This window comes from Lynx rufus, unplaced genomic scaffold (assembly GCF_022079265.1).
Source record: "Lynx rufus isolate CCGP_SWC_20201006 ecotype Redwood Valley unplaced genomic scaffold, mLynRuf1.p SCAF_20, whole genome shotgun sequence".
NCBI lineage: Eukaryota > Metazoa > Chordata > Mammalia > Carnivora > Felidae > Lynx > Lynx rufus.
Window position 1 is genome coordinate 25,438,217 of NW_025814835.1, and position 523,135 is coordinate 25,961,351.

Below are 523,135 nucleotides of genomic sequence, written 5' to 3' on the forward strand. Positions count from 1 at the left end.
ATCCATCATCTGGCAATGGAAGTGGACTCCAGGAGAGGGACCTAGGACTGAGGTCTCTGGAATTGAGGTCAAGAAACCAAGAGTGCTTAGAGCATTGTCCAGACTTCTTTCACTTAGAGTTCAAATTTGCCTGGAGTGACAGTGCTTTGAAATAGAAGACCCAGTCAGAGGAAGACAGATATCATATATTTTCATTCATAGGTGGAACTTGAGAAACGTAACAGAAGACCATGGGGGAATGAAAGGGGGAAAAATAGTTACAGACAGAGAGGGAGATCATAAGAGACTCTTAAATACAGAGAACAATCTGAGGGTTGATGGGCTGCTGGGGGAGAGGGGAAAATGGGTGATGGGCATTGAGGAGGACACTCGCTGGGATGACTACTGGTTATTGTATGTAAGCGATGAACCACGGGAATCCACCCCCAAAACCAAGAGCACTCTGTACACACTTTTGTTAGCCAATTTGACAATAAATTATATTAAAAAGAAAAACAAAACAAAAAAAGAAATAGAAGACCCAAAGTGCTAACACCACCAATGGCCGAGAGGGAATAACCAGATAGATGACTTGGGTGAGGAAGAAAGGGAAGATAGTGCCCAAGGGTTTTTCTGCACCGGAAGATCTAGAAGTGGCACTCTTCAGTAGAACTGATTGGGTGGTATTCCCCTCCAGAGAATTCTCTGATTACCATAATTACGTCCCATCCTTTACATCTTAATTGTCCATTTACCTACCACTTTTAGGGGTACGTGATCACAAAACCAAATCTAACAAATGTTGATGAATAAATGTCTCATCTATAACTAATAATATGTGATCCTGTGCTAGAATTACAGACCTGTTCTTGATTGATATTTAAAATCCATAACTTTATTTCTGGATATCAAAAAAGGAGAATTTTGAGACACTCCCTAAGAAGGCAATTCGTTTCCAGATCTTCTCAAATATATCCCACATTCCCTTTCTCTTAGCGCTCCGCCTATCTTCAAATCACGTTCTTCAGGCTGGAGATCTCGCGAGAGGTCGAGTGCGCATGAATTCTCCCAGGAGCCACCGCTCTTCCTCTTCCCGTAAGCGGCCTGAGGTGAGTGACTGTTTGCTATCTCTCTCCAAGAGCTGAATCCTCCAGTTATCGCCGCCATCCGGGCTTCGGGGGCGCTGATGGCTATGCCCGCGGGAGGAAGCCTCCTGCGGCTACTGATTCTTCGCTGAAGGCGATGTCCCTCTGTGCAGGGGGACGTGTCGGAGCAGAAGGCCGCGATGGGCGGGAATGGGGGTGGAACGGGTACCGGCGGCCTGTCGTCAGTGCCGTTTCCGACTCCCGAGGGCCAGTGTGTTGCGGTGAGTGCTGGCCGCGACGCGGCGCGTGTGTGGCTGCAACGAGAAAGTTTGGGGGAATAAAAGTGAAGTTGGGTTGAGGTGTCACTTACCCATTTGGACGAGTGTTTCAAGTTCGATGGCGCTTAACCTAATAGCCCAAAAGCACCTGGGAAGATGGCATCACCTTCTGTGGGGAGGGAGCGTGCAGAGGGTTGTAGACGAGCATTCTGCGGTGCCATTGCGTGGAGTCCTTACGCTCCTGAGGGATCCCGAGTGGGGTTGAGACAGGCCACGTTCTCCTTCAGAGGGGAAAGGGCTCATGAGGTCCGAGTCCCTAGTAGATGCAGCGGGGAAGAAAGCTCTGGAGAAAAGGATGGCTGCGATGATGGCATTTCTTAGGACACCTTTGGATTAACCGTGAAAACAACTACTTTCTGAGCGGCTGTCGGTAGCATTTAATATGTATTTAAACTGCATCGGTGACTGTAAATGTGTGTTGAACAGAATTTCCTCCTGATCCCTTCCAGGTGATCTCTGAAAATGGTTCGCTATTCACTTGACCCGGAAAACCCGACAAAATGTAAGTGAACCGGAAGGGATCTAAATTCCTTATCTTGGGGTAAGAGGAATCATAAGATAACCCAAAATTAACCAAAACTTTTATTTTTCAGCATGCAAATCAAGAGGTTCAAATCTTCGTGTTCACTTTAAGGTGTGTGAATCCTCATATATGTTCTGAAAGGGTTGTGCCACATTGTTCCAGTGTTTTGTTTCGTTTTGTTTTGACCATTCTAAAAAGGTGGCTGCAGTGATGCGTTTCTTAGGACACCTTTGGATTTACCATGAAAACGAATCAGTTCTGAGCAGTCACCTTTGAGACATCGAGTCTGTAACGATCAGTCATATAATGAGCACTTTGATTTGTGGAATTGCGTGAGATTACCAGAGAACTACTGGAGAACTTGGTGTAGAGATCAAGATAACAAGACCCTTAACATGGTTACAAGATGATGGAGTTAAAGCATTATAGTTAGGGGGCGCCTGGGTGGCTCAGTCAGTGAACATCCGACTTTGGGTCACGTCATGATCTCTCAGTTCCCAGGTTCAAGCCTCAGGTCGGGCTCCGTCCTGACCGTTCAGAGCCTGGAGGCTGCTTCAGATTCTGTGTCTTCCCTCTCTCTCTGCCCCTCCCATCTCATGTTCTTTTCTCTCAAAAATAAACATTTGAAATTTTTAAAAAGTAAAACCTATTACACTTAATAGAGGTTTGGGGTTTGTTTTTCCCTGACTTCCAAGTCTCCCTGGCTTTTAATCACAGACGGTTTTTTTTTCTAATACTCCCTCCCCTTTAAAGAACGGGAAATCTTTTGTTGATGTATGTTGACATTTTAAAAAACAATTTCGTGTTTACTTCAAAAATTGTTACTCTTTCACATCGTTAAGTCACAGTTTATACTGTTTATACTTAGAACACACGGGAAACTGCCCAGGCCATCAAGGGTATGCATATCCGAAAAGCCACCAAGTATCTGAAAGATGTCACTTTGCAGAAGCAATGTGTGCCATTCCGACGCTACAATGGTGGAGTTGGTAGGTGTGCCCAGGTGAGAGCTCACAGTGGCTGAAATGACTTTGTAATGGAGAGGGGTCGAGTGGGGTTAGGATCTGCCTGGAATCAGGTTCTTTCTGGTTGCTGGGATGACCATCTTAGGACACCTTTGGATTAACCATGAAAAAAAAACTGTTCTGAGCAACCTTGGTGTTGGATTAAAAATCATATTGGTTGTAACACTGATTAAAATGAGGGGAAATGACTAACGTGTTCCTTGGATTCCTTTCAGGCCAAACAGTGGGGCTGGACACAGGGTCGGTGGCCCAAAAAGAGTGCCGAATTTTTACTGCACATGCTTAAAAATGCAGAGAGTAATGCTGAACTTAAGGTACCTAAACCATTGACTTTTATTTATTTATTTAGAGAGCTAGAGAGTGCACATGCGGGGGAGGGGCAGAGAGGGGGACAGGATCTGAAGTGGGCTCTGCTGACAGCAGAGAGCCCGGTGTGGGGTGAACTCCCAACAAACTGCGAGATTGTGACCTGATCCAAAGTTGGACACTCAACTGAGCCACCCAGGCACCCCAACATCTTTATTTATATGCATATAACTTGGATTGTTCTTCAATTATTGTTGCTATTGTCCAGATTTTTTCTTTGACTGTCTTGTTTTCTCAGTAACTGAAATTTCCCATTCGTTTTTTTAAATCTCTACCTCCCAATTTCCAGAAGACCAAAATTTTGTGTGTGAAGATCTTCAGAAGCATGATCCACTCCCCTTCATGACTTTTAGGGAGGCCCCTTACAAGCTGCATATAGCGCTGAGTTTTTTGTGTTTTTTTTTTAATGTTTATTTATTTGGACACAGAGACAGAGCCTGAGAGGGGGAGGGTCAGAGAGAGAGAGGGAAACACAGAATCTGAAACCGGCTCCAGGCTCTGCACTGTCAGCGCAGAGCCCGACGCAGGGCTCAAACTCATGGACCATGAGATCATGACCTGAGCCGAAGTCAGACGCTTAACCGACTGAGCCACCCAGGCGCACCCTGCACTGAGTTTTAATAGTTATTTAGATTTAAGGAAGGACCCTTAGAATAAAGGTGAAAGCAAAAAAATGTTTGACAGGCTATTTGAAGTCTTAAGGTTTGCCTTGCAAAGATGGGGACTTGATTTTCCAGTGATAAGGTTTGTGGTGTTGAGATAAAGATGTCAATTTGATTTTGTTCGTCTCTTCCCAGGGTTTAGATGTAGATTCTCTGGTCATTGAGCACATCCAGGTGAACAAAGCCCCCAAAATGCGGCGTAGAACTTACAGGGCTCATGGTCGGATTAACCCATACATGAGCTCTCCCTGCCACATTGAGATGATCCTTACTGAAAAAGAGCAGATTGTTCCTAAACCAGAAGAGGAGGTTGCACAGAAGAAAAAGGTAAATTACTCACTGTTACTTAGTCGTTGATCGGTTTTGTGTATGATACTGCCTTTTTGTATATACATATATCAGCACTGTATAATTATCTGCTGATGACCCCACCTGAATTTTTATAGCAACTTAAAATGCAGCATGTGCAAAAAAAGGGCCCTTCCGTCCTCCCCAAACTAATAAGCTTGTTTGCAGTAAATGATCCCATTCAGTTCTTTAAGCCAGGAACCTGGGAGTGATTGTAGATTCCCCCCCGCCCTTCAGCCTAACTAACTTCTGTTGGTTTAATTTCTTAAATACTGTCTTCCGTTCTTGTTGCCACTTAATCACATGGTCTCCCTGTCTCCAGTCTTCAGCACAAACTCCCCTGCTTACTTTTTCTCCTGTCACTCCCCCCGTGCCATTTCTCTATGCCAGAGGAATTCCCTTTACCTCTTCCTTTTAAGATGTAGTACAAACTTCTCCAGGAAACTTGTTACAGCCTTTTTTTTTTCTTTCCCCAGATATCCCAGAAGAAACTGAAGAAACAAAAACTTATGGCCCGGGAGTAAATTCTGCATGAAATACATGCAAATAAAAGTAAAAACAGAATGCTGGTTGTCTTTATTATTAAACGTATTACAAGTATCCTCACAAAATGGATCAAATGGGTTTTCTTCTGATTAGAATTAGAAACCGATTATTCTGTTAGCCCTGTGCCACTAATTTTGATTTGGAAACAGGCTGTTTTGAATTACTTGGTGCTACCTTGCATAAAACGGAATCTGAGTATGGGGCTATTTCTGAATTTTTTTCCAACCACTTTTATTGAGACTTAACACCTACTCACCCAAACACAATTCAGTTGATGGCTTTTATTATATTGTTACACATCTGTCACTGGGCAAATCTTTGTGGGCATTTTCATTATCCCAAGAGGAACCTTACCTAACCCAATCCAGCCTTGAGCAACTACTAACATGGATGTATAGATTTTCCTCCTTTGGACATTTCATGCGAATGAGTTGACAGTATGTGGTCTTTTGTCACTGGCTTTAATTTTGCATAGTATTTTGTGATAAAGCAAGTCTATTTTTTGACAAATAGGTATGCATCGTATAAACTAATAACGTTTGGACCCCTTTTTTAAGCTATTGTGGGTAGTGCAGCTGAAACTACAAGCTTGTGTGGGCGTGTCCTCGTTTCTCTTGGGTCTGTACCAAGAGTGGATTTCCTGGATTTCGCCTGTAGTGCTGTTTACAGTCCTAACTGCAATCTGTGAGGGTCCAGTAAGCACTTAAAGCAACTTCGTGTTAATTCCCTGCCTGAATCTCCGACCCTTTTAACTAGCACAGTGAAGTTTAGTCACAACAGCGTTCGGTAACAGCCTGGTCCTTACACGCAAGTGGAGTGACCTTCTCTATGGCGGTGAACCATCGGCACCCGCCGTGTCCGGATCAACGTTTTGGATTTTGTTCGAGCGTCCGGGACAGCTGACCCCCCGCCTCCCTTGAGCGCAGGGTTTGCGCTTAAGGTGCCGGCGCCGGAAGTCAGGGCGCGCGTCCGCCTGGGCGTCACCGCTACGTCCTGCGCGTCCTCAGCCAGACGCAGGCGCGCCTTTATCGGCCCCTTTTGCGGTGCCCATTGGCTCGGCGGCAGCACGTCCCTCCCTCCGGAAGTGCGGACATTTCCACTTGGACCTGGTGGACGCGGGTGAGCGGTGCCGGGTGGGCCGGGGTTTTAGGCTGCGGGTTCGGAGCGGGGGTGCGCGCGGGGGGTCCCTGGTGCCGTCTGGCCGCTTCGCAGGCTCCAGCCCGGGTGGTGCTGAGCGAGCCCCACCCGCCTGCAGTTGGCCTGCGCCGGGCACCCCGCGGCCCGCCTGCGCTCTCTCGGGATACCCCGCTTCGCCCTCCAGACGCACGCCCCTGCCTCCTGCCCTCCCCTCGCCGTTACCTCCTCCGTCCGCGGCCGCCCGCCTCCCGGCCCGCCTCTCCCTTTCCATATGTCCGTTTATCCTCTTCCTTGGCCTGCCCTGTCGGCTTCACTTCGCTCTCTTGTCTTCACCACCGTTCGCTCGTATCCTGTCCTGTCCTTTGTCGTTGTCTTTGAATCAGCCCGTCCCGTAGAACGATGTGCCAAACTGGGTTACCTGAAGGGAGGTGGCGTTCCGACACGGTACCTGCCAGGTTTCTAACAGAGCTTCAGCCTTTTCCTCTGTAGTCCGTTGTCTTGGACTAAGCCGAATGAAAGCGAATTCCTCTCCTCCGACAGTTTAAATGCGTTTTGTCCGCTTTGCTGTAATATCCGAGAACTGGCTTCATGAAAGTAGAATGATGATCATCTTATCAGTTTGTCATAGCCAATTTCTAGACCTTCCTAAGCCACAGTTTCCACATGTATGAAGTTCCTCAGAGTGTCATAAAGATTGAGAGATAAAATACAGTAGTTTCATTATGAAGAGAACTAAACAGTTTTATAAAAGCCATGTTTGTGACATAAGCGATTGGTAGTACTTGCTCTTGAGAGTTTCTTTAAGACAATAATTAGGAGTAGGTAAAGATGAATCTGTGATGGGCTGCCGGTCATTAACTGAACATAGTCCTAGGAGCACTGTCAGTTGTTTCAAAGGGTTTAAGTTGGTCTTGAAGGCTTGGTAGGAGGAGAATAACTTGATCATTGCATTTTTGTTGGGGAAAAAGCAAGAGTATTGAGGTAGGAAACCAGAATTGGGAATTCTGATCTTAACCAACTCTAGTTACTATTTGCCTTTGCGTGAACTTTGGACGGGTTGCAGCTTTTGGATCTGGGTTTGTTGTTGGGGGGGGGGGGAGGTTCCGGGTTTTTTTTGTGTGGTAACAACGCTTAGAAGGCACTTAACCCATTCACACACTCTTCTGGCCTTTGTATTCGTTATTACCATATCTAATCCGTCTGCATCCCGTGAGAGAGGCTATTGTCCTAATTTTCCACTGGAAGGAATCAAGATCAGACTCCTTGGATAATTTGCCCAAGGACACCAATTCGAAAGTGGTGAGAACAGTCTCATTCTGGCAGCTGCCAACCAGTCTGCTTTGCTTAGTAGGCTGTGGTGTAAGAGTGCAAGACCTAAAAACCACATCCCTTCAGACCAAATTCAGAAGGTCTATGGCCAAAAATAATGATTGCTTGGTAAATGCTGAAAAAGGCTCAGTGCTCGGTTTGGGTTTTTTCATCAGAAAATATGTTCTTTAAAACTTCGGAACAAAATAGTTTGGTAAATTCTTATAATGTTACTTTAATTTTTTTTTTTTAAATTTTTTTTTTCAACGTTTATTTATTTTTGGGACAGAGAGAGACAGAGCATGAACGGGCGAGGGGCAGAGAGAGAGGGAGACACAGAATCGGAAACAGGCTCCAGGCTCTGAGCCATCAGCCCAGAGCCCGACGCGGGGCTCGAACTCACAGACCGCGAGATCGTGACCTGGCTGAAGTCGGACGCATAACCGACTGCGCCACCCAGGCGCCCTAATGTTACTTTAATTTGACCAGAGGACTGTCTCAAAGAATGTAGCTATGAATCCTTTATAAAATAGCTGATCGTTCCTTGATGTACATTTATGTTAACTTGTTTATAGCTCTTGTAATTCATTTCAAAGCCACATTCAGATTGGGTTGTCTATACCGCTGCTTACTTGTATTGTGAATAATTTTAAATCACCTTAGTGTAGTCATTGTGCCGATTCATTTGCCAGCAAGTACTACCTGATTTGCAATATTTTGAAGTAAGTTTTTTGGGGGGTTTATTTTGAGAGAGCGAGAGAGTGAGCAGGGGTAGGGGAGTGGCAGAGAGGGAGAGAGAGAGAATCCCAAGCAGGCTCCGAGCTGTTAGTGCAGAGCCTGCAAACCCTGAAATCATGACCTGAGCCAAAATCAGGGGACATTTAACCAACTGAGCCACCCAGGTGCCTCCAAAATAGGAAATTTTAGCGTTCTGAACTATTAGTTTTCTGCACTGTTCTGAAGCTTGTTAGTGTTTCATGCCTACGTTAAGGGATTAAAAATTCTTGTAAATTTAAAGTCTTTGGTTCAGTAGTATATTATGGAAGTAGTGTTGTTCGTTTTGAGAAATTTCAAGATTTCTAATTAAGGAAATTCGAGGTATTAATTTTTTTTTGAAATGGACAATTTACTTATAACGATAATAATACCGCATAATTTTTTTTTTTCTCAGCATACTTTAATTGCTATTAAAAAGAAAAAGGCAGGGGAGCCTAGGTGACTCAGTCAGTTAAGTGTCTGACTTCAGCTCAGGTCGTGATCTCACAGTTCATGAGTTCAAGCCCCGTGTCGGGCTCTGCGCTGACAGCTCAGAGCCTGGAGCCTGCTTCAGATTCTGTGTCTGCGTCTCTCTCTGCCCCTTCCCCGCTCACGTGCACTCGCGCTCTCTCCCTTTTTCAAAAATAAATAAACATTAAAAAAAAAAGAGAGAGAGAGCAAATCTATCAATGGAGAGTTGTTGCCTGGGAAAGTCCAGCTGATTTGCAGCCCAGAGGTCTTCCGAAGTGAGTCCTTAGCGAATTCCATGTTAGAAGATTTGCCCTTAGCCTTGGAGTTTTCGCTGGTCAATATTGTCAGTTTCTGAAGATGATTAGGCCCTGGGAGTTAATTCCCACCAAACTGGAATAGAAGTCATAATTAATGTTCATGTCTTTGAGCCTACTTTTCTTTGTATGGAAATGGCAAGGGTACTCCATCTCGCTGGATTTTTTGAGGATTACATAGTTAATAAATGCAAAGGGCCTAACTGCCTGGTACCCAGCAACTAACTGGTGTCTTTCCTTTATCACATTTATGGTTGGGAAAAAGTGACTGAAGAGGTCTGGAGACGGGAGCCTCACTATTATTTTTATTATGTCTACACCTGTTACTCCTTTACAGAAAGTAGCATTTTATTGAATAGACTTGTGCTTTTCGCTAATTAATGATTTAAGTTTTTCCTTTAATGTAGAACTGGTCCTGTCCAGTATCTTAATCTAGGTAAGTTCCTTGCGTCATTCATGTCTGTTAACCGAACTTGTGTTTTCACGTGTGCCAGCACTTCGGGACCCCAGCCTGGGAGGATGGTGTGTATCCCTTGCATCGTCATTCCAGTTCTGCTCTGGATCTACAAGAAGTTCCTGGAGCCGTACATATACCCTCTGCTCTCCCCCTTTGTTAGTCGCATGTGGCCTAGTAAAGCCCTCCGAGAATCCCACGACAAAAACAAAGGCCAAGTAGACTGCAAGGTAGGAACACGAAAATACCTTGAATAAGGGCGGGTGAGGGGGTTGGTACAGTCAAGGTAAAATACGTGGCTTTGAAAAGGCAAGCTCTTGGAACCAGAAGCTTCCTTAATGTGCCTTTTTTTTTTTTTTAAATGTTTGTTTATTTTTGAGAGAGAGACAGACAGAGCATGAGTAGGGGAGGGGCAAAGAAGGAGACCCAGAATCTGAAGCAGGCTCCAGACTCTGTCAGCACAGAGCCCAATGCGGGGTTCAAACCCATGGACCACTAGATCATGACCTGAGGCAGTTGGCTGCTTAACCGACTGAGCCACCCAGGCGCCCCTTCCTTAATGTGTCTTAATTTCTTTGTTTAAAATAAGGGGTTTGGGGTGGTTTTTAAGTAATTAACATTTGGTTTGAACTAAGGTTTTAAACTGGACTTCTGGTCAGTGCATTTATGTCTTGATTTTAAGCCATGATAGTAACCAATATTTCTTAGCTGGTAAGAATAATAGTAAATAGCTAATGGATGAGAAGAGATGATATTAAAATATGCCAGTTTCATTGATAACTTGGGTAAGAGATTTAGTTGGAAGGATCATAGAAATTAAAGCAAAAAAAAAAAAAAAAAAACCACACACACAAAAAGGGGCACCTGGGTGGCTCAGTTGAGCATCTGACTTTGGCTCAAGTCGTGACCTCACAGTTCGTGAGTTCAAGCCCCGCGTCAGGGTCTGCGCTGACAGCTTGAAGCCTGCTTTGGATTCTCTGTCTCCCTCTCTCTCTCTGCCGCCCTTCCCCAAATAAACTAAAAAAGAAAAAAAAATTATTTTTTAAAATGAATATTTGGACAACTCTGTTTTTAGCCTTGGCGCTTGTTAAGCTCAACTTCAACTGTGTTCTGCACTAATTTAGCTACCCTGCCCATTTCTGGAACCAGGGTTTTTTCATTCTGAAGTTTGTTTTTAAAGAGAAGATCTCTTAAAATGAGTGTCTTTTTGTTGTACTAATATCTATCATGGTTTTTTATTTTAGGGTGCAGACATGAATGGATTACCAACAAAAGGACCAATGGAAATCTCTGATAAAAAGAAAGACTAAAGTGCTTGTCCCAAAGGATCGCATTGTTTAAAAATGGACCTGATAATATGAAGCACCTTGCTTGTAATTGTCTCTGACCTTTTTCTCTGAGACCGGGATTCCGGATAGATAGCTTAGCTGCTTACCTGATACTGATCAGGAAATATGTGATATTTGTATTTAAGATGTGTTTAGTGAGTTATATTTAATGATCTCATTCCTGAGTTTCTTTTTCATTAAAGTAGCTTTAATTTCTCTTATTACAGTTACGAAGAAATAAAAGGGTTGTGCCTGTAGACACTGCTACTAAATCAGTACTCATAAATCCTTGGGCCTCTAGCTTTTGTTCAGGCTCTTTGAATTTGAACAGAGCACGATGTTACTGTGAAACAGTGCAGTGAGACTGTGCAGTGAAAGGGAAGAGTGTTTGGAGGGATGATGAGGACTTGAAACTTAAAGATATAATTACTGTCTAATACAACAGAGAAGCTTACTCAGGAGGGTAGCAGTTACTGCTTATGGCTCTGAGAAAATAGAAAAGACAGGGAAATTGGGGAGACGCCTTTGAGAAATGGAATACCTTTTACAGAAATGTCTAATATACACTAATTCTAATCCTTGTTGCATTCCTTCTATTGTTACAAAGTATATTAAATATTCTGTTTAGCGTGTGGTGTCTTTTTTTTCTTTTAACGTTTAAATATTTAGTGGGTTGGCCGGTTAGCTCAGCTGGTTAGAGCATGGTACTGGTAAAGTTTAAATATTTAAAAGGGCCATTTTGTACCCCATCAAAAAGCAGAATTACAGTGCGATGGCATCTGTATAGTTGTGAAACAACAATCTTTTTTTTTTTTTTTTTTTTTTTTAAGAGTAGATTGTAGGGGCGCCTGGGCGGCGCAGTCGGTTGGGTGTCTGACTTCAGCCAGGTCACGATCTCGCGGTCCGTGAGTTCGAGCCCCGCGTCAGGCTCTGGGCTGATGGCTTAGAGCCTGGAGCCTGTTTCCGATTCTGTGTCTCCCTCTCTCTCTGCCCCTCCCCCGTTCATGCTCTGTCTCTCTCTGTCCCAAAAATAAATTAAAAAAAAAAAGTTAAAAAAAAGTAGATTGTATCCATTACCGTTGCATAATAAGACACTCCAAAATTGAGTGGTTTTTAACGGGGGACTGGGCAGAGTCCTTTGCTGGTCTGGGTCCCCACATCGTCTTTCTTCCTTGGGCTTCTTCACATTAGTGTCAGGATGTATAAATAGTCAAAGATGATGACCATATCTTTGTATTGGATGTGTGCATTCCCTATGAGTTTAGAAGGAGAAGTTAGGGACTCCTGCCCTCGAAGTCCTCGGTCCTCACTGAGGCTCTGTTAAGCTGTGTGTCGAGTCAGGTCATTGATCCCCCCTGGACTTCATCTGATGCAAGGCAGTAGCTTTACAGTTTTTCTCTTCCACCCCACCTGAAGGATAAGAGAGATCCCCTTTAGCGACTGTGTTCAGCTGATTAGGTTTTTTGCACAGGACCCCCGAATGAGGTTTTTTTTTTAAGGTATAAAAACTATTATAAAAATAGATGTAGCGGGGCGCCTGGGTGGCGCAGTCGGTTAAGCGTCCGACTTCAGCCAGGTCACGATCTTGCGGTCTGTGAGTTCGAGCCCCGCGTCGGGCTCTGGGCTGATGGCTCAGAGCCTGGAGCCTGTTTCCAATTCTGTGTCTCCCTCTCTCTCTGCCCCTCGCCCGTTCATGCTCTGTCTCTCTCTGTCCCAAAAATAAATAAACATTGAAAAAAAAAATTTAAAAAAAAAAAAAATAGATGTAGCGATGCTTGGCTGGCTCAGTCAGTGGAGTGTGCATCTCTTGATCTTGGGGTTGTGGGTTCAAGTCCCTGCGTTAGGTGTGGAGATTACTTAAAATATTAAAAAAAAAACCAAAAAAACAGCAAGTGTTTGTAGTAGGAGAGTTCAAGAGCAAGTTAAATGAGAAGTTAATGTTCTTTCTCTGCCTTTATTCCAGCTCCACAGACGTAACCACTGTAGTTTTTTGTGTAGCTTTCTAGCAACTTCCTTGATTTTTTTGTTTTGTTTAAACTTTTTTAATGTTTATTTTAGAGAAAGAGGGAGAGACAGCGTGAGACACAAAATCTGAAGCAGGCTCCAGGCTCTGAGCTGTCAGTATAGAGCCTGAATGGGGCTCAAACTCACAAACCGTGAGATCGTGACCTGAGCCGAACTCAGATGCGTAACCGACTGAGCCTCCCAGGCACCCCTTGTTTTCTTTAATGTTTTATTTTACTTTTGAGAGACAGAGTGCTCACGTGAGCAGGGGAGGGGCAGAGAGAGAGAGACAGAGGATCCCAAGCAGGCAGAGAGCCCGATGCGGGGCTCAAACTCCAGAACCACGAGATGAAGACCTGAGCCAAAGTCGGACCCTCAACTGACGGAGCAACCCAGGCACCCCCTTAATTTGTTTTTATTAAATATATCACTTTTTAAAAATCATAATATTGCAAGGCATATAATGTCCCTACTCCCTTCGTCCCCAAAGGCATTACTCATTTAGGTATTGTTGGTCTTCTGTTTATCGCCATGTTAATAAATAATAACATACTTGCTGCTGTCTTTGGAGCTATTAACTCTTACTTTCTGCCATGGTTGAGCTCAAGCTATCTTACACTGCAAGTCCCACTGCTTCTCCCGCACATTCTCCTAATTTGTTTTCTGAATTTGGATTGTCACTAGTATTTATAGCATCCTGAGTGTGCCAGATGTCTTCCATTTGCCCCTCCAAATCTGCTGCCTTTGCCCTACTCTGCTGCCCAAGAAACGGTATGAACTACATCAACAGACTTCTGGCCTCTAAGATTCTGCTGGGTTTAGCCAGTGGAGATCTATTGCACGGGGAAGGGGAAGGAAGGAAGGAAGGAGGGCGGTCCGGGTATTTATTCCCTTGGCTGCCTCCCTTGAGGGCTCTTTAGGTCATCTGTCCCTCAACCAAAAGTCCCTGTGCCTCAAATTGGCCAACTGCACGTTTTCAGTTTCCATTAACTTCTCCCTCACCTTGTCCTTTGGGGCTGATAGGGGTGATAGCATCTCTTAACTGCGGGCTGTGGGTCACTGCATTATCTCGAGTGCCTTCTGCTTTCTGGGACACTAACAAGGAGCACGCAAGAACCACCATTGGGTAGCGTGTGCTGCAGTCATCCCCCCCCCCCCCCCCCGCCTTCAGTGTTTGACTCACATCATCACAAGGGCAAGTACGGGACAGTAAGATACTTTGAGGAGCGCCTGGGTGGCTCAGTTGGTTAAGCGTCCGACTCTCAGTTTCAGCTCAGGTCATGATCTCATGGTTGGTGAGCTCAAGCCCCGTGTCAGGCTCTGTGCTGACAGCTCGGAACCTGGAGCCTGCTTTGGATTCTGTGTCTCCCTCTCTCTGCCCCACCCCAGCTCACGCTCTGACTCTCTCTCTCTCTCTGGCAAAAATAAATATTAAAAGTTTTTTTTTTTTTAATAAGATATTTTGAGAAATCACATTCACGACTTGTCACAGTATAATTGTTCTGTTTCATTATTAATCTCTTACTGTGTCTAATTTATAAATTAAACTTTGTCATAGATATGTATGTGTAGGAAAAAATAGTATATGTGGGGTTCGGTGCTATCCACTGTTTCAGGCATCCACTGTGGGGCTCGGGGCGTATCACCCACAGATGAGAAGGAACTATGGTAGCATGATGTGTTTCCTTTCACAACAAGCATGGCTTTCCTAGAGTTGTAAATTACCTTTTTTCTCCCTATGCACTTCCTTTCCTGACTAGTTGTTGCCGAGGCCTGGTTCCCAGGGGCAGTTCTTGGGACTTCCTACCGCTCCTGGATCCCACACCCCACATCTTCCTCTCTCTCGGTTTTCTCTCTCATTTTTTCTGTAGCACACCATTTTTCTAATTCAATCCTCTCAGAGGTTGAGTATGGATACTTTTGTAAAGTTCTCCCCAGTCATCCCAGTTCATGTAAACTCACGTTCCCAAGAATTGCTGGTCTTCCGAGGCCCTTGCCCCTCTAACAGTGTCACACTCCAGCACTGATTCCCAGTCGTGTGTCTTACATACTAGTAAAATGTTCTTAAAAAGGTTGAGGGGACTGGGGCGCCTGGGTGGCTCAGTTAAGCGTCCAACTTCGGCTCAGGTCATGATCTCGCGGTTTGTGAGTTCGAGCCCTGCATCGGGCTCTGTGTTGACAGCTCAGAGCCTGGAGCCTGTTTCGGATTCTGTGTCTCCCTCTCTCTCTCTGCCCCTCCCCCGTCCATGCTGTGTCTCTCTCTCTCTGTCTCAAAAATAAATAAATGCTAAAAAAAAAAAAAAAGCTTGAGGGGACTGATACACAGTTGGCATTTTTATTTGGCCAACCAAGAATATTTTAAAAAGCTATAATGTTTTATCACCATTATTTCCGAAAAGACATTTTGACACTAAAAGGATGAAGAAGAACAGGAGAATAAAGGAAAACAATAGCCCGTCAGTTTGAATACGTTTATGAAAAATGTTTTTATGGAAACTTCACACTAATTTTGTCCACATTTTCTTCTTTTTATAGTTGGTTGGTGAAAACTTATCACCTACCTTAGACAGGATTTGGTAACCATTGTTCTATACCACACCAGTGTTCTCTTGTCCCCAAATATCAGTCCTGTCTATCACGTTTCAAGATTGCCTTTCTAGTAAAAGCTAGAAAGCCCTGAAAAGGTGCTTTAAACGACCTTATCAAACAATTAAGCCACCACTCCATTCCGACACAGTGGAGGGTTTGGAGATTTTGGTCCCAGCTCTCCTGTGCTCTTTCCTCTGGATATCCTGATCTCCATTCTCCATACAATGGCAGGACAGCACAGACTGGGGCCTAAATCCTTTAGGCTCATAGCTTCTGGGAGATTCACTTTGCCTAGTGAGACCAGCAGTCTCATTATTGTATATCTTTCTACAAAACATGATCTAGTGTGTGTTAAAACAACACTTACCTAGTTTGGTTCATTTGTGCCAATAAACTCTAACCGTGTCCTCTGAAATTGGTTACATTTCTTCAAACCTTCTTTGGATTAGTTGGTTGTACCCAGTGTTCTGGATTGAATTATGGCACGCAGCCTCCCACGCAATTTTTATGTTGAAGCCCTAACCCCCAGAACCACAAACTGTGACCCTATTTGCAAATAGGGTCATTGCAGATGGGATTAGTTCAAATGAAGTCGTCAGGGTGGATGCTAATCCAGTATGACTGGTATTCTTATAAAAAGGAAATTTGGACACACGCACACACACCCGTGCAGAGAGAACACAACGAGAAGAGGAAGGCAGAGATCGGGTGACCCTCCTACAAGCCTCGGAACTCCAAAGGTTGCCAGGAAACCACCGGATGCTAGCTGGAAGGCCTGGAACACAATCTCCCTCACGGCCTCTGAAAGAGCCAGCTCGGCCGACATCTTGATTTTGGACTTGGCGCCTCAAGAACTTCAAGACAATAAATTCCCTATTGTTTAAATCACCTGATTTGTGGTACGTTGTCACAGCAGCCCTGAATAACACGCCCGGGCATTGTAGTCCACCTTAGTTGGAAAGACAAAATAACCCTGAAGGAATCAGCGTGGACCTTCACGAGTACCGGTGGTGTCGGTAAAGGGAGCCCTTGAGACGGCCTTGAGACTTCCCGTGAGCAGGTGTGAGCTCTACAGCCAGACCGCCTGGGTTCGAATCACCACTGGCCAGTTTTGTGGTGTGAGGAAGTCTGGGTACCTATTCTGGAAGGTCATAAAGCCCATTGAGTTAATGCACCTGAAACTTTAGAACAGTGCCTGGCATGGGTAGCTGCTTTCCAGACTAATTCATTGAGTAATATTAATTTGTGACTCCTCCTGACTTGTCCCCAGCAGGAAGGAGACTGTGATGACGGCATAGTGCCCCCCCCCCCCCGGGTTTCTCCAGCAGCAGAGCGGTGGTCGCCTCCTCTCAGGAGGAAAGCTGGCAGGAACTGTGGTGGTCTGGCTGGCCCAAGCCTTTCTCCCAAGGCTTAGCCTCAGAGCTCAGGGTTAGTAAGGAGAGATGAACAGGAACCCTGTAGGCACGGCACGGATGTGTAGCTGAGCTACCGGTGGGGGTGGAGGGAATGGAGGGCTAATTGCGTAGCCTCTCGCTTGGCCAAGCAACTCCCTGGAACTGCGTAGTCACTGCCTTTTGGGCATTCAACACTCTCCGTGGCAGGTGTCTGGCTGACTGCTAACAGCTGGCATCATTGCGAAAATGGTCCGTCCCATCATCAGCTTACCGGCTGTGTGTCCTTGTCCGAATCCTCATGCGTCCGGGGCACTCAGTCCCTCATCTCTCAAATGAAGGGACTTGACTGATTGCCAATGTTCCTTCCCAGTTGTCCTTTTGACTACCTGTTTACCCAAGACCCAGCTCGAACACAGGTAGAGGGATTGGCATCTCATTTTTCTTCCAAGCGGACCATTTCGCTATCAGTAAGCCAACGTCCACTTAACAAACGATTGTGAAGTCCGAGTCATTTGTTTCCGAGTCATCAGTTTCTACACTAACCCTTTCTCATAGGGTTGTTGGGGGAGTTAAATAAAATAACAGTGCACAGCTCATGGCAAAGAGCCCGTGATGTGAATTGTTAATTATGAGTCCTGGTATTCTTGTCAGAAAGTTCTTTGGTGGAGCTAAAATCTGCATCCTATAACTTCAGACCTTTGGTCCGTTTGGCACTCTGGGACAACATAAAACAAGTCTGGTCGTGCCTCCTGAGAGCAGTTATAACAACGAGTCTTAGTCTCGCTGTTCATACTCAGTTCCGCCAGGCATGCTACATCTGACATGATTTCCAGACCTCTCACCATCCTGATTGCCCTGTCCAGACGATCCAGTTCTGGTTAATCTATACTTCTCTTCCGAGGGGTACCTGGGGACTGGCAACGACAACATGTGAGTTGAGTACCATTTGGATTACGCAGGTGAAATCACATTTATTAAAAAAGGCATGCTACCTGCATTACTTAATTCTTATCGCAACGATGAGATGTGAGGGGAGTATTCCTGTCTCCTTTTTACAGAGAAGAAAACGAGGCTCCAAGGAGTCAAGTAGCTGTGATGCACTGTGTGTGTTCTCCTAAACGTCCTATCTTTAAACTAACCCTACCTGGGGTGACAGTAGGAGGCGGGGCCTTTGCAGGTAGTTAGATTTCAATAAGGTCATGAGGGTGGAGCCTCCATGATGGCTAAGTGTTTTCATTAGAAGAAACTGGAGCCCTAGCAACATCTGGGTGGCTTAGTTGTTTAAGTGTCAGACTTCGGCTCAGGTCATGATCTCAGGGTCTTTGAGTCTGAGCCCAGTGTCGGGCCCTGTGCTGACAGCTCAGAGCCTGGAGCCTGCTTCAGATTCTGTATCTCCTTCTCTCTCTGTCCCTTCCCCGCTGTCTCTTTCTTTCAAAAACGAATAAAAAGAAAGAAAGAAAGAAAGAAAGAAAGAAAGAAAGAAAGAAAGAAGAAAGAAAGAAAAAAGAAAGAAAGAAAGAAAGAAAGAAAGAAAGAAGAAAGAAAGAAACTGGCACTCTTTCTCCACCATATGAGGATATGATGAGAAGATGCTGTTTGCAAACCAGGACGAAGGCTGTCACCAGACGCTGGTTCTGATCTTGGACTTCCCACCTTCAGAACTGTGAGAAGTAATTGTCTATTGTTTAAGTCCCCCAGTCTACAGTATTTTGCTTATTTATTTCGAGAGAGAGAGAGAGACAGAGCACAGAGCAGGGGAGAGACAGAGAGAGAGAGAGGTAGAGAGAGAGAGGGAGAGAGAGAGAGAATCCCAAGCTGGCTTTGTGGGTGGTCATCATGGACCCTGATTTAGGGCCTGAAACCATGAACCGTGAGCTCAGGAACTGAGGCGAAATCAAGAGTAGGACACTCGGGGCATCTGGGTGGCTTAGTAGGTTAAGTGGCCGATTTTTGGCTCAGGTCATGATCTCGCGGTCCGTGAGTTCGAGCCCTGGGTCAGGCTCTGTGCTAACAGCTCAGAGCCTGGAGCTTGTTTCAGATTCTGTGTCTCCCTCTCTCTGACCCTTCCGCATTCATGCTCTGTCTCTCTCTGTCTCATAAATAAATAAAACGTTAAAAAAAATTAAAAACAAAAAGAGTAGGACACTCAACCAACTGAACAACCCAGGTGCCCGCTGCCTTCTTTTAAAGACTTTATTTTTAAGTAAGCTCTACACCCACCATGGGGCTCGAACTCACAACCCCGAGATCAAGAGTTGCATGCTCTATGGACTGAGCCACCCAGGCACCCCTACAGTTACCTTCTAAGTAGCATGAATATTTGTACAGTCTCAGACTGAAAATGTGTCCGGAAAACAAGCAGCCATTGGGAAAGTTTTCTTTCTTAAACTTTATATTTTGGAATGTATTCATTTTCCGTTGTTGCTATAATAAGTCACCACAAATTTAGTGGCTTCGGACAACACAGAATTATTATCTTCTAGTTCTGCAGGTCAGAAGTCTGACACAATTCTCACTAAGCTAAAGTCAAGGTATGGGCAAGCCTGTGTTCCCTTCTGGAGGCTCTAGGGGAGAATGTGCTTCCTCATCTTCTCCAGCTTCTAGGGGCCACTGGGCACATCCCAGTCTCTTGCCATCTTCCAAGTCAGCAGTGACCGACCGTCGCATTGCTTCACTTGCCCTTCTTGCAGAGCCATATTTAGGACTCTCTTTTGGCTTCCTCTCACTTTTCATTTTCGTGATTACGTTAGATCCCCCCTGATAATCCCGGATAATCTCCCTGCTTGAAGGTCATCTGATTGGCAACCTAATACTATCTGCAACTCTCTGCCTTGTAACCTAACATATTCATAAGTTTGGCGGATTTGGATGTGGATATCTTCAGTGGGATCATTATTCTGCCTACCACATGGAATCATTTTAAATGTTTATTTATTGTGTGTGTGTGAGAGAGAGAGAGAGAGAGAGAGAGCGAGAGTGAGAGCATTCGAATGGGGAAGGAGCAGAGAGAGAGGGAAAGAGAGCATACTAAGCAGGCTCTGCACTGTCAGCTCCGAGCCTGACGTAGGGCTCAATATCACGAACCATGAGATCATGACCTGAGCCAAAATAAACAGTTGGATGCCTAATTGACTGAGCCACCCAGCGCCTCTGCAATAATTTCAGATTTACAAAAGAATTGCAAGGTACAGAGAGTTCCTGTATATCCTTCTCCCGGTTTCCTTTAATGTTAATGTCTTACATAACCATAACACATTTGTCAAAACTAGGAAATTAACATTGGTACAGTACCATTAACTCAACTCCAGGCTTCATTCTGATTTCATAAGTTTTCCCACTATTGCCTTTTTTGGTTCTAGGATCTGACACAGACACTCACTTGCATTTAGTAGCAGGGTTTTCATGACTTTCTGGTAGTGTTTCTGCACCAACTAGGTACTGATGTAATCAGGTCAAAGTTATCATGACAGTGGTTCCGGCACTATGGGGAGTTGATGACCAAGGATAATACTTAGCACATTACGTACACAATAAATATTTAGTGAAGGATTGCTACTCCAGCTCATGCTTCATATATTGGGAAAACCATTCCTAATCTAATACGCTGATTTATGATGTTTGCCCAGCAGTGTTATGACATTTACCTAGGAACAGTGGTAAGACCCTTTTTATTTCAAGCCCTCCAAGAACTATAAAAAAAGGAGAATGTTAAATTTAACAATAGGATTGTCTCCAAGTAGAATGAATTGTTTCTTGGTCTATAGCGCTAATTCTGGAGAGAGACTCACATTTGTTGCTTGGTCATTTGGGGGCAGGTGGAGGGTATAATTTTTGGTACAGGCAAAAATATAAAGTACTTTGAGTTTGGTTTTGGTGCCTCTCTTTCGCTATAATTTTAAAATAAAAATTATAAAATTATACATGTAATCATATTCATCGCAGAAAAAATAGAAAACAGGGAACAACTGAATTTAATCACACACCATCTCATACTCCAAAGTTAATAATATTCTTTTAGCCTTTTCCCCTCCTGGGGATGTGTGTGTGTGCATCTATCTATCTATATACATAATTCATTTATAAAAATTGGACAAGATTACATATACTATTTCCACTGGATAGATCATGAGCATGTATTCTAGCATTCTTTACAACGGCTGCATAGCAGTGCCCATCTCTTTTTAGCTAGGCTCCAAGGTACCTTGTGTTTTTAGTATGTTTTTCTGTAATAGTCCTGACAGCTCAGGGAGTTTATTGGTAATAGATGCTAGAAAAGTGTATCTAAAATTTGTATAGTACTTCTCGGGGTACATCTGAGACACTGACTGTAAAAGGGCAATTAATGGTATTTGTCTCACCTTTATTTGTTGAAAGCAGTAACAGTGCACAGCACATAGAAACCAACCCGGAATGGGAGTTGCTAATTATTGTTATTGATTTGCCAATAGTCCTGTATGGGAAGAATCATCATCATCTTGTACGTGTTTAAGAGGAAACTAACGGGAAAAGTTCAAGGACGGACGTTGATCTGGTAACTTCAGCTCATTTGACTTCAAATTCTAAATTTTGGCTGTATAGATACTCTTTCCCATGGGACGTGTGCTTTCTATAAACGGTGCAGGTAACAGATCTGCTACCTGCCTCCATCAAAAGTTATTTTCCAAAAGTCAGCTCTCGACACAAGGATTTGAAAAGAATAAAGATGGAGATTAAAAAAAACAACAACACCAAAAGATTAATCATTTTCCTATTTCCCAATTCTTCAGAGCCCTACAAGGAATTGCTTGACTGTGAGTTGGCTATCCAGTTGGGGTAAAGAGGGGCCTTAACAAAGTTAAGCCACCAGAACACGTGGAGCGGGGTAAGCGGTCCAACAGTCTGTAAGTGGGCCTGGCCGCTTCTCGAATTTGCCACGTGGCTTTGCGGTTGCCCTGGACGCGCGCTAGGTGGGTGGAGAAACGTCTAACGTCTGAAGGACTACATTTCCCAGAAGCCTGCGCGGCCGCGCGCCACGTGACCGTCGGCCGGGGCGCGCCCGGCCGTTCGGTCCCCAGCCGCGTTCTCGGCCGCTTCCCTCTTCTCTCCCCGCCTCCCGGCCTGCGCACGGACGCGGCCGGGGCGGGAGCCGAGCCGGAGTCGAGCCGGAGCCCGAGCCGCAGAGACGTGGAAACATGGAGGCCTGAGCCGGCGTGCGCCACTCCGGCTGCGGCGGCGACAGCGGCTTCTTCCGATCCCTCTCTGCCACCCTCTCGCGTGTCGCTGGAGCTGGAAGCGGATCTGCCCGCCAGCTGAGACAGGTGGGCTCTGGCGCCGCCCCCAGCGGAGCGGCCCTGAAAATCCGGCGGGGCCCCCGGCCCCTTGTCGGAGCGGGTTTGAGGACACCCGCCAGTCGGTGGGGCTTCTCCGCCCGGGCGGGGTAGAGGGTCCTTTCCTGCCAGTGGGGGACTGGGCCACCCTGGAGGGGCTGTGCCTTGGCCCCAAGAGCTGCCCACATCTTCCCTTCTCCCCGCCCCCTTCCAGGGAACAGTGGCACTCAGAGGGTGAGGGAGTGTGTTAGTCAAGAGAGTGAGAGGGACGTCTGTCCGAGTCGCGGTAAGAGTTGGAGGGATACCGAAGAGCAGGTAGATGCTCCGGGAGATGGGGCGATGTTGGTCTGACAAATGCGCGTATGATGGGCAGGGTGAGCAATAGTGGTTTTTTTTTTTTTTTTTTTTTGACATATACATTGTTATTGAGATGTAATTCACCTACCATAAAATTCACCCTTTAAAAGTACAATTAAAGTTTAACTCCGTGGTTTTTAGCATATTCACTGGATTTGTGCAACTCTCTAATTCCAGAACATTTTTGTTACCCAGAAGAGAAACTCCTACCCATTAACGGTCTGTATTTCCCCCTTTCCCACCCCCTGGCAGCTAGCAGTTGTGTGTCAGCTGAACAGTGAAAGGGTGGGAAGTTAGCCCAGGTGTTTGTGAGTTAGTGGCAGTAGCGGGGTGATAAAGCTGATCGCATGAAAGTACTGAGCTGGGGTAGAGGAGTGATGGGGTGACTGTAATAGGGCCGGCAAAGGGGTACACAGAATGGACAGAATGGGGGGGGTAGATGAAGCGGGACCCTGAAAGGGAAGAGCGGAGGTTGGTGGGAGAGGCGTGTAGGGAGGAGCTGCTCAAAGATGTGGAAACATGGAGGGTGGAGGCCGGGGAGAGGAGTGTAATCTTACAGAGGAACCCAGGCTTCGGTCTGATGGGTTGAGAGCTCAAGAGAGAAACTGGAGGTGGAAGGGAGGAGATTTATAGGAATAGGTGAGTGGTTGCTGCTGAACATGAAATTTATGATTTTTGGAAAGATTATTCTGCTTTATAACTTACATCTTGGGTATAATTCTCTTGGCAACTGAGACTAGCCAAATAGAAAAACTCCCATTCTGCAGATGAAGAACTAGTCTCTCAGAGCTTAAGTGATTTTCTGAAACTCTTAAGGTTTTAAATAAGGTAAAATGACTTGGAGATTAAAGAATAATTGAACTATAAATTGCAGATGGTTCGAGTGGCAGAGAATTGAGGGGGGCGATGTCACAGGAAGGAGATTCTGTTAAATGTATTAAGTCTTATTTTGATAGAGGCCAAGGACTTTGTTTTTGTAACTTTTAAATACAAATACAGAAGAGTTCAGACATTGAAATAATTTAATATGCCCTCATGTACCCATTACCCAGCTTCAACAGTTAGTAACTCAGGCTAATTTAGTTTCATCTGTGTCCTTTATCCATTCCCATCCCCACTCTGAACTATTTTATTTAATTTTATTTAATTTTAATTTTATTTTAGTGTTTATTTATATTTGAGGGCGGGGGAGGGGCAGAGAGAGAGGGAGACAGAATCCGAGGTGGGCTCTGTGTTGGCAGTGCAAAGCCCAACGTGGGGCTTGAACCCACGAACCGTGAGATCATGACCTGAGCCGAAGTCTGTCGCTCAGTTGACTGAATCACCCAGGCTTCCTATTTTAATTTTAATTTCATTTAATTTAATTTAATTTAATTTAATTTAATTTAATTTAATTTAATTTAATTTAATTTAATTTAATTTAGTTTTTAAGAGAGAGACAAAGAAGTAAAAAGACACCAGCGGGCAGAGAGGCAGAGAGAGAAGGAAAGAGAGAATCTTAACCAGACTCCTTGCCCAGTGTGGAGCCTGACAGTGGGGCTCAGTCTTACAACCTCGTGATCGTGATCTAAGCTGAAATCAGGAGTCCGATGGTTAACCAACTGAGCCACCCAAGCGCCCCTAAACTATTTTATTTTATTTTATTATTTTTTTTAATTTTAGCAAGAAAGAGAGTGAGTTGGGGAGAGGGACAGTGGGAGAGGGAGAGAGAATCCCAAGCAGGCTTCATACACAGCACGGAGCCAGACTTGGGGGCTCAATGCCAGTATTCTGGGTCATGACCCAGGGTGAAATCCAGAGTGGGTCACTCAACTGACTGAGCCGCACAGGTGCCTGGCCCCCTGTTTTAAAGCAGATCATAGGCATACCATTTCATTTGTAAATATGTGAGTGTATATCTGTGGAAGGTTGAGGTACTCTTTTTTAATATACCCACATACAAGTATCACATCCAAAAAAATCAATGGTAAGCTCTTAATATCAATATTTAGAAGGACTTATTTTTTAAAATGTGGTATCCATTTGATACAAAGAAGTTACACATTCCAACCGCTTCGATGTTTGACTCTCTAAAAAAATATGGTATAATTGTTTCCTGATTTTTTTCCAGTTCTTCCTGGCATCCTGTTCCTTTTTCTTGGTTAATATGGTTCATCTTGTGTAAAAAGTTTGAAGAATTGTCACTTTGGCATTTTAATCGATGGAGTTTTGTAAGAGCGGGAGAAAGATAGAAGTGAAATGTAACACATGCACAGATTTTTAAAAAGTGAAATGTATATTCACAAATAACTTATGTCTGTTCTAAGTATGGGGCAATTTGATTATGCTTTTCTAGATAATTTCACATATTGTGAGAAGTTGTTTACTGTGTGTGTATTAGTTTTCTATGCCTACTGTAACAAAGTACCACAAATTTAGTGTCCTAAAAACAACACAAATTATTTTTAAAGTTCTGTATTTTAGGGGCACCCGGGTGGCTCAGTCAGTGATGTGTCCAACTTTGGCTTGGGTCTTGCGGTTCGTGGGTTCGGGCCCTGTGTTGGGCTCTCTGCTGTTATCATGGACCCAGCCTCGGATCCTCTGTCCCCCCACCCCCACTTTTTCTTCTCCCCTGTGTGTGCTCTCTCTCTCTCTCTCTCTCTCTCTCAAAAATAAACATTTAAACAAATTTTTAAAGGTCTCTATTTTAGAAGTCCAAAATGGGTCTCACTGGGCTAAAAAAATTAGTGTGTCAACAAGTCTCTATTCTCTTCTGGAGTTTTCTAGAGGTTTCCTTACCTCTTTTAGCTTCTAGAGGCCACCCCCTGTTCCTTGGCTTGTGGCCCTCTTATTCCGTCTTCAAAGTGAGTAGTATTGTATCTCTCCAGTGACAGTTGGGAAAGGTTAAGGACCCATGTGACTAGATCAGGCTTATCTAGATAATTCAAGAGGATCTCCCCTATCTCAAGGTCCTTGACTTAATTATAGCTGCAAAGTCCCCTTTGCCAGGTAAGATAGCAATCACTGGTTCCATAGATTAGGACATGGACATCTTTGGGGGCTGTTATTCTTTCTGCCATGGTGTGTTTGGGGACATTTTGCTGAGACTTTGGAAAATAGGTGAGGTGACTTCTTTTGCTACTACAAATTCAATGTAAGTGTCATCTTTCACTGTGTAGGCAATGGGAATGGTTAGTGGTAGAGAGGACCACTCCATCTTCCTTTTTAGTGACCATGACAAACATACGGGAAGTACCTGTGCACTTGCAGTGTGGGCTTTGGTAAAATGAGACCCTTAAAAGTGATTAAGTGTATGGGAATGTAAGCTGGTACAGCCACTCTGGAAAACAGTATGGAGGTGCCTCAAAAAACTAAAAATAGAACTACCCTACGACCCAGCAATTGCACTACTAGGCATTTATCCACGGGATACAGGTGTGCTGTTTCGAAGGGACTCATGCACTATTGACATATTTTATATGTTTATAGCAGCACTATCGACAATAGCCAAAGTATGGAAAGAGCCCACATGTCCATTGATGGATGAATGGATAAAGATGTGGTATATATATACAATGGAGTATTACTCGGCCATCAAAAAGAATGAAATCTTGCCATTTGCAACTGGAGGGTATTATGCTAAGTGAAATTAGTCAGAGAAAGACAAAAATCATGACTTCACTCATATGAGGACTTTAAGAGACAAAACAGATGAACATAAGGGAAGGGAAACAAAAATAATGTAAAAACCGGGAGGGGGACAAAACAGAAGAGTTTCATAAATATGGAGAACAAACTGAGGGTTACTGGAGGGGTTGTGGGCGGGGGGATGGGCTAAATGGGTAAGGGGCACTAAGGAATCTACCCCTGAAATCATTGTTTCACCATATGCTAACTAATTTGGATGTAAAAAAAAAAAAAAAAAAAAAAAAAATGACTAAGCGTAAAAGCGATGTAACAACCTGTGAAGTTTTTTTGTATTTCGTTTCAGTCTCTTTATATTCATGTTTCTAAAGTTTTGTGTACTTGTAATCAGAGTGTGTGTAACACCCAGCAGCTGCTTGAAGTCACAGGGCAGGCTGGGGCAGTGAGGGAGAAGGCTCTCCGACTCAGTGGGTGATCAAGGCACCCCCAGTTCGACGGGAAGCTCTCAAAGTGCGAAGACATTCAGGAAGAGTGAACTCCTGACAGCCCTGGGCTCGAGGCCCCTTCCCGACTTGTCCTTCTGTGACCTGGTTGGTTGAAAAGGGCTTTGAGCCCTTCCCAGGACCAGGAGAAGAGTGAATGTTGGAGGTAGAGAGGGCTTCGGGAAGGCCTCTAGTTTGGTGTCCTGCTTCCGTCCTCAGCTCCCGAGGTCGGGACCGTGTCGGGGCATGAAGGTGCTGGTTCTGGTGGTGGTGCGTTTCCAGTTACTACGTCTCAGGAAGAGCCTGTTCAGTATCTGCTCCTGCTCTTTACCTCGTTTCCCCTTGGGAGCTCCTTAGTGGCGCTTCATGCCCTGAACTTCTGCTTAAAACCTGCGTGTAAACAGCGTGTAAGTTATCTGCCTGATACTTCTTTGTGGTTCAAATAATCTAAACTAGCAGCGTTGAGAACAACTTTATAAATAGGTCTCACTTACTAAAATGTTCTGTTTCTTTTCATTCCTTTCGGGAAGTTTGGTTGGTACTTTCTGATCTCTAATATTTTTTAAGATGTCTTTTTTTTTTTTATTTTGAGAGAGAGGGAGAATCTTAAGCAGGCTCTGCGCTGTGAGTGCAGAGCCCAGTGCTGGCCTCGATTCCATGAACCGTGAGATCATGGCCTGAGCTGGAATTGAGAGTCGGCCGCTCCACCGACTGAACCAACCAGGCCCTCCGATTTCTTCTGTGAGTTTGATCCCATTCGTTACATATGCGGACACCAGGCTGGGGTTACGGGGTGGGAGTGGGGCTGGGTGTGTGGACAAAATGGGTAAAGGTGGTCAAAAGGTACAGACTTCTAGTTATAAGTCATGGGGGTGTGATGTGCAGCATGGCGACTACAGTTAATAAGGCTCTATTGTATATTTGAAAGTTGCTAACAGTAGATCTTTTAAGTTCTCATCACAAGAAAAAAATTGTAACAATGTACGGTGATGGATGTCAACTAGATTTACTGTGGTGATATTTTTGCAATATATACACGCATAGAATACTCTGTGGTACACCTGAAACTGACATAATGCTTCATGTCAATTATATCTCAATGTAAAAACAATGCAGGCACTAAAAGTAGCTGTTAACTCTCCAATAACACTGGAAGAATTAAACAATACATATTCTGTATGTGATGTGATTGATAATTTCTTTTTTAGATGGAGTCAGTCACCAAATCATAACAGTCCCTTCAGAATATCTCTTGCAACCCTTCCCTTTAGAATACTTTTAAAAAAAATGTGGGGTTTTTTTTTTTTTTAACATTTATTCAGTTTTGAGAGACAGACAGAGACAAAGCGTGAGTGGGAGGGGCAGAGAGAGAGGGAGACACAGAATCCGAAGCAGCGCCAGGCTCAGAGGTGTCAGCACAGAGCCTGACACAGGGCTCAAACTCATGAACCGCGAGATCATGACCTGAGCCGAAGTTGGACGCTTAACCGACTGAGCCACCCAGGCGCCCCTTGAATGCTTTTGAAGCCTCCTGCATCAGTTAAGATTCGGTTTGGCTGTGCGGAGCAGACTTGATTGATTGAATAATAGCTTAAACATCTTGTTTGTTTCCCGTGTAAAAGTCCAGAGGTAGACAGCTCAGGGCTGGCATGGCGACTCCACTGTCATTAGTTACCCAGTTTCTTACTCTGTCATCCCTGGGGTGTGGCTTGCTTTCTGGGTCCCGATGGTGGTGCATGGCATGCAGTTAGATAAATGGTCTGGCACCCACAAAGAGTTCTGGACTGGACGTAGGTATTTTGAAATCATCAGTGTATGGGGAAGAGTTCACTGATCTCTTAGAAGACCCAGGGATGTGTGCTATCTTCTGGTTCCAGTGGACAAAGTAGAAACCTGTTAGTAAGTCGTCCAGTTGTAAAGCATCAGGCATCAGCCTGCTCTCTGGCCCTTTTTTGCTTCCACTCTGATTCCCTCCCGGCTCCAGCCCTGCTCCAGCCGTGTTGAACTTCTCTCAGTTCCTGGAATGGGCCCTTGCCTGTGTTTGTCTTCACTCTAAGCCTTCACGTGTGTGTTCCCTTTGCTTTGACAACTTTCTGAACCCTACACCCAGCTAGTCCAGTCCTTCTTATCCTTCAGGCCCTAGCTTTGATGGTATGACCTTTGGGAAGCTTTCACTGAGTCTTGAATAGTTGCCATATTATAATTTCCTGTTGATTTACCTATATCTCTTACTCGACTGTAAGTCAGTTCCATTCTTCACAATTTCAGTCTTGGTGCTTAGCATTGTGCTGGTCACTAGTGGGCACTTGGGAAATATCGGCAGACCCCCTGTGTTTGCCTAAGCGTAATGTGATGGTGCTTGGGTACTGCTAGTTTGTGTTTTCACCCTGGCACTCTTCTTTGGTACTTGCACATTGAGTGGTTTATATGAATCAGTGATTGTGATGGTGAGTAGTAAAGCACGTTCTCTCTAATTTTATTTATTTATTTTTAAAGTTTATTTATTTGGGGAGTGAGGGGCAGAGAGAGAGAATCCCAACAGGCTTTGCGCTGTCAACGCAGACCCAGAAGCAGGGCTTGAACTCACCAACCGTGAGATCACGACTTGAGCCGAAGTCAAGAGTGGGATTAACCAACTGAGCCACCCTGGTGCCCCTTCTCTACTTTATTTAAAAGTTAATTTTTCTTTTATAAAAAAAAATTTTTTTTGTTAACGTTTTATTTATTTTTGAGACAGAGAGAGACAGAGCATGAACGGGGGAGGGGCAGAGAGAGAGGGAGACACAGAATCGGAAGCAGGCTCCAGGCTCTGAGCCATCAGCCCAGAGCCCGACTCGGGGCTCAAACTCACGGACCACGAGATCGTGACCTGAGCTGAAGTCGGACACTTAACTGACTGAGTCACCCAGGCGCCCCTAAAAGTTAATTTTTCTATTTAAAGTAGTGCTTTTATTTTAGAAAAGATAAGAATAATGGTAGAAGAAGGTACATTATACAAAATGGGCAGTGCCTTGCCTTCTCTATCCTTTGGAGTCGGGTTCCCAGAGACAGCTACTTGAACTGTATTTATGACTAATATAGCTAAATGGCCATTTTTTGGTTTATCAACTGTGGGTGCTACCCATTGACTCCTTGTTATGGTACACGAGGTGCTCTTCCTCCTCCTCCCCTGTCTTCCAGCCCTTCCATAGGTAAGAATTCTTGGCTCATTGAGCGTTCAGCGTTTACATTGCTAAGAGATATTGCTCGCTGCTGAGCTGAGTAATTTACCTGGTTTCCCTGCTCCCCACCCCCATTTGCTGCTTTTTTCACGGACGTATTACTAATTTTTACCAAATACTTTGAAAGGCCTGTGGGGATTGGGGCCCGGGAAACTGACGCAAGATGTTACTCTGGCGACCGCTGTTGCTATGAGCACTGAATCGTTTTGGTCCCTGTCCCAGAGGCTTCATGGCTTTGTTAGTGTTCGGGTAAGATAAAATCTCAGATACTTCACACCCAGCCCAGCAGTGTCTACACTTAACACCCCTCTGTTTTGTTCCTGCTTTCTTCTTGGCGCTCCTGTTACTTCTGTCTTCGTGGTGCCTTCTAAGTTTCCATTTCCTGTTTGCCATCTGTCTTCCTGTCCTTTATTATGGGAGTTTCCTTGACCTTATCTTCTCTTTAGTGAATTAAAAAAACTTTTTTTGGGGGTTTATTCATTTATTTTATTATTATTCATTCTTAACGTTTATTTATTTTTGAGACAGAGAGAGACAGAGCATGAACAGGGGAGGGTCAGAGAGAGAGGGAGACACAGAATCTGAAGCAGGTTCCAGGCTCTGAGCTGTCAGCACAAAGCCCGACACGGGGCTCGAACTCACGGACCATGAGATCATGACCTGAGCCGAAGTCGGACGCTTAACCGACTGAGCCACCCGGGCGCCCCTATTCATTTATTTTTGAGAGGGAGAGGGAAGCAGAGAGAGAGGGAGAGAGTATCCCGAGCGAGCTCCACGATGTCAGTGCAGAACCCAGGGCGGGGCTTAATCTCACTAACCGAACTGTGAGGTCATGACCTGAGCTGAAATCAAGAGTTGGACGGTTAACCCACTGAGGCACCCAGGCGCCCCTCTCTAGTGAATTTTTTAATCAGTTTTTAATTTCAGGCATCTTTTCTTGTTCTTTGATTGTTTCCTTTTTTTTTAATGACATCTTGTTCTTGGGTCATGGAAACTGTGTGGTATAGTGGTTAAGAGCATGGTTTCTGCACCTAGCCTGCCTTGGTCTGAAACCCCGGTTCATCATTTTCTAACTCTATAGTCTTGGGGAAGTCACTTAATCTTTTTTCACCTTTGTTCCTTCTTCTAGGCCAAAAGTTGCCAGACATTTGTGTAAAGGGCCAGATTGTAAATAATTTAGGCATTGTGGGCCAAGAAGCAAAATGAAGGATATTATTATACAGGTACTTTTTTTTTTAATGTTTATTTTTGAGAGAGAGAGGGAGAGAGAGAGAGAGAGAGAGAGGGAGACAGAGGATCCGAAGAGGGCTCTGTGCTGAGAGTGGAGAGCCCAGTGTGGGGCTCGAACTCCACAACCATGAGATCATGACCTGAGCCGAAGTTGGACGTTTAACTGACTGGGCCACTCAGGTGCCCCTGTTATACGGGCACTTATGTGATGAGAGAGGAGAAATTTCCATAAGTTTTTTACTGAGGAAATTGAAAATACAATACTAATAATGGCTGAGAATAGGTTTTTTGTAACAAAGGTTTTCTTTTTTTTTTTAAAGTTTTTTTTTTTTTTAATTTATTTTTGAGACAGGGAGAGACAGAGGATGAACGGGGAGAGTCAGAGAGAGAGAGGGAGACACAGAATCTGAAACAGGCTTCAGGCTCTGAGCCATCAGCACAGAGCCCGACACAGGGCTCGAACTCATGTAATAAAGGTTTTCTAACAAGAAGAATGAAATCTCTTTTTGGAGGAGAGGGGATAACATTTTACCTAATAGGGAATACTGAATGTAAACCTCAGTTGTCAGAATTGATTACAGATGTTCATATGTACTGTTTAAAAATTTTTTTAAAAAATATTTATTTTTGAGAGAGAGAGAGAGAGAGAGACAGAGCACAAGCTGGGCAGGTGCAGCGATAGAGAGGGAGACACAGAATCTGAAGCAGATTCCAGGCTCTGAGCTGTCAGCACAGAGCCCCGACGCAGGGCTCAAACTCACGAACTGCGAGATCATGATCTGAGCCGAAGTTGGACGCTTAACCAACTGAGCCACCCAAGAGCCCCTTAAATTTTTTTTTTAATGTTTATTTTTGAGAGCGCGAGTGAGCACTCATGCACAAGTTGGGGAGGGGCAGAGAGGAGGGGAGACACAGAATCCGAAGCAGGTTCCAGGCTCTGAGCCGTCAGCACAGAGCCTGACACGGGGCTTGAACTCACCAACTGCGAGATCATGACCTGAGCCTAAGTCGGATGCTCAACTGACTGAGCCACCCAGGTGTCCCTAACGTGAGTGTTTTTTTTTTTAATGTTTATTTATTTTTGGGAGAGAAAGAGACACAGAGTGTAAGTGGGAGAGAGGCAGAGAGAGAGGGAGACACGGGATCCAAAGCAGGCTCCAGGCTCTGCGCTGTCAGCACAGAGCCTGATCCGGGGCTCGAACCCACAAACTGTGAGATCATGACCTGAGCTGAAGTCAAACACTTAACAGAGTGAGCCACCCAGGTGCCCCCCTAACATGGGTTTTTAATGAGATTTTTTGTATTTCATCTTTGAAAGTATTTCGTGTAAAGTTTATTTACTTTGAGAGAGAGAGAGAGAGAGCGAGTGGGGGTAGGGGCAGAGAGAGAGGGAGAGAATCCCAGGCAGGCTCTGAGCCTGTCAGCGTAGAGCCCTGAAGCGGGGCTCAGTCTCACGAACCGAACCATGAGATCATGACCTGAGGTGAAATCAAGAGTTGGACGCTTAACCGACTGAGCCACCCAGGTGCCCCTGAAAGTATCTTCTTCCATGGTGCCTCCAAATACAGATATCAACCCATGAACGTATGATTTTAGTGGAGCGTATTTATTGCTTGGAAGGCATCTATTGAATTCTGCTAGATTGTTTTCTTGATACTTACCTTTTAGCAAATCATCGCATTGCCCACTAATCACTTACAATGGAAGGTTAGGTAGAAGCTTCTTGTTGCATAGTTAAATGGTTTTCGAAATGTGGAAAGTACTTTTTTTTCTTTTTTCTTTTTTTTTTAAGATTTTATTTTTAAGCAGTCTCTACACCCAACATGGGGCTTGAACTCACAACCCCAAGATCAAGGGTTGCATGCTCCACTGAGCGAGCCACCCAGGTGTCCCCGGAAAGTACTTTTATACTTGTATTGAGGTCTGAAAAATGCTGGAACTGTAGTTTTATTTTGGAAAGTATATCTGCTGCATATTTGTTTGGGATTGGAGATCCCATCTCATTTTAATTTTTTTACAGCCTAGAAAGTGTGTAATGCAGCTTGACATGACTTAAGATTCAGTGTCAGTTGTCCTTGAAATGACTACCTCAGTATAGGTTTTGCATGGAAGTGCTAGTGGCCTCCTAGTTTTAGATTGAATTCATTGAGAAATATTGGCAAATCAGCAAAAATGAATTTTCAAAGCCATTCAGTGTTCAGTAACAGTGGCTCAGGGGGATGGTTCTTCAGAAGAATTTCATTCTCAGTTCTGAGCTCGAGAAATTTCCATAAAAACATACCCCTGCTAAGTCATGGTACTGTGTGGTAGGACACATCAGGATATTCAGCTTCTGTTTCAGACAGAATTTTTATGGAACCGATGGTGGTTAAGTTCATGAAGGTAATGAAGTTAACGGTCGTAACTGGTTTAATAACACATGTTAGATTCAAATATTTTATGCAGTGCTCCTGCTCATTGATCATACAATGACTAATGAGTAGGTTGTTGCAATGAGTAGATTGTTGCTATTATTTTTTTTTTAAGTTGTTTTGAGAGAGCAAGAGTGTATGAGTGTGCGAGCAGTGGGGCAGAGAAGAGGGAGGGAGAGGATCCCAAGTAGGCTGCGTGCTGCCAGCGCAGAGCCCAATGCGGGTCTCAGACTCGCAAACCATGAGATCATGACCTGAGCCAAAACCAAGAGTCAGATCCTTAACCAACTGAGCCACCCAGGTGCCCCATTGTGTGTGTGTGTGTGTGTGTGTGTGTGTGTGTGTGCGTGTGTGTGTGTGTGTGTGCGTGTGTGTGTGTGTGTGTTTAAATACTGAATAGGTTATAAACACCTTGCATTTTTACAAGGTTTGTAAATTTGTCCATCTAAGCCTTTTCTGATGGTGTATTTTTACCACCATCAGTTATTATGCATGTTAGCAGATCCCACTTCAGGTTGTACCAAATTAGTATTTTCCTCCACTTTTTTGGAAAATAATCATAGGTGTAGTTGTTCCATTCAGACTGTTCTCTGAACAGGTATTTTCAATGGAGGGTCTGAAAGATGTTTATTTTTCCTGGACACATTTCTTTAGCTGCTGCACTCACACACGATTTAGTTCATCTCATGATTGGTCAGTGACTTTTCTTGTTTGGTTAATACATGAACCATCCAGAGACTTTGGTTGCAGCCCTCGTTTTCATTCTTTATTGTTGGGAAAGCACCCTGCTGTGATGAAATGCCATGTTTTGTATTTTTATTTGTTTTTTTAAGTTTATTTTGAGAGAGGAGAGTGTGCACAGGGTCACATGCGTGCGCAAGTGGGGGCGGGGCAGAAAGAGAGGGAGAGAGAAAATCCCAGGCAGGCTCTGCACTGTGAGCACAGAGCCGGACGTGGGGCTCATCTCATGAACCATGAGAATGACCCCGGGCTGAAATCAAGAGTTGGACGCTTAACCAGCTGAGCCATCCGGGCACCCCTGAAATGTTGTGTTTTAAATTTGCTGACTCTCCTGATCGTCGCTTTCGTGAACCGGGAGCGCTCTGTGGTAGGGCTTGTGAGGCTGTGCGTAGCTGGTAATGTCTTCCTATGTGGCGTTCCAGTGCAAGCGTGATGCTGTTACCCAACAGACGTGATGGTTCCCCATCTCATCAGGCTTAAAAAAACGATCTCTGCTCTGCTATAAAAGCATGACGTCAAAGTCTGCTTTCTTCTTTTCTTGTTTTGACATGATGTATATCCAGTGGTAGTGAGTGTCACAGTATGCAGGGTACTTGCAGCGCTGACTTCTAACTGTGTTATTGAGATTTGTAGTGTGGGCAGCAGCGGTATAAGGGGATGAAGGCGTCACATGCGGTCTGGGTAGTAACTATGCAGTTCTGCTGTTGTCACAAAAACAGCTACAGGCAACATGTGAACAAGTGAGTGTTGCAGTGTTCCACTAGAACTCTCATAACGTCCACATGTCACAACATATTCTTTTGTTTTTTTTTTTTTCATTCGTTTAAAAATGTAAAAATCATTCTTCAGGCAGCAGGCTGGACCTGGCTCCTTGGGTCGTAATTTGCTAACCCATGATCTATGTGACGAGAACGTAGAAATACCACCTTAGTCTGTGGTGAGGAACAGGTGAGTTAATATGTAGAAAGCACTTTGAATAGTGCCTGGGGGACGGGGGGAAACACCTGGGTGGCTCGGTTGGGTAAGCCTCATACTCTTGATTTCAGCTCAGGGCATATTCTCATGGTTCGTGAGTTCGAGCCCCTCGTTGGGCTCTGTGCTGACGGCACGGAGTCTGCTTGGGGTTCTGTCTCTCCCTCTCTCTCTGCTCCTCCTCTGTTCGCTCATTCACTCTCTCAAAATAAGCTTAAAAAAACTGAATAGTGCCTGGGGATATAGCAGGTGCTAAGTAAATATTTGTGTTCATTATTGTTACTGTTTACTCTCTCTGAGGCTATTTTAGTTTTTAATTTTTTCTTAGAATCATCTGTGTTCCAATTCCTTTCTTTGGTTGATTTTCGTTTCTTTATTTTGTGTCGGAGGCATTCCTCACGAGTCTAATCATTTTACACTGGGGCTTCCTCAGCTCTGTTGGTTCAGTTAGTACCCCTCTGTCACCTTTCCATCTTCCACACCTCTTCTGATCTTTGTGAGCTTAATCTTTTTATTCTCGTTACTCTCATTTCACAGGAGTGGAATACCCCACTGTACTTAATATAGCACTTGGAACATAGTGACCTTTTGGAGAATGTTCCATTACTTGGTGGACCAAAGGCATCTGTGTGTTTAACATGTCCTTTGGCCAGTGACTGTTGTCCACTATTTCTCTCGTCTCCTGTTTCAACCGTGAGGTTTTGTCTTAAAGTCTTGAGTACAGGGGCGCCTGGGTAGCTTAGTTTGTTAAGCGTCCGACTCTTGATTTCTGCCTAGATCATGGGGTGTGAGATCAAGCCGTGAGTTGGGCTCCATGCTGAGCTAGCACAGAGCCTGCTTAAGATTCTCTCTCTTCCTCTCCTCCTCTTCCCTGCTCCCTCTCTCTCAAAAAAAAAAACAAAACAAAACATGTTTCTCTTAAAAAGTCTCATACAAATGAGGGGGCATGTGTTATTTTTTTTTCCTTTCTCAGGAAGCAGGTGATTCTGGAATATAGCTTATGATTAATGGATTTTCAGCTTAAGTTGGGATAAAGTACACTGTGGTGTCATTTACATATTTTGAGGGTGTTAGGACAGAATTTGGTTATGGATTTTTCAGATCCACTAACGTTTACTTTCCATTTAAGGCACATGAAATCAGGAGACCGCGAGTCAGTACGCATAAAAGAGGAGACATAATTTTACGTATATATCAAATATTTCATGAATTAAAAACAGAATATTGAGCATATCGTTTCTTGTTCAAAGTATCATTTTTGCCCATGGTGGTAAAATTGACTCGGGGAAATAACTGGCCCGAGAAGTTAAATAGCAGTATGAGAGTCAGACAGCAAAACCAGATATTACCGGAAGGATAGTTAAATTCCAAACGATAGTGAAGATAGTGTGTTTTAGGATTACAGAGGAAAGGGAGGGCTCATTCTGTGGTTAGGGTCAAAGGGGCTGGGGATCAGGGGTGGTGGTCGAAGGCAGGCGTGAATGGCATGAACAGAGGTGTAGATGGGCATGCTAGCTATTGACAAGAACACTTGCCTCTACTTTGGTTTGTTTGGTTTTTTTTTTAAGTTTATTTCCCTATTTTGAGAGAGAGAGTGTGTATGCTTACACATGCCGGCATGAGCAGAGGGAGGCGCAGAGAGAAGGGAGAGAGAGAATCCCAAGCAGGTTTTGTACTGTCGGTGCGGAGCCTGACTCAGGGCTCGAACTCACAAACCAACCATGAGATCGTGACCTGAGCTGAAACCAAAAACTAGAAACTTACCGACTGAGCCATCCAGGCACCCTGCTCCACACCCCACACCCCCCTGCCCCCCGCCCCACCTTTTTTTTTTTTTTTTTAAGTTAGGAGAGCGCATGAGTGGGGAGAGGGGCAGAGGGGGAGAGAGAATCCCAAGCAGGCTCCATGCTTAGCTCTGAACCCAATGTGGGGCTTGATCCCACAACCCTGGGATCATGACCTGGGCCAAAATCAAGAGTCAGATGCTCAACCAACTGAGCCACCCAGGCTCATGAAATCATAAAATTTTACAAAGCAGCTCCTGCTGCCCCCCTATGCTAGGTCAGCTTCTGTAATCCCACATGATCAAGTGTAACAGTATCCAAATTTCTTTGCTTCCCGCCTCTTCGCCTGGATTCACCCTGCACAGGCTACCACCGTATTAATCCTCAACAGGTCATTCAAGCCAGGACTGCGATTAAAACCAAAGGTTCTAGTATGAGACAGACCCTTACTAAGTCTGTGCTGAGCGAGGGTGAATCTCCATCTTACACCACCGCATAATGGGAAAAACAGTACTTCCAACTCATAAAGTTTTCTGAGGACAAAGCAGGATGAAGCAGCATGCAAAGCACTCAGGAAGGGACCTGGGGGAGCGTGCCTAGCCAAAAAAAAAAAGGTGAGATGTAATAGATCTTTAATGTGAGTGAAATTACCACTCCCGTCACTTCACGCACCAGCCCAATAACATTCAGTGATTCTTCATTACCTGAAACACAGAGTACGGTACTGGCATTCCAGACCCTCCACAGTCGGAAAGCTTGCGTTCCAACTTTATTTCCAAGTACCCTCCAAACCAGTGATTCCCAGACTTATTTAAGTACATCAAACACCCGAGGAGCATGTGATTAAAATGCAAATGCCTGCCCCTCCCCCCCCCAGGTTCACAATGTCGGAGGAGGGCCCAGGCATCTGCATTTTCAAAAAAGCGTTCATACTAATTTGGATATAAGTAGTCTGTAACCTCAGCCTATAGATAAGTGTCATAACAAAGTACAGGCGGGGCGCCTGGGTGGCTCAGTCGGTTGTGCATCCAACTGTTGATTTCGGCTCAGGTCATGATCCCAGGGTTGTGGGATCGAGCCCTGTGTCGGGCTCCATGCTAAGTGTGAAGCTTACCTGAAAAAAGATGATGTTGGGGCGCCTGGGTGGCTCAGTCGGTTGGTTGAGGGTTCGACTTCAGCTCAGGTCGCGATCCCACTGTTGGGGAATTCGAGCCCCACATTGGGCTCGGGCTCGTTGCTGTCCGCGCAGAGCCTGCTTGGGATCTTCTGTCTCCCTCCCTCTGCCCTTTCCCTGCTTGGACTCTCTTGCAAAAATGAAATGAAATGAAATGAAATGAAATGAAATGAAATGAAATGAAATGAAAAGAAAAGATGATACGTAGAATTGTGGATGCCGCAGGAGTTTTTTTAATTTTTATTTTTATTGAAGTATAGTTGGCATACAATCCATGAGTTTCAGGTGTGAAACTCATGAAATCGTTTTCACAGAGAGTATACGCCCTTAAAATTTTGATAGATACTGCCAGATATCTACACACTAAAAGGGTGCCTGTTTCCTATTGCCTTGTGCTGCTATCAAGGTTTGTTTTTTTTTTTAACCTTTACTAATACGATGGGTCGAAATAATACCATGTTGTTATAATTAGCATATTTTATTACTAATTTATACTGAAGATGTTTTTATATATTTATTGTTTGTGGGGCCTTGGCTGTTTCAACAGGTTGTTTTTTGGTGTTGGGGTTTATTATTTTTTTTGAGAAATTTCTCTTCAGCAGTGTGCTGCAGGTTGACTGGAAATGGGGACGAAAGCTAAAGCCTGATTCATGCCTCTCAGAAGTAATCGACCTCAGGAGACAGGTCATAGATACAACAGAAAGTTTCAAGGTAGTTTTTACATAGTGGGAACTTTATGGGGGTAGTGGGAAGTTGAGAGGGGAAACTGATCTGGGGAGGGAGGATGGCATCCGTTTTTATGTGTGAAGCTCAAGTTCTTGACTACACGGCATTAACGACGGGCCCTTTAAAAGGTTTATTACTGAAAGCATTAGTGATAGCACACTTTATTTATTTTTTACATTTATTTATTTATTTATTTATTTATTAAAAAAATTTTTTTTTAATGTTTGTTTATTTATTTATTTATTTATTTTTAATGTTTATTTATTTTGGGGACAGAGAGAGACAGAGCATGAACGGGGGAGGGGCAGAGAGAGAGGGAGACACAGAATCGGAAACAGGCTCCAGGCTCCGAGCCATCAGCCCAGAGCCTGACGCGGGGCTCGAACTCACGGACCGCGAGATCGTGACCTGAGCTGAAGTCGGACACTTAACCGACTGAGCCACCCAGGCGCCCCTTAATGTTTATTTTTGAGACAGAGAGAGACAGAGTGTGAACGGGGGAGGGTCAGAGAGAGGGAGTCACAGAATCTGAAACAGGCTCCAGGCTCTGAGCTGTCAGCACAGAGCCTGACACGGGGCTCGAACTCACGGACCGCGAGATCATGACCTGAGCCGAAGTCGGCCGCTTAACCGACTGAGCCACCCAGGCACCCCAACATTTATTTATTTTTGAGAGACAGAGTGACACAGAGCACAAGCGGGGGAGGGGCAGAGAGAGAGGGAGACACAGAATCCGAAGCAGGCTCCAGGCTCTGAGCTGTCAGCACAGAGCCCGACGCGGGGCTCAAACTCCCTAACCACGAGATCAGGACCTGGGCCGAAGTCGGACACTTAACCACCCAGGTGCCCCAGCACACATTTCATTTCTAGTCTAGACTTAGGTAAGGAGCATGGTTATCCACAAAATTACTGATTATATATACAGTTACATATTCTTGAATTAAAAACAACTGTAAGTATTTTAGGGATACAGACAGAACTGGCACTCGGGTCAGAGGTTGGGAGTAGAAGCCACGAGTGAAACCAGGAGATAGGCTCCGTTCCTGACAGATTGAGAGAAGGCAGGGCGGAAAGCCCAGGAAGCCTGGTGCCCAGCCAGAGGGAAAAGCAACAGGGCCCTTAGGAGCTGAGGTGATTGGATAGTGGGTTTTTCAAGTTCCGTTTTATTCTGGGTTTCACTGATAAGGGTCTCACTGATAAAGTTCCAAATAAATTGTGTTCAGTTCAGGTGGTGTGTGTGTATGTGTTTGTGTTTGGAATTCTTGGCATGAATCGTTGCAGAGGAGAGACCATTGGGCCTCAGTTTTCTACTTTGCTTTCTGTGAGGGTTGGGAGCAGGTGGAACTTTCTGGCAAGAATCTCCAGTGGCTAGTTGTCTTGCTTGGCTGCCCTTGTCCCTCCTGGGCCTTCCAGCTGCCTGAGGCCTGGCCTTGGGCACCGCCTTCACTGTTCTCGGCAGATAGTACTTACTGTTGCTCCCTGGGGGAGTGAGGGCAAAGGTGACAGGCTGGGTGTCCGAGTCATCCCGGTCAGTTGTCCCCGGGCTCCGGCATTTTTCTGGCCTTCTGCTTCCGGACTGGAGTTGCTGTTTATACTCTTGCTGCCCTTGATCAGAGGCTCTTCTGCCTGCCTTGGGATGCCGCTTCCCTTCTCAGTCCATCTCCGGCTGTTTTCCAGTTTCCGGGGATGCCTCACAACTTCTGGTCTCCTGTGACATTCTGAGTATGGCCGTGGCATTACTGACAATTAAGCTTTTTTTTTTTTTTTTTTTTTTTTTTTTGAATATTCTGTTCAGTCTCTCCCGAGAAGCTTATAGGCTTGATTCATATTGTTGTTTTAGAAGGGTTTCATAGTGGTCCTGGATTGAACTGACTTTAATACATTGTGGCCTATCCTCGCAGCTTTGAAAATAAAATTTATTTGCTATAAATCAATAAAAAAATAGGCAAAGGAGAAGAACAGGCGATGGCCTCTTTCACAGCAAAAGAAATGCAAACTAAAATCATACTGAAAAACTTTTCTGTCTCAGCAGTTGGCAGGGATCAGAAAGTTTGATGAGACGGTGGTGGCCGTGCTGTGGAGAACAGGTGCAGAGGTGAGCGGGGTGCAGGCTGGCAGCCTCTGAAGAGGGCAGCTAAGCGGTACACGGGAGGAAAAGAAGTCCCCCCTCCACCCATCTGAGTTCATAGACCCTTGTCACGGAAGACAGGTTAGCAGGAGAAAGCAAGTAGAAGTTTATTAACGTGTGTACCTCATGTATACGTGGGAGATACCGAGGGAAAAATGAGCAATCCTCTGAGGTGGTGTAGATTTCAGACTCAAATACCATCTCAGGGGGGACAGGGGAGGGGAGGTGTGGGTCTCTTAGGGGCTCGTAAATGGTTTCTAGGAAAGAGGAATGAGCCCTTAGAAGAACAGACGAGAGGTGCGTTAGTTTGGGACAGTGTGTCTGGTGTGGTGTCCACTTCTGGTCTTCCCTGTGATGAGTTACCCGGTTGGCGAAACTCTCAGGGGAGGGATTTATAATAATGAAGTTCTTTTGGAAGAACGGTCTTGAGGCAGATAGACAGCTTCGTCCCGCATTTGTTAGTTTTCACATGCCTGTGGCTCAAAATCATCAAAATGCCAAAGTGGCATTTTTAAATATTTCATTGAGACATATTCAGGAGTCTCAGGCATGATTAATTATTAGAGTATTATAATTCTGTTATTAGAATTGGAAAGCTTTGATAAAAAAGAAGTAGGTAGTTGAGGATGAAATCTGCTGTGTATTCCTCAGAATTATACAGTTAATAGGAACTCCCTGATGGACCCAAATGCATGACTTCTTTTGCTTTTATTGAAAAAGTTTGGTTTTGAGTAAGACTTGAAATAATTTATCTGGGGAAAGTAGTCTGTGTAATAAAAGAATGTTCCAAGCCACCAAGAAAAATAATTGTGAGCTCTTAATATCTCATCATGTGATGTTATAGGTGATGAAGTAATGTAATATGGAAAAATAAACCTAGTGGTTGTGATAGAAAGTACCTGTAAGACTTGCTGGCACCTTTCTTGGGCACATGGATTAGACTTTGAAAGGGTTTGGTTTTTTTGTCTTTTTTTTTTTACCCAATTAAAAAAAAAACAAACCCTTTATTTTGTAATGATTATAGACTCATAAGTTGCGAAAATAATGTGGAGAAATCCCAAGTACCTTTCCCTCAGCTTTCCTCAGTGTTAATATAAGGATTGTACATTATCCATTCCAGGAAGTTCATATTGACCCAAAATAATAGACGGTGGACCGCACTTGGGTTCTTCAGGCTTTACGTTCTTTTTCCCTTGTGTGTGTGTAGCTCTGTGAAGTTTTATCACATGCGTAGGTTCGTGCAGCCATCGCCACCACCACCGCAGTCAAGATACAGAATTTTTCCATTCCCACAAATGAACTTCCTCAGGCTGCCCTTTTATGGTCACCTTCTGCCCCCTCCACGCCCTGGCAGGCCACTGATCTGTGCTTCCCCACTAGTTTTGTCATCTTGAGTGTTACATAAATAGAGTCACGGTGCATAACCTTTTTGTTTGCCAAAACTCTTTTTCAGTAACAAATTACAAGCATACAGAAAAGTAGAGAGAACAGTACAACACAATATTAACGCCTGTTCCTTCCGTCCGGATTTAATAATCGTTAATAGCTTGCCATGTTTGCTTTGTCTGTATTTTGTTCTGAAACCGTTTGAAAGTTAAGTTGCAGATAAGATTACTCTTTACCACTAAATGTTCAAGCACACATCTCCTAAGAATTAGGTCATTTTTCTACTTACACTATCATTATCTCACTTATGTCCATATGATATCTTCTACTCAGTCCATATCCAGTTGGGTCTCAAGATTGTCTTTTATAATGGTTTTTTCTCTTTACAAATCTGGGTTTGTTGAAGATTCATGTATACATTTGGTTGTTACAATATCCCTTCAGTCTCCTCCAGTTGAGAGAAGCCCCCAACCCCATGCACAGGGTGGTGGTTCTTTACAACGAATGTCGTGCATCCTGCGTTTGTCAGAATATTGCCGCATGTGGTCATCTCAGTCGTTTCTTTATTCTCAAGCTTCCTGGTTTTGAGCGCTCAAAAGCGCTTCTTTTAGATTAGTTAGGATGTTTTAAGGCCCAGAATGTGGTCTGTTTTGGTGACTATTCAGTGTGAACTGGAGGGCAATGTGTATTCCGCTGTTGTTGGATGAAGTAGGCCGTAGATGTCAGATCCGGTTGATTGATGGTGGTGTATAGATCGGTCAGGTCCTTACTGATTTTATTCCCCGCTGGGTCTGAGCATTTCCGAGAGAGGTGTGCTCAGGTCTTCGTTCATAATCGTGGTTTACCTCTCCTTGCAGTTCTGGTAGTTTTTGCCTCCTGTATTCTGACGCTGTTGTGCTAGGCGGTCCACATTAAGATTAGGTCTTCTTGGACAGTTGACTCCTTTATCATTATGTAATGCTCTCTTGTTTTTTTTTTTTTTAATCTGTGATAAGTTTCCTTGCTCTGAAGTCGACTGTGTCTAAGATTAATACATCTTCTCCTGCTTTCTTTTGATTAGTGTTAAGTGATACATCTCTCTCCATCTCTTTACTTTTAATCTGTATGTGTCTCGTATATTTAAAGTGGGTTTCTTGGGGTGCCTGGTGGCTCAGCACAGAGCCTGCTTTGGGTCCTCTGTCCCCCCTTCTCTCTGCCCCTCCCCCGTTCATGTGCGTGCACACCTTTTCTCCCCCCTAAAACAACAACAACAACAACAACAACAACAACAACAAAATATTAAACAAAATATAAAGTGTTTCTTGTAGACACATTTGGTTGGGTCTTATTTTTTGATCCACTTTGACAATCTCTTTTAATTGGCAGATTTAGGCCATTGATGTTCAGGGTGATTATTGATAAAGTTGGATTAATGTCTACCAGTGTTTGTTCCTCTTTTCTATTCACTGCCCTTATTTTTGTTCCTTTTTTTGTCTTCTCTTTCTCTGCCTTTTGTGGTGCTGATGGAGTACTTACGTGAATCCCTTCTCTCTCCTTTCTTAGCATGTCCATTGCGCTTTTTAAAACTTTTGTTTAGTGGTTGCCCTTGTGTTTGCAATACACACAGCTAACCCGAGTGCACTTTCAGACCACACCCTACCATTTCACAGGTAGCGCAAGTACCTTGCGATAACAAAGTACCTCATCCTCATTCCTCTCTTCTGTTCCTTTTATCATCCCCATTGTTCACTCACTTTTATATAAACTAGAATCACTAAACACAGTGTGGCTCTTCTTAGTTTGAGTCTGTAACTTTTGGGGATGGGCTTTGCTCCCTTATCACAATGCCCTGGAGACCTGTGCAAGTTATTGGATATATCAAAGGGTTCCTTCTTTTTATTCCATTATATGGAGGGACCTCAGTTCGCTTATTCATTCACGTGTTGAAAGAACATTTGGGTAGTTTTTTTGTGTGAACCTAAGTTTTCATTTCTCTGGGATCATACGTAGTCCAGGAATGCAACTGCCGGGTCAAATGGTATGTCTGTGTTTAACTTGATAAGAAACCGCGTAACCGTTTGCCAGAGTTGCTGTTCCACGTTACGTTCCGACCGGCACTGTATGAGAGTGCCACTTTCTCTACATCCTTGGCAGCTTTGGTACTCTCAGTGTTTGTTTGTTTGTTTGTTTTTTATCTTAGCGATTCCAGTAGATGTGTACTAGCAGTATATCATTGTGCTCTTAATTTGTAGTTCCTTAATGGCTAATAATGATGGAATGTCTTTTCATGTGTTTGTCATTTGCCTATCTTCTTTGGTGATGTGTTAAAATCTTCTGCATATTTTCTAATTGGACTGTTTTCTCATTGTTGAGTTCAGAGAGTTCCTTCTGTGTTCTGGGTACAAGTCCTTTCTTGGCTCTGTGACTTACAAATATTTTCTCTAAGTCTGTGGCTTTTTTTTTTTTTTTTTCATTCTCTTTGCAGAGTCTTGCACTGACCAAAAGTTTTTAATTTTTGTGAAACTTAATTTGTCACCTTTGTTTTTTTATGGGCTGTGCTTTTGTGTTATGTCTAATAAGCCCCTCCTAACCCCAGGTCACAAAGATTTTCTCCCTTGTTCTCTCCTAAAAAGGGTTTTATAGACTGTTGTTTTATGTTTAGGTCTGTGATTTATTTTGAGTTATTTATTTATTTATTTATTTATTTATTTATTTAAATGAGCTCTGTGTCCAGTGTGGGGCTTGAACTCATGACGCTGAGATCAAGAGTCGCAGGCTCTACTGACTGAGCCAGCCAGGTGCCCCTATTTTGAGTTAACTTTTAAGATGCAAGGGTTTTTTGTTAGTGGCCTCTGGATTCCAGCACCATTTGTTCAAAGAATGGTCTTTGCTCTATTGAATTGCTTTTGCATTGTTGACAAAAATCAACTGGTTGTATTCTAGTGAGTCCCTTTCTGGATTTTCTGTTTTGTTTCATTGATCTATGTGTTTATCCCTACTGTGGGTTTGAATTCAGTTCCTCTTTTCTGACCAAGCTGTGACTACGGCTTGTCAGTAAACACATAAGGGTGGAAATCTGAAATTTAGATTTTGGGAGATAACTTTAATAATATAATGACATTAAACTATATCAGACAAATAGATTTCTTAAAGTTTGCTAATTGTTTGCCTCCGTAAAGAATAATTTACAGTTTTGGTCACTACGAATTTCGTTATGATGGTAACTTTGTGTTTCCCATATGTGTTAAAAATTTAACTATGAGTAGGTGAAGGAGCTTAAACATATTTAATTTTTAAAATCAAAGTAATACGTAGACATAGTTAAAAAAAACTCAGATAATCTGATGGACACAAAACAAAAGGACTGCATGACCACCCTCTCCACTCCAGAGAGGGCTGCACTCCAGTCTCTTAGCTGTTGTTTCTGGTTATTTATTTCCTGATTTATAGCTAATATACTTTCACTGTTATTTGCCGATTTAGTAATTAGGTATTTTCTGCTGACTTCCTGCCTATTATGGAAGATGAGAATTTCACGCTCTTAAACCACCACTACTGATTCTTTTTTAAGCCTCTTCCCAATATAGTTCCCTCGCAATTTTTGGTTAAACGTCTACTTTTTCTATTGAGATGATTATATAAATATCGATAACTGTAGAATTGAGTCATGTACTATGATTACATGACCCTTAAACAATTTTTGTTTTTTCCAAAGTGCATAATTAAAAAATCATTTGTTTTCTGTGTAGCTGTCCTTCGTTCCTACCAGATTCTCCTACAGTATTGGTAACGCGCCACAGAATAAGGTCAGACATGTCAGGTGACCTGTCGCTCTCTGGCTTGCTTCCCCTCGGAGGTCATGGGGCCGTCTCGACTCGTGTCCCAGCCTGCTGCACGTGTCTTCTCCTGGGCGTCTCTTACTCCTGTCTTGTGTTGCAGCCTTTGTTTCTTGAATTCCTTGTCTTCATTTTTCTTGGTTTATTCACTCACCTTGAAAGGGTACATCTTCCAGTACCTTCCAGAAGATGGGGCCATGGGAGGCTTTTTTGAGTTGAGGCAAGTCTAAAAATGCCTTTATTCTACCTTTATACTTAACTGGTAGCTTGGCTAGCCAAAGAATTGTAGTTAAAATTGTTATTATTATTTTCTTAAATGTTTTTATTTATTTTTGAGAGCGTGAGCAAGGGAGGGGCAGAGAGAGAGGACAGAGGATCTGAAGCCAGCTCTGTGCTGACTACGGCAAGCTTCATGTGGGGCTTGAACTCACAAATAGTGAGATCGTGACCTGAGCCAGGTCGGATGCTCAACCAACTGATCCACCCAGGCACCCCTAAAATTATTTTTTATTAATATTTTAGAGACATTGCTTCCCTATCATTTACCTTCTAGTATTGCTGCTGAGTGATTGAGAAACCATTCTTTTAAAACAACTCTCACTCTATATTTATGGCAGGAACAGAGGGTAATAGGCCAGACCCCTGTACATACTGTCCATTTTCAGCAAGTCTAAATATTTGGCACATGTGCTTCATCCCCTTTCTATAATTTTATTTTTTATTTTTTTTTAACTTTTATTTGTTTTTGAGAGACAGAACGTGAGCGGGGGAGGGGCAGAGAGAGAGAGAGAGAGAGAGAGAGAGAGAGAGAATCTGAAGCAGGGTCCAGGCTCTGAGCTGTCAGCACGGAGCCTGATGCGGGGCTCGAACCCACGAACCGTGAGATCATGACCTGAGCCAAAGTCGGACGCTTAACTGACTGAGCCAACTAGGCGCCCCCATCCCTTTCCCTCTGTTCCTTTCCCCTTTTCTGTTTGAGAAAGTGTTTATTGATACCACTAAAGCTCCTCTGTTCCTCTCCTCATAACATTCTGTAAAAGCATTCTTCTGAATTTGCTGTGTATTTTTCCCATGTATATTTTAATAGTTTGTAGTAGGTATGAACATATCCATGATATTGTTCGCATGTTTTAAAATCATATAAATGAGATCACACCACGTCTGTTATTCTGTAGCATTTTCTTTAGTGTGTATTTTGTCCGTGTTGGTAATTGTAGCTCTAGTTAATTCATTTTCATTAGTGTAATGTACCCCATTGTAAGATTATATTAAAACATTTCATTTTAAATGACTTAAAATGTGTAAAATAGCTTTGGAATTGGGTGTGACAAGTAAGGCATTTATATATTTCAGAATATTTTTATAGCATTTTCTAATTGGGCTTACTAATTCCTCATTTAAGATATTAAACCACAGTGCTGGCTTGGGCAGCACACATACTAAAATTGGAACGATACGGAGAAGATTAGTGTGGCCCCTGTGCAAGGGTGACATGTAGATTCGTGAAGCTTCCAGATTTTTTAAAAATAAAAATAAAAAATTAAACCACAATCTAGACATACGATTAGCTGGCTTGATATGGAGGCTTAGTTGGAGCCAGCTGGTTTTGGGGTCCCTGTCCCCTGGGTAGGGAAGAAGAAAATGCTAGGTGGTGTTGAATTCAGGGCCAGGTGACAGGAAGCCAGATTAGTATTTCTCCCTCCTGTTCAGAAGACCGGCTGTCCGTGCGCACTGGGGGAGCCTCATCCGTTTAGGTAATTTAGCTTAGTCCAGTCGCAAAGTTCCAAAGAGAATGTGGAAGGCATGCTTCCAAATTCTGATGTTGGCTTCAGTGTCTCTGTGGAGTAAGGAGGGACAGACGTAAGAAAGTAAGTCGCTACCAGTGGAGGTTCTCATCCAACCGGAGTTTTCCCTTTGGACATGGTTTCCTTTCATTGCGATGGTAATTTTAGCATAGTGTAATTATTATTCATCTTACCACCATTTTATATTGTCAGTGAGAGGCTTTCCTGAACAAAGTGAGGTAGAGCATGATCTAGAACTATGTCAAGTGTGGTTTGATGAAGACAGCAGTTCATGCTTTATCTAAACCTTCTGCCTTCACCGTGGTCTCCCTGGGCTGCCTGGGGCACAGCTGGGCCCTACAGCACCACCCTCACTTGTCCACACCTGGCTGGAGGGGCCGGGGCTTTGGGAAGAGAAGAGCCCTTTCCTGCAGAAGTCCCCTCCCTGGTCCCATCTGCACCCACCCTGTCTGCACATCCCCATGGGGCCTGGGGTGGCCTCGGCAACAGCTGGGCCCTGAGGCCATTACCAGCTTCCGGCCTTTCCCAGAACAAGGGGGCTGGACCCTAGTGTGGTTGGTGGACACTTGCCCTGGGGGAGCCCCTTTGACGGGCGCATGAGGAATGAGGGGCTGCCGTGGGGCCGTGAGGCTGGCCTGCTGCTCACGGATGCGCTGAGGGGCGTTTTCACCCCTGTGCTGTGAATGTCCCGAGGAACTGCCGTAAGGCCCACGTTGGGGTCAGTTTGTTCCCCCTCAGTACACACTGGAACTGCTTGTCCCTCAGGGGTCCCCACGCCCCTGGCCAGTGCCTGGCCGCCTCCTGGTGCTCAGACGTCCCTGGCCGTCAGTGTCACCTGATGCTGGACTCGCCTCTGTGCCTTGCTGTGTCCCAGGCCTGCCGCGGTGCTGTGTGGGGCTCAGTGTGCCCTGATGACCCTAAGGACCACCAGAAGAAGCCAGAATAAATGGTTTGCACTGTCAAAAGAACAAAAAGAAAAACAAACAAAAAAACCTCAAGCACAACAGATGTTGCAGATGCTGATCATTTATTCGCCTAAGCTTTCCTTCAGCATACTGCTCAGGGCACACCTGTTACATGCTAGTCTAGACACTGGGGAGAGGAAGGTGAATCAGTTCTTATTTTCAGAGAAACCAAGTGCCTCATGGTATAGGGGAAGAAGCCTGCCAGCTAATGCTGATATGCATGACAGCACAACGAGAGGGACACTAAGTGTCAGCTTTGGAACGGGGAGCCTGTTCTCTTTCAGCACATAACTCAGTTCAGGTTCCTTCTCCCCTGAGTGTAGGTAGCTGATGGCCGTCCCTTTGGCTACTTGCCCCCCTTCTGAGCACGTTCAAGATATGCACTCTCTATCTCTTTATCACCATCATTTGTTGTAAAAGGCCTTCATTTTCAGGGGCGTCTGGGTGACTCAGTCACTTAAACGTCCGACTTCAGTTGGGGTCATGATTTCATGGCTCGTGGGTTCGAGCCCTGTGTCGGGCTCTGTGCTGACAGCTCAGAACCTGGAGCCTGCTTCGGATTCTGTGTCTCCCTCTCTCTCTGTGCCTCCCTTGTGCTCTCTCTCTCTCTCTTCCTCTCAAATATAAATGAACGTTAAAAAATAAAAGTAGCTTCATTTTCAGACAATTGGTAAGAAGTTATCATTGTTAGGGATTTGCTTTGAGACGTTTCCTAGGCAAAGCTATGCTCATTTGAAGATCTAAAGCATGGAGTTGGACTTTTGTGTGTGTGTTAGCTAAGACAGATTTTAATTTTAGCCCCTTTCTCTCCTTTGTGACTTTGTATCTGGTGTCTAATATATTTAAAAATAAAGAGAAGTGTGATTCCCTTAAGTAATTTTCCGGGTTGGGTTTTTTGTTTTTTTTTTTTTTTCATTTAGGTCAAGGATGGGAAAAGTATGATTAATGTTGAGCAAGTTTGAAATTTCTTTTCATTCTTTGTAGATTGTTTTGCGGAAATGAAGGCTTAAGGACAAGTTATCTACCAGATTGGAAGATGGGATCGAACAGCAGCAGAATCGGTGATCTTCCTAAAAATGAGTACTTAAAAAAGTTATCGGGCACGGAATCCGTCTCTGAGAATGACCCGTTCTGGAATCAGCTCCTCTCGTTTTCTTTCCCTGCACCAACCAGCAGGTAAGAGGTTACTCGGAGATTGAAAATTCATGTAAACTTGTGTGGTATGCCGATTCAAAAAAGAAAGTTTTTAACGTTCTGTCTGTTCATCCTCTGTCATACGTGTACCCGTAGAAAATCCAAAAGGTATGGAAAGTTGGAAGTAAGTTTTTCTCTTTCCTTTCTTCCACCCAGCCACCTCCCTTCCCTGGAGGTGATTCCTCATAGCAGTTTCTTTTGAATCTTCTAGAATAATACAAGGTTATTTAAGCATATATATCTCATGTAGTTTTACAACATTGTTTAAACACAAGTGCCAGCATCCTGTACATGTCTTGCTTTTTCTTTTTTTGCTCCTATCCCTTGCTTTTTTTTTCCCTACAGTTAAGTAAAATGTATTTTGTAAACGTGTGCTTATATGCAACTGTCTTACTCATTCAAATGGCTACAGAAAATAAACTTGAAAAAAACAATGAAAAAAATGAAAAAAACCCCAACAACCCTCTCTCTGCCCCTCCCCTGCTCACTCTCTTGTGTGTGTCTCTCTCTCTTTCTCTCTCAAAAATAAATAAACATTAAAAGAATTTTTTTTTTTAAATAAAGTGGTTTGAGGGGGGCGCCTGGGTGGCTCAGTTGGTTAAGCATCGACTTCAGCTCAGGTCATGATCTCATGGTTTGTGGGTTCGAGCCCCTCGTTGTGCTCTGTGCTGACAGCTCAGAGCCTGGAGCCGGCTTCAGATTCTGTGCGTCCCTTTCTCTCTGTCCCTCCCCCGCTTGTGCGTGAGCACGCACTCTATATCCCTCTCCCTCAAAAATAAACATTAAAAAAAAATTAAAAAGAAAGAAAGAAATGTAACTACCAGAAGCAACGAATGCAACTTATTTAGTTCCTAATTCTAACAGACATTATAAAGCCAACTGTAGAAATGTCAATATGGACTCGGTAGGAGGATTTATTGTTAATTTTGTTGGGTCTGATAATGGTATTACGGTTATAGAAGAAAATGTCCTTATTTTACTTTAAAATACTTTGAAAAAAGTAGGTGAAGCAAATACGGAAACAGTCAGAGTGGTATTAATTATGAATGGATAAGCCAAATATGGTACATTCATGCAACGGACTATCACTGAGAAAGAAAAAGGAATGAGGTATTGATATATGCTGTGACATAACATTCACAGATCCCAGGGACTAGAACATCTTTAGGGGGCTGCTATTCTGCCTGTCACACTAAACCTGTGTAGGTATTGACTATGTGGGTATTCAGTATTCTAGTCACTCTACGTTATTATATGCCTATCAGTTTTTATAATAAAGTTAAAAAGGAGATCTTGGTTTTCATCTGTCAAATTGGCACAGGTCAAAGAGTCTCAAATTGCATTAAATTGACAAAAGGGTGGGGAAACAGACCTTCTTGCCCTGCTTGTAGGAGTATAAATTGACACAAGTTCCATGGAACAGTTTGGCAAGATCTGTCAAAATTATAAACACGAACACTCTGACCCAGCAATACTACTTTGCAGAATTTATACTAGAGATGTATTTGTACACAGGGGAAATGATGTATGCAGCATTATTTGTTATGACAGAAGTCTAAAAACAACATCCACAAATAGAAAACTGATTAAATATTTTCTGTAGTTACCCTGTAGCCATTAAAATTAAAAAAAAGAATTTTGTTTATTTTTGAGAGAGAGAAAAAAACTTTTTTTTAAGTTTATTTCTTTTAAGAGACAGAGACAGCTTGAGTGGGGGAGGGGCAGGGAGAGGGGGAGGCAGAGAATCCCAAGCAGGCTCTGTGCTTGAACTCACAAAAACTGCGAGATCATGACCTGAGCCAAAATCAGTCAGATGCTCAACCCATTGAGCCACTCCAGCACCCCAGTTACATTTCTTAAATGCCTTTATTTATTTATTTTTAGAGAGAAGGGGAGAGAGAGCATGAGCGGGGCAAGGGTGGAGAGAGAGAGAATCCCAAGCAGGCTCTGCACTGACAGCTGGATCTCACGAACTGTGAGATCATGACCCGAGCGAAACCAAGAGTCAGATGCTTAACCTACTGACCCACCCAGATGCCCTTTAAATGTCTTTATAATAGACATATTCACTCTCCAGCCCCTGCCACATTTTTTTTCCCCTGTGCTATTAAATTTTTCAACACACTGGGTGTGTTTTTCTGTAGAATGTTCCACCTTCTGGATTTACCTGATTGCTTCTCATATCTTGTAACTCTGTGTGTGTGTGTGTGTGTGTGTGTGTGTGTGTGTGTTTTGTAAACTGGAAGTCAGATTTAAAGGCTTGATGCAACTTAAACAGTTTTGGTAAGGGTACTGTGTAAGTGATTCCATATACTTGATATTGTGCTACATCAGGATACAGAGACTGTGGTTTTGTATCAGTTATCGTGCTAAGATTGATTTGAGGTTTGAGTGTGTTTTAGCCTCCATTGATGACTTTGGTCTGAATCACCTGTTTCATAAGAAATTACAAAGTGGTGATATTTTTAATTTGATCCTTTCTTTTGTATTTATTAACTGGAATTTTTCTGTAAAGAAGAACTCTCCTTCATCTTTTAAGTTATATGCAGTTTTTACTCTATGATTAAGGGTGAACACTTAATTCCTTTCCTTCACCAGTTTTCAGTATGAAAATAGGATAACGGTGACAAATAAGTATTTCCCCTCTCCCTCAACCCCAGGCTTGGGAGGCCTGTCTCTCTGCCTTTGGATGGTGAATTAAAAAGAAAAAAATCTACGGATGTATGTTGTGGTCCTTATGGTTTTAATTTGCCTTTTTTTTTTTTTTAAGGTTGTTTATTTATTTTGCGAGAGAGTGTGGGCACTGGTGGGAGAGGGGCAGAGAGAGAGAGGGAGAGCAAGAATCCCAACCAGTCTCCCCTCTGTCAGCAGAGCCTGACGCTTGGTTTGATCTCACAAACCATGAGATCATGACCTGAGCCGACGTCAAGGGTCGCTTAACCGACTGAGCCTCCCAGGCACCCCCAATCTGCCTTTCTTTAATGATAAAGGGTATGTGTATTTTTATGTGTTTAAAGAGTAAGGATTATTGCTATTTCCTTTTTGTGAACTATTTATATATTTTGGCAATAATGTTCAATTTCTAGTTTCTGGATACGGTTGGATTGGGCCTTGGAAGTTTCACTTAGTTTACGGTTTCATGTGATAGCATGGATTAGTTGCATGTTATAGGAAGTGGGTACTTATTACTGCTTCTGAGATCCTTAGAAAGTTAAAGAAGCTGTGGCTTGGTGGGAGACGTCAAACTGAAGACAATTATAGCATCAGCAGAGTACGAAACCGTTTTCCTTCACAATCAACAAAACTAACAGGCAACCGACAGAATGGGAGAAGATATTTGCAAATGACCTATCGGGTCAAGGGTTAGTATCCAAAATCGATACAGAAATTACCAAGCTCAACACCCAAAAACCAAATAATGTAGCGAAGAGATTGGCAGAAGACACGAATAGACACCTTTCCAAAGACGACATCCGGATGGCTAACAGACACATGTAAAGATGCTCAACATCACTCATCATCAGGGAAATAAATACAGATCAAAACCACAATGGAATACCACCTCACACCTGTCAGGATGGCTAAAATTAATGACTCAGGAGACAACAGATGTTGGCGAGGATGAGGAGAAAGAGGAACCCTTTTGCACTGCTGGTGGGATGCAAACTAGTACAGCCACTCCGGAGAACAGTATGGTGGTTCCTCAAAAAATTGAAAATAAAACTCCCCTCCGACCCAGCAGTGGCACTACTAGTTATTTATCCGAAGAACACAGGAGTGCTGATTTGAAGGGGCACATGCACTCCAGTATTTATAACAGCACTATTGACAATAGTCGAAGTATGGAAAGAGCCCAAATGTCCATCAACTGGTGGGTGGATAAAGAAGATGTGGTATATCTATACAATGGAACACTCCTTGGTAGTCCAAAAGAATGAAATCTTGCCATTTACAACAACGTGGATGGAACTAGAGTGTATTATGTGAGCGAAATAAGTCAGTCAGAGGAGGGCAGATATCCTGTGATTTCACTCGTATGTGGAATTTGAAAAACACAACAGATGACATAGCGGAAGGGAAAGAAAAATAAGGTAAAAACAGAGAGGGAGGCAAACCATAAGAGACTCGTAACTACAGAGAACAAACTGGGGGTTGGTGGGGGTGGGTGGGTGGGAGGATGGGTTAAAGGGGTGATGGGCATTAAGGCGGGCACTTGTTGGGATGAGCACTGGGTGTCCTTTTTTTTTTTTTTTTTTTTAAATTTTAACGTTTATTTATTTTTGAGACAGAGACAGAGCATGAACGGGGGAGGGTCAGAGAGAGGGAGACACAGAATCTGAAACACGCTCCAGGCTCTGAGCTGTCAGCACAGAGCCCGACGCGGGGCTCGAACTCACAGACCGCGAGATCATGACCTGAGCTGAAGTCGGCCGCCCAACCGACTGAGCCACCCAGGCGCCCCTGGGTGTCCTTTGTAAGAGTTGAATCACTGGGTTCTACTCCTGAAGCCAAGACTACACTGTATGTTATCTAACTTGAATTAAAAAAAAAAAGAAAATGAATGTTTCCTTACTCCGTGAGGAGTTTCTCACTGAGTGCCACTGCTTGTGTTGAAATAAGACTTAGAGGAAAAAGGGCATAGAGAGACTTCGTCATTTGCTGTCACACACGTTTTCTTTTCACTTGTGTAAGCTACGGTACAGCGCAGTTTTTAGTGTCTTCTGAAAGGCATTGAAAAAGACTTAATTAAATGGAGAGAGATACCATGTTTAGAGATGAAGAAGACTACTGTAAAAATGTCAGTTCTTCCCAAATGGACCTACAGAGAAGGTGATTCCAGTTAAAAATCACAACAGCTTTTTATGGGGGCTGGGGGGATAAGGTGGAGAGATTTTGATGAGCGGATTCTAAAACTTAAACGGCAAAGAGCAAATGCTAATAATCGAAGAAGAAGAAGGGTGCGTATGCGGACATGTGTTTGATTTATGCAGAACTGGCACCTCGGAGCACTGGGGGAAGGATGAACTTCTTAAGGAATAGTGATGGGAAGAATTCGTTAGTTCTTTTTGTCTATTTCGTACCCTCTAAAGTTTGCCATATTTTTGCTGGTGCTTCGTGGTTTGAATTACTGTGCCTTCATAGTTAGTTTTGTTAATTACTGCTCTTTCTCAAAGATCCTTTGCTCTCCTCACGTATTTATTCTCTTTGATGTCATTCCGTTTTCTTAATTCACCCTAGTTTATATGAAAAAGCATATCGGAATCTTAGAAAGTGTGAAAAGTTGTAGAGTGAATAAGCGGCATCGTGCAGGTGTGTGTGTGGGATGGTCCTGGAGGCTTCGTTGGTGGCATTGTACCTCTGCCCCTTTGTGCTGGTATTGTACCTGCCCCTCGGTGCTGGTGTTTGATGTGTGACCTGTAGAGCATTGACATTGAGCAGGCCCTGAGCTAGCAGGTGCCGCCTCATTGGCAGAGTCAGAGATGGGATTACCTAGTGTATGAATTATTCAGCACTACGATGAATCTCTGCAGAGAAGACTCTGAATTTAGATGGTTTTTAGATTGCTCACTCCTGGAATTTCTTGGATCCATATGTGCGGTTTTCAAGTGCAGCCCGTTTTTTGCAGCCAAAAATTGATGTCTGCCTTTTTTTTAAGACACTGTAAGGCCTTTAGGACTAATCTAATTCTTGCTTACTATAAATTATTTTTGGCACTAGAGTAATCAGATTTTGTTCGAGTTTCCAGGCATGGTTGCAAAATCCTATTAAGATTCTTCAATAGTTTTTAACTTTTCACTGTGTTAAAATTACTTGTGAAGCAAAAGTCTGAAATAAAATCAAGATTAATTTAAGAGTAGAGTTTAAATAATATGCTGTTTATTTTTTCTTAATAAAATATTTAAAATTGCTTGCATGGCCGATTTTATATATTTCTAAATACTAAATAATAGCAGCAAAAACAAGAAACAAAACCGTGCTTATTTTTTGGTTTGTGGGCATCCGAGTATCCCCCCGTCAGGGTATGGTATATGGGAACACATTTGTAATTAGTATGTGTCGTCCTTGTGACTGGACCAGATGACCTTTCATTATTTATAAGCTATTATTAATTTTGTAAATGTTTATTTTTTAGTTTTTTGAGAGAGAGAGAGGCAGAGCATGAGCGGGGGAGGGGTAGAGGGGGAGACACAGAATCCGAAGCAGGCTCCAGGCTCCGAGCTGTCAGCACAGAGCCCGACGCGGGGCTCGAACCCACCGACCGCGAGATCATGACCTGAGCTGAAGTCTGAGCTTGACCAACTGAGCCACCCAGGCGCTCCTGTAAGCTAAATTTATCCATTTACATCTCAGGATATAATGAGGAACTAGATAACGTCTCTTGCCCTGGAAGAGCTTATAATCTGTCTGTAAACCAACACATGAGTGCAGTGGAGCATGAACACAGCAGCAGCGTCTCAGGGTCTGAGGTAGAGCGGGACAGGGTGAGTCACAGATTTCCTGGGAAGAAGTGGCACTTATGTTTTGAAAGGGAATTCATTCTCATGGTTCAAATCCCAGAAGGTACCAAAGGCTATGTCATGGAAGTCTCCTTCCCACCCCTGTGGCCCTCAGCCAGTAGCCCTTTCTGGAGGCAACTGAAGAAGGAGAGATGCTTAAGTGGCCTCCTGAGCCCTAGGGAATAGGAGGGGCTGGCCCCAGTAGGGGAGCGGCAGAGGGGAGGCCCAGTGTGTGGAACTGGAGGTGAGGGGCGGGGGCTTGGCAGATTTGAGGGGTCTTGTAAAAAAGAAAGCAGTTTCGATTTTGTCCTAATGTGATTGCAAGATTTTTTATCATAAAGGCCGGGATCAGACTTTCATTTTATTAGATACTCTGACTGCATCACCTTGTGACTGTCACTGTGTCCTTCAGCAGAAATTACGGTTGACCCTTGAACAGCACAGATTTGAACTCTGCGGGTCCACGTGTATGTGGATTTTTTTCTAATAAATGTAGCCCTGTACTGAAAATCTGTTTTCTCTTTCTTACGATTTTCTTTAATGGCATAGTCTTTTCTCTAGCTGACTTTCTATAGGATATAATACATATAGCATACAAATACGTGTGAATAGACTGTGTGTTATTGGTAAGGCTTCTGGTCAATAGTAGGCCCTTAGGGGTTAAGTTTGGGTCAGAAGTTATATGTGGTGGTTCCCATGCCAGGGGCACCTGGGTGGTTCAGTTGGTTAAGCGTCCAACTCTTGATTTCAGCTCAGGTCGTGATCTCATGGTTGTGAAATTGAACCCCGTGTCTGGCTCTGTACCAGTGTGGAGCCTGCTCGGATTTCTCTCTCTCTCTCTCTCTCTCTCTGCCTGTCCCTCCCTCTCTTTCTCAAAATAAATAAGTTTTGGAAAAAAAAGTTATATGTGGATTTTTCACGGTGCAGGGGTCGGTGCTCCTAACCCCCCTGCGTTGTTCAGGGTCCACTGTATTACTTCTTCAGTGTCTTTGTTTTGTTTTGTTTTTTAAATAATTCGGTTACAGGATCAGTTATGTATGTTTCAGGTAGGTGCAATGTTAGAAGGTATATGGATGGTGTGTAGGATAGTCAGGATTACAGGACTCTGGAAAGTGTTTTGGAGGGGTTGGAATGTGCCACCCGGGCACCCCTGTAGCTGGAACTTTAAAAATTATCATTTATTTTTGTCTGAAAAGATAATATGTTCTTGAGGTCCCAAATTCAAAAGACACAAAAGGTTGCAAAGCAGGAAGTCTCCCTTCCTCCATCCTGTCGTGTGTCCAGTTCCCTTCCCCAGAGGCAGCCGATGTTGCCAAGTGTTCTTAGATGTGCTTTCAGAGGACGTCTCATGCTGTCTTAGTCCGTTTAGGCCCCTGTAACAGAACCCCGCCCCCCTCCCCGACTGGGGAGCTCATGAACAAGCGGAGTTTACTGTTCAGGGTTCTAGCGGCCGGGAGTCTGCGGCTGTGACATCAGCATGACTGGGTGAGGGCCCTCTTCCTGGTGCGTAGTCAGGACCTTCTCTGGCCCTCACGTGGTAGAAGGGGTGAGCAGGCTCTGTGGGGGCCTTTCTAATAATGGGAACTGATCCCATGCCTGAAGGTCTCACCCCTTCCCCAAAGGCCCAGCTGCCAATCCCATCACCTTTTGGGGTTAGGATTTCAACATATGCATCATGGGAGGGGGATCCAAACGTTCAGACTGTAGCACATGCATTTATAAACGCATGCACATATATCCCCCTTGTTTTAGACAGTAACGTATGTTACATGCTCTTCTGTACCTTGGGGTTTTGGATTGTATTTTGGAGAGCCTTCTCTATATTAGCTTCCTCATTCTTTTTGATGCGGGCATAGCATATGCCCTGAATATACCAAAATTAATATAGCCAAATACATTAACCGTTTGGATTGCTTCCAATGTTTTGTTATTACATTGCAAGCGAGTGCCACAATGAATAGCCATGTACGTATGGATGAAAGCGGTTCTTGTGCTGTGAGTAAAGCATGACTGAAGGACTTCCATTAATTCTTCTAGTTTGTGTTGGCAGGGCATGAGACACAAGTGTGATAGGTGGGGACCAGATTTTACGGATCACTAAAAACGCTTCCCAACATGATTCATGGTGTTGCAGGGTAGAGTCATAAGCCTTCCCGGGTCTAGTGGCCTGGAGAAGGGTGCTTATTTTGGGCCACACCTGTTGAAAAGCTGAGGATGAGCATTGTAGGTTCTTGTTGAGTGGGTTTGGCTAAAGTATTGTTTTAGGGAGATCACTTGTTGGGGAGGGTGAATGGTAGATTGGAAGGAGCAGGAAAGAAGAGAAAGTAGGGCAGGAAACCCACATGCCAGGCGCTGCCGTAACGGATCCACCGCGTGATGAAGGTCTGAGTGTCTGTGCCGACGTAGGAAATGGAAAGTACCGCATCCTCCTGGAACTGGCATAGCCAGCTAACAGAACAGTGCATAGAAGGATGTATTTTAGGGGCGCCTGGGTGGCTCAGCCTGTTAAGCGTCTGACTTCAGCTCAGGTCATGATCTCACGGTTTGTGAGTTCGAGCCCCACATCGGGCTTTGTGTGGACACCTCAGAGCCTGGAGCCTGCTTCAGATTCTTTGTCTACTCCTCTATATCCTTCCCCACTCCTGCTGTCTGTCTGTCTGTCTCTCTCTCAAAAGTAAATAAACATTAAGAAAAACATTTTTTTAAAATAAAAAGAATGATATATTTTAAAAGTTCTTTTGTTTTAAATTGATACTTGATTCGAACATAAATACTTAATGAGCTTACAGTTCTAGATTTGAGAGCAATGCTCAGCCATATAGTGACAGCTTGTGCACTTATTTTCTAATTTTAATTTTTATTGAATTACGGTTGACATGCAGGGTTCTATTAGTTTTAGGTGGACAACCTAGTGATTCAACAATTCTTCTTCTGCATTGTGCAGCGCTCCCCACAATGTGTAGTTGCCATACAACGTCATTACAGCATTATTGATTGTGTTCTCTGTTGTACTTTTCATCCCATGACTTATTTTATGACTAGAAGTTTAAACCTCTCAATCCCCTCCACTTATTTCCTCCATTCCTCCACCTCCCTCTCCTAGCAACCACCAGGTTTCTTCCTTTCCTTTCCTTTCCTTTCCTTTCCTTTCCTTTCCTTTCCTTCCTTCCCTCCTTCCTTCCTTCCCCCTCCTCCCCTCCCCTTCCTTTCAAATGTTTATTTTTGAGAGAGAGAGTGCAGGCAAGCACTATCAGGGGAGGGGAAGAGAGAGAGATGGAGACAGAGAGTTCCAAGCAGGCTCCTTGCTGTTAGTGCAGAGCCCCTCTTGGGGCTTGAACTCATGAACCGTGATATTATGACCTGAGCTGAAATCAAGACTCGGGTGGATGCTTAACTGACTGAATCACCCAGGTACCCCTGTTCTCTGTGTTTATGATTCTGTTTCTGTTTTTGGTTTGTTTGTTTGGTTGTTATTTATTTATTTATCTATCTATCTATTTATTTTAAGAGTCCACATGCTTTTGTATACTTATTAAGAATGAGAATCATTTTACTGAAAAGGTGCACTGACTTTTTGAGTGACCTGTAAGGAATGGAGGCAGTGAAGCATGATAGGGGGAGCATAGATTTTGGAGCCAGACCAACTTTGTCTGGTTCCACTGTCTCAGCTCCACTGCTGACTAGTTTTGTGAATTTAGGCAAGCTGCTTAATCTCACTGGGACTTTTGAAGCTTCTGTAAAATGGAAACGGTAACACCTGCCCTCTAGATTTTTTGGTGTGTGTGTATGGGGGGGGTATAAAACACCATAAAGCATGTAAAAGTGTTTGACTTTCTGCTTCTTTTAAGGATTAAATATCAATCAGTTTAAAAAAGAGGAAAGGCTCTGTCTTGGGACAGTCTAAAATATTTGAGGGCTGAAAAAAAAAGCAACAGGAATTACCAATTTCTCCGATAACTGCTATTTCCTAAAGTTTGAGAATACTCTGACTCTTTTGAATTAATTGTTCAGTTGTTTCAGAAAATTAGATCAGCCACGTAGTATAGTAATACTTGTCTTTGTGCTTGCATAATGTCCTTTTATAAAGATCACCTTTAGAAACCTTTACTGCATTGTGAAAATTGTATTATGTTTTCCAACCACTAGATGGCGCTCAAACAAGGCAAGAAGGCGGCTTTTGGCACACACAGTTAACTTAAGCTCATTTTTACTTTATTTTATTCTATTTTATTTTATTTTATTTTATTATTTTATTTTATTATTTTATTTTATTTTATTTTATTTTATTTTATTTTATTTTATTTTATTTTATTTTATTTTATTTTATTTTATTTTATTTTATTTTATTTTATTTTATTTTATTTTTAATATATGAGATTTATTGTCAAATTGGTTTCCATACAATACCCAGTACTCATCCCAAAAGATGCCCTCTTCAATACCCATCACCCACCCTCCCCTCCCTCCCACCCCCGGTCAACCTTCAGTTTGTTCTCAGTTTTTAAGAGTCTCTTATGCTTTGGCTCTCTCCCACTCTAACCTCTTTTTTTTTTTTTTCCCTTCCCCTCCCCCATGGTCTTCTGTTAAGTTTCTCAGGATCCACATAAGAGTGAAACCATATGGTATCTGTCTTTCTCTGTATGGCTTATTTCACTTGGCATCACACTCTCCAGTTCCATCCACGTTGCTACAAAGGGCCATATTTCATTCTTTCTCATTGCCACGTAGTACTCCATTGTGTATATAAACCACAATTTCTTTATCCATTCATCAGTTGATGGACATTTAGGCTCTTTCCATAATTTGGCTATTGTTGAGAGTGCTGCTATAAACATTGGGGTACAAGTGCCCCTCTGCATCAGTACTCCTGTATCCCTTGGGTAAATTCCTAGCAGTGCTATTTCTGGGTCATAGGGTAGGTCTATTTTTAATTTTTTCAGGAATCTCCACACTGTTTTCCAGAGTGGCTGCACCAGTTTGCATTCCCACCAACAGTGCAAGAGGGTTCCTGTTTCTCCACATCCTCTCCAGCATCTATAGTCTCCTGATTTGTTCATTTTGGCCACTCTGACTGGCGTGAGGTGATATCTGAGTGTGGTTTTGAGTTGTATTTCCCTGATGAGGAGTGACGTTGAGCATCTTTTCATGTGCCTGTTGGCCATCCGGATGTCTTCTTTAGAGAAGTGTCTATTCATGTTTTCTGCCCATTTCTTCAATGCATTATTTGTTTTTTGGGTGTGGAGTTTGGTGAGCTCTTTATAGATTTTGGATACTAGCCCTTTGTCCGATATGTCATTTGCAAATATCTTTTCCCATTCTGTTGGTTGCCTTTTAGTTTTGTTGGTTGTTTCCTTTGCTGTGCAGAAGCGCTTTATCTTGATGAGGTCCCAATAGTTCATTTTTGCTTTTAATTCCCTTGCCTTTGGGGATGTGTCAAGTATAAGCTCATTTTTTTGGATACCAGATAATGCATATTTACTTTTGGTACCTTTGTATACAGCGAAGCACAAAGAAGGGAAAAAAAGTAAAAATAATAGCAATCAAAAGTAACTATCATTAACATTTTGGTGTATATGCCATCAATTCTCTTGTTTAAAAATGTGTCATATTCTACATGTTCTTTCTTTAACTTACATTTTTTAAATGTTTACTTATATATTTTGGAGAGTGAGAGAGAGAGAGGGAGCGGGGGAGGGACACAGAGAGAGGGAGAGAGAGGATCCCAAGCAGGCTCTGTGCTGTCAGCACAGAACCCCACATGGGGCGCGATCTCACAACCGTGAGATCATAACCTGAGCCAAAATCAGAGAGTCAGAAACTTAATTGGCTGAGCCACCCAAGCGCCCCAACTTACATTTTCCTCACGTCAGTGTTTTCCTACAGCATAGCTTATAAATGGATGTATGGTATTCTGTCTTATGGATGTCAGTATGTCAGTAATTTAACTAACACTGAACATTTTGGTTGTCTTTTTTTAAATTTTTTAATTTTTTAACGTTTATGTATTTTTGAGAGAGACAGAGAGAGAGAGAGAGCATGAGCAGGGGAGGGGCAGAGAGAGAGGAAGACAGAATCCAAAGCAGGCTTCAAGCTCGGAGCTGTCAGCACAGAGCCCGACGTGGGGCTCGAACTCACCAACCCCGAGATCATGACCTGAGGCGAAGTCTGACGCTTAACCGACTGAGCCACCCAGGCGCCCCTGGTTGTCTGGTTTTTGTCATTATATGTAAAACTATGATGAACTTCTTGTAGTCAAGTCTTTTTACATATCTGTAATTACATAAGTGGAGTGAGCTCTTAGTTGATTTGCTGGTAAAGTTGTCTTTTTTTTTTTTTTTTTAATCACACAAATCTTTCATTGTAGAGAAGTTAGAAAATATGAAAACAAGAGGGAAAATAGTCACGTATTTTCTTCACATAAAGAAGCCACTGTTGATATTTGGTATATATTCTTCCATACTTTTTATAATGCACATGCCTGTAGATAGACATGTGTATTTATATCTGTCTTTTTTTCTCCTACAAATATGGGATTATACTGTATTACTGTTATGCGACCAAAAAAATGTATTCTTTTTTTTTTTAAGGTTATTTATTGGGGCGCCTGGGTGGCGCAGTCGGTTGAGCGTCCGACTTCAGCCAGGTCACGATCTCGCGGTCCGTGAGTTCGAGCCCCGCGTCGGGCTCTGGGCTGATGGCTCAGAGCTTGGAGCCTGTTTCCGATTCTGTGTCTCCCTCTCTCTCTGCCCCTCCCCCGTTCATGCTCTGTCTCTCTCTGTCCCAAAAATAAATAAATGTTGAAAAAAAAATTTTTTTAAGGTTATTTATTTACTTAAAGAGAGTGAGCGAGTTGGGGAGGGGCAGAGAGAGAGAGGGAGAGAAAGAATTCCACACAGGCTCCATGTTATCAGTGCAGAGCCTGACCTGGGGCTCGATCTTAGGAATTGTGAGTCCATGGCCTGAGGTGAAACCAAGCGTTGGACACTTAACTGACCAAGCCACCCAGGTGCCCCTGTATTTTTTTTTTTTTTTATTTTATTTTTAAGTAATCTCTACACCCAGTGTGGGGCTTGAACTCCCAACCCTGAGATCAAGAGTCGCATGCTACACTGACTGAGCCAGCCAGATGCCCCAAATTAATATATTCTATATGACATATTTCCTTTTCAGTAATTGTGAATTTTTAAAGTTTATTTATCAAAAAAATAGTTACTGAGTGCCCCGTCTTCATGAAACACTGTTTTAAAGGCTGGAAGTCTTTCTGTGAACATGAGGAATGAAGTCCCTGCCCTCTTATAGTTTGTATTTTAATGGACGAGATGGGCAATACATAAAGAAATAAATACATAAAATCATTTCTGAAAATGCCAAGTGCAGTGAAGAAAAATAAAGCAGAGCAAAGTCGCGGAGAGTGACGGAATGGGAGCAAATACAAGCAAGAGATTTCTTTAGATAGAGGGTCTCTGGGGAAGCAGCATTTAAGTAGAGACAGTAGCGAAACCAGGGACTGAGCCATGCAAATGAAAGAATATTCCAGGTAGAGGGAACGGCAGGTACCAGCCTGCACCTGCCGCAGGAGGAAGTCCTACATGGCAGTGGAATGGCAGGAGGCAGAACAGTTAGCAGGGAAGCATGGGACTTTGGCCACGTTCGAGACTTTTTATGTTGCATGGTATTCCAGAGACGAGCACGTTTTACTGCTGGCATTTGAGAGGGGAGTCTGGTCTGTTAGACTTACTAACTCTTTTATACTACGGAAAGATTTTACTCACACAGTCTGATTTCTTATGGTAAAATTTACATAACGTGAAATTTACTATTGCAGTTGTTTCTGAGTGTGTGATTCAGTCAAGTACATTCCCCGTGTTGTACAGTCACCACCAGCGTATGTTTCCAGAACTCTTTCATCATCTCAGGCGGAAACTGGGTACCAATTAAATCCTAACCCCCCATTGCCCCTTTCCCAGCCCCTGGTAACTTCTGTTGTACTTTCTGTCTCTGTGAATTTGCCTCTTTGAGGTACTTCTTATAAGTGGAACCGTATAACATTTGTCATTTCATGTCTGGCTTCTTTCACTTTCATCCACGTGGCACGTGTCAGAATTTCCTTTTTAGCTTGAATAATGTCCATTTTATGTACATACCATATCGTATTTTCTTAATTAATTAACTTTTTTATTTTAGAGAGAACACAAGCAGGGGAGGGGGCAGAGAGAGAGAGGTAGAGAATCCCAAGCCCACGCTCAGTGCAGAGCCCGATGTGGGGCCTGATCCCACAACCCTGAGATGGTGACCTGAGCCGAAACCAACAGTCAGATGCTCGCCTGACTGAGCCACCCAGGTACCCCCATCACATCATGTTCATTTGAACTTCAGTTTGTTGTACTTACATATTCTTTTTAAAAAGGTCTCCATTTTGGGGGCACCTGGATGGCTGAGTTGGTTGAGTGTCTGACTTCGGCTCAGATCATGATCTCACAGTTTGTGGGTTCAAGCCCCACGTCGGGCCCTGCACTGACAGTGTGGAGCCTGCTTTGGACTCTCTGTCTCCTTCTCTCTCTGCCCCTTACCCGCTCACGCGTGCATGCTCTCACTCTCTCTCAAAAAAAAAAAAAAATTAAAAAACATAAAAATAAATGGTTTCCATTTCTGTTCAGCATTGTTAGGTTCCAGTCACCACTGTGATTGTTTTTTTGTTTTTTGTTTTTCCAGGGATCCCTCTTACATTATAAGAAACTACGTACGTTCAGCCAAGAGACTCGGCTAACGTACACGTCATCATTCATTTAGCAGTGGTTTATTGCACACGTACTGCGTGGCCAGGTGCTGGGCTTGTTGCCTTAGGTGCCTGTCCATGTGTAGATCACTTGTCAGGTCTGTGAGGTTGGGTCTGCACGTGAGACACTGAGACCTCGGGGGTTGTCCAGGCTCACCTGGCTCGAGGCTGACGGGAACCAGGTTTACACCCAGTTTCTGTAGCTCCAGAGCTGGATTCTGTGGGCCCTCATGGTACACAGTCTCCCATTTGGAAGCAGAATCGCAGACGAGTTCACATAATGGTGAAAGAGCTACAACATCAAATTGCATGACGATCTTGGAGCACAGAATCGCCAGATCATCTGTTCACATTTTGGAGCACTTTCAAAGCACAGTAGGTCACAATAACAGGTACTTTATGTCTGAGGGCCGTTATATACAACGTAATTGTGAGGATTACGTTGTTTACAGCATGGGTAGGCTGTCCCCCATTTAGCCTGGCCTTGAGTGGAGTGTGACTTCCTCCTGTTTGCAGTGAGCTGCCTGAATGATCCTTCCTCGGAGTTTCTTGATGTTCCCTCAGCTGAGAAACAGGAAGGGAGTCTTTTATTGAATTAGGTCACATGGTTTTAACTGACAGAAACAATTCAGTGATTGCAACATTTTTTTTTTTTCTTTGAATTTTTGATGCCTGTGTCCGCTGCTGTGCCTTTATTCCCTTTGGCATGCTTGCTGTTCAGTTTCATTAGCTGTTTCAAGTTGAAGCCGTCTGCTCTGCTGTTGGTGTACTCGAATGGTGACTAGGGTCACATACTCGGTGTTTCGCGAAGGGAATAAATAACTTGAGACTTCTTTTGGCACCTTATTTTCTCCCGTCGAGGGGCCGAAAGAAGGTCAGTTTTCACATCTTGAGTCAAAACCTTTATTTCCCGTTCTTTCATTTATCCCCTTCTATGCAAGATCACTGTAGAAGATGCGTGAGTTTGCCCGGGGTTGATGATTTCTCCCTCAGACTAAAAGTGGAAATGGGGGCAGTAGAACCAGCCTTGTTTAAAACATGAAAATGAGGGGCAAGTGCATTTTACTGCGAGGACTCCCTTCCTTCCTTTCCCCGCTGTGTTGGGTAGCATCTGGATTTTCAAGTCATTTTTTCTGTCACTTTCTTGAGAAAATAAAGACAGTATTATCTTGCATGGTGGCTGCTGAAACTGTGACATTTTAATAGTTATGCTTCCTTTCGCTGTGGCCGTTGAATGGCAACATATAGGATTCTCTGTGAATCCCATGAATCTAAACACCTTTTAGGTCCTGCTTGGCGCATTCAAAATTGCTATCATAAATTTATATGCAGTTTTTAGCCTTTGGCTTTTTCCTATGAATAGGCCCTTTTGAAACATTCCCTTTCCCATAGTTGAACCAGTGAATGGGCTGATTCTAGTTAGTTTTGTGAATGATTTCTGCAATTTTCTCTTTGCTAAGGGAAAGAAAAGTCTTTAGGAATGCTTCCATACTTTGCTGAATGGTTACTTGTTTATTTACTCAGGTTGTGTTTTAAACTGGCAAAACATTACATATTTGTCAGAGTGTGTGTGCTGTGGGCTGAAAGAGATAGTATCAATATAATGTCAATTTTGAAATCATTTTATGGCAAAATCCTCAGTGAAAGGGACATAAGCATTTTCAGTTTCTTTTTTGAACCTCATGATTATAGTTTGATCAGAAATCTATGTATAATTTACCCCAACAGCTTTCTGTCCATCAGCTTTTCATTAAATATGATTTGAACTATGAATCTGTCATCTGTCATTATTGAGATTCATATATGAGATGGGTGTGCTTAAAAGTGAAATAAAACCAGTCTAAATTGCTGAAAGCTGTGAATTAGGGAATATATAATTTAAAAATTTAGCTTCCTGACCAAAGTATAGTTTATGATTTCTAACAGTTACAAAAAAGTCCCATCTGACATCCTTCCACTTTCCTTATTAGACTTAAAACTTTCTGTTTCCTTTAGTTTCTTACCATTCATATAAGCTTTACACGATTTTAATCATAACATACAATTTTTGTGCTGGATAATACGTGTGTGGCACAAGTTGTTTTAGGTATGTATAGAAATTCCAAGTAGTTAGTGGGAGTGTTTTAGATTGATGTCCTGTGGGTTTACTGTAATAAATAAGCTAAATACTATTCATATTGTAAGAATATTAGATATAAGATGTGTTTATTCCTACATTGTGATCTTGGGCAAGCTACTTGGCTTCTCTGTTTCTGTTGCCTATAAAATGAGAATACTCCTGTTTTGTCAGGCAGCTTCTTGGGGTTTTGGAAAGCAATCAAGTGAAATGACCATGGTGAGACAACTTTGAATAGTTTCTAGGTCTATACACATTGCAAATTCTAATCAGCAAATTTATTTGCATATCAACAATTAATATGCTAAAGACCTTAAACATGCTTCTTTTGTAGAAGTTTTTTTTTTAAAATATTACTTTCCCTTTTTTTTTTTTTTTTAGTTTATTTATTTATTTTGAGAGACAAAGAGGGTACAAGCAGGGGAGGGGCAGAAAGGGGGAGGGAGGGAGGGAGGGAGGGAGGGAGAGAGAATCCCAAGCAGGCTCCACACTGTTAGCACAGAGCCCAGTGTGGGGCTCAAACCCAGGAACCGTGAGATCATGACCTGAGCCGAAATCAAGAGTTGGACGCTTAACTGACTGAGCCACCCAGGCACCCCTCTTTTGTAGACATTAAACAACGCTTGTCCTAAAACTTCTCCCTCGTTGAAGTGTTTTGTTTAAAAAACAACATGAAAGTCAGTTTAACCTCCATTTTAGCCAAACAGCCAAAATTCTAAATTAGTGGAGTTCAAATTAATGAAGTCACGTTTTTAGTTAAAAAAATATTTTTCTCTGTAGTGTAAAAACTTAAAAAAAACCCCAAAAACCCTTGCTTTTATGTGGGAACCCACATACTTCTGTATTTGAGAGTATGGTAAGACTGTGTTTAGGTTGCAGTGTTGTTTTACAACCAACTGGTAATCTCTTTTCTAAGATCGTGTTTATTCAACCTTTTTTTTCTTGCTTTAATCCCCGAGGGATGGCCTGGCAGCATCCATTGGTACCTCTTAGGTTACTCAAAATCCAGAGTGTGGCCGGATGAAGGATGACACAGATGGGTTGGTAGAAAAGAGAAGGAAGAGTCGGGGGCATTGTTGCGGGGGGGGGGGGCGGGGAGCCACATTGGATCGTAGAAACCACTTGAGGGCCACAGACAGGTCCTTCCGGTGGGTGTTCTTGGCCCCATGACACAGGTCACAGGTCAGCTCAGTCATCAGCCTAAATGCGCTGCCCCTGGGAGCTGCAGTGGTGAGTGTTTTGCTTGGCAGCCGTAGCCTGGCTGACCTCGTACACCAGCTGACTAAAATATGGTGGTAAATAACTCTTCCATATTTTCATGTGTGACAATTAACAGGAAGAGGTATTTGGTTTATTAGATGACCCTTTTTATATATTTATTTTGGTTGCAGAACCTTGAATTCTTGAACTACAGGCCTCATTTGAAATTGGCTTTTTTTTTCCCCTGCCAACCAATGTTCTTTCTTGTTTATTGGTCAGTTGTGGAAACCGCTCTCCGTCTCGCAGTGGCACTGTGTTGGTGAATGCAGGGACGTGTGCCCTCACACCGAGCTCTGGCCCTTTTGTTCTTTCATTTACCAGCTAATGTCGGGATCTCGGTGAGGTGGTTGTGGAGAGCAGATACCTAACCATCAGGGACAAGGTTGTTTCCCGTCTCTCCTGTCACCTCGTGAATTGCAGCTGAAGATATTTGGAGATATTTTCTGTATAAGTGGCTGATATGGTTGATTATTTTTATAATGAAAAAAATAGCCACAGTTTTTTTTGTTGTTGTTGTTTAATGTTTATTTATTTTTGAGAGAGAGGGACAGAGTGAGAGCAGGGGAGGGGCAGAGAGAGAGGGAAACACAGAACCCGAAGCGGGCTCCAGCCTCCGAGCTGTCGGCACAGAGCCCGTCGCGGGGCTCGAACTCACAAACCGCGAGATTGTGACCTGAGCTGAAGTCAGATGCTCAACCGACTGAGCCACCCAGGTGCCCCCAAAATATCCACAGTTTTTTACTTAATATTTGCTGATATTTTTCTTTTTCTATCACAACTGAACATTTCTTCTCCTTCCTGTTCTCCTTCTCCTTCTCCTCCTTCTTTTTTAAAAGATTTTTATTTTTAAGCAATCTCTACACCCAGTGTGGGGCTTGAACTTAAACCTCGAGGTCAAGAGTTGCGTGCTCTACTAACTGAGCCAGCCAGCCAGACGCCCCACATCTGAACATTTCCGTATCCCTTTCACTGTACCATTTGGAAGTTACAGCCAGAGTTTTTGTCAGAGGATTGTAACTTCAGAGTTTAAATCCAAAGAAGTCGTAAACTCTCTATATAGCAGTTCTTGATGTACCCCCATGTTATTTAATACAAAAATTGACTTCCTGGTATGATGAAAGAACTTAGGTGGTGTTGAATAGAATTTGCTTTGAATTTACTGTGGCATGATAATAATTTACCAGACATCACATCCTTAATGAATTCCTCCCAGTAGACCATTTTAGAGGGGAAAAAATTCAATGTGATAAAGGCTCTTAGCTTGCTTTTGGTCAACATATGCTTATCTGAGTATTAGGATCACTGGATTTGGTGTTAAAAGATCTGGGCTAGTAATTTTGCAAATTTAGGAATATGTGTGAGTTTATAAGCCACAGTTATGCGTTTCTGGTGGGTGGTAATTGGTGAAATCTTTCTACAGTGTAATATGCAATATTCATCGGAACAGAAGGGTTCATTGGCCTACCAACTGCACTTCTGGAGTTTATGTTAAGGAGATAATTGGACATGTTCAGAAGAATGTGTAGAAAGATACATGTATAAAGACAGTCATAGCAATGTTTATGAAAGAAAATTGCTAACAATCTAAATGTTCATGAGTAAGGAAATTAGATAAAAAAAAATAAAAATAATGCATCCGCACACTGTAACATTGCAGTCCTTAAAAATGATCATATGTTTATAGAAAGGGGAAGAGATTCACAGCATATTAAGTGGTTAAAGCCAGTTATATAAAAAAGCTCGTATATAGTGTAATCTATTCAAGCAAAGTTGTGTATAAGTGTGTATTTTAAAAATGTGTATATTTGTATAATTCTTGTATAGGTTTGTGTAGCTTTATGTTTATGATCCAGTTTTTAAAATTTGTTATTTTAAAATAATTACAGATGCATAGGAGGTTGCTAAAAATGTTCAGGGAGGTCTCTTGCATTCTTCACTCACCTCCCCCAGCGGTAACAATTCACATAACTACGGTTCAGTGCCAAAGCCAGGAAACTGACACTGGTACAATCCACAAAGGTGCTCGGGATTTCAGCAATTCTATATATGCACTCACTTGTGTGTGTATCTATAGCTCTATACAGTTTTTATCACATGTGTAGACTCGTACTACCACTGCCACAGTCAAGATGCTCACCTCTTTCATCCCAACAGGGCTCCCTGTGCTTTGCCTTTATAGCCACACTCATCACCCTGCCCCCTCATCGCTAACTCCTGGTAGCCACTGATCAGTTTTCAATCTCTGTTATTTTGTTATTTCAAGAAAGTTATGTAAATGGCATAATACAATATTAAACATTTTGAGATTGACTCTTTTCACTCAGGATAGTCTTGAGACCCATTCAAGTTAGTCTGTATATCCGTAGTTCATTTTTATTGCTTTTTATTGCTGAGTAGTAGCCTATGTTGTGTATGTACCATAGTTTGTTTAAACAATGACCCATTGGAGGACATTTGGATTGTTTCCAGTTTTTTGCAAGTTGAGGTTTCTTTTTTAAAAAAATGTATTATCATTATTTTAAATTTATTTTTTTAATGTTTTTATTTATTTTTGAGAGAAAGATAGTGCACATGGGGGAGGGGCAGAGAGAGACAGAGGATCCGAAGCGGGATCTGTGCTGACAGCAGTGAGCCCCATGTGGGGCTTGAACCCATGAACTGCGAGATCATGACCTGAGGCAAAGTCAGACGCTTAACTGACTGAGCCACTCAGGCGCCTCAGAATTTATTTTTCATTGAAGTACAGTTGATGTCATATTGTTGGTTTTAGGTATACAGCATAGTGAGGTGATAAACAAAATACTCACCATGGTAAGTGCAGTTACCGGGTGCATAATTGGTTTTGTACAAAACTGCCAAACTGCTTTCTCATGGCTACATTATTTTACATATGATCTTTGTTTCTCTTCATCTTTGCCGGCCTTTGGTGTTGTCACTTGTTTTTTTTTTTTAAGCAGCACTGATAGGTGTGCATGTCTTTAGCATGGTTCAGTTTTGCAATAAAAAAAATAAAAACCATTCTCTTAAAAAAAGAAAAATTGGGGCGCCTGGGTGGCTCAGTCGGGTAAGCATCTGACTTCGGCTCAGGTCATGATCTCGCGGTCTGTGACTTCAAGTTGGGTGTCGGGCTCTGTGCTGACAGCTCAGAGCCCAGACCCTGCTTTAGGTTCTGTGTCTCCCTCTCTCTCTGCCCCTCCCCTGTTTGTGCTCTCTCTCTCTCCCTCCCTCTCCCTCCCTCACCCTCCCTCTCTCTCTCTCTCTCTCTCCCCCTGTCTCAAAAATAAATAAATGTTAAGAAAAAAAGAAAAACTACCTAGGTAAGCCTGTTCTGCCACTTATTAGAAGTTGCTTAATATTGATTGAGAAGTTTCCTAGGTGAATAAGGACTGTTGATTTCCTTGGCACTCCACTGGGGTTGTTCTTCTATGGTAGAACACTAGTGTAAATAAAATCAAAGCCAATCACCTACCCTTGTTTGACACAACAAGTATAAAACTACTTCAGAAATTGCTGAATTTTGTTTTATACTTCCCTTTTGTGCCATGGCGGGGAAGACTGGCAAATTACTTGTAAGGCGTGGTAAGGAATAATATATGCAAATTTGATATTTTAATACACATGGTTTTGTTGTCATGGTGGGTTAGGAGACTTCCGTTGAGCTCTGTGCTGAGCACTTTCCATACCTTGCCGTTTATTCCTTACAACTATCCTGCGAGATGGTGGTATCTTTCTCTCCGTTCTACAGACGAGGAAACCGAGACTCTCTCAGAGTAACTTGGATATTGCTTATATATACCAAGTGACTTTGGTATAAGCTTATACCAATAGGAAACAAGGAAGCTGGCACTTAAATACGTGGCTTCAAAATATGTACTCTTCCCATTATGCATGTACATTGCTTTCATTAACAGGCCACATGATTGGAAATTCGAGTGCCGGTGTGTGTGAGTTTGGTAATTGATGGGAACACTTAAGTTGAGAGGTGGTATACCTGATGCAAAAGTATTGAAAATGACCGGCCTGTGAATCTAGTGGCGACAGAGGCCTTCTGTGTTCTTCCTGTTGGTGTTCCTTCCCAGCGCTCCAATTTGGTATATCGTTTTAGTGGAATTAAACTAAAATTTTTAAGCGTTATGCACTTGACTGTGTTCTCCTTTAGTCACAGTTAAGTTAGTGATTTATCTATGTTTGCTGGCCCAACACTTGGTCTCATTGGCTAATTGCAGTGTTGTTCTGAGTGCACGATTAGGCTTCTCACACGTCACCAGAGGCATTAGGGTTATTCTTTTTTTTTTTTTTTTGTCTAAAAATCTCAAGATGGTTGTAGTCATTTTACTGTTGTACACTTGGCTACCTTGGCTCTGCTCTAAGAGTTCGCTGTGTTTTTGATTCTGTGCTCAGTAGCTTCCCATTGAATGCAGGATGAAATCCAAACTCCCTAACACGACATGGAGGTTCTTCACTCTTCTTCTCTGCCGTGCCACTCTTCGGTGCTGCCTACGCTTCGTAGCTATTTCACTTGGTTTTGCTGTATGTTAGTACATTCCGCAGAGGCGGCATAGAGCGTGTGGACGATCTGAGACGTAACTTGGCAGTCATTGAGCTGTGTTACCGGTACTCACTGGGGAATTTTGTCTCAGAAGCTCTCCCACAAGCGTGTGGAGAGTGTGAGGTTGAAGTCGGTAAGGGTTCTCCTTAGGGAGATTCTCTTCATGAGAATCGAAGGAAGGAAGAAAGGGAGCAGAAATGGCAGTTGTAATGTTTAAGAACTTGCCTGTGGTTGTGAAAATTTTAGTAACTGCTTCATTGCTGAATTATCTTCAGGGAAGTCCAGTGAAGGTTCTTAAAACTGGGAAAATCCCTGGAGCAGTTACACATTTTCTTGTGATGCGTGAGTGTAATTCTTGGGACTGTCTCTCCACGGCCATAGGCCTCATTGTTTAGCGTGTCACCAGCAACCTGGAGACTCCCGTGACTCCCATGTGTTGCTGCTGGAGTAGTGGCCCAGCCCCAGGCATGAGGAGTGTGATACCTTATCACATAGAAGGATGGCCGCAGACAGAGCCGCACCTGATCGTCGGATCAGTATGGTTGTTTGTCTAGAGTTTACTTCATTTAGCGAAAGTTTGATGACTAGTTTTAAGTATTTCTCCTTAATCTCCCATCATTGACATTTAAAATATCGACCTGGGGGTTGTGGAGTTTAAGATACTCTGTGTGGTACTAATGTATTGAACCTGTACTGGTGTAGATATTTGCTGCCCTCTCGCCCCCTTTTTGCATGCTCCCAGTGCCCCAAATTTGCCTTCAGAAATGACATTCGGTTTCTAATTGTAATTGTTTTGGAAACATTGGCATGTTTTGCAGCACCATTTTACTTTTATTTACTGCAAATGATGATTTGTCAGTTGCCTGGTGCCAGAACATCTGAGTTCATCTGTTTAACTAAAACAGCCCCGTGCATCGATGCCTATAACGCACAGCAACAGTTACCAGCCACCCCAGTCGCTTACCACCTCATTTTGGCTCTGAATCAAGCAAGTGAGAAAGAAGATCATTCCTAAAATGTTCCAAGAAGTTTAGAAAATGGGGAGGGTGGAGGGATGAGAGGAAGGGGGATTCTAGTAGAACAGTCGGCGTGTTGCTTTTGGCAGGGGTGTGCCTGGCTGGTTTTCTTTGCGGAAGAAAGTAACGCTTCAGGGTGCGGAGACCACAGCGTGTGCACTACGACAGCAGAGCTCTGTGGATCTTTGATTTACTAGGTCATTACTCAAGTGTTCCGGCCGAACCATGGCACCAGGCGCGGCGGGTGAATGAGACACGTTCCCTCTTCTCTTGTTGCTCATACTCCTGGCGCTGGAGACGCTTCTGACCCGAGGTGGCGATTGTTGAGGTGGTGGCAGTGAAACGGGACTGTTCCAGGTCGTTCCGTGTGTGGGGGGACCCAGGCCTGATGGGCCTGATCACAGGATGGCAGGTGCTGGCTGGCTTAACCACCAGAGGGGGCTTTCCAAGAGACGTGGGGGTGGGATAATTCCCAGCTTTTCTTATCTCTTCATCCAAGAAATCAGACTGCTTCGAAAGGATACCTTTTTCCACACCTGGAATTAAATAAGTATTTAAAAATAGTTTAATAAAATTTAAACTTCGGGGCAGGCCTTGCCTTGAGGGCTGGAGAGTGTGAAGTGTTTCTTGAGGAACAGGGGAAGTAATGAACTTTGTCCTCTGATGAAGTATCTGACGATGGCATTCATTCACTCAGTACATTTTTATTATGTGCCTGCTTTGTACCAGGCTGGGAACGCCGTGATGAGCAAGGAGTCCACAAACCTGGAGTGGAGCGGGGCACAGACAAAGAAATGGGCAATGTTGCTACCGAGTACTCACTTTTATAAGTGGGTGCTTTGGGGGCTGAAACCGGGCTTCTCACCTGGTGTTAGACGATCAAAGATTTCCCGGAGGAAGCGATGTCCAAACCAGCCTCGCTAACAGATGTTGAATTGATCCTTTTTTCAGGCTAATATTGTATTAAAAATAAGATCAGAACCCTGTTTTGGGAACATCCAATACCCTTCTGTTGAGAACAGGTTAAAGAACTGAACTCTATGCTCCAGCCATCTAGTATCTACTTTTCTAGTCTTGTAGTTTGCCATTCTCCAGTGTAGATGAACCTCTGCTTTCCAGAACGTGCCAGGCTCTCTGTGATGATTTGCATGCGCTGTCAGTCGTGTCTGGAAAGCCCTCTCCTGATGTCTGCCAGACTGAGTTCTCTTGCAGTTACTTCCTCCAGGATGCCTTCCTTGACCGCTCCTAGGGTAGGTTGGGTGCACCTCTTAGGACCTTACATACAGGGCTGGGCTTGATCTTGGTGTTTCCCCCCCAACCCCCCCCCCCCCCACCCCACCAAATAGTCTAGCTGCTTCTTTATTCCTCAGTGTAACCTGGGGGCTGAGACAGCATCTTTCACGGAACCCAGCATGTCCTGAGCGCCTAGGCAGTGTTTGCTGAATGAACAAGCTTAGAAGGTCTTGAAGGCTGTAGCCACATGTATATAATTGAAGTTCTTGGTTCCATCCAGTTTTAAGAGAGTGTTATTGACTGAGGAAAGTCGAAACACCACCGAAACAGATTTTATGCGTGTGGTCTAGTTATTAACCTCATAAAGCTATTTACAGTCTTTTGCATTTATACCTCTTTACTTTTTTTTTTTTTTGCCTGAGTAACCAATAAACTGAGTAATTCATAGTTTCTGCTTCTTGCCAACAAGTGTATATTATTAAATCTGACCACAGTGATTTATTAATAAGAACTCTTTTGGTTATTAACAAGAATCAATTTGATTTGACATATGGCAGAAAGAGGGGCGTATGTGATGAACAGACAGGGATGTCTCTTTGAATCCAAGATCAAGAACACAGACAGGCTTTGGGAAGAGCTGGCCCCAGGAATTGGAAGGCCAGCAGGAATCCTTTAATTGCTCTGTTCATCTCTGCTTCTTTCCTCAAATCTCTTTTATTCATTTTCTCTATTTTCTTACTAACTTGCTTTCTCTGCTTCTCAGTGGATAGAGGATGGTTTCCCATAACTCTCAGCTTTGCAGCCATATTCTGGTTGCATGGAAAACCTTTCTTTCCGTTCCAGTTCCAGATTCCCCAGACATTCCAAATGTCTGTCTCTGATTGAGTCAGCAGTGGCCAGGGAGTGGGGTCTTGCTGAACAAGCCTGTCTGGCTCTCCTCACCCCTGGGGAGTAGGGGGGAAGATGGAAGAAAGGGATGGGGACATCAGGTTGACAGACACTGTGAGGTGGGCAGATCCTAAAACTATTTTTGTAAATAAAAATACAGTGATAAAGCCCAGAGACCCACAAATGCTTTATTATAGCATTATTTCTAGGTTATTTTGGCTAAAAAAAATTTCAATGAGAAACTTAGAGATTTAACTTTGACAAGATATTTATCTTTTTGAATGTGAGTATAATTTGAGATTCTTTAAAAAAATAATTTTTTTAATGTTTATTTATTTTTCAGAGAAAGAGAGCATGAGTGGAGGTTGGGAGGTCGTGAGTGAAGGCGGCGGCGGGGGGGGGGGGGGTGGCGCAGAGAGAGAGGGAGGCACAGAATCCGAAGCAGGCTCCAGGCTCCGAGCTGTCAGCACAGAGCCTAACATGGGGCTCAAACCCATGAGCCGTGAGATCATGACCTGAGCCAAAGTCAGATGCCCAACCGACTGAGCCACCCAGGCGCCCCTATAACTTGAGAATCTGAAGGTAATGGCCTGTTCGCTGAAGTAGCAAGTGGGTTCCAGCTTTGTGCATGTGTATAATACTTATAATTCTTAGACGTGACACTGCCTTCCGTTGTCAGGAGACAGGTTCTGGAGCAGCTGTCCTGCAAATACAAGGTGAGACACAGGTCATTTAAAGTTTTCCAACAGCCACATTAGAGAAGTGAAGCAGGCGAAATCAGTCTTAATAATACATTTCGTATGTATCTATGTGTACATAAAAAGAGGGTTTATAGCTTCTGCTTATCAGAAGAGGTTGTCATGGGGCGCCTGGGTGGCTCAGCCGGTTAAACGACCGACTCTGGATTTCGGCTCAGGATCTCAGGGTCCCTGAGATTGAGCCCTGTGTCGGGCTCTCTGCTGACAGTGTGGAGCCTGCTTGGGATTCTTTCTCTCCCTCTCTCTCTCCGCCCCTTCCCCACTCACTCCCTCTCATGCTCTCGAAATAAATATTTAAAAAAAAAAAGAAGAGGTTGTCATGGGATTTAAATGTACTAATAAATTTTAAAGTGCTTTGAAAAATATAAAGCATTATTTTAATTAACCAGGGGAGGGAGGAACCCACTACATTTTGGAATCAAAAATAGCGATCATTTATTAGGTTTTACTCTGTGCCAGATACTGTTCCAAGCACTTTATAACATATTATGTAATTTAATGATAACGCTGTCTTTTGGAGCAGGTACAATTATTTATCATCTCTGTTTTATATAGAAGGAAACTAAGACATAAAGGGTTAAGAAATTAGTCCAAAGTCACGTAGCTGGTAAGTAGTTGAGCTGGAATTGGAATGCACTTTTTTTTTTTTTAATTGTGGCAAAACACAACATAACATTGATCACCTTAACCATTTTAAAGTGTGTGCTTCTATGACATTAAATACACTCGCATTGTTGTTTGACCCACCATCCGTCTCCAGAACTTTTCATCTTCCCAGACTGAAACCCGACTCATTAAACACTAACTCCCCATTCCCCCCGCCTTCAACGCCACTAACTGCCGTTCTTTCTGTCTCTACGAATCTGACTACTCCAGGGGCCTTCTATAAGTGGAATCATACAGTATTTCTTTTTTTGTGGCTGGTTTGTGTCACTCAGCATAATGTCTTCAAGGTTCATCTGTGTTGTAGCACGTGTTAGAATTTCTTTCCTTTTTAAGGCTGAATGATGTTACACTGTATGAATGTACCACATTTTGTACCGTGATTCACCCATTGATGGACATTTTGATTGTTTCTACTTTTGGCTGTTATGAGTGATGGTGAATGTGATGTACAGATATCAGGTTGAGTCCCTGCTTTCAGTCCTTTTTGGGTATTTGTATACCCAGAAATGGAATTGCTGGATCACACAGTAATTTTATATTTAACATTTTGCTGAATTGCCATACTCTGTTTCAAAGCACCAGCACCATTTTACATAATGCACGAAGGTCCCCATTTCTCTATATCTCCTCCAACACTTACCTTCTCTCTCTCTCTTTTTTTTTTTTAAATAGCCATTTTATTCTAAATTTTTTTTTTCAACGTTTTTTATTTATTTTTGGGACAGAGAGAGACAGAGCATGAACGGGGGAGGGGCCGAGAGAGAGAGAGACACAGAATCAGAAACAGGCTCCAGGCTCTGAGCCATCAGCCCAGAGCCTGACGCGGGGCTCGAACCCACGGACCGCGAGATCGTGACCTGGCTGAAGTCGGACGCTTAACCGACTGCGCCACCCAGGCGCCCCTAAATAGCCATTTTAACAGGGTGAAAGTATCTCATTGTGGTTTTGATTTGCATTTCCCTGATGAATCGTGTTGTTGCACATCTTTTTATATACCTATTGCCTTTTGTATGTCTTCTTTGGAGAAATGTCTCTTTAAAGTTTTGCCCATTTTTAAATTGAGTTGTTTGGTTTTTTGTTGAGTCAGAGATTTTTGTTTTTGTTTTCGTATATTCTGGATATCACTCTCTTATCAGATAGATGATTTGCAAACATTTTCTCCCATTCTGCTGTGTTGGCTTTTCACCCTGAGATAGTATCCTTTGATACGCAAAAGCTTTTCATTTTGATAAAGTCAAACTTACATATTTTTTTCTTTTAATGTCTGTGTTTTTGGCATCATATCCAAGAAATCATTGCCTAATCCAGTGTCATAAAACTTTCCCCTGTGTTTTTTTCCGAGTTTTATGTCTGTTTCTGTCTGTGCCTCCTGTCTCCGTGTCACTCATATCTATCTCTGTGTGTGTCTGTTTTTCTTTGTTTATAAATTATTGAAGCTTATGTATGTGTTCTCGTGCTTTTCTTGCCTTGTTTCTTCCTTTATTTGTTGTTGATCTATTTAAAGGTATTGCAGGTATCATGAGACTTCATGTTTCTCCTAAAAATAATGGCATTTTTTTCAAATAACTCTAACCCCATGATTGGTACTCTGAGTACATTTTCTAATTATGTCGAAAACAGAAGCTTAACTTCATTTTGTCTTTTTATTGTTTTTTTTAATGTTTTTATTTATTTTGAGAGACCAAGTGCAAGCAGGGGAGGGGCAGAGAGAGAGGGAGACACAGAATCTGAAGCAGGCTCCAGGCTCTGAGCTGTCAGCACAGAGCCCGACTTGGGGCTTGAACCCACAAAATGAGATCATGACCTGAGCTGGAGTCAGATATTTAACCAACTGAGCCACCCAATAAAATTTGTGATTTTATTGTTTATCATGGTACATCCTATTTTCCTTCTAAATTGTTTTTCTCCTCTTTATTTTATTTATTCCTTTAACTGGTCAGTGTGTACCTATTTAGCATTGTAGTTATTAATTACCTTTTCTTCTCTCCCTCCAGCACCGAGCTGAAGCTCTTGGAGGAAGCAACTGTTTCAGTCTGCAGGTCTTTAGGTAAGGGGCAAAATGAGTGAGTGAGTGAGTGAGTGAGTGAGTGAGTGAGTGTGTGTATGGGTGGCATTTATTTAAAAATTTCTGTTACAAGTTTTGGTAGTGTAAGGGGCAAAATGAGTGAGTGAGTGAGTGTGTGTGTGTGTGTGTGTGTGTGTGTATGGGTGGCATTTATTTAAAAATTTCTGTTACAAGTTTTGGTAGTGTAATATGAATTAAATTAATGAAGTGATATATTCTGGATGATTATATTTAGTAATATTTACTCCTGTTCATGGTGCTCATTGGGGTCGCTAGAAGGTACCATCTGGTCAAGAGCGGTAAGACACATGCTTGCTCACTTGCAGTGGTGGTAATAGACTCTCCTAAACCACAGACTGTTTTAGCTTGTTTTGTTTGGTGTTTAATTGAGGAATAGTTGGACAGTGTTACATTAGCTTCAGGTGTATAACATAGTGATTTGATCTTGATTTGACATTTGTATATGTTACAAAATGCTCATCGTAATAAGTCTAGTTACCATCTGTCATCATACACAGTTATAATAGTATTACTGACTGTATTTCTTATGCTGGACTTGATCATCTCTGCGACTTACTTCTTTTATAATTGGAAGTTTGTACCTCTTAATCCCCTTTACCTGTTTCACACATTCCACCCCCCGCCCCACCTGTCAGCTACCACTTTGTTCTCTATATTTATGAGTCTGTTTTGTTTGTTTTTTCTTTCTTTTTTTTTTTTTTTTTTGATTCCACATATAAGTGAAATAACACAGTATTGGTGTTTCTCAGACTTTTCACTTAGCACAGTACCCTCTGGGTCTATCCATGTTGCCACCAATGGCAAGACTTCATTCTTACTTATGGTGGAGTAATATTCCCTTGTATGTATATATCACCTCTACTTTATCCATTCATCTATCGACGGACACCTGGGTTGTTTCCATGCCTTCACTATTGTAGATGATGCTGCCGTGAACCTGGGGCCACGTAGGTCTTTTGAAGTTAGTGTTTTCATTTTCTTCAGATAAAGGCTAGAAAGAGTTGCATCATAGGGTAGTTCTATTTTTCATCTGTTGAGGAACCTCCATACTGTTTTCCACAGTGCCTGCCCCAGTTTGCATTCCCACCAACAGTGCAAGAGGGTTCCCGTTTCTCCCCATCTTCACCCACGCTTGTTATTTCTTGTCTTTTTGATTTTAGTCACTCTGAAAGCTGTGAGGTGATACCTAAGTGCCGTTTGGATTTGCATTTCCCTGATGATGAGTGATACTGAGCATCCTTTCATGTGTCTGTTGGCCATCTGTATGTCTTCTTTGGGAAAATGTCTGTTCAAGTCCTCAGCCTATTTTTATTTATTTATTTTTTTAATGTTTGTTTATTTTTGAGAGGGAGAGAGACAGTGTGAGCAGGGGAGGGGCAGAGAGAGGGGGAGACACAGAATCTGAAGCAGGCTCCAGGCTCCAAGCTGTCAGCCCAGAGCCCGATGTGGGCCTCGAACTCATGGATCGTGAGGTCATGGCCCGAGCCGAAGTCAAACACTTAAGCGACTGAGCCACTCAGGTGCCCCCCTCGGCCTATTTTTTAATCAGATGTGGGATTTTTTTGGTGTTGAGTTGTATGAATTCTTTACATATTTTGAATATGAACTTTTTTTAAAAAAAGATTTTATTTTCAAGTAATCTCTACACCCAACATGGGGCTCGAACTTACAACCTTGAGGTCAAGAGTCACGTGGTACACCAGCTGAGCCAGCCAGACACCCCTTGAATATTAACTTCTTATTGAATATGTCATTTGCAGATCTCTTCTGCCATTCATTAGGTTGCCTTCTCATTTTGTTCATGGTTTCCTTTGCTGTGCAGCTTTTTAGTTTGATGTAGTCCCACTTGTTTATTTTTGCTTTTGTTGCCCTTGCCTGAGGAGACAGATCCAAAAAATATTGCTAAGACTGAATTCCAAATTTACTGCCTATGTATTTTTTAAGAGTTTTATGGTTTCAGGTCTTACATGTAGGTCTTTAATCCATTTCAAATTTATTTTTGTATATGGTTTAAGAAAGTGGTTACTGGAGAGGAAGTCTGAAGATCGTAATTTTTTTTTTTTTTTGCTTCTTTGTTTATTACACTTTTTTCATTAACCATTATGATTAAGTGTTTCTCATTATACTTTTTTCTTTTTGATTTTGCCTGAAATTTGATGAGGTTTTTTTTATTGGCTTATTAAAGTCTTTTCAGTTCCAAAGTTTTCTTTAGTTATGGTTTTGATTTTCCTTGTGTTTGGGTTTCTTCTCCCCCAACTTAGGATCACCTGTTGACAGTCAGCTTGGACTGTTTTTGCTTTCTGTATCTTTCTTTTTCCTTTTTTTAAATGTAATTTTATCCTAATTAATATAATTTCTTTAAAAAAATTTTCTTTTAGTGTTTATTTATTTTTGAGAGAGAGAGAGACAGAGCATGAATGGGGGGAGGGTCAGAGAGAGAGGGACACACAGAATCTGAAACAGGCTCCAGGCTCTGAGCTGTCAGCACAGAGCCTGACACAGGGCTCGAACCCACAGACCGTGAGATCATGACCTGAGCTGAAGTCGGACACTTAACCGACTGAGCCACCCAGGCGCCCCTATAATTTCTTTTTTAAATAAAATTTCTTTTTCAAATTAATTTATTTTTCAGAGAGAGAGGGGGCACAAGCGAGTGAGGGGCAGAGAGAGAGGGTGAGAGAGAATCCTACACATGCTCTGCACTGTCAGTGTGGAGCTTGAAGTGGGGCTCGAGCTCAACCAATGTGGGGCTCAAACTCAAAAACTGTGAGATCATGACCTGACTTGAAGTCAGAAGTTTAACTGACTGAGCCACCCAGGTGTCCCTGTATCTTCTTTTTCTTCATCATCTTTCTTTTCTTGAGTTTCCTCCTTTATGTCTTTGATTACAGTTTTGTAAAGATTCTAGTGCATCTTTTATTTCATTTTTAGTTTGTTTTTAATCATTCTTTGTTTTTTTCTGGATGTCAGACTACTCTCTTTTCATTATACTCATTTTTCCCAGGGGCTTTCTGGGTTTTTTTTTTCTTCTTTCTTTCTTTCTTTTTAATTTTTTTATAAAATTTTTTAACATTTATTTATTTTTGAGAGACAGAGAGGGAGGGAGACACAGAATCTGAAGCAGGCTTCCGTCTCTGAACTGTCAGCACAGAGCCTAACATGGGGCTCGAACCCACGCACCGCGAGATCATGACCTGAACTGAAGTCAGATGCCTAACCAACTGAGCCACCCAGGGGCCCCTCTTTCTTTCTTTCTTTCTTTCTTTCTTTCTTTCTTTCTTTCTTTCTTTCTTTCTTTCTTTCTTTCTTTCTTTCTCTCTTTCTCTCTTCCTTCCTTCCTTCCTTCCTTCCTTCCTTCCTTCCTTCCTTCCTTTCTTTCATAGACGTTTGAGGGGCACCTGGGTGGCTCAGTTGGTTAAGTGTCTGACTTTTGATTTCAGCTCAGGTCATGATCTCAGGGTCGTGAGATTGAGTCCCATGTTGGACTCTGTGCTGAGTGTGGAGCCTGCTTGGGATTCTTTCTGCCCTTCCCTCCCTCTCCCTGCCCCTACCATTCCCCTGCCCACTCTGTCTCTCTCTCAAAATAAATAAACATAAAAAAAAAATAGTCGATTTTCTCTTCTTCCACTGATGATGCTTGTTACTCAAATTTGTTTGATAGTTTATTTATTTATTGTTTTAAGGTTTATTTGTTTTTATTTTTTTTAATTTTTTTTTCAACGTTTTTTTATTTATTTTTGGGACAGAGAGAGACAGAGCATGAACAGGGGAGGGGCAGAGAGAGAGGGAGACACAGAATCGGAAACAGGCTCCAGGCTCTGAGCCATCAGCCCAGAGCCCGATGCGGGGCTCGAACTCACGGACCGCGAGATCGTGACCCGGCTGAAGTCGGACGCTTTAACCGACTGCGCCACCCAGGCGCCCCGGTTTATTTGTTTTTAAGAGAGACTGAGCACAAGTGGGGGAGGAGCAGAGAGAGAGAGGGAGACACAGAATCCGAAGCAGGCTCCAGGCTCTGAGCTTCAGCACAGAGCCTGAAGTGGGACTCGAACTCGTGAACCATGAGATGATGACCTGAGCCTAATTCGGACACTCAGCCGACTGAGTCACCCAGGCGCCCCCTTGTTTGATAGTTTTGATTCAGTTCTTCCTCTGAAGGTTTACCATAGCCTGTTCCTTACTCTGTTGTTACTGTTTTGTTTTTCCTTATTCATGAAACTAGCAAATATTTATTGCGCACCTACTATATTATAGGCTCTATTCTGTATACTGTGCTATATATTGCATAATATATTCCATATTCTGGCGCAAAAGACTGACCTAGATTCCTGACCTCATGGCTCTGTCTCATTAGGGGAATCAGACCAGAAATAAACAGACCTACTTTCATATGCTGTGTCTCTTCAGAAAACTAAAGCAGGGTAGACGCACGGAGAGTACCCATGTAGGTATGTTGTTTGCTGTCAGAGAGGGTGTAAATACACCTTGTTATTAACCTTGTTCCTTGTGTGGATCCTGTAGGTGCTTGTTGAATCTGCTATTATTTAAGCTTGAAGGCAGGCTGCTGCTGTTTTCTAACCTAATTTTAGAACCCAGGAAGGTTTTATTTTGTGTAGGTTTTGCTTGGTTTAAATGGGACCTTCTCTTACCCTTACTCCTTGGCTTTGGAGAGAATTATAAAATTCCCTGAAGGAACATCTGGGTCAACATTTTTTGTACATGTACCCTCTAGTGCATGTTGCTCTGTGTCTGGCGTGTTTATTTCTCCCTAGTTGTTTTCAGCGGGGTGGGGGGGGGTAGCCTCAGAGTTGGTGTAGGAAGTAGGAGGGAAGTGTAGGAAATGGGATGAGTAACGTAAGTTTTCTTGTTGGAGTAGACAGAGAGGGGGAGATTTTGTCCTTAAAGTTACTTTCAAGTGGTTAGCCTTGCTAACCGTCCATTGATTACCAAGTAAATACTCATCGGTTCTATAAACTCTGTAGTTCAAGTGTTCTCTGTTTTGGTGGGGAGAAGGACTGTCTGCCTGGAATTAGCATTTGTGTGAACTTGTGTCTTGTTGTATATTTTCAACGGTGTTTGATATTTAGGTTTCACGCTTCTAGAAATGCGGGCCAAATAATGTAATAAGCTCCCATAAGTTCCTCTTCTGACTCCACTCATTTTCAGCTAATGGGCAGGCTTCATCTGTATCTCTCAACCATTCATGGAAGTATGAAACATGTACAGAAAAGCCGACAAACAGAGAGCACGTCCTCGCATATTAGACACCGACCTCAGGCATGTCATTTCATCCATAAATATTTTGGAATAGATCCCCTAAGAGGAGTTTTTTGTTTTGTTTTGTTTTTTTAAGGAAAACAATACCACTATCTTACTAGAAAGCAATTAAAAACATTTTTTTTAATGTTTATTTATTTTTGAGAGAGAGGGAGAGACAGAGTGTGAGCAGTGGAGGGGCAGAGAGAGAGGGAGACGCAGAATTCGAAACAGGCTCCACGTTCTGAGCTGTCAGCACAGAGCCCGATGCGGGGCTCAGACTCACAAACTGTGAAATCATGACCTGAGCTGAAGTCAGATGTTCAGCTGAATGAGCCACCCAGGGACCCCTAGAAAATCATTTTTAACATTATAGAATAACCACTGAGTGTTGTGTTCAAATTTCTGATTGTCTTAGTTTATGTGACTCAGGAACCAAAATAAAGCCTATATGTTGTTATTGGCTGATACGTTTTTATGATTCTTTTCATAGCTAGGTTCCTTCTGCTATTGTCTCTCTTTTTTTTTTCCCCTATTTATTTATGTATGTATGTATGTATGTATGTATGTATGTATGTATTGAAGAAAGTGGGCAGTAGAGTTTCCCACAATATAAATTTTGTTGAGTGCATCCCCATGGATTGCTAACCTGTCTCTGTCCTAGCTTCTGTATATTTATTGGATTGGGGACTTGGGTATTTTAGTGAAATATTGCGAAAGGTTGTTTCAGGGTCTGGAAGCAAGTCCAACTTTCTTACCCCAGATGGAAATTTTCTTTATAATACCTTTACCTGAATGTTATTCAGACTTTGCTTGAACTCCTGTAGAGATAGGGAAGTCTCTTCTTTACACAAAAGCTATGAACGGATTGCTACAAGTTCAAACTCTAGAGTGAAATGAGCTAGTTTTTAATTTAAGTGCCATTGTTATTTAATTTTACAGTTGAGGAAACTGAGGCATGGGGTGGGGGGCTGAAAGTAAGTTGCCAGGTGTCACAGCTAGTCAGTGGTGCAGCTGGGATTTGAACCTAGGCAGACTCTGTGGTCTAATTCTGTTATGCTTTTCTGCCTTCCTGTCAGTTATTCCCTGTTCCTGCTCTAGCTTATTCAGCTTCAACATCATATTTGATTTTTACCAATTAACTTTGATTCCATTAAATTCCATCCAGGTGTTTTGGAATATTGAGTCTACCATTGGGTATTGTTGTTGAAACAGCAGGGAGTGTACTTTGTTTTATTAGTCTATTTCCCTGTCTGCATCTTGTCTAAGAGTAGTGTGAAAACTGAAATGTTTCAGAATGTCAGCTGCATTAAGACTGTGCGTCCTGAGTATCTCCTTAGTACCTGAAAGAGTACTGGGTCCATACGTAGAATTAGCTCAATAAATACATGCTGAATGAATGAATGAAAAGAAAAGGTATCCACAGTAGTAGTAGCTGGTTGCTGTTCCCAACAACACAGTGTTGTTTTTTGTTGTTGTTGTTCGTTTTTAAATAGCTAACCGTTTATAAATTCAAACAATTACTTATGAAGTCATTCAGTAATAAAGGACCTGTTGAATGAACACAAGATTGTGAAGCTGGGGTTCTGAATAATGCTTGTAGTCATATCCTCTTTGTTTCGGTATTTTTTTTAATTTTAAATTTATTTTTAACGTTTATTCATTTTTGAGAGAGTGCGAGCAGGGGAGGGGCACAGAGACAGGGAGACACGGAATCCGAAGCAGGGTCTGGGCTCTGAGCTGTCAGCACAGAGCCCAACGCGGAGCTTGAACCCCACGAACCGTGAGATCCTGACCTGAGCCGAAGTCAGACACTTAACCAACTGAACAACCCAGGTGCCCCTGTTTCGGTATTTTGTTTCGGTTTACAGTAGCTAGGTAACAATAATTCACACAGAGATGCACTTGCAAACATTAACTTTTTGTGGGTTTTTTTTTTGTTTGTTTTTACACAGTGTATCCTGAAATCTCAGGATATTCTTTCATTAAGCCCCAAAGCTTGAAAGAGAAGCAGGAAATTTTTTATTTCAAAGTGTAACTGACAAGATTTAACATCTAATCACATATCTATTCTTGATTATAACAGCCGGACAAAACCCGCCCTGACTTACTGCACGTGTCGCACCTTGCTGCCCACAGTGGGGTTCTCCGTTCAGCGGCAAGGAGCACCACCTGGGAGGCAGTGTTGTAGACTCTCAGGTCACCCTCGACACCTGCAAGATCAGAATTGGAACTTTAAGAGTGCCTTGTGATTTAAAGGCACGTTAAGCCTTGAGAAGCGCTGTTAACTTCAGCAGGTGCAGGGGGGTGGCCCTGGGGTTCTGTGTGTCCGGCAGGCTCCCACATAACGCTGTTGCCACCAGTCCCTGAACCACGCTTGGAGTAGCAAGGTGCCGCAACGCTTTATCGCAGAGAGAAAGTTACACTGTAACTTGCATTGACTCAAGCTGTGACAAGAACAGCTCCCCAGCAGGTTGACCTGAATTAACTTGACAGTTATTGAGCACCGAGCAGGTATGCTGTAATGGTGTACTTATTCCCACGTGTGATTTTTTTTATGCATGTATGTGCATACCTGGATTTTTAACAGTTCTGGAGAACTTCGTTCTTTCAAATCTTTGACACATTTTCAACAAGTTCAAATGTATGCATAGAGATGGCAGCAAAAGATAAGTGTCAGGTCTGAATTTTTCTGGGGCGTCTGTGTGGCTCAGTTAAGCACTGACTTCGGCTCAGGTCCTGATCTCGTGGTTAGTGAGTTTGAACCCCGCATCAGGCTCTGTGCTGACAGCTCAGAGCCTGGAGCCTGCTTCGGATTCTGTGTCTCCCTCTCTCTGTGCCCCTCCCCTGCTCGTGCTCTGTCTCTGTCTCTCTCTCTAAAAATAAAATAAACATTAAAAAAATAAAATAAACATAAAAAAATTAAAAAATTTTTAATGAATTTTTCAGGCAGCAGAGGCCAGTGTGTTTGAGCGTTTGCATTTCTGTTTTTCAAAATAGTTAAAAATACATTTCGAAAGAGAAACAAATATTCAGAACTCTGGAATCTCTCAGTTTGAAAACCGTTCGTAAAGCATAAAGACTGGACTTTTGTCACTAACATTGTTGGCTTTGGGCCCAACACTTAACCTTTCTGGGTCTCTTTTTCTTCATCAATAAAATTAAAGTTTTTGGCTAAATGGTTTCTTCCTTCTGATGAGTTGTTTTTTTTTTTTTAAGTTTGTATTTAAATTCATACAGTGTATTTAAATAACGTACAGTGTAGTATTAGTTTCAGGCGTACAATACAGTGATTCAGCATGTCTGTATCACAAGTGCCCTCCCTAATCCCCATCACTTATTTCCCCCCTCCCACCGCCAGTAACCATCAGTTTGTTCTCTGTAGTTAAGAGCCGGTTTCTTGGTTTGCCTCTCTCTCTCTTTTCCCCGCCTTTGCTCATTTGTTTCTTAAATTCCACATAGGATGTGTGAAATCGGATGGTAATTGTCTTTCTCTGACTTACTTCACTTAGCATAGTACTCTTTAGCTCTGATGGGTTCTTAACTTCTGTGCTTCTGTGATGTATTAAGGTTGTCCAGAGACCCAGTGAAACTAATGGTGTGAATTCCCATTCAAGTCCAAAGGCCTGAAAACCATAAGAGCCAGTGTTGTAAGTCCCTGTCCAAGGGCAGAAGGCTAACGTTTTAGTTCAACAGTCAGCCAGAGGAGGATTCAGTCTTCCTCCGACCTCGGTCCCGTTCACGCCCTTAATGTGTCGGATGATGTGCGCCCACTTTGGAGAGGCCCGTCTGTTTTACTCAGCTGAAAATGAAAATGCAGAAACATCCTCACAGATACACCCAGAAATAAGTTTAACCGGATATCTGGGCATCCTGTGGCTCAGTTAAGTTGACTCGTAAAATTAATCATCACGTGTGTCTTACTGGGCAGCCTGATACAGCTTTATATCTTCATTAAGTCTGATTCCTTGATTAGAGGGGTTGGTGTAGCACAGCATTTTAGAGCCAGGGATTGTAACCAGCAGACAAGGATGGGTCCTTGAGCGGTAACAACAGAGACGTGAGGATCTGTGAAATGGAGGTGATATTGGTGCTTATCCCATAGTTGGTTTTGAGGATTTGGTGAGGTGATATGTGTAGAGCACTTACTGTATATTGGTCAGTGTGTGTTACCTGTTGCTTGATGAGAAAACAGGTTGGAGAAGAAAAGTAATTTGTCTGAGGTTTAATATTCTGTTAATTATAGCCTTGGATCTAGAAACCAGATCTTCTGATTCTCATTACTGTATCCGCTCAATTCTTTGGGCTATACTTGCTGAAATGCCCCCCTTTGAACTTAAACAACTTCTTGAGCAAATTCTTTAAAATTGTATTTGATCAAAATAGCTCCCCCCGGCCATAGTGCTTTATGTGTCTGTTTTTCGTTAGAATGATTTATGATGATCCAAACAGAGTTTTTGCCTGTACAGTTGATTGTATTCTTTGTATTCTGTATACTGGGAATCATTTTTTGAGTTTTTTTTAACATTTGCTTTTCTAAAGAGAAATAGTGTGTGTGTGTGTGTGTGTGTGTAAATTGAGTATGTATCAACTATTCTCTCTTTACAGTTTTGAATTCTGATATGAATTGGCTACTTTGTCCTATTGTTTCCATCATTTTCAGTTTCCAAATCATTTTTAATTTTCTAAAATGTTTTTTTATCTGTGTTTGAGACAGAGAGAGCACGCAAGCACGTGGGGGAGAAGGGGGAGGGACAGAGGATCCAAAGCAGGCTCTGTGCCGACAGCAGCGAGCCCAATGCAGGGCTCGAACTCACGGACCGAGAATTCATGACCTGAGCCCAAGTCAGACGCTTAACTGACTGAGCCACCCAGACGCCCCTTGCAAATCACCTTTTGTTCAAAATTAAGACCAGCAATTTCTCTCATCGTTTATTTTCCTAATTAGATGTGAAGTTGGTCATAAGGTTTGTCTGTGAGCAACTTCAGCTTGACAGCTTGGTTTTATAAGTGTTTTAATATGTTCACTTTGATTTCAGTTTTTAATTTTAACTTTTTAAAACCTTATCTTCTCTTGCAGTTGTAAACAATCCTCGAACAGGAAACCTTGGTGCGCTAATTAAGGTCTTCCTTTCTAGAACCAAAGAACTAAAACTTTCGGCAGAATGTCAGAAGTAAGCTGGCTGATTAAATCATGTTCTCTTTATATTTAGCAATATGAGTATTTTTCATTTTTTGGTGGAAATGGATTATGGTCTTTTTGAAAGCTATAAAGGAATTCTCATTATTAAAAAGTAAAAGAGAGGTTATAATTTACTGTCCAAGTCATTGTGGTGAGGTTATGAATTCTGGAATCTGTTTGATTTCAGCATTTCAGACAATCTTCAGAAATATATTCCTTAAGAAGGTTAATAGCAATGTAATTATTATTAAAAAAGATAGTTTCCCCGCCCCCATTATTATTGCTGTTCATACCTAGTTTAAATTATGACTAAGTTTGAGTATTTCATTCCACATCTGTTTCCTTTCTTCCTTTCCTAGTAGATGAAAGAAAGTTCTGATTAGATATTATAATTTTATTTTTATTTGAATTCCAGTATAGCTAATGTAGATATTAAAATTTTATATTTGATGCCTTGGAAGGTTAATCTTTGATGCCCTCAAGCATTTTTTAAAACCAGTTTTGCTTCCAAACAAATTATATTGAATCTAATTTAAATTTTTCTTGTTGAGTTCCTGCTTACTAATACAAATAGTGACTATTGTCCTGGGCTGCTGGCAGTGCCCCATTTAAAATTTTGGTCATGTGTTTGCATATAATCTCTTTATGTTACTATATTTAAAAAAAATCTTTTTTTCGCTTTTCTTTGCCCTGCCCACGTGTGGGACAAGTACGAAGTTAAGAACAAAGAGCGGCCATACCTAACGAAAATATTTTTGTTAGGTTGACTCACTAAGTAAAATGTACAGCATGAAACATGAAGTGGATTGGCATAGAGTAATATATCACTAGCCATGAAAAGATGGGGACGCTGTGTTTATATTACAAACGGAATGGGCAAAACGACCGAGAAATCATGAACTGCATGGTGCCCGTGCTCCTGATGAGGTGCTGATTCCCGTGTGGTTTGGTCTTTCCTTTCTAGCCACATCTTCATTTGGCAGACACACAACGCTTTGTTTATTATTTGCTGTCTGCTGAAAGTGTTCATCTGTGAGATGTCAGAGGAGGAATTGCAACTTCATTTCACGTACGAAGAAAAATCTCCTGGCACTTACAGTAAGTATGGCCTTTGAAGATGTTCCAGGGAGAGCACGTGTAACACGGAAGGATGAAACCTGAGGAATCAAAGCATAGTGTTGAAAATTCTCTCTGTCTTCCCTTTTCATTTTTAAACGACCTGGCACGCTGTCACTCCCTTTTCTCCTATATTTAAATGAGCCAGAGCTCTCAACGTTCTTTTTTTTTTTTCCTTTTTCTTTTGAAATAAGGAAGCCGGTAGCAGCAAAGCTTTTACTTACTTTGACTCTGACGCATATGGAAAATAAAATTAAAAACCACAAATACACCTTTCAGAAAACAGGGTTGTCAACTTAAGTATCATTACTAGGGGAATACATTATTAAAGGAGACAACCAATCAGAAGTACGGATTTTAGACATATTGAAGGTTACTTTCATAGGACGCAGCAGTCTCTGGCTCTTTGGGTCTACTTGATCAGAAATAACATTTAAGGGCAGTTTTACGATGCCGAAATGTGTGGTCTTTTTCTGAAGACACAGCAAAATGTTGCCGTTTTCTCTTGATATTGCTGGGTTTTTTGTGTTACTTTTTTTTTTTTGGGGGGGGCAGTAGTTAGGAGGGCCTGTAGTTTTCAAGATGGTGTTTTATGTCTTAGCATGAAAACTTACAGCCTGGAAAGTAGAAGGGCGGAAAGGGATTGTTATGTGAAATACAGGGAGTATAGGATTTTGTATCTACCCTTCCCGCTGACTTCTCTCTGAGGTTTGCAAAGGCAGTGTTGCTCCTGGTTCTGGGTTCATTTTTCTTTCTTTAAGAGAGAGAGAGAGGTGCAAGTGAGTGAGGGGCAGAGAGAGAGAAGTGGGGCTCACCCAAAGTGGGGCTTATGTTTACCTGAAGCGCGGCTCGAGCTCACCAGATATGGGACTCGAACTCATGAACTGTGAGCTCATGACCTGAGCCAAAGTCAGATGCTTATCCTGGACTCATTTTTCAAAATATGTCTCTAGGGGTGCCTGGGTGGCTTATTTGGTTAAGCGTCCAACTCTTGATTTCAGCTCAGGTCATGAGCTCACGGGTTTGTGCATTTGAGCCCTGCATGCAGCTCTGCGCTGACAGCCCGGAGGGAGCTGGCTTGGGATTCTCTCTCCCTCTCTCTCTCTGGACTGCCTCTCTCCCCCACCCCTCTGTGTGTGTGTGTGTGTGTGTGCGCGTGTGTGCGTGTGTGTGTGTGTGCGCGTGTGTGTGTGCGCGTGTGTGCGTGTGTGTGTGTGCGTGTGTGTGTGCGTGTGTGCGCGCTCTCTCTCTCAAAATAATTAAACAAACTTAAAAAACCATGTCTCTGTTCTCATTAGACTTATTGTCTACCTAGGGTTTTTTTTTTTTTTTAATGTTTATTTATTTATTTATTTTGAGAGAGACAGCACAAGTTGGGGAGGGGCAGAAATGGAGAGAGAGAATCCCAGGCGGGCTCTCTGCTGAGAGCGTGGGGCTCGAACTCATCAACTAGGAGATCATGACCTGAGTTGAAATCAGGAGTCAGACACTCAACTGACTGAACCACCCAGGCGCCCCCTACCTAGAGTTTTATATGTTGATTATGAGTTTTAAGAGAGAAATATGTTCAGTTTACTACTGTAATAATCTGTATTTGTTAAACATACATGGATGTTTAAACAGAGCTTTTAATCAGAATTCTGTCTGGCGTGTGTTAATTTTGTTAATGCTAGGCTTCGTTTTTGTGGTACCGAAAGTGCCAAAGCAGCCCTAGTCGGGGAGGTGCAAACCTTTCCACCAAAGGGGTAGCAGCAGGAATGGAGTGCATGTTTGCTTCATGGGGCCTGAGAGCTAAGCCAGCCAAGAACCTACAAACCCAACACTTTGTTTTGCTTTATGTCAAAACAATTATGCATATATTGTACTTTATTTACTTAAAAAATTAAAAAAAAATTTAATGTTTTATTTATTTTTGAGAGAGAGAGAGAGAGAGAGAGAGAGAGCGAGAGAGAGAGATAGAGTGCAAGCAGGGAAAGGGCAGAGAGAGAGGGAGACCCAGAATCCGAAGCAGGCTCCAGACTCTGAGCTGTCATTACAGAGCCCGATGCGGGGCTCAAACTCATGAACCACAAGATCGTAACCTGAGCCGAAGTCAGACACTTAACCAACTGAGCCACTCAGGCACCCCTTGACATTTCTACTTGTCAGTGGTCTAAGTCGTTTTTACATTTTCTATCAATGTCTTTTTACAGTTTATAAAAGTAATAAAATTAAATGATTGCATACATACTGTTAAATGGTAAAAAAAAAAAAAAGACTTCATTATGCAGTACCTAAAAACATCCATTTATCAGCTTGTATGTGCATATCCGCATTAGGTATGCGGAAGGCTGCAGGTGTAGATAGTATGCAGTTTGGTTGTTTGAAGGTTGAATTGACGGAAGTACAGGACCATCTACAAACAATTGAGCGCAGTCAGCTGTGGGATTTTAGGATGGTCGGGTTACCACACCCTACAGGATTTTTCTTCCAATTCCTTGTCAAACTGCTGCGGCGAGATGGATGTTGCTGGCATGTTCAGGGAAGCGTTCTTTCTGAGGCTAATGTGACTGTCAGTAAGCTCCCAGTTTGTAACAGAAATTTGTGAGGATGTCCTCGGTGAACATGTCCCCACGGGCTGTGGATGATGTGGTAATAGATTGTTTGCTGCGGAGAATTTGTATCCTCTTGTACCCATAACTCTTGGTGCTCTTCCCTGCCTTTGAGAATAGTCAGAGGGGACAAAGCTAGCCCTAGGGGAAACCAGGAAGCGCGACAAAACGGTTTCTGTTTCCGCTTTGCCTTCTGTGTGAGTTCTGTTCCTCCTAGTGTCCTGTGGTTCTCGGTATCATCTTCCATTACCTCCGATACTTAATTTACATTTTGCATCTCCTAAATCCGATATTTGAGGTCCTGAGGGGTTTGCATGTATAATTTGTTTTTGCAAACACTTTGTTTCCTTATGTATTTGAGGATGTTGGTTGTGAGCTTTTGCTGGTTGGATCTTAATCTGAGGCCCCAAATCAGGGAGGGATTTGCATTTGCTGCTGGAGGGATCTAGGGCTGCATCACCCGAGGCCATTAAGCCTCCTCCAGAGGTTCTGGGCCTAATGTGACATCTCAGGTTCAGCTTCCCAGTGGCAACCTGGTGTCGCGGCCTTGTACCATCGTTCATCATAAGGGTCACCTACCCTTAGAGTTTGTTTACTGCCCAGTGTTTTACTCTGGATTCAAGCCAGTTTGTTCGCCTGTGGTTGTGCTTTTTGGTTATGGTGCAAGGGTCCTTAGAGAGTTCCTTTACTTTCTGGAAGCCCATCAATGCACTAAAAAGAGTTATTTTAGCCAAGAACTACTTGTTTTGTATAGGAGGCCTCTTTGGAGTAACTACTCCACTAATATTGCCCCCAGTGGAAGGCAATTATAGTTTATTTACAAACATTTTTACATTTTTTTTTAAATGGGGGACGAACTGGGGTGCCTGGGTGGCTCAGTCAGTTAAATGTCCGACTTTGGCTCAAGTCATGATCTCACAGTCCATGAGTTCGAGTCCCGCGTCAGACTCTGCACTGACAGCTCAGAGCCTGGAGCCTGTTTCGAATTCTATGTCTTCCTCTCTCTCTGCCCCTCTCCCACTCATGCTCTGTCTCTTTCTCTCTCTCTGTCTCTCTCTCAAAAATAAACAAACATTAAAAAAATAAAAAAAAAATAAATGAGGGAAGAAGCTTTGAAGATTGAGAGACTGAAGAGAGAAGAAAAAAAAAAGAGGGGGAACGAGCTGAAACGAAAGCCCAGGGAAGTGGGGGACGCTAGGATCGAGAGCACAGAGCGGGGTGCTTTGAAGGAGCATACCATGTGTGCCTGTGAGCAGGTGGTGGTGTGGGTGGGCGTTGAGGGGATGAAGGACATGGGTCATGTGCCAAGAGCTGGGGACAGCAAAATGTGGAGCGTGGTGGTCAGTTATGGCTGTGCAGAGAGTAGGTAGAAAAGACACTGGAGCTTGTCGGGTCCATGCAAAGGTTCACTTAACCACGTTTCCTTGGCATAAACTAGTTCAATATAAATTTATTCTAAAAAATCATACTGCCCTCAAGCATAGTGGATTGAAACTACATGTTTATCTTTGCGTTCTTCTGAAGCCCCAATAAAACATCAGTAAAAGCACTGTTAGAAAGTCATGATTTTCTTATTAAAGAGGAGGCAGGGGGAACACAGTGTTAACGTTTCGCAAGTTGGAAAGTGGAGTAATGGTGAACTCAACTGATCGGTGAAAGCCGAAGAAGGCTACATGCCTTCAGGGTTGGAGAACTCCAGGAAACAGCCAGTTCTTGCCATAGAACCCTGGAAAGGCTGAGGAGTTGGAACTGTCTCCGAAGGCAGACACCCAGGAGGAGTGATGGAAAGAAACAGTGGGTCGCCCAGCTCCTCTCCCCAGCTCTGCGCAGTCAGGAGACCACCCAAGACCACCCCCCTCCTTTGGGCCACCTGGGGAGCTCAGTCGGTTAAGTGTCCAACTCTTAGTTCAGGTCTTGATCTCAGGGTCATAATAAGTTCAAGCCTCGCATTGGCCTCTGTGCTGGGCAGGAAGCCTATTTAAAAAGAAAAAAAAAAAAACCACTAGAATCTCTTCTCCAAGAGGCTGAACCAAGATACGGGGGCTCCCTGGCCCAGTGGAGGGGTGGTCTACCGAGAACAGGGCTAAGAGCAAACGCTACAAATGGAGAAGTGAGGCATCTTGACTTGGCTTCCAGGAATGTGGGCACTGGGGTTGTACCCATTATCTCGAAGGTTGATGCATACTCTTCTGGAGAAAATGAACCCAAAACAGGGAAAAGACGTGGAGATGCTGTTGTTTGGGTGTCCCTCAATGGAACAGCTCTGGAAGCTCCCCCTGGAGGCAGGCTGTGCCTGTGCACGCAGAAGTTCCATTAACATTGGCTTCCTTCTGGCAAGCAAATGGGGAACCAAGGGTCCTGAGCAGTTGAAAAAAACTTCCAACTTGTGAGAGACCAAAGCAAGGAAAAGACGATCAAGGATAGAATATTGGTGGAAATTAAAAAAATAATCCATAATCATACCTCTCTAACGTAACTACTCTCCTTTTCATTCTCCTCTGGCTGAAAACCTTTTTGAGACTCTTTGGAAGTACCTTCAGAATCCATGATGAATTCATTTAACTAAATGCAGTAAAGGTAAATCTCCCTCCTTTGAAACTAGTTTTGAATTTTTTCAGATGGCTGAGGTGCTTTGGCTCCCATGGCAGCAGGATTTCACTGTTCTCTTCTCTTTGCTTGAGCTACCCTCTAGGGCCTGGAGCAGGCTGTAGCTCAAGAGGTAAACCTGAAATTGTGTAGTGGGTAGGGGAGTTGTTTCTGTCTGGTTTATTTTTGTCTTAGTATAAAACTTAACAGTTTAATTTCATTAATTGAGTAATGTAAAAAGCAAGTAAAACAGTTGCTGGAAAAAGAACTCAAGAAAGCATGGATTTATTATTTTGAAATATTTAGCATATAAGATTTGTAATCTGTCTTTGCAGAAAAATAAAAGTGCTTCTAGGACCTCCTGAATTGTTCTTGGCCTTACATTAGGCAATACTGTTTTGTGATATTTCTTTTTTCTCTCTTTCTTTTCTGTTATCAGTGGAATAGAATCATTAAACTTTACTAATAGGTTGCTTTCTGATTTCAAACTATATCACAAAGCTGTAGTGATCGAAACAGTGTGGTATTGGCATTAAAGCAGATACAGATCAATGGAACAGAATAGAGAGCCCCAAAATAAATCCACGCATATGTGGTCACTTAATTCGTGACAAAGGTGCCAGAAATATACAATAGAGAAAGGACAGTCTCTTCAGTAAATAGTGATGGGAAAGTTGGACAGACACGTGCAAAAGAATGAAACTGGCAATCCCTATAAAAACACCACCAGCATTCTTCACAGAGCTAGAACAAACAATCCTAAAATTTGTATGGAGCCAGAAAAGAAGAGCCAAAGTAATCTTGAAAAAGAAAACTGATGCTGGAGGCATCACAATCCCGGACTTCAAGCTGTATGACAAAGCTGTAATCATCAAGACAGTATGGAAATGGCACAAAAGCAGACACTCAGATCAATGGGACAGAATAGAGAACCCAGAAATGGACCCACAAACATATGGCCAACTAATACTTGACGAAGCAAGACAGAGTATCCAGTGGAATAAATAAAGACAGTCTCTTCAGCAAGTGGTGCTGGGAAAACTGGACAATGACATGCAGAAAAATGAACCTGGACCACTTTCTTACACCTTACACAAAAACAAACTCAAAATGGATGAAAGACCTAAGACAGGAAGCCATCAAAATCCTCGAGGAGAATGCAGGCAGAAACCTCTTTGACCTCAGCTGCAACAACTTCTTATTCAACACGTCTCTGGAAGAAAGGGAAACAAAAGCAAAAATGAATTATTGGGACCTCATCAAAATGAAAAGCTTCTGCATGCAAAGGAAATAATCAGCAAAACTAAGAGGCAGCCAAAGGAATGGGAGAAGATATTTGCAAACGACACATCAGATAAAGGGTTAGCATCCAAAATCTATAAAGAACTTATCAAACTCAACACCCAAAAAACAAATAATCCGGTGAAGAAATGGGCAAAAGACATGAATAGACACTTCTCCAAAGAAAACATCCAGATGGCCAAACAACACATGAAAAAATGCTCCACATCACTCATCATCCGGGTAATACAAATTAAAACCACCATGAGATACCTCATGAGATAGTACCACCAAATTAAAACCACCATGAGATACCTCACACCTGCCAGAATGGCTAACATGAACAACTCAGGCAACGACAGATGTTGGCCAGGATGCGGAAAAGGGGGATCTCTTTTGCACTGCTGGTGGGGATGCAAACTGGTGCAGCTACTCTGGAAAACAGTCTGGAGGTTCCTCAAAAAATTAAAAATAGAACTACCCTACGACCCAGCAGTTGCACTACTAGGTGTTTATCCAAGGGATACAGATGTGCTGTTTTGAAGGGGCACATGCACCCCAATGTTTATAGCAGCACTATTGACAATAGCCAAAGTATGGAAAGAGCCCGTATGTCCATCGATGGATGAATGGATAAAGATGTGGTATGTATGTACACACACACACACACACACACACACACACACACACACACAATGGAATATTACTCGGCCATCAAAAAGAATGAAATCTTGCCATTTGCAACTATGTGGATGGAACTAGAGGGTATTAGGCTACGTGAAATTAGAGAAAGACAAATATCATATGACTTCACTCATATGAAGACTTTAGGATACAAAACAGATGAACATAAGGCAAGGGAAGCAAAAATAATATAAAAACAGGGAGGGGGACAAAACATAAGAGATTCTTAAATATAGAGAACAAACAAGAGGTTTGCTGGAGGGGTTGTAGGAGGGGGGATAGGCTAAAGGTAAGGGTCATTAATCTATTCCTGAAAAAAATATTGTTTCACTCTATGCTAATTAACTTTGATGTAAACTTAAAAAAAAAAATAAATAAATAGAATGAAACTGAACCCCTATCTCATACTAAACACAAAAATTAATTCAAAGTGGATTAAAGGCTTGAATGTAGGACCTGAAACCATAGAACTCCTAGAAGAAAATATAGGTGGTAAGCCCCTTGATATAGGTCTTAGAGATGACTTTTTTGAATCTGACCCCAAAAGTGAAAATAAACAGGTGGGACCACATCAAACTAACCAGTTTCTACCCAGCAAAGGAAACCATCAAGAAAATGAAAAAGCAACTTACTGAATGGGAGAAGTTACTTGCAAGTCATACATCTGATAAGGGACTAATATCCAAAATATAAAAGGACTCAGCGCCTGGCTGGCTCAGTTGGTGGAACATAGACTCTTGATCTCAGGGTCATGAGTTCAAGCCCAAGTTGGGCATAAAGCTTACTTAACAACAACAAAAAAGCCTAAGGATTCAACAGTTTTTGACCTCTTTTCAGGTTATTGCAGTGCACGGCACCACAGGCTGCAAAGCCTCCCGTAACACCCTGTACAAGGCGGTGCGGGAAGTCCTGCTCGGGAACCAGCGTGGGTCCTGGAAGTTTTGGGAGATGGTCGAGCTGCATATCACCTTGAATATCTGTGGCTCTCAGAAGGACAAATGCTTCTTGGGCACCATTGGGCTTAAGTCCACTCCCTGCCTGAAGTTCTCTGTATGTGTTTTGGGGGACCAGCAACGCTTGATGAGGCCAAGGCTGTGGATATTCCCCACATGGACATTGATGTGCTGAAGAACTCAACAAGAATAAAAAACTAGGCAAGAAGCTGGCCAAGAAGTATGATGCCTTTTTGGCTTCATAATCTTTGATCGAGCAGATCCTGTGAATCCTGGGCCCAGGACTTAATAAGGCTGGCAAGTTCCCTTCTTGTTGACCCACAGTGAGAACATGGTGGCCAGAATGGATGAAGTGAAGTCCACGATCAAATTCAAGATGAAGAAGGTGCTGTGTCTGGCATGAACGTTATAGATGATAAGCTTGCATACAACAGCTGTCAGTTTCCTGGTGTCATTGCTCAAGAACAATTGGCAGAAATTCTGGGCTTTCTACTTCAGGAGTGCCATGGGGCCCCAACATCTGTACTAAGGCACAGCTTAATCAACCATAGTACTATTATAAATATATAATATATATATACACGTATATGTACATATATACACACTATATATAATATATATATACACATATGTATTATGTATTCTATAGTACAACTCCATAGGGAAAAATAATCATTACAAATGGGCAGACGATCTGAATAGACATTTTACCGAAGAAGACAGATGGCAAAGAGGTACATGAAAAGATGCTCAACATCACTAATTATCTGGGAGATGCAAATCAAAACCTCGGTGAGATACCACCTCACACCTGTTGGAATGCCTCTGGTCAAAAAAGGCTAGAAATAGCAGTGTTGGCAAGAATGTGGAGAAAAGGTGAGCCCTTGTGTACTGTTGGTGGGAATGCAGCACACTGTTGGTGTAACCACTATGGAAAACAGTATGGAGATTACTCAAAAAAATTAAAAACAGAACTACCGTATGACCCAGCAGTTCCATTTCTGGGTATTTGAAAAAAAGGAAAACACTAATTAAAAAAAATGTATGTACCTGCATGTTCATTTCAGCATTATTTGCATTACCCAAGATATGGAAATAACCTATGTGTCCATTGATGGATGAGTGGACAAAGATGATGTAGTATATATACACAATGGGATTTTATTCAGCTATAAAAAACGAAATCCTGTCATTTACCGACAATGTGGATGAGCCTTGAGGGCATTAGGCTATGTGAAATAAGTCAGAGGCAAATACCATATGATCTCTCTTATATGTGGAAGCTAAAAAATATTATACATATATCAGGCTCATAGATGGAAAGAACAGATTGGGGGATCGGGGGTGGTAGAAGTAGGTACATTTATTTATTTTTTTAGTATAAATTGCGAAAAAATAACAAAAGTAGAATTTAAGAGGATAGAACTTTCAATTGGCCTAGAATCTAAGTACGTATTATGCAGTACAATACCTTGTCGCATATATATTCTATTTAGTTAGTGGTTACTCACTAAAATCTGGTTCTAAACTTTTTACAATGTACCACGAAACTGTTTTCTACTCTTTTCTGTTATCAACAGTGTTTATACTATACTCAACTGAGAAATAAAAAAGGCGTATTTTTATTAAACCTGGAAGACTATATTATCCTTGAGTATAATTAGAAACATTTCCATTTGATTGTAGTAATAGCAGGCAGCCGGAATGATTGCAGATTTTATTGGAATGTGTGGGGCACAGGCTTACAAATAGTGTAATACATTAAAATGTAGATCAGTTTTCATTTTAGAAAAGAGTGAGTCCATCTGCTTTCCCTTAAGTTATGATTATTTTATAGAAGCATGTTCGATTTTGCTCATTAGAAGTTTCAATATGATTTTTAATATTTTAGAATAATTCCAGGAGCCCCTGGGTGGCTCAGTCGGTTGGGTGTCCGACTTCAGCCCGGGTAATGATCTCGTGGTCAGTGAGTTCGAGCCCCACGTCAGGCTCTGTGCTGACAGCTCGGAGCCTGGAGCCGGCTTCGGATTCTGTGTCTCCGCCTCTCTCTGCCCCTCCCCCACTTGTGCTCTGTCTCTCTCTATCAAAAATAAATAAAAAATTTAAAAAAAAATTTAGAGGGGTGCCTGGGTGGCTCGGTCGGTTAAGCGTCCGACTTCGGCTCAGGTCATGATCTCACGGTCCATGAGTTCGAGCCCCGCGTCGGGCTCTGTGCTGACAGCTCAGAGCCTGGAGCCTGTTTCAGATTCTGTGTCTCCCTCTCTCTCTGCCCCTCCCCTGTTCATGCTCTGTCTCTCTCTGTCTCAAAAATAAATAAACGTTAAAAAAAAATTAAAAAATTTAGAATAATTCCAATATTAGTTTCACAAATAAAACTGCCAATTACAGACTTTACCATGGTTTTCTGAATATAAGTTTATAGTAAATACAATCCAGCTTATGTGTCCTCCACCTTAAGGAAGTCAGTTTTGCTCTAAGCTTTTGAGGCACTTTGGGAACCTGTTTGTGGCATATGGCTCTGTTAGTTCTTGATTATATTTTTAATACTTGTGTTTGGCACGGTGTGGCTTTAAGCAGCATTTAGAAACTGGCAGCTTTCTACATGCAAAAGGAAACAGCAGTGAGCTCTCTGTGTTTTAATATTTCCATGCTACCTGATTTAAATGACCCATAGGTTTTTCTCTGGCTCCTGCTTTGTTTTCCTTTAGTGATGTTTCTTTCCCTCTTCCTCGAGTGAGTGCTTTTTTCATGATTTTCTCCCTCTCCCTTTCCCCTCCTACTTTGGTGGAAGGTATTTGATTTTAACAGTATCTTGCTCTCCTCTGGTTCCCTCCCTAAGGAGCGTGTGGTGTTTTAGCACGTACTGCATGGGGACTGAACAGCTCAGTTTCAAGTGGAGATGCCTGGAGTTGGAAGGGACCGTGGCTGTCATCTGGTCTTTGCTCCTTCCCCTGGCGTCACTCATAGCGACCAGAGAAGCAGGGTTAGGGCTTCAAAACGGGGAACCCCTGGTATAGAAGTAGGATTTCAGTGGCCTTGTTCTGCATAATACTCACAATAACAGTTTCTATTTATTCATTGTTTGAGGTTATTTCTAACTCAGGTAGTTTTCTCTTTTTAATTTTAATTTTTAACTTTATTTAAACCCAAGTTAGTAACATGTAGTATAATAATGGTTTCAGGAGTAGAATTTAGTGATTCATCACTTACATACAACACCTAGTGCTCAGCCCAGCTAGTGCCTTCTTTAATGCCCATCACCCATTTAGCCCACCGCCCTACCCAACACCCCACCAGCAACCTTCAGTTTGTTCTCTGTATTTAAGAGGCTCTTATGGTTTGCCTCCCTCTCTGTTTTTGTCTGATTTTTCCTTCCCTTCCCCTATGTTCATCTGTGTTGTTTCTTGGAATCATATATTTGTTTTTCCCTGACTGACTAATTTCCCTTAGCATAATACCCTCTAGTTCCATCCATGTTGTTGCAAATGACAAGATTTCATTCTTTTTGATTGCTGAGTAATATTCCATTGTATGTAGGTATATACACATCATGTTTTCTTTACCCATTTGTCAGTGGACATTTGGGCTCTTTCCACAATTTGACTATTGGTGACAGTGCTGCTATAAACATTGGGGTGCACGTGCCCCCTTCAAATCAGCATTTTTGTATCCTTTGGATAAATACCTAGTAGTGCAATTGCTGTGTCTAATATTTTTAATTTTTTTGAGGAACCTCCATACTGTTTTCCAGAGTGGTTGCACCAGTTGGCATTCCCTATTTTTTCTTTCTTTCTTCTTTTTTTTTTTTTTTTTTTTAGAGAGAGTGAGCACAAGCAGGGGAGAGGAGCAGAGAGAGAGAGAATCTTATGCACACTCCACAGTGTGGAGCCTGTCGCGGGGCCCAATCCCACGACTCTGGGATCATGAGTCGGTCACTCAACCAGCTGAGCCACCCAGGTGCCCTTCTGATTGGGATATTTAAATCAAAGACTTCCAGTATGCGTTCATGAATGTGTAACATATCACCTTCATGTGTACCTAACACAGGGTATTTCATATCTCTCCCCTCATTCATTTACCAGGGGTTTGTATTTAGGGTCTTCAGTGAATCATGGGTTGTTGGACCAGGTTTTTTCCAACTTTGTGTAGAAACAGGTCTTTCAAAATCATTCATAATGTTTTTGTTTTGTTTTTTTGTTTTTGTTTTTGTTTTTGTTTTCTTTCTATGAGTCCGTCTGGATTTGGGTTCAAATCTAGTCTCTACCACTTACTCTAAGTAAACTGACCTCTCTGACCCTTGGTTTCTTTGTCTGTAATACAATGGTGATGATCATATCTACTTCTGAAGAGTTATTATCAGGCGGGGGGGTGCCTGACTGGCTCAGTTGGTGGGCTGTACAACTCTTGACCTCAGGGTTGTGAGTTCAAGCCCCATGTTGGGTGTAGAGATTACATAAAAATAAGATCTTAAAAAACAGAAAAAGCTATTGTCAGGATTAATGTGGAATAAGGAATGAAATGCTTGGCACAGTGCCTCTCAAAGGGTAGAGTACTCAGTAAATAGTAGCTATGAATGTTACCCCAGAGAAGCTAACATTGAAAATATGAGCCTATTTGACTGAAGCTGTAAGAGGCAATTTAAAACTCTTTCAGAGGGGCGCCTGGGTGGCGCAGTCGGTTAAGCGTCCGACTTCAGCTCAGGTCACAATCTCGCGGTCCGTGAGTTCGAGCCCCGCGTCGGGCTCTGGGCTGATAGCTCAGAGCCTGGAGCCTGTTTCCGATTCTGTGTCTCCCTCTCTCTCTGCCCCTTCCCCGTTCATGCTCTGTCTCTCTCTGTCTCAGAAATAAATAAACGTTAAAAAAAAAAAATTTAAAAAAATAAATAAGTAAATAAAAAAAACTCTTTAAGAGAGAAAAAGTCTGGGTATAAAACTTCACAATATAGTAAACACACTGAATCTCTTCAAAGTCCTTCGCTCATAGAACTTCAATTTACTTTGCCACTGACTTGAAGATTTCAAGGACTTTCTAGATTCTCTTTCCTGTGAGAAACGCATGAGTGTTACTATAATTTTTGGCAGGTGAGTTTATATCTACTTGTTTTTATTGGCACTAAGGAAGATATTTGGCCTCAAATGAAAGCTGAGTGATAGAAACACTGCTTGGACATCAGATCTGGTAAGCAGTCGGATCTTGTCCATCTTCATTTGATACACAATTATCTGCTTCTAGATTAGTCCCAGACATAAGAATATGGTATTCTGTAGGGATATTTTGTTTTAGGAAGTGGAAGTTGTCTGAGATTTCAACTGGAAATTGCTTATTCTTGTCTTCTGTTAGAGTTTTGGCCTTGAAATGGTACATTTCACTTGCATGAAATGTATTTATTGTCATTTTCATTGGTAGGTTGATGACAAAGCTGTGAATAGACTCCTTAATTGACCTACGCTGTAATCTTGGCCGAAGTCAGGATTTGGATGGCACGTGACATAGAATACAAAGTCCTCCTCAGGGTGTTAAGAGTTGAGAATGAGATGTGTTTATACCCCTGAAAGGAAAAAATCCAACCATGTGTGGGTCCTCAGCATTTGTTCCCTCACACTCTGTAATTAACAGACTGCTGACTACTTGGCTGAGCAGGGGACACCGTTCGAGTGGCCTGCTGATTTGGTCTGAAATGTTCTTCAGGGAATCAGTGATTGATTTTAAATGTCCTTACTTGGGTCTGTGTCACTCCGTTCTGTAGGATGAGCCAGCAAATGACATTTCAGCAAGCTTGAATTGGGTATAGATTGTATGCCAGCAAATCAACTTGGAGTAGGTTATTGGCTCACTTGGGTTATGTTGGATGGCTTTTGCAATGAGAAGGATTTTAGTTATGTGTACTTTTTGTGGTGCAGCCTCAGAGACCAGTGTTACATATCTCCAAATTTTACTTTCTTCACTAGTTGAGCTAAGCCTGGCACTGCTCGAATACATTTAAGGTAGTTATTGAACTTGATTCTTGCTGTGTGTTCTTTTTAGCACTGATCGTTGTGGTCAGTGTGATTTAGTATTTTCTTCAAGTTCTGCATTTACCTCTCAGAGGGTTACTGTTCCAGTTGTGTTTGTAGCAAGGCAGGAAGGAATTTCTTCATAATTTCTGAGTACCAGGTCATATGGTGGTCTAGAAAAAAGAATTGCTAAACTTTGAAGCTCCAAGTGCGCTGATGCCTCAGAAATCACCACTAGATTTCTCCTAGACGCCTGGGTTAATTTAGTTCAGCAGACATGTCTTTAGTGTACATGGTGTGTGTGTGAAGCTCTTTGTCAGTCCTCATCCTCGAGAAGTACAGAGTCCAGGAGGAGCCTTCCCACATAGAGACAGGAATCAGGGCATAATGTAACCAACACATGCAGTGAAAGACCCATGCATGAGGCAAGATGCTTTGTAGATGATTATTTTTACTCAGAGTGAGGCAGGAGAGTTGGGTTTTATGGAGGAGAGGAAGGCCGTGGAGGATCCAGATGGATAAAAATTGGCCCTTAAAAAAGTCAGGTTTTTATCGTCGGAGGGCAGGCTCGGCAGAGGGAATGTTGTTGAGGAGGCATGAAATGGCGTGTGGCAGGTAGCCGATTTGGTCTGAATATAAGTTGTGTTGTTGTCGGAGTATAAATTGTGAATAATGGGGAGGGGTCATGGTAGAAAGGGGTACAGGGCCTGTGTCTTGAAGCGTCTGGCATGCGGTACTTTTGCACGTGGAGTTTTTTCTCATGCCTCGTGTTCAGCTTAAAATAGTTGAAAGGAAGTAAGCCAGGAGAGGGAAAGGAAGGAGTTGGGTTAGCTCTGTCTGGCAGCAGGCTGGAGTCTGGGTTGGAGAGGAGGAAAATGGAAGGTGGGAATTGAAAGAAGATCAGGAGTGAGTTTGAGTTTAGTGAGCTGGTTTAACTGAGCTGAGGTGATGAAGTAACAGAAGCCTGACGAGGAGTGCAGAAAAGAGGAACCGTCAGAGAGGTAGGCTGTGCCTGCCTAGAGTGGACCTAGAGATTGGTTAAGAAAGCTACGGGAGCATAGTCTGGGTTTGGCCCTGCCTTCTTGATGCAGTCACCAGAAGAAAGTAGAAAGAATAGGTGGATTGGGAAAGATGGGGTCAGGTTTGAACACACGGAGTTGGGGTACTACTGAAGCATCTAGGTGGAGATGGCCAGTAGGCCATTGGATATAGAGATAAACAGTTCAGTGGCGAGGCCAAGAGGAGAAGTGCAGGTGTAGGAATCACCCATGTGTAAGTGATGGTTGATGAAGGAGGACATAGGGAGCAGGAAGAGAAGAAGCCAGTAACACCGCAGTAGTCGACAGAAATGCTAAGGAAGTGGATCCTGAGAACGAATAGAAAAAGAAGTAGATTGGAAATCAGGTGTCGTAGGACCTGAGGGGAGAAAGAATTCTGTGAAGGAGTAGGTGTCGGTAGCATCCACAGCCAGATGTCACGTGAGCTGCTGATTTGATTGACTTTGGAAATGAGATGGTCCCTTAGAGCAGTTTGGGACAGAGGAGCATTTCTTCTGGGTGCTTCTTTTGCATCCTACCATTGCCACTTCCTCTGTGACTCAGGAAAGCCATTTTACCTCTGGCTCTTTACTTGTAAAGGGGTGGTTGGCCTCTTGGTGGGTTTCGGTCTGTGATCTGTGGAGCCCCACGGGTTCAGAAAGGTGCTCTGGGGCCCATCAAGGAGAGCCAGCGTTTGGTCACGTGTTTACTGGGGGGAAGAAGTATAGGTATTCTACTCATGATGCAAACAAAGTAGCTAGAGCAGCTTGATTTTTTGGTCTATTTTATATATTTCACTTTAGTGTAAGATTTTATATGAAACAACGTGGTGTAAAATAAGAGATTTGAAAACTGCCGCCCTACAGAACCATAAGAGACTTTGATGTGTTAAAAGTTACATACTTAATAGCTAACGTTCAAAATTCCTATACTAGATGAAGATCGTAGTGTGTGCTAACTTGCTCATGGTTCGGATTTTATTAGAGGTCAACATACAGCATCTGACTTTATGTAATCATAACTGTTGTTATTCTTATTAGAAATGAAGACTGAACTAAAAGCTCAATTCTGTTTTACGCTTTGTTAAAAAACCATTTATGTGTCTTACCAGGTTCTGACTCTGAAGATCTTTTGGAAGAATTGCTCTGTTGTTTGATGCAGTTAATCACTGATATTCCACTCTTGTAAGTTCTGGCTCAGCCGGGATTTGTTTTATCTTCTTTTGTATATTGAAGATGGTAATTGATCACGTCAAAGAGTTTGTGGGTCCTGGTGTGGGTTTTGGTTTTGTTTTTGTTTGAGAGAGCACGCCTGTGCACACTAGCGAGTGGGACAGGGATGCATAAGAAGAGGGAGAGAGAATCTTAAGCAGGCTTCACGCCCAGTGAGGAGCCCGAATCAGGGCTCGATCTCACAACTATGAGATCTTATCTGAGCCAAGTCAAAAGTTGGTCACTTAACTGACCGAGCCACCCAGGTGCCCCTCTGGTGTAGTATTGTTATGTATGCGTTTTATGTATGTCTCTGTGTACATCCATGGAGTTCATCTGTATCTTTTGCCTAATATTTATACTCTCACTATGCATTATCAAAATAAGAATTTTATGTTCAGGGGAAAATAAACTGATCTTTAGGAATATTGAGCAAATGGTAGGCACAGAATTAATCTCCGTAGCGATATCTTACAGAGCTCTGTAAGTAGGATGTAAGAGAGACTCTAATCTGTATGTGGTAGAGGCAGCTAGTTAGCCACCAAGCATCCTCCCCTTCTTCCTTACTTCCTGACCTCTTCTGGAGAGGTTGGATTTCCATTTCTAGCCTTTTTTGAAGATAGGTGTGATCCCTGAGATGTAAGGGGACATCTTCCAATAAAACTTCTGGGTAGGGGCACCTGGATGGCTCAGTCGGTTGAGCGTCCAACTTTGGCTCAGGTCAGGATCTCACGGTACGTGGGTTCGAGCCCCGCGTCGGGCTCTGTGCTGACAGCTCAGAGCCTGGAGCCTGCCTCCGATTCTGTGTCTCCCTCTCTCTCTCTACCTGTCCCCCGCTCACGTGCTGTCTCACTCTCAAAAATGAATAAATGTTAAAAAAAATTTTTTTTAAAAAACCCAAAGAACTTCTGGGTAAAGGTTTTTAAAGGGCACCTGCCTCAGCTAGGAGATGTATCTTTTTCTTGACAGCTCTTTTTTCCTGCTATCTGGAATGTGGGACCAGGTAATTTGAATTGTGTGGCCATCTTTGCATGAGTCAGGAGACCCACAGAAAATTCTGCTTTGACATCATTGAGCTGCTGAACCAAAGTCATCAACTACCAGTGCCCCCTTGCCACTTTCACCCCCTTCTCATGAGAAAAATACTTGTTTATTGTAACTGGATTTCTGTCACTACAGCCGAATGCAATTCTTGCATGCTATAAAATGTTACTTTTAAAGCAGTTACTCTCAACTTTTGTTTAAAAAAAATTGTCTCTCTAAAGCCTTTTTAGACATTTTTTAAATTGCTTCTCCCCACAAATGAAATTTGAATACCCCAGATAGACTGAATATATCTTTATGTACTGTGGCCCTTTGGAGGGCCACAAACCATTATAATATCTATGAAGTTTTTTCACCCCTGAAGAATCAGTTTTCACTCTCTTGCGGGTAATATCACCCCATTGAGAATGCAGTCTTTTTCATTAATTGTTTTTTTTTTTGAGACAGAGAGGGAGGGAGAGAGACAGAGAGAGAATCCCAAGCAGGCTCCACACTGTCAGCACGGAGCCTGATGCGGGGCTCGAACTTGCAGACCGCGAGATCATGACCTGAGCTGAAATCCAAAGCTCAATATGAGCTACCCAGGTGCCCCAAGAATGCATATTTTAAAAGAATTATTATTTTAAAAAAATTTATTTTTATTTTTATTTTTTATTTTTTAATTTTTTTAAGTATGCTTCATGCCCAGCATGGAACCCAGTGTGGGGCTTGAACTCACCACCCTGAGATCAAGACCTGAACTGAAATCAAGAACCAGACACTTAACCACCCAGGTGCCCCTAAAGATTTTAAAGTAATCTCTATACCCAACATGGAGCTCAGACTTAACAACTCTGAGATCAAGAGTTGCATGCTCTACTAAACAAGCCAGCCAGGCGCACTTAAAGGATTTATTTATTTATTTACTTAGAGAGAGAGAGAGAGAGAGCCCGCTCAAATAGGGGAGGGGCAGAGGGAGAGACAGGGAAAATCTTAAGCAGGCTCTATGCCCAGTGCAGAGCCCTATACAGGGCTCAGTCTCACAACCGTGAGATCATGACCTGAGCCCAAATCGAGTCAGACACTTAACCAACTGAGCCACCCAGGTGCGCGCCAGGAATTATTTTTTAAATAAAGACAAAGATTTTGAGATTGATGAGGACAGAATCTCAGTTAACGTGGTGATATCACTGGACCTGTGTGCTGCTTGCCTGTGGCCCAAACAGGAAGGACCAGGTGTTTGTGAGAAAACGGGCTCCCGGCCTCTGTTGTGCACAGGTCCAGCATCCAGAATTGTAATCTGGGTTTAGAAACGACAACTACCAAACCCTGTCGGGACTTGGTCTGATGATGTGCAGCTTGGAAGGTGGGGCTGAGGCAACTGAGGAATCACCGGGTGGGGAAGGGTACAGGGGACAAGGTCCTGTGGAAGTGAACTCTGTGAGCGACACAGTTCCTTGCACTTCTGATGGCCCTTCTTGCCCTTTTTCTAACAGATGGCCAGTATTGTTTGGGGCGGGGGGAGCGGGGCAGGCCTTCAGCTTGTCCGTTACCATTCTCTCCCTCCCTGGGATGCGGAGACGGTGCTTGGGTTGTCTTGAAACCATTATGGTGAGTGTCACCTGCGAAGAATAGTGTCCCAGGAGCCTGGGATATGAATGTTACTATGGAACTATTACACCAGCCCTAGGTGGCTTATCTTAGGATTTCTTCTTAAGTGACAAAAATAAACACTTATTTTGGTTAAGCCACCGTGGTCAGGTTTCTGTTACATATGGTCAAATGTGGGAAGGGGAACACCTATATCATCTACTATCTACTTGTCATAGTACGTGCGATATTTCGGGTGTTCTTGACTTAATTTTTTTAATGTTTTTTTAAAATGTATTTTGAGAGAGGGAGAGAGAGAGAGAGAGAGAGCAAGCGAGCATGAGCAGGGGAGGGGCAGAGAGAGAGGGAGAGAGAGAATCTTAAGCAGGCTTCTCACTGTCAGCACAGAGCCCTATGCGGTGCTCGATCTCATGAACTATCAGATCATGACGTGGGCCGAAACCAAGAGTCGGACGCTTAACCGACTGAGCTGCCCAGGTGCCCCTTGACTTAATTTTTAAAAGTTTCATCTCTATTATGCATATGTCATTATCGAATATCAGCAATTTAAGAAATATCCTCAGTGAGTACATTCTTTTTTTTTTTCTCCTTTGTTAATAAAATGTCTTGGTGAAGTTAGGGTGGATGGAAATATAAATAAATCTCTTTAGCTGGCAAATAAGCCTTGAATGCAATGAATAGACCAGCCACTTAAACACCCTTGAGGAGCAAGCAGACAGTGTTGCAATATATCAAACATTTCGGTGTTTTAATGTGTTTATACTTTTTTAAATGAACTGAAAATGCACAGACAACCAGATGTCTTATGTTATGTACACTCAGCTTTAACCAGCTGCTGAAACAATTTCTGATGATTTAATGTTCTTGGAACTCCATTCTACAGGAAGGTTTGTCTTAGTAACGGTTTCCATGTGAAACCAAACTACTATTTTAAATGGTTCAACTACTATAACCGTAGTGCAGTGTGGTGGATCCACTTCTGACTTAAGGGGGAATATTAACTTGAAAAGTGGGGATGCTCTCACACCTGACCATCCCCGGCCTCAATGTAACTTGTCATGTTTAACACGCCAGTGTGGTGCCAGCAGGTGAGAGCAGGAGAAGGCAGTGTTTTGTTTGTTGGTTGGTTTGTTGAGAGAGAGAGAGAGAGAGAGAGAGAGAGAGAGGGTGTAAGCGATGGGCAGAGAGAGAGAGAGAGAGAGAGGGAGGGGGAGAGAATCCCACAAGGGGCAGAGAGAGAGAGAGAGACCGCGAGAGAAAGAGCGAGAGAGAGAAGTGGGCTCACCCAGCTCACGTTTTACCTGAAGCAGGGCTCAAGTTCACCCAAAGCAGGGCTCGAGCTCACTCGATGTGGGACTCGAATTCAGGAACTGTGAGATCAAGACCTGAGCTGTGGGATTCTTAACCGACGGAGCCACCCAGGTGCCCCATGAGGAATGCAGTGTGTTAGCAACCACCGAGGGCAACTTACAACTGGGACTCTGTGTCTCCCTTTCTCTCTGCTCCTCCCCTGCTCATGCTCTGTCTCGCTCTCCTTCAAAAGAAATAATCAGAAAAAATTTAAAAAAAAATAACTGGTTATTTATTATTAAGAGATCAGCATCAACTGTAGTGGTTTAGATAAACTCCCAGAGTTTGTGGGAATTCACTTGTAATAAAGATTGACTTGTAAGGAGTTAGTGGAAACTGCTTCTCTGATAGTTGGATATTTTGGTAAAATAATAATTCTATGAGATGCTAATCTTCAAAGCCTGATTAAAATAGCACATCTTCCAGGAATCCGTTCTTTACTCCATACCTCTCAGCATTTATATATTTCAAATAAAGACTAAGTCGTTCACAGGGTCATGACTTGGCATTTTTCAGTGTATGTTGGGTAGATCCCACTAGAATTCAGTAAAAGCCTGTGCTTTGCTCTGCCTTCTCTGTGATCTCAAGGAAGTGACTGGGAAGAAATAACTTAAGTAAGATGAAGGTATTTTCCTCAAGACATGAATAGAGGGTGTAATACAAGAAATGGTTTGGCATGACAGAGTTGAACGTGTAACACTTAGAATTTGTGAATCGGTCCTCGCGATGTTTCTGTTGGGGGTTGAATGAGACCCGGGTGACGCAGCCCAGTGGTTGAGCTTTGGTAGGGCCCCAGCAGCAGAGCAGTAACGTAACATCTGACACAGGATGGGCCCAATACTTAGGTTTGCTCGTGAGGCTATCTTATTATGAAATAGAAGTTATTTTGAGAACTTGAAGTGGGTTTCTTCTTTTTAAGGTTGATTTATTTATTTTGAGAGAGTGCGCGTGCAGGGGAGAGACAGAGAGAGAGAGGGAGAGAGAGAATCCCAAGAATCTGGCAACGCAGAGCTGGACGCGGGGCTCCTCGTGCGATCCTGCCCTGAAATCAGGAGTCCGATTCTTAGCTGACATAGCCACCCAGGCACCCCTTGAATTGGATTTCTTAACTTGTCTGTCTTTTTGTCTGTCTTTGGTGTTGTTTTTGTGAAAGCCATCCCTCTTAGCTGTATATGATGATGCTCTTGTCAACCATGGGTCCTACCCTTCTCTACGGCTACCACTCCATACAGGTCCCTGTGAGGTTGGCTCCAAGTGGGCCATCCCACCGGCCCCAGGTCGGTGTACAGCCTCTTCTTCTGAGATCCATTTCTGTGTTCTCTTTATCAACCTGTGAACTCATTGAGGACTAGGGCTGTTTAATTCTCAGCCTGGCCCCGATTTGCAGATTTTCCAGTTATGATTTAATCTAAGAACATTCTTCTTTTAGATGAGATACCCCGAATCGATTGCCTTTTTCTGGGTGTCTCTACTCGTGCAGTGTGACTTTGCCTACCGCTCGAGTACGGGGGGTGCTGACGCTCTCCGCTGACCTCATCCGTGTCACTCATTCAGTTTCAGCCACACAGGTGTCCTTGCTAATTTAGGACGTGCCAGCCCACTCCCTGTCTCCAGGGCCTTTGCCCTCTTTTCTTCTTCTGCCTTGAACATCCCCCCTCAGGTACCCGCGTGGCTCGTGTCCTCACCATCATGCTTCCTTCTGCTCCGAGGAGGCCTGCTTCTTAGAAGCAGCTGCTCTGACCACCCTGAAATAGGACCCCTCTCATTCTCTGTTCTGTCGTCATGCTTTGTTTTTTGTCTCTACTCAACACTTACCACTACTTTCCATATTAGCTATTACTCTTCTTGCTTGTTTCCCTCAAATAAGATTAGGAGGAACGCTCCGTGAAAACCAGGACTGTGCCTGTGCCTGCGTTTGCTTTGCTCATTGCTGTTACCCGTAGTGTTCAGGCCAGCCGGCACATGGTAGGCTCTCAGCAAATATTTGTCAAATGGCTGAGATAGTAGGGGCACAACCTGTCCAGTGTGCTGAAAGCATTTTGTTTGTCCTCATCTAGTCTGTATGCAGACAGTATTGTGCTAAGGCACATTCCATGGCAAATGCAGTGGCTCAAAGCCCTTTGCAGATGGTACGTTGTATTATAGAAACTAGGTGTCCTATAGACGTTAGTAGTAGAAGGGGGCTATAGAAACAGAAACACGGAGAAATAACGTCTGACAGTATTTAAGGAAATGGTAGATTAGTTATAAATGCTGAGTGGTCTGAGACCATTGAGTTTAGGGACAGTCAACTTTATATCTCAGTAGTCCTCAGATTATCCCTTTACAGTATAATAATCTCTCTTTCATTAAGTTCATTCTCAAAAACATGTATTGGGAATATGCCGTGTGTCTATACTTTACTAGGCCCTGGACAAAGAAAGGTGTGGTTTCTGAAGAGCTTGGAGATGGATAAGTATGTAGAAAGAGAGCCCAGGAGGAGGAGCAGTGCTGAGTGCTATAGTCATTGGGGCTGTCGTGATTAGCAGTGGCTCGGCCATCGAAGAGCCAGAGAGGAGTCGGCCCAGGGCCTCTTGAGTGTAAATAATGAATTTGAGGAATCATAAGTGCATTAGTTTTTTGTTTTGTTTTGTTTTGTTTTGTTTTTAAAAAGAGCAAGAGAGCTCAAGTGGGGGAGGGGGCAGAGAGAGAGAGAGACTGACTGACTCCCAAGGGGGCTCCATGCTCAGTGTGGAGCCCAACATGGGGCTCAATCCCACGACCCTGGGGTCATGACCTGAGCTGAGATCAAGAGTTGGACATCCAACCTACTGAGCCACCCAGGCGTCCTCATAAGTCCACTAGCTTGATTAGAGCAGAGGGTTTGTGGGAGATTAGGGATGGACTGTGTTGTTTGATGGGGCAAAGACTTGAATTTTAGAAAGACTGACAATTTGACTATGTTTAGAGTTCTCTGTTTATTAAGATGTAAAAGAAGGTACTTTTAGAGCTGTTTTTCTAATATCCATTCTGGAAGTGTCTGGGAAGGGATGAAACTGAATAAGAATCTTATTTGTTAAATCACTTTATCCATAGGGTTTCCGAAATGTAATAAAATGATATGAAATGCATATTTATTTGACCCATAAACTAATGATATTGGCTTAGATGTTATACTGTGGAAAATTGGAAAATTCAAAAACTTTGGTGCTACCATTGAGAAGGTTTGAGAGTGTGAAAAACCATGAACAGTTACTTTATGAAGTCTACAGTTGATGGGGACAGTGAGGGAACTAGAGCACCCATTGCTGGCAGTGAAGGGCTAGACTGTCAACAAAAGGCCTTTCTGTAGAAGCCCCGCATGTTAACACCTAAACCCTTCTCCAGATCCAGCCTCAGCAGAGCAGGTAGCTGAAAGAGCAAGTCCGCGTTTAAGTTGTAGGTGCTGTAGGGAAATGCCTAGTATGGCTTTCTGATTGAATTAGGGATTTTTTGTCATTACGTGCTCCGAATTAAAGGTGATAGCATTTTCATATGCCAAGACAGTATTATATATTAAGTTCACAACAGCTTTTTAGTTTGAAAATTGATTTCTGGTGTGGTGAGGAGGGGGGAATCTCAGTTAAGTTCTTAAAAAATATCCAAACCTTGACCATGTTTACTGAAGTCTGGTGTGGCGAGGAGGGGGGTTCTCAGCTAAATTTTTAAAAAATATGTAGAGGTCTACCATGTTGATGGAAGTCTGACTAAAACACCTCCAGTACCACAAATCATGTTGATTTTATAAGTTATGTGCTCAGATTGCTCATAATTGCACAACTGATTGTTAAGAAGTATAGGACATACTGTGTGGTAAGGAAAAGACATTACTAATTCTGAATCCAGAAGATCGGGCTTGAATCCCAACTCTTCTGCTAACAGGCGATGTCCTCCACGTCTCAGTTTTCTCACTTTAAAGTTAGGGGTAATAGATCAGACCAGAAATTGATACTTGGAAAAGACATTTGAAGACATCTAGTTCAGCTGTTCAGCATTTTAGATAAGGAAATTGAAGTGCATGAGTTTGGCGATCAACTCCTGTGGCTGTTGGAGGAACAGCCAGGCCGTACATCATGTCCTTAGATGCAGTGGAGTGGCCAGCGGCTGAGGGGGAGCCCCTGAACCCGGGATGAGGTCTGCCTGGTGTTCTCACTGCCTACTGTGTTGCCAGAGCAGTGCACTCGAAGATGCTTTTGTACATTTTAAAATGCTTTAGGATTATAAAAGTGTATTGTCTTATGCATCCTGAGTACTCAAGAAAAGCACTGAATACATTTGCTCTCTGAGTTAATTTTCCTAATTTAGACTTCTCAGTGAAAAGGAGCAGCACTGGGTCACCAACAAGTATAGTGGGCAGAGGGCACATGATGTCTGAGATTGCAGAGAACAAGGCTGAATCATGTGGGAACTGAAGGGAGTTTCTGCCGTGTTTGGCTGCCCGGGAGGACTGGTGCCAACCTGGCCTTTGGTGGGAAAGATTAGCAGCAGCAGAAGTGGGGTCCTGAATCCTGGCTATCATTTTGCCTGTTTGCATATTTTCCTTGCAGGTTATGAGCCAGATAATCGTTGGATTTTTAGAACGAGAATTCAGCTTTTCTTTCGCCTAGCCCTTTCATCTTCTATATGATGTCTCTGGAGTAGAAGGGATATGCATTTCCTAAGGTCAGTTTGCAGGATTCTTAGGTGGCCCTGAAAACACTGACTCTCTGCCTTCAAAGAATTTTTACTGTCATAAAACCAAGACTGGCACGGAATACCTTTGTTAATTTCTCTTGCTGTTATTAGTACATGGATAGCAAAGTATGAATGAGGAAGTTCGATAGTAATAATTGCAAAGTTTAATTCTTCAAGCAAAGAATTGATTTTTTTTTCTTTTTAGTTTTGTGTCACTTACATAAGTTAATTCTTGACAGAGTAATTTCTTTTCCAGATTACATTACACATGTATATTATACACATGTATAATCCAGATTACATTACACATGGATATTTAATACTAGCCATTGATACTGATGCAATTATTTTATTTATTCTATTTTTTAATTTATTTATTTTGAGAGAGAGTGAGGGTGTGCATGCATGCAGGGGCAGAGAGAAAGGGAGAGAAAGAGGAATCCCAAGCAGGCTCCACACTGGCAGCACAGAGCCCAACACGGGGTTTGAACACACGAATGAGAGAGAGGTCATGACCTAAACTGAAATCGAGAGTCAGACACTTAACCAACTGAACCACGCAGGCGCCCCTGATGGAATTATTGTAATGGTAATCCATGTGTGCTCATGGCTTTGGAAAAAAACAGATAGCACAGAGGGCTTATGATGAGAACAAATGCTGTTTGTCCTATCCCTTTGATTTCTTTCCTCCCCAGAGACAGTCATTTTTGATGTTTAACTGTTTGGGTGGTTTATAGAAATCTTTACCGTTATTATACCTTTATGTATATATATTTCTAAATAATGCTATTTCTTTTTCTTTGAATTAGTAGGCTTTAGTTTTCTGAGCAGTTTTTGGTTCACAGCAAAATTGAGCAGAAAATACAGGGAATTCCCATCTAATCCTTGTCCCCGCACTTGTGTAGCACTCCTACGCCCCTACAACATCCCACCCGGGAGCAGGACGTTTGCTGCAGTCGAGGAACCTACATTGACACATCATTATCACCCAAAGTCACGGTTTATATTAGGGTTCACTCTTCATGCATCATACGTAGAATGGTTTTTAACAAATGGGAAATGACCTGGGATCCACCATTAATGGTATTATAAGAGTAGACTCACTACCCTGAAAGTCCTCTGTGCTCTGCCTGTTCATCCCGTAGCCACCACTGATCCTTCTGCTGTCTCCTTCGTTGTGCCTTTTCTAGAATGTCATACAGTTGGAACTGTACAGTACGTAGCCTTTTCCAGTTAGCTTTGTTAGCAGTATTCATCTCCGGTTCTTCCATGTTCATGGCTTTATAGCTCATTCGTTTTTAGCACCAAATAATATTCCATTGTTGTGATATACTACATGTACATAAATTAACTTCATGCATGTGTACAGATATAGCCATCATATAAGTTTTAGAATTGGTATTAAGTGTGTACCTTTTAAAATTTGATAAGAATATAAATTTGGTTAAAAAACCCAAACTGTCCCTTAAAGAGATGATATCAATTTTTTTTTTGAAATTTATTTATTTATTTTGAGAGAGAGAGAGGGAGAGCATGGGGGAGGGGCAGAGAGAGACAGGAGAGCGAGAATCCCAAGCAGGCTCCATGCTGTCAGCACAGAGCCTGGTGTGGGGCTTGAACCCATCAACTGCAAGAAAATGACCTGAACTGAAGTTGGACGCTCAACTGAGCCACCCAGGCACCCTAGATTATACCAATTATAGTCTCACCAAAATCGTTTACCAGAGCCTTGCCAATATTGCATAAACTTTTTTGTAAGTTAAAAATGGAAATCCTAGTGTGATTCTTACATGTATTTTCTCATTACGAGTAAGATGGTTTAGCAATCATTTTCAATTCCTGAGAACTCTTTTTCCTCTGTTTCTTGTTTTATGAATGCAACTTTTTAAGTTGGCATAATTGGAGTCTGGACATCCATATAACCATTTCAAGAAGTTATGTGGCTATATTTTATTGATGCGTTTGATGCATTGTTATATGTAGAGCACTGGCTCTTTAAGAAACCATGAAAAGGGGCGCCTGGGTGGCGCAGTCGGTTAAGCGTCCGACTTCAGCCAGGTCATGATCTCACGGTCCGTGAGTTCAAGCCCCGCGTCAGGCTCTGGGCTGATGGCTCAGAGCCTGGAGCCTGTTTCCGATTCTGTGTCTCCCTCTCTCTCTGCCCCTCCCCCGTTCATGCTCTGTCTCTCTCTGTCCCAAAAATAAATAAACGTTGAAAAAAAAAAAATTTAAATAAAAAAAAAAAAAAAAGAAACCATGAAAAGACAGATATTTGAGTTTATTTGATCTGCCCCCTTGATTTTTACATAAGATGAAGTCGACAGGTGAGGTGGCTTATGAAGGTAATGAGTGACAGTTCTGAGACTAGAATCCAGATTTTTTTGACTCCTAGTCTCCAGGCACTTTCTGTTCCACTATTAAGATTTGTATAAACAAAAGGTATTACCATGTCTTTGATTTTGTTCACTTTTAAAACCAGCCCCACCACTACTGACAGCGTCTGTGATACACTGCACTCCTTCTTAGTCTTTCCTCGTATTTTACTTTCACAGTATCCTTGGTGGTGTGACAGTGATAATTCTAAATTTTGGTCTCAATCCTTTGAATTTGTCAGTTGTTTTTGTTAAACATATGTTCCATTTACAGTACTGTCCGTTTTCTTATCCAATAGTAAGTAAAAAAGGAGGATGTTTTTCTCCTCCGTATTCATTGACTTTGTCCTTAGCCAACACTAACACCCATTTCATGAAGGCTTTTGTCTTTATCCAAGTGTTCCACTCTGCCCTAGCAGAGCAGTGCAAGGTCAAGGCGCCTGTCCTTTCTTTCTTCACATGAAATTAATAACTTGCTCCAACAGTAGTTTGTTTTAGGACGTTTCCAGCCCAGATGGTGGAAAGTTCTTGGGATAATATGGCAGCCAGAGCAACACTTTGGCTTTTTGAAGTTGACTTTGTTTTGGCGATTGTGTGATGCAGATCTTCTGAAGATCATACAAGGACATTAAAACAAGAAAGATCTGTTAGCTTAAAACATTTTTCATCTTTGAAAAACCACCACACTCAGCATGGTACCATTTTGGTTTCTTTTAAGTACTATTGGCCTGTCTGGCTCTTTTCCCTGATTATTTGGCACTTAGGATAGGCCAATTAATAGATTTAAAATTTTGTTGTCACAGAAATCTAACATTGCCCTGAATTCCTTTTTTTTGAGCATTATAGAAAGTTACAGCAAGAAATGACAGTAGAGATCATTTTGCCCAAAGTACTTATTTGAAAATAGGAAAGCTGAGGGGTGCTTGGGTGGCTCGGTTGGTTAAGTGTCCGACTTCAGCTCACGTCATGATCTTGCATTTTGTGAGTTCAAGCCCCGCGTCAGGCTCTGTGCTGACAGCTTGCTCAGAGTCTGGAGGCTGCTCCGGATTCTGTGTCCCTTTCTCTCTGCCCCTCCCCTGCTCACACTCTTGTCTCTGCTTCTCTCAAAAATAAATGAACATTAAAAACAAATTTAAAAATAGGAAAGCTGAGACCCAGAGGAATTATTTGTTAAAATTAACAGAATGAGGGTTTTGTTTTTTTTTTATGAAATTTATTGTCAAATTGGTTTCCATACAACACCTGGTGCTAACAGAATGAGTTTACTAGAGAGCTTAGGGGCAGACCCTAAGTCTCCTAATTTTGGATCACTGACTTCTACATCATAGCACAATGTGATTTAAGTTTTTGTTTGCTCTTATTTCAATATGTCAGCAGATGTGAATCAATGAAAGTTTAATTTTAACATTTATGACAGTCCTCTGTTTTTAGTTCTTGATTAATTTAATCTTAGAGCATATTTTTAAAATATCCAAATACATAAGTGAACAGTCTACTGCCTCTTCTGGTTCCGCATCCCTCCCGCTGTTCTGTTTGCTTCCATAAGTAACCACTGTTCTTAGTCTCTTCTGTATCCTTCCCGAAGATGTTCATGCGATGCATATGCAGTTATGAGCACAGATTCTTATATCTCCCTGCAGTCACACAAAAGATGGGAAATTATACATACTCTTTTGAACTTTCTTCTTTTTCCAGTCAGCACCTTATCCAGGCAGCTTTTGTACACAAGCATTTAAAGAGCTTTCTCATTATTGTTATGAGGATATTCAGATACCCCCAGATTTACCCCTCGAAAGTGTATTATTAGGTGGTCGTTAGTGAATTCACACAAGTTGTGAAACTGTCATTACCATCTAATTATAGGACTCCTATTGCCCCTTTGTGATATGAATTTAAAGTATTTTTTTTCCTAAATTTGCCTTTCTTTTTTTTAAAGATTTGAATCTTTTAAGTAATCTCTACACCTGTGTGGGGCTCGAACTCACAGCCTTGAGGTCAAGAGTTGCAAGCTCTACCAACCAAACCAGCCAGGCGCCCCTCTAGATTTGCCTTTTGACTTGACTTATTTGCTTATAGCACGCTTTTGTTTTGACGTGGTAAATTTTCAAAAACGACTTTTAAGAGTCTTAATTCATCCATCGTTTATAGCTTCTGGGCCTTCGGATGTATAAACTGGCTCATTGTTAACATTTTTGACCCTTTCTCTTTCTACTTGCCTTCTTGCACATTTCATTGTAGCCCCACTGGCTTCTTTGGCGTTCCTTAAATATGCGAGGCATGTTCCTATCTCTGGGCCTTTGCATGCGCTTATCCCTCTCCCTGGCAGACTCTTCCTGTGCCTCCTTGCTTTTTTCAAGTCTTTGCTCAAAAGTCAGCTTCGTGTTGAGTCTTCTTACTTAAAATTGTAACACATCTGTGATAGATTGTCAGTGGTTCCTCAAATTCATTCTTCTCTTTATTAGCATTTGGCCGGGCAGTGGTTGTCCAGGCAGAGATGACGTTTCTCAGGCTCGCCTGCCAGCTAGCTATGGGTGTACTGGAGGAATTGATATATACAGCTCTTACGTTATTTAAAAAGAAATGACTCTCCTTGGAGTGCACTTTTCTCCCTTCTCTCTGGTGGGAAATGGTAACCAGAACAAACTTGGAAGCACATGCAAAGGGTGACAGAGCTTCCTTCCCGGCAGAGCCTTTGAGTGATCTTACTAAGTAGATCCTGCTTGATCTGACTGCTAAGTGGCAGAGAAATGAGCTTTGATCTGGTTTGAAACCTCATTTTGGACTTCTATAGTAGCAGCTTAGCCTCACTATTCCTAACCACCCTAACCAGGTACTCCTTATCCAACCTTCATGCGTTATTTTCTTCATGGCACTTACAACCTTTTCATTTACTGCACAGCATTTTTGTCTGTCCCTCTAAAATAGAAGCACCAAAAGGCCTTCTTTAAAGCATGTTTTAAGAGAATCTTCCGTCTTGGCCCCTAGGATTTTCTTTTCTTTTTTTTTTTTTTAAAGATTTAATCTTCTGATCTATTTGGGATTTCTTTTTAGTATGTAGGGTCTGAGGTGTAGATTCAGGTGTTTTTTTTCCTTCTGAAAGCAGACTGTGCAGTTGTCTGGACAGTACGTGTACCACTGTGTGTTTGGTATTGTACTGATGAAGTCCCATTCTTAACTTGTATAACAGTGATTTACAGATAAGAAGTGGCTACTCAGCTCTTCAGTAGATGCCTCACAAGAGAGATCATTGTGGTCTCCATCATGATCAAATCTGAGTGACTACAGTGTATTTGAACTGTTTTTTAGTCTATGCAAACAAAGAGACGCTAGATGCCCTTCTTTTCAGGCATTAGTTCCTTTTGGTTCTCTAAATCTTACATTTTTATTCATAGTAAATGGTGTATTGACATATGGGAAGTCTTGGTTTTGGCTCATAGTTATAGGCTATTTTGGAAATCAGAATAGCAAATACTGTATGTGCTAGCTTTATCTTGAGTAAAAAGTTTTTACTGAAATGTGTATTTGCTTTGGATAAGTCACTAAAAACTAGGTGTCTGTGTTAGAATGCTGTTTGTTTCTTATGAAGGAACAAAATTTCTACGTACAAAGTCTTTCAAATATGCTTTCAACAACAACAACAAAAAAAATATGCTTTCAATGAGACGGAATCTGTGACTCTGTGCCCTCAGCCAGTATTTAAAAGTGTAACTTACATCTTTGATTGGCAAGTGTGATGGTTAATTTTGTGTGACAGCCTAACTGAGCTGAGGGGTGCCTAGAGGTCAGACATGGTTTCATTATTTCTGGGTGTATCCGTGAGTGTGTTTCCAGAAGTAGTTAGCATTAGAATCAGTAGACTTAGTGAAGAAGATCATACTCACCCATGCTGGTGTCATCCAGTCCTTTGAGGGATGGATAAAGCACAAAGGTGGAGGAAAGAGATAAATTTACTCTCTTCCTTTAGCCGAGACGTCCATCTTCTCATGTCCTTAGACATTGGTCCTCCTGATTCTTGGGCCTTCTGACTTAGCCTGGGGTTTTTCTGGTTCTCAGGCCTTTGGGTTTGGACTGGAACTGTACCAGGCTTTTCCTGGGCGTCCACCTTGCAGATGGCAAGTAATGGACCCCTCAACTTCCATAATTGTGTGAGTCAATCCTTCATAGTAGATCTCTTTTTGTCTATATCTATTCCTATACTATTGATTCTCTTTCTCTGCAGAGCCCTAAGTAATACAAGTGTGGCTGACTCATTGCTGTGATCTGAATGCTTGTGTCCTTCCAAAATTCTTATGTTGAAACCTAACCTACAAGGTGATGGTATTTGGGGGGGATGATTAGGTCATGCGGACAGAGCCCTCATGAATGGGATTGGTGCCCATGTAAAAGATACCTAAGAAAGCTTCCTTGTCCCCCTTCCACTGTGTGATGACACAGCAAAATGATGTTCACTGTCAGGGGCACCTGGGTGGCTCAGTCAGTTGAGCATCCGACTCTTGATCTCAACTCGGGTCTTGATCTCAGGGTCATGAGTTCAAGCCCCATATTGGGCTCCACGCTGGGCGTGGAACTTACTTAAAAAACAAGAATAAAAAAAATTCAAAAAAAAAAAAAAAGCTCACTGTTTGTGAACCCAGAAAACCAGCTCTTATCAGACACTGAATTTGCAGGTGCCTTGATTTGGGCCTTTGGAACTGTGAGAAATAAATTTCTGTGCTTTGTGAACCATTCAGTCTGTTAGTTTGTCAATTGCAATCTACAAGCACTAAGGCACTCTCCTGCTAAATTGTTTTTCCCTAGTTACAAAGCTTTGTTACTTTGATTGCTCACAGTGAAGTAAGAGGGGTATCATTAAGAAGACCTATGGTTAAAATGAGGTTAGACATTATCCTCAGACCATCATCACTATGATTTTGTTTCTCAAGGAAATTTCCCAGTAGGCACAGCCATTTGGGAGCAAACATTTCTTATATTCATTTTCTTCATGCTCTTCCTATTTAAAAAGTTTAAATTAAAAATAATAAAAATAGTCACCTGTAGTCTCATCTCTCAAGATTGCTTTTTTTATTTTTTTGCCTGTTAGCACCTGCATGTATATTCATTCATATAATACATAATGTTCTACCATCTTTGCTCAATATTATGTCGCGAGGCAAGTATTTCAGTAAAGTACGTCCCAGAAACAGATGAGTAATGTGTTTTGTAAGGCTAGCATAACCCTGATACTAAAACCTAACGAACATTACATAAAAAGAAAGTTACAGACTAGTATGTCTTATCAATGTAGGAGAAACATTTTTTTTTTATTAAAATTTTTTTTTCAACGTTTATTTATTTTTGGGACAGAGAGACACAGAGCATGAACGGGGGAGGGGCAGAGAGAGAGGGAGACACAGAATCGGAAACAGGCTCCAGGCTCCGAGCCATCAGCCCAGAGCCTGACGCGGGGCTCGAACTCACGGACCGCAAGATCGTGACCTGGCTGAAGTCGGACGTTTAACCGACTGCGCCACCCAGGCGCCCCAGAAACATTTTTTAAAAAAAATTAGTAAATTGCACCCAGTAATATATGATAAAGGGCATAGCATCATAAACAAGTGGGGCTTATCGGACGAATGTGATATTGTTAAGACTTGAAAATCCATCAACATAATATGCCATATTGGCAGAATAAATTAGAAAAGCCATATGAGTGTCTCAGTAAGTGTGGAAAAAGCATTTGACTAAATTGAACATCCATTCATGAAAAAAAAAAACTTAGAAAACTAGGAATAGAAGGGAACGTTTTCAGTACACGTAAATATGTGTAAAGTGATTGTCCATTTGCAGTGTTCTTGATTTAGGTTGATACACCATGAGTTCTAAATCTATAAGCCTGTCTTCTTTGATTAGTCTTAGCCTTTTTTGCCCACGTTAAGCATACCGTCTGTCACTGAGTGCTATTAGTTTTATTTTGTTCCATATCATTCAAGTCTGGTTGCTCTTTTCCATTCCTGTTGTCAGTGTTTTCATCGCGGTCCTCATAATGTTCTAGCTAGATAATTTATTGCATGTTTTTTGTTTCCTGGGTTGGTCAAAGTATTTCTCCGTGTCAATATGTCTCCCAACCTCTGATGGCCCCCTTTGTCCCACTGTCCCTGATTTTGGACACATGAGGCATAGGGTTGAATAGACCACATTCTTCAGTTGAAGGCTAACTGTCATCCCTGCTTCATGTGAGGTCCATCTCTCCCTCCATTTGATATTCATCTGTTCATTTATTCCCATTTATCCCCATTCTGTGCTGCTCTTCTTTCCCGTAAACAGCCATTTTAAATGTGTTTAATGCATTATTTTTATATGTATATGCTCAACTAAATGTTACATGTACATGTATTTTTAATGTACATAAATAGAATTGTTACAGAACTCATTCTGTTTACTTATTCCTCTCAGAACTGTTCTTAAACGTTACCCGTGACACTAAATGAACATCTAGTCTGCTGCTGTTAAAACTTTCATTGTGTGTATCCACCACATTTTACTTACCCAGTTCCTCAGTGATGGACACCAGGGCTTTCTCCAACTTTGCAACACCACAAGTAATGAATTGTTTCATAGTTTGTTAGGATCAGGAGTGCAGGTACAGCTGGTGTGGTGCCTCTTGACTCAGATACCTCTTGAGGTTGTAGTTGAGCTTATTGGTGGGGCTGTGGTCTCGTCAGAAGCCTCAGCTAGGGAGGGAGAGACCTGCTTTCTTGATTTCTCATTTGCTGTTGGCAGGATTCTGTTCCTCTAGGGAAATTGGACTGAGGGCCTCAGATCTTCACTGGCTGTTGACTGGAGGCCTCCCTTAGTTCTTTGCCAGGTAGACGTCTGCATTTGTCAGCTCACAACAGGGTGGTTAGCTTCTCCCACAGAAAGGGAAAAAAAAAGAGCAAGAGAGGGTACCCAGCGCAAGCTATAGTTGCTTTGTGAGATAATCGCCCCTTGAAAGTGGTTAAAAGTGAGTTATTAGATTCAGCCTATACTCAAGGGGAGGCAGTACATAAGAGCATATGAGTAGCAGGAAGCAGGGATTATTGGGGGTTGTCTTAGAGTTTGCCTAGCACAGTCCTCAGCCAGTTGCTGTGAATTTTTCTTTGGCATATATACATATTTGGGTCATGGGTTGCTCTCTAAAGATGACTTCTCTGGTTAATATTTTTATCAGCAGTACATGAGGGTTTATATATCATCATATGTCTGCCGGTACTTTGCTTTCTACAGCATAAAGGGATATCACACTGTCTTAAACTGTTAATATATTTTGTTCTTATTTCCTAGTGGAGTTCTCACCTTTTTCTTGGCCATTTGCAGGAGTTGCTGGCAATATTCTAGATATTAGTTTCTTGTTGTTCTTCTCTGTATCATCTGCCTGTTACCTTTGTCCAAGGTTTCATTTGTTGAGCAGTAATCCTGAATTTTGATGTGATTAAATGTATTTTTTGGCTTTGTGGTTTGTGCTCTTAGGCTTTTATTTAAGAAGTCCTTTTTTTGTCCTTCTGTTAGAAACTTAGCGTACATTTTCTTGTGTTAACTTTAGCTTTACCATTCACCTCCAGGTCTTTAATCTGTCTGTAGTAGGTCTTTGATGGGGATCCATCATTGTTTTCTTTGTGAAATGAGCCAGTCTTCTGTACAATCTCTTCTGTCCTCATTGATTTGTGGATCCATCTTTACTGTATATTGTTTATGTCTACACCGCAGGTGTGAGCCATACATTTGGTTTGTAGGTGGATTTCTTTCGTTTGTCTGTTTCTTCGTGTGTGCAAACACCATGCTGTTTTTATTGTTACAGCTGCATAGCATGGCTTGATACCTGGTAGTGAAAGGCCCTCTCATCACTCTTCATTTTCAAGGTTGACTTGGCCATGTTTACTCTTCCACAAAAAGTTTATTTCATTTATTTTATTTTTTATATATAATTTATTGTCAAATTGGTTTCCATACAACACCCAGTGCTCATCCCAACAAGTGCCCTCCTCAATGCCCATCACCCATTTTCCCCTTTCCCCTGCCCCCCCCCCATCAACCCTCAGTTTGTTCTCAGTATTTAAGAGTCTCTTATGGTTTGCCTCCTTCCCTCTCTGTAACTCCCCCCCCCCCCCGCTTCTCCTCCCCCCTGGTCTTCTGTTAAGTTTCTCAGGATCCACATACGAGTGAAAACATATGGTATCTGTCTTTCTCTGCCTGACTTATTTCACTTAGCATAACACTCTCCAGTTCCATCCACATTGCTACAAAAGGCCATATTTCATTCTTTCTTATTGCCAAGTAGTATTCCATTGTATATATAAACCACAATTCCTTTATCCATTCGTCAGTTGATGGACATTTAGGCTCTTTCCATAATGTGGCTATTGTTGAAAGTGCTGCCATAAACATTGGGGTACAAGTGCCCCTATGCATCAGCGCTCCTGTATCCCTTGGGTAAATTCCTAGGAGTGCTATTGCTGGGTCACAGCATAGATCTATTTTTAATTTTTTGAGGAACCTCCACACTTTTTCAGAGTGGCTGCACCAGTTTGCATTCCCACCAACAGTGCAAGAGGGTTCCCGTTTCTCCACATCCTCTCCAGCATCTATAGTCTCCTGATTTGTTCATTTTAGCCACTCTGACCTGCGTAAGGTGATATCTCAGTGTGGTTTTGATTTGCATTCCCTGATGAGGAATGACGTTGAGCATCTTTTCATGTGCCTGTTGGCCATCTGGGTGTCTTCTTTAGGAAAGTGTCTATTCATGTCTTTGGCCCATTTCTTCACTGGATTATTTGTTTTTCGGGTGTAGAGTTTGGTGAGTTCTTTATAGATTTTGGATACTAGCTCTTTGTCTGATATGGCATTTGCAAATATCTTTTCCCATTCCATTGGTTGCCTTTTAGTTTTGTTGATTGATTACTTTGCAGTTCAGAAGGTTTTTATCTTGATGAGGTCCCAATAGTTCATTTTTGATTTTAATTCCTTTGCCTTTGGAGATGTGTCAAGTAAGAAATTGCTGTGGCTGAGGTCAGAGAGGTTTTTTCCTGCTTTCTCCTGTAGGGTTTCCTGTCTCACATTCAGGTCCTTCACCCATTTTGAGTTTATTTTTGTGAATGGTGTAAGAAAGTGGTCTAGTTTCATTCTTCTCCATGTTGCTGTCCAGTTCTCCCAGCACCATTTTTTAAAGAGATTGTCTTTTTTCCATTGGATATTCTTTCCTGTTTTGTCAAAGATTAGTTGGCCATACATTTGTGGGTCCAATTCTGGAGTCTCCATTCTATTCCATTGGTCTGTGTGTCTGTTTTTGTGCCAATACCATGCTGTCTTGATGATTACAGCTTTGTAGTAGAGGCTAACGTCTGGGATTGTGATGCCTCCAGCTTTGGTTTTCTTCTTCAATATTACTTTGGCTATTTGGGGTCTTTTGTGGTTCCATACAAATTTTAGAATTGTTTGTTCTAGCTTCAAGAAGAATGCTAGTGCAATTTTGATTGGGATTGCATTGAATGTGTAGATTGCTTTGGGTAGTATTGACATTTTAACAATATTTATTCTTCCAATCCATGAGCATGGAATGTTTTTCCATTTCTTTGTATCTTCTTCAATTTCCTTCATAAGCTTCCTATAGTTTTCAGCATACAGATCTTTTACATCTTTGGTTAGGTTTATTCCTAGGTATTTTATGATTCTTGGTGCAATTGTGAATGGGATCAGTTTCTTTATTTGTCTTTCTGTTGCTTCATTCTTAGTGTATAAGAATGCAACTGATTTCTGTACGTTAATTTTGTATCCTGCGACTTTGCTGAATTCACGTATCAGTTCTGGCCGACTTTTGGTGGAGTCTGTTGGGTTTTCCATGTAGAGTATCATGTCATCTACAGAAAGTGAAAGCTTGACTTCATCTTTGCCAATTTCGATGCCTTTGATTTCCTTTTGTTGTCTGATTGCTGATGCTAGAGCTTCCAACAGTATGTTAAACAACAGCAGTGAGAGTGGACATCCCTGTCATGTTCCTGATCTCAGGGGGAAAGCTCTGTTTTTCCCCATTGAGGATGATATTAGCTGTGGGCTTTTCATAAATGGCTTTTATGATGTTTAAGTATGTTCCTTCTATCCCGACTCTCTCTCGAGGGTCTTTATTAAGAAAGGATGCTGTATTTTGTCAAATGCTTTTACTGCATCGACTGACAGGATCATATGGTTCTTGTCTTTTCTTTTATTAATGTGATGTATCACATTGATTGATTTGCAAATATTGAACCAGCCCTGTAGCCCAGGAATGAATCCCACTTGATCATGGTGAATAATTCTTTTTATATGCTGTTGAATTCGATTTGCTGGTATCTTGTTGAGAATTTCTGCGTCCATATTCATCAGCGATATTGGCCTGTAGTTCTCTTTTTTTGCTGGGTCTCTGTCTGGTTTGGGAATCAAAGTAATGCTGGCTTCATAGAATGAGTCTGGAAGTTTTTCCTTCCCTTTCTATTTTTTGGAACAGCTTGAGAAGGATAGGTATTATCTCTGCTTTAAATGTCTGGTAGAATTCCCCAGGGAAGCCATCTGGTCCTGGATTCTTATTTTTGGGGAGATTTTTGATAACTGATTCAATTTCTTCGCTGGTTATGGGTCTGTTCAAGTTTTCTGTTCTTTCCCGTTTGAGTTTTGGAAGTATGTGGGTGTTCAGGAATTTGTCCATTTCTTCCATGTTGTCCAGTTTGTTGGCATATAATTTTTCATAGTATTCCCTGATAATTGCTTGTATTTCTGAGGGATGGGTTGTAATAATTCCATTTTCATTTGTGATGTTATCTGTTTGGGTCCTCTCCCTTTTCTTTTTGAGAAGCCTTGCTGGAGGTTTATCAATTTTGTTTATTTTTTCAAAAAACCAACTCTTGGTTTCATTGATCTGCTCTACTGTTTTTTTTAGATTCTATGTTGTTTATTTCTGTTCTGATCTGTATTATTTCTCTTCTTCTGCTGGGTTTGGGGTGTCTTTGCTGTTCTGTTTCTATTTTCTTTAGGTGTGCTGTTAGATTTTGTATTTGGGATGTTTCTTCTTTCTTGAGATAGGCCTGGATTGCAATGTATTTTCCTCTCAGGACTGCCCTCGCTGTATATCATAGCGTTTGGACTGTTGTATTTTCATTTTCATTTGTTTCCATATATTTTTTAATTTCTTCTCTAATTGCCTGGTTGACCCATTCATTCTTTAGTAGGCTGTTCTTTAACCTCCATGCTTTTGGAGGTTTTCTGGACTTTTTTTCCTGTGGTTGATTTCATGTTTCATAGCATTGTGATCTGAAAGTGTGCATAGTATGATCTCAATTCTTTTATACTTATTAAGGGCTGTTTTGTGACCCAGTATATGGTCTATTTTGGAGAATGTTCCATGTGCACTTGAGAAGAAAGAGTATTCTGTTGCTTTGGGATGCAGAATTCTAAATATATCTTTCAAGTCCATCTAGTCCAATGTATCATTCAGGGCCCTTGTTTCTTTATTGATTCTCTGTCTAGATGATCTATCCATTGCTATAAGAGGAGTATTAAAGTCTGCTGCAATTACCACATTCTTATCAATAAGTTTGCTTATGTTTGTGATTAATTGTTTTATATATGTGGGGGCTTCCGAATTTGGTGCATAGACATTTATAATTGTTAGCTCTTCCTGATGGATAGACCCTGTAATTATTATATAATGCCCTTATTCATCTCTTGTTACAGCCTTTAATTTAAAGTCTAGTTTGTCTGATATAAGTATGGCTACTCCAGCTTTCTTTTGGCTTCCAGTAGCATGATAGATAGTTCTCCATCCCCTCACTTTCAAGCTGAAGGTGTCCTCAGGTCTAAAATGAGTCTCTTGTAGACAGCAAATAGATGGGTCTTGTTTTTTTTATCCATTCTGATACCCTGCGTCTTTTGGTTGGAGCATTTAGTCCATTTACATTCAGTGTTATTATTGAAAGATACGGGTTTAGAGTCATTGTGATGTCTGTAGGTTTCATGCTTATAGTGATGTCTCTGGTACTTTGTGGTCCTTGCAACATTTCACTCACAGAATCCCCCTTAGGATCTCTTGTAGGGCTGTTTAGTGGTGATGAATTCCTTCCATTTTGTTTGTTTGGGAAGACCTTTATGTCCCCTTCTATTCTGAATGACAGACTTGCTGCATACAGGATTCTCGGCTGCATATTTTCTCTGTTCATCACATTGAAGCTTTCCTGCCATTCCTTTCTGGCCTGCCAAGTTTCAGTAGATAGGTCTGCTACTACCCTTATGTATCTATCTTTGTATGTTAAGTCCTGTTTATCCCTAGCTGCTTTCAGAATTCTCTCTTTATCCTTGTATTTTGCCAGTTTCATTATGATATGTCATGCAGAAGATCAATTCAAGTTATGTCTGAAGGGAGTTCTCTGTGCTTCTTTGGATTTCAATGTCAGGCTTGTCTTTCATTCAGTTGAAGGAATAAGAACAAATAGGATTGCATTTTACGTGGTTAATATTTACGACAGTTAAATGTCAGGAAAGAGAATTTTTCTATAGTACTTTAAAAGTAAGATTTCTGATTAGAACTGAGATTTATCCATTATGTAATAATGTAAATTGCATGGACCTCTTGTGTTGTTTTGTATACTTTGCTTTTAAAAGAGATTTCTGTCAGTAATAACCCCTTAAAATATCTGGTAGAATTTAAGCGTGCCCAATTCTAGAATCAGGTCATATTTAATTTGTTTAATGAGCCTCACTTAAGTAGATGTTAAATGGGTTTTGTTTTTGTTTTGTGTTTGTTTTTGTTTTTGTTTTTGTTTTTGTTTTTTTTTTTTGGATTTCCATGCATATTTTAGTTCTGTCAGAACATTTTGATATTCTTTCGGAGCTGTTACTCTTTTTGTTGTGTTGTTGAGATCTCCACTTTCCTGATCTGTTCCTGTTCCCCGTGATCATCATGTTTAAACTTTTGCAGTAACTGAAGATTACTTAATGCGTTTATTCTTTTTTGTGCTTCCTCCTCAGCCAAAACCTTGTTTCCTTTTTCTTTGACCTAAGACTTATTTCTAAAGAGAGTTAATGATCTTGGGAGGACAGGAGTAGTCCTTCATAATAGAAGTATGCTTAATAAAACAGGAATAATTTGTTCACTGTCCATATTTTGCTGAACATACAGAGGTGGCCTTATGGAAGCAGACACTAGAGATGGGGGCTGTAAGGTATACATTGTTCTGATTGTTAAGTGATTATCAACACGAAAAGACATTGTTTTCTTCCCTGCACTGTGACTTACTCTTAAATTTGACAATCTGAATATTGGGTTTCTGCATTATAACCAAACAGGGATGAACCTAAGGTTTCAGGGTTTATCTTCAAAGCAGAACATTGCTGCTAACTGTTTCCATTCTACAGTAATAGACTTGTCATTCAGCAGGAGATTGGAACTGGAAAATAGGAAAGTAATGGGATGCCTGACCCGAGTACAAAAGCTAGTGGTTGGGAAAAGCTTTCCTATTTTTGCCTGACTTAATTTTTAGGTAAAACACATTAGTGTTTCTTTGTAACCTAGAAATGTATTGAATATTTAGATTGAGTTTTTAAATGTATAGTTTATGTAGAAAAGAGCAGTCCTAATCTTCCAAACTGATCATTATTCTGTTTGCTTCCTGTTTCTGCAGAGATATTACATATGAAATCTCAGTAGAAGCTGTATCGACAATGGTGGTTTTCCTTTCTTGCCAACTCTTCCACAAGGAGGTTTTGCGACAGAGCATCAGTCACAAGTATTTGATGCGAGGTCGATGGTATGTTTCTATTTTACATTTTTCTACCTTCTTTTTTTTTTTTTTTTTTTTTATTGTACAAATCTCTGTCTCGGGTCTTGTCCTCTAACCTTAACGTTGTCCCAGATGTCATTCTGTCCACACTCCAAACCCCACGCATAAGTAACCCACTTCTGCTTTCCTGTTTAAACTGCCCGTCCTCCCCGCCCCTTTCGTCCCCCAGCTTCTTACCTTCTCAAGTGGTTTCTTTGTAGAAGTGAAACGTTGAAGTCCTCCTCCTTCTTCCTTCTGCATCATTCTCCATGTGTAAGCACCCATCAGTCATGTCTGTCTGCCGAAGTTGTTTTCAGTCTCCCCCTCTCACTAGTCCCGTTGAAACGACCATCATCTCTGCCCTGTCACCCTGTGTCTGGACTACTTTGGCAGCCTCTTAGCTGACGGTTCCTACTTTCACGTGGTCACAGACACTTACTGTGTGGCAACCATGTGCCAGACATGTGTTAGGATGGGGGGCTCTGCTCTTGAGCAGAAACTTACAGTTTCCTAATGGGGGGCTGGGAGTAGATACAAAATACACACACACACGCACACACACACACACACACACACACACACACACCTTCTATTGACACAGTCTTCACAGAACTTGAGATTGTAAAACAGATACAAACCAAGTAGCTTTGATGGAAGTTCTCAGAGAGTGGGAGCTCTGTCTTTCTCATCTCGTCCTTGCTGCCTTGGTTGTCTGTGTGTCACCTCGCTCCTTGAGTATCCTGTGGCACAGCCATAGAATCCCTTAGGGCTCTTTGGAACCTATTTGAAAACCGCTGATGATAGAGAAGGAGCCTGGGCTTTGGCTCAGGATTCTATTACAGAGTTTTCTCTAGATGGCAGGAATTGATTTATCACCTTAATTTGTGGACACATATCCCTTTTCACCTGCGTTCTCTCCCTTCTCCTCTCATTCCATTACTTTAAAGCAAAGAGTGTTAACATCTAAACCACTTGTATGCATATGTGTCTTGTGTGTGCATGCATAAATTGAATGATTTCATACTTAAAATGTGTAGTCTTTTGTATTAATGCTTTCTTAATTCTTGTGTTTCCCTACTGATTCTATGGTACTATCTCCCTTCAAGCACCAGGTACCGTATAATACCCTGAATTAATAGTATCTCACCTGTTATATGGGATTACCAGTAAGGTAACTGAAGCTCAAGAATTGAAGTGATTTGACCAACAACTGTGGCATAGAAACAGGAAAACCAGAATTGAGCCTCAAGTCTGATCTCAAAGCCCACGATCTTCACCATTATGTGACAGTGCTAGGTTCCTTCGAAGTGTTAATCCCTTTAATGTTAATAGATTCTGTAGATTCTGTTTATTGTTACACAAAGTCAGGTGACTTCCACGGGTTTGATTTTCTTCTTTTTTTTCTTTTTGTGTAGTCTTCCATACACCAGCAAACTTGTGAAAACCCTATTGTATAACTTTATCAGACAAGAGAAGCCGCCCCCTCCAGGAGCACACGTTCTCCCACAGCAATCCGATGGGGGCGGACTGCTGTATGGACTGGCATCCGGAGTAGCAAGTAAGTCTGATCAGGTTTTGTCAGTTCTCCGGCGTAGATAGAGTTTGTCTAATTGGCATAAGAAACTGCGTTTGCTTGGCTGCCACTACTGATGGTTACGTCGGCCCCGTGCAGCTGGCTGAATGCGAAATACCGGAAGTAACTGAACATATTTTGTCCATTTAGTGCAGCGATTAATGCGGTGAAATATATGCAAATAACGAATAGATTGTGTACCTGTAAAACACCACTTTCCAAGAATAATGTTTATAAATACGCATATTGCGTGCGTTTTAGCTGCACAGTATTATACAGTTAAGGTCTTGGAAACCTTTTACTGCTGTGCTGTATGAGGAGATACTGCTGTTTTAGAGGCTTTATTGGTCAGGATCTTACGTGACTAATTAGGTGTAGTTTTCTTGTTAGACTCTGTGTTTTATTCATTCAGTGACAAATGAGCACATTTTGAAGAATTTTGTATTGAATTCTGGAGTGGCACAAACACGGGTTTTATCAGACTGGAAGCAGATTTCATTAACTGAGACAGTGAAGCCTCATTTCCGGTTCACGGTGTCGGGCGTGAAGACCCTGGGAGTGGCAGCAGGAGCTCCGGTCCTTTCTCTAGTTAGCGTGGCGGGCCCGTGTCGTGTGAAGTCACGGAACCCGACCTTCTGCTTTATTCTGAAGGAGAATCAGAAACCAGGCTGGCAGTGCGGCAGCTGTAGGGTCTGCAGGCGCCTCTTACTAAAGCAGCCTCGTAGGCCGTCCTTGCGTAGTGCAGGGCTCGGCTGTTTGAAGGAACTCTACGTCGAGCCCAGTCCCACAGCCAAATCCTGGCTGCAGCGTGCCCTCCACACCTCAAGGGATAGCAGTTTGATGTGGAAGTGTAGTCCCGCTTGGTAATGTACTAGGTAATGAGTCTTGGGAAGGTCTTTGGGTTGAAAGACCTCTGTTGGGCACCTGACTGGCTCAGTCAGTTGAGCATCCGACTTCAGCTCAGGTCATGATCTCGCAGTTCACAAGTTCGAGCCCTGGAGCCTGCTTCCAATTCTGTGTCTCCTTCTCTCTCCGCCCCTCCCCTGCTCATACTCTGTCTCTCTCTCTCTCAAAAATAAATAAAACATTAAAAACATTTTTTTTTTTACAGACCTCTATTGACTTTTGGAATTGATCTCTGGGCCAGGCTTTCCAGATTTGCCTTCCTTTGATTTCTTTTAACACTGTGGGTTGAATTACGTTTGTGCTCCCTCCCAGCTCTGTCCTCCGTGCTGAGCAGGCTCCCTAGCATGCCAGACCCGCCGAAGTTCGTTCTCTGTTTTGCTCCTACCCGCTGCCCTCGTTTCTGATGGGGAGGCATTCATGGCTTCCGAACGCAGCATAGCACTGGCTTCTTGTGTTTTCTTTTTTCGATCATTAAACTGGTATGAGGTTATAAAAGCTGAATAGCTGAATATTTTCCATTACTTCAGTATGGTTGGGGATTTGGGGTGGGGGGGGGAGAGATAGTATAAGTTCATTAACTGCTTTCTTCGAAACAATGACAATTCTTTGCACTTTTCTGTTTTTTTTTGTTTGTTTTTTAAGGGCAAACATAGATTTGTGTGCAGTGTTTAGTTTTTCTTGGAGTTATGTGTCGTCAGAAGAATGTCTAGTATGGGAATGTGGTGTCATCAGTACCAGGTGCCAAAAACCTTTTAAACTTTAGAGCTGTTTCTACCTAGTTAGCAGTGTATCAGAAGGAAGTCCCTTAATTTCCCTAGCTTCCGGTTTTTTTGTCTGTTGAAGGAGAAGGTCGGAATAGATGATCTCTGAGGTTATTTCCATATAACTTGCAATGGTTCTATGGCCTTTCTTCTCACCACTAAAAAATTTAACATTCAGAGTCAGGGGGAGAGGTAGCAGTGAAAAAAATTTAATATTCAGTTAAGGGCATTAAAATGGACTTAAGATTTTTAGTGTGCTATAGTCACAAGACATTTTACGTACCTTCTTACGTCTTCATGAGATTAGTCATATAAAGGTATAAATCATGATGGAGTGATTATTCATTATTTCACAGCAGGTGACTCAAAGGATTACAAAAAAACAGCAAAAGGATGTTCTCTTCCTAAAAAGTACAGCTATTTATTGTGGGCAAAAAGGATAAGAAAGGAAAAATAGTCACGTAATTTTGAATTAAGCCACATTCTGTGAAAGTCAGTCAGGTTTACAAGAACATTTGACTTCAGTTGTATGACCACTTTTGAAGATCTTTCGGTTGGTAGTTAAGGAATTTCTTACTTTTTTTTTTTTTTTAAGTTTATTTATTTATTTTGAGAGAGGGACCCAGAGAGAGAAAGTAGGGGAGGGGTCGAGAGAGAGGGGGAGAGAGAGAATGCTAAGCAGGCTCTGCACCAGCAGTGCAGAGCCCGATGCAGGGTCCGAACTCCCAAAGTGTGAGATAATGATCATGATCTGAGCTGAAGGTGGGGTGTTTAACTGACTGAGCCACCCAGGTGCCCTGGGAATCTTCTTACTTTAGCATCAGCTTAAGAAAAATATGACTTGGAAGCTCCTCCCTGAAAAAAAAAATACTCCAAAGCCAAATATAAACTCTTTTGGGTGACATTTATCTTCACTGGGATTGAGTTTTTCCTGATTATAAAAAGCCATTTCCTGTCACAGCAGTGTACGTACGGTAGGTTTGACTTGATTAATTTCCTTTGAAACCGAGCGCCTTATTTTGGAAAACTTTATAGCTTTGGATAGTGAAGTTTTGTTGGCACTAGCAGGGAAGAAGAGCTTGCTCGTGCTAGGTGAGCGGTGAACCACACATCTGGACCCTCACAGGAGTTAGGCAAGGCCTTCTCCGGTTTATCCTCACTTTTTCAGATTTATTTTTAGTTATTCTACTGCTGTATTTGTTTCTCAGACTCTAGCCATAACTCTATTACTCTTTACATGCCTTACACTTTCTCCCTTTCATGTCCTTTCTTGGATTATCTCTTCCACCTACGATCCTGTTTCCTCCTCTCTGACTTTTTTCTGCCTGTCCATCCATTAAGCGCTGTCTCAGGTACCACTTCCTCCACGAAGATTTCCTGTTCTCTCCTAGCCAGGGGTGATCTTTTCCTGTGGCGTACTTAGCACTCTGCTTTGTGTTACGATTACTGTGTATAGACATCACCTCCACACCTGGGCTCTACACGCAATACAATGAGAACTAACATGTATATAACACTTGAGAGGTCATAGAACAACTTCTTTTGTATTTCACTTTATTCTTGTAGCAACCTTGTCAAACACATGATTTCACCTTTTTAATGTGATTGATGAAGAGATGTTCCTGGTTATCATCTAAGACCACATAGGAGGTGATGTTGGTTTGCACTTGAGCTCAGTTTCTTTGACTCCTGACCTTTGCTTTCTGGTCCTTTCTGATCACCACTTGAGTCCTGAGTACGTCAGCTGGTGCTTGACTTATGCGAGCATGTTCACTGCAGTCTCCAGCAGAGTGCCTTACGTTTGTGGATTGTCAATAGATTCTTGTTTGTAATTAAAGACTAACAGCTAATACCTTGTCTACATTCCAGATAGATGTGGATTCAGTTTATAATAACACGTCTATCGTTTATTGAATGCCTTCTGTTTTGCAGTCACTTTATTATTATCTTTTTCTTCTCCAATTTTTATTTAAATTCTAGTTACTTAACATATACTGCAATATTGGCTTCAGGAGTAGAATTCAGTGATTCATCACTTACATACAACACCCAGTGCTCATCACAACAAATGCCCTCCTAAGTACCCATCACTCATCTAGCCCATCCCCCACCCACCTCCCACCATCAATCCTCAGTTTGTTCTCTATCTTTAAGACTCTCTAATGGTTTGTTTCCCTCTCTTTTATCTTTTTATCCCCCATCCCATATGTTCATCTGTTTTGTTTCTTAAATAAGACATATGAGTGCAATCATATGGTATTTGTCCTTCTCTGATTGACTTATTTCACTCAGCATAATACACTCTAGCTCTGTCCACGTCATTGCATGTGGCAAGCTTTCATTCTTTTTGAAGGTTGAATAATATTCCTGTGTGTGTGTGTGTGTGTGTGTGTGTGTGTGTGTGTGTGTGTGTGTATCCATTCATTTCCAGTCACTTTAGTAGCTAACTTACATACAGTTACAGTAGCTGACTCACCTCCTCTTTATTTTGTAACATTTTATTGTGGAAAATTTCAAAGATGGATAAAAGTAGGGAGATTGGTAGAATGAATCCCCACCTATCCATAACCCATCTTCAAGAATTATCAGTATTTTGCTATTTTTTCCTCATCTGCTTCTTGTTCTTTTTAAAAAGCTTTATTTGGAAATAAGTTCATACATGTATAAAAGTTCAAAAACTAAAGGTATTATAAAAAATGATATAGTATACAGATTGATTTATTATTAACATTTTATCCTATTAGTTTTGTATCTCTATTCTCTCCCTCTTCCTCTCCCATTCTACACACACACACACACACACACACACACACACAGTGTTTTTTTTTTTTTTTTTTTAACCATTTGAGGGTAAGTTACATGCATTGTGACCCTTTATCTCTAAATATTTGAATGTGTATTTCCTGAAAGGGGATATCTCTTACACAACCTCAGTACACTTACCAACTTCAGTAAATTCAGTATTCAGCCACCCTTAAAAACAAATGTTTATTTCTTTGTCAGTAAAACTTAAGAAATGGAGATTTCCTCTGTATTCTGAAATCTACTTTATTAATACAGTATCATTTGGGTTGCACCTAAATTGGATTTTTACAGTTAGGTGTTCTTGTCACCATGCTGCTAACAACTTCTCTATCTCAGACTAACTGCTCCATGATGCAGCCCCCACACCTTTCTCCTTTCTGTTTATTATTGGTCCTGTAGTATGCAGTGAGTGTTTGGATGATGTTTGAATAGAAGATAATAAATAACTGGAGGAATTATTATTATCTTTTAATGACCACTAGTAAGTTTTTTCCATAGTTAATGAGAGCAGTGAAAATTGCTTGTATGGATTTTGTTCTTTTTTAAAAAAGTTGTTTTCACACGTGTCAAGTGTGGTTTCTGTCTTTCCCTGGAAGTGGTTAGGATCAGTCGTACATTAATAAAATACTTTACCTGGCAACAACTGTGATACATGCCAACAAGCCTCTTCATAATTTTGCAGTACAAGAAATCATGGTTTCCTTCCTCTTTATAGCTTTTTAGCTTAGATGTTTCTCTAAAATGCGGACAAAATGGAAGAAGAACCAATTGATACATCACTTTACCGTTTCCAAAAGAATGCTAGAATTTTAATTAACGTATCCTTTAATGAATCGTAAAATTCCAAGATTAGGAGAAGCGAGGCTAAAGGTCAGCAGGTGACTTCTCAACATTAGCAGTCCATCTGGCATAATTAAAAAAAGTGCATGCACATGCGCTTACACCCTTTAATTTCTAAGTCATTACACATGTGCTTGGGCCCTGTCATAGACATTTTCAAGAAGCATTCTAATATAGCTGGTCCATTTCAGCACCACTCACTTGGTCTGGGTCCCTTTCCCGTGCTTGGATCTATTTTGCTGTGGGCCCGTCATTACACAGTTGAGCTGGTACTATTACCTACTGAGGAATATATTGTTGTCAGGCAGCTCTGATGGTTTTAACTGACCTTCTGCTCTTGTGTTATCTTGGTTTCTCTTCTTGTTGTTCTCTTCATTGTTTTCTGTTGCTGATGAGGTTCATTGTATCAGTTTATCCTGAAATGTGACCATTCGTACAGTACTCCAGCACGAAATAGATTGGAGTCTAAACTCCCTGATTCTGGACATTGCATTTTTTTTTTATTAATCTAGACTAAATGCTCATTAACTCTTTTAGCAGGTACTATTCAGTTACTAATGAGTTTTTGTTAGTTTGATCATCTCAGTCTTTTCTGTAGCTGCAACTTTATGTCCTGTCTTTCCCCTCCAGGTTTTATACATGCAATGTTCAGTGTGTCTCAAATATAGTTTTCTTAGGTATGGTATGATCCACAATTTTAACTAACGGTAATATTTGTGCTTATTTTCAGCCCTAGATTATCCTTAAACAGATATTTTGGGGCTTCCTCCTTTATTCATGGTTCTGTCCATGGCACCATATTGAAAGCAGATTTACTCATTCTATGACGTTTCTTTATTTTTGAGAGGCAGAGAGAGACAGAGCACGAGTGGGGAGGGGCAGAGAGAGAGGGAGACCCAGAATCCGAAGCAGGTTCTGGGCTCTGAGCAGTCAGCACAGCCCAGCACAATGCAGGGCTCGAACTCGTTTACTACAAGATCATGACCTGAGCCTAAGTGGGAAGCTTAACCTACTGAGCCACCCAGGCGCCCCCAGATTTACTCATTCTAATTCCTTTGTGGAAAGCAGGGTGTTTCTGTAGGTGGCACATGTTAAATAACAAAGAAAATTAATGTATTGAGGGCTCTTGTGACTTTCTACATAGACTCAATTTCATTTCCTGGAATCCCAGCGAGGATTAGCTGGGGCGGAGGTGGGGGACAAGAGCCTGGTTTTCCCAGACAGCAGACCTCAGAGTTGATGAGGATTCCCACAGTTTCTCCTGAGTTTTAGGACTTACCCACAAGGCTCTTCATGAAGCTAGAGCTCGTAGTCCCTTAGTGGCAAGAGGTGCTGGCCAGGCCTCTTGTGAGTTCACACCAGCGCCTTCCCCTCGCCTCATAGCTCCACTCTAGATTATACCACAGGGAGCTCTCAGCTGACTTTTCTCTCATTCCCGGAAGTCCTTGTGGATAAGGGTAGATTGCCAGAGCTTGATATTGAGAATCAGATGATTTGGAATGGAGTCCCAGGTCAGCGTGATCTTAGACAAGTTCTTTACCTCTTTGAATCTCATTATCCTACCACATAAGCCTGATAAACAAACAAGACTTTTTGTACCAGGTTATTGTGAAGAATAAATGAGGTATTGTATGTAAAATAACTTCTGAAACTATACAACATCTCTCCTCATCGAATAACTTTTTTTTAACCTGCATTGAAGCTCCTCTGCTTTTTGTTGAAGTCAAAATAATTTAAAAGAAGATACATTTAATTAGATGATGTGAGTGATCAGAAAATCTCTGATAAACTTATGGGAGTTTAAAATTTCAGAGAATATTTTGTCTTTTTGGTCTGTTCGTCAGACTTCAAAATTTATGTAAAAAATGTTTTGAAACACCAGCCGTGTTTTTGCTCTTTCTCCAACTGGCTTTCCATTTTATGTGGTGCAAAATTTGGCCAATGACAGGCAGAAAGGAAAATCTGATTGTTAAATAGATATTGCCCACAAGAGATTTCTCCTTGCTTCCTAAATGAACTTGCCTTGACAACAATTGCTATGGTACCGCTTCTTATTCACTAATTTATCTGAAAAAAATACAGTCTCTTTTCGATAGTTTGTGAAACTAGCCAAAGACTTTAGTACAAAAAGACTTGATGCTGACTAACCCGTATTATAATAAATACTTAAGATGTTCAACTCATCAAAGGTATCAGTAGTATTGGTAGCCTTAGTTACAGTTAGTAAGGCAGTTGATACTTAGTTCTTACTTTACGCTGTAAGCATATCACCCTCCCCTGTTAAAGATGTTCTGCAAAGCCAGTGACGGAAGACACTTAACCTCTCTGATTGTGATGCGACGGAGCAGGGTATATGGTGATGACACATAGCTCACACAGCTATAATAAAATACCGTAGCCTGGATGGTTGAACAACAAACACTTGCTTCTTTCAGTACCAGAGGCTGGGAGGTCTAAGATCCAGGTGCTAGCAGATTTAATTCTTGGTGAGGGCCCTCTCCCTGGCCGTCTCCCTGGCGAGCTCTATTTTCACACGGTGGAGAGAGAAAGCTCTGGTGTGTCTTCCTCTTCTTGTAAGGGCGTTAATCCCGATGTAGGGTTTCCACCTTCGTGACCTCCTCTACACCTGATCACCCCCAAAGGCCTCCCCTTTTGTTACCATCGCATTGGGGGTTAGGGCTTCAATATATGAATTTGGGTGGGGGGACGCATTCAGTCCATAATAGGTATTAAGTGTTGAGATTCTGTTTGGGAGGCCGCTGGCCTCTTGTTTGTTGACAGCTAAGGCATCTCTAAGTGCCGGTCATTCTTTGTTTTAAACCACAGCCCTGCTTGTGGTGGGGCCAGAGCAGGCCAGTCGCAGCCTCTCCCGACCTCACAAATGTGTGTTTTGTTTTTTTAAAAAGGACATTCCAGAAGGTGTAAGGAGTCCCTCCAGAAATAATTCTGTGATTGAAACAGATTGTTTTCTGATTTTGGAGGCCACCATTTACATTGTCCTTCGGAGGGATTGGCTCTAGATTTTGATAATCGGAATTGTGTAAGGGATGCAAGTGTGAGATTGGCTGTTGGTGTCAGGCAGACCTGGAACTCAATGCCAGTCCTGCTGTCTGCCGACTAGGTGTTCGCTGTTAACCTCTCAGTAGTGACTCAGATCAGTCAGGGTAAAATGAGGATAGTACCTCCCTTTGTAGGACTGCCGAAGTGATCAAATGAGCAAAAGCGTAGGAAAGAGCCAGGCACCTAGCAGGTACACAAAAGTGGTCACTATTAGTAATGGATATTACATAGTAATATTTAAAAGATAACTTTTGTTTGAAAATTTTTTTTGAAAAAGGCCAGTGACCAAATAGTGATTTACAAGTTTACTCAGATTTCTAATGTAACTAAATTATGAAAATATCTGCCCTTTGGTATACACGTTAAAAAAAATTTTGTTTAATGTTAATTTATTTTTGAGAGAGAAAGAGATAGAGTGGGAGCAGGGGAAGGACAGAGAGAAAGGGAGACGCAGAAAGTGAAGCAGGCTCCAGGCTCTGAGCTGTCAGCACAGAGCCCGATGCGGGGCTCGAACTCCCGAACCATGAGCTCATGACTTGAGCCGAAGTCAGCTGCTTAACCAATTGAGCCACCCAGGTGCCCCCAGTTTACACATTTATAATAGAGATTTCAGATAGTCACTGGAAGAATTACTAATTACGCTGAATATTTAATATCGGGAGAAAGAAAAACATAACAGTTATTTAGTTTTCTTTTGGTTCTATCCTTAACTTCTTTGACCTTGTCTTCTCTTATATTTTCAAGCTTTTTACTTGCCTCTGATGCCTAAAAAAAGAGTTGAAGCAAGGAAGGGCTGACCTTGAACTTTCTTGTGTTTTCTCTTTATAAGACAAAGCTGTAATGTGATTATAACCGAGTATTTAATGTTTTGAAGAGCCAACCCTAATTAAATGTGTTCTCCCACACTGCACTTTCCGTCAAAGTACTGAGGTTTTACACAATAACTTCTGATATATGGCTTTTCCATTTGAATGAGCCATCAAAAATGTTTTTTTTTCCTTTGCTTGCGGTGATGGGTGTCCCAGCCAAATTGCAAGGCCAAAGTTGTGATTGTTTGTTTAGGCGGATGCTGTCGTAGAGAAATTAATAAAGTAGAATTTGAAGATTAAAACTCCTATCTCTCCCGGTTACTTTTATTGAGAAAGTTATTGAATCTGTTACGACAGGTATGCTATGCAGTGGTTGTAATTTATTTTATATGATGGTTATTTTTCTCTTCAGTTTTGGCTTTTTCTGGGCTGACTCATTGCGAGAAAGAAAAACTACCGTAAGAGAAAAAGTATGTGGCCCTCAGAAACAGGCATAGTTGTGAAAACATTTCTAATGAAAGCGCTTTGAACTTTCAAGAAAAGGAAGTGCTTTGTAAATAAACAATAATTACATTCTCAGTTCATTTTTACTTGGAATGATTTGGTAGATTTTATATACCAGGTGAAAGAATGGCTTTTTTTTTCCACCCTCCTTTATTTTCAGGACTGAAACTAATTTTGTGGCTTATAAAGTAGAGTTAATTTCATTTTGCTGGTTCCTTGTGGTGGCTCCTTGCAGGGATACATGGAGTAGATAGGTCAGTATCCGCAATCCAAATGCCTGTGTGCAGTTGTAGGGTGGTAACAGGAGCGATTTCACTTTTAATTGCTCTCTGCAAAAAAGTATTTCCGGTTTTAGACTTTCTAAAAGGTGTTTCCTAAATGATATTCGTTGGAAGTAGTATGGTGTCAAACTACAGTTTTGGCTTCTCTCGTATTATCCTTGTAATTTGCTGACCACCGTGACTGAAATGGCCGTGAAAGTCAGTGTGCCAGCCCTCTGTGCTCGTTTCCTTCTTAATAGTTGTGAAGGGAAGATCGGGGCCTCTTTTCTGTCACAGAGAGTTGGGAAGCAAATTCATTCGTATTCACCAGGAAGGTTATAGAATAAAGCAGTCAGTTTCTTTTCTTTTCTTTTTTTTTTTTTCCACTGTTCGAAGCTTATTTGATATTTTAGTTGCTTGGTGTGACACTTAAGATAGTTGGTTGCATCGTTTGTAGGTAGATCTTTCTTTTTACATCATATGGCAACGTTCACTATGTTCTGACTTAACACAGTACACAAAATAAGATCCTTTAGAGCAGTTACGCACAATACATGCAATGCTGAATTTAAACATTGGATCCCAGGATGTGATTGGCTGGAGAAAACAAAAGTTGCACGAGGCATGTTGGGTGAAGGATCCAGAAGTAAGTCATACAACACACAGTAAATACACATCTGGTTTGAATAGCGAACTGCAGCATATTCATTATGGGCGGTGGTGTCTCTGAGGCAGTGGAACTGTTTCACGTTAACTGACTTGGGAAGACGCAAGATGGGTACCATCCAGCATCAGGATGTAGCCGCAAGGCTTTGTGAACCATTCCTATTTGTAACTTAGGAAACTGACGTTTTCCCTAGGCCATTTTTAACGTTATTACTTGAATAACAGAACACGATATACACAACCTCCAACTAAAAATCCCGTTGTAGTCTAGACGGTGATGTGGTACAACATTAGAAGACTCTAAAACTGCAGCTCTTTTTGGGTCCCCCAGAGTGTATCTGCACTCTTCTTCAAACGGGCCACTTCCTCAGGAGTCAGGGTCACCTTCACAGCGTCTGAGATTCCATTCTGTCCCAAGATGCAAGGAACACTAAGGAAGACATCATCTTTTATTCCATAGAGACCCTTAATCATGGTGGAAATCGGATGCACCCGCCTAAGATTCTTCATTATACTTTCTGCCAAATCTGCCCCAGACAGTCCAGTGGCCCAGGAAGTGTAGCCTTTCAGTTTGATCACCTCATAGGCACTGTCAGCCACCTGTTTGTGAACCTCTTTCCACTGTTCCTTATCTGCATCAGTGCCTGAGTCAGGGTGCAGATTCTTCAGGGAGACACCAGCAACATTTACTCCACTCCATACAGGCACACTGGAGTCTCCATGCTCTCCAAGGACCCACCCATGGCAGCTTACCGGGTGAACTCCCAGCCTTTCCCCCATTAGGTAACGGGACCGGTGAATCCAGATTGCAACCACTTCCAATAACACGGTTTTTGGGAAAGCCGCTTATCTTCCAAGCCGCATAGGTCAAGACATCCACTGGATTGGAAACAACAAGCAACTTGCAGTTTGGGCTGTATTTTACAATATTAGGAATGATGAACTTAAAGCTGGTCACATTGCGCTGGACCGAATTAAGACGGCTCTCTCCCTCCTGCTGACGTGCCCCAGCTGTGATAATAACCAGCTTGGAGTTTGCAGTCACATTATAGTCTTTGCCAGAGAGTTTTTGGTGTTCTGAGGAATAGGCTGCCGTGCTAGAGATCCATCATCTCTCCCTTCAGTTTGTCTTCCATGACGTCAACAAGAGCAAGTTCACCTGCCAAGTCCTTCATTAAGATACTGACGGCACAAGCCATGCCAACAGCACCAACCCCAACGACTGTAATTTTATTCCGGGGGGTATGGTCTTCCTTAAGAAGATTCTGAATCAGTTGATCCTTGAGAGTTGCCATATCTAATTATCTCTATAACCTTAGACTTAGAAGCAGAAGGAATCAGGAGTGCACCTCGGGCAGGCGGGCGTCGGCAGCATGTGGTGTTGGGTCCGGACTTGGTGGCAGCTGCTCCCGTACCAAAGCAGTCAGTTTCAAATGAGATCCTAGGAGTAAGTTTCCAAGGCTTGCTAGAAGTGATTTGATCTGCTTCTAAGACTTCTGTGACAGAATTTATAGTACTGTGAAATTTTAAAATATTAAAGAGCTAAAAAAAATAAGAATATTAAAGCTAGGGAATTTCCATTTTTTGGGAAGGCAAATCTTATTTGAAATATGAAGCAATTAAAATGGATTTGCTTTAAAACTGTTAAATTCTATCACAGTCAAGTGAGTGTAACTTTTATGAAGCAGCTGTTTTAACTTATGTTGATTTCAACATGGCTATTGGAGTAAATTCAAAGGCGACTTGCTGACAGAATTTGTGAATGGTAGTAAAAACGTTCTTAAAGGATAGTTGGTATAGTTTGGGACCACCTTTTACATGAGTAAATAATATTCCAAAATTTAGTGTTTTGAGTTATTCAAGACTCCCATTTAAAATGTATCTGGAGCTTTGCTTTGAAATACATTAACAAAATAAGCTACACTGATGGGTGAAGGTAGGGATGCATAGATGGGTAGGGATGTTATCACAAATGTAGCAAAATGTTCATGTACATGGAGGTGGTGGGTATATGGGTATTCACTATATAATTCTTTCAATTTTCCTGTATGTTTGACAGATTTCATAATAAAATGTTGGGGGATGCCTGGGTGGCTCAGTCGGTTAAGCGTCCAAGTTTGGCTCAGGTCATGATCTCACAGTTTGTGAGTTCGAGCCCCGTGTCGGGGGCTCTGTGCTGACAGCTCGGAGCCTGGATCCTGCTTCAGCTTCTGTGTCTCCCTCTCTCTCTCTCTGCCCCTCCCTCACTCACACTCTGTCTCTCTCTCAAAAATAAACAAACATTAAAAAAAATTTTTTTTAAATGTTGTAAAAAGAACAGAATCACTGTGAGGATGAGTTAGTGTTGTAAATTTCAGCTTGTGCATTAACAAGCTGTATCTTTGCTCCTGAGCCTTTTAGAATTGTTAGGTAAGATTCTGAAGAATGTGGAAGTAGACCAGACCTGGGTTTAAACCCTTTACCGTAAGTAATCTAATTATCTCTATAACTGTGAAAGTTTTGTATCTCTCTAAGCCTTTCCCTGTCTATAAAAATGGAACGATGATTCCTTGTGGAATTATGGTAAGTATCTTTCATTTTTCTGCTTTTGTGAGCCAGACCCTGGTCCTCAAAGGCTTATTGAATCCAGTTGGATGAATAGTGGAGAGAGAAGGGGAGGTATAATTCATTGGTGCTTGGGAGTCTCCAGATTCACTTCCACAAGGCCATAGAGGTCCCATACTTGACAGAGGCCAGGCGAAAGAAAGGGAGGGAGAGAAGCAACTAGAAATCTTCCCCAGCGGGATGGTGAGTTGGAAGCTTTTGGCATCAGATCTGAGCTAGAAACTGGGCCCTGCCTTCTGCTAGTTGTGTCACTTTGATTAAGTTACTTAAACTTCATCGAACCCTAATTCCCTCAGTTTAAAAATAGAAGCTAGAATATCATTTACCCCGTGGGCTTCTGTTACATTTAAATAACATATATATGACAAGTAGTGAGTAAGTGTTTAGAACATGATAAGTGCTAAAAGCAAATGCCATTTACCCTTTATCGTCCTCATCTTTCCCCCCTCCCATCTGTGTCACTTTCTCCACTTTTCCAAACACCGTTCATTTTTGTCTTTCGTGTTTCGTGTTCCCTCAGCCTTTCTGCTGACAAAATTAAGGCTATTGCCTCCCCTTTTCTAGATGATTGAAAAGGATGATAAGCAGATCCAGCAGCAACCTCCTTAGCATCCCTGGCCATAACTTTGTCAAATTGGAAGCCTGGTAGCTATCAGTACTGTTTTCCAGGCCATTTGGTGCAAAAGCAAGCCAAGTTGAGATCATTTTGCAATTAAAAATTTCATAAGCTGCTGAGTCACATATTTTCATAGTCTGACATATTATGCTTCCAGTGGCTCCTGATGCTATGGATTGAGGGTAAGGGTTGGAACATTTTAAATTCGTCTTTTTAAAACTCTTCCTAATAATATTTCTGTGCCTTGGTAATATTAGTCAATTCTTACCCCCCGGCTTGTTTATCTTAGAAAGTATAGAGAGACTGACAGATACCAACTTTAAGAGAGGAGGTCTTTCCAATAGTAGTTATTCTAAAGTATAAAGCTTTCCAGGAATATTTCTAAAAGTAAAAACAATTCTGCCCATTTACATATTTATACCGCTTAAGAGATGGTGCTGTTTGGGTAAATAACAGTTTGTGGGTCCATCTATTGTTTATGTTTTGAGATCCGTTTGATTTTGAGATGGCCCCAGTTTGCTCCACTACCCTTGGAGCCTTCCTACCCGAGCAGGAAGCCTGTGGAACCATGGTTGCATCTGCTAGAGAGCCGACCGGAAGCAGAAAGAAAAATGCCTTCTCTATTCTTGTCCACTTCCAGTCTCATTGTCTGCTCTAATCTGAAGCCAGCAGGCAAAGGAGTTTGGAAAATAAGAGTTTGCGGGTTTTGGCCCCCTACACTACTGATCATAGGTGAGAGCAGGGTGGAAATGAGAGCAACAGACATTAAATGGTACTAGTGTGATCCTTATTTTACAGACGTTATGTAATTTTCATTAAGTCACACAGCTGGTAGGTGGGAAGACTGGACTTTAAGATTACGTGTAGCTTCAAAACCAGTGATGTTTTCCTGATACCATCTATTGTTGTCCATACTCTGTGCTGTATGTGTGTAATATATATATTCCTGTGTGTGTTTATAAAAATGTTTAAAACATTACAGCACAAAGAGCGTTAGAAGTAACGAATATTTAAACAGATAAGCTATAATTCTACCACGGTGTGACAAATCAGCTGTTGCCATTTTTTCTCATTCTTTTTCAGTTCTTATCCTTGTGTATGTATATATTTGCATATAGCAAATTAAATGTTAAAGCAGGAGAGATTTGGGGCGCCTGGGTGGCGCAGTCGGTTAAGCGTCCGACTTCAGCCAGGTCACGATCTCGCGGTCCGTGAGTTCGAGCCCCGCGTCAGGCTCTGGGCTGATGGCTCAGAGCCTGGAGCCTGTTTCCGATTCTGTGTCTCCCTCTCTCTCTGCCCCTCCCCCGTTCATGCTCTGTCTCTCTCTGTCCCAAAAAATAAATAAAAAACGTTGAAAAAAAAAATTAAAAAAAAAAAAAAGCAGGAGAGATTTAAGATGTGCCAATTAATACCAGGTTTTATTTTGTCGTTAGGGTACATTATGAAAATAAAATAGCATTACTATATACTTGCAAAGTTTGATTTCCAGTGAAGAAAGGTGTGGCTTAAATCCAAGCTGTTACTTTCGTTAATTTCATAGCTGACTTGGTCAAATCAGGAAGCAGGCAAATTCTTGCTGTGTAGTAGCTGAAGTTATTAACCCCTTTCTTTTGTGGTATGATTAATAGCACGTGCTTTGAGGTTTCCTGTTGCTTATATTAACAACAACAACAAAAAGGGTGTCTTGGTTAAGTGTACCAGTGTTCCTGCCAGTTCTCAAGTTGTCCATAAAGCTCACTGGTTATCTGGACACACTTGTTTCCCCTGAGCTGAGTTACAGAAAGGGCTCAGAAAGGCAGGGTATGTTCAGCACACTAGCTGTTCCATCATCTCAGATGGAAGGGGCATGTTTAGGGGGCATTGCAAAGGATTTATTTGAATATGGTATGACACTGACTGCTAGTTTGTCTCTTACCCCGTATCAGCGGACTACACGGATGCCGAGAATAGATCACATTTCTCAGAACCTTTTGCAACCATATATAGTCTGCATTCTGGCCAAGGGAATGTAAGCAGAAGTGATATGGGCAAACTTGCAGGTAGAGTTCTTTTTTTTTTTAAAGTTTATTTATTTATTTTGAGAGAGAGAGAGAGGCAGAGAGGAGAGAGAGAGAATCCCCAGCAGGCTCGGTACCATCAGCATGGAGCCTGATGTGGGGCTCGAACTCACGAACCGTGAGCCTGTGAGCCCAGGTCAAGGGTGGGACACTTAAGCGACCGAGCTACCCAGGCGCCCCAACAGGTAGAGTTCTTAAAGGGAATGCGTGTACTTACCTCTGTCCTGCTGACTTGAATGAATATGTGATGGCTGGGGCTGGTGTAGCCATATCGGACCATGCGTGACACTTAGGAATGCAGACTATACATAGTAGAGCCACAAGAGAACATCACAGAGCAAAATGCAACTACTTTGGGACTTTTATTGAAGCCATTATTACACGGGTCTGTTACTTGTAATTTACCCGATCCTGACTTACCCCTGGGTGGTGATATATAGTGGATCCAGTCAAGGCAGTAGTATAATAAATTAGGCTTCTAGGATGGGTGGTTTGTAGGGTTTCTCATCAGAACTTCACAGTGACCAGAAAACCGTGGGATGAGGCAGAGCCCTGTATCTCTCCCTCTCTGCCTACCACTTTTTGTCCTCAGTCTCCCAGAATTTTTGCTATATTCTACACAAACTGCAGCGTGTAAGTGCAGAACAAAAGAAAGAACAAAAACAGTTACAGAAAGAATCTTTTGCTGTTGTTAAGCAGATCTTGAATTCTGCCAATCATAGTAATTCACGCGTTGATGAGATAGCAACCAGAGCTATTAATAGTGCTTTTTTTAGCCTAGTTACAATAGCTGAGGCAAGTGAGTACATAACCTTAAGGATGGAGGAGTTTGTCAGAAGCCGCTTGGCCCACGCCCAGGTTTTATATTTTATCTTCTCAATTAATGCACGTTTAAGTACTCCTTCCGTGAGCATATCCGTGCTTGTTTCATTTCTGTTAAGATGGAATTATTTGCCAGTTCATGGACTTAATTAACTTCCTTGGAATCTTTTGTGTAAAATTAATAGTTCAGGAAAAAGTAGCATGTCTGTTTTCTGACCTTATTTGTTGACCTTTCTGATGTGCTTATTCCTAGCACATCATGGACCATCTCTAGGAGTTCATGCATCCCAGCTGGAGAAGTAGCATATGTGTGATTTGAGCCTCATGGGATCTCTTAGCACACTGGCCGTTTCTCTCTCTCCTCTTTTAGTGATATGATACATTGCAAAAAGCCTGAAACCTGGATTTAACCTTGTTAGTTATCTGACCTAGGGGTGGTTATGGAGATCCTTAAACCTCTCCTTTCTGGTAGCTTGTGTGATCGGCAATTTTATTGTGTTGCGTTATGTCTCTGCGGTTCTCTTCGGAAATTCCTGTCACTCATATATTGGACCTTCTTGTTCTGTTCTTCCAATCTCTCTTTCTCTGAGAATTCTACTTCTTTGCATTCGGCTAATTTCCGATTTATGTTTTAGTTCACTAATATTCCTGCTGTACTTAATCTTCTGTGAGATTCTTTCACGGAAGTTTTCTAATGTGTGAGTTATAACATAGGTACAATAAAGTACCTAGCTGGGTGAGGAGGGAAGCAAGGGCATGGGGGTGGTGACGGACGTTGAAAAAGTGATGGAGACCCGATCAGGTCCAAAACGGTTTGAGTCTGGTATTCCATGGAGGAGGTGACCTGGAAAGCTGGGAGATAGTAACCAGAGCGTGGAATGCAGGAATTCAGAACTGTAGTGGTGGTGCAGTTAGAACATGTAGGCGGGGTGCGGCCATGGGAGTGGCTCACTGAGGTAGGATAGGGGAAGTGAATCAGCAGATCAGGGCCTCTGAGGCTTACTGTTGGGTGGCTTGACTGAGAGTAGGTTGAAATTTTTAAAATGAGGACTGGAGTAGTGTTGAGAGAGAGACGGGGTCAGTGCTCACATTACTGGAAGATGAGGAGAAGTGACAATGTTGTCTGTAGACGACTATAGCAAGAAGGACTGATGGGATGTCTGAAGGTCGCGGGAATGTGTGGAGAGAGGTAGTTGGGAAGCGGTAATGAGTCTGTGGTACATGGGCTGTGGAGAGAGAAAAAGTGAGTCATCGCTTGAAACGTCTTCTGAGAAAGAACTGTCCTCAGGGGACACCCAGGTTTCTGTGATATCTGAGGCATTCAGAGAGATTGAACTTGAAAGCGTTAGAGGGTTCCCCCCCCCCCCCCCCACCAAAAGACCTGGGTTCCAGAGGGCTAGTAGAAGGATCCGGATGGCGAGAGCTATTTAAGTGACGTGTCGAATCATATGGCGAGGAGCCCAGGTGTGATAGAGCTTCATACCTTTTTGCTGCTCTGGGTAAACAGGGACGCAGGGCATAATGCAGTTCGTCCTGACGAGCTTTTAGGGGAAGGTGGGTGATCAGTTCCAGTTGTGGCTTTTGACGGTTTGTCCTGGTGAGGCTTTGGCCTCACGGCCCCGGAAGGAGGTGTCTTATCTGAGGGACTCAGAGCTCCGTGAGCCTCCGTTGCGTCCCGCTGGGTGGCTGTGGCCCGGCGCGGGGAAGCGTGCCTTGGTGGCAGGGTGGTCTTCCCAGTTGTGCGTCACTGTGTTCTGGAGGGTTAACCAGAGAGCCCACAACCGTCTTAATTGGTCATTTGGAAGCCAATGTAACAAATTTATAACTCAGAAAGGTTAAAGTGCATCATTTAAGACCATGACCAATTCAAAACAAAACGGAGAGCGCAGGAATGCCAAACGCCTGTCGTGCGTGCCTGGGTGCACATCGCTTGTCCGGGCATAAGGAGCTTGGTAGCACAAACAGGCATTGCATAGCAGCTACTGGAAAGAAGACTTAGGATTTCCTGTAAGCTCTGGTGATCCTTTTTTCTAGTTACTGAAAGCCAAGTATGGGATCCCATAACTGATTTAGTACATTCGTAATGGGTCAGTATTAACCGTAGGTACACCTGGAAATGAATATGGGATAATTGTCATTCTTTTGTGTGAACATCAGAAAAGACTTGAATTCTTGGCCTGCCTGGGGCCCTTCAGAATCGGGCAGTGGGTCGAGCATTCCTGGAGAAGCGCTGTCCTGAGGCCCCCGCCCTCCTAGCCAGTCCTCTCTTTCCAGCCTTATCTCACTCCTCATTGCCGACTGAAGCACTAGGAACACAGAAGGGCCGTGCTTGACCAGCTTTGTGTGATAGCGTTCCGTGCACTGAAGATGCCTTCCTGCTCTCCACCTGCATGCAGATCTGTCACTCACCTGCACGCCCCAGGTCACAGGAAGCAGCTTTGGGAGGCTCTCCTGGGAACGCGCTGGCAGAGTGAGCGCTTTCTTCCCACGCGACTGTGTAACACTCTCACTACACGGTGTTAGAATGACATTCCTGCCCGTCCCCTCTCTCCGGGTTGCGGGCACCCTGAATGTAGTGCCATCAATTTATTCATTGAAGGAGCTGGGCACACTTGCTAGAGAGAGAATTTGGAAAGGGGCGCCTGGGTGGCTCGGTCAGTTGAGCGTCCGACTTCGACTCAGGTCATGATCTCGCTGTTCTCGAGTTCGAGCCCCGCATCAGGCTCTGGGCTGACAGCTCGGAGCCTGGAGCCTGCTTCGGATTCTGTGTCTCCCTCTCTCTCTGCCCCTCCCCTGCTTGTGCTCTCTCCCTCTCTCTCTTTCTCTCAAAAATAAACGTTAAAAAAAAAAAAGGATAATTTGGTAAATGTTTATTCACCATAAGAAAGGGGCAAAAATGCCTAGGAGAGATGACGGTTCCTTAGGGGGAAATCAAGAAAATACACATGCATTACCAAGATGAACAGAAGCAGAAGGTTGAAGAACAAAAAAAAAACCCAATCCATGCAAAAACAAAAAATGAAAATATATAGGGTTCTCTGGATGAGGTTGAAAAGTGAGAGAGAAGTCGGGCGAGATAATTGGGGTACAGACTCATTTGTGAAGCACAGAATGCTGTTCCTGGTAGCAAATCAATCAAATTTAGGGCCTGTTATATCCCAGGTACGGGAGACATGATCTATGTTAGGATTTCAATTTGTAATTCACGGCTAATACCAGGGGCCGCCTTTATTGTTTGGGAGCCAGAGACGCAGTGAGGGCAGTGGGTGAGAGTATTTGCTTTAGACTGAGAGCAACTTGGGTGCTAAGGAACTGAGGCTCTCTGAGTTTAATCTGCCTGTAAAATTGGGTGAATGATAATAATGCTTGGTTTGGTTTTAATGTGGTAATTAGTAGAGATCGTCATTAAATGGCAAAAACTGCTTTTTTCTTCCTCTTTAGATTCCTTGTCTTCTGTTATCCCCCGCCTTCAACACTTTCTGGAGTATGGTAGTCTTCAAACATTATTGATCATCCACCCCATTGATACAGCCTTTTATAGCAGCCCCCTAATTTAAGTGAATTGATTCATGAATTATATAGTGCATTGTTAAACTAATGTGTCATGTACATTATAAGACATCTATAAATCGACATCTTCCAAAGAATACAATTAAAAATTTTTTAACATATTTAAAATTGTGTTTATTAATAAGAAGAAAATCTTTTTGATAATACAGAAATTATTATTAATAATCATCCTGATGAGTGTTTCAGTGTCTTGCTAATCACGATGGTTTCACAGTGTCATTATATAATATCTCAAGGAACCGTAGATATTTATAGCCATTTCACTTTTTAATTTGTTTTTTTTAACATTTATTCATTTTTGAAAGTCAGAGAGAGACAGAGCGCAAATGGGGGAGGGGCAGAGAGAGAGGGAGACACAGAATCTGAAGCAGGCTCCAGGCTCCAAGCTGTCAGCACAGAGCCCGACATGGGGCTCAAACCCACAACTGCAAGATCATGACCTGAGCCGAAGTTGAATGCTTAACCGACTGAGCCACCGAGATGCCCCTTGCTGAGCATTTACATCTTGGGAACCTATTGGATTCGTTAATTAAATGAATTTAATATTCCAAATATTTATGGATGGATGTCCTCATTTTAAAGATTCTAGTTTCCTAGTGCCTTCCAAGTTCCCATCCTATTCTTTGATGGTAGATGTCTTTAAGGCGTTTAAAAATTCGTTTTATTTTTAAAATTTTTTAAATGTTTTTTTATGAAAAAGAGGGAGAGAGAGAGAGTGTGAGCGGGAGATGGGCAGAGAGAGGGGGAGACACAGCATGTGAAGCAGGCTCCAGGCTCTGAGCTGTCAGCACAGAGCCTGATGCAGGGCTCAAACTCCTGAACCGTGAGATCATGACCTGAGCCGAAGTCAGGCATTTAACCAACTGAGCCACCCAGGCGCCCCTAAAAATTCATTTTAAAATTGAAATGATCAGAGTTTTGAGAAGAAACTCCTTCCGTCTTTCCATCAATGTCATTTTCAACCAGGGAGTAGTAACAGATTCTCAGTTTATAATTCCCAGAAAAGTAACACTTGGAGACCTACATGGAAAAAATGGTGGCTACCGAAGGTAGGAATAAATCTATATTGTTTATTACCTCTGCACCTATTTGATTTATATTTACTCCTCCACAAGTGGAAGTTGAATGCTAATGTGGGTAATCAGTCTAAGATTTTACTGGGTAGAAACTTATTGGTAGGTTCCAAACGGATTCTCTTTGGTTACTGATACTGTTTATTTCCTGTGTTTTTTGAGGATTAATCCTACAGTTAATCTAGGTAGTTTCTGACAAAATCTCATGCATAATTCAGACTTTAATCTTGATTTTTATTTGGAGAAGGTAAAGAATTTCATATGAATATTTTTACATAAAAAGTAAATTTGAGGCGCTTGGGTGGCTCAGTCAGTTAAGTGTCTGACTCTTGATTTCGGCTCAGGTCATGATCTCGTGGCTGATGGGATCGAGCCCTGCATTGCGCTGACAGCACAGAGCCTGCTTGGGATATTCTCTCTCTCTCTCTCTCTCTCTCTCTCTCTCTCTCTCTCTCTCTTCTTTTTGTGATGGTCAAAGTATTCCTTCTGGGATACAGGATGGGGTAGTAATATCATGTTGTTTTGTCTTAGGAAAACTGAATTTGACTCAAAATTGTTTTAGGAACTAGCAGTCACCAGATATTCTAAGAGGGCTTTAAATGTAAACACATGTAAAAAAAGCGAAACTATTAGTGACCCCCCCCATCACCCAGTATTATAGTATGACTGGATGTAGTTCAAGATTGTGTACGTTGCTCTTTTATGTTCATTTTAAAATGAAAAAAATAATTGCTAGGGATCATGTTTTCTTAACATAAATTTCGTTAGAGATAAAGAGACACTTGACGACTATGCCCTTTAATAAAGATAGAACATCTTTATGTTCTATGTATGATTTTTTCCTCATTAATCCAATATTTTAATATATTTCTTTTAAGAAATATTGTTCTAAGGATACCCCATGAACTTGTTGCGGATTTTAGGATTTCTTTCACTACATGCTCAGTTTAGAAATCAAAGCATTCTAATGAGGAAAACAAATCACTTTTAGTTCCAGTAAACAAAGACAACCGCTTTGAGCACTGTGGGATATACTTAACCATCATCATCTTACAAAAAAGGATGCATACTTTGTTTTATTTATTTTTTTTTTGTAGTAGTTAACATTTTTATTCTTAGTGGTAACATACAGAAAAATACACAGATGAAGCGTAGTTCAATTCATTATGATAGAGTGAATGGACATGTATGTACCTGCTGGTCAGTCAGATCAAGTAATTCTAGCACCCCAAGACTCCTCTCACATACTCACCTGACCTCTCTCCCCTCCCAACTGCAAAGGAAACCACTATCCCAACATCTAGTGCTGTAGTTTCGTCTGGCTTTGAAATTTATATAAATGGGATCATATGCTATGTATTCTTTTGTGTCTTCCTTCTTTTGCTTATTTGTAAAATTGATCTGTGGTTTTGCATGACGCATAGTTTGTTCATTTTTATTATGTAGTATTCCATTTTAAGACTATCTCACATTTACCCATTCTACTGTAATATGTATTTGATATTTCCAACTTTTGGCTATTAAGACAATGCTGTGTACATTCGTGTAGCTGTCTGTGCACACATGTAAACATTTTGTTGGTCCACTAGTAAAATAATTAGTGGAATCGCTGGGTTCTAGTTGTGCCTCATTCACTTATATTGGTTACAAGTAAACTGTTTTCCAAATTTTTTGCCCCAGTTTACACTCTCACTAGAGTAAATGAGAGTTCTACTTGCTCCACATCCGTGCCAACATGTTTTTGGAGAGGGTAAGGTGGAGTCAAGTTTATTGAGATATAATTTATATACAGTAAAAGTTGCTTTTGCTGTGTCTAGTTTCATTTTAGCAATTATGTGCAGTTATGCAAAAACCACCGTCATTAAGATATTGAGCATTTCCATCAAGGTCGAGACTTTGTAGTTGGACCCCCAACAACTGGCCCTCCACTATAGTTCTGTGAGGCAGACCTCCACCACTTTACATCCATAATCCGTTCATGAAAATCAGACATTCTGCCGAAAGTGCTAATCTGGAGCCTATTTACCATTATTTTAAATTAAAAAAATTATAATGTGATAATGACCCAACATATTCAGCCAGTTAAAAAAAATTTTTTTTTCATGTTTGTTTATTTTTGAGAGAGAGACAGAGCACGAGCAGGGGAGGAACAGAGGGAGAAGGAGAGGGAATTCCAAGCAGGCTCCACTGTGCCAGCATGGAGCGCAGAGGGGCTCAATCCCACGAACTGTGAGATCATGACCTGAACCAAAATCGAGAGCTGGATGCTCAACCGACTGAGCCACCCAGGCACCCCTACTCAGCCATTTTTTTAAGGCACACCGAATGCCTGTGTTTAAGAAAGAAACTAGTGGGTTTTTTTTTTTTTAATATAAAATGCTTAAAACATGGCTTCCTGATCAAGTAATGATCGCAAGTGAACAGGTGTTTTGTGAATAGTAACATCTCTTCCATTCTAGTCATTTTGCTCCCTTTGCCAGAATTTTAACACATTTTCAACTTTTGCCTCTCTGTGTAACACTTTAGCAAAACCAAGGGCTCAGTGTGGAAGGGCTTATGGGAAACCACTTTAGTTTGTGTGCCCAGTGGGAGAGAATGGCTCTCACCGAGCAGGACGCAGTGATGCTCTCTTAGCATCGATAACACCTGAGGCATACATCTAATTTTTTTACACTCAGTTCAGTTTTAAAAAGTCAACAATTTTGTCATACCAGCTATATTGGTAATGAGACCTGTCCCCTCCCTCACATTTTTATTGTTAACGGATAAATAATCTTGAGTCCATACTTTTAAAAGATTGAATCATCAACACCAGATTTGTTCTTTTAGTTTATTTCCGTGCTTACTAGTTTTAGTTAGATACATCTTATTTTAAGAGTTTATTTGGAAGACCTGAGTGAGGGATACAATTAAAAAACTTGGGAGACCATCCTTAATTTGCTTTTTTAGAACAGAAGGAAACATACTGTAACTTTCCCTTATTTTTCTGGTGGAGAGAGATTTTGTTTGCCAACAGGAAAATGCAATTCCACTAAGATTCTTGGGTCACAGATCAGAGACTTGGATCAGCAAAAAGAAATGAACTTTTGGAAGAATTCTGGTCCAACATCATGGGCCAGTTTAAACTACAATGTAGGCAGTGGCAGGCAGCCTCCCTTCTCCCTATAAGGAAAGGCCGCCCTGCAGTGATATTTGCCAGGGCAGGGAGGAGGGATGTGTGTGGTGAGGGCAGGCGGGGCTGCACTAGCTTCTTAATAAAAACTTAGTGTGTCTGACGTTGCACGCAGCTTCTCAGCCCCCTTTGGGAAAACCCGAAAGGGGCAAAAAAATGAGAGTGGAGTTGTGCCGTTAGACGTGTGTGAAATTTTTTCCAGGGGCGGTCAGCTCTTACTTCTTCTAGTCACAAAGATGCGCAGCTGTGAAGAGAATCTGCAAAACAAACAAACAGAAAAAGAAAACAAAAAAACCCACTTATCTTTTACCTGGGAGAGCGCTCGGTGATTATTTTTCTTGCAGATTGAACTTCCTGATTGGGTTTTTCTTTGCTTGCCATCCTGGAACACACAGCGGTGGAGGCAGGGGTACACGGTCCCGGGGCATACTCTGAGTGGAAGGAAGTGACTGGAAGCTTTTTATAATGTTAAGATAAACAAGTCAGTCCCAAAGCAAATAATATTTGGCTGCTGGTTGCGCTTTCTTAAACGATTCTGAATCTCTTATGAAATGTTTCACATTCCGCAACTGTTCACATGAATATTGCTTTGAATCAGTTTAAGTTTGTGATGTGTAATGATGAATTATTAGTTGATATTTTTTATTCAAATATCTAAATTTTCCTAATGCAAAGCAGGGAGCACAGTGCTAAACAGAAATTTTACGGTCTTTGTCAATCATCTTAAGATCTTTCCTACGTTAAAAAAAACATCCTTTGGGTAATTTCTCTTCCTGGGCCTCAAGTTTGCTTGTGCCTACACTGGGGGTTCGTACTGGGCGTTCTGTGCATGCTGAGCGTCCCTGCATGTTCCTTTGGGGACCTCCAAAACGTGGGCAGGAATACCCCCACTGGAATAGAAAAGTCATTCCAGTGAATCATAGAAAATGTTTGAGATTTGCAGGACCACAATTATGTAAGAAGTGATATACTGATAGGGGTCCATGCGGTAGTTTTATATCGTGTGTTTACTCAAAAATGTAAAATATTAGAAGTGAACAGATGGTCACACTGAACTGTTGACGGTTTATAAAAAGGAAGTGAAAAGTATCTACCTGTGTTAGTTCTGGGAAAATGACATTTCCCAGTTTTGTTTATTTGCCATCCATTTAAAATTTCTTTACCAAAGCATTTAATTTCTTTTACAGAGGTGTTCGTTAAAAATGTCATCTGCTCGTTATAACAGGTAATCAAAATAAAAACCTAGATGAGTACAAAGACTAAAATATCACGACCATTGCCACCATCCTAGATCTGATCAGTGTTAACGTGTTGGTGTTTATCCCTCCAAAAAGCACCTGTCAGGAGGTGCTTTTTATTTTTTTTTTTTTTAATTTTTTTTTTTTCAACGTTTATTTATTTTTGGGACAGAGAGAGACAGAGCATGAACGGGGGAGGGGCAGAGAGAGAGGGAGACACAGAATCAGAAACAGGCTCCAGGCTCTGAGCCATCAGCCCAGAGCCCGACGCGGGGCTCGAACTCACGGACCGCGAGATCGTGACCTGGCTGAAGTCGGACGCTTAACCGACTGCGCCACCCAGGCGCCCCAGGAGGTGCTTTTTAAAAATAAAGATCATCGGGCTGTATCCCGTAGCCCAGGTGCGTATTGCCTCATATCTTGTGGGGTTGGTGACCAGGAATTTTCTCCCTTCCTTCACTTCTTCCATGATGTTTTTAATGGAAAGTTATGCTTGAATACTGATATGTCCATGTCGTACAAGAGTCGGGAATAAACTGAACGAAATAAGAAACTCCTTCAGGCCACCTTCACTCCTACTGTCCTCTATGATCAGAGAGAATTTCTGTCAAAAGGGCACCCTGCCAGGCACCTGTAGGTGCTTTTACATGCAGAAAGATGTACATTTATAATTTTTTAAACACAAGTGGGGCATGTTGTGTATATATATACTGTTTTGTGATTTGCATTTCCACTTAATGATGTATTGATAAGGTTTTTCTGTATTCTACATAATCGTATGCCTGTGAGGTCTCTTGTGGTCTGTTTTGTTTGCTTTAAAAAAATTTTTTTTTAAATCTTTATTTTTGAGAGAGAGAGAGCACGAGCAGGGGAGGAACAGAGCGAGAAGGAGACACAAAATCTGAAGCAGGCTCCAGGCTCTGAGCCATCAGCACATTTATTTATTTATTTCTCAAGTTATTTAACATGCAGTGTAATTTTTGCTTCAGGAGTAAAACCCAGTGATTCGTCACTTACATGTAACACCCAGTGCTCATCCCAACAAGTGCCCTCCTCAATGCCCATCACTCGTTTACCCCACTCCCCACCCTCATCAACCCTCAGTTCTTTGTGTTTAAGAGTCTCTTATGGTTTGCCTCCCTTTCTGTTTTTATCTTAATTTTCCTTCCCTTCCCCCACGATCATCTGTTAAGTTTCTCAAATTCCACATATGAGTAAAATCATATGATAGGTCTTTTTCTGACTGACTTATTTCGCTTAATATAATACCCTCCAGTTCCATCCATGTTGTTGCAAATAGCGAGATTTCATTCTTTTTCATCACCAAGTAGTATTCCATTGTGTGTGTGTGTGTGTGTGTGTGTGTGTGTGTGTGTGTGTGTGTACACATGTACACACACACATATACTACATCTTCTTAATCCATTCATCAGTTGATGGACATTTGGGCTCGTTCTGTGATTTGGCTATTGTTAATAGCGCTGCTATAAATATTGGGGTGCACGTGCCCCTTCGAATCAGCATGTTTGTAAGTGCAGAGCCTGACACGGGGCTCTACCTCACGTACTATAAGATCATGACCTGAGCCAAAATCAAGAGTTGGATGCTTAACCTACTGAGCCACCCAGGCGCTGCTGTTCTTTGTATCTTTTTGAATTTTGTTTCTTGCATAACAGAAAGGCTTTCTGAACTCAGGGTTCATACAGGTACTTTTATAATTAAATACTGGGAAAATGATTAAATTCTGTTGTCCCGAAGACATTTCTAGAGTTTTGTCTTTACTCATTTGGAATACTACCTGTATCATAAGGTTAATTCTCAAATATATGTGGTTCTGTTGCTGAACTTGAACTCATTTCTGGTCCATCCAGCTAATTTGTCTACTGCCAGTATCACACTTTTAAATGACCTTAGCTTTATAGAAATTTTGCTGTTTAACCAGGAAGATTCCTCCTCAGCAATATTTCTTTTGCACTGTATTACAAAATATTACACAAATTCCTCTTGGTATTTTGATAGTGATTATCCTGAAGTTTAGATTAATTTACGGGTAGTTTTGCAGTATTGCCTTTTAATCTAGAAATCTACTGTACCTCTGTATTAATTTAGATCTTATACGGCCTTCAGTCTCAAGGTCTGTGGTTATCTGCCCGAAGGTATTACACATTTCTGTTGATTCTTTTTAAAAAAATTTTTAAATGTTTATTTATTTTTGAGAGAGCACAAGCAGGGGAGGGGCAGAGAGAGAGAGAGGGAGACACAGAATCTGAAGCAGGCTCCAGGCTCCGAGCCATCAGTACAGAGACTGATGCGGGGCTCGAACTTTTGAACCGGGAGATCATGACTGGAGTTAGAGTTGGACACTTCATCAACTGAGCCACCCAGGTGCCCCTCTTTTGTGTTGATGTTTGAAGATTTTATTGATCCTTGAAGATTGTTTGTTGCTGTGGTGATTGGACTTTGTAATTGTTTGTTGCTCACGTATAGGCAGGTTTTTGATTTTTTATATGTCACTCTTTTAGTTCTAGACTGTACCAAAATCTGTTCGTTCTGATAGTGTGTCAGTTGATTCTCTTGATGTTCTAGAGCAGCTGTGTCTGATACAAACGTGAGCCATAGATGCAAACCACATATGTGATTTAAAAATTTCTGGTAGTCATATTGAAAAAGTAAAAACAAACAGGTGAAGCTTATCTTAATACACTTTAATATAATATGTCCAAAATATTACAATTTCAACACGTAATCGATATTTAAAAATTGGCAAAAAATTTTTTACTTTTGTATTAAGTCTTCAGAATTGAGTATTTTATACTTACAGCATGGTGCGTTTGGGACGAACCACATTTCAAGTGCCCAGTACCCACAGTGGTTGGTGGCTACTCCATTGGACAGTGCACAGTCAGGTTGCTTGCAAATAATTTTGTGTGTGTGTTTACGAGTCTGTCATGGTTTGCCTCCCTTTCTGTTTCTTTCTTATTTTTCCCTCCCTTCCCCCACGATCATCTGTTAAGTTTCTCAAATTCCACATATCAGTAAAATCATATGATAGGTCTTTTTCTGACTGACTTATTTCGCCCCTCCCCCCCCCGCCCCCCGCCTTGCCTTAACACTTTTGCTCGGACCACCTGTAGTTCATTGGTGATGTTGGTGATATCCATAGGGGTGTTCTTCTAATGTTTGACCACCGTGGATTTCTGATTAGATGGACTTTAGAATCCAAAGAGGTTACTTTTCTTTTCTAGCTTGTAAGAATTCTTCAAATTAAAAAAAAATTTTTTTTTAACTTTTATTCATTTTTGAGAGACAGAGACAGAGCGTGAGTGGGGGAGGGGGACAGAGAGAGAGAGAGAGAGAGAGAGAGAAAGAGAGAGAGAATCTGAAGCAGGCTCCAGGCTCTGAGCTGTCAGCACAGAGCCCGATGCGGGGCTCGAACTCACGGACCGTGAGATCATGACCTGAGCCGAAGTTGGATGCTTAACTGACTGAGCCACCCAGGCGCCCCTGTAAACATAACTCTTCTATGCAGTGGAAACCAAAAACTTCATTTGATTCACTTCACCACAATACTAGTCGGAACCAAACCTGCAGTATCTCTGAAGTGTGCCTGCCTACAAATTAACAGACTTCTAAAATGATGAACAATTCTTGCATTTCAGAGACAAAACTTTCATGATCATACTGCATTTGTTCTTTTAACGAATTTTTGTGTCAGATTTCATCTGCTTTTGTTTGATTGAGTCTGTCTGTAAACCTCTCTTTTCATTTCTCCCTCTTGTTTTAAATGCTGTCATTGTCCAGTTCCTGTAGCAGGGAGATTTTTCTGGCCTGGTCACTTGAGTTGTGTATATATGACTCTTGTTGTGTACTTCGGAGCTGCTTATGTAACACGGGAATTGTCTGTGCTGGGAGGGCTTGGTGGACTTATTTGTGAGCTTTGGACTGGATTTGGTTTTCAGGGCTAGCTCTTGGACTCCGTTTTCTGCTCTTCTAAGATTGTTTGTTCATTCAGGCTTTTGTCTTTGGCCAATTTTGGTATTTTGTATCTTCCTAGATATTTTAGCATTTTGCTTAGGTTTTCAAATCTGTTGCTATAAAGTTGCACCTGAAGTTTTCTTATAATTTTGTAGATGTTTTGATATGTAAAGAAAATCTCGGAAGACCTAAGAAGTTCAGCGGTGGTTATCTCTGGGAAGTAAAAGTAGGTTATAGGAGTGGGGAATGATGGTCTTAAAGAATTTTATATCGTTGGGCAATGGGAGACTTTTCACGTACCAGACTTGTTTTACTTTAATAACTGAAAAGAGTGTTTCTTCAAAGTTTGAAATATGAAAAAGTGTACAATATCACACAGAAGTACGCATTTCCATCTCACTAGTCCCAGCACTTCTTAACTATGTGTTTTTTTTCTCAAGCTGGCCTCTGGACGGTCTTCACACTGGGCGGCGTGGGCAGCAAAGCAGCTGCCACTCCAGAACTTTCTTCTCCTCTGGCCAACCAGAGTCTCCTGCTTCTGCTGGTGCTGGCCAACCTGACCGACGCTGCAGATACGCCAAACCCCTACAGACAGGCCATTATGTCCTTTAAGAATACGCAAGGTTTGTGGTACTTTGTTCTCTGAGTATTCTTTCTAATGACGAATGAGGGTTTTGCTTACCCATGTTATCATTTTATAGTTGTGGAGATGAATATTTGTATATTTTCATATTGGTTAAAGATGAGAAAGAGTTAGATTTTTCTATCTGTATTCTTAGGAAGGTCAAATAAATCTTAGATAAAAGCTATAGTTCTTTAGAGCCACTTAAAACTATTTTTTTTTTTTTTTTGGTCCAGAAATAACCAAGCCAGCAATACGCTTCATTTAGATCCTCCTGTCCCACCTGTTAGGGATAGGAATTAACCTGGAAAACTCTGAGTGGTAGATTGTTTGAAGGTTTTCATTTAAAGTCTGTATTCCAGTTAGAGTTTTATAAAACTAAAAATTAGAGCTTAATAAACTTCTTCTGGAAAGATGCAGACCCCTTTGTAGGGTCATGCGGTGTCTGTTACCATCTCTTAACTCTGCTGTGGTAGCACAAAAAGCAGGCATAGATAATAAGGAAGTGAGCATCGCTGGTTTCTATTAAAACTTTATTTCCAAAATAGGTGGTGAGCTTGCCTGTGGTCTGTAACTTGCCCTGTAGAGCATGGGTAGATAGTTCTGTGTTGAAAGAGTAATCTCCAATCAAAAGATTACACTCTGTAAGCCAGGTTAATACAGTAGCTAGATTTTTAAGGTGTATTGGACATTAATATAATTAACATGGGTAAGAAGTGAAATTATTGGATGGGAACATTTTTAAAGCTTCTGACATGCTTTGCCATGTTCCTTTCCAGAGTTCTAATACACGTTTCTTCTTTTTCTCTTAAGTTTATTTATTTATTTTGAGAGAGAGAAAGAGAGTGGAGAGAGAGAATCCCAAGCAGGCTCCATGCTGACAGCACGAAGCCTGACAACGGGGCTCGATCTCATGAACCTGTGAGATCATGACCTGAGCCGAAATCAAGAATCGGAGGCTTAACCAACTGAGCCATCCAGGCTCCTCTAATACACGTTTCTTAATAGACAGTATATGAGTGTGCCAGTTGGGTGTACCTTTGCCAACTCTGGTTATTACTGTTTGTAGGGGGAAATAATGATAGGTAACCTCTAACAATTTGATAGATAAAATGTGAAAACTCATGCATCTGATAGTACTTTTCTGTTCCCATTACTATTACATTGTGGCTTACTGGTTAAGAAAACAAGTTTTGCAAAGCAGATGAACATATTGGTTGGGGGGGGGCGGGGGGAGAAAAAAGAGAGAGGGAAACAAATCATAAGAGATTCTTTTTTTTTTTTTTTTTTAATTTTTTTTTTCAACGTTTTATTTATTTTGGGGACAGAGAGAGACAGAGCATGAACGCGGGAGGGGCAGAGAGAGAGGGAGACACAGAATCCGAAACAGGCTCCAGGCTCTGAGCCATCAGCCCAGAGCCCGACGCGGGGCTCGAACTCACGGACCGCGAGATCGTGACCTGGCTGAAGTCGGACGCTTAACCGACTGCGCCACCCAGGCGCCCCAAGAGATTCTTAAAGATAGAGAACAAACTGAGGGTTGATGGAGGAAGGTCGGTGGGGGGATGGGCCAGATGGGTCCCAGGCATTAAAGGAGGGCATATGTAAATGATGAATCACAGAATTCTACTCCTGAAGCCACTATTGCTTAAATAAATAAAGTAAATTAAAAAAATAATTAAAAATTTGAAAAGAAAACAAAAGCAAGTTTTGGGAGTCAAGCAGACAGAGTTTATGCCACACTGTGTCACTTCAGAGCGGTGAAGCTTCTCACAGTTTGCTTAACCTCAAGCCTCCCTGGCTTTGTCTTTAAAATGGAAATAATGTCCCCTAATATTTGTATAAGCACCAAGCAAGGTAAGGTTTTAAAATGATTAGCTTAGTTTTTGCAACATAGCCAGATACTCGGTTTATAGTATATATTGTCACTTTTGATGCTGAGGCCAGATGTTGCTATTGAAGGTCAAACCTTTCTGGGGTCGCCATCTTTTTTGGTGGACAGTTTGGTGCAGGGATTCTGAGCAATGACTTTAGGGTTAAACTGCCTTGGGTTCATATCCCAGTTTTTATTCTTTTTTTTTTTTGTTTCTTTTTAATTTTTTTTACATTTATTTATTTTTGAGAAACAGAGTGAGACAAAGCATGAGTGTGGGGGGGGAGGGGGCGGGCAGAGAGAGAAGGAGACACAGAATCTGAAGCAGGCTCCAGGCTCCGAGCAAGCGGTCAGCACAGAGCCCGATGCGGGGCTCCAACCCACAAACTGTGAGATCATGACCTGAGCCGAAGTTGGGTGCTCAGCTGACTGAGCCACCCAGGCGCCCCTCTTTTTTAATGATTTAAGTTTATTTATTTGTTCTGAGAAAAAGAGGGAGGGGCAGAGAGAGAGAGGGAAATAGAGAATCCCAAGCAGGCTCCATGCCACCAGCGTAGAGCCCGACATGGGGCTCATACCCATGAACCACGAGATCATGACCTGAGCTGAAAGCAAGAGTCAGAAGCTTAACCGACTGAGCCACCCAAGTGCCCCCAGTTTTTATTCTTTAAATACCAGTGTCTTGAATCTGTAAAGCAGGGGTTATAATTTCTACCTCACAGGGTTTTTATAAAAATTAAGTATTTATCATAGTACGGAGTCATTCTATTATTGCTGTAATTATAAGAAGCAGGATAATGCAGTGGTGACAACAGAGGGTGATCCGTGTTTTACTTGGGGCTGCTCTGGGAAAAGTTCATCTCCCCAGGCCTCTATTTCATCCTTTGTGAAGTTGGTCAGAATAATGACATGATCCTTGTATGCATTAAATAAGGGATGATACATGTAAATCTGTAAATAATAGCTAGGTCATAGCACTTATTAGCTAGTAATATATAAATGTTATGGATACACACACATCACACATACTCCATTTGCAGTCAGGCGTAAATCAGCCTGGCAAACAGGTTACTTTGCTTCATTGTAGAGAGGCATAGCGTGTCTAGAATCTTCCTCCATTGAGTGTTCTGTAGATGCTGTAGTCATTTGCATACTCATAGATTATATGCAACGCTTCCTTTTGCCATCCTTTGCAAAAACAAGTCACACAAAACAGTGATTTTTGTAGCTGACCAAAATACAGTGTTAGGATTGGAAAACTAACCTATATGCTAAATGTGGGAGGAAAAGTGAGGGCACTTTGTAGTAAAGTTACAGACACTTTTTAGATAATTCTCACAACGTACAGGTTGGAAAGGAGGCTCCAAGAGGTACGGGACTGTGCTATCAAAGTTGTGTTGGTACACCTTTCTTTTCCGTAAGAGTGAAGCTTGTGGAGATTCTAATGCAGGAATTTAAAATTTTTTACTTTTATTTATTTTTTGTGTCTTTAAAAAAACATCTTGTTTCTTTCCAAGATATTATTAAAATAATCACCTTGTTGTGCTGTCATGTTCCAGTGTTCTTATCTGATAGGATCATACTTTTCTCTACGTCAGTTGACCCGTCTCTACCTCCTTTTTGACTTGCTAACTTTGCTGGCTTCGGTATTTAAGCAAGAGTCCAGCGCATGTAGGAAGGGGGCTCTGCTCTGTCAGTTTGCGAAATCAGGAATTTTCCCACATGGGCTGGGATTTATGGCTTTCATCATGCTAGTGACTCTAAAAAAAGATCTACAGGGGCGCCTGGGTGGCTCAGTCAGTTAAGCGTCCAACTCTTGGTTTCAGCCCAGGTCATGATCTCACGGTTCATGGGTTTCGAGTCCCACGTAGGGCTTTGTGGTGAGAGTGTGGAGCCTGCTTGGGATTTGCTCTCCTGTCTGCCCCCTCATCTGCTCACGTGTGTGCACTCGCACGCGCTCTCTCTTTCTCTCTCTCTCTCTCTCAAATAAATAAACTTGGAAAAAAGGATTTACAAAATCACGTACATGTTCTGATAGTTGTCTGAGGTTCAGTATATTCTACTATAGAAGCTACTGCTGAACATGCTGATAGTACTTTAAAACTGGCTAGGGGAACCTGGCTGGGGGAGCCCACAGCTCTTGATCTCGGGTCCTGTGTTCAAGCCCCATGTTGGGGGTACTATTTGCTTAATAAATAAATTAAAAAAAAAACAATTAAAAAATAAAAGTAATTAAATTATATGTTGCTATCCTAGCTGTTTTTTTCATAAATGGATTAGTGACATTGGTGAGTACTTGAGCCGTAGTTATTCATTGGAAAAAGATTAGCTTGAAGTCCTTTTTTCTTTTTAGCCCTTACAAGAGGATTTTCTGTTTTATATAGAAACTTTTATATTCTTTGTCTTGGTATTCTTTATTTAGGACTGGTGGTCATTTAATTTTGGTAACAGAACATTTCAGATGTCATGGTTAAATTGTATTTATTAAAGGGCCTTTGGGCTGGGCCCGTAGCTCTGTTTATTTAAGCTTATGTTCTTATAGGCAGTTTAATTTAGCTATATTAATGCAAAAATAGTAAATGAAGTCAAAGTATGTGACTTAGTTGTTTTTTTTTTTATATTTGGCTTGTTAAAATATAAACTGTCACTCTGTTAAGTGGTATTTGCACATATATTTATAATCATTTGAAGGCTGTGGTTTGGATAGTACAGAGAAATAAACTGTCCCAGTTTTTCCCCACCCTGGTGAGAACATTTCAGTCCTATTCTCTTAGCAAATTTCAATTACGCAGTGATGTTACCAACCATAGTCACCATGCTTTAATTAGTTCTTTAAATACAATTTAAAATAGAAATAGGAATTTTGAACCTGAAATGTGGCAACATACAACATTAATGGGAATCAAATTGTGTACATTAACAGTGCTTTTATTACTTGTATAAGGCATGGTCCAGAAAATACCAGCGTAATATTCCAATAATTTTGTGTTTTCTGTATTCCAGATAGCAGTCCTTTCCCCTCATCAATTCCACACGCTTTCCAGATTAACTTCAACAGTTTGTACACAGCTCTGTGTGAACAGCAGACATCCGACCAAGCAACTCTCCTCTTGTACACATTGCTGCATCAGAATAGTAACGTTAGAACATACATGTTGGCTCGCACAGACATGGAAAATCTTGTAAGTATCATGCTACCCTTGTCATCCTTTTTGTATTGTATAATCTTTTTTTTTTTTAATTTTTTTTTTCAACGTTTATTTATTTTTGGGACAGAGGCAGAGCATGAACGGGGGAGGGGCAGAGAGAGAGGGAGACACAGAATCGGAAACAGGCTCCAGGCTCTGAGCCATCAGCCCAGAGCCCGACGCGGGGCTCGAACTCACGGACCGCGAGATCGTGACCTGGCTGAAGTCGGACGCTTAACCGACTGCGCCACCCAGGCGCCCCTGTATTGTATAATCTTTTGAAGAGCAGATTCTTTTCCCAGGAGGGTAGATACGTTTGCCTCATTGCAAAGCTGAGGGTTGACAGGTTGACGGGGAGCTGCCAGCGGACACAGGCAGGGGTAGGAGTTTTACGGTGTAGGAGACAGTGCACATGGCAGTGTGCTCACAGCGCCCGAGAACCCCGCAGCGCAACCAGCTTTTCTGAACTTCAGGCCTTTACAGCTGCCCGTTGCCCAGGATCCAGCCCCATCAAGTCTTCCAAGAAGCACCGCCTCCCATTCTCAAGACATTTGTACCCTGGTGGTTCTTTCCAATGCTAAGTGTCCACCTACCGAGGTCATGTAGCTAGTCCTGTTTGCAGCAAGTTCCTGGTGGACATGGCTAGGATCCGGAAGGGTGATATTCCAGATTGGTTTCCCACGTGTCCTGTCCCTGCATGAGGCTTAGACTTGAGGTCTGCCTGAACTCAATTCCTAGAGTGGTAGAGTTTAAAGTACCTGTGCCAGAGAGCACTGAAATGTGGCTGCAGAACTCCTGTAGTGAGTCAGTGATTTCCGTTTGTAACTAACGTGTGAACAAAAATGCTTCCATGACTGGACAAGTAAACCTTATCTCACCAAGGTGTTAATATTATATTTGAAATGCGTACTATAGAGATACCCGTGGGCTATTTATTCATTAATAAAGTTGTGAACATTCCTGCAAGAGCCAGCAGCTTGCTGGTGGCAACAGGAATGTTCCCCCTGTACCAGTTTTTACAAGGTGGTAACAGGATTCACCAGGGATTTGGTGGCCGTTTTTTCAGAGTTAACGTGAAAATACTGCGTAACATGGAATATTAGAATTCATTTGAAGAGTATATTCTGGGTCGAAGTGACGGTAAAGACCAAAAACATGATGAACAGACCTGTCTGCACACCCACTGTATGTGGAAAACATTGGTTATTTTACATAGTAAAATTGGATGTAACAGTGTTCTGCTCATGGGAATGAAAACTTGGAGCGAAGGCCTGTTTACTGATGGGTGAGTGGGAATAAGCAGAGACAATTCTGAGCATGATGTATCCTAAGTGAAATGATGGCAATAAGCAGAAAGCCCATGACACCATCTGTTCTAGAAAGTTCATGGTAAGGATGTTATACATAAGAATACTCATCTGTATATGATGACATAACACCAGTAAAAACTTAAAACGTTTTGTTTTGGGTTTTTTTGGAGTGGGGGTGGAGGGTTATATATTTACTTTTGTTTTTAATTTCTTGTATAGATTATTTTGATAATGTCTCAACTGATGTCCTTACCTGTCCTTTGCCTTTCGTCAATAATATTTATTGAGGCTATGATTAGAAAATGTGTTATCGGTAGGAAATTTACTGTGCTGATTTGATTTTGTTGTCAACCGTTCTTTTATTCTACAATCTTTCCTATGAAGAAGATAGTGTTTGACACATTAGTGTTTCTAAGAATACCTTACTGTGTATAAGCTCCTGCTAGGCTGGAGGCAGATCTCCCTGTACTCAGTGCCACATGTTGGCCCAGATGGTCTCTGCAGACCCAGTCTTTATGTGGTGGCAGGGTGAAGGTTTTCTCTCCTGCTATCTGAGCTGTGTACACGGAGAAAGTACTTTCAGTCATAAGCTGGTTTGTGTGGTTTTCTTTTTCCTTTAAAGAAACCTATAACTATGAAATTGAAACAGTGTATAATAAAAGCATAAAGGTTGAAAACATTGGTCTTCTCATAAAGTAATTGGAATAGTAAATTAAAATTTTTATCTGACAGGTTTTACCAATTCTTGAGATTCTGTATCACGTTGAAGAAAGAAATTCACACCATGTGTACATGGCCCTTATAATATTACTGATCCTTACAGAAGATGATGGCTTTAATAGATCCATTCACGAAGTGGTAAGTTATCATTACTTAAGGGTGTCAGAGTTACAGAATAGGCATGTCCCTCCACGTGATTTATGGCGGCTTTAGCATTTCTTCCTTCTTTTCCTTCTGGTAGATGTTTCCACAAGAACCTCAGAAACGGTGTGTCTTTTTTCAGATTTATGAAGTGCTTTTTTTATGAATGACTAGTAGCCTGTTAAAAATTCTCAAAATTGGGGGCATGTGGGTGGCTCAGTTGGGCATCTGACTTTGGCTCAGGTCATGATCTTGTGGTTTGTGGGTCCCAGCCCCACACTGGGCTCCGTGCTGACAGCTCTGAGCCTGGAGCCTGCTTCGGATTCCGTGTCTCTCCCTCTCTCTGTCCCTCCCCCAGCTTGCAGTCCGTCTTTCTCTCTCTCAAAAAAAATAAAAAAAAAATAAATAAATAAACATTAAAAACAAAAATTAAGGGGCTCCTGGGTAGCTCAGTCGGTTAAGCGTCCGACTTCAGCTCAGGTCATTATCTCAGAGTTTGTGGGTTCAAGCCCCATGGCAGGCTCTTTGTTGACAGCTCAGAGCTTGGAACCTGTTTCAGATTCTGTGTCTCCTTCTTTCTCTGTCCCTCCCCCACTTGTGCTGTGTGTGTGTCTCTCTCTCAAAAATAAATATTTAAAAAATTTATTTTAATTCTCAAAATGGTTTCTTGGGACGCCTGTGTGGCTCAGTTGGTTAAGTGTCCAACTCTTGATTTCAGCTCATGTCATGATTTCACGATCCATGGTATTGAGCCCTGCATCAGGCTCTGCACTGACAGCGTGTAGCCTGCTTGGGATCCTCTGTCTCCCTTTTTCTCTCTGCCCCTCCTCTGGTCGTGTTCTCTCTCCCTCAAAATAAACATTTGAGGGGGAAAAACTCTCAAAACAGTTTCTTTAGTAATTGAAGTAAATGTGTTTGCTGTCACTGAGTTCGTTTTTCCTCTGTGTTTCATTTCCTGTTTTTAGTTGTGACAGAAATTGTCAAACAGGTCAGCCCCTTGTATACACAGTAAGTGAAAGAATAGGGATCAGAGAAAGACAAATATCATATGACTTCACTCATATGAGGACTTTAAGAGACAAAACAAATAAACATAAGGGAAGGGAAACAAAAATAATATAAAAACAGGGAGGGGGACAAAACACAAGAGACTCTTAAATATGGAGAACAAACAGGGTTACCGGAGGAGTTGTGGGAGGGGGGATGGGCTAAATGGGGAAGGGGCACTAAGGAATCTCCTCCTGAAATCCTTGTTGCACTATATGCTAATTTGGATGTAAATTAAAAAAAAAAGAAAAAAAAGAATAGGGAACAAAAAGAAGAAGACTGAGAAATTGTTTCATATTAAAAAAAAATTTTTTTTTAATGTTCGTTTATTCTTGAGGGAGAGAGAGACAGTGTGAGTGGGGGGAAGGACAGAGAGATAGAGGGAGACACAGAATCCGAAGCAGGCTCCAGGCTCTGAGCTGTGAGCACAGAGCCCGACGTGGGGCTCGAACCCACGAACCACGAGATCATGGCCTGAGCCAAAGTCCGAGGCTTAACCCACTGAGCCATCCAGGTGCCCTGTTTGTTTTTTTAAAGATTGTGTTTTTAAATAATCTCTGCACCCAACATGGGGCTTGAACTCACAACCCTGAGATCGGGAGTCACATGCTCCACCGACTGAGCCACGCAGGTGCCCCACTGATACTTCCCTTTGAAAAAATTGGGTTTGGGGGGGCACCTGGGTGGCTCAGTCTGTTAAACGTCCAACTTTGTCTCAGGTCATGATCTCACGGTTTGTGGGTTTGAGCCCCACGTTGAGCTCTGCACTGATAGCACAGAGTCTGCTTCAGATCCTCTGTCTTCTTCTCTCTCTGCCCTTGCATGCTTGCTCTCTCTCTCTCTTTCTCTCTCTCCCCCTCCCTCCCTCTCCCTCTCAGAAATAAACATTTAAAAAAATAAAATTTTTTTTGTCATATTACTGAGTTGTAAGCTTTCTTTATATATTCTGAATCACATGGATTTTTTTCTAGTCTGTTAATGTAGTTTATTATACTGATCAAGTTTTGAATATTAAATCAATCTTACATTCCTTGGATAAACTTGGCCATAATATATTCTCTTTTTTTACATACAGTGTATTTGGTTACATTTTGAGCTCTGATTATTTGTGTCTTTCAAGGAATTTATACATTTCTTCTGAGGGATTGATTTTATTCCTGTAAAGTTGTTCATAATTTTTTTTTTTTACTTATTATTGCTTTTTTCTTATTACTGTTTTTTCCATTTACCTTTTAAAAGAATTTTTTTTTAATGTTTATTTATTTTTGAGGGAGAGAGAGAGACAGAATGCGAGCGGGTTGGGGCAGAGAGAGAGGGAGGCACAGAATCCGAAGCAGGCTCCAGGCTCCGAGGTGTCAGCACGGAGCCGGACGTGGGGCTCGAATTCACGAACTGTGAGATCATGACACAAGCTGAGATCAAGAGTTGGGCCTTAACTGACTGAGCCATCCAGGTGCCCCCAAACAATCTTTTTATTTAAAAAAAATTCTTTTTTAGTGTTTATTTTTGAGAGAGACACAGAGTGTGAGTGGGGGAGGGGCAGAGAGATAGAGGGAGACACAGAATCCGAGGCAGGCTCCAGGCTCCGAGCTGTCAGCACAGAGCCCGATGCGGGGCTCGAACTCACGGACTGTGAGATCATGACCTGAGCCGAAGTCGGACGCTCAACCGACTGAGCCACCGAGGCGCCCCATCCACTTACCTTTTTATATCTGTGCTAGCTGTAGCTTGCTAGCCACGAACGTGCTTTTTGTTTTTAAGATTTTTTAGATAGAAGCTTAGATCTTTGATTTCAAATCTTTCCACTTTTTTTCCTATAAGCAAAATATATGAAAACTCATAAAATTGATAACCCCCTAGAAAGATGATCAAGAAGAGAAAAAGTTACAAATATATATTACTGGGAGTGTATAGGAGATTAGGACACATATCCCAGAGATATTTAAAAAATGTTCAGAGGGTACTATGAGTAATTTTATGCTGTAAACTTTAAGTATTAAATGAAATGGACAGATTTCCTCCACTCCCAGAAAAAAAGTAACCAAAGCTCACAAAAGAAACTAAATACAAATAGTCCTGTTTCTATCAAGGGAACTGACTTTGTAATGTAAAATCCTAAACAGAAAATTATCAGCCCAACTGATCTTTACCTCTGAATTCTTCTGAAAATTGGAGGAAGAGGTAACACCAGTCTTCTAAACCTCATCTAAAGACTAGAAAAAAGGGAAATCTTTCCAGCTCATTTTATGAGTACAGCATAATCCGGATACCAAATTTATCAAAATTCGATAAAGGAAAATTACAGGTGGATTTTGAGTTGAGAGGCAAAAATTTATTAAGTGGCACAAATATAATCAGAAAGCTTGTAAGTCTAATATTGTAGAATGGAGTAAAGCAAGATAGTAAAAAGAACACATGTCAATAACAGTATTCCAGGAATGCAAGGGTGGTTTAGTATTAGAAAATCTCTTAATGTAATTTATTAGAAAAACCATAAATCATGTCAATAGATAACAGCAAAGGATTTGATAAAGTTCAGCACCTATTCATGGTAAACAAGGCAAAATTCTCACAAAACAGGGGTAGAAAAGAAATTCGTTGTCTTTTAGTAAAGTGTATCTACAAAAACCTACAGTTAAAGCATTACACTTGAGGGGTGCCTGAGTGGCTTTAGTCCGTTAAGCGTCTGGCTCTTGATCTCGGCTCAGGTCATGATCTCCCGGTTCATGAGATTGAGACCCGAATCTGTAAGCACAGAGCCTGCTTGGGATTCTCTCTCTCCCTCGCTCTCTGCCCCTCCTTTGCTCATGCATGCTCACTCTCTAAACGTTCAAAAAAAAAAAAAAAAAAACATTACAGTTGATTGGAGAATTTTAGAAATAATCTCTTGAAAGTCAGAACAAAGAGGATGCTCTGTGTTACCCCTCCTCTTCAGCATTGTATCAGAATTCCAAGCAGGTCATTTGAGCTAGAACAAGATGTAAATGGTTTAAAAATTGAAGAGAGGAAATCAAAATGTCCATGTTTACAGAATTTGTGATTGACTGCATATATAATTCAAGAAACTCTAAAATTAGAACTGTTAGGAAAGTTGAGTGAATTTTCCGGTTCTAAAGGTTGTATACAAAAACAAATACAGTTTGTACAGTAACAAAGTGCTTCAAAAATGTGACCTAGATGTTCTATCTATCTATCTACCTACCTATCTATCTATCTATCTAGAAATATTGCGCATGCGCGAGCAGGGGAGGAGCAGAGAGAGAAAGGGAGAGAGAGAATTCCAAGCAGGCTCCGCACTATCAGTGCAGAGCCCAATGCCGGGCTCGATCTCATGACTTGAGATCATGGCCTGAGCTGAAATCAAGAGTCAGACAGTTAACCAAAGGAGTCACCCAGCCGCTCCTAGAGATGCTATTTAAAATGGCAATAATCAGCAAAAGTACATAAATGAAAGGTACTAAATGTGACATAATAAATGGAGAGAGGATACTATCTTGTGTTTATGGACAACTCTGTTCAGTGACTGAGTTGTTAATTTTGCTTTCGAATTAATCGCTATGTTCAATGCAGTTCATACCAGCATTGTAACAGTTTTTTGGAGGAGACTTGATAAAATACAGTTTGAACAACATGGATTTGAACTATGTAGCTGTACTTGGACGTTTTCAATAAATACAGTAGTGCTTATCACTAAGTTAGTTTTTCAGGAGTCAAAATTTTGTTATAGATGGATTTTTGACCGTGGAGGGGGTCAACTTGTTCCACATTGTTCAAGGGTCAACTACGATCCCTGAAATTATATGGAGGAGTATATTGCCCAGAGAGTTTTTGGAGAAAAGCAATGTGGACTTACCCTACCAGATAAAACTAGTTACAAAACATTAGTAATTAAGATGTGTTTCATTAATAATGGAATTAAAAAATAGATAAATGCAAAAGAAAATAGAGAGTACAGAAATTACTCACACATGGAAACACAAAGTGTGACAGAAATAGTAGGTAAATTGTGCTGAGACTGAGAGCTTGGTTTATCTAAGTAGAAGAAGTAAAATTATATGATCCTTGCCCCGCATACAAAGACAGATTCCACTTGTGTCAACAAGACTTGGATGTGAAAAGCTGACCTTTAAAACCTCCAAAGAGAAATGAAAGCTAATATTTGTTCCCAACTAGAGACAGGGATTTCTTACATTTTATGTTATACAATGTATAAACCATGAGTGCAAACATTAATACATTTGACCACATTAAAATAAAAAATTTTCATGGTGAGATGAGAACAAGCCATAGACTACAAGATGGGTTAGCATTTTTTAGGATTGGCATAATCAGAAAAACAAAGTATTCAGTAGAAAAATGGGCAAAGTAATAGAAAAACAGAATATAAAACCCGAATGACTAATAGGCATTTTAAAAAGATGTCCAACCTAGTGATTCATTAGGATCCTGCTGACTAAAATGACTGCAGTATTTTGTGCTTGTCAGTTGGGCAGAAATTACAAGCGCCGTTAAGAACCGGAAAGGATATAGAGAAAGACGACTCTCCTAGTCCTCTTTGAGAGGACTGTATAAATGAGCAGACCAACTTTCGAGAGGAATCTGGCCTTTCACATTCCTCAAAAACTGCAGAAGTAAATAAATACTCTGCCTCCCAGCAATTCCGTTTTCTGGTTTGCGTCCTCAGAAAACCTTTTTCAGATTTTCACAAGAACGCACTTGAAAGAATGTTCATCGTAGCATCGTTTGTAGTGTTCAAAGATGGCAAACAGCTGATAACATCAATGAGATACTGTGCAGCAGCCAGAACGAATGAAATAGAGCCACGTGGCTTGATAATAGTCAATCTCAAAAATCTGCATGGTAATCAGGTATCCAGTTCAGGCTGCCAGAGGTTAGAGAATAGGATTAGGGAGGAGGAGTTCAGAAGCAAAGATATTAACATTTGATAAAATGGTGAAGATAGGTGGTGTTCTTCATAGCTGGCTATTTAACTTCTGTGAACTTTGAAATGTGATGACAGTAATCTCTAACTGTACTCTCTGATATGGTAGCACTTGTAGTGTGGCTGGTGTGACCAAGGAATTGAATTTTTATTTTTATTACAATTTAAGTTTAACTTAAGGACCCACCTACGGCTAGTGCTACTGTGATGAACAGTACTGCTCTGTGCTTTTTAGTTAACAGGGACCCAAACCTGCATTTATTTTAAAAAAAGAGCTGTTCAGTGACTTTGCAATTTTGCGTCCTAGCAAAATCTTGGCGATTTGTTTATGAAGTCAGGAAGTACTGAAAAATGGGCGGCTTAAAACAGGTGTTGGATAGATTATTTTTCTTTAAAAAATTTTCGTGATTCCTGACTTCGGATAATTAACACTCAGGCAATAAAGGTAGAGTAAGGAATCTCTGGTTTCTGAGTTTCATATAGTGAGATTGTGGACAGTTAAGGGTAAGGATCTATATCGTAACATTGTTTTTACTAGGGGAAAACCTGGAAATAGCCTAATTTCCATTAGTAGAAGAGTGGACCAAAAGAAGTGTGGCCTATGAGTGCAGTACTCTTCAGTGCTTAGATGGAAGGGAGTAGAGGCGATATTCAGATACTTAACAAGTATGGTACCAAAACCAGCCAGTAAGAATGGGTGTCAACCATGGTCTTTCGTTGTCTGCTGTATGTTAGTTGCTGAACCCTCAGGAGGTCCTGGGGGAGTGGCTTGGTGTAACAGCTCTTACTAACTACCATAGAAGTATTCATTTTAAAAAGTGATCGACACTATGGGAATTTGGCATATGTGGTAAGTATTAATGTTCTTAGATGCATCAACATAGGGGGCTTCCAAGAACATACTGAGTGAAAAAACAAGATGCAAATAAATACCTATGTGTGTTAGTGTCCTGGGCTGCCATCCTGCTGCGGTCTGGGTGGCTAAACACAACAGAAATTTATGGTCACAGTTCTGGTGATTAGAAGTTCAAAAGCAAGGTGTCAGCAGGGCCGTGTTTTCTCTGAAGGATCTAGGGGAGAGATCTTGCCTCTTCTTAGCTTCTGGTGGCCAGTCCACGCGTGTCCTTGGCATGCAGTTTCAGTGTGTCTGTGGTCTCGTGACCTTCCCTCCCGTGAATGTCTGTTTCTGTGTCTCTCCTCTTCTTATGGCGACACCGGCCATATTGGACTTAGGGTCTTTCCTAACCCAGTATAATCTCATCTTAGTTATATCTATAAAGACCCTGTTTTCAAATAAGGTCACATTCACAGGTTTCGGGTTACATGAATTTTGGGGAATGCTATTCAGTCTAAGACAGTGATACTGTTTTTGTAAACTAGCAAATATACAAAGGAATCCTGGGTTTTAGGGGGAGTGTGTGCACACATAAAGCATTTGAAAGCGACTGGAAAGATACATACTGAACTCAAGATAGTAGTTGATTAGTGGTTGATAGTGGGGGAATAAAATGGGATTTATACATTTAAAAAATGAAATCTTAACAGTTAATGTCAATTGTGGGAGTATGGAGGTTAATTATTCTTGGTCTTTCTATACATATTTGATTTTTTAAAGAGTTGATATTATATAATATGTTAATGTATACTACTCTAGCTTATAAACATTTTGAAGAGATATATTCAATAAAGCCAAATTTGTATAGGGGGGAAAAGCTCAGGAAAAGACCTAGGACAAGCAATTCTCTCAGGTACTTTTTGAGAAGGAAGACATTTTCAGATCCTTGAGGGGTTTCCTTCTGCATGTTATTTGAGTTAGTTTACCATGAAATGATAAGTATATATATTGCACAATCAGGATAGCAGTCTATGATTATTAAACCGTCTGTACGAGTATTGAATATGAGAGATGGGGAATTGTTTTTGTAAGAACCAGTTAAAGAAGTCAACAACTACAGCTAGGTTACTAAGAAAATTTTCCGTATGTTACCCATTCTGCATTGATGTCCCATGGAAAGCCGTGTGAGCTTTGTAAGGAGTTATTTATAATTCTTCTTAAGCACTACCAGAATTTCTAAACAATGATCATTTTTCACAGGAAGAAAAGAAAGAAATTTACGTAAACACTAAATTGGATTTCTGATTTTTATAGTAACATTGTAAGTGTACTGTGTGGCTACTATTTAAATATTTGTAGAATGTTAAATGAAGAAGACTGCTTTTATTCCAAACACTCCTTCCATCCAGTTATATAACGCACACACACAGGCAGATGATAAGAACTAATGACCTCTGTTTCAAATAAGGATGCCTTAGGATAATTTATTTCTAAATCAAGGAGCCGAGAGAAGAGAAACTGAGCTCTACTCAAAGGTGTGACCTTTAAAAAAACAGAAACTGCTGTCTCTAGTAAAGTTGCTTAATGAGTATCGTGTGTTATGTGTTAGTTCCCTTGCAGACTTAACAGCACTGGTTCTAAAACTTTTTGGTCTTTACACTTGAAAATAATTGAAGCCACCAAATAGCTTTTTTTCTGTGGGTTATAGTTTTGTACATCTATCTTATTAGAAATTAAAACTGAAATATTTTAAAAAATATTAGGTCATTTAGAAATACTGGTCATTATAATGAGCCCATTACATGTTAGCATCAATAATCCATTTTTATGAAAAACAACTGTTTTTCCCAAACAAAAATTTAGCAAGAAGAATGGCATTGTTTTATGTTTTTGCAAATCTTTTTAATGAATTGCCTTAACAGAAGACTGATAGATTCTCTCGTCTGCTTCTGTGTTAAACTTGTTTAACATGACTATCAGCCACGTTGTGTAGTGTCTGGAAAACTCAACTACATACTCATGAGACAATGAGCGTGGAAAGTAATGTCTTGGTGTTATCATGAAAATAGTTTTGACCTTGAGAATGCTCCAGAAATGTCTCCGGGACCCCTGGAGCATTCCGGGACCACGTTTTGAGAACTGCTGCATTAGAGAGTAAGTCAGAAGGACTCAGCACTTCACTGTTCCTTTATAAAGGTTCAACTGGTCTGTTTCTATCCCCCCTTTTTTCATTTCTAATAGTTTTTGGACTTTTTGAGGGGCAGATTTACCAGAGAAATACCTATTTTAATGATTTTTTTAATGTGTATTCATTTTTGAGAGAGAGAGAGAGAGACCGAGTGTGAGCAGGGGAGGGGTAGAGAGAGAGGGAGACCCAGAATCCGTAGCAGGCTCCAGGCTCCGAGCTGTCAGCACAGAGCCGAAGCAGGGCTCGAACTCATTAACCATGGGATCATGACCTGAGCCGAAGTCAGATGTTTAATTCACTGAGCCACCCAGGCGCCCCTATTTTAATGATTTTTTAGAAGAACTGAAGTACAGCTGTATTATTTGGTCTCAATCACATTGTCCTGATTCCATGGATTATAATTGTGGTTTGTTACTGCTTTGAGTTTTGTTTGGTAGTCGTTATTGTCCTTCTCTTGAAGTCACTTTGTGTTGTCACGGTAGAGAGGATGAGCAGCTAAGTAGTTACATGTGTGGTGGTTTGGGTTTTTCCCCAGAAATGATGCATGGGCGGTTCATGTTGATTCTTTGCATAATTATAAGTCTTTATTTGTCTGTATACTTGTGTGGTGGTTTCTCTAGGTATAGAATTTTAAATCATAATCCATTCCTCAAAAATTTATGGACATCGTTCTGTTGTTACGCAGATGGGTGATGTTGAAGATGAGAAATCTAATGTTAGTTTGCTTGTCTTTCTTTTGGTGATAACCTGTTTCTTCTGTCTGGGAGCCAATAGGATTTTATTGCATACTGTAAATTCAGAAGCCTTCCCAGAATAAATTTTGCTTTCTTTCAGTATTTCTGCTCGGAATGTTGAAAGTTTTTTTTTTTCTTTTTCCTCAGAAAAATTTTCTCCTGTCACTAATTATTCTGTTCTCCTTCTAGTCTTGTACCCTTTGGAACTTCTATTAAGTAGATATTAGGTCTCCAGTTTGCTCTCATACTTTATTTTTGTCTTTTTGCCTTTTATTGCTGTTGTCTCAGAGAACTTTTTCAATTTTTTTCTTTCAAATCACCAACCTGCTGCACTGCCCAGTTTTTGCCTCTCTCTCTGACGCCATGTCACGTATCTACGGTGGAACCGCGCCATCTTGAGCTGGAAAACAGTTCTTGCTTTCTGAGGTGTGGCGGTGAGCGCCACCGTTGCCTGCTCTGAGGAGCCGGAGCAGGACACGGCACGTCTCTTCTGGAGCTGGGCTTATCTGCGTTTCTTGGCCTTTCCTGAACACAAGTCTGAAGCTTTTCTGTCGTGGTTGGGACAGCTCTACTTTTCAAGAGACTCCTCAGTTTTCTTATTTTCGCTTTCAAACTGCTGAGCTCTGGGTTTTCTCTCTCGACTTTGTGCCATCGCCTTTCAAACATACCTCCTTTTCGTCTATTAACGATATGCTCTGTTTTCCAGATCTATTTTCTTTCCTTTTCTGTTTAAGAAGGAAGAAGTAAACACCTCAGCACTGCTTCACTACCTTGAACTGAAAGTCTCACAGTTCACTTTTATATACTAACGTTCAGAGCAAAGTCAGGGCTTATCAGAAATTGTAGACATGGATAATCCCTCTTTTCCGGAAGCAGTCCTGTTCACTTAAACTTCTCTTCCCCACTACAGATATTAAAAAATATCACTTGGTATTCAGAACGGGTTTTAACTGAAATTTCACTGGGGAGTCTCCTGATACTGGTCGTAATAAGAACCATCCAGTACAACATGACAAGGACAAGAGTAAGTATTCCGTGGCTATTTTTTTTAATTGTTATGCATATAGTACAATTAGGCCTGTAGTTTAAAGCGATCTCAATATTTCGAGTACTAACATTTTCATGAAATATGGTCAGAAAATACAGATCTGCGTATAGTCGCTGAATTACATGATCCTGAAATAACATGTATAGTGTCTGTGTTTTAATATTTAATAGATTGTACAAAGATATTTTACATGAAACAAAAGGAGCAGTGGGCATATTTAGATAAAAAATGTTTACCTTTGCTGAACCAGTAAAACCGATTTTCCCTTTAAAAGCAGCCACAACAGGGGCACCTGGGTGGCTCAGTCGGTTGAGCGTCCGACTCTTGGTGTTGGCTCAAGTCATGATCTCACGGTTTCGTGAGTTCGATCCCCACATCGGGCCCTACACTGGCAGCTCGGAGCTTGCTTGGGATTCTCTCTCCACTGCCCCTCTCCCACTCAAACTGTCTCTGTCTCTCTCAAATAAATAAATGAAACTTAAAAAAATAAAAGCAACAACAAACTGTGTGAAGATACAAAGTGTGAGAGAATTATGAATTCAGATGGGAAAGAAAAGTAGAAAGAATACTTTCAAGAGTAAAAGGAAAACTTCAACTGGATTGTATTTGCAGCGCCTGGGAGCAAGTTTCAGTTCTGGTCTATAGAGAAGGAATATACAGAATTCATAGCTCAGAGAAATGGTCAGGTTTACTGCACTGTGTTCAGTTATTTCCCTCAATGAGGCTAATGTAGATGCTTGTCCATAATCTTTTATGTGAAACTCTAGGAGCCAGGTATGGTTAAGAATGGAGAATTTTTTGATTTTAGAAAGATAATTACAGTACTTAAATTACAGTGCTGCAGTGTATGGAACCATTAGGTTCCTGTAATTAAACATTAGTATTTCTGCAGCAGAATAGTTCAGTATCCACCAGGAGAGGGATAACGAAAACCATAAATAGCATCGTAATCTTTTGTACCAGTATGAAAAAACTTTGAATTTTTATTTATTTATTTATTTATTTATTTATTTATTTATTTATTTATTTTTGAGAAGAGAGAGACAGAGCTTGAATGGGGGAGGAGAGAGGAAGAGGGAGACACAGGATCTGAAAGAGGCTCCAGGCTCCGAACTGTCAGCCCAGAGCCTGACGCGGGGCTCGAACTCACAGACCGCGAGAACATGACCTGAACCGAAGTCGGACACACAACCGACTGAGCCACCCGGGCGCCCCAAAGCTTTGAATTTTCAATGCTTTATTAAGGATTTTAGAATTAGAGAAAAGGGATCGTGGACCCGAACTTTCTAGAATCAGTGACAGTTGAGTCGACATTTCCTTCTGGTTAACCTTGCTTCAGATGTAGAGACGACTCCATGTCTGTTTTCACCTTGCTATTTTCTCGCAGGACAAGTACCTTCACACCAACTGTCTGGCCGCCTTGGCAAACATGTCAGCACAGTTTCGTTCCCTCCACCAGTACGCTGCCCAGAGGATCATCAGGTAAATATGAGCTTTACGAGAAATACTGAGGTGTGCCTTTTGGCTGACCCAGCGGAACAGGTACCGTGGTGGTCCCTTTTTAATGTTATCCACGAGGAATATCAAATTTTCCTGTCTAGTATTTATCACCTTCTTGTTTCGTTGAAAATACCTCGTCCTGCTCTGTCTTCCTACCCAGCTTTTTGGTCAGAGTTAATTGTATTTACTTTTCTGTCTTTTTATGAAATTTAGTTGTAAGCTTTGCGTGTTAGCTTTTTACAGAGGAGCAGGTATATTTCTTAGTAACGTAAACCACAACCATATTTGCTGAGCATTTTGCAGAGCATCGCATTACGCTTTTAAGGGAGGGTAGCTGTGTTTGTTTTAGAGAATTCCTCTAGTAGCAGTTTACTGTTGCATCACTTTCCTATTGACTGTTGTAACAGATGACCCCAAATTAATGTCTTAAAACAACACAGATTTATTAATCGGTAGGTTAAAAGCTCAACACAGGTCTCGCTAGGCTACAATCAAGATGCTACCGGGTGGCGTTCCTTTCCAGCAGCTCTAGAGGAGGAAGTCTGTTTCCTTGGCTCTTGCAGCTGCTACAAGCTGCCAGCTTTCCTTGGCTCGTGGCCCCTTCCTCCACTGTCCGCGCCAGCTGCATTAGGTTGTTGAGTCGTTCTTATGTCTCATCCCTCTGACCTCCTCCCTTTTCCACTCGGAGGATTCTTGTGATCGCCTTGGCCCTATCCGGGTAACCCAGGGTGACGTACCCATCTCAAGGTCTGTGGCTGAATCTGATGGGTGACGTACCCATCTCAAGGTCTGTGGCTGAATGTGTTGTGATTGCACATTCACAGGTTGGGGGATCGGCAGGTGGGCATTTTGGGAGTAACCATTATTCTGCCTGCCACAACGTCACCAGAAGGTCCTTTCTGTCCTCTCTCCACCCTTTGCCAAAGACATTGTCTTTAAGGGCAGGAAAGCTAATTAACAAATGATGAATGAATTTTAAGTTTATTTATTTATTTTGAGAGAGAGAGAGGGAGAACAGGAGGGGCAGAGAGAGAGAGAGAGGGAAAGAGAGAATCCCAAGCAAGTCCTGCACTAATATTGCAGGGCTCAAACTCATGAACCATGAGATCATGACCAGAGCCGAAACCAAGAGTCAGATGCTTAACCGACTGAGCCACCCAGGTGCCCCTCATTTGCAAAGATTTTTAATATATGTGGGTACTTTTGGTCTTTGGGGTGGAATGCACAAGATTGTCCTTGAGGCTCTCAAGTAGAGCATTTGTTATGTAAGTCAGTGAAGTCAGATCATTTCCTCTAGACCTTGCCTTTGGAGCAGTGCAATTTTAATGATTAATTCTTGTGTTCCAGGCATTGGTGGTAATCACAAGTCCGTATCACTTTTAAACTCTGATCTTACTTTCCATCCATTGGTTGGAGATGCTTACTGAGCTGGCCTCATTTTTAACAGTCACTCAGCATTATATATTTATCCTCAGAATTTAGCAAGGATATTTCCAGTGACTCACTGGTTAGTTGAGGTCCGGTCCTAATACATTATGTTGGCTTATTTGGGGTTGATGGTTGTCTGTTTGACTGACTTTGTACTAACACTAACTTGATGACTTAAAGCTCACATAGCATCTCCTCCTACCTCAGGTTCTTCCAGGTGTTCTGAAGATTCTTTAGTTTCTAAATAGTAATTTTTTGTTACTATGCTTTAGTTCAGCATGGCAGATTTAATGATGTTGTGCTGCTCTGAGGTCTGTTTCTGTGCGTGTGTGTGTGTGTGTGTGTGTGTGTGTAGCTTCATAGTGTCTTGATGAAGTTTCAGTACAAGATTCATTTTCCTTAATGGATACACCAACATTTGACCCGTTCAAAATGAAATCAGCAAGTGAACTGGTTCACATTTCGAGTTCTGATAACAGGTGTCAAGTGAGATGAAATAAACAGTTTCTAAGTATAAGAGTTGGGAAAGCAGATAAAGCACTGTGCCCAGTTTTCTATCTATGATGAATAAAGCAGAAAAGTGATTGGATTTGGAGAAATAAGAAACATAATTGAGATTTGTGATTTGGGAATATCTAGATCAAATTTATCACCAATAAGGAATACTGCTGTATTTTAATGGAGTTCTGTTTAGCATTGTGTTAGTGAGGAACTGTGTTACGCACTGCAAAGTCCATATATCCAAATTAGTTGTGAAGGTTCCTGCTTGTCCTTCAGTAGCTGACATAAGACGAGGACCAGCGTATGTACAGCAGAATGTCTTAGAATGAGAGACAAATCCCTATGGTGAGGGTGACTGGTTGGTTCAGAGAATGGGAAAATTACATCTTACTGAGAAATCAGGCAAGGTGATTCGAGAGAGGTGGCTCTAGAGATTGGCCTGATAAGGAAAAGCATCAACCACAACAACGCAGACTGAGAGGGGCTGTGATAAACAGCTTTCTATTTAGAAAATAACCAGTCCCATTCAGATGGCATGTTGTGGACCTGTATAGGGATTATAGGAGGAAAGCCTGGAAGAACCAGCTGGGGCCGCCTTGGAGGGTGCTTAGGTCTTAGATGCATAGTTTGGAATAATGGAAGGAATTGAGAGAGGAGAAGGTCTGATCTTCAGTAACAAAAAAGAGACTATGAATGAATGAGCTGTAAGTGGATTTAAAAAAAAATAATTGAATAGAAGTTTCTGGAGTCCTCAGTTTCAGCAGATGATATTGGTATGCTTTGTTTGTCACACCGAGGGCCCTGGGCAGTTCTAACAAGTTCCCAGATGCTGCCAGCACTTCAGGTTCAAGGGCCACATGTGAGTCACCAATATAGACCAGGACATCGTCATCCAGGAGAGGAGTGAGCCCGTTAGAAATGTAAGCGTCATTTAGACCTGCTGAATCAAAGTCTTCATCCTAACAAGATCCCCAAAGATTTGTATGCATACTCACATTTGGAAAGCACTTTGAGCTTGGACCTGGAAATCAAAATTTATTCCTGTAGAAAACACTCACTTTCAGATGGAAACGGGGGCCAACTTTTTAATCTTGAGGAAACTCGTTTTTCGACTAAATGTTTGTGTTCGGGGTATGGAATTGTCAAGTATGATAAGGAATGCATAACAAAATACACAGATTTATTATAGCAGATCTATATATAATAGATACACAGATTTATTATAGCAGTACAACTCAAGATTCACCAGATGCTTCAGTAACTCCTTCAAGTGAGAAGTAATCAGTTTCATATACACATTTTCTAAATCCTGCTTTAGGAAGAGACCACACAGTATCTATCAGTTGCAAAACGTAGGAGAGCCAATATTTCATGCCATCTTCAACAAAATGCAAAATAGAGTAACATGTTACATTGCTGTGACGTAGGCTGTGAGTAAAGCTTTTAAAAGCCTTTTTAGCTGGACATAAGCATAAGGAATGATTTCTTATGGTGTCTGTGCTGTTGTTTCATGTTTAATGACAGTGTCTTCCACAAACTCTTGGTATTCTAGAAAAATCTCAGAAGCATATATGATTTGAGTTTTGTTCAACTATAAAATCTTTTGAATATTCTATAAGCATGGGCATTTGATATGATCATTATTTGGGATTATACTTAGCTCAGTCAAAAACATTTATTTTTAAAGTTTATTTATTTGAGAGAGCAAGAGAGAGAGAGAGCAGGGGAGGAGCAAAAAGAGAATCTCAAGCAGGCTCTGCACTGCCAGCACGAGCCCAACATGGGGCTCGAACTCACGAACCTTGAGATTATGACATGATCACGACCACTCAATTAAAAACATTTATAAAGAGGGGGGCACCTGAGTGGCTTGGTCGGTTAAGCATCTTTGATTCGGGCGCAGGCCGTGATCTCATGATTTGAGTTTGAGCCCTGTGTCGGGCTTGTGCTGGCAGTGCGGCCTGCTTGGGATTCTCTCTCTCCTTCTCTCTCTGCCCCTCCCCTGCTTGTGCATATGTGCACTCTCTCTCAAAAGTAAATAAACACTTAAAAAACATTTATAAAGAGTAGATTACAGACCCAGAAAAGAAGAGAATATATGCAGGGAATTGTGGGTTACAAAGGCATCATTAGTTACTTCCTGCCCTTAAGACCTTCCCAACTTGCCCCCACCCCCCACTGGCTCCTTCCTCTGGCTTTGCCTTCACCTTTGGCTTAATACATACTTTTCTCCAGTATTTCATGCTACGTTATTTTTTTCTTCTCTCTTTGCTCATTGTCCCTAGGAGTTCACAGACATGCCTGTGACTTCACCTACCATGCACTCGTGTACGGAAAACCATCCAAATTCACGGTTCTGATCGCTCCATTTTTTCTGAGCAGGCAGTACAGTATAGTGGGTGAGAGCATAGACTCTGAGTTTGGGATCCCCGCTCTGAAACGTGCTAGTTCTGGAACCGTGGAGAAGTTACTTAACTTCTCTATGTAACAGCTTCCCCATTGTAAGATGGGTGACAGTAGTTGTTATTTCAGGGGATGTGGTGAGGGTTAAGTGAGTTCATATTTGCAAAAGGCCTGGCACATAACATGCACTCTATATAAGTGTTGACTGGCCGAACACTTACTCTAGTAACGTCACTCCCTGGATGTATCCCACACTCACCTCAAACTTTTATTAAGTTTAAAACTTAATAAAAGCTCACCTTAAGCTCAGTTGAAGCTGAACTCCCACTCTTTCAAACCCGCTCTTCCTTGTAAATTCCCTGTACCAGGTAATCGCCCTCACCCTAACCGCCTAAGTTGCCAAGTAATTCTCCATCATTTCTCCCTTTTCTTTAAATGCTATATCCATTTGGGCCCTGGAGTTCTGTCTTACTCTGCCGTTGAAGCTCACATTCCTGCCCCATGTCCTGTCTCCGCCAATACTGCCTTGGTTCACAGGTTCACCATCTTGAACCCACACGGTGTCATTAGCCTGCCTGATCCTTTGCCTCCTCACCTGCCCTGCCCATAGGCTTTGGCTCTGCTGCTTGCATTTGAAGGCGTATCTCAACACACCGCTCCTTAGGCTTCAAGTTAGTCAGTAGCTTCCCTTTGCCAGGAGGTTACGGTTCAACTTCCTCAAAGCGGTGGCTCTCAGCTTTGGGTGATTTTGGCAGTGTCTGGAATAAGGTTTTGTTTTTTCATTGTTTTTGTGGGGTTTTTTTTTTGTTTGTTTTATTTGGTTTTTTTTTTTTTTTTTTTTTTTTTGGTTGTTGCAACTGGGGAGGAGGTTGCTACTGACATCTAGTGGGTAGAGGCCAGCGATATTGCTAAATATCCTATAATACACAGTACAACAAAGAATTGTCCCGCCCAGAATGTCAGTGGTGCCGAGGCTGAGGAACTTTGCCTTACGGGAAATAATCGGGGTCCTGCCATTTGCCCTCTGTCTTCTGTTACGACCTGTGAAATATTGGCAGGTGCCTGCTGCTCTGACTTCGCTGAATCATTGCAGTTCCTTGCTCTTTCACAGCTGCACTTCTGTGTCTAGCCCTGGAAAAAAGTTGAGGCTTTTTCACTTTTTATCACCTCTTCCTTCTGCAGAGCCTTTTCCACCAGCTTCCTACCCCTCTGTTGCATTTTACCTTGCTCCTGCAATGGCCAGACTCCCGGCCTGCCTCCCCCCCCCGCCTCCCCCCACCCCCTATAGCTCTGGGTCTTTTTACTTTAGACCTAGCTGCTGCTAACACAGTCAATTCGTGTTTCCCTGTTCAGATTACAATGAGGAAGAACCCAGCTGGCCCTATTCATTGCTTCGTAGAAGTCCCAGGTCACCATCAGTTTCTGGCCCAGTAGCTACTTACCGGGCCAGGAGCAGGGCCAATGGGCCAGAAAAGGAGAAGGTTACCTGTTGGAAAATGTGGCTGCTCCCAGAGGCGGGTGTGGGAGAGAGATAACTGGAGCGTCTTCTTGAGCTGACTATTATAGGTACTTGTGACACATGGGCCTGACCTGAGGTTGCAAGTCTTGTTGCCTAAGCAGAGTAGTAATTACTGGAAATAAAAGACTTGTGCTATATTTCTTTGCATTAGTTTACAGAGAGTCACTCTCATGAAGCACACTGTAGACTTTTAATAAGTACTTACTGACCGATTCTTAGAAGGTGGACTGACATCTGACATTTTAAGCTTGGTTCTGGCAGCCGTATTTCTGAAACTTTATGTAAATTGATTTGTCTCTAGCTGCATTTTGCACACACCTGCTGCTGCTTGGAGCCAGGGAAGTTGATGACAGTGCAGAGTTTTGTTGGAAGCTTTCTGGTCTTCCAAACCGCTTGACAATAAAATAATATAAAACGTAGGTTAGATTTTTATTTACAACTATTTTTTTAATGTTTATTTACTTTTTTTTAGAATTAATAAGTGAAGTTTTATTTATTTATTTTTTAATATGAAATTTATTGTCAAATTGGTTTCCAGACAACACCCAGTGCTCATCCCAACAGGTGCCCTCCTCCGTGCCCATCACCCACTTTCCCCTCCCTCCCACCCCCCACCAACCCTCAGTTTTTAAGAGTCTCTTATGTTTTGCCTCCTTCCTTCTCTGTAACTTTTTTCCCCCTTCCCCTCCCCCATGGGTTTCTGTTAAGTTTCTCAGGATCCATATAAGAGTGAAAACATACGGTATCTGTCTTTCTCTGCCTGACTTATTTCATTTAGCATAACACTCTCCAGTTCCATCCATGTTCCTACAAAAGGCCATATTTCATTCTTTCTCATTGCCAAGTAGTATTCCATTGTGTATATAAACCACAATTTCTTTATCCATTCGTCAGTTGATGGACATTTAGGCTCTTTCCATAATTTGGCTATTGTTGAAAGTGCTGCTATTTTGAGAAAGAGACAGAGCACGAGCAGGGGAAGGGCAGAGAGAGAGGGAGACACAGAATCCGAAGCAGGCTCCAGGCCCTGAGCCGTCAGCACAGAGCCCAATACAGGACTTGAACCCATGAACTGTCAGATTATGACATGAGACAAAGTTGGATGTTTCACCAACCGAACCACCTAGGCGCTCCTAATTACAACTATTTAATAGTAGTACAAAGGAGGTTTTTTTGGTAAAATCTAATCAGTAATCTAAGAATTTAGAAATGCTTCAACCCATGATTTTTGCTCTTACCTTTTCTTACCGTTAACAGCCAGCAGTAATGAATGTGGACTCTTGCACATTCTCCTTCTCTCTGTCTAACCAGCCCCAGACTGGCAGTTATGTAAGCTTCCTTGTTCTGCTCTGCATATGTAACAATAGACATTGTAGTCATCCAGCATTTTTCTGAAGACTGCATAAACCAGGTTGGTTGTTTAACTCTGAGTGGTTAGCTCCTGTATTTTGGACAAAACTAGGTCATTCAGGATGGTTCATGGAATCAAAGATAGACAGTTTGCTTTTAATACTATCTGGTATTAACTTACCACATCAGGTTTCCTCACTTCTGTCCCCAATGAATTAAGTTTTCATTTTTTTTTTTTCTGAGCCAAGCAATACATTGAACTGAAAGCCTACAAGAAAATATTAAGAAGCAAAACGGTCTGTCGTTGGGATGAATGTATATTATGCAACATAAAATACTCAAATATACTCATATATAGTGATATATCTGGTTATTTCTCTTGGTTATGGTATTTCAGCAATACTGTCTTATTTTTAAAATAAGGGCCATTCGATGATAAATTTACACCTATCACCTTCAGTATCTCTCTGCTAGTTTCCTTTTTGTTGCATTTAAGACTAGTAAAAGTGTGGAGGCTTAGTTTAGGGTATTGATGCTACATGGCTGGTAAGTGTGTCCAGATTAAAAGCCCAGGTTCATTCCACTGCGCTGGCAGAGAGAGAGAGAGAGAGAGAGAGAGAGAGAGAGAGAGAGAGAGAAGGAGGGAGGGAGGGAGGGGCAAAGCATTATTTCTGAGGGTAATTCACATATCCAAGGTATGGAGGTTTTCTTGAACAGATGGTTCTCTGCCATGGAAGGTGACCAAGCTCTAATTGATCATTCCATTCCCCCCTCATTTCAACTTTCTCCCGATAATATAGCTAAGTACCTAGAATTACAGTTGCAAAGACTGGAAGGTCTTTTCTTTTGTTCTTAAACTTTCTAGTTGAGAAAGGTATGGATGTGTTGAGGCCCTGCTGTACATGGTGTGTGGATATTATCCTGCAAGATGACCTTCAGAATGAGTACAAGAACTGTGTATCATTCAGCCTACAATTCTAATATTTTTTATGTATTCCACTTAATCCTTGACATCAGAATTTATTTTTAATTCAGTAAGTACTTATTAGGCTTTTGCTGTAGACCTGCTACTACTGAAATTCTCTTTAATTTTAGATATTTCACATTTTAATTTCAGATGAAGGCCATTCCTTGTATCTAGAAATTCAGTGTTATACTCATGTTGGTTTTATTTTTTAAATCTCTAATAATTCCATTGCAATCTGTATCGTTACCTGATATCACTGTATTCAGGAAAGTATTTCTTTAGGGAAGGAATTCTGTGACATTAAGGATTATAACAAAGTTCAACTCTGTTTCTGAAATCCTGGTAAGATGTGTTTTCTGATGACGTATGTATGCCTCGTGCAAGTGTTGTGAGAGTCATTAATGGCTTGCAAAGTCTTCAGCAGCTATCTCTTTTCTCTTAACAGTTTTGTGACATTTTTGAAATAATTTTAATCTAAAAATAAATCTAGATAACATCCCTACAAAAAAATTTCTTGCTGTCTGTTAATACTCCTGGATTCTGATTTCCTTGCCCAGAGGATCATCAAATTGCCCATGTATCCCAAATATTTCACCAAATGAAAACGTCACTGAATATAGTTTTAAGTAATATGTCTTATTTTAGATTGGTAGAAGGTCTGAGCAATGGTTTTGCAGTTTAAATACTTCTGTTAAATTTACGTGGTTTATTTTAGAGGAGAGAATTAACTTGTTTTTGCCTGACGCCTAGGCAATACAGTACTTGCAGCTTCCCAGTTGCTTTGGACTTTGCCGATCCTTGTCTGATCTTGGCATAACAACCAAGAAAGGAAGGAAAAATATTTTGCCATAAAATCTGGCTTCCTGCACTTCCTACAGTTAATGGTACTTTGAAGGTAACTAAATTTTGCGGGAAAATCAGCCATGGTTTGCTTTTTAGTTTAGCCCTTTCTTAAGTTACATTGAGAGTACTTAGCTCCCAGTTGAAAACCTGTGTTTTCAATAGAAAATTTCTAACCATTCAGAGACTGCTAGTATTTAGCAATAAGTGTATCTGCGTAGATTTGATGGGACATGTGAAAACTTCACAATTGGTTTAATTTTAGTTTAGATTGCTCGCCCACTCAAAATACCAACTTTTAAAGTAGCATGACACACACTTACCTGAATTTTTATTTCTTGTAAGTACAGATTTTTCTAAGCAGAATTGTCACATGGGACATTAAACCTTAAAATAACGTGCATAGAACTTTATAGAATGTTCTAGTCATATTGTAGAGGTAATGGAGAGGGTTCACACTTTGTCCTTTAGCCATGGATTATCAAGCCCCTATTCCTGTCTACTATAAAGGATCTGAGATTTTTACCCAACTTTCAAGCTGACAAATTAGCTTCCACAGTTTCATGGGTCTCGGTAGAGACTCAGTATTCTTGGGTCAGAGACAAAGGACAGTCTCTTAACCACACCAGTGGGAGGAGCCAGAATATCATTTTTGCGTGTGGTTCCTCATGTGTCCAGAGCACGACACAACAGTGGGCATCTGTACACGCCGTGGGCTGCATTACAGAAGAGGAACCCTGAGCTTAGAAAACTCCGATCTTTTACTATAGGATTCAAGCAACCTGCCCAGTCTTTGCATGGAGGCCTCTTTAATGTATTTGATAGCAAACAAACTGCCCTCTACTCTAGAGGGAGACGCCGTCTTCACCTTCCATGTCTGTTCACTCTGCAGACGCCCATGGAAAGATAGTCCAGAGCATGAGACCATCACTGCCTCTGCTTTCAAGATGTGCAAAAACTCGAGAGACCCATGGGAAATTGTGTCCCTGCAGTCTTTACTGAGTTACATGTTTCTGTTGCCAATTGGAAAAACCTGTCATTGTGTCATTAAGGTAGCTAGTTGATGCTACTCTGGGTTTCATGTGTCACTTGCTAATGTGTTGGATTTATGTATCTTAGAAAAAGTAAGAAAGGATTGAATGGCCTCACTAGTCTCGGCTTTGTTATGTGTTATAATGAATTTCCCATTCACATGTCAGTGTCATTGGCACAACCCTTAAAACCTTGTTTCTGAGTGGCTTTGACATAAGCAAGAATATCTTGGTTTTAAACACAAATTACGAAATTTTAGGTTTGGAAGGACCTTTAAAGAGCATCTGAGACTAGTTTGCACATTTTACACCTGGAAATATTGAGACCTAGATTTGTTATGCGACTAGTCCAAGTGGACGTTGCTACAGAGGCCAACGTAGAAAGCATGTCTCCCAGCTCCTTGCCTCGTGTTCTTCCCAGAACAAAAGAGAGAAAAAAGGCATGCATTTATGTGCATGTATTCTCTCTCTCTCTTTTCTTCTTCTTCTTCTTTTTTTTTTTAACATAACTGTGATACCTGATATGTTATAAAATGCTAAGGTCAGGTAAGAGAAATAAAGTGACTTAGAAAGCATTTTCTTTTGATGAATTGCATACACTTCACGGACTTTGTAAAAAGCACCTTTTCCAGCCACGATAGACAAGGGTGGTGGTAACAGGAGAAATAGGAGTATACAGAAGGCTCAGTGATTGAAAATGACTCGCGTGGCCAGTGTCCGTGCATGCAGAATCGGATGGAGCCCAAACGGGGCCATGCAAGGGAGGAGAGACCGCTTCCGGTGGGGAGGTGGTGGGGAGGGGGTGGGGGGTACGGAGGGAAAATGGAGATGAGAAATGGTAGCTGCTGAAAAGGTAGGAAGGCACTCCCTGTCGCAGACATTTACCAGTACTCGGAGCAGTCACCATTGTTCATTTGCCTCCTATGCCTCAGTTTCCTCATTTACAAGTGGGGATATTCCTCCCAGTGCTATTGGGAGGAATAAGTGAGTTATTATAGGTAAAACACTTGGAATGGCCACCATGTACTTCTCAGAGGGAAAAATCTTCCTGGTTAGAGGACAGCACTATGTCGTGCTCCTGGTGGCTCAGTGAAATTCTTACGCTTTAGTTGGATTAAAATAAAGTTAAAATCTACTGGCGATAGGTGAGGTAGCAACAGCGTGCCATATGGACTACCGTCTTGGGGTTTTTGTAGAGCCCATATCTGTCATACGCTACACACTGGGCCCTCTGCAGTGCTATTTGTGTTATCTGATGATATGGGTGTCGCTCTTTCCGGTTTACAGTGAAGAAACGAAATCTCAGAGGAGTAATTTATCTAAGGTCCCGTTGCCAGACAGTGACAATGTTGGGATTGAAACCTTCATCTGTCCTCCATCCACCATACTGTACCACATTCCACTGCCAAGTGCTTCTTAAAAATGAAGTTTGAAACTAAAAACATGTGAATAATTGGTGAACGAGACATTTAATACTATATCCTGCCTTGGGCAAGTTGTTTTCAACCTTTTTAAGCACGTGATCCCCTTGTTTTTAAAAAAAACCATTGACAGCCGTTTAGTAGTTGCTGACTGAGATTTGAGGGGGAATTGTGGGGTCTCAGACACCTTGCGTCCCCTAGCGCACTTTGTCATTTGGGGTTCCATGAGGGAGCCTCCCTGTGGAGAACAGGATGAGTGGCCATTTTCCTCAAGGATGGCACGTAGCCAAAACCTTTCTAAACACGTAGGAGAGGAGTTAATTGATGACAAAATTACACTTTTTCAGGAACCCTGTTTGAAAAAGATCTGAGGGGTTTTCTGGGTTTGAGGACCACAGACCTAAGACAAACCTCTGTAGAAACCCGATATGACATTGCTATTAGTGCTGTTTTCCCATCTAAAATGTGCCTGTTTTCTTAGCCTTTATTAGTCAAACATGAAGATCATAGAATATTACACATTAATATATATTACAATATTATACATTATTTACTTAATAAACTTTCGTGATCTCAGTCCTGGGTTCAGAAATGTACGCAGCTCTGTATTTACTCCCTGATGTAAGCGTAATAATGGTACCTTAACAGATAAGATAATAAAAGACCTTCAGACCTTCACGTCATTGTAAATTTCCCATTTAGAATCACTCAGTCGCTGGGATTCTAAACATACCTTCTGAGAAATGAGAGTAACTGCTCCTGATAATGTTTTCTTCACAATATTTAAATTGTTTTAGAACAACAGTAGGTACTTAGGGGTCATGTCCTCATTTATCAAGTATTTTCTATATGTCTGCCACGTGTCAGATACTGCCCATCATCGGAGATGGATGTGACGTACCTTTCCTCCTGCCCAGCGTGGCGGAGCTGAGATTGGAATCCAGGTGTGACCTGAGCCCAGAAGTGTTGGTTCTTCTCTTTGTGGCAGACCTGACGTTGATAAGTACTGGGAAGGACAGACAGGTGTCAACCACATTACCGTCAGACTCTGTGTTGTGAGTGAGTGGTGTCCACTGTGTAGAGTTTTGGGATCACACCAATGCAAAGGTTCCCAAAGTGCAGCCCACAGACTGCATGGGTTCCCTGCAGTGGGAGCTGCTTTTCGAAAGTCATTTGGCCTTTCCTCTGTGCTGTCCTTTGAACCAAAATTACAAAAGCAAATTGGGGTAAAACATAAGTCAAGGCAGCGGTGCTGGGTTGTCCTAGTACTCACTGTGTTTTCTACAACCACACACTTGGAGTGAGGGGTGGGGGACAGCCACTTTTACTTCAGAATGTCCTTGACGAGCCAGTAAAAATGATTAGTTGCAATACGTTTTGACCTCTGGATACATGTCTTTGAAACACCGTGTGTGATGAAACCGGCTCACGCGAGCACTTCTACGTACTGAGCCGCAGTCTTGTGGAAGGCACACGGAGGATTGAGCTGTGAACTAAACTAGCCACTTTTTTGATGCGATACCACTTCTCTGTTAAAGAATGAGTGACAATCTGATTATTTAGACTTGGCAGACATTTTTGCAGAGATGAATAAAATGAGCCCATCACTTCAAAGAAAACAGCCGCTAGTGTTGGTTGCCAACCATAAAATTGGAACTTAGAAGCAAAAATTAGAATTGTAAAAAACTCCTGTTGGCACCATGAGTTCAACAGCTTCCCAATAATTAAAGACTTTCGTGATGCGATCGAAGATGATGGTAAGTTTGGGAATTTGGGCTATTGTGTGATGAAATGTATCAACATTTGGAAGATCTGTATGACTCAGCAAACTGATATTTTTCAAATGACCAAAGCATGCAGTTACAAAATTAAGCATCGGTAAAAAGATTCGTTGAAAGTACAAAATAGACCAATGGATCTTAATGCAAAAGACTCAAAAAATTTTTCATTATTGCTTCCGATTCCATACTTTAATCTTTTAAGAAACTGCCATTTGAATTTTATTGTAGTGTCAAAGTAGAATATCTACAATCTTCTGGAAAGGGCATTAAAATGGTCCTCCCTTTAAAAAAAATTTTTTTTTAATGTTTTTCTTTATTTTTGAGATAGAGACAAAGTGTGAGCGGGGGAGGGGCAGAGAGAGGGAGACACAGAATCCGAAGCAGGCTCCAGGCTCCGAGCTGTTAGCACAGAGCCCGACGTGGGGCTCAAACTCACAAACCGTGAGATCATGACCTGAGCCAAAGTTGGACACTTAACCAACTAAGCCACCCACACGCCCCAAAATGGTCCTCTCTTTTCTAAGTACATTTATTAGGAAGCTACATTTTAATATGCTTCAACTAAAACAGGATTGACTTAAGAAGTAGGAGTGAGGATCTGTTTTCTGTTACACCGGACAGTAAAAGGATTTTTCAGAAATAGAAAATAAAGTTACTCTTCAGACGTTTTGTTTTCAAAAGGGGTTATTTTTTGTTTATATTAACGTGTAATGTGTTATTATATTTAAATGAATTTTTATTTTTCTCATTTTTATTTTCATTGTAGTTAATGTTTATATGTATAATCCGCATACAAAGAGTTTTTTGGGGTCTTCAGTAATTTTTTAGAAGTCTAAAGGGGCCCTGAGATAAGTTGAAAGCCATTGTTTTAATGCCCTTTCAGAGGATGGGGTAGAGATAGTGCATCTGTATATGTCTGTATTGCAGAGTTCATTGTATATACTTTTAAATATCTACCATTTCTGAATTAATTATACCCTTACTTCCTTCCATCAATATAATCAATAGTTAGCTATGTTTGTATTATTCATGCTTCCATTTAATAAATATTTATCGAGAACATAGTTATCAAGGGGTTGGAAGGGAAGGGGGATAACACAGAATACATAAATCATGTTTATTCCCTGTAAGAGCGCATGGTCTCTGTCTTTAAAAGTCGTAAACTGGGAATGTTACTTTGCTAAATTGTCCTATAAGTTTGTTGCTCCCCTTGCCTGGGTGTGGCTATAAAATAGTTCTGGTTATTTATTCCTGTGTAACAAATCCACCCCAAAACTTAGTTGCTTAAAACACTGGTTACTAATTATCTCTCGCAGTGCTGTGGATTGATTGCTTAGCTGAGTGATACTCGCTTGAAGTCTCTTACGTGCTTGGAGTCAGACAGCATCTGGGTTAGATGTCTAGTGTGGTCCAGTCTCGTGACTGGTGGTCGATGTCAGCTGTTAGCTGGGAGGGCTGTTGAAATGTGGACTAGAACATCTCATTCTTTTCCATGTGGCCTGTCGCTGAAGCTTGGTCTTCTCACAAGTTCCCAAGATGAACCATGACATAGAGATCAAAGCACTGTGTTGTACCTCTGGAACTAACGGAAAATTTATGTCGACTATAAATTTAAAAAAGGGGGGCGGGTCCCAAGAGTGACAGAAACGGACCTAGCTCATCTATCCCAGAACATCACTCTTACCACATTTTATCTGTCAAAAGCAGGTCACAGGACCAGCCCAGATTCAAAATGAGGGGACCACAGAAGGACATAAACACTGGGGGTCTTGGTTCCTCTGTAGCCATCTTTGGACACTGCCTGTCACAGGACTGTTAGAAATTATTCCCAGTGTAGCTGCGAAAATGAATGACTACTTCCATTCTTCAATTCTAGGCTTAAGATAAATGTCTGGATTTCTTTTCAAAATAGAAAATTCAGCTGAATCCATTCAGATGCCATCTTTGTATTTTGCTTGTTTGTTTAATCTACATTTGACGTAGAAGTTCTCTCCCCTGACTTCTGCCTGTATTCAGTTTCATGTGTTGAGAAGGAAGTGCCCACTTTCTAGCAACGGTGTCTTCTCTACTTAGAACAAGTGGGCAGAGTTCCTGTCCTCTGAATGCTCATGTTACTGCACTTGATCTAGTCACTGAGCAGTTGATATTGGCCTCATCTTACCTTTGGGCTGAGAAAATGTAGAGCTGTGTTATCCTGTGGCCGTGTGACTGACAATGGCAGCCGCAGAAGTTCTGTAAAGGGAGGTTAAAGGGGAACATTATATCTGGAGGGTGGAACTCAGAGACAGTTTGGAAGTAGCATTTATACAGCAGTCATACTGTCTGCAATTCTATCATGTGTTTGCTGTGGCTTAGAGATCTGGAAATTTGATGTGAGGGGGTGGGGGGGGATGCTTTAGCTAAAACTCCCCTTGGTGGTGCTGTTGTGCTATAAACTTCCAAAGAAAACAGTATCTTGGTGCCTTTTTTTTTCTTTCTTTTCTTTTCTTTTCTTTTCTTTTCTTTTCTTTTCTTTTCTTTTCTTTTCTTTTTTCTCTTCTCTTCCCTTCCCTTCTCTTCTCTTCTCTTCTCTTCTCTTCTCTTCTCTTCTTTCTTTTCTTTTTTTTTCCTTAGCAAATTGGACACCTAGGGTGTACCAGGCCCTGTGCTAGGCTTAGAGGAACTAATAAGACACAGTCATTATCCTCATAGCCTAATCCTGCCTATTCACTTTCCTGACACTTTCTCAAAAGAGGAAAAATAATACCTAAGTGAATTCAAGCCAGGCCCATAGCTGCCTCTAGACACCCTAAAGGTATAACCAGTTTGCCTAAAGATCACATATTCACAAAATTTAGGATTTTTAAAGTTACTCCGGAGGGAATCATATAGCCCTTAAATAGATTTAAAAATGCTCCATTTAATGAGAAAAGTGCAATTTAAAACTTACCTGAGATTACATATTTACCTTTCAGATCAGAAAAGGCTGCTTGGGTAGTTATATACAAACAGACACTCTCAAACTTTGCCCATGGGAGTATACATTGGTACAACTCCTTTGAAGAACAGGGTGGCAGTTTCTATCTAAATTCCAAATACATTATTCCTTGACCCAACAGTCATGCCCATATCTGTGCAAAATGACAATGTACTAATTTATTTTGGCAGTATTTTTTATATATTAGCAAAAGGTTAGAAGCACCTCAAGGACCCATCAATAGAGGCTTATTTAAATAAATATAATACACTGATACAGTAGACAATGGGTAGCTACACGAAAAAGTAAAGGTACTGATAGAAGGCTCTCTGAGATATGTGAAGAAAGCCAGGCACAAAACAATAATGTGGAGAATGTGATTATTGTAAGTGGGATAAATAATATATATTTGTGTTTGTTCTTATTTACTCGGGAAAAATGTGGAAGGATACATAATAAACTGATTAAAATGGAGTCCGCAGAGCAAGACTTTTCACTGCCCTGTGTTTCTCTTCTCTTACTACATAAGAACCAGAGAAACGGGGATCTTTGTACTCAACGAAAGTCTCTCAAGTGCCTATAACAATGCCTGGCACATAAATAATATTTGCACAATAGATGATTATGCAAAAATAGTACAGTTAAAAACCAAAAGCAACACAGACTCATTACAAAAATATAGACAAGTCTTGGGGCGCCTGGGTGACGCAGTCGGTTGGGCGTCCGACTTCAGCCAGGTCACGATCTCGCGGTCCGTGAGTTCGAGCCCCGCGTCAGGCTCTGGGCTGATGGCTCAGAGCCTGGAGCCTGTTTCCGATTCTGTGTCTCCCTCTCTCTCTGCCCCTCCCCCGTTCATGCTCTGTCTCTCTGTGTCCCCAAAAAATAAATAAACGTTGAAAAAAAAAATTAAAAAAAAAAATATAGACAAGTCTGAAGACAGCCATAGTTCCCACTTGTGAGTAATCCTTAGAGTGATGCCTTAGTATATAACACTCCAGATCATTTTTTATTCATATACATGTACATGTTTTCCAAAAAACAGACTATAGCATACATAGTTTTGTAAGCGCTTTTGTGTATGTTCGCCTCACGCTGTGTTGGGAGAGTTTTATAATATCATTTGATTTATCCAATAAAATACATGTCATGTATTTGGACATTTAAGTTGTTTGCACATTATTACACCTACAGCTCTGGAAAGAAAATTCTTGTGCATGCATGAGAGTCAGTATGTGAAAGTCAGTGGTAAGTATACACTGGAGTGAGACCCACCTCTGCCTCTAGCTAGCTGTGTGACCTCGGGCAAGTTAAATAAAATGTGGATAATAATAGTTCCTATTCTGTAGGGTTGTTGTGAGGAGTCAGTAAAAATATGAAAACCATTTAGAACAGTGTTCAGCATACTTAAGTATTAGCCAACACTCCTTTTCTCCAAATATAGAGCATGGGGAAAAAATGGTAGACTTGGTTCTGAGTGACCATTACTGTTCATTGTTCATGAGCCTCAAAATCCCTCATAAGCATTTGTTTGTAGCTTATGTACCTTTTGGTACTGTCCTTTAAGTACCTTTAAGTACCTTTTGGTACCGTCCTCCAGAGTGATCTCTGGGGTTACAAGCAGAAGACTCTTATGGATAATTTGCTTGATAAAATTTAGGATGAGGATATCCTGAGTGAGCCGCCACAGGAGAATTCTCTTCAAGGAGCCGAATCCCTTGCTACTGGTCCCAAATCTCAGGTGTGTCTTGTGTTTCATTAGGTAGCAGGGAAAATTGTTTCGGAGTCTTCCTGGGGGGGTCTACAGCTACACCACCCTGAATGCACCTGATCTCGTCTGAGTCTTCCTGGGCAGAGCAAAGTCAAAGGGCTGACCATTCCTCTGTTCACCTTGCTAAGTGATATTCACAAAGAGAAGACCTGATTGGACTGATCTGACCCTACTGGGTGTACATGGGTTTATAGCTGTGTTCACCCACTGCCTCAGTGGCAGGGAGTTCCTCAGGTTTGGCCCTTAGTAGTTGCCCTTTGGGGTAGTCAATTCACGTTTCCCCACCTACTTATGTCATTGCTTTTTTTAAAATTTTTATTTCTTATTCATTGTTAATTAGCTCTTAGAATTCATTTCTGTTTCCATTCCTGAGTCTTATCGTTTAGAAAACAATTTCTTTTTTCCACATATTTTCTTAAAGTAGGGCATACTTGATCAAATTGAAGCAGTTCTGAAATACAAATAACATGACTGAGAGTAGCTGTGTATTTTCATTTACGTGTTAACAGATATTTCACGGACCTAGAAGTGCTTTCTGATAGTGGTTTTAATTTTTAGATTATCCAAAAGTGACACCTGAAAGGTGAATAAAACATTCTAGAACAAAACAAAATGTTTAACTAAATTATCAAATATTGGACACACGTGTTATTATACCTTACATGTCTGGAAGTCAAGTGTTTTGTGTTAAAATGAAGATTGAATAGCTTAAGCAAATTTTGTTTGCAGAAGTCTTTTATTCCTTATGAAGAAAAAAGGGTAGCATGAGGATTTGATAGTATTATGTCTTTATATTGCCATTATGAAATGGATTATTTCTATATATTTGGAAAATTTTAGGCTTTTTTTAAGATAACTATTTTTTTCGTTCACAGTGACATGTAGCACTTACTTAAAATTGTGTTTTTCTTTCCTGCCAAACCATTTGTACCTATTTTGCTGATGTATACTGACCTTATTGTAGCCAGTAAGTAATTCCTAACCCTGACTGGTCCGGACACTGGCAGTGATGCAAACTTAAGCCATTTTTAAAAGACTTTCTTAAAATTGGGGGAACTAATATTTTACTTGCCTCTGCTGTTCTTTACATGTTGGTAATGATACTGTGCTGTGTTGAAAGGATTTCATCAAGTGTATCAGTCAGATTTAGGTTCAGCTGTGAGTAACTGAAAAAACTGACAATCCTACTAGTTTAAAGAAGAATTTTATTTTTCTCCCAGTAGAAGTCCAGAGCACGCCTTCAAGGTCTGTTGAAGGTTCTGCTCCAGTAAGTATTAGTTTCCTTTAGCTGCTAAAACAAATGACCGTCAACTCAAGTGCCTAAACTAACACAAATGTATCATCCCATAGTTCTGTGGATCAGAAGTCTGACTCTGACATGGCTCAGCTGGGGTCTGCTCCAGGCTTCACAAGGCTGAAACCCAGTTTTTGGCCTGCAGAGATATTACCAGAAGGCTCCGGGAAGAATCTCCTTCGAGATTCCCTGTTGTTGGGAAAATCAGTTCTTTGAGGTTCTTTATACCTTTCTGGCACTCAGCTGGGGCCTTCCCTTTGCTTCTAGAAGCCTCTCTCTGGTCCTTGCCCATGGGTTCCTACGTCTTAAAAGCCAGTGGCACATTAGATGATTCTCATGCTTCGAATCACTCTGATTCCCACACCTTTCTGACTCTAGCCAGAGAGAGTTCTGTGCTTTAAAGGGCTCATATGATTAGATTGCGCACATCTGGATAGTTCAGGATTATCTCCCTATTTTGAGATCTGTAATCTTAGTTACATCTGCCAGTCCCCTCTTGACTTGTAACATTCACTGATTCCAGGGATTAGGGCATGGACATCTTTGGGTAAATTCCTTTCGGTGTACCTCCACCACCCCTAGGATCTGATCTTTGTTGTTATGGTCCCAGTCAGCATCTGAGTTCAAGCCACAGGATAAGAAGAGGAGACAAAGAGCAAAAAGCAAGACAAGGCACCAGGTGACTCTTAAGAAAGGTTCCCAGAACCGCCACGAAATACTTACAGCTGGTAAAGCCAGAACTTAGTCGTGTGACCCCACTTCGCAGCAGTAGAAGTGGCAGCGCGTGCTCGCTGAGAGTCTGTCAGGAGAGGAGTGGGTCACTGGAGGGCAGGGAGCACCCCGTCTCTTCCCAAGTGCATTTTTCTAATCCCTGGAAAACAAGAAACTAGAGAGGATTTCAGGAGCACAGCTACCAGGCCATGGGAGTGGGACGACAGGGCTTTCTGGCAAGTTAAAGGCCCTTAGGAGCAGATGGAAGAGAAATTCTTGAATAAGTGTAGCTTGACTCGAAGAGCATCTAGCCTTGGCTTATCTTTCTACTCTTGTGTGCCTGGCACAGTGTTTTTACAGAGTGGGTTTTAGTAAATATTTTTGGAATGAATAAAAATGTTGCTACTCATGTGACACTTGGAGTAAGATAAGCAATTTTGTAAAAAGCTACGGTGGATGTTTTTTCTAATCCAGCTGTTTTCTTAAAAGTACATTTTTGGGTATTGTCTTGAATTCCAACTAGAAACACAGTATATAACCAGCCCATCCATTTTTGCATAATATAGGTCCTTCATTCCTATAGCATCTAAGTATCTTTTCTCCTGAAAGGAAATGTGAAAATACAGTAGAGGAATAAGAAATTCAGTTTCAATTCAGTAGAATTTCTACATGGCCAACTATAATATAAGACAGCAAGTGAGCAGTTTTATAAAGTGCTGTTAGGTACATAGAAGAAAGGCGGGAGTAATTCTAACCTAGTATAAAATGGAATACTTCATGAAGTACACAGCATTTAACTGAGACTTTAAAAGGGTGAATAACATTTCAACAGGTAAAGGTACAGGGGAAAGCAAAATCACGCGTGTGACTAAAATACATCAATGGGCCGGCAAGGAGGAAGAATTTTGGAAAGAATATAGAACTGCCTGTTACTATAGAAGAAGTTTTTATATCAGTGAATGTTTGCTTCTGAGGTTTTCTGGTCTGCAGCCTTTCTTACTTTTCGTGTTAGCGGAAATAAGATCAGATACAGGCACTATCAATTTTTGGTGAAGGTGGCTCTCTTCAAGGCAGACTGGTTAGTGCTGCAGTCTGTAGACTTTGAGTAAGGTTTTTCTAGCAGTCTTCCAGCTCTAGGTGTGCTAATACAGTGTGAGGCATTTGAGGGGCTGTGTGTGTCATTAGAGAGGACACTTGGTTTAGAGGAACCAGACACAAAGAGGTCCGCCACGCCCTGCTCTGTTGTACCACGGAGGGCACGTGAATGCTAATAACCAGGAGGGGAACATAGGTGATTCATACGTTTCAGCATGGAAATGTGAACATGGAACAGTGTAGCTCTCACCAGGGAAAGGACTAACATGACTGAGGCCATTTAACACAGGCTGCACAGTTTTGAAGGTGCCACAGAAGAGGCTGATGAAAAATTAAGTAAGGTCCCTCTCAGCATCCAAGATGGTGGGATTCTGGCTTTGTGCTTTGTGTGTGGTTCTCCTGTAGACCTCTTGTCATCCTTGGTAATGGCAACGTGAGCAGCCAGGGCTCCCAGGGCCCCTACTCCTCCCAGAGTAGCTTTCCTCTGCTAGTTATCTGTTTTACATACTATACTTCCACATCAGATGCATGTGAAGAAAGGGCACCATTACTTTAAATACGTGTGTACGTCTTTACCGACATGTGTAAATAGCTTGGGAAAATTAGAAGACACTTCTTTAAGTGATGGAATAATGGGGTTGATCTTAAGGTTTTTCAGACTTCTCAAAAGGTGGTGCATTATTCTAAGGTATTATATCCATCTGAAAGATGGACATTGTACAGTAGAATAAACATTAGTGAAGTCGTTTTTAAAAAACAATAAATAATGGGTCCATTTGATTATCTAAATGCTGTGCATTTTCTTATATATTTGTAATGTGGAAACACTTTCTGTCTTCTTTTATTTATTTCTACATATAGATTGAGTTTTTCTACTTGGTTCTATTATTTATTCTCTCTTGGTCTCTGCCTTCTGTAGATTTTTATCTATGAACAGATAGAATGTAGATTCTTATGGAGAAAGTCTGTTTTATTAATTATAAGGCATATGTCTTAGGCTACCAACCAAGTATACTGAGTGTTTTGAATTAAATATTTAGTGTTTCATTGACTATTTCCTCTGACTTCCATTAAGACCTCTAGAAATAATTCTTCTCTAATACGCCTTTTGTTTGTTTTGGGCCAATACGCAGATTGATGTGGAAAGAGCCATTGTTGTAGTACTTAGGGTGTGGTTAAGCTTTTCTCTGTCACCTGTCTAACTTCAGTAGAGTTCATTTTTGGTGAGATGTTAAGTTTCTGTCATAGCAGGAAACACTTGGTTGTGTTCCCAGATGTCTCATAGTAGTACTGTTTTGAGAATAGAAAGAAACTTTTGATGATGGCGTGGAATAAACTTTAAAAGTGTACAGAGATAATAAAGGGCTTAGTATTAAACATTTTTACTAAAATGCATGGTCTGTTTGATCAGGGTATTATAGAGCTGAGCTTGGAATCTAGAACCTAATTTTCTTCTTTCCTTGAATGCAGTTGGTATATTTGACTAGCACAGGCTAATGTTTCATCATAGGTGATTGTTGTTATTATTTCTTTAAGACAGTTAAATAATATGTCCTATTATACACAGAAAATCTCCCCTTCTTAGCGTACAGTTCTTTGAATTGACAGACACACAGGGTCGTGTATCTGCCCCCACAATCATGATAAGGAAAAGGTTCCTCTCCCTGAAGATTCCCTATGTAGCTCTATAGTCACACCCTTCCAGCCACCTGAGCCCCGTTCTGTTCCTGTAGTTCTTTCTCTTCCAGATTGTCATAGATACGAAATCGTACGGTATGCAGTCTTTTGAATCTGGAGACTTATGCGTGTTGTTGTATGGTTCCTGTTTTATTTAGTTTTTTAATGATTTTTATTTTTGAGAGAGAGAGACAGAGTTTGAGCAGGGGAGAGTCAGAGAGAGAGGGAAACACAGAATCTGAGGCAGGCTCCAGGCTCTGAGCAACCAGCACAGAGCCTGACATGGGGCTCCAACTCATGAACCGGGAGATCATGACCTGAGCCGAAGTTGGACGCTTCACCGACTGAGCCACCCAGGTGCCCCTGGTTCTGTTTTATTACTGAGTGGTATGCCACTGTAAGGATACCACAGTCTATCCATTTTCAATTGAAGGACATTTGGGCTGTTTTCCTTTTGAGGCAGTTATGATGAAGCTGCTGTAAATATTTGTATAGAGAATTTTGTGTCAATGTAAGTTTTCATTTCTGCTGGATAAATGCCTAGGAATGGTGTTTTGGGCTTAATGGTATGTGCATGGTTAAGTTTATGAGAAACTGCCAAACTCTTTTCCAAAGTGACTGTACCATTTTGCATTCCTACTGGCAATGTAGGAAAGTTCCAGTTACTCCATGGCCTCATCAACAATTAGTATTGTCCTTTTGTAAAAGTCATCCTAACTGATATGTAATTGTAGCTCCTTAAACTTTTAGTTTGCATTTCCCTAGTGACTAATCATGTTGAGCATATTTTCCTGTGCTCTTTTTGCCATCCATGAAATACCTCTTCACACTTTTTGCCCTTTTTATATCGGGTTGTTTGGGTTTCTTCTGTTGACACTTTTGAGAGTTCTTTTTTGTTTCTTTTTCTTTTTGGGGGGGGTGTTTTATTTATTTATTTAAATTAAGTTTGTAATTTTAATTCCAGTATAGTTAACATGTTATATTAATTTCAGGTGTACAGGATAGGGATTCAGCAATTCCACAGATAGCTCAGTGCTCATCAAGACAAGTGTACCCTTTTTTTTTTAAGTTTATTTATTTATTTTGAGAGAGACAGAGACAGCATGAGTGGGGGAGGGGCAGTGAGAGCTGGAGAGAGAGAATCCCAAGCAGGCTTCACGCTGCCTGCGCAGTCTGCTAAGGGGCTCGAACACACGAAGCTGTGAGATCGTGACCTGAGCTGAGACTAAGAGTCGGACACTTAACCGACTGAGCCACCCAGGCGCCCCAGGACAAGTGTACTCTTTAATCCCCATCAGCCAGTCCACCCATCCCCCTACGTGAGAATTCTTTTATCTATTTTGAATGCAAGTCCTTTTACAGGTGTGTATTTTATAAAGACATATTTACCAGTTAGCAACTTGTCTGTTCTCTTAACGACATCTTTAAAGGCTAGGGATTTTATTTATTGTTGTTGATGAAGTTCAGTTCATCAGTTTTTTCTTTTACAAATTACGCTTTTGGTATCTACTTAAGTAAGGTCTCTTCTGTCTAACCCAGGGCTACAAAAATTTTCTCCTATGTTTTCCTTTAGAAGTGTTATGGTTTCGGATGTTACCATTAAGTCTGTAATTCATTTTGAGTTAATTTTTGTATATGGCACAAAGTATGAATTAATGTTCATTTTTTTTGAACTCAGATATGTAATTATTCCAGCAAAATGTGTCAAAAAGATTATCCTTTCTCCTTTGTATTTGGCATCATGCTAACAGTTGATTTTTTTTTTTAAAGGAATTTATGGAGATACATCTCTCACCAACCATGTCATTCTTACTTCCAACCTGTAAGAATTAATAATTGGTAAAGAGAAATTTAATTAAAAAAACAAGAACATTGTCAAACATTTGAACCCCATGCCCCCTTTTTTGAGAAGTTGACCTAATCACCACGTGTACGGGGGCATTGTGGAACATTCCCCTCTTCGCTTGTACCTCTGAGCTTCAGCCTCCTAAGTTGAAGGAGACGGAGCATCCTGTCCCTTCCCCCTCCCATTCTCCTCCAGATTTCTGCTCTGGTGGTGGTCTGTCTTGAGATGATTACCATCTGAAACACAGAAGCCACAACTGCAAATTATTAAAGCCACATTTTTACCTTTATAAATCAATTTAATGTTGAAGTGATAGATTAGAAGCATCAAAGCATTTTTGAAGTGAAGAATTACCCTGAAAGCAGCCAGCATCCCTCGGATTTAGAATAAGTCAGCACCTATACACAATTGAAGTGTGAAGGAAAAATTGCTCTCTTTTCTGGAGGATAGAATTTGTGCAGCAGATTTTGACATACCTCAAGTGTAATCCCGGCCATTTTAGAAAAGATTAGGGCCCTTTGTTCCTTTGTTTATATTGTTCTAAGTTACATTACATGTTCTTGGAAAATACTGAAGTATTTTAAGGAGACATGAAGAAGACCTAAAATCTGTGGCTTGAATTTGAAGGTAGGAGTTTGGAGGAACCTTTTCGAAAAGCCTGCTTCTGCTTCTGCTCGGTTCTAATCCTGTTCTTCATGTTCTCTGCCACCAGGTCAGAGGCCATCTGTTTATTCCTCCTGTTCGTCTTTCAGGTCTTAGTGTAGGTGTCACGTCCTCTGAGATCCATTTTTCCTGTCTCCCCACTGGGGTTTGGGTCTCCCCCTCCCCACTGCCATTCACCCCACCCACCACCTCCCATTCATGGCATTTTTCATATTATGCTGTGCTGTAATTAATTGACTCTCCTTCTCCTCCTCTTCCCTGTAGGCTAGACCTTTGGGGGGCTGTTGAGTAGGGACACAGGTGGGAGGCAAGTAAACCCATGTACTGGGGGATTTGAGATGAGTGGAAGTGAAGGCTGGGTGAGGTGAAGTGACCGCAGAACTTCTTTAATCGGCTGGTCGGTCAGGAGAAGCCCTCCTTCAGGTAGTTTGTTTCTGATGGTGAGGTAATTGTGTCTTTTGTACTGTAATTCAGAGTGGATTCACAGTTAACCCTGAAACATCCTTTTAATGGTCCCGCTTGCCTGTGTGCTTTCCAGAGGGGGGAGAAAAAGAGAGCAGGTGAAGCCCAATCTTCGGAAGCTGAACACAGGAGTGTGTCGAGAGAGCCAACGCCTCGGTCAGTGTTCTGGTAGCAGGAAATGCCTGAGGGCAGCTAGATGAGCTTTCAGTTTTCTTCCTGTTTTGAGTCCTCCATTTTAAGTGATGACGACATTGAAGCGGGCCTAAGGGCCCACCCGCCGCCGCCGTCCTCACCTCAGCTGTTAACCCAGTGTCTCCTTGTCACCTGCTCCACTCCCCTCAGCCTGCAGGGAAGGGGTTGTGGTGACCATCTTTCCCACTGTGTTAGTTTCCTGCGGCTGCTGTAGCAAATTACCACAAACCGGGAGCTTAAAACAACACAGATTGATTGTCTCACAGTTGTGGAAGGTAGACGTCCGAGATCAGGATGGCAGGAGGGCCGTGCTTCCCCTGAAACGTGTAGGGAAGGATCCTTCCTTGCCTCGCCTAGCTTCTGGTGTCTGCTCGCAGTCCTGGGCCCTCCCTGGCTTGTAGATGCTCCAGTGTCTGCCTCCTTTGTCACGTGGCCATCTTCTCCCCGTGTGTTTCTGTGTCTTCTTAAAAGGACACCAGCCATATTGGACCAGGCGCCCACCCTGCTCCAGAATAACCTCAGCTTAGCTAAGCATGTCGGACAACCCCATTTCTGAGTAAGAGGACACCCTAAAGTACTGGGGGTCAGGCTCCCACGTCTTTTGGCATGATACCAACGCATAATACCTACTAATATTTGTCTCCTCATACTTAATCCTTTATAGTTCATAGTACTCTCTTCTGTTCCTCTTCTTACACCTCTCATTGCCCTAGATTTACCGTTTTGCCACTTAGGAAATACATGGAATTGTGATGTGTCTTAGGTGGTTTTTTGTCCTTTAATTTTTAGTATGCTCATATCTTGAATCTTCACCTAGATTATAAACTGCTTGATGGATGACATTGATTACTTTTCTTATAGATTAGGTATCAAATAGAGATGAGAAGAGAGAGTGAATTGTTGATTCAGATGCTAGATAAATAATAAGCCCTGGTGTCTCTTCCACGTGAAATAAGTCTTTGTATTTGTACCCTGTTCTCTCCTTCTCTGAATGGTCACCAAAAACACATTGGTCTGTTGTTTTGGGGTTTTGTGGGTTGTTTTTTTTTTTTTACAGTAAACCTTTCCCCCCTTTTCTTTCTTGATTTCTTTTATCCCATCTTGCCCATTTCCTGTATCCAACAGTTACACCTTTTGTCTTAAAAAAGATATGAAGCCTTTCTAAGGCATCTAGTTCTCAAGGTTGACAGATCGTTGTTCATTTTGCTCCAAAAAAGTGTAATTTTATAATGAATAAAGTGGTAGCTAATAAGGTCTTCCAAGCTATTGCCCGACAGCCAGCTCTGAGGTTAATCATGCTCTCTGTTTTCTCTATTCCATGGAAAGAAAGTAAGTTTTTGTTTGGTCGGAGGGTAGAGGTGATTACGACGATTGACTCTTTTGCACTTCTGAAAAAGTGGACAGATCATGGATTTCGTTTAGGAATTTAAAAAGTTAGCAATTAAGGCCTTAGAGAAAAATTACTGTGTAAGTTCCTTTTCCCAATGATTTATAGGCCTTTGCTCACTCCTAAGGAAGGATGTAATTTTACATTTATGGTTATGACTCTCCCAGCCCAGCCTGAAGTGTGATTGTCAGTGTAGCATAAATGCATAAAAACTTCCCCAAACAAGGTAACTTGTGGATCATTCGATATGGGACATTAATTTTCGTCAGTTTTTCTCTAGTGACTTAATAAATATGGTGCTTTCTTAATACCAGGCATGTGCTGGGTGCTAGGGAAAGAAAACTAACAATTCAGAATCTTCCCTCAGAGAGGTTATGGTTGAGAGGGGAGAGAGATATAAAGACAGTTATAAATGTATTTTTGTCGTACATTGGCAGGAAGCACAAGGCACAATCAGAACCTAGAGGGGGTCGACTAGATGTGCCTGCAACAATCAGGGAGAGCGTCGGAAGAGTCGCACCTGAAGAATGGAGGAGGCGGGGGTTGCCAGAAGGACAAGGAGATGGACCGAGCATCTCCACATCGTTGGTGGCAGGCGCAGAGACTTAGGGGCAAGAGAAGGCGTGGCCTGTCCTCCCCCCCCCCCCCCCCCCCCCCGAGAAGGTGTCCTGGTGTGGTGTGTCCGTGAGTTACTGTGGCACTCAGGCTAGTACTGCAGTTAGGCTGATGAGAGCGTCGAGCTAGTGAGCCCGACACCAGACTTTTCATCTCCGCCCACCTACGCCAGGGAGCTTCAGTCTCACGATTACCACATTCCTGTAACAGACGGCACCCATAATCCTTGCTGCCAGCTCACAGACGTGGGTTTAGGGTGTGTCACCACACCCATGTGGGTGAAAGGGTGGGGGAGTGTGGGTGTTTCAGCGTACATCCATGACCACAGCCAAAGAATGACTCCGAGATGGCCTCCCGATGATGAGTTATTAGCATAACTTCTATATATGAAGACTTGTCCTGATTTTTAATGACCTTAATAGATTTCCAACTCTTCTGATTATAGAGCACTTTATCTTGTGTGTATTTTTTCCTGCTCTGCTATAGAAAGGATGTGACATAAATATTTAATCAGTCTCAGCAGAATTGGCCTTTTTTCATGGCTCCAGATTATCTAACTTCACTGATCTAATACTTGTGGCATGTATCTTGAAGAATCAAGACTCAGAACTCAGATCGTTCAGGAGGATTTTACAATGATTATAAATCCTTCCGTGCCTTTTTGTCAAGAGGGAGTTTGTAAAATATAATGACTTTAGAAGTGAGCCTGATGGTCATAAAATGTGCTAAATATGCTGTTTTTTAGCTGTTTGTGAACCCAGTCTTTCCATTACATTCGTAGTGTTTATACCTCAAATTACTCAGTGTAGACAGATGTGTGTGGACTGAGGAACACTTTGGAATCTAGTATATAGTCATCATTAATGTCCCCTAAGGTCCAGATTTCTTTAAAAACACATCTCTTAATTTTGCCAGATCATGTGTAAAGATAATTTTTAGCTTTCAGGCTGAGTTCTGGGTCTTTGATAGCTAATTCTGTAATGAGCGCATGCTTTTTCCTTTTCTTCCTTCAATCAGCTCCACCCCCACTGGAACCAACTTGGCTTCTGTGGGAGTCATCATTGTAAAGGGTGCTCTGTCAGTCCACCACTTCCCTTGGCACAAGCAGGAAAATAGTAACATATTGAGATGCGTCTGTTAAAATACAAATCGTAAACAAATCCAATCAAGAAATTCTTTTCAAGTGAATTTTCCTTCCTTATGAAATGTCCATCAGTGTTCCCCTCCTCCTAACTCTAAGGTCATGAAAAGAAAATGTTAGCAGGGAGCTTGGGATGAATGAATGTGTTTGTAGATTTTTTAGACCTGCTTATTAGACCCTAAGCAGAGCAGACAGCAATATGCTATTAACACATTGAAATACAACTTCAAGCCATATAGCATAACTGTGCATTGCTGGGAACCCAGCCAGCTGTACATTGCTGCATGGCCTTATTGGGCATTTGCAGAGCAAATGTCTGTAATGGAGAACCACAACAACATTCTTTTTAAATAGTTGCTTTGTCCAAAGTCAAAAGACATTTTTCATATACATATGCCATGTAGAAAGGAATGCTGGTAATAAGCCGATCTGTTTATCGACACCTGTAAATATAGATGGTCACACCATCTTTAAAACAAGGGACAGTGGTATATTTAACGAGTGAGTACCATGTAAGTTTCCATCTACTTAGTCTAACGAATATGTAAATATCTGGTTTGTAGGGCCTTTTACTGTTTACAAAGCTTAAAATTTTTTTCAAGTGCCTTGTCTCCTTTACTTCAGTAGTATGAAGATCAATGCCTTTACTTCGTTTTCTATAAAGAGGAGAGGGAGATTCTATTAAATGAACTGTGATCAAGTCTTCAAAGACAAGTTGAAGTTTTCAGAAACGTTCTTGGATATGCAGTTTGTCCCGAAAGGAAAGTATGATTAATTCTATTGATACTGCCAAATTTATATTTGATTATAACAAATATTATTTTAGTTACAGGAAACAAGTAATTTGACAAAAACATTGTGAAATTGCTGTCTCAAATATTTGGCTGTCTTTTAAGCTCCTATACATGTTTACATTTTAGGTCTTTATTGATGGGTGTATATCCCAAAATAAGTAGCTAGTTGAGGATGAAAGATCTTATTGGAAGATTTTCAAATCAGCAGAGAGTTTGATTAGATTGATTAGACTGCAAGTATCAATGATAGTGTGCATTCTAATTGATTAAAATGTTTTGTTAGACAAATCTAGGGAATTTTCTTATTTCGATTTCTTCAGCAACTGAAATAATAAATCATAGGAAGAAGTTTATATTATAATGTTATATTGTTAAAGAGGCCCTTTTTTATTGTTATTACAATCTTTATTGCTTTCTAGATCTGGCAGCGAGATATTAGGTCATTTCATCCCTTCTGAGCTAGCACTGGATTGTTCCTTTCAATGTATTTTCCAGTGGTTGGGCCAGTATGTTAATCCTTCATACTAGAGATTCCCAGGATCTTCATTGCTGGCAGTAGATTAGCTCCAGGAAAAATGGCTTCTGCTGCCAAGGAGTTAAATGATTCAAGGGCTGTGCTCCCACCACTGTTGTGTACTTTCCTGACATTCGTCCCAGATTTTCCTTTGCTTATTTTCTTGGATGTCCTTAGATATCCACATTGTATTGGAAGTTTTATGCTGTGTAAAATTGTGTGTGTGTTATTTTACAAATGTTTTGGTTTGCAAAAATCTCCCCTGGAAACTTAATGATACTTAATGCATGTGAATGAGCTAATCAATGGGATTAAAGATAAGAAGTCTTATACTCAGGGTTGGGTTTTAATGAATGGTATTTTTTGACATTTCCAGCATCAGCCCTGTCGGTTGTCGTCTGTGACTTTATATTGCTAAATCCAGCGGGCATCATCTGTTTTATTTGCCCTCTCAGTTGGGTTTGACACTGTTAACCACTCCTTCCTAAGATAGTCTCCTCTTGGTTCTTTCTTCTTTTTCTTTGTAAAGTTTTTGTGGTGTCTTTTTTTTTTTTTTTTGGCCACTCCTCAAAATTCTGTGAAGATTTATCTTCCTGTGTCTAGATTGTGATCTTATGACGCTGTTAAATTTGGCACTTCTCAAGGTCACGCCTAGACCCCTTTCTATTCTCTCCTTACCTAGGTCTTGGCCACTCCCACCTATATACTGATGACTCCCGAAATACATCTCCAGAGTAGACCTATTCTTGGCCTTTGAAACCTTTTTGTCCTTTCAGATACCTGATGTCATCTTCCTGGTTTTTCAGGGTTACTGCAAACCTCAGTGTTTTCAAACTGGAAATCTTCCCTTTTTCCTGCCCTTCCCGATCCTCTTTCTTGTCCCCTGCCTCAATGAATGACATCACCTTTTATGCAAGCCAGAAGCCTGGGAGTATTTTTGATGCCCCTTTCCTCTCATCTACCATATCCAAATCATCACTGAGTCTTGTGAATAACTTTGTCATATCTGCTGTTTCTTTCCTTCGACCCATTACCTTAGTTCCCTGCTCTACTGCAGTAACTTCCCTTAGGTTTGTTACCAACTCTTGGCTCATCAGTCTGAAGCTAGACTGATCCTTTCAAAACGCAGATCTTGTCCTGAAATTGCTTATGTAGCCTTTCTGTATTTCTCATTGTTCTTAGGGTGAAGACCAAACTCCTCTGTAATCTGGCCTCTTTCACTGCTCCCTCCCTCCCTCCAGGTCAGCGCAGATCCTTAGTCTGTGTTGTTCCTTCTGCTTGTATTCTTTTCCTGCTCATCTTTATTCATCCTTTAGATCTTGGCTGAATTATTACTTTTATAGGGAAAACTTTCCTTATCTATCTGATCAGGTGAAGTCTCCTTATTTTTAGTTTTCATTTGTAGCACCTATTACCTGTTTGCATCAGCTTGATTAGTTTTTCCACACAAGAAAACTAACAGTTCCTTAATCTCATAGCAAAGCAATACTCCTGTTGTGCCTGATTGAAAAATACGTTTATTTTGCTTAGTTCAAATCAGAGTCCAAATGAGGTCTTCACACCCATTAAACAGTCGTGTCTCTTAGGATTATTTCAATCTAGAGCAGGATCAGGATTTTCAAAATAAAGTTTTATTAGAACACGACAGTGATCGTTTATTTATGTCTTGTCTATAGCTGCTTCATCATACTAATTACAGAGTTCAGTTAATTGTAAGAGAGACAGTAATGACTCACAGGTCTAAAACATTTATTACCTGGCTCTTTAGAAAAAGGTTGCTGATCCCTGACCTAGAGCAGCGCCCCCTCCTTTGCTTTTCTTTCCTTTTTGTTTTCTTTCTGATTTGTTTGTTTTGTTTTTATTTTTGTTTTTTAACTCACAACTTTGATTAGTTGATCAACAGGTTAGTTGTTTTACAGAATATCCCACATTCTTGGTTTATCTGTTTGCTTTTTTTCTGTGTCCTTTAATTTGTTCTTCCTGTCATCGATTTCTTCTGTAAACTGGGGTATAGATCGTTGAGATTCAACCTTTTTGGCAAAAGTTCTTCATTAAGCGTTCCTGTATACTTCATATTGCGTAGTATAAGGAGATACATGATATCTATCCCAGAGATACTAAAATTGATCAGTGGGTTCAGTTGGTGATAGCCTAATCCCTTCCTTCTGAATTACACTATTGTTCTTTCACATGATGGTTTCATTCATTGATGATCTTTTACTGGATTGGTTGTCTTACCACAGGCTGCCAAAAGGAATTTTTTTTGTTAAGATTTTATTTTTAAGTAATCTCTACACCTAACATGGGGCTCAAACTCACAACCCTGAGATCAAGAGTCACATGCTCTACTGACTGAACCAGCCAGGCACCCCCAAAATGAAATTGTAAAATTATAATATCACATGCCTATTTTTTTAGATACAATTCTTTCTTCCCAAATAGGTTTGCCTGGAAAAACAGGTTTTTTTTCACTCTTATTTTTTTTATTAAAAAATGTTTTTTAAGTTTATATATTTATTTTGAGAGAGAGAGAGAGAGACAGAGAGATCGAGTGGGGGAGGGGAAGAGAGAGAGGGAGAGAGAGAATCCCAAGTAGGCTTTGCACTGTCAGCACGGAGTCTGATGTGGGGCTTGAACACACAAACCGTGAGATTATGACCCGAGCCAAAAACAAGAGTTGGACGCTTAACTGACTGAGCCACCCAGGCACCCTGGAAAGACAGGATTTAATGCTTATTCCTTTCCTTTAATATTTAGTTTTCAGAAAGAGAGATTGATGTCCTTGTACCTTCAGTAGTAAACAAAGCATTTTGCTTTTTGGTTTTTCACATGTGTTATTATGAACTCTGATTTTTATATATATACCATGTGTTTCAGTCACTTGCAGAAATTATCTTTTCTGGTTTCTAACTGTGCCATCTTCGGCCAGTGGGAGACTCTAATGTTGCCTTTTGATGGAACCCTCTTTGTCATTGATAGTTTCCCTGCTTCCCCACTCTGAGGCCACTAGTAGAATGTCTCAGGCTCATCTTGCACATTTCCTGTCTCAGACCTAGAAAACACCATTCTTTCCCAGAACTCTGGTTTCTATTAGTGGAAGTGATACTTAGAGACCACAATCTGGTTGTGGGTGATAGGGGTGCTAATTGGTAAGGAGTGTGTCTTTTTTTTGACGTCTCTTCAGTGGACAAAACTAGTAAAATATAAATTCTTGAAAGGAAAAAAATAGTTCATACTGTTAGTTTTGATTCATATTTAAGGTTATTTAATATAAATTCTAATTTGATTCTTTGAGCTGCATTAATATATTCTCTTTATTCCTCTCTCTCTCTCTCTCTATGTCTTTATATGTACATGTAATTGTTTTAAAATAATAGTAATGTTACTACTATAAGTGAACAAAGTTTAGGATTTTTTTTTTTTTGTCTCTGACCTTAGGTATCCCACTGAGTATGTATGATCAATTCTATATTTTAAAATAATTTTTTATAATTTTAAAATAATTCTTTGTGTTGCTTCATCTCCTGATAGTTAAATTCATTTGTTTTAGTTTTTAATTTGAGGGAATTTTTTCATCTTGATTTTAGTTTAGTTTTTTTGTTTTTTTTTTAATTTTAATTTTTTTTTTAACGTTTATTTATTTTTGAGACAGAGAGAGACAGAGCATAAACGGGGGAGGGGCAGAGAGAGAGGGAGACAGAATCGGAAGCAGGCTCCAGGCTCTGAGCCATCAGCCCAGAGCCCGACGTGGGGCTCGAACTCACGGACCACGAGATCATGACCTGGGCTGAAGTCGGACGCTTAACCGACTGAGCCACCCAGGCGCCCCTAGTTTGGTTTTTTTTTTTAAGTTTATTTATTTTGAGAGAGAGAGAGAAAGAGAGAGGAGGGGAGGGGCAGAGAGAGAGGGAGAGAGAGATAATTCCAAACAGGCTCCACACTGTCAGTGCAAAGCCCAGTGCAGGACTCAAAACTCATGAACCATGAGATCATGACCTGAATCAAAAACAAGAGTCAGATGCTTAACTGACTGAGCCACCCCAATGCCCTGATTTTAGTCTTTGAACATACATAATTTAAAGCTGTAGCAGTAGAATATAATTTTCTCATCATTGCCCAAACACAACTCATCTAGAATAATGTGTTCACTTCTGCTGCCGTATTTTAAGAATAAATATTTGGTAAGTGGCATACCAAGGCTGGGATGATACCAGTGGTTCTGGCAATGCATTGTCTTGGGTCTGTAAACCGTTTTAAAACTATGATAAAACTGACTAAAAGTTGGTCTGCTTTTTTATTATCACCATGTATCAGCAATTCTAAATACTATCAGTGAGAAAATACTCCTCTCTGCTCTTGTTACATTGCTGAGGAGGTAATCAATCAATGTGAATATCCAAAGGAGAGTAATATAATTGATGATGAATCTAGAAACTGTAGCCCATGAACAATGAAAGAACAGATGTTTAATATCAATCAGAGCAGAAAAATTTTAAAGGTTTACAGTTTCTATATATATTTGAAGGTTATCATGTAGAGAAAAAAGTTAACACTTTTCTTTCTAATTCCAAATGACATAACTGGGTAGAAATTTAACTTAACATTACTAGTGAGATTTTGAGTCTGTGGAGGATCATGGCATCCTTTTTTATATATTTTATCTTCCCATCGAGAATCAAGGCCTCTTTTCTGCCCAGTGGTAAATTTTTGTAATATTCTTCATGTAGGTCCTAAACACTTATTATTAATTTGATTTCCTGGTATTTCATATCTACTAGTGAATCTATCAACAAGCTTTTTCTAAAACAATTTTTTAAATGGACGTTGGAAAGGGATACACATCATAGTCCAGAGAGTTGATAAAGTTTAACCTGCTCCTGGTGAGCTCAATATTTTTTTCTTGAAAGCTTGTTAAATGATTAAGAAAATAAATTAATAAAGAGTTGTTATGAAAATGTACTTTTATTGCCAAGGTGCTGTAAAATACATTATTAGAAAGCCTGACTCGGGGGTCTTTTCAAAGCATTATTCTTTTGCTTGTGGTCTTGGGCATCTTTTCCAGATTTAAGCGTTGTTCTAGGAGAGAACATTTTGATACTTTACTCGGGTGAAGCATAACCATATCAAATAACATTTCAGAACTATACGTTGCATAATCTTGGACATTGTCATATAAGAAGGCACTAATGAGATTTTATTTTTTATGAAAATGCAGCTCTTACTTAACAGTGACTGTTTTTTATGGGCCAACTCCAGACCACATTTGCTTACTTCCCACGCTCTAGTTTTTCTGATGTCCGAAGCTTTAAGTATAGAGGTCAGAATGACATTTTCATGCTCTTGATTGGAATCCCATAATCTTAAAATGGGTATTATTCAGTGTATCAAAAAGCCTAGTTCTGTTTTCTTTCTTATATTAAAAATAAATGAATTTTTAATATTTTAATATCAATTTTTAAAAATCTTTTATCTTGAAATTGCAGATATGCAAAAAATACATAAAGATTTTTCATTCACCTTTCACTTAGAGTCTTGAAATGGTAAAATTTTACAACCTTTGCTTAATCATTGTATTTTTTTTTTTTAAACATTTGAGAATGAATTTATAGACATGATGTACCTTTTGCCACCAGGAACTAAAGTGGCTATTTCTTAAAAACAAGAACATTTATCAGAATCAAGAAATTAACATTGTCAAATCTACAGACACTCAAATTTTGTCATTTATCCCACTAATTTCCTTTCTAGAGAAAAAAAATGCTTTTTAACCCTCTGTAGTATGGGCTCCAATCCCAGAATCATGTTGCATTTTATTCTCTTTCACTTCCTTTAATCTGGAACAGTCCCTCTGCCTTTCTTGGTATTTCAAAATTTGAAGATTGTAGAACTTTTTTTTTGTTTTTGGGTTTTATAAAATACTCTTCAATTTCTATTGGTCTTTTGATTTCTCAAGATTAGATTTAGACTCTGCTGTGCTCGTATCAGGAGTTACATGATGTCTCTTTACTGTTAATAATATTTATTGCAATCACTTGCTTAAAAATGTGAATCACCACTGCCTTAACACAGTTTCTATGTTTTCTGAAGTTTTGCTTTCCTTTGGTGGATTGAGTCCTGAAATGTCTAATGATAAGCCCGTTAAAAAAAAAAAAATCTTTTTCACTCTGTCTTATCTTAGACATTACCAGCTTCTTGAGACTTGACTTGGAGAGAAGTGGGCAAGGCCAGGACTTGCACAGCTTCTGGACTAGGTGGGTCCTATAGAGGTTTTAAACAGAGGTTCCTAACTCTATTTAAGAATGATTAGGGGCTCCTGGGTGGCTCAGTTGGTTGAGCGTCCGACTTCGGCTCAGGTCATGATCTCATGGTTGGTGAGTTCGAGCCCCGCGTCGGGCTCTGTGCTGACAGCTCAGAGCCTGGAGCCTGTTTTGGATTCTGTGTCTCCCTCTCTCTCTCCCCCTCCCCCACTCATGCTCTGTTGCTATCTCAGAAATAAATAAACATTTTTAAAAAAATTTTAAAAAAAGAATGATTAGAAGAGATTCCTTTGTCAGGCATAGCTGTGAAGTGCTGATGTAAATGCAACATTGTATTTTTAAATCCATTTTCACATCTCTGCCTTTCTTTTGAAACATTTTATGTAGATCACAGGCTTTTAAAATAATTTCATAATTAAAATCTAGTTCAGCAACCAATAATTATTTACCCAGTGGATGCTCATAGATAATAATGACAGGTTAATATAATTAAAAGCCAATTTCCTGTGCCTTGATTTATATTTAAAGAATACAGATTAATTGTGCTGAATTGTGTGTCTAAGTGTAGAGTTGACTAAGTTTTCGAACTCACTTTTTACCATTATTATAGTTGCTGTGAAAGTGTTAAGACAGACTTCATGATAGAATTGTAAGTGATTAAAAGATAATTGTTAAAAACTAGAATTATTTTTTGTTCATTTCTTGGTGGGTTTTTTTTTTTTTTTTTTTTTTTAAAGCTGAGAGTAATGGGACCAAAGGATTTTTCTCATAATGAGAATACATCTCTCATGTGTCTGCTAATCAGCCGGGCTATTTCCATTCGATCTCTATTAAATAATAATAATAAAGAATATTTCAAGATTATTAAATTACGAGGAAGGAACATCTCTAAATTGGACAGGAGCTCCTTTTCCTTTTATAAGAAAATGTTAGCTATTTCAGTCATACAACTTGTGCAGCATATATGGAAATTATCTTCGAGGTGTATCATTACCATGACCTTCTTAAAACACCTTCTGACAACATCTGTAGATTTTCTTGTTACTTCTCTAGCTACCACTTAGTATTCTTTACCACACCTCTCTGTCTTTAACTTGGAAATCCTGGAATTTCTTGGTCCGGGTCCTGTCTTTTCCCTCTGACCTTGTATATGTTCTCCGAGCTTTGACCTTCTTCTGTGTGTCTGTCTATAATCCATCTATACCTCTGGGTTAATCTACACCTCTCTTAGCTTTAAGCTTACACGTATACCAGCATTTGGTGACATCTCACAGCTGCGGTATCTGAAACCGAGCATGTCCAAAACAAAACTCGTGATCTTCTGCATAAAACCTGTCCCTCCTCTGGTTTCTCCTTCCTCAGAAAACGTACTTTCATTCGGTTCCTAATATGAGAAATCAGGGAATTATGCTTGATATCTTCCTCTACTGATCCCATCCCCCATTCCAATCAATTAGCAAGTCCATTGGTTGTAGCTCCAGAATAGTTTTGAATCTGCTGTACCCCTGCTCTGAGCCATCAGCAGTACTTGAATAAACTCTTGCAGTAACTGCTTGCTGGTCTTTGCTTTTCTACTCTTGGTGCTTCTGGTTTTATCTTTCAACTTTTGCTCCTCCCCAGTTTTATCATTGTATTGCAGAAATGCACCTTTAAAACAGTCAATCATATCAGGGCGCCTGGGTGGCTCAGTCAGTTAAGCATCCCACTCTTGATTTCGGTTCAGGTCATGCTCTCACGGTTTCTAAGTTCTGCACTGCAACACAGAGCCTGCTTGGGATTCTTTCCCTCATTCTCTCTCTGCCTCTCCTCTGCTAACACACACACACACACACACACACACACACTCTCAAAATGAATACTAAAAAAAAAAAAAAAAAAGTCAGTCCTATCTAGTTGCCCCCCTTCTCAGACCCTTAATTAGTTTTTCATGATGAGATAACTCACAAGGCACCACATGAGCCCACCTTACCTTTCACCATCTTCAGGTATACACCAACCATGCTGAACTTCCTTTGGATCCTTGAACCTGCCTGGATCTCCCCGCTTCATCATATTCCCTCTGAAATAATTGCTCCTGTGCCCCTTTCCATTTTTAAAAATCACTTAGCCATTAATTTATGTCTGATACATGAAAACGGCAGAAAGTGGACACAATACGAAAGATACATCGTGCAAAGTGGCTATTTATATTTTCCATTTTTATGGAATCAGATTTATGAGTCATATTTTTTAATGGCTCTCAGGTATATGGTTTATTTGTGAACTTCTATAGTTTTGTTTTTACCTTCCAATCTTTGATCAACCTGGAATTTATTTTAAGAGGTAAGGGAAAGAGCTCTGTTTTTTTTTTTCCTAGTTATCTACTCAGTTATCCCAGTACCATTTATTGAATATTTCATCTGATTTTCTGTTGAACCGAAGTCGGATGCTTAACCGACTGAGCCACCCAGGCGTCCCTATGGTATTTTTTTTTTAAAGTTAGTCCCATCAACTATAGTTTTCCAGAATGTTCTGGCTTTTCTTAAATGTTTAGTTTACTGAATGGAATTCGGAATTAATATGGCTAGTTTGTTTTAAATCTTGTTGATATTTTTTGAGAATATGAATTTTTAGATTAATACCTGAACATTGGATGACTTTACAATCCTACAATTTCCTGTCTAAAAATGTTGTTGTTGTTTTTTTCCATTTTATTGACTCAGGGCTTTTGTTACCACCATTTTAAAGATTTCTTCATAGATATTTATACATCATACTTGGATATTTCATCTTATCTTCTTGTCAGTGTAATAGAACCACTATATTTTTAGAAAGTGATTGTTTTTTAAAAACAAACAAAAAGCAGAAACTGACCCAAAAGAGAAAAAACTAATGGTTGCCAGGGGGGAGGGAGGTGGGGAAATGACCAGAATGGGTGAAGGCGAGTGGAAATACAGGCTTCCAGTTACAGGATGGATGGATAAGTCACGGGATGAAAGGCACAGAATAGGGAATATAGTCAGTGGTATTTGAATAGTCTGGGTATGGTAACAGATGGTAGCTACACTTGTGAGCACAGCATAATGTCAAGAGTTGTTGAATGGCTATCTTGTGCACCTGCAACTAGTGTAACATTGTGTCTCAACTGTCCTTCAAATAAAAAAACAACAACCTGTTTTTTGAACAGAGAAGGGTTGTTAATTTTGAACCCACTCTCCTTACAATATTCATGTATTGTTTGTAATCGATTTTTAGCTCATTCACAGCGCCTCTTCCCCGGTCCATAATCTATTTAGCCACCTTCCATTCTTCCTTAAGATGTCAGCTTAAAGTTCACTTTGCAGGAGCCCTTTCCTAACTTCCATGTCTCAGGGAGAGAGCTCCATATTACTTCGCTTAGGGAACCCTATACGGTTTCCTTCAAAGGGCTTCCAGAGTTAGAACTTACACAGTTTACATGGGATTTTGTTGTTGTCGGACGTGTCTTTCTTCTGTCTTGCAAGCTGCCCGGGAAAGAATTGTGTCTGTTTTCTTCCTCACCCTGTCCTCAGCTCAGTGCATAGTTCCTACGTGCTACATGGTAGATACTGCTTGGCTGATGAGTAGACAGGCTGGTTAATAGGTTGAATGGATGATTGGACTGTCCAGTTTTTGGAAATTTGCCGGTTTCTAATCTTTCAATCTATTAGCTTTATTTTGAATTCAGCACACTTTAAAGGTCACACGTTGCCCCTTGGGAACTTGATGTACATGGGGTGTAGATTTTTATTTTTTATTTTTTTAATTTTTATTTTAAAAAAATGTTGATGTATTTATTTGGAGAGAGAGAGAGCATGCAAATGCAAGTGAGCAGGGGAGAGGGAGGGGTAGAAGGAAAGGGAGAGAGAGAATCCCAAGCAGGCTCCAAGCTTCGTGCAGAGCCCAATGCAGGGCTCGATCTCACAACTGTGAGATCATGACCTGAGCCGAAATTAGTCAGATGTTTAACTGACTCAGCCACCCAGGCACCCCATGTGGATTTTTAGAAAAGGTTCTCAAAGACGAATGGTTTAAGCATATCGGTTAATGTGTTCATGGTTTTGCTGATTCACTTTGTCAGATTGATTGGGTATTTTCCTCTTTCAAACTTGTTATTTTCGAGCAGTCTGAAATGTGGCACAAGTGAAATTACTCTGACAATAATAATTCTTTTATTTTTTTAAGTATCACTTCAAAATTTTGGAATAATTTAACATACTTCTATGTCGCAATTTGTGGGATTGAGGCTTGGAGACATCAAATACCCACTGTTACAAAGCTTCCAGTGGCTGGACCGGGTCCAGATTTCGAAGTTTTCTGACTCCTAATTCAGTGTTCCCTCTACCACGGTATCTTCCATATCGCTGTACTATTAATTGCCTGTCTTCCAGGAGTGTATTTGTAGTATTGTAGAGAGGAAAGTCTCTCACACCACTTTGCTCTATCAAGGCAATTTTCCTATGGTTAACTAATGACACCATCGTATTTTGAAAAATTTCCCCCCGTCAGTAGATCTCCCCCCCCTCTTTTAAATAGCCTTTTTCTTTAAGAGCAGCTCTAAATTCACAGCAAAAATGAGCAGAAAGTACAGAGAATTACCATGTATGCACCCTGCCTCCCTATACCCACAGCCTCCCCTACTGTCATCATTCTGCACTGGAAGTGTTACCGTGGATGAACCTTCCTTGACATCATTCTCACCAGAGACCATAGTTCATGTCAAGGCTCACTCTTGGTGGTGTACTTCCTGTGGGTTTTGACAGATGTACAATAGCATGCGTCCACCGGTAAGGAATTATAAAGAGTAGTTGCACTGCCCTAAAAATCCTCTGTGCTCTGGCCTGTTCATCCCTCTCTCCCCACTAACTCCTGGCGGCCACTGGGCTTTTTACTGTCTGCAGAATTTTGCCACCTTTTCTGGAATGTCACGGAGTTGGAATCCTACAGTTGGTCGCCTTTTCAGAGAGGCTTCTCTCACTTAGCGACACACGTTTGAAGACTCCTCTATATCTGTTTGTGGCTGGCTTGCTCCTTTCTTTTTACCACTGACGACAGCACTTCATTTTCTGGATGTACCACAGTTGGTCCGTTTACCTACCAAATGACATCTTGATTGCTTCCAAGTTTGGGCAGTTACGAAAACTGATAGAAACGTCCATGTGCAGGTGTTTATGCGGACAGAAACCGCCAGCCCATTTGGGCGAGTACCAAGGAACGTGCTTGCTGGACCGTGTGGTAAGAGTATGTTTAGTTTTGTGAGGAAACAGAACCTGTCTTCTGACACGGCTGTGTGATTTTTGCCTTCTCCCCAGCAGTGAAGGGCGGTTCTCGTTGCTCCGTGCCCTCACCTGCGGTTGGTGTGGTCAGTGTTCTGGACTTTGGCCTTTCTCGTGGGTTTGGAGTGGTATCTTGTGGCTTTGATTTGCATTTGCTTCATGCCACAGGAGGTGGGGCATCTTTCCATACGCGTATTTGCCGTCCGTACAGCTTCTTTGGTGAGGTGTCTGTTTAGGTCTTTTGCCCATTTTAAAATCACGTTGTTTGTTTTCTTTTTTATGTTTTTAATATTCTCTTTTAACACTTGTTTTTTGTTTTTTGTGTTTTTTTGTCCCTTGGGCAGCATCTAGTGAAAATACACAGAAAGCTTTGAGGACATTGAGAATGGTTTATTTTTTCAAAGGAAAACTCCTGTCTTTCTGTTTTTCTCCTTTTACCTTTGTCTTTCAGTTATACCTGCCGCCACTTGCGGAGATATGTTTATGTGTTGGACAAACTGTATTTCCCCCACTATCACTGTTCTACGCTTCAGCATTGCTTCTCGACCCTCAGTGACAATGGAGAGGAACTCTTGTCTTTAACTTGCTCTCACATTCTCAGATCCTATGCTTCCAGGTTATTAACCTCTGCTGTCTGTTTACTGCATGCTGCATGCTGTATGTGACTGATAATTGCATGTTTGAACGGGATACATGTCGGTGAAATGATTGCCGAGGAGATTTCTATTTGAAATGGTGCTAAATGATGCCTTAAAATAATGGCTGGGATTTGTTGCCTTACAAACGTCTTCTTAAGTACTTTATGTTTCATGGGAGAGAGAGAAGCTTTCAACCACACTGTTGTCACGTAAACCTGGCAGAACTTTTCTATACTTTGCTCCATTTGGAAATCTTTTGATTTATGTGTAATAGTTGGGAGGTGCTCTGTCTGGTTTCTGTATGAATAGACTCTACCGTTACTGTTAATTACCTATGAATTTTGTTGGGTTCTCTTCCTCGCTCTGCAAGCACCCCCGAGAGCTGACCGTGGCATTTCACCCATGTTTGGATAGAAGCACATTCAGCTGAGCAGGTTTGATTTTATAAGAAGGTAGAAATTGTCCTCTGGGGTTTTGCATTTCTCACTCATTTGTATGTAGAATAGTTACAAAATCAGTAAGTTTCAGTGTGTCATGGGTGAATGTAGATTAAACAGAGCAACGGTGGGAGTCACAAGAAAGAGACAAGCCACTGATGTCAAGTATCAGAGAAAATCCGTACCTGCTGTGTAGTGTATATCACACGCCAAAGTAGAGACGTAGTTTGACACGACTGCTTTGTATTTTGTAGGTGGCATTTTAAACACACATTTTCTGTAAGTCAGGAATGACTTGCGCACCAGCCCTATACTGTTAGCTAGGTATGATGTTTGAGGCAGTGTCTTCAGTGCAGAATGACTTCGAGGAAGAAAGAAGAAAACTTCCGTGACCGCCTTCTAGAAAAGAGCAAGCTTTGGAATTAAAATAGATCTCTTCAGCTGAAGAAACATACAGAAGCTTTACACAGCATAAGTGAAATTTGACTATTATTTTGAATACATTTTGATTATTAAGACTAGAAGGTAGTGTGACGTCTAAGCTGACGGCCTGTTTTTGGTGGCAGAAATATTTACAGACCCATAATGATGTTGGTCAGACTCATAATTAAGCCCGTAGAGATGTTTTGAGACATAAAGAAAATCAGAGACAGAAGTGTTAAGTGAAAATAATGGAATAAGCCCTCATGCATATAATATGGAAGAATTTATCAAAGGAAAGCCATTTACTTTCAGCTGACTCCGGTAAAACGAGTGAGTGTCAGGTAAGTGATGGTGTTAGGAATCGGGGACAGAAGGTGTCCAGTTGCAGGGAACAGAGAGCCGTTGCTCATCATTGAGCCTCTCGAGTGGGCAGCGTAGCTATTCCTGCCCTGATTTCCTAGTGGACCCACCGAAGGTTCCTCCAGAGAAACAGAACCAGCAGGACGCACGGGCATGTGTGCGTGTGTGTCCGTGCAGAGAGAACGAGAGATCGAGAATTACTGTAGGGAATTGGCTCTTGTGACTGTAGGAACCGGCAAGTCGGAAATCTATGGGGGCAGGTTGGAAATTTTGGTGAGTGTTAACGTTACAATCTTTTTTTTTTTTTTTTTTTTAATTTTTTTTTTTTTCCAACGTTTATTTATTTTTGGGACAGAGAGAGACAGAGCATGAACGGGGGAGGGGCAGAGAGAGAGGGAGACACAGAATCAGAAACAGGCTCCAGGCTCTGAGCCATCAGCCCAGAGCCTGACGCGGGGCTCGAACTCCCGGACCGCGAGATCGTGACCTGGCTGAAGTCGGACGCTTAACCGACTGCGCCACCCAGGCGCCCCAACGTTACAATCTTAAATCTTAAATCCACAGTGCCGGGCAGGAGGCCAGAAACTCAGGCAGGATTTTTGTGATATAGTTTTGAAAAAGAATTCTTCTTCCTCAGGAAACCTCAGTCTCTGCTCTTAAGGCCTTTCGTTAATTGGATGGGGCCCACCCTCATTAGAGTAGTTTTCTTTATTTTTTTTTTTAATGTTTATTTATTTATTTTGGGAGAGAGAGGGCGTGTGCACATGTGCGAGCAGGGGAGGGGCAGAGTGAGAGAGGGAGAGAGAGAATCCCAAGCAGGCTCCTCACCGTCAGCACAGAGCCCAATAAGGGGCTTTATCCCACGAACCGTGAGATCATGACCTGAGCCAAAATCAAAAGTCGGCCACTTAACTGACCAAGCCACCCAGATGCCCTGGTAATTTGCTTGCCTTAAAATCAGCTGATTAACCTTCACAGCAACGTGTAGGTGAGTGTTCGCCCACCCTACTGGCCCCGTAGCCCAGCTAAGTGGGCACGTTAAGGCCACCACCACACTGTACTTGTGTTTTTTCTCCGTGTGTCTTCATGTACGACATGTCTGTCCCACCAGACTCCGAGCCTCGTGCAGTAGACGTGCCATCTGACCCCTCGTTGTAGGCCTGGCAGCACCTCACACCTGCGCACTGGTCACCTGTATTAGTTGCTGCAGGGTTTCACCATCTGCTGTTTGTACCCGAGGCCTCTATCCACTTGCCTCTGGGTCACACCCCTCCCCTCACGGGGACAGACAGGAGAGAGGGATACAAGGGGAAGTGGGAAGGTAAAAGGGAACAGAAGGGAAAGGACCGGGAAGACAGAGTCGGGAGACGTGAAGAAAGTCGAGAGGGGAAACGTAAAGGCCAAAGCAGCATGGGATTCCTGTGTGCCTTCACCCAATCCCTGGCAGAGCTGAAGTACCCTCTGTTTCTTGGAACAGCATTTTCTTTCATGTGTTTTGTTTCCTCTTTTAGCACCCCTCCTGGGGCCCCTTCCTCATTCTCAGGAGGTTGTTCGGTACTCACATCTAGGGTAGAAGGTAGTAAGTAACCCTCCGAAGGGCATGTGTTCAGTGCATAGCCCTCCTCGGGACTGAAAAGCCTGTAGGCTGCCTCTAGAAGGAAAATCAGGCTGTGGTAGACCCAGGTAGATGGGTTGAGGAAATAGTCTGAGGCCAGGAGAACTCTATGGCATTTTTGAAACGCTGTCCCTTTGCAGTCCTGGCCTCTCTCCGACTGCCGGCCCTCTTCTCTCACCTTATTCCAGAGCTGTTAAACCAGGTGCACTGTCTCCTGGCCTCCAGACTCTGCCAGGCCCTGACCACCTTCTCTGAATGGCAGAGAGGAAGTTCAGCGATTAGGGGCGTGGGCACTGGAGGTAAGGCCACGCCCCCTCCTCCACCGGCTTTGCATCCCAGCTCCACCCCTTTGCTGTCTGGGGCAGGGGGCGTGAAAAGCTTGCATTCTGGATGGACCTCAGAATGAGCTTGATTTTCACCAAGAGAGATACCTGGTCACCTTTGTGCCACGTTCATGCGCAAGTGACTAACGTCCTGCATCCACAGTGACACGTGGTCAAGTGTAATGTAGTCTCTGCAGTTGACACATTTTTCTTTCAAGAGACCTGTGTTACTTAGCAGGACAGACCAAGCCGAATGCCTGAATGGAGCCATCTCGGACTCACTTCACAGTCTCAAGTAGCTTTTGGTTACGTAGTGTGATCCTCATGCCAGTCAGTCTCTGGAGAGAAACATTAGTTTATCCTTAAAGAACTTGACCTCAGTCTAACATGAACTACTGCTCTAGGTAGAAATCTCAGTCACTGTGCTGCAAACTTCTTCCCAGTGTAAGAATTATTTCCATAGCCTCCCTGAGAGAGTGCTTCTGGGTGCTTCCCATGTCGGGAGGCAGCAGGGTTCTTACTGTTTCACTGTTAGAGGGTCAGGTTGAGTCCACCTGCCAATAACTTTCAACCATTTTAAAATTTGTTTTAAATTTTGTTTTAAATGTGGTGTAATCCTGGATTATTTTGCAGCCATAAGTTGCAAATGTAACATAAAAAACGGTAGAAAATAGTGGATTTCTATAAAGAAATATCTACCGAAAGTTATTAAAATGCTAATATCCTGAATTTGTTATTATCCTAGGGAAATAACCCAAGGAAAGAATGATATTTAAGAACAAAATAAGGGATTAGTCAAGTAAACCGTATTTTGTCAAGTCAATGGGAAATCATGTAGCCATTAAAAATATCATAAAGAAAAATAGGGGCTCCTGGGTGGCTGTCTGTTGGGGGACCGACTTCAGTTCAGGTCATGATATGGTCTGTGGGTTCGAGCCCTGTGTTGGGCTCTGTGCTGACAGCTCAGAGCCTGGAGCCTGTTTTGGATTCTGTGTCTCCCTCTCCCCCTCCCCACCTTGTGTTCTATCAAAAGTAAATAAACATTAAAAAATTTATATATATATCATAAAGAAAAATAAAGAGGGGCGCCTGAGAGGCTCAGTTGGTTAAGCCTGCGACTCTTGATTTCGGCTCAGGTCGTAATCTCACAGTTTGTAAGATCGAGCCCCGTGTCGGGCTCTGTGCTGACAGTGCGGAGCCTGCTTAGGCTTCTCTTTCTCCCTCTCTCTGCTCCTCCCCTACTTGTGCTCTCTCTCTCTCTCTCTCTCTCTCTCAAAATAATAAACATTTAAAAAAAAAAACATGGAAAACATTCGATATAATGTTGAAAAAAGAATATAAAATTATATACTGATATTAAAACTGTTATATGCATGTGGACAAAAACTAGATAACATACAAATACTTGCGGAACATTAGTGAAATATACATGACATTTAAAAGAATTTTAAATTTATTTTTTGGGCATTTAAAAATTATGCAAATTGACATTACAAGTTTCTTTGTTTTTTCCTCAGCCCTCCCTCCACCGTCCCAAGTTAAATGTATATCTCTGGCTGTTTTTTTTTTTTTTCCTTCACCACCATAACATAATGTCATTTTATTAATTGGCAAAGAACTGCAGTGGTTTATGGGAATAGATAGGAGTTCCTTCAAGTGTGATCACAGAAAATTTCTCCCATAGCTTATTTTAGCATTTTTATAGTTTGGGGAGGGGGGGAAGGGATGCTTTTCTTAACGGAATTGGTTTATTATTCTAAGTAAGCACAACATTAAATCATGTCTCTAAACTATAGCACTTTCAAATTTAGCAGTGTTTTCACCCATTTGGTATGTCTTTCATACTGTGGTTTAGAAAAATGACATCTGGTGCCATTTGATTGCTTTGAAAGAACTGCATCCTCAGTCTGAATCTAGGACAATGTCCTAATGAGTTTCCTCAAAAGAGGTTTTTTTTTTTTAAATTACTAGAACAGTCTTGTCATATTGTATACCACTCTCTAAATCTGTCATGAATAAATATTTGCAGCCATAGTAATAATTTTTCATGCATATGATACTGTCTTAATAATTTTGTTGTGGCTATGTGCTTTATTGATTTCCGTGCCACTTCTGTGGCACGAAATGAAATGCATTATTCCACTTAAACCATTATGGTTTCCTTTTGAATTACGCATTCACTGCTTGATCCTGTCATCAAGCTTATTCTATTTTCTGTAATGTGGTGTTTGGTCTTGAGATTTACTTCTTTAGTGCTCAGTGCCATGTAAGGCAAAACCAGACAGGTAAATTCAGATCAGAAAAGTTGGAACGAATAAACAATATGTCGTTAAATTTTTTTTAGAGTCACTCCTTTAATGGAGTATGTTTCCTTGTTTGGGCCCTTGGCATTGTCTTTTTTTCTTCTCAGGAATTATAGGAGTGAATCGTGGCTGTGCATTCTGGAGAGGAGAGGAGGGCAAGGCTTGACATAGCAGCTGCCATCTTTGCTTGGTCTCAGAGCTGAGGTAGACAGCTTTGCCTACCGCCTTCCCTTGGCTTCTGTGACAGCAGAGTCCTGGCTTTCTTCCCACCGGTTTGCCATTTCTCGGTAGGCCTTTGTTGTAAATGTTGGAATTCCTTAAGGCTTGCTCCTGAGGCCCTACTCTCTTTTCGCTTAAACTCTCACCTCACGGGGCACCTGGGTGGCTCAGTCAGTTAAGCATCCGACTTCGGCTCAGGTCCTGATCTCACAGTTCGTGAGTTCGAGCCCCGCGTCGGGGCCTGTGCTGACAGCTCGGAGCCTGGAGCCTGCTTCGGATTCTGTGTCTCCGTCTCTCTCTGTCCCTCCCTTGCTCACACTCTGTCTCTGTCTCAAACATAAAAAATAAACATTAAAAGAAATTTTAAAAACCTCTTACCTCAGGCATTTCCATCTCCTTTTATGACTTTACACGCCATCCATGTGTCAGTACGTCCCAAGTTGGTAACTCCAGCTGCACTTGTGAGCTCCAGCCCCACACTGTCAGCTGCCCTAGTGTTAACATCACTGCACTCACACCTCTCCTGCCCCGTCTCCCAGGCCAACTCTTAGCCCTTCTGCACAAACCTTGTCTTTTTGTCTCCTCCGTCTCGGCAAGTGGTGTCTCTAGCCGTCAAGCTCGTCTCGTGAGAATCCTCAGCATTTGCGTTCTCTCGCCCCCCGCGTCCATCCTCACTCTATCCATTTCAGTTCTGTATCCAGAATGTACACGGAACGTGTCCTCTCTTCCTCTGTGCCTGCTGCCAGCTGTGCCAACTCACACCACCCTCACCTCCCACGCACATGGCGAGAACCTGCCACCTGGTTTCCTCGAGTCTCACTACACAGCCCCCCGGCCCCCCAGTCCCGTCCCCACCCCCCCACCCCCCCGAGCAAGCGCCTGCAGAGACCCAAAGCCACATTCCAGCTCTTGCTTGTTCAGATCCCTGTGGTGCCTTCCCTCTGCCCTCAGGGTGGCACGTTCCCTAGCCACACCAACTGCCTTTCTTTTCCAGGATTCGCTGGCCCCTTTTCCGTCTTAGGGCTTTTTACATGTTCTTTCCTGTTCAGAATAGTTCCCTACTCTGTATTTCCTACGCTTGTTACTTCCTTACAGAGGTTTGTCCCTTAACCCCAAATCCGTTGTTATATTTAATTTTATGTTTCCCCTCACATACGTGCTCTTTTTCTCTCTTAGACTGTAAGCTTCAGGAGGACAGAAAATGTGTGCCTTTTTGAATCCACTTACCATTAGTGCCTCATGTGATACTTAGTCCACAATAGGGGCTTCGTATTTACCTGGAAGGGATGATTTTAGTTTATTATAATGAACTTTTTGCAGACTTGCCCCGTCTAATAACGGCTCCCTTTTCAGAGATTACTTGGGAGAAGCAGTAAGGTGGCAGTCCTATTAAAATGCCACTACCTCTTCAAAAAAGCATTCAGGGTAGCATCATTAGATAATGAAGTATTCTGGTTGTAGTTTCCCTAGTTCTGTAGTAAAACTGCCTGGCATGTATGGGATTGCATTGCTTTCCTCTCTCTTTTCCTTAAACATCTTATAAGCTTTCTACTCTTTGGATTTAGGTAGTAAACCATGACCATCCAAGCAGTATCAACATGCTTTGAAAGATGCCTCATAAAAATGCAAAAATAGTATTTTCTCTGGTGGCTCTAGCTGAGCAGAAGAAACTCAGAGGGCAAAGTAAAATTAGTTTACGTGAAATTTTGCCTCTTAAAATTGAAACACAATGCTATAAGATAACTGGAAAATCGAGTAGTTTGAACAAGCTCTATCACCACCCTCCACCCCAGAAGTTTTCCTTTGATACAGTAAATTATGGAAGCTGGTGGCTACAGCAATAGTAATAGAATGAAGATTCAGAAATGTGGATAAGAAATAAAGTATATCCCAGTAAGTATTAAAAATTCTATTTAACTTCCTTTTTAATTCAAAACTATTTGGTAGGCAAGCAAGCAAATTTGTTACACTATACCTAATCAGAAATGTTTTTAAAAAATGTTTTTGGTGTGTTCCACCTATGATATTGGTAGTATTTATTGATAGACCAACAGTAGCATTAAAACCCCATTCAAAACAGATGCTACACTAGCCTGCCATGGTCATCTGCCCTGAACCGTCACTTAGTTGTACAATTTATTGTCCAGAGGGAAGAAATTTATTTATTTATTTTTAATTTTTTTTTTTTTAACGTTTATTTATTTTTGAGAGAGACAGAGACAGAATGCGAGTGGGTTAGGGGCAGAGAGAGAGGGAGACACGGAATCCGAAGCAGGCTCCAGGCTCCGAGCTGTCAGCACCAGAGCCTGACGCGGGGCTTGAACCCGTGAGCTGTGAGACCATGACCCGAGCTGAAGTCGGACACTCAACCGGCTGAGCCACCCAGGCGCCCCCAGAGGGAAGAAATTTAGATGAAATCAATAATTAAAACATAAAAGGTACTTATTCTGGGAGATGGATGCAATGAGAATTTGGGCATATGAAACCAAACTTAGAAAGAAATGATAGAATCCTAGGGAAAAACAATATGAGATTCATACTTGATTCAAAAAAGTGGTCATCTTTTTTTCCCCGCCCAATGCTCTCAGGTATAGAGAGCATTGGTAGAGGAGGCACCCCGATCATAGCCATGTATTTGCGGTGTATAGGTGTAACCAGAGTTCCTGAAGGTGAACGCGTTAGATAACAAATTACAATTTCTCATGCAGGTTAGACTGTGTATGGAGTGGGTACAGAATTCCCCTAACTGTTTGCTCTTCCCCTGGGGCCGCCATTTGCAGGGGATTCCATGTGCATATTCAGACACGCAGACTTGCGTAACTGCTTATTATAGAAATATTCTTGGTCACTAAATGTCCAACAGACTTAAACTTACAGGGTTTCCCATACATGGAAGAAAAGGGATTTCCACCCAGTCTCCATGCCCTGGCATGTCACGATGCCAACCCTTACATTTATTTGACTTCTAGAATTTAAATAGGTGGTGATGTAAATCAGAGTTCATGTTTTACCTACTGACACTGAGTAACCCAGTCATCGTGATGTGCTTTCCAATGTGGCTGCACAGTGGGAGGGGCGGTTATTCTAAGCTCATCCCTCTAAGTTAGATTGACAACAAAAGGATTTATTTCTATCTTATAAAAGACGAGGAAGCAGAGAAGACTATAGAGAAGTTACATGGTTTGGCAGAGATCACACAACAAAGCGGAAGTAGAATCTAAGTGTCTTTAAGGGTCTCTGCTATGATCAGAGTTTCGTCTTTACTGGATAATACAGCGTGAGAAAGTGAGATAAACCCATCTCACCATACGTGTGCGGAATGAATTACTCTCAGTAGATAGCTTCTTCTATTTTTTAAATATCCTTCATTCACTCCTGTTACATTTTCGATCTCCACCCTACGTATTTGAGCTGGAATGGGAACTGAAGAGTCCCTAATTTTCTCAGGCATTTTTCCACGTGCATTCTTACATTGATCTAAACTAGAATCAGATGTGTTCCAACAGGCCGCTTGTTTTGTACAATAGTTCTACGAAGTAGCTGTCTATAAGAGGCAGTTCATTAAAAATTAATTTTTAAATGAACTTAGATGTATGGTATAGATTTTCTAAAGGCTGCATATTGGAGCATGCATATAAAATATTTTCCTTGCCCAGTAGTGCTAGTAGTAGCTAATATTTATTGAGCTCTTGCTCTGTAACAGACACTGTTCTAATTATTAACTATTTTTATTTTAATCCTCAAGGCAGCTCTATGAGATAGTTAATATTATTATCCCCATTTGATACACTGGGAAATGATGCATGGAGCGATTTAATCCTTGTTAGAAGATGGTAAAGCCAGTATTGAAACCCAAATATACTGGCTCTAACTTTTCTTTTTTTTTTTAAATTTTTGAGAGAGATTCAGAGTGCAAGTCGGGGGAGGGACGGAGAGAGAGGGAGACGCAGAATGTGAAGCAGGCTCCAGGCTGTCAGCACAGAGCCCAACGTGGGGCTTGAACCCACGAACCGTGAGATCATGACCTGAGCTGAAGCTGGGTGCTTAACCAACTTAGCCCCCCAGGCACCCCTGAAAGCCCCACTTCTAATCTTTTACTGCCTCCCATCAAGCCTTTTAACAACAGTATGATTTTATTAAGCAACTTTGCCTTTGAAATTATTTTGACCTATCTTAGGACCTACTACAAATCTGATATTCTGTGATGATTATATATTTTCAGCTAATTGTGTTTAAGTTCTTGAACTTCTGTTCTCTATACACTCAACAGTTTCACTTGAGGTACTTTATAAAACTGGCTAAAATTTAAAATTGAAGTGTAGACTATAGATACAGAAATTCAAAACTGTATTTCTTGGTTCTTTAAATTCTGTGTATGTACCATTTAGTCTGGTTGCTACTCTCTAAACATGTAGTGTCTCTTAGTTTCCAAAGCTACTAATCCTTACAAAAACCCTTAGACATCTCAGATGTCTAAGTTTGGTGTTAATTTTGATATGGATTTGTTGGGTTTTTTTTTTTCCTTCTCAAAGTGATAATAGATACAAGCTGTTCTCAAAAGGTCTTTAACCAGATTTCACAAAGCAAACATGTATAGGCAGATTTTCAAAGTAACCCAAAGGATACGTTGTGCATTTTTCTTGCCACTGGGAAAATTAAGAGCAATTATCAACCGAATATAATTTCTGATAGTGACTAAAAGTCTTACAGCTTCTTTGTCATTCTTTTGTTTAATGACTAACAATTGTGCTGCTCTTCTAACATTAAAAAGGCAAATAAGCAGAAGCTTTCCTGGGGATTTAGAAGTAGAGTTACATATAGACGTGTGTGTGTGTGTGTGTGTGTGTGTGTGTGTGTGTGCGCGCGCACTAGTATAGATAACATTTATATAGAGTTTTGAAGTATTAAGTTTGTTCTTGTTGTACCTCTCATTGACATGAATAATTTCTTTTCTTATGTGCATTTATTTTCAAGTAGCACACAGTATAAGCCAGTAGTAAATTCAAGTCCTTGTTACTCTTGACAGTAGAAATTTTAAGAGTTTAATGTAGTCTGCATCCTGGCACACGGGGCTCGTGACAGCATTGGGAATCTGGCAGAGAGAGCAATTTCTGTCTTGTTAAGGTAGGTCCACCTTTTAGGATTCATGTCCCATCCTTCAGTCCTAAACTTCCTAAACATTTAAAGGTAGCAGTGGAACTACCTACAATGATACTTTAGTATCTTTTCTGTAAAATGTTAGATAGTAACAGAGATGTTAACAAATCAGTCTAAAACCAGGGAATAAATAGCTGCAGGTGTAGTTATTTCATGTTCAGTAAGAAAACCAGGTCTGGGGAATACTTTTCGTAGTTTAGCTGGTTGTACAATGGTCTCTGGATTTCTTTTACTGTCCTTAAATGGTTAGGTTGGAGAGCCTCATTGTGGACTGAATACTGGTCAGTAAAACACAATGGGCAATCATCTATGTTTTTTTTTTCCTCCTTGCTGTCTTGTCCAGTATAGCGATACATTACTGTAGCAAGCAAAGTATTGTAGCAATGTGTTGCGACTCAGAAGAGAGCTTTGCTTTTCATCAGTTTTTTAATATTCCTTCTGAAGAATCACTATCTTTGGATTTCTTTGCCCGGGCAGTAAATTGCAAGAGGTGTCCAGGCTACAGAAGTTTGCATGACACTTGGTGTGACTGTTACAAGAGTCTGTGGCATTTCCTGTTACCACGGTTTTGAGACGTTTTATTTCATTCTCACTGTCTGGTTTTCTAGTCCCTCCCTTCCTCTTGTGAATGTAAGGATGACAATAGTACTGTTTCTGCATCAAAATGTACGTACGTTAATGATTTTTGGTCCCACTGAAAGATGGTCCACACGAGCTGGAGTCACGATAGAAACTAAGAGCCACTGATTACAGACTTATAAACGCAACTCATTTATGTCCATGATTCTTGGGTAATTTGTTCTTATTCTACTTTTGCTCTGTTGGCCTACATTCTTGTTATTAAGTCATTTCTGGGCTTAGCCCGTTGTTTGGCAGATAGTACATATAGATTGCTTTTTTTTTCCTTTTTTCAACTATGTTGGAGACAGAATATGGTAACAGTGTATCATCTGTTGCTTCACGGTACTCCATATGCCATTTAGAAGTTTAATCAGAACTGTAAAGGCAGAGTGTTTTTAGCCCCAGAGAAGGCACAGCAGCTGTACCGACATTCTTTTTTTTTTTTTTTAAGTTTTTATTTATTTATTCAGTTAAGTAATCTCTGCACCCAACGTGGGGCCGGAACTCACGACCCTGAGATCGAGAGTTGCATGCTTTTCCAACCGAGCCAGCAAGACGCCCTTGTACCCATATTCTTGAGGGGAATTTCTCAGTTAGGAACAGCCACGTCTTCAAGACTCACTTTTCTCTTCCATTGTCAATGTTTGTGCCACAAAGTACTCACTGACAAAGACGATATATTAAGAACACCCACCTTCCGTGTACACGCCCCCCCCCCCGGGTGGTGTTGAAGAAGGTAAAGCAGACTTTATTCAGGGAGACTGCCACAGTGGGATTTTGCAATAGGGGAAAGAGATTAGGCTCTCAACACTGAATCTGAAAAGGAAAACGGGCTTACAGCCAAGCAGCAGATTTGGGGGAGGTAGGTGTCAGTGACTGGAAGATTACTAAGAAGGTAGGGTAATTCTTCACTAAACTGATGTAAGAGGATTCTTACTGAAAGCAGGCTAGATCAGATGTTACCTGGGGGATATCGGAGGGTGAATATTTGATCAGATATCAAGGGTGGGGGGACTCTGGCCAAGCCAGCTTGACAGGATTCTTACTAAAGCTGGGCTTCTAGAAGACATGTCCAAGAATGGAACCAGTTCATGCTCAGGAGCCTACCTGAGCCTACCTGAGTCTGGTCAAGGAGAGAGTCTCTTTGGATCGTGCACTACCAACGAGTGTGGTCTTCCTCTTGACAATCAGATAACCACATCTGTTTGTCCCTGGATCGTCTGAAAGCAGTGGTTGGATTTATGAGTTTTAGTAAGATCCCTCTGGATTGTATATTCTCTTTGGTTAAAAGCTATAGACATACCTAAAAGCCCTACTTTGAAATTGTAAAGTTTGGCAGGAGTCACGTTTGTTTTTGACGTGAGTGAATATGGTGAAAACCTCATAATGATGTAATAGCAGAAACATTTCAAATTTGAGCCTCCAAGAGGTTAGTCTGACAGATTTGGTCCATAAATAGGATAGGTGGGTGGATGGGTGATCTCAGGTAGACTTCACTGACTAAAGTGACTTTTAAAGTGATTTGAGGATAGGTGTTTGGTAGATTCGTAGGTTGTTCCCAGTGGGGGGGGGGGGGGCGTCCTGAAAGAAGATAGAGGGAGGAGTGGGCGAGTGAGACAAAGTGTTCGCTTATTAGGAAGGAGCAGGGACGGGGACTGGGTGTGGGAGGAGAGGAGACCGAACATTCAATGAAAGGTTGGTGGGGCCATCTAGAGATGAGGAAACATGTGCCTTGAATGTTCAGAGAACCCCACTGATGAGAGAGAGGAGACCTGTATGGAGCTCACACCCCCAGAAGAAGGAACGACAGCAGATTATCGTGTTTCATTGCTTAATAAGAGAGACAGTGAGCGGGCAGAGCGAAAACTGAAGTGATTATCAAGTGGGTGCCCATAGAATTCATCATTCAAATTAGGACCCTTGAAGAGAATAAAAGGGGACTCTAACCCTCCCACTGGGACCGAGTGCATAAACTGGGACTGTCCTGGGCAAATTGGGACAAGTAACTCATGAACAGATCACAAAGACAGGAAAAATTAAAAATCTGACTTTTGAAAGTGGTACATCATAATATTCCTTAAAAAAAAAAAAAATGGTAACTAGTTAAGAATCAGATTCTGGGGGCGCCTGGGTGGCGCAGTCGGTTAAGCGTCCGACTTCAGCCAGGTCACGATCTCGCGGTCCGTGAGTTCGAGCCCCGCGTCGGGCTCTGGGCTGATGGCTCAGAGCCTGGAGCCCGTTTCCGATTCTGTGTCTCCCTCTCTCTCTGCCCCTCCCCCGTTCATGCTCTGTCTCTCTCTGTCCCAAAAATAAATAAACGTTGAAGATTGTCAGGCTGAAAAAAAAAAAAAAAAAAAAAAAAGAATCAGATTCTGGCCAGGATCAGCAGACCCATCACCGAGGCCCGTTTGCAGGTGTTAGTGTTTTCGTGGCTGTGTAGCATGGTGCTTAGGTGTTGGGTCAGGCTGCCTAGGCTTGTGCCGGGTCTGCCACTGAGTAGCTGGCAGTCTTCGAAGACCAGGTCACGTGGGGATGATAGGGAAACCCGCCCCCCCCCGGGTTGAGGTTAGGTTTCAATGAGATACTGTATGCAGAACACTTAGCTAATGCTAATGTCACATATCAAACACCATTATTATTATTTTTCCGCGCTTACCACAACAACTACTCCTCTTTCTATAGTGGTGGTTAGCCTGTTTTCCATTTAAAGTACTATGTGCTTTTAGCTTTCTGGTGTCGCTGCTAGTGTCTGCCTTTTATTTATAATGACAACTCAGTAATTAAAGAAAAATAAGTTTGGAAAAATATTTTTCATTCCAGCTGTAACATAATACAGCTCACACCTCACTATCTGCCTGCCAGTTCTTTTCAGAAGTAAACAGACTTTTCACAGTCGTTACTGAATTATTGAATGCAATGACTCCCTTTTGCGCTCAAGCAAATCTTAAAGATGGTTTCAGCAGCATTGTGTTTTTCAAATCCAGTTTCCTGTTCTGCAGGGGGTTGATGGCTAAAGAGGAAGCATTTAACTTTCTGTTTTAAGTAGGAAAGAAGTAACTTAATTTTGCTAGGGGTGGGATGGGGTGATCTTGGCAAACAAAAATAGTGACGTGTTTTAGAATTTTTTAAGCTTTAGACAATCATTTAAAGAGATTCATGAGATGTTTACCATTAATTCCACTGGAACGTGCCCTTCTTCCATTCACTTGCATTTCTAACTCCTTTTCGCTAGAATGTCTTTCTCCAGATGGCCACACGGCTCACACACTCACTTTCCTTACATCTTTGCTTAAATGTCACCTCCTCAGTGAAGCCCTCTCTGGCTGCCCCATCCAAAACCAGAGCCCATGTCCACACTTCGTTCTTTTTTCAGCCTTATTGTCATAAATAACGTTTTATTTATTTATTTATTTATTTATTTATTTATTTATTTATGACCTTTAAAACATTTCTTAAAATTTGTTTTATTTTGAGAGAGAGAGAGGAAGAGAATGTGAGCAGGGGAGGGGCAGAGAGAGAGGGAGAGAAAGACTCCCAATCAGGCTCCACACTCCGCTTGGAGCCCGACTCGGGGCTCAGTCTCCTGACCATGAGATCATGACCTGAACCGAAATCAGGAGTTGAATGCTTAACTGGCTGAGCCACCCAGACGGCCCATAAATGACAGTCATTTTAGAAGCGCTGTGATAGTTCTTCATATCTCCGAGATGTATAGTGCTGGCGTAACTAAAACTCTGTGATGGAATAAAAATGTGAGCTTGTCTAATACCTCAGTAACCCAGTCCTTACGGGAGCGAGCTTTCTTTTGGTATTGATTTGCATGTAAACAGGGTTAGGCCAATCTGATCTTGGTTTGGAGTGAGTCGTGCCGGCAGAGTTGACCAAGAACGAAATAGCGGCACTGTTTCAAATATAGCCCTCTGGAGAGAAGGCAGAAATAATATTTTTTCAGCTGAAGAGTTTGTACTGCTGGTCCTGGAGACCCAAGAACCCTGCCTGCCTTCTAGTTGGGGGAGAGGAACAGCCTCATCTTAACCACATCCCTGTATGTGTTAGCTGAGCCTGCTGTAACAAAATACCATAGGCTGGGAGGCTGAAACACCGTGCATTTATTTTCTCATGGTTCTGGAGGCTGGAAGTGCAAGATCGAGTCCTAACAGGATTGATGTCTGCTGAAGGCTCTCTCTCCCCTTGGGTTGCAGATGACTGCCTTCCTGCTGGGTACTCATGTGATCTGTTCTTTGTATGTGCACGGAGGGAGAAGGGCAGGGAGACCACTCTTCAGCGTGGATTCTCATAAGAACAGTAATCCTGTTGAATCAGGGCCCCACCCGTATGACCTTGTTTAGCCTTAACTACTTTCTTACTCCAAATACAGCTACACTGGGGAGTTAGGGCTTCAACATATGAATTTTGGAGGAACACATACACTCAGTCCATAACGTGCTGCATCCCCTATTATTTCTGCGTTCAGTTCAATTAAACATTTTCTGAGAACGTTTTACACATATAGGTACCATACTGGGCACTAAGGAGGCCAAAGTGAATTAGTCCATGCTCAAGCACTTAATATTTTAGTGAAGGAGATAAACAGGGACACAGTGCAGCTAATTAGAAATTGTGATCAGTGTTTTTTCTAAGTTTGAAGGGTGAGTGGAAAATTTGCCAGGCAGATTGATGTAGGAAAGGGAAGGATACACCCTGAGGTTGGCCTGAGCAAAGGCATGGCATGTTCAGGAACGAGCTGGTCAACATGGTGGTGTATGAAATGAAGTAGGCAGGGTGGCCTTGAGCCAGAGATGCAGAACTGCTCTGTGGTCTTCCCTCATGGTGATAACAACATTACCTGAAAAAGTGGGGAGTACCTAGTATGTTGATTTCTACAGTGAAAAAAAATAGGTTTTAAAAGCCTAGAATGATTGGCATTTATAATCTACAACAGGAGACTAATTGTGCAAATAAAAGATAGTGGTGCAAAGCACGTAATTAGTGGCATTATTTTAAGGGAGTAAATTCTCCACACAAGGTAAAGTAAACGTATACTTAGTGTCATATTTGAGAAATCAGGGTGAAATTTAAAATACTGTGATTATGAGAAGTTGGGGAAGATTATGCAGCACAACTTCAAGTGAGGGAAAAGAGTAAAAATCTTTGGTTTTCTCCATCGTTCCTGAAGTTTCTACAGAAAATTTCTAAAACTTTTTTTTTCATATGGATGCTTAAAAACCACTTTTTGCTTACCCTGCTGCCTGAAACAACACCAAGAACAGACAAGACATAAGAAACATTGGTTTTCAAAATACTGGGCATCAGGCAACATAAGAAACTAATACCTAATGGCTGGGAAAAGATGGGCGTGAGCCCTGTGAGTATCACAGCTTACTGTTCTAATAGAATTTCCAGACCCCTGCTCAGAATTAAACAGCTAAAAAGCCAACTGATCAAACCATAAAAATACTCAATCCAAAAGAAGGCAGAAAAAAAAAGCAAACGGGGGAAAAGAATGTTTGGGACAAATAGGAAACTAACAGCAAAATGATAGCTATAACCTTAGCCATCCATAGCAGTGGTCAAAAGAAAGTGGGAGTGACTTCAGAGCACAAGATATTCCCAGGAATAAAGAAATTATAGTGATAAAGGAGTCACTTCCTCAAGAGAACTATTAGAATCCTAAATGTATGTACCAAACAAATAACAGAGCTTCAAGATAAAAAGTAAATAAATAAATAAGCAAAGAGAAATAGAAGGTTCCATGATTATAGCTAGAGATTTAAATACTTCTTTCTCCATAATTGATAGAACAAGTAGACAGAAAATGAGTCTGAATATTGGAGATTCAGACAGTGCTATCAACCAATTTGGCCTAACCGACATTTATACAACACTCCAACCAGTAACAGCCAAATACACTTTCTTCTCATTTGCACATGGGAACATTTATCAAGAAAGATCACATTCTGTGCCATCAAGCAAGTCTTGATAAGTGCAAAAAGGATTCCACTCATGGAAAGCATGTCCTCTGATCACAGAGGAATTACAATAGAAATCAATAATAAAAAGCTCTCTGGAAAACCCTCCAAAGAAATCAAATAACATTCTTCTGAATAACCCATAGATCAAAGAAAAAAATGAATGGAATTTTTAAAAACTTTTTTTTAGATATTTATTTATGTGTTTTGAGAGAGTGAGCGTGCAGGCAGGGTAGGGGCAAAGAGGGAGGGGAGGGAGAGAATCCCAAGCAGGCTCCGTGCTGTCATTGCAGAGCCGCGTGCGGGGCTCAAACTCAAGAACCACGAGATCATGCCCTGAGCTGGAATCAGTTGGCTTAACCAACTGACCCCCTCAGGTGCCCCAAGAAATGAATGGATTTTAAAAAGTTATTTCGGTTCAGGGACACCTGGGTGGTTGAGTTGGTTAAGTGTCAGACTCCTGATTTCAACCCGGGTCATGATCTTGCGGTTCATGGGATCGAACCTCTGCTTTGACAGCACGGAGCTTTAATGTTTATGTATTTATTTTGGCTAAAGAAAATACAGCAGATCAAAATGCTACTAAAGCAGTATTTAGAGGGAAATTTATAGCCTGAAATGCCTGTAACAATGTTGGAAAAGACAAAAGGTATCAATCAGTGACCTCAGCTTCCACCTTGAGAAACTAGAAGAGCAAATTAAACCAAAATGAGGAGACCGGGGGCACCTGGGTGGCTCAGTTGGTTACGCATCTGACTTCGGCTCAGGTCATGATCTCGTGGTCGCGAGTTCAAGCCCCACGTCGGGCCCTGTGCTGACAGCTTGGAGCCCGGAGCCTACTTTGGATTCTGTGTCTCCCTCTCTCTCTGCACCTCCCCCCACCACTCACACTCTGTCTTTCTCTCTCAAAAATAAATAAACGTTAAAAAATTAAAAAAAAAAAAATGAGACCAAAGACAAAGAGCAGAGCTCAGTGATACAGAAAATGGAAAAGCTGTAGAGTAAATCAGTAAACAGAAGTTCATTTCTTGAGAAGATCAATAAAAGTCTGTTGAGTAAATTTGGATTTATATTGTAGAGGTTCAGAGAACAGGGAGTAACATTCTCTTTACTAAGTGGGGAATCAGAGATCAAATTAAGGTATATTTATATAGGAGCACCTGGGTGGCTCCCAGCACAGGGCCCGACACGGGGCTCAAACTCATGAAACCGTGAGATCATGACCTGAGCCGAAGTCGGATGCTTAACCGACTGAGCCACCCAGGCGCCCCAAATAACCACTTTTTTGAAATACATTTATATAGAAAACGATTTTAAACTGGAATGTAGCTATAGTTCCGAGTTATTTCAAAACCATGCTGTGCCAGGGAGACAGGCTTTTTGCTTTGAATTTCTCCCATAAAATCATCTTCACCTCCACCCTTGACTTTTCCTGCCAGAGCGTATCTCTTTGTTTCAACATCCCTGTAACCCTGGGACACCCTTGAGTCCGGACGCTTTGCTCTCCTGGATGACATGTGGCACTTCCAGCAATTCTCCAAAACAGAAACTACGTGTTGGTGGCTGGTGGTCCAGACTCAGCCCGGAGAGCTGCTGTGGTTGGTTTGCACGGTGTTTTTCAGAAGTTAGAATTTGCTGCCACCATAACAGCAATTAAGAGTTGACACAGCTGGTAACCGAGAGCCCACGTTCCTCCATGCTGAGAATCAAGGGGAACTGACTGGTGGCCTTTTCCTTATGCTCCCCGTGAGGCTTTTTGCTTTTCCGTCAACCTGCCATCACAGCAAGTCTTAGTAGCTGTCACTGCCCTCATCACTGCATTTTGTAAAGAAGCTTGAGTTTCTGGAAAGTGAAGTGCCCAAGTTCATACAGCTAGTAAGTGGACGACTGCTGTTTAAACCGAAGTGTGTCTGAATTGGTTTGAATTCCTTTCTTTGGAACATCAAAGACAAGGCTATTTTTATCTGTTATTTCAGTCGAACAGTCGGTATCTGTAAATATTATGCTGCTACCTATAGAGCCTCGAGTAACAAGTTTATCACGTTAAATTATGCAAGGTTAAAATTGACATTCATGTGTCATTTCCCCTAAATTCCTTAAGTCTGGATTTAACCTAGGCTGCTATCTCATTTCTTGTTGTTGTTTTAATTTTTTGAAAGAGGGATTTTTTTAAAAATATTTTTACTTTTTTAATTTTTTAAAAGTAATCTCTGTGCCCACCGTGGAGCTTGAACCCATGACCCCAAGATCAAGAGTCACATGCTTTACTAACTGAGCCAGCCAGGCACCCCTACTTTCTCATTTCTAAAATTTTGACATTTGTTGTCTTATATTGTCCAAATAAGTTACTGGTAACTTATTGAGAAATATGTTCATTATAACACCATTTGCCTATTTTAAAACTTTAACAGGATTCCCTCCTGTGAAAATAACCAACCACTCCCAGAGAACAAGGATAGGTGGGCGCTGATGTCTTTAGTTTTCTGTTTTCAAGAGGAACACAGAATTTAAACTTCGCTTTGAATAAAAATTGTCTGTGATTTAGATAACAATTTGTATCTTTCATCAAGAAACAAATGTCTCTTCCCCACAAAGACAGACTTGTATATTTTAGCTTAATAAATATTTACTTTTTGTCTGAACAGATTAAATTCTTTAATCCCAGACTGTTTGTGTCTGTGTAAATAGTATTGTTATCAGACTAGGGCTCGTGTTTTCAGTTTTCCACACACTGACTACTTGACAAATAATTAAATACATCAATTATACAAAAGTCCATTGGAAATAAATACTAATGTATGCTATGAGTTAATGAACATTTATGGTATGGGCCGTGTACTTTGCTAAAAATAAAGTATTAACCCTCCCCACTTTAGCTTAAATTTTAAAATAAATTACACAGTGTCGTGTTCTTAACAAAGTATCTTTTGCCCAAAGCTTTCTTTTTTGCGGGAGGTGGGGTGCTGGTGCTGGTGGTAAGGGAGCATCTTCTACTGTTATTGTCTCTGTTGATTAAAGAATGAACAAAATATCTAAAGAGTTCGGTACAGAGGATGTGGTAGAGACTTGGCTATGACACAGACCTTGGGCAAGCTACTCTCCCTCGGCTTCCTCTCTGTAAAACAGGGACAGCAGTGCCCTCCTTATAGATTGTTCCTGGCACAGATTTCTGTAAAGGCCCAACCCTGTACTTGGTATGTGATAGGCACTCGATAGACGGTATTTTCCCTCCCCAACATCAACGAAATGACCTTACGGTTTTTACTAACATGAAAGCATACTGTATGATGACGATGTCTTCTAAGGCAAATATTGTGACATGTGACTTATTGTAAGTAAATAGTAGAAGCACATTGGAGAAATGTAAGTATTCAGTGTGTTAGGAAACTTTATAATAGGTCACTGTCCAAGAAAACTAGAATCGTGGGAGGTCTTTGAGCCTACTCCGTCTCTACTGAATACTGTCAGATGCCTTAATCAGTTGTAATTACAGTCGAGTGAAAAGTCTGTGTGTGGCTCAGAGATATCCTGTTCTAGGTAAGTTGCAGGAAAGTATAGGTCAGTAAATCTTGTACGTGAAGACATTGAGATCATCATGGAATAGGAGGAGCCCAGGATCGGAAGTAAAAAGACCAGGATTGTTCTGTCTCTCAGCACCCTGTGTGACCTTGGTCAGTTGTTTTTCCCCTCTTGTTTTTCCTCAGTGCTCAAAAGAGGGAGCTGGCTTATATCTCTGACATCCCAAACATAACGTGCCAGTGCTATTCCGTGTTGTATTGGAATTATCTTGTACAACAAAAAAATCTCTCAAGATTAACTATAGCTACAGAGCCAGCAGAGGGAGCACAAAGCATGAATTTATGTCTGGGTCTTAGGAAACTTGGGGGGTTTTATGTGGTTAAATATTAAGCACAGCTCTTCAAATGGAAGGTTATTTCTTATCAGGTTATGCTCACCTTCATTTGAGCTCGAATTTTGTTCAGAAGTGGTGATATTTTTGCAACTACCTCTAGAATTCCACCTTTATAAATTATTGGTAGTTGCAAGAAAGAGCTGTGTTCTACAAGGACATTTCATAGTGATTATTTATTTGTGAGGATCACTATGGTTTGTATCCTGTATTGTCAAATATATTTTAATTTTAAAACATTGTAATTTTATGTCAAATATTCTGATTGATACTCTAATAACTGCTGTTTGAGCTTTAACCCAGAACTAAAAGGGACTGTGCCTTCAAATATTACAGGGTTTTAAAGTTCTCTTTAAGTGATACCCCATTTATCTAGCATCCCTGGGAATTACAGAGTTCTACATACTCCGGGTGACAAAAGTATGTTTCATGAAAGCCCTACCTTAAAATGGCTTAAAAGTATTTTGGATAAGAGACCTTGCTATTGCATTCTGTCTGGAGTGTTTGAATGCAAGACCTTGTGCACAATCGAACCTTCTTGGTATTGCAGGGTTGCCGCTTAAACATGGACTGTTGTGCTGAACTGCAACCGAATTCTGAATTTGCTCTTACTTTAATGTCAGAACTCTTGTGTGTTTTTGGTTACACTACGCTTAAGCTTTTCCTTTTTCATTGCTTTTTTTTTTTTTTTTAAGTTTTAGCTGAGGAAGCTAATAACTTAGCTTGTTGAGAATTATGTTAAATCGGATTAATAAGACTTTGAGTTAAAGTTCATAGCTTTCCATTGGGCACTGATTCATACATGGAAATCTTCCTCTCTTTATTTGTGGTTTGGGTTTATGTCTTCAGGGGAGGAATGGGGGCTGCTCCCGTATTTGAGAATGAGTCATGGGAGAGGTGGGTTGACTATGAAGTTACTATAGATATATATAGATATCTAGATATATCTATATATATCTAGATATCTAGATGTCTATATATTTGGATTCTTGGTTTTTCTAAAAAGTATTTCTCACCTTGAACTCAAAAGTATATTTTCCCACCAATAATCAATCATATTTTAAGAATTTATCCGCTGACCAGGATATAATTGTTTAAAAAGAACATGGGGAAGGGGAGCAAGTAACTCGCTATGCATACACAGTAGACTTTGCAGAAAACTTGAAAGAAGAATAACGGACATCTGTGCCCTTAAAATTATGTTCTTAGAAGAAATGGGATAAATATACAAGCAAAAGATAAAGGAAGATACATGTTAAAAGCATATAGAGCAAGTATAAATTAGTAATTAAGTATACAAAGGTTGAAAGGAAGTTGAAATAAAAAGATAGTTTTTATAAATCTAAGATTTTTAATAGTAATGAGTCTGGCAGAAGTTGAAAAAAGGCATTTACTAGTAAAGACCTATAATTCCAATTAAGACTTCCTGTTCCTATAGCCCTCCCAAAGACTAATTATATTCGCTAAATTAAGATTAAGAGCTAAACAAAAGAAATCTCAAAATTCTAGTTGGGATCCCCCAATTAAGGATCAACAAATAAGGAAAATATCTTCCTGATAAATTGTGTTATAATATAAAGGTAGGTATTCTGCAGCATTTTCTAAATAACAGTGATTAGTGTCACATTTCCTGTGACTATCTTTGTAAAATCTGACATGTAGTAAACATACTTCATTTGGTAGGCTTCCCCTGAGAGGAAATTTCTTTATACTTAGGAAGTGCCTTTTAACTTGTGACAGTAACTTCTAAACTGTCTGACCTGACTCCTCTTGCATTCCCTGGGGGGAAATCCCACTTTCCAGATGAATTTTGTCATTAAATATTATTTCAGTCATAATCGTTGCCATAACAGTGTGACATTGTGCTACAGAATTTGTTGTTGTTGTTGTTGTTGTTGTTGTTGTTGTTGTTGTTTTTAAGCGGATGGGTTTGCTGTCTGCTTGGCATTTAGTTTTCTCAAGGGACTAAGAAAGAGAACCAGAGAAAGACAACCTAAGTTCTTTCCAGGCAGGAAATCTGTTTCTGTTTGTTACATAATATACTTGAAAATACCGTTTTGGTTTCTTTCGAATTGCGTACTAATTAGAAAATACTTTGGGTCTTTCATTGCACCTGAGTTTGCATAAGAATATCATTTTTAAGTATAGTATCTATGAAAGAGGTATAAAAGTAAGTTAAAATTAGGGGTAGAGCTTTTCCTTTGAGACAAATCAAATTACAAAATTTTTAATTTACTTACGTCATTCTTATTAAATAGCGTTTCTGACCAAGGTTAGTCAGGATTGGAAAAATCTGCTTAAGAAAACAAACCTTTTGCATTGTGTCCACTCACTACACATTTCTCCACGGAATGACTTTAAAGCTAAAAACACACAAATCTGCACAAACACATTTGTGAAAAATAAAATCATCTTTTAACCTAAAGATGGAATCTCTTATTTCACGCTTACATTTTTTTGTAATATATAGTTACCAGATTGTGTACTGGCAGATCATGTATTTTATCCATTATTTCCAAAACATTTTTACTTGTAATAATTCATGTAACATTATTTTTAAAGTTGTTAGTTACCTTCCCGTTTTCTTTCAATGGCTTCCTTATTTTGTTACCTTTAACCGTGGAAATTCAATTCCTGAGTTTTCAGCATTTTTTTAAAAAGACCCCTGGGGTGCCTGGGTGGCTCAGTTGGTTAAGCGTCCGACTTCGGCTCAGGTCATGATCTCACGGTCCGTGAGTTCGAGCCCCGCGTCGGGCTCTGTGCTGACAGCTCAGAGCCTGGAGCCTGTTTCAGATTCTGTGTCTCCCTCTCTCTCTGACCCTCCCCCATTCATGCTCTGTCTCTCTCTGTCTCAAAAATAAATAAACGTTAAAAAAAAAAAATTAAAAAGACCCCTCATTTCGTTGATGATCTTGCTCTGGTCATGTAACTAGTTATTTTTGCATCTATGTGTCATTTTTAGATATATAGTACAGTGAAAATCATTCTGGACGTCGTAACCATAATTTCAAGTTCTCACTGAGCTACCTAGCGTGTCGTTACGGCAATCCGATTGGATTCTCCAGCTGCACTTCCAAGTGTGCCCTTTTGGTGGGAACTGTCCTTAGTAGATTTTATAAATGCATCTCTTTATATCTTTTGCTTTTTACCTTCAGCGTTTTTCAAGAAGGTGAGTTACTGAATTTTTCTTCGAGTGTTGCACCAGGGAGCAGTGTAGATTCTAGCTGATCCAGCGTGACGATGGACACGTGTTTCCGTGCGTTGCTGTGTAGACTGCTGATCTGCTAAACATTTGCATTTTAACAAGCCTGACTCAACGGTCGGCAGGCTATTTATTGGTGGTGAGGTCTCCTATTTTGTGCTCTGCCTTACATGCCACGAAATCAGTGCCATTTTAGCACTTGTCCTGGATGGAAATGAATTTTAAGCTCTTTACTATATGTCTAAAGTAATATTTATGGTTATTAAGTCAATTAAATGTGAATGGACAGTTTCTTCTCCTCTAACCTTACTTCTTTGTGTAAATGTCAGTGTTCTTAGTAAAGATAATTATGCAGTTAGCCATCTTCTTCATTTCAATTTTAGATCCTTAAAAATAAGATTTTTTTTTTTCTAAGAAAACAAAGACCTCGTGTTTCCAGTTTTATAAGGAAGGAATACTGATGTCTTCGCAGTTTCTTTTACTGGAGAAAGGAGAAGAGGAAAAAAAAAGAAAGACAAATCATTAGTAGTAAGCATATTTTAGACCCTCTTGTGTGCAGAACCCTGTAAAAATGTAGAATCAAGGCCTAAATGAACTTAGCATTTGGGGAGAAAACCCCATGTTTACCATACATATAATGCATTATATGTATTATGAAACATACATATAGGCATATAGCAATTTAAAAGCATAAAACAGCATATTAAAACAAATACATATATAGTTTGGTTGAAAGGACAAGCCTGGAAAGTTACTAATTCTAGCATATTCCACAAGTATAAGGGGACATATTTCATAAGACGAGTAATAATCTTCATAGACTTTGATGAGTTTTTATTTTCTCAAAGATGTTCAAGATTCTCGGATTTTCCCCCACGTTTATTAGACCCATCCATCCAACAGCTGTTCCCTCACCTTTGGTTTGGTCTTTGACAGAGGCTGCCTGACTCTCGTTCTTGGCAATCATTGGTCTGCTCAACTTTCTCTGAATAGATAGAAGGATTCTTCATGAGAAGCAAAGAAGTGGAATGAGAAAGAAAAACATTTCATGTGAACAGACTAATATTTCAGAAGTAGTAGTCATCACTTTAGGCTCCCCTGCAGCTGGACACACATACACACGCACACACACGCACGCTCTGGGGGCCTGTTCCCCATTTTCCCAGTACAGGTGTACATACTTGTGAGATATTATTCACCAGTGTTCCATATACTATAATGTGATCTGTTTACTTTCTTAGACAATTTGTCTGAAAATATCTTTATTTTAACCTTTAGAATAAAAACTTGTCAGGGTTCAGAACTTGAGTTATTTTCACTCTGCGTTTAGAAGGCATCGTTCATTGCTTTGTAGCTGTCGAGCTGTCTAATGTCATAGTAATTCTTGACAATTTGTATATGGCGCTCACTCGCGCTCTCTCTCTGTTACTAAGACCTTCCTTTTGTCTCCAGTGTTTTGAACTTCCAGTCATATGTGCTATTATGTGGGGGGATTTCTTTGTTTTTATCTATTTTCTGCATTCTTGGTGGGCTCTTTCATTCAGGAGATGCATGTTTTCCAGCTTTGGGAACTTTCCTTAAAATAATTTTTAGTAATGTCCACTTTTCCCCCTTCCATTTTCTTTTTTCTCTTAAAACATTCTCTGTTAGACTGTGTGGACCATTTCTCTGCCATTTTGCTATTGTTTTACATCTCTTTGTCTTTTCTGTTCCACTTTCTGGGAATGTTCTTCAAATTTGTTTTCCAACCCTTTCATTGAATTTTTCATTTCTGCTATCATATTGCACTTTCCAAGAGTTCTTTTTTGTTGTCTTTTTATACCACCTCCTTCTTGTATCCCGGCTGACATGTTTGCTTCTATTCCTTAGCTTAATAATTGTAACATTGTCAGAGTTTTCATTTTCTCCCTACATTATCTCTGTTTCATTTGGGCTCCTTTTTTCTTTTTTGCTTGTCATTTTAGTGGCTCTCTGGTGATCTTTGGCAGAGCTCATTTTTAACAGTGAGGCATCAAAGAACTGACTGGAAGTTCTGGGTGCTCAGGTTGGACTTTGCTGATTGGTCGCTTCCTTAAAACTGTTCTAGCTGGGCGGGTGGGGGGGGTGGTGCCTGAGTGGCTCAGTCGGTTAAGGGTACCACTTCGTTTAGGTCATGATCTTATGGTTCATGGGTTCGAGCCCTGTGTCAGGCGCTGTGCTGACAGCTCAGAGCCTGGAGCCTGCTTCGGAGCCCCTCCCCCACTCATACTGTCTGTCTCTCTCTCAAAAATAAATAAACATTAAAAAAAAAAACAAAAGCAAAAAACCCGTTCCCCTGGGCTGGGTTTCTTGAGAACCCCCCCAGTGTCAGTATCTATGGGTAACCTTTTCTTACACTTCTCCTCTGTTCCCGAGACAGTCCTCCTCAGTATTTCTCCCAAATGTACGAGCCTAGCTGACAGCATTCTCTGAGCTGATGGGGGGCGGGGGAGCAGGGGGCCGACAGCAGAGATTTCAGTGTTCAGCCTCTAGGCTGTTACATAATCACCCTCTTTCGGGATAGCACACCCATCCTTGGTGGTGCCTTCCACCTCGAAACCCACTGTCTGCTTCAGCCTTTCAAGAGTGAACACCTCTCCTTCTGCCAACACGTAGGAAGGCACTCATTGGGCTGAGTGAGGGAGGAGAGGGGAGCCGAAAGTCTGCTTTTTTCAATACAGATCCTCAGTCTGCCTTCCTGCCTGTGGCCTCCTCTGTGCCCCACCTTCGAATACCTGGCACTTCTACTTACCCGAACCTTGTCAGCGTCCCAGAGTATAAGCACCTAGCGTCTAGTCTTCCTTCATTCCTGGCTTAGGTTTCAGCCCTTGCTGGCCTCTCTTTTTTTTCTCTCTAGGCTAAATACTGAGTTTTCTCATCCATTGCCATGGCTTTAAATTCCGGTTGTGTGTTTTCAGTTCCCAAATACAGATCTTTAACTGGAATCTCTTTCCTAAAGCCAGAGTATCTACCGAAACTTTCACTTGGATAGCAAACAGGCATCTCAAACTTACCCGTTTCCAAGAGGGGACCTCTGATGGTCTCCTTGGAACCTGTTCCCCAGATAGTTTTTCCTGTCTCAGTAAGTGATGTGCTCACTTTTGTGATGCAAGTAAGTGAGTCAGTGATGTGCTCATTCCGTTTGCGTTTGCTCGGGGTTAAAAAACTTTGATGATCTCCCTGACTCTCCTCCTCTCTATCCCAAATCCGGTCTGGCAGCAACCGCAGGCAGCTCTGCCATCAAGTAGTTTTGTACACACAGGAAAAATATTGGAGGATTACTCTCAGGAAAAACTGAGAGATGTGAGTCAATTGTATTTCTAGGTAAATGGGAGAGAATACTTGTTTTTCTAGGGTAGTAAAATAATGGTGGAAAAAAGATACTGTCCTGGCCGTAAAGAATTAGCTGTTTGGCTCAAGTCGGAAACCAGATAAACGCTGAAATTTTAAACTTAACAAAGGTGCATTCTTTTCAGGGGATGTTTTCCCTTTGTGTTTTATTTAGTGAGCCAATATCAGATACCTGCTGTGCACCAGCCATTGTTCTAGGCACCGGGAATATAACCGTGAACAAAACAGGTGGAAATGGCTGACAGCATGGAGCTTACATTCTAGTGCAGGAGTGAGGAAACTTTCTCCGAAGGACTAGATAGTAAATATCTCAGCCTTTGCCTGCCAGATGGTCTCTGTCATAACTACTCAACTTTGCCATTGTACCATGAAAGCAGCCATAAACAATACACGAATGAATGGATGTGGCTGTGTTCCAATAAAACTTTATTTGCAAAAACAGATGGCGGACCAGATTTGGTCTTCAAGCTGTATTCTGCCTACTTTTGTTCTAGTGGATGGAAACAATAAAAACATAAGAAGAGCGTACGGTATTTTAGAAAGTGGGATGTAGTGTGGAGAAAAAATAAAGCAACAGAGAGAAAATAGGATGTGCCAGGATTGGGTTGCAGTTTTGACTAGAGTGGTTGTGGTAGCCCCCAAAGAACAGATGAAGTTTGAACAAATACTTCAAGATGAAGGAGTAAAGCCCTACCAGACTCTAGCCTGTGTAAAAAGGAGGTTTGTCTTAAGAGATTCTTAAGTGGGGAAGAGCTGACAAAAGAAATGTAGAAGGGGCACCTCGATGGCTCAGTCGGTTAAGTGTCCGACTTCTGATTTCAGTTCAGGTCTTGATCTCATGGTTCGTGAGTTCCAGCCCCGCGTCGGACTCCGTGCTGACAGTGCAGAGCCTGCTTGAGATTCTCTCCCTCCCTCTCTCTCTCTGCCCCATACTCTCCCTCTCCTTCTTCCTCTCTCTCTCCCTCCCTGTCTCTGCCGCGTACTCTCCCTCTCCTTCTTCCTCCCTCCCTCCCTCTTTCTCTCTCTCTCTCTCTCTCTCTCTGAAAATAAATTTAAAAAAAAAAAAAAGAAAGAAAGAAAACAATGCAGATGTTGGGGCTCCAGAGGTGAGGTTCCAGAGACTTGAACTGAGGAGTCAGTACCTCCAGAGTATCTCTCTGCCTCTTGCTTTGTCTGTGCCTTTCTTGTCACTGTTTCAGCCTAGGCGGATTCCCTTTTCTTGCACCTGGGTTTTCTCTGTGAAACTAAATCATGACCATGGGCACCTCCAGATTAACATCTCTACAGTCTTCTAACCATGGGGAACAGCAGTCTTTCTCACCGTTCCCGGGTAGAAAAATCTTAGGGAAAGTTTCCGTCTGGCCCAGCTTAGGACGTATGTTTGTCTTTGTGATCCAGGAAAACGGTATGATAATTAACTCAGCCTTGTGTCAGGAGAGTCGTTAGACATTTTTCAGGAGAGTAGTCACTTCTGTTCTTAAAAGAAGGGAGTAGGAGTGAATCATGAAGGAAGGGGGGGGGTTGGAATTCACTATAATCAGTAAAACAAATCTCCTGATAAAAGATCATATGGTGGTTATGAGTGCAAAATTGAAAGTCAGCTTACCAGAATATAAATTCTAGCTCTTCCACTTATGAGCAGTATAATCCTCGACAAATTAATTTACCTCTCTAATGCCTTAGTTTCCTTTGTATAATGTGATGATAATGGTAGTGCCCTCTTAAGCCTGTTGTGTATGAATTTAGTTAACAATTATAAAAGTTGAGTAAGGTGCTGGGCACAGAGGATGTTCTCAGTAAGTGACAGCTGCCATCATTATTTTTTCTCAGCATATGAAAGGATGGATAACGAGTGAGATACATCCTAGGAATATAAGGTTGCCTCAACATTCCATGCTTTATCAGTACAATCCACTATATTTAATAGACTTAAAAAGAAAACCATGTGATCTTCTTAGGGACAGAAAAAGCATTTGACAAAATTCATTGTCTATTCATGATTTAAAAAAAAAAATTCAGGGGCGCCTGGGTGGCGCAGTCGGTTGAGCGTCCGACTTCAGCCAGGTCACGATCTCGCGGTCCGTGAGTTCGAGCCCCGCGTCAGGCTCTGGGCTGATGGCTCAGAGCCTGGAGCCTGTTTCCGATTCTGTGTCTCCCTCTCTCTCTGCCCCTCCCCCGTTCATGCTCTGTCTCTCTCTGTCCCAAAAATAAATAAACGTTGAAAAAAAAAAATTCAGTTAACAAGGAATAGAAGGGATTTCCTCAACCTGATAAAGGGCATCTATGGAACATTTATAGCTAAAATCATACTTAATGGTAAAATACTGAATGTATTCTTTCCTAGGATCAAGAAAATGACTAGGATATTCATTCTCACATTTATTCAGCATTATACTAAAGGTCCTAGGCGGTGCAGTGAGTCAACAAAAAGAAATCTTAAAAACTCAGATTGGAAAAGAACACTTAAAACTGGCTTTATTCACATAAAACAGGGTCAGATGTTTAAAAAATCCTAATCTACAAAAAAATAGGAAGAGATGAGTTTAACAAAGTCAGAGGATATAAGGTCAGTATATAACAATAATTATATTTTGCTATTCATGTGACAGAAATTGAAATTTGAAAGCAATACTGTCTATGGTATCCTAAAAATATGCAGTAACTTAGGAATAAACATAACTCAAATACATGCAAGATGTGAATACCGAAAACTAAAGCATTGTGGAAAGAAATTTGAAAAGATCAGTCAAATCATGGTGTTGTGCACCTGAAATGAATATAACACTGCATGTCAACTGTACTTCAATAATAAATTTTTTTTAATTTTTTAAACATTTTTAAAAAAGAAATTAAAGAAGACTTAAATAAACTGGGTGATCCCATGTTCATGGATCAGAGACTTAGTATTGTTGAGATCCTGAAATTTATCTATACATTTAACACAGTCCTAATCAAAATCCCACCAGGCTTTTTGGTAGAAATTGACAAGTTGATTCTAAAATTTAGCCTGAGTGGCTCAGTTGGTTAAGCATCCGACTTCGGCTCAGGTCGTGATCTCACAGTTCCGTGAGGTTGAGCCCCGTGTCGGGCTCTGTGCTGACAGCTCAGAGCCTGGAGCCTGCTTCAGATTCTGTGTGTGTGTGTGTGTTTGTGTGTCTCTCTCTGCCCCTTCCTTGCTCACGCTCTGTCTCTCAAAAATAAATAAACATTAAAAAAGGTTTTTGTTTAATTTATGTGGATGTACAAAGGACCCAAAAGCAATTTTGACAAAACTCAAATTGGAGAACTCACACTACCTGATTTCAAGGATACTATAGATTACAACTAATATAGTCAAGGCAGTGTAGTATTGTTGGTGTGCAATAGAGTTATAGACCAATGGAATGGAATAGAATCCAGAAGGAGACCCATTCATATATGCTCATATATGAAATTTTGACAAGCCTGTCAAGGTAGTTTAAGGAGGAAGGAATAGTCTTATCAACTAATGGCGGGGGAACAGTTAAACATTCACATGCAAAAAACCAAACCAATTACATAAACCCTGATTCTTGCTTTATGCCATACATACATCTGAATGGAGCACAAACCGTAAATAGGAGAGGTAAAACTACAAACCATATATAAGAAACCATAGGAGAAAATCTTTGGGATCTTGGGTTAGGCAAAAGTTTTTTAGTACACAAAAAACACCACTTGCATTTTAAATTTTGATGAATTGGACTCGATCAAATTCTGAAATTTTCCTCTTCAAAAGACACTGTTAAGAAAAGAAAAGAACCCCCCACCATCACCACCACCACTGGTCTAGGAGATAATTCACAAAGAAATACCCGATAAAGGACTTATGTCTAGAATATATGAAGAACTCTTACAGACTCAGGAAGAAGAAGGAAAACAACCCATTGTTTAAAAGGGCAAAAAAGATCTGAATACACACTTCAGCAAACAACACCCAGGAGCACAGGAACATTCCTCAGGGGATGCAGGTGAAAACCACAGCCAGATTTCACAGCCACTGGAAGGGCCAATGCTAAAGAGACTGAAATAGCAAGTGCCAGCAAGGACGCAGGGCACAGAACCTAGCAGTCCCACTTCCAGGGATTTATTCAAGAGAAATGAAGACTTATGTTCACGAAGAAACTTTTGTGAAAATGTTTATAGCAGCTTTATTCTTAAGGGCCCAGAAGGGGAAATGGCCCAAGTGTCCATCAGCTAATTAATAAATAAATACATAAATACATAAATAAATAAAAAAAAAAAAACGAGGTTTGTTCCTACAATGGAAAACTACTCAGTGATAAAAAGGAATGAACTGCTGATACCAAACCCCGTGGATGAAGTGCTAAGTGGTAGAAACCAGACGCAAAAGAGTAGGTCTGGTACCGCAGGCACAGGAAACAGATCAGTGGTTGCTTGGGGCCAGGGTGGGGGGGCGGGGGGGGAGGGGGGTGGAGGAGGGGGGAGGGAGGTGGAGGGTGGTGGAGGGTGGGAGAGGGGGGTGGGGGGGAGGAGGGGGGAGGGAGGGGGGGGAGGGGGGGGAGGGGGGGTGGAGGAGGGGATTATCTACCAAGGGGCCGGGGACTGTCCTGGGGTAATGGACACGAGCTAGGTCATGATTATGGTGATGAGTCACATGCATGTTTATATTTTTCAAAACTCCTCGAATTGTATACTTAAAATTGGTTAATTGTAGTCTGTGCTGCTGATTCCTCAGTAAAGCTGATTAAAACTAAGGTGACCAGCCATGTGAGACTGTATTTACGCGTCAGCTGAGGTGTGGAGAAGTTAGAAGTTCGTGTGGTTCGGAGGCAGGGTGAGCACAGGTTAGAGGAATCCTTCACAGAGGGTATGGAATCGACAGCATGTGGCTGTGCCTCGAAGGCCAGGCAGCATTTAGACGGGCAGAGAGGAGAGAGGGGGATTCCTGCGTGTGGAAGGAGTCACTGTCTACAGGGAAAACACGAAGCTTGGCGTAAGGAGATTCGGTTTCTGTCCATAGCTCTGCCTTTAACATCCTGAATAATATTTTGTATTTCCTTGCATTTTAAAATAGCTCTTTAGGATTTGTAAGAGAGCTTGCGTGTTCACTACACTGTGACTTTAACCTTGGACGAACTACCAATTGTACACCTAAGTTTCTTTACCTGCTCCCATTCTTTTGCGGAGTTAAGGTAGTCCTCGTTTCTCAGGGGACTGCTCTTATGAAGGAGGGACTGGGGTTTCGAGAGAAGGTGCCTAGAAGTTGTGAGGGGGAAGATTGTTGTGGGAAAGGTCTGCAGTATTCAAGGAGGGAGCCCCATGCCACCTCCTGAAAGTGACCTCCCAGTGTTGCCTCCCCTTTAGGGTATTACTCTAGCCTTTACCTTTTGACAGTGATGACCACTCTTCCCTTGAGATCATTCTCGTGGCTTCCAGAATGTCTTGTTCTTCCCCTTCTGTCTCTAGGGGGCCCTTTGCTGTTTCCCCTTTTAGTCATGGTGTTTCCCAGAATTTTGACCTTGATCTTCTTTTCTTACTTGCCACATTATCCTTGGGTGATCACCTGTAGTTGTGTGATGTCAGCTGATGCTGATAACCCTAAAAGGTCTCACCTCTCTCCCAAGCACGAGCTTCGTGTTTCTCAACTGCCCACTTGGGTATCCCTGACCCTCTCCATCTGGATATTCCTGAGCATCTCTGGGTTTTGTGGCAGAATCATTAAGAGCACAGATTCTGGGCACTTGCGTGGCTTAGTTGGTTCAGTGACTGACTTCAGCTCAGGTCATGATCTCGCGGTTCATGAGTTCGGGCCCCACACTGGGCTCTGTGCTGACAGCTCGGGGCCTTGGAGCCTGCTTCAGATTCCGTTTCCCTCTCTCTGCTCCTCCCCCACTTGCTCACGCACGTGCACACGCGCTCTCTTTCTCTCTCTCAAAAATAAGTAAACATTTAAAAAACACAGATTCTGGAGTTTGCCTGCCTGAATTTGACTCTTGACTCCACCGCTAAGTAGCTGTGTGCCTTAAGCAAAGTACTCAACCTCTGCCTCGATTTCACCCTCCCTAGAAAGGATGGATAGTGATAATGTGCACCTCATGTGATTATTGTCGAGCAGTGTCTGACACACAGCGAGCCCTATGTGCGTCCTCGTAGCTACTGCTGCTGCTCTTTTCTTTCAGGCAGAGCCCTGGCCCTCCTGGGCCCTCTCCCTGCTCTTCTGCTCTTCCGTTCCTAGCACATACATTCACGTTCTCAGCCAGCTGCTGTTTCCCAAGTTGGGAACCTCGGAGTCGTCCATGCCTTCCTTTCTGTCACTCTCTCTGTTGTCTCTTTGCCTTCCTGGTGGCTCAGACTGCTTTGGCTCGGTTACCTCCTCCGCTCTTGGGCAGCGTAGAAGTTACCTAAAGGATCTGCTTCTGGACCGTTCTCTTGGCAGCCCTTGTCTGTCCTTTCCTCTGGGGGTGGAGGAATCTTTCTACAGCAAGCACGCAGTTATGTACTTGTGCCTCACTCCTCGGGCTCTAGTTTTCAGACTTTGCTTCCTGGAGCCCTGGGGTTCTGTGGCAGGGACTGCCTGGCCACCGTGGGATGAGAGTGCACTGGGGAGAGATTGAGGACATAGACGAACAAGGAATGATCACTTCCTGCCCATCCCTTGCCCCATACTCCCCACCTGAACACCAGACACAACAGCTTCGCTTTTGCCTCTCCCGTTGTAGCCTTGCTGTCATAAAACGCTGGCATTCAGGATGAAGCCCAAGGTCTAAGTGAGACACGAGAGACGCTTCATAAACCATCCCTACTGGCAGCCCAGCCTTAACCCCGTGCTCTGCCGCGCGTGTGACACTCGGTGAGCGTGTGTGCCCTCCCGTTGCCTGCATTTGGATGTCTGCTTTCCCTCGTGCTCTTTTCTCTGTCCAGATGACCTTTACCCTTTTGCCCCATTTCCTTGGCCGACTCCCAAGTGTTCCTTCGGATTCCGCTCAGGCATCACCTCCAGGGCTGACCTCCCGTTCCTGCCTTCAGGTGCGGCTGGGCAGCCTCATCTGTGTCCCCATAGCTCTCCACGCCCATCTCCATCGCTGCACTGACGGTAGAACCTTCTGTGTAGGTTTGTCCCCAACGCAACCACCTCCTCCAGGAGGGCAGGACAAAGACCACGTTGCTTTTGCACGTCACTGTACCCCAGGCAACTTGCGCATTGCCCGGCACATAGAAGGTTCTTGGTAAATATTTGACTTCCTGCCTGCCTCAGTGACTTCGACAAGATGAACTGCAAACCCCTTAGCATGTTTTCTTTGACAGCCCATCCCTGTCTTGCTAAACTTCTCTCTTGCCCCCGCTCACCCCGTGGACTTGCGTCGTTCTGGCCTTGGTACTTCCCTCGAGTCTCTCTGTGCCTCTGTGGGCGCTGTTTCCCCTTCTGAGTTCCTCTTCCTCACCCTGTACGTCTCCCAGCTAGCAACCCCCTAAACGTCAAGGCCACAGAAAGTAGGTTTCCTCCGAAATGTACCCAGCCTTCCTCTGTGTTCCCACAGCCTACTCTTAAGACCCATGGTGTTCTCCAAGTTCAGAATTGCAGACTTTTGGTTGTTGTTGTTTCTTATCACCTTAGATTTGAGCTCCTTGGGAACAAGGAACACGTCTCTTTCATCATTTTGGAAGACAGATGTTCCATTAGCTTCTTCTCGACGTAGAATCAAGCCCCGGACTTCTGATCCTTCACATTCTGTCTCAGACATCTCCATTCTGGTCTCATCTCCTGTCACTGACTGTGCACCTTCAACTGCAGCCTTTTTAGCAGCTGGTGGTTTTTTTAGCTTGTGTCGTGTTGGACTCACCGTACATATTCTATCCACATGCTGCTTTCTTTGCTGAAATGTTGGCTGTCGGGGCACCCGGGGGGCTCAGTTGGTTAAGTGCCTGACTTTGGCTCAGGTCATGATCTCATGGTTCAAGAGTTCGAGCCCTGCGTCAGGCTCTGTGCTAGCACTGTGGAGCCTGCTCGGGACTCTCTCTCTCCCCCTCTCTTTCTGACCCTACCCCTCTTGAGCTCTCTCTCTCAAAATAAATAAATAAACTTAAAAAAAAAAAATGTTGGCTGTTAGCAGGAACTCTCTTGTCTTCAGGGTAGTGTATTCTTTTTATTCCAGTTTTTAAAATGTATATAGTATTTCAAGCATACGTCAAAGAGATAAATACAGCAATCCCTTATGTATGTATCTAGCGTAACAAAAACAGCTTTTTACATATATATAGAGAGAGAGAAAGCAAGAGAGAGAAAGATGCAGAGAGAGCTAAATCCCTTATTTTTTCCCCTCTCTGATTCCATTTCCTTCCCTTGTTTCTCAGAGAATAATAGCTATCTTAAATGTAGTATTTATCACTTCCGTATGTTTTATTCAAATGTTTTATCCATAGAAGACAGGTAGTATCATTTTTGCATTTTTAATACACTATTTAAATAATATTCTGTTGGTCACATTCTTCTCTAAGGGCCCAGCAAACAACATTGTTTTTGAGATGTATCCATATGATTGCGTGTACCTTTAGAAAACTTTAAATTACTACATAGTTTTTCATTGTATGAATATCCCACAGTTTATTTACCCATTCCGTTCTTCCTCAGTGTTCTGGTTGTTCCCAGTTTTTCAGTGGTGAACCAGTTTGTAGTGAACATTCTTGTATAAAAAGAAAAGTCTAATCTTTTAAAAACAAGCGCTGTGGCAGCCATGTCCTGAGTGAATAGTACAGTTGAAAGCCAGCAATTACCCCTTTACGTGCAAACACCCTCTACGTCTTTACCGCGTACTCTGACCAGCATTAAGCCAGGGCTAGTACTTTGGTTGCAAAGCTTTCAGCAGACATTACTTTTCTCAGCAATCTGCAAGCCACGTCTCATATAAATTTAGGTCATTTTGCCTTAAAAATGTCAAATGCGAGCCAGAAATAGAATGTTTAAAAAAACAAAAAAAGAAGTTGAAAGCTCTGTGGCGGTTAAGACCTGAGGGGAAAGCCTGTTATATTGTAGAAGAATAACAACTTGAAGTAAGCGTGACTTCTCGGCTTCTCCTTCACGATAGAAAGCTGGGAGTGACCTCAACTCCTCTGTTCCCAAAGCAGCTTTCTTAAGAGCAGCTGGGAATGGTGGCCACAGCTCTTGAGGTGGACCACTGCAACATTTTCTGCCCTTAATACTCAGATTTCCCATCATGCCCAGCGGAAAGAGTTTGTGTTTGCATTGAAGCTCACTCCATGGTTTTGTCTTCTTCCAACAAGGAGAACGGGTTGTTGGTATTCACTTTTGAAGTAAACAAACTAGCCTTTCTTCTCCAAAGGAAACCATTTCAAATCCTTTCTGCTTTGATTCCTACCGCTCGTTTAATGAGTTTCTTCAGGTTTGATGGAAGTTACCCTAGATTACCTCTGTTGTCCTCTGAAGGTGAGCTCAGGGCATGGGCAGAACCCCCAGTTTGTTGAACCCATTAAGCAGCTCCCAAGTTCTGGTATTTTGTGAACTCAATAGAGTGTGCTGTCTTCCTCAGTGGCCCCCCCTTCTCCTCACACTGGGAAGCTCACTTCTTCCAGGAGCATTTATTGCTTTCCCTTCTTGTGCGGGCATTCGGTTCAGGCCTATGAGTCTTGCCATTCTCTATGCTAGAACTAACCATGCAAGTTCTTTCAGTCTCAGAAAACTCCTCTCAAATTCCATTTGTTCCTGAAATGTACTGCAAGCAAAACAATCTTACCAATTTTTCCCTTTATGCATTTCCGTGGGGATATACTTTACACACTATCCCAACATATTTTTGCCTTTTATTTTCATTATTTACAAAATAACTTGTATATTTGAAAAATGTATACTGCTACACAGTTCACTGTTCTATTCTTTTCCGTTATTCTTTTACTTGGTAGTTTCACTTCAAGGAATTTATCCAGTAGATAGTCGCACCTCAGTATGCTAAAAATTATACAGAAGGGTGTTCAGCACAGTGCCGTTGATAGAAAAATAACGAAATGAAAGTGGAGACGTTGCAATGATTAATAATAGACTAGTTAAATTATTGATATACCCAGATGTTTAGATAACCAAGTTACGGCACTCGATGTTTATTGAATGGATCAAGAAATGCAAAAAAGTATGAGGTGCAAAACTGTACGCATTTGGTGGTGGAATAAGAGAGATAGATGTGTGTGTACAGTATTCATTCATATACGTGCCTTGTCGCATATAACATTTCTGGAATCACAGATAACGCAGTGCTGCTCCGTACTGGCTACCAGCGCGTCATGGCAAGTGGGTGTGAACGGCAAGCGTGAGGTTCGCTTTCAACCTCAAAAGGACAAACAGAACCAAACCTCAAATGGAGAAGACCCTTGGGCAGGTTTCTGGACCTCCCTCTTGCGTTTCTCTCCAGTCTAGTGATCTGCCTGCAAATTCCACCTGCCACACAGCCGCCAGTCCTTCCCTCTGTGATTTCAGCGCAGCACGACGCTGCTGCATGCTGCCGGGTGCCAGCTTTCCGTACCACAGTCCGGAAGGCTTGTCTAGGCACACACTCTCTCGTAGGGACCACGGTCCTGCCCTGCGGGTGTTGTACGACATCTGGAAAATGTTGTCTCGTGTAGCTCGTCCAGTTTTCCTAGGTGTTAATAGCAGGAAGGCTGTTCGGTACCAGTTAACCCATCATGGCCAGAAGTGGAAATCTTCTAATAAATGTATGTAAAGTCCTTATTTTTGAGAAGAATGTAAAGCTGTGATAAGCGATAGACTGTATTACATTAGAAAGATAATCTGACCCAACACACTTATTTGAAAGATGAGAACATTGAGATACAAGTTCAAGTGACTAGTAACAGATTACGTTCCAAGTTACTCATAAAGTTCGTTCATATCCCAGACTGTCTGAATCTCTGTCCACTACTGTGGAAAGAAAATTATCCCGTGTTTGAAATACGGTCTTTAAGCTGTCAAACTTTTTTTATGCTTTAGACTCCTTATAATTTAAACATTCTACTCACTTCATTTTTTTGTCTTATTGGTAGTATTACTAATCCTGCTATTAACACAGGCATGAAAAAAGTCATTACATGTATATTTTAGAATAATTGACGTCTTGTGAAACTCTATAATTCTGTATAAAACCTAGAAAAGGAGATACTCATTCTTTTTTTTTTTTTTTTTTTTTTTTCAGTTTGTTTTCCTTGCTGTCTAAAAAACACAACAAAGTTCTGGAACAAGCCACACAGTCCTTGAGAGGTTCACTGAGTTCCAATGATGTTCCTCTACCAGATTACGTAAGTAGTTACCTTACTTTGTCGGCAAGAGGTTTTCCTTTCATGGTTAGGTTTGTAAGAAACAGTACTCCTCTCTTCTCAGTGTCTGTCTATGGCCATGACGCCTCTACTGTGCAGAGAAAGGAGTGATGTCGCAAATCAAGGAAGAACTTTAAATGATTATTATCAAGTGGTTAAAGAAGTCAAACCTAAGCCAGTGATTGTTAATAATTTGGACTCTTGCGGGGCGCTCGGGTGACTCAGTCGGTTAAGCATCCAACTCTGTCTCAGCTCAGGTGTTGGTCTCAGCATTGTGAGTTCAAGCCTCGTGTGCTCTACACCGGGCGTGAAGCCTACTTAGAAAAAAAAAAATAGGACTTGTTACCTTAGGCAGGAAACCCACTCAAACTAATTACATAAAAGCACAAGGAGCAGTTTTATAGAAACTATGCAAAGGTTTCTCACTGAACTCAAGGGGGACAGGTACACCTAGATTATCAGAGAACCAGAACCTGAAATTGAAAAGCCTTTTGGATTCAAGAATATTTTGTCTTTCTGAGGCTTTAGTTTAGTTTAGTTTCCAGGCTCTGCTTCCTTTTGCTTCGGTATTATTCTTGTGCTGCTATCGGCCAGATTTCCCTATTCGTTGACTGGGACCTAAAACAGCCACTCCAGCTTCCTCCCTCCCAAGCAGTAACATGTCCTGTGAGGGTCGTGTCTTCAGCCACCTGACTAGAGTCATGAAGTCCTCATTCTCACTTCCTGGGAGAGAGAATCCAGTTGGCTCTGTTCAGATCAGGATGCTACTCTGGTCCTGTAAGCCATGGTCAGGGGACAGCAGCACTAATGTACTCCCTTGATTTCACCCACTTCAAAGATAAAGAGCTCATTACCACCTAACTTCAGAGGATGATGACAGAATAGAATGGGAGCAGCTCGGGGATGAGCATTATAACAGGAAGGAGAGAACATTCAGAGTTCCTTTAGGGCAGTGTCACTAACTGCAACATTTCTTATATTTTGTTGGAACATGGCTTAGATGATGATGCTAAAAATCCTCGTGTCATAAACCTGAGAACTTGTCCATCAAGTCTAATAAGGACCTCCCTGCATCCCCCGACGACAACTCAGTGGGTTGATGTTCAGAAACTTCACGAGAGAATTTTGAAGCTCTGAGTTTGAAGTGGTGATGCATGCCAGACAGCCGGAGAGTTGTTTTGTTTCCTGTGGTTTGTTTCATTTCTAAATGGCTGTGCTGATAAGAGACTGTGGGAACAGCACCCGGTCCGGGTAGCAGTCGCTGACAAACAAGAGATAGCCGTGAGCGTTCACAACCCGACCCGTGCTGTTTGTCTTGTTTTGTGTTTATTGTGTGCGTGTGTGTGATGCTGTGATCTGTCATTCCCATTGAGGTATTAAGTTTGTAATTCCAAAGTATTTCTCTCTTACCAAAAAAAAAAAGTATATATATATATATATATATATATATATATATATATATGTACGTATATAATCTTTTCCTAATTGAATATTCTCAACTTAAAAAAAAAATAGCATAATAGCTCACTTCTATCCGAGCCATGACTTGTTATGGGAAAAATATTTCTTCCTAATCACTTCTTGGAAACCTCAGTTGGGGCCTCAGAGTGGCAGTGGAGATCGTGTTTATTGAGAGCTTGAAGTCAATGCATCTGTAAATGTTTTGTGATTTCTTATACAACTGTCATTTGCTTATGTAGTACTCCTGTGTCATTTCTTTCACAACAATGTGTTGAATGAATTTAGTCTTGACATTGTGCCAGCAGCATCCTCCTATAATCAGAGACCAGAAAAATGACAATGTCTTTGAGAAAATGGGTCGTATTTAATGGTATTCGCCAATCATGGTGATTATGCAGTGACGGGACAGGTTGAACTCTCAACGGACATATGACCTCTACTGTTGAACTTGACAGTTTTTAGAGTTGCTGACTTCTTCTTGCATGAGACTTTCACTAAGTAACAGTGAATTTCCTAAAGTATCTGCTCCATAGAAATGCTGGGAAAATTCCATTTGGAATCTGTCATTGACAGTCCTCATTTTAGCAGCCATGCCACAACATACTCCAAATGCATTTATGAACTTGAATTTTGCTGCCTTTCCTTAGAGTTAATTGAAGAGGGTGGGTGGCCCTGATTCAGTGGTAGTGACAGTAACGGAATCACTGCAAGGCAATTGAGGAACACGATGGCAGTCGTAAAAGTAAGTGCATGTTCTTCTTCCGAGGTAACCGGCTGTTTTCACTCGTCATTCCCAGTGTTCAAAACACCATGAGCGAGGTGCATATTTGAAACCACGTCCTCACTGTCACTCTCTTTTAAATTGGTCACTAACTGGGAAAATAAATGTGTTTCCTTTTTCCCTCCCTAGACATTTTAATTAAATGTCTCTGTCACCAGCCACATAAAGCTCTGTGTCCTAGACTGATGCTTTAGACCACGTATTTGAAAAAGATGGAAAAGGAAAAGGAAAGGGTCTACATGCAGCAGTGGAGATTGAATGAGTTTAAATAAGTGCTTAAAATCAGGAATGCGTTTTTCTTCTCCCTGTCATACACAGAATGCTTTGAGTCTACCTAGAGGTTTCTGAGTATATTAAGAAAATATTTATTCTCATTATAGTGTGTAATTCACAAGCCAGTTGAGTAACACCACAGAAAACAATAGCAAGTTACCAAAACACCAGTATTAATTCTTTAGTACAACCTTGTTTGTCGAAACATCTCAAGGGAAACCTGAAGCCTTCCACCAAGTTCCAGATAATGAGGGTACTGGTCCGGCTGCTCGACGGGAAATAAAATTTCAGTGAAAAAAAATTGCACTCAAGTCCTCTTTGGGGAGAGAGAACCCGTAGTGCAGAGAGTCATAGCTGGTTCTGCAGTCTTTGTACAGGGGCAACGTACATGTTTCGCGAAGCACCTGAAGTTCAGTTGACGAACTTTATATCAGGATTTCCTAAAAGTTAATTCAATGACTAAAGGGACAGGAGAGAATTGTTAGAATCTTTCAAGATTTTTTAAAATTAAGAATAAGTCTCAGGGCGCCCGGGTGGCTCAGTGGGTTAAGTGTCCGACTCTTGATTTCGGCTCAGGTCACGAGATTGAGCCCCGCGCCTGGCTCTGTGCTGACAGTGCAGAGCCTGCTTGGGATTCTCTCTCTCCCGCTCTCTCTTTCTGCCCCTCCTCTGCTTGCTTGTGTGTGCTCTCCCTCCCCCCCCCACCCCCTCATAAATAAAGATTTCCAAAAAAAAAGTAAATAAAATAAGAATAAGCCTCTAAAACAACTTTGATCATATACAACAAACCTGAATCTAGAAAGTGAAACAAAAATAACAAATGAATTTAGTTGCTTTTTAAACTATAACCGTGGTTTTTCAATTGTGAATATTATTATAATGTCACGTAAGCTTTATTTCCCTAATTTCTAACAATCATCTTAGCAACTATTTGAGATGAGAAGACTAACTTTATTTTAGGTGGAACCATAAGGAACCAAATTATATTGTCCTTTGATCATCAACAAACTTGGGAAACTTTCTGTAGGACTGACTCTACCATCTAATTAAAAAAAAATTTTTTTTAATGTTTATTGATTTTGAGAGACAGAGAGAGCATGAGCAGGGGAGGAGCAGAGAGACAGGGAGACACAGAATCGAAAGCAGGCTCCAGGCTCTGAGCTGTCAGCCCAGAGCCTGATGGGGGCTGGAACTCACGAGCCGCGAGATCATGACCTGAGTCAAAGTTGGACACTCAACCGACTGAGCCACCCAGGTGCCCCTCTACCATCTAATTTTAAATGGTGAATTCAAGGATGTAAGCCAAAAAGACCCAGCCAAAAAGATTAAGGAGACAGAATCAGAAAAAAACAGCTGAGGTATAAACAGCAGCTAAGAGTTTATCATTGAATGCTAAGCAAGTATAATGCTACTAACTTACATCTATGTGTCTGTGTGTACACGTACATGCACACACATCCCAGTGTTTTCAAAGTCTCATTTTTATCCTCCTTCTCCCGTACCACCGTATGGTAGAGTTGTCCAGAGGCTACATGGTCAACGATCATTTCATTGCTCTGACAGCTCACAGAATGCGTTGTGTTCTTGTGTTTTAAATTGTTCTTGGCTTTAATTTGTAATATAATAAATACCACTACATATAATCCGCATAAAAACAGTTTCTTAAGAGCATCAGAGATTTTTAAGAAGATAAAAGGCTCTTCTTGAGATGAGAGAACCAGTGGTATATATGATCTGTTGCACACACACAAAGAAGGAGCAACTAAATGTATGCTCTTTTCTATCCGGTAATTGTTTCATTTGTAATATCTTCTCTCCTAGTAGGATTGAGTGCACTTTGAAGTGCGCACGAGTCTCTTGTGTCTTAGGCTGAAAAAAGGAGGCTAAATGTTAACTGGTTAATTGATGGGGATGAAGTTCTGTCTCCGCACGCCTGCACGCTCTTACCGGTGTCCAGAGCTGAAAAGGAGTCTCAGGCCTAAATTATATCTGTATGACATTTAATTTGAATGGTTTGGTCATTTTCTTAGTCAAAGAAGATTAGTTTCCAACACATGTCATGGATGTGTGTAATTTTTTAAGCTGAATTATATATTTTCTCATTAATTTGTACGTGATCTTTATATCAGAGTTGCTTCTTTCCTGGGGTGCCTGGCTGGCTTCCTCAGTGGAATACGTGACTCTTTTTTTTTTTTTTAATTTTTTTAATTTTTTTAATTTGCATCCACGTTAGTATGTAGTGCAACAGTGATTTCAGGAGTAGATTCCTTAATGCCCCTTCCCCATTTAGCTCACCCCCCCTCCCACAACCCTTTCAGTAACCCTCTGTTCTCCATATTTAAGAGTCTCTTATGTTTTGCCCCCCTCCCTGTTTTATATTATTTTTGCTTCCCTTCCCTTGTTTTCATCTGTTCTGTGTCTTAAAGTCCTCGTGTGAGTGAAATCGTATGATATTTGTCTTTGAGTGACTAATTTCACCTAGCATAATACCCTCTCGTTCCATCCATGTAGTTGCAAATGGCTGGAGTATGTGACTCTTGATCTCGGGGTCATGAGTTCAAGCCCCATGTTGAGTATAGAGATTACTTATAAAAATTAAATCTTAAAAAAAAAAAAAAGAATTGTCTCTTTCCTATTCAAAGGGTAGTTGTAGCATTTTTTCCTTTTAGTTCAGTACACATAAAACAGGTTGTTCAACGTCAACTCGATGTAATAATTTGCTGTCTTAAATTGTAGCTTCCTAAAGAGCAAAAGCCATGTATTTGAGATTCGTTCTGATCAAGTCTTGACTGCGTATCATTATCATTCTACATGGAACCCAAAAATATTGCTAACCCTGGAATATGTCATTTCACTTACCTTTGGAACCAATACTCTCCTGGCTGTTGTTTATTTTTGCTTTTAGACATTTCATTTCTTCAGAAAGAGGCTACGAGGTATTCTGAACTGATTCTATACGACAAGGAATTACTTTTGGGTGTTTATTCCAGTGATGGTGACATTAAGAAAGATCTTGATCAAACTTCTATCTGGGAATTACTTTAGCATGATGTGAGAGGTAAAAATGAAGTAAGCATAGCGCCTGTACACAGGGAACCTGAGAGGCTAATGAAAACAAGTGCACAACTAAATTACAATTGCATGTGACATATTTTGTAAGGTGGCTATAACCAAACCTGGGGGGTTTCAGAAGAGGAAGAGAACAACTTGGGGGAAGTAGGAAAGGAATTGGGCCGGTTTTCATGGAAAGGAGTTGCAATTTGAGGTGGGTAGTGCTTTTAAGAAGAGAGATTAAGTCGGGAAAATAATCCAGGAGTTCTGCTTCTTGAACAAGGGCATAGAAGTGAAAACGGCACGTCGTCGCCGTAGGGTTTCTCGTGTGTGACAGGGTGTCTGGCGTGTAAGAGCGGCTCACGCCATATCCAAAAATTAGCTCAAAATCTAGCAGAGACCTTAAATGTAAGAGCTAAGACTGTGATATCCTCAGAAGAAAATGCAGGACTAAATTTTAGGTGACAAAAGAAAAACAGATAAATTAGACCTCATCAAAATGTAAAGCTCTTGTGCTTCAAAGGATACCCCATCAAGAGAGTGAAAAGACAGCCCACCGAGTAGGGGAAAATACTTGCAAATCTTACATCTGATAAGGGACCAGAATTTGGAATATGTAAGGAACTCTTAACAGCTCAATCACAAAAAAGGCAAACAGTCCAAATTTTAAAAACGGGTGAATCTTTCGTAAGCTGGTTCTGTAACGTGTATATCTTACGCATAGCTAGCTATCTGGCCTTGGACAGGTCATTTTGCTTCTCTAGGCCTCCGTTGCTTCATCTGAAAATCGGAGTAACAGTAGAATCCACTACGCAAGATTGTTGTCAGGATTAAATGAGAGTCCAGGTAGGATCCTTGGCACAGCCAAGTGTTTAGTAAGTGTTAGCTCTTACAGATGTGCTGTGCAGTTCATGTTTGGGAAAGATATTCTGGGGCAACGGGAGTTGGTTCGGAGGATGGAGATGGCTCCACACCCTCTAGTGACAGGGAAAATTTCTGCAGGCTACGTGTGACCTCATCAGATGGAGGGGGAGAGATAACGGGAGCCACCATGAACTGACCACAGTTGAGTGGTGCCATCAGGAAGCATCTTTAATCTGTCTCGAAATATCTAAGTAGTTATTTGGCACCAAAGGGTGAATCTCAGCCCCAAAGAGGGGCCTTCACTCAGCATGCTCCCTGACGTTAGAAATATACCAGGGCTGAGTGTGTCCCAGAGCTCCTAAGATGAACCAAACCAGAGTGACCACCAAAAGCAAAAGGAGTGTCTTGTGTTGGCACTTTTCGAGTCCATCAGCCACTTTTCCTGAATGCCAGACACTCCACTAGGCCCCGGGTGAGGCAGTGAGGGGCTGGATGCTCACCGATCCCATCTCCTCTCCCTGGATATGCAACTAAGCACTTTTTCCCATCGCGCTTGCGTCTTGCACGCGAAGGGGGGCGTGTCCACCTCCCCCTACCTCTCTCATCATGTGCTAGCTTGGATGCAGGAAATCTATTAAGAGATTCCAGGGTCCATAGTATGGCAAGTGCATGGACCCGCGAATCATCTTACTGAAAGCCAGTTGGGTACCCTGTTGGACTGTGATGCAAGAGAGCAATAATGCTTTTACTACATTACAAAAGAAAATGGGCACAAAGGATCTGAATAGTCATGTCTCCAAAGCAGATATACAGGTGACCGGTAAGCGCTTTGAAAGGTGCTCAACATCATTGTCAGAAAGTGCAAATTTTGGGACACCTGGGTGGCTCAGTCAGTTAGGCATCTGACTTTAGCTCAGGTCATGATCTCACGGTTCGTGAGTTCAAGCCCCACATCGGGCCTGGAGCCTGTCTCAGATTCTGTGTCTCCTTCTCTCTGCCCCTCCCCCACTTGTACTCGCTCTCTCTCACGCTCTCTCTCTCTCTCTCTCTCTCTCTCTCTCAAAAATAAATTTAGGGGTGCCTGGGTGGCTCAGTCGGTTCAGCGTCCAGCTTCGGCTCAGGTCATGACCTCACAGTTTGTGAGTTTGAGCCCCGTGTCGGGCCCTGTGCCGACAGCTCAGAGCCTGGAGCCTGCTTCAGATTCTGTGTCTCCCTCTCTCTCTGCTCCTCCCCTGCTCGTGCTCTGTCTGTCTCTCTCTCAAAAATAAACACTAAAAAAAATTTTTTTTAATTTAAAAGAAAAAAGAAAGTGCAAATTTCAACCACAGTGAAGACAGAAAATCACAAGTGTTGGTGAGGGTGTGGAGAAATTAGTAGCCTCATTCAACTCATGGTGAGAATGTAAAATTGTGCAGCTGGTTCGGAAAACAATCTGCAGTGCCTCAAAAAGCTGAACATGGAATAATCATATGACCCAGCATATGATGATACTCTCAAAGAATTGAAAACAGAAGTCCAGGCGAAACGTGAGTGGTCATAGCACCTTTATTCCTAATAGGCAAAAAATAGTAACAATCCAAACACCTATCAGCTAGCCAAAAAGTGTGGTATGTCCATACAATGGAATATTATTGGATAGTTAAAAAAGAATGAAATACTGATAGGAGCTTCAACATGGATGAACCCTGGAAACGTACTGAGTTAAAGAAGTCAGTAACAAAAGGCCACATGTCATTTATATGAAATGGCCACAACAGGTCCACGTCTTACAGAGTTAGACAGTGGATGCATCAGACTGGGGATGTGAAGCAGAATGAGGAGTGACTGCTGAGGAGTACAGATTTCTTTTGCAAATGATGAAAATGTTTTAAAATGAGATGGTGGTGATAATGCACAACTCTGTGAATATACTAAAAGCCACTGAATTGTACACTTCAAATCAGTGAGGTATATGGTGTATGAATTTTATCTCGATGAAGCCATTTTTAAAAAGTAGTGCTTGGAGCACTAGGAAAAAAGAACTATTTGTTGAATGGGCTAGATAGATACCAGCTTGACTGGCATTGTCGCCTAAGGATGAATGTCGGAGAATAAAGCTCATACTTTGAAAAAGTCCATATATTCAGGGAGGGAAACTGTGTCTTGAGCAGTGATTTGACTTGAGAAACTCTTAAAGTCAGTCAGATCTGCAGCTGCACAAAGGTGTGTTCCTTTTTCAGCCTGACTTACGAACAAAAAAGTGCAAACAAGCAAAATATCCGTTAACAGGGAACTGATTAGAAAAAGTATAAATTCATCCAGTGCGATATTCTGCAGCCATTTTTATAAAAACCAAATCCAGGCCATATGGGTTTGTGTGAAATGTAACACTTAAGTAACCAAACAACAACAAAAAGAAAAGAAAAAAAACCCAGAAAACAGAGAACTTTATAGTATGTAGGTTATACGTACATTTAAAAATACGCCTTTAGTTTTTCTGGAAGATGCATAAGAAACTAAATAAATAGTAGTCACTAATAAATAAATAAATAGTAGTGGGGTGTCAAACTGAAGGCCAGCAAGGGCAGAGAACTTGTACTTTTTACCATATACTTTTCTTTCCAGGCTCTGAAATTTTTGCCAAGGAAACACGGGACTTACTTTTCCCTTCCTTCCCTCCTTCCTCCTTTCCTTTCTTCCTTCCTTTACCATTTTAAGATAACTTTTGACTTACAGAAGAGTTTTAAGGAACTTCCATATACCCTTCACCCAGCTTTCCCTTTTGTTAATATCTTACATGACCACAGACCATTTATCAAAACTAAGAAATTAACCTTGGTCCGTACTGACTCAAATCCAGATCTCATGCATGCTTTACCAGTTCTATCACTGATGCCCTTACCCTTTTCTAGGATTCAAGCCAGAATCCCACATTGCGTTTTGCGTCACGTCTCCTTAGTCTTTCCTTGTCCTTCTTGACCTTAACATTTTTGAAAAGTACTGGTCAGTTAGTTGGTAGGATGTCCCTCAGTTTGGGTGTGTCTGGCATTTTATCACGACTAAATTGACGTTATGCATCACTGAGAAGGGTACTGCAGAGGTGACATGCCCTTCTCGGTGCCTCAGGTCAGGGAACACATGACGTTAGTGTGTATTGCTGGTGACGTTTACCTGCATTTTCCTTGATCGGTTCACTATAGTGATATCCGCTAGGATTCTTGACTGTGCACTTGCTGATTTTTCCCTTTGTAATTACTCTGTATTTGGGGGAGATTCTTTGCGACTCTGCCAGTATCCTGTTTCTGCTTAAATGTTATCCCACAAATTTTAGCATCCAGTGATCTCATCTGCATCATATATTACTCATTTATTAGTGATTTTCTATTTGTCTCATTCCTTTTACATCTGTTGAACAGTTTTGCAAGGAAGATTTGTCACCTGTCCTCAATGTATTCATTTATGCAGTTATGTATGTATATCAGTGTGGACTCATAGATCCTAATTTTATTCTTCCTTTGTCTTCTAATCCAGGGCTATTGCTATTTTGTTGTTCAGGTTATTCCAACATTGGCCATTAGGAGCCCTTTGGGGGTGGCTCCTGTGCCCTTTGAATATGCTCAGACCTTTTTTTTTTTTTTTTTTTTTTTTTTTTGAGATATTCAAGATGTTCTAGCTCATCAGGTGTTTCCCCTGCTCCAGCTCTGGAATCCACCAGATTCTATAAAGAATCAAAATCTTTATAGCTGCTTTCATAATGAAGAAACTGCTCTTAAAAAAACCAGAAAAGGAAATCTTCTAAATAATGTTGGTAAACATCTCTAAAGAAACAACTGCTTTGATCTCAAATAGATCTCAAGCCCCACATTGATTAGGTCCCAGGAAGTTTCTTCTTTAGTACAATTGATTTTCAAATTCAAATAAATAAACCCTCTAGCAAGTAAGCAGACCTCCCCCCTTCCACTACCACTTTAATTACAAACCAGGCCTGACTTTAACATAATCAAACCGATTTTCTTGGTTGTATTGTAACTTGGCTTTGGACACACTTCTGAACTAGACATTTCAGAAATGCGCTGAGAATTCTAAGGGCAATATTTAGTTGGCAGACTCTCCTCTTATTAAAACAAACAAACAAACAAAATTCTTCATTCTTAAAAAGCACACCTCCATTGAGGGAAAGAATATTGCCCTTTCCTTATTCCTGGAAAGGATGTTTGTCCTGTCCTTAAGGAGTATGGTAGAGTATTCTTTTTAAGGACTTTTAAAGAACAATTATCATTAAAAATACTTAAATAACTCTTATGTTCTTTCCTCTGGCTTGTAAAAGGAAAATAGGATGCATTTGCATTGAAGTCTGGCAATGATTAATTAACTTTCGAAGCAAAGTTTAAAGAGTACAGAAAATAACCCATGCGTATTAAATTCAGTAGCAGTATGTGAATATATTTATAAAAACTAGTGATAATGGGTTTTTTTTTCCCTTTCCCATTGTGCTGAAAAAATTCTTACCTGCTGCTGTGCAGAGCTAATATGAAAATACCTTTTCCTGTCAGTCTCCAAGTTTTATTTATTTAAGAAATCTTAATTTAAATGTTCTGTTTCCTCAAATTTTGAGTGTTTTTCTCTATTTCTCCCTTTCTGACTGAGTTTGTAGTTCCTAATAGGAAGAAAAGAAGTCTTCTATTTGGAATTTTCTTTGATATATCCTTGATTTACATGGCAAATAGAAAGCAGCTGTCTATTTAAGCATCTAATTCTTGAAACCATAGTCCCCTCAAGCGTCATCTGGAAATAATGTAGCTTGTAAAACAAAGCTAAGAAGAAAAGGCAATGTTTGTTTTATGTGGGATGAATGATTTCTGTTAGGGTCCTTTAATTCGGCTATTATGAGGGTTATTAAAAAGCAGTATTACAAAAGAGGTTTAAATGAAAAGAATTTTTTTGAGCTGGTATCTTATTATTACAGTTGATTATAGTCAAAGCTGCAAATGTTTTATAAATGGCACTTTATTTTTGTTTCTCCAAAAAGACCCCCAAAAACCAGTAATCTTATTCATTGTATGAGTGGAAATTCAACTCTTTCCTTAGCTGATTTAATTTATGAAACAAATTATATTTGAGAATTCAGCTCTCCCTGTTTTTCTGGAAATTTCATGGATTTCTGAAAAATTCTTAAGAATCCTTACAAGAACATTTGAGGAACACCTTACAAATGCAAAAACGAACGTGAAAGCATGAGAGTTTTATCCAGACTTCGGGTATTAGAAGATTCGATCAACACCAGAGAAAGTTAAGCCTAAATTGTTTATTAATTTACTCATAGATTATTTGAGTTTTTGAGATGTGAGTTTGGAGGCCTCTGTCATGAGAAGTGGTATATGGAGGGAAGTAGAAAGGCAAGTTCATTTGTGATTTGACATTTGTTAGAGGCGTTTTCATGATTGGAGTATATTGGTTTTCTTCTTTTGTTAATACAACAAAGCAGTTGTTTTTGGATAATTGACATATAAGAACTAAATTCAGTCCTTAAATGTACTTGCTGCCAGGGAAATGAAATTACTTATAAGCATGTTTGTTTAATAACTAATAGCGCATGGTTATTTTCATGCATTTGAGGCCCTTTGTGATCTCTCACCTGGTACCCTCTGTGATCTCAACTTTGCATTTTGATTGAGGTCACCAGAAGAGTACTGTGTTGTTGTGAAACACGTCTATTTTCCTTGAATGTGCAATGCTAGCTGACCATGTTAGTGACTGAATTAATGCCATCCTTTTTGGGATCATATTCTAAGGCTACAAAGTACTGAGCCTTTAATAATTAGGTACTCTCTCTCTTACGAAGATGTTTCATACTGGTCACTAATTCAGATAAGAGTAAGAGTAACTTTTGTTTCACTGTGCGTAGCGCTTTCGCTTATTAACCCATTCCAAGTACTAAATTCCCCGTACCCATTGGGAACGCTCCATCATATCATCACTCATACTTTCCTGGTGAACAGTTAGTGATAACGGTTCCAAAGGAGCTACACATGCATAAACACGCTCCATATGGCACTTGAAATTCCTTATTCTTTCCTTCCGCATGTTGTTAGCTGCTACCATTTTTTTCAGGTACCTTTCTCTTCCCTGTGAGGACACCAGTAAAGATAAAACTCTCTGCCCTCTTGAAGCCTACCTTCTCATGGGGAGAGCTCTGTAACGATTGCAAGCCCGGGTGAATGCATGAACAAATGAATGACCTGTTAGAAGATCCCGTGGGAAAATGGAGGCTAGACAGGGATGGAAAGCGCTGGCAACGGGAAGTTAGTGATGTCAATGGGCGGCCAGTGAAGTGCCTTCCTCATTGAGAAGGCAGCATTTGAGCTAGGACAAGTCAGGTGGCTGTGCCAAAGACGTGTGCTGGTGAGATGGAACAAGGCATGCAGAGGGCTTCGGGCAGGAGCGGCCGTGAGCCTGGCAGGGTGTTGAGGCTGGGAAAGAGATGATCTGGATGCTGTGGATAATCACCTTGAACAACTGCGGGGTGGAGGAGTAATCCAGAAAAGTTTGAGATAGAGCAACAGCCTGAGAAGCAGAAGACCTGTGCTCAGTCTTTTTCTTACCTTTAACTTGCTATGAGCTTTGGCGACTTACTTTGCCATTCTGACCCTTGATTTCCTTGCCTTTAAAATGTATCATGGGGCGCCTGGGTGGCGCAGTCGGTTAAGCGTCCGACTTCAGCCAGGTCACGATCTCGCGGTCCGTGAGTTCGAGCCCCGCGTCGGGCTCTGGGCTGATGGCTCGGAGCCTGGAGCCTGTTTCCGATTCTGTGTCTCCCTCTCTCTCTGCCCCTCCCCCGTTCATGCTCTGTCTCTCTCTGTCCCAAAAATAAATAAAAAACGTTGAAAAAAAAATTAAAAAAAAAAATGTATCTTGAAGTAGCTTTTTTGCGTGTAATTTCCTTAACATTAGCATTCGCCAGTTCCCTTATTTCTGCGAGGATGCCCTGGGTAGACAGAAAGGGATTTGTCTGGATGATTGTTGGAATGCACAATTGGAGGAGACTCCACTCACCTTGTATTCGGTGTGAACGATGTCCCCTGAAACACGGCCTAGAATATGGTATGAATATTGTGCCCTGGAGTTACATGGCGGTAGTGGGCCCAGGGGTAGGAAGAGGCTTAATAGGAAATACAGAATCCTGGTGCAGATCCTTTCTTTAAGGATTTGAGACAGACGTTTTTAGATGTCACAAAATGATGGACATATTTGTAGATAAACTAAATATCAGCCTATGTTTTATAGAATGCTATAAATAAAAAGGCCTCCCTGAGAAGGCATAGTAAAAATTTGGGGTGGTTTTCATTAGAGTCTCCCATAGTAGAAGGGCCTTTAACTACATCAGTATATAGAGTGGTTGAGAGTGTCGCCTTTGTGAGAAGAATTCTTAGAAGATGGACCCAGCCTTATATTTTTTTAGTTTCCTGAAATTTCCCTATGGAGGCAACAAATAAAATGCACCAGCACTCATTCACACTAACATCTGCGAGATGGCAAAATAACCACCGAAAGCCCAGAATACAAGAGAGTGGATGCAAACTACCGAGAACTACAAGATCCCCGTAGTGTCTGTGTGGGAGGAACTAGAAGGAAGCAAAGAGATCTGAGAACAGGAGGACCCCAAAGTAGGCAGAAGGGACTCACTGGAAAGCATCCTGGAGAGGCCAGTTTGAGAAAAGCGCCTGAAACTGTTAGGGGTTTTGCATACTCTAATTCACAGTTGAATGTAAGGCGTCTGCTGTAAGATCTGAAGGAGTTCTAGACTTGGGGCCCTATGAACTTTTAAAACTAAACAGCTGAAGCTTTCTTCTAGAGCCAAACCCCACACTGACGTGAAGCTACTAGAAATACAGCCCACAGAGAAGGTCAAGGACACTAAGCAAAATAATAAAAAGTTCAGATAAATGTCGGGCTAGAGAAGAGAGCCAGAAGATCCCAAAAAGAATGTGGCGATATTTAGGAGCACTTCACAAAAACTGAGAAAAGTTTGCCCTAGTGTCCTGAGACTAGAAAGTGCTAGACCCACCCCTCCCTCCTAAAATGTTAGGAAAACTAACTTTATTAGAAATGAGCATAAGAGAAAGGTCAGTCAAATCCAGTGCAAAGATAGAAGATAAAAGAAAATGAAGAGAGTATCTGTAGTGATAATGAAAGCATGAGATGCACCCATAAAATAAATGAAAACTCTTACATAACTTTTCAAAACAACTAAAAGAAACTAAGAAAATGATACAAGTTAAAACAGAATGGGGGCTCCTGGTTGGCTCAGTCAGTGGAGCATGTGACTCTTGATCTCGGGGTCGTGAGTTCATACCCCACATTGAATGTAAAGCTTACTTAAAAAAAATAAGTACTGGAAAACAGTATGGAGGTTTCTCATAAAACTAAAAATAGAACTGCCCTACAACCCAGCAATTGCACTACTAGGCATTTATCCACGGGAGAGAGGTGTGCTGTTTTGAAGGGACACGGCAACCCCATGTTTATAGCAGCACTATCAACAGTAGCCAAAGTATGGAAAGAGCCCAAATGTCCATCAGTGGATGAATGGATCAAGAAAGTGTGGTATATATATACAATGGAGTATTACTGGGCAATCAAAAAGAATGAAATCTTGCCATTTGCAACTACGTGGATGGAACTGGAGGGTATTATGCTAAGCGAAATTAACCAGAGAAAGAAAAAAATCATATGACTTCACTCATATGAGGACTTTAAGAGACAAAACAGATGAACATAAGGGAAGGGAAACAAAAATAATATAAAAACAGGGAGGGGGACAAAAAAAGAGACTCCTAAATATGGAGAACAAACTGAGGGTTTCTGGAGGGATTGTGGGAGGGGGGATGGGCTAAATGGGTAAGGGGCATTAAGGAATCTACTGAAATCATTGCTTCACTATATACTAACTAATTTGGATGTAAATTTTAAAAAATAAAAATTAAGTTAAAAAAATAAAGATTTTTAAAAATTTTTTTAAATAAATAAACTTTTTTTTAAAAGTAAAAAAAAATAAGTAAAACAGAAAAACATAAATCAGAAATATAAAAACTGAAATGGGTAATTTTTTTTCTTAATAAAAGAATCATTTCAGAAATGTCATCTATACACAGGTATCTAGTAAATAAATAAATACAATGCCTTAGTAGAAGGTGAAAAGGATGAAAAACTTGAAGGCAAAAAGGAATGAAAGAAAGAAAAAGGATTTGAGAGAAGCTAAAGAATATAAAATACGAATCCCCCTCCCCAAAAAAAGAGAAATACTAAAAGCTATACTTCAAGAAAACTTTCCGAAAATAGAGAAGAAAACAGATTCGAAACTGCATGTGGAAGGACAGTTGGTACCAACACAGAGATAAAGAGAAAGAAATTGAGGGGTAGCCAGGCAAAAGAGACCAGGGCACTTTTAAGGGAAGAAAATCAAACTATCAACAGACTTTTTGACAGCAGTGTTTTATGCTGGAAGAAAATGGAATTACATATTGAAGATACTCAAAGAAAGCACATATAAGCAGGGATTTTATACCCCAACAAACTGACTTGCAAGTAAGTCAGGCACAGACAATCTTACGAAATGTAGGAACTCAGTATTGTTTCCTTCCTGAGGACTGTCTCCTACTCCTGTCTCTGAGTAGTGGCCAGCAAAGGTTTTCCAGAAAGAGCCAGATAGTAAATGTTTGAGTTTGTAGGCCACATGGCTAGTCTCCATTGCCTGTCTTTGTACGGGGTGTTTAGTTTTTGTTTTGATTGGTTTATGTAGCCCTTTAAAAATGTAAGAACCATTCTTAGCTCAAAAGGTCGTATTAAAATAGTCCACAAACACGATTTGGCCCATGGTTCGTTTGCCAACCTCCATGCTAGAGAAGGAGCTTTGTACAACCACGACGATTGGACAGACCACACACATAGACTGGTGCTACATTTTGCTCAGTAGAGGGTTAAGTGATAGGCAGAAAGGAGCAAGGGTAGTGAGTGAAGGCTGTATTTCTGACAAGTCTTAAAATACAGAGAGGACCGTGGGGAGAACATGTGAGAAGCAGAATAAGCTTGCTGATTAGAGGTAACTAGGAGTTCCAGGATTATTATTTCAGGTCGGATTGTGGGAAAGAAGTGGAACGTAAGAGAGGCAGTTAGCTAATTTCAGTATCGCTTATAGTAGTGAACCAACAGAAAATGACGAAGAATGAGAAGATGAGAGAAATGATACGTTATTCAAATAAAGATGACCATTGGAATAAAAACACAGACTTCCTAAATACAAAAAAAATATACTAAAACACAAAATATAAAAAGACAGCGAACAAAATAGACCACATATCAAAAGTCTCCTTATTGAAAAGACTTACATACGTATGAATAGAACATAAAATTATATGAGAGCGTCAGCACCAACCAAGCTGATCTTTAAGGCTCCCTCCGTGAGAACTGGTTGGGTAACCTTCAGTGCATTCACACAGCAGTGTCCTGTGCAGCTATAAGAACAAATAAATACTTCTATATGAAGCTCTGCATGCCACCACATCATCATCCTCAGAATAGGTTGGTGATATCCACTTGTATCTTTTTTTTTGTCCGTTTATTTATTTTTGAGAGAGACAGAGTGCGAGCAGGGGAGGGGCAGAGGGAGAGGGAGACACAGAATCTGAAGCAGGCTCCAGGCTCTGGGCTGTCAGCACAGAACCCAACGTGGGGCTCAAACCCACAAACCGTGAGATCATGACCTGAGCTGAAGTTGGAAGCTTAACCAGCTGAGCCACCTAAGACGAGTCTATTTTGGGGAGGAAAAAAACAAACAAACAGTGGGGGCACCTGGCTGATTCAGTCGGTAGAGCATTGACCCTTGATCTTGGCCATCTGTTCGAGCATCACATTGGGGGTAGAGTTTGCTTTAAACAACAGCAACAACAATGGAAGGATAAACTGTAAACTGTAAAAATGTATATATATATATTTTTTTGAACAGTCACCTATAAGGAGAGTGGAGGAAAGTGATAAAGAGGGATAAGGCAAGCCTCTGAAAAACTATGTAGTTCCTCCCATATAGAGTTGAACTGAATATTAGTGATGATACAAGAGCAAACCTCTAACATGTAAATACATTGGAATAAGGGACGCCTGCGTGGCTCAGTTGGTTAAGCTTCCAACTTTGGCTCAGGTCACGATCTCGCAGTTTGTGAGTTGGAGTCCCGCGTCAGGCTCTGTGTTGACAGCTCAGATACTGGAGCCTGCTTTGGATTCTGTGTCTCCCTCTCTCTCTCTCTCTGCCCCACCCCTGCGCGCTCTCTCTCTCTCTCTCTCTCTCTCTCTCTCTCAAAAGTAAATAAACATTAAAAAAAAATTTGTTTAATACATTTGAATAAATAAACCTAAATATATAACCAGTTGGTGGCGTATCCAACGAACCAAGTGACTCTTCATACCTGGTAGGCTATACCTTAAAGACATAATTGAAAACAAAATTAAACTGTTTCACTAATCTTATGTGTGTAGAAGGCTTGTCATTGTTATTTCAAGAAATGTGTGTGTAACATGAGATAAAGCCAATGAACAATTGTACAGTATTCTAATTTCGCTTCGCTCATTGCCTTGGGAACCTGGATTCTTGGCAGGGAAGCAGCATATGCAGATGGAAAATAGGAGAGATTGAGTAACACCCCTTTGATCTTAGTTTGAATAGGAAGTACCTGTATGGACTCCTGTTCTTGTTTGTTTAATACCTCTAGCTGTGGTTAGTTGTCCTCCTCCCGCCTTTTGAACTCATGGAAACAGTGACCCACCCAGTTACATAGTACCGAGCGCCGCTAGCAACCAGGTTTCCACTAAAAGGAGCGAAGAATTTATCCTGCCTTTTATACAAGATGGTAAGAAAACAGCAGAGAGGGGAAAGTTCCTCTTTGGAGAAGTAGTCCAGCTAACAACTGAAAAGAGAGAATATGATCATTTTGCAGACCTTCATAAATTAATGGATCCGAGCCCTGAGCATGAGTGACGCTGAACTTACAAAAACAGACAACCAGACCTCATGTGCCCTCCAATGTGGGACACACCACCGTTTATGAAGTAGTTTTGTTTCAAAAGGGAAAAAGAGTCAAACCTGATCTGATCAAGCCTTTAGACTCAGCTGCCAATATGCTGGAAACATCCAGAACAGAGAAACCTTCACCACCGTCACCAAAATCCAGATCTCAAGGAACTACATAGGACAAATAAGCTAGTTTATGCAACTAATCAATTGGGGTGAAAAAAGGAGAGAAACACATTGGTCAATAAAGACCAATTGCACTATAAAAACTTTATTTGGATCCTCATTCTGTTTTTTAAAAAAGAACAGAAAGGTTTTTTGACCTAATTGGATTAGATTGACTGGGTATTTGATAATTTTCAGAGATTGCTATTAACTTGTCTGTGTGTGAGAATGGCATCACGGTTATAGTTTTAAAAAGAAAAATGTTTATCTTTTGGAGGTGCTTAACAATATGCTAATGACTGAAAGATATGTCTGGAATTTGCTTCAAAATAACACTTGACGGGGAGGAAATGGAATATAAAGGTGCAAATTTTTAGGGGTGCCTGGGTGGCCCAGTCAGTTAAGTGTCTGAGTCTTGATTTCAGCTCAGGTCATGGTCCCAGGGTCATGGGATTGAGCCCCGTGTCAGGCTCTGAGCTGAGCACAGAGTCTGCTTCAGATTCTCTCTCTCCCTCTGCTCTTCTCCCCGACTTGTGCTCTCTCTCTCTCTCTCTCTCTCTCTCTCTAAAATTTAAAAAAAAAAAAATTGTAAAGAATTTTTCAAAAAGACACTAGTGGGAAAAAACAGAAAAGAAATGAGATTTGTCAAGACTTTCACCTCAGACATACCTGGATTTGAATCCTTCTGTCTCTTAGTAGCTATGTGATAGTAAGGAAATTACTTAATTTTTTTGAGTTTCAGTTTCCATATTTGAAAATAAGCACAACAGTCCTGTTATGAATTACTTATTATTAGTTTTTACATAGGATTAAGTACAGTAAATACCAAAGTGAAACAGCATATATTCAAGGAGGACATCATCCATTTAAAACACATGATTTTATTTGACTCCTGTTTTGCCCCAGACATTGAGTACACAGTGATGAATGAACAGAAATGGACCCTGCTGCACCTCAGGAGCTGGTGGAGGGGGAAAACCACAGTCGTTTAGCAAGTAAATAAATGCGGCATTATAAATAGGGCTAGGGAAAATAACTGTGACATGATGCGAGAGAATTTTTGAGAATCTCAGTTTAAATGGGGGGGTGGGGGTTGGGGTTGGGGAAATGGGGTATTTGCTCTGTGAGAATTAAACTGAGACCTGATAGATGAGTAAGAGTCTGCCAGAGGAGGAGTGGGGATAGAGCGTTTTAATGGCATGTTCAAAGGTCCTGAAGGGGGACTGAGTTCTGTTTATTCAGCAAAGTGTAAGCAAGCCAGAATGTCTTGAAGAATAGCATTAAGTAAGCCTGGAGGTATAGATCGGTGTCAGGCCATGTCAGGCCTGGTAGGCTGTTCCTTGTCAGGAGTTGGGATGTTACCCATAGTTGGCGCATTAAGTCATGGAAGGGTTTTGAACAGTGGAGTAACTGGTCTGATGGACCTTTGAAAAAGTGATTTTGAGAGGTGATTTAAAGAGGTCAGAGTTGAGGCCAGTTAACTCAATCCAGTGAAAGATGAGAGTACGCTGGCTTGGAATCCGAGAAGTCTCAACCAGAGATGGAAACATAGGTGTCGTCTACCCGAATAAGGTATTCAAAGCCATGGCAATTGATGAGAGCACAATGAGCGAGAAAGAGAGAGAGGCATGAGAAGGAAAGAGGGATCAGTGCAGAGCTCTGAGGGCTGAGGGGCCTCCAACCTTCAGAAGTTGGATAAAAGAGGAAGTGCTTATAACAGGGGGAATTAGGGAAACCCCAGGTGCATGGTGTCAGGTAGGTGTGTCTTAGAGGGGAAGAAATGGCGAGCCAAGTGTGGATTGAAGGCTGAGGATGCCGTGAAGGTTAGAACATAGCCACTGGATCTGGCAAAACATAGATGGGATCTGGGCATGTAAAAGTGGGAATTATTGTGACTAGTATAAGCTGATAGGTAGCTCGATTAATGATGAGAAGATTCTTTAGAGATTACATTTTTAAATTGAAGTCTAGGAAGGAAAGAAAAATACAAAACTAACTATTTTCAATCTCCTATTCAGCCTTTCTTACCTTAGAATATGTCTATACCCCTATTCCTATTTCTTAACATAGCCAACTTTATGAAATTCTTGTGTGGATGGATGGTGAGAGTTAAGCTTGTTTAAAAAGCAAGTTAGTACTTTAATAATAATTTATAATAAACCTCATAGTAGCTAAATATCCTGATTCATTTAAATCTGTATGTCAGATTTTAAATTAAGTTACGCTTAATCAACCAAGTGGAAAGCACTAACATTAAAGTGTGTTTTCACAAGTCAGATTATAGGAAGCTCCAGGTAGCCCCATAAAAGTCCTGGGATTACTTCCATGAGATCGTAGGACATATTTAAGCATCTCTTACATTATATAGTAAGCCTTGCAGTCACCATCACATCCATGGTTCAGAGGAAATACTCCTTAAAGCATTTTTTGCTTTATAAACGTTTGTCATTTTCCTTTCTAAAAATTGTAGAGGAAAAGATTTTGAGAACTGAGTACAAATGAGCAAAATGCGTGCTGTGTAACAAAGGATGGAGGGGTGTGCACATGCACACACACACACTTGCAGGCACTAGCCTTCCCCAAAAGCTTTATTGTTTTTTTCTTTTCAGTCTTACATTCTTGTGTCCTTACTATTATGTTACTTGTGTAGAGCCTTCTGTCCATTGAGTTCAAAGCACTTACAATCATCAAGTCATTTATTTCTTGGATTTATTGAATAGGTGCCCATTGTTCAAAAGCCTGTGGGCGTAAGTACAAAGTTATAAAAGCACACAAATTAAATCTAATAGCACAGGAGCAAGAGAGAAAGCCGGCAGGATCACTTTTGAGCCTGTTGGGAATGCCAGACTCTTAAGAAAGAAAAGAGGAGAAAACAAAAGAGAGGGAATAAAACCACCACCTAGGATTTGTCCTGTTCTGAGAGTTACAAAATACATTTGTCTGTCAAAGGGAGTGACCATGGGGTACAGTTAGGAGAGGCCCAACTGAATTTAGAAAATGCTCTGAGTCTCACAGTCTCAGATTCGACTCTAGTAAAAAGAGCATGAGAAATTATTGTTCCTGTCCCTCATTTTACAGATAAGACCTTCACATACAAGGCCCTGTGGTTAACTGCTGTTGTCTCAAAGCAGGGTCATAACATTTGAAGCATGATCTTTTTCTCAGATTCCCAGTTAGATCTTGCTTTCAATTCTTTTCAGCATTTTAGAGAGACATCTATTTCTTTTTAGTGGTCTCCTTCATATAGTGGTTTTAAAAAATGGATATTTTCATAGTTTAGTAAATTAGAAAAATTTAAGCTGATTTTGAAATTAATTTAGAAGAGGAAAAGCCTCAGTTTTCAAGGGTAAGAAATCAATAGACAATTGAAAATTATAAAATTAAAAATTGAGACATAGCACGCATTCTTTCAGAATTAAGACTACAGATGTTAGAGGAAACAGATAAAATGGTTCAAAATCCTTGCCTCTGGGGAGGTGGGGGTTAGAGAGAGGCAAAGGGTGGCCCAAATCTGGTAGTAGCCTTGGCTTTTGAACTAGGCTCGTTTGTTAATTTGATAAAAGTTTAGGGAGAAGAAAAATAAGAACAGGAAAGCAAGCCCTCACGTGCAGTATTTGAGATCGTTTTCAAAACGGAGTTTAATGCGTGATTGCCTGTCTTAGCCCGTAAAGTAACAGACTCATCAGCACCCCCACACTGTGAACCTTAGTTGGATTGTTGGTAATTCAAGGGAGATTGGCGAAAACTGCTAACACATTATGCAGTCCACAATTAGGCGTTTCCTCCTACTTCTGGAATTCTTATTTGATTGGAAATCTCTAATGACACTGAGGGACACTTCTGAAAGCATGATGATGCGATGTCTTAAATGGGACCCTTCCTCTGCTGCTTTCTTCAGGTCTTTGTCTAAATTGTATCCACTTATCCTCCTGTTTCTCCCTTTTCTCTGCCTTCACCGAGTTTCCCACAATTCACAAGCTCTCCCACCGGACTCGACACGCAGTACAGGCAGGGGTTACATCGTTGGTCACTGCTTCAGTACCGCTCCTCGCTGGGTACATTTTCAGAACAGCCATCAATCGGTATTTGTTAAACGAATGACAGATTTCACCTGGGAATATTGTGCGGGCTAATGGGTAGCTACTGGGAGGATTGATTAAATTGCATCAATTAGCCCAGTAACCTGAAGGAGTTAATAAAACTTCCCAGCTGCCTAGAGTACATTGAACCAGACCTACCGTGGCCGGTAAATTACAGGGGAGCCCAGAAGCCTGGGCAGGTGTTCAGTTCCTTGCTGTTAGCAAAGCTCTTAGGAGGTGTAAGGAATATTCAGATAGCAACTGTTCCAACATCTTTTATAAAAAAGGCAGCTTGTAACTGGAATTTTGTATATGCGGTTAATTCATTGTTAGTATCTCCCTCCGTGTCTCTGTTTGTCTGTCTTACAGCTTCTGTACCCTTTTGGCTCGACATGTTTGATTCCCCATCCAGTCTCCTTACATTTTAATTGACATAAAGTTGAGGTTTTTAAGAAGGTTATCGTCATTCCTCTGTTTGGCTTGTTGGCACCCCAAGTTAGAGTTAACAGTGACTGTTGAATAAATAAAACCCAGTAAATTAGTTCAAATAATGTCACAACATATTTCCTCACTATAAATCAAACACCTACAAGGGAAAAAAACTGCTTCCTAAAAATTTTGCTTGGAGAGGCACTTTTATTAAAAAAGTAATAACAAAATTGCTAAAATTGATTTTATACTGCCATTTTCCGGTTCTTTGGATATTTGAGAGTCCTTGTTCGCCTAGCTCCCGGTGTGATCTCCTGGTAAAACCAAATGATTTTCAGGAACATTTTAAGTGAACATTGGCTTTATTGATGAAATGAGGTGGAGATTTGTCTGTAATTGCTGCTGTGCACATTCAGGTCCTTGCCAAAGTTAAGCAAATGGCGTCTGTTCCAAGAGACGTTGTGTTGCAGCCCAGATCTGTGATGGGTGCCCATGTGGTGAGGCAGCACTTGTGCTGGTGCCTGTCTAATAACACCTCTGACTTTGGACTGAAGCTGCCTGTGTCCTGTTTACAAACTTACAAGACAGCTGGCCGAAGGGGATTATCATTAAATTGCCACTTAGTGGTCTACAAACTGTAGAAAAGACTGCATCTTCTTCATATTATGTCCTTGTACTGCCTATAACTGTGCTTTTTTTTTGAGATTTTTTTTAAGTTTGTTTATTTATTTTGAGAGAGCACAAGTTGGGGGGGGGGGGAGAGAGAGCGAGAGAAAGAGAGCGTGCGCGCAAGAATCCCAAGCAAGCTCTGCACTGTCAGTGCAGAGCCCAGTGTGGGGCTTGAACTCATGAACCACGAGATCATGACCTGAACCACTTAACACTTAAGTCGGCCACTTAACCAACTGAGCCACCCAGGCGCCCCATCTGTGACTGTGCTCTTAGGAGAAATTCCACCAAGTGAGTTTTAGTTTTGTTGCCGTTGATACTAACACGTGTACTTGAAAGTTCTCTTGTTACACTACTTGTTACCCTAAAATGTCTTTTGCTTGCATTTCGTATCTTCCTCATAACAAAATCCTTTCCTTATTCCCAAATTGGTACACGTAGACTCAAGAAGTGTAATAGGAGATGAGCAAGGGGGGAATCACATTCCTTCTTGCCAAGTAGATTTTTGACTGAAGAGACTCATTTAATAGCTCTTTTTCTGTTTCTATATTAGTATCAACTTTTTCTTTGCCTCTAAAAAAGGATTTCCTTTATGCTACATTAGGGTTTTTCCCATCCTATTTTGATTTTATCTTTTACATATTGGTAGTTGTTGCTGCAAACTCCTTTCCAGGAAAAATATCCAGAAAATAAAACTAGGCATCTTCTTCTTACAAAGAAGTCAGCACCGTGTAGCAAAATGGCAGGCAGCCCCAACTCATGGCTTCACCGACTGCTAGGCCTGATCCAGAGGTGAGCCATTTAAAGTCCCATCCATGTCAGCGTTACAGGTTAAGTTCCATTCCCCAAAACTAATTTCATATTATACAAACACAAAAATAGATTAAAATGAATGTAAAATTTGTATTTTATAACGCTGTATCACAGACAATAGCAAGATATAAATTGGGCTTATATATACTTTTGGGTGCCTTTGAGGCTTTTTGAAAACGTAAGTCCAGTGACAGACTAAAGACATCTCATTTTTAGCAACTCCTTGTAGTAAGCATTCTTCATTACTCTAAGGACCGTCAAACTGCTTTTAAAATTAGTTTCTGCCCAAGAAATAAATTGCAAATTTAATACAGAATTGCCTCCCAAAGTTTTTGAATGGTAATTGCTGGGCCATAGGTGGTTTCCATGGCAACTTTTTCAGTGATTCTTTGCTCTAATTGTAACAGAAGACTGAGTCAGCCTCATGGCTATTGACCTTGACTGAATTGTGAGCGTTGGCAGTTGTTTGGGCAAACATTGATCCCAGTCATTAGACAACCATAAATACAGCTTTGGACATTATATGGAATATAGTTACAGTGCAGTGGGTTTCAGTTTAAACTGTCTTCAATCGGGGGCCATGTGTATTTCAGCATTAGAATTGGAGTAGTTTTAAACACGGTATTTCCTAAAGGAATTAGCCATTTAATATAACAACAGCATTTAGGTTCTTAAAGATCTCAGATTCACAGTTAGCTCGGTGCCTTTCACTGCAAGGCAACTCAAATGTTCTAAAATTCAAATTTCAACATCCTGGAGGCCTTTCTCTAAATAGACATGAAAGTGTAAGTCAGAAACATTACAGTTGTTTGTCTTAGTGCCTGATAGAGTTCACATCCCTCTGAAATACCTCTGTCTCTACTAAGAAACTTTCATTCGTATTGTTGCTTTTACTAGTAAGAACAACAAGTTTTGAACTGCTGCATATTAGGCATTGGGGTAGGTGTTTTTATTCATTTGCTTGTTTCCACTCCACTGTAACGGTTCTGCTGATAAAGAAATCCAGGTTTAGAATCTTGCCCAAAGTCACATGAACGGTAAATTGGAGAACAGGGATTCAAAGGCCAGTCAGGGTGACCCCAGAGCCGGGGCGTTAACTCCTGTGACAGTATTCCTCTTTTGCCGCTCTGGCCACATTTCCATAAAACTGGGAAGTCTTCAAGATGCCGAGTAATGGCTTCTGATTTGAGTCCGTGAAAACAGCTTTTGGTGTCTAGATTGAGGTTCAGGATCCCTCAATTATATTTGCAGTGTTATTTCCAAGTGAAAACATGAAGTTAGGTTTCTCTGTAGGGTTGCATACCTATGTTGAAAGAAGTGTTTTTGAGAAATTTCTGCCTTACACAGCTAGACACGATTTTATAACTCCCAAGGTGAAATAAAGGTCAAGGACCGCATCTTATTTTATATCCGCAGTACCTGTTCTCTGTGCTTTAGACAACGCTACAGGTCATGATGCTGGCCCTCAGTTACTGTTTGCAAAATCGTTGTCTTCTGTGGTTATTTGGTATTTTGTTTGTCTGTCACAACTGAGAACCTGTTTTGTCAAATTTTGTTGAACTGTGGGGGTAGGTTTGTTTATGCCCATTGAGAAATAAATTGAATCGAGACAGTATTTGTTTTATGTGTTAATTATTTTAGGGGAAACTTCCTTTTTGAAAATAAAAATGCCTCAAGCATGAGATGTAATTTGGTTTTCAAATTAACAATTCAAAAAACGCATCCTGTATTATTGTTTTTCTGTTTTAACTTGCTAATTATCTGAAGAATGAAGTGGAGTGAGATTTAATGCTGTTTGAGACTTAGTCTCCTTGTAAACCGTATGCAGAAGCTTATTTGCTGCTGCTTTGCTAGAAGTCTCCTAGACACCTAGATTTTCACCCAATGCAGTTTGAAGATCGTTGAAGTAGGGCTTAGAAGACCATTGGGCTAATTGTTTTTTCCCCAACATCTTATTATGAAAATTTTCAAATGTCCAAAAAAAGTTGAGAAATTTTTATAGTGAATAGCCGTATACCTACCACCTAAATTCTACAGTTAACATTTTACTGAACTTGCTTTATTACCTGCCTACTTACCCCTGTCCTTCTATCAGTCCATTCTCAGTTGCCCAGTACCTGTCATTTGAATAACTACATGGTATTCCATTGTCCTGATGTACTATAATTTAATCATCTGCTGTTGGACATTTAGGATTGCGGTAGGTGTAATGACCCTTGAGTAATTGTGGTAATGACCTCTGAAAAGTGTCCAGGTCCTAATCCCCAGAACCTGTGGATACATTAAGTTACACAGCCAAAGGGACTTAGCAGATGTAAGTAAGGCTATGGACTTTAAGATAGGGAGATTAGTGTGGCTTCTTCAGGTGGACCCCATCAAAACATACGAGCCCTTAAAAGCAGAGAACTTTCTCCAGCTCTAGTAGAAGAGATAGGCCCAAAGGGGAGGCTGGAGAGATTCAAAGCTGAGAGGGATTTGACACGCGGTTGCTGGTTCGAAGATGGAAGAAGCCGGGCGATGCAGGCGCATAAAGCTGCTAACAGAGACTTCCAGCTGACAGCCAGCAAGAAAATAGGAAACTCAGCCCTGCAGCCAGGAGGAACTGAATTCTGCCAACAACCTGAGTGAACTTGGAAATAGATTCTCCCCCAGCGCCTCCAGATAAGAGCCTCGCCCAGCTGACGCCTTGAATTTGGCCTCGTGAGACCCAGGGCAGAGGAACCAGCCAAACCCACCCGAATGTCTTCAGAACTGTGAAATAATACGTTTGCATTGTTTTAAGCTGCACAACTTGTGATGGTTTGCTGTGGCAGCAATAGAAAACTAATTGAGGGATGATGAGAATTTTTCATTATTATATCATAAGCATCCACAAGGCAAAATCCTTGAGCACAGTCTTATTTCCTTAGAATAAATTTCTAACATCAGAATTGGAGGCACAAAAATGTCTGGGCACTTTTAAAGACTTTCTTAGTACATATTGATAAGTTGGCACCTGGGAAGAGTTGTGTTAGATCATTCTTCCATCTGGACTCTGCTGAGAAGGCCCATTTCCTTTCTTCTTGACCACACTGGGACTTAGATTTGTTATTTGTATCAATATGTCAAAAAAAAAAAGGTAGAGCCTTATAATTTTAGTGGGTATTTTTAAACTGGCAAAAGTGAACATATCTTAATGTTTTTATCTTTTGTGAATTACGTGTTTGTGTCCATGGTGCATTTGTTTTCAAATGAAGGCTCTTTCTGTTTCTTTACCAAACAACTTTTTAAATGGACTCTTCTCACGTTCCTTTTAAAAATCCGGTAGGATGACCATAACTTTCTTCTCCTTTGAATATTTACTGTGATCTCTTAGTATTGCACTATTCTAGAATTCCTGAAACTACTTGGGTTATAGAATTTTTTAGTAATGTTGACTTTGATATGTATATGTTTTGAGTCTTTTAATGACACCGGCTTTTGTTTTCACTTTTGAGCTAACTTTACCATATTTTGAAATCAGTTACGCTACCCTCATTTAAGGAAAAATGAGAAACTATCTTTTTTTCTGACCTTAAAAGCTTAAACGGTGCGGCGCCTGGCTGGCTCAGCCAGTAGAGATTATGACTCTTGATCTTGGGGCTGGGAGTTCGAGCCCCACGTTGGGTGTAGAGATTCAAGATTAAAACCTTTTAAAAAAAATGAATAAAAGCTTAAAGGGCATAGGAATTACATATTCCCTGAAGATAGAATCAAGGAGCTATTCATAAAACTATATAAGTACAGCCCCCTTTTCAACAGTGTATCTCTGACAGGTCATTTACTTTTTTCATATTATTCTCTTCACATTGGTGAGTGTTGCCCAAATGAGTCGATTAGTTACGAATACAGCACTTTTGTTTTCAAAATTTATTTTTCTTTCTACGTTCATTAGCTGTAGTTTTTCTAGAAAGAACATTTCTTTATCAGACAAGGTTAGTTGAAATGCAATTCATAAAGGAAAAGCTTAATTATTCCCTTTTAATCTCAAGTTTTCAAAGTAAGAAGCTAGTGGCCTGTATACTGACAATGTTGTCCAATGAATTGGTGGGTTTGGGAGGTGAGAGATTTTGCTCTCATTTTTTGAAGGGTTACATTATTAAACTCACGGAGTTTTATATGTTGAATATGTTTGAATTCATTGAATTCTTTAAAAAAAACTTATTAGTGAAGTATTGCACACATACAGAAAAGTGTGCAAAACATAAGTTGATAGTGAGAAGGATTATCATAGATTGTCCCTCTTTGGTTGCTTTGAAGATTACTCTCTTTGTCTTTGGTTTTCAGTAGTTTTACTGTTGTGTGCTAAGATCAGTTTTTGTCAGATTTACCCTGTTTAGAATTCATAACGTTTCTTAAATTTGTTGCTTGATGTACTTCTCAACTAATATCTATCTCTAAAATATTGATTCAGTTCCTTTCTCTTTATTCTGGGTCTTTTCTTATCAGCTGTTTTCTTTCCTTTTTTTAATCTTTATTTATTTTTGAGAGAGAGAGAGAGAGAGACAGAGTGCAAGTGGGGAAGGAACAGAGAGAGAGAGGGAGACCCAGAATCTGAAGCAGGCTCCAGGCTGTCTGAGCTGGCAGCACAGAGCCCGACACGGGGCTCGAACCCACGAACCATGATATCATGACCTGAGCTGATGTTAGACCCTTAACTGACTGAGCCACCCAGGCTCAACTATTTTCTGCTTCACTAATTTTCTCTGCAGTTGTGTCTCACTTGCTATTTAAGCCATCCATTAAGTTCTTCATGAGTTATTAACGCATTTTTAGTATCTAGATTTTTCATGTAGTTCTTTTTTGTAGCTTACAGTTCTTTCCCCAAATTCTGTCTCATCCTCAGATTTGTTAGGCATAATCATTTTAAATTTTTTTTTTCAACGTTTATTTATTTTTGGGACAGAGAGAGACCGAGCATGAATGGGGGAGGGGCAGAGAGAGAGGGAGACACAGAATCGGAAGCAGGCTCCAGACTCTGAGCCATCAGCCCAGAGCCTGATGCGGGGCTCGAACTCACGGACCGCGAGATCGTGACCTGGCTGAAGTCGGACGCTTAACCGACTGCGCCACCCAGGCGCCCCTTGGCATAATCATTTTAAAGCATGCATTTGAGGTTTTCCTGTGGGCCTGTTTCTACTGTCTTGTTCTCTTGTCTTTCAGTTAGGGACCTGGTTTTAATGCACCTGGTTTTATTGAGTGCCAGACATTTTATATGAAAAATGGTGGAGATAATTCGAGGCCCTTGATGATGTTATCTCCTTCCAGAGAGGATTTTTGCTTATGGCAACTGGTGAGGCTAGGAATGATATTACACCCAGATTGACTTCATCCGATCTGATTGAGATGCTTCAAAGCTAGACTTGAGTCTTTCTGAGGGATGGTCTGTTTGTTTTTCACTTGTTCAATTCAGGTATAGCTCTTAGACTTCCAGATAAAAGCCTGAAGGAATTACCTGGGTCCCTCTTCTTCGACAGATCCTAAATTCCAGTATTTACCCTTTCCACCTGTAACTCCTGTGAGCCAGTCCCTAAGTTGCTAAGCTTCCCCCACCTACTCGGCTTCTGAGGCCCTCAGCTGTACTTGAGCAAACATCTTTAAGGAAAAAGTGGTCCTAAATGCCAGACTTACCTCTCTAGATCTTTCTATTTTCCCAAATCCTGCATCTACAATTTTGCACTACCTTGATGGCTTTCTGAGGCCATTATACGGTATATGTATGTACATATGTGTATACACACACATATGTACACGTGTAGCTTTTATAGCTGTTCTCAGGTGGGAGAGTTGGTCTGAAACATCTGATCACCTGCCAGAAATCTCATTATATGTGAAGTTTAGCTCTTCGAAGTTTCGTCTTTGGTCACTGGATATCACATCACGTTGACTTCTGTGTCCTTTTAACGCAATCCACTGGCCATGACAAGCCTCCTGGATTTCTGTCTAGTGCAGGTGTCTCAAGGAATACTCTGTGTGTTCAGGCACAGGCCTGGTACCGGTCATCCTTTCAAGGAGGCTTGGGTTGTTTTGTTTGTTTGGTTTTTGGTCCTGAATGGTGTTTAGAGAACATCATCTAACAGCTGGTGCTCTCATTGCTGTTTGGTTGTCATTACTAGACCTTTGCAGTGAACTGTATTAGAAAATGCATATTTTTCGAACAACAACAAAAAATCATGTTTATGATTTCAAATTCACATTCAGCATTACAAGTTTTTTTAGCTTTCCTTTTTTATTTGGTTTTATGTTTTGAATTCCTCTCTTATTCTGAAAACCTTGATTCTTAAATTTTTTTTTTAATGTTTGTTTATTTTTGAGACACAGAGAGACAGAGCATGAGCGGGGGAGGGTCAGAGAGAGAGGGAGACACAGAATCAGAAGCAGGCCCCAGGCTCTGAGCTGTCAGCACAGAGCCCGACGCGGGGCTCGAACTCACGGGCCGTGAGATCATGACCTGAGCCGAAGTCGGATGCTTAACCGACTGAGCCACCCAGGTGCCCCTGAAAACCTTGATTCTTAAAAACCTTAACCTATTTACTTGCATTAAGTAATCTGTAGCTTCAAAACAGTGTCACCAATGTGACTACTAAACATTGGACTATTGAACTAAGTTTGAGATTTCATTTCTGTCTGTTTTTAGAGTACAGTCTACTTACTATTCTGCTAGGAAAATATTTATGTACAGTCAATAGGATTTCAAAGATACTCGAGGTAAGAACTTTTGTCAGTATCATCATGTTACAGTTCTGATAAATTGTTACAGTTTATTGTCAAGTTTTTCTTTTAAGTTTATTTATTTATTTTGAGAGAGAGAGAGCACACCCACACAAGTAGGGGAAGGGTAGAAAGAGAGGAGAGAGAGAGAATTCCAAGCAGGCTTCATGCCGACAGCACAGAGCACGATGCAGGGCTCGATCCCAGGACCCTGAGATCGTGACCTGAGCCAAAATGAAGAGTTGGACACTTAACCAACTGAGCCACCCAGACACCCCATATTGTCAAGTTTTAGAGAATTCTTTTTAATTCTCAATTTGATTTTATTTTGGAATATGTAAAACATTTGTTGCCAAAGTCAAAACTGTGTAACAGGATATACGCAGAAAGCTCTTGCTTTGGTTCCTGTTCCCTCTTCCTTGTTCCTTCCCTTCCTTTGTAGGTAACTATTTTATTTAATTTATATATTTATTTATTTATTTTTTATTTTTTATTTTTTATCCTTCCAGTTTCTTTTTGCATGCACACAGACCCAGTCTTCTCCAGGTCCTTTCTTACCCAAAAGATAACACACTGTGCGTTTGTTGTACAACTCGCTGCATTCACGGTATAGCCCAGAGGTCGCTCCATGTTAGTGTAGACACATCTTTGCTTGTCCCAACTGTGTAGTATTAGGCTATGCGGAGATACCATAGCTGATGGATGGACACTTTGTTTTCTTTCGTTATTTACGAATGCCATAATGACTAACCTCGTGCCTATGCTGTTTCATAATCAGGCAAACATGCCTTCGTATTCACCTCCTAAAGGTGGGACTCCTGAGTCAGGGCGCATGTGCACATGTAATTTTTTTATATATTGCCAAATGTTCCTCCACTAAGACTACCACTTTGCATTCCCACTGACCTCTTTTGAGAGTTACTGTTTTCCTGCAGCCTCAGTAATAGAGTATATCATTCATGTTTTTCATTTTTACCACAGATTGTCAATTTTTTTAGAGAATTAGACAGAGAATCTTCATTGAAATGTTTTCCAAATCCATAGTTCTGTTCCTTTTCCTTTCCCTAATGTTTTATGTGTTTTCCTTTTGTTCCTCATTAACATGTTGTCTGCTTTTCGTTTGCTTTTAAGGTAAACAAATGTATTTATTTACCTCTCTCTTGTGGTTTTACTGCATTTTCTAATTTATTTCTTTAGGTTTTTTTTTTTTTTTTTTTTGTCATTTCTCCTATCCTGCTTTCTTTGGACGTACTTTGTTTACTTTGTCAATTTTACTTGTTCACTTCTGAGTGACTGGGAGGCCGTGCATTTTTCTGTTAAGAACAACTTTGGTTGCATCCATTACTGATTAGCATTTTGCCATTGGCTATTTCTGTTTTTCTTGCTGATCTGTAAAATTTCTTCATGTGTTTTTGCTCTTTATGAATATGTTGCTAATATTTTTCTTAGTTGCTATTAGTCTTTTCTCCATTTTTAAGTCTCCTTTTCTCATTTCAAAAGATTTACATTTTTCATGTATCCAAAACTATGTGTTTTTTCCCTCAGAGACTCTGGATTCTTTTCTAAAATGTCAAAAAGCCTCCCAGCCTCTCTTACCCCATCCCTGGGTCAAGACTATAAAAATATTTACCTGTATTTTTTTTCTAAACCTTTAAACTTTATTTTTGACCTTTTAATCTTCTAGAATTCTTTTTGTTGAAGGAATTAATTAGAGATCTAGCCTTTACATTTTTTTATATTTAATTATTACTCAGCCCAGTAGCATTGATTTGATTATTTGTCTCCTCTGGTATAAAATCCAGTCTGTATAATTTACCGAATTCCCACATATACTTGGATGTGTTTCTGGGTTCTTTCTCTTCCACTGTCTTATCTCTCTGTGTATGGTGTCATATCTAACATATTACCTAGTATAGCTTTGCACTACATATTGTTCGTTAGAAAACGTCAGCCCGGTGTTCCTTTTCAAAATTTTGGATGGTAGTTCCAAAGTTCATCCTTGAGTTTCAGTTTCTGCTCTCTTTCCCGTTTCTCATGCCCTTTGCACTGTGGGTAGCAAGTCATAACACCCGAATGTCTGCCTCTGTAGCTTTTCAAAATGCGCTCTCTGGACCTCTCCAGAATTGTCTCGCCTACCCGTCTCCAGGGCCGCTTTGTAGCCAGAAGTGGGTTTTTCTTTTTTTGGGGTGTTTCAGAAGTAGGAGGACCCCCAGAGTTCCGCTTTACACTAGGGGAAGTCCTGAAGTCGTCTGACTTGGCCAGGGAGACCCGTTTGATCTGGTTCCACCTCTTGTCACCCTCTCTCACATTTGACGTTCTAGCCAAACTGGATTTCCTCCCCGTAGCATGGTCCATGTCGCTGTCAGGCTTTCTGTGCATGCACTTTTCTGCCTTTGACCTCCCCGCCAACTTAGGTCTCTGCCTGCTTGTAATAAGTAGTCATAGGAACTACCATGTAATGAGCACCAGGCAAGACAGCAAATGTTTTAAAATATATTATTTAATCATATCCTATGAAATAGATAACATTCTAATTTTGAGATGAGAAAGCTGAGTGAGGTTCATAGGACACATAGCTAGTAAATGCTAAAGCTGGGGTTCACATCCAGGCGTATCTCCAGAGCTTATGTCCTAACTACTCTGTTGTACTGCCTCTCCCCTTTCCCCCCAAGACCCCCAAGTGTTCCCATGGCACCCTGTACCTCCCAGGGGGTGTCTCCTCTAAATGATTACCTGTGTGAAGGTGCGGGCATGTGCGTTTCACTACTCTGTCCCCAGCACCGGCCACGTCATATACTCTATGTGACTCACGAGCCATATGATTTATGTGCCTTAATTTTCTATTCAGTGCCAGACACTGTGTATAGGAGAGTGGAGTCTGGAGTAAAAAGCGCACCTAAAAACGGACCCGCCTCCGCTGATGTGGGAGTTGACTCATTCTGGTTGGGACTGGAGCTGGGTTTAGGTTTTGTCTTCAGTGCTTGCCAGCCTGGCATTCCCCAGTAGCTGTTGCCTGTGCCTGAAGGGCGGGCCTGGGTTCTGTTCCGTGTTGCTCTCAGCAGTCCCTGCAGCCGAGTCAGAGAAGGGCTGTTTCTGTTGTCCTGGCCCGGACTCTTTCTTGGGGAGCCTGTGTGCGTGCCTGGGTCTTAGAGGTGGGGCTTTCTCGACGCCTCTGTCCCTCCTCCTCTTGTCAGCTCTGTGTCTGTGGTTGGCCTTAAGCGACAGTTCCCTGCCCCATTCCAGTGGTAGCATGAGATCCAGGTATAGGATTCTGCACCCCACATGGTTTCCTACCCTAATCCCCAGTGTTAGAGGGTTTTTGCTTGGTTCACCCACCAGCAGAAACAGATCTCTGCCTAGGTCCTGGAGATGAGTTTCCTGCTTCTCATTCAGAGGCAGATGGGTTATATTTCTACTTCTCCCCAGAAACAGTGGAAATTTCCGTGTGTTCTGGGCCAGTAGAGTTTGCTGCCCCAGTAGCTTCAAGCTTTTGCTTAGCATGAGAGGAGGGTGTGGAAAGCAGGGTCAGACAGAGGGTTCTTTTCCGTCTCCTTCTCCACACCCAGCCTTTCTCCTGAGCACCTGGTGACGGCTGGGAGAAAAGAGCTTTCAAGTGAGTGCAGACTCCACTGTATCTGGGGCTCCAGCTTTCCAGACTGACCAATTAGACCACACTTAGCCTTTTAGAATGTATTGAAATAGTGTCTGATTTCTTTCTACCAGCTTCTGTGGAGACCACGTCTTCCCCGTGCTTGCCAAAAACAAGAGAGTGTGTGTGCTCCTTCTCTCTTTAGAGGGGCTTGTCCCTCTGGGGAGTTCATGTCACTTGATGGACTTCCAAAATTACTCTCTGATGGCCTCAAGAAGACTTAGGATTTACTAAATTATCTGGCTTTTTCTCACTGGTAGAGTGAGAGAGGTGATCTTCACACATCCTAAGCACAAGCCAATGTGGGTCCCTTATCGTGCTTCCCTACCTCGCCCCAGAGTGCCCGCTTATTTCACATTTGAAGGAGCCGAGGCCCAGATGGTAACTTGTCCCGTCTATAGCAAAACCGGGGCTAGAACCCAGTCTAGAGCCTCTCTCCACTGAGTGGCAGCTACTTCTGGTTTTCCTTTTTCCATTTTTTTTTTTAAACTGGGCTGTAACTCTCCTATATGTGATTCTTAGCACCACTGACTCTTCTTAGGGAGAAAGAATGAAAAAAGGGCACCCACGTTTAGAAATGATTCCCCTAGGGCCACCTGGGTGGCTCAATTGGTTAAGCGTCCAACTTCGGCTCAGGTCGCGAGTTCAAGCCCCACATCGGGCTCTGTGCTGACAGCTCAGAACCTGGAGCCTGCTTTGGATTCTGTGTCTGCCTCTCTCTAGTCCTCCTCTACTCATGCTCTGTCTCTCTCTCTCTCTCTCTCTCTCTCTCTCTCTCAGGAGTAAAGAAACTTAAAAAAAATTTTTTTAAGTAAAAAATAAAGGAATGATTTCCCTTTTGTGCATTAACAATATCAAAGATAATAAACCTTGACATTTAATGCATGATAAAAGCCACAGGGTTTAGAGAATGATTATTTTCAAACTCAGCCTTACACATTTTTACTCTCAAAGGTTGTTGAGTGGTTTTCCCTTCTAAACTAACAGTGGCTCTATTCAAGGTGCTGGGGTAATCTAACGTAAATTCTGAATTTTACTGAAGTTTGAGGTCATCCTAAAGATTTTTGTACATTAATTATGTGTTTGGTTACTCTAATAAAATTTGCTTTCTAAATTCAGTGTTTTCTGCATTCTCTATGGAAGCTGAGACTCCCAAGTAGCAAGGGATTTTTAAAAAAATTTTTTAATGTTTATTTATTTTTGAGAGAGAGACAGAGCGCGAATGAACACGAGTGGGGGAGGGACAGAGAGACAGAGGGAGACACAGAATCCGAAGCAGGCTCGAGACTCTGAGCTGTCGGCACAGAGTCCGATGTGGGGCTCAAACTCATGAACTGCGAGATGACGCATGAGCCGAAGTTGGACACTTAACCAACTGAGCCACCCAGGCGCTCCAGCAAGGGATTTTTTTTTTAATCTTATAAGCACTTGTTTTGGCAGATGAAAAACTACAACCTAGGTGAAGTGACTTAACAAAGGTCATACAGCTCGTTGTAGGCAGAGCTAAGACTAGAATGGGGCTCTTCTCTTTCTGATTGGGATGAGGGAGCCACACAGTGGAACATCAAAGCCGTTATAAAGAAAAGATACATCTTACTAGGGAGTTATTTTACTCAGATTTTACTTTATAGGATGTCAAAGAATATTCCTTTTTAAATTCTTTTGTTTTGTTTTGTTTTAAAAATTTTTTTTTTCAACGTTTATTTATTTTTGGGACAGAGAGAGACAGAGCATGAACGGGGGAGGGGCAGAGAGAGAGGGAGACACAGAATCGGAAACAGGCTCCAGGCTCTGAGCCATCAGCCCAGAGCCTGACGCGGGGCTCGAACTCACGGACCGCGAGATCGTGACCTGGCTGAAGTCGGACGCTTAACCGACTGCGCCACGCAGGCGCCCCGATGTTTTGTTTTGTTTTGTTTTGTTTTGTTTTGTTTTGTTTTGTTTTGTTTTGTTTTAGAGAGGGAGGGAGGAGGGACAGAGGGAGAGAGAATCCCAAGCAGGCTCCAGGCTCGGCGCCGAGCCCCACGTGGGGCTTGATCTTGATCCCACGACCCTGGGATTGTGACCCAAGCTGAAATCAAGAGCCTGACGCTCAACGAGCTGAGCCACCCAGGCGCCCCAGAATCTTTCTTTTTATGATAAAACACCAGTACAGTTTGAAGAAGAGTGGAAATGAACACTAATTCTTTAAAAAAAAATTTTTTTTTTTAATCTTTATTTATTTTTGAGAGAGAGAGTGTGAGCAGGGGAGGAGCAGAGAGAGAGGGAGACACAGAATCCGAAGCAGACTCCAGGCCCCGAGCTGTCAGCACGGAGCCTGACGCAGGGCTGGAACTCCCGAACCGTGAGATCATGACCGGAGCCGAAGTCAGACGCTCAACCAACTGAGCCACCCAGGCGCCCCATGAACACTAATTCTTAAGGCAAAACGATACATTTTTAAAAACAGAACAAAAAAACTCCAGGCTTGGATGTCCGCTTGCTGTCTGCCCGTACGAGGGCCTGAGGAAATCAGAGCAACACTGCCCCACACCCCACTTTACGCCCCGTGTGAGTAGCCTGCTAAGGTAATGGGATTGTGGGGGGCTGCAACTTAGTTGGATTTCCATCAGAACATTCCTTTTTTGTGTGAGTTCTCTGGCTCTTTTCCAGGTATGGAAAAACATGTAAAGTTAGCCAATGTCCCCTAGCAGCCACCATTATCTTGCCTTCCTGCCACCAGTAAGCATGTTTTAAATAACAGACTTCCCAGGCTTCTAGTTTAGGCTTGTGGGCCACGTTCAAACCCTGTCCAAAGAATGAAGAAAAAGACCACATCGTTTTACATTCCCACACAAGGCCGGGGGTGCCTTTCCTCTGCCTCCCCCCACCACTCCCCTACTCCCGCGTTATTAAGGTTACGCATTGTCTCCTCTGGTCACAGGATTTATTCTTCAGCTGCGGTTTTCCATGTAATATAAAGCTAGTTCTTGCTATCAGAAGCTTGATATTTGGGGGCGAATCCAGTTCTGGCTAGAACTAACATGGTCACAAAGCTTTTTAGTGTGTGTGCCAGTAAATTAACAACATAAAGATAACAAGAGTCTATCACCAAATGATCGGCTTTGAAGGCCATTTGCACATTAACTTTAAAAAGAGCGTTGCCTGTGCATTTCCTCCCCCTTCATCCCCACTTTGGCAAAGTCCCATTAATTTTGTTGAAGGTTTTATTTTCTGCTGAAAATGCAGGAAATTTAGACAACTCTCTTGGAATCCCCCCAAAACTAATACAAACAAGATACATATGCTTCTCTTAAGGAAACTAAAAATAAATGATTTGAAACTATTTAACTGTATAAATTCCCTCTTAAAAGGAAAAGGAAGTTTATACAATGAGGCAACCCTGAGCACTGTTGACAGGGTCAGATCCTCCCACAACTGCCAGCCTGTTTGTTAGATGTGAAATCACAGCTTCGCACAGAACCTGTTCAGTGTTCGTTACCAACATGTACAAAAACCGTCAGAAACATCTGAACATGGGACTATTTTTCGGGATCCTTTTTTTTACATTTGAGACTTTGCACGACTAAATAAGTATGTGTTTTTGGTTTTTTGTTTTTGGGGGGACTCTGGGGGGCTTTTTGGAGAAGAAAGTCTGATCTGGGATCCGTTTCTAGAATGGAAACTGTATGTGCTAAAGACAAAGTCCCATGAATGAAAAAGACATCATATTCTCCACATACTTTGCTGCTCTCCCGGTGAACCATCAGGTTTTCCCTGAGAGAGCTGATTTTGACACAATACACGGGAAACATGATTGGTTTTTTAAGACACATCTTTTTATAAAAACCTTACATAATTCCATAAACATAAGTCAGTTTTTCTATACATGCCCTGTAATGGACCAGTTTTATAAATTAATAGAAGTGGAATTCGGGGCTTATATTTAAGACTAAGAAATGTGATTTCTAATTCTTTATAGTTACAGTAATTGAATTAATTTATCAACTTTGGAAAGGCATTTATCTTTTTCTTTTTATATAATGGCTGAAATTACCATGATTTTTCGTCTTTCAAATACATTATTACTTTTTTAAAAAAACACTCACATGGTGCAGTCCTTACTGTGTGTTACACACTATGTTAAGGACTTTACAAGTGCTATTTCATTTCATCGTCATGGAAAAAAAAATCAAATAGCAATCTTCTCTAAATACCATTTGAAATTCTGACACCCAAATGGTGATGTGATTAGATGACATTTAGGTCTGTTTAAATATTGAGATTTGGACAATTCTGAAATTTACAGAAACTCTTACCAAATTCATGCTTATTTTTCATCTTTGTACAGGTAGTGATTATTGCCCAACAGTGCCTTTTAAAAATGAAGCAGGAAGGATTTCATTTGCTTATTGCCATGCATAGTAGGTACCTGCACCAGAATCCAGTCATAGGAGCAAATAACTTGTAAATTAACCATTGTCAGGATCGTTTTCGGTGGGAAGTAGAATTAAATGAAAGTTTGAGAATAGATAATTAGATCTCTTGGAACCATCATTCTGTGCGGAAGTTCTTGCTGCCCAGAAGAGACCATGTGCAGAGAATCAAAGACCCTGCCCCCACTCCCCAGCTACACCTCCCACCCTTTTTCTTACAAGCCACGCCAATCTGCCATCCGTGTGAGCTGTCATACTAGGAGAGCCTCTAACCTACGGTCAGGCATCCCCATGGGAAGCCACATGGAGCAGAGACCTGCTGTCCCCATCAAGGCCAGCCCAGATCATTAGCAAACCAAATGATTACTGCTATTCTACACTGCTGAGCTGTGGAGTAGTTTGTCACACGGCAATAGCTAACTGATTTAAAAGTCACAAAACACGATGGAAGGAATAAATGCAAAGGTGCCAACAATGACAACAAATGTAAGTGAATTAAACTCACTGAAAATTCAGAAACTATCAGATTTTTTTTTAATGTTTATTTATTTTTGGGAGAGAGAGAGAGTGTGTGAGCAGGAGAGGGACAGAGAAGGAGGGAGACACAGAATCCAAAGCAGGCTCCAGGTTCCGAGCTGTCAGCACAGAGCCCGACGCAGGGCTTGAATCCATGAGCCGCAAGATCATGACCTGAGCCTAAGTCAGATGCTCAACGGACTGAGCCACCCAGGCGCCCCACAGATTAGATTTACAAACTATGAAACCTAGCTATATAGTTGCTTTTAAGTATATATGTTTCTAGTAACACAGACAGTTTGAAAATTAAAGGCTTGAAAGTTAAAGATATACCTGGCAAATGTTAAAAAAAAAAAAATGAAGATGGTACAACAATGTTAATATCAGTAAAACACATAAAATAAACAATACGGATTGAGAGAAACAGTAGATAGTGATAAAAATGTGTTGTTGTTTTTTTAAAGATGACAATCATGGACCTAGAGTCACTCTGAATGTGTGAATCGCTTAGAGGAATAGATAAACCCTTTCTTATCTGGGGAAATTTTGACATAACTGTCCAGAAGTGATGAATCTTTCGGACAGTGACTATTAAATGGGATGATTATATATGTGGATGAGAAACTCAGGCATAAGCCTTCCTACATGGCAGTGTACATGTGTTGTCATTGCTCTTTAAGCAACAATCTGGCAACATCTATTCACGATACAAATCCAATATTTTCAGCAGTCCCTTTCCTGGAACCTGTCCCAGAGAGGTGGAAGGACAGATACAAGCCCCAAGGACAGACAGAAGACAGACGTAAGGGCAGATCTACCAATACACTTACTGTATCATTGCTGGTAGAAACGAGGAGACAGGAATTGATTGGATGGCCATTAGTAAGAGAATGTTGTGATGTATTTTACATATGCAATAAACTGATAATACATTGTTCCTATTTTACTTTTGAGACCAGTTTTCTTCTAGAATGATTAAAAAATAAAACTCCTTATTTCCTTGTGTAGGTCTACCATCCAATCTGATTTTAGACTCATTCTAATGCCTGAAGAAATTGTTGTACATTTCTCACAGTACAGGTGTCTCCTACATTTTCTCAGCTTATTTTAGTATGAAAGAAATCTCTATTTCACCTTCACATTTGAAAGATATTTTTGCTAGCTATAGAATTCTCCTTTGACTCTTCTTCAGCACTGTATCCATGCCCCTCCGTTCAGATCAGCTTGTGTAGTTTCTCCAAGCCATCTCGTATAATTCCTATCCTTGTGTCTTGTACTTAATGTGTTTTTGTCTTTGGTTTTCAAAGTTGCATATGGTGTATCTGGATGTGTGTTTTGTTTTGTTTTGTTTTGTTTTGTTTTGTTTTGTTTTGGGTGCATTTGTGGGGGGATATTCTCTGAGCTTCTTAGATCATTGTTTGATTCTTTCATTATTTTAATGCTCAGCCATTATCTCTTCAAGACTCTGTGAAGTCTGCTATTGAACCCACCTAGGTGTTCTTTACTGCATATATATATATACACATATATATATATATATACACACACATATATATATATTATATATAGGAATATATATTATATATATATATTAGCAGTAAATATATATATATTTATATATATATTAGCAGTAAATATATATACATATAGGAATATATGTATAGGAATATATATATTATACATATAATATATATGTTAGCAGTAAATATATATATATAGGAATATATACATAATATATATATAGAGAGAGAGAGAGAGAGAGAGTGAGCGAGCAGGGTGGGGAGAGAAGGGGACAGATGATCTGAAGTGGGCCCTGCGCTGACAGCCAATGTGGGGCTTGAACTCATGAACTGTGAGATCATAACCTAATGAGTTATGTTGGACACTTAACCAACTGAGCCACCCAGGGACCCCTATATTTTTTAAAATTCTAGCATTTACGGGGCGCCTGGGTGGCGCAGTCGGTTAAGCGTCCGACTTCAGCCAGGTCACAATCTCGCGGTCCGTGAGTTCGAGCCCCGCGTCAGGCTCTGGGCTGATGGCTCAGAGCCTGGAGCCTGTTTCCGATTCTGTGTCTCCCTCTCTCTCTGTCCCTCCCCCGTTCATGCTCTGTCTCTCTCTGTCCCAAAAATAAATAAACGTTGAAAAAAAAATTTATAAAATTCTAGCATTTACATTTGTCACTTTCTTACAGTTTTCAGCTCTACTAAAATTCCCCATCAATCATGATAGATTTTGTAAATTATAGTTCTTTAAAATTTCTTGTTAGATATTCTTAATATCTTTCTGTCAGTCTGATAATGCTGGTTACTTTGATTCTTGGATGTGAGTTGTTTTTACTTGGTTTCTGTCTCTTTGTCTTGCACATTTTGATTGAATGCTGGACATTATACTTTGTATACATTGTACAGGTGGAGATAAGTTGTGTGCAAATAAGCATAGCTTTTTGTCTGCTGGACCAGATAGTAAATATTTTTCACTTTGCAGGCCATACCATCTTTGAGGTATACTTTATCTGACACTAATAGATCAGATCATTTCTTTCAATTAGTATTTGCATGGTATATCTTTTTCTCATCCTTTTGCTTTTGACCTAACTATATTTTGAAGTGAGTTCTATTTGAGATTTCTTGGGGCTAGCATATAGTTGAGTCTTGTGTTCTTATCCACTCTGCAAAACTTTGAGTTTTAATTATTTACACCATTTGCAATTAATGTAATTACTGATAGATATTTTAGAGCTTAAGTCTGCCATTTTACTTTCTGTTTTCTGTTTGTTCCCTATTTTTCGTATGTCTGTCTTATCTTTCTGCCTTCCTGTAGATACTTGAACACTTTTTTAGAATTCCATTTTGATGTATGTATATACTGTTTTTGTGTGGATCTCTGTGTAGATTTGCTCTAAACAGTATACATACATAACTTGTCACAATCTAGTATTGTTGACATTTAACAGTTCAAGAGAGAAGTAGAAACCTTTTCTGTCTTTACATCCCTTTGCCCTCCCTGGTTTATAGTATAATTTTCTTAGATATTCGCTTATAAACATCAAGAACCACATCAGACAGTGTTATAATTTTTTGCTGTAACTTTCAGACATAATTTAGAAAACTGAAGAGGAAAAGGAAAGTGTTGTATTTACCTATATTTTTGCTCTTTCCGTTGTTCTTTCTTCCAAGAGATTTGTTGATTGTTTTTGCTGTCTTGTAACTATTTCATGTTTAGATTCCCAAAGACTATTGACTGGGGAAAAAGAGACAAAACAGTAGGCTATTTATCTGTAAACAGAAAGATCAAAATGACAGTGTAGAGAAGTGAGGTCATGTTCTGAATGAGGCACTTTTCTTCGAATTGGTAAGACCCAACCACCACCTTAAACTGTGGAAGTCTAATGATTTAGGGTGATGCCATATGGGAATACCAACAAGAGGTTAGTAAGTAAGGGCTTCAGTAAGCACCACATTTCCTCCTAGATTGGTGAGTCTATGATTTATTATTTCAGTTTCTAATTGTGACCATCTGAATTCAAAAGATTTTTACTCAAATACTGTAGTAAGTGATCAACCTGATTCTTGACAAAAATAATCAGAAAAATAATCTGAAGATTCTTGACAAATGATCTCTTTTGCATTATCTTTTCAATGTCATTATAATTTTAAAGCAGTTACTCTTGGTCTGATTAATTCTGTGTTAACGAGAAGAACACTGTGTGTGTGTGTGTTTTCTTTCTTTGTCAGGCACAAGACCTAAATGTCATCGAAGAAGTGATTCGAATGATGTTAGAGATCATCAATTCCTGCCTGACAAATTCTCTTCACCACAATCCAAACTTGGTGTATGCACTGCTTTACAAGCGAGATCTCTTTGAACAGTTTCGAACTCATCCTTCATTTCAGGATATAATGCAAAATATCGATCTGGTAAGTGTAAATGGAGATCCCACGATTCTTTTTTGAGTGTTAAAAAAGTTGAACAAACTTTGATAAAAAAAAAAACTACATAAGTTAGAATCCCTTCTTTGAACATAAACTAGATTTGTAGTCTGTTCTGCCATAACAATTATTGTATTCCGTGTGCATTACACACACACTATTTAATAGAATCGAGATCATACTTTATACAGAATATATTCTGCCGTATTTACTTAGCATTTAGATCATCAACATTTTTCTGTGGTATCATCAATTCTTTGAAAATCTCACGTTTTAGTATCTGTGTGACGTATAAGGTAACGGATGTCCCAAAAGAATATTTAACCATTATTCCATTTGTGCTCATTTTGGGTATTTCACATATTTTATATTATTTCATAATTAATGAACAGTTTATAAATAAATCGTATTTCCCCTGTATTCAGTTATATTTTTGGTATGGTCTTAGAACTGGAATTGTACTAGTTTTTATTTTTGGAGGATATCACTATTTTTAAAACTCAACACACGCTGCCAAACTGCTCTCCAGAAACACTGGGCAGAAACACCTGTAAATCATCTTATTTCCACGAGTGATCTACGAGAGGATGTGTCTCACTACACTCTTCTTGCAGCTTTGAGTAGTATAATTATTTTAATATTTGTCTTTTTATATCAGAAGTGGTATTTCATTATCATTTTTATGTGAATTTCTCTGGTAAGTATGGCTGAACACTCTTCCCAGGTTTATAACCTTTCTGTCCTTTCTAAAAATGTTTTTGCTGTATTTTCTATTGCTGTATTAGTGTTTTCCAGTTCAGTTTGGTTCCACAACTATTTCCTTTTTTTCTCACAGATTAATCTCCTACTAATTAACTTAACATACTAGGGAAAAGCTTAAAGAAAGTAGCCAGAAAATATGTTCAGTAGTTTATCAAGCAAACCAAATACCATGAGCAGGTAGCATTCGACCCTGGAAAGCAACCAGCCTTTCCTATTGGTAATTTATTTATTGTAGTAGAGCAAATGAGAAGAAAAAAATCATCCATATATGATAGGATCATCTTATTAAATGCTAAAGATATTGTATGAAAACAAACACTTCTGAGGAAACTGTGAATTGGATATTTCTTTATTTTTTTATTTTATAATATCAGTATAACTAAAATACAGTGTTCTGTTATTTTGAGGTATACAATATAGTGATTCAACAATTCTGTACATTACTCAGTGTTCATCATGGTAAGTGTACTCTTAATCCCTTCACACAGTTCACCCATGCCCCCACCTACCGCCACCCTGGCGATCACCTGTTCTCTCTAGTTAAGAGTCTGTTTTTTGGTTTGTCTCTTTTTTCCTTTCTTCATTTGCTTTGTTTCTTAAATTCCACATGTGAGTGAAACGATACAGTTTTTGTCTTTTTGTGACTTATTTCATTAGCATGATACCCTCTGAATCCATCCATGCCGTTGCAGATGGCAAGATTTCACTCTTTTTTGTGGCTGAATAATATTCCATTGTGTATATATACTCCACATCTTCTTTATCCATTCATCTGTGATGGACACTTGAGTTGTTTCCATAATTTGACTGCTGTTAATAATGCTGCAGTGAACACAGGGGTGCATATTTCTTTTCTAATTAGTGTTTTTGTGATTCCACAACCGTTTCTTGAGTAATTAATCTGATTCACAATACCAGGCACAAGAGTAAACTGAAGAGCCAACATCCTTGTCCTTATATTACTTACATTCAGAAAAACATTCAATAATTAAATTCTTTTTTGTTGTTGTCTGTTTATTTTTGAGAGAGAGTGAGTGAGTGAGCATGAGCAAGGGAGGGGCAGAGAGAGAGAGAGAACAGAGGATCCAAGCGGGCTCTGTGCTCGTAGCAGTGAGCCCAGTGCAGGGCTTGAACTCATGACCCGTGAGATCATGACCTGAGCTGAAGTCAGACGCTCAACGAACTGAGCCACCCAGGTGCCCCTCGATAGTTAAATTCTTACACGGTTAAAGTATGTGAGTTTGGTCATAAGTAAGCACAGGCACATACCCTTTTCTGAGATGTACGCCCAGAAGTGGAATTGCTTAGTAGGTAACGTGTGTTATGCCAGAGTGCTTTCCGTGGGGGGCTACTGTTGCCTCTCTGACCAGTGGTGTACGAGAGGTTCTGTTACTTCACATGCACTTAGTTTTGTCAGTTTTGTGATAGCACCTCATTATAGTCTTAATTTGCAATTTCTTGATGACCACCGAGGATGAGCATTTCTTCCCCCACCTCTTAACGGGTTTCCGCTTTTATGAGTTTCCATTCAAATCCTTCACCAGGTTTTCTGTTGTTTATCTTTGTGCAGATACTTGATGTGTTCTGGATTCTAGGCCTTTCTTGATGATGTGTTACACGCATCCAGTCATGGACACAGCGACAGACTTTCAGCCATAACTCTAAAACTCCTCGCAAAATGGTCAAGCAGATCAGATCGAGTTTTTGTTTCCATTCTCTTCTTGGAGACCTGCTTTCTGCCCCAGTTACACGGTGCTCTGGTTCTCCTGCCCGGTTGCAACATCTTCCTGGGAATTTCCTTCCCCTGTCTCCTTCGGCTGACTTTGGCTCCTGTGTCTTCCTCTTTCTCGGCTGACCGCGTCACGTTGGCAAGAGTGTATACTGCGTAGTAGCTTTCTGGGAAAAGGGTGTACGTGAAGTATATTTCATTTTAACCTTCAATTTATAGATAAAACCAGCTTAGAGAGATTTTACCTTGCTCACAGTCACATATTCATAAAGTCATAGAGGCAGGACTCAGGCCAGGCAGTTTGATGACAAAGCCCATGCCCATGTGTGAAATCACCATGCCCACCTACTGAACCCCTTGACTAAATGCTCCCACAGTTTCTCGTGCACTGCCTAAAAACATCTAGTCCTGTCCACAGAGATTTCACCATTTCCTTTCTCTCTCAGGATCACGTCTAATGATGTCCGATCGGTCTTTATTCCACCAGTGTTAGAACTGAGGATCCTTCTCAGTAACCAGGCAGATGACATCCTTAAAAAAATATCTCAGAAGGGCCATATTGGTTTTTGAAGAGACACACGAGAACCATGCAGGGAGAACCATGCAGGAAACTTCGTTTCCTTGGAAAGATATAAAAACCAGAGTGAAGGTGAGGAAACAGAAGGGACCTCGCTGTGCTTTCACACGGTGCGTGACCACATGGAAATGAAGCAGCGTGTTAACTGGACATCCACCCAGCGCTTGCTCTCCTGAGCTTGAGGGGCAAAATGGTCGGCCCAAGGTCACTTAGCCAGTAGGTCACTCAGCCAGGCCTCGAATCCAGGTGTTCTTACCAGAGACTGTCTATGCTTGCAGCATTCACTTGAATAAACCTGACGTAAGATTTCAAACGAGCAGGTTTTCCAACAACTTTTTGTTGAATACTGCCGTCCAAAATAGTGCAGGGCACAATGGAAGATCATTCAAAAAGCATTTTAAACTCTTTTACATATTTTGGAAAGAATGCCACGATAGAGATAAAAATAACATCCCTACTTTTTGTCTCTCTCAGCACTTTGCCTTCCCCTCCGCTGCCCTAAATGCCCCTGAAATTTGGCTCAAGCAAGCCGTTGCTCTATCTTTTTTCGTGGAGTTAACCTTGAAAAGTGTGGGTAGACTATGAATTGCTGTTATTTTTAGCTGACAGGCAGTTCAGAGTTGATATTTTTCATTGAGACATTCAGCAATGTTGAATATCTAAGACAGGAGAGACTAACCTTGGAGCACTTCTAACTTCCACGGAAGGAGATCGACATGTGTTTCAAGTGGCCAAATTTCTATTAGCCACTGCCACATATCCTTCCCATCTAACCCATAAAGTGATACGATCTGGCTGAATTAAGTAGCAGGACAATCAAATTACCGCACCAAATGAGAGAAGACGTGAAAGAAATTTCATGGCTGCATATAAGTAAGGAACAGAGGCAATGAACAGTCAAATCGTATAGTGTGGTAAAGGCAAGAACTATTTTTATCTCTGGACAGTGTAAAATTCATGTTAGATTTTGTGTATTTCCAAACCTGACCATCCTTGCTGAGCTCCAGACTAGTGCATTCTGTTGTCTACCTAACAATCCCACATAGGGGCACCTGAATGGCTCAGTTGGTTGAGCGTCCGACTTCAGCTCAGGTCATGATCGTGGTCTGTGAGTTCGAGCCCCGCGTCGGGCTCTGTGCTGACAGATCAGAGCCTGGAGCCTGTTTCAGATTCTGTGTCTCCCTCTCTCTCTCTGACCCTCCCCCGTTCATGCTCTGTCTCTCTCTGTCTCAAAAATAAATAAACGTTTAAAAAACTTAAAAAAAAAAAACAATCCCAAAAATTTTGAACAAGGTTAAATCAGAATTCTTTTGTTTTCTTCAAAAAATGAAACAGAATGAATCAGCTCTTTCTTCTGCAGTTTTCCTAATCTCAGTAATTGACATCAATATCTACCCAATTGCTTAAGGGAAAAAAAAAAAGGGAGGAAGAATGAGTGCTGGTTGGAATAAGGGTGGGAAATTGCAAACCAAAAGAGCACAGTCAGAGAAGGCCTGTCTCTGAGAAGGTGCATCTGAGCTAGGACTTGAAGGAGGTAGAGAGTAAGCCAGGCAGATATCTGGGGTTAGAGTGTCCCAGGCAAAGAGAACATAGGGGTGGGATCAGGGTATGTCTGTGTCTCCCTGGACACAGGGAGGAAAAGGTAGGCCTGCTTACTGACCATTATAAAAGATTTGGGCTCCCTAAGCTCACGGTTCTCTTCCTATAATATAAGCTACTGCATGGGGGTGGGGAGGGGGGGTCATCCAGCTTCTTCAAACCACCTTTGTGCAAACTGGGGCTTGCAGAACCCGTGAAGAAAGGCCAGTGCTCTGGTTGCTGCTGTTGCTTGGCTAATAACTGTCCTTCATCACTGACCCAGAAATCTCCATATCCTTCCAAGATCCGCAAAATGGTAACTTGCAGGTGGGGCCAAATTCTTCAGGTCTTCACGTGGGAAAGGGTATTTCAAAGGTAGACTGATAAGTGCAAGATGTCTATTATAAACTCTAGGCCAACCACAAAAAGTGAGAAAGAGAGAACTGGTCAGCCAAAGATGGAGATGAAATAAAATCATAAGATTATATTTAATCCAAAGGCAAGTTTAAAGCAAAACAAATAATAGTAGAAAGGGGTGCCTGGGTGGCTCCGTCAGTTAATCGTCCCACTCGATTTCTGCTCAGGTCACGATTCTCACAGTTCACTAAATTGAGCCCTGCATCAGGCTCCGCGCTGACAGCAAGGATCCTGCTTGGATTTGCTGTCTCTCCCTCTCTCTCTCTGCCCCTCCCCTGCATGTGCGCTCACTCGTGCATACACACTCTCTCTCAAAATAAACTTTTAAAAAGTCGCAATGATAATAATAGTGGCACAGTGAGAAAACAGGCAATGCGATAAATTTAAATCCAGCCCTGTCAATAACCGCATTTAGTGCCTCAATTAAAAGAGAGTTTTCAGACTGGATAAAAGGTAGAATCTAACTCTGTGCTGTCGATAAGAAACTCACTGTAAGTAGAAAGAGCTAGACAGGTTAAAAGTAAAAGACTGAAAGAAGTTTGATCATGCAAGCACTAATTAAAAGAAAGCTGGAGTGACTATGTTTTCAGCAAAGTGGACTTCGGAAAAAAGAACATTACCAGAGATAAAGAGGACACCATGTAACAATAAAGAGGTCAATTTACCAAGGAGACATAACAATCCTGGATGTGGACGCACCTAACAACAGGGCTTTCAAAATACACGAAGCAAAAACTGATAGACTTGCAAGAAAAAATAAGCACATCCATAATTATAATTAGAGAATTCAACACTTCTGTCTCAATAACTAATACAGTAAATAGAAAATTAGTAATGATACGGAAGACCCAAGCAATACTACCAACTTGATTTCACTGACAATTATAGAACATCCCACCCGTCATCATCAGTGCATCTGGAACAGTCACTGAGATAGAGCACAGACAGGAAATAAAACAAACCTCAACAAATTTTAAAGACTTGAAATCATATAGAATATGTTCTTTGACCACAAGGAAATTATACTAGAAATCAGTAAGAAAGATATCTGGAAAATACCCCCAAATATTCAGAAAGTAACAGTGCACTTATGCATCACAAAGAGGAGGTCAAAAGTAAAAAGAACCTATTTTTTTAATTAATTAATTTATTGTTTAATTTACATGCAAGTTAGTTAGCCTCTAGTGCAACAATGATTTCAGGAGTAGATTCCTTAATGCCCCTTACCCATTTAGCCCATCCGCCCTCCCACAACCCCTCCAGCAACCCTCTGTTTGTTCTCCATATTTAAGAGTCTCTTATGTTTTTGTCCCCCTCCCTGCTTTTATATTATTTTTGCTTCCCTTCCCTTGTGTTCATCTGTTCTGTGTCTTAAAGTCCTCATATGAGTGAAGTCATATGAAATTTGTCTTTCTCTAATTTCGCTTAGCATAATACCCTCCAGTTCCATCCACATAGTTGCAAATGGCAAGATTTTATTCTTTTTGATTGTTGAGTAACATTCCATTTTATATATATACCACATTTTCTTTTTTTTTTTTTTTTTTTTCAACGTTTATTTATTTTTGGGACAGAGAGAGACAGAGCATGAACGGGGGAGGGACAGAGAGAGAGGGAGACACAGAATCGGAAACAGGCTCCAGGCTCTGAGCCATCAGCCCAGAGCCCGACGCGGGGCTGGAACTCACGGACCGCGAGATCGTGACCTGGCTGAAGTCGGACGCTTAACTGACTGCGCCACCCAGGCGCCCCTATACCACATTTTCTTTATCCATTCATCCGTCAGTGGACATTTAGGCTCTTTCCATACTTTGGCTATTGTCAATAGCACTGCTATAAACATTGGGGTGCGTGTGCCCCTTCGAAACAGCACACCTGTATCCCTTGGATAAATGCCTAGTAGTGCAGTTGCTAGGTCGTAGGGTAGTTCTATTTTTAATTTTTTGAGGAACCTCCAGACTGTTTTCCAGAGTAGCTGCACCAGTTTGCATTCCTACCAGCAGTGCAAAAGAGATCCCCCTTTTCCGCATCCTGGCCAACATCTGTCATTGCCTGAGTTGTTCATGTTAGCCATTCTGACGGGTGTGAGGTGGTATCTCATTGTGGTTTTGATTTGTATTTCCCTGATGATGAGTGATGCTGAGCATTTTTTCATGTGTTGACTGGCCATCTGGATGTCTTCTTTGGAGAAGGGTCTATTCATGTCTTTTGCCCATTTCTTCACTGGATTATTTGGTTTTTGGGTGTTGAGTTTGGTAAGTTCTTTATAGATTTTGGATACTAACCCTTTACCTGATATGTCATTTGCAAATATCTTCTCCCATTCCGTCGGTTGCCCTTTAGTTTTGCTGATTGCTGTGCAGAGCTTTTTATTTTGAGGAGGTCCCACTAGTTCATTTTTGCTTTTGTTTCACTTGCCTCCGGAGACATGTTGAGTAAGAAGTTGCTGTGGCCAAGGTCAAAGAGGTTTTTGCCTGCTTTCTCCTCGAGGATTTTGATGGCTTCCTGTCTTAGGTCTTTCATCCATTTTGAGTTCATTTTTGTGTATGGTGTAAGAAAGTGGTCCAGGTTCATTCTTCTGCATGTCGCTGTCCAGTTTTCCCAGCACCATTTGCTGAAGAGACTGTCTTTATTCCATTGGATATTCTTTCCTGCTTTGTCAAAGATGAGTTGGCCATACGTTTGTGGGTCCATTTCTGAGTTCTCTATTCTGTTCTATTGATATGAGTGTCTGTTCTTGTGCCAGGACCATACTGTCTTGATGATTACAGCTTTTTGATATTTCTTGAAGTCCAGGATTGTGATACCTCCAGCTTCAGTTTTCTTTTTCAAGATTACTTTGGCTATTCGGGGACTTTTCTGGTTCCATACAAATTTTAGGATTGTTTGTTCTAGCTCTGTGAAGAATGCTGGTGTTATTTTGATAGGGATTGCATTGAATATGTAGATTGCTTTGGGTAGTATCAACATTTTAACAATATTTGTTCTTCCTATCCAGGAGCATGGAATCTTTTTCCATTTTTTTGTGTCTTCAATTTCTTTCATAAGCTTTCTATAGTTTTCAATGTAGAGATTTTTCATCTCTTTGGTTAGGTTTATTCTTAAGTATTTTATGGTTTTTGGTACAGTTATCAATGGGGTCAATTCCTTGCTTTCTCTTTCTGCTGCTTCATTGATGTATAGAAATGTAACGAATTTCTGTGCATTGATTTTATATCCTGCGACTTTGCTGAATTCGTGGATTAGTTCTAGCAGTTTTTTGGTGGAATCTTTTGGGTTTTCCATATAAAGTATCGTGTCATCTGGGAAGAGTGAAAGTTTGACTTCCTCCTGGCCTATTTGGATGCGTTTTATTCCTTTGTGTTGTTTGATTGCTGAGGCTAGGACTTCCAACATTGTGTTGAATAACAGTGGCGAGAGTGGACATCCCTGTTGCGTTCCTGACCTTAGGGGGAAAGCTTTCAGTTTTTCCCCATTGAGGATGATATTAGCATTGGGTCTTTCTTATATGGCTTTTATGATCTTGAGGTATGATCGTTTTATCCCTACTTGCTTGAGGGTTTTTATCAAGAAAGGATGCTATATTTTGTCAAATGCTTTCTCTCCTTCTGTTGAGAGGATCATGTGGTTCTTGTCCTTTCTTTTATTGATGTGATGAGTCATGTTAATTGTTTTGTGGATATTGAACAGCCCTGTATCCCAGGTACAAATCCCACTTGGTTGTGGCGAATAATTCTTTTAATGTATTATTGGATCCGATTGGCTAGTATCTTGTTGAGGATTTTTGGATCCATAAAAGAACCTATTTTAGAGTTAGCAAAAATGAAAATGTAATATCAGAATTTGTGGGATACAGCTAAAGGGAAATTTATGGTATTAAATACTTCTATTAGAAAAGAAGAAAGGTCTTGAATAAATTATAAGATTACACATTAAGAAGTTAAAAAGAGTAAATTAAACCCAAAACAAGAAAAAGGAAATAATAAAGATGAGAACAAAAAAATCAGTACAGTTGAAAAAGAAAGAAAACAAAATTGGTGATACCATAAGAAATCTCTGCCAGTAAATTTGATGACTTAGATGAAATGGACAAATTCCTTGAAAGGCCCAAACTTTCAAAGCTCACTCATGAAGACATAGATCATCTGAGTAGTTCTGTATCTTTAATAGATACTGAATTAATACTTAAAAATTTACCAACAAAGAAAACTCCAGGCCTAGAAGGCTTCACCTTGAATTAATTCTGCCAAACTTTTAAGAAAGAACTATTACTATCTCAGTACAAACTCCTCCAGATAATACAAGGAGAGGATACTTCCCAACTCATTTTATTAAGGACATTATCACCCTAATGCCACTACTAGACAAAGATCTTACAAGAAAAGTACAAGTCAGTATCACTCATAGACACAGACATAAAAATCCTCAAAATATTAGCAAATTGAATCTAGCAATGTATCAAAAGAATAATGCAGCATGCTCAATTATCATGTAACCCAGGAGTTCAAGGCCAATGTAATTCACATTAGCAGACTAAGGAAGAGAAACCAGTCATCTCAATACATGCAAAAAAAAAAAAAATTTGTCAAAATTCAGCATTCTTTCATGATTTAAAAAAAAAATGCAGTAAAACTTTCTCAGCGTTGTACTGTTTACATTTTCTGAAAATAATAAAATGTAAATTTCTTTGAAAGAGAAAGGTCATGCATAAATTCATCAAGTAAAAATAGAAGAGTTTTAAATTGACCCTCAGTAACGTATTAAGATGATCACGTTGGACTTTACACAGCAGGCTTTCCTGGAATTTTCAGTAGATTGCGCTTGCTACTCCTGTCTGGTTTGGTTTATCCATAAGTTTCACATGTATTGCAGTTGTTTCCTACATGGTAGGTAGGGCACCGTTGTCACTTTATAAATGGAGATACTCAGATACACTTAATACTAATGACGGAAACTGACACTTCATGAGCACTTGCCATGTGCCAGGCGTTGCTCTTTGCACTTTGAAGGTATTAACCTGTTTCATTTTAACAACACCCCCATGAGGCAAGCACTGTGTTTTTCCTCATTTATAGATCAGGAAACTGAGGCATAGAGAAGTTAAATAACCTGTCTGCATTTACAAGCAGAGCTAAGAATTAAGCCCAAGCATCTGACACCTGGTAGGTGCTCTAAGCTACTGCGTGATGCTGCACAGAGAGGAAGCTGAGTATCTTACAAGTCCGGTAGCTGGTAAGTATCCGAGGCAGGACCCAAACTACGCCTTCTGACTCTGAGCACTTCACAGCCCACATTACCACGAGGTCTAATCTATGTAATGACACATGTTCAGTCTTCATCTTGTCCTCCAGTTACATCACGTCTTTCTTGAAAATATCATCTATTTTCATTGTAAATCCTCTGGAGATCTCTCCCACTGAATAGGCTGTTAACACATGTATTGATTAGAGCACAAAAACTTGAGGAAAAACTGAGAATCAGTGGGGAAATACATGTATTTTACTTTTCAAAATGTGTTTATTATTGTCTTAAGAAAAAGAAGAAAAAGCTTAGCTCTCTACTTTTCCCTCTTAGAAGAATGGCCATTTAGCAAGCAAGAATGCCTCTCTAATACATACTTACCTCTTTTTTACCCCCATCTACCCCACCAGAGCTTCTCATTCCTATAAATCTGTGTTCTAGTGATCACTCCCTGGTTTCATAATAAGTGGTTAAATGTGATTGTGACGTTACTCAAAGGGCGCAGCTGATTAATCAGAACGTGACCTTGGATAATTACTGTTCACAACTAATAACATAATTGAAGGTAACGTGCTGTACTTAGATTTCAGGAATTGTAGCCAAACGTGGTGGGCGGAGGAAAACTGTACACGCCCAGGGAAAAATCCCTCCCTTTGAAAAGTTGCCTTTGAGTTGCACTGACATATCATTCATTCCCATTTTCACCTTAAATATTTTATCTTCTGCAGACATTATCAGAGGGGAAATAGTTGATCATTTTTTAACAGTTTTAATGGTTGCTCTGAAAGTTGATAAAAGCCACCTAACTGTTAAAATCATCATCACTAAATTTACTGTTGTCTGCAAAATTCTAACCCAGTGGTAGGAAATACAAGCCTATATCTTTTTTTTTTTTTTTAAGTTTATTTGTTTTGAATGAGAGAGAAAGAGAGAGAGAGACAGAAAATCCCAAGCAGGATCTGCGCTGTAAGCACAGAGCCTAATGCGGGGCTTGAACCCCCGAACCGTAAGATCATGACCTGAGCCAAAATCAAGACTCAGATACTCAACCCACTGAGCCACCCAGGCGCCCCCAAGTCTAAACCTTTGAATAAATTGTATCACGCTCTTGGCTGCTGTGGCAGCCTGACTCCAAATGAAATTGGGGACGAAACAAATTACACCTTTCACCTCAAATACTTTCCATTAAGAAAAGTAAGGCTTTTGTTAGTAAGAACTGCTGGAGACAACATGATAAAGTAAGGAACATCCAAGTACTGGTCTCCCTCCGGACACTGACCGGCTGACTTGGGACAAGCCTCTCTCTCTCTCTCTAACCCTGTTGAGTCATCCGTAGGACAGAGCTTTATCAGCTCCCTGGATTGTTGTGAGAATTAATTAACAGTAGAGCACATGGTCCATAGTAAACCTGCAGAAGGTGTCCGTTCCCTTCATTTTTGATACATAACTTATACTTCCCTTCTGGAAGTGGTAGGTTTATCATTTTTTAAGTAGCGTGAGTTTGAATGTGACAAGAGAACATCAGCTTAAAACAGACGAACGGGAGCCAGTTTGAAAAAGGGAATTTAGTTAGAAACTGAGTCTCCTGGGGCGCCTGGGTGGCGCAGTCGGTTAAGCATCCGACTTCAGCCAGGTCACGATCTCGCGGTCCGGGAGTTCGAGCCCCGCGTCAGGCTCTGGGCTGATGGCTCAGAGCCTGGAGCCTGTTTCCGATTCTGTGTCTCCCTCTCTCTCTGCCCCTCCCCCGTTCATGCTCTGTCTCTCTCTGTCCCAAAAATAAATAAACGTTGAAAAAAAAATTAAAAAAAAAAAAAAAAAGAAACTGAGTCTCCTTCCTACCCCGCAGCTCTCCTGGTTGAGAACGGCAGTTCCTTGAGGCCCGGAGGCAAGTCCGCACATGGTACAGGGTGAACAAGAGTGGATCACCGTTGCGTTCTTTCCCTCTGTGACCATGTGGCACGTCCATGCTCTCCCTTGTGGGCTGTGGTATGTGTATTTGAGCACCACACAGTCTGCTTTGCTTTGGTTCTGTACGTTTTGGTCTCCCCATTGGCAGTCTCCAAAGTGGACGGGTACCCGCCGTCCATAGCAGCGTGGGAGGACTGTATCAGAGCTTTCTTTTCATCTAAAAATAAAGAGATTGAGTTTTCCCAATTCATAGCATTGCACGGACCGCCCACCAGGCTCTCCGTGTCAGCTGCAAGACTCCGGGTCTCCCGGGGAGGAGAGGGGCGGTCTCGGCTTGGAGGGCGTGGTGGGCACTCTCACCTTTCATTCACCTATAGTTCCTGGTGATGTATGTTACTCATGGTTATAAATCTGAGTTTAACTAAGTAAAGCCTCTAAGATGGAGTATTGGAAAGAGTCCTGCAAAGGAGCCATAAATCAAAGGCAGTCCAATAGAAGTACACGTGACACAAAGGAAATGGCAGAGCCGAGGTCCCCCTCAACCTGGAGCAGATGCTAAATCACAGGGTGAAAACACTAACGAACCCTTCTCATCTCGCAAGAGACGGTTGCACAAAAATTGCCAAGCAGGGTGTTTGCATTACGGGTTTGTATTTACTGTGATAAGCAGTGCTCTTACTGTGACCGATACCGTATTTGCTGTTGATAATGTGAAGCCTCTGTGACGTGTAAGATCCAGGACAGTTAGTCATCCAGATTCATTCTAAGGATCATATTTTAATGAGTATAAAAAGGTGTTTTGTGTCTGTAGTTAGGTAACGTTTTAAACTAGCTTTTCTCTTTCACATATAAAATAGCCTATAAATGGAGATACTCAATTTTCTAACAAAACAAATTTTTATATTTTTACGTGTCTGACTGTAAATACTTAGGTTATTCTCTTGAATAAAAAAAAATGACCTATAATCTTCTTAATTTATTAACATCTTGATCTTAAAATGATTTCCTAAAAAAATACTGGCATTCTTTTCGTTTTTAGTGACCAATATTAAGGTGTGGTGTTTTTTTTTTTTTAACATTTATTTATTATTGAGAGACAGAGAGACAGAGCACGAGTTGGGGAGGGTCAGAGAGAGAGAGAGAGAGAGAGAGAAGGAAACACAGAATCCGAAGCAGGCTCCAGGCTCTGAGCTGTCAGCACAGAGCCAGACATGGGGCTTGAACTCACAGAGTGGAGATCCCGACCTGAGCCCAAGTTGGACACTTAACTGAGCCCCTTTAGTGACCAATATTACAGGACAGTGTTATTTTCAGAGCACCTCTGTTATTAGCATCTTGCTGCATAGTTCCAACTGTGCTGTCACACGAAACAAAAACAGTTCTAGCTTGCTGTTGATTAGCCTTGTTGATCAGGGATAAGAGTATGGTGATTACATTCCGTTAATAAATGATCCCCCATACGTCATTTTAGCTGTTAGCTTCGGATTGCTTTCTCATCGGGCCTTTTTTTTTTTTTTTTTTTTTTTTTTTGAGAGTTCCCGGTCAGTAAGCCTCAAAATTGACAGATTTTAAGCTTTAGCTCTCTCTCCCCACCTTCTGATGGGTGCCACCCTCTAAATGAAATATAAATAAATGCAAGGTGAGGCTGCACACTGAAAGAGCAGAACTCCGGAGGCTTGCTTAAGCCACAGCATGGGTCATCAGCCCGGAATATTCAGACGCTGGCTCTGACTCAGCCATCAAACGCTTTCAGAGAGGACCATGTGCAGGAGAAGTAGAGGAGTAAGGCTGGGTCACCTTTAGGAAATGGACCTACCACGTGAGGAAGGCAGCTTGTGCATCTCCTTGTTTAAGAAATAACACTTTACCTTCCAGGTGATCACCTTCTTCAGCTCAAGGTTGCTGCAAGCGGGAGCCGAGCTCTCCGTGGAACGGGTCCTGGAAATCATCAAGCAGGGGGCTGTCGCACTGCCCAAAGACAGGCTGAAGGTAAGACTGCTGAAGGACACGTGCACTTTTGTATCACTTGGTGTAAACATTAGTGTCTGGGCATGCCCTACTCAGAGTCCTACCACTTGCCAGTACTTGGCTGGAAAAGGCTCTTTACTGCCTTCTCTACTCCGTACTCGTACGCAGAACTGTGACGTAGAGGGATTCCAACAGTTTTTTAAAAGAAAACCGCCAAAGAAGGACTAACACCTTCATACCACGCCATGCACTGTGAATAAAGAAGCCCCTTACTTTTTTAACCCAGTGAAATGATTCAGTCTTACAAGTGTCAAGGGTTGAAGGGAAGGCACTGCTGGTGGTGGTGACTCAGCACTGGGCCACACATAGTGTTCACTCAGTGCCCTGTGGCGTTCTGAGTGTCTCGTGCCGTTAACTGCTTCGATCCTCAGAACCCTTGGAGGTGGGTAGTGTTTCGCCCGAACTTTTCGGATGGAGAAACTGAGGCACAGAGAGGTTACGCGACTTACCCAAAACCACGCAGCCAGAACACTGTGGAACTGGGTGGTTCATACTCATGCAGTGTGGCTCCAAAGTCCACGCTCAGAATCCCCACGCCATTCACTGCCTGCCTGCACATAGCTCTGGAAAGAGAAGCGTCTCTTGGAAGAGGTAGGGGAAATAGGGTATCTTACGAAGGCACTTAACGTCTGCGTGTTCCGCGTGTTTCCAAAGTGATCTCATGATGTGAAACTCATACCCTAAGACTAATTTTCTCCTTAAAAAAAAAAAAAAGGATATAAAGGGAGTATTTTGTGAACGTACAGCATTGTAACACATCTTAGCTTTCATGCTGCTTTTCAGGGTTTGCCTCATTACCTCTAATTTTTCTTGAGCGCTCGTTCCTAAATTAACAACACAGGGCATCATAGTAGATGTTTGGCCGCCTTCATCATAGTGTTTTATCACAACCAACTTCTGTTCCAGAGTTACTGTTTGGGGGGCTGTGTTTTTAACAATATCACAGAACCACTGCTTCTGAATGCTCGAGAGAGGTTGTTGTAGGATATGAAAATATTTTCAGTTATAACAACAGAGTTTGTAAAATAATAGCACATTAGTCATTATAACCACTTGCACAAGTTCCACCGAAAGTAAACAGCAGCGAGGTTTCTGTTTATCAGCTAAAATGGCACCACCATGTGGCAATAACATAGAAACTGATTACAGGTCACCGGTCCCTCCAGCGTTGACTTGACTCTCTTCCTGACGGTTCTTTAAATGTAAGGAATTCATATCGTTTCCATTCTTGCATAAAGTAAGACTTCGGAGGTTTGTTGTTTTCCCGAGGGTGCGCGCGCGCATGTATGTGTGTGTGTGCGTGTGTGTGCGTGCGCACGTGCTGTTTCCAGTTTACCTGAACTACACCACGCGAACCGGTACGAAAACCCATGAAGATGGGAGTGGCTGCCTACAGGACATGGTGGACCTTGGTGTCTCAGCTAAGTCAATAGAGAAGCGGAGCCGTCAGGAGGCTGGAGGGAAAGGGTCACAGAAGTATCTGGAGGGAGATTTGAATGGGATCAAAGAGGGGGTGCAGTGGAAGTAGTGGAAATGGGGCTAAATGAAGACGGCAGAAGTGGAGCACGTCTTGGTGACAGCATGGTCTGGCTCTGGCCATGAGTGAGGGACTGAAGTGCTGTGCCTGCGAATGGAAGTCAGTGCGGTTGAGCCAGTTAGTGAACTGGAAGCCATGGATGGGCTGGTCATTCGCATAAGCTTCCTAGGCCCCCAGGGCGATGAGCCGTGGGTGGAGAGAAGGACTGTGAGCCAGATGCCGCGGTCAGTCAATGGCAGTAGGTGGCAGCGCACAGACGACACGAAGCTGCTACCAGCCTCCTATGGGCAGACCCTTCTGCCTAAGGGTAGAGGAATAATAGCCAGGAGACAGTAATGAAAACAAAGAGGGCACCAGCCCCACCTCCAGACCCTGAAGTCTGGAATGTGAAAGAATGAGCAGCCTCTAACTTCCAAAGGCTCCAGGGGAATCAGAGTCTCAAGGGGAGAGAGCTGAGTTTCAGTTCAAGAAGAAGTAAGGAGGGCGCCTGGGTGGCTCAGTCGGGAAAGCGTCCGACTTCAGCTCAGGTCACGATCTTGTGGTTCACGAGTTCGAACCCCACATCGGGCTCTGTGCCGACAGCTCCGAGCCTGGAGCCTGCTTCTGATTCTGTGTCTCCCTCTCTTTCTACCCCTCTCCCACTAGCGCTGAGTCTCTCTCTCTCCCCAAAATAAATAAACATTTTTTTAAAAAGGAGGGGGGAGTAAGGAGGCAAGATTCCATGCAGGGACTGAGGATGTAGTGATACTTAACAGCCATGAAATAGGGGCTCCCAAGAGCACTGTGGGGTATGGGAGCAATGTGACCGAGTATCACATTAGTAACCCAGGCGGGGTGCAGACTCAGGTGAAGTTACAGTAGGGAACCTGTAAACCGCGTAAGGTGAGGAATAGAGGATGTGTAACCTGGAGAAGAGAAGACTTCAGGAAAAGGGCACGCACGCGTGCGTATGCTTTCGGGTTTCAACTGCTTTCGGGATTATTCTGTAGAAGAGGAGCTGAGCAGTTCACTGTCGGCCCTAGGACAGCGGGTAGAAACTGAACCAAGACAGGTGTTAGTTCAACGTAAGAAAATGTTTGCTGACAACTTAAGTTGTTCAGCGGTCCAGACATGGCTCCAGGAAATCGCGAAGTACTCACGACTAAGTCTGGATGGTAAGCATAAGGGGAGTACCGGATGGCAGGGGCACTCAATCCATAACATAAGAAAAATGGCTGAAAGGATTTCTATTATAAAAAGTTACAGGGGCGCCTGGGTGGCTCAGTCGGTTAAGCGTCCAACTCTTGATTTGGGTTCAGGTCCTGATCTCACGGTTCAGGAGTTGGAGCCCCGCGTTGGGCTCTGCGCTGACATCGTGGAGCCTGCTTGGGATTCTCATTCTCTCTCTCTCTCTCTCTCTCTCTCTCTCTCTATCCTCCGCTGCCCCTCCCCCACTCACACTCTTGCTTGCTCTCTCTCTCAAAATAAATAAATAAACTTAAAAAAAAAATGTTTTAAAGTTACAAAGGATGATCCCAAAGATTTGCAGTTAACGGTCTGGACTTCTATCTTCCAAAATTCCGTGAAGAGTTTCTGTAGAGCGGTGCCCTAGTAACATCCTCCTGCTCTTGAAAATGACTTAGAGGTGAGCACCCTGCTGCTGCCAGATAAAGTCTGGAGTCCTGGGACAGGAACCCGACACCGCGCACATCTAGCCCCCAGCCGCTGTTCTCCATACTCCCCTTTCCCTGAGCAGTGATCCAGCCACCAGAACGATCTCTGTGCCTTCTGCGTCTTCCTTCCTGCACGTTCAGATTTGCTTACGCAGTTCTCTCTTCCCAGAGCACCGGCCCCTCACCCCTTTGCTTTTTGCTTATCCCTCCTAAGCATTTTAAGGCCTTGCTGAGTTTGTGAACTGTTGTGAAACCTTTCCTTTTACTTCTCCTCCTACATATGCTTCCGTCCTCTAAATGCCCGCAGCATTTGATGAGACTCCTGGTCTCTTCCACCCTGTACGTAGTTGTTCAAATGTTTTCTCTTTCCCACTCGACTCTAACATCCTTGAGGAGTCGCGTCTTGCTCATCTGTGTCCCCTTGATGCGTGTTTCAGTGCCTTATACATAGTAGCTACCCAGTAAATCTGATGAGAAGATGAGTGAAATTCCCACTTTACATGCTCTAAAGAGGAAACAGGGACTCGTTGGAATTCAAAGGTTCAGGAGTAACATTTTTTTATCTCCAGACCTGCTTTTCGTATTTTTATTCTACCTTCCTCTTCACAATTTTAATTCATTTAACTCTTTCTCCGTGTATGTGTCAGGCACTGTACTAGACTGTAGGTAGATACAGCCTTGGACAAAACAGATAAAAATGGCTGCCTTCATAGAGTTTATTTTTTGGTGGGGGAGATGGACAATCAGATAAATAAGTAAAATGTTTGCTATTCTAGGTAGCAGTACATGGGAGGGAAAATATAGAGGAGGAGGAGAATACACAGCATTGGGAAGAAAGCAGTTTTGGATGGCATGGGCAGAATATTGTTGAATCAGTGCTGCTTTGCTGTTTTTTGTTTTATATTTTCTTTTAAAATAATTTTAGACTTACCAGAAAAGTTGCAAAAACAGTAGGTATAGTTCATATAAGCCCTTCATCCAGGTTCCCCTAATGTTAACAACACATATAACTCAAGTACAATATCAAAACCAGAAAATTGGAGCGCTAGATGGTTCAGTCGGTTAAGTGTCTGACTTTGGCTCAGGTCGTGATCCCATGTTCCGTGGGTTGAAGCCCTGAACTGGGCTCTGGGCTGACAACTCAGAGCCTGGAGCCTGCTTCAGATTCTGCGTCTCCCTCTCTCTCTCTGCCCCTCCCCCACTCGTCCTCTGTCACTCTCTCTCTCTCTCTCTCAAAAATAACATCAAAAAAATTTTTTTAATTAAAAAAACCCACAAAATTAACATGAGTATAATACTATTACCTGAATTACAGACCTTATGTGAATATTACTATTTTTTTTCTCCTAGTGTCTTTATGCTGCTCCCCAGTCCTATCCAGATCCCACTTTGCATTTTGCTGTCATGTTTCCTTACTCTCCTCCAGTCTGTAAGCGTTCCTCAGTCTTCCCTTACCTTTCATGACCTTGACAGTATGGATAGTGCTGCTCAGTTGTTTTACAGAATGTCCCTCAGTTTGGGTTTTTCTCATGATTACATTGAAATTAACACATATTCTACCAACCTACGCATAGAAGTGATGTTGTGTCCTTCTCAGTGCATAGAATCAGGAGGTACCTGATGTTACCATGTCTCACTACTGATGATGGTTCTCCTTGATCATTTGGTTAATGTGGTGTCTACCAGATTTCTCCTGGAAAAAGTCACTGTTTTTCCCTTTATAACTGATGACTCTGTTAGGAGTGAGACTTTGCTAATATCCTGTTTCTCCTCACAACTTTTGCCCACTGAATTTATCGTCCATCAGTGGATCTTACCTGCACAGTTATTACTGTGGTGTTTACCTAATGATAATTTTGTATTTCGTTATAGAGTATAATTCAGTACTATCACTTACTTATTTTGTGGCTCAAATTGTTCTAGCTTTGGCCAGTGGGAGCTCCTCCGGGTTGGTTCCTGCATCCTCTGACATGCCCCTATCTTGTTTTGAGCACACCTTTACTTTTCTGGGGTGCAAGATACCCAAGACTCATCTCATGTTTTTCCTACACCAGTCCTGGAATCAACCACTTCTCCAATGAGCTCTGGTTCCTTTCTTTTCTTTTCTTTTCTTTTCTTTTCTTTTCTTTTCTTTTCTTTTCTTTTCTTTTCTTTTTTTTAATAAATGGTATTCAGGAGGGGCACCTGGGTGGCTCAGTTGGCTAACCGACCGACTTTGGCTCAGGTCATGATCTCACAGTTTGTGAGTTCGAGCCCTGCGTCGGGCTCTGTGCTGACAGCTCAGAGCCTGGAGCCTACTTCAGATTCTGTGTCTCCCCCACTCTCTACCCCTCCCGTGCTCACGCTCTGTGTCTCTCTGTCTCTCAATAATAAATAAATGTTAAAAAAAATTAAAATTAAAAAAAATAAATGGTATTCAGAAAACAGGACCTCAGCACTAGGCAACCTTCTTCTTAGAACTTTATGTACCCTTCTACTCGTTCTGTCTTTCCCCATCTGCTTTCTGTTCTGTGGACAACCAGTACTTCCTCACTCTGCTATCATACCAGATATTTTTCTTCTTTTATATCCCTCCCTTGCGATAAACCTTAGCTCCTTTCTTTCAGATTATTGCTCACTAATTGTGTCTTTAGTCCATTTCTTTCCTACCCATTCCAATCCCAGACTTTATTTTTTAATTCCTTTGGTGAATGCCCCTGGCCCAAGAGCCCCTCCATGGACCATGGCAGATACTGAAAGCTAATTAGTTCACTCTAGTACTGAATTTAAAGCAAAATGAATTGCAGCATACAGGCTATATGTTTGAATGTTAATATGTTGTGCATTCATTATACTGTGTTCGGAAAGAAAGTGTTCTCTATATTTGAGACAGTAACATATAACTGAAAATATGACTCTTTGTTTTTCAGGATTATGGTTAAAGAGAGATTAATTAATCTGTAGGAGGTCCCAAGCCATTTAACTCTTATTTAGAGCAAGATCCTATGGAGACCAAGATCATGGATAAATCCCTTAGATGCCGGTTCACTTTTTTCCGAAACATAGCAAGAAAGTGTACTCCTGACTCCAGATTTCCATCTCGCTCTGTGGTTGCAAGAGGGACAGATGAGGGAAGAGGGATGATTTAGTTTAAAAAAAAAAAAAAAAAAAAAAAAAAAAGACAAGAAAGCAAGCCATCCCCAGTACTAGAAAAGAAACTAAAGTTATATTTATTCACAGATGGTGAGTCATCCTCAGTTGGTTTAAATGATAGCACATTATTACCACAGATGTTACCAGAAAAAAAGGCTGTTTATCTTTATAATCAAGCCTTATCTCAATTATTTTAATCATCTTTTTGGATTGAGTGTTTATAATAAAACGAATCACTTAAAACCTCTAGAGTTTAATTCATAGAACACTGCTGTATCTAGAGTTGATTGAAAATTCAAGCTGTGTGTTGAATAATATTTGTATTATACCACATGACAGCACATTATTGCCTTTTGGCTGGTTTACTACTATATACTGATAAAATAATTGTCGGGCCCATAATAATAGCTTTGTGTGCAAGATTGATGTAAAAGAGGTTGTTTTAAATTGGAAATGCTGTTGTAATAAGGTCTTTCTGAAAGTGTGGGATAGTGTGCAGTTATTGATTTGTTCTTTTCCTAAAATATAAATTAAACATCAAGAAAATTCAGAGTTCTTTCCAACGACCCTTTGTGTTGTTAAGAGGAACACAAGGCTCCTTGCTCCTGAGAAATAATCAGCTAGTGTCAGCTGAAGATGAGCCAAAAGGTTTTGAAGTTTTCCTTGCACTATAGGACTGAAGCCAAATTTGTAGAGGAGTTATTCTTCCAATTTTGGGCAAGTAAACATTAAGATCTGGAAGCCCATGGCATAGTAATTGACTTTCAACCAAATAAAATATTTTTCAATCAAATGTTATTTGACATAGCCTTCTAAAATATTTGTGTAATATCCTGTGTGGGAACATATACTCTTTGGATAAATCTGTCTATATAGTTAAACAACTTGGCTGTTCAGAGTAAATAGTATTAATGTCATTCTAAACATCCTCTTCTTACTGGTATTCCGTGAAGTCTGGGAAAGGCAATACCAGGTAATTAGTTTTTTCAGACTCTCCTGCATAAACAGAGACCTAAAGAACAGGCTCTGAAATTCTAAGTTGCTTATTTCTCCTTTAGGGGTTGGAAGGAAATAAATAAAGTTAGTGTGTCCTCCAGGAGCTGAGTTCGAAGCCACAGCTCAAAGTTCGCACTGTCTGCGTCCGCAACAGGGACTGTTCGGACTCCCAAGAGCGATCCGAGCGTCATGACAATGGGTCAGAACGCATCCAGGCCTGTGCGGATTCTCCTCCCACTACCACACCATCTCATATTCAACTGCATAAAGTCCCCCAGGTTCCCTCTTTTCTTTGATCCCGTGAATTATCTGTAATTTGAAAACTAAGATACCATATCTAGCGTTTGAAAATTAGGCCCTGATTTTCAGGGGGAATTAACCAGAAGATAGCTTCCCTTTTAGGATAAAGAGGAAGCTACGGAATAATACAAGTCACTGACAATTAACTAAACGTCTCCTCTCATTTACTTGATAAAGCATAGGATTAAAGGCAGGTAGCCAGTTGGACACTAAATTATTTTTAAAGCCTTTATTTTATATTCACTTTTTAGAATATTCTGTTGTTAGTCATGTAAAGAGAAATCTAGTTAACTGAAATTTCAAGAATTTTTTCATAGCTTCTTAATACTGACTTGCTTAAAAACTTCCTCCTCTCTCCTACCGGGAGTCTCTCCCCATCCCCACCCCAAGTGTCTGTCAGCTCTGTGTCCCCAGAGCTGATTCCTGAGTGCCACCCTGGCGTGCCCACCTGCTATTGGTGGCCTGCCTCCAGGTCCCATAGAAACTCTCGTCAGCAGGTCCGCAGCCACGCTCCCCTGTGTCCTTGTGGATTTCTTCCCGTGGAAATGTGACCAGCCGACATCCTCTCTAACTCAAAAGTGCCACCAGTTCTGTGAATTCTCGTTACTTCCCAAATCTCTCCTTTCCCTCCACGTTCCCATCCCACCCACCCGCCCCCCCGTAGCCAGGGGAGTCTCCTGTGCCCACTCTCCTGTGGCCAGCACGCGGGGCCCGGCAGAGCCTCGCTCTCGACCCTGGGTCCCGTTTGCCTATGGATCCTGGGCTCCAGGCTGCTGGCCCACCTCCACGAGGTCGGCATTGTCGCGGTCTGTGCCTGCCTCCTGCTGCTCCTGCCTCCTGCCTCCTTTCCTAACGCCCCCTCCCAGCTGCGTGTCTTTCTTTGGATGCACTCCTCATGCCTCAAGTCCCAGGGCAGGCTTTCCCTTTCCCGAGCAGCCCACCCCAGTTCACCCAGGCAGCACAGTCACGGCAGAAATGAACTTTTCCACCCCGCCTCTTGATTTCCTTCTAGCTCTCCTCTCTGCCAAAATACCGATTTCTCCTTTGCTCCTTCAGCTCTCCTTACCCATTTCGCAGCATTAGAGCGAAACATCAAAAGGACTTACTCTCACCCAGTGCAAAGTGAGGGTTGTCTCCATGGCCTGCTTTAGTGAGGACCCCTCGGCCCAGGCTTTGGGGTGCAGAATGGGAAGGTGGGGGCTGTGCCTGCCCTTAGCGCTAAGCTCTCCCAGCTGATTGGTTCCCCTGCGTTTTGTGCTGTTTCCACCATCTGTGTGCCTCTGTCCCCAAATTTACATCTCAGAATTTATTCATTCACTGTTCCTTTACTAGATTTTCATCATCCTCATTTGTAGTACATACAGCATACAAATAACACATTATAATTTTTAAATGTGTTTTGACTGTTTATTCCGTCTGCAGCTAGTCCACTTTAAACACGACATGGCCAGAGCATTGGTGGGCAGATACAGGTGCAGACGACACCAACCCTGTCCTCAAAACTACGTATCCCGTTTCAGGAGAGAAAGGAGCAGCTCGCAAAGACCGCGCACAGAGCAGGGCAATCAGTGCTGCACGTCAAATGAACAGCATAGAAGTTCAGTTCTGAGGGAGGTCAGAGCAGGAAAAGGGGACGTCGCTGGGAAGGTTTTAAAGAGAAACCTGGACTTGATCTTCTCTGTCTTAAAGGGGTGGTGAGGGTTCCATGGGCTGAGATGAGAAAGAAATCCAGGCAGAGGAAATGTATGGGTGAGTGAAAGCGAACACCCAAGGCAAGTTCAGCTTTGTGTCCCACTGAAAACATAAGATTTCTCATAATTCCTACGACCAGATTAATGTGGCTGGTGTTATTTAGTGACACACTAATGTCATTAGACTGGCGGCTTTCAAATTTTTTTGACTGCCACCCACAGCAAAATATGCATCTTACACACATTTCTATACAACCGAAACAAAAGTTTCATAAAAGAGAAACATTTCATTTGTCCTCAGTAAATGTGATGAGTGCTGATATTTCCTATTTCTTTCCTCTTTTTTAATTGCCAGGCAGACCCATTAAATCAATTTAATAGTCCACTATGATTTAGTAACTCAGTTTTTGAAATAAGCATTAGATCTTTTTTTTTTTTTTTTAAGTTTATCTTATCTACTTAGCATGCGTGCAAGCAGGGCAGGAGCAGAGAGAGAGGGAGAGAGAGAATCCCAAGCGGGCTCTGGGCTGTCAGCACAGAGCCCGACTCAGGGCTCCATCCCATGAACCACAAGATCATGACCTGAGCCAAAGTCGAGTTCAGTGCTTAACCGACTGAACCACCCCTAGAATGTTGGTTTTCAAGGCATAGCCCTTGTGCCAGCAGCATCTGCATCCCATAGAAACTTGTTAGAAATGCACATTCTCGGGCCCCCAGAATTCCTGAAGTCGAAGCTCCGGGGCTGGGACCCAGCTGTCTGCGTTTTAACAAGCCCCAAAGGTGGTGTCTGATGTTAGTTCAAGTTTGAAAAGCACAGCAATGGCTAATTCCCCCCAGCACACCAGCAGCTCTCCACTCTTAGGGCCTTTGTACTGGTTTCTCTTGCCTGCTTCAACTGCTATCCCCGATGTCTGCATACCCCCTTGGTGTATTCGCTCGCCCAAGCACCTGATGCCTGACTCCCTGAGGCCTACCCTGACCTCTGGTTTCAATGTTCACACTCCCTGTCCCCCAATTCTGTATTTTTTTTCTTCCTTCACATTATTTATCATGTAACATACTTTGTGCTTATTTATTATTCTTCTCCCAGGTAATGGAAGCTCCAGAAGGTCAGGGACCTTCACGTTTTGTTAATTTGAAGAGTCTGAAACTCTATTGGCACATCAGGGCACTTCCATATTTGCCGAATGGAAGGGAGGCAGGCAGAAAAGGGGGTCTGTTGACCACGGGGTGGTGGTCTGAGATTCTGCTTCCGATTAACATGCTTCTTTGGAGAACAGCTCTCCATAGACTTCTTGCAGGGTCCACTTTCGTGCCAAAACACCATCGCAGAACAAAGGTCAAAGCAGAAGTCCTGGTCACCTTGTTGGAATAGTTCCAGTTTTTAAGCCTATAATATTATTCCACACTGTGTATTCTGAGAGCTTCAAAACCCTGATCTGACCTCCACTTGAGTGCACCCATCAACAGGATACTGCCTGTGCAGATTGACCTCCCTAAATTTTTAATAGTATCTCTTCTTGCCTCTTGGCTTGCACTGATTTCATTATCGTTCAAGCAGAGGAAACTATTCAGATAAGCGACCTCATTCTATTTCTGAATCTTTCTTGGAAAGGGAAGAGCGTGATGGAGCTACTGGGCTCATGTGAAAAATACGGAGCCAGTGTCTGCTTCTTTCTGCCTGATTTCTCTCTTCCTCGGGATGTGTAGAGCATGCACGTTCTCAGGTTCTGACAAACACCGAGAATAAGTCACTCGCGTTCGGACAGGGAAATTTGAGCTCCTGTGCCCAGCACCGTCCCACCGGCCAACAGTTAGCCTTTTCCTGAGAGTCAGTCTGCTACTAGCTTGTAACTACTTTAATTGTTCCCGTGGCCACGTTTGACTTTTTGACTTTTTTTTTTTTTTTTTTTTTGTACTTTGTTCTCTCTTCTTTTTGGAATATTATCAATCCCTTTTCACTTTTGGGTGGATTCTAGGAAGCGCTAAGTGTAAAAGGTACAGGTCTGGGCTGGACTTCCATCCTAAAAAAAGGAACACTGGCTACATTCCTACCGAAGTTTCCCTAAGCCCAGAATGATCTCTGCAGAAGTTTAAAAGTCAGAGTGGCTCTCCCTCCTGTTCTAAGCTCCTTGATTTCCTGCCCAGTAAAGACAAGCATCAAGTCTTACTCATAAGTTACTTTTGTCTGTCATGGAACAATAAACACAAGATCATTAGTGGTTCGGGAGACCTCTGCATAATGCTGGCAGCTGATTCTTAAGACCCTTCAATCCCCGCGTGAGGACTGTCTTAGGAAATACACGGTCTCAAGTGCACATGCACGCACACACTCCCCCAACACACACACGTGCAGGATGTTGTTCTAGCTTTTCAAGTCACCGGTCTGCAAATGGAAAGTCTTAGCCAAGGAGAGTCATCCCCTCAGTAGAATCCCTCAGAGCAGTTTCTCAGGGCAAGACTATAGGAAGCACAAGAGAACTTGTGGCTGTTAGAAGCCTGTCTGTATGGGTGTTACGTAAGAACAAATCTGCCGTTGCATTGATCCGTGTGTCCGTTTTTGTGCCAGTTACCATACTGTCTTAATGATTACAGCTCCGTAATACGCCTGTCTCTCCTCCCATCAACTTGAGGGTTCCAGGAGTGCACACAGTCACATAGAGCACTGTTTCCAAATGCAGATTTCTGGGTCTCACCTCAAATTCTGACTCCGTGGTTTGGTGATGAATTTGGGAACCTGTCACTTTAAATGGTTCCCTGAGTGGTCCAGATGATTTACTAGATTGAAGAACCACTACCATATGGCCTGGTTTCCTCCAAATCCCAGCCCGCATGAAGACTAAGGCCATGATGGTGAGGGTTACCAGGTAGCCTTGGTGGGATCAGAGCAGTTTTATCTTCCTCTCCTATAAAACACTGAGAACTCTTCCATGATAAACCGTAAAATAGAAGATTTGTTTCTTCCCGATAGAAGATACCACAGTTACTTTATAAACTAGACAAACAGTCACCAAAAATTAAAGTCCGTGTCTTTTAAAATGTTGCATATCTGTTCCTCGGTCTGACATAAATATCCCTCTTTTGGCTCTTTTTCCTTTGTTGTTTATTATCTGGTTCCGTTTATTGAGCACTTGCTCTGTGACAGGTCCTCAGCGAGGTATTTTTGTATAAGCGTTTTTATTTAGTCTTCCTGACAACTGTAAGAAATACGAAGGTAATTTACATTTTGCAAGTGAGGAAACAGGCTAAAGAGAATCTAATGCTTTGTCCACATTCATTTCAGTTCATCTTCTCTTTGAGCCATGAATCTCCGTTCTTCTTTCTTTTAAACCTTAAATTTTTGTCTCCTAATTCACAACCCTATTTGCCTATTAGATCAGTTTGTTTAACCTAAAGCATGCATAATACACCTAGTTAAGTTCTTGGCTTCAACAGTATCTTACTCAGGGTTGTAGAATGACCTTAAAATGTTTGAAATTAGACTTATTGCTACTTTATACAGTACTCAAACATACATGGAGTGTTTTCTCATACATAGTATTGAAATTGCACTAAACATGCAAAAACTTCATGTCATACTAACTTTTAGAATAGCCATTCTTGATCCATAGTCTAACTCATGATATTTAATGTCTTACATTATTTTTGTTTCATTAAACATATGGTAGATTTGTAAGCAGTTGATAGGATTTTTTTCCCTTCCTTGTGATGAATGAGAAAGAAATCAAACCTAGTTTTTACTCTGTGATCCCAGAGTATAAAACTTTGGTCTTTGTTTTCATTACATCTCACGTATAGTCATGAAAGCTAGAACACATAATTGAAAAGTGATAAAAATCTGATTTTTCTGTAGGCAGAGAATTTTTGCCCACTTCTCTAAACCACGATTTCTAGTGACCAAGGAAGGGACACACACACGTTTGCCATGCAAGGGCAGCAGTGGAAAATGCTGATACTCTTCCACTGAAAAGGAAATGTGAATGTGTGTGGTTTTATCTTTAAATCTCTGCTATCGGTTTTGATAGAATTACTTTCTTTGGTAGAGGCAGAAATGTGTGATTCACAGACTAACATTTCTTAAGGAGAGATTCGACTCTGGTGGTTAAAAAAATTGAACCAGTTATTATTGTTCATCTGTCCCAGTCTTGACTTTTCCGTTAGGTTGACCATAATTACTGAGATTGTTCCGTTGCCTTTAGAGCTACTGTTCAAGTCATTCGCTCTAATCCTTACAAAGTGTTTTGTAATGTAATTTATGACCAAAAAGAAAAGCTCCCTGATCGTTACAAAATTATTTCTTTTTATTGGATAATAAGTGAAAGAATGAATTATTTCTGAAAAAAAGGATGACTAACGAATTATAGTAATTTGTTCTGTGGGTTCTCCTTATTAGTACTCTCAAGCCAGAGAAAAAATAGAATGTTGTTAAGTGAAAGAATAAGAACACTAAATCATTGTGTTTGGTTCTGGTGATTTCTTAAAGAGATGTTCTTACTTGAGCATACACATCCCAAAAGTTTCTGAAAATTTCAAGGTGATAAAAGACTTTTTAAAGAAAGCAAAGTCCACTAACTGTAATCCCTTGCGTGTAGCAAAATTGGTTTGTTTGGAGGACCAAAACTACTTTCTTCGTGGTGGCTTTCCTTTCTGGGCACGCTGGAAAGAGCAGTGATTGGTCCATAAGTAATCACACTGAGGACGCTGGTAAGCATCTGGCCATACTCGCTAAAGTTTCTTTGTGCCACATCCGTTAGTTTTAGAGGGCTCAAGGCCACGAAAGCCTGGTTCTGTGAAGAACATGAGTACTGTCAATGCCGATCAGCGACTGGGGATAACTAAGGAACTGATGAAACAATTTGTTTTCCTGGCAGTTCCCCACATCCAGGTTCCTTACAGGATTCTCGCCTGAGAGCTCTGAGGGCAGCAGGAAGTACCTCAGGCACTGCATGATAATTGCAAGCAACTGAGTCCATTTTGAAAACTTAGAAGGTCTTCATAGCAAGCACAGCTAAATTTACGAACTTGGACACATATTTCAGGGGGTTCCTAATCTCTGACCAATATAGTGCCGATCACTACACTACGAAGATCACTACCAGTATGCCCCTCTTAAAAGAATCAGATATACAGAGACTCCAACATTAAAAAAAAAAAAAAAGATAAAATATCGGCTAGTTATTTGTGTCCAGAAAGGACCTGTGCTCATCAAAAAGATTTTTCCCGTGCTCTTTCAAACAGAAATGACCTTGTGATGTTTAAAATTGGGACACAGTTTTTAAAAAACACTTAAAGTTGGCTTTTCTTTGGTATTAAGTTAAACCTGTGTTTGCTATCAAATTATATTATTGCTCACTAGTCTTAGATTGGAAGGAACATGTTTTATACCCATTTTCAGAAGAATTTTGAGTCCTAAGAATAATAACTGGTTCGTGGTCATGCCTCATGTGCAAATGTAGTCAAGGTTCCATTTCCTAACAAAGCCACCCCCCTTCCTTTTAAACTGTGAACAGCATCCTTATATAGATGACTACATAAGCTATAGATGTGTGCTATAAAAGAATAATTATAAAGTGACTATCCATGCATTCACTGTTCAGATCGAGACATGGAGCATTGCCAACAGCCCAGAAATGCCTAGAAATAAACGCTGTCCTGACTTTGGAGGTGACTGTCTGATTCTTCCTCATAATTTTACCATCCATGTGTATATGCCCAAACGACCTGGTTTTCCGTTTTTGAACTTTTCGCAGACGGAATCACGCAGTTTATTTTTCTTTGCACCTTCCTTCTTTCGCTCAGCATTGTTTATGAGAGACGTTTTTGTTGCTACATGAAGTTTGTTCCTTTCCACTGATGTGTTAATATCGCATTGTGTAAATAGTCCATGGTTTATCCATTCTACCTCTGGTAGACATGCAGATGATTTCCAATTTTAAGCTACCAAAAAAAAGTTCCCGTGCTATCTTGTATACAAATATGTATATATATTTTCATCTCTCATTTCATTCTTAGTCCTTTGCCATGCTGTCTATGTTTATGTCTCCCGATGGCATCTAGCATAATACACTGCCTTGCACAGAATAGCCACTCATCAAATGTGGCTGAATGAATGAAGATAGCTCGGTTGAAAATCAGCTTGAGAACACCTGCTTCTAGGTGTCGTAGACTAAGACCCCACATGACACCCCCTACAGAAATAGCTAGAAAGCCTGGACAAATAACACAACATACAGCTGTATTTCAGGCACTAGAGAGTGAATAGAAGCAAACAGATTCCAACAGGAGTTCTTGCTTATTTAGAGGAGGGAGATTGGAAGGTAGAGAAGTTTTGTGTCCTTGGCTTTTATAGCCTGGGGCTAATAAGCACTGCCCGTGTAGTTTACTCCACGGTGGTGAGAGGTTCACATGGAAATACTTGGTTTTCCTGGCCTGAGGAACCACAGAAGTGAAGCTGGGAAAGCCTGAGTGCTGAGGAGACTAGAGGAACCCCAGAAGGGAAGGAGCCCGAGGGGCAATCCCCAAAGTGTGTCTGTCCCCATCGGTGAGTGATCCCTGAACCGTATGTGGGAAAGAGACTCCCAGCACTTCGGCCAAAGACCAGAAGTCTGAGGGAAGACCAGATTTGCCACCCTGAAGAAAGAGAGGAGTGCACAGATCAGAAGACCCTGGCGGAGAGTACTTTCACTTGGAGGTTGGGGGATAACAAACTGACCTCCTTGTCCCCCTGAGGCTTTTAGCCTGGGGCTAACTGCAGTGGCAAGCACACACCTAGCAGAAACAGGGCGGGGCGTGAGGGGAGAGTTGTAACCTTTCTGGCCTAGAGAACCAGAAAAGAGAGGCAGAGAATCTATGAAGTCTGAAAATCGTGAAGGAATCCCAGGAGAAAAGGGGATCCTAAAATGTGTCTCCCCATACCTCTGAAATACGTGTGAACCACACGTCTAAGGACCAGACTTTAAGCAGCTCAGCAAAGGCAAAAGATCAGAACAAGAGACTAGAGTGCGACACCAAATCCAAGGTTCGCAGCTCAAGGCCAGACAAGAATCTGCACAACTTAATATTATTCAGGATGCAATCCAAAATACCCCAACATCCAAGGAACCAAGAAAATGGAACACATTCTCTAAACAAAAGAAAATCAATCGAATTCAACCCCAAGATGAACCAGATGTCGGAACTAGCAGATAAGGATTTTAAAGCAGTCACTATAACTCTCTTCAGTGTTTTTATTGCATAAAACATCTTTTCAATGCATGAAAATCTCAGCAGAAAAATGAAAAGTCTCAGCTGAGAAATAGAAACAATAAAAAAGAACCAAGGGGCAGGGGCACCTGGGCGGCTCAGTCAGTTGAGCATCCGATTTCGGCTCATGATCCCACGGTTTGTGCGTTCAAGCCGCGCGTTGGGCCCGGTGCTGACAGCTCGAAGCCTGGAGGCTGCTTCGGATTCTGTGTCTCCCTCTCTCTCTGCCCCTCCCTTGCTCACGCTCAGTCTCTCTCTGTCTCAAAACTAAATAAACATTAAAAAAAAAAAGAACCAAGGGGGGAAAAGACAGAAATGTGCAAATGCCAGATGCTAGCACCAAGCAGAATAAACGCAGAATGCCACATCAAGGCATGCTATTGTCAGAAGTACCGAAAGCCAGTGATAAAGAACAAGAGAAAAATGTCATAGTACGTGCAGGAGCACAACAGTCCAGTTAATGTATCACTTCTTGTTAGAAACCATATCGTCTTAAAGAAAACAGAACAAGATTTCCAAAGTATGAAAGAAAAAAACAATTGTCAGCTCAGAATGCTATATCCAGTGACAAGATCATTTCGGAATGGAAATGAAATAAAGACATCATCAAGTAAAAGAAAACCAACAGAACTCGCTGCCGGCACACTTGCATTATAAAAAGTGCTAAGGAAGTTCTTTAGGCTGAATGGAAATGATCCCAGACAGAAACTCAGATTTGGGGGAAAGAATGAGTATTTACCGGAAGGGGCAATATATCTGGGTAAATGCCAGTGATAGCATAAAGGTTAGGAGAGGATGGAATGGCCCTCCTGTGTGTTCTGTATTTTACATGAAGTAGTAAATTGTTGTCTGTAAGTTGACTGTGAAAAGGTAGACGTGTTTATTGTAATCTCGAGGGCAGCCACTATAAAAAATAATACAAAAATGAATAGCCAGAAAGCCAGCAGGAAAACAGAAATATAAAAAATATTCAAATGATTCTTCCCTCCCCCATCAGGCAGGAAAGGAAGAACAAAGGAACAAATAGAAAACGGAAAAGAAGGTGGCGGACCCCACACCCAGTCACATCAAAAATTATATAAAATACTCATTTGCTAAACACTCATTAAAAGGCAGGGATTGCCAGAATGGAGAAAATAAGACCTAAATATATACAGTCTGCAAAGGAAGTGCTTTAACTTTAAAGATACAGATAGGCTGGGGATGGGGAGCCTGGGTGGCTCAGTTGATTAAGCGTCCAACTTCCTCTCAGGTCATGATCTCGTGGTTCACAAGTTGAAGCCCTGCGTCAGGCTCTGTGCTGACAGCTCAGAGCTGGGAGCCTGCTTCAGATTCTGTATCTCCCTCTCTGCCCCTCCCCCCATGTTCTCTCTCTCTCTCTCTCTCTCTCTCTCTCTCTCAAAATGAATAAACATTGAAAAAAAAAGATTTAAAGGTAACAGATAGGCTGAAAGCAAATGACGAAATGACAAAGAGGTACCATGCAAACAGTAAGCATAAGGTTTAAGTGCCTATGTTAATATGAGAGAATACAGATTTCACATGAAAACCTAGGACAAAAGGGAGGAATATGTCCTAATGGTCCAAAGGACAATTCGGTAGGAGGATATAAGCAATTGTAAATGTATAGGGACCAAAAACAGAGCATCAAAATCATGAAGCAGAAAATTGGCAGAATTAAAGGGAACGTGAGACATTTCCACTATCATCGGGATTTTAACATCCCAATCTCAGTAGTTGGTAGAACAACCAGACAAAACAGAATCAACAAAGACACGGGAGATCTGGAAAATACTATGAGTCAATTTGACTTGATTGATATTCATGGAACATTTCACCTAACAGTGGCAGAATCCAGGTTCTTTTTGAATGCACATGGCACATTTAGACCAAGATTGACCATATTCTGAGCCCCAGAGCAAGCCTCAATAATTGTAAGAAGACTAGAATCATCAAAGTTAAATGTGATGATTAGAAATTAATAAAATGCCAGGGTGCCTGGGTGGCTCAGCTGGTTAAGTGTCCAACTCTTGGTTTTGGCTCAGGTCAGGATCCCATGATTTCGTGGGTTCGAGCTCCATGTCAGGCTCTGCAGTGATGGTTTGGACCTGTTTGGGATTCTGTCTCCCCCTCTCTGCCTCTCCCCTACTCACGCTCTGTCTCTCAAAATAAATAAATAAACTAAAAACAAACAATTAAAATTAAAGAAATTAACAAAATGCTTAAAAAGACAAAATTGTGACCAAAAGCAGATCAGTGGCTGCCTTGGGCCAAGGGGAGCAGGGTAAGTGCAAAGGGGCAGGAGGGGCTTCTTAGTGTGATGAAACCAGGCAGTATGTTCATTGTGGCGATGCGTTGAGTGCATCCAAACAGCAAAACTTGGCGAATTGAACACTGAAATTACTCAGTGTTATTGTATGATAATATCAATAAACAAACAAGAAGGAAACAATCAGTTTGGTCATTTTCACCTAACAGATGCCAGAGTTCAATTCAAAAATTTAACTGAAGGAGGCACCTGGCTGGCTTGTCAGTGGAGCACCCAGCTCTTGATCCCCAGATTGTAAATTCGAGCCTCATGTTGGATGTAGAGATTATTTTAAAATAAAATCTTTTTTTTTAGATTATTTATTTATTTTGAGAAAGAAAGAGACAGCAAGAGAGGGGCAGACAGAGAGAAAGAGAGAGAAGGGATCCCAAGCAGACTCTGTGCCAGCAACAAGCCCCAACGTAGGGCTCGAACTTACAAACTGAGATCATGACCCGAGCCAAAACCAAGAGTCGGGTACTTAACGGACTGAGCCACCCAGGCGCCCAAAATAAAATCTTTAAAAAAAAAAATTTTTTAACATTGCCAAAAGGAAAAAGAGAAAAAGTACTTTTGTGACACTCCCTTGTCGTGCAAGGCACCGTGTGTTTCACCACTGGAGAAAAGAGCTAATTAATGGTTCTATCGTTTCAAGAGTTCAGATCTTAGAAAAAGGAGCTTTCTGGGCTATGGTCCTACAGGGGACTCGAGCATTCTTTCCCCGTGTTCCTTCTCACACAGCCCAGGGCCCGCCCTTGTGCCAGAATAAAAACTATTTAACACCCGCCCTCCAATACTGAGCTCCTCTAGGTGGAACGAGAGAAAGATTTTCCATCTAAGCGTATTATCTACCAAAAAGCTATCGGGACTGGCAGCAGCGGTGTGTTCTGTGGCATCCATAGCCTGTCCGTGCCACTCCCAGGGAGATTTCTGGGAGTAACTGAAACCACGTTTGTTCACTACCTCCAGAGATTGTCTTAGAGTGGAATATACAACTCACTCCTTTCCAGGTTTCTTCAGGATGCGAACATTCTACCCTTTATGTTGTTCCTACATTCTTATATGATAAGTCTTCATAGAAAAATCAACAGGCCCCGCAAAAATCATTCTGTGTGGCCCATCGTCCCAGAGCGTAGACAACACAGGGCTCATTATCACATTGGAGTGGTAAATTACTTGAACAATTACAATGTAATGTTTTACCAGAACACATGACAGTAGTTTACTTCTCTATAGTGTGGAGAGTAAACCAAAAGTAGGAAATAATTTATGGTGTCATCTAGAACGAGAAAGGCGTGGCAGCTTTTCTTAATGTCTTCCAGACTCAGAAACATCATAACACTTTTTACACGATTACAGCTATATTCATATTTGTGTTTACACATACGCACTTGTGTGTATGTGTTTGTGTATTCACCCATCCAACTATAGACACACACACACACACACACACACACACACACACACACACACAGGACGATCACTCCCCAAAGAGAAAACATTTACTGACTTTGAGTAGTAAGATTAAGTGCGGGTCGGGGTTATTTGTTTGCCTGCCTGCTTATAATTCATTTGAACGTGGCCCTGCTTCTGCAGTCACAGGGTGCTGGTGCTAACACTTTTCCGACACTGCTCTATCGAAAGGAAGGATAAACATCACCACAGCCTCAACATAGGAAAATATGTGTTAGCAAGCTCTTAAACGTGTGGGGTTTAAACTCTTCCCATGTTATATCAGGTCCTTACTGTAAACTAGCCAGAATGTTTCCCAGCAGAAAATAATAATTATGTCTTCCACTGGAAAGAGCACTTCATAAAACTTTTTTTTTTTCCTATAAAACAGAGTAAACATTCTTTTGATCCCTCTGCTTCCCCACCTCAAAACTTAAACTACCATTCCTTCTTTCCAGGACTCAGAGTAGTAAATGTTTTGAATTCTCAGTGTTGGAAAAATCCTGACATTTTACAGCCATTACCCACTGCCCCCGTCGTCAAAACGTGGATGAAATTGCGCATCTATAGTTTACAGCTCATCAGACCTATTGCCAGTTTCCCAAGTAAGGATCCAGAAATGTGTATTTTCTTTGTGACCCTGTCGTCAACTCCCTGTTTCTCCTTTACTGAACCTCTCTGTGCCTACAAGTCCTCAGCTCTATGATGATCGTATTTGTTCGCTTTGGCTAGACTAACATTGCTGAGTGACTCGGATCCTTGGATGAAAGTCTGAGGAGAGGCCTAAGGAATAGTGGGAGTGGGAGAGAACCCCACGTTCAGGCTGGGTCTGCCCCCGACACACTCAGCTCTCAGAGGGGAAAGTCCTATGACTCACGTGGACTGAAAAGGACCTGAAGGAAGGAAAAGCACGCGGAAAGAGGGGGTTGCCCTGGCCCCTCCTCCTCATGAGAACCTCAGATTCCTAGCTGGCCAGTCCCTGGGATCTTGGGTCCTCACTCATTGTCTAGCTTGTAAAAATCATGCTGGCCGTCCTTCACCAGCAAGGAGGCAAAAGTTGAAGCGAGGTTCTTGACCTCTCAGAGTTTTAGTTGGGGAGCATCTGAGGGAAATCCTGTCCCGTCTGCCCTGCTTGGCAGCAGCTTCTCCTCTCAGAACCCCGGGAGTCTGGTCACATGGCCGTCTGTCGGTACACCCCCTCTCTGGAAGCCTTCCCCCCTCCCCCGCTCCCACCCCATCCAGCTTCTAAACCTGAGCGCGGCTCAAAGCAGCTGCATTCACAAGAAAACAACAGAAAAACATTTTCATTCTTTTGGAACCCACTGTATAAGAAACCCATGTGCTTTGCAGAATCCTTACAAGAAACAGTTCTTCAGATTAATTAAAGGCCTCAAATGTGCTTTTGGCTTATTAAATACAGTAGTCATTCGTAGCTCCGTTCTGCAAAGCACTGGCGATTAACCTTTAAATAGCTCTGTTCATGTTAAGAACCAGACCTAACGCTCCTACCACAGGTAATGAGCCCTATTTTTGAATTAAACCTTTGAGTTTTATCAGTTTTGCTTATTTTCTGAACTTGGAAGTACCATGTACAGCTATTATATGCATAGATAATTAAAATTCGAAGTGGTTCAGAAACCCAGTACTTAGAAATCTATTTTTTGCTCTTGATTTAGAAGCCATAGAGACCAAAAGAGCCCCGGTGTTAAAGTGGCCTTCTTTTTCAGTTCACGTGACCAATGAGGGTCACAACTTAGACAGTTTTTAAATAGCCTAGGAAACTCCCGTGCCTTCATTCTCCCCTTTCTGTTATCAAATCATGTGACCTAGCTCAAGCCAACTTAGTACTGATTCCCTCCAAACGAGTGCACAGACCTCTCTCCATAGCCTGGGCCTGGAGACGGCCCAGCTCAGTGTCACCAAGAATCTAAAATTGAAGTCAAAGGAAGAATGTATCTTGTGGTCCCAAAACCATGGAAAAAGAGAAAGAAAGAAAAAACCGATGTATTGAATGGTTAGAGAAGAAGCTAAAGGGCCCACTGGCTTTCCCTTTTTCCTCATTCTCTGTGTTGCTCTTGGTGGGTGGAATCCGTGCTCCCCCTCGCTGTAGAGCCCCAGCATGTGCCCTCGTCACCATCACCACTGGCACGAGAATGCCTTTGCAAGGGTGGGGCTAATCAGCTCCAGGTTTCCCTGCCGCCGGTCCAGGCCTGCAAGCCTCTTGAAAGCTCACTAGTTTCAGATTTTGTTTGCTTTATTTTTTATAATTAAGGGCCCGGAGCCATTTTTTTTTTAGGATTTTTTCCCTTCCCCTGCCTTCAAGTGTTCATTTGACTATTTTATATAGGGTAATTTTGTGTGTTTTCTAAGCAAGGCCAAATTAGCTTTTTTAAATGTCAAGCTAACCTTTCACAAAAATTCACTTGAATCCGGCATACATATTTGAAAGTATATGCTTTGACCCCAATTCTGAATTAATGTGAAGAAATGTTCAAGATTTTAAAAATTTGTAAGTGTAAATACAGCATATAGGGTTGTATTTATGAGAATGGCCTTTGGGTTTACTTGGCCATACAGGTATTTATTTCATTTCAAGCTTAAAAGGTAAAGGGTCTTGTGATTAATTGGGCTGCTTACATTTCAGGTAAACTTGTTTCAGAACTTTGAAGTACTTTCTGTCTTTCAAAACTGCCCTCCGATCGACTTTCTACACGTGGCTCTTCTTTATCTGAGCATTTGTCTGTTTTTAGACATTACGTTCCCCCAAATCTGAATCTAAGCTGGATACCAAGGATATTTTAGAGTTTGTATCGGGTGGGCTGCGGGGGGGGGGGGGGGGGGGAGGAGAGGGGAGGGGTTACGTTTAAGTGATGAAGACCATTAAACCCGCTGCTCTAAAATAATTTTAATAGGCATGTGTTTCCAGACCCACAGGTTAAAAGGGCCAGGATAATGGGAGGGGGGGTGCATACGATAGCAGTATCGTTTCTTAAAGGGATACCACACGTTTGTGCCGGCCTCTGCCTCGCTCTCCAGTCAGCTGAGAGTGGAGTCTGGCAGCTGCCCTGTTTGCATGGGGCCGGCTGGCTCAGCAGTGATAAGCAATAGACAGGCTGGCTCCTTCAAGGAGTCTTTCAGTAAAGGCTGAGCTCTCAACAGTTCCGAAACTCACTGGCCGACTTTCCCCTGTGGACCATTCATTTATCAGGAAATGAAATTGGTTACTGGGCTTCTCACATTGCCAAACCTCACTGACGAAATCCGATTTCTTCCAGAGTTCAGGAGGAGCTTTAACTCTTTGTTAGTGTCTCGGGCCCTGGGGCCTCCTATCAGGACGAGGGTCCGAGGAGCCCCCCAAGGGAGGGGCTGCTGGAGTGGCGGGGTGGGGGTGGGGGGCACGTACGTCTATGGAGGTATAGCCCCCGGACCGTCGAGGGGCGGGGGTGGGTAGCTACTTCCATAGACATAAAAAGATGACCTTTGGGGATGGGATCGTTATATTTTGCACGTTATCCTCGCCTTTCAAACCAAACCAAAGTGTCAGTTTCACAGGACTGATTTTTTCCATTTTCAAAAATGAAGGCCCTTACACATGACGTGAGTCACCTTATTGGCAGCACAACCTGGTAACTCAGAGCAGAGACCATTGTTTAAATTTTGTGAAACTGTAAGGAACAAAAATAAAGAGAAGCATGTAGTTCTGTGGCACAGAAAATGTTTGGGTAAGTGAAGGTTAAATTATCACAAAGTATATAATCTAGTTCATATGTTTAAGGAGCGGAACTAGGCTAAATTATCTGAAATATTCTGACGTACTGAATCATTCCATTTTGTGCAACGGAATCTGACCAGCAGGGCGTTCGGTTGTGGGCCAGTCTGGGGAGCGCAGTCTATGGCTGGGACCTCCTGTGTTTGGAATTAGCAGGCCAGAGGTAACACACAAAGTGCATGTGGCAGTTATTATGACTGGGGAAGTGGCTGCTGGCTAATTGAGAGCAGTAGCAGCTAGAAACAGCCTTATTTAATTTTCAATAGTTCCTATGACAAGATGCTATAAATGAGACCCTTTGTAGTCTTACCATTATTATCCTTTCTCTCTCTGTCATTAAATATGCGATGTTTAACACATATACACTGGGTAATATTTAGGAGTAAATTCTTCAGACTCTTCCCCGCTCTTTGGAGATACTCTTCATCTTAACTTTTAGCTCCCAAGTTAGTAAAACCTTACTATCTGTGAGCACCTTTCCCCTTGACTGGCGTAGCTCCTATTTGCTAAAAATATATTTAAAGTCACAAAGCCAACCTATGGCCTCTGATGGCTGGTGGCTGTGCTCATAATCTGAACCCCAGAGAGAGACACTGGTTTCATAAAGGGTAAACGAATGACTCATTTTCTCTGTTCATCACTTAGAGATAAGCTTTTGTGAATCTGAGTTGCATTTAGAGCATTGTGTCCATGGTTTCCGTTGTATCCCAGAATATTACATAGTCTGAAGTGGGTGATTACATTTAGTCAAGAGTGATCTCCATTCAGTTTTGGCATGTTTATAACAAAAGACTGTGTTTGAGGGAATGAAAGCAGTCTATCTTTAAAAACGTGCATTAGAGGAATTTCACCTAAGAGAACATTCAAATGGAGTGTCTAGTTCTTTCTTTGTTTCTAATGATTCCTGCCATTAAGTATCAGTCTTATCAAATTTGTGCATTCAGGGCGCCTGGGCGGCTCAGTCGGTTGTGTCCGACTCTTGATTTTGGCTCAGGTCATGATCTCATGGTTTGTGAGATCAAGCCCCGCATCAGGCTCCACACCAAGAGCATGGAGCTTGCTTGGGGTTCTCTCTGTCCCTCTCCCTCTCTCTCTGTCTCTGTCTCTGCATCCTCCCCACTGGCGTGCTCTCTCTCTCAAAATAAATAAGTAAAATGTTTTTGGTGTTTGTTTGTTTTTTTTAATGTGGGTATTCAGCATTTTTCCTGTTGATACAGAGATAAGAAATAATGCCAGGTAGGCACCATAAAAGATTTGCCTTCATCTCCGGCCATCTGTGTCCCAGCCCTAAGCTATAGGATCTGAAAATGAAAAATCAGTGAGTATTTTAGTTCTTTGCACATGTTCTCTCCGTTCCCTCACGTAGCCTCTCCTTGTTAACAGTCCCTATTGAAGAAAACCACCAAATCCAACATTGAGGGTTTTTCATACCAGGATACAGTGGGATACAAGGAGCCGTGTGGGCTCTTGATCATTATATTTATTTATGGCTCCCACAGTCCTTGGACCTCTGAGTCCTTGAATAAATATCTCCAGCACCCAGTGGCTAGCTTTCCTCTTTTTACAAAGCTACTGTTTGCAATGAGGATTTTCTTGCCTCCCATTTGTTTGTTCACCTAGTATTGATTGAGCAGTTCCCGCCTGCACTGCACCCCGCTAGAGGGTGGCCCTTAAAGAGGCTTCCTGTATAGGAGGGCACAGTTTCTAAAGCAGCATTCAAAGAAACAACTTCCTCTGTTCTGTTCCTTTGTAAATGAGGAATCGTAAGTAAATTAGGGGATGCCAATGGCAAAGGAAGGCTCCAGCCCTGCAGGATTGGGGGATACTTTGATTTCCCTGAGTGTAGAAATGATAAATGGCTATGGACCGAATACAGAGCCCAAAACCAATGCCCTGGAACGCATAAATGGAGAGACGGGTAGGATACTCCAGGCCTTCAGAGCAAATCCTGTTTCCGCCACCTGTGCTGTCTCGGGCAGGTCACTTAACCCTCACTGTACATCAGTTCCTCACCTGTAGGATGGGTCTATCTTAGAACTTTGCCTACTTCCTGAAGTAGCTGGGGAAATTGAAGAGACAATAAATGCACAGTTCCTAGTAAGCGCTCAGTAATCATTCAGCCCATGTTCTTTTCCCACTTAACCATCAGCCTCACTTCTCTAGAACAAAACCAGGAACTGGGGCTGAAGATTTAAACACCCAGAAGAGGTGGCTTCAAGTCCTTGCCGTGCTCTTTATCTCTAGGCGACAGCTGGGAGCCCCTTGCTCTTTACAGGCTCAGCTCTCTGGTTCCCAGGTTTGTAACAGATCCAAGGCCACAGCTTGCTAGGACTGCCACAGGCAAGTCTGTTTGTACCACTTATTCCGGTGCAACGAAGGAAGGAACACAAAACAACATGTGTGAATCTTACTTTTTGTGTCTTATAAGAAATTTTCTGCACTGTTCATGAAAAGATATCAGGAGAGGCGGCACATCTGTGGAGGGTGTGACCCTGAAGAAAAGTCAGGGCCATCATAGGACACTGAGCTGATCCCATCTCTGTCCTTTAGAGATGTAAGGCCTTGTCTTTCCAAACAGTGAGTGAATGACCTAATCCCAAGGCTCAAGTCACTAGTCTGAACTCTCAAAACACATCACTTCCAGAGTAATTCTAGTTCATTCGGTCAGTCTGATATTTTAGTTTGGAAGGAATCCTAGCAAGATTCTTTTAAAATAGTAACTTTAAAATACGATTTGGTTTATAATAATATACAATTTATGCACTGTTGTTTGTGGCCACATTGGTAGCTCTGGCAGAACTAAGTGATCTCCTTTAATTCACGCATCACTCCATCTAGAAAGTTCTGTGTCATAAAGTCAGGCTGAGCCAGGTTATCTGGCCCTGAAGCTCTGGTCTTTCCATAACCAACTTCTTGTACTACTACTCTTGTTTTGCTTGTATTTCCTCAGTATACCTGCTGTTCTCAGTATACAGAACAAGTAAAACTTGGTATTACAGATTTTTCCGTGACTCCAGGATTTTCAAAGGACGCTTTATGTATTTACGAAAAGATCTGTCAATTCCATGCAGATGTGTTCACACTCATCATGAGAGTTGACCTGACTCACTGCACAAGTGTACCACTTTCCAGTCAAATAGAAGAGATGGTCTGGACTGCAGTTACTCCTGGAGAGGAGAGAGGAGAAGCCACTTCCTTGTTGTAATTTCCACTCTTTTTTTTTTTTATTTTTTTAATGTTTGTTTATTTTTGAGAGAGAAAAAGAGTACGCGTGAGGGGGGAAGGGGGAGAGAGAGAGGGAGACAGAGAATCTGCAGCGGGCTCTGTGCTGACAGCACAAAGCCCAACGTGGGGCTCAAACTCACGAACTTACGAGATCATGACCTGAGCCTAAGTTGGACACCCAACCAACGGAACCACCCAGGTGCCCCATTGCATCAAGCGTTTAAGTCTCCGGGTTTGTGGGAAATTTTGTTGTTTAAAGAAAGATAGAGAGGAGCCAGGCATGAGCTCTCTCGTTTGTAAGGAAGTGAGCAAAAAAAAAAAAAAAAAAAAAGATCCCTTCTCTCAGCATCAGTCGCTAGAATAGAGAGATAAGAGAGATTTTAGAAAACCCTGTTTCAACCTTTCATTTTATGAACAGAGGAAATGGACAGAATCAACCCCTCGCCCCTGGTCACAAAGCCGATGGGTACATGGAGGCCCAGATCCAGGTTTCCTGACTCCATTTGTACCACTTTGCACTTCTGCATTCAGGGGGTGCTGTAACCCCTACTATTAGGCTAACCCATCCAGCAGTGAAGCCCCCAAAAAGTTTAAAAGTCCAACTATTACTAGTAATTGGCCCTTTGCTATTATTCGTATGGATGATGTCATGAGTTTTCGCTGACCATTGATGGTGTATTTGTGTTCATTCAAATACTCTTTCCCTGTCCTGCGCCTTTATGACCAACAGAATGTGAGGGCCACTTCTGGACTCCTGTGTCAGTAATATTACAGATTTTTCTATGCCTTGGAAGGGTCACATTCTCGCTGTCCTTCCTAGTACCATATGTATTTTTAGAACTGTATTTTGAGGTAGTATTTGAACGCACACTTGTGACTAAGCATAATGTTTTTTAACTGGCAGACTTTTTTTTTTTTTTTTTTATTGTTTTGCGTATCTTATTTGGCTGCAAGTTTCGTCTTCAACTGGCCATTCAGGAGACAGATTCTGCCCCTGTTGCAGCTATAGGGGACACAGATCATTGTTCCAGGATAACATTCATCCTTCCCTGTTCTCTAAACATAGCATGCACGCTCCCAGCCGTGGCCTTTGCTCTTCTTGGCCCTGTGTTTCCCTCGAAGCTCAGCCAAGATCAGCTCTCTTTCCCAAGATACTCACATATCAGCCTTACCCCTTTGTCTTCTCTACTTCCGCAGCATTCATGATCTACCCCGGTTACTAGCTGCTTGGTGCATCCTGCCTCTGGTGAGACTCCCCTTCTTTTCTGTGTGCCCCCTTTACCAGCTCAGTTTTAACACATGATGTCAAGGTCCTCCCATCTTCCTTTTTATATCCCTGGCCCTCTCCTGCAACCCTACGCACAGTAGGTACGCACTGCACGTTCATTTCTTCGTTGTGATGGGAAGGTGTGAGGCTGACCAAAGTACAGGAGGCCACATTGGCCAACATGCGAGTGTGATGGCCACCAAGTAGGCTTTAACAGTTTCCAGTGAGGGCTTGACAGAAGGGCAGGATCAGGGATAAGAAAAGCAACAGACCAGGGGTGGTGTGTTTGTTGGAGGTCCTTTAAAAAAAAAAAAAAAAAAATCCAAGTTGTACAAACAGTAGAAAAGTTTGGCCTGTCTGCTAAAGTTGAACATGCACACAGTCTGTTCCACTCTTCAGTGCACACGTAACACGAGCGCATGGCCTTGTGTGCCAGGAAGTACATACAGGGATGTCCATAGGATCATTGTTCATGACAGTGAAACCCTGGACAGAACCCAGTCCAGCAGCAGAATTAATTAATAAATTGTGGTATATTCAGACAATAGAGTCCTGTGTAACCATGCAGATAAGTGAACCCCCAATATGTATGAAACCCACAGGTACAATGCTAAAGGGAAGAATCCAGGTGCAGTATAAGATTGTGTAATTCCATTAATATGAAATCCAAGGAAAGGTAGAACTCAACTGTAGTGTTAAGAAATTCAAATGTAGTTGGTAAAAATTATAAGAAAGAGCAAGGTTTTACTTTTACTGTAAAAGTCAGGATAGTGGTATCTGGGGATACAAAGTGTTCTTGTAGACCCCGTGGTGGTAATGGCAATGCTCGCCTTCCACTGATTTCGTTGTCATGTATTTGTCTTTGTGAACTTTTCTGTGTGTGTGTTGTCCTTCACAAAAGAAAAGTCTAAAAAAGTGAGGGAGTCCGTGAAGACCCCTTTATTTATTTATTTTTTTAATTTTTTTTTTCAACGTTTATTTATTTTTGGGACAGAGAGAGACAGAGCATGAACGGGGGAGGGGCAGAGAGAGAGGGAGACACAGAATCGGAAACAGGCTCCAGGCTCTGAGCCATCAGCCCAGAGCCTGACGCGGGGCTCGAACTCACAGACCGCGAGATCGTGACCTGGCTGAAGTCGGACGCTTAACCGACTGCGCCACCCAGGCGCCCCAAGACCCCTTTATTTAAACAATGAATGAAGTATATGTAATTAGTGATGGAAATGTTAAAGAGATTTCAATGAAGGTAAAAATGTTTTTATTAGTATGTAAGATTCATCTCCGTTTCTATCTGCACATGAAAATCAAATTATTTTATCCATTTTTCCTCTTTAAAATGTGATCTGTGCCCCCCCAAAAGGAATATATTATCAAAATATACTAGAGGAATGTATTACCAAAATTGTTTAATAGTCATTATTTGCATTGTGGAACTCATGATAATTTTTAAATCCCTGTTATAAAATTTTTCTCCAGTGAATAGTAGTAGATTTTATTTAATATGAGGTACATAATAGAATTTTTTTTTTTACTTTTAATTAAAACACACCCCTTGTCATTGCGACTATTTTTTAGAAAGCGTTGGTGAGAATGTGAAGAAATGGGAACCCTCGTGCGCTGTCGGTAGGATTGTAAAATGGTCTGACCACTATGGAAAACAGTTTAGAGGCTCCTCAAAAAATTAAAAATAGAACTGCCCTATCCGTGATCTAGCAGTCCCACCTATGTGGATATATCCAAAAGAGCTGGAATCCGGGGTCCTAAAGAGATCTTTGCACCCTCATGCCTGGCAGCACTATTCATGGAAACCAAAAGGTGGATGGATGGATGGATGGATGGATGGATGGATGGATAGATGAACAGAATGTGGTACATACATGCAGTGGAATATTATTCAGCCTTAAAAAGGAAGGAAATCCTGTCACATGTTACAACATAGATGAACTTTGAGGTCCTCGTGCACAGTGAAATAAGCCAGTGCCCAAAATGATTTCATTTATGCGAGATACCTGAAGTAGTCAGATTCGAAGAAATAGAGAATGGTAGTTGCCAAGGGTGAGGGGAAGGGGGAAAAGGGAAGACTTTAAATGGTACCGAGTTCCAGTTTGGCAACACGGAAGGAGTTCTTCAGATCTTTCGCAACAATGTGAATATCTGAAACACTGCTGCATCGTACATTTAACATTGGACAGGATGGTAAGTTTTATGTTTTTTATGACTCTTATAAAGAAGGGAAAGAAAGACGATCAAGGCAGTATGAGGTAGAGGAGGTTATGCTGATGAATGTGTGGACTTTGGGGTTAACAGAGGTAATGGTTTTAATGCAAATGGGAAGGGGAAAATGGATTATAGCCATGCTTTCTCTCATATAAAGGCTCAAGCCGCCTCTGAGATATTTTAGCGACGATGCTGTGCAAAGAACCTGAGCCAGGGCTTTGAGATTTGAGTGAGCGCTTTCAGAGAGTTTATACTCTTGGGTTATTCTCTCAGCTCTGGCGATGGATTTGCTAAACGAGTAGTTTTAAGCACACCTTAAATAGTTCAGTCCTTTCAGAAATAAGAATGTAGCTAATTTAAATTCTACAAGTAAGTAAAAATTTTGAGAAAATAAGGTGTTTATAGCTTAGCAACCCATAGGGATTGGGCATCTGTGCTGTTAAGAGTCAATATTTAGTTATGACTACAGATTAATACTAGATGTATAATAACCAAGGAATTGAATTGCAAAGCAGCCTTTGAAAGTAAAGAAACTACAACTTTGAACATGGGAAAAATTAAAACTAGATTTATTTCAATTATAGATTTAGAAGTCTAAAAAGGAAAACTGTATATTTGGAACACAGTATCCCAGAAGATTTATTAATAGAACTGAATACACTCTTGCTGGAGATCTCAAATTCACGTTAGCTTCTCTGTGCACAGGTACAAAGGCCAAAAATTTCCCTTGTATCAGTCTGGTGGAGTTTTGCGTTATTTTTAATTTTCAAGTAGGATTTAATCAAATAGATCATAGCTGAAAATTCAGAATGGCCTTCAGGAAGTGACTGTAAAATTTCTTAACCGTTAACAGTTTCTTTAGAGAGTGTGAAATAGAGTTTGCTCTGGAGAGCTTCACAGAAGTTCATCTATTTTAAGAATGATGTATTTAATGTAAATGTTTGCATGTTTATTTTCAAAAGCATTTTCTTTATAAGTGACAAGTGACTTTTGGGAGACTGAAATTTAAAAAAGAGTAGTTTAAAACAACTGAAATCTTAGAAGTTAATTTTTACTGACCAGTGAATAAGTTTATGAAGCCCCTTATTTTGACATCAGAGAATTTGTATTTCCAAGCCAGAGTCTACCTCAAAATGATGCTTTTCTAGGCATTACGTTTGTTCTGATAGACATTTTTGTGCTGTATATGGTTTTTTGATAAAGTTCTCCATAGGCTTGTAAATTATAAACTGCCAGTTTGTTTGAAGTAAAACATTAAAACATCTAGTCCTTTGGGGAGTGATTAGTTTTACTCTCTCTTCTATTTTTTTTTTCATTTTTTTTATTTTAGAGAGTGAGCAAGCAGGGGAGAGGGGCAGAGAGAGAGAGAGAGAGAGAGAGAGAGAGAGAATCTTAACCAGGCTCCATGCTCAGTGCAGAGCCCGACACAGGGCTCTACCCCCAACCCTGGGATCATGACCTGAGCCGAAACCAAGAGTCAGATGCTCAACCGACTGAGCCACTCAGGAGCGCCTTTACTGTCTCCCTTCTAAAAGATGAAGTCACCATTGTCTGTGCATGCTTACTCCATTCATATCTTTTCCCGGTGTTTCAGGTGCTCCCTCCCTACCCAAACTGCCCCCTTCTCTCAGGATTTGGAAATTGTCACCGCTTCAGCACCGCCTTCCCTCCCGCTTTGTCAGCCCGGCCCTGAGAGCACTTCACACGTTGAATGACCAGCGTGTCCCGCAGCCAGCGCTGTCCTCTAGCCAGGAAGCCCCTCCAGGTCAGGACCGCCCTAAACCGCATTCAACCCCCTAGCTCTAGGATACAGTGTCTTTCACTTACATATTTCTTTAGCTCTGGCTGTATAGGCATTTGCTGACAAACTACAATTTCAATATAACTTGCTCCTCGAGTTTCTTATGGTAAGAGAGAAATTCTTTAGGCATAGATGAGGAACATGATAACATGATGCTTTTTTTATCTCTTGCGAATGATTCACAATTCTGCTGGGTTTCCATTAGCCCTCTCCTGTGAGTTCTCCTAGTCCAGGCCCTTGCCAGGTGTGGAAAACCACGCAGAGCGCACACGAATCTCCGTGGGAGGGTTCCTTGGAAGTCTGTTGTATTTTTCTTCACTTACTGAATATGTGTTTGGTCTCTTATTTGTCCCCTTGTTCTAAAAATAAAGTGTGCTCTAGTGAAAGTTCCAGTTAGTCGGGTTCTAGTTAAATCAAGTCTTTGCCACACTGGAGAAGAGGAAGTTGAGAAATGAATTTTAAAAAAAGGGTGATGACAGACTATTCCAGATGCAGAAAGCTCCCGCTTGGGAATACTGTTGCCGTCTACCCTTAGATGAAGTCAGGTTACCTAAGTGGCTTTCCGATACCGTTATGATCTCCTCCTTCCCATTACCCACTCCGTCCCCATCCCTGATTTCCAGAAGTGAAACCGGGAAGAAAATGGGGAAGAATCCTGGGAATGAAGTTTACAAGCACATTTCTGAAAAGGAGTCAGGTTTTCTAAGCTGGAACCCTTACCCTGATGTGTCCCAAAGGCTCCTGTTTCCTCTCCGGCTAATTCAGGAGTTGAGTCGTAGGGAAGCCACTTGGCAAACAGCAGGACCATTCGGGCATGCTCCATGCATGAGAGACGGGAAGGGCCCCATGAGGCACCTGGAGTCCAGTCCGTTTTAACTTTTCTTCCTGGAATCCTTAAGGTCCTGCTGTTTTTCCACAAACATGGGGGAAGCAGCTTCCTGGCTTAGGAGGACTATCCATCCGTCTCTGTGTATTTGCAGGCCTTGGAGATCCCAGAGTCAAGGCCTGGGGACTGACCAGGGCATTCGTCAACAGGTCCTGAACTTAAGCTGGAGAAGGGTGCACTTCCTGGACTCCAGTGGAAAAGTCCGTTGAGGACGACCAGTCTGCCCTTGTTCCTCGCCATTGTCACTGCTCTCTGATCAAGAGGGACATGGACAAAATTGAGCAGAACATTTCTCTTCAGAAATAGGCATTGGGACCTTCTTCCAGGCTGTCTTTCCCCCTTTTCCAACTTTTATTTTTTTATTATTATTATTTTTTTAATGTTTATTTATTTTTGAGACAGAGAGAGACAGAGCATGAATGGGGGAGAGTCGGAGAGGGAGACACAGAATCTGAAACAGGCTCCAGGCTCTGAGCTGTCAGCACAGAGCCTGACGCAGGGCTCGAACTCATGGATCACAAGATCATGACCTGAGCCAAAGTCGGATGCTTAATTGACTGAGCCACCCAGGCGCGCCCCCCCTCCCTTTTCTAACTTTTAAAGCAGAGGCAGACGCGGCAGAGTTTTAATGGCCCTTCCAGACAGTTCGTTTAACCTGGGCCACGAGGCTGTCAGGACGGGGACTTGTGTAGCAGCTGCTGCTGAGCTAAACACAAAATCATGGTGAGGTCCACTGCCGAGGCCCTTTCCCAGAGGCAGATAGGCTCAAAGAAACCATATCACAAGATAAAGACTCATTAGTATGGAGCCAGACAGAGGATGCAGACCGAGTTTTGTCTGCTCCTTTGTTTCCAGTGAAATAAGTAACAAAAGTCATTGGACTCAAAACATAGAACCATCAACAGAGGAGACCCTTGGGCTTATTTCTGGACCTGTCACTCGCGAGCCCTGATTTCCCTTTCTGGGGAGAGGCCTCTGTGACAAGCTGCCCCCTCCCTCCCACTCTGGTGGCATGACCACCACCGCTCGGTTCCCACTCCAGGGCCTGTCACCTGGAATCCCTGCCCTCATCTTCTAGCCCCTCTGCTTCTAGGGCCTGCTTCCCCACCCCACCCCTGACTCCAGATGGAACCTCGGGAGTTCGCTTTGATGGTTTGTGTGAAAGAGAGGAGGCAGGAAGCTAGGAGGCCATGTGGATCTGTTTGTGTACATTGCAGGCTCGGTCTGAATCAGAGCCGGCAATTAGTACGTTGCGTCTTCTGACAACAGGTTACATGGAAGAATTGCTTTTTAGTGATTCTTTTTTCCGCTTGCATTTATCTTAGCTCTCTAAGTAATTAAGATTACTTTAAGGGCAGGGACCATATTTCATATGTTGAAAAAATACGTTAATGATACAAAATATCACTCTATAACTTAGTCTCTTCTCCTATCATGTATCTTAAAAGAAGAGCAAAAAAATCTTACCTGTTTCACAACATGTAGGTCAATATTTAAGGGATGAAATTCTGTGTCTGGGCTCAGTACTGAAATAATTCAGAGGGGGGAAGTTTGAGGGCAATGAAACAGGAGTGACCTTGAGTCGGTAACTTGTAGCTGATTGATGGGCACACTGTTGTCTCTGCTTTTGTGTCGTGGGCTCTTGTCCCCGATAAAACATGAGGGGAGTGGTGAGCCTTCGGTGGTCCTGAGTAAGCCTCCAACTTGGGCTCCCCGCCTGCCGCCTTCACACTGCAGCACCGTGTGGCAGCCACCTGTGCCTCCCACAGCGTTGCCACGGCCCTGACCACCGGAACAGCCAGGAAAGCAGCCAAGAGTCAGCCAGGGGTCCTGGGATAGTCACAACAAATGATGCAAAACTCATCAGCCAGATGGCAAAGAAGACCATTATTTTGTATCCACCATTGTGTTAAAATACCATAATTGTCGAAGCATCAGTGGCTATAATTCAAATGTAAGTATTAGGGCTCCTTGGTGGCTCAGTTGGTTAAGCGTCCGACTTCAGCTCAGGTCTGCTCTCACCGTTCATGGGTTTGGGCCCCATTTGGGGCTCTGTGCTGACATCTCAGAGACTGGAGCCCGCTTTGGATTCTGTGTTCTCCCCCTCTCTCTCTGACCCTCCCTCGCTCGTTCTCTCTCTCTCTCTCAAAATTAAGCATTAAAATTTTTTTAAGTATTAAAACAAAGTAAGGGAGGGTGCATGGATGAGTAGGTCACCTTGCAAGAGGGGTTTTAATCAGAAGTTTTATCTCAACCCATCTTCCTTCATCAGAGGTGTTTGTATATTCACTAGGATGGGGAAACCTTGGAAAGACTATTAGCAATGTCAGTTACTCTTGTAATAAGCCCAGCGTTTTCCCTTAATCTGCTGCTTTTAAAAGCAAAGCTCTACAGGCACCTGGGTGGCCCAGTCACTTAAGTGTCTGACTCTTGGTTTTGGCTCAGATCATTTTATCGTTCTTGGGATCAAACCCCGTGTAGGGTTCTGCATTGACAGTGAAGCCTGCTAGGGATTCTGTCTCTCCTTCTCTTTATGTCCCTCCCCTGCTCATGCCCGCTTGCACATACGTGCTCTCCCAAAATAAATAAATAAACTTTATTTTTTTTTTAAAGCAAAACTCTATTTTTTAATTTATTCTGAGAGAGACAGAGACAGTGTGAGCAGGGGAGGGGTAGAGAGAGAGGGGGAGAGAGAGAATCCCAGGCAGGCTCCACACCATCAGCTCAGAGCCCAGTGCAGGGCTTGACCTCATGAACCGTGAGATCATGACCTGAGCTGAAACCAAGAGTTGGACACTTAACTCACTAAGCCAGTCGCCCCAATAACGCTCTAACATTTTAAAAACTCCAGAATTCAGAAGGTCCTTGCTGAGCTCATAGTATTTCTCTGGGGAAGTTTATGGTTTTCACCTTGTTTTCCTATTTATCCCAAATTTTGATTTTTAAAAAAAATAAAACATGTCTGTATTCTCTCTTCTAAATATACTCCAAGTATAAAAGAGCATTTTATTATTTGTTTAAAATATAATGTGTTGACTATTGCTCTTAGAAAGAGCCTTTAAAACGTTTTTTGAGTATTTTCCCGATAAATTCCAGCCTTATTTTCATGCTTGCAATATGTAACAAGTTGAGTTATACATGGTTAGTCCCTGGAAATGAATGGACAGATAAGCAATGTATCTTTCTTTATTTGAATACGTAAATGTGGAATACTTAGAGCCTATGTTGTAAAACACAAGACTCCTTCCTGTTAAGCCACTGTCATGTTTTGGAAATGACTTTAGATCTTCAAATGCTTCACCTACAGGGGTTTTACTTCCTTCTGGGGCATCGGTTTAAAAAATGAGTAACGTTGGGGACCACAATGGAGAAGGGAGGAGTCCCTCTATTTCCCAGTTTTCCTATGGCCATGACCTTTGTCACAGGGCAGGAGCCCCTCTGTGGCATGACTTGAATAAAGCAGAGCGAGGTTCTGGCCTGGCCCGGTCCGGCCTCGCCTGGCCCCCGGCCCCGCCTGAGTCACTTAAGCACCACAGCCCCGTCTCTAGCATCATCAGCAGTAACGCTCCACAGATGGGGTGCTAAGTGTCAGAGAGGTGACGTGATTTGCCGGAGTTTATTATTTATTAGTGTCAGAGCCAGGTCTAAAATTCAGACATCCCGAATTTCCCCTCCCTTATACCAGTCAGAGCTTCGATGGCAGAGATTCGCTATTAATCTTAAAAGTTTATGCTTCCTTATCACAGTGCTTATTTCCATTTCAAGTAATCGGTAAGTGTGACCATTGCCAGAGGAGCATTAAGTACCAACTGCCTGCCTCTTACAGCTTGCAGTCTGTGTCAGCTAGGAAATCAGAAGGGACAGGAGGCAAAGCGCTGGCCTGGCCCAGCCTCGGCCCCAGCAGTGGCTCTCGGCCCGGCTCCCTTCCTTGATGTTTGCAGGGACACCTTCTCCACCCGTATTTGCAGCACACGGAGCAAATAGAAACAAGGATGACTCCCACACTCCTTGCCTTGCTCTTCCTGACTGCCGTGGCCCAGGTTTGTGGCCCTGCCTGACCCCGTACGCGAGCGGTGTCAGTGAGACCCGGGGCTCCAGGAGCAGGCCCCTTCACCATGTGTCCGCTCACCCTTCTGGGCCGTCCTGGCCTTGGCACTCAGTACCGCTGCTTTGCCACCTCGGAACGTACCTCTGACCCGCCTGTGGTGCTGTTGCCCGTGGATAAAGTTGTAAAGTGTTCCCTTCATTAAAAAATGATGGGGAGAAAATTGAAGTCATGTGAACTTCTGTCAGTGCAGTTGAGTTTCTGACCTGCCCCGGGACCAGTACAGGACTCCAATTTAGATGGGGTAGGCTGATTTTTAAACCTCTGACACACTAAGGGATGAAACAAAACCTGTGCCTTTTTGTACAGGAAAGGGTACACGCGGGATTCATGAATGGCAAAGAATAGACTTTCATAAATGGAAGATTTGATCTTTGTTTCCGCTTACAAGTATTACTATCTTCACCTTCATTAGCTTTCTATGAGTATCTTCTCGGTGCCATGCGGTCCGAGATCCACAAGTCATATTCGATCTGTGATCAAATCACCTGCCTCTTATCACCCTGTCTCTATGCTGGCTTTGGAAAGCTGAGAGCCTGGAGTATTTTTTCTTTCCTGCCGTAATATTGACAATAAAAATGCTCTCTCTCCAGTTGTTCTGGTTAGTCGTGGTGCTAAGATACAGAAGGACTCCGAGATGTTCCGTGGCTCTCAAGTCTCTCTGAATTGTCGTAAGCGGCCTGCCTGTTTCAGGAAAGCAGGAACAGGGTGATGGCGGAGGAAGTGGGAACATGACCAGAATGACTTAAAAAATGCTAAAGTTGGGGCGCCTGGGTGGCGCAGTCGGTTAAGCGTCCGACTTCAGCCAGGTCACGATCTCGCGGTCCGTGAGTTCGAGCCCCGCGTCAGGCTCTGGGCTGATGGCTCGGAGCCTGGAGCCTGTTTCCGATTCTGTGTCTCCCTCTCTCTCTGCCCCTCCCCCGTTCATGCTCTGTCTGTCTCTGTCCCAAAAATAAATAAAAACGTTGAAAAAAAAAATTAAAAAAAAAAAATGCTAAAGTCTACTTTGGCCTTGTTCCTCCCTCCCCATCACTCATGCCCTGGCCGGTCTGGGGGGTGGGGACCGGGGTGAGGGGTGGCCGCGTACTTGCCTGTAGCAGGGCCAGCACCGGCACGACCCCTGTCCTGGCACCGGGGCCACTGTTAACCAGAGTCGTCTGCCGCCCGTGACCGGTTTGTTCATTTTGCGTGTGCCCTCGCAGGGTATTTCTTGGAACCCTGGAAGGAACCCTGTCTTCATTCAGCCTTTCTGTTCTTCAGCTCATCATACCCTGCCTTCCCATTCTCACTGCAAGGACACCTTTGTCCAAGGAGGGGAATTAAAATTATGCACACTTTGGGGGGGGGGGGTTGCTGTGCATCTTGGCCCTGAGCTGTTAAGAGGCTAGCTGTGACAGGATCCTGCACGCACAATCTGTTTGGAACATCAAACCAAGAAGAGTGTGGATTGGCCAGAGCTCCAGACACTTAGTATTCCAAATCTGTGCCCCATTAACATGGTCATCTTTGCAGATAAACAGCAATAGCATAAAAGCAGCTAAATATTCGTGAAATGATTGCATGCTAGTGAAGCTAGGCAGCTCCTAGCGAAATTTACACCCACTGGATTGTCTTGAAACACCATTTTCCACCAGCCTTTCCCATATTTTTTATTGCCAGTCGCCTTCCCTTTGTTCTCAGGCTCCATGCCATTGGTTCCGAGCCTCTGTGTCTGGGGCCCAGCCTAGCCAGTGCCCCCAAATACTGATTTCTTGTTAGATCTCTGCCACATTTTAGCCCTGAGGATCACTGTTGCTGTAAGGCCTCAGTTTCCCCGTGTTCTGAATGAAGGAGCTGTGTGGACGGTGTCTACATCTTTCCAACTCCAGCACTCAGGGGCGCCTTAGCAGTCCGTGGTCTCAGTCCCCCCAGGTCCTGAGACCCTGTATGCCCACATACTGCTCCTCCTCCCAAACTGAAATTCTCGTAGCCTCGGGCACTCTTTCCCTTCGGCCTCCCCAAATCACGGAGTATTTGGCACCCAAGAATTTGCATTTGAACAAGTGCCTACCCAGGTGGGACTGGTGCTGCTGCTCTGTGGCTCTCATTTCCCGAACGGGACTTCTGGCGGGGGACACGGGCTGGGTCCCTGTAGTTCTTTGGGAGAACGTTACACACACGTACACACCACCATCATCACTGCCGCCCCTACCAGTCATCTTAATGAACTTCACTGTGTCTCTTACCTCCGTCACCAGCCCTCCCCAGTGCCTGAAGAATCCAGGAAAAATAACATACGATTCAGACTCCGACCCTGTCCACCGTTAGCGCCCCGCCCCCACCACCTACCCCCATGCTTCTTTGCCCCCCCCCTCCCCAGCCCCTGAACCCACTCTTCATTCCTGCCCTGCTCGTCCCTGCCTCCGGCGGCCTCCTCGCCTCTTCTCCACGTGTTCTTGCAGCCGGGGTCTCACCGCCTCCATGAAGACTGTCCCACACATGACAGGCTTAACTGACCTCTCCCTGCTGGAGACTCCTCAGTAGCTCACTTTCCGTATCATTCTTCTTGGTATTTAGCAACGAAGTGCTGTTTCAGTGCTCGGTTTGTGCGTTTACACTTCGTCCCCTTACTAGGTTACCGGGCCCTCCAGAACAGGAACTCTGCTTTATACTCGCCATGCCTCACAGGGTTTCCCACGGAAGAGGCTGCTTAGTTGATGAGGATGCAGGGAGGACGAGGGGAGGAAGAAGTGTGGTGGCTACAGGAGCCACGGCGTCCTTCGCACAACGCAGCACGTGACGGAAGTACGGGCTTTGGTTCTTTCACGTGCTGGTGTATCGTTTGAAATCTTTACACCTGAAATTTTCAAAATTCAAACTCTTGAAAGCTTGACCCTTAACCACGTTTTTGAACTATAAAATAAGATGTATCCTATATGCCCTGGATATTTTGTACAGGCCTTTGGGTTAGTTCTCCTGTGATGATAACGTAACAGGTATAAATTCTAAATTATATGCATCTGTGATGGTCCAGATTGGAAGGAGAGCTGTTACACCATTCAGTTCTCTCAGCTGTACAGTTGAGTATAGGGTAGGGTAGGTTCCGCCTTTATTTTTCTCTTCTTGGTCCCAGTTCTCAATCACAGCTCTAGCTAGGGTTCTTCTTATTCCCCCTTCCTCCCTGACCTGCCCGACTTCCCACTTTGCTCTGTCTTCACTTCTTCCCGTTCAGGTTTCCCTAGAGAAAAGTTAATGAACGGCTTTGATTAGTTCTTTTTTTTAGTAAGATTTTTTTTTTTTAATGTTTGTTGATTTTTGAGAGAGAGAGAGAGAGAGACAGAGAGCATGAGCGGGGGAGGGGCAGAGAGAGAGGGAGACAGAATCCGAAGCAGGCTCCAGGCTCCGAGCTGTCGGCACAGAGCCCGATGCGGGGCTCGAACTCACGGACCTTGAAACCATGACCTGAGCCACAGTCAGACGCTTAACAGACGGAGCCACCCAGGCGCCCCTTGATTAGTTCTTTCTGAAGCATTCATCGCTTATCTCCTGTCTTGAGGTGTTCAACCAATTGAACATTCACAACTGATAGCCATTTTACAAATGGGAAGGACACACTAAGATGATATCTTACAGTGTGTTACATAACACCAAATCAGGTTTTCGGCTCACTTAATAGTATGTTTACTGACTTCAAGGGGATAAAAACACAACTAATTTATCAGTAGCATTTCTTTTTTTTTTTAATTTTGGGAAAGTATCAGCTGCTTTCTCAAAGAGAAGCCTGAGTTTGAAGGCATTCGGGGCTGAAGTGATGTTATTAGTATATTAGGTTTATTAGATCAATCCAGTAGCCACTTAATGTGAATTCCAGTTGACTTGGCGTACCTTACGACTATTAAGGATTTCTGTTGTTTTGTTTGTACCTTCTTTTTAAAAGGGTAGGAGAAGGGTGCCTGGGTGGCTCCTTGGTTAAGCATCCGACTTCGGCTCCAGTCATGATCTCACGGTTCGTGAGTTCGAGCCCTCATCGGGCTCTGTGCTGACAGCGTGGAGCCTGGAGCCTACTTGAGTTCTGTGTCTCTCCCTCTCTCTCTGCCCCTCCCCTGCTCCTGCTCACACTCTGTCTCTCTCTCTCTCAAAAGTAAATAAACATTTAAAAATTTTATAAAAGGGTAAGAGTATGTGGGAGGGGGGTGTTCAGTCCCTTCTGGTGGTGACATTCCACGATTCCATGAGTTCTTAGCATTAAGGCTCAGGAATGTAATATGGATTTTTCTAACTGACCTAGACCTGTTTTTTTTTAAGCTAGGGGACCCCCCCCCAATCTTCTAGATAGCTTTACCTCACATTTACCTGATTTTGGAACTTCACAGACATAATGGTCCTTGAATGGAATCTAAGACTCAACTTCATACCAAATTCTGCTTTTTGGCACATAGTAGTATTAGGAATCATTTACAGCGGTCTGTTTCTGTTTCCTTTCCTCTAGATTTCCTGATACCCTTTGTTAGTCCTAGTGACTGTGCAGAAGTAAACAAATCTCATTTTGTGTTTTTCATTCACTCCCAGCACATGTTGGAATAACCGTGGGGCCAAGACCGTTGACAGGAAGTCACAGGTGTGGCTCACCCACCCAAGGATCACGCTTGGGTCACTGGGCAGTACGGCCATAAGAAGGACTGAAACTGAACTTTAGGTTCTAAAATGCTTGCCATTAGAACCATGGCTTTTAAGTAGGGTTTTTCTCTGACCGGATTGAGGAAAACATCATTGGTTTAGCAACCACAGGCTTCTCACATAACACTTGGAATAGATTGTTCTTTCCATAAGCAGAGAGGGAAAATCCTCCTACCTATAATGGGTGCATGGGAATGTAGATTATCAGAGGCTAGTTTTAACTTCTTGCTAAAGAATAATGAAGGCGTGATTTTTTAAATGTTTTATTTATTTTTGAGAGAGAGAGAGAGAGAGAGAGAGTGAGGGAGAATGTGAGCAGGGGAGGGGCAGTGAGAGAGTGGAACAGAGGATCCAAAACGGGCTCTGTGCTAAGAGCAGACAGCCCGATGCGGGACTCAAACTCACGAACCAGGAGATCATGACTTGAGCTAAAGTCGGACGCTTAACCGACTGAGCCACCCAAGCACCCCAAAGGCATGACTTTTCTAAGAATGGGTGATGTCCCTTACAGTCTTGGAAAACTAGCACATTTGCTTATAACTTCAATCCTAAGAATGTTCGAAGACATTAGAGATAACTCTTCCAAGGTGTCTCAGGTGGAATTGTCTTTCCGGATAGTTCTTTGACATATCGTAGCAAAGTCTGTGTTCTCACCTGACGTGATCGCCCGCACTCCCCCTCACCAGTGGCACACCAATCTGGGCTGAAGTGTGCCAGGGAAGCCTCCTGCCTGCCTTTGTCCCGTGTATTCCACGTGTCATCCACACGTAACTCCCAGCGTGGACCTTTCAGACTCTACGAGGATTCTTGTTTTGCCAGAATTTGTCTAAACATGATTCAGAATCTTTCTCCAGATCTGTATCTCTCACTCCCCTAGTTCACATATTAATCTCAAAAAAAGAAAACAGTGTAAAGAAAGGTTATCACTGATATAGCACTTAGGGCTTAAGTGTTAATTTGAGGGCATCTGGCCATACCATAATCTGGACAAGAGTAAACAGTAAAGGACTGATTAAAAGTAGAATTTGTCTCCATTTACATATTATGCACCAGTCTAGTCCATGACTATAACTGATATACAAAGAGTTCCCCATTTTCCATAATTAGATAGATTCTGAAATCTAAAATAGGGCATTAATCGTGTATGTCAACAGTATCCATTATCCACGAGCTGGATTTTTCTACCGGCAAGAATCGGACGCGGCAGAATGGTGGCAGGCAAGGAGTGTGGCGATCTGAGAAGTAAATGAATCTGTTAGCTTTGAAGTATTGCCCCCCAGACCCCAGTGAGTCAGCTCATTGGCTTCTCAAAGTGACACGGGCTTAATCTGGCTCACTTTGCTCCCAATAAATTGAGACACTTATTCCACTAACTCACCTAGTGTGCCATACTCAATCTTCCAAACTCTTCCCCGCCCCCGCTCCCCAACTAAGAACTCTGGGTTTTTCTGCAAACAGCAGTTTGTACACATTTGTTCATTTATTCCTTCCTTCATTTATTCAGCAAACAGCTCTTACAGCCCTGGCAGTATTCTCAGCACTGGGGGACGCATCAGTGGAAAAATAAGAATCTCTGCCCTCCTGGAGCTCGTACTACTTAAAATCGCATCTAATGGTAGCATATTTATTTTCTGGGATCTCACTCTCCTGGCCAGCTAGCCGGGCCCTATCCAAACTGAGGAGCCCCTGCAGGGGGATAATTCCTGCCACCACCCACTCGCCCAAAAGCCTGCTTCCAACAAAAGGAGTTCTGCCAGTAAGTGCTCCACTTTGGCCCTCTGTCGCCCACCCTGGAATCAAAACGTCCTCCTCCTCCTAGCCTCCTGAATTGGAATTGATTTGCCTTAGAAACAGGTGCACTGACTCAATAATGCAGGTCAGTCTTCTTGACTAGTTTATACATTTAGCAATCCAGACTGCTGCCTCAAAGCTAATGACCGTTAAATTACAAATATCAGTCCCCAACCTGTTCTCTCACCAAATGAATGGACTCGTCATCTGGGCCCTCAAGGCCAGCCTCCCCGTCTTCCCAACACCATGGCGGCTGGCCTCAGGGCCCGTGCGCTGGCCCCACGCTGCTTGCCAGGCCCGGGGGTGTGCTCTTGGCTCATGAGGGTCTCTCCACGTGCAGTGCCGGTTCCCTGTCCCCAGCCCTGTCCCTGCAGGTTAGAACCCATCTGTCGGGGCCTTTCTCCAACTTTTGCAACAACAGGAGAGCCTGTCCATCCATCCTTCTCCTTTGTGCCACTGCACTAGCCCTCAGAGAGGGAGAAATTCAAAACTAAAGATACCTTTCTTTCTGTGATCCCCTTAGCCTGGGTCTGTAAGAGAAGAATCTAACTAGGGATATTTGCTCAGGCTTCGCACTCAAGCGAGTTTCAGATTCTGGCCGATGACGTGATGGTAAATTTATGGGGAGCTCATCACCAGGTTGGGTTCAACTTTCTACTCTCTCCATCTATGTTTCCTAAAGTGTTTTGACCACTCATTGGTCACAGAAGCTGTGTCACTTGCACAGGTAACAAGACAAGACATTGTCCTGAGCGAGGGGTGGCTGGTCACCCCGCCCAAGCTGCCAGGACAGGTGCCTACTCACCCATAACCCTCTTCCTGGGTCGTGACTTAACTTCCCAGAGAGTCCCCCCTCCTGGCCAGCCAGACTGCTCCCACCTATGCAATGTATTGTGACTGTCCTCTGAGCCACCCTCATCATGGACTTCTTAATTTCAGCTTTGTGTTTCATAATTTCTAACTTTTAAGAAGTAGCCCTTTATAATTTTCTATATTTTGAATTCAGTTTTTCATCGATTTTGCAATTCACACAAGCTAGAACTCCACGTTCAGTGTTGCTGTCATTCATAGACCAGTGCCCGTCTTCTTTTTGTCAGTTAAGTAACAATACTGGTTGATAACGTTTGTAACTCATTCTACTACAGATAGAAGAGACTGCAGTCCAGGCTTGTGCAGATGGTAATTTAGCTGAATACAGATGCTTCAAGTGTCTGTTCCTTATTTCTCCTGGAGTTTGCTTTCTGAGCCCATCTAACATCTTCCGACCCCAGTGTTAGCCAGATGGACCAAGAAGGGAACCCTCCTGGGGCACTGTCCTTCCATATTCCATGCTGCCCTCTGTTCTTATCCCTCTCGAATTATACCCCCTGTTAGCGGAACATCCATTATTTCTCTCTCCTTCCTCGACAGCCTCAAGCACAGCACGTTGTATGCAGCTGGTGCTTAACCAGCATTTAACTTAAGGCCCCATCGCTGAAGGTGGCAATGTTGCACAGCCATAGCATATGAGGGTAAGAAGGGGAGGGAAGCTGGATAACCCTTCCCAAATGTACCCCCAGACAAAAACGTTGTCTGTGAATGCTTTTACCTTGCTGTCTTGCAACAGGATCTTGAAACCAGTTTGCTTTTCATGTGCACAGAACCTGCCCACCGCAGACGCTTACGGGTGTGGCGCTAACGGGAACCCACCTCCTCCCTCCTAACCCCCACCCCCCCCCCCCCCCGCCAGCAGTGATGGGTGCCTTGCGACTGACCATCACCTTTCACTCGTCTCTTCAGAGGCTAAATGTGGGCTTTTAAAGAACTCTCTTTAACGTGCTGTGTAGCTATTTGAGTTTAAGCTGTACTAAATTTCTGGAGCCGTGCCAGGTGCTTGCTAGAGTTTCTGGTGCTATCTATATAATCTGTAGGGGGAAGGGGGAAAACTCCATTGAACTTTCGTGGTAATAAAAATTATTGTAGTTGAGCCCTGTGTCTGCTCACTGAACTTCCTGTGGGTTTTCACCAAATCACATGACTGACAGCAGAAAGGCTTTTGGTCTTTAAAGCTTTTGGTCTGCTTGTTATACGCAAGTCTCAATCACCAAATCAGACCTTTGCTTTGTCTCTGGGCTGGGCGTCCGGATGTCCCACTGTGGTGGGTTGATTCACTGGAGCTGATAAAAACATTCCAGCCAAACTTGAGAGTCTAGCATTACCTCTGGCTCCAAAAATCAAAACAGCCGGATTGTTGTAAGTAGCTTTGGATTGAGACCAAGCTCCAAGCTTTTTGAGAGATGGGTTTTCTCTCCTTATTGAGCTAAATCGCAGGACCACTGTCTCAGAAAGAACGGGGCAAGAGCCTAGGCCCAAGGTGAACAGCACCCTGCCCTCTGCTAGCCTGTTCCAGAAGATTCTTGCCATAACTATCAAGTCAAAGCCCCCGTGTCCCCAGAATGCCTCCTGTGCTCTCCCAGAGTTTTAGCAGTCCTCAGGCACATCCACCCTGCAGCCTCTGGCTAGAGCCCGGCGGGGGGGCCTGAGAAGTCCAAGAGGAGATGCGGTTAGAGTGCGTGCGGACAGACGTCAGAGCTGGGAAGGCCTGGCAGGGCCCAAGAAGCCCAGTCAGAATGAAGACACTCGAGTGAGGAAGTTGGACTTCCCTCAGCCATCACAGGATGGCATTATTGTTCTCCACAGGCTTGAAAAGGAACATAAAGAATGATTTTTTTCTAGGTTGTTGATCTGACATTCAGACTATGACATTTCTTGGACCGAATCCTGACAAAATGTGTCCCCAGTGTCATTAGTGCTAAATAAAACCTTTTGTCTTTCTTTTCCTTAGCTCTCAAGACTTCTAAGACACACTAGAGGAGCACATATTTTTGAGAATGTCTATTTAAATCTCCAACCATGTTGGCTCTCTGTAGCGAGACAGGTAAATTTGAGAGGGGATCAAATTAAATGCAGCTTGCGCACGGCTTGTTATACAGAGGCTGCATTCACATTCAATCAGGTTGACTGAATAGTGTTTCCAAAACTCTGTTATAATTTCTGTCTATTATTTCACCCCTTTAAAATGTTCCCAGTACACGGCCTTAAAAACAACTCGTTGCAAAAAAAAAAAAGGTAGCTCTTTACCTCGTGCTTTCAAATGTATGTAGCCAGTTTTAGGGAACATGCTCTTTTTTTTTTTTTTCCCCTGCTATTATGACTTATCCTCCGTTCTGAACCTTTTAAAAAAAGTGCCGGGGAAAAGTTCTGAGCAAAGAACCCCCAAAATAGCACCTCACGGCCCACGTGTCCCTTTGAGGAGAGAGGAGCCCGTAGTGTCCGTTCGGGGGCGAGCGTGGGTGCTGTCCACGGTGTTCAGGGTCTGCCGGTAATAGAAGTGCGTTCATGCTGTTCCGTCCGTGCTTGCTCTTCACCTCTCCTGTGTCCAGTGGCACACCCTCGGGTGACGATGACTTAGGCGTCCGGCCCGTGGCCTTCACGAGCCAGCACAGGCAGGGGCTGTGCCCGAACCTCCACCCGCTGAGCCACAAGCTCTGAAGCCACAAGAGCAGCTCGGCCACAGCCTCGTGCTTGTCTTTGTGTTAAGCATTTGGGAGGCTTAGCCTTTAAAGCCCTCTATTGTCAACCCACAGAACAGCCCGGGACCGTTAGATATTTAGTCCGTCCCCAAGACCGCCACCAGCTCATCAGATTTGTCCCAGCCCTGTGAAGGAGACAAGATGGTCGAAATCAAAACCTCACGGTAAACTTTTATGTTGTAAGAGTCTGGGTGACGATGTGAGATTTGTCCCAGGTCACCCAGCTACTGCGGCTGGACTTTGAGCTCTGAGTTGCCAGGATTATGCACGTCTTGCTCAGCTAGACTTTTAGTACTGTGCTCATGACGCAGTAGGCTCTCGGTACATATTTGCCGAATGAAAGAATCAGCGCCTTTCAGGTGCTTTTTCTGGGTACTTCCAAGATTTAATGAGTGGCTCAATGTGAAGCGTTAGAATGGGCCCGCCCTACAATAGGTGATCAGTTATGTTCGCCATAGCCTCAGAATTGATGATGCTTTTACGGAGAACTTCTATAGAAATAACCAGTGGTCAGCTTGAAGAAAAACTTCGTAATAAAATACTTGACAGATAAACTTGACGCCATTTTATATACTGTCTTCCATATGTTATTATGTACTATATTTCAGATGTTCTTGCCACTCTGGGTATCCTCCCTTGTTGAGACTCTGTGTACTCCATCTACTCCAGAACGAGATGGGTTGTTGTTTTGACATAAACTTGAGCCACAGTGAAAACCAGGCATTTTCAGCTCTGTTTGATCAGGTGGTGGGAAGGATAGTCGCGGGGCCGCCGCATGATCGAAGGACAGGCTTGGACTCATCACTGTTCCTAACTGAAGAGTCATCAGAATCCCCCAAAATCATGAGGGCAGGTGAACCTAGTGCCAGCCACTCAGCGACTCTTGCCTAAGTGTCTTTAATTAAGCTGGAAGGAGTTCTTACAAAAGCATTTGGTTTTCTGGTTTTCTTTCCCATTTTACCCTCAGAGATGCAGAGAGCAGCCTCGCGCAAATGGCCTCACATCCTTTCGTGACGCCTTCATAGGAAAAACCCCAATATGTCCCCGGATGGAGAAAAGGTTTCACATCTTTTAGTCACTTCTGTTTCTAACAACAAGTGCATCGTATTGGTGACCTTACTACTTAGAAATGTAGGATGCTGTTATTTCCAGCAGAAAGAGGGAATGTGGGGGCTCTGAGCTTTCCAGACCACCACCCTGTACCCGCCCCTCCCCAGCCCCTCGCTTCTCTCCGAGTCAATGGGAGAGGTTTTCTCAAGTTGGAGGCCATTCTGAGAACTAGGATTTTCATCCTTATTATTAGGGGGTAAATTTCCTCTTCAAACACAACCCCTCATTCTTTCTTGATTAGGACATCACTGTGGTTTGGTAATTTTCGAAGGACCAGTAGTGTGCCGGGTTCTGTTCCACGCAGTGAAAGAGCACGGAACTACCCCTGAGGGGTTCTGCAGAGCCTCGGAGAGTTGAATTCCGGGACAAAGCACTAGGGTGGCCTCAACCCTGTGTCCGTTTTCACACAGACTTTCCCACCCAGTCAGACCTACACCGCCGCACGGGCCGGGTGACTCAGAACCGGCTTAGCCTCCAGGCCCCACTTGGGCTTCCATTAGTGGGGTTGTCTGGATCAGCTCCGTCAAGACCTCGTGGTGACCACAGCATGCGCTCCGTCGCACAAATGCAGGTTTTTCACGAGAGAGAACGGCACTGTGTTGCAACCTATAAGACCCCTGCTTCCGGGACAGAGACTTGTTGCCACCTCCGAGAACTCTGTTCCCTCCTACCTGAGAACCCCGGGCCAGGCCGGAAGCAGCACAGAGCGTGTGAGGAGCTTCAGCAAGGGTGCCAAGGGCCCAGGCCCCCCCAGCTGCTGAGCGGTTTTGGTGCACCCAGAGAATGCGGGCCCAGAGTGGGAGAGGCTCAGGGGGACTTCGGGAGCAGACAGCAAGGGGATGGCAAATGAGGGGGCCCTGCTGAATGCCAGTCACCTCAGGAAGTGCTGGCATCCATCCACATCCCTTAGCTGACCAGACTTCGTCAGCCAGACTGCCCGGGGGAGCCAGGGTGGGGGGAGGAACTGTCGCCTATGGCGTCACAGTCACCAGCATTGCCGTCGGCACACTCCGAGACTTTCAGCCTCCACTGATGGTAACGAAGAACTGATTCGCAACACTCCCGGTCTGAAAAGGCTGGGGTTCTCATTAAACCACAGTAGTTCTGCAAAGGCCTCTAAAGTATGGGGTACGTCGAGCGTGAGGGAGGCTGTAGGGGTAGGTATGCTGGTGCTGGAGTTCGGGCCACTGATAAATCCCATTTGTGTATATTCTGTATTTACATAACGCCTTTGGAGCCGTGGAGTAGAGTTGGTTTTCATTAAAGCTGTAACAGATGGGACCGGGCTCTGTGTGGTATGTTGAAGTAACATCCGTGACCAGGGTGACCCCCTTTCAGGAATTCCTATACACGTTTTCAAGATTTAACTCAGAACTCACCTTGCCAGAAGCATTTCCTGCTTACTCTGCCCTTCTCTCATCTTGCTGGAACGCCGAGGATCCGGCACTTAGGTGTTGAGTCTCAATTATTGCAAATGCTGCTTTCAAATCCCTACAACTCGGTTGGTGGATGGGTGGGTGCCTGGGTGGTTTTCCTGCCCGCCCCCCCTCCTCCATCTTAGTTTAGGCCTGTTTGTCTCTCCCCCCCCACCTTCCCCCCCCCCCCACCCCGCCCCGGGCCAGGCCTATCTCCGCCTTGCCAGGCGCCCTACATTCTCCACACGGTGATCGGAGGCATCCCTGCACAGAGGCCTTCTCACCAAGCCCCCTTCTCAGACCCATCAGAGGCTTCCAGGACGCCCGGGGGCCTCGAGACCAGCAGCCCCTCAGGCTGCTGGAATGAGAACCACTTCCTCTGCCCTGGCACGGGTAGAATTAGAGAACCTAAAGGCCAAATCCTGGTGAGGCGCTACAGGCCCAGTGCTTGCTTACCAGCCGGGTCCCCTGGCTACGTGCACAGAGTCAGACCTGGGCGATTCCGGAGGCTCAGTGAGGAATCCCCCAGCCTCCCTCCATGAGGCCGCAGCCCTCACCATGGCCCCCAGGAGAAGGCCAAGGCCAAGCTGTTCGGAGCAGCTGCCGCCCCGGAACCGGCCCGGCCTTCCACTGTGGACACGTGCCTGCCCCCGCGGGTCAGGGCTCAGGAGTCGCGCGCGCGAGGGAGAGCGCTCATCTCCAAGGCGACTCAGCCCTGAAAGCAAAGTCCCTCAAGAAGAGCCAGCCCTCAGCCTGTGTGGCAGCTGGTCTCTCCTTGAGCCCTCTGTCAGCCCAGTCTGACTTTTGTCCTCCCGCCTCTCCCCCTGTTCGGGTCCCTGCTCCGCTCGGCAGACTGACATTAGCGGACAGGTACTGACAGGGTGCCGTGTCTTTCCTGTGGGTAATTCGCATCTCCTCAGGAGTCATCCAGAAACTGGCCCGTAAAGCCCCTAGAGCTCTCGGGACCCGTGACCAGTTAGGGAGGCGGGCTCCCTGCATAGCACAGTACCACTGAGACACTGCCGCTGCTTTTGCATGGAACTGGAACATTATAAAATCGTCTCGTTTTTGTTGCAGAAATTTCCAGAACTGAAATTCAAGTATGTGGAAGAGGAGCAGCCCGAGGAGTTTTTTATCCCCTATGTCTGGTCTCTGGTCTACAACTCAGCGGTAGGCCTCTATTGGAACCCACAGGACATCCAGCTCTTCACAATGGACTCCGACTGAGGGCAGGACACCATCTCCCACCCTCGCCTCCCTCCAGCCAAGCAGCCCTTCTAACTATTTTCTTTCTGGGGAACGGAAGTAGACAGATTGCCCGGTGTGTCTTACGTCAGAGAGGATCACCCGAGCATGTTTCCCTTTCACACTTGGATTTGGAGAATTGGTGCCCAGTTGGCAATAGATCGCTCAGCTTAGATTGTAGTGCAAAAAAATGGGGAGGGGGGTACCCGACAATAATAAATGCAAAAACCTGCTATTCCACACGCAATTTTATTTCTAAACCAAAAATCTAGAGCTTTTCCAGGAACCTGATGCCTTAGGCATATAACACTTCACCAGTATATACTGTGGGTTTTCTGTTTCGGGTTTTTTTTTTTTTTTCGCATGTTCAAGATTTTTGTTTTGGGGTGTGTGTGTTTGCGTGTGTGGGTGCGCGCACGTGCGTGCTTCTTTCAACATTAAGAAATACCTGAAAAGATGACAAGATGGGAATTAATGAGGACATGAAGTCACATGTGTGAGGGGTTGCCTTTCAGAGGGCCCATGATTTAATAAACACTATGGCCGGGCAGTTGGATAGAAGCCTTTAGATCAGATCCCCTGCATCTTTCTCAAAGAAAGAAATGGCTCCTTCTCATGAAGTTCAGATTAGCTTTTCTGTGGATTTGGCCTCTGAGCTGTAGCTGAATTAAATTGGAGTCTAGCACAAATTAAGTTAATCTACTCTGTATTAATCATTGGGAAAAGAAAAGTTTCATTTTGAAAGCAATCTTTTTTCTTCGACCAGACTAATAGGAGAAAAGGAGACCAATTTGATTAATACAGTACTCTACGTGAGATGAAAAACATGTTTTTCTCTTCATTTCTGACTTTGCTTAAACCCTTTTGGACCCTGAGTTGGAGGAAGAAGCTTCTAGGCGCAGGCACTGAGGGCAGAGTGGGAGCCCGGTCTGAGCCCACGACCACCCTCTCACAGAGCCTGGCAGTTCCGTGAGGCGGAAATTTCAGTTCTGGAATGAGGAGCCTCATTTCCATTCTCAGAGACATGAAAAGAATTTGCTTTTCTCCATAGAAAGCACACGGTCCCAGATGAGACCAAGCACCCAGTTTCAATCTGCTGTTGCCTAGTCTGTATGAGGAACGAGATCCTCTCCTGTCCCTCTGTTCCCCAGGCTGGAGGCCAGAGTCATTTTGGTCCGTCACGATGTGAGAGGGTCTGAGAGGAGCCATCTCCAGTCACACGAAGCTCTGGAAAGGTCAGAAACACACCAGCACCTCAGTGCACACCTGTGTGGCTTCCACCCGTGAGAAGCTTGGGCTGCTTCCTCCCTTCAGGGGCTTTGCGGCCCATCAGGCCGTTTCCTTGTCGTCAGGACGATGCTGGAGCCGAAGCTCCCTGAGGCTGACTGACTGACGAAGGGCCGTCACTGGGGGCTAGACCCAGGAGGCAGGTGCAGTTTGCCCGTTGTCTCCTCAGGCCTTGCTCCGTTCAGGCCTCTTAACTGTCTCCACAAATGGCAGGAGACCCTCGTGGATCTCACTTACCATCCCGCGGACAGGGCCTCAGCCCAGCAGATGAGGCACGTTAACAGCTCCTGCTCAGTCCAGCCCATTGGGAGAGGTGGTTTGAAGGTGGAAGGATCAACCCTCACATTCTGAACGATTATCGTTTTAGGTAGCAACATTTTTCCCCCCCACAGGGAAGTGAGACCCAGCTGGAATTTGTTTCCAAAGCATGTTGACTTGCCTCCTTTTCCTTTAAACCAAAACACAGAATTTTAAAAGGGTCCCGGGGAGCAAGTGAATCTCTGGTGGGACCGTGGACCTGTCCTTGGAGGCCGAGGGCTGGGCAGTGCCGTGGGGTTGTCACCAGGCTGCAGGACCGTGCGTTCTTGTGGCAGGAGGAAATAGGGCCCCCCAAAAGTCAGTCAGGGAGCCCTTGATTGAGGGGATCCTGCAGTGCCCCCTCCTGAGGGCCGCCTGGCTCACCGAGGTGCCTCCAAAGCCCCGTTCTCAGCAGGTTCCTCTCCCCCACCCCCCCTTAATTAACCAAACAGTGGGAGTGCTCACTGGCCTCAAAACCCGGCCGTGGCTACGGCCTCACGCCGTACATGAGCACATGCTCCCAGACACCAGTGCAGCCCTGCCTCAGCTCTGGAAACCCACCAGGAGTCTCTTCCTGATTTTTGTGAAAGACTTACTACGACAATAAATTTAACTGATAACCTTGAGTTAACGCCTGCATTAATTTGCTTAGAAATCTGTTCTCCACAAAGTAAAACTGTGTAGAATGAGGCAGCAGAGGACCGTCGTGTGTTTGGATGAGAGTTAGCCTCTGATTTTACCCAAGATACGGAACTGTTACTACACTGCGTCATAAACCAAGAGTTCTGCCACCATGCTTCTTCTGGAAAGCACGGGACCCTCTCAATATCACCTTCCCTCTCAAGAGCTGAAGGCCATGTGCAAAAAAGCTTCAAAATGGTGCCTCTGATTCCCATAGTCACCCATCCAGCCTGGTGCTGGCAGATCTGTGAACAACAGCCTTGTAGTGTTGGCCCCACAGGGCGGCCATCATTCAACTGCAGACAGGAGCAGGGGTGTGAAAGATCTCAAGGACAAAGACCAAGAAAGGAAAGACTGAGAAGGTCCCCAAGGTGAAGCATAGAAAGGACACTGCTCTGGAAGGAAATCACAGGAGCTGGGGAGGAGGAAGGTGGAGAGAGGAAAGAACATAGGACTTCATCAGTCAGAACACTCGGCAACTTCCTGAAGCTTGCGGAGGTAAAGAGAGAGAAGTTCAGTGGAGTGGGGGATACTTCCACTGAATTTCTCAATCTCTTTAGGCAACATACTGGCCCTTAGGTTCTGGCGAGCCAGGGTTTTGCCTTAGGCATTAAATCTCTCTGTGTAACTGTGCTCCTTTCCAGAGTCATAAAGTAGAATTGTGCTACTTGCTCATACTTTATAGGCTTGGGTTTGTAAGGTCAACCCTTTGGGTCTCTTAATTCCCTCCCAGGCACTCTGCCTGCAATTTCAGTAGTTGCCACCTGATATTAGGGACTGATCCTTGGGCTTTCTGATGCCAAATTCAGGGTTATTCCAGTGTCCTACATTGCCTTCAGGAGTTAAGGAGATCAGGGTTTCTATTCTCTGATGAAGATCCAAGCCTCATATGAATATGAAAAGCTGAGGAATGGATTATAGCACCCAATTCATAGCAAATAATACATTTTTTATCTTTTAAGAACTTTAATACAGCATACAATTTAATTGCACTAGGGTGTGTCCATTGGGGGATATCCCCTATATGGGGACAAAGCAAGGGAGATTCATCAGGACCTGCCCCACCCCCTCCCCTTGGTCAGGTCATATATGGCAACCATTACTCTCCTGACTTTACAAGGCTATTTTTTTGTGTGTGTTTTTAAATTTTTTTAATGTTTGTTTATATTTGAGAGACAGCTCAAGCGGGGGAGGGTTAGAGAGAGAGGGAGAGAGAATCCAGAACAGGCTCCAGGCTCCGAGCTGTCAGTACAGAGCCCAACACAAGCAGAGAGAGAGGGAGAAAGAAAGAATCCCAAGCAGACTCCACGCTATCAGTGCAGAGCCCGACGCGGGACTGAACCCATGTACCGTGAGATTATGACCTGAGCCAAGATCAGGAGTTGAATGCTTAACTGACTGAGCCATCCAGGTGCCCCTACAAGGGTATTGAAAGTGCCAGCTACTCAGACAACAGCCTCTGGAATTAGCAAAGACACCCCACCCCCACCCCAGAGGAAAAACAGTCCCATATGACTGACCAGGTAATACCTCACCATCCCTGTTGGCTCTCACATACCCTCAAGCAAAATTTTAAATTTGTGGCCAGATTTCCAAGTTCTTAGCTGGAGGGTTGGTTTAGATTACCTAGTCCTCCATTCCTATCAGTAGACTGTCCTTCAAGGATACTGTGACCCAGCTTCTAAATCACCTCAGTCCTAAAACAGACAATCCACACCTGGACACATCATAGTAAAACTGCCGAAAACCAGAGAAAAAGAAATGTTAAAGCCACCAGTAGTGGTAGTGGTGGGATTACCTCTCAGCAGAAACAGCAGAAGACCGTGAAATCATGCCTTTAAGGTGCCAAGAGAGAATGACTGCCAACCTAGACGCTTCTAGTTGGCAAAATATCCTATAAGAATGAAGAAGAAGAAACGACACTTTTAGACAAACAACTGGAAGAATTCATCACACGTATCCTAAAGGAAAATTAAGAGTGTTTTAAGGGCAGACAAGAAAATGATACCAATTATAAGGACAGTTTCAGGAAGGATTGAAGAGCACTGAAAATGAGAAAAGTACAGGTCAACGTAAGTACCGATGATGTAAAATAGTAATGGTGTTGTGGAGTTCCAAATATATATCAAATTAAAATGCATGAAAGCAAAGGTATATAAATGGAGAGGGTTTACATACAGTTTAAGTGTTCTAAGCCCCCTGCATCATCCAAGAAGAGGGTTAAGAAAAATCCCATTTAATATTACACTTTGATAAATCAAGAATGCATGTCATAAAAAGTATTAGTAAAAGAGTGTGTGACTTTGAAACTAATTGGAGAAGATGAAATAACCAATTTAGTGGCAGGTTGAAGAGATACAAAAGGGGATAAGAAAGAAGAAAAACAGTGGAACAAATAGAAAGCAAGTTGCAAGATATATGTGATAAATCCATTATTACATTAAATGTAAATGGGCCAATGCTCCATTGTTCACAAAGATTGTCAGGCTAGCTTTAAAAATAACAATCATAGGGGTGCCTGACTGGCTCGGTTAGTAAAGCATGCAACTCTTAATCTCAGGACCTTGAATTCAAACCCCATGTATGACATGGAGTTTACTTTAAAAATAAATTTAAACAATAAAAATCATATGCTGTTTTACAAGAGACACTTTTTAAAACAAATTTTGAAATTTTGAAAGAAAAGAATGGAGAAACATATACCCAGCAAACAGTAGCCATAGGAAACTGGCGTAGATATATTAATATTAAAGTAAACTTTAAGGCAAAAAAAAAAAAGCATTATTAGAAATAAAAAGAGTCAATTCAATTATCAGAAAGAGGTAACAATTCAGCAGAGAGAGAGGGAGAGAGAGAATCCCAAGCAAGCTCCATGCTGTCAGCACAGAGCCCAACTCAGGGCTCAATCTCACAGACCGTGAGATCATGACCTGAGCCAAAATCCAGAATTGGAAGCTTAACTGACTGAGCCACCCAGGTGCGCCTAAAATATTTTGAACTGAGTAATAAAATTACTATATATCAAAACCTATGGACAGGGACACCCGGATGGTTCAGTCAGTTAAGGGGCCGATTTCGGCACAGTCATGATCTCATGGTTTGTGAGTTCAAGCCCCACAATGGGCTCTCTGCTGTCAGTACAGAGCCCACTTTGGATCCTCTGTCCTCTCTCTACCCCTCCCCTACTCACTCCCTCTGTCAAATATACATTAAAAATACTTTAAAAAATTGGGGCGCCAGGGTGGCTCAGTTGGTTAAGCATCCAACTTTGGCTCAGGTCATGATCTTGCGGCTCGTGCTGACAGCTCGGAGCCTGGAGCCTGCTTCAATTCTGTGTCTCCCTCTCTCTTTGCCCCTACCCTGCTTGTGCTCTCTGTCTCTCATAAATAAATAAATGTTAAAAAAAAATGTTTTAAATACTTAAAAAGCATATTAACAAACTTGAGTTGCAACTAGAACTGTGCTTAGAAATTTATATCTTTAAATGCATATGTTAGAAAATAAGGCTGAAAAACAATGACCTCAAAATTTAAAAAAAAAGTGAAACCCCAAAACAAAAGCCAAAATATAGAACACAAATATGCAATAAGGGAATAAAGGGAATCAAGAAAATTAAAAATTGGCTTTCTAAAAGGACTAAGAGTTTGGTAACTGTGTAACGAGACTGGTCAAGAAGGAAGGAGAAAGGGTGGGGGGGAGGGAGGGGGGCCAGAGGAATAGTCAGTATCAGAGTGAAGACGAGCAAATTACTTCAAATCATATAGATGTTAAAAATATTTAAGAGGATGTTATGAATACTAATAATTTTTAAATTTAAATTGAACAATCTTTTTTTAAAAGTAATCTCTATACCTAATGTGGGGCTTGAACCCACAACCCCGAGATCAGGAGTCTCATGCTCCACCAACCGAGCCATCTAGGCACCCCATAGATGGTACAGTCTTGATTGTAGTGATGTTTCAGGAGTATACACATATGTAAAACTAATCAAACTGTCCACTTTACCCATGCTGTTTTCATAATGTCAAATATACATTTTAATTATACAATTAAGACATTTTTAAACTTTGGGTAAAATGAACAATTTTTTTTAAAGGTGGTTTTTCAAAACTGACATCAGAAAATCTTGAAAATTGGAATCATCCTACATTTGAATCCATAATTTAAAAATCTCGCAAGGCAATCTATAGGCCCAGATAGGATTGCCTGTGAATTTTCTAGAGAAAAATAATGCCAATCTTACACAGACTCTTCTAGGTGATAGAAAACCTTCCAACGTCATCTTAAGAGACCAGTATATCCTTATATATCAAAAATTTGACAAGAACAGTATAGAAAATGAAAATTGCATGCCAGTTTCTCTCATCATTGTAGATGCAAAAGGTCTAAACAAAATGTTAGCAAACAGAAACCAACAAGGGATAAAAAGCAATGTGTAAAAATACATCATGATTAAATTGGATTTTCATTAAAAAATCAGAGCCATTCCCATTAATAGAATGAAGGGGGAGAAGTCAATGATAACAGATGCGGACAACACTTTTTATGAAATTCAACAATCATTGGGTGATATAAATGTTCATAAACTAGAAAGATAAGGAAATGTCAGTCTGATAAAGATATCCACAAAAAACGTAGAGTGAACACATCTACTTAAAATATCAAAAACTTTCCTCCTAAGATTGAGAGCAAGAAAAAGAGGTCCCTGAACATATCTTCTATTCAAAATGATACTGGGTGACAATAGGCAGGGCATAGTATTTAGGGGGAGTATTCAGGGATTCCTGAAACCACTTTGAAATGCATCACTCACACACACACACACACACACACACACCACCACCACCACCAACAAAACAGAAAAAGGATGAAGAAAAATGGATGGATGGATGGATGGATGGTAGAATAAGTTTGGTAAACTTGGTAAAATCTAGAATGGTAGAATCTAGATAGTGTGTGGGTGTCCACTGTAAAATTCTTTCAGCTTCATTGTATGTTGGTGAAAAACAGTACCTAAGGTCTCAACCCAGTGCGACAATGTTTTTAAAAGGGGTGGGGGGTGAGGGTGCCTGGGTGGCTCAGTTGGTTAAGCGTCCATCTTTGGCTCAGGTCGTGATCTCATGGCTCATGATTTGAGCCCCGCATCAAGCTCTGTGCTAACAGCTCAGAGCATGAAACCTGCTGTGGATTCTGTGTCTCCCTCTCTCTCTGCCCCTCCCCTGCTTGCACTCTGTCTGTCTCTCAAAAATGAATAAACATTAGAAATATATATATATATATATATATATATATATATATATATATATATAAAAGATTGGATTGGGTGGGAAGAAAATAAACTGTTATTATTTGCAGAAGACATGATTAAGTATGTAAATAATCTAAAAGGATCCACCAATGAACTAGTAGAATTAGCAAGGTTTCTGGATACCAGATCGTGTAACAAAAATCACTTGCATTTCCAGATCCCAACAACAGACGGTTAATGTACCATCTCCAATAGCATTCTGAAAATCCATTAGAAAAAAAAAAAAAAAAAAGTTAAACAACAAAAATCCATTAGGCACTCAGAGACCAATCTAAAAAAGGGGGGGGGGAGTGAAATTAAAAATCTAAATAAGCGGAGGGTATTAATTTCATGGATTGGAAGGCTGAACAGTGCTACTGCAGCTGCGACATAGGTGATACAGGTGAAGGAGGATTCCGCCTAATTCCTCCCTTTACCCATCCAACACCCACAGAATCTTTTTCCCCACACAAAGAGCACCACCCACCCTCCCCAAAGAAGATAAGCCCAAAGCCCCATCCTGTTCCTGCGCTCGGCCTGACACCTGACCGTGGGCTTCCTTCTGAAGCACGGGAGGAACCAATTGGGCCTCGTATTTTCCCACTGCGTTCAAATGAGGGACTCTGGTTTCTCAGCCGCCGCAGGTGAATTCTCACCATCGGCCACCCAGCCACCTCCTCAAAGTCAGTGGCACGTTTCGCATCATGTGATTTGCAGCAATCCTATGTGTAACCTGCTTGAGCTAATTTGGGAAGAAAAGGACTTGTTTCTGGGTATGAGGTAGCCACCAAATTCTGGGGTGCACCGTGGGAACTAAGCTTCGATACTGTACGACCAGGAGAAATGCCCCACCTAGCACCCTTGCACACAGCTAGAGACCAGTCACTAACTCTGCCCACGGCTGCCCCAGAGGAAGCCAGCGCCACCACCTTGCCCTCCTGCCCATGCACCTGCCACCCCCCTCCATGCTCACTCCCACCCATCAGTCCATTGATTGGCTCTGCCTCGGGAAAGCCAGCTGCACGCGCAACCCCAGCCGCAGGGGAACCGAGACAGCGAAGCCTGTAGCTTTCCACGTGGGCTGGAGTGCCCTGCATGAGCCAAACCGTGGCTTCTGTCACCTTACCTCATGCTATTGTTGGAGTCGTAAGTGAGATAATACTTAGAAAATTAATATAAATGCAAAGCATGGAGAATGTAAATTCTCTAAAGACAGGGATTTAGGTCTGATTTCTGTGTGTCTGCATCCCACACCTAAACCAGTACCTGTCCTGAAGAAATATTTGTTGAATAATGCCAGCATTTAGCACAGTTTCTAAAACATGGTAAGCACTGGTAAATAATAGCTAGTATTAGTTCAACATGATAGGAAGTCCCAGAGAAAGCTAATGCAGCAACCCAACCCATCTTAAGGACACCAACTCTGCCTATCTGTAGCTCTGGCACCCTCTGGCTGGCTCCCCTCATAGTCACAAAGGAGCTGCCCAGTTCCTGATGTTGCATCAAGGCATGATCTCCTCTAGGGCACAGCTTGGGAGTGGGGCTCCTCTCCCAGAAGTCCCCTAACGTTTCCATGCCCGGGCCTGCTTCCCATACCCATTCCTAAACCATCGTTGGCAAGGAGAGGGATCCACCATCAGAGAAAACTAATCAGGCTCTGGAACCAGGTTGGACCAGCTGTGTGCAGAGAGTGAATAAAAATCAGCCTCCTTTAGGAAGTAGGAAGTGGGAGGCAGGATAGACAAGTAACAGACACTGTAAGCCATGAACAGGGCGGTGGGGAAGGCCGGAGCCAGGTTTCTCCCGAGAACCCCCGGCCAGGGCTCCTGAGTCCCAGCTCTCAGACCCTACAGACGGATGAGGCTGCTCAAGGGCCCAGGGACCATGCCCAGGACAAGGGCCTGTGGAAGAACAGGAGGTGTGCCGCTGGATGTGCCCACGCATCCCCAGCCCCATCCTCATCGGGGTTCCCACACGCAAGCTGCGTGAACGAATGGCGGCTTCCCCATCTCCCAGAGTCCGCTTAATAGGAAACAGGACTTGGTGGGGAACAAACAATGCATGACAACCCCAGCCCTCAAACTGGAAACATCTGTCCTTGCCGCGGCACCCCCTCCCCAGCCCAGCCCAGCCCGGCTCCCGAGGGGGCCCGCCGGGCCTGGCTGGGGAACTCAAGAACCTTCTAGGGAATAAATAACATAAAGGAGCCCGGAGCCTGGGAGGGTCTCCAGGCTCCCAGCTTGGCCCCCAGAGCCTCACGGGCTCCTAGCTTCATCCTGCTGGCCTCGGCACTGCGCCCACCCCAGGCCGTGGGGGGATCTAGGGCTGATGGTCCCACAGGAGCCCTGGGCTACACTTGGCTTTGTTTCCATGGGGGGCCAGGGCCTCACAGGGAGATGCCCCTCGGATGGCCGAAGCTTCAGTCCCCAGGGCCGTCCCTTACCCATCGCCTTGTCTCTGCCCCCACTCTCTGCCCGGACTACCCTTCCCCTCCTTGTCTCCCTGCCAGGTCCTGTCCCCCTTCGAGGCCAGGCTCAGAAGTAGTTTGGGCCAGGCAGCCCGGCCCCAGCTGGTTAGATGACACGGGTCTCCCCTGGTGCCCCCAGAGTCGCTGTCGGGGCCACGCTAGCATCCGTACGGCCCCGGTGAACACGGGGCAGCAGAAGGGATTCATTGTACCTGGGACCAAGGGTGCCCGGCAGGGACTGGGGCACGCGGGTTCCACAGGCAGAGGCTGACACCCACACACACAGCTCCCACGAGGGCCGCTGTTTCTGAGGCAGAGATCAGTGCCGTCCCCTGGCTGTTCTAGAGAGAATCCGGCCTCACAGAGGCCCGCCTGGCTACCTAGTGTGCATCCCTGCAGCATGGGCCCGTCTCCAGATCTCCCCGGCCTCGGTCCCCGGTCTGGATTGGGATGGGATGACAAGCCCCTGGGGAGCAGGGTGGCAGGAACATCGTCTGCAACCTCTGCTGCCCCACAGAGAGTGGGGAGAACTGGCCTCGGGAGGGGGCCGCCGGGGAGGGGGTTGCTGGCGAGGGCTATTGGGCAAGGGAGAAGCCTGGAGAAGCCTGGGCCTGGAGAAGCCTGTGGGGCTGTTCTCCGCTGGGAAAGGTGTTTCTTTGCCAAAGCCAGCCAACCAGCAGTGCTCCTGAGTACCCGGGGGTGGAGGACAGCCTGGAAGGAGAGTCCCACGCGGGGACATTTCCACCCAGCCCCTGGCTGCCCCCAGTCCTGTCCCCCCGCTAGGCCCCTCCCAGGCCTGGACCAAGGACCACGCGCACCCCCCGGCCGCATGCCGGTGCAAGCCCCCAGCCGGAACAGGTGCTGGCAGAGCAAGGGGCGGCCAGGTGGGTGCAAACGTCTTTAGACCAGCCCAACCCCCCCGCCAGAGAGCGGGAAGCCCAGACTCAGCCTCCCCCCTCGTCCAGAGGCCAGGAGACCAGATGTCAGCTGAGGCGGCCATTCCAAAACGCACACATCTTCAAAGCAGGGCTATTTTCCACGTCCTTTGGGCAATTTTTAAACAAGTTTGTAAAACTGGAATTTTAATAGGTGACATATTGACGTGTATGTGTGCGTGTACGTGTGCGTGCGCACGCGTATCTGGGCCCCTTTGGCGGCTATTGCCGCCACAGTGTCCTGGGAGATGGGTGGGGTGGGGGGAGTTTCCTAAAGGGCCACCCGGTTCACTTCCAGGTTCACGGTGTGTTGCAAAAGAGCTGAGCCTTTAAGAATTGGGGGGAGGGGGGCAGTGCTTCGGAGCAAGCTAAGAAAGGGCACCGCAGCCCCGGAGGCCTCCCCACCTAGGGTGGGGGAGGGGAGCACAGCCTGATGGGAAATCACTGCCATGCAGCCCCCAACACTTCCGTGTGCCCCTTCTCCTGTCTCAGCGTTGAACCCAGACGTATCATTGGTCTTCTCGGGCTTCCGTAATAAATACCACAGACAAGGGGGCTTAAACCACAGACGTTTAGGTTTCTCACGGTTCTGGAGGCTGGAAGTGCGAGATCAAGGTGTTCACAGGTCTGGCTTCTCCTGAGGCCTCTCTCCTTGGCTTGCAAACGGCCGCCTTCTTGCCCTGTCCTCACACGGTCTTCCCCGTGTGCTCATGTTTATGTCCTAAGCTCTTCTTACAAGGATACCAATCATATTGGCTTGGGGCCCACCCTCATTTTACCCCAGTTACCTCTTCAAACACCCTATCTCCAAATACAGTGGACCCTGGAACAGCACAGGTTTGAGCCTCCCAGGTTTATACACTGATTTTTGCATTGTGCTACTATAAATGTATTTCCTCTTCCTCGTGATTTCCTTAACATTTTCTTTCCTCCAGCTTATTCCATTGTTAGAATACAGTATATAATACATATATAAGGGCATCTGGGTGGCTCAGTGGGTTGAACATCCGACCCTTGACTTCTGCTTAGTCATGATCTCACAGTACGTGGGTTCAGTCCTGCGTCGGGCTCTGCCCTGACAGCATGGAATCTGCTTGGGATTCTCTCTCTCCCTCCGTCTCTGACCCTCCCCTCCTCATGAGCCCATGCTCTCTCTCACTCTCTCAAAATAAACGTTTGAATACAGTAAAGATATATATATAACATACAAACTATTAGTCAATTTATGTTATCAGCAAGGCTTCTAGTCAACAGTAGGCTATAAAGTAGTTAAGTCTTGATGGAGTCCAAAGTTACAGGCAGATCTGCGACTGCATAGGGGTCAGTGCTCTTAACCCCTGCGTTGTTCAAGGGTCAGCGTAGTCACGGTCTGGGGCGCTGGGGGTTAGGGCCTTCACATACGGATTTTGGAGAGACAGAACTCAGCCTGGAACACCAGACGCCGTCTGTGAGTTTGCTCCCGGCGTGGTCCCACTTCAACCCTTCCATTTTTTTTTTTAATGTTTATTTATTTTTGAGACAGAGAGAGACAGAGCATGAACGGGGGAGGGGCAGAGAGAGAGGGAGACACAGAATGTGAAGCAGGCTCCAGGCTCTGAGCTGTCAGCACAGAGCCCGGCGGGGCTCGAACTCCCGGACCGCGAGATCGTGACCTGAGCCGAAGTCGGACGCTTAACCGACCGAGCAACCCAGGCGCCCCTCATCCCTTCCATTTTTAACTCCAACTCCTTGCATCCCTCCTCTGCTGGGCATCCCAGGCAATGCCCCCGCTCCCGCCCACACGCACACACACGCTTGCACCAACACTCACATGGACACGCTCCCAGCCGGGACAGAGCCCTACCATCCTCCAGCTCTGGCCTGAGAAGCTGGACCCCTCTTTCCCTGGAATCACCCTCAGACAGCGCCAGCCACAGTGTCCTCCTTGCTACCTCCCCGGGCTGCCAACACCACTCCCCACGTCAAGTCCCCTGCCGGGTCTGTTCTCTCCCCCCTGGTCCTCGGACGGCCACCTCCCCCCCTGGCCCTCAGCCTCTAAGGGGTCCACAGTCCCTGCCCGAAGAGGTCCCCCCAACCGGACCCTCCTGTTAGTTCCTCATCCGCCTTATTTCCTTAACACCCTCGTTCTATCCCTTGTGTATGTTCCTCGTTAATTTGGTGACTGCGGACTGTCTGCCCATCCAATGGGGTGCTCTGTGGGGGCAGCACCAGACCCCAGGGACGTGCTCGAGGACATTTCCACCCTCTGCTGCGGAATGGCTAACAGCCGCTGTCCACACACTCGGAGTCAGAGCTAATGCAGGTGAGGGGTGGGGAGAGTAACAGGGAACCGGGGCTCTGTGTTCACATTTTAGGGGAAGGAGCTGGGGAAAGAGCGAGACTGTAGTCTCAGGTGAGGTCAAGGGGAATGGCTGGCGTGAGACCTTTCAAGGGGCCCAGGGAAGTCACCACACGCAAGGCCACATTCTAGCTGTGCCTCAGAGTCTGGGTGGGGGACCCCGTGAGGAAGGGCCCTGACAGCGCAAAAAGCAAGAGACAAGTCCTGGGAAGGGAAAGCAGCTTCTGGGCCAAAGGAGGGTCGCGGCCCCAGGCCTGACCCCGGTCAGTCCCAGTCATGGGGGTGATGGTAACTTTGACTCTGGGATCGTGGAGCAGGGCAAGGAAAGCAGTTTCAGAAGAAGGGCGATTCAGTGCTTCCATTCTAAACCTATTCCTCCAGTGGAGCCCATGCCACAATCGCACCTTTACCATGCTGCTGCCATCTTTAAACAGGGCAGAGTGCACGTAAGGACACTGATGTGAAGTCGCTTTCCAGATGCCATGTGAATGAAGCGCGCGCGTGCGCGTGTGCGTGTGTGTGTGTGTGTGTGTGTGTGTGAAAAAGAGAGAGGATGAAGCCATCACCTCGCACTTGCCTACCATCACGTCAAAGTCTATGTGGGGGGCGCCCTCTGGAGTTAAGCAGTGCACGACCCATGCAAACTTCCTTGCCTGCCCTGCCCTGAGTCTCCCCGCTAGGGAAAGCCCTAGAGGCCCAGGCCCTGCTCCCCACCCTCTGCCTTCCCGGCTGCTCCCTAGACTCCCCAGCCTGCAGGATGAGTCAGGTAGGAGCTTGTGGCTTTCAACTCCCTGGTCTCCCAAACCACCCAAATTCCCCTCTGGGCCCCTCATGGCTTCCCCACTTGGTCTCCCTGACTCAGCCGGGGAGGCTGCTCCCCTGGCCAGGTGGGGAAAGCAGTGCCCTCTGGTCCTGTTACGTACCTCCTGTAGACACAACAGGGATAGTAGGGTGGCAGGGCGTGTGACCTTGGCTCTGAGACTTTGGCAAGGCCCCACCCCTCTTACCTGAGTCATGGAATTCTCCAGAGGTGGGCAGGGCTGCCGCCTGGAGCCAGAAGAGGTGAGGTCATGGGTCGTGTCCACCACAGTCCCCGCCCCTCCCTGTGCTGGGGCAGCTGAGCTCATGTTTCCGGGAGCTTACTCGCCTTGACCCGGAGCCTGGAGCAGGTGGGAGGGGCCCTGTAGATACCGTGTCTCCTGCTGGGCTTCACGTCCCTTTCATCTTTCTGTCCCTTCCACTCGAAAGAGAAGCCAGGAGCCTGGAGGGACGCCCCGGGAGGGGCTGGGGAGGAAGTAGCCAGAGGGGGACTCTGTGCGTCAGGACAGAGATGGGGAAGGTCAAGGGCTGTCTTCCCCCCACCCCGGGGCGTGGGGGTGTCTTGGGGAAACCCTGGGGTGGGGTGGAAGGAAGTCAGGATCTGACTGGTGGTGGCCCTGGACTGGTACAGGGGATAAATCCACCCTTGAGGGATCTGAGCAGAGGTGTGTTTGGGTGCAGGTGAGGGCGCGTCGCCTGTCCCCAGGGTTGCGGGGACCCTCGTGAAGGCAGGTACAGCTGGGCACTGACAGCCACCAGGGCTCCACCGAGAACAGAGAGCAGGGATGGGCGGAGCTCCGCTCACCGTCTCTGTAGGAGTCCTGTATCTTCCCCCAGTGCTGACACAGACCGGCTGGCTCCAGTTTCCAGATGGGCAAGCCAAGGCTTCGAGAGGGTCACGGGGGGGGGGGGGGGGCACAGGGGCTTGATCCAGCCCCCCCCCCAACCCCAGAGCTGTGCCCCTTCTTTCAGAAATGGTGGGACTCGGCCCCACGTGGCTGGACCAGGACAGGAGCAGCCGACAGTGAGGGCGGCGGGCTGTTGGGGGTGAGCAGAGACGATGGAGGGACTGTTTTCAGACCTGGGAGTGGGGAAGGAGCATCCATGCACATGTGGAGAAACTACTGGAAGGTGTGGAGTAGGGACAGGCCAGGATCAGGGCTTCCGAAGCCATCTCCCCAGAGGCAGGAAGGATGACCCCAAACCAGCGACGCCCTCAGGTATTCAGAGGATTCGGAAGCAGAGCTACCCAGGACCTAGGGTGGGGTGGGTGAGGTGTCATCCTGGGGGCCTGCGCGTTGTCAAACTTCAAGCCAAACCCCCAGAGACGCTGCGTTTGGAGCGGGGACAACCTATGGCTGTGGATGAGGGCAGAGGAGGCACAGGGTGCGAGGGGTGGCTTTCCGGTGATCCTCTGTGAGGCCCCAACCCTGATGGCTGGTCTGGTGGGGGGGTGGGGGGTGGGGAGGATGCTCGAGGGGCTGGGGGTGAAGATTTAGAGCCAGAGAGCGGCTTCGGGGGCCCTGCCAGCCTCCTGTCTGATGCGCCTCCTCATATGGGGGGCACAGCATGTTGGTCCCGCCCTCGTGCTGCCTGGGGACCAGCTCTGTCACCCTTAGCAGTTACAGGAAGGCCACAGTGGTTGGTGTGGGGACTCCTGGGGACAGCTGTCTTTACTCACTCTCAAGCTCACTCCCAAGCTACACACCCACATACACACTCTCTCTGTCTCTCATACACGTCACGCGTGTTCACACGCACACGCACGCACACACACACACACACACACACCTGCAGCCAAGATGTAGGCTCATGTCGTAGGGCCCGGGGACGTCCCCAGGAGGCTGAGTCGGGGGAACCCTGGCCGGGTGAACTCAAGGGAAGTTCATACTTTGCAGATGTGGCCCTGAGAGGGAAGGGCTTGTCCAAGGTCACCCAGCCTGTCAGGGCCCAGATGGCTAAGCAGCAGACGCCTCCAGCCTCTGCCCGGGACTCCGGCTCGCTTCCCCTGCTGTGCCCAGGGCGTCTGCTCCCCTGCAGGCCGGTGCCTGATGCCCGGTGCGGTACCGTGTGCCCTGCAGTGGTCCCTTCCCAAGGACCCCACCCCAGGGACCGGCTTCTCCAATTCGCACCCAGAGCACCAGCTCCTTGGCAGGTAGGGTTTCCTTCCCACTTAGCCCCCACTTACCATGGCCAGAGCTGTGCCCCATCCCTATGACCTGAAGAGTAAGGAGAAGAATCGGATGATGGGGCCACAGAAGCGGCCATACCAGCTTCCCCTCAGCTGGGCCAGGACGCGCAGGGGCGAGGGAGGGAGCTGGCTGGCGGAGTCCTGGGACACAGCAAGCACGTACTGAGGGAGCAGTTTCCTGCTCTGTCATTTCCAGGTCTGTGACCTTGGGCAAGGACGTGCCCTCCCTAGATCTCACTCTCCCGTCCGTGACACGGCATCCACCTCAGAAGGCTTCTGTGGGGGAGCGGGGAGCGGGGGGTAATTGTGATAACGCGTGTAGAGCACAGCGGGGGCTCAGCAGATCGAAATCATTCCTCCGGGGTCCAGGCAGCACCAGCCAGCCCGAAGAGGCAGCCGGCTGAGCTCAGTGGGGGAGCGAGGATGGGCCAGGTCAGGGTCCCAAGGAGGGAGAGGCCTCACTGCCCGAGAGCCAGCCCGGCCAGCAGGTACCCCGGGACCTGAGCTGCTGATCTGTGCAGGGTGTGAGGGGCGGGGTCTGCCTGGGGCTCAGAGGCCCAGAGAGAGGCCGGGGAGACGGGGGGCTTCCCGGGGGCTACCAGCTCCCGACTGCAAAGCCACCCAGAGCTGCGTGGATGGTGGCCCTGGACATGAAGGGAGAATGCCTGCCCCTCCTTCAAAGCCCCAGATCAACGCCCCTCAGGGCTTCAGGTCAGTGGCTCCCACTAGCCCAGTGCACAACCCACCCACCCTGTCCCCTCTCTGGGCTCCCTGAGGATGAGGGCAAAGCCTTGGCCTTAGTTTCCTCCATGACGCACAGCAGTGGCTTCACCCCGAGAGGCCGCCCTGGATGTGTCTGAAGATGGGGACCGACGTGTGGGCGGGGGAAGGTGGAGACCAGATGCACCCGGATTCGTACCAGGAGTGGATAGGCCGATCGGGGCCTTTGTGTTCTCACTGCCCTGATTTCTGTGGGTTTGGTGAAGGGGGAGGAGGGAGGCTTCTGGTTCCAGACACCCACTGGCCCTCAGGGCAGCATCTTCAGGCGAACCCTCTCCCTCCTGGGCCTCAGTTTCCTCCTCCTGCGAGTCCGTACCCGCCTGGTGCACCTGAGGACGTTCCCGTGAGCACTGAGGTCATGACTGGGAAGCTGTGAGGTTCCTCCAGGAAGACGCGCCATAAATACCTCTTTGGTCTCATTATCTTCATTAGGGCCCGGGAGCCCAGGCGTGACAGCTGAGTGGGCGGGGAGCATGAGTCGCCCCAGAAGAATGGGGCCTCTGCTGGGGAGCAGGGAAGCAGGAGAACGGGGTTTCAGCTTGTGTCCAATCACAGGGAAGGAGGAGGAGGGCCCTGTCCTGGCCCAGAGCCTCAGAGCCGGGATGTTTTCTGTTTGGGTAGGTGGGGCCTCCCATCCTGAGAGCTGAGTAGGGATCTGAGGACCCAGAGTGCTCCCCTCGGCGGGGGGGTGTGGGGGCTGGAGAGGAGGCAAAGGATGAGGCAAGGAGCACTGAGTTTTGGCCAACAAACCCAAGCAGGAGGTGGTTCTCTTGCCGTTTCTTGAACATTCTTATCATACTGTATCTGAAAACCTCTTACGATAAAAACACTCAACGAACAAGAAAATAGAGGGGAACTTCCTCAACCTGATAAAAGATTCCTATGAAAAACCCACGATGGACAGCTTGCTTTCTGGTGAAAGACTGAAGGCTCTCCCACTAAGATCAGGAACAAGACAGGGATCTCGGCCGCCACGACTTCCTTTCTTGTGCTGGAGGCTCCAGCCAGGGTGACCAGGCAGGAAGAGACGTGGAAGGAAGGCATACAACTGCCTCTGTCTGCAGAAGACAGGATCTCGTACGTAGAAAATCCTGGGGCTTCAGCTCAGGTCGTGATCTCATGGTTTGTGGGTTCAAGTCCCACATTGCACTGTCAGTGTAGAGCCTGCTTGGGATTCTCTCTGTCTCCCTCTCTGTGTGCCCCTCCCCCACTCATGCATGTGCTCTCTCCCTCTCTCTCTCTCTCTCAAAAATAAATATTTTAGGGGCGCCTGGGTGGCGCAGTCGGTTAAGCGTCTGACTTCAGCCAGGTCACGATCTCGCGGTCCGTGAGTTTGAGCCCCGCGTCAGGCTCTGGGCTGATGGCTCAGAGCCTGGAGCCTGTTTCCAATTCTGTGTCTCCCTCTCTCTCTGCCCCTCCCCCGTTCATGCTCTGTCTCTCTCTGTCCCAAAAATAAATAAACGTTGAAAAAAAAAAAAAAGTTTAAAAAATAAATAAATAAATAAATAAATATTTTTAAAAATGCTTATATTTAAAAAAAGAGAGAAAGGAAATCCTGAAGAACCCACTAAAAAGCTATTCGAACTGGTAAACAATTCAGCACATTTGCAGGATACAAAATCAATACCCCCAAATCCACTTTGTTTCTGTATACTGGCAACGAGCAATCCAAAATGAAATTAAGAAAACGATTCCGTCTACAATAGCATCAAAAAGAATAGAAGACTCAGAATTAAATTTAAGAGAACAAATGTTAGATCTTACACTCTGAAAACTACAAAATATTGTTCAAAGAAATTTTAAAAGATGGGAATAAATGCAGAGACATCCCAGGGGCATTTGGGTGGCTCAGTTGGTTGAGCGTCCAACTCTTGGTTTCGGTATAGGTCGTGATCCCAGGGTTGTGGGATCAAGCCCTGCATCAGGCTCTGTGCTCAGCATGGAGTCGGCTTTGGATTTTTTCTCTCTCTCCCTCTGCCCTCTCCCCCGCTCAAGCTTTCTCTCTCTCTCTAAAATAAAAAAAAAAAAAAGAAAAGAAAAGACATCTCATGCTCATGGATTGAAAGGCTTGGGGTGCCTGGCTGGCTCAGTCAGTAGAGTGAGTGACTCTTGATCTCAGGGTGATAAGTTTGAGCCCCACGTTGGGTGTAGAGATTACTTAAAAATAAAAAATTTAAAAAAAAAGAAAAGCTTAATGTTGTTAAGATGACAGTCGTCCCCAAATTGACCTAGAGAATCAGTGTAATCCCTATGTCTTAAGTCTCTGAAATGTCTATTTCTGTGAATCAGGGATGGGACCTTCTAGTAGGGGTCTTACCTTAGTCATTCCCTCAGGACCATCCACAGCTGACCCCAGAAGACTGCCCACTTTAAGGCAAAAAGTTAGTTGTGGAAAGAAAGCCCAGACTTAAGCCAGATAGGTCTGGAATGAATCCCAATGCTGTGTAACCTTAGACATGTTACTTAACCTCTCTGAGCCTCTTCCACACAAGATAGAGGTTAATACCGCCTATCTCACAAGGTTGTGAAAAACAAATAAAACAAATGTTTGCAAAGCACCCTCCCCATGGTCCAGCACGCAAGGTGCTCAACCAAGGTTAGCTTCCTACATATGTCCTCTCTCCTCTCTTTATGCCCCTGGGACAGGTGGGTGCACCGGCCTGGGAGGGGCCCAGGCCTAGGGAAGGCTGGGGACACAGAGTGATGTGCACTCAGGGATGTGGCCCAGTGCCTGACCTCCTGGCAGAGCTAGGATTCACTTCCAAAGCCGTCGGGATCCTTGGTCAATGCTGCTGCATGGGCTAGAAGCAGTGCTGGGTGGAGCCTCCCTCCCCGATTTGACTCTCAGCTCCATCACTTCCCAACTCCATGACCTTGGGCAAAATCCCTCAACTCTGTGAGCCTCAAATTGCTCATCTATAAAACAGAGCTATAATCTACTTCTGGTTAATGCGAGAATGACAGATCACATGTGGAAAGAGCTTGCATGGGGTAGTTGCCCAACGTGTGACAGGGATGTGATTTGCCGTTTGGAACGTAGGAGTCCAGGGCGAGAAACGGATGTCGGAGGAACGAGTCACTGGACAGAGGGTGTCATAAACGCTGAGGCCTTTGCACCAGACCGTGACCGGGAAGGAATGAAAAAGCACACCAAGAGCTGGGAATAGGAGTAGCCAAGTCGGGGAGGTGGGAAGTTCTGAGAATAAAAGCCAGCATCTGTGTCCTGCTTACTAAGTGCCAGAAACTGGGCCAAACGCTTGCCGGGCACCAACACCTCAGTCCTCCCGACAACTCACTTTATAGGAAAGACACCGGGGAGCACAGAAGGAATTCCCACCGTGAGGTGAACCATGAGCCCAGAAGCCAGGGAGCTCTGCCCGCGGGGTGAAGTGTGGGCAGAGCAACTTGGGAGGGGAAGAGGAGGGTGTGGACAGGGGGTCTGGGCCAGGGCCCGGGAGACCATTTTTGGAAACACAGGGCAATTGACCTTGCCCGATCAATTCCTTGACCCAGGGAATAAAAGAGAGTTGCAAACAGGCAAAACCAAACCGCGGTGGCCCAGATGCCAACAAAATCAAGGAAGCCATCGCTGTGAAGTCAGGATGGCAGCCATCTTGGGGGGGGGCGGGGTACCAGAAAGAGGCTGAGATTAGGAGGGACCCTGGGATGGGGAGCAGCTTCTGGGTGCCGGAAACATTCCCAGAGTCCGTGTGGTGGTTGTGGGTGGTTCCTTTATAACCCTTCATTCAGCTGTACGTTTGTCTTAAACACACTTGTCTCTATGCCTATTTCATGATAAGAAAGGCTTTTGGGGGGTCGCCTGCGCGGCTCAGTCAGATGAGCCTCCGACCCAGTCTCGGTTGTGGGATGGACCCCCGAGTCGGTCTCCGCACTGACAGCCTGGAACCTGCTTGGGATTCTCTCTCTCTCTCCCTCTCTCTCTGCCCCTCCCCTGCTCGTTCACTCTCTCTCTCTCCCTCTCTCTCTCTCCCCCCCCCAAAATAATTAAATAAACTTGAAAAAATAGAGGGGGGTGGAAAAAACCCACAACGATAGGACCAGGGAAAGGGATCCTGACCGGAGATAAGCATGAGACTTTTAGGTTGTTAGGAAGTGACATACGTCGTGGCACGCCATAACATCTGAAAATCGAGATCACGTGGACAATGCTCGTTTGGAATTGCTGGGGAATGAGCCTCAGGAAGTGCTAGAAACTCTGAGTAGCTCTGGACAGACTCGAGGCCTGGGGTGGGCTCCAAACAGCCGGCAGGGACTTCTCAAGCGGTTCACTTCTGTGAGGGTTGCAATTTTTGTACACGGGGTATGGTACGCTAATGGTTTATGTATAATAGGTTTATCCGGAAAAGAACCCAAACATTTAGCAAAGAAAGGGCTGTGGTCACTACCACTGAGGGGCTGGCCTCAAGGTGGGGAGGCTGTGCTCCAGAGACCAACGCTGCTGACCCATTTTCCGCAGGCGCCCCCCAGAGGCCCAGGACATCACCCAGGTGTCTCCGCTGGACTTGTGCTGTGGTCGGTTGGTCTGTCCACTGGAGCCAGAGCCCTATCCTTTCCAGAAAAGTCCTTTAACAAATCTCTCCTCTCCGAATGCCTCGGAGCCAGCGCTGCGCTGCTCTCTCTTTTCCCAGAAGGATCTCCATTGGAGGGTGCAGGGCAATCCTGTCCCAAGGCCCCTGCTTTCCCGGGGCGGTGACAGGCCATGGAGTCCAGGGTCCATCCGCAATCTGGGGAAGGCTTCTGAAGGCAGGAGGGGCTGTGCCCAGGGGCAGCCAGAGGCCTGGGGACCCAGCGCTTTCGCTTGACACAATGCCTCTGTCACGGTAAGCCTCTTCAGGCTGGGCTCTCATGCCAACAAGGTCCGAGTCCCCGTCAATTTTACTCTGAGGGGCACGATTTAAGGAGGCGAGGGACACCGGGAAAGCAGAAAGGAACACTTTGGATACTTAGAAAATGAAAGAGGGAAAAAGAGGTCATAAACAAAGTTCAAAGACAAATGACACGGCAGGAGAAAGTATATATTTGCGTCGTAAGTGAAACATAAAGGATTTGTATCCTGAATCTGTAAACGAGGAAGAAAGAGAACCCAATAGAAATAGAAGCAAACGATGGGGAGAAGAAATCCCCCACCCCCCCGAAATAAAATGGTCCGTAAACCCATGAAAATGGAAATACAAATCCACACCAATGAGATAGTAGTTTTCCTCGATTCGTTGGGGAGGAAGAAGATTGCCGACACACTGTGCTGGGAGGGGTGTAGAAAACAGCACGCGCCGTCGCTTTGAAAGGAAATCGGGGCCACCTCGTGCAGTGTTAATTTTGCAACAGCTACGCAGTGCCGCCACGCACCCGACTTCCAACCCGGCGAGCCAGTCCGGGAGCAGGGCGCCCACTAGCACTCGCACAAGCCCACAAGGGTGCTTTGGGGAGAGGTCTGTGCAGCTTTATCTGGATTAGCAAAAAAGTAGCGACAACCTGAGCACCTGTCCATGCCAGGGGGCTCCGGTTACTCGTGGTATTTCACACGGTGAATCTCAGGCATTCCGCTCGCTTCAAGGAATTTCCACGATTTTGTGCTCAGGGTGAAAAAAGCAAGTCATAGCGAAATATATGCAAGGGGAGTCCGAATTCGTGGGCATGGGACAAAGCAAAGCTGAACAATAATATAGAATAAAACACCGTGAGAGAGAAAGGGAGGGAAGCAGAGAGGGAGAGAGAGAAAGTATTAGCTTCTGGGAAATGGAATTGAAAAAAGAGGCAGCTGGAGATGGGGTGCGTATTCATTTTGTATTTAGATACTTTTGTGTTGCTTTAATATTTTTCAGCAAAAAGGTGTTCTTTGATATTCTAAACATTCACAGAGAAAAACTAAAAAGAAAAAGACACGATCATGAGAGAGCCAGCCAAGCGGTCAACTGTGGGTAATTTTGTTGGTGTCTGGGAGGAAGGGCGGGAAGCCGAGCGAAGGTGGAGGATAGCTGGCAGCAATGAGGCAGTGCCTCGATCTCGCTGTCCCCGCGGAGCCACTTCTGGTCCCTCGTGCGGGGGAGTGACACAGTCCTTTCCCTGGGGAGTGGTCTTCCTGGGGAAGCAGCCGCCTGCCAGGCCGCATCGTTCTGAAATGCAGAGTCCTCAGGGCCCCTGCCTCCCGTCGGGACCCTGAGTGGGGTCCTGGCTCTTCAGCCCTGACTCTCTCCAGCCCTCCTTTCCTGCCCAGCCTGAGCTTCCTGCCAAAACCCACTGGCCACCAGGACCCGCAGCCCCCACCTCTACTGCAGGAGCGCGAGGGGCACCTAACTCTCCCTGCAGAGCAACCAACGCTGACCTCCCCAAGGAGCCCCCCACAAGAGACCAATTCCCCTCCTTGCTCCCCTGCTCCAGCAGTTCCCAATTTTCTTAAAATTTGTTGCCTTCAAAAAAAAAAAAAAAATCACAAACATACTTGTTATTTTGAGCCCCGCGTCGGGCTCTGGGCGGATGGCTCGGAGCCTGGAGCCCGCTTCGGATTCTGTGTCTCCCTCTCTCTCTGCCTCTCCCCTGCTCACAATTTGTCTTTCTCTCAAAAATAAATAAACATTAAACAAAGAACATAGCATGTTTGTGCCACATCAAGGAATTTAAAAACATTAAAATGAAATAAAAATTAATAAAATTTTTAAAAATAAGATAAATAAAACTCAAACAATGGGAAGTAAATAAAGTAAAAGCTGAAAGACCCTCACTCTTCTTCCAACACTTTAGCGATGACCCCTCTTAACATTTCAGAGTGAATCCTTCCAGACTTCTCCCCTGGAGGGATTGTAAAGAAAAGCAGTTTAAAAAAAAAAAAAAAAAAAAAGTTTTGTTTTTTTTTTTTACATTTATTTATTTTTGAAAGACTGCGACAGAGTGTGAGCAGGGGAGGGGCGGAGAGAGAAGGAGATGCAGAATCGGGCCCCAGGCTCTGAGCAAGCTGTCAGCGCCGAGCCCGGTGCGGGGCTTGAACCCACGAACCGCGAGATCATGACCTGAGCGGAAGTCATGATCGGCTTAACCGACCGAGCCACCCAGGTGCCCCAAGGGAAGCAGTTTGTATACGCATACCCATCGTCGTAACCAAAATCCTTCCCACTTCCTCCTGCGTCCAAAGTCAGCGCTCCTGCCTGGGGTCTGGGATCCTGAGTGGTGGGTCTTGCCTAGCACCTTCTTTCTTCGCTCAACAACTACCTATGGAGCGTCTGCCGTGGGCAGGCAGTGAGAGGACGGACAACCAGACAGACTGCCGTCCCAGGGACCCTGAGCTCTGGTGGGGGAGATGCCAAGTAAGAGAAGATGTGCTTGGATGTGGCTGTTTCAGCCTCCAGCGGGACGCGCGCTGGCTATCTCCCCACCTGGCCCTCTGACTTTGCAAACCCGCCTCATCCTGTAAGCCGGCTCTCCCGAATTATCCCGGCCCATCCAGCTCTGTCTTCTCTTCCAGATTTCCTTTGCTACTAAGCTGCGCTCTGTATGTTGCTGTTCCCTGTGAAGCCACATTTGTCCAACGAAGAAGCCAAGCACCTCCGCGAACCCCCACAGTGTGCCGGCTTCCGTCCCACAGAGTAAGGCCCATTGGTCAAAGGGCAGGTAACGATCGAAACCCTGCAGAGTTGTTTCGGCCGTTTTACGTATGATGAAACTGAGGCACAGAGAGGTCAAATGACTGGCTCGAGGTCGTACTGCCTGACCCCTAAGCAAACCCCACTACAGGAATTGCATATTGGGTCCCACAGCTACAAATGTCCTGGGTTTCCCAAGGCAGCCCTGATTTCAACCCTTCTGGAAACGTGATGCCCATCCTCTGAGCCCTGTGACAGCTAAGTGGTGCGGTTTATACAAGAGATGGGGTGTGATACGGCCCGGGGACACCTGGCTGGCTCAGTCGGTAGAGCACGCGACTCTTGATCTCAGGTTCGTGAGTTTGAGCCCCGTGTTGGGCATAGAGATTCCTTAAACAAAAACATAAATAAACTTAAAAAAGAGAGAGAGAGAGAGAGAGATGGGATGTGGATTTGTTGGTGCCCCCTCCCCTTTGCCAACTTCGGGAAGAAGAGACAGTGGGTCTGTGAGCAGAAGAAATGCCAGGCTGAAAAGAGCGAGTGGGAAGGAGAGGGCTGAGGACGGGCTGGCCTTCGGGCTCTGCCTGAACCAAGGATCCTCGAAGTGTGTTTTGACACGTCGCGCTCAGGGGAGGGTGTAATTATTTTCCGTAAGGGTTTCCTAACGTATCATTAATGGATCGTTTCCCGCCCGCTGCAGAAGGCGGTTGCTTAGAGACTGGGTGAAGGGGCACATTCTCTGTAGGGGTGCATGAGAATCTAGAGAAAGCTGGAAGGCCCCAGACTGCCACTCCAGCCCGCCGCGCTCCCCAGCCCCCTCCTGTGTCATCGGCCAACTCGGGGGGACGGGGGGCCGGGCTCTCCCTTCTTGGTGCTCTTACGCACAGATCCCATGGTGGGGGGACCTGTGCCGCCTTTTCCATACCCATGCCGCACCATCCTGAGCCTGGGGGCTGCCGTGGCCTTTGGGGAGGATGGGTCAAGGGCAGTTGAGAGAAGCTTCCTTAGTATCAGGGAAATAACAGAGCCTTCAAAATCAGAAAGACACCAAGATCCAACCCCCCTAGCTGGGCGACTTTTTGCAAAATGCTTAACCACTCTGAGTTCTCCATAAAATGGAGATTGTGTTGCACGCCTACAGGGAGTTTGAGAGAATTAGAACCAATGTCTGAACAAAAGGTCAGAACACAGTGTATCCTCAATAAATGAGAGTTTCTTGCTCTTCGGGGTTATGGGGACATTCATTCACTCATTCATTCATTCGTTCATGAAGCTTCTTGCTGTTGGCTAGCTTCTCCCACTAGAATGCCAACTTCACTCAGGCAGAGGCTTGCCTCTTGTGTTCTGATGATCCTGAATGCCATAAATGTGCTGGGCCCGGCATGTCTTTGTTGAATGAATGTATCCATAAGTAAGTAAACTGTATGAAGCACAAGGAGGTCATCAGCGCCATAATGAAAAACAGAGTGGACTTTTTCTTTTTAATTTTTTTTTAACGTTTATTTATTTTTGAGACAGAGAGAGACGGAGCATGAACGGGGGAGGGGCAGAGAGAGAGGGAGACGCAGAATCCGAAACAGGCTCCAGGCTCTGAGCCATCAGCACAGAGCCCGACGCGGGGCTCTAATCCACGGACCGCGAGATCGTGACCTGAGCTGAAGTCGGACGCTTAACCGACTGCGCCGCCCAGGCGCCCCCAGAGTGGACGTTTTAAATAAGGTGGGAAGGGAGGACCTGGCTGAGAAAATGACATTGAGCCAAGACTTGATGGGGGTGAGAGAGTGAGCAGACGAGACAGCCAGGACAAAGGCCCTGGGGCAAGGGGGTGTCTGCAGTGTTTGGGGGTCAACAAGGAGGCCTGTTTGGCCGGAATGGAATCTTTGATGGGGGCAGAGAGGCAATGAGGTCGGGTAGGCAGGATAGGCAGTGGGGCCAGGTGGAGCAGGTCAGCAGTAGACCAGTAGGTCCCAAACTTGAGTGTTCATCCAAATCACCAGGAGGGGTTTATGAATAGACTGTTGCTCCTCTGCCGTCAAAGTCTGGGGCTCAGTGGGTCTGGGACAGGGCCTGAGAATGTGCATTTCTAATAGGTCCCCAAGTGTGGATACAGCTGGTCCGATGACACTCCTTTGACAATCACCATAACAGGCGACTGACTGTCAAGTCTTTGGGTTTTCCTCCCGGTGCGATGAGGAGCCATTGGAGGGTTTCGGGTTTGGGGCCCAGGCATGATATGGTTTGCACTTGAAAACGACCGTCTGGCTACTCTGAGAGCTTAGACTGCAGGGGGACAAGGACGGGCACAGGGACACAAGTGGGTAATGGAAACTTTCAGATGTGATTACCGCGGTGAGAAGTGGTAGGATTCTGGCTAATACTCCGAAGGCAGAGTCAGTGGGATTTCCTGGCCGATTAGACATGAGGGAAATGAGGTCAAGGATGACAGCAAGGGTTTTAGCTGTCATCTAAAATTGCCATTGACCAAGATAGGGAACGCTCACAGGGGGGCAGTCTGGCGGGGGAGTTCAGGAGTTGAGGTTTGTCCTGCTGAGTTTGATAAGGTTGCTGGACGTCCTTGAAGAGGTCAAAGAAGCCGGTGGATGTGGGAGCCTGGAGTGCAGGGGAGAAGGCAGGGCTGGACGATGACGTGGGAGTCCTCTACGGACAGCAGAGATTGACAAGGCCACCAGGATCTCCCTCCTGTAGCCAGAGCGTAGAGCCCAGGAAGAGGTCTGGGCATCTGACCAAAATGGGCAGAGAAGAGATAGGGGCAGCTGGGCAGGAGGAAGGGGAGGAGGAGGAAGAGAAGGTGGGGGGCAAGGAGCCAGAGTGCTGTGACTGGCGAGTCAAGGGGAGGGGGCTGCCCCTCCTTGAATGCTGCTAATAGATCGAGCAAGGTGAAGGCCGGGAGCAGACCATGAGGCCCAGTAACACGGAGGTTGCTTTGCTTACTACTCTCCTTTCAGGCTCATAACTGACCCAGGCACGCATTCATTCGGGCACGTGTTGAGCACCAGCCCTGGGCTCGGCTGCGTAGCTGGTGCCTGGCAGGGCCACGGAGAAACGACAGCCCTCTTCCTCCCTTGAGGCAGATTTGGGGGCGCCCCACGTCATAGAAAGCTCTTAGCCACTGCAAGGTGCTTCTGCAGAAACTCTCCATTCTCCTTCTTCACAAAGGCACGTTGGAGGAAGAGGAAATTAGTTAGCTCCGTTCTATAGCCCAGAGCCCTGTCACTCACATGTCACTAATGGAACCTATTGACTAACCCCCTATGATAAACTTGTTTCCCGTGCTTCATACATGCTGGTTGCAGGGCGTATGGAGCCAGGAGTGCACTGGGTGGGGGCATGTGGGTTCTTCCCCTGACCTCTCCCCACACTGCCTGACTGACCCCCCCCCCTTCTCCTTCCCTGCCTTTCTCTCAGGCCCACCTCCAGGCCACCCACCCTGCCAGGGAGCAGCTGCTCCAGAAGCCAGGGTGGGAGTCAGGCCTCGGGTCCCAACTGGGGCAGGCTCTGATTCAAGTAAAACGCACACATTTCAAGCCCTTGGGGAGAAACAGCCAAGTTCATCTCCACCCTGGGGCCTAGGTCTTGAGAAAGCTCTGCGCTGAACCTGTTCTTTCCCGCACCGCCTGACAGCCCGTGTCCTGGGTCTGGCCAAAGGGCATCTTGCCATTGGGCTTGTCACAGGGGTCAAAACCTGTGGGTGCAAGGGAGAACTCCAGGCTGGACCCTGGATCTGGGGGCTCTGGAGACTACGAAGGGCCTCGACCACAGGTACCCCTCCTCCACAAGCCCCGCCACCCCCGCCCTGCCCCTTTGCTACTGGACCTAGGCGGGACAGGAGATCTAATTATTTGTGACAACAGCCCTTCCATGAACCAGAATTGCACGGAAAGGACCAAATACCTCCCTCCTGCCCCCACCTCCACCTTCCCTTCCCTTCACCCATCCCAGGATCCCTTGTTGCCTGAGCTTTGCCTTTCTAGGGTCCTTTTCAAACAAAGACTGGCAGAATAAGTTGTGGTCCTTGCAAGCTCTGGACTGATGCTTCGTCGTTGGGAAGCACAAGGAGACCGCTGTGAACGGCCCCAGAAAGCCCTCCAAGATACCGTATCATGCTAGGAAGGAAAGTCACAGAACAGACTAAAGAAACAGCAACAAAACAGATACGCACGAACAGGATGTGGGTGCGACGGTGCCCGCAGACGCGAGGAAGGGGTGCTTGCTGCCAGCCCAGGAAAGGGGACAAGAGGGCACACGACGGTGGAAGTTTTTATGGCCAGCATTTATCATGCAGTATGTAATTTTCTAATAGACCAAAGGGGGATGCTCGGGTGGCTCAGTCGGTTGAGCGTCTTACTTCAGCTCAGGTCATGATCTCACAGTTCGTGAGTTCGAGTCCCGCGTCGGGCTCTGTGCTGACAGCGCAGAGCCTGGAGCCTGCTTTGGACCCTCTGTCTCCCTCTCTCTCTCTCTCTCTCTCTGCCCCTCCCCCACTCATTCTCTCTCTCAAAAATTAAAAAAAGAAAAAAACGTTAAAAAAAAGTAGACCAGGGGCGCCTGGGTGGCGCAGTCGGTTGAGCATCCGACTTCAGCCAGGTCACGATCTCGCGGTCTGTGAGTTCGAGCCCCGCGTCAGGCTCTGGGCTGATGGCTCAGAGCCTGGAGCCTGCTTCCGATTCTGTGTCTCCCTCTCTCTCTGCCCCTCCCCCCGTTCATGCTCTGTCTCTCTCTGTCCCAAAAATAAATAAACGTTGAAAAAAAAAAATTTAAAAAAAAAAAAAAAAAAGTAGACCAAAGAACTGTTCACATCTAAGTGGTGAGTGAGATGAAATGAACATCGTCGCTCCCACTCTGTAGATGAGGAAAACTGAGGCCCAAGGGAGTTGATGAAGAAAGGTGATCAGTGGGACAGAGGGCTGGCTCAGTCGGTGGAGCATCTGACTCTTGATCTCAGGTAGTGAGTTCAAGCCCCACATTGGGTGTGGAGCCTATAAGAAAGAAAGAGGAAGGAAGGAAGGAAGGAAGGAAGGAAGGAAGGAAGGGGGAGGGAAGGAGGAGGGAGAGAGGAAGGAAAGAAGTTGATCAAGTTAATGATCAAGAAAGCACTAGGCCTAGGATTCCAGGCCCCCTTCCCAGAGCACCTTTCCTGGACACCGCTGGGAGAGGCACCTTAGGAACATGCCTGGGGCTTGGCTCGTCAGAGCCTTGAATGTGACGACCACAGGACCATTTGTGAGCTGAGTGTTGGTGCTGGCAGGGCTTGGTTCTCTGTCACCGGCAGCACCTGGCACAGGGCCCCATGGCTGCCTTTGGCACCTGGCAGGGCAGAGAACTCACTCCCATTCTACAGAAGAAGAAGCAGGCCCAGAGGGGTTATGTGACTTGCTGGGGTCTCACACTGTCTGCCTGGTGCTCATACCTTCCCATTTCCACTGGGAGACATGGGCGGCCCCTGCCATCGTTATGATCGAAGCTGGCTCAGTTGACTGGGCCTGCACGGGCTCAGGGAGATGTGAGGCAAAGGGGAGAGGGGACCAGGAGAGCCGGGGAGGATCTCAGGCAGGTTTAAGTCTCCCAGTGTGACTTCCGGCAGGCTGAGGACTCGGGGGCCTGGCACAGGTGGAGGCAAAGAAGGTTCCGGGGCAGAGGCCTGAGGAGGGGCAGAGAGAGTGAGGTGTCTATGTTTGCCCAGCGCCCCTAGGGGAGCCCGTGTGCCCTGAGGGCAGAGGGGCTGCCGTGAACGCTCTCCCCTCCCCTGTATTAGTGCTCTCTAGAGAAACAGGGCTGATGGTATGAATCCAAAGGCCCAGGAATCAGGGTTCCGAGTCCGAAGTCCTGGGAGGCAGGCACGCCATGGCCAAGGGCCGAAGCTGGACGTCTCAGCTCAAGCAAAGACAGCATCACCCTTCCCCACACCTTTTTGTTCTCTTCGGGCTCTCAGTGGATTGGATGGTGCCCACTCACATCGGGGAGGGCCTCTTTTTTACTCGGTCTCCAGATTCAAATGCCAGGCTCTTCCGGAAACATCCTTACAGATATGCCCAGAAATAATGTTTTACCAGCTCTCTGGGCACCCTTTAGCCAAGTCCACAAGTAAAATTAGCCATCACTCCACTTCAACTTTGAGCGGTGGGCCAGGCTCCCCCAGGGTCCTGGGCCCTCTGCCGCTACCCATGTGGTTGCAGATGCCGGGTGGTTAGCTGTAACAAGCACTTTCCTCCTCCCAGAACCCAAGATCTAGATCCTTCCTCCCTGAGGGACAGACCCTCAGCCAGGGGCATACTTCTCTGGATGGCAGGGCGTACAAATCAAGTACCAATTTCTTGTGTACTTGTTGCTAGAATGAATAGGTAGGTGTGATGTTGATTTGATTTTTACCTCGGTTTTGACATCTGAACTGTATTTCAGGAAATGTAATCGATTATTTTATGCTCTTAAATTATTTGGCCGGCTCAATATTATACTTCAAAACTGACCAGTCAGGGTGCCTGTCTGGCTCAATTGGTAGAGCGTGCAACTCTCGATCTCGGGGATGTGAGTTCCAACCCCACACTGGGTGTAGAGCTTACTTTAAAAAAAATCTTGGAGGGCGCCTGGGTGGCGCAGTCGGTTAAGCGTCCGACTTCAGCCAGGTCACGATCTCGCGGTCCGTGAGTTCGAGCCCCGCGTCGGGCTCTGGGCTGATGGCTCAGAGCCTGGAGCCTGTTTCCGATTCTGTGTCTCCCTCTCTCTCTGCCCCTCCCCCGTTCATGCTCTGTCTCTCTCTGTCCCAAAAATAAATAAACGTGGAAAAAAAAAATTTAAAAAAAAAAAAATCTTGGAGTGTTGGGGTGGCTCAGCCTGTTAAGCAGCCGACTTTGGCTCAGGTCATGATCTCACGGTTCGTGAGTTCGAGACTCTCGTCGGGTTCTGTGCTGACAGCTGGGAGCCCGAAGCCTGCCTCGGATTCTAGGTCTCCCTCTCTCTCTGCCCCTCCCCCGCTTACGCTCTCTGTCAAATAAATAAACGTTAAAAGAAAAAAATCTTACAAAGAAAACAAAACATTGGTCAATGTTCTGTACATTAAAGGGAACAATCAGTACAGTGAGAAGGAACAATCAATAAAATGAAAAAAATATTTGCAAATCACATATCAGATAAAGGGTTAATATCCTGAATATATGAAGAACTCCTCCAACTCAACAACAGAAAACCAAGTAACCCGATTTTTAAACATGAGAGAAGGACCTTACTAGACATCTGTCGGAAGAAGATATATGAATGTCCAACAAGCATATGAAAAGATGCTCAAACATTACAGAAATGTAAGTCAAAACCGCATTGAGGTATCACCTCACACCTGTCAGGATGGCCACAATAGAAAGAAAGAAAGAAGGAGAGAAAGAAAGAAAGAAAGAGAAAGAAAGAAAGAAAGAAAGAAAGAAAGAAAGAGAAAGAGAAAGAAAGAAAGAGAAAGAAAGAAAGAAAGAAAAAGAAAAGTGTTGGTGAGGATGCGGAGAAATGGGAACCCTTGTACCATTTTGGTGGGAATGTGAAATGGTGCAGCCACTGTGGAAAAACAGCATGGAAATGCCTCCAAAAACTAAAAATAGAACTATGATCTGATCCAGCAACCCCACGTCTGGTCATACGTCCAAAAAAGCTGAAAGCAGGGTCTTGAGTTACGTGCACATGCGTGGTCATTCCAGCCTTATTCACAATAGGCAAGAGGCAGAAATAACCCAAATGTCCACTGACAGATGAATGAATGAAGACAACAGGGAATATTATTCAGCCTTAAAAAAGAAGGCAATCATGTCACGTATGCCAACAACATGGATAAACCTCGGGGACATTTGGCTGAGCGAAACGAGCTTGTCCCCCAAGGACAGGTAGTGTATGATTCCACTTCCATGAAATAGCTAGAGTGGTCAACCTCATGGAAACAGAAGGTAGAAGGGTGGTCACAGGGCAGGGCGAAGGGGCAGATGCAGAGAGCTTCGGTCCTGCAAGACGAAAACGTTCCGCGGACCTGAGACACAGCAACGCGAATAGAGGTGACGCGACCGCACCATTCACTTACACATGGCTGAGAGGGTACGTTTTATGGGCTGCGTACCACACGGAAAAATCAACGCATAAACCGACCAATGAACAGATTCTACAGTTTTCTTTTAGCGGGCAGCCTCTGCTTCCTCGTTGGTGAGCTCAACGCTTCGCTGTTCCCGATACGCACACCGCCGTGATTCTGTTCTCCAAACCCAGCAGCCAGCACCCCGAGAAGGCCCCGCCTCCTGCCACCCCAGTCCGGGCCTAGCACCCTAGAGGGCCGGGTGCACCCACACAGGGGAGCCTGGCCCCAAACAGGCACACGGTATGCCGGCAGCTGAGCCCCCCTGCCTGGCTGACAGCCCGGGAGCCTAAGGAATGTGGGCTTCAGACGGGACGGGCAGGTCTACCCCTGGCAGACGAGGGCTCCGGGATGGCAGAACCCAGGGGCGCCCAGGCCCCAGACACACTTGCCCGAGGGGAAGGGCCCAGCAGCTGGTCAGAGAGGTGATGCCAGTCAAGAGCTACTGGCTCTCAACCTAGGCTGCGCACTGGAATTTCAGCATTACGTCAGATCTACGTCGTTTAAAGCTCCCCGGGTGATTCCGGCGTGGGGCCGAGGTTGAGGACCGCTGCTCTCGAGAATGGACAGACGTGTATTCCCGTGGCACCAAGGCCTGAGCCTGTCCGCAGTGGGAGCTCCTACCCAGTCCCCACGAGGCTCAAGAGGCCAGCTCTTAGCTGCACCTGACCTTGGTCAAGAGCTGGCAGGCAGGCACCAAGGGTCCTGCCTAGGATTCCAAGGCTGTCACACGTTCCCCACCATCCTGCGTAGGAGCCAAGGGTGTTACATCATGTTCAGAGCCATGAGTCACTGCAAGCGTCTCTGGCAATGGGCACAGAGAGGCGAGTGCCCAGGCGGAGGGAGGGAGCCACCGCACAGCCAGGCTCCCACGTCCCCTCTCACACAGAGGCCCCACAAACAGGACCAAGCTATTTTAGGGCAATAAGATCAAATGTGGGTATCAGTTCCCCCAGCTACTTTTGACTCGGTGCTCCAGGTTATTTCTGTGAGGGCGCAGGCTGGTGACATCCCGTGTCACTGAGCGCTCTGGGTCTGAAATTAAATGTGCGTCTGCCTGGAAGAACGAGTGTGAATTCCTATAGGATAGACAGTTGCCTGGCAACCGCAATGTCAAGGCCAAAACATGGGGCCAGGACAGGATGGGCGCGGGAGACGCTCAGGTTTGCAAAGTGCCAAGGGTCTCCAATATTCCAGACCCCGACGGTTGGCCAGAATTAACAGTGAGCCTTTAACGGCACACAGAGAAGATAGTCCGTGGAGCTAAGAAGCTTGGGCCTCAGGGCACCTCCTAGGCTGAGCCCCTTGCCAGGGCCCCGCACCTAATTTTGACTGGTAGTTCTGTATTACTTTTCTTAAGGAGACGCCCTCACAAACTGCATAAGCTTCAGGGCCCCCCAGAATCTGGAGCAACCTTTGACCTTACCGTAAGAACGACAACAACAAAGTCTACTTCCGCGTACCCAGGTCAAATTCATTTACGATAAACATCACTGCAGCGAAAGTTCCATCGAAAAAATGGCTTCCCAGTTAAAAATCGATTCTGGGTATGTAATGGGAACAGGTAAGGACCCTACAAACCACCTGGCTCAGCCCACTTTTAAGATGGGCAAACTCGGGCTCTGGGCTGATGGCTCAGAGCCTGGAGCCTGCTTCCGATTCTGTGTCTCCCTCTCTCTCTGCCCCTCCCCCGTTCATGCTCTGTCTCTCTCTGTCTCAAAAATAAATAAAACGTTAAAAAAAAAAAAAATTTAAAAAAAAAAAAAAAAAAGGGGCGCCTGGGTGGCGCAGTCGGTTAAGCGTCCGACTTCAGCCAGGTCACGATCTCGCGGTCCGTGAGTTCGAGCCCCGCGTCGGGCTCTGGGCTGATGGCTCAGAGCCTGGAGCCTGTTTCCGATTCTGTGTCTCCCTCTCTTTCTGCCCCTCCCCCGTTCATGCTCTGTCTCTCTCTGTCTCAAAAATAAATAAAACGTTAAAAAAAAAAAAATTTAAGATGGGCAAACTGAGGCTCTGAGAGGTAAGGCAGCTCGCCCCAAGCCCCTCAGAGAGCTGCCACAAAGCGCCCCCCGTACGTCAGGGGGCAACCTTTCCCTGCTTGCACCCCAGGGCCCTGGAACTGGTAATAAGGGGAATGGATCTGTGATTATTTGCAGAACGTGCCTCAGAGGTGAAAGAGACCGGGTGCAAAGTGGCGATTTTATTATTCTTGTGATGTCATCACTTGGAGAAGCTTATCCGTACACACATCTCCCCACCCCAACAACAAAGTCAGCTTCAAAAAAGAAAGCCCTGAAGCAAACTGTTTGTTTCATGAGTTGCTTAGCAAGGAGAAGCATCTGCTCTCCAGATTCTAAAACCGTAGGTGTCGTGGGCAGCGAGGGCTCCCAGGTCTCACTGGCCTGGGCTGGGCCACGGCCGTGTCTGGGGGCCTGGGGGGCAGGGTGGTGTCTGGGAGGAGGGCTGCAGCCAAGACGAACTGGGGAGGCAGAGGAAGGCTCGGAGCCTTCTCTTCAACCCTCGCCCAACCTCAGTGGTTTCCAGAACCCTTGGCCCCGGCCTGCCCACCCTTGCTCACCGCCTACCCCCTCCCTCATGCCGGTTCACCCATCCTCCAGGTGGTGAGTCCGATGGCTTTTCCGATGAGACCTCAAGGCTCTGGCATGCTGGGAGCCTGTAGGCCACGTGCTTCTCAGGCACCCGCTTTGTTTCTCGAGACCGCCACTCTTCTCTCCTTCAAAACCACCGCTCTGACTTCTTTTCCTTGGGAGATGTGCTACACCCCGTGGTTTTCAGAGTGTGGTCCCTAGACCAACAGCATCAGCATCACACGGGAACCTTCTAGACAAGCAAATTCTCAGGTCCCACCCGAGACACCTACTAAATCTGAAACTCTGGAGCTGGGGCCCAACCTTCTGTATCTCAACCGCCTCCCAAGGTGATGCTGAGGCACCCCACATTTGCTAGACTGCAAGCCCGTGAAAGCAGCGATCCCTCTGCTTCGTTCACGGACACTTGAGGGGAGCTCCCAGGATAGAGGAGACGTGAGGAGGCCCTCCCTTCTCGTGCCGGCACGATTCACCCGACCTCTTTTGCCGAAACGGTCCTCGGTTTTAGGGGAAGCAAGGCCCGTGAAAGAACAGGAAGGGACGAGTGGGTCATCACAAACTGGAAACTAGCTCAGGACTCGGGGATGCCTCGTCAACAGGTTTTGGAAACAGAAGAGCCGATGGCGAACGTGTCATTTACTCCTCGTCTGGCCCACAGTCCAGCTCTGGGCCTGTGTCTCTGCCTGCCTCGTGCTCTGTCTTTCTGGCCGGTCTCCGTGCGTGCCCACAGAAAGGGGGTTTCCAGAAAGGGCCCTCGGTCAACAGCAGACATCTCCGGGGCTCCCGCGCTGTGCCGTGTGAAGGCAACACGTACGTGCGGCCCCACCTACGCCATGCTGGTCCCCACCCTGTGTACCGGGTGATGTGGGGACACTGACTCAAAGACAGCACACAGCAGCCACACAAAGCGGTCTGAAAAGCATGCGCTGAAAAGGCGGTGGGGCCTCCCAGGGCTGCCCCAGTACAGAGGGGTCAACTCAAGGACTGGCTGGTGGAAAGGTCAAGAAGGGATGGGTGAGGGGGGTGGTGGCAGGAAGTTCCCCACGAAGGCAGGGCTGACGCGGCGGTGTCGGGCAGGGGGGGTGTCTGTGGTGTGGTGGCACTGAGCGGCGAGCAGGACTCGTGACAAGCAGAGCGGGGCAGCTGTGGCGGGTGAGGTGAGACAGGTCACTTTTGGGGAGGTGTCACCATCGTATCTGCTGCCCGGATGCTTCCAGGCTCATCAGGAATAACTGGAGAACACCCAGGACAATACCATTCCCCCCAAAGCCCCCCCCCCCAGACCGCCGACATCTCTGAGCCCAGCACATCTCTGAGGGTTTGTCGGAGCAGGACTTTCCCCGAATGTTCTGTAAGGTCACTGTGTGGAGGGTGGGGGTGGAAGGGGAGAGAAGCGGGTCGGGAGAAGAGAGGGAAGAGCCTTGGGAATATTTCTACATAAATAACTTACTATTTTAGTCTCCCTACTAGACTAAAAGCCAAATATCAATTAATTTTTTTTGGGGGGGGGGAGAAAGAAATAGATGTAGTAATCCCCCCTTCAATCCCCCCTTCATCCCTTCGTGGGCACGTCTGCCCTCTGCTCTTTGTGAGGCTGTGCGTGGGTGTGAATGACCGTGTGTGTGCACGAGAAGTGTTCCATAGCATACGTACTGAACACGCACCTTGCGGGATACATATTCACATCCAGCTAATACGTGCCTTTCAAAAATTATAAAGCTGTTTTATGAATCCAACCCCGGAAGTGACTGGATTCGGCATTTTTACGGGATGGGACGGCGGGGCGCGTCCCCTTCACGTGCCATATCCCACGAGGACAGAAAAGAACATCATGCTTTATTTTATGACCGACAGGTCATTCGTCTATATCTGCTCTTTAAAGCCACTGAGGACATTTTGCCAATCACTAGGAGAAACTAAATAAACAGAACCAAACAGTGTCAGCTCTCCACGGCTGAGTAATTATGAAGAATTCCTCTTTAAATAGAAGTTTAGGTAAATATAGAAAGATCACTTTACAGAAGGCAGCACAGGAGGAGGTGGGGGAACCGGCAAGTGTGAGACCCCTTCTAGGTCAGGGGGGGAGGTGAAGATGAGGCTCTGGAGAAATGGGAACGGGGAGACGGGGCTTCAACTGTCCGTACCTCTCCAGCTGGAGGGCCAGTAAGCCACGCTTCGACCTTGCTTCTGTCTTCGCGTTGGCGGGTTTCAATTTCAGACGCTTCATTCATAAAAATGGCTCCTGTTCTGGACCTGGGACCAAAACCCTGGCCCCAAAGGTTGGCTCTGTCAACCAGCTCCCCGGGGTGCCTGTCCCTCTTGGTCACTATGCCAAGCCCCGGGGAGGGATAGGGGTGTGGATAACAGGTAGAGCTTGGGAGATCGGTGGGACGCACAGAAAGAAGTCACCGGAAGTGCTTGGTAGTTAATTAATACCGTTTGGTGCTAGGCGGGCAGAAAAGGCCAGTGGTGATGCACCAGTCAAAGGAAAGTCGCTGGCCTGGGGTTCAGATAGGTGGGGGAGGGGGAGAAGGTATTCCAGGCTGGGGTCACCTGGTGAGCAAAGGCCCAGAGGCTAAAAAAGGTCAGGTGGAGGTAGGGGGGCAAGACTAGAGCTGAGCGGCCAGGGCAAATGAGCCCGTTGGAAGCGGGAATAATACCAGAGAGGCAGGGAAACTCTGGAGCCCTCAGAGCCCCAGGCTGGGTCGCTCCCTCCTGACACAGGACTCAGGGATCCTGAGGTCCAACCACACCCCATACTCGCTAGCGAAGTGATTTTAAGCTGTCTCTACTGGCAACTGTCGGGGGCTGGTGTCACCTTCAGCTCCAAGCACCATCAGAGCACCCAGGCCGGCCAAACTGACGGTGACAAGAAATAGCCCAGAACATTCCCTCACCCAGCAAACAGTTCTGAGCTCCCACCACATGCCGGGCACCGGACCAAGTGCTGGGGGATGCGAAGGAAAACCAGCGGTGGCCCCTGCCCCAGGGGGTGCACCTGCAGGGGGCACTGGAGGACACTGAGAATCCTGCTGGGTTACCGGTCAACCCTGAGCAGAAAGGAGTCACTACAACAGAGCCTTCCGCCGGGACTGTGGGGGAGCATGGAGGCAATGCTTACCTGGTCTTGGTTGCAATGGCAGGAGAGTCCTCCCAGCTCTCCTCCCTGGGAGTCTGTGAGGACGAGGGAGGGATTTGTTGGAAGTGGCAGGGCACCTACTCGGTGATAAAGCATATCCGGTTTATGTAGTCCGTGTAAATAAAAACTATACATCCGATAGTCTCTGGCCCCTCAGACAGGAGCTGCAGTGATTCTCACCGGAAGCCTGGGCTGCATCTTTCAGGAGCGGGAAGAAGTGCTCCTCCAGCCCCACACCATCTGCAGCCCTGGACCTCTGCTTTTTCTGTCCAGCATCTTTTTTTTTTTTTTAAAGATTTTTTAAATGTCTATTCATTTTTGAGAGAGACAGAGAGAGAGAGAGAGAGAGAACAAGTGGGGGAGGGGCAGAGGGAGACACAGAATCAGAAGCAGGTTCCAGGCTCTGAGCTGTCAGCACAGAGCCCGACACAGGGCTGGAACTCACGGACCACAAGATCGTGACTTGAGCTGAAGCCGGCCACTTAACCGAAGGAGCTACCCAGGCGCCCCAATGCCCAACATCTTATTTTAAAACTTGTTTTAGAGGGCGTCTGGGTGGTTCCGTCGGTTGAGCGTCCGACTCAGGTCATGATCTCGCAGTTCGTGAGTTCGAGCCCCACGTCGGACTCTGTGCTGGCAGCTTGGAGGCTGCTTCGGATTCTGTATCTCCCTCTCTCTCTGCCCCTCCCCTGCTCGCACACGGTCTTTCTCTCCCTCAAAATAAATAAGCATTTAAAAAAAAATTTTAAATAATAAATAAGTAAAACCTGTTTTAGAACTTCCAACCTACAGCAACGTTAAAAGAATTTTCCAGAGAATACATGCTCATCCACCACCTGGGCTCTACTGTGAACGTACTAGTGTGCTTGCTTTCTCATCTGTCCGTCAACCTCTCTCTCTTCATCCGGCACACTTTCAGGACACATTTCAAAATAAATCGCAGACTTCGGTTCATCACCCCCCTAGACGCTTCAGTGAGCATGCCATGCCCCAGAATTCCATATTTATTTACAGTGTTTTTTCTTTCGATATAAAGTATACATACAATGAGATGCAGAAGTCTGAAGTGTGCATTTGTTGGATTTCAACAAATGAATACACCGGGTAAGGCAAACGCCAGCAGGATACAGAACACGGACATCATCCCCAGAGAGCTCCCTCGTGGTGGGCCTCTGTTTCTTACTTGAGAAGTCTCCTTACAAAGTTGTCACCTGACACGTAGGCAAGGCTCACGCCGCGGGCTCTGCCGGCTGCATCCTGTGAAAAACTAATAAGCCCCCCCCACCCGACCCCGTACGAAGCCGTGTGACGATCTCTGAACGCTCTGTGGTTCCCTCGAGGGGCTCCAAATTCTCCATGGATCATGGCAACAGGAAGAGCGCCACCTTGAAAGCCAGAGTATTAGATGTGCTTCACAACGTAAAACACCACATCGCAGCCTGAGGCGTTCCTGCCCACGGACCGGGAGGTCCTGGACGGCTGCTGAGGGGAAGTGGCACTTGAGTGGGGTTTTGAGGAATGAAGAGGAGTGCGCCGGACACAGGGAGAAAGGGCATTCCGGAACAGGTGTGATGTCTCAGGGGTGTCAACGACAGTACTTTGGAGAACTCCAAGGAGGCAGACTAGCTGGGATGTGGGTGGATGCGTGGGAGCAGAGGGTTGGGAGGAGGAAAGGAGGGCAGACAGGGGCTGGGATGAAGGAAGGTCCAAGCTCCTTAGAGAGGACCTTGTCCTACAAGCAGTGACGAGCCCTGGGGAGGTGTCAGGGAGAGAAGTGGCCTGTCTCAGCCCCCATGTTTCAAACTTCCCAGTGGTTGCCATGTGGGGGAAGGTTGGAAGGGCGAACCAGAAGGGAAGCGGGAAATTCAGTTAAGAGAGTCCCAGGACGAGGTGAAGACAGTTCGCTAGATGGAACCAGGTTTTGAGACAGGTTGGACGCGTCTGTAGGGCACCAAGGGGAGATCCGGGAAGCGGCTGGATGCGGGGGTCTGCAACTTTGAAGAGAGGTCCGGGTTGGAGATGAATCGGAGCACACGTAGCATTTGAGCACTTGGTAGAATGAGTCACTCCTGGGAGAGCTGAAGTGAGGACAGGGCTGACGACAGGCCCCAGGGGACCCTGTACGGGGGGGCAAGAGGCAGGGGAGACTGAGGCCTCCCTCCAGAGGACAATCGGTGCAGGGGGCGTTCTCGAAGCCAAGGCCGGAACCAGAGGAGAAGACGGTCCATGGCATCCTCATCACCGAGAGTTCCCCGATGGCGCACCCGAGAAATGGGAACTGCATGACGACAAGGTGTGACTGGAGACCACAGAGAGGCTGGGCAGTGGGGACGCGGACACCCCAGGCCGGCCAGGCCTGCAGCTGTAACTCACCACCACCCACACTGCCTTCTGCCGGGGAGGTGGTTGTCTGCATGGTGGAGGGTGCGGGGCGCAAAATCCACTCAAGCCTCTCCCTCCCCTTGCCAGTGGGGAGGCCTCTAGGCAACCCTTGAGCTTCTAGAAAGCCACCCTGTTTGGGCTTCTGTGAGGACCAAAGTCACCACCTTGGCTGGCCCACCAGTCAAAGCTCTCTCCAGCATCAGGAAGGTAGAGGACACCTGAAGGCTCCTTAGCCTACACTTGTCCTTGGATGAAATCAGAGCATAGTTACAGGCCAGCCCACTGGGGTCACTGAGTTCAGAGCCGGGCTCTGCACCAAGTAGGAGGCCAACAGGCTGGGCAGGTGAGGACTCAGGGGAAAGTGAGGATGGTCTGAGTTGACGCGCTGGCCCTCCCTCCTGGAGGAGAGATTTAGGAAGTCAGGGAAGACGTTCATCTGCTGGGAATCAGGAAACTGCAGGCAGGACCAGGATCCTGTCTAGCCTTAGGGCAGGGTGGCCCTAGCACCCCTCCCAAGAGGAACTTGGGAACAACTTGACCCCACTGTGACTTGTGACCTCTTCCTGGCCTCATTCCTAGCAGGTTCTGCAGAGATCGGCTAATCTAATCTTCTCCCAGAGGAGGAAATGAGAACATTACAGAGAGGTTAGGTGACTTTCCCAAGATCCCACAGCACAAGGCAGTAGAATCAGTTCTAGAATCCAGGGCTCCTGATGGCTGCCAGCAGGGAATTTTAAATGCACCCCATGGATCATTTCACTGTCAGATAAATACCCAGCATCAGTTCTGTGCCTGCCCCCCTCTTAGAAGCTCACTTAAGGGAGGGACTGTGTGTGTGTGTGTGTGTGTGTGTGTGTGTATCCCAGAAGCCAGCAGCTGAATGGTCCCAGGAGCCAGCAGCTGAATGGTCCCAGGAGCCAGCAGCTGAATGGTGGAGACCCCTCTTCCACACACAAAAACAACCAAATGCCTTGAGGCAGGCCCAAATGTGGCACCCAGGGGTGCTTGAATGAGCTCACAGGGGTTGGAGGTGGGGTGGGGGAGAACCTTTGCAAATTTAGCAGTGTTTCTGCTCTGACTAGCCTTGGAGAAAGGCAGGTAGGGTCTGGGTGAGCAGCTGGCGGGCAGAAGGTGTAGAAGGGGGAACTAGGGGCACCAGCCACGGGGATGGGTGGGCAGGGAGGAGGCCAGTCCTGAGCAAGGGCAGCTGTTGAAACGCTGCTGGAGGGAGCCAGGAAAGGAACAAGGACCCAGAGCAAGCGGGGCCTCTGGGGCTGTGTCCGGCCCTGGCTTCCCTGCCCCTTTCTCCTTCCTGCCCATTGCTATGTGAGCACCCAGCACTTACCCTCTTGTGGAATGGTCTTTAGGGTTGTGACTCTAGAGAGTAGTAGAGGCCTGGAAGTGGGGAGAGCAGCAGAAGGCTCTGCAGAATGGCCCCTAGGATTCCCACCTCAAGTCACTTCCAAAGGGGGGCTCCTCCCGTGCCCTGGCCTGGCCCCTTCCTGGGGTTTTCCAGCTCCAAGCCCCCAAGGACTGACTCTGCCTTTGGGAAGTACAAACCGCTTATCTTATCCGCTGGGCTCTGAGGAATTTGGCAGGGAGGGAGGAAGGGGTTCCAGGGACCCGGCTGGCTGGCCGCGATCTCCCCCCACCCTGGAGCAGGAGAGTGCTCAATATTAATAGCCACACAACAGACTCCAGTGATAAGCCCCCTCCACCTCCCACGACACGGATAGCCCTCAAGTTTGGAACGAGGAACCAGATGAACAAACCGCCAGACCCAGCATGGCTGGGCTTGGTCCACATAACAGTTCCCGTGGCTTAATGCCACAGCCTGCGCCCAAGAGGGCTCCATTCGTTGGTCCCCCCAACGTGCCAGGAGTGTTCGGCAGAGGCAGTGTTCATCCCAGCCCGCTTCTTCCTCCAGAGGTCTGCCCCTCTCCCTGCCAACCCAAAGCTAAGTCCAGGCCAGCCGGCCGGCCAGACCCCATCCCAGCCCCCTGTGAGGGTCTCTGTGCCCCACAGGCTGTCTTCTCGCAAAAGCAGAGGCATGCCTTTGGGTGGCGGCCTAATTCTTTCCCCCGGTGTCTCCCGTCCCCCAGGGGAGCAGCGGCCAGGCCACTCCCCTCTGAGGCCCCCAAACACCATCTTCTTAGAGCTGTTTTATGTATTTGCAGTTGTTCCTCGAGTACATAAATGAATGAATGAGTCACAGAAATGAGCCCCCCTGGTTGCTGGATGGGGCCTTCAGAGAAATCACACTGCAGCCAAGTTTGTGAAAGCCGAGCAAATGGCCAGGGGCACAGCCAGGAGCTAGGGTGCCTCTTGCCCTGGCACCTCAGTGGCTCCTTCGGGACCCGGCATCCTCCCAGCAGGGTGACAGCAGTTCCTAGACAGAACTCACCCTCTCATAGCCCCCGGGTGGCCCCGGCTGGCCACCAGAGGCCTCCTCGGGACACCGGACCAGAGCCTTCAGGGCACAGCCGCAGAGCATGTTTTCGGTGCCGGCTCGTGAGCCTCAAAAAGCACTCAGCAGCCTACTTCCCAGGGCCCAACAGGGACTCCCAGACCCCTGGCTGGGGAGCTCAGTTCTGCCTGATTCTGATCTCGGCCCTGCCAGGCCTGTGACCACAGGAGAGTCTGCTGCCCGCGGGGCCTTCTGCGTGTCCCCTTAGCTGTCACGTCCGCGAGGCTACGTTTGCTGTAACTGAGGCTTGCTGGGGCCTGGGGTCGGCTCCAAGCTCTGAGCTATCGGGAAAGGCCTAGGCGTGACCCCGCTGCCCCCCTGGTGGGCCTCAATGGCGTAGGCCACAGGGAGGCCAGGCCTTCCTGGAGACCCTTCTCCTGGAGCTCGGCTCAGAGAGGGCAGGAACCGCTTTAACCAATGCCAACCACAGGTCCCGAGGAGCCACGCTGGGCTTCTCAGAAAAACATGACTCTCTTCCTCAGTACAAGCACATTTTGGAAAACTTTTAAACAAAGAAACCACGTGGGGAGAGTGGAAAAGGGGGGAAGAAGGGAAGGGCAGGAGAGGGCAGGAGAGGGCAACTTTTTTTTTTCTTTCTGGAGAACACTTACTTCTCTCTGAGTAGCCAAGCAAGGCCTAATCCCAGCAGTTTTGGGGCCAGATTCAATAAAAACTCTGTCTGCAGAGGCCTGAGCAAAGCCACAGAAAATAAATACTTCGTGGCTTGTCCGGTGTCCTGCCGCCTGGAGCCCGGAGGGCTGTTGTATTGACTCTCGGCCCAGTGGGATATGGACCGAGTGTGGAATTTTCTCCGCAGCCACTCAACTTCCTCTCCCCAGTTAGGACCATTTAAAAATCATAAGTAGAGTTTCCGGTGTGGAGGGGGGAAAACAGAAGAGAGCATAATTTGGTCGAAGGAAGGAAAAAAAGAACAGCAGAAAAGCCAGTTTATTTTCAGTCCGAGCCAGAAGCCGTTGGACTGTCTTGTTTGTGTAAAATCGCATTTGGGGTTAGGGCCTTCCCTGAGCCGTCACACTTTCACCTCCCGTCTCCTTAAACAAATTCTCGTGTCTGCGGAAGGAAAGCCTGGTTCTCTCAGAACGCCCCTGTTGTGGGCTCTCTGGGTGCCTCCTGCCCTGGGGGCTCTGCTTCGCGGCTGACCGGGCCCAGCTCCGTGGCGACTGGGAAACTCAAGATGGAAAAACATTCAGGGCCACAGACGGTGAAGAGCCGAACTGAGTGAGCCTCACCGGTCAAAATGGAACAGACTTTTATCAACAGGGAAAGTACAGAATTTGATGCTGTGCGGCAGGGGGCTTTTCCAGGAACAACAGGCAGGAAAGGAAAAGGAAGGTGCTTTCAGGACTCGGGGGGACAGTCTTTGAGATGTTAGTCTGCTATCTTCCGGGCGGGGGCCTCAGGGAAATACATTCCTTTCTTGTGTCACCTCCACTCATTCCTCTGCCTTTGGATTTGGTCAGTTGGCCAGTGGCCAAACCTGGTCTTTTGGGACCCCCGGAGCCAGGTCCCTTGCACCCCTGTGCCCCAGCTACAGTAGGTGGGCGGGTGGTCCAATAGAAACAGAATGATGGCAGGAGAGCCCCGCTAAACGCCCCAGGGGCCTGGAGACCAAAACTCCCCAACTTTTTACGAGGTTACAGGTCAAAACATTTGGACAGCCATCTTGGGGTATGAAAAGTCCTAACTAATCCCAGCGATAGGCTGCAAGAATGTGACCTCTTTCCTACTCGTTGTCGAGATCCTCCCTCCGAGGGGTGCCTGGTGGGCTCCAGAGGGTGGGTCTGGTGGTGGGGAGTGAACCTACGCTCTTCCCCCTCACTCCCTCCACGCCACGTCTAGGAAGAAAACAACGGGGCTGCTCTGGTCTTCCAAGGCAATGACAAAACAGAAGGCTGGAGGGCTCTGGGCCTGGGCTCTGGGGCAGCCTGAGCCCGGAGAGCCGTGTCCTCGGCTTTCAGCCACTGCCACTTCTGAGGGCCTGGTGGGGCTGCCGGGGGCCACAGATTCGGCCTATAAATACATTCCCCGGACATGACATTCCGCCCGCAGAGAGTGACTCTAGTAAGTTAAACACTGTTCTCCCCCGAGTTCTTATTTGAAAATGCAAATACTCTTGAGAGGGCTGATTCCGAGAATGCAGAATGCGCGCCACTGACGAAACTCAGGAACTGATGGATGGGAGTACCCTGACCTGACCCCAGAGGGTGTGGGTTAGCTGTTCCCTCGGTTCCCTCTTCTGGCAGAGCCAACTGCTCCCCGAAGCTCTCCCCGTGGCCTCAATGTCAGGATGTGGTGGCTCCTTTGCATAAACAAGCTCCAAGTCCAGTGTTTTGGAAGGAAAAAGGAGAAAAGGATGACTAGAGTGTTCAAGACCGTCTTAGGTCTTGTCCCCACCGTCAAACACCGAGTAGTCACGGGGAGCTTAAAACAAGCTTCGGGGGCAGGAGCGACTTAATCTTTTGGTACAGTAATTGTACTTACAACGAGTCGTGGCATGTCAACTAGTCAAAAATCCAAGCTCTAAAATATTCCCACAGGAGCAGGATTGAAACAGAAAAGACTTCTTAGCCAGAAAAGATGTCAAAAACCCACGCTTTCAAAGACAAGCTCTTTATTTGTTGGTGAGACGGTTAGTCGAAACCTTTGAACCGGGGCGCCTGGGTGGCTCAGTCAGTTAAGCTTCTGATTCTTGATTTTGGCTCAGGTCATGACCTCACAGTCCGTGGGTTCGAGCCCCGCATCGGACTCTGTGCTGACAGCTCAGAGCCTGGAGCCTGCTTCCGATTCTGTGTCTCTCTCCCTCTCTGCCCCTCTCCTGCTCATGCTCTGTCTCTCTCTCTCTCTCAAAAATAAACACTAAAAAAAAAAAAACCCTCGAACTCATACTTTATATACAATTAGCTGTCTGCATGAGCTGATACCTCAATCCAAGGTGGAAGGAATGGAGAAAGGAGGGGAAAGTACTGTTAAAAGGGGGTGGGGGAGAGCGGATCCAAACTCGGCTGACTGGTCAGTTTGGAACGTGATGAGGGGCTCACCTTCAGAGCGCTCTGAGGTCACGGCCCAAGGAAAACACAAGCGTCACATCGGGGACCACAAGTCACCAAGAAAGCATTCAATTCTTCTTCGGGGAGTGTGTGACGGATTTAAGAAAGATTCCTACTCAAAACTGAACAATGAACAGGGCTCTATCTTTTAATGGGATAAATACTCATGTATCAGAGAGCATCGAGTTTCTTCTCCAGCTGAGCAGGGAGTAGAGGTTTCACCGCAGGAAGTTCTGGTTCCAGCAAGCTCTTCGGTTCCCCCGAAGCACAGCTAGAGGCAAGAAGAGAACCGGGCCCTGGCACCTGCATCAGTGAGCCACCCCGGATTGTGACCCATCAGCACTCAGACTCTGGAGCTCCTGAGTGCTCCAAAGGTAGCTCACACACCCGAGGAAGGTAGCCTCTAGTTTAAATAGCCACAAGTGGCTAGTGGCTGCCATTTCTGGACAGCACAGTGACCCTTGAGGGGTTCCACAGGGTCCTCTCAGGCCGCACGGAGGAGCTGCTTACTGCCCCGTTGGCCTGGACAGGCATTCATTCACTGTATATGTGACAATTATTAAGCACCTACTGTGTACCCCTCAGAAAAGGATCATCATGTAAAGTAGTCTGGTGAGTTATCAGTCCCTCTCTTTTTCTCTGCTTTTCCCTGCTTTCATGAGCAAATCTTGACGCATGTGCAACCAAGGGCTGGGTCCTGCCTGGTGGCTGTTCTCAAACCATGGGAGCAGCGGAACCACGGAGGACACTCGTTGAGTATGCAGAACTCCCCTCCCTACCCATTAGATCTGCTGAATCAGAATCTCCTGCATCCTGGGTGCTGCATCTGAGGCTTCCCACAAAGAATCCGAAGCCAATAGTGGGTTCTTTTCTACCAAGAGTTTATCATTTGGAAGACGTGTTTGAAAAAAACCAGGCCCATAAGTAGTGAGCTCATTTTAACAAACAGCTACTCCCCAAGAACTGTCTGCGAATCCCCCAGAGAGAACTAATACCGTGAGCCTTTTTACAGTGACATCTTAAGGGAATTCGTTGGCCAGATGTTTTTCCTACCATGGAGACGAATGGCTACAGGGAAAGATCTAGCCTCCAGTCCTGCCTTCGTGGCCTTCACAGAGGCCTTCCCCTCTCCCATTCTGGCCCCCATCTGTAAAACAGGGATAATCGTCCTTAACTTCAATGTCACCAAGCTTCCAGGAGAGGTGACAACCTTGAGGTTCTAGGGACCCTCAGGGCTAGCTGGGGTTTCAACCTGCAAGAGGGGGAGACGAAGGGAGACACCCAAATCAAAGGACCCGCAGGCCTTACTTCACGCTGGGAAATTTTCAGCTTGGAAAACATTATGTTCTAATTGTCTTCCCGTTCAACCCGAATGCACTTAGAAAAGGCATAGATTTGATTTCAACTCAAACTGGTCCACTGGGTACTTTTTGAGTTAAAAAAAAAAAATGAATTGAAGTCGTGCGTTAGTAAAATTAAAATCTGAATTCAGGGTTGAGCACTTCAGGTGGAAGGTTTTGATCATTGGTTCAGTTCAGGTCCCTGTGGTTCAAAGGAACTCAATGGAGCATTTACTTAGCACCTAGTTTGCTCCAGGAATGGGTATGGGACAGTTTCAAGGACATTCTTCCGCTCATCTGGGGAAGGAGACAACTAAACAACCTTACTCCCCAGGAGTAACACCCCAGGAACGATGACAGAGACCACCAAGTTCCCGGTGAGCCTGGCCTTGGAGGGGTGATGTGTGGATTGGGCACAATCCATTCACTGAACAGTGAATGAGGAGGGGATTCCTAGGCAGGGGATGAGGAGAAAGGCAAACTGGAGGATGAGAGAAGCTGGGAGGTACACAGAGCCATAGAAAGAAGGGAAGGGGGTAGTTTGGCTGAAGGGTACTCATGGGCTTGGGGAGGTATTCGGAGGCCACAAGAGGACCCAAGGCGGGGCCTCTGTACCCAAGACTATCCGCACGCACCGTGTGGATCTCCATCAGTACAAAACATTCCCTGAGCAGAAGGAAAGGCCTTGTATGTATGAACATATCTGTTTGCCTAATAGCTTTATTGAATATAATTTACTGTCACGCAATTCATTCATTCAAAGTATACAACTGAATGGTTTAGAGAGTATTCGCAGGCATGTGCAGACATCCCACCGTCAATTTTGGAACATCTTCCTCACCTCGAGAAGAAATTCCATACCCCTTAGCTAACACTCTCCTCTCCACCCGCCACCACCAAGACTCCTACTCACACACCAACCCTACTTTGTATTGCTGTGGATTTCCTTATTCTGGACATTCCAAGTAAATGAAATCAGACACTATGTGGCTCTCTGCATCTGACTTCTTCACTTAATATAACGTTTTCCGGGCCTGTCGTGTTCTAGCATGTACCAACACTTCATCCCTTTTTATGGCCAAATAATATTCCACTGTATGGATACGCTACTTTTTGCTTATCCATTTGTCCGTTGATGGACACTTGGCTTGTTTCTACTCTGTGACTTTTGTGCTGCCATGAACTTCCCTACTAAATCATCCCTGTTATGACTCCCATGTTACATACGTAACTAGGATATGTACCTAGGACTAGAATTGCTGGATCATAGGCTAAGTCTAACTGTTTGCGGAACGGCCAGACTGTTTGGTATTTAGATGTTTATTCTGAGAAGACGGAAATGAATGAGGAGATGGCATAATAATGGAAATTGGCTTGAGGCCAAGGTGAGCCCGTGTTCAGGGAAGAGAGAGGTTAGGAAAGCAATCAGATTACCACGAGTGGCACTGCCACGTTCCCAGTCACAGTGCCAGCTTGGAGGAGACAGGTTCAGAGCCAGCCTCTGCGGCCACCCACCTAGTGACCGATGGCACTTCCTTGTCACCGCGGTCCCACTCCACAAACAAGGGCCCAGGCTGGCCGTGAGTCTCAAGGGAGCACAGCAAACACATTTGTGCCCCAGCCTGGCATCGGATGAGGACACAGAATCAGGGATGAGTTCGCTTTCCCAAGGTTGAAGAGCTCATAGTGATGAGGCTGGGATTCCAAAGCGCCCACCTGGCTACGTCACCTCGATCATTCTTTCACAAGGACAAAACTGACATTCTCATTTCAGAGCCAAGGACACTGAGGCTGAGTCAGATTCCCTTTCCCAAGGCCAGAGACTCGGGACTGGTCTCTGGCCGACACCAAGGCCTCCCTGTATGATGACAGAAGACAGAGCTGGCACGCAGTGACTTACCGCAGTTGGAGGTGGAGGTGTGCACCTTCCTGCAGAGTGCTGCCTCTTCCAGGAAGTTTTTCCTGACTGCACCCCCAGTGGGGCTACAGGTCCCCGATCTGGGCTCCAGCAGCTTCGAGAGATGCTCCTTCCATGGCTTCATTCACTACGTGTGACCACTGGCGTGTAGACGGCCGGTGCGCACTGACCATGAGCTTGACCTCATCCCCTGTGCATCTATCTCAAGCACTCAGCCCGGGGCCTGGCCCAAGCAGGTCCAAGCAAGCATGTGGGGGGACAAGTGGGTGAACTGTTAACAGTGAGGTCCAGGTAGTAAGTGACAGAAGGGCTTGGGGACAGAAGGGCTAAGCTACCAGAGCAGGAGAGGGGTAAGGGGACCCCACGTGGGACGGGGACGTCCAGTGCGGAGGGCTGGCGCTGGCCTTGGGGTCCTGAGGTCTAACAGTCCAGAGAGGCCGGGGGTGGGGGACTCTCCTGTGTTGTGGCCAGAGCCACGGCGAGCAGAGCCGGGGCCTTTGTGTGAAGGAGAAGATGCCCTTCCCCCCCCCGAGGGTCACGGGTCCTGGCCGGGACTCGTGAGCTGCCACACAGCCCCTCAGCTGGGCCCGTGGGTAGGACACAACCTGCGCACCGCGCGTGAGATTTTCTGGGGCGTGGGGGCGTGTGTGTGCATGTGCGGGGTGCATGCGGGGGACGGGTGTGTGTACGTGACTTGTGTGTTTTGTGCTGCAGTTTCCGAGTCCCCCGGCCACTTGGCCTCTGAGCAACGAGGGCTGGGAAGCAGAGGCATGAGGGTCCCGAGTCCCAGAACTGGAAACGGGGTGTCTTCCCGAGGAGGTGACAGGGTTCTCGCCCTGCCACCTGGGAACGGGGCTGATGGGAGGCCCGCCGCATGCCACGAACGAGCTGATGGTCCCCAGTTGGGGAGGCCACACGCTGGCCCTCTGCTCAGGCGAGGCCCTCCTCCCTCAGGGGACTGCTTAGCTGGGGAGGGGAAAGGTGTGGGCAGACTGGAAAGAGGAATCTGGGAAGGCAAACGGCCCCAGGCGGCTGGGGGTGCCCGGTCACAGAAGCCCGTGGCTCAGCCAGACACCCAGGAGGGCCTCTGGCCGTGACCGCAGGAGGGGCTGCCCTTGCAGAGGCCTGATTCGTCAGGGCAGGGGCTGCACAGGACCACCGAGGGAAGACTCGGCTGCCATTCCAGAATGCTCTGTGGTCCCGGTCAATCAGACCCAGCCACCTGGGCAGCGGGCTTCCTCCCATGAGTCGCACTCCCCGTCCCCACCCCCCGCTTGCCCAGTCAGCTGCTAGGATGGGAACATCGTGGAAACTGCAGTCTCAGAGAGGACTCTGCAGGACTTGTGTCTTCACCTCTCCCAGTGATGCTAAGACTGGGCCACAGGGACAGGGAAGCTGTGCTTCCAGGTTTCTGACCCTCACCTTGAGACACAGCTGGGCTCGTGGGGTCCGTCCGGGAGACCATCTGTGGCTCTCGATGCCTGACGTGAGCAGGGGTCCCTACCTGACCCTTGCTGGGGAGAAGACACCCCCCAGGAGAGCTGCGCTAAAACCAGAATCGGGTCTGGAGGGGACCGACGGCTTGCTCGGCTTTCCCTGCTGAAGCTGCCCCAGGGATATCGGGCTCCCCTTTGGGAACTCAATGTCATGAGGCCCCTGGCCAAGGATGGTCAGCAGGCCGGGAAGGTGAGGGGAGCAGGTGCTCCGTGAGCAAGGAGAGGCTGCAGGAGCTCCGGGTGCTGCCTGAGAACGTGCGGCGGTGGCAGGGAGGGGGACGCACCTGTCCTCACAGCTCTGATGCGCCATCTCGGGGGAGAAGGCATGGGGGGCTGGACACCGAGAGGGGACAGCAGACACCCTGATTCAAGGACGGTATGGGGTCCAGCCGGTGGTGCGGCAGGGCATGGCTGAGGGTCCACACGCAGGAACGAGCCCCCGCACGAAGGTTCCCACAGGAGCCGCGGCCTACCCCCCCCCCAGTAGTGCAGGAGGAACCCCTCCTCTGTGCCACAGAGCACACTGAGGCCCTGAGGGGAAAAGGTCACAATGGTAGCAGCTAACAGGCATCCGACTGGGCCCTCGCCGCATCCCACCAGACCTGGGAGGTGCAAGCCGCACTTCACAGACACTGGGGAGGCTAACTGTCCCCAGCTCACACCTCTAGGCAGAGGACTCTAACAGGGTCCCCTCTGCCTCCAAGCCCTTGCTGGTGACTCCAAAGCCCAAACCTTAGCGTCCCCCACTGAGAACTGCAGACAGTCTCTTCCAATAGCGTGTAGTGAGGCTGACAAGTCATTTTATCTGAGTTCGTTTCCTTCACTGTTAAGTGGGGATGATAATAGTAACAGTAATAGTCAGGGCTTGTAGGATTTCGGGATTTCGGTAAATAACGCAAGTGAAGGCTTCTTTTTGGAGCCCTGATTATTCCTTCCTCAATCCCTTTCCCTCCCCAAAGCGACACAGGTATAATATTTTCGGTTATTTCTCTCAAAGCATTCTTAAATGCTAAGGGCGATGCAAACACTGATTAGCCATATGACCTTAACAAAGCTTCCACACTTCTGAGACTAGCGTCCTCAATTTATTGAGGTACGACGTATGTACAATAAAATGCACCCCTCTCAGAGGATGGTGAGTTTTGACAACTGTATACACCCACATAGCCACTTCAATCAAGACATGGGACATTTCCGTCCTCCCAAAGAGTTCCTTGTCTCATGCCCGTCACCTCCCCTGGCCCTTCTCCCAGGCAACCAATGATGGGCTTTCTGTGGATTATAGATTTGCCTTTTCCAGGGTTTTCACAAGGGAGTCCTACCGTACGTATTCTTTTGTGTCTGGCTTAGATTCACCCGCTGTTGCTTGTATCAGTCATTAGATTCTCCACAAGGACTTAACAGGTAGTGTGGCTCTTGTGACAGCCTGGGCCCAGGAACTGACCGGTCTCTTGCTCCGCCGCCGGATCTTCAGTGCTAACCACACAGGGCCTGGCCCGTAGTAGGCGCTCAAGTTTGTAAGCGACTAAATTGATTAACCATGCAATATTTGCGAAAGGCAAAAACCACCAGATCAGGTGGTGAGTCATTGCACTGCTTTTTAAGCAGCCCCACCAGAGTGGAGAGGAAGGGGGTAAAACTTAAATAGGATGAACTGGGAAAGACGGTTTAAAATAAAGAATCTAAGCCGGCTCGGGAATAGGCCCCGCGTTCACGATGCAGCCCAGCCGGCCTTCCCCGCCCCCGCCCCCATCAGGGATAATTAAAAGCTCGACGCCTCGGTCCCTTCCCCGGGGAGGCGGCGGTGCTCCCGGAGTGAATGGGCTCAGAGGAATGAATAACGACACAGTGGCCTCATTGTTCGGCGGCCGGGGAAACTGAGGCCAGAGGGCGGGAGGGAGGCCGCCGGGTGACTGGAGGCTGGGTCACCGCGTGAGTCAGCGGCGCAGACGGGCGAGATCGCTGTCATTAAGGTTTACAGGTCGGCCGCCGCCACCGCGGCTGTGCGGCCCGCGCCCCGCCCGGGTCCCCGCGCCCCGCTCGGCCACCACGCCTCGGCGCCCGGCGGGGGCGCCCCCACCGGCTCCCGCTGCGCCGGCGGAGGGCCGGGGGCGGGGTCGGCCGGGGCCGGGCCCGCGCCGCAGCTCCGCCTCCTCGGCCCGCCCGCTGGCGGCGCGCAGCTTCGGGCCGGGCCAGCGGCTGGAACCTGAGCCCTGGGGTGGCCCCCGCCCCCCCCCCCCGAGCTTCTACCTGCGCCACCCGCGCGGCGCCCCGGGAGGCGGCGCGGGCACTGGTAGCGCGGCGCCGGGCAGACGGCGCACGGCCGGGCCCGGTCTCCGCCCGGCGCCGCCGCGCGCGCTCCCGCCACCACCACCCCCCCCCCCCGGCGCCCCCTGAGCCGGCCCGGGCGCGCGCACAGCCCTTCACCGCGGGCGACCGGGCACCAACGCCTCCGGCCTCGGACCCCCGCGGCCCGGAAGCGGGCGGAGCCGGGCCGTTCCCGGCGGCTTTCGGAGGAGCAGCGAGCACCCGGGTCCCCCGCCCCTCAGTCCTCCGCGAGCGTCCCCACCCCCCACCCCTTCGCCCTTTCTGCACCCCGAGCGGAGTAATGCTTTCCCCCCCTTACCCTTACCTCCCCCCCCCCCGCTTCCCCTCTCCCTCTGGCCTCCTAGCCCGGCCCCTGGCCACCCCGGCAGCGGCGGGACCCCAGGGCCGGGTCCCTCTGCCCCTCCCCCGATGCCTGGCCCCCTCGCCGCCGAGTAGGATTGGGCGGGGGAGAGGGAGAAGGATCCAGTTACGGAGGGGACCCGGGCCTAGGCCGCGGCCCCGCCTAGCACCCTGTGTCGTGGGGGTGCGGGCAGCGGGGGTGGGTGGTGGGGCCGGGGTCACCCGGAGGGGACGCGTCGGAGAGGGGCCAGGCGGAACCCGCGCCCCGCCTAACCTGAGGGGTGGAAGGGGGGGTGTGCACTGCTGGACTTGATGTGGACTTGAATGCGTCCTGAAATTTTTAAAAATAGTCTCGCTGTATAGACAAGAACACTGGAACCTTTAAGTCCTCATCCTCTCGCCTGAGTCCGGAGTGAGACTCCAAACATACTTCTTAAGAAACTGTTGCTTTATTTTGACTCGTTTACATAAATTTTCCACCTTGGGGGGGATGGTGGTGGGCTTGTGGAATCCCTAAAATAACTTTTAATGGAGCGAAGCCTTCCATTATGGGAAGAGCCTAGACGCGAGAGGCGTCTGGAGGCCTAGGTTCCCGTCACAGCCCTGCCACCAACTGGCTGAGCCACTGAGGCACGTCGCCGCCCCTCCCGGCCCGTGTGAGGAAAGGGGACGCCCCCCACCCAGAAAGGAGAGACCAGGGAGCTGGCTGAACCATTCAGAGACTGGGTTTTCCTTCCTGAAAATGTTCTGACACTACAAGAGGGGCAACGTGGAAATGAGATTAAAAAGAAAAGAGGTGAAAGCAGTTTGCCCCTCTGAACGGTGTCCTCTCTGCCTGACTCCAATTATATTTATGCTCAGTCAAGGTCAAGGTAACCTTCACTGATCTGTGCGGTTCCATTAATTATATGTTATCCTATCACCATGGGGAAACATCCACTTTATTTTCGATATCACTTCAGAACCTTCAGACCTTTGTACAATCCTCCTGCAAGAGGACACGTAGGGAGGGGTGCTACGCGCCTGACAGGAGGGACTTTTGATAGAGGGAGAGAATAAAGGTGGACAGGTGATGTCAACTTGATGTGTCACATTTCAGGGAGCCATAACAGGTTTATGGCCCTGACCCCGGGGGAGGCCCTGTCCACCCTACCACCAATGCTGGGAGAGGCTGAGTAATGTGAACACCTGGGTGAAGCAGCCATGAAGCTTTACCTGGTTGGTGACTTGTCCGGCCCCTGGCCTCCTCCCCTCTGCTCTGCAGGTGGAGTGGGACAGAGCCCACGGGGATTCTGGGGTTAAGTAAGCGTCAGGGTCCCCTTCCATGGCTCCCCCAGCTGCAAACATGGAGAGCATTTCTGTGACGGGCCGGAGGTGGGAGAGAAGCAAAGGGTTTCATTTCAAACGTTAAAATGGTAGAATGGTGGGAAGAATGAAGGGAAGGTGATTAGTGCCCAAGTTTGAGAGAAGGCAGGGGAACAATTACTTTAAAAGGTTTTAATTGGTCATGTTCTGAAGAACTCACTCCTCCTGTGCTAAAACCCCAGGCCAGCTCAGACCTGTAGTTCTGGATTGCCCAAGTGCCTCCCTGTTTTTCCCCTTTGAACACTAGCTCTCCCAGCAAGTGCCTCTGTTGCCCTCCCTCTGGTGCCTTCTCCCTTTTGGTGTGTGTGTGTGTGTGTGTGTGTGTGTGTAGCTAGCTGACTACTTATCTATCTTTATACAGCAGTTTTCCAGGTCAGAAGCCTTGCCAGAGGAGGACCTCTCTAATTTATTCTCCCAGCTCCGCAGCCTGACTCACTTGGGGCGGGTCTACATCACAGTCCAAGTACAGTGAATGAGGAAAGTGGCTTCAAGCAAACTGAAAACCATTTGGGAGAAGGAACAGTAGGCATGCAGGGAGACACATAGCTACTCAAACCATAGCAACAAATCAAAATCGGGGGGAGCCCCCACGAAACACCAAACTACATGTAAAGTTGTTTACAAGTGGCTGGTTTGCACCGGATAATAAGGCTAGGCTATTTCCCACCATGGGGACTGCTTGCATCCTGAGAGGAAAAGATGGGTGAAACCCCGCCAATCTGCCCTTTGAACCAATGGGTGATTCTAGGGCTGAGACAGGACATGTTCAAGATGAGCGGAGAGCATCTTCTAGGGCTAGAAAGTAAGGCAGGGCTGAGAGATCAAAAGGATGGGGGGGTATATTAAAGGAACCAACCTGGAACAGCTCCTGATAGCCAAGGCTGGATCAATTTGAGCAAAAAACTTAATACATAATGTCATATTGGATTTTAATCCAAAGCATAAAATAAATATCCATGAAGGAATTCAGACTGATGTGAAGAGATGACTGATGCGTCAATAAATAAATGGGAGAGAAGAGTCAAATCTCCCACAGAGGAAGTGCCAAATAATCTATGTAGATATTCTCCCCTCAAGGAAGTGGAGCTCAATCCCTCCTCTCCTTGAGTGTGGTCTGCACTTAAGGACCTGCTTCCAGGGGCGCCTGGGTGGCTCAGTCGGTTGAGTGTCCGACTTCGGCTCAGGTCATGATTTCGCGGTCCGTGAGTTCGAGCCCCGCGTCGGGCTCTGGGCTGACGGCTCAGAGCCTGGAGCCTGTTTCAGATTCTGTGTCTCCCTCTCTCTGACCCTCACCTGTTCATGCTCTGTCTCTCCCTGTCTCAAAAATAAATAAAACGGTAAAAAACAAACAAACAAACAAAAAAAAGGACCTGCTTCCAAAGGGTACAGTATAGAAAGGGTGGCAGGAGAGAACAACTTTGCAGCGGAGAAGCCTGGCGAGCGCTAGCTCAGCCAGGTGATCAACATCATTAGTGGTAAGTCACGTTACTAGCACGCATCCCTGATGTGACCTGATGAGAACAGCACTGTACCTCTTCTCCAAACCCTAGCCTCACCATGAGGAAAACATCAGACAGACCCAACTGAGGGACATCCTCTAAAAGACCTGGCCAGTACTTCTCAAAACTGTCAAGATCATTAAAAACAAGGAAAATCTTGAGAAGCTATCACAGCCCAGAGGAGCCCAAGGAGACACAAGGAGCCAATCAAAGCTGGGATCCTGGAAGAGAAAAGGATGTTAGGGAAAACTGGTGGAATCAGAATGAAGTATGGAGGGGTGCCTGGGTGGCTCAACCAATTAAGCATCCAACTCTTAGTTTTATTTTTTTTTTCCACGTTTATTTATTTTTGGGACAGAGAGAGACAGAGCATGAACGGGGGAGGGGCAGAGAGAGAGGGAGACACAGAATCAGAAACAGGCTCCAGGCTCTGAGCCATCAGCCCAGAGCCCGACGCGGGGCTCGAACTCACGGACCGCGAGATCGTGACCTGGCTGAAGTCGGACGCTTAACCGACTGCGCCACCCAGGCGCCCCCCAACTCTTAGTTTTGACTCAGGTCATGATCTCACAGTTTGAGAGTTCAAGCCCCACATTGGACTATGTGCTGACAGTGCAGAGCCTGCCTGGGATTCTCTCTTACTCTCTGTTTCTCTCTCTCTCTCTCTCTCTCTCTGTCTTGCAAAATAAATAAATAAACACTGAACAACTTTCTGTTAAGGGGCGCCTGGGTGGCTCAGTCGGTTAGGGTTCCACTTGGGCTCAGGTCATGGTCACATGGTTTGTGAGTTCGAGCCCAGCGTCAGGCTCTGTGCCGACAGCTCAGAGCCTGGAGCCTGCTTTGGATTCTGTGTCTCCCTCGCTCTCTGCCCCTCCCCGGCTCATGCTCTGTCTGTCTCTCTCTCTCAAAAATAAATGAACATTAAAAAAACAGTTTTTTAATTTTCTGTTAAAAAGACAAAAAGAATGAGGTATGGAGTTAATAATATACCGATGCAGTTTCTGGGTTGTGACAAACGGCACCATAGTAACAGATGTTAACAATAGAGAAAAATTAGTATTGAGCACAGGGTATATGGGAACTATCTTCACTCTCTCTGCAACATTTTTGTAAATCTAAAACTGTTCTAAAGAAAAGGCTGAAAAAAACAAACTGATCTGGCTTGGGTTTTAATATTACACGATTTAGGTGTCCTAAAGAGAAGGGGACCCACTAACAAATGGAGCCCAGGGACCCTAAGACTGACTGCTGAGACTCGGTTGGTGAGTTGATCAGGCAGAGTATAAAGTAAGTTGGTTTTTAAATGTGTTTCATGGTCTATACAGGGTGGTTTTAAAGCAGCTTGCTGCCTGATGCCCAAACCAAAAACATTGCCGTCTTGAAATTCCTCTACACGTAAACTTAAATTTTTAATTGCTTAAAAAGAAAGACCCTTTAGGGGCGCCTGGGTGGCGCAGTCGGTTAAGCGTCCGACTTCAGCCAGGTCACGATCTCGCGGTCCGGGAGTTCGAGCCCCGCGTCGGGCTCTGGGCTGATGGCTCGGAGCCTGGAGCCTGTTTCCGATTCTGTGTCTCCCTCTCTCTCTGACCCTCCCCCGTTCATGCTCTGTCTGTCTCTGTCCCAAAAATAAATAAACGTTAAAAAAAAAAAAATTAAAAAAAAAAAAAAAAAAAGAAAGACCATTTAGCGGTGCCTGAGTGGCTCAGTCGGTTGAGTGTCCGATTCTTAATTTCGGCTGAGATCATGATCCCAGGGTCGTGGGATCAAGCCCCACCCTGGACTCTGTGCTGAGCATTGAGCCTGCTTAAGATTCTCTCTCTTCCTCTGTCTCTCTTCCCTGCTCATGAGCGCTCTCTCTCTCTCAAATAAAAAAAAATTTTAAAAGAAAGAACATTTAAAACTAACGTGGTGGGGTGTCTGGCTGGCCTCATCGGAAGAGTGAGCGACTCTTGATCTCAGGGTTGTGAGTTCAAGCTCCACGTTGGATGTAGAGATTACTTTAAAATAAAATCTTAAATAAAAAAATGTGGCGATCCCATTTATATAAAGTTCAAAAGCAGGCAGAAGTAATATCAGGTGTGAGGAGTCAAAAAAGTGGTTATCAGTGTTGGGGGGTGGCTGGGAGGAAATGAATGAGGGAGCTTTGAGGCACTACTGATGTTCTGGGTTTTGACCTGGGACCTGATTATATGGACATATTCGGTTTGTGAAAATTCACCCAGGTGTATGCTTTTGATCCGTGCACTTTTCTTGTGTAAGTTATCCACCAATAAAATGTCTATACATGATCAATTTATTTCAAACATTAAACTTTATAAATTTTTTTTTTCAACGTTTTTAATTTATTTTTGGGACAGAGAGAGACAGAGCATGAACGGGGGAGGGGCAGAGAGAGAGGGAGACACAGAATCGGAAACAGGCTCCAGGCTCCGAGCCATCAGCCCAGAGCCTGACGCGGGGCTCGAACTCACGGACCGCGAGATCGTGACCTGGCTGAAGTCGGACGCTTAACCGACTGCGCCACCCAGGCGCCCCTCAAACATTAAACTTTAGATCTTGGAAAGACCACTATGCCTCTCTCTTCCCCCCAGGAGGCAAAATCTAGAGTGGCCCAATAGTTGAGCCCATCCCTGCATAACCAGGGTTTTCCACTGGACAGCTCTATGGAACAGTTAAGAACTCTTTAATCAACTGACAGATCTGGGTACAGACACATCTTTGAGGAGGGAACCACAGGGAAGGGCAGTACCAGCACCAACCCGGGGTGACCTTACACCAAACTTTTATTCATTGTGCCTCAGTTTACTTACTCACTGTTAAAGAGGATCTTCAACTGCTATACTGTGTCTGTAGATCACCAAAAATGTCACTCTGTCATTAGTCCGGCTAGTCCTGGTCTGTCAGATTCTTCAGATTCTACTGTGTGCTTAGATCCCTGAGGTTTTATGCCTGGAAAATCGAAGGTGGGGATGATATTGGTGACTATAAAGGCTGCTGGAATGACAGAGTCTTCCTGTAGCTCTGTCTCAAACTCTGACCTCCAAGGACCATCAGAGGACTGACCTGTGGTCCAGCGAAGGGGATGCTGAGCCCCACGGGGATAAAGCAACTTACCCAGGATCACCAGGCTAATACTTCCTAAAGGTTCTTATGTCAATAATGTCCTCCAACAGTCTGGCTAACCAGGCTGCCACTGTGACCTTGAGTTTTATTGTTTCCTTCAATGTTTTTTGCTTTCATAATTTCTTTTATTTTTTTTTATTTTTAAAAAAAAATTTTTTTTTCAACGTTTATTTATTTTTGGGACAGAGAGAGACAGAGCGTGAACGGGGGAGGGGCAGAGAGAGAGGGAGACACAGAATCGGAGACAGGCTCCAGGCTCTGAGCCATCAGCCCAGAGCCTGACGCGGGGCTCGAACTCCCGGACCGCGAGATCGTGACCTGGCTGAAGTCGGACGCTTAACCGACTGCGCCACCCAGGCGCCCCATAATTTCTTTTATTGAGTAAAATCTAGAAAATATAGAAAAGTGGAAAGCATAACCACCAGAATTTACTTGTCATTCCAGCATTCAAAGATGCAACTGTCTGAAAGTCTTTGCAGTGTGAAAGAACACCTATCATGGCATCACATCTTTGTATTTTTTAAATATGTAACCTTTGTGGCTAAGTTAAGCAGGAGAATGGGAATTCTTGGTTTGCCATTGTTGGGAGTTGAATAGGTCTCTGGAGATTTCTCCGGAGGTCTGGAGATGGGTGGAGTAGAGTCGTGCTCAGAGGGGAGGAACAGGGCACATGGCCAAATTGCCCTGTACCCAGGACATCCATGGAGGCTTCTCGAGGGGTTTCTCTCTTAACGAATTATACCATCAAACTCACAAATGAGACCTTTGAGAACTGAATTCAGCTTTTAGGTTGGGTTGTCTTTTATTTTCTTTAAGTATTTTTATTTATTTGTTTATTTATCTTTAAGTTTGTTATTTATTTTGAGAGAGAGAGCAAGTGAGCAGGGGAGGGGCAGAGAGAGAATCCCAAGCAGGCTTCTCGCTGTCAGCACGGAGCGTGATGCGAGGCTCAAACAAACTTCGAGATCACGACCTGAGCCAAAACCAAGCGTCAAACACTTAATGGACTGAGCCAGCCAGGTATCCCTATTTATTTAAGTAAATTTTACCCCAGCATAGGGCTTGAATTTATCACCCCAAGATCAAGAGTCACATGCTCTACTGACTGAGCCAGCCAGGTGCCCCAAGGTCGGGTTATGATGTTTTTTGACTATTGTTTTTCAGAGCACTGTAGATTTCACCTGCAGTTGTGCAAAACACTATGGAGAGATCCTGTAGACGCTTCAGTCAGTTTCCCTCAATGAGAACATCCTGCATTAAGACTGTGTTTTGGAGGTTCCCGACTGGCTCAGTTGGTAGAGCAGCGACTCTTGATCTCAGGGTTGTGAGTTCAAACCCTACGTAGGGTGTAGAATTTACTTAAAAACAAAACCTTTTAGGGGCGCCTGGGTGGCTCAGTCGGTTAAGCGGCCGACTTCGGCTCAGGTCATGATCTCGCGGTCCATGAGTTCGAGCCCCGCGTCGGGCTCTGTGCTGACAGCTCGGAGCCTGGAGCCTGTTTCAGATTCTGTGTCTCCCTCTCTCTGACCCTCCCCTGTTCATGCTCTGTCTCTCTCTGTCTCAAAAAAATAAATAAACGTTAAAAAAATTTTTTTCAAAAAAAAAAAACAAAACCTTTTAAAAAACAGACTTTTTGCATGATCTGATGGACTTAAGAAATGTAGTTAAAGATCATCAAGATAAATCCTCTTCTTGGCAAGAAAACTGAGCCCTGGGGCGCCTGGGTGGCTCAGTTGGTTAAGTGAATGACTCTTGATTTCAGCTCAGGTCATGATCTCACAGTTCGTGAGATCGAGCCCACCCAATGTCAGGCTCTGTGCTGTCAGCCTGGAGCCTGCTTGGGATTCTCTTTCCCTCTCTCTCTGCCCCTCCCCTGCTTGGGATTCCCGCTCCCCTCAAAATAAATAAACTTTATTTTAAAAAGAGGGAGAGAGAGAAAGGCAAATGGAGGCCTGGGTAGGTAAGTGACTTTCCCAGGCTCACAGCTGGGAATGGGAGGCTCCAGACCTTCTCCGGCTGGGGTCCGTGGCTTTGTGTACATGGGGTTTCATTTTCTGTTCTGCAAAATGCCTGGGATCAGGCTAGTTTGGCAGGTGGAAGTAGACGCCCCCCTTGGGTTTTATTCTTCCCCAGTGGAAAAGCAACAAAGGTTTTTCACCTGTATTCCGAGTCCGTCGCGGGTTGGTTGGGGGAGGGGAGCTCTTCATGGTTCCGTCTGAGAGGGGTGTCACCTCCGTGGGAAAATGGTGGGAAAATGGGAACATGGTGATGGGACCCGGGTCTTCCACTTGCATTTTACTCTCAAGATATGTGGCTACACCCACTTCAAGGGGGCAAGGAAGCGGGTTTCAATCTTTGCCTGTGAATGGAACCAGAAATATTTGTTGAGTAGCTCCAATGAATGTCTCTCAGGAGAGACAGGCTTTTTGAGTTGGTCACTGGCGAGCTTCTTTCTTTGCGTGATTAGACTGCTCCCCTTCTGATTTTGCATTTCTTTGTTGCTGTGCTGTCTTCTTTGGCAGTCTCCCAGAGGGGTGGGCATCTGTCAGTGGGTCCTACAGCCTTCTCTCCCCAGGGACAGAGAGGCTGGGGAGGCACGCCTACATCCCCAAGCCAATGATCCGGAAGCTTCTCGTGAAAATGTTAATATAATCTGAGGCTGTGGTAGTACAAGGGAGATGATACTTCTGGTATATTATGTTGCTAATTGGACTGCTCTGTTCATTCATTCATTCAACATTCATGCCTAGGATATTCTAGCCCCAAACTACTGTGACCCAGGTACCATACCCAGCAGGAGTACTAACCAACCGAGGATCCCCAGAGCAGGGTGGTCATGATGGTGAAGGATCTGGAAATCTTGTCCTGGGACAATTGCCTGCCCGGACAGGGCATGTTTGGTTCATAAGGAGAGGAGATGAAGGAGGACGTCGTAGAAGTGTTCGAGAGCTGGCAGGCGGACGTAGGTTGTCTGCTAGGTGGCTGCTGAAGGCAGAGGTAGATGAATGGATGGAAGTTATAAGCAGGCAAACGTCACTTTGGGGGCAGCCTTTTAACTAGAGAGTCCGCCAAGAGCACAGTCTTCCTTGAAAGCAGGGAATTCACAGTCCCTGAAAGTCCCCAAACAGGCTGGATGACCTCTCTTATTGATTATTTCTGAAGCTCTGCCCAATTCTTAGTCCATGATGCCCAAGGAAAAAAATTTCCAGCATCTCTTATTTCAGGATCTAAAGTTTCATCTTTAACTACAAATGAAGTCATCTACCTCTTAGCATAAGAGTTGGTCTTCTTCAAATACAGTTCAATGTAAATAACAACAAAATAGGGGCGCCTGGATGGTTCAGTCAGTTATGCGACAGACTCTTGGTTTGGGCTCGGGTCATGATCTCGTGGTTTGTGGGTTCAAGCCCTGCGTTGGTCTCTGCACTGGCAGCAAGGAGCCTCCCCTGCTTGCTCTCTCTCTCTCAAAATAAATAAAGAAATAAACTAAAAAAAAAAAACTAAAAAAAAACCCCCAAAACTGAAATAGATGATTGTTACCCTACAGCTAACACTCACAGAGGCACTTACTATGTGTCAGGTAGTTTCCTAAATGCTTAACATATATTTAATTAAAACAAATGTTTTTAATGTTTATTTTTGAAAGAGAGAGAGAGAGAAAGACAGAGTGTGAGTTGGGGGGAGGAGCAGAGAGGGAGACGCAGAATCAGAAGCAGGCTCCAAGCTCTGAGCTGTCGGCACAGAGCCGACGTGGGGCTCGAACTCACGAACCATAAGACCATGACCTGAGCCAAAGTCAGACGCTTAATCGACTGAGCTCCCCAGGCGCCCCTATGAATGTGCAACTCTTGATGTCTGTCTGAGTTGTGAGCTCCAGCTCCATGTTGGGTGTAGAGAATACTAATAAGAAAAATTAATAAACATAAAAAATTATTTTTTTAATTAAATAAAATAACCCGTGGGTCAAAGGGAAAGGAGAAAAACAATTTTTTTTGCAAAGTAGAAAATATTTTTAACGACGTTATGATGAAAACATAATCTGTCAAAACTTGTGGGCTGTAGCTAAAATCATACCTCAAGACACGCATAGTCTTATGCATATGTTATAAAAGAACAAAGCTAAAACTCGGTGATCAAAGTGTCTATTTCAATTAGTGAGGGAAAAGGAGCATGTTAAGTGTAAAGAAGAAAGGAAGAAAATGACTTAAAAAACAGTGAAAATGAACAAAATAGAAAATAAACATATAACATAGAAAAGTATCAAAACCATAAGTGAGTTGGTTGAAAAAAAAACTTTTCAAAATTTTTCAAAAATTTTATCGAGAAATAATTGACAAAAACCATATATTTATAAACTAATTTCTGGCCTCTCAATTCTGTTCCATGATCTCTCGATGCAGGTGTCAGTAACACACTCCTTTAATTACTAAAGCTTTATAGTGTTTTTTAACACTTGGTTGGCCTTGGCCTTGGCCTTGTCTCTCACTCTGCTTTTTCAATTTTTACCTGGCATTTGCTTTTCATTTAAACGTGAGGCTTAGTCTATCCACCTTGTCAGTTCCCCTGAATATCCCTTGCTTAAATCCTACTGGCATTTCTATTAGGATCAAGTTAAATTATACATTAATTTGAGAAGGATTCACAACTTTGTAACGCTGAGTCTGCCTATCCAAGAACACGGTATGTCTTTTCATTTATTCGGGTCTACTTTCGTGTTTCAAAATTTTCTTCAGATAGATGTGCATATATTTGGAAGGCTTTCCCTGAGTATTTTATCTTTTGGGTTGCCATTGAAAATGGGAGCTTTTCTTTTTTTTTTTTTTTTTTTTAATTTTTTTTTCAACGTTTTTATTTATTTTTGGGACAGAGAGAGACAGAGCATGAACGGGGGAGGGGCAGAGAGAGAGGGAGACACAGAATCGGAAACAGGCTCCAGGCTCTGAGCCATCAGCCCAGAGCCCGACGCGGGGCTCGAACTCACGGACCGCGAGATCGTGACCTGGCTGAAGTCGGACGCTTAACCGACTGCGCCACCCAGGCGCCCCGGGAGCTTTTCTTCAAATATATTTTGTAGTTTCAGTTGGTCAATTTCCAATACCTCTGTTTACCATGTAAGGAAGACTGTGTTTTAGACATTTTAGCTAAACTCATATGAATCATACTTGTCAATCACATCCTCTTTAAGCATGAAATACACATCCGACCTTATGTTTCTTTCCTACTTCTGGCAAATAATCTTTTGGCAACTGCCGATATAAGTATCCCAAAGGTTTCAACAAAACGCCTGCAGATGCCCCAAAGCAGTATAAAGCATGTGGGGCCACAGTTACCTAATCACAAATGTTTATCTCAAATATCCGCATTGTGCCCTGGTACTTTGCAGGCAGACCATGTACATTGCAGGTCTGATGCATCCGCAGGAGACCTTGTTGGAATCATACGTTATGCCTGTGCGAACCACCTCCTGACCATTCCCAGATCCAGCAGGGATCCAGAGACACTCTTGCAGGCTCTAAAGTCTTTTTCATATTCATTTATCATTTTCCCCATAAAAAGTAATTAATACATACTCATCATAGAGTATTAGGAAACATATAAGGACGAATATAAAGGGGGCACCTGGGTGGCTCCGTCGGTTAAGCATCTGACTTTGGCTCAGGTCATGATCTCATGGTTCACGGGTTCGAGCCCCTCATTGGGCTCTGTGCTGACAGCTCAGAGCCTGGAGCCTACTCTGGATTCTGTGTCCCCTTCTCTCTCTGCCCTCCCTGGCTTGCACTCTCCCTCTCTCTATCAAAAATAAATAAACTTAAAAATAAATAAATAAAGACGAACATAAAAATGCATCTATAAACCCTACCACCCAGAGATAACCACCGGTTTATTTCCTTACGACCTTCTTTCCTTCCAATTACACCCGTAAACATATTCCAAAATTGAGATAGATGGTTTTGAATCTTCTTTCTTATGAGTCTTTTGCCATGTCATTCTATCTTTTTCAAAAGCAGGCTTTTAAATGGCTACATGGTGTTTCCTAACAGATATTCTGTAATCTCTTTACTCATTCTACCATTATTTTCCTCCTAGGTTGTTTCCAGTTTAAAAAAAGAAACAAAAGACTTAAGTCAACGGTCTTGTACAAACATCTTTGCTGTCTTTTCTGATTATGTCCTTTGGATACATTCCTAGATGGATTACTGAGTCATAAATTAGGACTATTTTTCTAAATTGCGGTAAAATATACATAACATAAAATTTACCATCTTGGCCATTTTTAAGCGTATTACGGTTCAGTGGCATTAGGCACATTCACACTGTTGTGCAACCATCACCACGATCGACCTCCAGAACTTTTCTCAGCTTGCAAAACTGAAACTCTGTACCCATTAAACGGGAACTCTTATACTCTTCTCTCCCGGGCCCCTGACACTTTGGTTCTACTTTCTGTTTATGAACTTGGCTACTCTAATACCTCAGATAAATGAAGTCACAGAGTATTTGTACTTTTGTGACTGGCTTATTTCACGGAGTAATAATGTGTTCAAGATTCATCCATGGTGTAGCCTGTGTCAGAAAATTTCCTCCCTCCATTGTGTGTACAGAGCCTTTTGTTTGTTGACAGGAGCATGTTTAAGGCTCTGGGTTCAAATTATCTACCGCTGTCCAGAAAGATCAACGAACTTACATGTCTGCCAGGATTGCATGAAATAAAAATTCTAAAGTTTGCACACCTAATTCTGTATTATAGTAACTTGTGGCCTAATTTATTCGTATCGTATCTACATAGAATTTTCTGCATTTACAGATATGTAGCACCCGGCTTCTGCAAAGGGACTTCCAAAAGGACTCCCTCCAAATGTGTGTGTGTGGGGGGTGGTGGGTGTATACATATACATATACACATATGCATATACGTATACGTACGTATAGCTGAAGATAAACATATTTAGTATTTGTCAAAGAATAAAGGAGCTCTTCCATAGTTTGGATCAGAGCCTCGGAATCTAAACTGATGCCCAGACCGGCATTTGTCAGATTTTGACCTCCCCAGGTTCCATTCTTTTAAGCCTGATTCCATTTTTTTTTTTTTAATTTTTTTTCAACGTTTATTTATTTTTGGGACAGAGAGAGACAGAGCATGAACGGGGGAGGGGCAGAGAGAGAGGGAGACACAGAATCGGAAACCAAGCCTGATTCCATTTTTGTGTCTACCAAGAAAGGCACCAAAGATTTTATTTGCGAGAAAACATCGGGAATTCGTGTAGCGTGTTAAAGTTTTCGAGAAGCAGGGCTTACATGATATCACCTAGTTTCTGTGAGATCCCTGGGAGGCAGACAGGGTGATACTATCAATCACGCGCGTGTAGACACAGATTCCAAGAAGGGACACTACTTCCTGGGTGTCGTATAGTTGGTGTTTCAGGACCTGAAGACTCAAGCTCCTATCTCCTGACCCCTGTGTACTGCTTCTGTCCCTTCACTGACTCCCAACTCACTTTTGCTATTGCCGGAGTGCTGCTCTTTACTTGGCATGCCAACGTCCCTGGGTTGTCCAGGAATGTACTTTCTTGGAGAGGAAAGGAAATAGATATTTTAGCTACACACTGTGCTTGCCAGGCACCTAATAGGGACACTCAATAAATATTAATTAAAGAATGCAGCCACACTGGCTTACGGCTGGCCAGATCCTTTAAAGTGTCAAGAATATTCCATGAGAGATTGAGTGTTGGGCTGCAAGGCCGTGTGGAGGCAGAGGAAACAGCGAAGTTCTGGAGTATTGGAGTATATTCTCTTGGAAGGTGAAAATAGCCACCCCCCCCCCGGGGGGGGGCCCTATCCATCACCTGGAGAGAAGGAGGAAGAGAACACACATTTGTCAAGTGTCTTCTGGGGCCTGGATTTTCCAGCTGAGCTCGCGTACTTTTGTATTTCTCAAGCCAGTGGAGGACATTGGGAGATAGCTGGCTGGGGTTAAGGGTGAGTGTGGTTTGTTGCGGGGTGGAGGGAGGTGGGTGGGAAATGGAATGCGTGTACCCACCCTCCTCTGGCATCCTGAAGGATTTAGTACTCATACAGTAGGTGCCTGTTAAGTGTCTCTGGCTGGACAGAGAACCAGCAGAAGTCTACATGGGTAAGCAGTTCTGGGCACACAGGCAATTGTTGGAGTCTCTCCCCTGGTCCGGCTCCACAGTGGCTCCCAGAAGACAGAGCTGGTGTTCCCTGGAGCCCAGGATCACGGGAGAGAACAAAGTCACGCTGGGAGCAGAGCAGAGGGTTGAGGCAGAGGGCCTGGGCAAGGAACACTTGCACAGCCACTGGTCAGGAGGGCTGCCGTCCAGCAGACTGATGTGCCAGGAGGCGGGACCCCCCAACCCCAGCCTGAGGAGGGCCAGAAGAGGAGATGGTTATCTCAAACCCCACCCACTGCCTGAGACCATCCTCGCTTTGCATCAGGATCTAATAGACGCCAGAGCATGTGCAAGGAACCTGGGGCTCCCCTGAAAGGCCAGAACCCAGGCAACGGTTTAGGACCCTGGGGCTTTTACAAGTGAGCCTGTGTCTGTGTTCCTAGGCCTCTTTTGGCAGTTTTTCTTTTGTTCGTTTCTTACAAAGTAAGATTAGTGCGTTTGCGCAATTTGAAACAAACGTCAATACCGGATCATTTTGGTGTCAGTTTCTTCACCATCATCACCATGGAATCGTACTTAATTGCTCTTGTTAGTTCAAGGAGAGAAAGAGGAAGGGACCTGAGCTGTATATTTGCATATATAGCCATGAAATAACAGCAAATTTACTACGCAAACGCATCTAGCAGTGATTCGACAAACGGAGTGTTTGCTGGTCAATCAGTATTAGTGCGTTAGTGTTCAACACTATTCGATGACGGGCTCAGCAATGCCTGATTGGAGTTTCTTCTTGCTTCGTGATTCTGTAGCCCTATCTCTACGGTGTTCTTGGACATTGGTTGGCTCATTTGATCTCAAGACTAATCCATGTGGGTATTATTATCCCCATTTTCTCCATGGAGAAACCGAGGTCTCAGGTGACACAGCCAACGGTGACAGGCTTGATGCTTGAACACAGCACTTCTGGTTCCAATGCTGGGGTGCTTTGCGCTTCCCCTCGAACGGTAATTGTCTCCATTATCTTGGGTTTGCCAGAACATTCCGCTTAAGAAGCATAAATGCCTGGGCAGCTCTGCATGAACTAGCCTCTCCAGATCTCTCTTTTCTGCAATCCCAGTCACTCTTCCCATGCTGCCACCCCCGCCCCCAGCCACACGGGCCTTTCAAACTGTTCCTGTAACATGTTGGCTTACCTGTCTCAGGGTCTGGGCCCAGCCCATCGCTCTGTTCTGGAAGCACCTTACCTGATCTTTACTCCCGCCCAAACACAGGTCTGAAACGGCCACGCTCGGCTCCGAAATAGCCCTGGTCCCTTGGTCAACTTCATGTTTTCCAGAGCTCTTCTGTGTGAGATTACGTTTCCTATGTATTCATTGACTTGTCTCCCCAAGGAATGTCCACTCCCTGAGGACAGACTGTGTGCCCGGAGCAGTACTCAGCGCACGGTTGGGGTACAGAACTGGGGAGCCGTCCCTGCTCCCCTGGCCCACGGTGCAGTCAGGGCAATAGGGCTCTGGGGACTGTGAAATGTAATCCTGTGAACGATGAGATACAGATCAGGAGTGCCATGAGAGTCCCCGGAAGGGAGGCCGGGGTAGCAATCACACATTCTTTCATTCCCTCACAGAGCACCTACTCTGTGCAAAACAGCTAGGGTCTGCCAGCCGGGGACGGACAGGCTGGTTTCTTTTTTCCTGTTTCTTTGTACCTGTACATCTGCTGTGTTGTCTTTTAGATATATGGGACACATGGGAGTAGAGAACCTGGGGGATGAGTTGCGTTCTGGACCTGAAGGTGCTTCTAACCAGCTGGGGGATCTTGGAGAGTTTGCTGTCCATCTTCCTGGGGGTCCACATGACACAATGCACGTGAAGCCCCCAGACAGAAAAGGGAGGCATGGAGCGGAGGGCACTGACTCCGAAGTCATCGAGAGTTTTCATTACCTCTCAACCTTGGGGCCACCTTATCCCTCAGTCAAGTATTTAAGAGTCCTCCAGGGTCTCTCCGGGTCTGAGATTCCTTCCTTGGGCTCGGGCAACAATTCATCAACTTTAAGGCTTTGAACTGAGGGACTCTTTTGACTCGATTGCCAGCATTTGATGTTGCTAAATAAATCCGTAAATGAACACCATCTATGACCAGCCGTTTCCTAAAGGATAGGGCACATTAATCCCTGATCCAGGAAGGACAGCATCTCAGATAAAATGATGGATTCCTCTGTTATTGGTCATTTATTCAGCCGGCACGGGTTGAGTTTGGATGGCTTACTCTAGAGGTTCTGTTGTGCAGAGTCCCTGCCCTCACGGAGCTTACCGTTGGGGGGTAGAGGACCAGCACTAAAGGAGGGATTAGAATGGCAGGTGCTGTAAATGCTACAAAAGAGAGACGCCTGGGGCTCTGAAGGCGCATAAAGAAGTGGCTGGGTGACCTGATCTCAAAGACTGGGAGCCTGGAAGAGGCGTGGGAGAGCAGAGGAAAGCGTTTCAGGCTGAGCGACAGCAGGTGCAGAGGCCCCGGGGGCGGAAAGAAGACTCTGAGGTGACGGCCAGGGGAAGGAGGGGCAGCAGGTCGCTCAGGGCTTGGAGGCCAAGGAAAAGAATTTGTCTTTGTTCCAAGGGTCGTAGGATGACTGCTGAGTGATGGTGTAGTCAGGCCAGCATCGAGACACGTCAGCAGTGCATCTGAGCGAGGGAAGAGCAGAAATGAGGAAAGCTCTGTCGTCAGTCACCTGAGTGTGACGATGGCTTCCGTTGGGGCGGGTCGTGGTGGGAGGGCCTGGGGAAAAGCGGCTGGGTTGAGAGGTGCCTTTGAAGGTAAAATTGACAAGATGTTGAAGGCTGGTTTGGGTGTGAAAGGGGGAAGAAAGGCCAACGCCCACCACCCGGTGGAGGCGGGTGGGTGGGCTCTCTGAGGGCAGAGCTCCGGCGGAGAAGCAGGTTCTGGAAGAAGATGCCTTGTCTGGAACACAACCTTGAGCCCCTCTTTGAGGCACCCAAGGGGAGACGTCAGATATGCTTGTGGCCACGTGGGGCCACCCACCTGTTCAAAGCACAAGGGAGCCTTGTAATTTGACTCAGTTTCGGCACCTTTGGCTGTAATGAGGGCTGCTTCTTGAGGGGAGGGAGGCCTGTGTGGTCGGGGCCGGGGCAGAAGGAAGCCTTGCTTTTCTTTGTGCCCTTTTGTACCCTTTGAATTGTGTACCTTATGCATATGTTATCTGTTCAAAGGTCAAAAAGGCATAAAAAGAGAACTAAAAATGTCGAATAACGAAGCACCTGAGAAAACGCACCCCACGTTGCAAACTTGATTCGGGAAGACGAGTTCCCGTGTATGACAGGTCGGGGAATGGGACCCTGAAAATCGCTGCCGGCTCCGACCCCATGTCGCTGCACTTTTCTTACCGTTTCTTATTGAAAGGCCAGACTTGAGCACTGCAGAGTAACAGCGTATTTCCCCCGACCTTGAAAGCCTTCAAAACAAATGTTTACGGGGTTTCTCGTGGGGGATCGAGACTGAACTCAGCAGGGCGGCATTCTGCCCGCTGGGTGTCTCTGTCCCCGTGAAGGTGGACCTCTTGTTACTTCCTCCTCGCCTGTCACAATCACCAACAAAGTTATTCCCAGGACACAGGAAAATATTTCTGACTCGCAGTCATGCCAGAAAAGAACAAGAAACACTTTTTATTGTGCTCTCCCTGTGTCGTTCTAGGCAAACGATTTCCCAGGCTTGTTTGGTGGCTTGCTTTTAAACTCTGATGTTGGCCTTACTTCTTTGACAGCGTCCCGACTGGTCCTAGGGAAACCCACACAACGTCCCAGACACGAGGGAATTGGCTTCCTTTTTCAACACCCTATCCCTAGGACACTTCTCTCCTGGAAAACTTCATTTCCTACTTGGAAGGTTAAACAAAATGAGCTTACAGGGCGGCCCCGACCTCCGAATCCATGATAATCATGACAATTAGCATCTGTATGCCACTTCGTTTACATAGCGCTTGTGCTGGGGGGTGTGTCCACGCCTCGTCCCGCAACCCCGGGGTGAGGGCTTTGTGCTTGCAACCTCCCAGCAGGTCTGGCACACACAAGATGTTAAGTCGGTGTTTGTCGCAGGAGGAAAGCAGACAGACTGTGGAAACAGGCTTTTCCAAGACCGAGAAGCTAGTAATGGCAGGAGAGTAGATTTCATTCTAAACCTGGGCTGAGGGTCCCTTCTGTTTCCTGAGGTCCTCACCAGGAGAAATGCCTTTGCCATCACTCATGAGGCCTGGCTCCTTTGGTGGGTCCCAGAACGTGCCAGGACCAGTGTGTGTGGTCACCATGACTCTAAAGCTCTGCTACAGACATCATTCACCCCTTCTGCATGCTGCCGGTACTGATTCACCATTACCAGATGTCTCGTTACTTGGATCCTACCCAGCACATACTAGGCAGAACTGAGCACCGAATTCATCTCCTAATGACTTCTGGAATGGGAAAGATAAAAATGGCAGGGGGGGTGGGGAGGGAATCAGAAAACAGCTAAGGTTAATTTGGTAATCCGATTCGGATTCTTCTTTTTTTTTTTTTTTTTTTTGGTAGGAGGGGGAATCTATTTTGAGTGTGGCTTTGTTTTGTTTTTGTTTTTTGTTTTTTACATTTATTTTATTTTTGAGAGCGAGAGACAGAGCACAAGTGGGGGAGGGGCAGAGAGAGAAGGAGACACAGAATCCAAAGCAGGGTCCAGGCTCTGAGCTGTCAGCACAGAGCCCAATGTGGGGCTCAAACTCTCAGACCGTGAGGTCAGGACCTGAGCCAAAGTCAGACGCTTAACCGACTGAGCCACCCAGGTGCCCCTTGGGTGTGGCTTTGTAGCCAGGGGGCACAGAAATGCGAGAGCACCTGGCTGGGTGGGGGTGGGGGAGTCCTAAACAGATCACGTTCCATCACTGCCCACTGTCAAAATCCAAAGGCATAGAAAGGAGTGGTGGTAGAAGAAAAGAATTTATTTCTGTGAAGCCAACACCTGAAGATAGCGGAGTAGCTTCTTAAAGACGGGCTCCAAAGTGCTTAAAATACTTCCAGGTTTATATCAGGAAAATGTACGGCAAAGGTCGGGGAGGGAGGGCAATGAAGGTCAAGTCCATCATGGTCTGGGCCTCGAGGAGTCAATCATGGGTGGGGTCTTGCTGGCTCAGGGCAGTCCTCTTTGCTTGGGGGGATGTAGTTTCGGCTCCCTTCAGGGGAGCCTCTGCCCTCAGGGTGTGCTGCCTGAGCCTAGAGACAAGCTGGAAAGAACCCAGCTAGAAAGCTTGAGGTCACAATGGAGTCTGCTTGAGGTTCAGAATGGAGGCCCCCCGCCCGCCCCCCAGGCATGGACGGTGGGGAAAAAGGTCAGGGTTCCTGAGGGTGTGTCCGGTTGGTTAGTTTCAACATCGATTTCCTTGCCTTGCTGTCTTTAAAATATATTTTTCTTTTCTATTTATGTACTTATTTTGTAGTGCCTGTGGCAATCCCCCAAATTGACTGTCTGTACTGCGGTGGGGAATAATAATTTTTGTTGTTGGTATTTGAGAGGACTGTCTAAGCACTCCTGTTACTGAACTGTCACAGGCCTACTCCACTGTTGAAGGCACTTCCCTTGCACTTGTGTTGAAACTGGCATCATTTCCTGACGTGAACCAGTCTGACACAAGTGAGGCCCGGCTGTTGATTCGAGAAGGGGAGATCATGGAAATTCCCCCAGTTATTTGAGGAGAAACTTTCTGTAACTATAGACCGACTAGTGTCCGTCCTGCAAATCCTCTCTACGAAGAAAACTTTATGCTGAGGGAGATGATCCCCCGAAAACCTACTGCGGAAGCTTCACGTCCATCGTGGACTTCCTGAGGCTCAGGAGTGTTTGGGGATAAAGTTAGATACTTAAAATGACAAGCATGGTGGGGGTTCTGAAGAGTTACCTCCAAGCTGACAGAAAACAACGATTTTTTTTTCGTGTGTTTCTTCTGCGTGTGACCATTGGTACCTTGAACACCTCTCTGCCTGGTTAGTCAACTCAGCCAACTAGTGTGAAATCTTTGTTTTGAGAAACTTTCAAGACCCCTCCCAGAGAGAATAAGCTGCTTGAGTTTTCGTTCTCAAGAAAAAAAGCGCCTCCATTCTTCCTGCTAGGGTGGCTTTGGTCACATTTTGCAAGGATTTATTATTTTCATATTTTATTTTTATTTTTGAAGGAGAGGGAGACAGCACGAGCCGGGGAGGGGCAGAGAGAGAGGGAGACACAGAATCCGAAGCAGGCTCCAGGCTCTGAGCTGTCAGCACAGAGTCCGATGCGGGGCTTGAACTCACTAACCAGGAGATCACGACCTGAGCCGAAGTCGGACGCCTAACCGACTGAGCCACCCAGGCGCCCTGACTGTTTTCATATTTTAACTCCCTTCTAGATGATGCGCCTCTTGAGGGCAGACACTACTTAGTATTGGCTTCACATCCCTGAGCCATCTCCCCGGGTGGTTGGCATCACATTTTGAATCGATGCTGGCTGAATGGATCGAGAAATCATGCGAACACATTTCTGTTCCAAAACGCGAGGCTCTCATTTTCTCAGATCGGGCAGGCTCCTTCCTGTGTCTCTGGTTGTCGCGACATGAGTATTTATGAGGCCAGCCGGCCCGTGTTAGGACTTGCACCTGACTGATATCTAGAATGACTTTTGATTAGGACTGGCGTGTTTCCTCACTGACTCCCGCCAGGGTCATGACGAGGCAGCCTCCACCCTTGCCGTCTGGGATGACACATTGGCCTCTGTTGTCATCGGCCTTCCTGTAGTAACTGCCCCACAGAGAGAGAAGCTGTCTACGGCCTCCCTTCCACGTGGGACCTTGCCAACTCGTCCTTTTCTACAAGGACATCAGAACAGCAAATTTCAGGAAACGAGAAAAGCAGGCAGAGTTTTTTGTCGCTTTCAAATCTTGAAATCTGTCTATTGTTGAATAAGTAACACATTCACATGGTGCAAAATTTATAAAGGCACAAAAAGTTAAGTTTCCCACCCTGCTCTGGTCGTCAGCCATGCAGTGGGTGTCCCTAGAGGGAACCATATCTGTATGTGATTGTATAGTTGAATGTCTCTGTTGTCCTCGATCTTGACTTTTTCTGGATGTTCCTCTCGTTCCTCCAGAACAATGTTCTTTTCATCCTGCCCCTTCCCCCAGCACCCTGTACTGAGTTGAGGGCCCTCCCTGCACAGCCACCTGGCAAATGTTACGGATCAGCTGACAGCATGTCTGTACTACGAGAATATTTGATGAGCATCTTTATTCGATTGTGAATTAGATGCATTTTCATTCACTTACGTTCCTGTTCTTCTAAGATAAGCCAAGAAGTGCTGATGGCCACATCGGCCTCACTCATGCCATCTTCCGTTCATGAACCATTGCTTCCATTTGTAATGCTGCCAGCCCAGGATGGTTTAGAGCTCACTCACACATTTTTCAGGGGACGGTTGTGCAAGAAATGTCGATATTTTCCAGCACTTTTTTGGCCCCTTCAATGGTTTCTTCTTTTGGCTTCTGCAAGAGCAAAGCCTCAGCCCTGCCTCACCCCTGTCCTCAGCCCTGCCTGCACACACACACCCACATGTGCTCGGGGCCTCTCTGCCCCTCTCTTCCCAGAACCATTGGAAATGAGAAAAGTACTGCAAGGAAGAAGCCTGGCTTCCTCAGGCAGGAGGGTTTTTTGTTTGTTTGTTTGTTTGTGCTTTTGGCTTTTGCTGAGCGTTGCTTGTAGGTGTGGCCTTTGCAGATGCTCTTTTGCTCCCTTTTTCTGTCCCCTGACAGTTGTGGGGAGTTCACCTGCTTGTCCTCTGCTTCCTCCAGGCTAGCATAGCTCCCCTTCCTCGTGTACTCTGGGGCCCTGCCTGCTGGGGAGCAACTTCCCTCCGGCTTCCTCCCTCAACTAGATGCTTCGCCCACGGTCGGTCGAGTGGCAGCCCCCGCCGTCCTCCCGGTGCCAGTGGCCAGTGATTAAGTAGCCGGGTCTTTAGCTGAGTCCATCTTTGTTTGTCATAACGCTGCTGCAAGTTATTTTGGTCTCTGTGACTGGTGGCTGCACCATGATTAGGGTTTGATTACTATCACCAAAGTGACTAAAAGATGAAAATAGAAGCCACAACAGGAAATAAACCACTGCAAATGAGATATTTTATTCCATATTCCCTGCCAGCAAATGATTAGAATCAAACTCATTCACAATAGTTGGGTGAACTCTAAACTTTTTCTTTCTTTCTTTTTTTTTAAGGATCAGAATAGCTTGAAACGGGGTGCTTGTCAGTCTCGCTTGTGCCTGTGGAGACGAAAGGAACTCCCTTTCTAGGCACACCAGCCAGCCAGGAGTTCCTCCCTGGGCTGGCTTCTTTCTTGGAAAGGAAAGGGACAAGAATGCAGTGGGGCGGGGCTGGCTCTCAGGAAGGCTTGGGATGTTAACTGATTCAGGGGATGTCAGGGAGCCATAAGGCAGCACCAATCACTGCTGCTACTTGCCCAGCATCCCAGCCATCATCTACGTCGGGTAGTAAAATGGAGGAAAGCTGTGGACAGAGGGTAAGAGAGAGGTGACGCCTGAATTAAAACACCCACAATTACACTCTATGGGAACATATCTCTGCAAGTATATGCATGCTGTACTCAGACAAGCTGTGATGTCAGATTCAGCTCCTGAAACACCCACTAAATCTACCTGCCCTGTGTGTGCTCTGGCCTCTCATCACAGACTATTAGCACCATTGGCCAGATTTCTAAAAGAGTCTTCAGCTTCTCCATTTAGCCAAGATGCTTAATTAGAATTATGACATTTGCTTTCCCTTATTTATGTCCTTGTCACTTTGCAGCCTAGCCTAGCCTCTCTTGAAAAGCAAAGATCGTGTAGGGAGGCCCAGAGCAGAGAGAGGGAATGGGACCCTGTGAGGGTAGGAAACTTGCCCAGAAAGCTTTTTAATCCCTGCCAAGTATACGGCCGAGGCCAAACGTGAGGATAACCACTGGTGCAAGTTAGTTAACCAGTGAGGGCAGAGCCCCAGCCTGGAATCAGGTTTTCTGACAGCTAGCCTGGGATTCTTAATAAGCCTTTCTAAGGGGAGTATATTGTGTATTTCTCAGAAATCTTATTTCTGTCTCTTTTGTCTTTCCTGCCTATGATGATGGGATCACCCAGAGCCACTCATCCATTTCTTCCTGGGGCTTTCTTGCTGCTGTGTTTGCAAGTTTGCAAGGTGCTTCTTTACAAAGTTTCACACACACACACACGGTCTCAATGCCCTTTTCACTAGGCAACATTTTTATTTACAATAAAATTATGACCTTACACAATTGCAGCTATGTGGCCTTACAAAGTAAACGTTTAGAATGCCAGCTTCTGCCCTGTCCTACATACATTTCTACACTGCTCGGCACCCCTCCCCTGTGTCTTACAAGTCAACAAGCTTCAGGGGTCTCTTGCCTGGAGCTGATGGTGTAAGCAACATTGCTGATTTTCTCTCACATTTTAATCTCCAAAGGTGCTTTTGTTAGATCAGGGGGGAGCAGTCCAAATGCCCCCTTTGCATCCTATGTTGGTTCCTCAATGTTTATTAAGCATCTACTGCCTGTCAGGCGCCTCTTAAATTGCTGGAGGGGAGGGGGCTGAACTGTAAAGCTAAAATTAATCTGTCCCATTTCCTTCTAAGAAGGTATAATTTAACTGGGATATTGAAAATAGTACATCGCACCTTTCCTGAAGATTCGTCGTTCATCTCATCCCCAATGAGGTTCACTGTTGTCCTGATATCACAATTGTAAATCCCTTAAAAAAAATCTTTTTTATTTCACTGAATAATCTGTGAGGTTAGATCACCATGCCAACTAGTGGCCTCGTCAACAGTGATGCGTATATATTTAAATCATTTCTTTTCTCAGTACCATCAGTTTTCATGAAATAAACGCATTCTGGTCGTGTGCCCTACCAAGGCCTTACCCCATTTCCTTGCCGTAATCTGCTAGCTGGGTCTCTGCTTCTCCCGAACCTGGGGTCAGGGGCTAAACTCTATGACCCTGAGCACCTTGAACGCTACGGAGCCGAGAAGGGCGCAGAAACAGGCCGTGCGTGCATATGCATGCCCTAGGCAGGTCTGCTCGGAAAGGTAACCTTCCCGCGCCGGGAGGCGGGGTGCCGGAGGTCTTCCGGGCTCCGGAGGAAACCTGCCGGCGGCGGGGCCGGAGAGCCACCCCCCACCTCGCCCCCGCCCCTTCTCCCGCCTGGATGCTGCCCCTCGCAGCTCGTCAGCCGGCCAAATGCATTCCAGAGCTGTGCACAAGACACACTTCTCCAGGCAGTCCTAGAAACCCGAGCCCGGAGCGGGAGAGGGCGGGAGGGAGCGCGCGGCCGCCGCTGAGGTCACATTCGCGCCGCCTCCCCGCCCTCGGCGGCCCGGCTGTTCCCTCCAGCGCACACTTCCCAGGGCCGCGGTCCAGTCCGGTGTAAATGTCTTTTAAAACGGAGACAGCGCTCTCCTCCCCCTTCCCTCCAGCGCGGCCAGGGGATCCGCCGCCAGGGCCTTTAAAACAAAACGAATGAATGAAGCGCTAGGGCGAGCGCGCGCGGGACAGCCGCTGCGAAGCTCCCCCGGCTGCGTCTAAATCGGGCCGCCGACCGGTTCGTTCCGCTTGAAAACCCTCCGGCGAAGCCCGCTCGGTGCTTTTGGGTTTTCCCATTTCTCCTCTGATCCGGCCAGGTCTCCGTCGATTCTGGGAGCTCCTCAGCTCCCCACCTTTACCCGCACCCCCACCCCCCGAGTGGTACCCCTTCTGCAGACCGGGGAGGGGGTGGCGGTGGCGGGGGTGTGTGTGTGGGGGGGGAGAAATAGCTTTTAGAAACCCGATCTGTTGTTTGCGAAACACAATCGCTTTTTTTTTTTTTTTTAAAGCGACAGGGTGTCTAGACGGCCACGTGACGAGGCCGGAGCCGGGCGCGCCACTGCGCAGTGGAACCAGCAGAGCAGAGGGCCCGAGGGGGGGGAGCGGGGGGCGGGGAGGAGGCGGCGGCGGCGGCGGCGGCTGGGGGCGGGGGAGCGAAGGGGGAGGAAGGGGGAGGGAAGGGGGCGGGGGCGGGAGGCCTTGCGGGAGGCGGCGAGCCGCGGGCACACTCGCTCACTCGCTCGGCGCACGGAGCAGCCTGTCCCCGAGCCGCGCCAGCCGAGCCAGCCGGGCGCCGTGCTCGGTCCGCTCGCCGCGCGGGAGAGAGCTGCCCGAGACAGAGCCAGCCCGCCGGCGCCGAGCTGCCGAGCGTCCGGCCCCGGAGACCCTGAGTGCGGCGCGGCGAGCCTCCGGCGGCGGCAGAAGGACCCGAGCGCCAGGAGAGGGCGGACGGGGGACAAGGAGGCTCCCGGGCGCGACGAGGAGAGTCTCGGTGGAGGAGGCGGCGTGAGGACACCCGGGCCTCCTTGCCGCCGCAGCCGGGTCGGGGCGAGCAGCTCCTACGGGGAGTCCAGGCGGCCAGCCGCGGCCAGGGGAGGGGGCGCCGGCGGCCCCCGCATTAGTGAGCAGCTTGCGCCCAGGAGGGCGAGAGCGCGCGACCCGCCAGGGGCCCGCCGCCGCCGCCGCCGCCGCCGCGCCGCCCTCCCCCGCGCTGTCAGCCCCGCCGGGCGCAGCCGCCGCCGCAGCATCTTCTGCCCCTGTGCCCCCGCCAGCCCCGAGGAAGTCCCCGCCGAGGACCGGGGCCCCCGGGAGCGCAGGAGGAAAGACCAGACTCCCCCCAAACACGCAGATGCCGAGGATTGAAGCAGCCTAGCCAGAGCTTTCTGTGGATTAAAAAAATATACGATTTTTTTTTTCCCTTGGCAGAAGAAAAGGAAAGGAAGACCAGCGGGGCTCTGCAAGGAAAAAAGGGGATGTAACTCGTGGATACGTTTTTTTTTTTTCCACCCCTCAAACGTCTTGTTCTACTTTGTAAACATTTTCTTTTTTTAAACCCCAGCTCCAGCCGGACGCCCCCAGACCTCCGGGGGTGCGAGGAGGTGGTGTTTTTCATTTTGGGCTTTGCATATTTGGTTCTTAGATTTTTTTGAGAGCCTTCTCATTTCGCCAGACATCTCATGTGGGGTGAAGTCCACTCGGCCCCCTCCTCCGAGTCTTCGTGTGCACGGAATTCGAGGAGATCCGGTTACTAAGGATATAGAGGAAAAAAATAAATCGCGTGCCTGCTTTTTTTTTTTTTTTAATTGCCTGTTTCTCCCCACCCCCAAATTAAGTTGCTTAGCAAGGGGGAGAGAGGCTTTTTCCTCCCTCCAGCAGCCCAGCCGAAAGCCTTTTCGTTTTTTGCCCCCGCGGATCTTCCATGTAGGAAGCCGAGGCTGGCGAGCCCGACACTCGGGAGCCGCTGCGGGGGGGCCTCTTTTTTGGGAGGCGCCGACCGGGGCAGGCTTCGCCGCCCCCAGGGAAGCGGCGGCCGCGTTCCTCCGGGGTGCGCCGGGGCCCGAGAGCCGCGCTCGGCGCGGGCCGCGCGGGGTGGGGCAGCCAGAGCGCAGGCCCCCGAGCCCCGGCGGGCGCCCCCGGGCCCCCGCGCGCGCCCCGGCCTCCGGGAGACTGGCGCATGCCACGGAGCGCCCCTCGGGCCGCCGCCGCTCCTGCCCGGGCCCCTGCTGCTGCTGCTGTCGCCTGCGCCTGCTGCCCCAACTCGGCGCCCGACTTCTTCATGGTGTGCGGAGGTCATGTTCGCTCCTTAGCCGGCAAACGACTTTTCTCCTTGCCTCCTCGCCCCGCATGTTCAGGACCAAACGATCTGCGCTCGTCCGGCGTCTCTGGAGGAGCCGTGCGCCCGGCGGCGAGGACGAGGAGGAGGGCGCGGGGGGAGGCGGAGGAGGAGGCGAGCTGCGGGGAGAAGGGGCGACGGACGGCCGGGCGCATGGGGCCGGTGGCGGCGGCGCGGGCAGGGCTGGCTGCTGCCTGGGCAAGGCGGTCAGAGGTGCCAAAGGTCACCACCATCCCCACCCCCCAGCCACGGGCGCCGGCGCGGCCGGGGGCGCCGAGGCGGATCTGAAGGCGCTCACGCACTCGGTGCTCAAGAAACTGAAGGAACGGCAGTTGGAGCTGCTGCTCCAGGCCGTGGAGTCCCGCGGCGGTACGCGCACCGCGTGCCTCCTGCTGCCCGGTCGCCTGGACTGCAGGCTGGGCCTGGGGGCGCCCGCCGGCTCGCAGCCCGCGCAGCCGCCCTCGTCCTACTCGCTCCCCCTCCTGCTGTGCAAAGTGTTCAGGTGGCCGGATCTCAGGCATTCCTCGGAAGTCAAGAGGCTGTGTTGCTGTGAATCTTACGGGAAGATCAACCCCGAGCTGGTGTGCTGCAACCCCCATCACCTTAGCCGACTCTGCGAACTAGGTAAGAAGTTATTCTGCGCCCACCCTCTTGCCTCCTCCCCCTGGCGCGCAAGTGGTAGAAGAACCCCCACTCTCCCGGGCTGTGTGTGTATGTGTGTGCAGCCGCCACCTCTCCGGAGGGGGGGCGGTGTACATCCCCTCCTGGGAAGAGCCTTTAGGGACAAAAGTAGAGAAAGGACAAGGGGAATCTGCAAGGGCATTCCCTGGGGGTTCCCTTCCAGTTTTTTCTCCTCTGCTGCCCCGAGGTGGGCTGTGGGCACAGCTTGTGCACGCACTCCACAGACACGCGGCTCAAAATTTAAATGCCTTCATTTCCACAGCAGCTAGGCGGTGCAGAGAGAAGTGGGGGTCACGCCTCCCCTGCACCCGGAAAAGCACTGAGGTGTGTGGCCGAGTTGGATTCGGGCCAGGCCCGCCGAGGAAGGTTGGGAGAAGCGAGTTGTAGAGGCTGGAAAGTCTCTGCTCCTTTAGTAAATAAGGACAGTCAGGTCGGGATACTCCCCGGCCCCGCAGCTCTGGGGTCTTGGGGCAAAGAAGGTTAGGATGGGAGGCAGGACTGGATACCCGCTCTCAAGCCAGCCAGCCAGGATGGAAAAGAGCAAGCGATCAGAAGTTGGGTGTCCCCAACTTTTTCCTTTCTTTCAGTAAAGCACACAGTGGACTATAGGATGGTCTGCCCCCAGCGCCTCTGTGCCTTTGCTGCCCTTTTATTGCGCCAGGGCCTGGGCTTCGCCTCTGAGACCCCAGCCTCCCTGTCTTTTTCCTCCCAGCCTCCTCTGTTGCTTCCCGTTTCTCCACGTCTCTGTGCACAGCGGGGGATGTACCTCGGGCGCCCACAGATCCTCCCAAGTTCACCAGCGCACTTGGGGCGCGTCTCCCGGGTGGGCTGGGAATGGGGATCCCCGAGTTTCTGCGCGGGCGTGCAGCGGTGCGGCGGGAGGGGGGCGGGCGGGGTGAATTGCACCCCTGGGGGGCGGGGGCGGGGAGGGGGCTTTGTCGCTCCCCGCCCCGTGAACTGTGAAGTGCGCGGCCCGAGCCGGTGGTTTCCAGCCGGGCCGGCGGAGCGCGGCGGCGGCGGCGGCGGCGGCGGCTGCAGACGTGGAGGAGCTGAGCGCCGAGGCTGGCGCCAGGCGGCCTCTTTTGTTTATCTGACAGCTAAATATCAAGGCAATCACCGCCTCGCGGCCCTGCCTCCAACCCCCACAGCTAAGACAAACAGTTGGGCTAAAAGAATGTCTCTGTTATCATAAGTTTCTATCTCTCTTTCTCATGGCTCGGCCTTTATTTTCTCTTACTTTTTTAATTCCAGAGTCTCCCCCTCCTCCTTACTCCAGATACCCGATGGATTTTCTCAAACCAACTGGTGAGTAGATGATTTTAAAAATACCCTTCCTATCTCAAGTTAGAAATGGAGCCTCTAGAACGCGGATTTTTATGTCTAGGCAGCGGCTTTGGGGAGGCGCTGGGCTTGCCCCGAGGTGGTTCTGGGTTTCCTCTGTTGGAAATTTGGTGGATTTTTCTGTTTTTGTTGTGGCTGGAGTGGGTGTGTGTGTGTGTGTGTGTGTGTGTGTAGATCTATCTCTCTACTATGATTTTCTTTTTTGCAAAGATGTTTTTGTTCCTCTTTTGTGTATTTTCACTCTGTAACCAAATTGGCTCAGCTTTAACATGTGGAATTTGATCCACGAAGAAGTGTCTTGAGAGCCAAATAGGACAGGTTGATGGGAGAATTCGGGGAGTTTTGTGAGTGCCAGAAGAATCCGTGAGAAGAGTGGATAATTTGATGACAGAGGGAAGCCCGTTTCAAAGGTGCAGAGCAGGTCTTGGTTTGAAGTAGGAGCTTAGAAAATCTGAGAAGTAAAGGCAACAGCGTCCTGCTGGGTGTTCTGTGCTTCTGACACCTGCTAGTCAGCCCTGGCCCGCATTTTCTCAGAATTCGAGCTCGGGACCATGCAGGTTTTTAGCATAACTCTGCCTGCCTGTTGCTTTGTCCCTAGATGGCCCAGGGCCAGAGCAAAAGCCCATTTGAGACTGGCACCAGCCCTGTGGCGGTTGTCTGTATTCAGCTTCTAGCTGGCAGTGCAGGGGCTCATCCTGTGGAGGTAACAGTGCCACGGGGCACAGGGGTCAGCAGAACGGGGCTTTGGCAGTGCCTCCAGGGATGGGCCCCACTGTCCCAGAGCGCCTTCTTAAAGCAGCGGGAGATGCCCTAGCTGAGGAGTACGGATTGTTAACCTCGGTCTTCAGGCCTGTATACTGATGCCTGAAAAATGCAACCCTTGTGACATCTTTCTTTTGCCAAGGTTCTGGGAGAAGGAGAAGTGAAGGGTTGGGCCCCATTTCTGTCTTGGAATTCACAAGTCCTTCCGCCTCATGAGTTTTGGCTGTTGGGCCTTTCCCCCCACTAATTAAAAGTTTTGCTGGGGCGTTGTCATAAATTAAATACTTTAATGAACGGTGTAACCAAAGCCCATGTTCTGCAGCCAGCCCCCCCGGGACTCCGCCGCTCCCTGAAGTCGGGAGGCGTTGCTGCCTGCCCGGTGCCTGTCTAATAAGTGGCCTGCAAAGCATGTGATATTTTGCTTTCGATTTACAAAACACCAGATAAATGGTCATTAATGAGGAGATAACCGGCTCTCTGTATTTGTAACAAACGCTAACTGAAATTCCCAAGCTCTGTTTTCTCAAAGAATGTAACTTGACTGGGCTTTTGGCATCAGGACCCAGAATTCTTTCATGAGGTTTGCTCTGTAAGGGGCCATCCCCGCCTGCCCCGTTTTTGTTTCTCCTTCTGTAGCCTTCCAATCTGGAGGGATTCCTTGCAAGAGAGAAAGACCGGTCACCTTGGCCCCAGGAGTAAAGATTGCTAGGGGTGAATAAATGCTCCCAGAAACCCCCTAAAACTGTAGACCAGAAGGGCCGCAATTCTCCCGGGTTTCCTGCAGAGATATCAGGATAAATCTGTTCCCAGGATTCAGGCGGTCCTTCTGCCAGGCCAGGACCTCATTTGCAGTGAGTGGAGTGATATATTTATTCATTAGCAAGTGTTGACATTAGGTAGCAAAATGTGTGTAAACAGAGAAGCCACAAAGACAGGAATGTGCCATTTCCAAGGGGGAGAAAAAGTTTTCCAGATCAGCCAATAGGAAGTGATTAACCTGCCAATCGGAAACTCAAACAGCTGGTTACTCACCCAAAACGTTTTGTTTAAAACAAAACAAGAAAGGGAATGAGAAAAGGCCCTGTCGTGGAAGGACGTGAGGTGGTACAGGCCATGCCCCTGTGGAAGGAACTGTCCCGACTTGCTGGAGGGCAGCCAGGTCTGGGAACCGTGGGGCTAGGGACAGGTCTGGGGCCGGTTTTGCCGGCTGCTGTGGCCAGGGCCAGGGCCGTTGAGGTCACACACACAGATGGGATGCTGCCCCCGCTTTTCGTCTTCACCTTGTACATGGGAGGAGAGTACTTGGCTGGGAAATTCAGGTCAGCTGCTTGCTTTCTTGAGTGTGTGAGCCCCAGGTTGAAGTTTTGGTCTGGGGTGACTAGGTGAGAACCAGGAGCCAGGTTTTATAATGGACAGCTGTTAAAATCTTAACTGGCTACACAACGAAGGGAATCCCTTCTGTGAAGTCTCCAGCTTGGGAAGAGGTGGTGGGAAGGGAACTGGGGAAGGGACCTGGGTGCTAGGCGGTCCCAAACCAGTAGGATCTTCCGGGAAGGGTTAGACATACCTGAACCAAAGGGCAAGGTGGCTGTGACTTGTGACTATCTGAAGTCAAGAAGGTTCCTTCCTCTCCCGCAAGGGATAGGAACATGCTGTTCGAAAGTAGAACTTATGTTGTGGAGGGCGGGGGGGATGCTGAGGGGTTGCTATGTGGGCCCTGCTCCCTGTGTCCTCTGCATCTGATGGTGTGCAAGACTTCCCAGAATGGCTGGAGTTGAGGATGTTGCTGGGGACACTGGATTTGCTTAGGCCAGGGTCCCAGGTGACCAGCACCCATTTGGTAGATCAAGCCTCCAAAGGGTAGTTGAGAAGTCTGGGATCTAGGCCTGCTTTTACCTCTTAACTCACCGTCTCCTAATTTTTCTGGGCCTCTGTAAATCTAGTTGATCAAAGAGTTAAGAGTTAGATGATTCATTCATTTGCTCATTTATTGGTTCGTTCATTCATTCTACAGGCCTAATGATGTGCCTGCCTGAAAATGTGGATGATTCCCATGCAGTGGATTGTGCTCTAACCAGGGTTCATGGCAGCTGTGGATTGGGGCAGAGCTGGGACATTGAGCGTGTGGTTGGGGGAGCGGGGCTGGGGCTCCTTGGGCCCCGGTGGCTCTTGGGAAGCTCAGAACTATGTTGACGGGAATATCTGAGCTCTCTTGGTGAGAGGAATAGAATCCCCAGCCCCTTCACCTTGTGCTCCTTGTACAGCTCATTCCTTGGCTGGTCCCCAGGCTTGCGTCTTCAAGGACTGTCTTTTTCTCCCAGAGAACCCAGCACTTACTGGGTGCTTGGTAATGTTTAACGGTGGATAAGAGCCAGGAATGGCCTAGAGCCTAGAGTGGGTGCATCCTGGGCCCTGGAGAGCTGGGGACACAGGCAGAGGCTGAGACACTGGCTTTGGACCTCTGTCTCTGGGTGAGGGCTGGGGGTGTGGCCTCTTGGACCTTTATGAGCCCTGCAGTAGCTTGAGGAGGCCAGTCTGGATGCTGAGGCCGTCTGGGCCTAACTACCTGCAGGGAAGAGTGAGGACTTGGGCCCCCTGGGGAGGGAGAGCTGTGGGATGGGCTGGATGAGCGCTCAACTCTAGCTCACGGCCCAGCTCACTGGGTGGCCCCCTGGGCTAGTCAGTGACGCCTCAGTTTACCAAGGTGCGGGTCCAACAGGTATACTTTAATACTTCACAGAGGTGGCGGGGAGGCCTAATTAATGTTTGTAAATCCCTCTTGAGATCAAAGGCTCTGCAGAAGGGCAGAGCACCATTTCATAAAAACGCTTGTGGTTGCCGGAGCTGGCTTACCTTTGATCTGAGACAGGCTGACACCTTGAATGTGGTCCCAGCTCTGCCCTGAGATGCCAGGCTCTTCCTTTGAAACCCACTTTGCCCCTGGGATTCAGCCAGCCAAAGCCGGAGGAAGGCAGGGGGCAGTGGCCGTGGATACATCCTCCTGTTTAATGTGGGGGTGTCTTCCGCTTGTGGGTAGGTAAAACCTCTCGAACATGGTGAAGGCCATCGAAGTAGCTTAAAAAGTGCAGGGTATACACCATTTAACAAGCAGCTTCCATTTTCTGCTCCCCTATTGTTTTCCATTTGATTAAGTGTCTCCTGTAAAACTGTATATTCCTGTTAGGAATTACACTTTATCCTGATAAAATGAGATTACACACACAGTCTTTTCTCTCTTGCTCTGCATATGGCCCCCACTCCTCCCCTCTGCTCCCCCCCCCCCCACGCCCCTGTTGAAATTCTTGAAAAGTTGTTCTTCCAGGGGCGCCTGGGTGGCGCAGTCGGTTAAGCGTCCGACTTCAGCCAGGTCGCACGATCTCGCGGTCCGTGAGTTCGAGCCCCGCGTCAGGCTCTGGGCTGATGGCTCGGAGCCTGGAGCCTGTTTCCGATTCTGTGTCTCCCTCTCTCTCTGCCCCTCCCCCGTTCATGCTCTGTCTCTCTCTGCCCCCAAAAAAATAAACGTTGAAAAAAAAAATTAAAAAAAAAAAAAAAAGTTGTTCTTCCAGCCTGAGAGAGAATGCGGGAGACCGAAGGTTCTGGGATTAGAGAGAGAATCTCAGAGTTGGAGGGGTAGGCAGCAGAAATCCAGATGTGGTTTGGGGGCCCTGGGTAGGCCATGCTCAGTCCCTCCCCCCCCTTTTATTGGGGAATGAAGGCTGCTGCTGGGCTACTAAATAAAGGACTCCAAATGGGCTTACTTGCCTCCGGGCTTCTCTTTCCATTGGCTTCCTGTTTGCCAGCGTGGCCAAGTGGTTCCAATGGGAAACTGGTAGAACACACCCCAGGTTCATCCTGCTGGTGACCTGGGGTGGTTGGGGGACGGGAATTGAACCATCTAACCCAGTGTGCTTGCAGTGGAGCCGCGAAGCCCCTTTCCGGAGCCGGCCTCTCACTATGGCCCTCAGTTTGGCCTTGGCAGTGATGCATGATGAGCTTTCAGGGTCTTGTGTACTTTTGTTTCATGGGGCTAATTAGTTGTGTTTCGTGGGCATTAGGTTTTGGTTTAATTGCTCTGAGGGAGGTTGTGGAGTCTGTTTCTCAGCTAGAATTGTCATTAGCCTCGTTAGCGTTTAGGTCACCGTGCTAAGCACCTGAGGGTGACAGAGACGTTGAAGAGAAGCTTATAGGCTGGTTAGGGCTTACAGGATCTGAAGGTAAAAGATGAGCAAAGTCGGCAGAAGGGAATTCCAAGTGCTGGATGCCAGAAAAATTTTATAGGAACCAAGGGCAAGGGAGCCTTGCAGGTCTGGGGCTGCCCGGGAAGGTTTCCAGAGAGGAGTTTGGACCAGGCCTAGAAGGAGGTAGAACATTTCCCCTTCAGCTGGGAGCCTTCTTCTTGGTCCTGATGTGCCGGTGGCTTTATACAGATGTGCGCATGAGTAAGATTCGTTGGGTTCTTTTTATTTTATTTTAATTCAAAAATTTTTTCATGTTTATTTATTTTGAGAGGGAGACAGAGCACCAGCAGGGAAGGGGCAGAGAGAGGGGGAGAGAGAGAGAGAGAGACAGACAGACAGACAGAGACAGAGAGAGAGAATCCCAAGCAGGCTCGGTGCTGCCAGGGCAGAGCCCGACCCCGGGATCGATCCCATCAATCTTGAGACCACGACCTGAGCCGAGATCTAGTGCCGGACGCGTAACCGGCCGAGTCACCCAGGCGCCCACCATGGGGTTGTCCTTGAGATTTGTATGCCTCATTATACTTCTGATACATTAGTTAAAAGAGAAAAAAGTCCCTTCAGCCCAAGGGCAGTCTTGAGAAAGTCCTGAAGAACTGGGAAGTCTAACAAGATGAGGGAGACACTGGTCTATGGGAGTGGCAGAGAGGCCCCTGGATCTACAGGAAGGCTTCACCTTGGGGGTTGAGAGCAGAGCCCAGGCTTCCTTTGACCTTGGGAACTACCTGGTTTCCTCAATGGGGGACTTGAAATAAAAGAGAAATTCCAGCCAGTCTGCCATCGAGCCTGACTTGACTAATGATTAACTGGCTGCCCAGAGCCCAGACCGGTGACAAGGTGCTGTGGTCTGTCTTCTGATGGGCAGCGAAGCCTGAGCAGACCATTAATAATCAGCATCGCGGTGGGGACCCAGCTGTTTGGAATGTGTGGTTTCTCTTTAATGCTGTTTAGAATGTGCTTAAAAATTAATCTTGGTGTTTTTATTTATTTGTTTGTGTATTTATTTCTCTCCTTTTCACATCCACAGCAGACTGTCCAGATGCTGTGCCTTCCTCCGCTGAAACAGGGGGAACGAATTATCTGGCCCCTGGGGGGCTTTCAGGTGAGACATTTTCTCTTATTTCCCTGGCAGTTTCAAGACCTCTTGAAATGACTGGAGACGAGAGGAATCGGGGTGGCCTTCTGCCACCCCAGCTGGTCTGGAATTAATTCTCACTTTTATGTGCTTGAACTGGATGCATCCGTGGCGACTCTGGCCCTTGAGCTCGCCATTCTGCAGTCCCTTACGCATCAGGACCCTGGGCCTGCTCTGTTGAGGAAGTGGGGGCCAGCCGGGGACTGGCATGATGCTGTGTTTCATGGTTATTGTTAAAGCAGCTACTGGCTCTGGGGGCTTCCGCTCGGTGACTTTGGCATTAGTTCATGGGTTTAAGCTTAAGCTCTTTCTTGCACTTGCCCTTAGTGCATGGAGTGCCTTGAAAGGGGATCGATCCACCTTTTGGGAACCCGTTGAAGACAGATCCCAGGCGTAGGGTGGGAGTTCAACGCAGATGTCCTTGATGCTTCTGTGCAGGTTTTAATTCCCAGTCTAGCTTTAGTGCAGGATTCTGTAGCGCGTATCCGGAGACGGGAGCCACAGGATGGAAGCACTGAGGACAGTAGAGACTTGGCAGTGCTACCCGGGAGGGAAGGTCTGGAATGCCAGTGCTGGAGGGTTATGGGAATGAGGGAGGTAGCCTGAGCATCACTGCCCCTGAGGGGCATGAGAAGAGAGTCATAAACTTGTAGGAGCTCATTAGCAACGTAAGTAGGAAGCATTTTCCTCTTTTTCAAAAGACATCCTATTTCTACCTGATTTTCCCACCCAGTGTGCCGTCTCTGGATTTTCCAAGAGCCAGCTAAAGCAAGAGGGAGAGTCACCCGGTTGGGGGGGGGGGGTAGGGGTAGGGGAGAAATTCCAGGGTTCCGTGCATTTGTCGTTGCTTGCCTCTGGGACGTTGGCAGAGGAGCATGGCGGCTCAGATGGAACCGTCTGGGGGGGCTGCTGTGGTGTGTCCTCTTTTGTGAGGTGACCTCTTATTGGCTGGATGCTGCCTCTAGGCCATGGTCATGCTCATCCTGGCCAGCCCCTCCCAGGCTCTCCTGTCCAGGAACGGAGCTTGCTGAGGACGCCTTTAGGAAGACCCTTGTTTGTTTTTATTTCAGGGCAATATATACTCTTGACTTATCTGCCGCAGAGGGTATTGTTTACACAAAGCTCCTAATGAGAAGTGGGCAGGAAGAAGAGGGACCCGGCGAGGGGCGGGGGCATCGTGTGTGGGGAGGGGCGGGGGGACCGCGGCGGTGGAGGAGGGAGAACATGCTGGAACGGGTGAACTGCGTCTTTTCTGCTTTCTAAGGCTGAGAAAGTTCCTGAAAGAAAGAAGGCCAAGAAGAGGAGAGGGTCTGGGCAAACTAACACACTCAGGATGTTGTTCGATGGGTTTATTTTTTAAATCCTCAATGTGCAGGGAGGAGCCCCAGCCCTTTTGAACCACATGAAATAAGCAAGGGAAGTGGTAGCTTTTGAAAGGGGGCTTTTCGGAAGGGTTGTCTTATTGATAACATCTTGTCTGTCTTGTCTGCTGGAGGAAATGACGACACCAAGCCGAGCATCTCCTTCCTCGGCCCCGTGCAGCCCTATCTGAGTTAGGTGGGCTTTCTGTTCCCAAAGCCATTCCAGTCCTAGAAAGAAACCGGGACGGGGGGGGGGGGGGGAGGTGAGTAAAACAATTATTAACTGTTCTCCCCGCCCCCCCAAGGTAATTGCAACCATTTAGATTACTGAGGCGCTGCTTGGGAGGAGGAGTGGTTGTCTCTGAAGGGATCGAATGGTTTAACAAAACTGCAAAAAAGAAAAAGACCAGGGGGCCTCCACATGAAAGAGCATTTGTTTTGAATTTTAGCTCTTAATTTACTAATTCCCAAGGCTTCAAAGTTTGAGCTCTTTCTTCTTTCCGTTCGGAGTTGGAACAGCTTATTAATAATGTGCTGTGGGGGGAAATTGAAGGAACTTGAGTTTTGGGTTGGCGCCCAGTGGTTTGGGGGGTGTCAGGGGAGGCGATGGGCACAGAGAAACCCAGGGCTACACCCTTTGTGGTGAGAGTGCCCCCGAAAAGATGGTTTAATGGCCCGGGTCCAGGACGAGGGTTTTGCAGATGGAGAGAGCCCAGACCTCGTCCTTCCCAAGTTGATCTTTCCATGGGGGGGTTGGCTTGGGTGTGTCCACCTTGGAGGGTGAGGCTGGTGGGGGCTGTGGAGACATAGCCGAGTGGGACAGGGCTGCGTGGGGGAAGGGGTTAGCAGAGGCTGGAAGGTGGGAGCCTGCTTCAGGAAGGGGGGGGGGCACTGGGCATCAAGGTGGGGAGCAGTGAACGCGCCCAGAAGGATTTGCCCCCTCCTCCCCCTTGAAATAACCTCTCTGAGTGTCTCTTTCACAGGCCCTGTGTGCTGTTTTCCTTCCTGTCCTGCCCTGGCTGAGAGCGGGCTTAATGAATGGGGCTCAGTTTAGGGTGGGAGGAAGGTCGGGAGCGGGAGCCAGGGCTTGATTCTCTTGGCAAGGGAAGAAGGGAAAGAAAAAACAGCCAAATGTGAAAATGTGGTGCCTCGGAGGTGGGGGTGGGGGTGTGCTCAAAGGCATTCCCCTCCTGAACTGCCGGGGTGACTCCAAGGCTGGCCCTTCCCTCTCGTGCGAGGAAGGGGAGTGGGCGGGTGGGAGCCCTGGGAGCAGGCCCGCTGGCTGCACTTGAAGTTCCAGCCTTGCAGCTTGGGTCTGGCCGGGGAGGCGACAGGCCCAGGCCTCCGGGACTTGCAGGGAAACATACCCCACCCCTGCAAGTTTCCTCAGTCTGGGAAAAACGGCACATTTTTAGAAGGCTGTGACTCGGTTCCAGGAGATTGTACTTTCATTTCTGACAGCCGGCTCTCTGAGACAGATGGATTGCTTGGTGCATGGTTTTGTGTGTGCGTGTGTGCGCACGCGTGTGCTGCAGACGTACAGATAGCCGATCCCGTGCACAGAACACACGAGCAGGCAGGTGCCCGCAGGCAGGCTGTGGGATGGGCCAAGGGGTAGGCGGACGGCAGGGTATGCACTCTGGGGGTCGGGGGCGGAGTGTTGGTGCATTGGGTCTGAACTGGGATCTGGTAGCGCTTAGTTAAGCTCTGGGCGGACAGTGCCTTTTCAAAGGCGTGCACCTCCAGAATATAAGCCCTTGCTGCTGGAGTGTCTGTGTCCTGGCCCAGGAAGACCCACCTTTGGAGAGGTCTGCTGTTGAGGGGAAGCTTCTTCGTTTGGCTCAGTGGTGGTGGGAGCGGGAAGGATTTGCTCCCGGAGCTTTCACCGTCTCCCTGGTGATCAAAAGCATGTGCTACAAGCCGCCATGTTTGCAACCTCCATCTGGAGTCCCCGGTGGGGCTCTCTCGTTTAGCTCGTCTGCTGTCCTGGTTTGGGCCGGATGGAGGAGCACCGTCTCGCCTGCAGATTCTGGGTTGTTCAGCCGTAGACCCATCCTTCAGCCTCCTCCTGTATGTATTAATGTCTGGAGCTGGCTGGGCCTCCGCCGTCAGTGCTTTCTTGGGTTGGGACACGGATTGGAGGCCAACACTTTGTACTTCTTTAAACTTCAAGAGAGACGCCACCGTGGATTTCAAGGAAGGAGCTGGGAGGCAGTGGTGACATAGGTACTGACGTGTCTCGCGGGGCTTGTTGGGGGGGGTTGAGGGAGCCCCAACTCTTGGCTGCGTAGAGTCATGCTTATTGGAGAGACGCCGTCCCACCAGCCTAAGGGAGGCCAACTCCTTTGCAGGCTCTCCTTTGTTTAGCTTCTGGTTGCCACTTCTGGGTGATGGGAGGTCAGCGGCCACTCCTGGAACTTGTCTCTTCCTTCTCTTTGGTCCCTGCAGGCGTCTTGGATTGCCTCAGAGAGACAAGAGTCTTCAAAAATATCTATCTAATCAGAAAATGTGGTTCCGGCTCCGTCCAAGTAGTAAATTTAGGCTCAAAGCAAGGAGCTTAGGAAAGTTTGCTTCATCTTGTTCATCAGATACCTGTGAACAAGTCCTTATTGTCTGGCTTGGAGTGGCGATGGGACACTGGGAATTTGGGACCCGGGTGGCTGTTGCCGTGTTTTTGCGTCTCCTTCCTCTGCCTGGGAACGAGCAGCTTGTGGTTTTTGCTGAGGTCTCTAATGTTTGGGGGAGTCAGATGGACCAGCACATGTGACTGTGAGTGAGCTTCCTTACCTGCCCACTCCCTTACACCCCAGATCCAGACAGTCTGGATGTCTAGGGACTCAGCCCATATCTCCCTAAATGCCAGTGTAATGACTCGGGCCTCTGTCGGCTCACCTGCTGCACACCTACTCCCCAGTGAAGGACCGGTCCTGGACAGCAGCTCAGGTTTTTGCAATGCTCGAGGTCATGCTCCCGGCCCTGGATCAGGGCTCACTGATGAAACCCCCCCTTTGTCCTGGAAAGAATGAGGTAGTCAGGCAGGGGTTAAATGCAGGGAGACAGCATTTAAAGTCTCTGGAGCAAATCTGGGCTGCTCTCCTGGCCAGACTGGACGGGCTTCCGCCTCATGCATCCTGTCACTGAGGCAGAACAGGGCCTCCCAGCAAAGGGGCAGGGGGCCAGGTAAGGGCCGGGTTCTGTCCGGAGTCGCTTCTGGGTAAAGTCCAGCACATTAAATCTCACCGTTCGCCTTGGACCTTCCCTTAGCCGGGCTGTAGCCTGGTGGCCTTCTAGACCTATAGGACCTCGCTGGCAAGCTCCGAGCCAGTAGGGCAGTGAACAAGGAAGACATGCCAAAGTCATGCTCAAGTTTGACTTCCTCTGCATCTTTATTGTTGCTGTTACTACACCAAAATATTGGTCCCGCCAGTGCTGTGATTGCCTTCGCTGCAGTGGCAACTTCAAGGCAGGTGCGAGCAACCCTGGCGAGAGAAAACAAGGCCCAGGGTGGGAGTGCCAGATAGATGTGCCTCCAACATCAGGAGACCCTGGGATCTTCTGAATCACAGTCCCCGCGGGTGGGGACCCAGGATCGGTATGTTTTGAAGCTCCCCGGGTGATGGCAGTGTGCCGACAAGGCGAGGAACCCCTCATGGAAGGGGAAGGAGGGGTCTGTGTCCCCGTGGGGGATCTCTGGCGGCTTCTCTTGGTGGCCGGGCAGGTTTTCTGTGATTCCCTGTCTGCTCCCGTAGTGAAGAATTTGAGCGTCTGGCTCAATGAGCCTCTTCTCAAATAAGATTTTTGCTGCATTGTAAGAACTTGACAAGGTGCATTAACTTTGCACCTTCCTCCAGTTGACTTTGCTGTTGTTAATGACCTTGTAAAAGCGACCCGTGGGACAGAGTTTCCTTTTGGGGTGATAACAGTGTTCTGGAACTAGATAGTGGTGATGGTTACACACAGCTCTGTGAATGCACTCAGTGTCACTAATGGTAAATTTTATGTTATGTGTATTTTACCACAGTTTTTAAAAGTAGTGACCTGTGGTGGCTTTTAAATATATTTTAGATAATCAAGAACGGTGATTCCAGAAACTAAAAGTGTTTGTGTTTGGTGCCTGGGATCCACCGTTGACAGACAGTCGTGTTGCCAAGGGACTTCTGAGGTCTCCTGGGTTGGGGGTGGGGGGGAACCTTTGATGGGCTGGGAGCCTGTCTCTCTGACTCTTATTACCTGAAGAAGCAGGGAGAAGCGGGCGCATCTCTGTGTTGATTTTTTTTTTTTTTTGACCTTCCCTTTTCCATGCGGGTTGCAGAAATGAGAGGCAGGAAAGTTCCCTGTGGTTCTTTCCGAGCCTGACCTTTCTGCAGGGGAAGTGAGTGCACTTCTTCCCGCTCTGCCCCAGATGCCATTTTCCCCTGGTCTACCCAGCCCGGTTCCCTGCACCCTCGCCAGCCCAGGGATTGGAGACCGAGGGTGACGCAGGGGCTGTCCCTCAAAGTCCCGGGCCTCCTGACCCCTTGCCCCTCCCCCGCGATCCAGACCCTTTCCCCGGCTCTACTCCCAAGGCCCCTGGTCCATGTGACCTCCCCACTGAGGTTATAGGGCTGCAGAGGTGGGCAGGTAACTTCCCCCGGAGCCCTCCCTTTGCAGGAGACTCGTGAAAGGATCCTGTGCGCCGCGGCCGCTGGGAGGTCACCACTGGTCCTACCATCTTCCTCGCTCAGTATTGAATGGCTAGCCCAGAGGCTGGCTGTGTGCCTACTGTCACAGAGAGGCTTCCTCTCTGGGCTATTTTCAGCGGGAAGATATTATTAACTGCTGAGGCACAGTTCTCAATTTAGTGGCTAACACACCAAGAAAGCAACACTCACTTTGTCAGCGGCAGCTCTACGCAAACACGCCGGGCTGCTCCCAGCCCCTTCCCCGTCTCCCCATGGGGTGTCCTTGGGGATCTGGGGTGGGGAAGCTACCATCGGAGATCCTGTCTGCCACCAAGAGATCGAACCGTTTTAATTGAGCCAATCGTTTAAAGGTGTAGGACGTGGTAGTGTTTATATCCTGAGGTGGGGAGATTCTATGTTGGGAATGGGGACCCCAGATGGAAAAAGGCACTTTCTGTGGAGTTGAGGACCGTCATTTAAAACAGAGTGATAACTTTCACCTTGTAAGCGAACAGGAAATACTGGGAATAAGACAGGAAATTGCATCTTTCCTTCTATAAGAACTCCAGAAAAAAGTTGTTCATGAAAGGTAGTGGCTAAGATGAGGCCAGCCTTTTTTTTTTTCCTTTTTTTTTTTTTTTTTTTGGGTGGGGGGAGGAGTGGGTTTCTCCCCCCTTCTTCCTTTCCACTCCCACGAGAACTTTTAGGCCATTTTGTTTAAGAAAGAGGCTGTTTGAGAACTTTATGTTATTTTTATTATTTAAAAAAATATTTTACCAGAAGGGTCACCTTCAGTTGAAATGTTAACTGCAGCCTTATTTCCTGGTTCACTAAAGAATCTTTCATGATTTTTTTCAGCTTCCTTCCCCAAATGGTGAGGCCAAGCAGCTCTTGGCTGGAAGCGAATTTTGGTTTGGCTGCTCGAGGTCCTCGACACTGAGCCCCACCCAGGGTCATTAGCTCCGTTTTAACTTGCAAAAGAAAAAAAACCTCTTTTTGGTAGGGGGTGGGTAAGAATTCGTTTGTGCCCGCAGTGTTCCACCCCAGCGTTGCCTTCCCCTAACGCGGGTGCCTGGCCTGGGGCAGATTAGAAGTCAAGGCTGCCTCGAGGCCAGTCCTGTGTCCACCCCAGCAGCCCCCAGGAATTCCTTACCTTCTGAGACTATCTGTTTCCTGGGTGCTAGTGAGGAGTGGAGGGAAACAGGCTTCAGAGCTCTCCTGGTACAGCTCTGCTCTGCCCTGGGGGGACTGCACCCAGTCACCCAGAAGCTTCCCCCAGAAAGAGGGCTTGCCACAGCCTCATGTGGTGTCCTGGGTGTAAAAGCAGTTTCCATTTACTCATCTCTGGGTTTCTGAGTCCCCTCTTGGACGATGTCATTCATCGTTCTGGTGACAGGGGCTAGTGCCCTGACCCATGCTGCTAAGGGGCCCTCTTTAGGCTGGAGGTCGGAAAGAGATTTGTGTGTGGCTTGCTTGCTCCCCACTCACTCCGGTCCCCCACCCCAGCTTTTTTTCCTTAGCGTGCGTTGTTTTGTTTTCATAACACAACAAGAGCCCTGGGGTGTGTAAGAGCATTGTTGAACACTCAGTGAGGGTAACTTGTCCAAACAGAGCAGGACGCCAAGGCAGAATGCTGTGGGCAGGTGGTGTGCCCACAGAGGTTGCCGGGCCGGCGCCTGGCTTGGAAACACCTCCGGATCTGCCGCAGCTGGCTGGGAAGTTGGTGAGGACAGGGGCTTCTCTCTGCCCGTCTCCCCTGGGAACTGGGACACGGCCTGGGCCTTTCTGGCTGACCCCTGCCTGGAAGGCATGCTCCGCTCCCAGCCAGGTTCCCTCTTACCTCCCTCTGGCAGGTGTCAGGCTAGGTGGACCACCTGTTCTGGGAGAAGCCAGCCTGTTCATTCATATAGTGATTATTTATTGAGCACCTACTATGTGCCAGCCTCTGCAGTTTTGGGGCTGCCAGAGCCGGAACGAAGAGCAGCATGCAGGGGTTTGTCTGGAGGGCTTTTGGGGTCAGCGAGGTGGAGGCTCTTTCTTGCACGGGATTTGGCTCTGTCTGGAGTACAGACAGAGGGCGGCTTCTCGGGCAATTTCTACAGGACAGAAGGAGCTTGGGCTCGGAGCCGGGCCGTAGGTGTTGTGAGACGCGGTAGAGGTGCAGGGATGGGCCCCTGAGGTGATTGTCTGAGCACGCCGGGTTGGCAAGAGCTTTTCTGTCATCGGCTTTTGCCTCTGCTTTGGTTGTGTGGTCTGTTGAGAGTTGAGATAAAACAAAGCTTGTGGATAAACAGAGGTCTGTCTCCTCGGGCTCCATCACCCCCCCCCCCCCCCGGCCCCCGATTGTAAGATAATAAGCAGTAACCTTAGGAGGTACAGTTATAATCCAGACCCTGGTATAGTACCTGGGAGTGCTGTGTGGAGCAGAGGTGACCAGCCTTGCACTGGCTTAGCCCCGGGGGGGGGGGGTGGCGGCTTGGGGGGGGAGGGGTGGGCACCAGACACAGATGTCTGGAGAGATAGTATTTAATGTCTTGACAGCCACAGGGCAGGTGGGCTATCTTCAAAGCCCTGGAGCTTGACTTTCCCTTTAGAACTCCTGTGGGCTTTTGCAGATGCAACTCTTGCTTTTGAATTTTCAGTCTGATGGTCAAGCCCATTTCTGAGATGCCGGCCCCATGTAGGAGGCCCCTGGCGGTGGTTTTGTACAGGGTGGTCGAATATGCAGTGACCAAAGTGTTTTCATTTCCGCGCTCATCCTGTCCCTGCCTGTTTCCCCCAGGCTGACCCGATGGCTCTGTTCGTGGAGGTCCCTCATTTAATTTATCTATCTAGTTTATCTACTACTGTGCTGTGGAACCCCACTGGCCAGAAACAAATCAGAGCTGGTTTGGCTTGGGGTTTGATCAGGGCAGAAAGGGAAGAACTGATCTCAACCCCAGTTTCATCTTGTCAACGTTGGGAGTTTCTGTCCGAAGACAGCTCAGTTAACTGGCCAGGGACTGTTCGCGGCCCTCAGGTTTGTTCATTCGAGAGTCGCCTTTTTACTTTTAACTTGGGGCTGGTCGCTCAACAGGAACAGAAACAGTAAGATGCCAGGCTGTGCTCTCTGTGGACTCACCTTTCTGCATTTGCCACTCGGAGGTTAAATAGTTGTCCCCATCACCCTATCCCGGCTTCCACTGCTTCCAGGCACCTAACAAGAAGCTGGAAATGTCGCCTTGCCCAGTAGGCCGAATGAACTTCTGAGGCCACCAAAGGGTTTTGAAGAGCTGCTCAGCCCAGAAAGTGCTTGGGGACCTCGCCCGCCCCAGGGCAGCCTCTTAGCCAGCACAGCCCCTCCCCCTCGTTAATGAGTAACCCAGAGGGAGAAGCTGGGTGCGTTGTACAGCTCTTAGAAATAGGCCCATCTCCAGCTTAGTGGGGTCACAGTTCAAACCCCGCTGAGAGGGGTTTCCTGGGGTGAGGGGCTTGCAAAGATTCAGAAGCAACCCCCACCCCCAACTCCGGTCTCCGAGTCCTGGGAGGGCACCTGGAGAATGACAGTGGGAGGGAGAGCCCCCTCCAGGTGCCTGTCCCTAGAGGCTGGTCTGCTTCCGTGGTTGAAGGTGGGGATTTCAGCCTGTCCTGGGGCCTCCGTTGTTTTTTTTTTTTTTTTTTTTTCCCTCATCTGCAAAGTATAAGAGACTGGACCTGGTCTCTCCAAGTCCCCATGCCAGAATCTTGCAAGACCTCCTGTGATCTGTGTGGTCTCTGGTTCTTGGATTTGAGGGTTTGTGGGAATGAGACCCCCTGTTGCTGAGGTGGTGGGTAGCTAATGGCCTCTTGCCTACTGAATAAAAAGATTATAGTTCTTCACATTTCTTGGCTTGCAAACCTCTGGAGAATGAGTGAAAGTTGAGGAATCTTTCTTTCCCCGTAAAAATGCGTCTGCATATCAGCATTTGCATACATTTCCAGGGGGCCTTTATCCTTGTGATGGGCGGAAGCCCACCAGTGAATCCCCTGTACTTAAGGCAGGCAGGTTAACGGGGGAGCACGAGAAAGCATTAGAAGAGGTAGGGCCTTCTGTTCCCTTTCCCTTCCCCTTCCCCTTCCCTTTCTCCTTCCTCTTCCCTTCTTTTTGGGCAAAATATACCCAACATTTACCATCATGACCATTTTTTTTTTTTTTTAAGTTTATTTTGAGAGAGCGTGAGCAGGGGAGGGGGAGAGAGAGAGAGAGAGAGAGAGAGAGAGAGAGAGAATCCCAAGCAGGCTGTGCCATGGCAGAGCCCAACGGAGGGCCCTGAGCTCACGAAACTGAGATCATGACCTGAGCTGAGATCAAGAGTCTGAAGACACTTCACCTACTAAGCCACCCAGGAGCTCCATCCTTCCTGACCATTTCTGAGTGCACAGCTCGGTGGTGTTAAGTCCGTCACATCCCCGTGCACCCACCGTCCATCTCCAGAACCTTTTCACTTGCCCAGACTGAGACTCTGTCTCCACTAAACACTAGCCACCCCCCTCACCCCCCCCCCCCAGTCCGTCTCTCCCCTGGCAGCCACCATTCTGCTTTCAGTCTGTGTGAACTTGACTCCTTTGGGTACCACATATGAGTGGAATCGCACCATATTTGACCTTTTGCCTCTGGCTTATTTCACTCAGCATACTGTCTTCAAGGTTCATCCGGGTTGTAACCTGTGTCAGAATTGCCTTTCTTTTTTAGTGTGTGTGTGTGTGTGTGTGTGTCTGTGTCTTTATTCATTCATCCTTCAGTGGACACACTTGGGTTGCTCCCACTCTTTGGCTGTTGTGAATAATGCTGCTATGACCATGGGTGTGTGCATAATCGCTTCAAAACTTTTCTGGACATATACCCAGAAATGGAGTTTCTGGGTCATGTGGTGACTCCATGTTTAGTTTTTGAGGCACCGTCATAGGGCAGGGCCATCGTGACTTGTGTCTCTGTGTGGATCGATCGCGTGGGGTGGGCAAGTCAGACCAGCCGTCACTCCTGGATGCAGCTGGGTGGGTTTCTGGGTGAGCCCTGGTGCAGGGGGAGTGAGAGAAGGGTAGGGATGGCAGTGGGGGTGCTGAGTGTCCTTGCGTGGGAGTTGGGGGGCAGCCTGGCTCTCTGCAAAGTAATACAAGCCACATTGGAACCCAAAAAGAGTGTCTGGCCCGGAGTCCTCTGAAATATGGGGCACACAGCACAGAGCAGCCATTGCGATTTATGGTGGGCTCCAGGGGCCCTTGCCATGGCAAGTGTAGGCTGGGGGAGGCTTCATCCCTCTTTCACGGGGAGGGCCTGGGGCAGGCCCCAGGCCTAGGAGGCCCTGGTGCTTTGGGGGTGAAAGGGCTGGGATGGCTGAACAGTGAGTGTGTCAAAGCCAGAGAGATTAGATTACAGAGGCAGACAGAAGTAATGATTAACTTTTCCAGTCTGCCTACTGTTGTTTTTCCCTGTGAGCACAGTGCGGGCCTGGCCTGGCCAGGCCCTGGTGTTGGGTTGTAAAGAAAGAAGGAATGACGGCTCTCGCGAGCTGGGTGGGGGGAGCCAGGAGCTGGCCGGAGAAGGGAGCCTTTTCCATCAGATCCCGCGTTGGAATTTATTGGCCGGAATGCAGTAAATGTTCAAAATGCCATCCCATCCAACAGTTTTCATAATTGTTATGGAACAAGGGGAGCTGGGGGAGGGGAGGGATGAAAAGGACTTTTGTTCTTCCCTGTGTTTTTCCACGTCTTCGATGGTTTTTCTACCCCCTAGAAAAGCTGGAGCTGTGTGGGGGGATGGGAGGGGCAGGGCAGGGCCTGCGACTGGGTCCTGTAACACTGTACTGCCTTTTGGGGCCCCGGAGGTCAGTGTGCATGGGGCTTTATTAAAATGAGGCCCACAGCAAAGGCAGGCCAGAACTGTTCTGTACCTCTGGGGGTGTGTCCTTTAAAACAGTTGACATATGCATCCATTTTTATCAAGATCCTCACTGGGCTTTAGTGTGTATTCTATGTACTTAGAAGGGGTCAACACAAAGAAGAAAATGCGGGACTTTTTGGTGGTTTAAGAGAAGATCCTTTTGTTGGATTCATGTATGCATTCCCACTTGGGAATCCACATGTGGAATTTGTTGGGGGGGCCTGGGGAGAGGGCTAGCTCTGGACTCTCTCCAGGAGGGAGGTGGGTGGGTCAGCTTAGAGATTTGACTTGGACATCTTGTGTCTTCCTGGGACTGGCCGGGGTCATACCCCGTGGACGGACAGGTGAACAGATAATGCCATGCGGGTCGGGGGGGGGGTGTTGTATGTGTGCAGGTGTGTGAACCCCCTTTCTGAAAAGAGTGGCTTAGTTATTTAGGGGGGGAATGGTGGGAGCTTTGTGGTACATGAGGGAGGGGAAGAGTCTTGAAATTCAAACTCGAGAAATGATGAGGCTGGGTGCATACCAACAACAGCCAGAGAGGCCCATTTACTGTAAATATTATGAATGGAGTTGGCCAGGCTGGGAGTCCCCACCCTTCCTCTGAGTCCTCTCGGAGCCGGGCAGAGCTGGCCTCCTCAGAAGGCAGGCAGCCGGGTACACGCTATAATTTGCATGGCTGAAGACTGGAGCACAGGAAGCCGTGTCAGCCCGGCTGGCGAGACAGACGAGAGCTTTTGATTTGTGTGGCTTCCCTCCCCTGCCCGGCGCTACCCTCAATTATATTCTCCGCTGGCCAAATAACTTCTCTTAGGAGGGACCCCCAGGATGGGGGCTTTAGACTTGAACGTTTGAGGGGCCTTGGGAGACGGGGCTGGGGCCAGTTGGGGGAGCGGGGGGGGGGGGAGTACATTGTAGCTTTAGTAACTGATTACTCATCATCATTAGTCTGTAAGGCAGAGTCACGAATCAGTCTTCCAGACGAGCAGGATCTGCCAAATTTGTAAGCTTGAGAGACCTCTCAGGAGGAGGAGGGTGACGATGGGTGAGGAACTTAAGGGCACCAAGCCTGGGCAGACCCTCCTCCCCTGGGGATCCACCTTTTCCCGAGGGCCACGAAAGACAAGACAGAAGGGACACGAGTTTGTAACTTGAAGTTCTTAAAGAAAAAATTGGTTTACAGGTGGACACAGCAAAGTCTGCCTCATATTTCCTTTCCCTTTTGATTTTGTTTTTATCATTGCAAATTGAATGCAAAAATGTGCCCTGCTCCCCAAAGTGATTTTCTTATTCTCCTGAACATAATAAAAATAAATGGAAGGAGTGTTCATAGGGATGGGGCATTTCTGTGATTCAGAGTGTAGCCAGGGGACTGTCAGAGCCCCAAGGTGGCCTGCTGTGCCCCAGCCTCCTTCACAGGAGTTGTGGATGGGTGGGTCAGACTGAGACTCTTCGAGGGCAAGCCATTTGGCCAGGATCGGAGAGCAGCATGCTGCCAAAGAAACCGGTTCATTCCCTGCTTGGTACGAGGGAGCTGGACCCCACACTCAGCCCTAAAGTAGGAATCACGTTTCCAGAATGTGTTTTGGAAGGACGCGTCTTTTTCCCCCTCTAGCATTTGGAGAGCTCCGGTGGCCTTAGAGGTCTGGGGTGGCTGCCCACTTGCCTGTTTGGCAAGTGACCTGTGTCTCATTTCCCCCTTCTTTAACATAAGGACAGTAATAGGATGCGACCTCACAGGGTTGTCACCAGCCCCTTCCAACAGGGCCTGTACATTATTAGGGGCCGGCATGGCCCAGAACTGTTCTGTCCCCTGGGGAGGGGGGGGGTGGGTGGGTAGCATTTTCTAAGCGGTTGGAGAACCCAAGACGAGAGATCTGAGAGATGAGACCAGCATGTGTAGCCGCAAGCTAGTTCCTGGCCGCTGGCCACTTTGTATCAGATTGTCACAACAGCCCTATGAGGCTGGCACTGGGAGCTGTTTTAGGGGAAGAGCTTAAGTCACCGCCAAGGTCCCATGGGAAGTAGGTCTCAGCAGGGTGTCTGACTCCATAACTGGTGGGTGGGAGGATACTGCACAACACTGGAGTTTCCGGGGGGGGGGGGGCAGGAGCTGGCTGGGCACAGGGACCTGAGCAAGCACCCTGGCCTTTGAAGGAGACCCCATGGTACCCGCTGCCCACCATGGTACCCAGTCCAGCCACCTCAGTGGAGATAGCTTGTTGCAGAGTGCTGAAAACAACCCAGCCTTTTCTCAGTCTTGCCGTCTACCGGCCAGAGTCCAGATCTCTTTGGTGGAGGAGCTTGGGGTTAGTGGTGATGGGTTGAGTCTGAGCGTTTTCTGGGTAACTGAGGGTGAACCTGAAATGTTTCGAGTTTGTTTCACTCCCTTTGGGTAACTTGTTCCAAACCCCGGGGTTGTCCCTGCTGTCTTAGGAATCTGAGGGTGCCCTGGCAGGATCTGTCAGGATCTGGATGAGGTTGTACACATGGCCGATCAGAGCTCACTCTGGAACTCAACGGTGAGCCCAGACACCTCAGCAAGCGTCTGCTTTGGTTTCTGGTCATTTGCCTCTCAGACGAGAGACCAGCAAGGTTCCTCGTGAATTGAGAGTGTTTGGGTTGAGGACAGATGGGGCGGATTGGCCCCTCGTCCCCATTATCTCAGCCCTTGTCCCTGAAGTGGGCTGGTTTGCTCTCAGAACAGCCAGTTTCCTGACCGGGGTGGGGAGCAGGGCTGACTGGTGCTGTTAACCTTTGAGATGTCTGAGGTGGGGGAAGGACAGGATGAGGCAACCCTTGGTGGCGCCTGAGTCCCGAGGAGGGAGGACCCTGGACCTACAGCAGGCGAGGCGTGGCAGTGTTTGCGTTCCAGGATCGCCAGGTTTAACTTCTCTGTCTCCCTTTGTGCCCTTTGCTTGCCCTCACCCACCTGTGTCAGGCAGCCACTTCTGCCCTGTCTCCCCTGGCTTCTCCATCTTCAGCCTTCTGGCCCTGCGGGACCACTGTGGAGGGGGCACACAGGCCTTTGCCCACGGTAGGATTTTGGCAGAGAGATGTCCTTGAAAAACATTTTTTTAAATGTTTACTTACTTTTGAAAGAGACAGAGCATGAGCGGGGGAGGGGCAGAGAGCGAGGGAGACCCAGAATCCAAAGCAGGCTCCGGGCTCTGAGCTATCAGCACAGAGCCCCACGCGGGGCTCGAACCCACGAACCGCGAGATCATGACCTGAGCTGAATGAAGCCAGACGCTCAACCGACTGAGCCACCCAGGCGCCCCTAGAGAGATCTTCTTAAAAAAATTTTGTTTTTAATTTTTTAAAGTTTATTTTTAAAAAATTTTCCTTTTTGTTTATTATTTTTATAAATTTTATGTATTTATTTTGAGAGAAAGAGCGTGAGCAGGGGAGTGGCAGAGAGAGAGAGAGAGAGAGAGAGGGAGAGAGAAAATCCCAAGCAGTTTCCGAACTATCAGTGCAGAGCCCAATGCGGGGCTCAAACTCATCAACCATGAGATCGTGACCTGAACTGAAATCAAGAGTCGGGCCCTTGGGGCACCTGCGGGGCTCAGTTGGTTAAGGATCCAACTTCAGCTCAGGTCATGATCTCACAGCTCGTGTGTTCGAGCCCCTCATCGGGCTCTGTGCAGATGGCTCAGAGCCTGGAGCCTGCTTCGGATTCTGTGTCTCCCTCTCTCTCTGCCCCTCCCCCGCCCATGCTCTCAAAAATAAACATAATTTTTTTTTTTTTTTTTTAATTTAAAATCCTGAGCTCTGGTCACCCTGTGCCATTGAGAACCTTGGGCGTGAGAGCCATTCATGAGCCTCCAGTCTTCTAGAAGGGTCAGGTCTGTTCATTCATGACCAGGGTAATTAAATAACTCTTTGTAAGAGGCAGGGAGCTCCTTGTTAAGTGGTCTTCCCTAATGCAAGTGCAAACACAAGCAAAATCCTTTCCCTCCTCAACACCCACCCACCCCCTTCCCTTTCAAGGGTAGATTTTATGCTTTAAGGGAAATGAGGAAGGGGAGGGGGGGGGAAAACAACCTTAAAGGAATTTTAGGCGGATTCAGCATTTTTCTGGGGTTGCTCCAAAAATTCCCTAAACTGTAATAAAAAGAAAAAATTGTGAGCAGGCATCTGATTAGTTGGCTTTTTACAACACAGCTTTTCTTTTTGGATGCTTTAAAAATGCACAAATACAGTTTTAAAACAAGCCCCTGTATAGTTTTCTGAGGAGGGAGAGAAGTTGCTGAAAATACCGGAAAAGGGTTGTAAAGCTGAGGGAAGTTAACAAGGGCCTGCGAGTCTTGCTTTTGGAGGTTAAGTATCAGCGACCGTGAGGAGAAGCCAAGTTGGGCTTCTGAGACTCTTCCTTAGTCCTTGGGAATGAGGGGGACTCCTCTATGTGAGAGCCTCCCAGCCCCTCGCCGTGAGGCCTGGGAAGCCCCTCTGGGGGCGAAGCGTCTGCACAGACCTTTGTGGGGAGACGCTTGTGGCCTGTGGGCCCAATTCAGGGGAACGTGCTTCTCTGAAGAGGATGCTGAATGTTTCCCAGAAATGGGCCCACATGGTGCAGATCTTGGGGGCCGGTCTCTGACTTGGCAACATGGGCTGTTGTCACGGGCCCCCAGAAGTATGATGTGTTACAAGGGGCCTTCGCGGGGGTGACGGTTTCGCTGGAGAGCGTGTCTTTGTGCCCAGAGATAGCCCAAGAGCAGTGAGGAGAAAAGGGGCATCAGGGTGCTGGGAGGCTGGGGGGTGACAGCGGGGCAGGCTGGAGGGTCAGGGCAGGGGAGGAGCCGGCGAGGGTCCTAGTGGGCTTTCAGGGGCCTTGTTCACACACAGGGACACCCATTCCCCTCTGTTTATCTGGGCTGGGCCATTAACCTCAACAGAAAAAGGCTTTTTCCAGGGATGTCTGGCGGCAAATTGCTGGGTGGACTGGCGGGCCGTACAGATGAAAGAGAAACCCGCCAGAACACTTCCCCCCTCCCCTCTCCTCCCCCTACCCCCCACCCCCAGGGCTCTGGGCCAGTCCAGCCCAGTCCAGCCCGGCTCCCCCCGCCTCCGGAGGCTGCTGGGCAGACGGGGCCCCCCACCCTTTACTGGTGGGCCTGGCATAGGCAACTTGATCCCAGGCCCCCACCCCACCCCACCCTGCACCTCCTCCCCCTGCCCCTCTTTTTTCCCTGCTAGCCGGTGCCAGGTTTCAGGGGGGGCCAAGATCCATGAAACAAAGTATCGGGAGGCTCCCGGAGGGTCTCCTGCACCTCCCTCCCAGTGACTCCCCAGTCTTCTTCCCAGACCACATTTGTCGTCCTGAGTTGGGATATAATAATAAGCGAGAGCTTCCTACATTTCAAAACTCCCTCCTCCCCAAAACAGTTCGCCCCGTACCTTCCAGAAGAGGGCTTTCTCCTTCCCAGCAAACTTGCACGCCAGAGTATTCTTATTTACATGGATATTATGGGTCTTTGGTGTAGCCTTCAGAGCTGAACTCCCTCAACAAGAAAGTTCAAAGATTGCCAGCACTCACGAATTTATTAGCAGTTGATGGATACTTTGCAGAAACAAGTTAATGCCTGATGAGTCACCTCTGCTTGGAGCCCTTGTCCCTCTCTTGTTTTTCCATATGTTCCAGTGTGTATGCACGCAAGCACACGCATGCTCACATAACACTCGCACATGTGTTCACACTCACGGACACCCAGTGTCTCTCACATGCACTTGTGCTTTATAGATGCATGCGTTTTGGGGGGCAGGCCAGTTTTCTGGGGCTGATTTTCAGGGGGATGGGGGTTGAGGGAGAGGAGTGAGCCCTCAGCTTCCCCATTTTGTGTGGCTGTCTGGGTAGGCATTTGGGAAGGTCGGTTGGGGTGTCCGGAGGAGACAACCACTCAGGATGTGTGTTCGTGGCTGCCTCCGTGGGTCACGGTGCGCATTTGCACGGACTGATTCACAGAACACCTCCATGCAAGACTGCTGCTTTAAAAAAAATAAATAAATAAAATAATGGAGCCGACTGGTTCCCAGGTCCTAACATGCCTGTAAAGGTTGGAAGCAGTTATGTGTTGAGCTGCCTTGGGTTAGTTGTATATCCAGCCTGCTGGGGCAGCAGGACATGGGTCCCTGAGCCCTCCTCCACCCCTAGCTGCCATGCTATAGACTCCATCAGCACTGGCCCTTCGTTGTTCCAAAATCAAAACGGCCCAAACAAACCAAAAAATCGTCTCACAGCCAACCCCCGCCTTCAGGCCCCAAACCCCCAGTGAGTGAGCAGTAAGGGCTACAGGGGAAGGCAGGAGGAGGTCTCTGCTGCCTGCCTTTCCCCATTTTTGTTAACAAATACAAGACTTCCGGTCTCCGCCCTGCCCCACAAACCACAGCGTTCCTGCAGCCCGGCCCGGCTGGGGAGATTTATGGTTCCCAGTCTGAGGCCTGCCCCGCTGGCTCCAGCTTAAGGAGGAGTTGGAATGCCAGCCGCTGGGGCCCCCTTTCCCTCCCTGTGATCCCCCCTTTAAAGACCTCCTAGTGCCTGTTCAGGAAAGTCACCTTCCCAGATCCCCGCCCCCCCCCCCCCCCCCCCCCGCTGCCTGTGGGAAGAACCAAGTCTAGGAAAGTTGGGGTGGGGCCTCTGGGGGAGGGGGCAGGGGTAGTGGGGAAAGGGGGCTGGGGCAAGGTGTCTGCATGCTTCTAGGGAGGGAGGGGAGAGAGGGGGTACAGGCAGAGAAGGGCACTTCAAGGAAGGTCAACCCATTTCAGACACATAATCTTCTGTCTGGGCTGAAGGCAGCTTCGTCAAGGTAGTCTGAGTTAACACCAGTCGGTGTGTTGTGATTTGACATTTTGACCAAATTCACCCTTTGCGTACAGAGCTGCTGCTGACACACACACTGAGAGATGGTTTTCTATTAGGAAGATGTTTCGGCCCCAAAGCAACTCCATTTTCCATTTTTATCAGACGGCGCTCCTTTATGACTTGAGGCACTGACCTAAGTGCTGGGTGACACAGAGACCGCATAGCACATGACCCTGGAGTCTGGAGACCTGGGTTCTAGGTGTGGCTGTGTCGTCCGTGGGGCCCAAGCCAGCAAGCTTTCTGGGTCCTGGTTTTTCTCCTGAGGATGACCAGGGGCTAGAGCAGCTAGCCTTCTGGGGTCCGTCCAGTTTAACGAACTGCAACTCTAGGCCATCTGGAAGCCCTTTTCTTGCCCTAAAACAGGACCAGTGAAGTTCCTAAGGGTTCCCTAGCTTCTGGGCTCGGCAGGGATGGGGCTTCCATTGGCCCCACGGGTCAACGTGATGGCGTCCTGGGTTGGGGGAGTGGAGGAAGGAGGTGCCTCAGAGAGCCCCGGGTTTAAAGGTGGGTTCTTGCACCACTGGGTCAAGATTTCTGAGCCACAGTAGGACTGCAGAGCCGGCAGCCTATCCAAGCATCAGCACCCCCTCTGTCTTAGGAGAGCTCGAGGGTGGTAACGAACTGCGGGTGTGTGCCTCGATCCTTGAGGAGGAAAACGCCAATCCCCATCACCACCAACCGCGTCTGCCATTTTGTTTTGTAGATTCCCAACTTCTTCTGGAGCCTGGGGATCGGTCACACTGGTGCGTGGTGGCATACTGGGAGGAGAAGACGAGAGTGGGGAGGCTCTACTGTGTCCAGGAGCCCTCCCTGGACATCTTCTATGATCTACCTCAGGGGAATGGCTTTTGCCTCGGACAGCTCAATTCGGACAACAAGAGTCAGCTGGTGCAGAAAGTGCGGAGCAAAATCGGCTGTGGCATCCAGCTCACGCGGGAAGTGGATGGCGTGTGGGTGTACAACCGCAGCAGTTACCCCATCTTCATCAAGTCAGCCACACTGGACAACCCGGACTCCAGGACGCTGTTGGTGCACAAAGTGTTCCCCGGTTTCTCCATCAAGGCTTTTGACTACGAGAAAGCGTACAGCCTGCAGCGGCCCAACGACCATGAATTCATGCAGCAGCCGTGGACTGGCTTCACTGTGCAGATTAGCTTTGTGAAGGGCTGGGGCCAGTGCTACACCCGCCAGTTCATCAGCAGCTGCCCGTGCTGGCTGGAGGTCATTTTCAACAGCCGGTAGCCGCGTGGGGAGAGGACGGAGCGGGAGCCGAGCGGGCCCAGTCCAAACTACTTTGCTGCTAATACTTCCCTCCCGAGTGCTTGCTTTTCACGCAGACTCTTTCGTCGTTGTGTGTCCCCGGCCCCCGCCCCCCCGCCCCCCACCGTTCTGGTCCTCGTTTCTGTTCTGTTTTGTTTTGTTCTTTGAGAAATAGCTTATGAAAAGAGTTGTTGGGGTTTTGGGGGGAGGGCGGGGTATGGCTGGCCGAGCACACCCCAGGATGAAAAGGGGAAGCAACAGTGAGCACCCAGCAAAACACAGTGGAAGAATGGGGAGCAGGCCCTGACTTTGGGGTCCTCGTTTTCCCTCGTCAGGGCGCGTGTGTGAGTGAGTGTGCGTCGGTGCGCGCGCGTGTCTTACGGTGACTGCTGAGAGGCCTGCGCCCCCAAGCTGTGTGTCGCCTGCCCTTTGGACATATGCTCAGTGGGGCAGAGGCCGTACCTGGGCAAGCTGGCAGCTGGGGTTTGGACAGCTGCCAGACGCCAGGCTCTGCCCCTCCTCCCCGCCCCCGGGGAAGCCTCCCTGCCCCACCTCTCCCCTCCTAGGACACGGGCCTGTCTGCAGGCTTCTTAGAAGCAACCCTGCAAAGAGGCTGAACCAGAAACCAGTTGTTTCCTGCTTGTCCTAGCTCCCCTCCAGCCACCCTGCTGTCCTTGTCACCTCTTTCTTTTTTGGCCATCTGCTCCTGGATATCTCTTGAGACGGGCTTCCCGAGGGCTGCCGGGGGCCACCCTGGCACAGTATTGCCCACCCAGCATCCTCCCAAACCCCTCAGCCTCTGCCCTGCCCTGGTCATATCAGGTGCACCCCCAACCCCCATCCCCACCTCCAACTCCGAAAACCAGCTCAGCACTTTCCTCCCCTCTGCCGCCTGGGTGTTGAGCTCTGCTGTTAGACCAGCGAGGGGAGCCGCCCTGGGAGGGAGACTTCTCAGCAGCCCCCCTTCCCACCAAGAAGGATTCGGTCCATCATAACCCAAGGTACCACCCTGGGCTGTCACCTAACTCTTTCATTTCTTCTACAAACTCATACACTCGTATGATACGTTGACACTGCTCTTAGCTCAATGAGCATGTTTAGACTTTAACATAAGCTATTTTTCTAACTACAAAGGTTTAAATGAACAAGAGAAGCATTCTCATTGGAAATTTAGCATTGTAGTGCTTTGAGAGAGAAAGGACTCCTGGAAAAAAAAAAACCTGAGATTTATTAAAGAAAAAATGTATTTTATGTTATATATAAATATATTATTACTTGTAAATATAAAGACGTTTTATAAGCATCATTATTTATGTATTGTGCAATGTGTATAAACAAGAAAAATAAAGAAAAGATGCACTTTGCTTTAATATAAATGCAAATAACAAATGCCAAATTAAAAAAAGATAAACACGAGATTGGTGTTTTTTTCTATGGGTGTTATCACCTGGCTGAATGTTTTTCTAAAGGAGTTTATGTTCCATTAAACAATTTTTAAAATGTATACTTGATTCCATGTCCTCTAGCTCCTTTTTCTTCTGCTGGGAGGGGAGTAGGGAGGGGCATCCTTTGGAATCAGGACATGGGGTCTCTTCGGCCCAGTGCTTGATTGGGGACGGGGAGGTGAGTCACCAAAGGGACCTGCAGGACACCTGCTCTTCCGGCATCTGTTACAAGGACCCCTCTTCCTGTTGGTATGCAGTGACTCTAGGGTGTAGCTGGCCAGGCATCCTGAATTTGTCACCCTTGGGGAGCCCCGAGTTGCAAAGGTGGGTGGATTTCTGCTGTTTGAGCTAAACCACGGTTTGGACTCAAAGGCCTCTTGGGAAATGCTAATACATGTTCATTTATGCTCGAGCGTTAGTGCCAAATGGTCATCTGGGCCAGCTTATTCACGTGAGCTGACGGGGAGCTCACTACCTCTCAAAGCAGCGTTTTGCTTTTTATCAGCTGAAGTGAAACCTGCCCCCATTCTAGTTCTGCAACCCAGAATAAGTGTAAAATCCCGTGTCTGGAAAACACCCAAGGAGGGTTTTAATTAACTCCTGGGGTGGTAGTGTGGAGGAGGGGTGGGATTGGGAGGTGTTACATTAGGGAGCCGGCAAAACCATTTTGGTTTGCTCTAACTTGCATCAACCCGCAGGAAGCACTTTAATAATAATAATAGCAGTCATTTATTGGATGCGTAACCAGGTGCCGGGCACGATGCTAAGCATTCAAGGGAATTAATCCTCACTGGGACCTTCTGCAAAAATGCAGGCTTTGAGAGGTTAAGAGACTTGCCCAAGGTCACTTAGGGAGGAAGTGCTTAGATCAGGAGGATCTGACTCCACGGTTGAGTGGGTTTAGTCCTTGGTCCCTGCTGAGATGTTTATTTGGTAGAATCCTGTATGGTGACAGCCCCGAAACTCACAATCAGAAGGTGGGCCACCACACTGTGGCCTGGCCCCGTTGTTTGGGCAGGACCTTGGCTGCGGGAGGCAGGAGCTGCTGTGGCAGCAGCACCTGTGTGCCCTCCTGTGTTACCTGGACTTGACTTTCGGCCCCAGGAGGCTGGAATTGGGGTGGGGGAGTGTGGACCCCGGCAGCCTGGCCTTCTGTGGGCAGGCAGAGTAAGAGGGGTGCATAGGGGAAGCCAGGTTTTCCTGGTAGCCCACCTGCCTCCCCTGGCCAGAGTGGTCATCACCCACAGGCCTTCTAAGTGCCACTGGAGGACCACACGCCAACCCACAGGCGAGCCCAGCCCCGGGCTCCCAGAGGCGGGGCTCCCAGACCAGCTGGGGTTTGGATTAGTGGAGGGAAGTGAGGGCGTCCCTGCCTGGTTCTACTCTCTTTTGTCTCAGTTCACCCCTCAAATTTTGGGGTGTCTTACAGGGTACTGCCCCCTCCCTGGGCAGCGACATCACTCTGGTGGCCTTATCCCTCTCACCTGTAGATATCTCAGCCCCCACCAGGAACCTGGGTTTTCTCATCTCCCTAGCCCTGTCTGCCATCATGCAATAAAACAACCAAATCCTGTCCTCCCTGCCTCATTCAATCTGTAATTATAAAATGCAAATCTCTCTCCTACTTTCCCTTCTCGGACTCCACTTAGTATGATTCCTTTCGCGGCCTTGTAGTGCCTCTCACCTTTTAACCTCCTCACCCCAGACCCTTGGCCCCATGCATTTGTAGTTCCTCAAACACACCTTGCTTCTGGGCTTCCAAGCAAGTGCTTTCCATCCTCTTCGATTGGCTCTCTTCTTATCCTTCAGGATGTAACTCAGGCCACACCTCCTCCAGGAAGCCTCTTCCCCCCCCCCTTTAAAAATATCTGCCCTGAAGAGACATCGGTGGTGTAGGATTCTGTCTCCCCTACTGAATCATAAGCTCTTGGTGCTCCGAAGCATCAGCTGCGGCCCCACTTAGGATCTGCTATCCTAACATTTCCTAGCACAGCGTTCAGTGTGCACACTAGTTCCTAGCACACCTAGTTCAGACAGGGCTTGTCCCCTGAACTAGGAAGAGGGAGGCAGAATTGCGGGCTTAGTTTGGCCTGGGAATAAAAACAGGCAGCGTTGCTTGTGACCTGTGCGCTAGGCAGTGTTCCAAGCATTCCAAGCACACTGGGATTATCCCATATAATCCTTACAAACCGCCCTAAAAATAGATGCCATTATTAGCCCCATTCTACAGATGAAGAAACCGAGGTTCAAAGAGTTGCCCAAGTCCCCCAGCTGGTAAGCAGCAGTGTCAGATTTCATCATCTCTCTGCTGTCTAATCTCTAGGGGCACGCCTGTGTCAGGGGGTGACCGTGTTGGGCACGTTTTTTCCCCCTAAAACAAGTTCTGGTTTGAAAGGACCAAGCTGATCCGACGGCCAAATAACAGAAGCGACACCTGACGTCTGTGCCCGGTTGTAGGCACCAAGGCCTCGCCAGCGTCGTGCCCCCCGTGGCCCCGCGCCGTAGCAGCGAGGCAGGCGGGCCTTAGCTAGGCCGTGGGAGCCAGCGCTCCAGTGGGTGAGAGAGGCTGGTGGGGCACCCAACGCCAGCACGCGCAGACCTCCTGGTGGGCCAGCGAGGCCCCACACTCAGCCTGCTTTCTGTCCAGTGTGCTTGTTGGCCAGGGCAACGGCTCGAAGCACAGCTCATGAATGAGTGAGTGCGGGGGCAGGTGGGACGGGGATCTGACATAAAAGAGGATGTGACTCACGGTCCTGGGTTTTGGAGTCACATCGACCGGGGTTTGAGTACTTACTTGGGCAAGTCACTTAACCTCTCTGAACCTCAATTTCTGAAACAAAATGGACATTATACCTGCCTCATGGGGCCAAGAGGGGGATTAGTGAGAAAATACATCTGAAGAGCTGGCCGTATGGTAATTAGGCGGAACCACGTGGGACTGCTAATATCTGACCGTTGTGACCTACGAAGATGGCAATTTCATATCGCTTCATCTGCTAGATGCTCGATTCAAGGCAGCGGCGGTTAGGGGTCCCCAACCTTCTTTTGGCCGTGGAGCTGCCGGCAGGGGCTGACGGTGACCTCCGTGTGCTGTAGTGCAAGCTGGCTGGCTGCACAACTAAGGCCATCGGCAGTGGGGGATGGTCAATACTGGGGTGACCCCTTCCTGCTCAGAACGGCCAGCAAAACCGCTGAGCCCAGGTGAGAGCAGGAGGTGAATGCCGGCAGGAGGCAGCCAGGAGGGCTGGGGTGACCTGGCCTTGGGGAAGGGGCGTGGGCCCCCCAGCGGTGCCCGCTGAGCCGGCTGAGCCACGAGCAGCCTGCACAGCCCCGGGTTTCCTGGTGCTTCAGCAGCAGGCCTGAGCTGCTAGCTCAGCACTTTTCCCCAACCAGAAGTGCCCCCCTCTCTTTCTGAAAGTAACGATTTTCTAAAAATGGATTCCCTCCCCTCCCCCCGCTGCAATTAATCTACCGAACACAAAGTGGCCGCTGGAGGCGGCCCCTGGTGGGTTCGGACCAGTGCAAGCACTTTGATTAATTCAGGGACGATTTACTGGCTAGTGGGGGTGGGGAGGTGGGAGACCCGGGATGAAGGCTGGGTGAGAGCTGGGGGCGGGCCGGGGTGGACTCACCGTTTGGTGCCCGTCGGAGCCACAGAGACTAGGAGAGCTGGGAGCCTCTTTCTAGAGAGTCTATGTGATGAAGATTTAAGAGCCACAGGATCTCAACCCCAGCCCTGAGGTGGTCCCATGGACACGTGTGCCCTGGGCCAGGCTAAGCTGGTAAATAAACCCCGGGGCACCTTCCTGGTGCTGCCATTTTAGTAGGATCTTTGGGGAAAAAAAGACTAGAATTGTTTTGATCCTAAGACAAGCCCCTGTCTGTGACGTAGTAGTTTGCAAACGTGACATGAATTGTTGGGAAAAAAGACAAAAATAAAAACAAAACCAAGATGCTTTGCTCCTGGTGCTGCTCTCAGTGTGGTCCCAGGCCAGCGTGGGCACTTTGGTGGAAAAGTATGAGATGGAGTCTGCGCCTTGGATATACCGGCCCTGGAGGTAGAAATGGGACGTATCTCTTGGGGCTGCACTGAACCCGAAAGAAAATACCCGTTAATTCGTAGATAATGATATCACGTTAGTTCTCAGCAGTGCAGAGAGCCCTTGCACACGCATTCTGCTTCTGATGCGGGATGGCGGCTTCCGCAGAGCCCCATTGGAGAAGAAGACCTGAAATACTGCTCCGGGAAGCCGACTGCGTGTAAATGTCACTTTTTGTGTGTCACCGGGCTGGGATTGGGCACTTTGCCCGTCCAGATGAATCGGTGGCCTGCTCCACGCACGCAGGTGCTCACCCAGTCTGTCGTGCCTTCTTTGTCTTTATGAAGACTGGTCTCGTACCTGCAGCGTGACTGGGGCTCCTTGAGGTCAGGCACCCGCTCTCGTACTGATTCGAATCTTTCAGAGCACGAACCCAGCTCTGGGCTTATAGTAGGTGCACAGTTAATGCCCGCTATAGTTGACATGAACCGAACTCCAGCGTGCTTTCTGAGGATGGCTGGGGTGCCCTCTGAGGGCACGGTCTCCCCACTACTCATCAAAGTGCCCCCTGGCCTGCTCCTCACCTCCTACAAGCCGCTCGCAGCCCCTCCCGTCTCCACAGGAGCAAGCTACCCACAGCGGTCCAGCCTAGGTCGCTGCCAGCTTAGACCCAGCCGAGACCAGTGCCCTCCTGGGCTTCTTCACTCAGCCAAGGAGAGAGAGAGAGTTCCAGAGCAGAGCCCAGGCTCAACTGAACACAGTGATTTGAATCCTCAGGTAGCATTCCCGGGATATCCTCTTGTCTTATTTTTTTATTATTATTATTTTTAATGTGTATTCATTTTCGAGAGACAGAGAGAGACAGAGCATAAGCGGGGGAGGCACAGAGAGAGAGGGAGACACAGAATCCGAAGCGGGTTCCAGGCTCTGAGCTGTCAGCACAGAGCCTGACGCGGGGCTCGAACCCACAGACTGTGAGATCACGGCCTGAGCTGGAGTCGGATGCTTAACCGACTGAGCCACCCAGGACCACCCCCCCCACACCCCTTATCCTCTTATCCTGCTTTATCTTTCTTCACAGCACTGTTTGACATCGTATGTATTGTATTACATGCATGTTTAACACTTTATGATATATCTGTTTATTGGTTTGGCTATTGGCTGACTCTTCGAGCAGAGACAAAGCTTCAAGACAGCAGGAACTTGGCTCTGGCCGCTGCCGCATCCCCCGGTATCTAGAACAGTGCCCAGCACACCGTGGGCACGCGACAAATATTCCTTGGTTGAATCAGTGTTGCATGACTACTTCACTTTCAACTCAAATACACGCAATTCAAGTTCCAGGCGAAACCAGTTTTCCCCAAGAAAAGCGCTTGCTTTATATTTGTGAAAAGAAAGGGTGCATTCTCGTCTTTATCCCCACTCCCCCCAAGGTAAATGCAGTTTCTGAAGGCTAAGTTTGTGCCAGGCTCTCTCTGCCAGGGACTTGGTGTTGTCTCTAAGGTAAGGGTTGTTATTATCCCATTTTACAGGTGAGGAAGTGGAGGCCCAGGGAGTAGCAGAGCAGGAGCAGGTCTGCCTAATTCTACACCCCTTGAGTTGAGCCCTGAGCCCCCATAGGAGGCCGCTGTTTTGAAAGTGCAGTTTTCCTGGTTTCTTTCCTCCAAGCGAAGATATGTCCCACTGAGGCAGCTTGAGACTCTAGGGGTATCCCTGCCAGGAGGCTGGCTCTGTGGCCAGGCTGTCCTGTGCCATCAGGGTCTGGAATCTTTGCTGCATCTGGGCTTTGCGTCATCAGCACCAGATCTTTTAATGACACACTGCAGCCAGGGAAATTACAGTGCTCGGGAGACTTGTCCCAGAGGCCCAGCCCAGGGTAATTCCAGAGCAGGAGAGGATGCTGGGAATAACAAGAAAGACAGGGTCAGGCTGCCAGCCTTAGGTAATGGAATGGTGTGTGCCAGTAATGGGGAATGTGGGATGGGTAATTTTACTTGATTTATGCAGACTTTTGTTTCCAGATTTTAAAAACACTGAAAACCCCAAAATGAAAAGTCAAAACCACCCTCGATGTCATCATTTGAAGCTACGCCTTCCAGGGGCGCCTGCATGGCTCAGTTGGTCAAGGGTCCAACTTCGGCTCAGGTCACGATCTCACAGTTTGTGAGTTCGAGCCCCACGTCGGGCTCTCTGCAATCAGCACAGAGCCCTCTTTGGATCCTCTGTCTCCTCTCTTCCCCTCCCTCCTTCCCTCCCTCCCTCCCTCTCTCTCTCAGAAAATAAATAAACATTAAAAAAATATAAAGTTACGCTTTCAGAGCCACTCCTGGAGGCTACGGAGGCTTTAATGCATCCCCTTTCTAAACTTGGCCTCTGATTCTACATACACACATATACAATTTTCATGACTGAAGCCATGTTACACATTTTGGCTTGCTACCTGTCTGTGTCCCTTCATAATACATCCCACATATTTCTGTAGGCCATTCATTTTCACGTCTAGTATTGGAGCTGAGTTTAAAAGATGCTGGTATTCACTGAAAAGATACACCCCTTGATATTGAATGGGAGTGACGGTGTGGGACAACTGGAACCCTCTTGTGAGGACGGTGCGGGTATAAAATGGTTCAGTACTTTTTGAAAACTGGCCGTATCCACTAGAGCTAAAGATAGCCATGCCTGTATCAGAAACGCACACATACATTCACTAAAAGTTGTGCTCAAGAACAGGCACAGTAGCACTCTCTTCAAGTGGCCAAAACGATGGAAACATTGTCCATCAGAAGCAGAATGGACTTTTTTTTTTTTAATGTGGTAGGGCGCCTGGGTGGCTTAGTTGGTTGAGCGTCTGACTCTTGGTTCCGGCTCGGGTCGTGGTCTCACGGCTTGTGGGTTCGAGCCCTGCATGGGGCTCCGTGCTGACACTGTGGAGTCTGCTTGGGATCCTCTCTCTCTGCCCCCCCTCCCCTGCTCGCTTGCTCTCTCTCTCTCTCTCTCAAAATAAATAAACTTCAAAAAATGTTTCTTGAAAAATTAAAAAAATTTTTAAAGAAAAAAATTAAAAATTTGTAATTAAATTCTTTAATTAAATTATTTAATTTTTTAATTAAAATTAAAATTTTTTTAATTTTTAAAAATTAAAAAAAACACCCACATGGTTAATTTCTACAGTGGACATCACACAGCAGTGGGAACAATGACCTGAGCCGAAGTCGGATGCTCAACTGACTGAGCCCCCCAGGCGCCCCTGTAGGTGTTTTTTTGTATCCTATGTGCATCCTGGAGGCTCACATACATACAGTAAGCACCCTGCCTATAATATCCTGCCAGCTTTTGCTTAATTTTGATTGTTCAGTTTGTACATTTGAGGACCCACTACATGCTAGACCCTGTTGGGCGCTGAGGTAGAACAAAGGAGTAACATACAATCTCTGTCCAAGCAGGTTCATAATTGGGTGCTTATCCAAACCAATATTCATTGTTTATATATTTTATTTTGGGGGTGCTCAAAATAGGTAAATGTATAAATACAATTGTGTTTGTTTTGCTCTTTACTTTGATCTCTCTCTTTTTTTACCTAATTAATTAATTGAGAGAGAGAGAGAGCACGAGCAAGCAAGGGAGGGGGCAGGGAGAGAGAGAGAATCCCAAGCAGGCTCCATGCTGACAGCACAGAACCTGATGCAGGGCTCGAACTCATGAAACACGAGATCACGACCTGAGCTGAAACCAAGAGTTGGACAGTAAACCAACTGAGCCACCCAGGCACCCTTATTTTGATCTCTTTAGCAACCTATGTTCACGACTTTAAAATCAGAGACTAAATAAATAAGAAGGAAAAAGAATTTTTTAAAAAATCACATCTGGTCCCGCAATCGCAAAGCACCTGCTAACATTAGAGCACAACCCTTTAAGATTTCTAAAAAATACATTCTTTAAAAAAAATTTGTTTTAATGTTTATTTATTTATTTATTTATTTTTTTAGTTTTTTTTTTCAATGTTTATTTATTTTTGGGACAGAGAGAGACAGAGCATGAACGGGGAGGGTCAGAGAGAGAGGGAGACACAGAATCGGAAACAGGCTCTAGGCTCTGAGCCATCAGCCCAGAGCCTGACGCGGGGCTCGAACTCACGGAACGCGAGATCGTGACCTGGCTGAAGTCGGACGCTTAACCGACTGCGCCACCCAGGCGCCCCATAATGTTTATTTATTTTTGAGAAAAAGAGAGAGAGCTGAAGTCAGATGCTTAACCGACTGAGCCACCCAGGCACCCCTAAAAAGTACATTGTAATGTGCCCACCGTGTAGGAGATGCTCAAAGAAAATTTGTCAAATTCTTATAAAATCACATTATCATATTGTTTTGTACACTGCACCACCCAGCCCTCTTGTGCTCCCATGAGTGTATGTTCCAGTCCAGGAATGCTTGGCCACTTCTGACATTTTCTTTCATCATTGAGAGGGGAGAGGGTGTGAATTTTTTTTCACGTGTCTGAGGGACATTTGCATTTTTTCTATGAATTTTTGATGTATATCCTTGGCCTATTTTTTTCCTTTGGCTTCTTATTCTTTATGGTCATTTCTTTTTCAATTAATTTTTTTCAAAGTAATTCACGCACAAAATTTAAAGTCAAAGACTATTGAACGCCTTATGATGAAATCCAGCACGGTTCACTGTCCTTTCTTTTCTCCCTTAAGTTTACCCGAAATAACCCTTTCGACTCTGCCAGTTGTTTCTTTTGGTATTTATCGCCGCATTTCTTCTTTTTTTTCGGTACTTAAACATTTTTTAATTGGTTTAAAGTGTTGCAAAAAGATCCGTTCATCATCAAATATTCACAGGTGCAGAGGTGTGTCAAGAAAAATTTAAAGCCCTTCTCAGTGTCTTCAGGGCTACTTTCAGAGGTAATTTATATTAGAACTCTGATTATATTACCATGTTTCTTTCTTTTTTTAAAATAAATTCTTTTTTAAGTTTATTCAGTTATTTTTTTAGTGATCTCTGCAAGTTTTTTTAGTAATCTCTGCATTCAACGTGGGGCTTGAACCCACGGCCCTGAGATCAACGTTAATCACATGCTCCTTTGACCGACCCAGCTGGGTGCCATATTTCTAAATAATATTCCTCTTCTGGTATTTCTTAATACACCAAGTTTAGATTTTTTTTTTTTTTTTTTTTAAGTAGGCTCCACTCCCAGAGTGGAGCCCAACGCGGGGCTCAAACTCACGACCCTGAAATCCAGACCTGAGTTGAGATCAAGAGTTGGATGCTTAGGGGCACCTGAGTGGCTCAGTCGGTTGAATGTCCAACTTTGGCTCAGGTCGTGATCTTGCGGTTCGTGGGTTCGAGCCTCGCGTCCGGCTCTGTGCTGACAGCTCGGAGCCTGGATCCTGCTTCGGATAATGTCTCTCTCTCTCTCTCTCTGCCCCTCTCCTGCTCATGCTCTGTCTCTGTCTCTCAAAAATAAACATTAAAAAAAAAAAAAGAGTTGGATGCTTTACTGACTGAGCCACCCGAACATCCCCAATTTTGTATTTTATCTATTAAATCTCTAGTCACTTTCTAGCCTGGGGTTGGCTCTCTTGAATCGTCACACCATGTCCTTTCTCATCAATACTCCATACTCCCATCGGACTACTGGTGTTCGCTTTGAGCTGGGGCGTGTACTGCGAGTGCCTGTATTTTCTTACCCAATTCCTTGATGGTCCTGGAGACAGGACTTCCCAGCAGGTCCTTTCAGTGTTCTTGGAGTTCGTTGTACTTTTTGCCCTTGCTTTTCACGCTCTTCAGATCCTTCTTAACACAGTTGGGCTCAGGGTCCGACTGGCCAGACGTTTGGTCAGTTCAGCGTTTTTTTCTCTCCCGAACCCTCAGTCCTTCTGCTCTAGTCTGGACAGGCTGGCTTGCTGGCCTGCTCCACCTCTCTGTTGTTGTGAGTCTGCTGTTCCCTAGATCCCATGAGTTCCCCTTCCTTGGTTCAGGCTGTCATCGTGGTGCCAATCATCGTTAAATACTGCTCGTACCATGTTTTCCTTTCTCCCTCCCCCCCTTCTTCCTCCTCGCTCCACCCCCTACCCCTTAACCTGCTGAGGACTGCGTGGCGGAAGGAAAGAAAAGGACCCATTGGTAGCCTCAGCCTCTGCTCTGTCATGTCTGAAAATTGCATTCCGGCCCTGGACTCACAGGAACTAAGAGCCATGTTGGTAACTACAACCGACCTCCCACCGCCCGTCGGAAGCCTATTCAGGGGTCCTCCGTTGTTTCCAGAGCTTCCCCTCTGGGAGTCACTCCCTGCCCCCCCCCCCCCCACAACTTACCACTCACACCTAAACCACGTGGAGAGCCCTCTGCAGAGAAATGCCCTCTCTCTCTCTCTCTCCTGTTGTCTTCCCAGTGATTTCTGGTGTCTGTGATATAAAGGGGCCCTGGACACGGGATCCAGCACCTCGAACCCATCTGCCCCAAAAGCTGAGTCACCTTCCTCCTTTTCCCTTCTGCTCCTCATCCCCGCCCCCCCCCCCCCCCCCCCCGGTGCCTTTCTCTCACTCTGGACTAGAAGTTTCTGACCGTCCACTTTTTTTTTCCCCCAGCCACTGCCTCAGCTTAGACACTCTTGGCCTCCACCCTGAGCAGTTCAGAGGCCCCCTGACCCCTCTCCCGGTACCCTTGCCATCACCCCGCTGATCCATACTCCGGGTGATGGCAGAGGGCTTTTTGTACAACGCAGCTCTGAGTTGTTTTGCTTGCAAAAGATGTGCACTTGCACAGCCTCAACACCTTTGCACAGGCCTCTTGACCTGGATCACACTCCCCTGCCCCCCTGCCCCATCTGGTGAAGTTCATTTCTTCTTTCAAGGCTCAGCCAAGTATCCAATTCTCTAAGAAGCCTTCCAGTCTCGCCTGTTGGCATGAAACGTGTTCTGCGTCGCTTTGTATGACACTTTCTTGTAACCTCCGTCCTCATCTGCTGTGGGAGCACAGAACGAGGGGGTCACATAGCCCGGACCAGATCCTGTCACCAGCTAGCTGAGCCACAGGTCACCTTCCCTCTGCACATCGATCTGTATGCGCCCTTTATGGAGAAGAACCTGGCTTCGTTCAACACCGGTTATGTGGCCTATGCTGAGTTTTCCTTACAGAATATAATTATGTGCGGAACCCCAAAGCCCGTCAGCAACACCCTTCTGTGCATATACGTTCATTTTTGATAGTGTGGGCGGGGGACGGGATAAACAAGGACTTGGAGGTGGCCCAATGCAATCGGGAGGATGTCTGTTAGTGCTGATTTGCTCTGTGTCACCCGGGCTCTCAAGCCGACTTGGGGAATTCTTTCTACTTGAGTGTGTGGGGCAGCCAAGGGGCGAGATACCTGTTTTCCCAGCTTCCCCAGCGGCCGAATGTAGCCACGTGACCTGGGATCAGCCAATCAGATGCCCCCACCCGGGTCTTGGCGTCAGGATCTGGGAACAGAGAAGCAGGGACGAGGCAGAGTCATCCTAGGGGTGGGAAGTAGCCACATCCTGTTTCTGGGGAACAGCAGTGTCTGCAGGGCCAACAGCGCGGTCCAGTGTTTGGTGTCCAGTGCTGATGTTAGTGGGGAGAGAAGGGTCATCTGGTGCTCCGTGGCGGGGCCAGTGGGTTCTCAAGAGGCCAGCTTTATGGTGTGGTTTTGGTAGCCGGCCCTGCTATGGAGAAGTTCTCCCGCCTGCTGTTGATTCTGTGACCTACCCAGGATCCTGTCATGACTTCTCTTTTGTGTTTAACTCAGCCTGAATAATCTTCTGCTGTTTGCACCTATGGAGACTGCCCGTGGCTAGAAGCTGGGCGAGGCCTCGGGCATGGCTGGCCGCCGTCCTCCCACTGGGACAGGAGGGCTGGGAATCTTCGCCCCTCCCGGTGGTGACAATGACCATGGTGTCCTTCCCACCTGATGGTCACTTGGGTCCTAAGCAGGCAGGGGCAGAGTTGTAAAGTTACAGAATCCCTTGGGAATGCTCTTAGGAGGACCCAGCCTTGAAATAGACACGTCCTAGGCCGTGTCCCTCCCTCATAGGAACCCTGCAGTTTTAAATTTAAAATTTTTTTTTTTTTTAATTTTAGAGAGCAGGAGAGAGTGCGTGAGTTGGGGAGAGGGGCAGAGGGAGAGAGAGAAAATCCACGCTCAGCGTGGAGCCTGACAGCTTGACACGGGGCTCTATCCCTCGACCCTGGGATCGTGACCTGAGCCGAAATCAAGAGTCAGACGCTCAACTGACTGAGCCAACTAGGGGCCCCTGAGAGCTATGCAGTTTTAAAACCAAGGCCATCCTACAGAGCAGCAGGGGGCTGCCCCCCCCCCCCACTCCCCCGCCGCCCCTGCTCAGGTGGCTTGGGTTCTTAGCTTGCTGCAATTGACTTGCTGTGTGGCTTGGGAAAGTTGCTCTTTTTGTCTGGGCCTCAGTGTCCTCACTTAGAACTCTGGGGTATGGGCAGATAAACTGGAAGGCCTCTTCAAGTACTAGTGCATTCAGTAGGGGCATCCAGAGCCTCTGGGGCCTCCTCCCCACTCCTGCCCCCTACTCAACCCCCGAACTCTGTGACATCCCTAACAGCACATAGTAGGTGCTCAGAAAGTGTGATTTGTCAGTCCTAGGCTATGGCAGGCTCTGTTAAGGGGTGTGGGTGGCTGGCAGCCTCCTGGGCCATGACAGAGGATGTTTTTCTGGGAACTCACAATCTCTCTGTCCTTGGTCTCTACAGAAGAGGAGAAGGTGAAGCGGAGCGGGAGAATGGGAAGAGGGGACAACAGGCTGGGCACTGGCCCTGAAGCAGCCACAGCAGGCACTTTCTGGGAAGCCGCCCCCAGAACCTAACCCAGTGTAGGCTGAGGAGGCCCCGTCTCCAGCCCGTTTCCCTTGAACTGGAGCCAGGCGGTCCTCACGCATTACTCACTGGCGGGGCGGCCCTGGCCCGGGGCCAAGGCAAACAGGCCTCCAGCCTGCCTGGGGCTGGTCGGCCCCGGCTTGGGAGGGGAGGGAGGCGCCCACGCCTGGCCCCTGCTGTGGCCAGCATGCCTGCGTCCCCCTGCCAGCCCAGCCCCAGCCTGGCTGAGGGGTCAGGTTTGGGCCCAGCTTCCACCAGGCTTCGGCCTGGCAGTCCCTGTGGAGCTGGTGGTGCGGAGGGCCTTCCTCCTCCTGGTGCCTGGGTCCTCTCCCTCCACCAAGGGGGAAGCCATGACTTCTTCCCATGTGGCCAATGCAATGGCTTCACCTGGCACCTGCCACCGACCTGCCCCTGGGACAGCAGAGGAGGAGGGAGCCATGGCTCATGCTCTCCCCGAGCTCCAGATCTGAATCGCAGAACAGGATCATCTACAGGAAGTAACTCGTGATACCCATCAAATATTGTACATTAGAAGGAGTGCAGAGAAGGGACAGACCACACGGGCTAGGTAGACTTCCCTACAGGAAGTGGGCCCTGGTAGGGCCTTGAAAGATAAGGAACGTTTGAACAGCCTTCACGGAGGAAGAGAGGGGAGTCTGTGCACTGGGCGGGGTTGGCGTGGGGGTCTGAGGATGTGATGGGCCTGAAGATTGGGGCAGGGGAAGGAGAGGAAAGGTAGCTAGGTGAAGTGGATGAGGCCTGGACAGGCCCAGTCATCCTCGTCCAGAACCTACCTCCCCATGCTTCTGGATAACCATCCACCCATCCACCTGTTCATGCATTCACCTACCCACCCATCCATCCATCCATCCATCTACCCACCCACCCATCCATCCATCCATCTACCCACCCACCCATCCATCCATCTACCCATCCATCCATCCATCCACCCACCCACCCATCCATCCATCCATCCATCTACCCATCCATCCATCCATCCATCCACCCACCCACCCATCCATCCATCCATTTACCCACCCATCCATCCATCCATCTGCCCACCCATCCATCCATCCATCCATCCATCCATCCATCTACCCACCCATCCATCCATCCATCTGCCCACCCATCCATCCATCCATCTGCCCATCCATCCATCCATCCATCCATCTACCCACCCACCCATCCATCCATCTACCCACCCATCCATCCATCTATCCATCCATCCATCCATCCACCCACCCACCCATCCATCCATCCATCTACCCACCCATCCATCCATCCATCTGCCCATCCATCCATCCATCCATCCATCCATCCATCTACCCACCCACCCATCCATCCATCTACCCACCCATCCATCCATCCATCCATCTACCCACCCATCCATCCATCCATCTGCCCACCCATCCATCCATCCATCTGCCCATCCATCCATCCATCCATCCATCTACCCACCCACCCATCCATCCATCTACCCACCCATCCATCCATCTATCCATCCATCCATCCATCCACCCACCCACCCATCCATCCATCCATCTACCCACCCATCCATCCATCCATCTGCCCATCCATCCATCCATCCATCCATCCATCCATCTACCCACCCACCCATCCATCCATCTACCCACCCATCCATCCATCCATCCATCTACCCACCCATCCATCCATCCATCTGCCCACCCATCCATCCATCCATCTGCCCATCCATCCATCCATCCATCCATCTACCCACCCACCCATCCATCCATCTACCCACCTATCCATCCATCCATCTATCCATCCATCCACCCATCCATCCATCTACCCATCCATCCATCCATCCATCCTTCTACCCACCCATCCATCCATCCATCTACCTACCCATCCAGCCACCAATCCATCCATCCATTCAACCTACAAATATCTATTCAGTATCTGCTATAAGCTAGAATCTGTACTAGATATTTTCACAGATTCTTATAACACCTCGAAGCCTGGCTTCCTGTAGGCTCAAAAAATGTTTGCTTAAATAGTTGGAACAGTAGTGATTGGAAGAGCCCTGTCTCTGCCCTCAAGAAGCTTATTGTCTTGTGGAACCAAAAATATCAAATTACAAATTGTGACAAGTGTTACACAAGACCAGGGTACCAGGGGAGACAAGAAGAGGGTAAAGACAATGGGCCCTTAGACTGCTCTGTGATTCTGGGCAACTTGACCTCTCCATGCCTCAGTTTCTGCATCTGTAAAATGGGAATAATGATAGTGCCTACTTGACAGAGCTGTCCCTTAATTTTGTTTCAATCATCAAAATCAGAAAGTTTTAATATTGACATAATTTTCTAATCTACAGTCTGTGTTTAGTTTCGGTCATCTCAATAATGTCTTTTTCTTTTTTTTTTTTTAATGTTTATTTATTTATTTATTTATTTATTTATTTATTTTGAGAGAGGGAGGGAGAGGCAGAGAGAGAGGGAGACAGAGAACCCAAGCAGGCTCAGAGATGTCATGGTAGAGCCTGACGTGCACTTAAACTTACGAACCGTGAGATCATGACCCGAGCTGAATTCAAGAGTCAGACACTTAACCGACTGAGCCACCCTAATAATACATTTTTCTTAACAGCTTAACGGTTATATATTTCACATACCATACACTCTAAGTAGTGTAAAATTAAATGGTTTTTAGGATATTCACATATGTACAACCATCAGAACTGTCCATTTTAATTTTTTTTAACGTTTATTAATGTTTGAGACAGAGAGAGACAGAGCATGAACAGGGGAGGGTCAGAGAGAGAGGGAGACACAGAATCTGAAACAGGCTCCAGACTGCGAGCTGTCAGCACAGAGCCTGACGCGGGGCTTGAACTCAGGAACCGTGAGATCATGACCTGAGCCGAAGTCGGACGCTTAACCAACTGAGCCACCCAGGTGCCCCTGAAGGTATGTGTTTATTTCTCTTGGGTCTATCCTTAGGAGTGGAATTGCAGGGTCATGTGATAACTCTACGTTTAATATTTTGAGGATCTTCCAGACTATTTTCCAAAGTGGCTGCACCATTTTACATTCTCACCTGCAGTGTATGAGGGTTCTGATTTCTCCACATCTTCATCATTATCGGACTTTTTGAATCTAGACATCCAAGAAGGTATGCAGTGGTATCTCACTGCGGTTTTGATCTGCGTTTCTCTGATGACTAATGATGTTGAGCATCATTTCATGTACTTTTGGCCATTTTTACATCTTCTTGGAAAAATATCTATTCATCTCCTTGGCCCATTTCAAAATTGGGTTATTTGTCCTTTTATCATTGAGTTGTAAGAGTTCTATATATATTCTGGATGCAAGTCCCTTATTAGATATATGGTTTGCAAATATTTTCTCTGATTCTGTGGGTTGTTCTTTAACTTTCTTGATGATGTCCTTCGAAACACAGAAGTTTTAAATTCTGTTGAAGTCCAATGTATCTATTTTTTTCTTCTGTTGTTCATGCTTTTGGTGGCATATTTAATAATCCTTTGACAAACTCAAGGTCATGAAGTTTTACCCTTATGTTTCTCCTCAGATGTTTTTAAAATTTTAACTCTTATATTTAGGTCTTTTATCCATTTTGACTTCATTTTTATATATGGTGTGAGGTAATGGTCGAACTTCATTCTTTTGTGTGTGGATGTCCAGGTGGTCCAGAGCCATTTGTTGACAACCTGTTCTTTCCCATTGGATGGTCTTGGCACCCTTGTCAAGAAATCAGTTGACTATTGGAGTGCCTGGGTGGCTCAGTCGGTTAAGCGTCCGACTTTGGCTCAGGTCATGATCTCACGGTCCGTGAGTTCGAGCCCCACGTCGGGCTCTGTGCTGACAGCTCGGAGCCTGGAGCCCGTTTCAGATTCTGTGTCTCCTTGTCTCTCTGCCCTTCCCCTGTTCATGCTCTCTCTCTCTGTCTCAAAAATAAACAAACGTTAAAAAAAAAAAGAAATCAGTTGACTATAGATGTATGAGTTTATGTCTGGACTCCCAGTTCTGTCCCACGAATCTATGTGTCTATTCTTGTGCCAGGACCACATTGTCTTGATTACTGTTTGGTAGTAAGGTTTGAAATCAGAAAGTGTGGGTCCTCCTACTTTGTTCTTTTTCAGGATGGTTTTGGCTATTCTGGGTCCCTTGCGATTCCATCTGAATTTTAGAATCAGTTTGCCAATCTCTACAAGGAGCTCGGCTGGAATTCTGACAGGGATTGCAATGAATCTGTAGATCAGTTTGGTGAGTATTGCCACCTCAACATTGTTGAGTCTCCCGATCTGTAAGCATGGGGTATTCTTCCAATTATCTAGATCTTTTAACATTCCTTTCAAAGTTTTGTAGTTTTCAGAGTCTAAGTGTTGCCCTTATTTTGCTAAATCCGTTTCTAAGCATTTCATACTTTTTGAGGCTATTGGAAATAGAATTGTTTAGGGCGCCTGGCTGGCTCGGTCGGAAGAGAGTGCAACTCTTGATCTCAGAGTCATGAATTTGAGCCCCACGTTGGGTATAGAGATTGCTTAACTAAATAACAAACTTAAAAAAAAAAAAAAGGAAATAGAATTGTTTTCTTCATTTCATTTTTGGGTTGCCCAGTGACGCGCAGACAAATGCTTATTGTGTTCAGCACCGTGAGAGGTGCTGGGGATTTAGCAGCAAGCATGTTATGAGGATGAATGAGATAATATATTAAAGCGTAATAATGTGCTTTGTGCCGTGGCTTTTCCTGCCTCTCCCCTTTTCTTTAAGCGTGTCACATGAAGGCCTCTTGCAGAGTCAGGAAGGAGCTCTTTAACTACACGAAGAGAAGACTTGTGAGTTGGTGATGTATCTCGAAGCAGCCAGAGGACCTGAGCATTTACGAGGGAGGCAGACATGCCCACGTTGGGGTGTCTGTGAGGCCAGAGCCAGACTCCAGAGAGGCAGAGGGAGCTACTCCTGGGACATGGGCATCCTTGGGAGGCCTGGGGGAGGAGCCCCGAGCTGAGGGGCCCAGTGGAGGCCCGTGCTGTCCGTGAGGGGCTCCTGTAGGAAGCAGCCTGATTTCCCCCAGCTCTTGCCCCTGAGCCGGGCTTCCTCCTCCGTAGATTTTCATCTTTCATCATGTGGCTTCTCCTCAATTTCACATCCCCTTGGAGTGTCTTCTTCTTTTTGGCCCACGTCTCCTGCCGTGTTTCCCTCCCTCCTCCACCACACCTCTCTAGCAGGCAGGTAATCGGCAGCAGGATCTGTTGGGGACCCCTGGATTGTGCCAGACCCTGCCCATCGGACTGGATGGGGAGAAGGAAAGGTACCTCCTTCCCTGATGCCCCTCCCTGAAGCAACAGGCCAGCAGTGGGGAGATTTCTCACTGCACTAGCTGGCTGTTTCTGCATCTAGTTTCAGCCTGGGCCCCTCACCCTGGCCAACTGCCTCACGAGTGGGAGGGCAGCTAGAGTCCTGGCCAAGCAGGGGTCTGCGTCCTGAGACAGCCAGTGCCAGTCCTGGCGTCTCTCTCCCTCTGCACATGGCCCCTTCCTCCCGCGTGCAGTCTGGAAGGCCCCAACAGGTTCCCCAGTGCAAACTGCTTCCTCTCCAGTTTAGCCTCTACGGCACCTGGAGACCAACTGACGGCCCTTAGCCTCACATCTGTCCCTTAGTCACCTCATCTTCATCTACACCAGAACCTTCGTACCATTCTCTCAGGTCACAGGTCAAACCACAGAAAACTGAGGCCCAACTGTGGATGCGTGGCCCTGGGCCCGGCGGGATGGGAACGAAGGAGAAGATGGCATCCCAGTCCTGGCACCTGTATGCTTTTCATACAAGGCCAGGCATCATGCATGGGGCTGTGACCCCATTCAGAGGAAAGAGGTTATCGTGCGCTGCAGGCCTGGGTGGGGGGCTTGGTGCAGGATGTCCTAGGGTCTTGGGGCTAGTGGAGTGTGGCTAAGTACTTCGGGACTCTGACTGGGAGATGGCCTCAGTGTTGTGGGTAGGCAGACAGAGCTGCCCCCAAGGAAAGGGATTCTGGCCAGAGGGGTGAACTGAGAAACCACAAAGTGATGCCAAATGTGTGGACTATGGCCCCAGGCTGCTTGGCTTAAAGCTAGCTGCTGACTAGCTGTGTGACCTTTGGAAAGTTACTTAACTTCTCTGGGCCTCAGTTTACTCAGTGGTAAAATGAGGTGAGGATCATAGGCCTTAGCTTAGACTGTAGGTCTCAGAGCAGGGTTTCTCAGGGTCAACACTGTTGACATTTGGGACTGGATGGTTCTTCACTGTGACGGGCTCTCCTGTGCACTGTAAGATGTTTAACAGATCCTGGCTCTTTAGATCCCAGGAGTATGCCCTGTCCCAAGTTATGACAACCAAAAATGTCTCTAGACATTGCCAAATGTCCCCTGGCAACAAAATCGACCCTGATTGAGGAATATTGGCCTAGAGGGTGACACAGGATTTAGAGGAGCCAATATATTCAATGCACTTAGAACAGTGCCTGGCCCAGAAGCAGCCCTCAGTAATTTTTTTTTTTTAATTTTTTAAAAGTTTATTTATTTATTTTTGAGAGAGAGCAGGGGAGGGGCAGAGAGATAGGGAGAGAGCGAGAATGTCAAGCAGGCTCTGCACTGTCAGCACAGAGCCCGATGTGGGGCTCGAACTCACAAACCACGAGACCGTGACCTGAGCCTAAACCAAGAGTCTGAGCCACGCAGGCGCCCCTATTGTTATTCTTATCTATTGTTATCATTACAAGCAGGCCACAGAGGCAAAAACGCAAGAGAAAAAAAGATCAAAGTCAGAACAGAAGAATGTGTCTAATATTCTTAGTGATTGGAAGCAGGGTCTGGGATAAAAAAAAAAAGCAGAAATTGTGTATTTTTAAAAATCCCATCATTGGCTAGCTCCTGTGGGGGGGGGGTGGTGCTGGAGCCCCTGGTGACACAGGGAGCGGGGATACTCAGCCCTGCCTGGCTTCAGGGGCCTAAACCTTACTTCGAGAATAGCTCGTATACTTCACTCTCCAAGGGCTCAGAGGGCAGAGCCATCAGCTAAGGTGGCCAACCAGCCAGGCGTTTATTAGACCCGGAAATGCTCACCGAGCACACCGGATACGGTGCCGGGGGCCTGCAGAGAGAGGCAGGAGTGTGCACGGTGGTGTGAGAGTTGGCTGAGCTTCTGATACAGAGGAAGAGAGGGAATGACACTGACTGTGGACCGGGCGGTAGGCGGGTGGGGGGAACTGATCAGGCAAAGACCCTAAGAAGGTAATTTCCCGGAAGTGCCGGAAAGTTAGAGCAGTGGGTGGGGGCCAGCTCACGAGGGGCTTTGAATACCAGCTTAGAGACCCGGTAGCTCACTCTTCTGCAATCTTGGAGAATTTTGAGCAAAGGTCTGGAAAACCCCCGGTTCTGCCCGCGGGAGACATAGGGCTTGCAGCCTACAGATTCACACTGTCATCCCCGTGGCTCCAAAGAGACTTTGGAAGATGTTAACTGGGCTTCTGAATGCCGTCTGCCCGGTGGCTCGGGGCCGTCTGCCATGGAGAGGGTGGATGGTCCCCTGGAGGCCCCGTACTCGGCCAGGATTCCAGTCCGGCTGCAGGAACATCTGAGGCTCTGGGCCCAGCAGCTGGGTCACCGTGAGTAGGTCCCCCGCCTCCTTGAACTCCAGTTTCCACTGGGGCTAGTGGGAGTCATGAGGCTTGCACTCTTTCCCTTCAGGGTAGTTGTGTGATCAAATGAGATCACAGAGATAAAAGAGAATAGAAAAGAAAACTCTCTGAACACACGTAAGTGGTTGCTATTGTCACGATGTTATTATTAGCTCCTTGCCAACCTCACACAGAAAAGAGGTATCCGGGCAGGTTCTCAGCTCTAGCTGGGAGCCCCAGCAGGGGCCAGGCTGACCTACACCTTGCCAGGTCCCCTGCTGTTCCCTAAAGCTCTCCTCAGGGGCACCTTGGGGGGGGGTTCCAGAGCCTCCTCTGTCCCTCTAGTCTTCCCGCACAGCCCCCTGGGGGAAGAGGAGGGAGTGAAGAGGGGCCTTGGCCTCTCTGGGGCGGGGTTCCCTCTGGGGACTGCTAATGTCACGTGGGAACATACATACGCCCAAATATACACACGTGCTCACACACGGACACATCAAGCACACACAAACCAGCACCCGTGGTCATTCACCCCCAGATCTTGATTGACACGGCTATCTCTTACACACACACACACACACACACACAGGCCTTCTCCAAAGCAAATTCCATCATCATCTCCTTCTCTCTGGAGGCCAGTGGGGCAGGTGGGGATATTATTACCTGGGTGGTTGTTGTTGTTGTTATGATCTACCTTAGAAAAGTCTCAGCTCGGCGAAAAACATCAAACAGTGGCCAGCAGCTTCAGATAGCAGAGGCGACAGGCCCTTTGGGGCCCTTTCCAGTGCAGACCTGCCTCCTTGTTTGCAAAAATGACTTATTATTAATCTGTGATTGAAACTGTAATTATGCCATCACCGTGTCAACAAGCTGGAACATGGTGAGGCCTGGCAGCGCCGTCGGGAAATGTGCTCTTACCCTCCACCAGGACCATGCTGGCATCTTCCCCGTCCCGTGGACGGGGCCATGCACACACCTGCCAGACTCAGGGCCCACATCCTCCCAGGGTGCCCGGCACTCTGTGTGTGTGTGTGTGTGTGTGTGTGCCCCTTGCTCCTGAGTCTGGCGAGGTGAGGTGTGGTCCACGTGTGCTCCGGAGATGAGAGCGGCCTGAGAAAACCCAGGAGCTGTAGGGCCCCAGCCCGTGAGTCCAGGAGGGAGATTCAAACATCAGACTTCAGAGAGTTAGGGCTGCAGGGCTGGATTCCCAGGCTCTGCCTTTCTCAGTGTGGCCTGCACTTCTCAGACCCAGCACCGGGGTCCTTCTAGCCCTGTTCCTGGCTCTGGGGGCCCTGAGGCATGGCTGGGCAAGGTCTGCCCCATAGGCTGTGTTCACCTGCTAAAGGCTAACTTTTTTTTTTTTAACGTTTTTATTTTTTATTTTTGAGACAGAGAGAGACAGAGCATGAACGGGGGAGGGGCAGAGAGAGAGGGAGACACAGAATCGGAAGCAGGCTCCAGGCTCCGAGCCATCAGCCCAGAGCCCGACGCGGGGCTCGAACTCACGGACCGTGAGATCGTGACCTGAGCTGAAGTCGGACGCTTAACCGACTGAGCCACCCAGGCGCCCCTAAAGGCTAACTTTTAACTGACCACTTACTTACTACACACCAAGTCTGGTGAGAATACTTTGTGTTCGTTTTTTCATTTACTGTTTTGAAACGATATAAATGCCAAATGAAGGAAAGGTTAATATTAGTTCCATAGATGAAGAAACCACAGCTCGGTGGAGTTAGACGGTCTGCCTGGGTGCTACAGAGCTGAGGTTTAAAGCCAAAGGATCTGACTGCCAGACCCCCACGGCGGTCCCCCCGTGCAGCTCACACCCCTCCAGTGAGCCTGGGGGTGCAAATGAAGACAGCCAAGGAGGGTCCCAGAGTGCAACCACTGTGGCTGTTTGAGGCTCACATCTCCCGGGGCAGGGTGGGGTGGGCATGGCCCCGGTGACCTGGAAACAAGACGCAGGCTAAAGCCCTGAGAGCATCGCCAGCCTGGACATTTGTCAGGCAGGAGGGAGAGCGCCGAGCCGGGTGGGGGTGGATAAGGAGGGCAGGTGGGTGGGGGCGTGCCGCCCTCCCGGGTAGATGGAGAGCATCCATGGTGATGGACAGCCAGCCCAGCTAGCCTGGGAAGAGACGGGCTGAGGTGTCCCAAGTCCACGCCTACCCAGGGAACCAGGGGGTCAGCTGGCTGGCTCTCCCTGGGGAGCACAGGCCCTGGCAGGGGGAGGGAGCAGGGAGCCCGGCCTTTCTCAGGCCTTGCAGGTCAGCATGGCCCTGGCTTTCCTCCCATCCCGTCTGTGCCCCTCCTGCAAAACCACTGGGCCTCTGGCGCACGGGACCCTTGGACTTCCAAGGGGGCCTGGAAGGAGGAGGCCCAGAGGAGGCTCACACCGTCTTCCTTTACAGGAGAAGAAAACTCCTTCCAGCTTCCACCAGGCCTCCCAAGCCAAGCGCCCCCACCCCCCTTCATTTACAGAGGCAGGAAGCTTAGGGACAGGACCCTGTGTCCAGAGAGGAAAATGACTCACCCAGGGTCACACAGCCAAGATCACAACAGAAACTTGACTTTTCTCCAGGTCCGGGCACCCTCGGAAACAGACTTCTGTTTTCATAGAGAAGCCTGTGGCTGTCAGCAGAGGCTCTGGGGGAAGACACCTCCCATCCATAGCTGGCTTAGCCCCACTGGTTAGGAGATCCCCCCTGAGGAGGGATCCCGGTGTCCCTGGGAGTAGAGCAGAGGCCCTCCTGAGTGAACAGCTGGCCAAGGATCGGAGTGTGAACTTGATTCTCTTCAGAACACGGCAAATCGAGGCCTGCTGCTCCTTACCAGGCGGCGGTGGTGGGGAGGCCTCCCCTGGCCTCTCCTCCAGGAGCACCGTGCCTGGCCCCTGGATTATTCCCACCGGATTGGGAAGGCAGGGGTGGGGGGTTTTCAGCTCCTCTGGTCCCAGGTCCCCCCTCTCATTCAGGCAGGGGCGACCATTTTAGAGAGGTGGGGGCCCGTCTCCCCAGACTCTGTGCTCTTGGGGTGGCCAGATTGAGTCCTTGAGGCTGACGTCCCCTGCGTGGTGATGGATGTGCTCGCTGGCTGAAACGCCCAGGCCTCAGGCAGCCGTCCAGTCCCGCTCGCCTGCTCTGTGTTAATGTGCGTACAAAAGAGCAGACTGGAACGTTCACGCAGGCTCAGGGGGCAGAGCAGACAGGCGATAAGCTTAATTAATAGAATCAGGACACATAAATAGTGTCTCCCAGCCCCCACTGCAGCAGGCTGTGCCAACGGCTGGCTTGGCATTCTGGAGAGTTGTCCATCAATCCCGGGACTTCCGGGTGCTCAGCCCGTGCTGAGGGAGGCGGAAGGCAAGACAGGCCTCTTGGGAGCCCAAGGCCGAGCAGGGATGAGATGCTTAAATCCTTTACGTGTCTTCCGGGGTGGTGGGATTCTGCAAGAAAATTCCCAAGAGGAGGGAGAGGGCTGTGGGGCTGAAAGCCGGGAAGGCCCCCCGGAGGAGGTGGCTGCCGGTGTCTGGGATGCTCTGACAGGAAATGACGAGGAGGGGTAGAAAGGAAGGAGGAGAAGAGAGGGGAGAGAAGGAGAGAGAGGTGTGTTGGTCCCCTGACAGCAGGGGTACACCCTGGGGCGCTGGTTTCTTCCCTTAGTTGGGAACCCCCGTGTCAGCCTCAGGGGGTAAAGGGTAAACCCAAGTGCTGATACGCCAGGGCCTGGCTAGTTGCTTTGTTGGTCATAATGAACTCCTCACTACTTCCCCCTGGGGTGGGTGTTTTATCGCCCAGGAAAAGGAATAGAGAGGCTGGCCCAGCACCTTTGGCCCCACAGGAGTAAGGAGGGGGGCCAGGGCTGGATTTGGGGCTCTCACTCTAGTCTTCCGACTACAGGAGCAGAACCGACCCAGGGCCCTGGGGCTGCACACGGGAATCATGGCTTCGAGACGCAGGCTGCTCCCAGCCTGGTGGGGCCACCGAGGCAGGCCGGTGCCGGGAGACACGTGACTGCCAGTGTCTGACTTTGGCTCTAGGACTCCCGACAGCCTTGCTGAGCCTTTTCTTCCCGTCTCTCACTCGGGCTCCGACTTGCACCCCGATCTAAGGGCTCTCCCACACTTTCCCACCCTTTTCCCCATTTTCTTTCAGGCATAATCCTATCTTGGGATGCAAGGACCCTGACTCGCAGCAGCGTGGGGAAGACAGGAGCTTGGCCCTCAGGCTTTCTCTCCGGTGGCTCTGAGATGCCCCGGGCACCCTGCCAGGGGGCAGCACGGTTGCCCTGTTTTACAGGTGGGGTCCGGGTCAGCCCCATGCATTCGCACAGGCGGGGGGCCCTTGGGGGAGTCCCTCCCCATCTTTCCTCTCTCCCTCTCGTGACAGCGAGCTGTGGCAGGGGAAGGCGGTGGCAGGTGAGGAAGGGAACGGGAGGCGTTTTTCCAGGCTCCTCCTGAGAGGCTGGGGGTGGACGAGGAACCCCTGGCCCCGCCTCAACCTCCCTGACCAAGCCTGGCTGCTTCGCTCATAAAAGCTAAATTTACTCTTTTAACAAGTCCAACACTGCATTAAAACACAGTGGAATGCTTGGGAAGGGGGATTATCCAGGGCCAGTGAGTCAGGACAGCCCACGGCCCCTCCTGAGGAGAGAGGAGGGGGCCCCCGTGTGCCCTATCTCCCCGTGTGCCCTGCCCCCACTGGGGGTATAAGCCCTGGGTTGCATGACCTGGGGCAAATCTCCCTGAGTCTGCCGTTGGACACAAATTCTTCGTTGTTCTAGGTGACCCTAGGGACTTATGGCTTTCCTCACTGGTGCCGGGTGACCACCCAGCCACGTGCTTGGAGGCTGAGCCCCAGAAGAGCCAACAGTGGTGACTCATGCTTCCCACCCCCACAGGCGGCCAGCCCTCACCAACCCCTTCCCTGCTCCGGATCTCGAACCTGGATTGGACTTGGGGATACTAAACTGAGACTAACCCCATTCGATGCCCCCGCATCCCTCTTTTTCTCCGTCCCCGAGGGAGTCCAGCTTTCCAGAACTCTCTATCGTCCCCCAGACGCTCATCCCTTCTTGACATCCCTGATCTGACACGGCCTCTGCCTTCCACGGTCCCCGCAACACCGGATCTGTGATCGCAAGTGTGCCTCTGGAGCGAATGGCCCGCGGTCCCGGGGACGCTGCTTTCCACGAAGCTCTCGCTGCCGAGGCAGTATTTCCCACCTCAGCTTCCATTTCAGGACCAGAGGGCGGGCGGGCACCAGTTTTGCTCACATGGGGCTTCCCACCCCCCTCCTCCCTCCTCCCTCTGAACCCCCAGCTCTTTTTGAGGCTCACGCCCTGGGGCACACACACACTCTCTCTCTGCCTCCCCCCGGCTGGTGCCTCCTGGCCTCCGGTCCTGGTCACTCCTCATCATTCCTTGGGACGCTGGCTCTGTCCTCAGCCTGTTGGGACTTTCCGCGGGGGTGCCCACGGTCCAAGTCTCATTTCCTTGACGCCTCACCCCTAGCACACTTGTCCTCTCCAGGCAGTCCAGGGGCAGCCTCCACCAGAGACATGGGCTCAGGCCTCACCGTCCCTTTGACCTCCCGGCCGACGCTCTGGGCCTCTAAGCTCCATCCGCTGACCCTCAGATGGACCCTTAACAGCAATAATTTTTCAACTTCACCGTGTTGGGGCTTTCACCCCACCATTTTTGACCTCTCTCTCTCTCTCATATCTCTTTGGAGAATCCCCACCTTTCCCAAACAGCTGAACCTTGCCAGAAAAAATCCTCTAGCTGGGCCGATCGGGCACATCACCGACTTCCAACGGGGCCTCGTCACTGCCTGGAAGGTCTGCTGTGCTTTTGGGGAACTTTGCTGTCCTTCCGATTTCACACTTCCTCAAACCTCCCACCCCTGCCCACGCTCGGTTGTCGGCTTTGCCCTCATACCTCCCCGAGGAGAGAGGAGCAGAACGTCCTTCTTGCCTCTACAGCATCCTCCACGCCTCACTGTCATTCTGCGGTCGGAGTAGAAGCCCGCTGGCCCCTCGCCGCCCCTCCAGCCGGGCCCTGCCCGGCACCGACCGCGATACCCCCCGGCTTGGCTGTTTCGTTGTCAACTTGTCTGCTCTCCCTAGAAAGTTACCGACCGGCACAGAGTGGGCACTCGATACAAATCTATTCAGCGCGTAAACTAATATGTATGAGGGACAGCTGGGTTTATTTTATTTAATCACATTTGCAAATTGCGAAATTACTACGGGATACGCTCAGCGCAAAAAGCTCGACACAACAGAAGAGTAAAAAGAAGAAACGGCAGAAGTCAACCACGGTCCTACCACTCCTTCGTAACCACTGTCAACACTTCGGCGCGTACGCCTTCGAAAGGTTTCCACGCGTATATATTTTTTTCCTTCGCAAAATGGTACTTGGATAGATTATGACTTAGCACTTGGTTATGAACATTTCCCTAAATCGTTAAATATTCTGCTGCGGATTTTTAGGCCTTGCCCTGTATTCCATTGTGTGGGTTACTTAACCGCTTCCGTGAGGTCGACCATCGATGTTAGCTTGTATTTTTCGCTTTTCTCCTTTATTTAGTGTCTTTATGCATAAATATATGTGGATGAATTATTTTTCCTGAGACTGCATTCCTAAGTGGACTTGGGGGTCAAAGGGTATGCATATTTTCAGGCTTTGGATTTATGTTATTCAGTCACAAGAGACAATTTGCTTTGGAAACCAAATAAACACAAACATAGGCTCCTGTTTTGCCAAGCATAACAACCCCTGTTCTGAAGTTCTGGAAGGCTCCACCCTCCTCTCTTCATGGCCAGCACCATACTTTCCATCAGGGTTTACTTGAATAGCACCTCATCAGAGAGGTCTTGGTGACTCCCCCCATCTGAAATGGCATCCGTCCTCTCGGTCACCCTCTGCACCCCCTTTGACGGGTGTATTTCTCTCAACTGCACTCAACACCTCTCACCGGCTTGGTGTGTGTTTATGGGTCTCTTCCCAGGTCCCCAAGAGTGGGGACTTGGTCTGTTGTGTTCATCCTGGACCCCCAGTGCCTTCACTATGCCTGGCAGAGTAAATGCTCCAGAGACGTTTGGCGTTTTTGGTGTCAAACTCGGAGTGAAGATAATTTTCTTCAGAGAAGCTGTCTTCAGCAGTAGAAGGAATCTAGAGATAAGAAAGGAGAGCCCAAAGTGACTCCTTAGTGTCATCAGGGTCATCAAAAGGGACATGATGCAGCCAGGACCATAGGGAAGGTCCCTGTGGGATGTGATATTTGAGCTGAGACCTGAAGGACGGGCAGGAGCGGGACACGAGGAACGGCGTGGACAAGCCCATCCCGGGCACATAGAATAACATGGTAAAGGGCCTTGACGTAGGAAAGAGACTGCTAGGTCGTAGAATTGAAAGAAGGCCAGTGACTTGATGAGGGTGGTCAGCAGGGTGAGGGCCACAGGTGGGGCTTAGGGAGATCACCCATGTGTTGTGGATCAAGGAACCCGAGGAAGACTCCCCTATCCAAAGCCCCCTCTCCTAAAGGGCCTGCCTGGGTCCGAAGACCCGCCATTCCAGAGTCTTCTCAAGTAGTTAAGTGTTGCCCCTTCCCGGCACTGCCCCTTCTGGAAACGAACATTCCGTTAAGGACTTCCTAGGTGTAAACGAATATATCATGTGCTTCTCTCATGTGGGGTAGGGACCTAAAATCAAGACACTTTCATGGAGTAACGGCTTTAGTGCTAGAGAGAGATCCAAGAGAAGTCAGCTCCTGAAGACCCAAACAGAGCCATTGTTTTTTCTATCACTTATGAAGTGCCCCCTGGGTACATGCACGTACACTACCTCCTGTGATCCTCGTGACAGCACGACACCATTTTTACAGATGATGAAACAGCCTCAGAGAGGTTATGTGACGTGGGCCAGGGACTACACCATAGTAGGAGGCAGGCAGGATTCAGGCAGCAAGCTCCAAAGCCCATTCTGTCCCATAGCCCTGATACATCATGGAATCTCATCACATTTATATTTAACGCGTGAGACTTCCAGCTTCTTATCTTTTATGCGATTCAATGCTGTAAAGTTTACAGATATACTCTTTTTTAAAAAAAAATACTTATTTTGACAGAGAGAGAGGGGAAGGAGGAAGGGGCAGAGAGAGACAGTGAGAGTGAGAAAGAGAATCCCACACAGGCTCCACGCTGTCAGCACAGAGCCGGACGGGAGGCTGAAACCTACAAACTGTGAGGCAATGACCTGAGTCGAAATCAAGATTCGGACGCTCAACCGACTGAGCAACCCAAGCGCCTCCCCTGAACTTTTTTTTTTTTTTTCTGAGAGAGAGAGAGAGAGAGAGAGAGAGAGAGATTGGATCCGAAGTGGGTCTGTGCTGTCAGCACCGATGTGGAGCTTGAACTCCCAAACCGTGAGATCACGATCTGAGCCGAAGTTGGATGCTTAACCAACTGAGCCACACAGGCGCCCCCGATGTACTCTTTATTACACACTGTCCATGCACACACACACACAGACATTATGCTACAGAATGCTGAACACACAAACCACATATACTGTACTTATGGAGGCAAATGTAGAGATTTTTCTAAAAAGCGCTTTTCTTCTTGTGCTCTAGGATTTTACATTCCATCAAATTTCCTCACGGTACTTCAATGTTCAATATTTTATACTGCCTTGTTTTCCAGTTCACTAATCCTCTATTAGCTGTATCCATCTACTGTTAAACCCATCCATTACATTGTTAATTATGATTATACTTTTCATTTCTAGAATTTCCACTTGATACGTTAAAAAAAATGTCCAGTTCTCTGCTTAAACTTTTTTTTATCTCATCTACTTTTTGAATACATTAATTGCAATTATTTTAAAGTGTTATTTTATTTTTTAAGTTCATTTATTAATTTTGAGAGAGAGAGAAGGAGACAGGGTGAGCAATGGAGGGGCAGAGAGAGAGGGAGAGAGGGAGAGAATCCCAAGCAGGGTCCACACTATTAGCATGGAGCCCAGCGTGGGGCTTGAACTCATGGACCATGACATCACGGCCTGAGCTGAAACCAAAAGTCAGATGCTCAACTGACTAAGCCACCCAGGTGCCCCTAAAATGTTATTTAAAAAAATTTTTTTTCCACGTTTTTATTTATTTTTGGGACAGAGAGAGACAGAGCATGAACGGGGGAGGGGCAGAGAGAGAGGGAGACACAGAATCGGAACCAGGCTCCAGGCTCCGAGCCATCAGCCCAGAGCCTGACGCGGGGCTCGAACTCACGGACCGCGAGATCGTGACCTGGCTGAAGTCGGACGCTTAACCGACTGCGCCACCCAGGCGCCCCTAAAATGTTATTTTAAATGCCAGTATCTGGATCTCCTGTGCATCTGTTGCTGTTATGTTTGTTTGTGTGTTTGCTTGTTTTTTCTCTTGATTTCAGTTATATGATCTTGTCTCCTGGTGTGCCTGCTAAACTTTGCTGACTGCCAGCTGTTGTGTATGGCAAAATTCTAGAGATAATCTGAAGTTCTGGATGATCCACAGAGGATTTACTCTTGTTTCTGGAAGGGAGTGAGAATTCAGGCAACTTATCTTAATACGATCTGGAGTTAAGTTTATTTGAAATTGGGTTTCAATTTTTGTCTTTGTCTTCAATCTTTCAATCTGATCTATTCTTGATGTACTTTTCAAAGGTCCAACTAAAACCTCAAAAAAAAAAATAATAAATAAATAAGGGCCCCGTTTCTTCCCCGGAGATGCTCGAACTCCACACACCCCAACCCCTTTCCCTAACCCTACGAAATTACAAAAAATGGTCTCCACTTTCTGTTCATATTCTCAACTTCACAGCTACTGCTCAGCGGGAAAAAGGCCAAAATGTTGAGCTCATCTCTTTGGATATCTCTTCTCTTCAGGATCATGGCCTCTAAACCTCTGTAATGGCTTCGAACGAGTTTCAAAAATATATTTTACTCATATTTTTCTCAGCTGTTTTTGGTGGGAAAGTTGGTCTACTTTTGGTGGGAAAGCCAGAAGTGGAAATCTGCACTGACCTAGGCATAGGGGTTGGTGCCTGGTCTGTCTGTCTCTTAATATTGCCTCCTCTTGCCATGGAGGGGCTTCCTGAAGCCATCCATAGATTGTTGGGGGATGGCTGGAGAGGTGGCCAGGGTATGAAGGGGACTCTTCTCCATCCATCTCATAAAAGTACCTATTTTGAGGCAAGGGTCAAGGCGGTCAAGTGTAAGATGCTGATTTAGGGGTTTAAGAGCTGTGGGGGAGGCGGGGAGGGAGTGGTATCAGAGAGGAGGACAGCTTGGGGCTGGGAAGGCCACGGGCAGCCCTGCCCAGGATGGGGAAGGGAGATTGGAGGGTCTCCCTGTGGAGGAGGTGAGGAGAGACCCTCTGCACCCGTCTGCAGCTTCCTCTTCGTGCAAGAAGATACGAATGCTCTTTAGGCTCTGGGCTCCCAGTCTCTCTCACGGGCCCTGTAAATGCCCATACTCTGTGTTTCTTCCTTCCCTTCTTTAACACTTACTTGCTCTGCACCATGCTCATTTAGCCCTAAAAGACAGCAAGGAGCAGTGGTTCATTTCCTGACAGGAGGACAGCATCTTACCCAAGCGCTACAGGTGTCCTTGGGAAGGGCGCGTATCAGGAGGACATCAGGGCCCTTGTCCAGGGTCCTGCCCCGTGCACTCATCTCCCCCACGCCCCAGCCCAGCCCTGCCTCTGAAATGGAGTCAAGGTCTACATCCTCCTTGCCTTTCAGTTCAGCCAAAGTCTCGTGCTCAGAGCGTAGAGTAGTTGGAGGAGGAAATGTTGAAGAAGAGCCAAGAAAACCAAGTAATAACCTATGTCCAACTAGGACATGACTCATTAGTCCCGGGCCAGGTAGTCTTTGAGAGTCTCTGATATTCTTGGGGCTCCCTTTTCTCTGCTGTGGCGGGGTTCTGGGACAGCGGCATTCCTGGACGCCTGGGCTTGGAAGGGTCCCGACATGGCCACGTTATCCCAGCAGTGTGGCCAGGTCATGGATGAAGGCGATCTGAGATGGGCTAATAGTTAAAACATTTGCCATCCAGTGGTACCGAGTGATGAGGACCGAGCTGGCACAGAGCCCCTGAGTTAGCAGATGTGGGTGGCTAGGGTGACAGTAGGAATTGAAGGGATACAGGAAGAGGGGTGGGTGGCTATTGAACAATTGCTCTTGAAGAATTTCAGGTGTTTGAAAGCAAGTACCCACACGTTAGCCAGACACAGAGCTGGCTGCCTGGAGCCTGCAGGGTTTTAGGGGGACCCTGAGGAGCTAATGACAAAAAGAGAAGGGGGAGCCTCGGTAGGGGTGGGGGGCATTGGCGGCAGGGCCAGGAGAGAATACCAACACCAGCACTTAATATCCACACAGCTCTCACAGTGCCTGGAGTCGTGCTAAGTGACTTACATGTATTAGCTCAGGTGATTAAAAAAAATTTTTTTAACGTTTATTTATTTTTGAGAAAGAGAGAGAGAGAAAGAGCGTTCGCGAGGGGCAGAGGGAGGGAGACACAGAATCCAAAGCAGGCTCCAGGCTCCGAGCTCCAGGCACAGAGCCTGACGTGGGGCTCGAACCAGTGAACCATGAGATCATGACCCGAGCTGATGTCAGACGCTTAACCGAATGAGCCACCCAGGCGCCCCTCAGGTGATGTTTTTCAACAGCATTAGAGAGGCAGGCAGAGTCGAAGTACAATGAATTAAACATGTTTACAGTGTGCAATCTGATCAATTTTGACGCATGTATATACTCTTAAACCATCACTGCAATTACTATAATGAATGAATCCACTATCCGCAAGAGTTTCCTCAGACCCTTCATCTGTAATCTCTCCCTCCAGACCCCTCCTCCGGTCCCCAGGCAACCGCTGATCTGCTTTCTGTCACTATAGATTCGTTTTCATTTTCCAGAATTACATATAGGAGTAGCTCGCCTAATATTTACAATACCCTCCACAGTATTATTGTCATCATCCCCCTTTTAGAGATGAGAAAACAAAGGCACAGAGAAGCTAAATGCCGTGCCCGAAGCATACTACGTGGTCGGTGAGGGACAGAGCCAGGATTTGGACCCAGGGAGCTGGCTTCAGAGGCAGGGCCCCTGACCACTGCACCACACTGCCCCTCATGCACTCAGGCCCGCTGTCTGAGGGCCTAGCCCTGCTCTAGGAATGAGGGAAACACACCGGGGGCTCCGGCCTGTGAGGAGCAGACTGGAGGCTGGAGGGGACCTTCTCCCACTTTCCTTCTCTGAGCCTCAGTTTCCTCATCTGTAAGATGGGGCTGCTCACCCACTGATGAATGGATAAGCAAGGTGTGGTATACCACACAATGGAATGTCCAGCTGTAAAAAGAAATGAAGTCCTGATACATGCTTCAACGTGGAAGAATCTCAAAAAATTTACGCTAAGTGAATGAAGCCAGACGCAAAAGACCACGTACTGTTGGATTCCATTTATTGTGACATATCCAGAATAAGCAAATCCACAGAGACAGCTGATTACCGGCTGTCGGGGGCTTGGGGAGGAGGGAACGGGAAGATAGTGTTTACTAGGTACGAGGCTTCCTTTGGGGATGATGGGAAGGATTTGGAACCAGACAGGGGTGCTGGTGGTACAATTGCGAACGTGCTCAGTGCCACCGAATTGCTCGCTTTAACATGGCTCGTTTGATGTAACGTGAAGTGGACGTGATGAGCTGTATCACACGGGTGGTGGTACGGCTCAGGTTTCAGGAAAAGTAGTGAAAGTTAGGACGTGAAGGGGCCCATCTCGGCGCCTGGCACACGGAAGTGCCCGGCACAGGTTAGCCGGATGTGCAGTTGGTTCCAACACGAAGGGTGGGCAAGAGTGTTGAACTGAGACAGCGGGTGCTCCAGACAGGAGGGTAGGTGAAGGTCTCAGAGCCCTCTCTGGACCTGCTGTCCACTTTCTCAGAGGCTGGAGGGAAGCAGGGGAGGCTTGGGAGAGGGGCTGGAAGAGCCTAGGCCCATGAATCTGGTTAAGGGGACGGTAGGGTGCAGCAGCCAGGCCGGGCCTCTGTTAGAGCAAGTTGTGGGCAAAGTGATCCACACCTGGACCCATCAGGGTCCGAGCAAGGTCTTAACAAGGGCCCCGGAACCCTTTCCTGCCACAAGAAGGGGGTGGGTGCGGGTTTGCATCCCCAGCAGACTTTTCCACCGTGTCCTTGGAGGCCCCTTTTGTCTGCAGAGGCTTTCTGTTCGGTCATGGAGAAAAGCCTTGGGGCCGACTCTCCCACAGCAGCCTGGCCGGCTGCAGCTGAGGCCAAGCCGGCGGAGGAGGTGGGTGGCCTCGAGGGCCTCTCTGGGATCCCTCCGGCTGGGCTGAGGGAACCTGACCGCTGCACTAAGAGACAGTGGTCATCTGGAACCCCGAAGCAGTTGGTTCATGGCTGGGCCCATGGCTGGCTCCTCAAAGGACACCAGCAGAGACCCCGAAACACTTGCCCAGCACTCTTCAGAGCAGGCCTTGGATGGAGCACAGGAGGAGGCGGAAGTGTTTGGGTGTCTTTGGGGTGACTTTTGGAGGTGCTTTCAGAAGGAGGGCTTGGGGCGTGGGACCACGCGGCAGCTGCGGCTCGGGCCAGGACCGTGGGGGCCATCTGCTCGTCAGGCCTCTGTGATGATCGCCCAGAGTAAACAGGAAAAACCGAAACGGTAAATACTGACGAGAGGGCGGTCATAATTACGGTTTTACGTCCAGCTAGCCCACTGCAGCACGGGTGGGGACTGGATGGTAAATAACAAGCAAAGACTGTAAATCACACTCAGATTAATCGATATAGTGACGAGCTTGACCCAGTTCCCTGTCCCGGGAGGTGCAGGGCGAGGGGTGGGGGCGGTGGTGCTCATCCTGGGGGAGAGGGCTGGGACTCCTGAGGCTGTTCTGGGGTTGGCAAAGGGGAGACCCTCAGTGGGGAGACTGGGGCTTGGGTTCCAGCCCCCACCCTGCCAACGGCTCTCTGTGCCACCTGGGGCTGTGTGCCCCCCCTCTCTGGGCTCCTTTTCCTTCAGCTGTAAAACAGCAGCTTCCAAAATCCTATGATTCCGAGTCTCCTCTGCCCCACCCACTTCCTTAAGACTCTTGGGCTCTCTGGACCCTCTTAGGAAGGGGTCAGTTCCCTCCAGCCTCCTAGGAGGGCTCAGGCATGAGGAGAGAGTGGGGTGAATAAGGGTCCTGCCAAAGCCCCTGCCTAGTCAGTGACAGGAAGGCAGTGGATCACGGCACAGGGAGCGATTTTACTGGAAAGATGAAAGGAAATTGCATCTTTAATAATTCACCGGGCCGGTTTGGAGGGAGGCAGGTTGGCGGGGCTGTGAAGCCGCCGGGCGATCCCAGCATCTGTTCCTGGAAATCTGCTGGCTCCAGAGCCTGCCCGAGAGACCCGGGGCCTTCCATCCCCTCCTGGCCGAGGGACAGCGGGAGCCGATGGAGTCTAGACCAGGGTGAGAGGTTAAAACACAGCCATCCCGGGAACCCGCTAAATTGATATCCCCAGCAAAAAGGGAGCCGAAATAATCGATAAAGCAGCAGCCCAGGAAAGCCGCCAAGCCGGGCGGCCCGTACTGTCGCGGCGGGCCAGGAGGGGCTGGGGCTCCAGCGAGCAGACCAGGGGACCTCTGCCTGTGTCCGCACAGGCTGGGAAGGGGCCCAGCGGGCAGGGGCCACGAGGCTGGGCAGGTTGTCCAGCTGGCGGGTGGAGGGCAGGGGACGCACTGCCTGGTGTATTCAAGCTGGTCCTCACTTTGCCTTCCCTCCTGGTCTGTCTCTGGGGGGAGTGCCTTCCTCTGACTCCCACGAGAGGGACAGGACCCACCTTTGGCTTCCTGCCTGGGAGCCTGAGTTGTTAGACAAGGAAATAGTGGATTGAAGCCGGAGGACTGGCCCAGGACACAGGCGGAGGGCACTAAAGACAGAAGTAGACAAAGAATTGTTGAGCTTGGAGTCCAGGGATGTTGGTTTTCCTCCCGGGCCCGCTTCACGCACAAGGTCCTCTCTGGGCTGCAGTCTCTCCCCCTGAACGGGATGATAGCCCTGGGCGGCCAGGCCCTCTGGGTCAACAGGTTTGTCATTATTATTACACCTTTCCCCCAAGGCCTGTGTGGAATATTAGTTGACTAATCTGAAATCCATTTCATGTTTTTAAAGTTTATTTATTTTGAGAGAGAGAGAGAGAGAGAGCAAGTGGGGGAGGAGCAGAGAGAGAGAGAGAAAGAGAGAGAACTCCACTTGACCTACACACTGTGAGCACAGAGCCTGATGCGGAACTCGTACTCAGGAACCGTGAGATCATGACCTGAGCCCAAGTCGGACACTTAACCAATGGAGCCACCCAGGCGCCCCTGACTAATCTGAAATTTAAAAGCTCTCGTGGGAGGGTCAGCCCAGGTATACACGAGAGATTCGGTAGGGGTTCATCACAAGGGAGATGAAATAGGGGGGCTGAGGAAATCTGGGGGGCTGGAGGGCTCAGGCAGAGCAACTGTTAATCTCTCCCTTCTCCCTTCTTCCTCCCCCCTCCCGCTAATTAACAAAGACAACTCAAGAATCACGGAAAGGATACTTTAGGGGCGCCTGGGTGGCTCAGTCAGTTCAGCGTCTGACTCTTGGTTTCTGCTTAGGTCATGATCTCACGGTTAGTGAGTCTGAGCCCCACTTCGGGCTCTGCACTGACAGTGCGGAGCCTACTTGGGATTCTCTCTCTCCCTTCTCTCTGTCCCTACCCAGCTTGCGAGCTCTCTCATAATAAATAAACTTACAAAAAAAAATGAATTAAAAAAAAAAAAGAATCACAGAAAGAATACTTTAAACATATACTCATCCTTCTTTTACAGATGGGGAAACTGAGGCCCAAAGACGCCTCCACGGGCACCTAGCTGGTGAATGTGGAGCCAGGACTACACCTGGGAGCTGCTGACTCCCAGTACGGTGCTCTTTCCACGAGCTCAGGGCTTCTGGTTCCCCTCAGTTCTCGGGAGGGGAAGTGTGATGTGGCCTTGGGGCCAGGTGCCCGAGCCAGGGGTCACGGGATTCATCTTGACTCACTGTCTGATCTTGGCCCACCCCGGCCTCAGGCCCTGCTTTCCTCCCTGGAAAACTCGGGTAAGACTCAGCCCAATAGCCTCATGGGCCGTGAGCAGGATCACGTGAGCTACGGCAGCTTTAATTCCACGCCAGCCAAACCTTACTTATCTGCTGGATCCACTACTTATCTGCTGGCCGGAAAGCAGGCAAAAATGGTTTCTGAGTGGGCGAAACGGTGGTTGTTTAAAATATCCATTTGTGCAGCAAAACGCATATACCCTGCTTATAAAAATGCCCCTCGGGCCCTCGCTCGGGGCCTATCTGCTCTTACTTGATGAACAGTTCTGACAAGTTTGGTGGTGTAGCTTCTCAGGCCACAACAGGCATACTGATAGTAGGACGAAGAGCTTTATGATGAGAGAGGAGGCAGAAAAATTGTAAAAGGCAGATGCAGCTATTAACAAAAGCAAAGCAGCCTGGATATACCTTGATAATCCCTGAGGGTAACTCAGTATTACAGTCTGGTCTACTAATTAGTGTTGTCGAAATGACCCTGAGTCATCAACAAAGGGTGAAATACACAGAGCCCCTGTTCGAGAACTCAGATGCGTATGATCCCTCGTGGAAGGTTTTCCACCGAAAAAAAATTGTTGAGAACGGTTTTCTGTTAAAAGCCGTGAGTTACACTAAGGACACCTCCATTCGGGATACTGCTGGGCACCTGGGGTAGGGAGGGCCAGCCCTGTATGAAAATCAGAACCCAGGAATCCTGATTGAGTCCCCGTTCCCCGTTAAGGTGCCTGCATAATTGACTGGTTTTCCATTTCTCTCGCCTTTAAGCTGTTCTGCCTAAGGAAGGAGCCTCCAACAACTCCTGTTTTCCCCTGCATTGAACCCCAGCTCTACTCACTGGTGACTCAGCCTGGTCACCGCTC

The 523,135-nt window shown here is 44.8% G+C and overlaps 4 protein-coding genes, 5 non-coding genes and 2 pseudogenes across 15 annotated transcripts; 9 read left to right on the plus strand and 2 right to left on the minus strand.

Moving 5' to 3' along the window:
- Window positions 1–1,701: 1,701 nt before the first annotated feature.
- Window positions 1,702–1,767, plus strand: LOC124517188 (small nucleolar RNA SNORD58). The gene has a single exon (XR_006963340.1). It is a non-coding gene; the product is annotated as a small nucleolar RNA SNORD58 (small nucleolar RNA).
- A 78-nt stretch (window positions 1,768–1,845) lies between these two features.
- Window positions 1,846–4,890, plus strand: RPL17 (ribosomal protein L17). The gene is made up of 6 exons (XM_047086239.1): window positions 1,846–1,904; window positions 1,996–2,036; window positions 2,794–2,928; window positions 3,166–3,264; window positions 4,114–4,305; window positions 4,803–4,890. The coding sequence occupies exons 1-6, from the start codon at window positions 1,865–1,867 to the stop codon at window positions 4,848–4,850; spliced, it is 555 nt and encodes a 184-aa protein (XP_046942195.1). The 5' UTR covers window positions 1,846–1,864; the 3' UTR covers window positions 4,851–4,890.
- On the plus strand, window positions 2,128–2,192 carry LOC124517187 (small nucleolar RNA SNORD58). The gene has a single exon (XR_006963339.1). It is a non-coding gene; the product is annotated as a small nucleolar RNA SNORD58 (small nucleolar RNA).
- On the plus strand, window positions 3,015–3,079 carry LOC124517186 (small nucleolar RNA SNORD58). The gene has a single exon (XR_006963338.1). It is a non-coding gene; the product is annotated as a small nucleolar RNA SNORD58 (small nucleolar RNA).
- A 1,041-nt stretch (window positions 4,891–5,931) lies between the features above and the next one.
- On the plus strand, window positions 5,932–11,272 carry CUNH18orf32 (chromosome unknown C18orf32 homolog). 2 transcript variants are annotated; one of them, XM_047086241.1, is made up of 3 exons: window positions 5,932–5,991; window positions 9,353–9,542; window positions 10,557–11,272. In XM_047086241.1, exons 2-3 carry the CDS (start codon window positions 9,378–9,380, stop codon window positions 10,620–10,622), a joined length of 231 nt encoding a protein of 76 aa, XP_046942197.1. In that variant the 5' UTR covers window positions 5,932–5,991; window positions 9,353–9,377; the 3' UTR covers window positions 10,623–11,272. The 2 variants fall into 2 exon arrangements, with proteins under 2 accessions (XP_046942197.1, XP_046942196.1); XM_047086240.1 differs by lacking the exon at window positions 5,932–5,991 and having other exon boundaries at window positions 8,703–9,542.
- A 10,420-nt stretch (window positions 11,273–21,692) lies between these two features.
- Window positions 21,693–375,429, plus strand: DYM (dymeclin). Of its 5 annotated transcripts, none has more exons than XM_047086465.1 (17): window positions 21,693–21,924; window positions 49,739–49,930; window positions 79,702–79,754; window positions 90,130–90,223; window positions 91,196–91,329; window positions 107,584–107,656; window positions 132,393–132,518; window positions 133,946–134,088; window positions 164,282–164,464; window positions 169,340–169,518; window positions 171,567–171,692; window positions 182,352–182,465; window positions 183,877–183,971; window positions 265,599–265,701; window positions 309,391–309,573; window positions 323,673–323,786; window positions 375,027–375,429. In XM_047086465.1, the coding sequence occupies exons 2-17, from the start codon at window positions 49,791–49,793 to the stop codon at window positions 375,174–375,176; spliced, it is 2,010 nt and encodes a 669-aa protein (XP_046942421.1). In that variant the 5' UTR covers window positions 21,693–21,924; window positions 49,739–49,790; the 3' UTR covers window positions 375,177–375,429. The 5 variants fall into 5 exon arrangements, with proteins under 5 accessions (XP_046942421.1, XP_046942424.1, XP_046942422.1 ...); XM_047086466.1 differs by lacking the exon at window positions 21,693–21,924 and adding an exon at window positions 27,119–27,137; XM_047086468.1 differs by lacking the exons at window positions 90,130–90,223; window positions 91,196–91,329 and having other exon boundaries at window positions 21,694–21,924.
- Window positions 47,400–47,506, plus strand: LOC124517180 (U6 spliceosomal RNA). Its single transcript, XR_006963334.1, has one exon. It is a non-coding gene; the product is annotated as a U6 spliceosomal RNA (small nuclear RNA).
- On the plus strand, window positions 93,937–100,348 carry LOC124516970 (60S ribosomal protein L10a-like; annotated as a pseudogene).
- On the minus strand, window positions 145,015–146,009 carry LOC124517155 (L-lactate dehydrogenase A chain-like; annotated as a pseudogene).
- A 5,879-nt stretch (window positions 375,430–381,308) lies between the features above and the next one.
- On the minus strand, window positions 381,309–381,381 carry TRNAR-CCU (transfer RNA arginine (anticodon CCU)). The gene has a single exon. It is a non-coding gene; the product is annotated as a tRNA-Arg (tRNA).
- A 74,404-nt stretch (window positions 381,382–455,785) lies between these two features.
- Window positions 455,786–485,645, plus strand: SMAD7 (SMAD family member 7). 2 transcript variants are annotated; one of them, XM_047086307.1, is made up of 4 exons: window positions 455,786–456,565; window positions 457,874–457,927; window positions 463,991–464,065; window positions 483,585–485,645. In XM_047086307.1, exons 1-4 carry the CDS (start codon window positions 455,953–455,955, stop codon window positions 484,121–484,123), a joined length of 1,281 nt encoding a protein of 426 aa, XP_046942263.1. In that variant the 5' UTR covers window positions 455,786–455,952; the 3' UTR covers window positions 484,124–485,645. The 2 variants fall into 2 exon arrangements, with proteins under 2 accessions (XP_046942263.1, XP_046942264.1); XM_047086308.1 differs by having other exon boundaries at window positions 463,994–464,065.
- The last annotated feature ends 37,490 nt before the right edge of the window (window positions 485,646–523,135 follow it).

Excerpts from the sequence above, each read along its gene's own strand:
- RPL17 (XM_047086239.1), top strand. The coding sequence starts at position 1,865 with ATGGTTCGCTATTCACTTGACCCGGAAAACCCGACAAAAT. Across the intron at positions 1,905-1,995 it reads CCCGGAAAACCCGACAAAAT|CATGCAAATCAAGAGGTTCA; the intron begins GTAAGTGAACCG and ends TTTATTTTTCAG. Across the intron at positions 2,037-2,793 it reads ATCTTCGTGTTCACTTTAAG|AACACACGGGAAACTGCCCA; the intron begins GTGTGTGAATCC and ends GTTTATACTTAG.
- SMAD7 (XM_047086307.1), top strand. The coding sequence starts at position 455,953 with ATGTTCAGGACCAAACGATCTGCGCTCGTCCGGCGTCTCTGGAGGAGC. Across the intron at positions 457,928-463,990 it reads GGATTTTCTCAAACCAACTG|CAGACTGTCCAGATGCTGTG; the intron begins GTGAGTAGATGA and ends TCACATCCACAG. Across the intron at positions 464,066-483,584 it reads GGCCCCTGGGGGGCTTTCAG|ATTCCCAACTTCTTCTGGAG; the intron begins GTGAGACATTTT and ends TTTGTTTTGTAG.
- CUNH18orf32 (XM_047086240.1), top strand. The coding sequence starts at position 9,315 with ATGTCTGTTAACCGAACTTGTGTTTTCACGTGTGCCAGCACTTCGGGA. Across the intron at positions 9,543-10,556 it reads AAGGCCAAGTAGACTGCAAG|GGTGCAGACATGAATGGATT; the intron begins GTAGGAACACGA and ends TTTTTATTTTAG.
- DYM (XM_047086465.1), top strand. The coding sequence starts at position 49,791 with ATGGGATCGAACAGCAGCAGAATCGGTGATCTTCCTAAAAATGAGTAC. Across the intron at positions 107,657-132,392 it reads ATCACTGATATTCCACTCTT|AGATATTACATATGAAATCT; the intron begins GTAAGTTCTGGC and ends CTGTTTCTGCAG. Across the intron at positions 132,519-133,945 it reads TATTTGATGCGAGGTCGATG|TCTTCCATACACCAGCAAAC; the intron begins GTATGTTTCTAT and ends CTTTTTGTGTAG.